The sequence below is a fragment of the Xenopus laevis genome, chromosome 2L (genome assembly GCF_017654675.1).
Source record: "Xenopus laevis strain J_2021 chromosome 2L, Xenopus_laevis_v10.1, whole genome shotgun sequence".
Lineage (NCBI taxonomy): Eukaryota > Metazoa > Chordata > Amphibia > Anura > Pipidae > Xenopus > Xenopus laevis.
Window position 1 is genome coordinate 26,215,894 of NC_054373.1, and position 576,716 is coordinate 26,792,609.

General features: G+C 38.3%; 1 protein-coding gene and 1 long non-coding RNA gene across 4 annotated transcripts; both read left to right on the forward strand.

Annotated features, from left to right (window-relative positions):
• The first annotated feature begins 2,314 nt into the window (after nucleotides 1-2,314).
• On the forward strand, nucleotides 2,315-89,272 carry usp25.L (ubiquitin specific peptidase 25 L homeolog). Of its 3 annotated transcripts, XM_018245124.2 has the most exons (26): nucleotides 2,315-2,635; nucleotides 21,344-21,421; nucleotides 28,020-28,164; nucleotides 30,072-30,195; nucleotides 30,581-30,743; nucleotides 36,969-37,055; nucleotides 40,885-41,022; nucleotides 42,947-43,023; nucleotides 50,104-50,177; nucleotides 55,068-55,216; nucleotides 56,015-56,142; nucleotides 57,747-57,842; nucleotides 60,253-60,414; nucleotides 60,539-60,744; nucleotides 61,083-61,153; nucleotides 62,250-62,478; nucleotides 63,061-63,261; nucleotides 63,804-63,943; nucleotides 70,232-70,345; nucleotides 77,830-77,925; nucleotides 79,933-80,111; nucleotides 81,676-81,754; nucleotides 83,241-83,320; nucleotides 86,008-86,131; nucleotides 87,904-88,099; nucleotides 88,578-89,167. In XM_018245124.2, exons 1-26 carry the CDS (start codon nucleotides 2,594-2,596, stop codon nucleotides 88,748-88,750), a joined length of 3,351 nt encoding a protein of 1,116 aa, XP_018100613.1. In that variant the 5' UTR covers nucleotides 2,315-2,593; the 3' UTR covers nucleotides 88,751-89,167.
• Nucleotides 89,273-162,456: 73,184 nt separating this feature from the next.
• On the forward strand, nucleotides 162,457-393,717 carry LOC108707907. The gene is made up of 7 exons (XR_001934348.2): nucleotides 162,457-162,914; nucleotides 200,108-200,149; nucleotides 267,942-267,972; nucleotides 300,929-300,986; nucleotides 345,208-345,276; nucleotides 379,195-379,313; nucleotides 391,494-393,717. It is a non-coding gene; the product is annotated as an uncharacterized LOC108707907 (long non-coding RNA).
• The last annotated feature ends 182,999 nt before the right edge of the window (nucleotides 393,718-576,716 follow it).

Genomic DNA, 576,716 nt, shown 5'->3' on the forward strand with positions numbered 1-576,716 from the left:
TTGCTTAGCAGAATGTTGTATTGGAAAGGCCTTATGCTAAGTACAGGTGCAATGTACATCGCACCTAATGTATATGCATACTGAAGAATAAGCAATATGTTGGTTTACATGTGCATCTGCAAGTTAGTGTCGTAGCTATATAATGCAGTAGAACCCCCATTTTACATTTTTTTCCAGGGGACCAGCAAAAATGGTAAATCGGGGAAATGTATTATGCATACTATATAGGTGGGACCACAAAGCAACAATGTAAAATGAGGGGAAACTTAAAATCAGGGGATGTAAAATTGAGGTTTCACTGTATAGTGAATAAAGTACCCCTCTTGTAAAATATAAGGATATCATAAGTTACACAGGAGTTCCATGACCATATAAAAACATGAGGCTGAAGGTCATGGAACTTCTCTGTAACTCATAATATCAGGTCATGGAACTCAGAGGTGACTTCTAATATACTGTACTTTTGAATATGAATATATATATATATATAATATATCAATTTTCCTGGGTGCAGACGCATGCGCAGTTGAATGAAATAGCCGACTTTGGTTATATCTTGCATAGGCTACAAGATCTCACAGATATTAACTGATGGCTGTCTGTCCATTTGTTTACTTTCGCAAAAGATATGCGCAGTGAACGATTGTTTAAGAATGATTATCCGACTGTACCATCCACTGACCGATTTAGTTTCATGACTAAAATGTTTAAACCTGCCTGACTAAACGTTGGATGATTTTTTTGGAACGACACAATCGTTTGCACCACATCAGTCTAATGATAAGTCGGCTGTTTAGTGCTAAAATTGGCTGTTTCACATGAGGAAATCTTCCTGTATATGGCCAGCTTAGGCCACAAGCACATGCAAAGATCTTGGGAGATTTACCTGGTGACTAATCACCTCTTCTTCAGGCAACTTATCTCCCTCAAAAGCCTTCCCGCTGGCTAGAATCGAAATCGCCGGCGGGATGGCACTGAGAGCGATTTGTTTTCCAAAGTCGTCCAAAGTTGCCTCACTAGCAGCGGGCGATCTCTGCATTAGAAGAGCCGAATTTCCAGGTTGAAAAACGGAAATTCGGCTCTTAAAATTACCAGGAGCAGCAATTTCGCCGCCCCTGGAAATCAGGGGAGGCGCTGCCGCCTGAGGCGAGTTTCTCAACTCTCCTCATTGGCGGAGCGCCCCTGCTCACGAGGAAACTTCAGACGACTTCGTAAAGCTGAAGTGATCCGAGTGCCATCCAGCTGGTGGGAAGTCATTTAAGGGAGATTAGTCGCCCGAAGAAGAGGCGATATGTTGCTGGATAAATAATCTCCCCCAGTAGCAGCGTGTGCCACTGCCCTTAGAGTCAGGATTCAGTGCAGCCAAATGGATTCATAAACCTGCCAAGAATGAGATAATATATTTTATATTCATGTTTTACTCTTTTAATGGCATGAGTTGAGGCAGTTGAATATGAAACTGGCGTATTGATCTCAATGATAAAAACTCTGCTGTGTATTAAAATACTCTCTTGTTTTGTAGGATGACGGATGAGTACAATTTTTCCTCAGAAAATATGAAAAATGATTTTCGATCTGCTGTGACTAGGTGCCCACAATTACGGTCGGAATTCTATGAGGGGAAAACCACTGCGATGTGAGTGATTTGCCTGTGTTTAGTGATTTTTTGATGAGCCCTTGTGAGTAATAATGAAAACTTTATAGCTTGTCACATTCCAAGTTCGTGTCCAGGTTCACGTGTCGTTGTGGCTTTAGTAAGTGTTTTATGGCTGTTTAGTCAGGGTTTCAGATGAGGACTATTAAGAAAACAAATGGCTCTTCAGGAATTTTCCATGAGAGAACTTGCACTAGCAGCATCTTTGCTGTTACCACAAGGCATTTTCCTGCAAAAGTAGGAAAAAGCAGCTGCATACTGCAGAAATCTCCTTAGGATTTGGTTGACATGACTATTTTAAACTCAATTTTCCAATAACTGACAAGCAGGGGGAACACAGAAATGCTAAATAGTCCATAGTGTTCAGTTTTCAGCACAGTAACTCAGACACAAGACCACATCCCAGCAGACATGAGCCCTATGTGTATATGAGGTGGACGGAGCTAAGGCGGGGCTACCAGTGACTGTGTTTCTACATGTGAGGGCGGGGCCGTGCTGGGCGGGGCTACCAGTGACTGTGAATGTGCATGTGAGGGCGGGGCCGTGCGGGGCGGGGCTACCAGTGACTGTGAATGTGCATGTGAGGGGCGGGGCCGTGCTGGGCTACCAGTGACTGTGTATGTGCATGTGAGGGGCGGGACGATGCTGGGCGGGGCTACCAGTGACTGTGTATGTGCATGTGAGGGTCGTGAGCGGGGAAGTGCAAAAGGCTGGTAGGGGGAGAGACGGGCGGTGGCGGCCGTAGGAACAGCAGTCGCACTGGAAACCAGGCATAGTCGGCCTGTGGATATATCGTAAGGCTTGGTACCAACCCCCCACAGGCTGCTGGCTCATGATCCCGCCGGGCTGGCTTGATTCGCGGTCACTCGGCAGTCTCCGTCCCGTGCTCGGGATCCTAACAACAGTGGCTGAAGAAGGGGGAGGAGGATTATCTGGGCCATGACCGTGGAGCAAAATGTCCTGCAGCAGAACTCGCAGAAGGTAACGAGCCGCGCCGGCTGCCTGCGCCTCTGTGTGCCCCCAGGGTTGCGCGCTTGGCATGTACCACTGAGTATGGGCACGCTGAGCCTGGAATGTACCACTGAGTATGGGCACGCTGAGCCTGGAACGTACCACTGAGTATGGGCACACTGAGCCTGGTATGTACCGCTGAGCCTGGCATGTACCACTGAGTATGGACACGCTGAGCCTGGCATGGGATTGTTAGTGGCATCCTCTTCGTGCACGTTCATGTGCATCTGTGCCCTGCACTCCTAGCTCTGCACCAAGGCTCGCATTTCCAGCTTCCCTGCATACACCAATAGCACAGCCAGCCTGGGGAATTCTGGGAGTTGTAGTTCTCTCCTGTGCCAGGGGGACACAACATCTCAGTGCATGTACAAGGGCACCTTTCCTTCCCCCTGCCACTCTTTATTGTTACACAGCAGCTTCCAGGAAGAAGGGGTGATGGAATGTGTTGCCTATTGGACATCCTGCTTATCTTCCACTGAGGAAGAGGCTGTATTTATTGAATCCCAAAATCATAGGGTGCCCCCCCAACTCCCTTTCATATATATTTTTTTTCTGCAAACTACAACTCCCACCATTCCTCAGCAGTGATCTCTGTGGTCTGCTGGGAGTTGCTCTGTAGCAACAAGTTTTGTGTAGCCCCTCTGCTTCTTGTCATGTAATACATCAGGCCCATGTGATTATTAGTAAGTGCAGGATTTCGGCTGGTGTCGAATACCCCATTCGGCCCAGCAGCAACTGCCAGGCCTTGGCCAACGTGTGTGCATTCCATGAGTGTCCTCCGTGCAGTTGGCTTTCTGCATATTAATAAGGATTGACCTTAATGTATTTGGGAGAATGCAGCCCATTCCTGTCCTTATCCTGAATAGAGAGACAAGCCTGACCCCTGCCTCTCTGCTGGGCTGCCCGTAGTACTCCAGCTCCCTGTGTGGAAGCCTAATCCTGGAGTGGAGGGGGTGGGGCGCCCCTGTCATTCCCAGTCTGCGGTGGTCTCAGATCTGTGTTACCAGCATCCGCTTAAAATGCAAGCGTGCAGTTAATGGGGGGGGGGGAGTTGTACAATACATTCAGCTTTGAGTCGCTTTCTTTGAAAAGCCAAAAGTGGAACATTGTTAGAATGCATTACTGGGTGCTGAGTCTGCGCTCTTTACCCAAGCTTTAGGCGTTCTGTCAGTTCATAAATATTTACACCCTTTTTTTGTACACTGTTCATCTTGCATACATCAGAATAATTCTTGATGCACACTGTACTGTTGCCTCGTGAGAAGGAAAGGCAAAATGCCGGTACATTTCATACCAGTCACAATGTCTGATTTGTATGTAAATTCTGCACATACAGATGATTATAATAGTGTTCAAGGACCAGTGATACCAAAGACCAAAAGAATCCATTTGACCTGACAGGTATGGAATCTATTATCCGGAATTCTTTTATCCAGAAAGCTCAGAATTACGAGAAGGCTGTCTCCCATTGTCTCTTTTTTTCTCTGTAATAATAAAACATTAGCTTGTACTTGATCCCAATTAAGATATAATTAATCCTTATTGGAAGCAAAACCTGCCTGTTGGGTTTAACGTTTAAATTATTTTCTAGTAGACTTAAGGTGTGAAAATGCAAATTACAGAAAGATACGTTATCTGAAAATCTCAAGTCCCGAGCATTCTGGATAACAGGTCCCATACTTGGACTATTGTTTCTATCTATCCTGTGTTTGAAGCAGAAATCCAGTTTTTTTTTTTGTTTATCTTTTTGTTTTCCAGCATTTTTTCTGTGTTGTATAAATTTAATTGTGAAATTCCCTCCATTAGAGAGGCGTATTTTTTTTACCAGAATGATTTTTTTAAAGGGCAAGTGCAGAAAACTTAAAGTTTGTTGATACCTTTTATTGGCTACCTGAATAAGTTACAATTGCAAGCTTTTGGAGCACACAGGCCCCTTCGTCAGGCGAAATACAAATGAAAGGCTGGAAAGGCACATTATATATACTGTTAGATCATTGAAAAGGGGGTTATGGGCAATAAATTAGAAAGTTACAGATGGACAGAGATAACTTGTAGAGATAATAAAAGTAATTAGGGTCAGTTGTAAATAGTCCAGAGGTCTGGATTCAGTCAGGTCACATAGTTTGAACTAGACCAAGACTGAATAGGGTAAGGTTAACACAACAGTGCAAATTAGGAATTGGACAAGAAAAAAGTAAAGATACAGGTAAGGGTTCCACTGAGTGGGTAACATATGGAACTTATCCACTTCACACATCCATACAAGATTGTAACAAATAAACTACAAATAGGAATTGTGACCTGTAAAGATATAGTGAAGTAGTGAAGTAAAGTACCCTCTCTTGTAAAATATAAGGATATTATAAGTTACCGAGGAGTTTCATGACCATATAAAAACACGAGGCCGAAGGAACTCCATATTTTACAACTGGGGTACTTTATTAATTATAATACACAAATTTTAGTGAGTCATGTGACAGAAATTACATCACTACTCACCGTTTATAACTGATGACATCACTACTCACCGTTTATAAGGATATAACTGTGACGCTGTGATCCTCTCTGCAGAGGTTGAATCCACACGACAAAAATTGTTACAGCAGCACTCCGAACCTTGATTCAAACTTTTATTTGTGCAAAAAATATGGCTTTTTTGCACAAATAAAAGTTTGAATCAAGGTTCGGAGTGCTGCTGTAACAATTATTGTCGTGGAAATGTCGCATAGTGTCACAACGTAGATCCGACGCGACAGGACTGTTGGATGCAGATGCTGCACGCTGCATCCAACAGTCGTGTAGCGTCGGATCAACGCTGCGATACCATGCGACAATGCATTCACCTTATTTCCATCACATGCGATCTGATACAGGCATTTCGTTGCAGCGTGTCCGATAGTGCCGTAAACGTCCATGTAGTCCTACCCTATAGAACGTGGGGTTGCCTGATAAGATAGTAGCAGCACAACCTCAGGGCCAGGGCACTTTTGAATGAGAGAAGCACCGGCCCAGTTTAAATGGTTGGTTCATTTTTAAACGGGTTTTTCACCTTCCAACAATTTTTTCAGTTGGTTTCGGATTCAGTTCACCAGAAATATACTTTTCAAATAACTTTTATAAATTTATATTTATATGTGTGACTGTTTTTCTAATATTGAAGTGTAAAGTTTTATTTTTCACCTTCTAAAGCAGTTCTCGGAGGGTGGGTCGCCGACCCTGTAAACTGTTCTAAATTGATACATTTAGTCAATACATTTCTTAAGTTTATCCCTGTTGAGCAGCATCCCTGAATTTCATCAAAGGCAGCTGTTAGAATTGATACAATAGTTGCTAATATTCCAGAGATGCTGCTTAGAAATGTATCAATGAAATGTTGCAAAATTGTAACAGCGTAGAATCTGCACCTGAATTACTGAGCTGCCAGACTCAAACACCAGACCAGAGACAGTGACATTAAGCTTTAAACTTAGATTTTGGAAAAACTGTTAAAAATAACAAAGTAATTGAAAAAAGGTTTTATTTCTGGTGAACAATCTGAAAACAATTGAACTGAAAAAAAAGTGTTTGGAAGGTGAACAACCCCTTTAAGTTAACTTTTAGAATGTTATAGAATGGCTAATGCTAGTCAACTTTTCAATTGGCCTTAATTTTTTTCTTTTTTTTCATAGTTTTTCAATTATGTGCCACTCTTTGGGACTCTTCCAAACAAATGCTCTATAAGGCTACACTTTGGGAGGCACATTTATTAAAGGCTGAATTTTCGAATTCATGTGAGTTTTTTTTTTTTAAGCTCTATTAAATTCAAATATACTCGAAATTCAATTGGGGTTATTTGATAGAAAAATCGAATATCTAAAACTCGCACGATTTTTACAGACTCAAACTCGAATCAAACAGATTTTTCTGAGAAATAACTTGAATGTCAGGAAGGCTATTGACGTGTCTAGATTGATGCCTAGACCTCTCCCCTTACTTATAGTCGAATTTGAGTTTTTAAAGGGCCAGACTATGACAAATCTCGAAATTTGAATTTGTGTGACATTAATCTTCCTTTCCCATTCAGTTTTAAAGTTCCTTTTTAGAATTAAGACCTTTTAATGCATTTCCCCTGGAATATCTTACTTAGTCATCCTGTCTCTGTCTCATATTCCAGAAAACATAGTTTGAAGGGCTAGCCGTCTAGACTCTAGATTGCTAGCCCTTCAAACTATGTTTTCTGGAATAGGTTTTCTTTTATTTGTTATGCTCTAGACTCTAGAGCATAACAAATAAAAGCACAATATTACATATAAAATTGGATCGTGCTGACTTAGCTGAGGATTTGGTCAAGCCCAAATAATAACACTGAGATGTGATGCACTTTCCATCAGTGCCCATTTACTTACAAGGAGTTGCTTTACTATTTCTCCTGTAGAGACATTTGCTACTGAAATCAGTATCTGTTTATATTCTTTGTACCTACTCCTACTAGATTAACAGACCTAGAAAAGCACTGACTTCTGCTACATTATCAGAATGACAGAAAGGCACATACTACTACTGCTTTCCATTGAAAATATATTTATAAACAACTTTAAAACCATTTCTAAATGAGCGTATCTTTTAACTTTTAGTATATTTTCGATTGGCCTATTCCTAGCAACCTTGCAATTGGTTGTCATTATTTTCCCTCCTGGGTTTCAGCTTTCAAATGGGGGTCGCTGACCCCCCTACCGCAGCATAAAAAAAAAACTGAAGAAGCCATTCGGATGAGTGAAATGTTTTCAAGAAAAATTCTAAATGTCCAGTTGCCTTTGACTTAATTCTACCAGATACTGTACTTATCTTTCTGTTCAGGCCCAGTTATCTATATTCCAGTATCTCGTTTAGAGCAGTGTCTTGTTGCTAAGGTAAGCAAGACCCTAGCAGCCTGAACAAAAAGCTAAATAAGAGCAGCTGAACAAAAAGCTAAATAACTGAAAAAGCATACAAAAAGAAAAACGCTGGCAAATTGACTGAGTATTAATGTCTATGTCATACTAAAAGGTAATTTAAAGGTGAACAACCCCTTTAAAACTACATAATATTTTGACACCAATGTTTTTTTTTTTGTGGGCAAACTTGAAGCCGAGATATTGGTTAATAAAATGTATTTATTTTCCCAATTCCTAACTCTTCTTCATTATGTCCAACATAGCATTAATGACCACTTGATTTCCAAAGAACCACGGAATTAAAATGGCATCAGAATTGCTCTACGGAATGCCTCTCTGATGCCCTCTCTGACTAGTGATGTGCAGGTCAAGAAAAACTCGACCTGCACCTGACTCAACCTACCTGCACCTCTCTATATATAGTCCCGTGCCGATGATATCACAAAAGGGTCAGGGTGGGCACTCCTATAAAAACTGAAGCCGGCAGTGTAAGGCCAGCGACCAGCAAATGGTTTGCCGAGGTTGGCCTGAACCGCGGGTATCTGGCCGGCTCACACCTCACTATCTCCGACCATGTAAAGGTTGTGCATTAAATTCACAAGGCGGTTGCTTTCTGCAGAAATAGAACCTTGGAAGTGCATGGTTCACTTAGTGACTTTATCATCAATGCTTTGTAGTAAGTATTTCAGTAAACATCTAAAATTGATTGGGGTAAAATTTTCTTTAGTCCTACAACAATTCTTGTCGCAACCTGTACTCTGAATTGTTTTCCTGTATAATGAATCTACGCATTTCGCACATAGAGCTGTAAGTAGAATCTTAGGCACAGGGACTCTTTCTTGGCTACACTTTTGCTGAAACATAGACTATCGTGATATACCCAATGGCACAGGTCATCTCCCATGGACTTCGCAGGCGCCATCTTCTCCAGTAGGAGCATTTGCCGGTTCAGCTCTATTGCGCACGCGCCGAAAGTCACAAAGTTTTCCTATTTCTTTTTTTCGGCAACCTCGTGACTTTTTCGGCGCATGCGCAGTAGATTTTCTTAGTATTTTTCAAAGTAAAACTTCCTTGAAAAATTCTTTTCGTTTGATCAGAGGAGAGGAGGTCTCTGGAGACTGGCATTTTTACAACATAAAATAACAGTGATGGAACTACAGATAATTATTACCATACACCCCTGGCTATTTTAAAGCAAATACCACTTTTCTGATTTTATTAGAGCCCTTTACTTGGTACTCATTAGGCACAGGTGCAGTCTTTTTTTCCTGTGTTTACCATGTGCCTGACCATATAATAGTCCACCCTCCTAGCTTCTAGTTCAAGATGTGCTCAAAGTCCACCTTGAAAGCCATGTTAAAAACTGTACTTTAAAGGGGACCTGTAACTTATTCCAGTTTTTTTTCCGATCATGTTAGTTGAGCAAAATAAACTTTACTTATAAACTTTACTTTACACTATATTTATAACATTATTATAATGCAATTTGTTATTAAGAAAATTTTTGTATCATCCCAAAATCATGTGTATGCACCAGAATGGGGGACGTAATGCACACGCACAATGTCCTTTAGACCGATTCGGCAGCTTATCTGCCCATGTGTGGGGCTCCCGATGGGTCCTTCCGATCGATATCAGGCCAAAAATCTGCCAGATATCGATCGGGCAAGTTCGATTTTCTCTTCGATCCAGGACTGCATCGGCTAGTTTATGCGGTCCTGCGACCAGTCAGCGCCCATTCGCAGCATTGTAGTCCGGCCCCAGGGCTGAACGCTCGGATTCACCAGGCGCTAGTGGGCATATCTGAAAACAACTGAACTGAAAACATGAGTTTGGAAGGTCAACAATCCCTTTAAGTTCCCTCTAGTGATGTGCAGGCCGGCCCCAAACCCACAACGGCTGGCTATCGCAAAAAATCTTCGGGTTGATTGCTCCCTTCCATTCTTCCTGCCCGCGACCTCACGCTGACGACTTCGGGCCTGTCAATTTACTCCTGTCCCACCTTTCTGATGTCACTGTGGGGCGGGTCTATAAATAGAGTTCCCTCACAACAATGATGAAATTCTTGAAGTATCTCTCACAGCTCCTACAGCAAATTCCACTGAAGTGTTGGTAGACTGACTCGCTAATGCTGACGTCGGCAGCCCCTACCACCATCACTACTAATATATCCTAAGGGGCCCATTTACTAACAATTCAATTTAAAAAATTTTCCATGAATCTGTAAAAATGTGTGGTTTTACCATTTTCTTTTAAAAGAAGCTCTAAAACTTTTAGATTTATTGTATAAAAACCACTGATACAAAGCTTCACCAGATAAAAGTTTTTGAGGTCCAATAGAAGTCAATGGGAGTTGCGCTGATCCTATTGGACCGCTTTAAAACAATTTGGTCTTTTAGCGTTTTTTTGGATCTTGTTTTCCTCAACAAATAGTCAGAAAAACTAGAATTTTAAGAGGTTTTCAAGATATTCATATTTTATTTTGCATTGTTCAGCGCAATTTTCCATTTGTACTTTTTTAATTCAGATTTTTAAATCAATGTCGAGACATTTGAAGTTTTAGAGTTTAGTCGTGGTTATCTAAAACCACTAAAAAGGTTAGATTGTTTGTGGAAAACCATTTTTTGTGGGCTTCTATGGCAAAACATGAATACATTTAAATTTGGATGCCTGGCAGGGGACCTGACTGTCTTCTAGCTCAGCTGCACCCAAGATCTCGAGTTGGTTTCCTGATCTCCAATATCTATGATTGGAGGGTTACATATCACGAATACCTGGGGTAGGGCTGAAATATAAAAAGAGGAAACAACATAGAAGATGAGGTGAATATGTTTCCATGAATGTGAACTGTTAAAATGAAAACGTATATACTGGTATATTTAATATTATCTCTTGATACAGGCGTTGAAATTAAGAGTTTGTTTTTTCAGCAGCGCTGCTGTTTTAGCCGTCTTTTGAAACTATATGGAACTCGCGTTCTGGAGAAATAATTTGCAAGAAAAGTAGGAACCTCGCTGATTAATTATTGGACTGCCCAGTATCACTTCTGCTTCTGTTAAGGGAACAGTACACACCCCCCTTTTGTGTTGCTTTGAATAGGGCTTGTGCTGAACATAGTTTTTGCCTACTGTTTTAATATGGAATGATCTATGTTTTTTTATTTCTTGCTCTAAACAGGGCAGAATTTGACATGAAACCATCACTTCCTGATCCAAAAGAGTGATGTGAAGCAAAGCAGCACAGAGGAATGCTGTTTGGGATCATGAAGTAGAATGTGGCTTTAGATTCATTTTCAAATTTTTCCCTGTTCAGGCAAAAAAAAACCCAGGAAATACCAAAACATAGTTGTCTTCTGATTTAAAGACTAGGCAAAAAGTATGGCACAAGCCCCAGTAACGTAACTAGAGGGTGGACGGGCCCTGGCGCGGGATGCCCCCCTCCGTATGCTATTTTCGGCTGGAATCCAGTGGCGAGTGAGCTGCTGGGGGGCCCTGAGGGGGTGCGGGCCCTGGCCCAATTGCACCCCCTGCTCCCCCGGTAGTTACGCCACTGACAAGCCCTATTCATCGAATCAATATTGAAAAGTGGGGTGTAAGGTCATGTTAAAGGATAACTAAAGCTTAACTGAAGAAGTAGGGTAGAAATTTATGTTTTGGGGTTCTGTATCAGCCCAAGGCAATCACAGCCCTATAGCAGGGAAGATCTATGAATCTAGAGATGCCCCCGATAGCTCCCCATCTTATTTTCTGCTGATGCACATGCTCTGTGCTGCTGTCACTTACGGAGCTTAGGGGCCAACACACAATATACTGAATATATATAACATAAATGTATATAAGGCTGAGGTTGCTCACATGGCAGCTCAAAAACCAGCACAAATACCATCAGAATTGAATAATCTTCCCTGTAGTTTCCACTACTATTATTGGAAAACCTCATTTTCTTCTTGATGTTTTGCTAACGTTAGCTTTTCAATAGCTGTATATTTATCAAAGAGTAAAGTTACCCCTCTAGGGTGAAATTCCGCCACTTTCTATTAATTTTTATGGGATTTTGAAAGGCATATTTATCAAAGGATGAACTTTCACTTTCATCCATTGATAAATACTTTTTTTTTTTTTTTTTTTAAATTCCATAGAAATGAATGGAGAGTGGCAGAATTTCACTCTAGAGCACTGTGGCATTTCCCCCTTAATATGTTGCAGAGATGACTTTGATGCGGTTGGCCAGCTTACATATATTGCAATAAATGAACAATCAATCCCGGTTTTATTTAAAGGGGAGATAATTTTTGTTAGCTCAAAGCACAATATATTTCAAAGTCTTAAATATACTGATAATGGGTGGAGTGCAGAGGAACTCTTGTATTTGTGGTCACAGCCTCATTTCACTCTTCCTTAATGGTTTAAACATTATTGGTGAGCACAACTTTCCCATGTTTGTTACATGTGCATGTCACCAACACTTCTAACAATATCCAAGATGGCAAACTCCTGTGACAAAAGGCCTGGATCATTACTACTTATAGAGATGCTGAACCTTTAGCCTGGTTCGTTGACTTCAGTATATAAAATATGGCATTTCTAGCCATATTCATTTTTAGTGTTTAGTTCTCCTTTAAGAGCTGTGCCATGCGTAGGGAAAGAATGAGTTTCCAGAGGAAGAAGTGGGTAGAATGTAAATAGTCGTTACACCCATTGCTATTTAAGTCTTTTGTGCCTCATTTAGAAGAAAACATATTAATCAGAGATATTAGAGTTGGCTGAAGACTACAGAAATCATATCACAGTAGATACTGAATGGGAGACAAAACCAAGAAAATCACAATGCCTTGAGAGGGATAGATATAGCATCATCTTGATGGCAAGATGGCAATAACATATTGAGGTTACTACTTTCCTGATATTTTGTCAGGGTCGGCACCCTAAATTCAGAACCAATGCTAAGCACCCTGTTCTCTGCTCAAGCAAAGGAGCACGACGGTAAAGCAGAAGTCCTTTGGGCAGAAGGTCGCAGTACAAGGCGTAGACAGAAAGCGGAGCCGGGTCGGGGCAGGCAGAATACGAGCGGAGTCAGGCAGGCAATGGTCGAACCAGGAGATCAATCAGAAGGGTTACGGATACAGGAGAGTCGATTACCAGGCAGGGTCAGGATTCCAGAAGTCAGGATAGTCAGAACAGGCAAGGGTCACAACAGGTATTCAGATAATACAGTTAACTGAAGGCAATCTTCTACCAGTCAATGAATATAAGATAAATGTTTTATCATGTCACATATAAAGCCTAACGTGTGCCTGATCTACAAATTACTGGTTTGATCCCCTACCCCTGCTGAAGGCTCAGGGCAGTGCACCTGATCCTCTTCCATTACCTGGGGAGTTACTAATTGATGTTGGACTACTATACTTTGTATATTTCAGTAATTAATTGGTTTCAATTCCAGGGTGGTGAGCAAGTTCATAGGATTGTTCTGTATGGGACAAGTAAATGCCCCTGAAAATATTGTGCCGATAGTAAAGTCTGTGCCTTTAAAATCCCCGGAGGTCCACAAATGAGTTGCGCTTAAAGGAACAGTTCAGTGTGAAAATAAAAACTGTATAAATAGATAGGCTGTGCAAAATAAAAAAATGTTTCTAATATAGTTAGTTAGGCAAAAATGTAATGTATAAAAGGCTGGAGTGACAGGATGTCTAACATAATAGCCAGAACACTACTTCCTGCTTTTCAGCTCTCTAACTCTTAGTTAGTCAGCCACATGGTACATATCTGTTCAGTGAGTTTGCAATTGATCCTCAGCATTCTGCTCAGATTCAAAATAGGGATGCACCGGATCCAGGATTCGTTCGGGATTTGGCCTATTTCAGCAGGATTCGGCCAAATCCTTTTTCCTGGCCAAACAGAATCTGAATCCTAATTTGCATATGCAAATTGTGGGCAGGGTGGGATTTCATGTGACTTTTTCATCACAAAACAAGGAAGTTAACCAATTTTTCCACTTTTTCCTTACCCTCCCCTAATTTGCATATGCGAATTTGAATTAGGTTTGGTATTCGGCCGAATCTTCCACGAAGGATTCGGGGATTTGGCCGATTTGGTGCATCCCTAATTCAAAAGCAACAGATATGACTCATGTGGCCCCCCCTTAAGTCTCTGATTGGTTACTGCCTAGTAACCAGGGTAAACAGTCGGTGTAAACCAAGAGAGCTGAAAAGCAGGAAGTAGTGTTCTGGCTGTTATGTTACACACCCAGTCACTCCAGCCTTTATACATTACATTTTTGCCTAACTAACTATATCAGAAACATTTTTTATTTTGCACAGCCTATCTATTTACCCAGTTTTTATTTTTACACTGAACAATTCCTTTAATGTTTGTTAGCAGCACTTCGGAAAAATCTTGTTTACCAAAAAAATAAAAACAAAAAAAAGTGTTATTGGGTTCTGATGGTGGCATAGGGGTGTTTTTAAAGGGCAAGGCAACCCCCCAAATTAAAATCTGCTTAATAAAAGAAAGCATAATTCCAAGCAACTTTCTAATATACAGTTATTACAAATTCTCAGTGGTTTTAAAGTTATTTGTAAAACCAATTGCTATTGAAAGCAACATTTAATATGTCTGGATTTAATATGTGTTGGATTGTCTTACATTGTTTCAAAAGTCAGCCATCAGGGCAGAGAATATATATTGCAAAGCTGTTTAGAATTATGTTTTTTTCTTATTGGACAAAACATTTTTTTTCAGTTGACATTCCCTTTATGGTGGTAGTACCACTTAAAATACTATTAATAGATTCCTGTGAATAGGAGAAGCGTTGGTTCACTGTTTTTTATGTTATTATCCATTTTGCGGCGGCCGCCGCCACTATATATATATATATATATATATATATATATATATATATATATATATATATATATATATATATATATATATATATATATATATATATATTATAGGTATGGGGTTCTCATTTGGAGGGGTTGAACTTGATGCCTGTCTTTGTTTAAACCCGATTTAACTATGATTTAATAGAGTTTGCCCGTTCTATCGAGGGGCTGGTGAGAGAAGAAAGGTGTTGTTGATACATTCATGTAAGGGCCTTCAGTGCTGGAACGGTTAACTAAATTATCATGTGCTTGGCACCGAGGAGGGAATAAATGAATATGAAATCTTGTAATGCATAGTATAGAAGAACAGGTGGGCTGTTACTGGATCAGTCCATGCCCATGAGAGCTGGCAAGGCAAAGCATATTTTAGATGCAAAATGAGATCTAACATGACCAATAAAAAATATTTGAGGAGCCACGTGTAACTTTGGTGACATAGGCGTCCTCCTTTTGGCAGCTTAAAGGATGAACTGATCCTTATGCTTCATACACAACTTGATGCAGCGTAGCTGCTAGTGAATGGACATTGGCAGATAAAGAATTGAAGAAGAGCCAAATCTCCTCTCTGCTTTTTTGTTTTTCTAGTCATTTTCGTTGTTCGCTTGAATCATAAGGTGGCGTGCATGACCACTCATACAATATGGGGCAGATTTATCAAGGGTCGAATTGAAAAATCTAATTCGAAATTCAAATTCAAAACTGTCAAATTTGACTAGGGAGTTATTCAAATTCAATTTGAGTTTTTTTTTTTTTAAAAAAATTGAATTTGATTTTTGAGATTTATCATACTCTGGCCCTTTAAAACCTTGTATTAGACTATTCGCCACCTAAAACCTGCTGAATTGCTGTTATTAAGTCGATTCGAGTTTTTGGGTCTTTCGGGATTTAATTCACCCAAGTTTGAAAAATTATATTTTTTAATTACATTTTGAGAATTTCTAATTTATGGGCGTTTAGGGGAGTTTTTAAAAACTTGCATGAATTCAACCACGGCAACAGCCAGTTTCCTTTTATGTAAATGAGAGGCGGCACAGAAAGGCATTAGGGATTTCTTGGCCAGCTGAATTAGGTCAGCCAGGTAATGCTCTGCCTGAACTTCTCCTAAGAGCGACAGTTAGTCGGTATTGTGAATGCACAGCAACTGTCATAATAAATATCTCTTAGAGAAAAGGACTGATCAGATTTATCTGTATTCTTCTTTATGATGCAATTTAATTCATCCTAGTTCTAAGCTGTAGCTTCTGGTTGTTGCACAGCTTTTGGAATAGCTCTCTGTGCTGGGAGCGCTCTGTAGGATGTTTTCCTAGGTGTGTTATTCTGGAAACAGAAGTTGGCAAGGGGCAGAGGTGCCAAGTCCCTGCCTTGTTTGTCTGGAAACGAAATATCAAATCTGAGAAAGATTGAGAGGCTACTGATGATGAATCATTATTAAACAAGAAAAACAAACTGGAAGGCACATGCACAAAGCTATTTACAACTTCTCATTTAATGTAGGAAAAACACAAAAGACAGTCACAGGTATGTTCAGCTTTTGCTGGCTGATCAATTTCTTAAAGGGGTCGTTCACCTTTAAAGGAAAACTAAAGCCTGACTAAAGAAGTAGTTAGAATTGTTGTACATTATGTTTGGGGCTTCTGTACCAGCCCACGGCAACCACAGTCCTTTAGCAGTAAAGATCTGTGTCTCCAAAGATGCCCCAGTAGCTCCCCATCTTCTTTTCTGTTGATTCACTGCACATGCTCTGTGCTGCTGTCACTTACTGAGCTTAGGGACCCACTCACAATATACAGTACACATAGAATAGAAATGTCACAATATAAGACTGATTAGTAATTAATACAGATAATTACTACATGGCAGCACAGAAACCAGTGCAACTAGCATCAGAATTTAAAAATCATCCGTGTAGCATCAGCTTATATTAAAAGACAACCGTTTCTGCTTGATAATTTGCAACAACCCCTAAACTTAGCTTCTCAACAGCTGCTCAGAGCCCACTGAGAATGTGAGTGTCACAGACACTTTCCAAGATGGTGACCCCCTGTGATAAGTTTGAAGTCCTGGATTATTGCTGCTATTGAGAAGCTGAGACTTTAGACTGGTGCAATAAGTTCAGTACAAAATATGGAATTTTTAACCATATTAATTTTAATGGTTTCGTTCTCCTTCAAATTAACTTTTAGTATGTTCCAGAATGGCTAATTCTAAGCAACTTTTCAGTTGGTCATCATTATATTTTTTTTGTATTAGTTTTTTAATTATTTGCTGCCTTCTGACTCTTTTTAGCTTTCAAATAGGGGTCACTGGCCCCAACTGCAAATAAGACTATAAATGTGTAGTATACTTTTTATTACTCATCTTTCTGTTCATACCCTCTTCCTGTTCATATTCCAGCTTCTTGTTCAAATCAATTCATGGCTGCTGGATTAGTTTGCAACCCTAGCAACCAGATTGCTGAAACGGCAAACCAGAGAGCTGCTGAACAAAACGATAAATAACTCAATCGTAAAAAATGAAAGCAAATTGTCTCAGGCTGTCAATCTCTACATCCTATTCAAAGTTAACCCAAAGGTGAACCAGGCAAACACAAGTTGGGTGCCCTGCAGAACAAATAGTTTCATTAGTGTCTGGCCACACGGGCAGATTCGGGGAGATTAGTCGCCAGACAACAAATCTTGTCTTCTTCGCGGCGACTAATCTCGCGGCCCATCTATATGGACCTCCCAGGAACTTGATGTAGGTACCTTTAAAAAGATGGCTGCATTCTTAGCAGATGAGACAAACCAAGGTTATGGAGATAAATACAGTGGAGATCCAGGCACTGGTACCAGCCAAGAGAAGCAGATATGGGGAAATTAGTCGCCAGGCGACAAATCTCCTCTTTGTTTTCCGAAGTCACCCATAATTGCCTCACGAACTTCGGGTGACTTTGGAAAACGAAGAGCTCCCTGTGCCTGCCCCCAGGCGATTTACATTTTAGCGAGCGGAAGGCAGTTCGGGAGATTAGTCGCCGCAAAGAAGAGGAGATTTGTAGCCTTGCGACTAATCTGCCCGTGTGGCCAGACCCTTCTAGGTGAGTGAGTTTCTCTTGGCTGGTACCAGTGCCTAGATCTCCACTGTATTTATCTCCATAACCTTGGTTTGTCTCATCTGCTAAGAATGCAACCATCTTTTTAAAGGTGTCCACATCAAGTTTCAGGGAGCTCCTTATAGATGGGCTGGCCAAAACACTGCTGACTTTAGTATAACGGGGCTTCTATACCTCGATACATAAAATGGAGGAACTGTATTTTTCACTTCTCAAAATAGTTGCAATTGTATTTGTTTTTCCTTGTTTGAATGAACAATATTTGAATAATAATTCCCTTACACTTGGGTAAGCTCTTGGCTTGTTAAGAAAATGTTAAAAGGAGTCCATCAGAGCAGATATGGAAACTCTGCAGCTTGTTTCCCAGTCAGTGGCTCTTTGAGCATAATTTCACGGGACATATGCTTTGCATGATGTGCTGACTCTGCTTTTCTCCACTAGCAAGCTAGCGCTCGGACTTATTAGCATCCCTGGCATGATTCTGTTAATGGCACTCTATATAGGGCACAGTAACTTGCAGATCTTGCTCCTTTGGAATGTTCAATTACCTTTGTCTTTATGGGCTTGGTCAGTTATTGGCTTAGAATTTTGATTCATTTATGCTATCATATATCTTCCGATGGATTTGGTTTTTGTGTGGCAGTATGTAACCGGGTGTGGTTAAGTGGAGTACAATCACTACTTAAACTGAGATCCAGTTGGACATGTTTGGTGGGGAGTGTGTTACCCAGTAGCTTAAAATCAATCAGGCAATTTACTAAGATTCTCAGATATCAATCACAATTGCCAGCTTCCACAAGGTGTACACATGGTACATTTCTGACCGTTGCCTGACCAGTCCAAGCAACTGATATTTAATTGAATGAAAAGTGATTCCAAGCATTTGTCACCTATTAAATGCTCAGATGGCAAACCACTCAGATCCACTGTATTCAATTACCCTTTATCACCTTCAGGTTAATTCATTTCTAAGCTCTCTACAGAATATGGCTCATTAAGACCTCTATCAAGAGGTTTTTGGGCAAATGAAGTCCAAGTCTGGAATGGAACATGACAACTAGAAGAGACATTCTCGTATCATGGGATAATGGTTGTTTTCTTGATCCGGCAGGTTTCAAGACTTTATTTAGTTTGGCTTAAACATACGGTTATATTTATAAACTATAATATCTATTCATGTGTGGTCAATCTGACTATTGAGAAACAAGTAGTACGAAATGTTAAATGGTCCTGACCATTTCCCAACTGCTATCTTTAAAGGGGTTGTTCACCTTTGAGTAAACTTTATGTATGAAGTAGAGAATGATATTCTGAGACAATTTGCAATGGACTTTCGTTTTTTATTATTTGTTTTTTTTTTATTTATTCAGCAGCTCTCCAGTTTGCATTTTCAGCAATCTGGTGCAAATTACCCTAGGCTTACCCGCGGGACAGGCGGGTTTGGGTCGACCTCTCACTGCTCCTTGCGGGTGGCAGCCGGCTTCCGACTTCCGGGTTCCTGTTTTATAGTCTCGTGTCTGCTCGCCCCGCCCCTTTTGTGACGTCATCGGCGGCGTGGGTCTATGAAAGGACCCCGGAAGCGCGGGTTGGAGTAGGGCGGGTTAGGGTCAGGTGCGGGTCAGGAAAACCCTGACCCGCACGTCATTAATTTGTAGCCTTACAAAGGATTTGATTTTAGATGGGGTCAGTGACCCCCATTTGAAAGCTGGAAAGAGTCAGAAGAAGAAGGCAAATACATTCAAAAACTATGTAAAATATATAACGAAGCTCAATTGAAATGTTGCTCAGAATTGGCCATTCTATAACAAACTAAAAGTTAACTTAAAGGTGAACCACCCCTTAAACAGGCAAATTGCTTTAGTACCACTTGACTTTATATTGAATAAGAAAATGTCCCTTTATATGTCGAAACAATTTGTATCCATATACATAGTGTTTTTTCGGTAAAACAAGAGCATAGTATAATGAATGGGCAAAATTGGTTTAGGCAAGTGCAGCACAGGGCTGATTCGTGGCTTATGTATAAACGCTCCTGTGTTTGCACCGAGAGGCACTGGGTCAGCCTGGGTGCAGACACATTCAACAGATTTTGGTGTGAAAATTTAGTGCATTGGGGCTTTTCACAGGGGATCATTAAGTCTGATGAAGAATGCTCCCTCAGACCAAGCCGTGCCCCATACACTATTAAATCAAATTTATGTTCTTCTCTTCTGGCTCTGTTCTAGTGTGAAAATGCCATGTTTCCTTTGGCTACCCTGCTAACAGAGAATACTTGTGGGATGTTGTTTCCAAGTTACACAAAGTGTGTGTGCAGGAAATCCTGCCATGTAACTACAATTTCTGCATATTCATGAATCTCTCTTGGTCAGCCGTGTGACCTGGCACAGGCAAATCTGACTTCCTGCATGTTGCTAAGCAACCATGACTGTACCACTGCAACTAATACACAGGGGGGGGGTTAAAAGGCAAAATCAGAACAAAGCTTACAGGGGTGCCTTTACTTATTTTTATTGTATTTATATATTTTTTTATATTGTTTGCCGAACGTATCCTCATGCTTTGGAGCATTATCGACATAGGTATAGATTGTTCAAAATGTAAACATTAATAATAAGAAAATGCCATACAAATAGGTCAGCAAGCGGTTGTGCAGGCGGAAAGACTCTTATTTGTGGACCACGTCTGGTTTTCTGGATGTAGACTAAATGATGAACACACACAAGAGGGTATAGAGGGTTGAGTCCAGGGAAGGCCTATTTAGTTCTCTTGGAAAACAGCAAAAAATTCATCAGACACAAAGGACATTTTTTTCTCATGTTCTTCAACCTGCGCAACATTTTTAAACTATACATTAGTCTATGGGGCAAATTTACTAACCTCCGAAAATTCGACAGTGACGGCTTTGCTCACAGCGCAACACTTCGTCAGGTGTAGATTCGCCAGGACAACGCTAATTCACTAAAATCCGAAGTTGCATCCAGGGCGGCGAACGCTGGCGAAGTTGCGCTAGCGTTGCCTAATTTGCATACGGTGGGAAGTTAAAGTTCAGCAAATACATTGCATTACACCCGGGAAACCTTAAATAGAGTTGTTATATTGCCCTAAACATGAGCCCAGTGTATAGTTTATGTGCCAAATGTTAGGAAATGTAGGGGGGAAGGCGGGTACCACAAAAAAAAAAATCGACGATCTTTTGTAGCCTATCACCCTGAAAAAAGGAAAAGACGCCAGCGTTTTTTGGGACTTAGAAAATTTTTCAGCTAATTTTTGAGGAACTCCTATCTACTCTATTGCACTTCGCCTGGTCTGAGGTGATGAAGGCAAGTCTGGCGCAAGAGGGTAACGTTCAATAAAATCCGCATCTTAGAGAATTTGCGCAGTTACGTCCATTCGCCAGAGCGCAAATTTGTACCGAAATTACATCACGCTGGCGAATTTTCGCCTGCGTTAGTCACTTCTGCCCCTATGAGTGTTTTTTTTCCACAGGGAATCACAACAAAATATTTCTCTCGTCCCTAGTGTTTACCTGATGCCTGCCGATCTTGCACCAATACCCTAAGTGTGGTGGTTGAACCTCTCAGGGGGAAACATCACTGAGGTTGTGGACATTTATAAATGGGCCTATGTAATAACTGCATATAGTAGCCAATATATTCTATTTTTAGAAGAAATTGCCATGCCTTTTGCTGCTGCCTGTATGTCACGGAGACTGTTTCATTCACTGAATAGTATTGCTGCGGTATGTCTTAATTTTCTTTGTAATTTAACCCTTTCTTATAATTTTGTTTTAGCACCAGCAGACCTTTTTGAATCAGCTGAGGGAGATCACGGGCATCAATGACCTTCAAGTACTCCAACAAGCTCTTAAGGTATGTTGCACTGCTTACCCATGCCATTTCATTAAAGGAACTGCATAGCGTAGAGAAGGATATGAAGTAACATTGCACTGCTTACTGGATTCAGTGTATCCGCTTTTAAAAAAACATAAGCTTTTTCACACACTGAGACACATCCAATATAGTGAAAAGACAGGAATTGTAAATCTCACATTTAATGAAAGTTAAAGGTTCCAAAAAGGTTTTTGAACAGAGCACTGGATCCCAAACTATGCAGCGGTTTCCTGTAAAGGCTCCCAAAGCCACCCAAGGGGAGACCCAGTCTATAGATAACGTTGAGGATGAATACTTGTTTACAGTTTGGGATGTTGCTGTAACTATAGATGGACTACTATTTTCATGTCTCTGTAACCTTTTGAGCCCAGTGGGAATGCTGACAAAATAATGGAACTGACTTAAAGAGTATGAAGAGCCCTGCCTACATTTCTACTGTAGGCCCAAGGACCTCCATTTGCACCTCCTATCTGTTTGCTCAGTCTGTGTTACCGGAATCCAGCTAGTCTTGGTGACTCATAGAAGTCAGCAGTGTGCAGGAGCCCTTAAAAATAAAATTACAGCTTTCTGGAGAGTTAAGGCAGAATGCCAATACCCAACACAGATACCTGAATTTCTAGCAACCTTCAGCATTTATGTCTTTAAATCATTGCCTTACAAAACCGCTGGCCTCTCTTCTCATGTGGTTTTTGCTCAGATAATAGTACAGAGCAGCAGCGACATTGCTGACGCCAACAGAATTTGATATTGGTGTTTAGTGTAAAACACTGAAATCTGGGTTTAGTTTCAGTGTCAGCCAACTGATTCATGTTTCTGCAGTGTAGATGTGAGCAGTTGGAGAATCCAAATGAATAGAAATATAGAAGGATGGCAGTGATGCATGCATTCAGCTGTATTTGCTTAGCCGCCATGTCATAATCAAGGACAACGGATGTTAGAATAGCCAGGGCCCTTGTAGTTTCCCTTGTGTACCATAAATTAAGTTTGTATGTGCAAATTAAGGGGGAAAAAAAACGTCACCAAGACACTTCTGGAAAAAATCTGAATATTTTCAAAATATCCATAGTACAGGTATGTGACCTGTTATACAGAATGCTTGGGACCTGGAGTTTTCCAGATGCCTTAAAGGGATACTGTCATGGGGAAAAAAAATGTTTTCAAAACGCATCAGTTAATAGTGCTGCTCCAGCAGAATTCTGCACTGAAATCCATTTCTCAAAAGAGCAAACAGATTTTTTTATATTCAATTTTGAAATCTGACATGGGGCTAGACATGTTGTCCATTTCCCAGCTGCCCCTGGTCATGTGACTTGTGCCTTCACTTTAGGAGAGAAATGCTTTCTGGCAGGCTGCTGTTTTTCCTTCTCAATGTAACTGAATGTGTCTCAGTGGGACATGGGTTTTTGCTGTTGAGTGTTGTTCTTCGATCTACCAGGCAGCTGTTATCTTGTGTTAGGGAGCTGTTATCTGGTTACCTTCCCATTGTTCTTTTGTTTGGCTGCTGGGGGGGAATAGGGAGGGGGGTGATATCACTCCAACTTGTAGTACAGCAGTAAAGAGTGATTGAAGTTTATCAGAGCACAAGTCACATGACTTGGGGCAGCTGGGAAATTGACAAAATGTCTAGCCCCATGTCAGATTTCAAAATTGAATATTAAAAAATCGGTTTGCTCTTTTGAGAAATGGATTTCAGTGCAGAATTCTGCTGGAGCAGCACTATTAACTGATTCATTTTGAAAAAATTTTTTTTCCCATGACAGTGTATCCCTTTAAGTCTACTAGAAAATCATGTAAATATTAAATAAAGCCAATAGGCTGGGTTTGCTTACAATAATGGTTAATTATATTCTAGTTTGACTTAACTACAAGGTACAAGCTTCTATCTAATTGCATATTTATATAAGCATTGGCCACTTGCTTCTGTGGCAGTATGTACAGGTATTGGATCCAGAATGCTTGGGACCTAGGGTTTTCCGGTTTTCCACAGTTTGGGTCTTCATGCCCTAAAGCTACTAAAAAAAAAATATTCAAACATAAATTAAACACAATAGGTTGGTTTTGTCTCCAATAAGCCTTGAAGAGCATTTGTTTTTATATGTAGTCATTGACTACCTTTCCATAAATTTGCTTTATGGATAACGGGTTTCCGGATAATGAGTCCCATTGATGTAATTAAAGATGAGTTGAAGGTTAATTTTGAAAACCGAATGTAATGTGTGGCTTTTTAGGAATTTACAGTATGTTTCAATAAGCTGCCTCTATCTTAGTCATTTGTTGATTACATGGGGAACAATATGTTAAATACCATGCGTAGGTGCTTTGTCAATCATCACGGTCTCCTCCTTGTACAATGTTCCAGACTGGTACCTTTCCAGAAAACAGCAACATCCAAAATTAAATGTTTTTGAATTAACTGTTACGCATATTTCCAAATGCCTGATCTTCAGGCAGCCTCCAACTGGCGAGTAGCTCTGCTGCTATTTATAGTATGCCATGTGTTGAGCAGTAATGGAGTCTTTACATGCTCTAAAGAATGGGAAGAAAAATGCAGAGTTTATTTAGAATTCGGGTGGTAAATCTAGATGAATCATTGGAGCCTGACAGAGGTTCTTTTTTTACATTCATACTCCGTGTTAAGCTTTTGCTTTTTTCTGGTTAAATCCCTCTATGATGTGTTTCCTTGCCTCTGCTATGAAGTGGGCCAATGTGTTGGAAAGATAGGAATCAAAGTTTTAATTGCAAACATAAAACCTCAAACAGTGACATAAAAAAATCTTCTTGGGCCTTTTACCTGATGCATTTTTTTTTCAAGCTTAAAACCAGGGCATCAAAATGGCGATTTCCATCCACGTTGTGTGAGAAAAACTCACAAGTGTATTTGAGGTGCACACTGCTAAAGGCTAATGACGCGGTCTCGCACAATGTCATTCTATAACCCTTTTTAAAAAGGCATGGTCACCTTTAAATTGACTTTTAGTATGATGTAGAGAGTGATATTCCGAGACAATTTGCAATTGGTTTTAATTTTTTATTATTTGGGGGTTTTGAGTTATTTATCTCTTTATTTAGCATCTCTCCAGTTTGTAATTTCAGCAATCTGTTTGCTAGTGTCCAAATTACCCTAGCCACCATGCATTGATTTGAATGAAAGGCTAAAAAATAGGAGAGGGCCTAAGTAGAAAGATAATTCATACGAAGTATCGATAACAATAAATTTGTAGCCTTACAGAGCATTTGTCTTTTAGATTGGGTCCCCCTTGTGAAAGCTGGAAAGGGACAGAATAAGAAGACAAGTAATTCAAAAACTATAAAAAAAAAAATAATAAAAAAAATTGCCAATTGAAAAGTTGCTTAGAATGACCCATTCTATAACATACTAAAAGTTAACTTAAAGGTGAACCACCACTTTAACTCTGGGAAAAACATGACTGGAAAATGAATGAGTAGCACCCCGTGTCATTACTATTACAGGTATCTGTCATAGCTGAAGACAGAGATCGTTGATATATGTACATTTTATAATACGCAGTGCTTCCATCAAACAAATTTAAGGGGTAAATTAAAAATCACAATATATTTGCCCTATTGTTCCATCACAAAAGTTACAGTGCATGTTTCAAGCAGTGCTGTCAAATGCATTCTAGAGTTCTACCAGCCATCTTGTGTTTGAGCTACAGAGCATGACATATATTATGAGTAAAAACAAGTATTTATCAGCTGACTGATTTATCAACATTTTTTTTTACTATACAGTAGAGTCTATGGGCGTCCCAGTTACTATTCATGGCAAGACAATCTCCAGAAAACCATAAATTTACTTTGTTGTTGGTCTATAGTGAGCAGGTCCATCTCTTTTATTATACAAAAAGAAGTGCACAGGATTTCAGGGTCTCCCAGTTTCTCACTACACAACCTACGAAGAAAAATTCCTGAAAACCATGAGTAGATTTCTTGTGGTCATAAGGCCACCAGGTTGGTTTAAGAATGGCTAGACATCTTATACATGTTTTTTTTGGAGTTCAGCTGCCTCTCCAAGCAAAGTAAAAAACAACCTTTGCTTCATTGAACTTTTTGCTTGAATGACCATTTCAACTTAAAAAGGTGGTTCACTTTTAAAATAAGTAATAGAAGTAATAGAATGGAAAATTATAAGAAACGTTTCAATTGGCTTTCATTTTTTCTTTTTATAGTTTTTGAAGTATTTGCCTTATTCTTCTTTCCAGCTTTCAAATGGAGGTCATTGACCCCATCTAAAAAAACAAATGTTCTATAAGGTAGAGAGTCCTGCAGCGGGTCGGGTACCCGTGGTTTACCCGCAAAAACCTGCGGTACCCTGCGAGTTGTGGGTAGAAGTTCCGGGTGCGGGTATAGACGCTGGTTGGCGCTTCTGCAGGTGACGGGTTTGACAGCGGGTCTTCTCAATACCGATTTTTACTCCTTTTTCTGATCACGTCTACTTCCAATGATGTCAGTTTCGGTTTACTATAACAGCACTTCCTGTTTTACTCCTTTTTTCTGCTCACACCTACTTCCGATGATGTCACTTTCAGTTTACAATGACAGCACTTCCTGATTCTTGATGTTCCGCGAGTCCGGGTTGCGGATAAGGTACTTGCGGGTCCAAGTAGGTGAGAATGCTGGTTGCAAAAAATGGGTTGTGGATTGCAGGTTGCGGGTATGGATCGGATACGGGTTCCAAAAAATGGATCCGCGCTGGACTCTACTATAAGGCTACAAATGTATTGTTGTTGCTACTTTATATTACATATCTTTTTATTCAGGTCCTCTTCTGTTCATATTTCATTCAAATCTGTACATGATTAGTAAGGTAATTTGGACCCTTGCAACCAGATTGCTGAAACTGCAAATCGGAGAGCTGCTGAATCAAAAGCGAAATAACTCAAGAACCACATACAGTGAAACCTTGATTTTTAAGTACCCCGATTTTAAGTTTCCCCACATTTTATATTTTTTATTTGTGGTCCCACCAATTTATAATGCATTTCAATGGGTGCATTTCTCTGATTTTAAGTAATGTTTTCCAGGATTTTACATCATAAGTTTGTCCTGATGTTCCCAAAAACCTGGATTTTCCTGGATTTAAATAATTTTTTCCTGGTCCCCTGAAAAACATAAAATGGGGGTTCAAAAATGAAAACTAATTGCAAATTGTCTCAGAATGTCACTTTCTACATCATACTACAAGTTCATTTCAACATTACGGGGCAGATTTACTAAGGGTCGAATATCGAGGGTTAATTAACCCTCGATATTCGACTAGGAACTAAAATCGTTCGACTTCGAATATCGAAGTCGAACGATTTAGCGCTAATCCTACGATCGAACGATCGAAGGATTATTCGTTCGATCGAACGATTAAATCCTTCGAATCGAACGATTCGAAGGATTTTAATACAACGATCGAAGGAATATCCTTCGATCAAAAAAACACAGGCAAGCCTATGGGGACCTTCCCCATAGGCTAACATTGAGTTTGGTAGCTTTTAGCTGCCGAACTAGGGGGTCGAAGTTTTTCTTAAAGAGACAGTACTTCGATTATCGAATGGTCGAATAGTCGAACGATTTTTAGTTCGAATCGTTCGATTCGTAGTCGAAGGTCGAACTAGCCCATTCGATGGTCGAAGTAGCCCAAAAAACACTTCGAAATTCGAAGTTTTTTTAATTCGAATCCTTCACTCGAGCTTTGTAAATGTGCCCCTAGAAGTCAAAAAATGTATTTTAAAAAGGGTTTAGGTTAAAGGGGACCTGTCACTAAGAAATAATTCCAAATTCTTTTCTATCATGTTAGTTGAGCAAAATAAATTTAACTTGCACTAAATTTATTATTTTTATTTTGTTTACTTCAATCTTAGAATTACACAATCACAGTAAGCAGGCAGGAGTCATTTTGTGACAATTTGTTATTAAAATAAATTGTTTATGACCCCAAAAACGTGTGTATGCATCAGAATGGGGGACCTAATGCCCATGCGCATTGCCCTACACAATTATAAAGTGTGAGGATGAAGGGGGAATGTGAGGAGTGCAGGGACATCTAGGAATTGCTAAATGGAAAGTGAAAGGAATTGTCTGACCCACCTCAATGCCTCAGGCATAGAAGCGGGGCAGGTAATATTTGATTGACAACTCAGCTGTTTAAACACCTTTATAATAAAAATATGGAACTGTTGGATGGACAATGCACAAACTGGTATGGCAAACCAAGAATAGAGTTAATCTTTTACTACAAAGGATGTTTAGTATATATGAAAAAGCACTGGAAATACCGATCTTCTACTTTTCTTCTTCTTCTCTTTACTTCTTTCTTTAATCTCAATCTGTAATAGATGAAAAAAGGTTAATAAAGAAAATCTTACAAAAAAACACCTTTATAACAGGTACAGATGTTTTAATAAAAAAAAAAAAAGCATTTGGGTTCCATGTTTAATCAGCAAAGGACTTTCATTATACAGTTTTTTATGAATCAGTGACAGGTCCATTTTAATGCATATTTAAGTGTGAACTGGTTGATTAATTAGCCCAAAATAATAATAGAGCATATGTTTCCATTTTACAGGATAGCAATGGGAATCTGGAGCTAGCTGTTGCCTTTCTGACTGCAAAGAATGCCAAGCTTCCCCAGCCAGAAGAGGCGACGTATTATCAGACTGCACTGCCTAACAATGACCGATACATCAGTGTGGGCAGCCAAGCAGACACAAGTAGGTGCTTCCAGTTGCACGGTTGCCTATCCACGGCTTCTTGCTACTTAATTAACAATAACAAATGGGCATGTTGTTTGTAATCTGATCTATTTTTCTCCGCCTATTAAAGAGACACTACCTAAATATACTTGTAAAATTATTAGTAGAAGGCTCTAATGAGTGCTGGAGAGTTTCACAATTACTGCACCGCCGGATATAAATATACCCCGCAAATTATAACACTTCAATAGCTAGCACCATGCATGCATTTCAGAGGAAATCAATCCCACAGATCACCAGATATACTTATTATGTAAGGCCACATCTGAAAACCACCTGGCAGTTTGGGTGCCTTGCATTGTATGTATTCCCAATGAAAGACAGAACTGTACAATAAAGACTGCATATGTATAGTTGAGTAAGACTTTATTACATATTTTTGATTGAGTAAGACTTTAGTACATATTTTGTGTTAAACACATGGATGAATGAATGCAGCTACAGAAATGAATGACACTTTGTCCTGTTGAGTGGAAACAAGCACCGGCAGCTGCTGAAACCGAGAAAAAAAAATGAATGTGTGACGTTTCTCCATAGATTCTATCCAAAACGTTTACTTTGAGCATAAGTGCTTTTAAACCAGAAAGTTTTGTACCATTTAATTATGTAGACTGACACCTGCATATTTAGATTAATCTATTGTGGGGGTGCTTCAGTGGGAAATGCAATGACTGCCCTTAGTGAGTGATTATCTTCCAAGAAATGGGCACTGATTCATTTTCCAATGATAAAGTGTGGTTCTTGAGAAACTCTCCACCTTTCCAGTTGATATTTGTAATATTGCTCATATTGGGATACTGTTGCGGGTAAACATCTGTTTAAATGTTTTATTCTTCACCCCCAATTCCACCATACGGAATGTTTGAGCTGGGCAAATAATTATTTCGCTTTACAGTTTTCCATGACAAAGGGGATTATGTCTATTTATAAACGAGATCTTGCAGTTTCAGCCTTGCATTACACTCCATTTTTCCTTATTAGCACCCACCGCATCCCTCTGCAGAATCAACCTCTCTACAAAAAATGGAGCATGTGCAGACGGATAACACAAAACTTTGATCATATGTTTTCCCCTACAGTAAGCAATCCAGCAGGAAAATATGACTTTTCCTACCAGTCCGTCTGAATTAGTGATTCCATCTGTGCTGCTAGCCAAAAAGCTGGCTAGTGTTATATTAGAAACCAAAATATGTACAGCACATACATAAAAGGGTGTGAAACCCATACAAGAAAATTTTATGAATAAAATGGTTATTTCCATATAATCTTTCATAAATCCAGTTCTTTAACAGCAGTTAAGTCCGTTCTCATACTCTCTTTGCCTAGAAGTTTCGTTGCATATTCATTGATGGCCCCATAAATGACTGCCTTGTGCCTCAATAGACTAAATATACAGCTGGCAGCTGAACCTTATATATTCCTAAACTCATATTTTAAAGGTATTGGATGAGATCATTTTTACCTGTTATACTTTTTTTTTTATTTTTATACTCGCTTTACTCAATATCATTCTCCACCCTACGAGAACCATTTGAATGTATATAGCATGTTCAGGGTGGCATTGCATATGCAGGTATGGGACCTGGGGGTTTCCAGAAAACAGATCATTCCATAATTTTACTAGAAAATCATTTACACATTGAATAGATTCAATTGGCTAGTTTTACTTTCAATAAGAATTCATTATATATTAGTTTGAATAAAGTGCAAGGTACTGTTTTATCATTATTATTATTATTATTATTATTATTATTATTATTATTATTATTATTATTATTATTATAGAGAAAAAGGAAATTCAAATACAAATTTTGGGCAGGTAGCATCTGGGCATGTTTGCATGACATGTATCTTCTGTATTCTAGATGTCATTGATCTGACAGTAGATGATAAAGATGACCTTCAGAGGGCCATTGCTCTAAGCTTGGAGGAGTCCAACAGGACATTCAGGGAGACCGGAATCACTGATGAGGAGCAAGCCATTAGCAGGTAACTTCTATTATGTATTCATTCATGTCACAAGGATAGGGCAGGTGTCACGGAGGCCATCTTTTGAGGTGTTTGGAATTGTCGTCAGATGAAAGCTGCTGAGATCTGTTGCAAGGGCAGTGGCTGGGTGATGCAGCTCCAGAAATATAAATTTTTCAGCCACTGCAGAATGGATATTTGGTTATTTCTCCCTTGTTATGCATAGGCTGGTCAGTAATGAGAGGGAGACTTGACACAATTCCTGGTATTTCCTGTGCTTTCTCTCTAAAGGGAAAACATAAATATCTCTGTTTATGCCACTGGTTTTTAAATAGACGTTTATTCTACATTATAAGATATATAAACAGTCTTTTGTTAACTTTGTCTTATCTTGTTGTGGCCCAAGGGTGTTAGAAGCCAGCATTGCAGAGAACAAAGCATGTCTTAAACGGACACACACCGAGGTCTGGAGTGACTCTCCCAATCCTTATGATCGCAAACGCCAAGAAAACTGCCCTGTCGGATTAAAGAATGTAGGCAATACGTGCTGGTTCAGTGCTGTCATTCAGGTATGACTATAAAGGGGCCAATCCCTCCAGAATATTTGTTTTATAGGGACACATGGTGCATAGGTGTTCATAGATGTTAGGCTCCCCCAGTGACTGTTATTGCTTACCTTAGCCGGTTCAATGAAAAGTGCACCAGTCCAAAGTAGTTTTCTGCAGGATGGACTTCCATCATGTTTCCTCAGCTTCATGCTTATCCTCTGTGCTGCAAAGTGTGCTGTGCATGTGACAAGTCTGAAAGACGACTAAAGCACAGGGGATATCTGGCAGGCTGGGAAAATATGGCCGCCACCCTCTTGGCACAGAACTACCCACAAGTGCCTTTTTAAAAAAAGAAAAAATCCAGCCCAGCATAAGATGTAAGAGATTGAAGTCACTGGGGGCAGTCTTCAATGACCAAGGCTTTTCTTATGCTTTAAAACAGGGGTCCCCTGTTACATGCAAATGCAAACAAAGTTGAGGCGCAACACAAGCATGAAACATGTTACGGGGACTGACAAATATATGACTATTGGTTATCCCCTATCTGGACTGACAGACTACAGGAGGCTTTTTGGCAATACAGCTGTTTTTTTGCAACCTTTAAGGCAGAAACTCAAAAATAAGCACCTGTTTTGATGCCACTGGGAGCAATATCCAAGGGGCAGGTGAACAACATGTTACTCCTGAGCCACTGGTTGGGAAACACTGATTTAAAATGGTTCCTCTGTCTCTATATCTAAAGATAAAGCCCTCCAAGGTACCCATCTATTCTTAGCAACGTTACCTGTTAACATAATAGGGTATCCTCAGATTTTTCGTAAGTTATAGAGATAACAGGCTGCTTTCTCTCACTTTTAAACCATGTTTATAAGTGTTTCAAAGGTCAACAAGATGTGTCAGTGGATGTTAATTAAGGAACAAAAAAAAAAAGTAAGTGTAGTAATTTAATAGTCCGATGATCTCAAGCTGACTGAGCTGTGAGTGAAACCCAATACTGTGACACATGTAGGACGGCAAGCCAGCACATTTCTTGTTTACTAAACGTATTGTGTGTGCCCTTTTGAAACAGTCAAACACAACCTGCTCCTGTTTCACATCTTTGACTCTAACTACATGCTAAAGTGTTCCATTTAACTATCTCTATTATGATCCTTCTTGACAGTACTTTTCAGCCAGGGAAGGGCTTTGGCTTTCAGGGATGTCATCGTTGGGGCTGGCTGTTTGGGGATACTGAAGCTGTAGCTGATCTAGAGAATATAAAACTTGTTTAAAAGGATATATTTAACAAACCAATGTGTGCGCTAACTTCATTTTGGAGTCTCTTAAAAACAGATACTGTGGTAATCCTATGTACAATGGGCATCAAACTGTTCAGTGGACCCCTGGCATTCATATTTAAGATGTTTTTTCTTGGTACCTGATGCTTTGTGGGAGATGCGAACTTGCAAATTGAAAGTTTCAAGGTGATTTTGAGTCTGAAAGTCATAAATTGCCATTAAACTATAAATATCTGGCATTGGCACGTTTTAGAGACGTGAGGTTTTCCAAATCAGTAAAATTTTGGTGCATAAAATAAAATATTCTTCTGGTTTAAATCCCTATATCATAAAAACCAGTTAATGGTTTAAATGAGAGACTGGAGTATGAAAAGGATACTGCTTAAAGGGGAAGGAAACCTAGTTGGTGCAAAAACTCTCCCCCCCTCCCGTGTGTTGCCCACCCTCCCTCCTCCCCCCTGGCCTACCCGTCCCGCTAGGCAAATGCCCCTAACTTGTTACTTACCCTTCTGCGCAGGTCCAGTCCAGGGAGTTCACAGACGACATCTTCTTCCACACGATCTTCTTCCTGCTTTGAACGGCGTTTTGGCGCATGCACAGTAGGAGCATTTCGCCGGTACGGATCTACTGTGCATGTGCCAAAAGTCATGATGTACTTTTGGCGCATGCGCAGTAGATCGTACCGGCAAAATGCTCCTACTGCGCATGCGCGTTCAAAGCAGGAAGAAGATTGCGTGGAAGAAGATGTCGTCTGTGAACTCCCTGGACTGGACCTGCGTAGAAGGGAAGTAACAAGTTAGGGGCATTTGCCCAGCGGGACGGGTAGGCCAGGGGGGAGGAGGGAGGGTGGGCAACACACGGGAGGGGGGGGGGAAGGGTTTTTGCGCCAACTAGGTTTCCTTCCCCTTTAAATAAACAGTCGGTGACCCTGAAAGCTGGAAAGAGACAGAAGAGGAAAAAAAAGCTATATAGGAAAAAAAAGGCAGACCAAAATCAAAGAATGATAACGTAAAGGTGATTTGCGCCTTTAATGTACTACAGGCATGGGACCTGTTATCCAGCATGCTTGGGACCTGGGGTTTTCCGGATAAGGGATCTTTCTGTAATGTGGAACTCCATATCTCATGTTTACTAAAAAAATATTTAAACATTAATGGGGTTATTTATCAAAGGTCCAGTTTTAGAGGTTTTTTTTTTTTAATACCTCGAATGAACTGAAATGTTTTCTAATTTGTGAAAAAAACTTGGATGCAAAAAAATGGAATCAGTGAATTCGGGAGACGTAACCAAAATAAACTCAAGTTTTCCGCAAAAAAATACCTGAAACTGAACGCGTTTTCGAGTGAAACCCACTGAAAAAAACCCGAACATCATGATGGCTACAAACATCTTCAATGGTTCAAGGGACCTCTGCCTTTGACTTCTACATGACTGCAACAAGTTTTAGCTGGTGTATTTTCAGAGTCAAGCAATTTCCAGGTTTGGGGTAAAATAAGTCGTGAAAAATTAGAGTTTTTTTTTTTAACAGGGAATTTTGAAAAATGCCCTCAAACTGGAATTTTTGGGGTAAAAATCAACTTGACCATTGATAAATAACCGCCTAAGTAAACCCAATAGGATTGTCTTGCCTCCACTAAGGATTAATTATATCTCACTTGGGGATCAAGTGCAAGACTCTTTTATTATTACAGAGAAAAAGTAAATCATTTTTAAAAATGTTAATTATTTGATTAAAATGAAGTCTATGGGAGATAGCCTTCTCCTAATTTGGAGCTTTATTACCGCTTGTGTCTGGCTCTTCTACCTATTCGTAAAAATAAAAAAATTTAAAAAATGCTGTCACAGCTAACGTAGCATGGAGCATTGTGGAGCTTTTGCTGTGTATCAGATTGTTTATTTTAAATGTGATTTTAATTTGTTTATATTTAACTTTCTTACTCCTGTGAAATCAAACTCATCCCAAGTCCTTAACAGATTGTAACAGATGGGAGACGGGTGACACTGCTGTCAGCTGTAAAGAGGAGCTTGTTTACTTACAGTGGTTAATTTATATGCATGTTTTGTTTAGTCTGGAACGATACTATTACTTTATATCACAAACATGACAGCTTTCGACAGTTGCCGGATTCCTGAAAGCAACTGAGCTGCGCACATCATGAAGTCATGAGTCCAAAAGTCAATTCGTCCCATGTATCAATTCCCAGACCCCGCTTATTACGACAGGTACAAGATCTGCTATATGGAATGTTTGGAACTTTTGGTTATCCAGGAATCTTTTGTTTGCAAAGAAAAACCCAATTGGATTATTGTGGTGTTGCATCTAGGTTACTGTATTCTGTTGTATTTGGCAGCTATTGGCATGGTTTCTGATGATCAAATAATTATTTATAGACTTAAGGTGTGGTGGTCTAAGTTACAGAAAAATCTCATATCTGGGAAACCATGGGTTCCTAGAATTCCGTATAGTAGGTCCTGTACCTGTACTAGTAACCCCCCCATCTAAAAACTGGAAAGAGTCTGAAGATGGAAAATAATTCAAAAACGATAAAAAAGAAAAGATGAAGATCAATTGAAAAGTTTCTTAGAATTGGCCATTCTATAGTATACTAAAAGGTAACTGAAAGGTGAACCACCACTTTCTGCTGATATGGCCTCTCCAGACCAGGTGCACAGCTTACCTACCACCGGGAGGGGGCCCACCAACAGGAATGTCCAAGGGGCCCACCAACAGGAATGTCCAACTGATATCTAGCCAAAACGATGCAGTCCTTGTCAGATGGGTCTCTGAAGCCCTAGCCTGGAATGTGATTTGCCCAATTGGTCACTAAAAGAGTAAATGTGGCCAAGGGTAGACGTTTTTAACATTTTCATTGCAGTTTTTCTGTTAAAGGAAAACTTTACCCCCAAAATGAATACTTGAGCAATTAAGTGGCATATTAAAGAATCTTACCAAACTGGAATATATATTTAAATATTGCGCTTTTAAATATCTTGCCTTAACCACCATTTCTGTGCTGCCACAGAGATCAACTGACCAGAAATACTACAACTCTAACTGTAATAGGAAGCAAAAGACAAAATTCTGTCTGTTTTGTTAATTGTCTCATGTGACCTAACAAGTATAGTTTGTTCGGTATGTTTGTGTGCACCGTAAATCATACAATCTCAGGGGGGCTGCCCTTATTTTTTTAAAATGGCAGTTTTCTATTTATGATTACCCAATGGCACATATTACTAAAAAAGTATATTATTTACATGAAGCAGGGTTTTACATATGAGCTGTTATGCAATATCTTTTTATAAAAACCTACATTGTTTCATGGTTATAGTTTTCCTTTAAAGCAGTTTGTGTATACATGCAGTTCTCTGAATGGGCAATATGCCCCAAGTTCTACATGTATCAAGTGTATAAAATTCAAATGTTTTCTGCAATGGATTTATTTGTTTGACTAAACCATACAGAACAAGGCATACAGAAAGAGCGTGTCATTTAAAGCATCTTCTCTTCTTGCTGGAAGGCATTGCTTAAAAAGCATCTCTTAGAGCACCTAAAATTGTTCCACATTCCTTGTCCTCTAAAGCTGGCCATACACTGGCTGATAAAAGCTCCCGACAGACCTAGTTCGGCAGCTTATTGTCCCATGTGTGGGGCCCTCCGACGGGCTTTCCCGATCGATATCTGGCCGAAAGTCGGGCAGATGTCGATCAGGCAGGGTTAAAAATCCCGCTGAATTGTGTCCGGTTCTGTTCGTTGATGAGGTCCCGTGATCCGACCTCCCCTATTGGCTGCATTATGATTGGATCATTGGGCCGATTGGATCGGCCTGATATCACTCACCTTAATGTGGGCATATCGGGAAGAGATCCACTCGTTTGGCGAAGTCGCCAAACATGCGTATTTTTCTACCTTAAGTATGGCCTCCACCCCTCCTTTGGTTGTTTAGGCTAATACGATTGCTAATACCTGTCCAGAGTCTGTTTTGCATAAATGTGTCCTTTTGGCTGGCCAAGAGAGTGATAAGAGGGGTTAAAAACTCAAATGAGTTTAACATACAGGGACTGATGAGAATAGTTTTCTGTAAGTGCAGTATATCAATAAAGCAACAAAAGCCACAGCACCCAGATTTCACGAGGCCTATCAATACATTCCCGCATTGTTATCTACATAGGGGTCAGACTTCTGTATAGCTGGCTGCACCATCAGTAGGGAGAAAGGTAAGACTTTGTGTGCCGCTGCTACACTGAAACTTTACTTGGCACTGTTATTTTTTTTTCTCTGCCCATTTACTGTGTAGTTACATTTACAGTCCTTGCTGGGTCCAGTTGGGCATTCCTTTGCCCAACACTCCAATCTGAGATTGCCCTGGGTACCCATGCAGGGTTCCCACAAACTGCCCACAAGGTCAGGAAACTGGAGTATATTTTCCCAATACCCGACCACTTTGCGGGTATTCTATGGGTACCTGACCTGACGCAAGACTCTGGTTCCATACACATGAATGAAAACAAGCGTATAAACATGGTACAGGTACACATTGCCACTGAGAAACATGCTGTAATCAATATCTCTGCTGGATCAGTGTCCAGGAACTTTTGCTTTCTCTGAAGGAATTTGGCCAGTAGATCTCATGAGTTTTATGTGGACTAAAAGAGGATGATCTAAGGCCAAACAGTCTGCTTGAAGTCATAAGACTGCCACGATGTTATAAACTACACCCCACACACTGTGAGGCTCATTGTGAGTGCAAATGGGCACCAGTGATGTAACCCATATCAACCAATCAAATTTTAACTCTTCTTCTTCCAGTCGCTGGCACAAAGCTAACGACTGATTGATAACTGTGGGTTATTGGTCAAGTTCACATTGTCCCATTGTTAGTAACTGATCTTGTCTGTCCTTTTATTACTTTTCTGTCCTGTGCTTTGTCTCATATTTATTATTATTTTTATTTTTTTTAACTATTTTTAGTCGTTATTTAACCTGCTGGAATTCCGCAGACTGGTTCTGAACTACAACCCCCCTTCAAGTGCTCAGGATGTCCCACGAAACCAAAAGGTAATTAGCAATTTTTATAAATATTCTGCTGTTCCTAGATCACCATTTATATGTTGCACTGAAGGAGAGTTGCAATATTCATATCTCTATATAATGAGAAGCGTTTTTTGTTCTTAAAGTTTATGTAATGAGAATATTTTCTATTTTTACAGTGGATACTTTACATGAGTAAAACATATTCACCTATTAATTCTTGGTCTTACTATCTGGCCAAGTGCACCAATACTTGTGTATACATTGGCAGATACAAGATGTACCTTGCCTTGGCTACTGAAGCCTTCATAAATTTCAGCCCTTGTGTAAAGAACCTGTTACATACACATTAGTACACTTTACATTGTATGTTATACAAAGGAAATGTGTGTCCTCCAAAAGGTGAACACCCTACACACAGGTCATAAAGAAAAATAGAGAGAAGAATGGGATCCTTTATCTGGAAACCAGTTATCCAGAAAGCTCCAAATTATGGGAAGGCCGTCTCCCATAGAGTCAATTGTAATTAAATAATTCTTAAAAATTATTTCCTTTTTCTCTGTAATAATAAAACAGTACCTTGTACTTCATCCCAGCTAAGATATAATTAATCCATTTTGGGGGCAAAACAATCCTGTTGGGTTTAATTTACGATGAATTTTTATAGCAGACATAAGTTATGGAAATCCAAGTTATAGAAAGATTCTTTATCAAGAAAACCCCAGGCCCAGAGCATTCTGGATAATAGGTCCCATACAAGTACAATGTGGAGATTCATGATACCACATGGAGGATGACAAGAATAGATTGTGAGAGCAGAGCTAAAGGAACGGTAACACCAAACAAATTAAAGTATTTAAAATAATGAAAATAGAATGTAGTGTTGCGCTGCACTGGTAAAACTGGTGTGTATGATTCAGAAACTCTATTATAGTTTATATAACTAGCCATGGGGGCAACCATTGAAGCTGGAAAAAGGAGAAAATACACAGGATACTCAGCATATACTGTAACAGATAAGCTCTGTTGTATACAATGGGAGTCTTCATTCATTTAAAACACTTCCATTTTTTGATGTTACTGTTCCTCTAAGAAACTAAAGGGGGTGTTTGTGAATAAAGAAAGGGTGCCTAATTTTGCACTGGGGCCCATATGCTTGTTGTTATGCCTCTTGTTCTCAGCATCTGATTCTTGCTCTTTCCTGGCTTCCGGTGTGTAGTTCTGTTCTACCGCCTGGGTTGGTCTTAAAGGAACCGTAACACCAAAAAAATGAAAGTGTTTTAAAGTAATTAACACATAACATGTTATAGCATGTTAGCATGCACCGGTGTGTTTGCTTCAAAAAGACTACTATAGTTTATGTAAATAAGCTGCTGTGTGGCCATGGGGACAATCCGTGCAAAAGAAATGGAAGGTTTAGGGCACACTGGAAACCACATGCAGATCAGACCAAAAATGATTTGTTAATAAAAATAGAAAAATCTTTATTAAACAGTCATCTCAAGCCTTGAGATGAGATGACGTTTCGTGTCTGTCTGACACTTAGTCGTAGTCCATAGCCATTGGGGCAGCTATTCAAATTGGAAAAAAAGGAGAAAAGGCACAGGTTACATAGCACATAATAGTTAAGCCCTATCCTATACAATGGCTTCTTATCTGTTATCTGCTCTTATGTGCCTTTTCCAGGGCCGGAACTAGGGGTAGGCAGAGTAGGCACGTGCCTAGGGTGCAAAGCTGGGGGGGACGCCAGGCACGTACCTGCTCTGTTGCCTACCCCATTGTCCGGTCCTGTCTCTCCCTGACTGCGGTGGATATTTTCTCATAATTGCGCTTCTGCGCATGCGCGCGCATAGTTTTGCGCATGCGCACCATGGTGCAGTTTTGCACATGCGCACCAGAGCAAGCATTTAGCCGGTGCCGTGGCCGGCCAGGTTGCCTAGGGCGCCTGGCTGGGTTGGCCCGGCTCTGGCCTTTTCTCTTTTGTTCCAGCTTGAATTGCTGCCCCCATGGCTACACATCAGCTTGTTTATATAAACTATAGTAGTGTTTCTGAAGCAAATACACCAGTTTTACCAGTGCAGAATAAGAGTACATTATATTTTCATTACTACTCTGTTTAGGAAATAATGTAATGGCCTTGGGCAATCCTTACCTTTCCCAGGTTTCCCTAGCACAGGCTTAGACAATGTAAACTATTTCTCTACTGCATATTCACAAGTCTAACTCTGAAGACGGACGTCTGGGAAAGTTTAGTTGTATGATGGCGATGTGTTTGTTCTTTCTCTGGTCCGACACATTTATTTTTCCTTCAAAGAAAGCACCAGCCCAGTGAAAAACAATGTTCTTTAATTGATTTTGATTGCCTTGATTTTAGATTTTCTTGGGGAAATTTTCGTTTACAGTTTCCCTTGGCTGATGGGGCATATTTCAGAGGACCCAAAAGTACCTTGGGTTTTCCGGATAACAGACTTTTTTGTAATTTGGATCTTCATACCTTAAGTCTACTAGAACATCATGTAAACATGAAATAAATCCAATAGGTTGGTTTTGCCTCCAATAAGGATTACTTATATCATAGTTTGGATCAAGTACAAGGTACTGTTTTATTATTACAAAGACAAAGTCGATAAAATGGAGTCTATGAGAGACAGCCTTTCCATATTTTGGAACTTTTCTGGATAACCGATTTCCAGATAACGGATCCCATACCTGTACAAGGAAAAGTTGGGTTTAGCTTGTCTGTATTTCCCCTTCATCTCTAGAATGACATTGCTATCAGGCTTTTGTTGCTCTGGATTCTCTTTCAGTTTTACTCCCTCTTCAGGAGATACAATAGCAGAGAAATGCTAAGAATTTTTTGCTCGGTCCATTCTTGCAGATAAACCTCAGCATCATATTCCATGCTACGAAACCTTATCCTTGTCACAGTGTGTCCCTTGTAATGTAATGAAGCTCTCACATATTTTACATTTCCGTATGTAACATTGTATCTGTATATATGCAATGTTCCTTTGAAGTCAAAAGCTTCAATTTTCTTTAATGAATGTGATGCCACTTTTTTTTTATCTAATATTAGCCCCGTACAGATTCTAAACATATATTCTATGACCCTTTAAAGCAACGAATTCTGTATTTAGCTGCAGTAACTGACAGTTAAAAGTGAAAGATTTTGATTTGACCATTGAACCTTAAAGGGATACTGTCATGGGAATTTTTTTTGCAAAACGCATCCGTTAATAGTGCTGCTCTAGCAGAATTCTGAATTGAAATCCATTTCTCAAAAGAGCAAACAGATTTTTTTATATTTGAAATCTGACAAGGGGCTAGACACATTGTCAGTTTCCCAGCTGCCCTAATTCATGTGACTGGTGCTCTGATAAACTGCAGTCACTCTTTACTGCTGTACTGCAAGTTGAAGTGATATCACCCCCCCCCCCAGCAGCCCATTAGCAGAACAATGGGAAGGTAACAAGATAGCAGCTCCCTAACACAAGATAGCAGCTCCTTTGTATATCTAAGAACAGCACTCAATAGTAAAAATCCAGGTCCCATTTTCAGTTACGTTGGGTAGGAGAAACAACAGCCTGCCAGAAAGCAGTTCCATCCTAAAGTGCTGGCTCTTTCTGAAAGCACATGACCAGGCAAAATTAACTGAGATACACCTACACACCAATATTACAAAATTATAAAAAATACACTTGCTGGTTCAGGAATTCAATTTTATATTGTAGAGTGAATTATTTGCAGTGTAAACTGTGTAATTTAGAAATAAAAATATATAATAAAAATCATGACAGAATCCCTTTAATATATGTCTGCAAACTGTGATAATTTCCCCTCTTGTCCCCTTCTCTAGGAACATAGGAATTTGCCTTTCATGCGTGAGCTGAGATACCTGTTTTCACTCATGGTCAGCTCCAAAAGAAAGTATGTCGATCCATCCAGAGCTGTTGAAATTCTTAAGGATGCTTTCAAATCCAATGACTCTCAGCAGGTAAGTCCGCCAGGTGGACATTTATTGGTCCAGGGACAATGCAATCTGGGAAAATATTTTTTTTTCTTTTTGAACCTTTTTTTTTTTCCTTGTTCTACCTCTCCTGCAGAAAATGTGCCATTTATTTGGTTTTCATGGTGATTTATTCCAGAACACACATTACAATGAAAGTCAATTTTTTTTTTATTTCTTTTACCAAAAAGAGTAATTTTTGACCAAATAATCACTTGTGTGCTTCAATTAATGTGTTTTATGTGTTTCCAGTTTGCAATTTCAGCAGTCTGGTTGCTAGGGTCCAGATTATCCTATCAATCATGCATTGATTTGAATAAAAGACTGACATATGAATAGGAGTGACCTGAATAGAAAAAGTAATCAAAAAGTAGAAATAACAATACATTTGTATCTTTATGGAACATTTGTTTTTAGATGGGGTCAGTGACCCCCATTTGAAAGATTGAAAGAGTCAGAAGAAGGCAAATAATTCAAAAACTATAAAAAAGAAAAAAACAATTAAGGTCATTTAAAGAGTTGCTTGGAATTATCCAAGATACTAAAAGTTAATTCAAAGGTTACTACCCTTCAATGATCAGTAGCAGTAAGAAAAATAATTCTTAAGCCCTTGGTCATCCAGCTTGAGCAAGTGGCTACACAAGAGCAGGGATATTTGCCCAAACCCGTCGCCTTATTTTGAAGACATTACATGCAAGTGGCTGTCATCGTCTATATCTGGCATCTCTTACCAGGAACCAACCACTGAAAATGAGTGAAACCAAGTATTTGCTAAAGATTCCCATATACAGTCAAACTTCAAATTTATATCCCCTTTCTAACATTTGACACAGTTTTCTTTGTGGTAGCACCAATTTACAATGCATTTTAATTCATATTTTACACTAAAATGTTATCATGATTATCCCAAAAAGTAATGTTTGTCTTTGTGTATGTTATTTTTTATAATTTTATAAAGTATTAGAGGCTTGAAATACCTAGATGCATATTTCGCCCTGATTCTGTCTGTAAATATGACATTCCAATCCATCTGCACCTAATACAGTCCTGTACCAATCACTTATTGCTTTAAGTTGTGTATGTGACTGTCTGAGGCGTTGCACATGCCCCCCACCCATAGTGTAACATCAACACTGCATTGACCATTATTATTAAAAAAAGAAAATATTGTATTTCAAAGCAAAACGGACTCCTGTGTCTGTACTTCAGGCTACCCTGAATTTTTTTTATTATTTTTTTAAATGGGGGGGTTCCTACTGCTAATTTTTGATTCTTTTCCCAAATAAACAGCCCTCCTTAATTGCTTATTTCATACAAGTATGGGACCGGTTATCCAGAATGCTTGAGACTTGTGGTTTTCTGGATAACAGATCTTTCCGTAATTTGGATCTTCATACCTTAAGTCTACTAGAAAATCATGTAAACATTAAATAAACCCAATTTGTTGGTTCTGCTTCTAATAAGGATTAATTATATCTTAGTTGCAATCAAGTACAAGGTCCTGTTTTATTATAACCGAGATAAAGGAAAACAGTTTTTCGATGGGACACAACCATTCCATAATTCGGAGCTTTCTGGATAACGGGTTTCCGGATAATGGATCCCATACCTTTTTTAATATTTGAGTCCTAGTTCAAATTGTGACAGCATTTTGTGCATGACTTTAAATTGAAAACATAGGGAAACCTCCTCAAAAACTGCTGAATCCCCACCCAATTCTAAGATGCTGCAAATATCCACATAGTTGTCTCCTCAAGCTCGGCCCCTGATTTCTGGAGAGCCAGATGCTTTAATTTGGACAATGCCAAGTAGTTTTGATACTGGATATAGAACCAGACACATTCAAAGTCTACTTGCTCTGCTATTTATTATGCTTAATTAAATGGTTGTGTTCTTTTGTTCTTTCCAATAGCAAGATGTCAGTGAATTCACTCACAAACTCTTGGACTGGTTGGAAGATGCTTTCCAGATAAAAGCAGAAGAGGAAAGGTAAGCGACTATAGGCATGGGGAATAAAGGTAGCATTGCCTGGTGCAGTGCAAATTCATCTCTGACAGCCCCTTCTCATTCATAGTGAGACTTCATTGTTCCCTTAAAGGGGTTGTACACTAGTGATGTGCGGGTCGACCCGATACCCGCGGGTTTGGGTCAACCTCGCAGTGCTCCTCGCGGGTGGTGGGCTCCTGCTTTCTCCGGACGCCACCTTCAAATGCCGGCATCCGACTTCCGGGCTCCGGTTTTATAGTCTCGCGTCTGCTTGCCCCGCCCTTTTGTGACATCATTGTGACATCATCGGCGGGGCGGGTCTATAAAGGGACCCCTGAAGGCGGGCAGGTTGTAGCAGGGCGGGTTAGAGAAACAAAGACTTTTCTCAGTCGCTTTCCATTTTTTATTGTTTACAGTTTTTCCAAAATCTAAGTTTGAGGTTCGTGTCTCTGATGTTTGATTGTGGCTGCTCAGTAATTCAGGTTCAGACTCTAAACTATTACAATTTTGCAACATTTAGTTGATACATTTCTCAGCAATATCTCTGAAGTATTAGCAACTGTTGTATCAATTCTAACAGCTGCCTTTAAAGGGGAACTCCGGCTTCCAAACCAAAATTTGATAAAGAGGCCCACATAACACAGAAAACCCTAATAAATCCATCACTGATACCTGTTTCTTCAAAAAGTATGAATAAATGCTATTTTCTATTCTGCAATCCAGTTGTTAAACCGCTCTTCTCTTTCTGCATCATTTGAAATCCTGGCAGGGAACGACAGACTAAACACTGATGTTACAAACTGTAACCACGTCTCCACAGCTTACAGACAGCATGCAGGAACTACATAACCCACAATGCATTGCACTGCGATGTTCCTTTCCTTATTGAAATCACACGTGTGCAGAGAATTGTGGGGTTTGGAGGATGCAGGCTGAGGACAGCTGGCTTTTGATACAAAGTAACAGTAGTCAGCCAGCTCAGCAAAGTAGTCAGACAGATCAGCAGGAGAGCAGGGGGCTAGGCTTAGGGAACTGTCAGAAACCATTAAAAATCATGAAAAGTCTGCATATTTTTTAATTGATGTATATTGCAAAGTTGCTTGAAATTATGTTAAATTTTCAAAAAGCTTAAGTTATGTTTTTGTGGAGTTCCCTTTTAATGAAACTCAGGGATTCAGCTCAGCAGGGATAAGATAAGAAATGTATCGACTAAATGTATCCATTTAGAACAGTTTACAGGTTCGGTGACCCCCTCCTCCCAGAGCTGCTTTTGAACGGTGAAAAATTAGATTTACGAGTCAATATTAGAATAATTGTCATACATAGAAAATAGAAAGTAATTAGAAAAAGTCCTTATTTCTAGTGAACCAACTGAACTGAAAAAAGTGTTGGAAGGTGAACAACCCCTTTAATCGTGCAGGTGCCTACTACAGTAAAAGGGATGCAAAATATTTACAGAGCGGCATAAAGTGCTGGAAGGAAGGGATTAAAAGGCATGGGTTTTTTTTGTTGTAGCCCAGGGGAAAACATTTCCTGGTGCTCATCTGACTGTTTCTATTTCCTTTCTGGCAGAAGCTCATCGTGCTTTATGGCAGGGATTTTGTTGTACTCTTCTGTTTATCTGAACCCAAGCAGTGAGCTGGCTGACTGGAGGGTGTTGTACATTCTGTTCTCTCTGCATGTCAGGGTTGCTTGTGTGAACTCAAGAACTGTCATTCAAGACATGAGACTGATAGGCAGGAGGCCATTCAGAGCAATGTTCCTCTATCTAAGTACAGGCATTCGAGGCACAGAACTTGTCCAAGTCACCTAAGGGCTGTCACAGAGATTCTAAGATTAAAACACATGGCTAGCTAATGCATTTTTTACTCAATGCAGACCACAGCTTCAGAGGGTACAAGGCAGCTGGGAAATGACACTCAAGTTGGGCAGTGGGATGGGGGACAACTATGTGCATTCTTGCATCTAGTTCATTGTTGGCAAACCAGAATTGCAGAGAACACTCCCTTTGTTTGATAACAGCAAACTGCCTGACATAGTACTCAGTCTTGATGTAGAGCAACTACTTTAAAGAGATGAGGAACTCTGAAACCTGGACAAAAGTCTGCACTGGGACCCCTATCCCTATCCCCAGTCTGCCAGATCTCTGCCCACATTGAAATTGATGTCATTTGGAATACGTTTAACATTCTTTCAATCAGATAAAAATCTAACAGAAGTTACATAACCTGTTCCATTTTATGTATGTATTTATTTAACAACAGTTTAAATACATTTATTCCTATTTATTTGTAGACTGTATTCTAGTAATGATGCGATAGGAAGTGGTATTGTTGGACATGCCGGGGTCTTTAAAGGGATGCTGTCATCGGAAAAATGCGTCAGTTAATAGTGCTGGTCCAGCAGAATTCTGCACTGAAATCTGTTTCTCAAAAGAACAAAGATTTTTATATATTTAATTTTGAAATCTGACATGGGGCTAGAAATATTGTCAGTTTCCCAGCTGCCCCTAGTCATGTGACTTGTGCTCTGAAAACTTCAGTCACTCTTTACTGCTGTACTGCAAGTTGGAGTGATATCACCCCCTCCCTTCCCCCCAGCAGCCTAATAACAGAACAATGGGAAGGTAACCAGATAGCAGCTCCCTAACACAAGATAACAGCTGCCTGGTAGATCTAAGAACAGCACTCAATAGTAAAATCCTGGTCCCACTGTGACACATTCAGTAACATTGAGTATGAGAAACAGCAGTCTGCCAGAAAGCAGTTCCATCTTAAAGTGCTGGCTCTTTCTAAAAGCACATGACCAGGCAAAATGACCTGAGATGACTGCCTACACACCAATATTACAACTAAAAAAATACACTTGCTGGTTCAGGAATTACATTTTATATTGTTGAGTAAATTATTTGCAGTGTAATTTAGAAATAATAACTACACCATAAAAATCATGACAGAATCCCTTTAAACTTTTGTGAGTAAAACATTAGAAATGGTAAAGGTAAAAGTCATGATATTCCTCCACCCACTTCTTACCAGGAAACAGGAAGAATAGTGCTGCACATGGTAAATCATCCCACCGAAAAATGGCTAAAAGGTCTACATTTCGCTCACAGTATGCAAATGACTGCTGTTTTTGTAAGGTTTAGTGAAAGAGCCATAATATAAGAACTACAGCTAATATAGGGTTGCAGTCACTGAACCATTGTTCCCTGGACACATAGTTGTGCTGGCTTCAGCCCTGGCAAACCTCTTGCACTAGATCGTCCAGCACCGAGAACATATTGGATTACTTGCGTTCAGCTCTCAATAGAAATCTTTGGTTTATTACAGTACAAATGTCATACAGACATCTGCAAAGGATATTGCGTCTGTGTCCAGCTGTAATATCTTGTATTAGGGTAGAGTTACGCTTATGACTTTCATAGGTGCTGCCAAGTTTGGGTGATCTTATCATTCGGCTCTTGGGGGAACCACATGTAGAGCGTTAAGGCAAATCATTGCAGATTGGGGAGGAGGAGCATTTTCTTAAGAGTCCATATACAGTCCATTGTGGCTGCTATGGAGACCTAGCCGGTGGCCAGCATTTGCCCATGTGTGATCCCCTTTATGTTGAGCAGGATCGAGAAGTCACAATAGGTGGGGTTACTGATGTAATTATATATCATTAGTATAGCTTTTGGGCTCTACCAATGTTAAAGAATCTGATAGAGTCAAGTCAAGAGTGAGTTTATTGTCATTTCATCCATATACGTTTGTATAGTACACAGTGAAACAAAACGTTCCTCTAGGACCATGGTGCTAAACACAACATAGATTTATCGGACAACAGCCAAAAAGTGCAAGTGCAAAAATATGCAACTCCAAAAATGTGCAACTCCTGCAAGACAGGACAGCATAGTGCAGGGACAGGACAAGACAGATGTAATATGTTAAGTAAATAATACTAAACGTCAGACATGATGGGTGTATCATTGTGATATGATAGTAGCAAGAACATGATAAAGAACATGATGAAGTGCAGATGTGCTCATAGAGAACAATTGTATCCAATGGCTATTTATTTATACAATGGCGTACAGTGGTTGTGTACCGTTGTGTATATAGTAAGGTCAAATGGAGTGTGAGTGTGGGAGATCTGTTCGGTCCCTGAGGATTCTGGAGCCTTAGGGCTTGGGGAAGAAACTGTTAGGGTAAGGGCACACTGGGTGATTCGGGGAGATTTAGTCGCCTGGCGACTAATCACCGCGACTTTGCCGCGACCAATCTCCCCGAACGCCTTCTCACTCTGCGCCTGGCTAAAATGAAAAATCGCCGGCGCTGATCACACTCGGCGATTCGTTTTCCGAAGTCACCCGAAGTTGCCTCTCGAGAAAACTTCGGAAAACGAATCCCTTTTTTATTTGTTTCTTTCTTTGTTTTTAAAGGGTTTTTTTTTTTGTGGAACATTCACAAATATTTATTGGAAGGACTTCAGGCCTCATGTAGTTTTCTGTTAAATGTGGCCAGTCTTAATTTGCTTTAATAACAAAGGCCCCTTGCAGGCTTTTTTTTTGGGGGGGGGGAACATTACTCCTTAAAAATGACAAATGTATTTTTAAAAATGTTCTGATCTTGTTTTTTTTATGTGGTGTTGTTATGCTCAGCAATAACACGTTTTCTCGCTTGTTTGCATGCTGTGAAAACTCTTTCAAGAGCCGTTGTGGTTTTAATTATTTCTCCAAATCACCCCAAGGGGAAATCAGCATTCCTTTTCTTTTTTGTTTTTTTAAACTGTATTTTTATTTTTATGTACATAACAAGGTAAGTGGTACATTTCCATTTCAACACAGTTCAGATTGCTTTACATGGGTTGTGAGATATACAAATCCGCATTCCTTTTCTATTACCATCAATATTCAGTGAAATAATGCTGTGAAGAGCCCAATCGAAAGAATATTTTGACCTGGTTCATCAGTGTTAGTTCTAGACCTTAGATCATGGGTCCCCTGCCTTTTTTTTTTTTTTTTTTTTAACCCTGAGCCACATTCAAATTTTAAAAAAAATTTGGGGATCAACACAAGCATGGCCTGGTTTTTACACCCCTAAAACTTGCCTCCAAGCCAGTAATTCAAAAATAAGCAGCTGCACTGAGGCCACTGGGAGCAACATCCAAGTGGTTGGTGAGCAACATGCTACTTGTGAGCCACTGGTTGGGGATCACTGCCTTAAATGCTTATAGTCCTTCTCTTTGCTTTTTTGCTTTTGTTTAATTTGTTTTCCGGTAGCTTTAACACATGGCTTTATATGATGGTCTTGACATCAATAGCTGTTCCATGGACATAAAAGTAGGACATGTTTTAGTGTTTCCATTCATACCATAACTTCGGTTCCCCATTTTCTGTAAGTGGTACCTCGTGCACTGAAAGTGTGATCCTGATCCTTGTACTTGAAAAATATGTTGTGCTTTTCCATTATGTAGATTTCTGTTGTAATGCCCTGGGATTTATTAAATGCTAATCACTACATCTGGAGCACTTATCTCCAAAGGCAGAATTTACCATGAAATAAGTGGGGTGTAAGCAACAATAGGAATAAGTGGCAATCTCTCCACTCAGGAGCCGACCACAGTAAAGCAGATGTTATTTCATGCAAGGCTTATGGCTTAGTACAGGGCAGCATGTTTGTAAGTTGACTTTAGGTATCCCAACCCAGAACTAACGCCAAAGTTCCGGTCTAAGCCCACACTTCTGCCTGTAGCAGCCAACTTTGGCTTCGGGTGGAGCCCTCCGCTAATTAGATGCCGCCAGGTCTTAATATGGGAGAACAAAGGAGAGAGTTCTGAGTGAGCAATGGAACCGTACATACCACTGGAACGGAGAATAGAAGCGTAGTCAAGGGCAGGCCGGGTCAATTCCAAACGGGAAGTGCAGTAAAATATCGGAAGGCAGGAGCGTAGTCAAGGTCACAGGCTTGGTCGGTACACCGTAAAAAAGCAGTAGACAGAATCCGAAAGAATAGGGTCAGGATGAGCAGCAGACAAGGCTTGGTCAGGGTCAGGCAGGGACAAGGGACAATAACTGGACAGAAATATTAATAAGCACACCCAGGAACTATATCAATAGACCTACATTGGGCAATGACAAAAAGTACACCGAAACTTTAAATGTTAGAATTTTCACGCCATGCACGATGACGTCAGATGCACACCGCATCAAAACAAGTGGCGGACGTGCTTAGAGAGTACGCGACGGGCGCCCCAGACACTCCCCACTAGATCACCAGGGGTGAGTTTACTCACACGAGAATTGACTCAAAAATTTTAGACCTTTAAAGGGATTCTGTAAATTTTTTTGATGTAGTTTTTTTTTCTAAATTACACTGTTTACACTGCAAATAAGCAAGTATATATATTTTTTTTAGTTTTAATATTGGTGTGTAGGCAGCCATCTCAGGTCATTTTGCCTGGTCATGTGCTTTCAGAAAGAGCCAGCGCTTTAGGATGGAACTGCTTTCTGGCAGGCTGTTGTTTTTCCTGCTCAATGTAACTGAATGTGTCGCAGTGGGACCTGGATTTTACTATTGAGTGCTGTTCTATCAGGGAGCTGTTATCTTGTGCTATCTGGTTACCTTCCCATTGGTCTGCTGATGGGCTTCTGTGGGGGGGGAAGATATCAATCCAACTTGCAGTACAGCAGTAAAAAGTGACTGAAGCTTATCAGAGCACAAGTCACATGACTGTGGGCAGCTGGGAAACTGACAATATGTCTAGCCCCATGTCAGATTTCCAAACTAAGCATAAAAAAATCTGTTTGCTCTTTTGAGAAACAGATTTCAGTGCAGAATTCTGCTGGAGCAGCACTATTAACTGATACTTTTTGAAAAACACATTTCTTCCCATTACAGTATCCCTTTAAAGAAGAAAAAATCCCAATAGAACAGTTTTTTTTTAAAGATCTCTTATCCAGAAAACCCCAGGTCCCAAGCTTTCTGGAAAATAAATTGTATACCTGTATAACTAATATGAAACAGATTAGCACCTCCTCTAGTGCAGCGCTGTGCAGCTGGAATCATCATGATTAAGTTTTTTCTTTTCTTTTTACAGAGATGGAGAAAAGCCAAAGAACCCGATGGTGGAATTATTTTACGGAAGGTTCCTGGCAGTGGGTGTACATGAAGGTTGGTCTAAATGGGTTTATTTTTGTCATGGGGTTTTTGTGTGTCAGTGTCCTTATGTGTGATGATGCATAAATGAGTAGCAACTAAAAGGTGTTGATCATGGGGCTGTAATTAAAATAGAAATATTTCCAGATGGCCCTCGCTACTGAGAGCCTCTTGTGGCCCCTTTGTGTAATTCCCAAAGCTTTCCTTGCTCTGTAGCCACAAAATGAAACAAAATGGCTTATTATTCTGTTTATACTTTTCTTTTTTGTGTGTGTTATATGGAAATACCATCCACCTCCATATTTTTTAAGGAATAGATTTTCTGATGAAGCCTTACTTTGAAGTTTGATATCTAGTATAGGTCAATCTAAAAACAACTGGACTTGCTGAGTAATCAATGAAGACGTTTCACTACTCATCAGAGCAGCTTCTTCAGTTCAACTGACTGGTGTGGGAAGTTCTCGGCATATAAACTCTTCCACTAATCCATTTACAATGGCACATTGTAACTCTTCAAAGAGGTGACATCTGAAGAAATTCACAGAGGTGTTGATTCTGTGTAGTTGTGATAGGATTATCCAATGTGTCATGCAACTCCTAGATACAGGTGTTAGTTGTGAGAGTTGCATGAATGGATATGTGAAGTGTTCTGAATCCGCCGGGGTACAGATGTTAGAACAGCATTGTATGTAGCAGACAGGTGGTGTCGAAGGCCCCCACCTCTGTTCAGAGATGGTCTCTCCACCTTGACATGAATCGCCTCTTTCAAGCCTCGTTCAAACCAGCGGTCTTCTTTATCCAAGATTTGGACCTTGCTGTCTTCAAAGGAGTGTCCCTTGTCTTTTAAGTGTAGAAAGACAGCTGAGTTTTGCCCTGTAGAGTTCTCCCTCCTGTGCTGAGCCATTCGCTTGGAGAGCAGTTGTTTTGTCTCCCCAATGTATAGATCTGTGCATTCCTCGCTACACTGGACTCCGTATACCACATTGCTTTGTTTTTCTTTTGGTGTTGGATCCTTTGGGTGTACCAGTTTTTGTCTCAGTGTGTTGCTAGGTTTGAAAAACACAGGGACATGGTGTTTGTTGAAAATCCTCCTGAGTTTCTCTGACACTCCAGCTACATATGGGATGACTATGTTTCGCCTACTATGTGTCTCCAGGCGGTTATTTCTATTGGTGTTCCTGATTCAGAAAACTTCACACATCCATTCATGCAACTCTCACAAGTAACACCTGTATCTAGGAGTTGCATGACACATTGGATAATCCTATCACAACTACACAGAATCAACACCTCTGTGAATTTCTTCAGATGTCACCTCTTTGAAGAGTTACAATGTCCCATTGTACCGTATATACTCGTGTATAAGCCGAGGTACCTAATTTACCTAAGAAAACTGGAAAAATGTATTGACTCGTGTATAAGCCTAGGGGCCCCATGTCAGATTTCAAGATGTGAATGTGCCAATGAGGTGCTGCACCTAGGAAAGCAGAAAAAAGGTACCGCGGCCCCAACACACCTCCCTCTCCCATAGCGCAGGACTGTCTGTGTGATCCCATAGCGCAGGACTGTCTGGACCTGAGAGCCTTGCAGCTCTGATAAAACATTTGTCAAATCTGGCGACATTGCACCTGTGTCAGGCTCATTTAGGTTATATTTTTGTTGGACCACTTTGCACTTACTTAATATTGAGCATGTTCCTGGCACTGGGTCTCTTTCATCCAAAAGATAACTGTAGCTTTTTAGATTTAAAGTTTAATAACATTAGCATAAAGTAATATTGTTTTTTGGAAGGGGCTGGGGTTTTAACCCATAACATTTATCACTATGATTTGGTACATTTGCAACATACCTCCCTCTCCCATAGCGCAGTACTGGTCTGTATGATCGCCGCCCGGAGCAGGTCCAGGAGCTCCGGGCGGCGCGTCCTTCCCTGCCGGCGTTCGCTCCCAAAATGGCGGTGCCCATGGCCGCCACGTGGGTAGCGGCCGGCGCCGCTACCCACGTGGCGGCCATGGGCGCCGCCATTTTGGGAGCGAACGCCGGCAGGGAAGGACGCGCCGCCCGGAGCTCCTGGACCTGCTCCGGGCGGCGACACAGTCAGTCACAGACAGTCCTGCTGGGGCCGCGGAAGGAGCGTATCTACGTATGACCCGCGTATAAGCCGAGGTTGAGTTTTTCAGCACATTTTGGGTGCTGAAAAACTCGGCTTATACGCGAGTATATACGGTAAATGGATTAGTGGAAGAGTTTATATGCCGAGAACTTCCCACACCAGTCAGTTGAATTGAAGAAGCTGCTCGGATGAGTAGTGAAACGTCTTCATTGATTACTCAGCAAGTCCAGTTGTTTTTAGATTGACCTATACTAGATATACTATGACCTGGATGAATGAAAATCTTCATAGTCATTTTGAAGTTTGATATTTTATCAGGCTCCCTTTGCTCGTGATAAGGTTGCAGCGCAATACACATTTAATCAGACTCCCTTTGCTCATGATAAGGTTGTAGAGCAAGAAACACAAATTCTATTCAAAGTTTTTCCCCAAATTTGAAATTCAAAATCCTTGAAATTCAAAATTTTCAATTTGAAAATTCACCTCGACCTTTGATAAATCTGCCCCTTAGTGTAGAGACACACTCAGATTCCGGAAGATTTAGTCGCCCGGCAATAAATCGCCTCCTCTTTGGGGCGACTAATCTACCCGATTTGCCTCCCGCCGGCTAGAATCTAAATTGGGAATCTAAGAATCTAAGTTTCCTCGTGAGTCATCTTCGGCGACTTCGGAAAACAAAGATCAGCGATTGCCATCCCACAGGAGATTTACATTCTAGCCCGCGGGAGGCAGTTTGGGGAGATTAGTGGCCCCGAAGAAGAGGAGATTTGTCGCCGGGCGACTAATCTCCCCGAATCTGAGCATGTGTCTCTGCCCTTAATCAGACTCCCTTTGCTCATGATAAGGTTGCAGAGCTAAAGAAACTAAAGCCAGTTGCCTAAATCTCCCTGAATCTGCACGTCTGCCCCAACCATTAATCAGGCTCCCTTAACTCATGATAAGGTTGCAGGGATAAAGAAACATTTAATCAGGCTCCCTTTGCTCATGATAAGGTTGCAGAGATAAAGAAACATTTAATCAGGCTTCCTTTGCTCATGATAAGGTTGCAGAGCAAGAAACCTATTTAATCAGGCTCCCTTTGCCTATGATAAGGTTGCAGAAACATAGTAGGTAGTTGCAACAGTCACAGTAAGTAGGGCACCACGTAGCCAGGCACAGGTCCGGACTGAGAATTAAAATAGGCCCCGGCATTTCTGGTACACAGAGGCCCAAACAGCCCCCACCAGCCCACTAAATACTGACTTTCTATGGGACCTTATAGCAGCCCCTCAGATTGCCAGTCCGGGCCTGGCCAGGCAGTATGGATAAAGATAGGTTCACAAGATATTGGTCAAATAGTCTAATATTTTTACAGTTTGGCCATACAAGTTATTGACATTCCAATGATTCTTTCATTGCCCTAGTAGCCAGAATAAGTGGGAAGGATGCCCTTCTGTCTCATTTCAGGGAGAGTGGATGCTCTATAGAAATGCTGCAGAAAGGGACTATCTTATTTTTTTTTTTTTTTTTTTGGACTAATGCACAGATTCACTGGGATCACTGGATAATCTGCCTCTCAAGGAGCAATTATAGTGATGGCCAAATATCAGTTCAATCGTCTGATCATAAGAACCAATGCTTGGGCTCCTTTAGTGTTGCACTATGCTTGTGTACTACTACTACTACTACTACCTTTGTGAAACTTCCTCCTGGCCCACGTGTTCATCTCTTATAACATAATAGCTGCCTGGCTTTAAATATCAGTGTGCTCTTATACTGTAAGCATGCCAAAACTATTTAAAAATTGTAAGGTATGAAGCTCAAAGTACCTTGTATGTAATGGCTGCTCAAAAGGCATTGTTCTGGGCGCATTCTTGTTATCTGGTAAAAACTCGGCTCCACTTATCAGTGTTGGCAATAGAATAAGGAACAAGTATGTTGCATTTTGTAACCTCAAATAGCCACTTACCTCTTGCCAGCAGCTTTTATCACCATCATGCTGCAGGGGCTGGTGCAGTATTTGCAGTAAAATACGGAGCCCTGTGCACTCAACAATAAAATTTAGATTTTATAAATGGTCATTAAGATTTTTCCCACGGTATTTATGGGGTAAATAATACAAGGTGCAAATTTCCATACACGTCTGGTATCCAGAGCAGGAATTTGGCAGGTAGCATTTACAAGTCATCTGATTGATGGCAAACATACCATTGGTTGTTATGGGTTACTAGACCTGAGCGAACATTTCATTATATTACCCAACAATAATATAAACTTGTCTCGCTCTTCCCTTATTATCTGAACAGATCACAAGAGCTGTTAACTCCCCATACAATATACTAATCAGAACATAGCCTGTTAAGTGGAGTCTACCTACACGGGGAGGCCCATCAAAGTATGAGTTTCTCATTATTTTCTGAAAACGACTCCAACCAAATCCGCGCAAGTTTTTTTTCCCCTTTTTTATGAACACATTTTCTCAAGTTTCCTGTGTGGGGTAAAAACCCATAAAAATTTGGATCGTACAAATTTTTCAGATTTTTCGCACAAAAACCCAGACTTTTTTGGATTTTTGCGAGAAAACCACAAAGTCTTAGGATTATTGCACGAAAGCCAGTGCAGATCAAGATTTCTTCAGGATTTCTCCCATTGACTTATATGCAACCTCTGCAGTTCTGAGATGCATTTGAGTTTGATAAATAACCCAATTATGTCCTTAATTAAGTAAGTAATAAAGCAAAATAATCACAGTATAAGGCCAAATTGTGCAAGTTTATTTCCAGCCTCTCATCTTTTAACATGTTTATTCCAAGGTAAGAAATTTGAGAACACGGAAATGTTCGGCCAGTACCCACTGCAGGTGAATGGCTTCAAGGACCTGCACGAGTGCCTAGAGGCTGCCATGATTGAAGGGGAGATAGAATCGTTGCACTCAGAAAACTCGGGCAAGTCAGGCCAAGAGGTGAGATACTCTGAAATAAGGATGTACATTGTGATAGCTAATGGCATTAAAGGGGCTGTTCACCTTTAAATAAACTTTTCGTAGTATTCTGAGAAAATTTGCAGTTGGCTTTCATTTTTTATTATTTGTGACTTTTTTGAGTTTAATTTTTTATTCAGCAGCTCTTCAGTTTGCAATTTCAGCTATTTGGTTCCTAGGGCTCAAATAATGCTAGCAACCATGCATTGATTTAAATGGGAGACTGGAATATGAATAGGAGAGGAATACAAAGTAGCAGTAACAATATATTTGTAGCCTTTCAGAGCATTTGTTGTTTAACTGGGGTCAGTGACCCCCATTTGAAAGCTGGAGAGAGTCAGAAGAAGGCATTTCAAAAGGTAAAAATAAATATTATTTACAAAATAAATAAATAATGAAGACCAATTCAAAAGTTGCTTAGAATTGGCCATTCTAAACATACTAAAATGTAACTTAAAGGTGAGCCACCTCTTTAAGTTAAGTCTGTGCAGAGGAGAGGTAAGGGCATGGGAAGGCTTCAAGCTTGCTAACATAGACAGTAGGGTGGAATAGAATAGAATAACTCTGCATACGTGCAAAATTGCAGCTATTGGAGTAAACTAAGCAGTGGTATGAGTGCCCCCTAGTGGCACTTCTGCTTATATAAATATGCTTTTCAGAACCAGAGACAAATACAAGAGAATCATTTGTAATTATTCATTAGAAATACATTTGTGTGCTTGTCTCTGTTTCACTTACAAGACCGATTTGCTCAGCTTCTTTCTATTCATTTCACTGCAGCATTGGTTCACAGAGCTCCCACCTGTGTTAACCTTCGAACTTTCAAGATTTGAATTCAACCAAGCACTGGGAAGGCCGGAGAAAATACACAACAAACTAGAATTCCCACCATGTTTGTATATGGACAGGTAAGGCATAAGCAGTATGCACAGTTCTGTCTTTGAACATAGATTATATGATGGACCATGAGGAAGTGCAAAACTGCACAATTCTAATCTGCTGAACCGGCACTCTACCATAATTTGCAATCTTAATTATTTGCTACACCCCTAGGACCCCCTAGATATAATCAGCTTTGCACATGGGAAGCTCATCAATTTGAGGATAGTGCCCCCTAAACTGTCACAATTTCCTCAAGGCCCATGAGGGTGAGGATTGGTAGAAGTCTGTAGTCTCAGTGGGCTTGCATTGACAGCATTTTCAACTTTTTTGTTTTTTTAAAGAAGAAAGAAAGCTACTGAGGCAGATTATTGGCAATATATTAGCCACAATAGTGCAAGCTATAACACTATATTTATTCTGCGGAATGCTTTACCATACCTGAGTAAACAGCTCTAGAATCTCTCTCTGTTTGTTTAGGATAGCAGCTCCCATGTTAGCTTAGTGTGACATCACATCCTGCCTGAGTCTCTTCCTGCTCACTCATAGCTTTGTGCTCAGATTACAGCAGCGAGGGGAGGAGGGAGGGGGAGAGAAGCAAACTGAGCATGCTTAAGCCCTAGCCCTGGAGGTTTATTCTTAAAACAGGAAGCCTGATACAGAAGCCCATGTGTACACAATAGAAGGAAAGAAATTGTGTTTCTTTTGAGGAGCAACATTTAACTTTCCTTCTCATTTAAGATGAACCCTAATTGCAATGGCTACCTGTGTGTCAAGTTTGGTGCCTGGGCCCATGTGGGCTAGGAGCTAAAGGGCCAGGATCCCTTTGTACCTTTAAAGGAACAGTAACATCAAAAAATGAAAGTGTTTCAAAGTAATAAAAATATAATGTAGTGTTGCCCTGCACTTGTAAAACTGCTGTTTGCTTCAGAAACTCTACTATTGTTTATATAAACAAACTGCTGTGTAGCAATGGGGGCAGCCATTCAAAGGAGAAAAGGCTCAGGTTACACAGCATATAGCAGATGTTATATGCTGCTCTATTGAACATAATGGTGTTATCCGTTATCCACTATTTAACCTGTGCCATATAGCCTTTTTTCAATTTCCGCCATTGCGACACAGCAGCTTGTTTATATGAACTATAGTAGTGTTTCTGAAGCAAACAGATCAGCTTTACCAGTGCTGGGCAAATGTTCATTATATTGTCATTACCTTAAAACACTTTAATTTTTACTGTTCCTTTAAGCAAGCTAAAAAATGGCATACCCTTGCTAGCTTTGTGTTCCTGTATCTGTGTGACCACAAATCTGACTATGTATGTGTCAAAAGCTTTTTATAGTCCTATTAGTAAGTTGTTGGCAACCACTGATACTTTATATTGGCTTCGTGTGTTGCAGGGGGGTTGATGGGCATTACAATCAGTGGCCGTTATAATACCCACTGTGATCTTACCCTAAAGATTTGGTTTAAAGATTTGATTTTTAACACTGATATATTGAAGCTGCCCCAGGCGCTGATAAACCACCTGCCGTGTTTCTATTAGAATGCTTGGCATAGCTCGAAGCAGCAGCTTATGGTAATCCTGTGTCAAACACTGACATTAATTAATATTTCATTTTTATGTTAATAGGTACATGCACAAGAACAGGGAAATCACAAGGCTCAAACGAGATGAAATCAAAAGACTGAAAGATCACCTCACAGTGTTACAGCAAAGGCTAGAACGGTACAGTGCAATGTTATCTGTGCTACTTCCGGACCCTGTTCTGTCCGTTATATGTGTGTAAATGGGGACGTGTAAAATCATGTAAAGCAAGGACATATACTCTGAACTGATAGAGCCTTGTGATTGGTTCATAGTTTCCTAGTCCCGCTCTCAAAAAAGGGATTTCCCCATCGTCCTGAAAAGGTTCTTCAGTTGAGAGTGCTCCAATTCTTTCTCCTTGTAAATGGCACAGAAGATTCTCTCAGATCCATCTACCTGTCCCTCAAAGGATCCTAGAGTAGCAAAATAGAAAACCGAACCTGGTTAGTGTGAGATTGGCTATAAGGAGCCAAAAGCCCTTCACAAGCAGTTACATACAAAGTGAAGCCTTCTGAAATCAGAAGGTATTTACTTGTCTCATGCCTTACTCACAGCACTGCCTAGATATCAAAAATGAGAGTTTTATTTCTCCCATAAGGCATCATGGGTGGAGACATGCAAATCACTCCTTTATGTCCCTTTGGCCAACTATACATCCAGAACCACTGGTTTTATAGCACAGATACAGCCTAAGGGCAGAGACAAACGCTCAGATTCGGGTAGATTTAGTCGCCCGATGATAAATCACCTCTTCTTCGGGACGACTTATCTCCCCAAGCTGCCTCCCTCCGGCTAGAATGTAAATCACCGGCGGGATGGCACTCTGATCGTTTTGTTTTCTGAAGTTGCCCGAAGTTTCTTTGTAAACTTCGGAAAACGAAGCGCACCAATTGCCTTCCCGCCGGCGATTTACATTCTAGCTGGCGGGAGGCAGTTTGGGGAGGTTAGTTGCCCTAAAGAATAGGAGATTTGTCACTGGGCGACTAATCTCCCCAAATCTGAGCGTGTGTCTCTGCCCTAATGGTTCAGAGCCTCATATCCAAGTTTGCAGACAGCTTGTTTCCATCTTGTTATATCTTGTCAGTGCGAGATATTGGGACTTGGCTTCTGAGTGGGTAGGACTTGGAGAGTAGCGAAATAGAAAACCGAACCTGGTTAGGGTGAGATGGGCTGAAAGGAGCCAAAATGCCCAGGACCGGATTTACATAGTGGGTGCCCCTAGGCCCACTGTCGTTCGTCACCTCTGTCCCCTCCCCTTTATTCATGCAAATTTTCACTATCTGGACTGGAGCAATGGGGATTGGTGCACAGGAAATTTAAAAAATGATTGCATCTCCAGAGCATCCCCAGTGTTTTTGTACCAATGTGGGTGTGGTTGGGCAGCATGCCACCCCTCTAAAATTCTGCCTCCCTAGGCCCAGGCCTAGGTGGCCTTTCCACAAATCCGGGCCTCAAAATGCCCTTCACAAGCAATTACAAGCAAAGTGAATCACAATCACAACGATTCTTGGCTCTGTACCTGTCTCTCCATGGATCATAGAGCTAATTAGGAGAGACCTGAGATCCCTGGGTCTTCAAGCTTCAAGTCTTCAATGGATTCTGGAGAGACCCGTGATCCCCTTCCCACTAACTGTACACTGACATAACTTCCAGCAGATCTCTTCTGTAGGGGGTACCTCTGTTATTTTTATGATAGTACCATTAAAGGGGAACTATCGCGAAAATGAAAATGTGATAGAAGAGTCATCAAACTGAAATAAGAAACTTTCTAAATACAACCAATTAAAAATTCTGCATAGTTTCTGAAATAATCAAGTTCATCTTCACTCTCCCTCTCTCAGCATCTGTTTCTCTTCATTCTCTCTCTTCATTGCCGCAGTTGGTTGTCATATTCATTAACAGATCCTATATATCTTATAGGAGGACTTTCTTTCCTAGCAGATGTATTAGAGCTCATTTAAATAACGTATTCCAGTACAAACAAAATCGAACAAAATAACTGCCTTTTGCACTAATTCTGCATGTAGAGAGACATGATGTGAGGTAATTTTAATAGAGTGATCTCTAATAGATCTTCTAGGCAAAAGTAGCCCCCTATAAGATATATTGGATAATTCATCTGACACCCAACTCCTGCATGAAGACAGAATGGGAATAGTGAACATAAACTTGAATATTTCAGAAACGGTACAGAATTTTTAATTAGTTGTATTTAGAAAGTTTCTTATTTCAGTATGATGAAGCTTAAATTACATTTTCATGATAATTCCCTTTTAAGCTTTTCCTACGGCCTCCCTTTTCTACCGCCATATAGAAGGACGCATAAAAGAGGGGGGCAATCTGACATAAAGAGACTTGTGCTAACAAGCACAGATTTTGCTTTTATTACATTGCATAGGTTGAGGTTTCCTTTAATATATCGCTATATTTAAAGGGAATTATTCCCTGGGAGCTAATCATTGCCGAAGGCTTTTTACGCTACTATTTGAACAATTTATTTTCCTGCTCTTTGGTAATGACACATGCTATAAACGCATGGTTTGACCTCTAGGTATTTGAGTTACGGTTCTGGCCCCAAACGGTTCCCTCTGGCAGATGTCTTACAGTATGCCCTGGAATTTGCATCAAGCAAGCCTGTTTGCACTTCCCCAGTTGAAGATATTGATGTGAGTGCGCCACCTAGTGGCTGTGTGGCAACGCAAACCATGCAAAGGTGAGTTTTATTAGCTGCAAAAGCAAACTAAAAAGTGCAACTATTACAACTTTTGCTCCCATATTGAATTGAAATAGCTTGGGGTTGTTTTATAATTCCTAACCTGCGCCTTTTACCCTTCTAGCACAACAGAGCATCAGGGGTCTTCCTCAGCCTCTGAAACACAGCTTCCCACCCAACGATCTGTAATCCACAAACCTTTCACACAGTCCCGAATACCTCCAGATCTACCTATGCACCCCGCACCCCGCAACATTACAGATGAGGAACTCTCCGTATTAGAGGGCTGTTTGCATCGCTGGAGAACTGAAGTGGAAACCGATACAAGAGGTATTTTATGAACCCTAACTTTATTTCGACACCTCCCAGTATGCTGCACATGGGTTTAGGTTTGCACCCCCAAGAGTAATAGCAGGTTCCATTAAAGTTGCATTATTTTCAACAATAGATCGTGCATCAGAATTTAATTTCACAGCTCTTTAGTCATATTATGTGGAGTAACATTAGGAAGGTGCAAGGGTCTAGATCAGGGATGGACATTTAAGAAGCTCGGACTCCCCTCACTTGGGCTCCTCATTTCATAGCATCTGACTGTGCTGCTTTTGTGTATTAAGGATGCCTTTTTGTGGTTTTAATGCATACATCTTATTTAACACTCTCTCATGTAGATCTGCAGGACAGCATAGGAAGAATACACCGGACAATAGAGCTCATGTACTCTGATAAGCAGATGAACCAGGTGGGTAAATATATATATATATATATATACACTTTACAATACAAACTTTTGACTTGTTTCACCAAAACTCCAGTGTTGCTGGTCTTTTTGAATGATTATATATATATATAGATATATATATATATATATATAGATATATATATATGTATGTGAGCTTGAGCTCCTATTTACTACTATAAAGAACTTCATAACTTCATAACCGAGCGAGAGCCTCCATTCATCATAAAATGATGGTTCACCTTTAAGTTAACTTGTAGTCTGTTATAGAATAACCCATTCTAAGCAACTTTTGAATTGGTCTTCACTATTTTTTTTTATATATATTCTTTTTATTATTAGCCACCTTCTTTTGACTATTTCCAGCTTTCAAACAGGGGTCACTGACCCCATCTAAAAAAACAAATGCTCTGTAATGCTACAAATTTTTTGTTTTTGCTACTTGTTAATACAGAATACTTTCTATTCAGGTCCTCTCCCATTCTTTTAATCAAATCCATGCATGGTTGCTAAGGTAATTTGGACTCCAGCAACCATATTGCTGAAATTGGAAACTGGGGAGCTGCTGAATAAAAAGCTAAATAACTCAAACCACAAATAATTAAAAATAATATATAATAATATCACTCTCTACAGTCTACATCATACTTAAAGTTAATTTAAAGGTGAACAATCCTTTTAAAGGGCCACTAATCATGGTTCTTTCAGAATTGTGCACACATATGTTTGCCACCTTTGTTCAGGCTGTGATCAAAATGAACTTTCATGATTATATTTAACCAATAGAACTGTTTGGCTATTTTTCGACTGTCCAATGATTTCTATTTATGTCGAACCAAACTTCCTTATCTACTAGGCCCTGCCACTGAGTTTGTGTAGCCTGGTCATTGTCAAATGGTTTGAAATAACCATACTATACATTTCTAGCATTATATTGTATACACTTCATTTAGTCATAATGCTGGCTTCTCCAGGGCTGCTAAAAAAAATGTAGTATTCCATAATTTTTTTATATTTTAAAAATATCTCCCTAATAGCCTCCCTGTTATTCTGTGATCATTATTGTTTGCTCATTCCCTTTTCATTCCATCGCTTCCAGGTTCCATACAAGCTGCACGCCGTACTTGTCCACGAAGGCCAAGCTAACGCAGGTCACTACTGGGCTTACATATTTGACCACCATGAGCAACGATGGATGAAATACAACGACATTTCTGTCACCAAGTCTTCGTGGGAAGAGCTCGAGCGAGATTCTTTTGGCGGGTACAGGAACGCAAGTGCCTACTGTCTGATGTATATCAATGACGAGGAAAAGTGTTTAATGCAAGGTAATGGTCATTGTCATCAACGCTGATTTTATTCTTTTTTTTTTTAATCCCTCCATGTCTTGGTTAACAACAAAAGGTAATTTAATTAAAGTCACAAAGTAACTGATTGATAGGTTTGTTGGAGACTTTGTGGCTATATCATATTTGGCATATATATACATATACTGTATATATATCCTTCAATGTGGACCAGCACTCCAAAATTATGTGAATCAAACGATTTTATTTAGACATCACTCGTCTATCCAACGTTTCGGACCTCATTGGGGCCTTTATCAAGGATAAAGTGCAAGTGAAAAAACATATAAATAGACATATATATATAGTTAATCATTATAAAATAAATATTTATATTGTTTGTAATGTATTGCTTGACCGTGAAAATACGAGCAATCTGTTAAATGCAAACACAACCCTAAATCCTACCTGCAACAATACTGTCCATGCATCAGCCATGGCCGCAATTAATTATATGGCTCTGATGGATATGAAAAAGAAATAGTATGACAAAATAGTATTTTAATAGTCTGAATTGCTACCAGTGTTTGTACTGAATGATCTGTACCGATGGTGTTTTTACAGAGGAGTACGACAAGGAGACGGGGCAGGTTCTTAAAGGTATGGACATCCTGCCATTAGATTTAAGGGAATACATCAAGGAAGACAACCGGCGGTTTGAGAAGGAACTTGAAGCGTGGGACAAGGAGCAGCTCCGGAAAGCTGAACAGGAGAAGATGATTTTAGCCCAAAAGGCCTTGAAACAGGCTCCATTGGTTGTAGCAGGTGAGGTTACTCTGTGCTGCACTTTAAAGGGGTTGTTCAACTTAATATTAATTTAGTATGATGTAGACCGTTTTATTCTGAATACAATTTGCAATTGGTTTTTATTTTTTATTATTTGTGGTTTTTGAGTTATTTAGCTTTTTATTCAGCAGCTTTCCAGTTTGTCATTTCAGAAATCTGGTTGAATATCAATAGGAGTGGCCTGAATAGAAAGGTCTGTAATAAAAAGTAGCAATGACAATTAATGAGCAGAATTGCAGAGCATTTTTTTTTATATGGGGCCAGTGACCCCCCGCTTGAAAGCTGGAAAGAGTCAGAAGAATAAGGCAAATAATTAAAAAATTATAAAAAAGACAAAATGAAGGCCAATTGAAAAGTTGCTTAGAATTAGCCATTCTGAAACACACTAAATTTAAACTTAAAAGTGAACCACTCCTTTAAGTCATATAAACGACCCTTCCAAATGTACTGTTGTTTGGAGTAGTACTGGGATTGTTCTCAAAGGCCCTACAACATAAATATTGTGTATTGTGTACTCACAGCTCCACCAAACGAGCCGGAATATATGGAACAACCAGCAAGAGCAGACGCCCCTAATGAGACGAGCGAAGAAACCACTAATGTCATCACTCAAGCAGCTACAGAATCAGAAGATAAAGGGCCTGAGGCTGTGTTGCAAATGGTTAGCTTGATTTTTATTCTCTTTAAAATTGCCTTAGATGTTCATATACAGAACCTCTATTTGTATCCTCTTGTTCATGATCATAGCGTTGATAGTTGAGCTTGGAACGCATGGGCTATTGGTCTCCATTATCTGTGTGAGGTGGACGGGCATGTCTCTATTTTGGGAATTAGAATGTAGAGCTGTATGTCGCTAACTTTCATATTTAGGAGGCAAGGTCTCTGCATGTGCAAATAGTTATTTGGATGTACAGAAACAGAACTTTAAGGAACAGTTCAGTGTAAAAATAAAAACTGGATAAACCGATAGGCTGTGCAAAATAAAAAAATGTTTCTAATATAGTTATTTAGCCAAAAATATAATGTATAAAGGCTGGAGTGACTGGATGTCTAACACAATAGCCAGAACACTACTTCCTGCTTTTAAGCTCTCTAACTCTGAGTTAGTCAGCGACTTGAACGTGGGCCACATGGGACATAACTGTTCATTGAGTTTGCAATTGAAAAGGAGTGTTTTCTGTACTCTTTAACATCAGTTTTTTTTTTTTTTGCTCTCGTTTCTATACGTTCCTCATTTGTTTCTATCTGGTATTGTCTATTGTTATTCATCTTAAATGAGAGTGAGTTTGTTTCTCACTTTAAAGTAATTGTCTATAAAGGGTGTCTATACAGTGGTCATTTCCATTCAGTATGCCGATCGATCATCTTGTGGGCCGGGCACATACTTGGCCTGTACATGTGTGTGGCCGGATTCCTAGGCTGTGTGTACCCTTGACTGCAAGAAAGTTCCACAACACAGGACTTGAATCAAAAATCAAAGCTTAAAGGAAAACTATACCCTCAAACAATGTAGGTCTCTATAAAAGATATTGCATAAAACAGCTCATATGTAAAACCCTGCTTCATGCAAATAAACCATTTTCATAATAATATACTTATTTAGTAGTATGTACCATTGGGTAATCATAAATAGAAAACTGCCATTTTAAAAAATATAATCCGCCCCTGGGATCGTATGATGCACGGTGCACACAAACAAACCATACATATTAGGTCACATGAGCCAATTAAAAGAGTTTTGTCTTTTGCTTCCACACTTCTTCCTGTTACAGTTAGAGTTGTAGTATTTCTGGTCAGAGACCATCACGAAATGGTGCTTCAAGGCAAGAGATGTAAAAAGGGCAATATTTACTTAAATATATATACCAGTTTGATAAGATTCTTTAATATGACACTTAATTGATATAAACTGTTCAAAATATTCATTTTGGTGGTATTGTTTTCTTTTAATTCATTCTAAGTCCCAGTAAGCAGATATAAACCCAACAGAAGCAGCAGTAGACTAGCACATGCAGAGACATAGCACCTCTGTCTAAAATATCAGTGCATGCATAAATAGTTGGGTGATGCAGCAATAAAACACATCATTTGTCTATTCTATCTCGTTTTGAATGGCAAGCTTTAGCTACAAACATATTGGGGCTCATTTTCTAATGGAAATGTGTCCATGTACAGTAGGGATGCACCAAATCCACTATTTTGGATATCGGCCGAACCCCGGAATCCTTTTTGAAACATTCGGATGAATACCGAACCAAATCCGAAAACCTAATTTGCATATGCAAGCAGCTTGTGGCTAAAGTCACATGATCTTAAAGGGGAACTATCATGAAAATGAAATACTTTAATACTGGCTTCAGCATACTGAAATAAGAAACTTTCTGAATACAATCAATTAAAAATTCTGTACCGTTTCTGAAATAATCAAGTTTATCTTCACTATCCCTCTCTCAGCATCTGTTTCTTTTCATTCAAGATTTGGGTGTCAGATGAATAATCCATAGGGGGGCTCCTTTTGCCTAGAAGATGTATTAGAGTTCACTCTATAAAAATCACCAGACATCATGTCTCTCTACATGCAGAATTTGTGCAAAAGGTAGTTATTTTTTTTAGATTTTGTTTGTACTGGAATCAGTTATACGAGTGAGCTCTAATTCATCTGCTAAGAAAGGAAGCCCCCCTATAAGATATATTGGGTCATTAATCTGACACAACACAGCCCTCCCCTCGCCAACCCTCTCAGGACGCTTCCTCGCTCCTTCCCCTTGCGTCCTGGATAGCAGCCAGGTAGTGGGGGTTTCTCTTGAGCTATAGAGGAAATAGACCCTGTGGCCAGGACCCCCACCAAACGCAGGGTTTGCTTCCTCTATTGTTACGTCAATGGGTATTGACACGCTGTATGAGCCCACTGTGCATACAAAGTGATACATCACATACATTTGACATCATCCAGCTTGCATTTTCTGCCTCCTCCCCCCTGTCATGAAAGCGGTGCTTTGACTCCATATTAAAGGAACAGTTCAGTGTAAATAAAAAATGTTTCTAATATAGTTAGTTAGGCAAAAATGTAATGTATAAAGGCTGGAGTGACTGGATGTCTAACATAATAGCCAGAACATTACTTCCTGCTTTTCAGCTCTCTAACTCTGAGTTAGTCAGTGACTGCCTGGTAACCAATCAGTGAAAACCAAGGCAGCTGCAAATCTAGAAAGCTGGCTATTATGTTAGACATGCAGTCACTACAGTCTTTATACATTGCATTTTTGGCTAACTAACAATTCGTTTAAAATCTATACACTATTGGTTGGGCCTTTCTACACCTTTCTTGAAATGTTTCTTAATTAAAAGTGTTGGTGAGCTGATCTTTAATAATGAGGATTTGTGGGTAATGTCGTTTGCATGGAGCAGTTAGTTATGTAGAGACATCCAGTGGAGTTTGTTTGATTTGAGCAGTAAGAGTTCAGTGATAGTATGCATACAGTAAGACTCAGCCACTAGAAACCAGATACATGTAAAAGCCACGTGCTGCATGGCAAATTAGCAATTGCGTTGTCTGCATGCTACAGAACGCCCCCGTATTTATTTCTGCCATTATGCTTATTCGTTTTGCAGCACGCTGATAGGTTTGCATCACATAACTTCATACTGGCCACAAATGAGCTGTTCTTGTCTAACCATAGCAATTTCAGTCCAAGTGAAATACTTACAGTTGCACCGCAAACATCCACAAAACAAGGGTATCTTTCAGGGGTTTGATGGCACTTATGGGGCTACAGTAATACAAGGGCACCATCACAATAGTGTTCCTTGGCAAATGCTTTGCATTAGTTATTTCTTAGGTTCCACTAACATTACGAAATGGTCTCTCCGAAGGTGCACAATAACTCTAAATTTTTTAAAGACTGTATTTTAGTGGTCCTACATAAATGGATTGGCCAGTAGCCATGCCAACCTTCACTCCATGGTTGCTATATATATTTTTTTTAATTCCAAGATTAATGGATAGATGTACTGTCAATATGAATTTTGTTACAACAGCGCCACCTACTGGTCATTTTCTGACCATTCTTTCCACCAAGTAGTCAAGGAAGTTGTCAGGAGAAAGAAAGAGGACTGCTCTAATTTTTTTCTTAACCGAGCAGCCTTGTTTCTTTCTCCTGACAACTTTTTTGACTACTTGGTGGTCAGAAAATTACCAGCAGGTGGCGCTATTGTAACAAAATTCAATCAAATTAACATGTATCCCTTCATATCTTGGAATTAAAAAAAAAAAATTGTACATTTTAAAAGTGCTTAGAATAATACCCTCATCAATTTTACATTCACTTATATTAAAGATTTACTTATCCTTTAAGTCATTCCTTTCAAAATCAGCAGTCCCACTTGACTCATCAGAGTCTAGGTTTCTTTTAGTAACTGTTTCACCTGTCTGATAACAAGAAAATAAATCTGTGTGTAAAAGATATAGTTATGTTTGCTGAGGCAGGCAAAATCAATATACTTCCCCCCCTCCCTAAGCAAGGGACATGCTAATGAATCTAAGAAACAATACAGAAAGGGCAAGAGTATCCAGTGAATCATTGTGTGGGAGCAAAGATAAGTTGACCCTGGCAACAAAGTGTGATTAATTGTTAACCACGATTTTTATTTTCATTTGAAATTTCTCTCCCTATATCTTCCAGCCTATTGTTGAAGCCATAGCCTGGATACGAGAGTCAGGGGACCCTAGCAACAATCTCAATCAGTTTCGATTTAAAATGGAAAAGCTGTACAGAGAGGAAAATTAGGAATGGCGAGAAATAGAAATGAAACACTAATTGCAAATTGTCATAGAATTTCTCCGTCGACACCATACAGCCATTTAATTTGAGGTCATTGTATGATGTAGTGGCTGTATAGAAAGGGAGTTGAGCTTTAATATAAGTGCCTTCTCTTAATTGCTGCCCTTAAAGGAGAACTAACCCCTAAAAATTAATGGCTAAAAATGCCATATTTTATATACTAAATTTATTGCACCAGTCTAAAGTTTTAGCTTCTCAGTAGCAGCAATGATCCAGGACTTCAAACTTGTCACAGGGGGTCACCATCTTGGAAAATGTTTGTGACACTCACATGCTCAGTGGGCTCTGAGCAGCTGTTGAGAAGCTAAGCTTAGGGGTCGTAGCAAATTATCAAGTAGAAAATGAGGTTTGTCTGTAATATAAGCTGATGCTACAAGGGTGGTTATTACATCCTGATGCTAATTGCACTGGTTTCTGTGCTGCCATGTAGTAATTATCTGTATTAATTACTAATCCGCCTTATATTGTGACATTTCTATTCTATGTTTACTGTATATTGTGAGTGGGTCCCTAAGCTCAGTAAGTGACAGCAGCACAGAGCATGTGCAGTGAATCAGCAGAAAAGAAGATAGAGAGCTACTGGGGCATCTTGCTCAAAACATAATGTAGAACATTTCTAGCCTACCTCTTTAATTAGACTTTAGTTTTCCTTTAAGTTTGGTAACGGGCTTCAGTGACCTCCATTCAGCAATTTGATGACTAGGAAACCCAGGAAACTGGAAACATCTAGTTTTAGTGGGATTAGAGAGAGCCCCTATATTTTTAAAACCAAAACCCATAAATTGTTGATGCAAGTTTGATTAGAAATTCCTTCAGTCGGAATCCATGAGTTCATAGGTATTCACTTCTAAACAGATGAGCCTCACAGACCTTCTAAATTACGTTCATGAGTATTAATGGATCAAGGAGCAACCTTCAAACTATTGGGTTGAAAAGCTATATTAACTGAACAAATGTGACCTTGTTTTGTCTTGTGTCAACCGTGCTATGTCATACACTGTGCATAAGGTGCATCATCACCAGTCGTATCCAGGCTTTCTGTGTCCTTAAATGGATACTGACATTGGAAAACATATTTTTTTCAAAACGTATCAGTTAATAGTGCTGCTCCAGCAGAATTCTGCACTGAAATCCATTTCTCAAAAGAGCAAACAGATTTTTTATATTCAATTTTGAAATCTCACGTTGGGCTAGACATGTTGTCAGTTCCCAACTACCCCCAGTCATGTGATTTGTGCTCTGATAAACTTCAGTCACTCTTTACTGCTGTACTGCAAGTTGAAGTGATATCACCCCTCCCCCCCCAGCAGCCTAACAACAGAACAATGGGAAGGTAACCAGATAGCAGCTCCCTAACATAGTGGCGTAACTACCGGGGGAGCAGGGGGTGCGATTGGGCCAGGGCCCACACCCCCTCAGGGCCCCCTCTGGCAGCTCACGCGCCACGGTTTCCGGGTGTATGGAGGGGGGCGGCGCGTCCCGCGCCAGGGCCCGCCCCCCTCTAGTTACGTCACTGCCCTAACACAAGATAACAGCTGCCTGGTAGATCTAAGAACAGCACTCAATAGTAAAAGCCAAGTCCCACTGAGATTGATTCAGTTACATTAAGTAGGAGAAATAGCCTGCCAGAAAGTAGTTCCATCCTAAAGTGCAGGCACAAGTCACATGACTGGGGCAGCTGGGAAACTGACAATATCTCTAGCCCCATGTCAGATTTAAAAATTGAATATAAAAAAAAATCTGTTTGCTCTTTTGAGAAATGGATTTCAGTGCTGGAGCAGCTCTATTAACTGATGTGTTTTGGAAAAAACATGTTTTCCCATGATAGTATCCCTTTAAAGATAACACAAGAACATTGTGTGTTCACAGTATGTGTTAAGAGGACTGTCGTTCCTAGTGTGAGTAGAATACAACTGGCTCAGTGATTTCTGCTAATAATATAATATTATACAGGTGGTACAGTTAATATTCCACCAGGTTACTGTGCCTACATGTTGACTTTATCATTCTCCAGTAACGAGTATGGATCTCTTAGACTGGAAAAGGAACTGATGTCTAACAATTTTTCTTCAGCTAACTGTGTATCATGGTGATCTTTTTCTCTGCAGCCCACTGATAACACCCCAGCTCCACCAGCTCCTAACCAACGAGTTGTAGAGGTGGCGATCCCTCACGTAGGGACTTTTGTTATTGAGTCAGAGGAGGGGGGTTATGACGATGAGGTACCGTGTTTTTGTTTTTTAGTTTTCTTTTTTTTTTTTGGCTGCTGAGCCCTCTGCAAGCTCTTACCCTAGTGTTTTGTTTTGCTGCCTGGCACACTCTGTTCCACTTTTGGCATGTGAATCAAACTTCACTAATGAAGCACTTCTGTATGCATATCCCTACATCAATCATTCCGGTGCTAGAGATAACTTTATGTGCATGCTTCATGGCGGGTAAAAGCGGCCGATTCTGCTTGGGATGATTGGCAACGGTCATTTTTGTTTTTTGGTACAGGTACGGGATCCATTATCTGGAAAACCATTATCCAGAAAGCTCCAAATTACAGAAAGCCCATCTCCCTTAGACACTAGTTAAATAATTGAAATATTTTTTTTAAAAAAAAAATCATTTTTCTCTGTAATAATAAAACAGTAGCTTGTACTTGATCCCAACTAAGATATAATTCATCCTTATTGGAAGCAAAACCAGCCTATTGGGTTTATTTCATGTTTACATGATTTTCTAGTAGACTTAAGGTATGGAGATCTAAATGACAGAAAGACCCCTTATCCGGAAAACCCCAGGTCTCAAGCATTCGGGATGATAGCATCCTATACCTGTACTAACAATTTAGTAATTTGTTGCATTAGCCTGGTGTTTGTTTCCTCTTGTGTAGTGTCTCTATGAACAGTTATATACATTTAACTAAGATAACTAATTATAACTAAGAGAGAATTAATCCATTTTGGTGGCAAAACAATCCTTTTGGGTTTAATTTATGATGATTTTTTTTGGCAGACTTAAGGTATGAAGATCCAAATTACATAAAGATCCATTATCCGGGAAGCCCCAGGTCCTGAGCATTCTAGATAACAGGTCCCATACCTGTATATGCACTGTTGCACTGTTTCACATTGACTCCTATTGATATGGTCATAGACACCTGATAGACAAAATGAAACATATCAGACATCTGAAGTCTATATATATATATATAATTTCCACTGACAAAAGGTGCACACCAGGATTTTTCAGTTTTAAAACTCCATATTTATTAAATAGATTTAAAACAGGAACCGGTCTTTATCAAGACGGTCTTAGAAAAAGACCGAAACGTTGGCCGGTTCCTGTTTTAAATCTATTTAATAAATATGGAGTTTTAAAACTGAAAAATCCTGGTGTGCACCTTTTGTCAGTGGAAATTGGATAATGCAGCTATTTTCAGCTATTTTCAGCGTAGCACCCAGGTCTCTCATGGATGGTGTGCGTTAGGACTTTGAAAGTGTATATATATATATATATATATATATATATATATATATATATATATATATATATATATATATATATATATATATATATATATATATATATACAGTGGCGTGAAAAACTATTTGCCCCTTCCTGATTTCTTATTCTTTTGCATGTTTGTCACACAAAATGTTTCTGATCTTCAAACACATTTAACTATTAGTCAAAGATAACACAAGTAAACACAAGTAAACACAAAATGCAGTTTTTAAATGAGGGTTTTTATTATTTAGGGAGAAAAGAAATCCAAACCTGTGTGAAAAAGTAATTGCCCCCTGAACCTAATAACTGGTTGGGCCACCCTTAGCAGCAATAACTGCAATCAAGCGTTTGCGATAACTTGCAACAAGTCTTTTACAGCGCTCTGGAGGAATTTTGGCCCACTCATCTTTGCAGAATTGTTGTAATTCAGCTTTATTTGAGGGTTTTCTAGCATGAACCGCCTTTTTAAGGTCATGCCACAACATCTCAATAGGATTCAGGTCAGGACTTTGACTAGGTCACTCCAAAGTCTTCATTTTGTTTTTCATCAGCCATTCAGAGGTGGATTTGCTGGTGTGTTTTGGGTCATTGTCCTGCTGCAGCACCCAAGATCGCTTCAGCTTGAGTTGACGAACAGATGGCCGGACATTCTCCTTCAGGATTTTTTGGTAGACAGTAGAATTCATGGTTCCATCTATCACAGCAAGTCTTCCAGGTCCTGAAGCAGCAAAACAACCCCAGACCATCACACTACCACCACCATATTTTACTGTTGGTATGATGTTCTTTTTCTGAAATGCTGTGTTACTTTTACGCCAGATGTAACGGGACGCGCATCTTCCAAAAAGTTCAACTTTTGTCTCGTCGGTCCACAAGGTATTTTCCCAAAAGTCTTGGCAATCATTGAGATGTTTTTTAGCAAAATTGAGACGAGCCTTAATGTTCTTTTTGCTTAAAAGTGGTTTGCGCCTTGGAAATGTGCCATGCAGGCCGTTTTTGCCCAGTCTCTTTCTTATGGTGGAGTCGTGAACACTGACCTTAATTGAGGCAAGTGAGGCCTGCAGTTCTTTAGATGTTGTCCTGGGGTCTTTTGTGGCCTCTCGGATGAGTTGTCTCTGCGCTCTTGGGGTAATTTTGGTCGGCCGGCCACTCCTGGGAAGGTTCACCACTGTTCCATGTTTTTGCCATTTGTGGATAATGGCTCTCACTGTGCTTCGCTGGAGTCCCAAAGCTTTAGAAATGGCTTTATAACCTTTACCAGACTGATAGATCTCAATTACTTTTACTAGTTTATTTTTTAACAAGGGGGGCAATCACTTTTTCACACAGGCCCATGTAGATTTGGAGTTTTTTTTCTCCCTTAATAACGTAAACCTTCATTTAAAAACTGCATTTTGTGTTCAATTATGTTATCTTTGACTCATAGTTAAATGTGTTTGATGATCAGAAACATTTAAGTGTGACAAACATGCAAAAGAACAAGAAATCAGGAAGGGGGCAAATAGTTTTTCACACCACTGTATATATATATATTGGATAGTGTACCCCCTACTTATAAAGATATTATATAAAAGCAAGAGGCTAAGTGCTTTTATACAGGTCACATAACTCCGAGGTGACTTCTAATATCTTTATAAATTTCAGTAGGGGGTACATTATGCATTATAATCTACATTTTGTGTGAATTGTCGGGAGGGGGGTCCGCTTCCAATTCTGGTCGCCGACGTCCAAATCGGGCGCGCCAGTGTTCAATTTGAACGCGGCGGTATCAATTTCGGACACACCTCCCGACAAATTTGGCTGCCGGGGACCCCTCTTATAAACGGCGCCTTTTGACGTCAGAACGCGCCGCTTTGTAAAATATAAGGATATTACAAGTTACCGAGGAGTTTCATGACCATATAAAAACACGAGGCCAAAGGCCGAGTGTTTTTATACAGGTCATGGAACTCTGTCCAAAACCATACTTTGTATTAAAATCTCTTCCACAATTTCTGACCTCTTTAGAGTGGAATACTGTCTATCTCTGAAGTAGGGAAGCATCCAATCCATAATTAAATACCAATTCCTCCACAAAAGAGTCAGATGGAATATATAAAATATATATCTAAACCGTGATTTGGATGTTCTGATTTGAGGACGGCCAACCAAAACTGCATCGTCCATGAGCAAAAATTTGCTACTTTTCAACTGTGCAGCACTTTAAGGGCAGAGACACACAGGAAGATTTGAGGAGATTTAGTCGCCCGGTGACTAATCGCCTCTTCTTCGGGTGACTAATCTCCCTTAAAAGCCTTCCCGCCGGCTAGAATTTAAATTGCTGGCGGGATGGCACTTGGAGCACTTCATTTTCCGAAGTCGCCCGAACTTCTCTGACAAGTGCTATCCCGCTGGTGATTTCGATTCTAACTGGCAGGAAGGCTTTTCCAGAAGATTAGTCGCCCGAAGAAGAGACGATTAGTCGCCGGGTGACTAAATCTCCCTGAATCTTCCCGTGTGTCTCTGCCCTAAAGTCACAAATTGCTCTGGTTCTGCAAAAATTAAGAAAAAAAATTAAAGCCAAATCCAAATTCTTTCACAATGTATGGGAATTGGTCATAGCTCAAACCAAATTCTGGATTTGGTGCACCTAGTTTGAACTAATATTGTTTTTTAGTTGTATGATTGGCAAAGAGCTGCATAATTACAGAGACCTAGTGAAAGTTTCTCTTAGATCCAGAACCTGTAGAATAATCAAGAAGTTAACTTATAGATGGAACAGTGGCGCTCGTAAGGTACCTTCCTAAACTGCCTTAAAAAAACCAAGGTTCTTTAATTTATCACACACATATGTTTAATAGCGTAATTAATCAGTGACTGGCTGTAATAAATATGTGCATACATACAGTAAATAGATAGAAACAATAGGGTAACCCTATTTATTGTTTCTAATTGTCTATGAACTAGTAGACTGGCCAGTCACTGATTAATTACACTATTAAACATGTGTGTGTGTGATAAATTAAAGGAGATTCATTTTAATTCCATCTTGTGCTTTTTTTGAGGAGTTTTGATTTGATTATTGGAATTTTTTTGTTGGTTTGAGCCATCAAAACGTGGAATTGAAATTTTAAGTTTATAAGACTGAGAAGTGATACGATTGATATAACCTACTTAAACTGCAGCAGTTTTTGGAGGTCTATCTGATATTATCTCTTTGTTCCCTTGGATTTGAAATTCTAAATCGTAATGGGAACCTACTGCTTCTCCTCTCCTGTTAAACAGTAGCGCCTTTTGTTGCTGTGCTGCTCCTTTTCAGAGGAAGAAGGGTTATGGTGGCTAGACCCAAGTGGGAATTTGAGAAAGATGGACAGAATGAAACAGAAATTTGAGGATAATGGCTATTTTAATTCTTCTGTTCCACATGTTGCTGTACGACACAGCATGGCATTGGTCAAACGATCCCACATAAACTCCCAAGCAGATCATGTTCTGAACATTAAACTCAAGACTTTAATGCTGTAGGGCAGTTGATTTCAAGCGTCCGTCTGGGCTTAGAAACAGGTCCTGCTCAATCAACCATGATTTTGCCTGTTACATGGTATAGCTAAATTAATGAAGACAAACCCCTCAATCATAGCAGCATAGATATCTATATCTCATAAAGAACTTTATATACGGCTTGTAGTAGAGTGGACTCTCTATTTGTGAGTTTTATCCAAGGGTAAACCCTAGTGAAGCATGTGTATTGTTTTATTTGGTGCTACGTTTGGGCAGATTTTCTTGAGTTCTGCTGTATATGTTGAGCTTCTCAATCTGCCTGCTTTGAACTGATGTTATTAAAAACAATTATTGAACTGTAGAAGTTCCAAATATAAATTATTATTGGCAGGACCTGGTGCTTCCCTATGTTTTCTGTTTTTTACTGTATCCTTCTTGAATCAAGCTTGGAGAGGATTTTGAGGGCGCTGAAAACAGTGGTTCGGTTTCCATGGAGCATATTCATGAAATCTGCATGGTGCATGAACATGGAGCCCAGACCTAGGAGCAATAAGCAAAGAAACATGATAAATAACCAATGTAGACATCCATGCACCTTATTAACATCAGCATATCAGTAGAGACAAAGGGGATTCAAGTTGAAGTAACTAAGCAGGTGAAAATAAAAAGTTGGATGGCTAAATTATTTGTGCCCCATTATTTGTCTACCAGACATCCATAACTCTACCCTCTGCAGTTACATTGAAGACACTTGAACGTGATAGACATGATGTTACTTTTGTAGGATGAACTCTAGACTTCATTAGCATCTGTTGCTGGTCTCTTCAATAAATCTAAAGGTCAGCAGGCCAACAACTGTCATGGACCCTAGTGCCACATTTGCTACCTAATCTGTTCCATGTTTGAGCCCTTCTCCTTGCATTAAGCTGAAAGTAAGGGTGTTGGCGAGATCTTATTGACATGCCAGGGGTTTTGGACTATTCCAAAGGGAAACATTTGTTTCCTGATTTTAAAAGTCTATTATTTCTCTGTAGTGATAAAACAGTAGCTTGTACTACTAGACCATAACTAAAATTGGTGACAAAACACTACTATTGGGTTTATATAATGTTTAAATGAGGATACAGGTATGGAATATGTTATACAGAAACCTGTTAACCAGAAAGCTCTGAATTAGGGAAAGGTCATCTCCCATAGACTCCATTTTATCCAAATAATCCAAATTTTTAAAAATTATTTACTTTTTCTCTGTAATAATAAAACCGTACTTGTACTTGATCCCAACTAAGATATAATTAATCCTTATTGGAAGCAAAACCAGCCTATTTGGGTTTATTGAATATTTAATTTATTTTCTAGTAGACCTAAGGTATGATGATCCAAATTATGGAAGGATCCATTATCTGGAAAACCCCAAGCCCCAACAGGTACCATACCTGCACTTAGACATAAGTTATGGAGATCCAAATGACAGAAAGACCCCTTATCCGGAAAACCCCAGGTCCCAAGCATTTGGGATGATAGAATCCTATACCTTGATAGAATCCTATACCTGTACTAATAATTTAATGATTTGTTGCATTAGCCTGGTGTATGGCTCCTCTTGTGTAGTACCCAATGAACAGTTATATGCCACCTCCAACAGTACAATGACTTGTTCTGAACCCCTCTTTTTTCATCTTAAAATAACAAGAATCCCAGAGACCCCACTAGAAAAAAAATCCTCTTGCCCAACAGATTTTAGTTAGGTGACCATTGGAGCTTTCCTAAAAAAGGATATATACATGGGAAATCTTGTGCACCCACACATTTCTGCTGATAGGAATACTGTACCTCACCTCAGTACCAGGTTGCCTGTTAGTAAATGTCTGTGAATTCAGCATGGGCACGTCAGTGGTGCAATGGGTCCGTCTACCCGAGGCAGTCCCTCATTGTCCAACTACGTTTGAGGTCATTGCTAGCCTCATTAGCCCACTAATCAAAACCTCATACTCCTCTTTAGAGACAATCTTTTTATAATATCTATATTTTCCCTAGAACTGCTGTGCTGTTTCCCACTGCTTGCAGCCCTATCCTATTTAAACAGTAAATTGTAAGGGTATCATTTTTGGGCACAGAACTCACTGCCCATTTGCATTTATAAACGAGCGTGAGCTTCTATACATATTATACTATTGATAGAAGCTCTGTTTCTGCACATCATGCAGACTTCAGTTCCTTGTGGCAGCTCATGATGACCCCAAACAGGCAAAGAAAGTACATGGTCATATGGAGAAGTATCATTGTAGACCTACATGGTCATATGGAGAAGTATCATTGTAGACCTTTTTATGGCCGGTTATTGTTGGGTGAAGGAGGAAGCGTCGTTTGGAAGCTCCGCATTTCTATGCAGTCGGTTATCCTTTGCCCTGCATCTTTGCCATGCGGTGGGTTGTACGGACACTGTCTCGTTCCTACTTGTTACCCTTCTGGTGCCTGAGGGTTTTATGTTTCACTTCCTCTCCGAAATGTCCTCACCTGCTTTAGTCAGTCTGTTGCCAAGGCATTAAGTCCCTCTTGTATTCTCATTAACACCTCTTAACACGCCAGTTATTCCGCAATTCTGCCGTCTGCGCATGTGGCCGCTTGCTTTCATCCTTTTATTTTTTTTTCTTCACCACGCATGCTTCGAATGCCTTGTTACGCAAATGAGGACAATGATAATCATGCAAACTTCACTTCCTTGTGGCAGGTCATGATGACCCCGAACATGCAAGGTATAATCATGGCCATAGGTAAATCCCGGAATGTATATGACAAGTGTGGGCCTGAAGCAGGGTTCTTTAAGGTACAATATATATGTATGTGTCTATTATTTGCTGTTGCCTTGTGGTTTTTCTTTGTCCCTATAGAGTTTGACATGTTTCCTAAACTTAAATACCAAATTTATATGTGTGTTGTTTTTTTTAACGTTCTTGCTTCTACATTTTTTATTCTGAATCGCAGGAAAGGACCTGTAATGATAAATTATTAATCTTAGTACAACTTTTCCTCTAAACCAGTGGTTCACAAACTAGACTTTCCCTAGGGGGGCCTGACTAAACTCAATTTAGGAGAGAATTGGGAAATGCTTATTTCATGTCTTAGATGCTCCACCAATTTACAGTCTATTTTTGGAATTATGGGTTCTACAGTGATGCTGACCTATGCCTGTAACCTTGCGAAGAGCAGGGCTCCCCAACGGTTTTACCTGTGAGACACATTCAAATGTAAAAAGAGTTGGGTAGGTTGGTATAATGCTTGGCAGTAACAAATTTTCTCGCTTGTTTGCATGCTGTGAAAACTCTTTGAAGAGCCGTTGTGGTTTTAATTATTTCTCCAAATGAACCCAAGGGGAAATCAGCATTCTTTTTCTATTACCATCAACATTCAGTGAAATAATGGCATGGAGAGCACAGTTGAAAGAATGTTTTGACCTCCCAGTTTCTTAGGCAAGTGCTCCATTAGCTGACCTTAGCTCACAGTTCCCCAGTCTGTGTACATTTAAATGTAAAAAAAAAGTTGGGGAGAAACACAAACATGAAAAAAATTCTTGGGGGTGCCAAATAAAGGCTGTTTGGCTATTTGGTAGCCCCACATAGTTCACCTGGTTTTATAAAACCAAAACTTGCCTCCAAGCCTGGAATTCAAAAATAAGCACCTGCTTTGAGGCCACTGAGAGCAACATCCAAGGGGTTGGTGAGAAACATGTTGCTCAGGGACCACTGGTTGGGGAACACTGCCATAAACCATGAATAAACATTTGCTGTACTTACATGGAGTGAGCCTACGTTTAGGGCTCGGCTGCAGTTAACCTGCGGCGCAGAGGAAGAAAGTAACATACAGTGGGAGTGCCCCTGTAGGAATCCAGTGTTGGAATCTGCGGAATCCTGGGAGGAGCATCACTTTCACCTCTATCCCTTGGACAGTGAAAAACAATGTGCCAGGTTTATTGTGCTGTTATTAAGGCAATTGGCAGACCCTGTTCTTCATTGGCACAGACGGGCATTGGGAATGTATCTCATGCAGATGTACCTGTCTGAAAGCCTGGAAAATTATCTCCACAAAAGAACATCTCGCTTTCAAAATAAACTCCTTTTCATCTGTAACCAACACTGCACAGGGCCCTATATCACTTGCACTCAGGCGTGTGCTAGACTTATTATATTAGAACTGTTCTCTCGCCACCTAGTTTGGCTTCATAAGGGTCCTGCACAGAGTTCTGGTTCTGGATGCCTGGCAGAGATCAGGACTCTGTTTAAGGACACTGTAATAAATGAGACTTTTATTATATTCCTTTTTAATATGTTTGTGAACTTTTAGCAAGCCTTAGGATAGGACTACATGGACGTTTTCGACGCAATGCAATAAACGCCGGTGACAAATTGCATGCAACGGAAATAAGGTAAGAGATAGAAATGTTGAGGTTGCATCGTTGAGCCGACGCGACTGTCAGATCCAGACGCTGCACGTTGCATTTGCATCTGACAGTCGTGTCACGTCGGATCAATGCTGTGACACCATGCGACAATGCATCCACTTACCTTATTTCCATTGCATGCGATTTGTCGCAGGCATTTTGTTGCAGATTGTGCCGAAAACGTCAGTGTAGTCCTACCCTTACGGCCCGTAGCAAGGGTTATAATCAGTTAGGCAGGTTTCACTTGGACAGGTGTTTGAATTTTATGAACGTGTGTTTTGTTTGTATTTTTTATTCAACTTCAACTACTGTGTATCTAACACTGTAGACTAACCTGTGTTTTGCTCTAAAGCGGACTTTGCTCTCATTGGCATTCTTGTTGCTTCTGTTGCTCAGGCCATCAAAACAGAATACGCACGACTAGTGAAACTAGCGCAAGAAGATCCCCTGCCCGAGATAGATTACCGCTTGCAGCACGCCATCATCTACTTCATCCAAAGCCAAGCACCAAAGAAAATCATAGAGAGGACGTTGCTGGAGCAGTTTGCCGACCGTAATTTGAGTTTTGATGAACGGTAAGGCTCTGTGGGTATAGGTGGTACGATTTAGGGAAACAAGTTGTTGCTGCAGAAGGCACAGGATTATTAGTAGGGTAATGAACATCAGTTCTACACTTATATAGAGCATCTACAAAAGAGCCTGGCAAATAATTAGGCAAGTAACCTTGTATCTTATGCATGGAATGGAATGTACCAGCCCAGGGGGTGCAAGAAACCTGTGACACGTGCACGTTATGCCACCAGTGGGGCAATGCATTATTTGAATCTTTGAGGATTGTCTTCACAGACACGGATCTGCAGTGTCAGTGGGTTTCTGTACCTCTCGATTTTCTCAGCACCTCTCTCTTTCTCTCTCTGCATAGGATGTATCATTTCTATGTTAAAGGAGAAGGAAAGCTACCAAGGCAGTTTATTGCCAATAGATTAGCCATAATAATGCAAGCAATAACATTATATTTATTCTGTAGAATGTTTTACCATACCTGAGTAAACAGCTCGAGAAACTCTGTTTGTTTAGGATAGCAGCTGCCATATAAGCTTGGTGTGACATAAATTCCTGTCGGAGTCTCTCCCTGCTCACTTATAGCTCTGGGCTCAGATTACAGCAGGGAGGAGAGAGGGAGAGAGGAGCAAACTGAGCATGCCCAAGCCCAAGCCCTGGAGGTTTAAGCTGAAAACAGGAAGTCTGATACAGAAGCCCATGAGTACACAATAGAAGGAAAGAAATACTGTGTTCTTTTGACAGAGGACTCAGAGCAGCATTACTTTGAGGGTTTACTTGTGTATTTATATATTTATATAGACCTTTCTGATAAAGCTTACTTAGTTTTAGCCTTTCCTTCTCCTTTAAAGCATTGTACTGTATGCTTTTTAATGTTTATTGTTAACAAAGTCTCAGAAGTGAAAAACAAGTTATACAACAAATTTTTCCTATGAACCCTTAAACCAATCTGGGTCCAGTGAAGCTAAAAGCATTGGCACCTATTTGTGAGAATGTGCCGTAGTACTACATGCTGTCACTGCCCTAACCCTGGTACATGTGTGATGGTGTTCTAAGTAATGTATCGCTTAGTTTTGGGCTGATGTACCATGGTCTTGTGATTAAAGGTCCCCATACATGGATAGATCCGCTCGTTTGGCGATGTCGCCAAACGAGCGGATCTCCCTCCGATATGCCCACCTTGAGGTGGGCAATATCGGGCAGATCCGATCGTGGGCCCTAGGGCCCAACGATCGGATCCTAGTATTCTCAAACGGGCGGTCAGATCGCGGGACCGCATCAACGAACAGATGCGGCCGCGATCCGACGGGATTTTTAAACCCATCCGACCGAGATCTGGCCGACTTTCGGCCAGATCTCGATCGGGGAAGCCCGTCGGGGGCCCCCATACACGGCCAATAAGCTGCCGACACAGTCTGTCGGCAGCTTTTATCGGCCCGTGTATGGCCACCTTAACACACGTTGTCCTGATAAAATCATGGAGGGATGCCAGGTAAATCCATTTGTAATCTGTTAATATTACTCTTCACACAATGGTTTAATTTTTTTGTGTCCTCTCTCCCCCCCCCCCCCCCTCAGATGCCGCAATATTATGAAAGTTGCTCAGGCTAAACTTGAAATGATAAAACCAGATGAGGTCAACATGGAGGAATACAGGGTTTGTATAGTTGCTTTTGTCATCTGGATAAAGTGTGCCACTGTTAATGAAATAGTATAAAGCATTACTAATATACATTACTCATTAGAGCAATGGCACATGGGAAGATTTGTTGGCCACAGTTAGGGAAGAGACACACGCTCAGATTCGGGGACATTAGTTGTGGAGATTCTTCTGGGACGACTAGAATGTAAGTCGCCAATGGGATGGCAATCGGTGTGCTTCGTTTTCCGAAGTCACCGAAATTGCCTCATGAGGAAACTTCGGCCAACTTTGGAAAACGAAACGCTCCGAGTGCCATCCCGCTAGCGATTTAGTTTCTAGCCGGCGGGAGGCAAGATGAGACGATTTATCACCGGGTGACTGAATGTGAGCATGTGTCTCTGCCCTAAAAATGCCCTTCCACTGACAATCGTGTAAATTACCAGTGGGAAAACATACGTGATGCTTTTTTTTCTGAAGTCTTCTCAAGACAAGCTCCAGCAATATCAGATAGCTAAAGCTTTACATTATTGCAGGTGGGAAAGCATTTTTCAGGAGATGAGTTGCCTGCGAAAGCACAGGTTTAACCCCGGGCAACAAATCTCCCTGTGTGCCATTGCCTTCAGATGGAAGTTTAACCCTATTAGTGCCATTGTGGAAACATGGATTCTACAGGTCCAGTGTCTCTTTGGAATTGAAATTTAAAAGAAGTGACACTAAAAGGATTAATCAAGGAATCTCCTGTTAGTAGCAGTTGTCTGATTTTGAGTTTAAGCTTCTTAAAAATCCCTATTTTCCCCACACGCCTTGCTGTCATGTGACTGTACAGAGTCCTAGATTTAAAGTATAGTAGTGGAAACAAGGGGCCTTATTGAACTATTCAAAAACCAAATAAGGACGGCACTCCGGTAAAGGGCAGGTTTATTGCAGTGTCCTGCAGATATCAATAGCCTTGCGCATTTCGGGAATATCATTGGCATGACCTTATTAAACTATACTGTAGGAAATACAGAACAAATTCTGGGGAAGGGGATAAGGTCATGAAAGGGAAGCATGCATGTTGAACTGAATCTTTCTGCAGAGTGCAGATAGTCCCCAGCCCCATGCTTTAAGTTGGAAGCCTGTCAGTGCAGAGAAGGACTGTTCTGTCAAGAGAATTCTGATTGGAATTTCCATATATTCAGTTGTTTAAAGGAGAAGGAATGTCCTAACTTTTGTGGGTGCCAAAAGTTAGGCACCCCAAGTGATCACATTTACTTACCGGACACCTCGGGCCGGTGCTCTTATCAGGAGAAAACTGCACCGGCCCGGGGTTCTTTCAGCGAGCACCATGGGGTGACCGTCTTCTGGCTTGGGCACCCCCAAGAATAAAATGACTTTCCTTCTCTTTTAAGGAAAACCGATTCTGAGCCTGTCGGATACTGGAATGCGCATGCTCTTGCAAATGTGACTTCTTACCTCCGACTGACCAGACTGTTAATGTTAATGTTGTCTTTCTGTTTAGAAGTGGCACAAGGACTATAGAATGTTCAGAGAGACAACAATGTACATCTTGATTGGCCTTGAGCTGTTTCAGAACAAGAGGTAAGCGCATTTATTTATATGGAATTTCTGATCTGTAATACACACTGATTAACTCAATTCATCTGTTTTCTTGTTTAAAGCTTAATAAAACTTGCTAATTTTTTTCCAGGTGTAGTTGCTATAGGTTTCTGCTCCTGGGCAAACTTAGTGAGTTTTATTAAAGGGGTAGTTCACCCTTAAAGAGATACTGACACCATAAAATAACCCCTTTTTGAATGTTATTTATAATTTTGCCATAAAAGTATTTGCCTGATGCTTTTACGCTACCTTTTTCACCCCCATGTTCCTCTATGAGGGGTCTGCCATGTTTGTGCAGCAGGAGTCCGTTAGCATTAGAAACAATAACTGACAGGTTAAGAAGGGACAGTCAGGTTTGCACGACAATCAGGTTTAGGAAATAATTACCTACAAAAGCAGAACTATTAGCAAAAAACGACCAATGTGACCTATAGGTAACTTTTAATGTAGATTAATATTTAGTGTCAGTATTACTTTAAGTTAACTTATAGTATGTTATAGAATGGCTAATTCTAAGCAACATTTCAATTGGTATTATTTATAGTTTTTTTTAATTATTTGCCTTTTTCTGCTAACTCTTCTCAGCTTTCAAGTGGGGGGGGGGTCACTGACCCCTTCAAAAAACAAAAACAAAACAAATGCTCTATAAGGCTACAAACTTATTGTTATTGCTACTTTTTATTACTCATCTTTCTATTCAGACATCTCCTATTAACATTCCAGTCTCTTATTCAAATCAATGCATGGTTGCTAGGGGAATTTGGACCATAGCAACCAGATTACTGAACTTTCAAACTGAAGAGCTGCCGAATTAAAAGCTCTCAAAAACCACAAATAATAATAAAACGAAAACCAATTGCAAATAACTTTAAGACCAAATAAACTATCTTATTTATTTGTTATCTCAAAGGTGAACAACCTCATTATGCTTTAAACAAGAAAACACATGCATTTAGTTAATCAGTGTATATTATAGATCAGAAATAAATGTGCCTTTTAATACAGTACATAACCCCCTTAGTCTGTTGCATTGTGTGACAACTTGACTGTTATAAGCCTTAGGGGTTTGTTCTATTGCCCATAACAATGTGTTGTATAAAACAAGGCGATATGCAGCTAGTGCAAATACTGTATGGTATAAACTCAGGGGTGCCAATACCTTATCGTAAAAGCATGTAAAGGCAAAACAATAAAATCCCATTTTTACTTTCTTTAATGAAAAATAAACCTATCTCCAATATACTTTAATTAAAAAATGTGTACTGTATTTATAAGAAACCTGACTGTATGCAGTGAAATTCTCCCTTCATTTACTGCTGTGGATAGGAACTGTCAGACGGCCCCTAACTGCTGAGCAGGGAAACAATCATACTTATGTACAGCAGGGGGAGCCCCCGCCTTACTTCCCAGCCATGCAGAACTCAAGCAGCTTTGTTTATGACGATCCCTAAGCAGCCCAGACCCCACTGAGCATGTGCACAGTCTTAGTCTTGCAAAGATGTTCAACAAAGTTACAAGATGGTGACCCCCTGTAGCCAACTTTGAAAGCATAAATTAATTGTTTGATTAGGCTTGTGGTGCAGTAAGTTCATGTTTAAATTTAGTATACAAAATTTATAGCCTTATTCTATTTTAGACGTTACACGTGCAGTGCACTTTAGTGGCCCTGGTTCTAAATGGCATTGGAGACGGCTGAGAGAAGGGCCGCCAACATCTCTTTTTGCTTCTAGTATGTCAAAGGCATTTGAGGGGATATAAGCAAACTATGTTTGAACTATTTTAGTTTTTAAAGTGGCAGTACACCTTTAAGTTTTTAACTTTTAGTATGTTATAGAATGGCCAGTTCTAAGCAACTTTTCCTTTGGTCTTCATTATTTATTTTTTCTAGTTTTTGCCAATTTCTTTCCAGATTTCAAGTAGGGGGTCTCTGAACCCATCTAAAAACAAATGATCTATATGGCTACACATTTATTGTTATTGCTACTTACTCATCTTTCTATTCAGGTCCTCTCCCATTCCCTTAATCAAATCCATGAGTGGTTGCTAAGCTAATTTGGATCCTAGCAACCAGACTGCTAAAAATTGTAAACGGGAGAGTTATCGAGTAAAAAGGCGAAATAACTCAAAAACCACAAATAATAAAAAATGAAAACCAACTGCAAATGGTCTCAGAATATCTCGCTCTACATCATACTAAACATTAACTTAAAGGTTAACAACCCCTTTAATAAGGGTTTTTATTTTTGGTGCTTCCCTTTTTAGGGTGGTGGCATACACTGCTACTTGGGGAGATTAGTCACCCAGCGACAAATCACCTCTTCTTCGGGGTGACTAATCTCCCTAAAATGCCTTCCTGCAAGCTAGTCAGGATGGCACTCGGATCGATTTGGTTTTCCCAAGTCGCCCGAAGTTTCCTGGTGAGGCAACTTTGGAAAAACGAAGCAATCCGAGTGCCATCCTGATTTACATTTTAGCCGGGGGGGGGGAAGGATTTCTGGGAGATTAGTCGCTCAAAGAAGAGGCAATTTGCCACCACGCTTAGTTTTGCAGTAAATAATAAGAACAACAAATGAATATAGTTATGATTTGATCTTACAGAAATGGCATTGGCCAAATTTTAACCATCCGGAAAATAAAGCTTCTCCACTTTTTTTTCCTATCAATTTTAGCTATGTTGAAGCACTGCTGTACCTAATTTACGGCTACCAGTACAATAAAGAGCTGCTCTCCAAAGGCCTCTACAGAGGACACGATGAACAACTGATATCCCATTACAGAAGGGAGTGCTTTCTGGTAAGTAAATGTGTGTACAGACATGAACTGAAATCACTTTGGAGCTGAAGGTTTCAGGTACAAGTTGTGCAGGGGGATAATTAACTGGCATTGTTTTATGCTATTTTTTTTTTTTTTTTAAAAAAAGTAAGGTAGAAGTACAGTGTCCAATAAATGACATTTATATCCAGGAAGCCTCAGACTGGAACAAGATTAAAACAACTAGGTAAAAAAACAGCTTTGGAGCTTTGGGATGGGGGGGGAGAATATTTATTGCAAGGGATAATCCACCCCCTGATTCTTAAAAATAAGGATTTTAGTATAATTATTATAATAATGGTCACCTTCATGATGTTCTTGTTCAATACGGGCTACACCATCTTCCTGTGTTACTGTATGATTTATAGAACATAACACTTAAAGGGGTTGTTTACTTTTGGGTTAACTGTTGGTATGATGTAGCGAGTGATATTCTGATATAAATTACAGTTGGTTTTCATTTTTTATTATTTGTGGTTTTTAAGTTATTTCGCTTTTTATTCAGCAGCTCTCCAGTTTGCAGCGTCAGCCATCTGGTTGCTAGGGTCCACTAGCAACCACTGATTTCAATAAGAGACTGAAATATAAATAGGAGAGGCCTGAATAGAAAGATGAGTTATAAAAAGTAGCAATAACAAAACATTTGTAGCCTTACAGATCTTTTGTTTTATATGGGGTCAGTGACCCCAATTTGAAAGCTGGAAAGAGTCAGAAGAAGAAGGTTAATAATTTAAAAACTATAAAAAATAAATAATGTAGACATCTGAAAATTTGCTTAGAATTAGCCATTCTATAACAGAATATGTACCATTTATAAAAACTGTTCCATAAATAAAAATATTTTTTTAAAAAAAAAATAAGGATATTAAAACTCATGGATGAAGAAGAATTTGGGTCCTATAGTGTCACTCTAGTGTCACTGAGCAACAGGACATGCATTCTCCTTTATATATCGGTCACTTTCTGAAGTCAGGGAATCAGAAATATAAGGATTTCTTTCACTGCCATGGATAGACAGTCCTTTAGCAAATACCCAGTTGACGGCCATAATTGTTTTTCTGTACAAAGCCCCTGCTATGGGCCTGCCTTTCTATAAAACTATACATCTTGTTAAAGGAATAGTTCAGTGTTAAAATAAAAACTGGGTAAATAGATAGGCTGTGCAAAATAAAAAATGTTTCTAATATAGTTAGTTAGCCAAAAATGTAATGTATAAAGGCTGAAGTGATTTAATATATAACTTGTCAGTCAGATCACTACTTCTTGCTTTTCAGCTCTCTTGGTTTACACTAACTGGTTACCCTGGTTACCAGGCAGTAACCAATCAGAGACTTGAGGGGGGGGGCCACATGGGTCATATCTGTTGCTTTTGAATCTGAGCTGAATTCTGAGGGTCAATTGCAAACTCATTGAACAGAAATGTACCATGTGGCCCCCCTTCAAGTCACTGACTAACTCAGAGTTATAGAGCTGAAAAGCAGGAAGTTGGATTCTGGCTGTTTTATTAGACAACTGTTCACTCCAGCCTTTATACATTACATTTTTGGCTAACTAACTATATTAGAAACATTTTTTATTTTGCACAGACTATCTATTTACACAGTTTTTATTTTTACACTGAACTATTCCTTTAATATTTATCAGTTCTATGTTCTAACTATACCCCACTGCTCTTTTACAAAAAAAAAAAAAAAAGAGTCAAATACACTAGAGAGTTTCCCTGCTTCTTATGTATATTTTCCTCTCTTCTAAAGAAACTGAACGAGCAGGCAGCAGCCATGTTTGAGTCTGGAGACATGGATGAAGTGAACAATGGCCTGGCATCCATGAATGAGCTCATCGTCCCGTGTCTGCCCTTGCTGCTAGTTGATGACATGGAAGAGAAGGACATTGTAGCCGTGGAAGACATGAGAAACCGTTGGTGTTCCTACCTGGGCCAAGAAATGGAGCGTATGTATCTAGTGCATTCTACCAATGAGCTCCAGAGATGGATAAAGACGGCTTCATTTGTACTAAATCTATCTATATCATATATTACTGTTAAAAGACTGCTAAAGCCACAGCTGAACATTGCCTCATAGTATAGGGACACTGGGGGTCACTTATAAACACTGAGCAAATTAGCACCAGGACAGAAACCCATGCTAACCAATCCGATATTTGATTTCATTGTTCAACCTGCAGCTGTCTGAAAAAAGAGCTAATCACCAATTGGTTGCTGTGGATTACTGCCCAGGTTTAAATCTGAGACAAACAAGGCACTAAGTTTGCCCAGGTGCAGTAACCCATAACAACCAATGAGATGTTTGCTTTAAAACTGGTGACCAGTTAATGCTTCCTGCTGATTGGTTGAGCACCTACATATGGAGGTATGTCCGTAAATCTATAAAAAGTCATAATCATGTTATTTTTCGTGTTCATTTTTCAGCAAATCTGCAAGAAAAGCTGACCGACTTCCTGCCAAAACTGCTTGATTGTTCGACAGAAATCAAAGGTCTAAACGACCCGCCAAAGCTTCCCAATTTCTCCACACACGAACTGTGCGAGCGCTTTGCCCGAATCATGTTGTCACTTAGCCGAATGCCTGCGGACGGGAGATAAACTACGCCCCTCCCCCCTCCCGTTGTATAGAAGTTTATTTCCCCCCTAGTTTTTAATTCATGCCTTCCTGTCACAAAGGTTTGCTTCGTTGCTGCTACCGTTTTTTGGTTTTTTAAAACTTTTTTATGTTATGAGATGCTTAAAGACACACACACGACCGTATCCACTTTTAGCCAGACTGCAGACAAACCCCAGATACGCATGGCAACCGCGATGTGTTTTAAGCGAATCCGCCGCAACCAAAAGATTGAAGGCGAAAATGCTTTGCCACGTTTCTGTGACAGTATTACTTTGCTTTTATCTACAGAGCCTAATTTTATTAACCACCATGTTTTTTTTTTAATGTCTGGACCTTTCTGTGACAGCTGCCATTTTAATTATCCGGTGCCATGTTTTTTTGTTTTGTTTTTTTTTTTTTTTTTAAAAAAGAAAAAAACACAGGAAAAAACATGGTGCCTGGTAGCTTGTAAATGAAATTGAAGAATAAAGTTTTATTTATGGCTACTACTGTTCGCAAAAAAACAAAAAAAAACAAAAGCAAAAAAAAAAAAACCCACCCTGATGTTGTACATTTGTGTATGAATAGATCAATATTTTTGATGAATAGAGAAATAGCACCTATGGGATGAGTTTATAAAGAAGAGCTCAATTTCTCGGTTCTTAACTCAAATTATGCTGAAGGATAAATTGTTTGGTTTCCAAGGAATTTTTTTTTTTTGTTTTGTTTTGATTTTTTTTTTTTTTACATTAGAAATTAGCACATTATTTCTGAAATAAATTTTGCTCTTTTAAGCTGTTTTCTAGACTTATTTTAATATGACTTTTTTTTTGTATCTGTCCATGTTGTGTTGATTAAATTCGTTTTATTGGTGTACAGGTATGGGATCGCTTATCCGGAAACCCTTCATACAGAAAGCTCCAAATTACGAGATCTCCCATAGACTCCGATTTAAAGGGCTTGTTCTCCTTTAAGTTAACTTTTAGCATGTTCTAGAATATCCTATTCTGAGCAACTTTTGAAATGGTCTTCATTATTTTGTATTGTTTTTGAATTGTCCTCTTCTTCAACCTCTTTCCAGCTGTTAGATGGGGGTCAGTGACTCTGGCAGCCAACCCAGTAGTATGTAGCCTGATTATTTTGATCTGGTCACATGAGTGTAGGGGGAATATGACCACTTATGAATGTTTCTTGGGGTAACATCTTCCCAAAACACACTTATAGACAGAATTTGCCTTTAACTTCTCTGTTGCAGCTTTAAATCCTCAGTAAAATTCAAAAATATTGTGTAAGTGACATGAAACGCAGAAGGCACAGCTTTGCTACACATAATATGAACGTCTGTTAAGATGAAATATATAATATGTACACTAATCAGGACCATATCTGGCCTAGAAATGCCTAGAAAAAAATTAATTAAACCCAATAGAATTTTACCCAATAGGATTAAACCCAATAGGCTGGTTTTGCTTCCAATAAGGATGAATTATATCTTAGTTGGGATCAAGTACAAGTTACTGTTTTATTATTACAGAGAAAAAGGAAAGTAAAAAAAAATTGAATTCATTGATTAGAATGCAGTCTATAGGAGACAGCCTTCCTGTAATTGTGAGCTTTCTGGATAATGGATTTCCAGGTAACAGATTCCATACCAGTACTTGACCTTTCAACTGAATATTGAAAAAAGCCCCACTTTTTCCTAAACATGCCTAAAATCTGCACTATTTTGTGAGAATCCCTTTTGGCTGGGTTTGCTACCCTGCTTCTTGCTACAATATACTATAACAAATTAGTAAGTAGCAAAAGAGAGCCCAGATCTTATTAATGGGTCCCTTTCACCGGCTGCTTTCTGTGTAGCAAGGAGACCATTTTTATGGGCATGGTTATATCGAGAAGGCTTTTTTTAAAGGAGCTGAGATCATGGGGTTGGGTGCTACTACTGGGTGCTCCTACTACTTTTATACAGAACATGACTCTAAGGGAGCTAGCACACGGGCAGATTCGGTGAGATTTAATCACCTGGCGACTAATCGCCTCTTGTGCGGGGCGACAATCTCCCCGAACTGCCTTCCGCCTGCTATAATGTGAAAACACCAGCGCCAATGCACTCGTGGCGCTTAGATTTCTGAAGTTGCCCGAAGTTTCTTCATGTGGCAACTTCGGGCGACTTTGGAAATCGAAGCATCGCGAGTGCATTGGCGCTGGCGTTTTTGCATTATAGCAGGGGGAAGGCAGTTCGGGGAGATTGTCGCCCCGCAGAAGAGGCGATTACTCGCCAGGTGATTGAATCTCACCGAATCTGCCAAGTGTTCTTGATCCCTAAATAATACAAAAATAGAAACATTTGGAGATGTTCAGCTTATTCATTAATACAAGTCACACATTGTAGTTTTGGTACAACCCTTCGCAAAATTTTCTTCCAATGAGATCTAGTACTGCGTGTTCCCACACCATTCATGGCTATTCAATACACACCCCATAAATGGGAAGCCCCTCATTTTATTCTGCAGTGAGTATAAAAAAAGGAAAGTCCCCAGCTTATAGTGGAGATTCATCCAACATGTCCAAGTTCCATTGGACAATACAGAAACACATAGAAAATATTTACTTTCACTAATTAAGAGCTGAAGTGCAATTGGTAGAAACAACCAAACTTTCATTTTCTAACTTTTAAAATTGATTTTGGCAACACAAATCAGCCGGCTTGTGGTTTTATGTACAGGAGTGGGAACTGCCCTATTGCTTGCCCTGTCACACAAAGCCTTAATAGTCAGCACCCAGCAATATGCCACTTCTATCCTTAACAGGCTGTGCAAATCTGCACAAAAAGAATGTTTTAACACAATGCAGTAGGGAAGGGAACAGAAAAGCTAGTGACTGTGTACACTGGAAGATTGCATGTCTTCTTAACTCTGGAATTTTATATGACAATGTGTATGAAATCAGGTAAGACACACCAGACTCTCTCTCTCCCTCTCTCCCCCTCTCTCTCTCTCCCTCTCTCTCCCTCCCTCTCTCTCCCTCTCTCCCTCTCTCCCTCTCTCCCTCTCTCCCTCTCTCTCTCTCTCTCTCTCTCTCTCGTGTGTATGAGATCCACTATCTGGAAACCCATTAAACAGAAAGCTCCAAATTACAGAAAGGCCGTCTCCCATAGACTCCATTTTATCCAAGTAATCCAAACTTTTAAAAATGAGTTCTTTTTTCTCTGCAATAATAAAACAGTACCTTGTACTTGATCCAAGTTAACACATAGTTCAGGGGATACTGTCATGGGAAATTTTTTTTTATCAAAACGAATCAGTTAATAGTGCTGCTCCAGCAGAATTCTTTACTGAAATCCATTTCTCGAAAGAGCAAACATTGTCAATTTCCCAGCTGCCCTTGGTCATGTGACTTGTGCCTGCACTTTAGGAGAGAAATGCTTTCTGGCAGGCTGCTGTTTTTCCTTCTCAATGTAACTGAATGTGTCTCAGTGGGACATGGGTTTTTACTATTGAGTGTTGTTCTTAGATCTACCAGGCAGCTCTTATCTTGTGTTAGGGAGCTGTTATCTGGTTACCTTCCTATTGTTCTTTTGTTTGGCTGCTGGGGGGGGTGATATCACTCCAACTTGCAGTACAGCAGTAAAGAGTGATTGAAGTTTATCAGAGCACAAGTCACATGACTTGGGGCAGCTGGGAAATTGACAATATGTCTAGCCCCATGTCAGATTTCAAAATTGAATATAAAAAGATCTGTTTGCTCTTTTGAGAAATGGATTTCAGTGCAGAATTCTGCTGGAGCAGCACTATTAACTGATTCATTTTGAAAAAAATAATTTTTCCCATGACAGTATCCCTTTCAGCTTTACTGGAAGTGAAACCAGACTATTGGGTTTATTTAATATTTGCATGATTTTCTAGTAAACTTAAGGTATGAAGATCCAAATTATAGAAAGATCTGTTATCCGAAAAACCCCAGGTCCCGAGCTTTCTGGATAACCGGTCCCATAGGTGTACATGATGCATTATTTTTCCATTTCATTGCACTGCCAAACAAACACCAGCAGGGGGCAGTAGGACACTGTTTTTCTTTTTTCTCTAGTTCCTTTCTGACAGTATAAAAGAATTAAACCCTTTATCTTCCACCTCACATTAAAACTACATCAGTTATAAAGATTCCGTTATTGTGATGAAAGGCCCAGAGGAGCATCTGAAACTCCAGCCTTTAGTTCTCTCTAGATGTCCCAGTTGTCTCGTGTTGGGCCGCTGACTCCTGAGAATGAATTTCACCCTTGGGACTGACTTTCAGGCTGCACATTAATGGCTGCTGTTTAGCGGTGCAACTCAGGATAGCAGAAATGGGACGTTTATTTGGATCAGTCCATTGCCAATTACATCATTAAATTAGGGGGGTGAGGGGGACTGCAGGTCAGGAATGTAGAGGAGAATTTGGACAAAACCCAAGGCTAAAAATAAAATAAGGATTTATTTCTCTTAAAGAGGGATAACTAACCCCAGATCTAAGTGCAGGGATATTTGCAAATGCTCGGGTTTTCATAGATGCTATTACACACTTTTCCTTCAGTGTATTGCACTCATGATATAATATCAAATATATAGGGGACATGTGCTTGTTGATCCCTGTAGTAACCTGCGTTATATATATCAATACGTTTTATGGAGCTTTATGTATGTGTGTACAGTATGGCAAGTGTAAGAGGCCCATTCACTAAGTTCGAGTGAAGGAATAGAGGAAAAAAACTTCGAATTTCGAAGTGTTTTTTTGGCTACTTCGACTTCGAATTGAACGATTCAAACTAAAAATCGTCGAAGTACTGTCTCTTTGAGAAAAAACTTCGACCCCCTAGTTCGCCACCTAAAAGCTACCGAAGTCAATGTTAGCCTATGGGGAAGGTCCCCATAGGCTTTCCAAGTTTTTTCTGATCGAAGGATAATCCTTCGATCGATGGATTAAAATCCTTCGAATCGTCCGATTCAAAGGATTTAATCGTTCGATCGAACAAATTGCGCAAAATCCTTCGACTTCGATATTCGAAGTCGAAGGATTTTAATTCGCCAGTCGAATATCGAGGGTTAATTAACCCTCGATATTCGACCCTTAATACATCTGCCCCCTAAGTGTAGCGCACTGATCCTGCATAGTTACATACTTATATACTTATATAGTTACATAATAGTTGCATAGATATATAGTTACTTAGTTATATAGTTAGTGTCACGGTCGGCACCCTACACCAGAACAGATGCCAAGCACCCTGGTCTCGGCTCGACTTCACCAGTTAAGTGACCGCCTTTGGCCTCGGGAGGAGCCCTCAGCTTACTCAGATGCCACCTGGACTTAACGAGAGGTGCAAGGCATAAGTTCTGGCAGGCAATGGGGCACGACTGTTTACTAGGATGCTGGAAGATAGGAAGCCACCAGGAACAGGCGGGCCGGGCCAGCTCAAGCAGTAGAATAGTCAGGCCATTATCAGGATTAGAGATAGTAGAATAGTCGGAGAACAGGCAAGGTTTCAGGATTGGAGAGAACAATGTAGTTTCAGGCAGGCAAGGTCAGGATTGGATAGGTCAGAGTAGTAAGCAGGCAAGGGTCAAACACAGTAGATCCAGACAGGAATCACAATAAACACCCAGGAACAAGCTAATTGAACCTAACAACGGGCAAGATCCTGTAATCTGAATGGGCTTTGTAATACCTTTGAATTTCGCGCCAATTGCGCGCTGGCGTCATGACGCCAGCGCGACTGCACCTTTAAATAACGAACGTGCGCGCGCCCTAGAGGAAGCCGGCACAGGAGAAGGAAGCAGCGCGACGGGCATCCGCGCCGAGGACGCAGCGTGGACCCTGCTGCCGCTAGACCACCAGGGTAAGTTCCTTACAGTTATATAGTTACATAGTTAATTACATAGTTACATAGTTAGTTAAATAGTTATATAGTTCCATAGTTGTATAGTTACATAGTTACATAGTTGTATAGTTACATAGTTGTATAATTGCAGCAGCACTCCGATGTTTGATCAAAAAAAAAATTTTCGTGCAACAACGGCAACGTCATTGTACATGGTGTGGGGGCACTTTATATGCAGAAATACAGTCTATACAAAGTGTAAAGTAAAGTGCCACACTAACACAACTCACTGTTTGAAGCCTCGGGTGCACGCTGTACTCCTCTCTACACAGGTTCTCTACACATGGGTTAAACAATTGCAGAACACGGTTCTCAAACCAGAACCACACAGGAACAGTTCAGTATAAAAATAAAAACTGGGTAAATAGATAGGCTGTGCAAAATAAAAAATGTTTCCAATATAGTTAGTTAGGCAAAAATGTAATGTATAAAGGCTGGAGTGACTGGATGTGTAACATAATAGCCAGAACACTACTTCAGCTCTCTAACTCTGAGTAAAGCTTGGCCATACACGGGCCGATAAAAGCTGCAGACAGACCGAGTCAGCAACTTATCAGCCCATGTGTGGGACCCTCAGATGGGCTTTTCTGAACAATATCTGGCCGATTGTCGATCAGGCAGGGTTTAAAATCCTGTCGGATCGCGGCCGCATCTACTCGTATATGCGGTCCAGAGATCCGCCCGCCTGTAATAGCTACATTATGATCCGGTCGTTGTGCCCTAGGGCCCACGATCGGAACAGCCCGATATCTAGGGTTGATGGTTGCCACCTGTCCAGTTTTGACCCAGACAGCCAGATAATTTGAAGGGCTGCCCGGGCCAAAACTTCCTGCCCGGTTTTCCAAATCAGGAAAACCGGGTAGGATTCCCCATGATTGATCACCCCCCGCCTCGAAGTTGCCTCACAAGGTAACTTTTGGCGTCTTCAGAAAACGAAGTGATCCGCTGGCAATTTAGATTCTAGCCGGCGGGAAAGCTTTTTGCGGAGATTAGTAGCCAGGAGACTAAATCTCCCCGAATCTTAGCGTGTGCCCTTACCCTAAAGCACACCTTTTGTACATATGGGAACATGTAGATCTGCCATATTTGACATAAAGATATAATAAAAAAAATAAAAAAATTATCATAGTCTGACATTTTCACGTGTGCAGAATCCGACATGAACTCACCAGGTCTCTCATTTTGTTCCATTGTCTAAACTGATTCCAGTTTATTGAAGACATATATAAAATTGTTCCAGGGTTTCCCTTTTATCTTAGACATTTTAAAAATGTGTGTTTAATGGCCAAAGTATTATATGGTGATTAGATGTGGGGTAGTTTGGGTTTAAAATCATTTTATCTACGTATAAGACAGGATCCATGTGCCAGCTGGGAAATATCTGTCTGTTACTGTATATGCCGTACAATGGAAAGCTTTTTACATTGAAGCATGTGGGTATCAAACAGAAACACAGTTGCTATTAATCACGGGATAAAAATTACCTACAGGATTTTGGATCTGCTATGGGTACCAGGTTAGCTCCCTGTTTCTTAAAACGTCATGATGTTTCAGGCATAATATTCCATTAGTAAAGAGTTTGTTTTCTTTTTATCAACATAAACACATTTCAGAGGAGGACTTCCTGCTGCAAGAATGCATATACGGGTATTGGATCCGTTATCCGCAAACCCATTATCCAGAAAGCTCTGAATTATAGAAAGGCTGTCTCCCATAGACTCCCTTATAATCAGATAATTCAAATTTTTAAAAATGATTTCCCTTTTCTCTGTAATAATAAAACAGTAGCTTGTACTTGATCCCAACTAAGATATAATTAATCCTTATTGGAAGCAAAACCAGCCTATTGGGTTTATTTCATGTTTACATGATTTTCTAATAGACTTAAGGTATGAAGAGCTAAATTGCAGAACGATCCATTATCCGGAAAACCCCAAGTCCCAAGTATTCTGGATAACAGGTCCCACACCTGTATTCATAAAAGCTGTCAACAGCTCTTATTTATTCATATAGTTTCAGCTTATTTTGCAGCACAGAGATTATACATCAATTAAATTCTGCCCCAGTGGAGCTTACAATCTAAGGTCCCTATAACATTCAATCCTAAAACGGCTTCATACTCTCCAGACAAATAAACGGATGAAAATGAAAACTCGATTTTGTTCTTCCGTGAAAATCAAAGGCCAGACACGTTTCATGCTCATAGCTATGATTAAGTGCGCCTGCGCCCCTGGGGTGTGTGAAGCCGTCTCAAGATTGAAGTAATTTGCTCCCATAAACTAAGGGGTTGGGGCTTTGCGCACCGGGACCTTAGGACTCTTCGGCAATGGTGAGCTATGTTGATTGAGCAAATATAATACCTTGTCTCCATGTGCTTCCCAAACGACTGGCCCCGGTTTGTGCACCGAAGTTAATTTCAGTATCCAGGTAGGAATTGAGACTCTGATGCTTTTAGTTGGTGGACATATCGTCTTTATGATGAGGATTATTTTTGAACCTTGCTAATAAGCTTTCAATTACATATGTTTGTAGATTAATTGTTCCGTTCCCTATTACATTCAGGCTAATTCCATCAGTGGCATTTTCGCCTACTTTCTTACCTTTGAATTCACAGGGCGAAAAGTAATATTTTGGCACACAGTTTAAGCAGAGGCTAACCTGCCTGTAGATTTGTGTTTGGGAGGAATCCATAGTAGCTGGAGGAAAGCACATACAAACTCCTTGCAGGTAGTGCCCTACTGGTATCAAATCTAGGACCCTAGTGCTGCATGGGTAGCCAGTATGAACTATGCCTAAAACTGCATTATGCTGGGCCATTGTTCCCCTGGGCGGGTTCAGACTTGAAACACCCACGTTTCCTAGATCAAAAGTCTGAAAACCACTAACATAAAGTGGTCACTGAAGTATATCAAGATATGAAAGCACAGCTGCACTGGAGGGAGCCAATCAATGAATGAAATCCTAGCATGAAAATAATGGGGATACATATTGGATTATGGCCTGGAATTCTTCATGCATTGCTGTTGAACTGCTTTGTATTCCACTGAACTATTCTTACCTTTTCATGGCCTTAACTGTTAAGACCTTGCTGTTCTTCTTCGACTTGGTTCTTATTTTAAATGCATTCTCTGTGCTCTCGAGCCACTCAGTTGGTTTACGTTAATGATTCTGAAATGTTCCGCTTTGCTATTTATCTTGAGAAGCACTTTAGCGCTCTTACAGCATGTCACTGCTAAAGCAGCTATGGGAGGCTTCATCACGCAAGTGATGTTCTTGTATCCAGTAACTGGTTCTGAGGGTACCATGACTCATTATTTATGCCTCTTTAGGGCCGTTTAATTATATTATTTTTCAGGAAGTTCTAGGAACTAAGGGAACCCATTGTTTTCTTAATTAAATGAAAACTGTGGATTTGGTACACCTGAAAGTAGAGTCCTGCAGCGGGTAGGGTACCTGCAAAAACCTGCAGTACCCTGCAGGTTGCAGGTAGAAGTTTCAGGAGCGGGTATAGACGCGGGTCGGAGGTTCTCCGGGTTTAAGGGTCAGGTCGTGAGTCTTCTCAATAGCAAGTTTTACTCCTTTTTTTCTGATCACGCCTACTTCTAACGATTTCACTTCTGGTTTACAATGACAGCGGGTCGCTGATCGGGTAGATGATAATGTACTTTCGGGTCCAAACGGGTAAGTATGTGGGTTGCGGTTCGGGTTTAACAAATTGGTTCCGCACAGAACTTTACCTCAAAGGTCTAAAATTGATTTCCTGGAAGAAGAGATCGAAAGTGGGAAATGGAATGATTAGTACTGGTAATTATTACAATGTGACAGTACTTGTAACCACCTGCAATAGTAAGAAATATGCAGGGTGGGCAGTTTGTGAGCATAGGACACTAGAAAACAAATGTTTAAGGATAAAGTTTGAATAGGCTGTGGCAGAAATGTCTAATAGGACTGGAAGAAGAAGCCAGCTGAGTTTGTTAAAGGAAATTAAGGAGGGGTCCAAAGGGAGGAATGACTAGAGCTGACAGACAGAACAGACTGGGCATTCAGAGTTTGTAATGCCTGGGGGTGGCACTAAAAGCAGCCTCAGAAAATTCCATCCACTCTCCAGTTCCTAAATGGAGCCTATATTGTTAGGTGCTTCTATGATTTGCTTGCACTGCCATTTTGTTTGCGAACCAAGCAAAGAAATAACATGGTGTGCAAAAATGTCAAAAAAGGCTATAGTAACTGTAGCAATGAAAGTATTAAAGGGGATATCAACCAGAAAATATAATGTTGCCTAATGAAAGAAAATGTAGGGTTGGTGTGAACCAATCCCACCCAAGGCTTATACCAACTGGTGTATTCCTGGTATGATTGATTGACCATTTCAGATGCAGCATGATCAGATATACTGATGGATCTACATCTAAAATACGACACAGTGTGGTAAAATCCTATCCCGTGTTGCCCTTATTTTTGTCTTCAAATGTAGCCGCCGTAACTGCTCTACCGTAAACCCATATATATCCCCAGTGTTATCAAAAATAGAGGTGCTGCTTGTAGGAACCCACTAAGGAACATCCCATAAGAATCATCATAATTCCAATGTAATCAGTGCAAGATGTACTAGCTGAAATCCTACCTGTTAAACAGGGCTCTGTAACTACTGCCTCTCATTACAGGGTTCCTTGTGTAGGCAGTGAGTAATGCCGTCCATCTTTTCCATCACATTAGGTGCATAATGTGATCTGGTAAGGAAACACCTTTAGCAAAGCAACCATCTTTGGAGTCTTTTCCTGGTGAAGGTGGGTGATGCAACTGTAGAGAAGAATGACTTGAGTACTTGACCCCGTACTTCAGTAAAACATAGTAAGCTTCAATATTCAATCTTCTCAATGATGAATACAAAAATTGCACAATCTTTCTTCTGCCAAAGGATAAGAGATTAACTTGTGGTTGCTCTCTCTTCTTCACTCTTTCCCATCCAATGATTGAGACACCATCAAAAGCAACATTTAGATCTGTCCACTAAATAAAGAGGGCTGACCTATTGGCTTGTACAGGGCCTTGCAGTGGTTGAGAAGGAAAACCTTAATGGTGGCAAGGAAATTAGGTAAACTACATGGCTCACCAAAGCTTGGACCAGTCTACAACAATAGTGTAGACAACTTTATAAGTAGAAAGCCAGTTAACCACTTTACCATGAGTTTGGGACCTGATTATCATGGAAATCATACTAAAACACTTTAAGTCAATGGTGCCCTGAGGCGGACATGGGCCCATAAAAATCTCTTTGAGGGACACAGATGGTTGATGGGCCTTCAGCTGGAAAGCCATTTTCTATGCTATAAATAATACACAGATGTGTTCCAAAATGGAAACAATGACCATAAAATACTGATTAAAATTCTCAATTCAAACCAACCCATTTCATTTTATTCAGAGCTATTTATGATAACGTGTATTTAATCCTGTTGGATCACATGCTACAGGCTTCAAAGTCCAATATAAATAAGAACAAATTGAATCAATCATTGCAAAAACAACACAAGTTCCAATTTGATTGCCAAGCTGAGTGCTATTTAGTCATTTCACAAATGATCTAAAAACACTGGAAAATGAAGTTTAAAAGAAAAAGGGCCTTAACTAATTGTGTCCAGCAAACCGTATCCAGTTGGCCATGAGTTTACATTCCAGAGTGTTGCAAGAGGAACAGTTGTAAACATACATACCATACGTGTGACACGCAAAAGCTTTTTATTGTGGTCAGGGGGGTATTGGCGCCTAGAACAATTATGGCGCAACATCACTCATGGGGGTGCAGAATATACAGATTTTGGTACACTGAAATACATTTTGTACCAGTTTTATTACATAGGTTTATTTTGCTATTCTAAGCACTTTTGCAATGTACATTAATTTTTTTTTGTTTTTAATTCCAAGATATTTAGGGATACATGTACTGTTAACATGAATGAATTGTGTTACCACAGTGTCACCTGGACAATTCTGACCACCAAATAGTCAAGGACGTTGTCAGGAGAAAGAAAGAGGGCTGATGATCTTCTGGTTATGAAAAAAGAAATAGAAACCATTCTTAAATCTTTCCTAACCGGAAGAACATAAAAGCAGCCTCTTTCTCCTGACAACTTCCTTGACTACTTGGTGGTCAGAATGGTCTGAAAATGACCAGTAGGTGGTGCTGTTTTAACACAATTTATTAATTTTAACAGTACATGTATCCCTTAATATATCTTGGAATTAAAAAAAAAAAAAAAAAAATAATGAATGTGCATTGCAAAAGTTCTTAGAATAGCACTCTCATCAATTTTACATTCACTTATTTTAAAGGTTTTCTTATCCTTTAAGTATTGGCACCTTTGCAAAATTCTTACAAATGTACTGTAAAATAAGATGACAAATCTATAGTTCCCAGTTTCACTGTTAAGATTACAGAATTTTTGTTATTCCGTTAAAAAAAAAAAAATTCTATATATATATATATATATATATATATATATATATATATATATATATATATATATATATATATATATATATATATATATATATATATATATATATATATATATATATGTTTGTGTGTTTAAGATGTGCATTGCTGAGCTGTTTAACTTTGCACACCCTAAAAGAGCTGCTGGCAATATAAAATGCCTATATTCTCAATGAATAGATCTTTCAATCTTCTGCATTGCTGAACTGAACTACCCTATTCAAATCAGCTATTGGCATATTGAACTGTTTTGTTATCTACCAGAATTTACAGCTAAACCTCAATTTTACATCATTTCATACAGTTTTTGTTGTGGTCCAACCAATATATAATGCATAATGCATTTCCCTGATTTTTCATTTTCAGGGATTTAACACCAATTTTTTTGGTCCCTCTAAAAACATAAAATTGGGGTTCTATTCTAGTTTGAAAAGTTCAACCAGTGCATCAGTTCTATAAAGTCAGGACCACTCCAAACTCACCCCACGTGTGTGTTCCTCAATAAAGCTCCATTTGGTATCCCGGGTGCTCTGCCACCAGCGGTCCCACTGTAAATCACTATGCTTGAAAAAATAAAGATAGGGGGCACTCCAGATAAAAAAGGTGGTTTATTGCAACAGGTCACAAACCAACATCACCTAACGCGTTTCAGGAATAAACTTAAACATATGATTAAGGGAGTTTGTTCAAGCATCAGTTCTATAGACAAGCACATTTTTGCATTAATAAACTTAAACAAGTTTTCTACAATATTGAACTGTTCGTCCTCCTTTTGGAAAATAATGTTGTCACTCCTGGAAACTTTGTTGTTCTACTCAACTTCCGGCAGCTGCAATTTAAAATGCCTGTATTTTGAATCCTTTAAATGGATATGTCAGTCGTCTGCACTGCTGAACTGAACTACTTTATTCAAATCAGCTACTGGCATGTTGAACTGTTTAGTTCTCCACCAGAAGTTGCAGAGAAAACCTAATTTTTTTTTTAATTTAAGTTTTCCCTCATTTTATACCATTTTTTTAGTGGTCCCGCCAATTTATAATGCATAATACATTTCCCTGATTTTACACCATTTTTTCTGGTCCCCTTAAAATGTAAAATGGGGGGTTTGTTCTGGTTTGCAATGTTCAACCAATGCATCCATTCTAAAGGCAGGCAAATCGTTTGCTTTAATATACTGCTTTATTCATCCCTTAATCAAGTCATCGTCAATGTTGAACTGTTCGCCCTCCTCTTGGAAACGAATGTTATCAGTCCTGGAAACTGTGTTGTTCCACTCAACACTCTGTTAATCTGAGTGGCATTTCATCTACTAGATGTGAAATTTTAAAGTCACGAAGATCATCTAAGTATATGCTCATTGTTCTGTTAAATGAAGTAGCTATTTGCCAGGTCAAATCTACAATTGAAGTATAGAGTTCAGGTAATTATCATCCGCAAGGATACAGTAAGTACAAGCCTATTAGAGGATACCTGACAGTACAGTGTTTCTGTTTAACTCCGCTATGTGTCATCATATCTAATAGTTTTGCTGGTCAGTCTGGTAGTCATGCAATGAATCATTCCTGTGACATACTTTGAATCATTTTGAGGGCCCGGAATCTGATTTCAAGGGTTTTGGTCAGGGAAGATGAATAATGTATTACCAGCACCAGCCCATATATCTGTTCTGCTGACCAGAATGCAAGTGTCCCCCTAGATCTTTTCTTTGGTGAACTGCTGGCTGCGTAGTATTGTATTTGGACTTCTTCTGTTCATTTTATTTTTCATTTTTCAGGTCAATCCAGAAAGATTCCCGGCGGTTTGATATTTTTTCCCATTTATCAAAACTTTCCTATCGGAAAAACGTTTTTGAGAACTGGGAACATTTTTACCTAATGGACACATTTAGGAGATGATTGAGTCAGTTCATCTGAATGTGTTTGAGCAGTTATTTTCTATGGGGTTTTAGTGCACGGAGCAGCTGATCACTAATACCCATCCGAATCATAAACTCCTGATGAAAATCACATGTGGGGATTAACACATCAGACAATTATTGTCCCCAAGGAAACGACTTCCTTCAGCTCGGAAAATAAATAGTTAAATTATTAAATAGTCTTTCAAATATGTTCTGTATCTCGGTGCTTGGTTCCCACCCTCATACAGTTCATCTATTTGCTGCAACCAGTTTGTCCAAAGATGCACCTTCCCATATATGTTGCACTTTAGGGCTCATTTATGAATGCAGTGGATAAGTGCAAATTTTGGGTGCACATCGGTATGTTTTTATGTGCAATGTAAAGCACATAAAAACATGATTATGATACGGTCAAGTTGTAACAGAGAATTTGATTTTGTACTTATTTTCTGCGTCCATTCTAGCCCTTCACATGTGTTCTAATATTTGTAAATAGACCTTCATGTTTTTAATCACTCTCTCTCTTCATAATGTTCTTGAGATGTTTAGCATGAGGCATGGAAGCTTTATCAGCCACATATTGGTAAAGATGAACTACTGAACCTCCCAAAATGTCCAGCTTTCTGAACTGGGTCTGTCATTGCTACTTATCTGATATTGTAAAAGCCGTGACCTCGTCCAGAGAAGGAATCCCCTCCTATATCCACAGAGACCACTAAATAGGTTCACAAACCCCATTGTTCTTGGGGATATTGTAGGGGAATCTAGTTGGAAGGAACGCATCTGCTACACCAAGTTCTGTGCCATAATGACCCATGACCTGTTGTTCCTGACTTGTGGTACACATGGAGTAAGGCTAGTGATATCATCTATGATATTCACATTTTGTCATGTTAAATGTGTCCCAACCCAACCTGCATGGAAGTCTACACCTCAACACTTATTCAATTCCTCAATATGGAGTACGGATTCGCTCAGTTGTTCTTTTTCCTTCCTTGCCAAACGTTGAGGTTAATCCCAGTAGCTTCTCCGTGAAACCATTATCCCCTCTGATTCATGTGTTCTACTTGGATCTTCTCAGCTGACATTCATCCCGTCCTTCACTTAAGTTACTGAAGCTCGCTGATGGTTTTCCAAAAAATTAGAACGCAGCAAAATCAAGAGGCGACTTTCTCTCGCAGTGTTCCATTTGTATTATTAAGAGAGAGGGCCCTTCTGTAAGCGAAAAATCAATGAGGCTACATCTGGTGAACGTCAAAAAGCTCTAAAAGTCAATTGATTTTGAACATTAGCACATGGTCAATGTTGGTATCAGTGCAATTGCATGCTAAGCCTTCCTTGCAGTTCCTTCTGGACACTAAATACATTACTCAGGCATCGCCTTCCAGAACAAATGGATCTCGGCTGGAATTTCCTCCTGGATAGGGATGGGTGAATTTGACCCGTTTCGTTTTGGCAAAAATTCAAAAATGTCGCAGACGCCAATTAAAGTCTATGGGCGTCAAAATTTTGTCGTGCGGCGAAATTTTTTTGACACGCGGCTTTTTTTTTGACGCACAACGCCATCATTTTTGCGGCGAAACAAAGTGAAAAAATTCACCCATCCCTACTCCTGGATTCAAAAAGCAATGCAATCTTCACCAAGGCAGGTTGGTCTCGGCATTCTTAGATTTCAAAAATATACATTAAACTTTCATTAAATTAATCACATTTGGGGAATACACAGAACACAGATGTGATGTTAATGAGCTGATTGGTTAGGCAGAAGTAAAAAAATGAAACCAAAGTAATTAAAGAAGCCTTCAGATAAACATAGACCATTCTGAGAATAATTAGGAGCAGCCAATGAGTGTCTGCTTTATTAGAGAGATATTTGGGGGCTGGCTTGGGTTATTCACCTTAATAATTTCCATTTTTTTTACCATTTCAGTGACAATGAGTCCAGCGAGATGTATTGCCAATTTTTGCAGAACAGAAATATCAAATCTGTTAACTGACATGAACCACATCGAGTTCTTAACAAGGTGGAAATGTAATTTAATCAGCTCTGGATATTTAAATCACTAAATTTGCTTCTGTATCGAGTAATTGTCACGTCTCTGACAATGGCTCCTTAGGGACCTTATAAAGGAATCTGTCATAATTTGATAAATGTGATCTTGCCAATGTAGGATGAGTGATATCTTCTGTGCAGCAGTTCTGTGTAGATTGAGACGTCTCGCAATGAGATATCCAGTTCCTATGCCAGGTGTTTGGTTGTCTGTTAATAATTATCCAGAATGCTGAGGACCTGGAGTTAGTCCTACCCTTAGTCTACTGGAAAAACTTGTAAACATTAATAAAGCCAATAGGCTGGTTTTGCTTTCAATAAGGGTTAATTATATCTTAGTTGGGATCAAGTACAAGCTACTGTTTTATTATTACAGAGAAAAAGAAAATGATTTTTAAAAATTTCAATTATTTGGATAAAATGGGGTCTATGGGAGACGGTTTTTCTGTAATGCTGAGCTTTCTGGATAACGGGTTTCTGGATAACTGGTCCCATACCTGTACAGTCCTTCTGGAGTCCTGGATATTGCATGGGGCAATTATAGAGCAATCCTGCAAGATTTAAGATTTAAATCTTCAGTTCTGCCAATCCCCTACGTTTTCTTTGAGAGCTCTGGATAATAATAATAATAGGCTTAGGAGGGGTGTAAAGATACAGGTATAGGATTTGTTATCTAGAATGGTCGGGACCTGGGGTTTTGGGGATAAGGGGTCTTTCTGTAATTTGGATCTCCAAAATTACCAAAAAAAATCATATAAACATTAAATAAACCCAATAGGATTGTGTTGGCCCCAATAAGGATTGATTATATCTTTGTTGGGAAGTACAAGCTACTGTTTTATTATTACAGAGAAAAAGGAAATCAGAACTTTCTGGATAATGGATTTCCGGATAACGAATCCCATACCGGAAATTACAGAGCAAGTCAAAGGCATGTTCAGGAGTATATGCGAATTTAGAATTAGCTTGGAGAGTCACCTGATCAGAAACCAAAAGGCTTTGTTTTGTGGACAACCCACTAAATTGTGGTTATAATTCTGTGCAAATTTCATGGTCCAATGCCCAGTCCCATTGATTATAATATGACTCTAAAGTATTGCAGCTGAAGCTTTCATGTGTTCATTCTCATGTAGTGAGGATCACTAAACATTTTATTATACCCAAGAGTGAGGAAATATGCTGATAATAGGGGTGGTTCACCTTTAAGTTAACTTTTAAATTGTTATAGAATGACTGATACTAAGCCACTTTTCAATTGGCCTTCATTTTTTCTTTATAGTTTTTGAATGATTTGCTTTCTTCTTCTGACTCTTGCCAGTATTCAAATGGGAGTCAAATGCTCTGTGAGGCTACAACTTTATTGTTATTGTTACTTTTTATTACTCCTCTATCCAGGCCTCTCTTATTCATATTCCAGTCTCTTTTTCAAATCAATGCATGGTTGCTGGGTAATTTGGACCCTAGCAACCATATTGCTGGAATTTCAAACTGGAGAGCTGCTGAATAAGGTCAGAGACACACAAGCAGATTCGGGGAGATTTGTGTTTTCTGAAGTTGCCCAAAGTTGCCTGACAAGGAAACTTTGGGCGACTTCAGAAAACAAAGCAATCCGATTGCCATCCTGCTGGCGATTTAGATTCTAGCCGGCGGGAAGGCAGTTCGGGGAGATTAGTCGCCTGAAGAAGAGATGATTTGTCAACAGGTGACTAACCCCCTCCAAATCTCCTTGTGTGTCTCTGCCCTAAAAAGCTAAATAACTCAAAAACCACAAATAATAAAAAATAAAAAACAATTGCAAATTGTCTCAGAATATCATTCTCTAAATCATACTTAAAGGGCACCAATCATGACCAAAATCATTTACTAAGTAAATACACTATGTGAAAGTTCAAGAAATCCGATTTTTAAAACAGTTAGAATTGTTTGTATAATGTAAATGATCAGCTCACTATACCTTCTGCAAGATCTCCCCTATCTCCCCTGCAGTTCTAGCTGAGGCAGGCATCTTGGATTTCACTGGCTCCTCCTACCTATATCTTCCAGCCAACTGCAGCTCTGAAATCTCGCACATGCTCAGTTCAAATTCCTTGTTTGCTTATCAACCCTTCTAAGCTATTTTCAAATCAGCCAAACCTGTGTGTTAGCTGCTGTACAGTAGTGCTGCCACCTGCTGGAAGTTAGCAGGTGGCAGCACTTCTAGTGGATACTTCTAGTGGAGGAGTTTACTAAAACAAGGCATTCTGGGTAGAATACTCAAAGCAGTGTTACAATCTGAGCATGCTCCTGAAATTTGCATATTAGAGTCTCTGTTAGAGTCTCAATATGGCCTCCCTCAGTGAAAGAACCCATTTGACAAAGTAAGGGATTTTTTTAAAACCTGCAGTTTTTTCAAAAAACTATATATGTAGTTTGATTAAACGTGTTTAGCTTGTACTGGTCAGATTGTTAATATGTGTTTGATTTTGGCTGTGATAGGTGCCCTTTAAAGTTAATTTAAAGGTAAACCACCCCTTTTATAAGGGTATTTACTCACTCCTGGGTTAAAGAAAATGTTTAGTGATCTCTGAGGAGTAAGGGGGCCATACACAGGCAGATTAAAGCTTGTTCCATTAGACCGATTCGGCAGCTTATCTGTCCGTGTAGAGGGGCGTTCCGATGGGTCTCACTGATCGATATCAGTCCAAATATCAGCCACAAATCGATTGGGCAGGTTTGATTTGTCTTGGCGATCGTGGACCTCATTGAGTAGTTGATACAGTCCTCGTCCCCTTGCCACCCATTTCCTTAGATGCAATCTGATTGTTTAGCCCTAGGGATCAGATTAATCTTATATTGTCCTGCCTTTGTTGGGCATATCAGGGTTAAGATCCTCTTGTTTGGCAACCTCACCAAACGAGTGGATCTTATCGTTTTTGGCCACCTTAAGGCATTACGACATGAGAATGAACACGTGAATGCTTCAGCTGCAATACTTTAAAAGCACATTATAATCAATGGGATTGGGCATTGGACTGTGAAATTTGCACAGAATTTAAAGCAAAGAAGCAAAGACATTTTATTAGCAGTTTATTTGAACCTGAGCCTTTTGTCCTAAGCATTATTCTGTGCCATTTCACAAAGGCTTTGTCATCATCATCGTCATCATCATCAAAGGTTGACCTTGATGCCAGTCTCCATCAAGAAGTTTCAAGAAATAATTAATCTCTAGAATCACATATTTCAGGTACAAGAGAATTTTGGGTGAAGCGTTGAGGCAATGAATTATGGGTAAGGGCAGATGAGAAGTAAAATCGCTCATCGTTATATACTGTCTTGATGAATTGTCCATGTGTGACATTAATACACATTAACAAGCAATTAATGACGGATCTTATATACCATATGAGAAATAATTTTATTTATCTCTTTCATGATTAGCGCTTTCAGATTTCTCATAATGCAGCTTTTTTTGTCACAGTGGAGTTAATATGGCGAATGTGAGAGGGGACAGGATCAACTTGCCTTTATTACTGTAGGCGTTATATTTCTCTATAATCCACTTTTGTTTTAGTTATTCATTAAACTCAGGTATAATGGCACTTGCTTATACACTGCTGCCTGAAAAGACATAATAATTAACCCCGGTAAGAAAAATGCTTATTGTTCTAGTTACCTTTGAAGGGAGGCAATGATGACCACAAAGCATAGGATTAAGAAAATGAGTGTATTGCTATCTAAATAGCACCTTTATATGCGGAGCCTCCTCCCAAAAATGTTGCAATGCAATATCAATTCTGGACAGTATCTACCCAGCTGCTGGTTCCCAATGGTGATGACCTGAGGCAATATCTCCCTGTTATTAAACCACCTGTTGTCTATATGGGACAAGGCAAATAAAAGGCTAAGCTGATGGCTTCCCATCACCAGTGACTCCCATATACAACATTATGATTTCTCCCTATCTCATAAATCATTTCAACAATATGATATATATTCAATATTTCTATGGGCTATCGGGTAATTTAAAATGGGATCCGCTTTAAAAAAAGGTAGTCTATTCCATATGACAACATCTATAATGCGCTGTAAATACCATCCTGTTTCTTTACGGAAACTACAGTATGAACCCATACTCTCGAGCAGTGATCCCTAACCACTGGCTTGTGAACAACATGTTGCTCACCAATCCATTGGATGTTGCTCCGATGGCCTCAGAGCAGGTACTAATTTTGGAAATCCTGGCTTGGAAGCAGAGCCTGGCCAAGCTGGCAAAGTGCCCAAGGCAACCCGGCCAGCCACCTCACCCCATAGAGCTCGCGAGGCCTCCAAGCAACTTGGTTGCATATATACCAAAATGTACTGCCAAACAGAGTCTCCTGTAGGCTGTCAGGTCACATAGGGGCTACCAATTAGCCAATCACAACTCTTATTTGGCATCCTAAGGGAGTTTTTAATGCTTGTGCTGCTCCCCAAGTCTTTTTTCATTGGAATGTGGCACAAAGGTAAAAAACCTGCCCTAGAGGCATGGTTAAACTACTACTAGTCTAAGCAGTTACCCACCACATTATTATATAAATATAGGCCTGGGAGAAAGATTTAAAACACTTAGTGGCTCATTCCTCAATAAACATGCTACACTATGTACTCTGTACGTGGTACAAGGCCCCAGCCCTTGTTTTAGAGGTTGAGAGGTGGAGGAGGTCCAACATATATGGTGGCAATCTCTTTCTGCTCTGATCCAGACAGTAGCTACAGTGAACTTGAAGAGAAGCATGGCAAATATACCATTATATTTGGGTCTACCAAAATTAAGGTTGTCCCTTCTCATCTAAACTGAACTGGATATCAGTAAATACAAATTACCAAGTATACTTGATAAACTAATAAAATTTCAATGAACTTAGGAACCATTGATCCCATATGTTGCTCCTTAGGGTTGAGACCAGGATGGTCCTTGTCTCTTCTTTATTTCTTTAGCAACTCTAGCTTGTTCTCTAGTTTGTTCTCACAATGGAGACTGTCGTCCCCTGTGGCTACAAATGGAAGGAATAAGACATTTAACTGTGGGAAACACATAACTTTGAGTGGTGTTTTAGATAATAAAGGGCAATTTACTACAACAAAGCACACTGCCTTTCTTGAATGTAGAGTTTTCGCTGGCCTCCTACACCCCTTAGCGCTGTTTCATTTCTTCCCCAGTTGTAGTAATTTACCCCTTACATATTTATGCCTTCAATCTAAAAGCCCTACAAACTGAAATCAAATGTATTCTAGTAATGATCGTTAAAATATCTGTTTCAAAATACAGAGTAAACTATGTCATGCCTGTTGTACATTGAAAAAGACAGTCCTATAGCGTGATTTAAATGCCTTGAAATAGAATTCACAGGTTTATTTTTTTGGTCTCGATTTATTTTTGTTCACTTTTCTTATTTTCAGGTCTTCTCATAAAACCCATACAAGCTTAATGTTTCTACACTGATATACTCAGAACTTGACATCAGTGTTGGACTGACAGTGCCAAGGACTTGGCCAGACTGTTCCTTGTTATCAGGAGGAAACAGGCGCAGGCTCCGTGATTACCCAGAGTGGAAAGAGCAAGATTATTTTTTCTAAATAATAAAAAAAATTACTGCTTTACTTAAAGATACATTTAATGGGTAAACGTTACTGGCCTGGTCAATAAAAATGAAGCTTTATGCCATGCATTGTGCCTCATATCCCTTCTCCTTTTAGATTGTGAGTTATTTTGGCCAGGGCTTTTCCTAGCTCTTGTATCAGTTATTGGTTGTTGCAGAATATGTTGGCCCTTTATAAATACCTGTTAATAATTATGATAATAATTAAAATAGGGAGATTCAAATATGTTGTTTACCGGCAGGTTGGTATGTGACTACTTCATTGGCTGTAGCTCCATTCACTTCCCATTGGTAATAATCTTTAAGCCACATTTGTTTTAGAGTCACAAAATTATAAATATCTGATTCTCCCAGGCTTTTCATATGCAAAACTTCTAACTAGTCCACAATTAGATGAAAATGAAAGTGCGTAGCTATTTGTACTATGTGTAACCTACGCTTTACAAAACAGGTGTTTAAAGTCATTGTGATCACTGTACATAAAAATATAGGGAACACTGTGGAAAAGGGCTCACCAAAAGATCTCAAAGGAACCCCTTGAAATCAGAAGAAAAGAGGCTTAATTTTAAGGAGTTTATAGAGCAAGAACAATGTAATAATGACATTTACTGCCTAAGGGGTTTCTACCGGCACATACAATTTACTGTATAATATGTAGAAAGGTTTGTATGACTTTTTAGCAAGTCCTGATTGTGGCGTAAGAAATGTTTTTTTCTTTTCGTTACTAGAGACCGGGTAGACTGAAAACTATTTACTGATGTTCTAGGGCATTCAGGAGAAATCCCCCCCATCATATAATAATGTATGACCCTGGGGGGGGATAATAGATTTGCTGCACAGCTAATAAGGATCACTAACTGAAACATAATCACTGTCTCAGACAACACAAACTTCTTTTACATAACAATGTTATGTCCATGTATTGTGAGTAACACAAACACTGGCACACAAACACCCCCACTTACCATATACTTATGTGCCACCTTAAGGTAATAAAGTGTGTAGGGATCCATAGGGTCAAGTTCCCCTATGGTCTGTGTTGGACCTTAATTGGTCAAGGGAGGGAGAGTGAGTCCTTTGTCCCTGTGCAGTGTACCGTGGCAGATTACAGATTTGGCCAGAAGGTGTCACTGTTGCATCAGTGTCATTTCTTTATAAAGCTGAGCTGCCATGTGCTCTGGACTCGGTTATTCCCTATTAACTTCAGGATGGAGTGACTTATTCTGCCTGGAACTCTTGCAGCCAGAAGCCCTAGGAAAATGGAGAGAAGCCCCATGGGTGGTAAGGCCAGTGGGCTCAGGGATACCGGGACCAAGATAATTGTTTGGCGCTCCAAGACAGCAGAGAAAGTAAAGGAGCTGACTGGTGAGGAATTCCTGTGAAAGAGGCTTGGGAGTGCTCACACTCATGATGAGTGCTAGGGGACAGGCCTGAAGATTGCATACTTCTGTGAGGTGCTGTGGATGCCTGTACCAGCTCTGTGTGAGCCCCTTGATAAGTGTTCTGCCTAAGGAAAGGGTATTGGAATGGCCCCAGCATGTGTCCCCTATGTGAGGACAGGTTTTGCTTGATAGTTTGCCATGTGGGAGCTACTGCCTCTTTCCTAAGGAGAGGTATTTAGGGCAAGTAGCAATACCTGGTGTAAAGCTCTCATGTGACTGGAACTGTGTTTGTCCAGCAGGAGTGGAGTATGGGACTGTGTCCTGGGTAGAGACTGTGCCAGGAGTTGGAAAACCACATGGATACCCCAGGGCAGGTTTGATATAAAATGTATATATATATATATATATATATATATATATATATATATATATATATATATATATATATATTCGGCACTGGCAACAAAGAACCTTGAACCAGGGCCTTGCGCTTTTTATACAGTAGCTACTGGCACTATTAGATGGAACTCAATGCATGCTTACAGGAGTTTGCTAGCTAATTCGATGTATATGCGGGTGGCTCACAGGTGTCCTTTCTGCTACGTTGTTTCAAGAGTAAGAACCACCAGTGCAGAGAGTAGTAAAGGAAAGGCAAATGCTGCTTTCACAAATCTAAAACATTTACATTTTTAATAAATGTATATTCACTTAGAATTACATTTTCTTGTGCAAAAACAGTTTTTGGGTGGAGCTCCCCATAAAGAATAACAGTAGTTTTTCTATGCGTCTGTTTTAAACCTGAGCATTTTGCCTCAGGTAACTCCTTGTTAAAACAATTCACTTGGGGGAATTATCAGTTTCACTTCCACTGATTATGGCAGAATAACATGTTGACATTTCTAACCAGTGAGCAGCTCTTTCGCCTTGAGCACTGACGAACTGCAAGTAAGGAGACAGGTTGGGAAGAGGCGAATGTGCTGACAAAGTTCTGTCACTTTTTCCCCTTTAATAACTTGGCTTGTTCTAAGGGTATTTTATTATTGTAAGCAATTCTTGACAGTCTTGTGCGCATTCAGCTCTTCTGGCTAATTGATGTTAGGACACTTCACTTCGTATAACAGATAATCTAAATATAAAATAATATCTTCTGTATGGGTAACAGTGTTTGCTGCCATCATTGAGGAAAGGTATTTAACTGGGAATTGTTTTATGGAGTATTTGTACACTCTTAAATGAATGTGCTATTTAATTAGGAATAAATATGTAGCCATATTCTCCTACTGCAGGAAATCTAGCCCTGATCTTCTTCCTTGTGGAGCTGCAGGATTTCTGTGTCTCTGCTACAGGGGAGAGCAGATACACTATGGGGCAAATTTATCAAAGGTCGAAGTGAAAAATCGAATTGGAAAAATTTGAATTTCGAGCTAATTTTTTTGTACCTCAACTAGGGAAAAGTCCAAATTCAATTTGAATTTTGAAATTTTTCATGTACTGTCACTTTGAAAATTCGACTTCGACCATTCGTTATCTAAAACCTGCCAAATTGCTGTTTTAGCCTATGGGGGGCCTCCAAGAACCTATTTGGAGTCAATTGGTGGACTTTGAAAAATCAAAGTTTTATTGGGGAGGGAAACTTAGTATGATTCGAATGCGCTATTACTTCTATTCAATCGAATTTGATTGAAAACAGACCTATTCGATTGAAAACAGACCTATTCGGCCACCTATTTATGTCTGAGCTGCTGGGGGTAATCCTCACTTGTGTGGCAGTTTTTTCAGAGTTCTCCCTTTGGCTTTCCGTGCCCTGAGAAGAGAACACTTGGCTCTTCAGAGCCCTGACAAAGACCCCCTTTCCTTCCGCACCCTAAATAGAGTGTGCTTTTCTTCCACTTGGCTTCCCTACTAACTTTACATAAACAGTCTTCTCTGGGATCTTGCAGCACCTTTCTCTCACTCTGCTGCTTCTCTTCCCCAGCACTTCCTGTGCAGCACTTCCTTCCTTCCAGCTTCTCTTCCAGAACTTCCTGTGCAGCACTTCCTTCCTGTCAGCTCCAATCCAAGCACTTCCTGTTCAGCATGTCCTATCTGTCAGCTCACAGGGCTGGGAACTCCTCCCCCTCCTTGCACAGAACGACACAGAAGAAAAACAAATATACCTTCCATAAAAATTTTTATAATCATATTAAAAGTACAGTTTGGGTCCTGAAAAGTAAACATCTTGTCTGCTTGCTGTGATAGCTGCCATGTCCCTTAATCATTTTTATCATTACTGCCATGAATACAGGGAGCTGCAAATAATTATACTAAAGGCATATGGATATATACTACAACTTCATGAATGTGTACATCCATTTAATATACAGTAGTATGTATTGTTTTATGTATGTATTTGAGAAACCATATGTAAAAATAACATATTTCCATGAGTCTTTCTACCAATATGTGAGTGTTTGGGTTGAGACACCATCATGGATGGGGTCTATGTTTTCAGGGCAGCTCAGGGTAGATTCAGTTTGGGTACCCCAGGTGATCAATCCAATGGTAACATATGAAAACCCTAATGTAAAAATCGATTGTCATAGCGTCACTTCCAGTTGATGCAACATCACTTCCAGTTGAGGCAGCGATCACTGCGGTGAGCATAGGGATGAGCAAAAACTTTTGCCTGATACAGTTTTGCATCAGAACAAGTCATAATAGAAGCCCTGTCCATTATCAGAAATCATAGGGCCCTACACTACTTAGTTGAGCCCCCCAGTAGTCAGGTAGGCTCAGTAAACTACTGTAGGTAGAATGGGGTCCCAGTTTTGAAGAAAATACAAGTCACACATTTGTTTTACCCAAACTCTGACCACTGCTTATGAGCTCTTTAGGGTTCATTGAATTTTAGGTCCTGCCTTTCTCTTCCCCCTATGCTGTAGTGATGTGCGGTTTGAGAAAAACTCGACTGGTACCTGAACCTAACCTGACCCCCAAGAACCTGCACAAAACCCTAACCAGCCAATCAGTTGTTTAAGTCATTTAAAGAAGTCTTGATAGAGGCTACATAAAGATTTAATTGGAAATTAAAGTAATTATCAGAAATTATTTAAAAAGACATGAAAACGCAGTTATGTGTGCTCTTCTTTGTCTTATACAGGTATGGGATCTGTTATCCAGAAACCCGTTATCCAGAAAGCTCCGAATTACAGAAAGCCTGTCCATTTTATCTGAATTATCAACATTTTTTTAAATGATTTCCTTTTTCTCTGTAGTAATAAAACTTGATCCCAACTAAGATATAATTAAACCTCATTGGAAGCAAACCTAGCCTATTGGGTTTATTTCATGTTTAAATGATTTAAAGTAGACTTAAGGTATGAAGATCCAAATTACAGAAAGATCCTTTATCTGGAAAACCCCAGGTCCTGAGTATTCTGGATAACAAGTCCCATACCTGTATTTATATATATATATATATATATATATATATATATATATATATATATATATATTTATGTTTTGTCATGTGACTACATGCTGCAATCATCTTGTTCAGTGTTGATGAACTCATGCTCTATAAGACATCTCCCAAAATACACAGAACACAAAATCTTAGCACATGTCAAAGGTACTTCCAACTGCTCCATCATTTAACATCTGGTAAGAGAGGTGTTATGGACTGATGATATGGGCTAGTAGCTCTTATATTAATGCTGCCTTTTAGGAAATGCATGTACATCTAAGAAAAAACTTTCTATAAAGAGAAATAATACTTATCCATTCCTATTGACCGTACACACCATGGCTGTACAAAGAGATTATTGGCAGCCTGAGTGCATTTATTCATGACAGACACTTGTCAGTACAGATCTCTTCTCCTCTGGGCAGGTTGTTCAACTACTGGAGATTTGTCCAAACGATAGGCCATTTATAGTTGATCATCCTCAGGCCAATGTTTGAATTAGTTGGTGGCCTGTGAGCTGTAGACTTTGGCATACATGTATATCATATTGGACTAGTGGAAAAGCACCCCATCATTCTTTGTCTCAGTACTAGTACAAGGTCTTACAAAGGTATGGGATCTATTATCCAGAAGCCTGCTATTCAACACGGAAAACCAGCAATGCCACTTTCCCACATCTCATTTCTTTGTTTTTTTTATGATTCTCATTTCCTCTATAACAATAGGATGGAAACTTAAAATTCATTGTAAGTTATCCAGTTGTATAAACCTCCTATTATATATGCATTTTTTTAGACGTGTTGTTGCTTTTCCACCCACATGTAAAGGAATCAAATTAAAAATATTTAATTGGTATTTTTAGATCCAATATAATTTTAGAACACTGTCTGTTGTGGTCATTCTGCATTGTAAAGTAGGGAATGGAAAATATATATATAATTAGGTTTTCCTTTTCCCATTATATTTATATTCTGAGTTTCTGTACCCATTATGCTCTTGCTATATACATATATGATTTTTTTTATATTCACTAACCTTTTTTTAATAATTTGTGAATGGTCCTGCCAAGCTTTAATATCTGGGAAGCCAAACGATTTGTATATTTTTTAAGCGGCGAAAGAAGGTTTACTGTAATTTATTTTGTATTTTGAACCTTCCTTTAAACCTTGAGACTGTACTTAATATGATAGTAAAGCTAATAAAATTAAAACTGTATTTAAAAATGCATCACTGTAATGGAACTATTACTTCCTGAAGACGGCTCGAGTGGAGGAGCCGAAACGTTGAAATAAAGTATTTTTTTTCTTTTTTCATATATGAAGTCCTTTGAGTGCGGTTTGTACCAAATTTTATATATATATATATATAAATATATATATATGAATCCCAATCCGGTGCACTCTCAACCGAATGGCATCAGCCTGGGTGCTGGTCAAAAAAGCATGTAATAGATACAAAAAAAACGCACTCCTAGGGCTTATTTAGTGAAAAAAATCAAACAAAGTTTTATTTAACGTTTCGGCAACAACACTCGTGCCATCTTCAGGAAGGTGATATATAATCTGTAGCAAGCGACCGCACTCTGGAGACTGAACTTTTCCCAATCTTTGTGGGTGCAGGGTCAAAATGTTCATATATAGATTTGTTGCAAAGACCCGCACACCAATGTTCATTTCATCAAAACAGTGATTTTATTCAGTACATGAATCCAACGTTTCGGCCCACATTTGGGCCTTAAAACTGTAGTGAAAGAACTTGCGCAATCTAATACACAATGTACTCCTGCATTGGGGACACATGGGACCTACCCAACTCACTATAGGTATCACTCTGACTGTCTTTCCAATACAGTCCTTTTTATTAACACAGTTCTAATCACTCTGGAAGGGGTTAATAACTACACAATTCAGTTCAAATAGAATGTCTCTTCCCAAGAGCACTTATACCCCAGGTAACGCTAACTTTCCCAAAAGTACTTTGGAACTTAGCAGCCGCTACCATGTAGCAGGCAAATGCACAGGACCTGTCTTCAAACCGGGGCCCCACGCTTGTATCCTTGCCAGTATCCTCCCTTGGGTGGCTCACTCACCGGGGTGCTCTCAGTGGCAGTCACACTGGAGATTACAGGCAGCTCTGCAGCAAGATCAATCTCATCAGTGGCACCTTTCAATTCCTGAGTCTCTAGCAGCTTGGCAGGGAACAGGATGGGCTCTCTCTGTACATCAAGAGATGCAGAACTCTCAGTTAAAAGTGCACAGCATGAAACAGCAGCTTGTCTGCACTCCTGGACAGTCTCACATACACTGGTTCTGGCTGGATGCTGCAGCAGGGGCACTTTTATAACCTCTCTCTGGCAAACCCTCGCAATTGGCTCCAACCCCAGGCTCTTCCTGGATCCTCCTCTTTTTCCCAGACAGCCTCTGGGGCTTCCAGCCACTCAGTTACTCCCCTGGATGTAACCGGGCTCAGTGATGTCACAGGCAGAACAGGGGGAAGACTTGTTTTAAAAAAATGTTGTTGCACACAGGGAATTTTAAATGTAGAAAAACTTCTTTTGTTGCATGATCAACATTTCGGCCCTTACTGGGGCTTTTATCAATATATATATATATATATATATATATATATATATATATATATATATAGTCCGTTCGTGGAGCGCACACCATAAGGTAAATAACAACCTGGGTGCCAGCCTAAGTATAAGCGATAAAATCCATCCAAAAGTGACGGCACTCACAGGAAAAGAAATTACAATAGTTCAATAATTTTGGTTTCACTTTATTGAACTATTGTAATTTATTTTCCTGTGAGTGCCGTCACTTTTGGATGGATTATATATATATATAAATTTAAAACCTGTAATCCCAATAGGATTATAATTACTTCAATAAGGATTAATTATATCTTAGTTGGGACTGTTTCATTATTACAGCAAAAAAAAAAAAATGTTTTCAAATTTTAATTAAAATCGAATCTATGGGAAAGGCCATCTCCAGATCCTGTACTATATATATTTATATATATATACATATATAACAAACAAGGGAAAGTTGTGCTCACCACTATTTTTTAAACCATTAGGCAGGGGGTGCAATGAGGGTGTGACCACAAAATACATATAGTCAACTACAAGATTCCTCTGCACTCAACCCATTATCAATATATTTAAGACAGCGACATTTTGTGCATACTGCTACTGAAAAATGCCTTACCCTTTAAACAACACAGGGATTGTTTGTCCATATATTGCAATATATTTAAGCTGACCAACTACGTCAAAGTCATCCCATATCTGGCCAGTCCTACGCTTAATTTTCATCTGATTCATTAAGAATTCAATTGCAATATATGGACAAACAATCCCTGTGTTGTTTAAAGGGTAAGGCACTTTTCAGTAGCAGTATGCACAAAATGTCTCTGTCTTAAATATATTGATAATGGGTTGAGTGCAGAGGACCTCTTGTAGTTGACTATATGTATTTTGTGGTCACAGCCTCATTGCACCCCCGCCTAATGGTTTTAAAAAATAGTGGTGAGCACAACTTTCCCTTGTTTGTTATAGTTCTACAAGAGCAGTGACCAGCTCCATGTTGTAGCTCCCACCCTTCCCAGCTATAGTCAGGTGATCCCACTGGTGTCTAATAAAAGGGCAGCCAAGTTTGGGAGTTTTACTTTGAAAGCAGCTAGTAAGTTGCAGGTAAAACTTAGTCCCTTTGTAAAATGTATAATGAAGCCATTGAATTCTTAATGAATCAGATGAAAATTAAGCATAGGACTGGCCAGATATGGGATGACTTTGACGTAGTTGGCCAGCTTAAATATATTGTAATATATGGACAAACAATCCCTGTGTTGTTTAAAGGGTAAGGCATTTTTTAGTAGCAGTATGCACAAAATGTCGCTGTCTTAAATATATTGATAATGGGTTGAGTGCAGAGGACTCTTGTAGTTGACTATATATATATATATATATATATATATATATATATATATATATATATATATATATATATATATATATATATATATATATATATATATTTAACTGAAGACATACCTTCCAAAATTTCTCTCTTTATTCCAGTATTGAAAAATATATTACATTAATGTTCCAGTTTTGGTCTAAAACCTTTGTCAAAATGTTCAAATTTTTCAAGATGTGAACATTTTGACAAAGTTTTAAGATCTAAAATGAAATCTTAATGTCATGTATTTTTCAATACTGGGATAAAGCAAGAGATTTTTGAAGGTGTGCGCAAATTCTTTGTTTGTGGCCTGTGGAGGTACACACATATATTAACTTTTAACTTACTGTAGTATTGTTGTTTATAAGTGATTCACCCTCTATCTGTTCCCCAACCTTGTCTCCTTGTACTGTAGTATCAAAGTAAAATCAGTATAGGGTTAATGGCAGGAAGTTGTATCATATATATGTATATGTATATATAACGTTTTTGGTTCTGAAATAGGATGGGAGCTGAAAGATTGTTCTTCGCTGTTCTTCTCTTTTCTCTTCTAGGCACCTATCAGACTTCAGGAGGTTGATGACCCCCAACTCTCAAAACCCCTAAATGCTTTGAGAGTTCAGAAACAAGTGAAGAATCTTTTGGATCTGCTCACAATTTAGCCTGTGTTAACTTTTAAATAAGTAAAGCCTAGTTCCTTTGTCCTGTATTCCTTGATGGATACAGTTTAAATTGGAAGCTTTTCTAGCCTGGGAGACTTTACAGTGTCAATGTAGCCAACGTTGCATTCAAGGAAACATCAATTCATGGACAACGGTGAGTGGTGCTTCAATAAAACCTTCTTTATCCAGTGACAAAAATGGAGCAGAGGTTTATCAAACACAACAAAGTAACATTTTAATGCACATATGAATAACCTAAACGTCAAACAATGAAATTAATCCACCCACTTATGAACAATACATGATGGTGTGAACAGACTAGAATTTGTACCGTAATTGTCTTTTGAAGAAATCTTTATGGACCAAGTTAAATTTTAAAGAATGAAGGACCAGTTGATTATAATGGAAAAAATGAAGGATAAGCTATGTTCTGTTTTACAGGTATGGGACCTGTTATCCAAAATGCTCGGGACCTAGGGTTTTTCTGATCTTTCTGTAATTTGGATCTTCATACCTTAAGACTGCTAGAAAATCATGTAAACATTAAATAAACTCAATAGGCTGGTTTTGCTGCCAATAAGGATCAATTATATCTTAGTTTAGATCAATTACAAGGTATTATTTTATTATACAGAGAAAAAGGAATTACATTTAAAATATTTTTTATATTTGGATTAAATGGAGTCTATGGGAGATGGCCTTCTTGTAATTCAGAGATTTATGGATAACAGGGTTTCCAGATAATCTGTTTATAATTATGTAAAGAAATACCAAACAATGACCACTTATCAGGACAGTCAATGAAATGGTGACCGCTCAAGACTATGATCAAGGGAAGGCTTTCCCGAAACGCGTAGGCGATATTGTTACCCATGATACAATAAACCTCTTTATATTTATCCGGAGTGCCGTCTGAACTACTTCTTTGGATCAATGACCACTTATGGCAAGAATGTTTATGTGCAATGTGATGGTGGGGGTACAGTATCAGAATAGATAAGTGTTCCCAAAACCAAATCGAATTCCCATTGGAAATGAAAGAGTTAAGAGGAGGTCAGACATGCATTGAGAACACTTGCCTCATATTTAGTTGCAAAGAAAGCTCTCAAATGTGCCATTCTAACAAGCCTTTCGTGCAGCTTCTCTGTACTTTGCACAGTACTTATTTGTTATCACAGTGGAAATCATTTGATCGTACATCTCTCCCGAGGAGAAGGACTCATTAATGGTACAAAGGTGGAGATTATCCTTTGTCTAGAACTTTCTCATTTGTCTCTTCCACTTTAACAGGTGTGTGTTTAGTAATGAAAGAGATCCAACTCCTACTGATGATACTGAACACTCGTAAAACAGGTGATTTCACATCACGACAGCAATGGTTATGTGCCAAATGATATATTTGTGTTTCTCGCTGCTTAAAAGGTCAACGTACTTACAGCTTTCGGATATCCTTCCAATAACAAAAATACATACACCATAACAAAGAAAACTCCTTCTTCCAGGCTGTTTCTTTCTTGCCTCCCCTTTAGGTTATATGCAGTCTGCCAGTTTAAAGGCTGTTCATTGCTCTCCAGTCTGCAGTCATAACAGCCATTGCGTTCATGAATATGTTAATCTGCCTTGTATGTATTTCTAAAAAAAAAGGGATTACACAAATTAACGTGGAAATTCCCATGATGCTGTGCAATTGGCTGAGGTTAACTAATTCATGGAAACAGGGTGTCTTCTCTCTCTTTATTTCACGCTTCAGAGCCTTTGTTGGAATCCAAGGTTCCAATTATGAGAAAGGTTGAGCCGTGCCACCTAGCTCGTGGGCATCCGTCTAGAAATAAGGCACGGACGACTCATAATGTGTTCTCAGCGCTAATTTTTATTTCTAAAGGAACTTTCGCCCGTGCCAACTCTTTTGTGCGACGCCAAGCTCTGCAACGTTTATTACCTGGAATATTGCAGCCGTTCATCACAGCCGAGGTTAACGTTATCTTTTGTTAGGCAGACCTGTATATATATTTTTTTTTTTGGAGTTGGGAGAGATGAGAGCTACTGATCCGATGAGGAAAAGTACGAAATGGCTAATGAGATTAAATCAGGGAAGAAAAACTCTATTATTAAAATACAGGCGGTGAGCGGCGGGGGAAATTTCCCTATATGAACGGTGCCTTTATGCATATTTATATGACGTACCGGCTTATGCGCCACCCACAGCCATTCTGCGGCACGTATCCAGTAATTAGGCTTACCTGATTAGGATGAAAGAACGGAGATGGTGACGACTGAGTTTCTAGTGAATTGATGTTAAAGACATTAAATATGCTTCAAATTTTTAAGGTGTTCACTCTAGGAACCTGAACTTCCTTTCTACAACCGTGGCCAGTTCACCTATTGTGTCACTGCTGCAGAAAGCAGCTTACCGATTGGCCGCTGTCTGCAGCACATATTACTGACTGGTTATAAAGGACTTGTCTAAGGGGAAGCGTGTAGGTGCTCCATTGTCTGCTTAAGTTGATATCACTGCATTCATTTCCCCCCCCTTCCAGAGGGTCAGGCAGCTGAACTGTAAAAGCCGCAGAGATTTTTCTTGCTCTCATTTTTTTTCCCCTAATATAATACCGCATCTCTCTTTCTTTTTAAATGTTATTTTTTTGCATATTTATAACCAAAGCTCATTAAGTCGCAAATAATGGCAACGCATATAATTAGTTTGGGCTGGATGTTTCGCAGATAAATTCGTAACGTGTTTTTGTTTCCCCTTGAGGAGGATGAATTTGTTAACAAGGTAACGACAAGGAAAGTTCGACGGGGTTTATTCATCTCATTTTTTATTAACGCAAATGCGGCGACGTTGGCCGTTCTTATATGGTAACTAATGTAAAAAAAAAAAATGTATATACAGTGGATTCATTGCGCTCACGTGTTTGCATGAATTTCCGTAAATAAATGACTTACATTTCTTTTAATTTTTTGTTTTGTTTTGTAGACAAATGTCAGATCGCAGTCTGGGCTCACTGCCAAGCACTGGTTTTTCACAGCAGCGACCGCCTTTACAGACAAGAGCTGTGGGAAACAGGAGGGGAGACTATCTCTTAGGGTGCCACTACTATGGAGACACAGCTGGGCTGAACAAGATTTTGCTTTGAAACAACAAGGCTGAGCGTGTGTCTGATGGGAGTGCTGTCTGAGCAGGCAGTAACCAGAAGAGCTCACAGCCAATCTGGACATGCTGCACTGTACGAACTCAGCTCCACAACTCAGCCAATCAGTGACATCATTGGTGAGAACCTCATTTACATCATACAGTAATGAACCTTGTTTAACATATTTTTTTTCCCCTGAGATTTGGTCCCCCCATTAATTATTCTGCCAACATAATTTGAATCGTTATGCAAACGAGATGGCTCCATTCCAATGATTATGTGAGCAGGTTCCTCCCCACCCTATTTTTCTTTTTAATTTTTTTTAACCCAGCACTTGAGATTTAAGCACTTCGGTGCTGCAATGTACAGACCGTTAATAACAATGTACTGGCAACCTGGAGCACTTCAGGGAGTTCTGGGAAATGTAGTTAAAACACCTGGGGAGCTGCAGGTTGTCTAAGTCTTTAGTACGTGGTTAATAAAATAAAAAATATATATTTTTAAAATATATAAAATATTATATACTTTAAAAAAAAATTTGAAAATGAATTTTTATCTGAATACATTTCAGAGTCAACAGATCTCCATTTGAAATTATTCTCAAATTTTAATTTTATTCATATTATTTATAGCCTCGAGGTGTCAGCATAAGTGCATTTCATTCTTGACCTCATGTGGGAGACTAAACATTTTATTATCAAACCCAACTGAGGTCATTTCTAAGTAAATCCCCATCCCTCCCAGCAGTCAGCACCTGATTTGAATCGTTTCCAAGTGATAACGTAATGCAAAAGCTGCTGTGCAAGGAACACAGTGTGCTGCTACAACCCACCTACATTTCTGAAATGGTAAACAGAAAACTCAAAGGGGTTAAACTTGAAAACATCATGCTTTTCCCTTTTTTTACCCCTTCAAAACCATTGACTGCAATGCCATTAATTTTTTTTTGCAGCAGAAAAAAATAAATTCAGTTGTAATGATTATTTATGCATCTGTAGTAGATTAGGCAAACATTTGGAAAAATTAAAATGTGAAAAATGAAACAGTTGAATTTTAATACATTTTTACACATCTATAGTAGATTATGCAACATTTTGAGAAAAAATTGAAATACAAAAATAATAATAATAAAAATATTCCGTAATCCGGAAACCCGTTATCCAGAAAGTTCAAAATTATGAAAAAGCCGTCTCCCATAGACTCCATTTTATTCAAATAATCCAATTTTTTTTTTAATGATTTCCTTTTTTTCTATAATAATTAGGGATGCACTGAATCCAGGATTCGGTTCAGGATTCGGGCAGGATTCGGCCTTTTTCAGCAGGATCTGTATCTGCCGAATCGTTGTGAATGGCTAAACGGAATCCTAATTTGCATATGTAAATTAGGCGTGGGTAGGGAAATCACTTGACTTTTGTCAAAAAACAAGGAAGTAAAAAACATTTGTCCCACCTTTTCCGCCCCTAATTTGAATATGCAAATTAGGATTCGGTTCGGTATTTGGCCGAATCTTTTATGAAGGATTCGTGGATTCGTCTGAATCCCAAAAAGTGAATTCGGTGCATCCCTAGTAATAATAAAACAGTACCATGTAAATGATCCAAACTAAAGTATAATTAATACTTATTGGAAGCAAAACCAGCCTATTGGGTTTATTTTATGTTTACATGATTTTCTAAAAGACTTAAGGTATGAAGATCCAAATGATAGAAAAATCCGTTATCCGCAAAACCCCAGGTCCTGAGATTTCTGGATAACAGGTCCCATACCTGTATTTGAAAAAATATATAATTGAATTGTAATGAGTACTTATACACCTATAGTACTTTATCCAAAAATGTGGGGGGGAAAAATCAAATATATGAAAAAATAAATTGTTGAATTGTGATGATTACTTATGCACTGATAGTCAACTATTCAAAATCCTTGATAAAATTATAAAGTTTTCCATAATGATCATTCATGTACTTATAATAGATTATCCAAAAAATATATATTATCAAAATTAAATAGTTGAATTGTAAAGATTAGGCGCATCAATAATGGTGTCAATGCAAATGTTTTTTAATTTTGTAACTCACTGATTAATGTTCCAAAATTGATAATGAAATTCTGTTTAAATACATATATTTGGGGAATTCCGATTGCTGTATATTACAGACCTGCTGTAGGTCCAAAAAATAATAGTTTTTAACTGATTCTATTTGCAAAGAATTCGTTTTTTTTTTCCGCTCAATAATAAGCATTCCAAAATTGCCAGTAAACCCAGTAAATGTAATTGCTGTGTGCTTAAGGCCTTGTGGAACCTTGCAATCCATTCCCAACAATGGCGAAACTGAACACATGGACAAAGAAACTCCATTACACCGCAGATAAAAAAAAAAAATGTAACTACGTTTAAAAAAAGGGGATAAAAAATAGTAAAAAAAAAAAAAAAAAGATGAATTCAATAGAGCCTTGAAAAACATCTCTATCAGCCAGCGGAATAAAAGGTGATTTTATGGAACGCCAGTAAAATCAGGTGAAAAGAATACAGAGGAGGAGAAGGCTAAACTGTGGCTCTTTCAATGCAAGACGCATTCCATCATCCCATCATCAGTATTCTGTGTAGTGTGCCTTACTCGACTCAGCCACTAGCTCCCTTGCTGCAGATCCTGTAATTTGAATCATGCGTAATAATATATTATCCTTCTGGGGGCCTCTTTCTGTAGAAGAGTGGTTTTATACATTCTGCTGTAAGAGGACTCCTGGCTTGGAGCCAGGGCCTGACCATTATTCACCCAAGCAATCAAGATAGTCTTCCTTAAGGAATAACATCTGCACTGGGGCATGTGCCAAAAAATCCTCCCCTGTGTTATAAATTAGCATTTCTTGGAACTGTGGACATTTAAAAATACAGTGTCGGATTTAAAGGAGGGGGGGGGGTTGGAAGAGAAAAGGTGGGGGTGCGTTTTCTGATTTCTCCTCCACATGTTTCAGTGCTGTGTGTGTGCCATGTGTTTCACTCTTTAAATTGTGGGAGCAAAAGTCCTGCCTTTCTCAATGTCTTTCTAGGACCCGCCGCATTACTAATAATCCCCCAATCTGAAAATATTTCTCTTTAATTTATTGACTTTTACATACAAAAATTCCTATCACGTTCCTGGGGATCTAAGAACCCCGCCATCATTGTTTTATCTACGTGGAACACCTTACGCCCATTTTCTACGGCTGGGTCGCTATTGTTATGAAGAAAACCATTTTATTCTGCTCGATTCTGTCACTCTCTGTTGCTTTTTTTTTTGGGGGGGGGGAGATGTAGGACTGTGTTTGTGACAGTAATTCTTTATTCATTCTGTCTCCTCTCGGTGCCCATCTATTGTTATTTGCAGAACCTTAAAAAATGGCAGCTGAACAGTGTTTGCATTAAAATAAAATATAATATATAATGTCCTATAGCTGCTGATAGGGCTGCATATTAATAATAATAAAAAATAAATCGACATTTTTATTTTAGTTCTGACTAAAATGGCTGTAAAATTGAAGCCACGTGATCCGACAGACATTTTTTTTATTTTGTTTGCCTGGTAAATTACAATAAAGCCAAGAGCGAAGCCTTTTTAAACAGGGGAGCTAAAAAAAATATTGATTCTGTGAGTCTCTGCCGAAATGTATGAGTGTGTCTACTGCAAATAGTTCTGCTCTATATCCATTTTCTGCTTTCGTTACGTGCATTGGAGCAAATGGATTTTTATGTGTATTTAGGAGATTTACAGAGAGGCATCCCGCAGTTTTCTGATTGATTTCGCTCATAAAAGCTTGCAACTCAAAGGGAATTATCTAGGATTTTTATTTCCTAGAAAAGAAAAATCCATCTGATTTACTACGGCTGCTGTCGGAAAGTTTAGTTCTTGTCAAAGATGTTTCAAAAAGGTTTTAGTAGCCCTATTAGCACCAGTTGCCTGTCTGGCACATACAACTGGCGAATTAGCTATTTCCAACCACGTCAGGCTGAGTCTGGAGTCTCTATTTGGAAAAATTAGGGTTGCCAGGGTAACAGCATTCATACCAATTGCTTTTGAGGACTGACCTTGTTTTTTATAAGTAAGAATATTGTTCAGCCTTAAAAGTGTTCATCATCAGCACATAATACACCTCTGTTCAATACCACCTCCCCCATTTATTAAAGTTCGAATTGTAAAATTCCAACTCGAATTTGAATTCGAATGCAAGATTTATCACACCTCGACTATGGAAACAGTTCTATTTCGATTCACCAGCTAAAACCTGCTGAGTTCATTTACAAGTCAATGGCAGAGTTCTGTTGAATCATTTGAATATGTTAATAGACTTCCTGGCATTCAAAAGTTTTTTTTTTGGAGGGAAAACTCGATTAGAATTTGATTAAAATGAAATTGGTATTTGATCGCATATTAGGGGGCCCATTTACTTAGTTCGAGTGAAAGAATAGAATAAAAAAAAACTTCGAATTTCAAATGTTTTTTTTGGCTACTTCGACCATTGAATTGGCTACTTCGATCTTCGACTACGACTTTGACTTCGAATCGAACGATTCAAACTAAAAATTGTTCGAATGTTCGATCATGCGATAGTCGAAGTACTGTCTCTTTAAAAAAAATTTCGACCCCCTACTTCGCCACCTAAAACCTACTGAGGTGCAATGTTAGGAAGGTCCCCATAGGCATTGTAACAATTTTTTGGTCAAAGAAAAATCGTTCGATAGATGGATTAAAATCCTTCGAATCGAACGATTCAAAGGATTTAATCGATCGAACGATTTTTTGTTCGATCAAACTATTTGCGGTAAATCCTTCGACTTCGATATTCGAAGTCGAAGGATTTACATTCGGCAGTCGAATATTGAGGGTTAATTAACCCTTGATATTCGTCCATATGTAAATCTGCCCCTAGATGTTAAAGTTTTTTCCATAAATAACCTTACATTTGATTTGTGAGTGCATTCGAATTTATTACAGTTTAAAAAAAAATTACATAACTTCGAAATTCGACCTTTTATAAATCTGCCCCTTATTGTCATGTATTTTGGTACCATGAGGTTCTAATGATCTTTTGAATATTGTCGGTACACATATTGGGAACTGATTATATTCAGGTCATAGACAAATAAAATACTGGCAAAGATGCATCATATAAGTTGATTTGGATTGTATGTATAATGTAGGGGTCACCCAGAACCAGGCCGCGGACTTGAACTGGGCCGACGAGCCTAGCGACCAATTAATTTGACACGACCCCTTCGGTTGAGGACCGCTGTATAATGTACTCCTTATTGTAAAATATAAGTATTTTATAAGTATCCATAGCTATGTAAAGGTACATTGACACATGCATTGGAGTCAATTGGCTTTTTTTTTCTGTGTTTTTTTTAGCTCCAAACTCATTGGAGTGATTGGGTAGTTTTTCTTGTGCTGAATGCTTGGAGTCATTGGGCGTTTTTTGGTGCACCAAATAAATGGACTGTTTTTTTTAACCAAATGCAGTGGGGGACAATGGGCAGTTTGTCTTGTGCCCAATGCATTTCTCATGTTCTTTTATCCAGCACCAAAAAAACCCACAATTTTTCATGCTTTTTTTTGGAGATTCAAGAAGATGTTGGCCAATCCCGAAAAAGCAAATCTGTATCGGGAGAAAAAAATGTATGTATAATATAGAGGGAGTAATTTATAAGATACTGTATTTAAGGTTCTCATGCACGCTATATGGAAATATATGGAATATTTTATATAATCTTTGCATTGGTGACTTGGAAGTTGTTCTTGAATCAATTTCTGCAGACAACAGATTATTAAGTAGCACAATAGATTCATTTATGGATGTGTAATCACTGGAGGGAGATTTGGACAAAATAGTGAACAGATGACAGTGTAATAATATAAGTAGTTTTGGGTGTAATATACTTGGTGCTTATATCCTTTGTTTGTCTTTGTTATGTACCTTCCCTTTGAAAAACTCTAGTGCCTTAAATATAGGCATGGGAACAGTTATCCAGAATTAACAGGACCTGGGGTCAGTCATTTGCATTATCTTGTTTGTACAGTAACAGTTTCAAGGCATAAATGAGCATGTCACATAATTAGTAATTATCATCGTATATTTCAGATCAAACCTACAGTTCAATCTTCTGGCAGGGTTTCATGAAGGTTGGCATCCAACCAGGGTTCCCATATTTTCTCAAATTGCCCAGGTGTTCCCCTAGCATTGTACATCAGCTTAATTAGGGGCAATGTACCATTTATTAATTCGATCCATTGCTGTAGTGTAGGAGGAATGGGGCTCATCCATTTCATTATTACTAAATTTTTGGCGTAATATAAAATGAGAAGTAATCTGGATTTTTGTAAGGGCACCATCTCATCTATGATACCCAATAAATAAGTCTCAGGGGAATTGATTCCCGGAAAGGATAGGAACACATTGGTGTAGCCGTAGCTGATGACTTCTGTCCAGAATGCTGCTACTCTAGGGCAGTCCCATATCAGATGGAGGAAACCAGCTTCTCCCCTACCGCATTTTACACAGTTGGCTCCGTCTAATCTACCCATAGCTTTGAGCCTCAGGGGGGGTAATATAGATTTGATGAATCATTTTAAATTGAATCATCGTGTCTCTGAGTGATATTAGGCAGGGGTTTAGGTTGTCAGTGGCCTCCTCCCATTGGTCCTCCTCTAGAGAGGGGATGAGTGACTGCCATTTTTGCTTGGCTTTATTAAAAGGGGAGGGTTGAGAAGATTGAATTGTATTATACAACGGAGATACACTGTAGCAGTTTGGTGGGATCTGGAGTCAAAAGGGGTTTCTTTAATGTTTATATGATTTTCAGCAAACTTATGGTATGCTGATGTAACTTTTGGAATAATCCCTTATCCAGAAAATCCCAGGTCACAAGTTGTCTATAAAATAGATCCTATAGCTGTATTATTATCCTGTTCTGCCATTTAGGATGTTATTCTTGTCTATAAATGTTTACCATATTTGTATTATAAATATTAATTGCTATCAGAAATGCTGGTAGTCTAAAGAGGATCTAAACCGCAAAAAAAAATAAAAAATGTGTAATCTTACTGAGAGTGATCCAATTCGTTCATTTTCATTTCATTCATTGCTTTAGTCTTACTGCTAAATAGGCTTCATCTTTAGAGCTTTTTGAAAGGCCAGAGTATCAGCGACCCAAACTGTATATGCACTTTCTAGGCACTTCTTATATTCATTTAACCTTTGGGTTGGTCATTTGAGCCAAAAGTCTGTTATTAGCAATCTAAAAATGAAAATATGTTATAAGAAAATATGTTTGTACACGTTAATGCACATTTTACATTTACATTTTATTTTACCAACTTTACAACATAGGAACAAAGAAAATAGTAATTCTGGCATGTGCAAAACTATTTTGCATTCATAAACACTAGTGTACACCATTAGGCCTTTATAGCAATTAGGAGTTTTCGCTCATGAACAACTTTAGGGCTTAATAAAATCTCTGAAACCCCAAACTTTGTATTCTCACTCACAGTGGGGATCTGAAAATGAAGCCAATGGATGCCTACAAAACAGGTGGAGGCTATTAAAAATTATTTTTCATCTTGAAATTTCAACTGTCCATGTGTCATCAAGAAATGGCAGTTAATGGGAAGTTTGGAAGTCAAGACAAGATCTGGAAGACCAAGAAAACTTTCAGAGAGTTGATGCTTGTATGCTGGCCAAAAAGGCAAACCTATATATGACTGCGAGGGACCACCTGCTGGAAGGTTTGGCTGACACAGGATAGGAGGAGCGGCACAGGTATAAAAAGAAAGTCTTACCTGGGACCTTAACATAAACATCAGAGGTGCCAGTTGCACAGGAAACATTGTATGTGCAGAGGTAAGGATGGAATCCAACCAAGAAGCTGAAGATGAAAAGGGGATCTGGCTCCTACAACAACACATTGATCCTAAACGTAGCTCAAAGACCACCATGAGACATTTGAACATTGATCCTAAACGTACCTCAAAGACCACCTATGAGACACTTGAACAAGCTGAAGATTTTGGAATGGCCTGACTTTGACATCACTGAAAATCTGTGGGTGGGTGGATCTTAAACATTCAAGGTGACCCAAAAAGAAAGTTGGTGAAATAAAACGTAACTATGCACTAACACAGCCAAATATATTATTTTTCCCATTGATTCCTGATGTAGTTGTTTCCTTTTTTCACTTACAATTCTAGTTAAATATGTAATTTGGCAAGGGGTGCACAAACTATTTTCTTAAATGAATAGCACTGAAATGCAATGTTTTAACTGTTCCAGAGTTCCATACTCAAATAGTTGATCCTTCTCTCCTTTTAAGACCCTTATTGCAAACGCCAAATACAGAGCATCTTTTAATATGTAAACAGTTCATCTATGATATAGTATTTTTGCAACTTTCTCTAGTGTTTGCTAATTGGAATATTGCAAAGCCACAATGTTTCCAAACAGGGAATTCACACATCGCAGTAGTGTGTCATCTGGTCTACAGGAATAAGGCAATTACCTTACCAATTACCATCCATTTACTCTTCTGCTAAATGCATCATAATGGGCGAATTTTTTCTGACTAATTAGAAACTATAAACCTTTTCCTGCTGATAGTAATAATGAATAATGAAAACAATCTAGGCAGACATCCATGCAGATGCTAACTTATCTGAAGAGCTGAAGATGTACACACACAACAGGTACAAACCTCATAATCTGTGTAATTGACTAACTAATAATATATTAGAATTTAAACAGATTCATAAAGAATTTGATGTCATGTACCAACCAACTCATGGTTCCACCATTCATGGATAAATAAACATACCACTGAAATGTCACCTCCATAGAGAAGACCCTATGGTTATTTAGCAAAAAAGCAATAACCTATACCAGGGGTTCTCAATATTTTTTTTTTACCCATCCAATGGACTGGTGAGAAACATGTTGCTCGTGAACCACTGGTTGGGGATCACTGGACTATACAGAAGAATATTTAAATATTTAAAGCCAAAACTCTATACCTGTTTGAGGGATGCACCAAATCCAGGATTCAGTTTGGAATCTGCCAGGATTCTGCCTTTTTTAGCAGGATTGAGCTGAATCCGAGTGTCCCCAATCTTTTTTCTGTTTGGCAGGACACCTGGTATTTAACCAGAACTTGCCTGGAATTCAAAAATAAGCACCTGCTTTAAGGCAACTAGGAGCACCATCAATGGATGGGTGAGCAACATGTTGCTCATGAACCACTGGTTGGGGATCACTGGATTATACAATAAAATATTTAAATATTTGAAGCCAAAACTCTATACCTGTTTGAGGGATGAACCAAATCCAGAATTCGGTTCAGAATCGGCCAGGATTCTGCCTTTTTCAGTAGGATTTGGTTAAATCCAAGTGCCTGGTGGAACTGAATCCAAATCATGTGACATTTCATCAAACAAACCTGGAAGCATAAGAATTTTCTGCACATGCAGTTCTCTTTCACCCTTCCTAGCTGTAATTTGATTGTGTAAATTTGGTTTTACATAAGTTTGATTTCGTTTTGGTATTCATTATAATGTTTAGACCTTGGTCATTGACAGTAGGATCCAAATGACAAAGCATATGTAACAATGTGAAGCAACATGTTACGTTACAAGTCTGTAACTTAGAGGACCAATATTTGTAAAAGGGAGACCCATATTGTTGCTTTATTAGGGGCAGATTTATCAAGGGTCGAAGTGAATTCGAGGGAATTTTCAAAGTAAAAAAATTCGAAATTCAAAGTAATTTTTTGGATACTTCGACCATCGAATAGGATACTACGACTTCCAATTTCCTTTGACTTTGATTCAAAGTAAAAATCGTTCGAATAGTCGACCATTAGATAATCGAAGTACTGTCTCTTTAAAAAAACTTCGACTTCAATACTTCGCCAAATTAAACCTGCCGAAGTGCTATGTTAGCCTATGGGGACCTTCTACAACCATTTTCTAAGTCTTTACACATCGAAGTAAAATCGTTCGAACGTACTCTAAAATCGGTCTAATGGTTCAATTCAAACGATTTTACTTCGATCGCAGGATGGCCAATTTTGTTGAAAAATACTTCGACTTCGATATTCAAAGTATTTCAATTCAATGGTCGAATTTCAAAGTATTTTCTACTTCGAAATTCGACCCTTGATAAATCTGCCCCTAATTGTGGTTCCAAAAACCTCAAAAACCACTGAAATTCGTCCTTTGATAAATGAGCCTCCACAAGCAGGTTAGTTGCAATTCTAAAATGAATGCACAATTTGATTAATTCTTCTGGCTTTTTAACTCACACTCCGTTATGAATTTAAAAGACAGAAAATATAAGGAAATGAGGGGTAAAATATTTGTAAAGGACTGTAGAAAGGGAGGTCCAAAATCAGATCATAAAATATTTGGAATAATCTAATCTGTATTAGACTATCAGTCTTATTTACTATATAATTCAATAACTAACAGTAACTAATTATCAAATCATGTATACTTATTCTATCTTCAAATCTTCTTAGAGAGAGAATATACAACTTTATGTAAATTCAGGCAAAGCAATGGTTTAGTTTGAACAAATACAGTAGATTTTTGGTAATAAAGAAATCTTAATCCAGGAAAATTCTCCCAGGTGATAACAGAATTGTTTCTCATCTTCAGCTTGAGATGTTCAAATAAATGAATACAAATGAATGCAAATAGAACTCATCCTATGCCAAAATCACTTGGTTGAAAAATTAAATAAATGGAAAATATAAGCACTGGGAATCACTGGAATTGCTTTGAAGAGGGAAAGGCTTAAGGGACAACCTAACTGGTTATAGGCTTATGAGATAGAAATTAGGGGAATACCTGGTACAGTTTTCTAGGTTATCTATAGGTCAGAATTGTTTACTATTACCACAGTTGATAAACAGTAATAAATGTGCAGTTTTATTTACTTTTCGGTAACATATTAGAAATGTTTTGTCCTAAAATGCAAAAGTTGAACCAGCAGTAAATACATATTCCTATCAAGAGCAGTCTGTGATAATGTGACATCACATATTTATTTATGGCAAGAGTCAGTCGGTTATCTTGTTGCTCAAGGCAATAGTAGATTTCATTAGGTATGGGACCTGTTATCCATAATGCTCAGGACCTGGTGTTTTCTGGATAATGGATCTTTCTGTAATTTGGATCTTCATACCTTAAGGGGCAGATTTATCAAGAGTCGAATTTTGAAGTAGAAAAAACGTAGAAATTTGACCATCGAATAGAATCCTCCGACATTCGAATTCAAAGTCTGAGGATTTTATACATTGTACGATCGTATTCCGATCGTAGTATGATTGTACGACCGTACTTCAAATCTAATTATTCGAACAATTTTATTGTACGATCGTACGATTTTCCCAAAAAATCCTTTGACTTAAAAAAACTTAGCAAAACACACAGGAGTTCCCCATAGGCTAAACAGCAATTCAGCAGGTTTAAATTGGCGAAGGATTGAAGTTGAAGTTTTTTTAAAGAGACAGTACTTCGATTATTGAATGGTCGAATAGTCAAATGATTTTTACTTCGAATCAAAGTAAATTCCAAGTCGTACTATCCTATTCGATGGTCGAAGTATCCAAAAAATTACTTTGAATTTCGAATTTTTTTACTTCGAAAATTCCCTCGAATTCACTTCGACCCTTGATAAATCTACTATAGTCTACTATAAAAACATGTAAAGATTAAATAACCCCAATAGACTGGTTTTACTTCCAATAAGGATTAATTATATCTTCGTTGGGATCAAGTACAAGTTACTGTTTTATTATTACAGAGAATGTTTTCAAATGGAGGGCACTCTAATATAAGATATATATAGTATAGTTAGCATATGGGTGCAAACAAAAGCCCTTACAAGGCCCCCATACAAGGCCAAATATAGAACAATGTTAACCAAAAAAGGGCCTGCACACCAAATAAACAGCAAGACCACGTGGTATTTGAATAGTCATATATTTTTATATATAAAAAAGAGAATATACATACATATAACAGGGCAAAAATATGTCCAAAAGATATCACAAGAAGTCAATTATACATACCACGTAAATATGGTCAAACAGCAATAAGGAACAAAGAGAAAAGCGGATACACCTGCCCTGAGAAGAGAATCACCCCGACGTTTCGGCTTTTAGCCTTTCTCAAGGGGAATTCTGACCTTTGTGCACAGCGAGCGGCTATAAATACCTTATTTGCTTTACTGTCATCATTATGCGTTTTCGCGCGCTGCAGTTCTGCGCGTCGCACTCGAAGCATACGGCCGTGACGTCACTTCCGCATATGTCATATCCGTGGACGCTATGTCCAAGTCAATGATGCGGTTTGGAACGCAAGCAACTAACCTCAGCAGCCATTCAATGGCATCGTGTCTCCTAGCAACCACAATATTAGCGTTTCAACCTTATAACATATTAAATTTGACATGCTTCTATTTCTATCTATAACCACTATGCATATACAAAGTTTTACATAGAGACTTAATACTTTTATACATTCTTGTGATAGTGCATTCAGATCCACTAATATCATGCTACCACAACAAACTCCAAATAGGTTCAATGTCCTCTAAAAGAACACTTATAATATCAATTTTAACCATTTTCACCTGTTGTGCAATTGTTTATAACAAATTGTAAAATGTATGAACCTTCATTATCAAGAAAACAGATATGGTTAAATATTTAAAGTGACAGTGCGTGATTCCAGAAATTCATAAATATTAATTAATAATAATTCTATCCCGTGCAATAGTAAATGACATCATGTCTCTCTCATCCTTTTTCATGGATTAAATGTGTCTCATCAATGCAACATCACAGTCTGTGAAATACTCTGTAAAGATAAATAAAATAACTTAAAAATCAGAATAATACATGATTATCCTCACATATAACATACATCAGGCTGAGGCAACAACATATCTCCAGATATAGTAAGACCTGAGGTTTCAGAGAAATAGTGAAAACTCTCTATCTTCATTCAACCCATTGGGTGTGAGTGTATTTAATCTATATATCCATTTCAACTCTCTTTGTTTAAGAAGGAGTTGTCTGTCTCCACCACAATTATGCACTATAATTAATATTTATGAATTATTAACTAATATTTATGAATTTCTGGAATCACGCACTGTCACTTTAAATATTTAACCATATCTGTTTTCTTGATAATGAAGGTTCATACATTTTACAATTTGTTATAAACAATTGCACAACAGGTGAAAATGGTTAAAATTGATATTATAAGTGTTCTTTTAGAGGACATTGAACCTATTTGGAGTTTGTTGTGGTAGCATGATATTAGTGGATCTGAATGCACTATCACAAGAATGTATAAAAGTATTAAGTCTCTATGTAAAACTCTGTATATGCATAGTGGTTATAGATAGAAATAGAAGCATGTCAAATTTAATATGTTATAAGGTTGAAACGCTAATATTGTGGTTGCTAGGAGACACGATGCCATTGAATGGCTGCTGAGGTTAGTTGCTTGCGTTCCAAACCGCATCATTGACTTGGACATAGCGTCCACGGATATGACATATGCGGAAGTGACGTCACGGCCGTATGCTTCGAGTGCGACGCGCAGAACTGCAGCGCGCGAAAACGCATAATGATGACAGTAAAGCAAATAAGGTATTTATAGCCGCTCGCTGTGCACAAAGGTCAGAATTCCCCTTGAGAAAGGCTAAAAGCCGAAACGTCGGGGTGATTCTCTTCTCAGGGCAGGTGTATCCGCTTTTCTCTTTGTTCCTTATTGCTGTTTGACCATATTTACGTGGTATGTATAATTGACTTCTTGTGATATCTTTTGGACATATTTTTGCCCTGTTATATGTATGTATATTCTCTTTTTTATATATAAAAATATATGACTATTCAAATACCACGTGGTCTTGCTGTTTATTTGGTGTGCAGGCCCCTTTTTTGGTTAACATTATTATTACAGAGAAAAAGGAAAATCATTTACAAAAATTTTTGTAAATTGGAATTGTTTGCTTAAAATTCCCAAGCCTTCTGCATAATGAGTTTCCAGATAACAGACCCATCCATTTGACTACAGTCGTGCTTTTATTGCACGTGAGCAAATTTGCACCCAAAGAACCGAATCAGTAATTAGATTGTATTGGTCTAGTAATGCTACAATAATTTAGCGACTGTGGATTATAGTGCTAGATACAATTTGTACTTATAGTAAACGAGAACCAGTTTGTTTGAGTGTCTTAATACATTTCCATCCATTCACCAAAATGGCTGCCTTATCCATTTCTTTATACCGTATATACTCGAGTATAAGCCGACCTGAGTATAAGGCGAGGTACCTAATTTTACCTAGGAAAACTAGGAACCTGTATTGACAATTTTTTCACAAAAAAAAAATCGGATTTTATAGTAAAAAAACTTTTCACGTTTTTGGCATTCGGACTTTAATAAATAAGTCCCTTATTGTTATTGTTACTTTTTAGTACTCCTTGCTAGGGTCATTTGGACCAGACTGCTGAAATTGCAAAGTGGAGAACTGCTGAATAAAAAGCTAAATAACTCAACAACCCCAAATAATAAACAATGAAACCCAATTGCAAATTGTCTCAGAATATTACTCTCTACATGATACTTAAAGTTAACGTAAAGGTGAACTATGAGCCAAGACTCTAACCTTCTGCCTAGTGCTACTGGCTGTGGTGTGCTCTGTAGTCTTTTTTTTTTTTTTTTAAATCTGCCATGTAGTCCTTGCCTGCAGGTTTTCTGGCTTAATAAACAAATACATCTCCATTTTTGTGCCGCTATTTTTAAAATATTTACATTTTTGTTCTGCAACTCTCAGGCTAAGAATTTCAACCCAGATCTGGTTGCTAGAGCTTAATTTCTCTTGCAACCATTCAGCAGTTCTGAATGGAGAAGCAAAATGAGAAGCAAACCCAGAAGTTAAAAAACCCCTACCCTCTACCCTACCTAAGCCCCCCTCCCTCCTCCCCCAGCCTAAGGGGCACATTTACTAAGGGTCGAATATCGAGGGTTAATTAACCCTCGATATTCGACCAGGAACTAAAATCGTTCGACTTCGAATATCGAAGTTGAACCATTTAGCGCTAATACATCGATCGAACGATTATTCGTTCGATCGAACGATTAAATCCTTCGAATCGAACGATTCGAAGGATTTTAATCGTTCGATCGAACGAATATCCTTCGATCCAAAAAACATAGGCAAGCCTATGGGGACCTTCCCCATAGGCTAACATTGAGTTCGGTAGCTTTTAGCTACCGAACTAGGGGGTCGAAGTTTTTCTTAAAGAGACAGTACTTCGATTATTGAACGATCGAATAGTCGAACGATTTTTAGTTCGAATCGTTCGTTTCGAAGTCGAAGTTGTAGTCGAAGGTCGAACTAGCCCATTCGATGGTCGAAGTAGCCAAAAAAACACTTCGAAATTCGAAGTTTTTTTTATTCGAATCCTTCACTCGAGCTTTGTAAATGTGCCCCTAAGTGTTACCCTGGGCAAATGCCCCTAACTTTTTACTTTCCCCTCGGTGCAGAATCAGGCATTGGAGTTCATGGGCGCCATCTTCAGCCGATTCGGTAATCTTTGGAAGGAGACCAGCGATTCGGCAATTTTCGTGAGTTGCTCCAACTGCACAGTGCCATAAAGCCAGTCTCATTCCGAAATTTACAGAAGAGAAGAAGATGGCGCCCGTGAACTCCAATGCCTGATTCTGCACCGAGGGGAAAGTAAAAAGTTAGGGGCATTTGCCCAGGGTAACACTTAGGCTGGGGGAGGAGAGAGGGGGGCTTAGGTAGGGTAGGGGGTAGGGTTTTTTTAACTTCTGGGTTTGCTTCTCCATTCAGAACTTCTGAGTGGTTGCAAGAGACTCTGCACGGAGGAGTAAGTAAAGACTTAGGGGCATTTGCCCGGGGTAGCAGCTAGGCTGGGGGAGGAGGGAGGGGGATCTATATAGGGTAGGGTGGTAGGGTTTTTTCAACTTTATGATTTGCTTCTCTTTTAAGTCAGAATAGAAGATGAATGATGGGCAGAACGAGAAGTAGGCCCATGGCTTGGGCACAGTGGCAGGAGGGTGCAGTTGGTAGGGGAGTGGAACAGAGGAGCTGACAGACAAAATAACAAAAAATGTGCTTTGCCAGCTGTTAGTAAGTGATGCCTAGAATGATGCTCAATGAGCTGCCCAATGTCCAGAACAGTGTATCAAATGCATAACCAAGTTATTCTATGTACTGTAAATATTATTTGGGAGATTCTGTTTTTATTTTCTCACAATTGCAATCGGTAGGGTTTCCTAGAAATCAGTACATTTCTACTTGCCATGTCTGAAATATTATTCAGCATTTTAAAGCAGTTTTGGGACTAGTAATGGGGTTAATGAGGATGTAATGGCTTATGTAACTTCATGAACACAGTTGGAAAGTGAAATTGCTGCATGTTGTAACATGTACAGGCGTAGAGTTAATATAGTCCCTCGCCAGATGTGCCGGCTCTGTGGAATGCACAATGCAACCTCAGCTCTATTATACATTCCACTGCGACAGCCAACGGAGTTTTTGTTTAAAGGCAAAGTGCATACTAAAGATAAAGTAGCAGATAAAGGACTAGCCAACCCATACACATTTCATTATCGACCACAAACCAGTTGGAAAAACATAACCCTTAAAGGTCGAGTTTTTTAGACCTCGAATGAACTTGAATAAACTCACAACTCGAATGGTGTATAGTTTAAGATAATACTTGAATGTTTTCTAATTTAAGAAATACTCAAATGGGAAAAATTCTAATCAGCAAGTTTGGGGTTAACAACCCGAAAACTCGAATTGATCGAGTTTTCTGCAAAAAAAACTCGAACGCCTCGAATTGATCGAGTTTTCGAGCAAAACCCACAGAAAAAACTCAGATGGTTCAAGGGACCTCTGCCATTGACTTCTACATGACCTAGACAGGTTTTAGATGGTGTATTTTGGATTCAAGCTATTTTCTAGGTTGTATATAGAATAAATCTCCAAAAAAAATATATTTTAACCCAAAAAATTGATTTTTGACTCAAAAATACCCTTGAAAACAAAGTTTTTTTGTGGAAAAAATAACTCAACCTTTGATAAATCTACCCCTTAATGTAATATGTGCCTCCTAATTTTATGGGAGATTGAAATTCTTCCTTCTTCCAATCAACAGACAATATGTAGAATTTTAAAAATAATTGTTTAGCCTCATTCTATGGAATGACCACCTTCTAACTGACATTAAATAGTACCTGGCATTGCTTATGCACAATTATATATATTGTTATTTTTATGTTTGGAGCTATGGATACATTCAGGTGGCATTTATTGCATAGAGACCCACCCCAAATAAAGTAGGGTGCAATTCAAGAAGAGATTGGGCTTGTAAACGTAGGGGCTTATAGATAGATATGAGTTCATTATCCCATTTTGATGCGGCAAAGAATATATGGCTTCACCTGTAGGTGTAGTACTTAGTGTTTCTATGACTATTGTTACTATATTCATCTCAGGTTGGGGGGGGAAACAGATGGTTAAGAGTATAGTTAAAATTCAGCAACACTTTTATAGCTGCTGCCCCAGTGGAGCTTACGAATTAAGGTGCCTATCACATAAACAATGGGCAGTTTTATTATGAACCTATTTACCTTCCTGTGTGTTTTGATATGTAGGAGGAAATTCCTTGCAGATAGCTGGAATAGAACCTAAGACACCAGTGCTGCCTTATGATTTTGAGGCTTGTTGTATTTCCAAATGGAGGATCGGATATAATAACTGAAAACTGTTGTCTCTTTAGACCTTTTTCTACCCCAAACATATGTCTAGCTGTGGATCAGGGTAATAGTAGTTCTAAAATATTTGGGAAAGTGATTGAATCAGCTGAAACAGGGGGTAAGTTCCTCCTGGATGAAGCACAAAATACCAGTATTATGTTAGCTCATCTTCTTTTACCTATTAGTCATATCCAAGGTTTGGGGAGCAACACTGAGCATGAAAAAAGTTCCAGCGGGGGTAAGAAAAATAAATGAGCTATTTGGCATCCCATATGTGGACTGGCAGGCTACACCTACACCAAGGAGTAAACCTGGTTTTTATACAACTGATACTTGCCTCCAAGCCTGGAATTCAAAAATAAGAACCTGCTTTGAGGCCACTGGGAGCAACATCCAAGGAGTTGGTGAGCAACATTTTGCTCAAAAGCCACTGGTTGGGGATCACTGGGCTAGCGTGTCCTATTAATACTTATTCGTGCTACATATTAAACTGCTGCTCCTCTGTGCATTTTAAACTTCTCTATATGGTATTTAATTGTTTAAACTGCTGAAGCTTTGGTATCACTGTGTCTGTTCTTTATTATTGTGACCCAAGCAATGAAATCTCCTGATTCTTCCCTGCCATAATAAACAGTTGTATGAAGGCGCTAGAATAAGGAGGCGAAATTGTTCTGTCTGACAGCCCACAATATCCTGAGAACTGCAGAACCATCATAAACACATTATTTATTCAAGACCTGCAAAGTATTGGGTAACCTATTACCTGACAGAGTGGTGCAGAGCTTTAACAAATTCTTCCCTAGCAGAGACCACAAGAACAGAGATTTTTAGCTCCAGTATGATAGAATTATAACACATTCTAAAAGGTTCTGTTGTGTTGAAGTTGTGTTTTTGGATTCATACCTCAACCATTTAAAACCAATGCTTAATCAAATCTCAGTTGCATTGTATAACGGATCTCCGTTTCTCAGATGTAACAATCCCTTCACATTATTTCCGTTGTTACTTCCCTTGATGGTTTTAGGCACAGGTATTAGGCACAGGTATTAGGCACAGGCAGAACATTAGTAACAGCCAGTGGTAGTACTCTTTAGCAAGTGTCCAATCTGCACAGTACATGCCCTCATCGTAGTGCTCCTCTCAGAATCTTTCTATTTCTGAGGCTGACTGCTTGAGACCCTACACCGATGGGGTTACACCCAAGGTACTGACCCTTCTTGTCTTCTTGATAGAGCCTCTGGCTGCTCTGCTAACTATTCTAAGCCTGACTCCTACTCTTAGATTGAACATTTTACAGAATCTATTAAACACAAACTACTCCTACTCAGGCTCTTCAGCATTGATCAGAGGGAACCAAAGAGACGGAACCATATGGTGAATCACCGTTTAAAACCTAAGGAAACCTGGCACCCGTGGCCAATAAGGGACTATCAGGGAAACTGGAAAGGGAAATGGCTCCCTCTCCTAACTCTGAACAAACCTAGAAATATGATGGCTTAACCCTTTATGGTAACTACTTTAAGTAAAGGTGTACGCAACTGTTTTTTTATTTTATTTTAAATCTTTATTTTTATTTTATACTTGCATATATAACAATAAATTGAGTAAAGTTTCTTATACATACATCTTTCCAAGAATATTACGCTTGCATATGTTTGTATATATTTATCCAATATATAATGTAAGTATATATACATAGAATCAATAGCAGTTTAATATTAACCAATAAACTAAACAGTTCACAAAATATGTATTCAGGGCTATGACATATTATGCTTAATTCCATCTTTAATTCACTCTTTTCCTGAGCTTGAACATAAATCATAACAAATATCTCTAATTCAGTGAGATTCTACCAATGGGTACTTATTTATCCACCTTTAAATATTTGAACCCCCGTGACCATATTTCGACATACTGTGCATATTTATTGTTGACTAATGCAGTAAGTTGCTCCATCTGACTTATCTCTGTAACTACAGATATCCACTTTTCTACGTAGGTGGATTTTTGGGAGTATTGGGGTATTAGAGATTTAGCCACCAGAAATAATTTAACAGAATATCTCTTTTAGTTCCTTCAATTCTTTCTAAACCATGAAACCGTAGGACACTTGCTGGATTTAATGGTAGGAGTGAAACTCCTATAAATTCCTCCCAAATAGTGAGAACAGAATTCCAGAAATGTGTTAACACTGGACAAGTATACCAAAGATGTAATAATGTACCTTGGGCCTTCTCACACCTCCAGCAACGACCATTCACAATTAGACCCATTCGTTTCAATACCAGCGGTGTCTGATACCACCTAGATATTAACTTATAGGAATATTCCCGATATTTGTTACTTACTGTGCAGCTAATACTAGCTTTAAATATTCTCCCCCACTCTTTATCCGATATTACAAGATCAAGATCCTGTTCCCACTACTTTGTAAAATTATGGAGCTCACTATGTTTTCCCCTTTGAAGTAATTTATATGGATTAGTAATTAGGTGTAGTGTATAATTACAAAAACCACATATTTTCTCCAATTCAGTAAGGTCTCTCATCACGTTGACTTCTTTTTGTAAAACTTTTACGAAATCCTGTATCTGAAGGGCCCGACAACAATCTCTTCTATCCCAGAGCTCCCTATTTTTAAGGAACTGAGGGATAGGATCACCAATTGTTGGTAAAACATGATGATGCTTCAAATTTGGAAATGTCTGGTTAAAGCCTGCATCTAATAGACCAGGGGGAAATCTACATTTTGTCCTATTGGCATCCTTGTGGAAGGATAAGGTGTGCACAACTGTTACCCTCCTACATGTATAAACCTATGCAGCCCTGTATTAGGTACTGTATGTTTCATAATCATTTGTAGAATCAAAAAGCTTCATTATGTTTCTATTGACCTTTATAGACATCAGGGTCACATCAGTAGCCAATGTATCTACTGCTAAATTGGGTTCCTGTTAGGGATGCACCGAATCCAGGATTCGGTTCGGGATTCGCCGGGGATTCTGCCTTTTTCAGCAGGATTCGGATTCGGCCGAATCCTTCTGCCCGGCCGAACTGAATCCGAATCCTAATTTGCATATGCAAATTAGGGTCGGGGATGGAAATCGCGGGACTTTTTGTCACAAAACTAGGAAGTAAAAAAATGTTCCCTTTCCAACCCTTAATTTGCATATGCAAATTAGGATTCGGATTCGGTTCGGTATTCGGCCGAAACTTTAGCGAAGGATTCGGGGGTTCGGCCGAATCTAAAATAGTGGATTCGGTGCACCCCTAATTCCTGTAGCTGCTGTTAGTAGAACACCACAGGTAACTAAAGTGGATGAACATAACTAACTAATATCAGTTTAACATTGCATTTAGTTTCCTTATGGAATAGATTGGAATGCGCAACAATTTATACAGTATATATTAAAACTGCATATTAAAATGTTACCCCTGGCTATATTTCCCTTGAAGCTTTATGGCTTCTGTAACTGCTGATTATCATCATAATTTTCTAACAGTGAATTTGTTAATTACTGCTCTGTGGGTCTCTTGCAAGGAAGGGATTAATACCTGTAGTACAAGTCATAGGCACTGCAATGTACTAATTAATGTTTGTCTGTACTGGAACTGCGGGGTGGCTAATTCCTGCTTCCTGATTTTAAGCAGGGTGGGATGTAAAGGAGAACTAGAGATAAAGCTCATGTTCCTCCTTTGTGAAAAATGAAAATTCCTCTAAAACTACCCCTACCCTTCAGAACCGCCATATAATGGTTCTTTGGCTACCAGACCTCCGTGCAGTCTTATGGAATTGTCTACTTGCCTTTGGGAAGGGCAGACTGAATATTTACCCACTGAAAATATTATGATATCCTGTAATGGGATCTGTTATCTGGAAACCTGTTATCCAGAAAGCTCTACATTACGGGAATAGACTCCATTGTTATCAAATAATTAGGGATGCAACAAATCCAGGATTCGGCTCTTTTCAGCAAGATTTGGCCTGGCCGAACTGAATCCTAAGGACAGAGACAAACGTGAAGATTTGGGGAGATTTAGTCGCCCAGCGACAAATCCCTTCTTCTTCGGGCAACTAATCTCCCTGAACTGCATTCCCGCCGGCTAGAATCGAAAATTGCCGCCTGGATGGCACTCAGATCGCCTCTTTTTCCAAAGTTGCCTCACAAGGAAGGCTTTTCGGGGAGAGTAGTTGCCTGAAGAAGAGGCTATTTGTTGCCGGATGACTAAATCTCCCCGAATCTTCACTTGTGGCTCTGCCCTTAAAATCACAGGACTTTTCCGCATACAGGGTTCTATTTCACCCTTCCTGGCCATAATTTGCATATGTAAATTAGAGTTCTGGTTTGGTTCAGTATTCGGCCACATTTTTCATGAAGGATTTGGCTAATCCCAAAATAGTGAAGTTGGTGCATCCCTACAAATAATTCAGCTTTTTAATGATTTCTTTTTTCTCTGTAATGATAAAACGGTTCCTTGTACTTTATCCCAACTAAGATACAATTAACCTTTATTGGAGGCAAAACAAATCTATTGGGTTTATTTTATATTTAAATGAATTTTAGATTTGGTGATTCAAATTAAGGAAATATCCCTTACCTGGAAAACCCCAGGTCCCAAGTATTCTTGATAACAGGTCCCACACCTGTAATACTGTAGCATCTTTATCAATAATTTCTTTTTTCCCTTTGCATGGGGTCGTGCAGGAATACCAACCCAAAGAACTTGCCTATTTTCCTGTATACTAGGCATTAGTAAGATGTCCAGTTATTTTCATACCTCGATACTTCAGTAGTGGCTTGAATCAAAGATCCAGTGGTGTCAAACATCTGTAAACATTATAAACATTAAACATATAAACAGTGTCTCAATTAAACTTTGCAATCATTATATACATTTTGTGTTTGCACAAAGGTCAGTTTATAGTCACAGTCCTACTAGGTTTGGCTAGTCATCAGCCCAGAATTCCATTATGGTTAGCTCTTTGAGTAATCCTTTCATTAAAGTATAATTACCACTTTAAACGACCAGAAACACACTGACATACTGTACATTTTCTTGGATCCCAAAAATGGAATGTCATCAAATTATTTTCATGTTATCTTTCCTACAGATCCGCCTAACCTAGCAGTGAATGGTTGGCTCTGTTCTCTCTGGAGAGCATATAAGGACTCCTTATAACCCTTGGACTTCTCTTATAATCAGCTATTGTTCTGGCACCTCAGAATGCCACGATAAAGTCGCATTATATGCTCTCAATACTTAGGGGGTTATTTATCAATGTCCGGATTTATCTCAATATTTTCTGAAAAAACTCTGACCAAATTCACACAGGTTTTTTGGGCTTATTTATTAATACGCTTTCCCCAAAATTTTGTTTGCGGGAAAAAATTGTGAAAAATCTGATTTTCATGATTTTTTCGGATCCTCATCTGATTTTCACGATTTTTTTGGATGTTTCACCCGAAAACTCAGATTTTTGCTCGAAAACTTCTGAGTATTGCCAAAAACCCAGCGCAAATCAAAAAACCATTGGGACTTCTCCCATTGACTTATATGCAACCTCGACAGGTCTGAGATGCCAAATTTTCAGATTCTGACTTTTCCCATATTCGGGGTTTAATAAATTCCGAAAAATTCGGATTCAGATTTTATTTTAAAAAAATCACGAAGTTTATTTTAGTAAATAACCCCCTTGCTGTCCTTGGTTATATTATTCCATGCTCTTAATGCATGTATACCAACTAGATATTATGAAGATCAGTAGCAAGCATGCCAATTGGTGCACACAATTTACAATATTAAGAGGATGCCTGACATACTTTGTACACATTTAAAGAGCATAATTCTAGTTGAGGTGACTTACAACACCTGGAGGTTGCTGTTGCTTTTTCTCCATGATTGAACCCAAAACATAAATGGGCTAAAACTGTCCTTATTCCTTAACAATATATATAACACTGTTTATGTAACTATAGAGGAAGCACACCCTGTGGCTGCCAGTAGAGAGATAATGTAATTTACAAAATATAATATGTTTATGAAAAATGTCTCATTCTCTAAATGATTTTGCAGTGGGGCACAATAACACATCTGCACTCCTCCTCGTCATTGACAAGTGGAAATGCGTAGGTTATCCAAAGCTTTACATTAATTCAATCAATCATTCTGTGCTGAATGCTGATGTGAAAGTCTTCTAAAAAAAATTCCAGATACCAACTCCACACCAAATAAATATATCATTGTTTTTTTTTGTTTGACTCAGAAAGTGGGCTTCTGGTTCTCCTAGACATTTTAAAGGTGAGATTGTCTGTTTGGAATGAGCTGCAGAAAGTAACAAATGGAGGTGGAACTGAGAAACAGGGTAGAGGAGAACATGAATTAATAACCTCCAGTTATGCTGTAGTTGGCTTAGGACTGATTTTCATGAAGTTTTTCTTTTTTTTGGGGGGGGCACCTGTTGAATATTAAGCAGGGCCTCTCTATGGGGCAAATTCCCTAAGCTGCGAAAATTCACTTATCCAGGCGTAAATTCGCCAGGACAACCCTAATTCCCTAAAATGCGAAGTTGCGTCCAGGGCGCCGAACGCTGGCTTGCGCTAGTATTACTTCACCAAGCAAAGACAAGTTGTGTTAGCGTGGTCTAATTTGCATATGGCAGAAAGTTAAAGTTGAATGGACGTATATGTAGCAGCAAATACATTACACTACACAAGCCCAGGAAACCTTAATAAAATAAATTAGAGTTGTTATATTGCCCTACACATGAGCCCAGTGTATAGTTTATATGTAGTGATTGGCAAATTTGCTCCGTTTTGCTTTGCCGAAAAATTTGTGGGAAATTCACGAAACAGCGAAAAGTTTTCAAAACGGCGCCGGTGTCTCGTTTTTTATGCCGGCATCCGTTTTTGACACACTCGTCCGCTTTTTGGACGCCGACGTCCATTTTTTGGACGCCGGCGCACATTTGCCCAAGGAAAATGCGAATTCGTGCCTGCCAAATAAATTCGCTCATCACTTTTTATGTGCCATATGTTAGGAAATGTAGGGGGGAACCCAAAAAAATTACAGTCTTTTGCAGGCTATCACTCAGAAAAAAGGAAAAGACGCCAGCGTTTTTTATGGGAAATGAGAAAGTTCTATGCGCTCCATTGCACTTCGCCTCGTCTGAGGTGTTGAAAGAAAGTCTTGCGCAAGCGGTAACACTCAGTAAAATCCGCATGATAGTGAATTTGCTTAGTTGCGTCTGTTCGCCAGAGTAAAAATTCGCCTGGCGTTACAGTACGAAGCACCGCTTGCGTCTTATCTCCTTCGCTAGCGAAGTGACGCTTGCGCCCGTTAGGGAATCGGTGTAGTACGAAATGACATCACGCTGTAGAATTTTCGCTAGCGTTAGTCACTTCACCCTTTAAGGAATCTGCCCCTCTGTGTTGTTGGTAGATTAATACCAGGGACCAATGTTCCCTTGAAGTTTTGACTGGATAAGCAATCTTTGCAAGTTTCCTTTCAGACCACTCTAGGGTTTTGGGCCAAACATGTGGATCTAACATCTGGAGATAAAAAATTAAACCCCATATGATTTGCAATTTGCACTAGTATTGCCATGTATGTCAAGCACCTAGCCCTCTTATATGAGGGTTGATTGACTTCTCTAATGTGATTATTAGTGAGGCAAAAAAGATGGAAGAATTTAGGGATTATTTTGCAGCATTATATACTGTACATCTAAATGTAATCCCCAGAGGAACACATTGGAAATGAAGTTGTAATTAGACAGGATAAGGCTTCCAAAGCTAAGGCAGGAGCAATTATTGTATCTTTAAACTCTGGTTGCCTTGAACTGTTGCATTAGTAACAGTAATAGAACCAGTGGCTGAGATGATAAGAATGAGTCCCCCTATAAAAGGCTTATGGAATGAGAATTTGGAAGAGTGAAATACTGATCTGTTTTTAATTGGGGATCCAAGTTCCTCATTTCAGGGGCAATGGGAATTGTGAAGAAGAGTGGTCATAACTGCTACAGATCAACTAACTGAGTTCAATACCAATTCCAATAGAATGTTATAGAACCTTAACCCACCCATTAAAATTGAAAGATGGCTTTAAATGTGTATGTATTAGTTTAACACAAAATCTGGATTCTGATTGAATTTATCCATTAGTGTCTGGGAGAAAGATAAGCATATGTCTATATATGGGTAAATTTTTCTTTTTAGCCATGGTAATTAAACAAGATCTTTTCTATGTGCAGATAAACAGCAACAGCCTAGACAGTTATTATTTATTATTATTAACATGTATTTATATAGCGCCAACATATTGCGTAGCACTGTAAAGTAAATGTGATTATACAACTAAATCACATGAATTCTATACATAGAATATATGGAGTAACAAACATCACAATCAATACAGGTACAAAAAGGTGAGGAAGGCCTTATGCATAGGCATACAGTCTAAAGGGAAGGGAGTAATACACAAGGTGTGGGAGTGGGCAAGATCGAATTAAGTGAGTGGGTGAGAAATGTGGTACTGTATGTGGTGTTGCGTTTGGTAGTTAAGCAGAGTGAAGGTAGGCTTCTCGAAAGAAGTGCGTTTTAAGAGATTTCTTGAAAGCAGAAAGGTTAGGAGAAAGTCGGACAGACCGTGGGAGAGAGTTCCAGAGGAGGGGTGCAGCCCTTGCAAAGTCTTGAATGCGAGCAGGTGAGGAGGTAATGAGAGAAGAGTTGAGTAGCAGGTCAGTAGAGGAGCGAAGTAAGCGATTGGGTGAGTATATAGAGATGAGTTCAGAGATGTAGGGTGGGGCAGAGTTATGAAGTGCTTTGAAAGTCAGTGTCATTAATTTGAATTTGATTCTGAAAGGTAACAGAAGCCAGTGCAGGGATTGACAGAATGGCGAGGCAGGAGCGGTTGCTGAGGTGTATGAGCCTCGCAGCAGTGTTCATTATGGACTGGAGAGGTGACAGTCTCTGGAGGGGAAGGCCAATTAAAAGAGAGTTACAGTAGTCTAGACGTGATATGATGAGAGAGTGAATAAGAATTTTGGCAGCATCTTGGGTGATAAATGATCGTATTTTGGATATGTTCCTTAGGTGGAAGTGACATGATTTAATAAGTGACTGGATATGAGGAGTGAATGACAGGGCAGAATCTAGGATAACCCCAAGGCACCGGGCCTGGGGAGAGGGGGTGATAGTGGAATTGTTAACTATGATGGATACTTCCGGGATGTTACTGGTGTTAGTTGAAGGAAAGAGAACCATTTCAGTTTTAGAGAGGTTCAATTTAAGGTAGCTTTGTGACATCCAGGTAGAGCTAGAGGACGCGAGTTAGGAGTTCTGGGTTGAGATCAGGAGATGAGAGATAGATCGGAGTATCGTCAGCATAGAGGTGGTAGTGGAAACCATATGAGTTGATTAATTTGCCGAGGGAGGAAGTGTAGAGGGAGAATAGTAATGGTCTCAGGACAGAGCCTTGAGGAACTCCAACAGAAAGAGGTAGGGGAGAAGATGATACTCCATTGTAGGAGACACTGAAGGAACGATTGGTGATGTAAAAAGAGAACCAGGACAGGGCTGTGTCACGAAGGCCAAGCGAATGGAGGGACTGGAGGAGGAGAGGGTGATCTACAGTGTCAAATGCGGCTGAGAGGTCAAGCAGTATTAGTAGTGAGAAATGATTGTTGGCTTTAGCCGTTAAAAGGTCATTAGTTAGTCGGGTCAGGGCAGTTTCCGTGGAGTGTTGTGGCTTAAAACCAGATTGTAGGGGGTCCAGCAGGTTATTGTCAGAGAGGAATGAGGTTAGTCGGTTGTAGACTAGGCGCTCAAGTAGTTTAGAGATGAAAGGTAGCAGAGAGATAGGTCGGAGGTTGTCAAGATTGGAGGGTTCAAGAAAGGGTTTTTTCAGAATGGGGGTGACAAGAGCATGTTTTAGTTGAGAAGGAAACAGTCCAGTTGAGAGGGAAAGATTAAATAGGTGAATTAAGGCTTTGATTAGACAAGGATTGGTATTGCGGAGAAGTTTTGAGGGAATTGGATCAAGCGGGCAGGTGGTAAGGTGAGAAGAGGCCAGAAGCTTTGAGACTTCCTCATCAGTGACAGGGGTGAAGGAGCACAGGAGAGACTGGGGAGTGTGGAGGGAGGGTGGTGGAAGTCTAGGGGGGTTGAATAGTGTAATGTCCCTTCTGATAGTGTCAATTTTGTATTTGAAGTGCTCAGCAATATCTTGAGCACAGACAGATGTGCATGGAGGGGGTGGAGAAGGGGAAAAGAGAGTGTTAAAGGTGGAGAAAAGTTGTGCTGGTTTTTTAGAAAGGGAGTTAATAAGTGAAGTAAAGTATGTTTGTTTGGCTTGGAAGAGGCTGGTGTTATAGTCAGGCAAAACCTTGGTGACATTGGTGGAACATGTAGTAATGGGCCTTCTCGACATTATATTGTGTGCACATTGTATGCACATTAAGGGGCAGATTTATCAAGGGTCGAATTGAATTCGAGGGAATTTTCGAAGTAAAAAAATTCATAATTCGAAGTAATTTTTTTGGATACTTCGACCATCGAATAGGATACTACGACTTCGAATTGGATTCTAAGTAAAATAGTTCAAATATTCGACCATTCGATAATCAAAGTACTGTCTCTTTAAAAAACGTCGATTTCAATACTTCGCCAAATAAAACCTGCCGAAGTGCTATGCTAGCCTATGGGGACCTTCTAGAGCATTTTTCTAAGTTGAAGAAAAATCATTTGATCGATGGATGTAATCCTTCGAATCTGTGGAACGATTTTATTTCGACCGCAAATAGCCAAATTAGATGTATAAAACTTCGACTTAGATATTCGAAGTCGAAGTATTCCAATTTGATGGTCAAATTTCGAAGCTTTTTCTACTTCGAAATTCGACCCTTGATAAATCTGCCCCCAAATGTTTTTTTTTTTTCTGTGTATTACATCTATGCTGATTTGGTCCTCACTGATGTGGAAATGTCAATGGCACTATTATTATTACTGTATATTAGTAGTTAATATTCTCTTAAAATGAAAACATTGCTAATGTTTTTCTACCCCTTGAGAACATGAAAATCTTCATGTTATTACTTTTTTTATGGCTGTGATGGATTCTTTTTGGATGCCATTTGTTACTATTTATCACATGTTACTATTTTCAGAGTAAATAACCGCTGTGCTTTCAAATAGCCGCTATTATATAATCTGTTCCCTGAAGAGATGAGTAGGGAAAGATGAGTACAACAAGGGTTTACTTGCTCAGGAACATTGCTTTCTCAAAAGATATATATATATATATATAATTCGAAATTCTCATAGCTACATGTATATACATGGATAAAGTGAAAGTGGAAGGCATATTCGGCATGGTGACAGAAATAGCTATAAATGATGGAGTGGGTGTGTTGGGACAAATGTCAGCAAGAATTGGACACATTTAATGTATTATACCTAATTTTTTAGGTTCTTTTTTTTTTCCTATATGTGCAGAACTGTATGTAAATACCTAAACCTGGAAAATAAATGAACACTTACATGTGTATAAACTTGAGCACCAGAATATGTAGCAAAGGATTTGGCTTATTTTCTAACCAAATCTGAACCCTCATTAGCATTTTCACTTTTAAACAAAATTATTTAGAAATTTGTATCATCTAAAAAAAAACTTGTTCCCTTTCAATTATCCAGTGTTTCCTACATTAAAAGTGGTGGTTCACCTTTAAGTTGACTTCTAGCATGTTATAAAATGGCTAATTCTAAGCAACTTTTTAATTGGTCTTCGTCTTTTCTTTTTTTATATAGTTTTTAAATTATTTGCCTTCTTCTGACCCAATCTAAAAACAAATGCTCTGTAAGGATACAAATATATTGTCATTGTTTCTTTTTATTACTCATCTTTCTATTCATGCCCTCTCCTATTCATATTACTGTCTCTTATTCAATTTGGGCCTTAGCAACCAGACTGCTGAAATTGCTATCATACTAAAAGTAAGGTTTAAAACACCTTTAAGTTTATGCTTTGGTTAGGTAGCACTTAGCATGTAGATATGTTTGAATTCTGGAGAAAGTCTTTGTAAGTGGGTGGAGAGTACAGAAAGGCCTCTTTGGCCAGGTAAGAGTACAGGCCCCAAAGAGGAGGTAGTAGGGGTAGTGACCTCATGAATAGTAGATAGCACTCTGGAGAACCAGTTTCCGTAGTTAAAAGTTACTTTATTTAGAAAATGCACAACATGTTTCCGATCTGGATGATCCTTCCTCAGGTGCTCATATACACAGTGTACATAACCCAAGGCAAGTGGGCAGAGCAGGTGGGGCAAGTGCTGGAGTGGGTGGGGCAAGCAGGCCAGAGGTCAGAAGTGGAGGGGGTCTGGGCTGGTGGGCCCCACAAGCCCAGTCCGACGATGTATTCAAATAATCCAAATTATAAAAAATGATTTCCTTTTTCCCGGTAATAATAAAAAAAGTACCTTGTACTTGATCCAAACCAAGGTATATGTAATCCTTACTGGAAGCAGAACCAACCTGTTTGTTTAAGGTTAATGTGATTTCCTAGTAGCCTTAAGGTTTGAAGATCTAAATTACGAAAAGATCCGTTATCTGGAAAACCGAGCATTCTGAATAACAGGTCCCACACCTGTGGAGCTTACAATCTAAAGTCCATATTGCATGCACACACACTAAAGTCATTTTAATCAATAGCCAGTTATCTTGCCTATATAAGGGTGCAAGGGGCTGCTGGCAGGGTGCAGGGCCAAGTAGTCTTGCCTTGGGTGGCAATACAGGTATAGGATCTATTATCAGGAAACCTGTTATCCAGAAAGCTCAGAAATACGGCAGGATTCTCCCATAGACCCCATATTGATCAAATCATTACATTTTTTACAATGATTTCCTTCTTTTTCTTCTCCATTCTCTATAATAATAAAACAGTACCTTGTACTTGATCCCGACTAAGATATGATTAATCTTTATTGGTGTAAGAACAATCCTATAGGATTCGTTTTATATTTAAATTATTTTTTAGTAGACTTTAAATTATCGGGATGCAAGGGGGACCCTTTAGCAATGCATAACACACACACAAGGTTAGAGAGAAGTTTCCTAAAGATCACTATGACCTCACTGACTCACCTTACAAGAGCAGAATTACAGCAACCATTGTCATCATAAATAAAATATAAAATATGCATTTTTCTCAGTCCATTGGGAATTTCCGGCCATGCTCAATAAAATTGCTTGTCTGCCTTGAAACATGTGTGTGAGTGCAAAATTACCTTTTTTTTCAAACAAATATCATTCACTAGGCACTTTAATAGTTAATGTTCAGATTAGAGTTTAGAAGCCACATCTGTGGATTAACATTGGAAAGTTTTATGGATATAAAGGGAATAAAAAATTCTTATTTGTACCCTGCAGCCTGTGAAAATGCCTTAGATAGAACTGCTGCCCACAATTTCATTACTGAATCTTAATTTTGGCTTTCTTTACTTTGGAGCAGAATCTACACATGATTAAGGCTACAAAGTCACTTTCCCAAACGTTAGCTCAGAATGGAAAATAAGAATAACTTTGGGATTATTTATTAAATTTTTTTTATAGTTTAGTGAAGTTCAATTGCTCTGTAATGATCTTGAGGCTAATCATCAAATAAAGAATGAGATTTGTTATTAATCAATCTAAAATCTCGAATTTTTGAATTTTAAAAAATATTGAATTTGGTCCATGCCTCAATATTGATAATATATTAAATCAAACCTCCTGGCTCCAATGTAAATATAAGTAAAGCGGTGTATTCAGAATTTGTTGGAAAAAAAAAAATGTTCTACTTTAGTATGAATGTCACAAACACGTGTGAAATTCTGGATGCTAGTCTATGGGGGTTATTTACTAAACTCCGAATGCAAAAACTCCGAAAAATGTGTGATTGCCCAGGTCCAAGCACTGAATGAAAACCCTATTCTCAGATCAAATTCTCCAACCCAAAGAATGGCTTGGTGCTTCTCTATATTAGGAATATTAATATAACGAGATGTCAAGGGGTGAAATGTCTACACATAGATGCTATTTATCAAACAATGGTACAACAATAAAGAAATGGAGGGCCTCAGGATGCTGCTTGTACACCAAGAAATGTTAGCACAAATAACAATAAGAAACATAAATGGATTTACAACATACAGTATACACACACACACAGATATGGTAGCTTTGCTCTAGGGGTGAGCTAAATGGTTCGGCAAGTTTAAAATCAGTTTGCATTGCTCATCACAGCTGAAACAGTTCAAGTTAGCGTCTGAAAGTAATTATTCCAGTTTCTGTAACGTGCTCCCTGAAAAACCCTTAGAGGAGGTGCATGGGATCCATCAAATATTCACAACTTGTGGTCTCAGGTGCTATTTGAATGCCTGGGCAAAGCACTGTCTGGGGCAAAATTGTTTATATGATATGATGATAAAGCCCTAACCCTAACCTTAAAGCACAGGGACAATGAAGTTTGGGAAAAAGAGGAAAATAAATGATTGGATGGGTACCCTATCTGCACTGCTAAAGATTAATAGCACAGCCTGGCATAACTGAGTCTATGGGAGAATCCAAATGCTGACTGCTCACATATCTGCATAATATAATGAAGGCCTACTTTGGGCTAAGAATAAGCGGCCCTACAAACATACAAATGCAACCAATAAAAGGCACATTATGTAAGAAAGAGAAAATTGGATATGTATAATAAAATAATAAAATAATAATAAGTATAATAACAGGCAACCAGACATCAAGCTAATTGTTTACTATCACCAGAAAACATCCCTTTGTGACCAGGTTCTGCGCATGCACTTGTCCTTGGCAAATAAGAGCAATCCATAACTGTGAGTATGTTACATGCTGTCTTTATTAATAGCTTTGCTTAAACCATGGAAGATGAATAGGTTCCGGGTATCATTATATCCAATGCAAACATCTTTGCATTCAAACAATTTTACTTTTAAAGGGTCAGTAGATGAATCTGAGCTAAATGCAACATCTGTGTCATTTTTCCAAAAATAGAAAATATTGTACTGAATACTTTAAAGTATGCATCTGCCATTCCTTCCTTAAAAGCAATCAAAAAGCTATTTATATCTGCAGCCTTGGAGCTATCCAATATAAAATTCCATGGTTGCCAAATATTTAAAGGCGTGGGAACAGAGAGCACTTTATCTTATGCTCTTCTAACATAACCATTAATGTTCATTTCATATTTTGGGTGCTAATAGCCATTTCTTGCAATTTTTCATCATAGAGTATTGGAAAACTGCTAAAAAGAATGTATTTCATTCAGCTTGTGGGCTGTGATAGGGAGCGACAAGCAATAATTGACCAATTAAAACACAAGTCATGGTTCAGATGTTTTTTGGGGGGTTTTTTTGTTGGGAGGAGGTCACCGTTTTACTGAAAACTACTGAAATGAAAAAGGATTTTCAACATGTAATGGGCAACAACCAAGGTTACATCTAATCATCTGTAGCTTTAGGCAAGACCTTGGAATTTCTTATCCCACTCCATGATTGCTTAAGTCCTACAGGATAAGTTGTCTAGCTGGAACGCAGTGGTCTACTCTGTCTGCTGTCTTGATAAAGAACATCTCCAACATGAAAAGGAGAATGGGAAAAACACATATACCGTATTGGCACAAAAGAAACAAAAATGTTTAAAAACATATGGATGTCTTCGATGTTGTGAAATTGTATTTGAAAGGAAAAGGAATCATCACTGAGGGGTGCCAAATGTTAAGCAGATCTCAGTGACTATAATCTCTTACCTAAAACACTGAAACCTGCACCTTCTGTAGGAGAACCATACAGCCATCTTCTTCTACTTGTTGCGCATGTGTGGTTGAGTAAAAAGCTAGCTTTATACTTCTAAATTCAACTTTTCAAAGATGTAGAAAGAATAAGAAGATGATGATGGCCTGGCGCTTCTACAGCAGTACCCTGGGCTGGTGCAGTTTTCAGGATCACTGGTCCCAGGTCTTAGATAAGTCACTGAGGAGCGAATAACATTTCCCTTTCCTTTAATGAATTTGCCCCTCCCCACTGGGGAAACCTGCCAAACTTTCAATCATCATGAGCAATAAACTTGACGACAAATATTATATATAAATATATACACTTGCCCTAAAAGCTAGCTGATGCACAGCTTTGATAAGGTCTTTGAAAAAAACAATAAAGGCTCACAAATCATATAAATAGCCCAACAGTTTCATGCAGTAAGAGCGCTGTGAGAGGTAATAGTCTGGTTAGCAATGAAAGAAAATAAACAAGGTTCTTCACAAGGAAGAGTTCCGAGACTGTTCAGTGAAATCCTCTCCACGGAAGTGAAAATCAACAGAATAATTACAGCACAAAGCTTGCATTCTACCAGGGAAATTGGTATGCATGCTTAGCAACAAGAGAAACTGTCTCACGCTACTTGAGAAGATAATGGGTGCGAATCAATTCTTGGGGGAATGGCCATGTATTGAAAAGATACATGTAATACCACAGCCATACAATTGAAGCACCAAATTCATTTCCTAGCAGGTTGGATTTTAAGACAGTCCCAGCCCAACCCCCACTGCATGCGGTGTGGGATAAATATTACCTATTTATCCCAATGGATGATTTTTGTTTTTTTTGTTCTCTACCACAATGAATAATATAGAGGGATCCATGGAGTCCCCTGGATGTTTATGTTTATTATAGTATTCATCCAATGTATTCGGGCATGGGCAGTAGTCAGGGTGGTGTAGTCCATCTCAACAAATAAGATTGGTGGCTTCTACTCATCATAATCTGAATTGATCACATTTTTTCTAGTTCAGTCTAATACAGCCGCACGAACCAACTCCACTCTTCGGTGAGGGAAAGAGGAAGCTTGAGGTCTTTGTAGAAGATTGTTCTCTTGCATATATGTGTATTAAGCTCAATTTCTTGAAACTAATTATAATGGGTACCTTGGACTGTCATAGCTACTATTCTTAGGGTAGTCTTAGGTAAAAATCTACTGTACCATACTTGTATACCAGATAAAGCACTGACTCAAGACAGGAATACCCTATAATAGCTGTCCCAGAAAAGGCCAAGCTATTCTACTAAAGCACCTACATATGAAGAAAATATCAGTACAGTAGTTTAAGAGACCAGGATGAGTTGACTTTCATATACACACCAGTAGAACATAAATGAAGAAACTTTATTATGTTGTGATATTTGACCCCCCCATCCCAGTAGATATAAATATATATAAACAATGCATATAAGCCAATATCAACTTTAGTGGAGTACCTTCAGCCTCTTTATTTCAGAGAGGCAAGGGGATTAACAGTTTTGTTGTTGGCAGCGAGGATAGGATCATTAATGGCATGGGATAATTACAGCGTGCAATATCTCTAAAGCATTATGTTTTATTATTATTATTAATTTGGCCTAATCACTAACACTCAAGAGCAGGTGTACAATTTAAATACAGTTCTAGATTTGCATTCTTCTCCTGGGGGGGACAATATCTGTCCCTCCTTACTAGTGGAGAAGTATTAACTCCAAGTATGAACACTAGAGGGCTCCAATGTACATCAGCCTCAAACTGTCCAATCCAGTGGGCAATGATCAACTGCACTGGGTACATAGCAAGGACAATTGTATGGTGGGGAGTAGATATCATGTACTATGATGAAGCATTCTGGAGGTGTGCACTTTGATTTAACTACCTATTCATCTTTAAAAACCTTCACCTGTCCATAGTTTAAAAAACACCTCACGTATTTTTGACCCCATCATATTGTGGTTTATATGTTTAAATTATGTTAATAATTGATTGAAATGATTTAACTTATATTTATATGTATTTTTTTCATCTATCTATCTATCTATCTATCATCTATTTATCTATCTATCTACCTTTCTATCTATCTATCTATCTATCTATCTATCTATCTATCTATCTATCTATCTATCATCTATTTATCTATCTATCTACCTTTCTATCTGTCTGTCTGTCTGTCTGTCTGTCTGTCTGTCTGTCTATCTATCATCTATTTATCTATCTATCTACCTTTCTATCTATCTATCTATTATCTATCTATCTATCTATCTATCTATCTATTATCTATCTATCTATCTATCTATCATCTATCTATCTATCTATCTATCTATCTATCATCTATTTATCTATCTATCTATATATCTATCATCTATTTATCTATCTATCTACCTTTCTATCTGTCTGTCTGTCTGTCTATCTATCTATCTATCTATCTATCTATCTATCTATCTATCTATTATCTATCTATCTATCTATCTATCTATCTATCTATCTATCTATCTATCTATTATCTATCTATCTATGTATCTATGTATCTATGTATCTATCTATCTATCTATCTATCTATCTATCTATCTATCTATCTATCTATCTATCTATCTATCTATCTATCTATCTATCTATCTATCTATCGATCTATCACGTATATGCTATTTGCAATTATAACATGCAATTATAATATGAAATTGATTAGTCCATGTCTTGTTACTTGTTGTAAGGTATATATATATATGTACTCCAATGTAATGGCTGAAAAGAGTTTTTTTTAGCACAAGTTCATATGATCCATGCTGTTGTATATAAGATGTATTTCTAGTTATGATTATTAAATAGCAAGTGGTTGAGGGAGTTTAGGAAAAAAGTTCTCTCCTGGTTCCCTGTGCGGCTGTGGGATTATTTGCCTTTCTCTTGATCCATACAGTAGGAGCTTGATACAAGTTCAGTTCAATTACATTCCAATACCATACTATATTAATAAGTACCTGAATGGCCTGGGGACAATATATGAGCACCTTTGACCTTGAGCAAGTTTTAGCTTGCTATTGTTGCTAAGACATGTTATTTATTCTTCACCATGTAACCAGTGTTAGCCAGCATTTACAAATAGACAGATAAATAGTAGAGAGATACAGCAAAAGCAGGCAAATTATCTATGAGATTAAGACAAAAAAGATTTTCTTGCAAGACCTGGCAACCAATCAGCTGGTAGCATATAACGGCAAACATCTCATTTGTTGCTATGGGTTACTAGACTCAGGAAACATTTGCCAATTTGAAAGTTTAGGTATGGGCATATGCTGCAGATGATCTGCTTTTCTCAGTCTTTGTTTTGTCCCATATGCAGCTTTGTGTAGCTCTTCAGACAGACATTGGGTCGGCCCATGCGCAGATACACGGAGCGGAATTTGGGGCTGAAAAATGAGAAAGCATCTTCTCATACTGCTTACTTTTCTTAAGCAGGAGAATGAGCTTTAAAAATGGCTAATATTTTAAGCAGATTCTGTGACTGCAGCATGTTGCCTAATTCCTGTGATGAGCACATGTAGGGACTTATTTATCCTGCTGTGTAAGGCCATTAACAGTATTAAGTTATCAAGGTGTGTGTTTTATTATACAAATAAATACTGGATGTGATGCTGTTATTTTTCACCACTTCAGACCTCATGTAATCCATTAAAGTCAAGTTCTGGCGGAAGTCGCTCTAGAAATAACTGTGTAAAAAATCATGATCGATGAACACTGTAAAGGGGTCCTGTCTGATTGCTTGTGGTCATGCAAATTTCACTGCAGTTACTTGGCAAAAAATCGCATTCATTAAAGGTACTTAAATCAAAGGTCGTAGCTCCAGGGTTTGCGTAGTGCCCTTCATCAACTGACACAGCACCGTTGCACTGAAAGAAGGACGACCACTTATCTCGCAAACCGAATGCCGAAAATAATACCAACTGGAACTATAAGCATCAAAGTTGCATGCACTAATCTTAATGCATCAGCTGCAACTGTGCCAGATGCAGCTTCTCTTGGTGACCTCAAAAAACACTGCATTGTGGGGGGAAAAACCATGCCGATTGTGTGGGTTTTAATAATGAAAATTGATCCTAGTTTGTGAAGGCATATGTTGTCAGGAGAATAGATTGCAATCTCCACTGGTTCAAGCATTCTCAGTAATGTGGAATATGATACTTTGGATAAAGTGTAATAGAAAACGTTCAGTGGTTTGCTTTGCAGTGCTTGTGTTTTGGGTTCAATTCCAGGAAGGACAAGGAAAGAGTTTACATGGTCTCCCCATGCTTCGTGCCACGCTCAAGTAAAACAATGTAGGTTAAAGGAACAGTAACACCAAAAAATGAAAACATTTAAAAGTAATGAAAATATCATGTAGTGTTGCCCTGCACTGGTAAAACTGATCAGTTTGCTTTAGAAACACTACTATAGTTCATATAAACAAGCTGCTGTGTAGCAATGGTGGAAAATGAAAAAAGTCTATATGGCACAGGTTAAATAGTGGATAACAGATAACACCATTATGTTCTACAGAGCTTATCTGCTATAACTTGAGCCTTTTCTCCTTTGAATGGCTGCCCTCATTGCTACACAGCAGCTTATTTATATAAACAATAGTAGTGTTTCTGAAGAAAACACACCAGTTTTACCAGTGCAGGTCAACACTGCATTATATTTTTATTACTTTAAAACACTTTTATTTTTTGATGTTACTTTAATTGGCTCCTGATAAAACAGGCTATAGTGTGTTATATTGGATCTTGGATTGTAAAATACATTGGGGCAGAGAATGATGGATAATCTCTGTACTGGGCTTCCTAATATGTTGGTACTAAATAAATAATGAGATAATAATATTAGCAAAATTCAGTTTCACTGCTAAATTTAGATGCATTATTACTGCCATTTAGATAAGATGCTGCAAGAAATCAGTGGTGCATGCCAAAACCTGAAAAAAAACCTATGGGGGTGGAATTAGTTGGTGCTGGGGGCTCTGTCTTCATTCAATGTATGCCTCTGCTGGTAGGCAAGGAGATGTTCATGAGAAAGGCTCATTCTAAGCAGGCGATATTATCTGTAATTCAGACTGCAGAATGGATCTGTGAAAGATTTCATTCGTTTAGATGGCAAGCTCTTGTGAACAGAGCCCTCCGATCCAATTTTTATCTTGTAACCCTTGCTTGTTAAGACCCCTCTTTGCTATAAATGTTTCATAACTTGCTGGCGCTATATAAATACACAATGATGATGATGATGTTTTTCAGCTGTGCTATTTAAAGGGGGGTTGCCTCAATCAAATACAGTAAAAAAAAAAGTGCAAAAAAAAAAAAAGCAGGTTTTGATTGTTTTAAGGGAACTCTCTCCACACACTTCTGCTGTCACAAGTGGGGTCACAAGTCACAAGTAATGCCTGCAAGCTAATTGATTAAGAAAGGCTTGTCTGACTGGGGCCCCTTTCTGAGTCCTCCCTTTTTTACATTCCAAAGTTTTGTGAAGGAGGTGAGCTGAGCTGAGCCAGGCAAGAAAAAAGAAGTTTCTGAGACTTGAGAATATGCGCAGTTTCTTCTTCTCTCCTTCTCTATGTCTCTCCTGGAGCTGCCGGCAGCTTTCTCTGCTTTCTGTCTCAGTCCTCAACCCACAAGAGAAGCCTAACCAGTAACAAGGAATACAGAGTTTTTCTCATCCCCCCTATGGAACAGTGATCACCGAGCAGGGTGACAACTGTCTGAGCAACTGCTGCAAAAGTGTCTGTACGTCTACACAGACACACACACACACAGAGACTAAAATTGAATGAGCCAGATCTCTTGGAGCAGTGCGCCCCTCTGAGCTGCACTGTGGAAAGCGACTGCTGAAAAAATCTGGAATGGAGCAGCACTCTCTGACAATCCCCTATACTTCAGTGATCACATGGTAAGTTCAGAATTTTTTTTTTCTTAAGAAAGATAAATATTTTAATTCAGGGGTGGGCAACCGTTGGACCTTCTGATGTTGCACAACTGCAGCTCCCTTCAGTTGCGGATAAACATCAACTGTTGGTGGGACATGAAAGTTATAGTTCAGCCTCATCTCACAGCTGGGAAGTTATTAATCCATAGAGAACTACACTAAAGAGACTTCACTTCACCCATGATACCGGTGAAATTCACTGAACATTCATAAATGGGGATGGTACTGGATTGTCCCCTTTCAGCGTCTCTAGGTGAATAAAATGCAGACTGCCTTTATTATGAAAAAGATCTTTGTGTGGGAATTCTCTGCAGTCCGAGGGGTCAGGGCCTTTGTGATTCATCTGCTACCACTAAGAATCAGGAATCCCTGTCCCTGTTTGAAATGAAAATATCTAGGAAAATCATTTAAGCGCTGAAACATTTAATAGAAATAGTGTCTTACTCTAGAAAGGGCAAGCACACTTTATTATTGAACCAAGAATAATTATTGGGTCTTGAAGTGTCCTGTATCTGTTTCCCTCTGTTCTATCTTTGGAGGAGATAAATGTTTAATAGATGTCTTTCTTCAGCCTTATCGGCCAGGCTCAATCTTAAGGAAACATGCTGCTCATTTGTGCCTCTGTCATATAGGGAAAAATACTCTCTTGATTTAGTTTAGATCTTAATAAAGCAGTAGTGCCGTTTTCCATTCTCATTAATCCAGAACAAAAAGGAAATCTGGGATTCAACACACATTATCCAGCGTATTTGATAAAATCGAAATAGAAAATCAATTTTCTTGTAAATGGAAATTACAAAAATGGTTTAAAAGTATCAAAGTTAACTTTCTATATACATATATAAGTTAAACAGCTGCCAGCGAGTTATAGAACAAAATCCATGAATTTTTGCACTTGTTCCCAATGATCACAGCTGACAAAGGTGTTACAATAATGTCTAAAATGAATTCCAAAGCACGTTGGTCGTTATTGTTTATGTAATTAGCCTCGCTAGATTTGCAGTCAACCAATAAATTTAGCTGCGAATGTTTATGGGGTATATTTATCAAAAAATGAAGTTGGAGATGCTCCAGAGTGAAATAACGCTCTCTCTATTCATTTCTAAGGGGTTTTTAAAAGAATATTTATCAAAGGGTGAAAGTAAAAGTTCACCCTTTGATAAATATGCCTTTAAAAATCCCATAGACATGAATGGAGAGAGGCGGTATTTCACTTTAGCAGACTGTGGGGATCTCTAACTTCTGTTTTTGATAGATATACCCTATGAGTCAAATATCCGCATGTCTGTGCCAACTCAATATCAATATAAAATATAAAAGCAACCTGAAAAAATCAACCTAGAATTCTCTGTGAAATGAATACCATTTTATTCAGAGAGGCCAAAGTTTAAAAAAGACATAATACAGTATATAAAATGTTAAATTCTGTACTTACATTTATACAGGGTGAATGTTTGGGGGAAAAGGCTGAAATTTCAAATAGAACTGCAGGAAATGTAAATTATCCCAGTCCAAATGAACTGAAACCCAGGCATGTAAAGGCATGTAGAGCTTGCATTTTTATTCTATATAGAAGCTAGTGCTGAGTGTGGCACAATGGACTTTTGGATTGTTTCTCTGTTTTATTAGTTGATACAAGAATGGAACCCAATCAATGGAATCCCAGTATCTGGGCACTCATTTGGGACTCTGGGAAGTCATCAACCCACTCTTTCATCTGTCAAAATCCAATGCGGGGTTGTGCTTTTGTCGGATTTGGAAGCAGGTTTTGGGTTTCCTCCCCATCTCCTTTCTCCTTGCTGACCCGGAACTGAAGGGAGGAGGAAGCAGAGGAGATGGGGGGGGGTTAACTCTAGAACTCCTGCTCAATCAGTCAGGGATATTTTATATCAGTTTATTGCTTGACCTTGGTTCCAAGAACTCCGGATAAAGAATCCTTTATCAATAACTTCTAATGCATATGATGGGTGGAACCCTCAGATTTAGCGAGAGCTCTATAAGCACCAGGCAATACACCTTAGCACTTATAGGTTATTATTCTTTTCCTATTGCACTTACAGTATAAGGTCCCTATCAGATATACATATTGTGGTAACGTTTCTAAGGAGCCAATTAACCTTCTTTTATGGTTTTGGCATATGGGAGGAAATCTCAGGAGTAGCCAGCAGAAGCCCACCCAGAAACATAGAGAACATACAGACTCCTGGTAGATAATGCCTGGCTGGAATCAAACTAAGGAACCCAGTCAGTGGCGTAATCAACATACAGAAGTTGCCATGACCCCAATGAACATGTGCAGAGGAGGAGCTGTTACGGGTGCAAGCCACTACTGTCTCCATGTGGTGGGGGCCTGAATAATTTATTTTGCTGGGGGACCTTGCTCCCTAATTTCATGGCACTGACCCCAGTGGTACAAGGCAGTAGTATTTACCATTGTGGTCACTCATCCACCTTTAGCCATTGAAACGTTGTTGTGCTGCATTCAGCATCATACCAACTGTCAAATACTGCCAGGAAGGGATGAGCAAATTTTTTCACTGTGTTTTTCCATGGAAATGACACCCATAGTCTTCTATGCGAGAAAAAAATGTGGCGTGTCAAAAAGAATGACGCGCGTCAAAAAAAATTCACCGCACATCAGAAAAAAATTGTCGTCCATAGACTTTACTGCATTACAGCGAATTTTTGCCGATTTTTGGCAAAGCAAAACGGGTTAAATTCGCCCATCCCTACTGGCAGGATTTGGATTTCAACTTTAGGCACAGAGCCTTGAATATTATTCTGATACATTCCTACACTGAAACTGGAGAGCGCCACCACCACTTTAATTTTAATTTAATGCCCCCTTTAGACCCAGTCAATTTTTCCTCTATAAACATTATGCTTTGTTGAAGTTCGTATTTACTAGGTTCAACTAATTCCCGGATAAGAAGCATTTCTATTGTAGTTTTATAACTCAGAATAAAGAGTATTATACGTTTAACACCTCTGCACTGCACATGTTTTTTTGTATTACATTTTTTTTGCTGTAAAATACAGGTAATAAAAGATAAAAAAAATGATTGCATCTGAAAAGTTTAGAACCATATGTGCAGAAAATAACTTTCTATATGCGGCAGATGGTTCCTGTCACTGTTGCCCTTACTAAATGCTTTGTACAAGTTTCCAAAGCCGGTGAAAAGATTCAGGACATTCATCCACATAATCAGTTTCAAATGTATACATTCTTTGTAAGCCGCTACATTGCTCTACAGCTAAACACGTATTTGTGGGCTTGTCTCATATCTCTCTGCTTTCTAGGAAGTCACAATGGTTACAGCCCCGGCTCATTCACTTAATCTGTCTGTACTGGGAAAGTCTGGCAATGGGACAATTTGGAATGCATGAAGTTGCAACACAAATCAGGGGAAAAAATTAAGTAACGGACCTGTCATTGGTTAGAGCAACCGTTTGTCTTGCTGAAACTCACATGGGTGTGTTGTAATATGGTTACAGGAATCTCTTTATAGACCTTGCTGTACATGTACTGATTTTTTGAGATATCCTTGTAAACCCTTAAAGGGCATGTAAAGTCTAAAATAGAATAAGGCTAGAAATGCTGTATTTTGTATATTAAATATAAACATGAACTTACTGCCCCACACGCCTAATCAAACAAATAAGTTATGCTTTCAAAGTTGGCTACAGGGGGTCATCATCTTGTAACTTTGTTAAACATCTTTGCAAGACTAAGACTGTGCACATGCTCAGTGTGGTCTGGGCTGCTTAGGGATCATCATAAACAAAGCTGCTTTTCTGCATGGCTGGGAAGTAAGGCGGGGGCTCCCCCTGCTGTACATAAGTATTATTGTTTTCCTGCTCAGCAGTTAGGGACCATCTGACAATTCCTATCCACAGCAGTAAATGAAGGGAGAATTTCACTGCATACAGTCAGGTTTCTTATTAAAATGGTACACATTTTTTAATTAAAGTATATCTGAGATAGTGTTCTTTTTCATTAAAGTAAAAATGGGATTTTATTTTTTTGTTTTTACATGCCCTTTAAAGTAAGATGGTGCAATAATTTTTTTCTTTGGATTGATCCAGCCACATATCACTTTCTGTGCTTCTCCCTCAGCCTAAGCAACCCAATTATAGTCAGTTTGCTAACACAGGAGGTTTTATCAGCCACTGTGATCTGTATGTGGTCAACTTTGCTTTCTGTTTATACTAGTGTGCAAGTAGAACCACCATATTGGTCTCTGTTTGCAAATGTGAATGTGGGAGATTTTAAACTGACCAGGGCGAGAACTAGGGGTAGGCAGAGTAGGCATGTGCCTAGGGCACAAAGCTGGGAGGGGGCACCAGACACGTACCTTCTCTGCCTCTCCATTAGAAAGTAAAGTTCCATTCACTTTTAACTAGTATGACTAAGTTGTTGTTTGAGAGAGAGTTACTTCCAGCTATCAATCCTTTGGTGAAGCACAAGGCTGCTATGTATTTCTCTATTTCTATCTACAGTATGTCTCACTATATTAAGTTCCTAGAATGTACCAGCCATTTAACTGATAAAGGGTCTCTTGTTCTCTACTTCTCTAGATAAATTGTTCCTCTAGGACAGGACTCAGTCATTACTGGGCCTTGTTGATATCTGTTTCCCCAACACAAATACACCTTGGTCAAAGGATGGAGGCCAAAGAAGAAGAAGAACCCCAGTTGCTATATCAAAGCTAACAGATAGTCGCCACTAACTCTATGGGTAACTTAAACACATGTACCAAGACTTAGGTGCTTTCCAGTCATAGGGACTGTAAAATAATAAAAAGTGCCTCTTACTCCAATCATGTGTTAAAAATCAAAGACTTTACATTCCTGGCAGGGCCAAATTTCATGAAGCGACACCCGAGGCTGCATGGTCTCTGCGGTGGGAGCTTTGTGCGTGCTTGCCCTCCCGAGGCCACATGATCTTAGCGTTGCCCTCTTAGCGCATGCACTCTCCTTGAGCTTTGAGTCCCCAGTGCTCCTTAGGATGTCGTTGGGTGGCATGCCGCCCCTAAAATGTTGCTGCCCTAGGCCCAGGCCTTTGTGGGGGGGGGAAGGTTGGTTTAGGAGGCATACCAGTACATGCACATTGTGATTCTAACTCCAGAGCACACAAATGGAATATGGGGTTGTAGTTGTAAACTGGGACACTGCAGTCAGGGGGAAAATACTGCATATAGAAATAAAGTGACAAAACATGTGCAACTTTTTTTACACCACCATTTTTTCTTTCTTTGGGCGCTATCTTAAGAATGGAACTCGAGTAGTTGTGCTGGATAAAAGTTACAAGTCTGAAAATCTAATTGCTCCCTTCGTTTTCATTCAGGGGACTGAAAATCTTAAATGTTTTAATAAACTGGGAAAATGAATGAATAAAAAAAATTAATGAGATAACTCTCATTCATTTTATACAAACTTGCCAGTTGTTTTATTATTTTTCTTGGCCCCCCCGATGTCACCCGGCCTGCACCCTGCCTGTTTTTCCTATACAAAATAGGTGGCTCCCCTAGACATAACTGTACGGCTTCTTTAGAGGGGCGGAGGGAATAGTATACAACAGACCAGAAGCAATCTGGTAAGGGAACCCTGGAATTATAGTATATGGTCTCAATTTCTAGGGTCCCCTTGGGTTCATGCACATACAGTACTTGCTTTAGAGTAGGCTGAGTGGACCCACTTGCACACTTATAGGTCAGGGGCGACCCTTCCCAATTTCCGCCCGAGGCGGCCTTTGTTTTTTCGGCCCCCGCCTCCCCCACGGCACTCACCTTCAGCGCCGGATGGGGGGTCCATGTCGCTTGTGCAGAGGGCGCAATTGCGCTCTCTGCACTAGAAGAGCCGAATTTCCGGGTTCAAAACCTGAAATTCGTCTGTTAGTTACCAGGAGCGGCAACCAGGGGGCGCTGCCGCCTGAGGTGAATGCCTCAACTTGCCTCATTGGCAGAGCGCCCCTGGTATAGGTGTAAGTAAAATGCACTCAATTTTGAATCCATGTTATCTCTTTGCATTTGCACATGAGTACTTGAGCCCCATAATGCTGCTTTCCATCTGAATTACATTTACAGATACAGGTATGGGACCTGTTATCCAGAATGCTCGGGACCTGGGGTTTTCCGGATAACGGATCTTTCCGTAATTTGGGTCTTCATGCCTTATGTCTACTAGAAATTCATTTAAACATTAAATAAACCCAATAGGCTGGTTTTGCTTCCAATAAGGATTAATTATATCTTAGTTGGGATCAAGTACAAGGTACTGTTTTATTATTACAGAGAAAAAGGAAATCATTTTTAAAAATTTGGATTATTTGGATAAAATGGAGTCTGTGGGAGACAGCTATTCCGTAATTCGGAGCTTTCTGGATATCGGATTTCCGGATAAGGGATCCTATACCTGTACCTTTAAAACTATTAACATCAACCTGAATCACCATACCAATAAATACATGTAGATGTCCATATATGTGTCCAATATTTCATTTTTGCAGGCATATTGTCTTCTGTGTGTGTGTTGCTCTGGAAGATGAGCAAACTTAACTTACTTGGTTCAATTAAACAAATATTTCTTTCTCAGTGAAACGCCAAAACAAACATCACTTGTATTCGCTTTGTTGTCACAGCTGTTCTGCGGATAAAATAGCAATTTCTCTCTTTTCTTTTTTTATGTGAATAGGTTCATTCATTAAGGCAGAACCAGACATATGATATCATTAACTGGGCAAGTGGTAGAACTAGATAGAATCCCTAAAGTAACTACGTTTAGTAACCTGTGACTGGTGCAGCAGAATAATCTTAAAGCTGGAAAGTGCAGAAATTCTGTGAATTCATTTGCTGGTCTCTTGTTGCCAGCTCTGGAATTTTTACCATGAAGGTCAAAACTGGGCAGACCAAGGACAGCATTCTTAGGGGGCCATAAGAGAACATAGAGGGTATTATTTTTTACCCTGCAAGCTGTGTGATGCAGAATAGTGCAAGAATATTTGGATTCTTCCATAAATTGTCTAGGGCAGCACCATCTATAAATACACCTACGCCAACCCAACTACTGCAGAACACAAATTTTAAGGGACAGTTATTTCTTCAAAAAGAATAATAAAACTGTCTTTTATTGCATGATAACCTAAAACCAGGATCTGAGTGTTTTTTTCTTACTTAATAAAATTTCCAAATTAAAATATGTTCATGGAAGGAAACATTTTTGAGAGGGTTAGTTGTCAAGTGAGGAAGGGCTACACCATATCATAGATCGAATATCCTTCGATCAAAAAAAGTTAGCCAAGCCTATGGGGACCTTCCCCATAGGCTAACATTGAGTTTGGTAGCTTTTAGATGGCGAACTAGGGGGGGTCAAAGTTTTTTCTTAAAGAGACAGTACTTCGACTATCGAATGGTCGAATGGTCGAACGATTTTTAGTTCGAATAGTTCGATTTGAAGTCGTAGTTGAAGGTCGTAGTAGCCCATTCGATGGTCGAAGTAGCCCAAAAAACACTTCGAAATTCAAAGTTTTTTTACTTCGAATCCTTCACTCGAAGTTAGTGAATCGGCCCCTTACTAAAGTGTAAATTTTCTCATCGCCTAACATCTCCACAGTTCGCCTCACGTTGCCAGGTGTATTTTCACAACACATCTCCATATTTACTAAGAATGGCAAGTTCACTTTTTCAAGAGAATTGAGAATTATACTGGCAAAAAATTGACAGTTTTTTCCCCCATACAATTGCAGTATGGAAAACTCTTTAGAGAATTTTCTGTGACGAATTTTCGCTAGAGAATTTTCGCTATGGAGCAAAGTAGCATGGAAAGGGCAATGTTGATTGTGATTTAAAAGTGGCTGCTCTATCTTTATAATGGCAGCCTGAACCTGGAGGAATACACTTTTGCAAAAAGGGTAGCATTCCCACATTGATAGATTACTGGATTTTTGTGGAAATTCACTGGCAGAATGGTGTGAAAGTTCTCTAGGGCGGAGCTTTTTCTCTTGTGAATTGTCCTCTTTGCCATTTAGTAAATAGATGATGTTGTGGCCAATTGTTTTTTTGGAGAATTTTCTCTAAACATCCACAATTCTTCCTTTAGTAAATGTGCCCCTCATGTCTCCAACATGAGATTGAAAGCACACCAAAGGGTATTATGGCCTTTTTTTGCACTTTGCACACTGTGTGGGGCATTATAAATTACCCCTATTTACATATGTATTCCTAACTTATAACACTTTTAGGGGGTTATTTACCTAATTTACTAAATTTACTAGATTTCATTTTTTTATTAAATCAAAGTCGACCAAACGCCCATCCACAAATTGAACTCATTTATCAATAATTCTTCTCAACTAATCGAGCATCAATTTGAATTGTACTATTGATGTTCAAAAACTGGACTTTATCGAATTGTCACTTCAAAAACTCAATTTTATCAGATTATCGGATGAAAACACAGACTTTATCGGATTATCCAGCGCAGCTCACAATGTCAAAAAACAACTTCAGGGACAGCTGCCTTTGGCTTCTACATGACCTCGATCTTGTTTCAGATGGAGTATTTTCAGATTCGGATTTTTAGCAGCTTTGGGGTATAATAAATCTCTAAAAATGTGATTATTTTTCCATGAAAAAAATTTAATTTTCCCCTTAAAAACCTGGACCTGATAAATTTGAGGTTTAATAAATGGGCCCCTGAGATGTACAGTATGTAAAAACATTTTATTATAAAACCTATTTACATTAACTTCTTTTCACAGAAAATTGCCAAGTAAGCATTTTCCCTAAATAGAAGCTGTAGGTACAGTAATAAAATGCAGTGCTCAGCATGTCCTCTTAGGAATAAGAAAACTGTGTCAGATGCAGTCATAGAAGTCACCAGGCATGAAGGTGTGTCAGATATTTATCATTCTACATTTCTTAATGGCAGTTATATGTTTATTTATAAAGAGTGCATTTGTCTTGTCGCAGGCTCACTTCCCTGCCAGAGCTTTCCTATAGGTCATTTAGTTGGACATGTATGTAAAATAATAACACCACAATGGACACATAAATCAGTGTTAGTTTATACAGGTATAATGTCTGTTATCTGGAATACTTTGGTCCTAGGGTTTTCTGGATAAGTGATCTCCATAATTTGGATCTTTATACCTTAAAACTAATTTAAACATTAAATAGACCAATAGGAATGTTTTGCAACCAGTTTGGATTCATATAACAACATCAAGTACAAGGTACTGTTTTATATTACAGAATAAATTAAAAAAATGCAGACCCCGTATACAGATCCCAAACACAGGACATGGTATTTTGCTAAGTTCAATAGTTACATTTAGGGGCAGATTTATTAAGGGTATTCAAATTTTCAAATTGTATTTTTTGGCCAAAACTCACATTCGAATTGGGAATAGTCCAAACTCGATTCAAATTCGACCTTTTTCACTGTAATAATAAAACAGTAACTTGTTGACTTGATCCAAACTAAGACATAATTAATCCTTATTGGAAGCAAAACCAGCCTATTGGGGTTATTTAATGTTGACATGATTTTCGAGTAGACTTAAGGTGTAAAGATCCAAACTACAGAAAGATCTGTTATTTGGAAAACCCCAGGTCTTGAGCATTCTGGATAACAAGTCCCATACCTGTACTGCAAACCCTAACTTAAAGGACCAGTAACATCAAAAAAAGTTTTAAAAAATTTGTTAGTATACATGGAAAAAAAACTCCAAGACAAATTAAAGGTTAAAGTCGCACAGCCTTTATTAAGAAATAACTTACCGAAACACTGCTTCCAATCCTCTTCAGAAAAGGCGACACAGTGACGATTCCAATGATGCGGCACTCGATTTCTCCTCCATGGCTATCTCCTATAAGGAAGGCAGGGAGGAGAAATCGAATGGCGTACGATTGATCGCCCGATAACTTTCTGAAAAGGAGTGCAAGACTGCGATTTTAAAGTTTGAAGTTTAATTTGTCTTGATGGTTTTTTTCGATGTATACTAACGAATTTCAATTTTTTTTGATGTTACTGGTCCTTTAACTGATTATTAAAGCCACCAGTGGGCCTCCCATCTCTAAAACTCATTACTATCACTCCTCAGTTTCCTCAGTGAACCTGAACTTTAAATACTTCTTTACTAAAATTGTTTCTTAGAAATTATCTAATTAAAGTGTTTACATTAGAGTTGAAAATAATTTCAGACATTAGAGACAAAACACATTATAGTTAATGGCATATGTTATGGCTAGATGAATATCAAATGTGTCTTTTTATGAGTTTATTTTGCATTTGCCAAGGATATTAAATTATTATGTTATATAGACAACCTTGCAGAATTAAACAGGTATGATAGTTACATATTTTCAGTGATTTTTGTCAAGAATTACAATATTTGTTAATAAAGGAGATTGAAAGTTCCAATACAAGGGGAGTGCCAAATGTTAGGGCACTCCTCCCAAGGACTGTAATGACTTACCTGGTACCCCTGGGCCAGTGTAAGTCATTATATTTCTTGGGGAGGGGGTTGCCCTAACATTTGGCTCCACCCATGCACTGGACATTTCCTTCTCCTTTAAAGGACTTTTTCACCTAAATTAACTTTTAGTATGATCTATAGATTGATATTCTGAGACAAATTGTGTTTTCTTTTACTATTTTAATATTTTTGCCAGTTTGGGATTTCATCAGTTATCTAGTTACTTGAGTCCATATTACCCTAGCAGCCAGGCAGTGGCTTGAATGCGAGACTGGAATATGAAAATGAGAAGTCCTGAGTAGACGGATAAGTAAGAAAAAGTAACAATAACCATGTAGCCTCACAAAGCAATAGTTTGTTGGCTAAGGTCAATGATACCCTCTTTGGCCCCTGTTAGTCCTTATCACCTTAACTTTGTTTGCTCAATAAACACTTTCCTTGGTTTAAATCAATGTGTGCACCATCCTGAATATACTATAACTGATGAAGTGCTAGAGTGGGTTGCAGAGGTACATAACTATGAAACACAATTTACACATGCTGTGTAATCTCCCTACATGCCTGGTGTAGCATCAATTACAAACAACTTGTTAAAAAAAACAAGTCACACACACTAGATGATGCAATTTGGCCCTATACCGTTTTCAGTAGAACCCCCATTTTATGTTTTACGGGGGGACAGAAAAAATGGTGTAAAACCGGGAAAATGTAAAATCCGGGAAATGCATTATATATTCTATTTTGGTGGAGCCAAAAAATAACAGAGTGAAATGAAGGAAAACGTAAAATTAGAACATGGAAAATTTGGTTTTACTAGCCACATAAAAAGACTAAGTAACATTTTGGGGGACAATCTTCCCTTCATTAGATATGTGTTGCCATGTATGGAAAGACCCAAGTTGCTTCTCCCACATCCCCAAAACAGTTGTCCATTTAGTCCATTTTAAGAGGTCCATGATAAATTAAGGTTTCAATAATAGTGCATTTTGGATCAAAGCTTCACTACAGTGTAACTATACAGTGACTATGTATAAATATGATCAGTTGGCAAGTTTTACCTTTAGATGTATTTTCTGTCTTACCAAATCATATCAGTATCGGAAAAAAATACAGGCATTATAATAAGTTCCATATTTCATCCATACAGTTAGGTTGCACTGTAACGAATACAGGTATGGGATCTGTTATCCAGAATGCTCAGGACCTATGGTTTTCTGGCTAAAATATATTTTTGTAATGTAGATCTTCGTACTTTGTCTATTAAAAAATATTTTAAACAATGAATAAACCCAATAGGCTGGTTTTGCTTCCAATACGGATTAATTATATCTTAGTTGGGATCAAGTACAAGGTACTGTTTTATTATTACAGAGAATAAGGAAATCGTTTTTAAAAAATTGGATTATCTGGATTAAATGTAGTCTATGAGAGATGGCCATTCTGTAATTTGAAGCTTTCTGGATAATGGGATTCATTAAAGAGGTGCACCATAAGTCCAGATATAGGAACATTGCTCTGTGGAGTGCATTTCACAAGAAATCGTTTATCAATATAATAATATCCTTTATTTATACAGCACCAAGACAATGTAGAATGCTTTACCAAGATTGTCAATCATTGATTTTGGTCCCTGAACTAGGACGATACAATATTTTTACAGAATAATCTAGTATTCAAAATATCTTGGTTAAATAATAGATAGTGTTTGTCTACTTTGTATCAGGTAACACTTAGCCTTAGGGTACATGGAACCTGTTTCTGTATTTTATTACATGGAGGTTTCTCATGTGCCTGTTTTCCGAGGCATTATTATATACCAATATGTCAGTCAATTGACAGGCTGACAGAAGAAATGGAGATTGTTCAATTCCCAACATTTTGACAAGAATGTCTAAACAGTACTATTTTATAGAACATTTTCCTTGGATTCAAGATATATAGTAGATTGTGTTATATATATATTGATGGGAATAAGAATGTGGATAGAGGATGCATTTAAATATTTTGTCCATTCGAGCAGAATGTTTATGCAATGAATTCTATAGATTTTACAAGAAGACTTTATTGTGAAATTTAAAGGAATCCTCTGAGTTCTGAGCAAATCTGTCTTGTATCGTTCCACCTTGTATGGAGGATCAGGCTTACTTAATTGCTGAAACTACTATAGATAGGGCAGCTCAATTGACAGAGCAACCCTTGCTCCACAACAATAATATGCCACCACTATGGATGGACTTTTTATACCTCCCCTTCTTCATATCAGTGGATTCCAAAGGTGATGAGAAACTTGAACAGTAGTGATTGTTTCCTCTAATTTAATGAGTATTTGGAATTTGGTGACATTTAAATTCCATTTAGCTTCTGTCTAAACCCCAGCTACTCCTATACCGAGGAACCCTAAATTCCCTCTGGGTATCTCTCAATCTCAATTTGCATGGCGAAAACTGAAAGGATTTACTTAAGTACAAATATTACTGACCTCCAAAGGTGCATACTGGAGGCTTTAATAGAGACTTTATCTCCCCCTCTAAATAAAAGGTTCAGGGCCCATCAAATCTTACACTTTATTTCTGCTTGATGTTCTTCCTCTGACGCTCATGACATATTATCAACCTTTTACTAGAGCCATTGTAAGGTTGGTACAGTGCCATTAGGTGCAATCTTGATGTTATACAAATACTTCAGCACACCTGAACGTATAACAGAGTTAAAATATATTAAATCCCAGGAATTAGATGTTGGTAAAAAAATTGAAAGAAAAAAAATGATCTCAAAAATGGGATAACCTTAAAAGTAGCTCTTTAAATACAATTTTGCTGGTAGCAAGATATAAGGTTCTATTTTTCTTGTACCCCTCTTGAATAGCTAAGATCTACCCGGGTGCAAACTCTTTCAGGGATTGTACTTCCCTAGGGACGATGGTCCACATATGGTGGACCTGTCCCCAAGGTGTTTGCTTTTGGGATAAGACTGCACAACTTAATATTCTTTATCCTACATATTAAGCTAAGACAAGATCTCTGTGTGGCCCTTCTAGGGGCTGTCCCTGAGGGAGTATCCATAAAACAAGAATGGTTGCTTAAGAATTTATTTCTAGCAGCCCTACAAGTGATTTCTTAGTCTTAGAACTCATCCTCTAGTGAAAGCTAAAACAGATTGGATTTTCTACAATGAAAAGTTGAACAATATTTAACAAGATAAACATCACACATTTTGTCAAATTTGGCAACCATGGATTGAATACACATTTCAGGGCACACTTTCTAATCACTTGCTTACTTTCTAACGAAGGTCTCGAGGCAATATTAAACATAATACCTATAGGGGCTTTTGGTTTACTAGAACAGGTAGAGCAATGTAACATCACTGTATCCTACAAAGGTAATTAATTAATTTGGCTTGTTTTTTCCTTTTCTTCACTTTGTTTTCTCTTTTTTTATGTTTTTATATCTTAAATGCTATTTTGTAAATTACATATGACACGGTACATCACAGCTGAAAGTTTGTCATAAACTTATGGTTGTTCATGATTATCTTTAAGGCCTAATACACATAACTAGTCTGTTTACCAGTTTGCATGTAATTCTGACCAGTGTGACAAGAATATATAGATACATATGAAAATTTACAGGAATAGTTCAGTGTAAAAATAAAAACTTTGTAAATAGGTAGGCCAAAATAAATGTTTCTAATATAGTTAGTTATCCAAAAATTTAATGTGTAAAGGCTGGAGTGACTGGATGTGTAACATAATAGCCAGAACACAACTTCCTGCTTTTTAGCTCTCTAACTCTGAGTTAATCATCGACTTGAAGGGGGGCCACATGGGACATAACTGTTCAGTGAGTTTGCAATTGATCCTTAGCATTCAGCTCAGATTCAAGAGCAAATGGATATGACCCATGTGCCCCCCCTCAAGTCACTGTTTGTTTACTGCCTGGTAACAATCAGTCGAAACCAAGAGAACGGCAAAGCAGGAAGTAGTGTTCTGGCTATTATGTTATACATCTGCTCACTCCAGCCTTTATACATTACATTGCATCTTTCCTTATAAGCTCTATAATGAAAGAAGGATAATTTATCTTAGGAGGTCTTAGGCAGAGCAAGGAAACCTTGTTAATAAGAGCTTGTTAGGGGTAATAAGAGTTAGGTCTGAACTCAATCGGTGTCTTTAATCAGACCGTGTCAGAATGACATAACAGATGTAGTCGGGTGTAGTCACAGTCGTCCAAATATAATGAAGTGAAGGAAAAGTCACAGGTAAAAACTATGTTCCATCCAACACGACACGGATGTGAATGCAGAAAGTTGCGTTTCTATCCGACAGTGTTATCATGAGTAGTTTTTACCTGCAACTTTTCATTTAATCCCATTATATTTGGACGACTGCAACTAAATCCGACTTGTCTCCTGTGTTATGTCATTCCAACATGATCCTACAAATAGGATAGACCCAACGTTCAGCCCTTTGGGTCTATCTGTACATGATGTAGTAGCTTGAGTAGAATTTTCGATGTTTTTCATGAATTTTCGGTGAAGTGAAACAGGTCAGATTTGCCCATCACTAGCCCCTCAGGTGACCTGTGCAGCTGTTGTTTGAAAATAGTTTTAAATACTGTAACCAAAAATCTTAACAGCAAAGAACCAAACTCAAATTTACTTGCAAGGAACTCTAGCTTGCAAGGACACCTGGAAGTAGTCAGTCCCTAATTGTACATTTAGCCTTTTTATGGAACCTGGAAAATCAGATGGTCAAAATATAATATTTAAAATAAGGACCCTAGAACAAACTATAGTGACTACAGAAAATTAGAATTTATGAAAATTGTTTGATTTTTTGGATTGTGGCAGTTGCTGTGATTGGAAGAGGGTCCTGGCTGGTACTGCCAATTATAAAACAAGTGGGGGGTTACATGTGGTCATTCTGTAATATGTCGGGAACACCGGATAAAAGGAAGGGACCGCTGGTTACTGGGTAGGTTTTTTTATTCAGATACTCATTTTTACATTGTAACATTCCTTCAAATCATCATCATTTATTGATACAGGTCCACCACACTCTTTAATGATATCAAACAAGGGTCTTACAATAATTTATCAAACAAGCATTACAGAATAAAAATGGGATCATAGGTTAAAAATTGCAATATATATTTGTCTGCCACAAGCAGTGCAGACATTTTTCAACAGATACTTAAGGTGCAACACTTAAGTGCTACTAAAACCACAAATACAATACTTCACCAGGTAAAAGTTGTCAAGGTCCTATGGAAGTCAATGGGAGCTGCACTCATCCTACTGGACCGTTTTAAATCAGTTCAGACATTTAGGGGGTTATTTACTAAACTTTAGTTTATTTTTATAAAATCAGACTTTTAAAAAGTCACACATTTTTCAGAATTTATTAAACCCTGAGGATGGAAAAGTCAGCATCTGAAAATCCGGCATCTCAGACCTGTCGAGGTTGCATACTGTATGTCAATGGAAGACATCCCAATGATTTTCTGATGTGCGCTGGGTTTCGTGCAATACCCCGAAGTTTTTGGAGTTTTCGGGTGAAAATTCCAAAATAATCATGAAATTGGTGAAAATCGGATGAAAAAAATCAGAAAAAATTGTGAAATTCTGATTTTTTAAAAGAATGAAAATAATAAATAAGCGTAAAAATCCAGAGCGGCTTTGATCGGAGTTTGTAGCAGAAAATATTGAGATAAATTCGGACTTTGATAAATTACCTCTAAAAGTTTGTGAGTTTAGTCGTAATTTCAAAAACCTCTAAAACCACTAAAATCCGACCTTTGATAAATAGGCCTCCACAATGCTATTAGAGCAACATTCAAAAGGGGCCCTGTTTATATTTAACATCTCTTATCAACTTTCCTGCTGCATTTTTAAATCGAGGTGCATGTATTGGACATATAACGGGAACCATATACTGCATGTGGCAATTTGTTTTATATTTGTTCTCATTTGTTATTAGTTATGCAATCTAATCTTAGCTACAATTATCCCAAGGAGCAAATAATACTCCACTGAAGTTTTGTTTTAACCTAAAGCAGCTTTACTTCTATGTATTCTGCCTGAAAAAAAAGACATTCAGTTGCATATTTAGTTTTACTCAGATTGATGTGCCCAGATCTGCACACAACTAAAGCATCGTTGTATCATGTACACACAGTGGGTCTCTAAGGGAACACTGCAGATTTTTGTTTGCTGAGTGATCCATGTGTAAAATCATTGTTATTGAATTTCCCTGTGAGAAATAATCATGGCTCACTCTAGTTTTAATTATACAGTAGAAAAAAATTCTCTTCTTAAACCAGTCAATGATTTTTATAGCTGGGACAATTACAAAGTCACACAGTTAAGAGAAGGGCTCACAATTTCTTCTCAATTTCGGAAGTTACTAAAATGTTCAATGTTCAAAAGCCCCAATAATTATATCTCACAATGTAATATTGTGGCCAGATCTTTGCACCCTATTCCAAGACAAAAATAAATGGGGTACTGGAGGAGGCAAATTGTATTTGTCTTGTAAGAAGCAGCACAAGTTAAATAGATCCCCTGCTATGTATCTATAAGGTCCCGTATCATGTCCCCTTGTAAGAGCCTTTTTTTTCATGAGAAAACAATCCCAAAGTTTAAATTTTCCATCTAGTGATGAGCAATTTATTTGCACCCATGGATTCGCTGTGAAATTCCAAATTTCGCCATGTGCGAACGCTTTCACGAAACTGCACCGAAAATTTGCTGCTGAAAATTAGCCGCGATAAAACACCCATAAGAAAAAACACCCATTGACTACTGCATTTGGAGAAAAAGTTGCCATAAGAAAAAATGCTCATTGACTTTAATGCATTTGGCGAAAAAAAGTCACCATAACAAAAAACGTCTATTGACTTTAATGCATTTGAAGAAAAAAAAGTCGCCATAAGAAAAAACACCCATTGACTTTAATACATTAGGACAAAAAAGTTGCCATAAGAAAAACCACCATTGTCTTGAATGCATTTGGAGAAAAAAGTCGCCATAAGAAAAAACACCCATTGACTTTAATGCATTAGGACAAAAAAGTCGCCATAAGAAAAACCACCATTGTCTTTAATGCATTTGGGGAAAAAAAGTCGCCATAAGAAAAAAACGCCCATTGACTTTAATGCATTTGGAGAAAAAAAGTCGCCATAAGAAAAAACGCCCATTGACTTAAATGCATTAGGAGCGAGAAAAATTGCTGCACACATAAAAAATTTGTCACACGAAAAAATGGCCATTGGCTTCAATGCGTTTCGCAAAATTTTGCGGTTTCCATAATTTTTCCGTAGTTTTGCAATTTTTATGGTGAAGCGAAACGGGACAGATTTGCTCCTCGCTACTTGCATCCCTTTAATCAGTTTAGTTGCACATCTCTGCACTCTCTCCAGCTCATGAATATTTTTCTAAAGTCACCCACAACTGCACTGCATACTCAAGGTAAGGCCTTACCAGGGACATCTAAAGACAAAATTAAGGAGTTCTCCCTCAAATTAATGCCCTTTTTATGCAAGAAAGTACTTTATTTTGATTTGGTTGTCCATGTGAATGTCTTTAACTTGTACATCATTCAATATTTACCATTGCAATTAAGAAAAGAATCATGTAACAACCTTGAGCAATCATATGTTACATACTATTAAACTAGCAATGAGAACCAATTTGTATATTTTAAAAAGAAGGGTAATCTATGAGCTGTTAGGGCAAAGATAAAACATATTATACCGCCTATAGATTCTGGAAAATTATGAAGGAATGTACAGGTATGGGACTGTTATCCAGAATGCTCGGGACCTGGGGTTTTCCGGATAATGGATCTTTCCGTAATCTGGGTCTTCATGCCTTAAATCTACTAGAAATTAATTTAAACATTAAATAAACCCAATAGGCTGGTTTTGCTTCCAATAAGGATTAATTATATCTTAGTTTGGATCAAGTACAAGGTACTGTTTTATTATTACAGAGAAAAAGGAAATTGTTTTGAAAATTTGGATTATTTGGATAAAATGGAGTCTATGGGAGACAGCCATTCCTTAATTCGGAGCTTTCTGGATATCGGGTTTCCGGATAAGGGATCCTATACCTGTATTTGAAACCCATCCTATAGAGTCAGCATCTTTGTACATGGAGAGAAGGGAACAATAAAGAACCAGTTTAGCAATCAGTTGTTAAATATTTCCTTTACACAGTCTTTTTTTTTTATACTATGTACAGTACTTCATAACGTCACCAATGTTAGTGCACAATTGACCTTGTAGTGCTGTTCTCCTTATACATTGTACATCCACGTAGTTCTTTTGGTTTCATGGGCATCTCAATAAGGAGACAAGTTAGAGTTGCACCAATAAAAGAATAAGAGAATATTCTGAGCAGGGAGAAGACAGCAGTTGTGGCACTTTCATTTTTTATCTAGTTCCACCTTAACAAATTGGGCTTCTCGTGAATCTTTGCTTTAAAAATGTTTAGCTTACATTTTTTTAATAACAAATAATTCCATGAAATATCTCTTTACTGATCCACCTTTACTGAAATTCGACCCCATGGCACCCGATTTGATAAAATTTGCTCCCAAGGGACATCTTTTAAGGAATAAGTGCGCACAACGAATGAATTACTTTTCATTCTCCCCAGCATGAACCTTTTAGGTCAGAGTTGAACTAAAGGGCACTGAGGTTTAATGGGATTCACTTTTTTTGCCACATTTCCACCAATGTGTTCTCTGTTAGGAACCTGCAGTGCTCACAGACGTCCAGTTATACCGTGCAGGTGGTACGCTTGAAGGCAGTTTAGGCACTCGATATGTTTAAAATACTCAATGAAGGTCACAGAAAGGGTCAGTGAAAATGTATTTCTTTCATAAAAAAAACAGTAACTCCGGCAAATGAAAATACCCTAGAGACTTTTTACATACAAGAATGGTGTAGACTGCTAAGAAAGCAACCCTGTCAGTGCTTAACACCTGCCATCAGCAGTCTTTAAGTGCAGGGCTCACTAATACTGAACAATACATTTTAGGGGTATTCCAGGGGATGCCCATGTGCCACCCTCCTGACATCTCTTCTCTGTTGTTTGGAACTCAGGTAGTGCCGCATACAAATAAAGGCATGCGCTCTTTGTACTCAGTCATCTTAATGAGGAGAGACCTAATCAACAACTTTTAAATTAATTCTCTCTTTCTTCCTGTCACTCCCTCCTTGTATTATTGAACATTAAAGGAAAACTATACCCCCAAAATGAATACTTAATCAACAGATAGTTTATATCATATTAAGTAGCATATTAAAGAATCTTACCAAACTGGAATATATATTTAAGTAAATCTTGCCCTTTTACGTCTCTTGCCTTGAACCCCCATTTCGTGATGGTCTGTGTGCTGCCTCAGAGATCACCTGACCAGAAATACTACAACTCTAAGGGGCAGATTTATCAAGGGTCGAAGTGAATTCGAGGGAATTTTCGAAATAAAATAATTCAAAATTCGAAGTAATTTTTTTGGATACTTCGACCATCGAATAGGATACTACGACTTTGAATTTACTTCGACTTCGATTCGAAGTTAAAATCGTTCGAATATTCGACCATTCGATAATCGAAGTACTGTCTCTTTAAAAAAACTTTGACTTCAATACTTCGCCAAATTAAACCTGCCGAAGTGCTATGTCAGCCTATGGGGACCTTCTAGAGCAGTTTTCTAAGTCTTTAGAGGTCGAAGGAATTTAATCGTACGAACGAACGATTTTACTTCGACCTGCAGAATACCCAAATTCGATGAAAAAAGTTTGAATTCGATATTCGAATTCAAAGTATTTAAATTCGATGGTCGAATTTCAAAGTATTTTTTACTTCGAAATTCGACCCTTGATAAGTCTGCCCTTTACTGTAACAGGAAGAAGTCTGGAAGCAAAAGACAGAACTCTGTCTGTTAATTGGCTCATGTGACCTAAGAAATATAGTTTGTTTGGTATGTTTGTGTGCACAGTGAATCGTACGATTCCAGGGGGCGGCCCTTATTTTTTAAAATCGCAATTTTCTATTTATGATTACCCAATGGCACATTCTACTAAAAAAAGTATATTATTATGAAAATGGTTTATTTACATGAAGCAGGGTTTTACATATGAGCTGTTTTATGAAATATCTTTTTTATAGAGACCTTCATTGTTTGGGGGGTATAGTTTTCCTTTAATAACAATATAATAGAAAAGCCCCTAATTAGGTGTTGTCCACTTAATTATGTTTTTTTTATTCTTTTGAGTTTAGCTGTTATTTTGAAACAACGTTGGTTTCGTAGGGTTCAACCACAACGAAATCTCAGTAAAATACAAACCCACCCATTGCTGAAACGAATGATTGGGAAATAAGTGCAAGCTTTTGTCTCTATGCCAATTTCCATATTTTATTAAAATGAATTATGGGATGGGTTGGTTCCAAAATACTATGATCGACATACATTATCCACTGAATCAGTGATTTTTGGACTTTTGTGGTTCAGATTGAGTGTCACCTTAACTGATTTAAATAGGATGAATATACAGGTATGGGACCTGTTATCCAAAATGCTCAGGACCTGGAGTTTTCTGGACAAGGGGATCGACATACTTTTTAATTCTACCTAAAATTAATTTAAACATGCAATGAACCCAAAAGGCTGGTTTTGCTTCCAATAAGGATTAATTACATCTTAGTTAGAATCAAGTACAAGGTACTATTTTATTATTACAGAGAAAAAGGAAAGCATTTTTAAAAATTTGAATTATTTGATATAATGAGATGAGAGATGGCCTTCCCGTAATTCTGTGCTTTCTGGATAACAGATCCTACTCCTGTGTAAACATTTCTGTTATTGTTTTAAAAATATATAGACTTTAGAGCTGTGTTTCAGGACTTTCTAGGAGAGTAAATTGGCATTCTTCCCAAACCTTACTCTAGATGGCCTTCATGCTGGCTTGGTTACCACTGTTTTGGGCACCTTCTAGAGGACCCCTCCCCACAGTTCAGCAACCACTGTCCTATATCGTTGTCACCTTAACTGATTTAGATAGGATGAATATACAAGTATGGGACCTGTTATCCAAAATGCTCAGGACCTGGAGTTTTCTGGATAAACGGGTCGTCATACTTTAATTCTACCTAAAATTAATTTAAACATGAAATAAACCCAATAGGCTGGTTTTGCTTCCAATAAGGATTCATTATATCTTAGTTGGACTCAAGTACAAGCTACTGTTTTATTATTTCAGAGAAAAGGGAAAGCATTTTAAAAAATTTGAATTGAGTATAATGAAATCTATAAGAGATGGCCTTCCTGTAATTCTGCAATTTTTGAATAACAGATCCCACTCCTGTATAAACATTTCTGTTATTGTTTTAAAAATGTATAAACTTTAGAGCTGTGTTTCAGGAGTATCTAGGAGAGTAAATTGCCATTCTTCCCAAACCTTACTCGAGATGGTCTTCATGCTGGCTTTCTTTCCACTGTTTTGGGCACCTTCTAGAGGACCCTTCCCCACAGTTCAGAAGCCACTGTCCTATATATTTGAAGTGCTTTGGAAAATATGCATATTGTTTTAATTATGCTTCCATGAATTTTTGGGTTCAGTTTACAAAATAAAGGTGAAGTGGTTATTTTGTAAAGATGTTTTTTTTTTAACATTTCAGAACCTTAGATTCTCTCACAAAGTAAAGCTAACAATAACAGAAGAGACATACATATACAGGTATAATGATTTTTTTTCTGCCAACTCACCAATTGATTTTCAGAACTTTCATTTCAGGCTCTGACTGCTTTTAGCAGCAATAAAACGTGACTTTATTATATTAACCAATTCACCACCCCTTTTGTTTCCGCCAATGTGATTCCACAGCCCATTTCATGTTTTTTTTTCTTTCCTTGTAGCCCGTTTCAGTTGATAGAAGATGACTTCCTCCCCACTACCAAACAGCAGGGGGGCTATACTTTCTTGTTTCCAATCTGTAGGACATTTGTTCTTCCCTGTTTACTGCCAGCAGGTGTCTTATTCTCTATCTTATTGCTTTCTTTTTAATCAGCTCATGAGGGGCTTAGAAATCAGAAATTATCTTAATTAAATGCCTACTATATTGAAAGAAGTAGATTCACTTTCTGACTACAAGCAGAAGACCTTATAATTAAAGGCAAATATTTATCAAAGAACAAAAGATGTCCAAATTTACGTGATTATTCTTGTCCCCCTGCTGGAGACATTTAACAGTATTAGATAATTACTAAGGTTCCATTGAGGAAACAATTTCCATTTTTTTTCGCAGTTGAACAATATGCCATAGTCCCAAATTTTTTAGTGGCATTTTTATTTAATGACAAAGAAAAGGCTAGCCATTTTACCTTGTTGGCCTCACTAAGGAAATCCATTTACCACTTTTTGTAGCCAAATTATTTGCAGATTTTCGAGGCACCTAGAGGTTTTTCTTTGTTACTAATTATAATTATAGCTGCAACTGAATATTCATATGTTTAGTATTTATTGATCGACGTTGAGTACTGATTATTTACAAAAAACAATATTAATAAAATGCTCTACAGGCAATTGTTTTACAGAGATTTCTATTTTTTGCTGTGGGGTAGGAGGAAAATATCTTCTTTTGTTTTCTTTTGTAATTTTGACTAATTCACCTTCAGATCTTAGATTGGGTGTCCCCAGCCTTTTTATTTACCTGTGAAAAACATTCAGATGTAAAAAGAGTTGGGGAATAACACAAGCATGAAAAATGTTCCTGGGTGTTGTAAAATAAGGGCTGTGATTGGCTATTTGTTAGCCCCTATGTGGACTGGCAGCCTACATGAGGCTCTGTTTGGCAGTACATCTGATTTTTATGCAACCAAAGGTTATCTGCAAGTCTGGAATTGAAAAATAAGCACCATCTTTAAGGCCACTGAGAGCAACATCCAAGGGGTTGGTGAGCAACATGTTGCTCATGAGCCACGGATTGGGGGTCACTGGTCTTAGATCTTTATGAGTAGTTAATTTTACCAATGTATGTATTTATAAAATGCAAACAGTGGCTTAGTCTGCAGTACTTTGAGAATGCCAATGAGATATTACTACTATTAATGCTATGCATTCTCACACATCTTCGAGCTTATTCGTTACCACTCAATTTTATTGGGCCTCGTTTACTCAAGTCAACAAATCTAAATACTTCTTCCACTGTCAAGGTAAGTATTTAAAGAGAACAACCCATATATTTCTTATAGATCAGAATATTAATCTCAAAAATGGGATACCCTATGTAGTATTTGATTATAAGCTTGAAAATAAGATGAGTTTTACTGAATGTTTCAAGGCCTGGAGGTTCTGGGAGTGTCGAATGGAATGAGGGAAGGAATTTCAGCAGGTGGGTGTAGAATGTGAAAAGCCTGAATGTGGGAGTGTGAAGAAATAGTGAGGAGGAGAGAATGAGGTCATGTGAAGGCAAACTTTTGGGTGTATTTGGTAATTAGTAATAGAGGGAATATATATAGGTGCTACATTGTTTAGTGCTTTGCAAATGAATACAAGAATGTTGATGTGTATGACAGGTAGCCAGTACAGGGACTTTCAGAGAGGGGCAGCATGGTGTATGAATCTGACAGCAGTGTTTATCATGCATTGGTCCGAGGCCTGTTTAGACAGGTGGAGTCAAAATAGCAGTGTGTTACAGTAGTCTAAATGGGATAAGATGAGAGCACGGATGAGTATTTTGGTTGCCTCTTATATGATGAACCATTGAATATGGGAAATGCTCCTGGGAAAACAGCAGAAGGATTTGAGCACATGGATGCAGGTGTGGGTGCAGCGGCAAAGCTGGCTTCTAAGGAGCTGGAGATATGTGGTTGTTTTCAACACTGCTGGTTCATTCAGGCAGCAGAACATACATGGTAGGTGGAAAGATCTATTGCCCAAAACAGGCCCACCGTATAGTAACCATATTCACATATACAGTATGCTGCAAATTCAGTCATAAAATCTCTTCAGGAACTAACGTTAACAAACAATTGTTTCAGCATGAAATGTCCGCTAAATTAAAACATGCATTAGTCATTTTGCTGACAAATTTCAGCCATCTGCACTTACTTTAATTATGTATAACATTCCAATGTAATCCAGATTTTTATGTTTTCCTTTGTGTGTGACCAAAAGTCTTAATTGTTCCCATGAGCTGAAATTTTGAGCACAGTTCGTGACTATATTGGTAAGGATTCTTACACAATAGCGTAAGTGCAGTACAGTTTGGGAGGTCTGATTTCCACTGTCACCGGACAGATCACAGAGTATGCAGCAACTTTGGCTCACTGATATCAGTGTGATCTAATATCAGACATCCGAAACCAGATCACACTCATACTAGACACGATTATGTGAAGAGAGTATAGAGTTGGTTAGGTCAGCCTGTAATACAGGGTCATTTTGGATTCTTTGAGCCCTGAATTTTTAAGAAGACCAAAATTGCTTGTGCTTGATATCACTCATCATTGACACTGTAATGTTTGTAATGTAACTGCACCATGTTTCAAGGGCCCAAAGTGCCTGGTGTGCTCTTACCTTTAGGGGGTAATCATCAAAGTCCGAATTTATCTCAATATTTTCGGGAAAAAAACTCTGACCAAATCCGCACTTTTTTTAGGCTTAATTATTTATACACTTTCCCGAAAATTTTGTTTGCGGGAAAAAATCGGAGAAAATAGTGAAAAATACAATTTTTATGATTTTTTCGGATTTTTCATCCGATTTTCACCCGAAAACTCGAGCCGAGCCGAGCACACATCAAAAAATCATTGGGACTTCTCCCATTGACTTATATGCAACCTCGACAGGTCTGAGATGCCGGATTTTCAGATTCAGACTTTTCCATCCTCAGTGTTTAATAAATTCCAAAAAATTTAAGATTTTTTTAAAAGTCAGATTCTATAAAAAAAAATCATGAATTTTTCATGATTTTTGTATTCAGAGTTTAGTAAATAACCCCCTTAGTGTGGTTGTTGTAGTGAAGGAAAACATTTGGCCAATAACAAAACTTTGCCAATAGCAAAATATTTAGCTCTTCCTACTGTGTATTAGCCCTGTATGTCACTTCCAGCACCCCTTGCACGCATATAGACCATGGAATTTTCCAAGCCAGTGTAAGAACCCTGGTGGTCTAGCAGGCGGCGGGGACACTCGCCGCATGCTGTTTTGTTCCTCCTGTGCCGGCATCCCTATGGCGTTCGCGGCGCGCACTCCCGGGTTTTATGTGCCAGCGCGATTACGTCATCGTGCAAGGTTGCGAGATTCAAACTATTTAAAGGGATATCTGTATTTGTAACATTGCCCATTGTTAGGTTCAATTAGCTTGTTCCTGGGTGTGTTATTCTTCGTGAATTCTATTGATCTTCTGTGTTTTGACCCTTGCCTGCCTGTGACTACTCTGATCTCTCCTATCTTGACCATTTGCCTGTCCACTGACTATTCTACGCTCTCCAATCCTGATTTCGGCCTGTGTGACTACTCTCTGCTTGTGCTGGCCCGGCCTGCCTGTTTCCAAGTGGCGTTCTTCCTTCCAGTATCTTGGTGAGACGATCGTGCTCCTTTTGCTCGTCCAGAACTGTTAGCTTTGCTCCTCTCTCAAATAAGACCTGGCAGCATCCAGTTAGCCAAGGGCTCCTCCCAAGGTGAAAGTCAGTGTTATAGGCAGAAGTGTGAGCCGAGACCAGGGAGCTTAGCTTGGGTTCTGGATTTAGGGTGTCATTCGTGACAGACTATTTGAAACAGTAATTATACAATTTCCACTTCCCAGACAAACCACGAACATTTGATTTGATGATTTAAGCGTTCAGTTCATAAGGTAAATCATTAAAAGGCCCCTGCAAAGCCAAAGAATGTCTGACAGGCTTGTATTTTAACAGGTCTAGGGGCTGGACATCTATGATCGGTGTTGGACTGGCAAACCTGGATACCAGGAAAATCTGAAGTACCGACATACAGTGGACAATTTTGCTCTCAATCATTTTGCTCTATTTCATGGTTAGTCTCTATTTTCTGTGAGAAAGGTTACATATAAGTCAGTGGGAGAAGTCCCAATGATTTCTTGATGTGCCCTGGGATTCGTGCAATATCCCGAAGTTTTCGGGCAAAAAAGCATAAGAAATCTGGTTTTCGGGTGAAAAATCCAAAAAAAACTGTGAAAATCTGATTTTTTCCCGCATTTTTTCGTGAAAATGTAACAATAAATAAGCATAAAAAACCCGAGCAGATTTGATTGGAGTTTGTAGCAGAAAATGTTGACATAAAATCAGACTTTAATAAATAACCCCCTTATAGTCAAAAAGAATGTTTGGAATGTGCTGAGCCTAAAGCTGTTAGCTGGTTCATATAACAGAAAGGATATGAGATTCATTTTATGGAAATACATTTACAAAGAAAAACTTGGCGCTAGGAATACATGAAAAATGAAGGGTTGTTTAGTCAGATGGTTATAATCATATGGAGAGGTAATTTAAGAAATGGAATAATGAAACAATGTTTGTGAGTGCCTCTTTTGAATTCTCCATTTAACTGATATCATCGATCTAAGCACAAGTTAATAATATGAAATCTGATGGAGAAGAAATAGAATTTCTTTTTTTCCATGAGCCCAGGAGGAGGACCTGCAGAAGGATAAATAATAAATGTGTTTAGAGACAGATGTCTTTGTGGGTGTGTTGGATACTCAAATGATTGCAAAGGGATGTATATTTAGCATCACTGTATTTTTTGTGACTTTCATTTTATTTTTAGATTATAAGACATGGGTGTTAATGCCTTTGTAGGCCAAGATTCCCTGATAGCAATGGGAAACATTGTTAATTTCCCATGGCTGTGGTTGACATCTTCCTGTAGGATTCTTTGTTTTACCCAGTCACACCCCGACACATAACATAGCACAGAGACCTACAGAAGTGAAATAAGTGGAAAAAACTGTTAGGATACTGCATTCTTTATTCATTCTGGAATTTTTATCTTCGTAAAGAAACTTGGTCTAAATGGTATGTCTTACCAAACAAGAGATAAAGACCTCCAAAGCTACAGTTTAAATGAAAGTAAGAAGAAACTAATAGAGCATAATGGGTCAGATTCAATTCAGTGAGAAAAAGGTTTATCATGTGAAAAACTCATGGACAAGATTCAATTTGAGATATAATTCCATACAGAGAAAGTTATCTCATGATTTATCGCATGAAAACTCTGTTGAAGTCTATGGGGAAAACTGGAACTGAATTAGGAGAAATGTTTTTTGTCCTCTAGGGAAAGTGATAGTAAATTCCACTGGGGGTTTGAATGATGTATAATATAATTAAAATGGCTGCAGAATATGTTGACATTAGGGGGCCCATTTACTTAGCTCGAGTGAAGGAATAGGAAAAATAGTTCGAATTTCGAATGTTTTTTTTGCCTACTTCGACCATCGAATGGGCTACTTCGACCTTCGACTTCGAATCGAACGGTTCGAACTAAAAATCGTTCGGCTATTCGACTATTCGATAGTCAAAGTACTGTCTCTTTAAGAAATTCTTCGACCCCCTAGTTCGCCACCTAAAACCTACCGAGGCCAATGTTAGCCTATGGAGAAGGTCCCCATAGGCTTCCTAACAATTTTCTGATCGAAGGAATATCCTTCGATTGATGGATTAAAATCCTTCGATTATTCCTTAGATCGTTCAATCGTAGGAATATCGGTAAATCCTTCGAATTCAATATTCGAAGGATTTTACTTCGACGGTTGAATATCAAGGGTTAATTAACCCTCGATATTCGACCCTAGGTAAATGTGCCCCTAAATAAATGTTACCAACAAATATTATTTAGCAGAGAAGATTCTTTATTAGTCATTGGAAAATGGAACTCTTATTATCCTATCATCAAAACACGTGGTCACAACATTTTGATTCATTTTTCAAAAATACTTAAATATAAATTTGAAAATAAACCTTAATCTCTTTTCCCATTTTGCATCTAAATCAGAGACATAAAATAAGGATATTTAGTGTTTCCAGGCTGATCTTTTATTATATGTTATCTATGAGCTACATGTCAAAAATTGAGAAAAGGTTGAGAAAAAAATGACTGTTTTCAGAAAGGTCTTAATATATGTTATTTATGTCTGTAAGACATTAACTTGCCCGCAGAGAACTCATCTTGAGGGTAATTGGGTCCCAGAGCAGTATAGTTTAAAAGAAAGCCACCTCCATTTGTTTTAAGGCTCCAGAAAACTCAAGTTATTGAATTTCATGGGGGAGCCATAACTGAGAGAAACTGAGATATTAATCGCAATGGATATATTTCACCAGGAAGACGCAAGTTTCCCCCACCGCTATGTCTTCATGCATATTACATACCCTTTCTGGTGTGTTGGTGTGTTGCTTTGATAATTCACTCCTAATTGAAACCCCTGAGAAAAAGCTTAGGCTCAGAACAATACAGCGGGACTGCATTATTTGTGTCCTAGTGCAACATTTGTATATAGGCTTCAATGCAGTCCAAAAGATATTTCAGAGGAGCATAAAGAGTTGCTCTTTTTAGACTTTATGAACCATACAGTGGGTGAAGGTTCAATGCAGTTTAACCCCATCTATAATATCTCACAGACTTTCAAAAATAGATTAACCACCAGCCTCATAAACCCTGCTGTGATTTTAAAAAATACCCAACAAAAATCAATCCTTATTTGGTAACTGATGACATAGATTCTATATGAATAGCAGAGAAAGGCTTTTATTATAACTGTGGCTAATGTGATGTTTCCATGGATGCTTGAGACAATGACATCTTCAAGCTCCATGGAATAAAGAGCATTTTAATTTACTGGGCTGCCCATGCTTTGATTTGACACACACAGCAAAGCAAATGTCCAGTAGTAAATGTCAGTCTTCAAGGCGGCCATGTCTAGTACAGTCCATGGAGAACTTACTAAAGAATGACACTATGATCAGGTTGCAGGACATTATACTTGAACTTCAATGATGCCATAACCATATTAAAGCTCCTCCATCTGGGGCTCATTTTCACATCTATTGTGCTGTGATCTTAATTATATTTACAACATTAATGGAACTTGTTTCAAGCCCTAGGACATTCTCTCTATTCCTGTTCATGTAATTGAGAAGACAGCATTAAAATGTTTTTTCCATTGCCTACATCTAGTAGTTTGTTAATGTGACAACTCTTTAACTACTATTTTTACTCTAATTTGATGAAAATAAATCTCCTTTACTTGGTTTTACTTTGGTTTGATGGGATTCTTTTGTTTCAGCTTTTCTCCTTTTGTCATTATGGCTAATAAATGTTCCATTCCAACAGAACGCGATCATGATTTTTTTCATGCATAACATAAAGAGTAGAAGAAAAAGAAACAAAAGAAACAAAATTAGGCCTAGATATGCCCTGAGAAAATGAGGCACACTTGGCAGATATCATCTCTTGTCCCTGCTCTTTCATGTGAAGGCAAAGTTAATTGGCATATGGTTGTTCTCCTTTCACCATGTATGACCTCTAATTGTCTAGTCTGCTCTCTGGTTGTGCCAGTATCAGGAAGCTGTGGGAAAAGTCTGCCATGCACATGTATCAGCTGTTAGATGTTCTTTTCATTATCTCCCCTGAATCATTGTCTCTGGTGGTAGGTGTCTGTGGTGACCCAACTGCCAACCAGGTGAGGTTTTTATAGATTGATTTTTGCACCGGGTGCTTCTTTTGTTTGCCAAGTGATTGCAATATGTTCCCTTGTGATCAAATGTTGGGTGGGAGTAGAGAGGGTTTGCTTGGGAGGGGTAACCAGGCTTAATTCCCATGAATGCTGCAAAAAGAATGAGAGAAGATAAAGCATTTTTTTCTTAGCTGGGGGATTCTCTGCATGACTTCCCCACTGATGGGATCATGTGCTTTCAGGCTGTGATTTTATTAACAATTCATATGGAAATTGAGGGCACCGAAGGAGCAGATTCTCACATAAACTTGATCTATTCATGAATACTGTTCTCTGTTTGGCCTGACCCGGCATGGCTTAAGATACAGCTTGTGAAGCCAGTACCCTAGAAACAAAGGGTCGTAAAAAAAAAAAAAGAAAAAGAAAAGCTAGCACATTCCGGCAGTGCGCACAAAGGCAATAGGGCAAATATCCCAACAATAATGGGCTTATTATCTTGCACTACCAGCACCTCATACAAACTTTAATCCAGGTATATTTAATTTGACACTGCCGTAAGCATGTCCTGCAGTAATTTGTCATAATAAACATTATTACTGTAATGTTCTACAGTTTCTCCTGGAAGGACTGTAGCATCCAGTTAAAGTTAATCTTGCAAGAATGTGCTGTGCTCTACCCAAGCTTGGCATCTCCACCGGTGCTGGTCAGAGGAGAAGAGACAATGGAAAACATAACTCTCAAGGCAAGATGGAGAGTTTGAGATGTTTATGAGGATTTTCATAGTACCGGAAAATGAAAGTACAAACATTGGATGGGGGCATTAGGGTTAATAGGGTTAATGGACACCTGGGTGCAATGAACCATAACGGTGTCATACTTTACAGCAGGGATCCCCAACCTTTTTTTACCCATGAGACACATTCAAATGTGAAAAGAGTTGGGGAGCAACACAAGCATTAATAAAGTCCTTTGGGTGCAAATACATGCTGTGTTTGGCTATTTTGTAGCCCCTGTATGGACTAGCAGCCTATAGGAGGTTCTATTTGTCAGTACACTAGTTTTTATGCAATTAAATCTTGCCTTCAAGCCAGGAATTCAAATATAAACACCTGTTTTAAGGCAACTGAGAGCAACATCCAAGGGGTGGGTGAGCAACATGTTGCTTGTGAGCCAGTGGTTGTGAGCCAGCCGAGGGTAAAAAAACTAACAAATTGGCACCCTAGTGTTTTTCTTCCTTTTTCTTTTTTTTTCCTTTAACATTTTACCTTATTTTGCTAGTTTGTCAATTTTCAGGGGGGATACAATATATATTAGGCTATTATTTTCTCTGCATTACATTATTGTAAAATGGACCTAATAATTTAGATTTTCCAAAGAATTTTTTTAAACTTGTGCTTTCATGACTGCTGATTTTCTTAAAGCCTTTAAAAGCTCCAACCATGTTCATTCTTACTGATGCAATGGTAGACTTTCTCGCTGAAGTTATCATCATTGTAAAAATATATTAAAAAAAAAAAGATTGAACCATTGGGCAAGACACTTAATCATGAAAATATTCCAGGTCATACTATGAAGCCACTAAGAAGATTCAGCCACAAGGAAAAATATCTCACAGTGCAATTATCTGCATACTTGTGATCCAGCTATCAAGTATTCGGTACAGTCATCTTAAAGGAATAGTTCAGTGTGAAAATAAAAACTGGGTAAATAGGCTGTGCAAAATAAAAAATGTTTCTAATATAGTTAGTTAGCCAAAAATGTAATGTATAAAGGCTGGAGTGAACAGATGTCTAATAAAACAGCCAGAATCCAACTTCCTGCTTTTCAGCTCTATAACTCTGAGCTAGTCAGCGACTTGAAGGGGGGCCACATGGTACATTTCTGTTCAATGAGTTTGTAATTGATCCTCAGCATTCAGCTCAGATTCAAAAGCAACAGATATGACCCATGTGGCCCCCCCTCAAGTCTCTGATTGGTTACTGTCTGGTCACCAGGGTAACCAGTCAGTGTAAACCAAGAGAGCTGAAAAGCAGGAAGTTGGGTTCTGACTGATAAGTTATACATCAAATCACTCCAGCCTTTATACATTACATTTTTGGCTAATTAACTATATTATAATTTTTTTTATTTTGCACAGCCTATCTATTTACCCAGTTTTTATTTTTACACTGAACAATTCCTTTAAGCTCGGCTTCTCATTGCGATCCTTCTGGCATTTACTTTAATGGCTTCCAATGGAACTGTGTGTCAAAACTGCCTCTCGTAATATACTGCCTCTCTCAAGTGTCAATATATGAATTGATAGTTGAGCATCAATGCAGAAAATGGTACAGATGAAAATGCATGTCGCCATGCCATGGATAGCCCTTTCTACCTCAGGCTGAGCTTCCCCAGAAGGGTCCATAACCCGTTTATACTGTCAGGGACTTGCGGCTCTGGGTTGGAGTGACCAAGGAGGAAGCAACAGGCAGAGTTCCAAGTACACGGTATCCAAGGGGTTAAGCAAACACGTCAGGTTCAGATAAAAGGTCGGTACAGGCAGCAAAGGTTCTAGTCATTTCAGCATCTGAGATCAGAATCCAAAAAATTTAGTATCAAATAGTATAGCACCCAGGAACATCCAAGAGAACATATAAACGAGCACTGATTGAAGGCTCTGGCGTCTTTTTTAAAGAGAGAATTTGGCGCCAATGGATGCACTGACGTTGCATGTTCAATGCGCTGATGTCGCCACGCCGCTGGGCACGCCTCACAAAAACATGCATATTTTTAAGGGCTAATCACAGACCTTTGCTTATTTGTATCTATTCCCAGTCTGGTCACTGGGGTGAGACCCGCTGGGAGTCCAGCTTTTTGATCAACACAGCTTACTAGCCTTAGGAATTATTTTGCTGCTGACTGTGACTAAATCGGACCAACAAAGCAATGCTCAGCGGGATGTTGTCCTCTGTTTAATGGTTTTGTAAACAGAAGCTGAGTGTTTAATACATTATTTGTTGTGGGTCACAAAAGACTAGTCTGCATAGTTAATCTGTGGTTAACACTTGTAACTATAGTGCTACACATTGAGATATGCCCCTTTAGGTCACAATAGATCAAAGTTAATGCAGATTGAGCTTTCATAATGACATTGCTATGCATTCAGATAATTATCTATCAGTGCATCAATATTAATTGTGCCCAATACAGATTTTTACCTCTACACACTACATAAATACCCACTTATACGTTGACAAATACTCCAATTATTTATGTTCACTTAGTAATTGTATTTGCCATAATCAATTCTTCATAAAATATCCTCCAAAACTTGAGAGACATGACCTCAACACCAGGCCTGATCCCCAACACCAGTGGCCTTTGTACAAATGGAAACAAATCTAACCAACAATGTTCCAACATCTAAAGCCTTCCTAGAAAAGTAGAAGGTAAAGGCTTGTTTAGCAGCAAAGGGAGAACCATCTTCATATTAATACCCTGGGTTTGGGAGTTAGATGAGCCAGGTGTTCAAATACTTTTGGCCATATCATTAGGGATGAGTTAAATATTTTGCGGCATTTCACTGAGAAAAAACACCCATAGGAGCAAATTCAGTAACCTCTGAAAATTCGCCAGCGATGGCTTTGTTCACAGCGCAACACTTCGCCAGGCGTATATTCGTCAGGACAACACTAATTCACTAAAATCCATGGCACCGCGTGCTGGCGAAGTTGCGCTAGCATTGGCTTATTTGCATACAGCGGGAAGTTAAAGTTGAATGTTGCAGCAAATCCATTACACTACACAGGCCTGGGAAACCATAATAAAAGAAAATAAAGTTGTTATATTGCCCTACACATGAGCCCAGTGTATAGTTTCTGTGCCATATGTTAGGAAATGTAGGAGGGAAGCCGGTTACCCCAAAAAAAATTTACGCTATTTTTTAGCCTATCACCCTGAAAAAGGAAAAGACACTAGCGTTTTTTGGGACTTAGAAAATGTTTTAAATATTTTTTGAGGAACTCCTATCTACTCTATTGCAATTCGCCTGGTCTGAGGTGGCAAAGGCAAGTCTGGCTCAAGAGGTAACGTTCAAGAAAATCTGCATTTTAGTGAATTTGCGGAGTTACGTCCATTCACCAGAGAGCAAATTCGCCAGGCGTTAAGGAGCGAAGTACCAATACAGTCTATCTCTTTATCTCCATTCACCAGGGATACTATCTCCTTCGCAAGCAAAGTTACGCCGGCGACCATTAGTAAATCAACGAAGCACCGAAATGACGTCACACTGTAGATTTTTCGCCCGCGTTAGTCACTTCGCCCTTTAGTAAATTTGCCCCATAGACTCTAATGTGTAGTTTTAAAAAAAAAAAAATTGCCCATTACTATGTATCATGCATTTTATAAAAACTGCACATTTTTAATACAAACTGCTTGAATGCATTATCCCTTTGAATGGAAAAGTTATTTAAAGCATTAATGGGAAAAAAGCTAGATAATACCTAGAGGCTACAGGATCAAGGAAACCGCACATAGTGAACCAAATCGTGATAACACCACAAGATTCAAGAATTCAGCCGTTTCCTTGCAACTTATATAAATATATTTGAATAGCCCAACCTGCCAAATGCTGACTTTGCATCTAACATTACTAAGGAGCCTTGTTTGTCTGAAGTAGAGTATGTAGATAGGAGACTAGGATTGTTAGTTTAACATTCCGTATGTGATTATGTTGAATAAAGATAAAGTGCTTCCAATTCAAGCTGTTTCCTTTTCTGCAATATTGAGACTGATTAAAGCCTGACACCGCTTTAAAGGCAAATTGGATTCTCAGCAAAGCTCAAGTAGTATATGTCTGCATATTTGCGGTGGAACTGCACACATTTGCCTTTTTCCTTTGCTTCTTTATAATACATTTATATTAATATTCATATTGGCTCAATAATTTGCCAACAACATGTCAATTGCTGGATGATTTTTATGGTTTAGTTTTTATTTCTAAATTACACTGATTATACTGCAAATAATTCACTCTACCATGTAAATTTTCATTCCTGGACCAACAAGTGTTTTTTTTTAATTGTAATATTCATGTTTAGGCAGCCATCTCAGATAATTTTGCCTGATCCTGTGCTTTCAGAAAGAGCCAGCACTTTATGATTGAACTATTTTCACTTAGGCTATTGTTTCTCCTACTCAGTGTAACTGAAGGCATCACAGTGGGACATAGATTTTTACTATTGAGCGCTTTTCTTATATATACCAGGGAGCTGTTATCTGGTTACCTCCCCATTGTTCTGTTGTTAAACTGCTGGGGGGGCAGAAAAGGGGATGACATCACTCCAACTTGCATTACTGCAGTAAAGAGTGGCTGAAGTTAATCAGAGCACATCACATGACTAAGGGCACTTTGGAAACTGACAACATGTCTAGCCCAATGTCAGATTTCAAAACTACATATAAAAACTTCTGTTTGCTCTTTTAAAAAATGGATTTCAATGAAGAATTTTGCTGGAGCAGAACTTTTAATGGATGTGTTTCCCATGACAGCATCCCTTTAAGTAATAGTCAAGATGGCCTATAGGCCAGTCCATGACCCTCAAAGCTTACTGTGCATCTACTTCAAACAAGGAAACTTAAAAACTTGGGGGAATGGCATATACTGACAGCTGGGGGAGTTGACAGCTAAGTATAACAGTAATTATCAAAGCTGTCCACAGGAACTCTCCATCTTGAATCGTCAGTGAGTTAATTACTAATTAGCCTTTTATTGTTATTTTTTTTATATGCACATATACTGTATTGACCTATGGTCTTTAAAAAGAAAATGGAAAGCTACTGAGGTGCCAGAGCTCAAAATACAAGATGTGCCTATCAGTCTGTTTGGATGAATCACATGCAGGGCAGGCAGGTAGCTCTAGAGATCCCAAAGTAGCCTGTGTCAATAGATACAATGCACTCGCACCTCAAGAATCCCATGCAGCTGTCATCATGACGCATAGTGCTGAAAATGGCCACTTCCCGACATCAAATATTTTCAGCACAATTGCATCCGTTTCCTGACAAAATCCAAATGCGATAGCAAATGTGCATGTTTTAACGCATCTGTTGTAACACACCCACTTGCGCACTTCCGACAAAAGAACCTTTGATGAACAGAGATTATTTTAAAGAAAATAATGAATAACAAATGACAGTTATTCGTGGACACATTTAGCCCATTTGCCCTGTCCCTCAGTTCCAGTGGAATGCATTTGGGCTGAAAAATTCCAAGACGTTACATTTTAAGTATGGACATCAATTTGTGACCCTCCAGCTGTTCGACTCCCAGCATCCCACTAATAGTTGAACGGTTAAATGCCGGTTATCCCTGACAAACATTTGTTATTTTTGCATATAGGGCACTTAACTTTCCTACACTAGCAAAGCCCCCTTCGTCTTTAGCTCCAGTTCTGCATTCATAAAAAAATATGAGGTTTAATACCACTGCCAGCTCATAGCTTGCTCTCTCTCTTCAGTGAAATATATGCACTGAAATAAAAGAAAGTTAGTTAAAGCTCCCTCTTTCACTCTCTCTCTCTCTCTCTCTCTCTCTCTCTCTCTCTCTCTCTCTCTCTCTCTCTCTCTCTCTCTCTCTCTCTCTCTCTACAGAGATTTAATTAAAATGTGTGGTTTGCATTTTGCCCTGATCGATTTGCAGATAGTGCTGGAACCTTTCAGGGAGACTCTGGTAATGTAACAGTGGCAGGCATTCCTAAAGCACAGAGATGGGATTATAAATTATGCATTACCAGTCTCAAGGACTGTGCAGAAAAGGGAAATCTCTGCTGCAAGATTATTTGAAGGACCTGTGCATTTAAAGTAGTAATCCATCTAAATATCTGGATAATTGAGTTTGCATTTGGAACAAGCTTGCAAACTCAGGTTTCAGCATTGTTATTGGCAATATTGCTGTGGCCAAAGATTAATCTACAGTATATATTTCTTTTCTTTCTTACAGAAGACCCCTCTAAACTGTATGTTCATCTTGAGAAGACATGAGGTAAGGAACTGGTGCTTTGAGCGATACATTGATTTTATTCTAATTTTGAGCATGTGTGTCCCCTGATCTGAAGAGGAAAGAAAGCTTCTTTATGAGCATATTCACTGACAAGCCATTCAGCAACAGAAACATAACCCTTTCCCAGAATGCCTTGTGTCCGCAGGCTTCTGTAACAGGCTGTGCGAGGCATATGAATGAGCTTGGTAGGGCTTCCTCTGAATTGCATTTCTTGTAAGTTGATTCTTAAGGCTGTTTGCTCTGCAAACTCTTCCATAGTTCTGCTTTCTAGTCACGTTGGTGGCACCACATAATAGAGAAGGAGAATAAGTGAGTGTGGAAATGCAACGCTGTCTCTTGTTACAATTTATCGATTCTTTTTTGTTGTCATTCAATTAAGACAGAAATGTGATGGATAGTCTCTGCACAGATCACCCTGCTTGGCTCACCGGCCACTGGAGATAAAGCTTTTGTTTTGTTTGATTTGAAGAGCAAACTAGAGATAGAAAAGAATGATTTAGTATATTTCTGGTATCCAAATATCTAATGCCTATTCTTTTTGCAGTAGTGTTTACTAAATACGCACAACATATTTGATGGAATGTAGTTAATATTTTTGTTACATATTGAACACATTTGTTATATTGTCATACAACATGTATTTTATTGTTAGTGATCTTCTCATTTCTCTTCCAGTTGAATAATACAAATCTACTTTTCCTTTCTGGGCTGCTTTTTCTCCCTCTTTCCCTTGTAAGCTTGAGGGATCGACAACGACTTTCTTTCAACTTAAAGGAGAAGGAAAGGTTAAAACTAAGTAAGCCTCATCAGAAAGGTCCACCTAAATATACCAGTAAACACTAAAATCAATGCTGCTCTGAGTCATCTGTCAAAAGAAACACCACATTTCTTTCCTTCTATTGTTTACACATGGGTTTCTGTATCAGACTTTCTGCCTTCAGCTATAACCTCCAGGGCTAGGGCTTGAGCATGCTCAGTTTGCTCCTCCCCCCCATCCACTCCCTGCTGTAATCTGAGCCCACAGCTATAAGTGAGCAGGGAGAGACTCAGGTAGGAATTGATGTCTCACCAAGCTAATACTGCAGCTGCTATCCTAAACAAACTTCTATAGCTTTTTACCCAGGTATGGTAAAACATTCTACAGAATAAATATAGTGTTCTATCTTGCACTATTGCAACACCTGTTGCCTCTTTACCATTTTCTGTTATTGAATGTGTCAGGGTTAGATTTGATTTTTTTCTCTGTTGAGTGGTCAAATAAACTCTGTTTGTGATGTTTATACCCATATTATTTGGTTCAGAAATAGAGATAAAGGCACTGATTCTTCGTTCAGATATAAGGGGATAAAGAATTTTCTCCATCTGTGTGTTTGCAGTGCTGGTGGTCCTGTGAAAAAAAAAAAAGAATAGCATATTTGTCTCCTGGCACAGTCCTTCATTGGAAATCCAAAGTATAAGGAACAACAGGGGAGAAAAGCTATTCCAGAGACCTACTTAGTAAGAAAAAACAAAAATGCTGGTATGATGGCCTTGAACGCACTGTAACCCATACCTAATAGTAGTAGAGTGCTTTTCTAGTCTAGATTTGGGGTCCCCAACCTTTTTTTTTACCTGTGAGCAAATGTAAAAAGAGTTGGGGAGCAACACAAGCATGAAAAATGTTCCTGGGGGTGCAAATAAGGGCTGTGATTGGTTATTTTGTAGTCGCTATGTAGACTGGCAGCCTACAAGAGGCTCTGTTAGTCAGTACAATTGTTTTTTATGCAACTAAAACTTGCCTCCAAGTATTAAAAAATAAGCACCTGCTCTGAGGCCACTGGGAGCAACATCCAATGGTGGGTTAACAACATGTCACTGGTTGTGGACGTTTGGTCTAGATGTATCTCTCCATTAAAAACCTTTTTTCTATATCTCATGTACTAAAGCATTCATTCATTTAAGCTTATATCTCAGTCAATTGGATTGGAGCTTGGTTTTGATTGGCTTTTGGTCAGAGTGTCCTTTGCAGACAAAAAGTCACCTGCGCAAATATTCTTCATGCAGGTACTGAGGTTCCTAAACTTCAGGTATTCTTTTCAAAATTAAAGTTGTATAAATAAGAACACACATTTGCATGTAACGATTTGATATTCTTCATTGTACAGTTATTACACCGCAAATTTTAATTGCCTATAGGACATTTTTTAAGACCTGCTTAAAGGCAATGTATTTTTTCACTGAAAAATAACGTGTGTTTTTTTTAACAAAGGCTTGCAAAAGATATAATAAATAACAACAGACACTTTTATGTTTTTGTGATGGATCACACTTCTTCTTACTTTAATTGCACTTCATTTTTACTTGCCATTTTTGAAAATTGACAGCTACTTCTAAATAACCAGTTTTTTTGGCCGTTTTCCTAAATATTTACCTGAACTGACCCTTTCAATCTATGATTTGCTACTTTTCTCAGTATATATTTTTTATATTCGAGTTAAACATCTTGGCTAAGAACATAAAAGGTTTAAATACAGGCTGCATTATTTTGTTGTTGTAAAAAGCAGCACCCCCCCAAAAAAAATATATAAAAAACAAACAAAAGACAATTGTTCAGTAAACCACAATGTGCATTTTATTCTCTATGAGAGGTTTACATTTTCCAAATATTTTTCCAAATTTCTTAACGATCATGAAAACGGCCAAGTCGACTGACTCAATAAGCCAGTTCAAATAATTCAAACACAATCAATGTTTGGCACTGTCCGAAACTTCGTGAGTTTTGTTTTTGCAGAACGATTGGTCGAATCCTTTTGAAATAAACCTGTCTCCTAGTTTTTAAAAAAAATTGAGACTGTGAAGTTATATATTTAAGTATTGCTATAGAATGACAATTCTGATTCAGAATTGATCTAATGCTGATCTTTTATCATCAATATGGATAGTGATCAAATGAATTGGAAAAAAAAACTTTTTAAAAGTATCCATGGCCTTCAAAAATGTTTAACATCTCAGACTTTTCCTTCTTATTCTTGAATCGACAAATTCCTGAAGATTTGGACAATAGAAAAGTAATGATTTTGTTTGAATTGATTGTTTCAAAAGGCATGTTTCCCCAATCTTTAAAAACAAAAACATTGAACTCCGGAAAATGAATTCTGTAATGAAACCATGGAACCCAGCACTGCAAACCAACAACGCTGTCCTATAGCACATACATTTTTTGACTTGACTGTATATTTCCATTTACACTGTTAATAACATGCTTACCTAGCCTGAGACATTCACCAGAACCTTGAGTAGAAGGCCACTACCTATTTTGACCACTAGATGGGTGATGCTGGGTTCTGCTGAATTTTATGAAGCATGCCTCAGCCAAATCAATAACACAGCAGCTTTGACACATTCCTCATTCTCCTCCAACCAAACGCCATTGAGAACTCATTCCTAGAATAGGTACCTAGTGCATTCAAGTAGACATTGATCCCCAGACTTAGAGGGAAACCACTAGGTGGGACAAAAATATCAATATCTTTTATAATTTATTTAAATATATTGTATTATCACTATGCACTGGTAATACTGTGGGTTTGCTTCACAAGCTCTTACATAGTTCATATAAATAAGCTACTGTGTATCCACTCAAGCTTTAGGGGAGATGTAGGGTGTATATTTGAATATATTTGCATAGCAAACAGCAACCACTCCCTATTTAAATCTGTTTGATTTGGGGCCACACCCCTGTTCCACTCAAACCACATCTTGTTCTGCCCAGACCTCTTCCACCACTACTAGGGGTTATGAATATGGTGAAATATGTAGGAGTCAGTATGCTTTTTTTAATACAATGTTTTTGGTAATTAGGTGAACTAAAGTTTAACAAAAAAGTAGGCTAGAAATTCTGCACATTATGTTTTTATATTCTGTACCAGCCCAAGGCAACCACAACCTTTTAGTGTTGAAGATCTGTGAAGCCAGAGATTCCCCAGTAGCTCCAGTAGTTCCATACTGCTGTCACTTACTGAGCTTTGGGACCCACTTACAATATACAGTACACATAGAATATACTGTAAATATCACAATATAAGACTGGTTGGTAATCAATTTTAATTCTCTTTATATGACAGCCTAGAAAACAGTGCAATTTGCATCACAATTTAATAATGAACCCTGTAGCAATAACTTCTATGATATGAGAACCTTATTTTCTGCTTGACGATTTGCGATGACCCCTAAGCTTAACTTCTCAACAGCTGCTCAGAGCCCACTGAGCATGTGAGTGTCACGGACACTCCTAACAAAATCCAAGATGGTGAGCTCCAGTGAAGGCCTGAATCATTACTATTATAGAGACTGTGAAACTTTAGGTTGGTTCAGTAAGTTCAGTATATAAAATATGGTATTTCTACACATATTTGTTTTTAGGGTTCAGTTCTCTTTTAAATAGAAGTAAACAGGGATCAAATGTCATTCATGAATCTCCCCATACCTGGGGAAAATATGTTTTGCATATGAAATTAGGGTAGCTGCAGGATAATGTAATAAATGGGGCAATGTTTCTCATGGATAACTCATAGCACCAATCAAATATTAGCTATCAAACAGCTGACCAGTAAAACAGTAGAAAACATCACATATTTTATAACATTATCCCCATTGCTGTCAAAAATATTTTGTTAGCAGTGCTAGACAGATATAACCTTTAATGCACAAACGGTATTTTTACTATATGATATATATTATGGTATCACATTAGGATTGTGTATTCCATAACTAAGAAGAAGAAATATATGCAACTAGGTAATGACAATAAAGTTACAACTTTCCACTTAACAGCAGCAGGTTCATGAATGCCCTTTGATGTGAAATGCAACATTTTGGGGTCAAGCCCCTTTGTCAAGCATAGGGAACAATAGTGCAGGAAAGAATTTAAAGGGCAAGATGGTCATGTCTTGCCCTTTAAATGCTTTCCTGCACTTTCCTTCCCGTGTACTTGACAAAGGGGGTTCCCCGAAATGTTGCATTTCACATTAAACATACAAGGTTTATCCCCGCTTGATACAGCTCTATGTGCCCGTAAATTCTGATGATAATATGAGCCAGAAAGATAAGCAGCAAAGTAACAGCAAATATGGCAAAGCTCAAAAGGAGTTTCTTTTGGTAAGATCAGCAGCATGTTTGTAGCCCCAATAAGTTATCCATCCAAGGGAAAAAACTGCTTCAGTCTCTCCCCCATTCAAAGGGAGTTGGACATTCTGTAATTGCGCCACTCCATTACTCCTGGCCTTGCATTTTCTGCATCAATAGGGTGTCAGTCATTAGATTGGATAAGGTATAATAATAGTGATTCCAATTTGTTTTAATAGGGGGTGGATTTGTAGTTCTGAGGGCTCAAACCCCTACAAATCTCTGTGCCATTACCCAGGGGTGTAACTACAGAGGAAGCTGACCCAGCAGTTGCAGGGCCCCATAAGGCCCTAATTCATATACAATTTCAATACATATTGGTCAATACAGGTCCACCTCTAGACATTTTGGGGGCCTGAAAAATAATTTGCTGTGGGGCCCAGTAATATCTAGTTAAGCTCCTGCCATTACCCTTAGGATTTCTATAAAGATTATCTTTCTACCAGAATGCCATGCTTACGATACTTTGTCTTTTTAACCATGAACATCCTTTTTTTGGATATATCATATCACACAATGACATAAAGGCAGTAGTTCACTGACTTTTACCAGTAGGAAGTCCAACAACTTGAGAAAGCCATTGGGATACAGATCTGACATCCAGGCTCGAAAGTTTACTCTTCAGGTTACGCAGCTTTGTTTTTTGTCTTTGGACTTCACTATTGTATCATGCCTTAAACTGAATTGATTGTGTGGTTTCAACAAATTGATTTTTTATCCAGAGTTACAAAGAGTGAATAGAAGAAATGTTCCCATTTTGACCTTCTGGGGAAGCTTCTGGGATTTAGGGATTTAGTGGAGCAAACCCAATATCTATTCTATGGCAGAATGCAAATAACTTCAGCACAATTCCAAAATGAAGCCACAAGGAAATATAAAGAAAGATTGTTTTAACAATCTTTTAACACATTCAACAATATGTTCATACATACATACCTATATGTATATAAAATCTATTGTTCAGAATTCCATTACCAGCAAGCTGCTTAATTGGACAATGTAACTTCCCGTACAGCCCTACGTTTATTTCTTTGTTCACTAGGTTGCTTTTTTTTTTTTCTGCATATAAATATTGATATCATTATCTGCCATAATTTATCTTTGAAATATCCCAAGTATTATCTCTTTCATCAGAGGCTTGAAATAATATTTTCTTAGCTAAAATTGGGTTCATGGCTCCAGAATATAATGTCCAGTAGCAGCAATGTGATCTTATTTTACAGAAATGACAGTATTTTGCTCATGTCTGCATTGTATTAAATAATGACTTAGTCTTTTTATTTTAACAGAATTGTGGAAAGTCATTTATGTGAGGCTTTAAAAACCCCCGGTCTAAAGCATGTGGATATATTGCTGTGGAAAAGTAGCGAGTTGTTTAAAGGAACGGGAACACTAAAACATGATAGCGCTTTAAAGTAATTAACATATAATATACTGTTACATGCAGTGGTAAAAGCTGTGTGTTTGCTTCAGATACACTATTATAGTTAATATAAACAAGCTGCTGTGTAGCCATGTGAGTAAAATGTAAGTGTTGCACTGCACTCCCGGAATTTACTCACTCTGCAGTACTGGTGCTGGTTCTCCGTTGACCCGGCACGGTCCTTTAGCAACAGCAGCTTTTTGTTCACGGATCGGCACACACACACAAATTCCTGCAGTGGGGAAAGTGCCCCTTTTTTTAAATTAATTTATATCACCAACATCAATGTTTCGGGGGTACAACCTCCCTTCATCATGGGATTATGTTGGTGATATAAATTTATTTTAAAAAAAAAAGGGGTACTTTCCCCATTGCAGAAATGTGTGTGTGTGTGCAGAGCTGCTGTAGCCATGGAAGTAGCCATTCAAGCTGGGAAAAAGGTGAAAAGGCACAGGTTACATAGCACATAATAGATTAGCCCTGTCCAATACAATGGTGTTTTATCTGTTATCTGCTATGTAGCCTGTGCCTTTTCTCCTTTTTCTCCTTTGAATGGCTGCCCCATGGCTATACAGCAGCTTATTTATATAAACCATAGTAGTGTTTCTGAAGCAAAAACACCAGTTTTGCCAGTGTGGAGCAACCGTACATTATATTGTAATGACTTCAATATAAATACACTCTATAAATACACTTTCATGTTTTTGTGTTACTGTTCCTTTAAAATAAATATGCAATTTATTTCTATTTTAGCATCTGCTTCCTTAGTCCTCAGATTGTGTTCAACAGCTTCGGGGGTCTTTTACGTATGAGATATACATTAGTTTATTGAATAATTATGCATTTCTGTATCCAAACTTTATGTTATTAATCTTTTAAAGAACCCCTACAAATTTTACTGTCAATGATAATCCCCAAGAGTCCTCTTTTCTTCTAAGCCCACTCGATGTCCTGCAGGTTGTGGCTGAACAATTCACAGGAAAGGCTTAGACATTAAGCTTGCATGCTTTTTGACTCCATTTGAAACCCTTTGTTCACACTAGGGTGGCATTTTTTCACCCAGCATGTTGCATCTTTGACTCTGATCCAGTCTGTCTTATGAAATCTTAGTCTGCAGCTTATTTTTTTTTTTTCAAACTATTTCCAAAATGGTATTTATGAACATTCGCCTTCTTAACCAGTTAGTAATGCTTGGCTATGAATATGGAAAGCAGAAAGAATATATTGACTTTGTACAGTTCAATAGAAGACATACTTAACATACTTAAATAAGCTGGATTTGGAGCAGGGGCGGAAAAAAACAGGGCAGCCGATCCTGTAACTGCTGAATTTTGAGGGCCCGAAAATTAGTTTACAGTGGGGTCAAGTTTTAGTTATGTATCTGATTCTGAGTAAAATTCATAAAAAAATATTATGTTAAAAAGATGAAGCCGTATAACACCTTGAAAAACAGAATGCAATGAAAACAAAGCAGATTGTTTAGTTCTCCATGGTCAGAGTTAAATCTGTTAAAGTAATGTCTGTGTGTCTGTCTGTCTGTGTTCCAGGTTGCGTTTTTGAGTGTGTGTATACATTATACTGTATATAAGTTATGTCAGATGTCGTGTCTGTGTATGGTGTATATATGGTAAAATATGTGTAGGTCTAAAACCAAAGTAATCCTGGTGGTTTGCTTTGTGGCATTTAAAATGAACTATGCACCTTATTTTAAGTACAATTCCTTATTGTTGCAGGACACAACATTTTATTAAGAGGGAGGTCCACCCTAAACAGCCTGGGGGCCTAATCTTGGGTCCCGAACCATAGTTTAAGTCACTGGTCGAAAAATGCACCCATTAATTATTAAAAATCATGTTTCTTCACCGGTTTACTCATTTAAACAAACATTTTATTTACATGTATACATGCTGTGTAAAGCACATTTTGACTTCCGAATAAGATCAGTCTGCGGGGTAGAAAATATATAAAATATATCCAATAATGAGGTTGGCAGTAATCCAAAATATTTGCCTTTTTTTAAAATAGATATATTTAGAATTAAAATTGAACACTCTTCCCTCTCTTCTCTATTTCCTATGATTTGTTATTTTTTTAGTAACCTTCATATAATGGATACTATTTTCCGTGATATATCTCCATTTTATAACACGGTATTCTCTAGTCGCATTTTAAAGCCAAAACTTACAGCTTTTGTCAGGAAGATCCTTGTTATTACTGTTTCCCTCCTAGGATACACTGTCGTTGTTAGCAACATTTCTTTGCCAGATGAAATTTTTGTCACGTTTTGTACATAGTGACATAAGAAACCGGAGAAACTTGAAGACAAAGCGTATTCATTTGTCAGCAATCCTGACAGTCTAACAAGGAAAGGTGCACTTAAGTACGCCAATGATACTCGTGAGAAAGGCTACAATATTGCTGATTGTGCATTCTTTATTGTTTATTCTCTTAATAAGGCATTTTTTTGTACAGCTGAAAACTGAAAATTTGAAAAAATGGAAGTTAAAGTAAGATTTCAGTACTTTTTAAGCTTTTACAAGAATAATTAAACTATATTTCCCTTTAAAACAATATTATATCTTGTATAATAAAATGTGTATTGTCTCCAGTGGGGAATATGTTCTCCAGAATGATTGGGACCTGTGGTTTTCTCTATTAGGGGTCTTTCAATAATATGGAACCCCATTTCTTAAACAAAAAGCATGTGAAGATCAAGTACAAAGCATTGTCTTATTCTTACAGAGCAAACCGGTGATAAAGTAGATAGTATCTTATATCAGATAGATCCGATAGTAGATTCCATACCTACAGTATATTGTAATTTTGCTTTATTTTAACACATTTACATGTGTCTATGAAGGTTTGCATGCATCTTGGTCATGATATATGGTATCTAGTAGACATAAGTCTAAAGCAACTGAACTTTCTCAAGAATACCCTCGAAAATCCAGTTGATTTAGATTTATATTTAAAAGCATATTAAAAAAAATATTTATCAGAATTACAAAAAATATTAAACAAAATAGGGAATTAAAAAAATGTTTCAACATTGAGAAAAATCTAAATAAATATAAATGAGGTCAAAAAGGAGCAACGTCTACCTTTATGGACTAGGATGTGCTGCAGAAACAATAAATAGGCATTTCCTTGCCAAGCACATACTCGTATAAAAATATATTGATGTTTAATATTGTTTAACTGACATAATTAGATTTTGGAATAACTACCAGTTTTACAAATCATCTAAATGGTATATATGGCATGGTGTGCTTAGTTTCTCTAGTTACTGGTCATCCCCATCATGTTATTACTATCCAACTGCCCTCAAACTTAGAAGCCATCCATTTAAACCTTGGATGAAAAGAGCACTCATTGTGAGCAACGTTTCATCTGCAACAATAACCCTTATTCTTCAGTGCACCTCCCCTTACCCTGTAGCAATTAAGGAAAAATAGGTATGCAATAATGCCCTGTCAAAAGCTAACAATTTGCTATCACATATAGAAAGAAGCAGCCTAAAGAGTACAAGAAAAAAGCTATTTCTGCTCTCAAGGTCTAGCATTTGATAGCACAGTGTGGGCTGTATAATATCAGGCAAAAAACAGAGTCAAACGATGTAAACAGAATCATTTTCCCTTCAGGTCTGGACTGTGGTTGATATAAAGAATTTAAAATATAAATGCGTAGGCTTTAAAAAAAAGGAACCCGCACACATACATAGAGGGCTGGTTATCCTATTTTAGGATATAATCATTATTTTCTTTTTAATGTGTGCCAATGCCCAAATGTTAAAAATAATAAGAATGAGTAGACTCAATGAATATTGATGGTTAGGAATACATATATACTAAATAATATATAAATATATATATATATATATATATATATATATATATATATATAGGTCTGTGCTGCTAACTAGCAATGTCTCCTCTGCCATCCTTATCCCATTCATCTCCCCAGTTAGAAAATACAATAAAACCAACGACTTCTATTTTTAAGTTCTGTAGTAGTAAACAGTTTGCAAACCCATATCCGTGCCAAGAGACAGTGCTAAATGTATACACGTAATGCGGGCAATCAAGATGACGCTGCTTTCCATAACTCATTAAAGAAATCAGGCAATGAATGCATTAAAAAGGAAGAGGAAAAAAAAAAGGATTACTTCAGTGTAGAGTCAAAAAAAAAAAAAAAGAAACGCTTGGCCCGTCGCTCAGGTTTGGGTAGAAAAGTGCTTGCTAAGCTATCTATTTCACACATGGAACGACAGAAGGTTCGATATTCATTCGATCGATCAGTGAAAAGGCACAATGGCAAAATCGGACGCACTCCTTTTTCAAATACAGATCTCAAATGTCCCCCTACAGTCTGCAGTCGCACGGCTGGTGATGTGGTACAGACAGAGCAAGGGGTTACATCGAGGCTGTTCCCTGGACTGTTCAAACAGTCTAGACCAATGACCTGCAGCATCCTGCCCTTTGAAGAAGATGCAAGTTCGTTGCACGATAAAGGAAAAAATTGAGGCGTACCCCTTTTCACAAAAGGGAGCAGCTCGTGGCTGCAAAGAGGTAAGCCAGGGTAAGCAAAAAAAAAAAAAAGGCATCTGCTTCCATGGTTACAAGCCAACTATGAAAACCTTTGCCTTTCAACCAAATCCGTTCTCATGCTCTCTCTCACAGACTATGTCATGCATTCTAAGCAAAGGCAGGTTGAGCTGAAATCTGCACGGTTATTTCACAGTGAAATGCGAACACATGGCTGAAAGCAAGGGGAAAAAAAGTCACATGACAGTTGCAACTTGTGCATGCCGAGAAAAAAGTGTTTTGGGGAATCAGGCTTTTCTGCAAGCTAGACGTGCGCTTCTCATTTTCATGAATGATAAAAGGATAAAGCTTTGGGGTCAAGGTTTTTTGTGGCCAGGCCAGAAACCACCATTGTCACCAGGACTTCTTACTTGAATAGCATTTAAGATAAGATTTTTTTTTTTTTTTTTAGCATCTGTTTAAACTGAACAATTCTTGCCGGTTTGACAGAGCATGAAAAGTCATGAATTTCTATCTTATTGACCTTCCTCACGTTCACATTGCCTTTCTGACTTTGCAGTTTTTTTTTTTCTTCCATGGGAGTTGGAGTCAGATTCATTCTCACTGGAGGGATAGTTAATCTGGCAGTTTTGTGCAGGGCTGTTTCCCACTGACTTATTAGCACATTTTTAAAAAATCTGATTATACCGTTAGTGCTGATTTCCTCCTAAAATTCCACCTAAAATCTAAAGAGGAAATGATTGTTAACGAATGAAGCGTTCACAGTTCATAAAATTCATTGTTAAAAGTATTTGTGAGATGGTATATGTTTTACTGAATATGACAAAACAATGGGAACTTTTTGGATCTTTTATTAAAACATACTGTATATAATGGTATGAGACCTGTTATCCGGAAACCAGTTATCCAGAAAGCTCCGATTACAGAAAGGCCGTCTCCAATAATGAAATAATTCACATTTTTAAAAATGATTTCCTTTTTCTCTGTAATAATAAAACAGTACCTTGTACTTGATCCCAACTAAGATATAATTAATCCTTGTTGGAGGCAACCCTATTGGGTTTAAATTTAAGAGAGAGAGACAGAGAGAAACATTTTAAATTTTGTATTAATTTTATATTTCATTCTTTACAATGCATTTTCTAATACTTTGTTATAGTTTTAGCACCTATTATGTCATTTAATTTCAATTTAAAAAAAACAAGCATTTTTTTAAGGTCAATATTTAAGGAGTTATTTATTAAAGGTTGAGTTTTTCAAGGGTATTTTTCAGACTGTTTTTCAGACTTTTGGGTTTGAAAAAAAATGTGAATTTTTCATGTTTTTTTTAAACTCAAAATTTTTCGAGATCTTTTATACCCTGAAGCACGAAATAGCTCAAATCCGGAAATACTCCAGATAAAATCTGTTGAGGTCATGTAGAAGTTAAAGCTAGTGGTCACTTGAACCATTTGAAGATGTGTGTGGCCTTCGTGATGCTTGGGTTTTTTTCGGTGGGTTTCACTAGAAAACGCGATTAATTCAAGTGATTCGAGTTTTTTCGGGGAAAACTCGATAAATTTGAGTATTCAGGTTTTTCACCCCAAAGTCACTGATTCAAGTTTTTTCCATTCAAGTTTTTTTTCATAAATAAGTTCATTCGAGGTATAAAAAAAATCTCACAAAGCTTGACCTTTGATAAATAATCCCCATAATGTGTTTTAAAAATTTCTCTGATGAATATTAAATAGAGAAACAATTAGAGTTTTATACTATCTATAAAAATGATAAATATTGTAGGGTGATAATATTCTTTTATATTTTAGTTGCTTGTAGGCTCTGCTGATAAAACAGTTAAGGTGGTAATTAACGTTTGTTCTTATGAAACGTAGAAGGGAGGAAAGAATAAAAGAAATGTTGGTTAGTATAGTTTTCAAAGCAGAAGGGTGTTCATTCAGAGATAACAGACAAGGAAGCCATTTGTATTCAGATTACCAGAACATTAAGATGGCTATTAATGACTCCATAAACCTGTAAATGATATTTCAAGCAAGAGAAGGGTTGCAGTGCCCTCTTGTGCTGTTCTTATTTAATCTGGCCCAGGTACTCAATTCTCTTTGGATAGCTTTGCAGCAAAACAGATAGAATAGATAGGTTACCCTTCCCCCTGGCAAAGTTAACATTGGACAAGCTGAGTTTTAGTGATGTGGTTTAGGATATATGAAGATATCACTCAAGGTTAATCGCATTATTACCTCTTCTAATTTATTACTTGCCTATAAAATATTATTTCTGCGCCATGCTTTCCTCAAGCTACAAATCTCATTCTCATAGTGCTGTTATTTTTCACCGAGCTCTATATAATGTTGTCTAGATAAGTCTAAAGAACAGTTAGAACAATGCCTTTCATTTTTTTCATATTCTATTAATATATTATAACACGGAAAGATATGGGAGCCATCTACAACATAAATATACCTGCTGGCCATTGAGTTTGTATTTTGTGACAGTTTTTATGGACATTTATTAAACAGTTGTAGTCTTTTTAGGTAGAGAAATGTAAAGATCTCATTGTTAGTTAGAATTTTCTTTAAAATTATGTTATTGTCCTCTCATTTAAAAATATTTCTTTATTTTCTAATGATTCTATTACTAAATGTGTTACATTTTTAAATAGTGCCAACACATTCATAATCAACTATAATCTAAGGTCTGTACCACATTCACAAACATTAAGGTCAGTTTATCAGAAGCCAATTAATTTGCCTGTGAATATTTGGAGGCCCATTTTTTAAAAGGTGAATTTTAGTGGTACAGGTATGGGATACATTATCTGGAAACCCGTTATCCATAAAGATCTGAATTACGGAAGGACCGTCTCCAATAGACTGCATTTTGTCCAAATAATCCAAATTTCTAAAAATTATTTCCTTTTTCTCTGTAATAATAAAACAGTACCTTGTACTTGATCCAAACTAAGATATAATTAATCCTTATTGGAAGCAAAACCAGCCTATTGGGTTTATTTAATGTTCACAAGATATTCTAGTAGATGTAAGGTATGAAGAGCCACATTATGGAAAGATCCATTATCCGGAAAGCCTCAGGTCCCAAGCATTCTGGATTACCGGTCCCATACCTGTTACCTATATTAGTGCTTTTTGACACCACGATTAAACTTTAAAACTGCGAATTCCATGATAGTTATTAAAAGAAATTAATATAAAAAGTATGAACGGAAAAAAGTGCAGAAAAAAATACGAATATCTCTAAAACCTGTAAATATTGAACTTTTTCAGATAATTACTAGTGAAAAAAAGTCTAAATGGCAAAAAAAAATAATTTTATCACTGTATTCATCTATATTGTACAAATAAAAGCTTGTTTTTACAATGAATATCTTTTTATAGATCCAAATAATGTATTGCCCAAGATGACCTTCTTCCACAGCTTAGAATCTTCAAACTCCACAAGCCATATTAAGGGGCAGATGTATCAAGGGTCGAATATCGAAGGTTAATTAACCCTCGATATTCGACTGCCGAATTAAAATCCTTCGACTTCGAATATCGAAGTCGAAGGATTTCGCGCAATTCATTCGATCGAACGATCGAAGGAATCAAACGATTCGAAGGATTTTAATCCATCGATCGAAGGATTATCCTTCGATCAGAAAATTGTTAGGAAGCCTATGGGGACCTTCCCCATAGGCTAACATTGGCCTCGGTAGGTTTTAGGTGGTGAACTAGGGGGTGAAGAAATTTTTAAAGAGACAGTACTTCTATTATCGAATGGTCGAATATTCGAACGATTTTTAGTTTGAATCGTTGATTCGAAGTCGAAGGTCGAAGTAGCCAATTCGATAGTCGAAGTGCCAAAAAAAACATTCGAAATTCAAACTATTTTTCCCCTATTCCTTCACTCGAACTTAATGAATGGGCCCCTAAATGTATCGGCAGCCTCTATTGACTACATATTGGCATATACATTTACAAGCTATAGCCGCATTTTGTATTTTTTCAGCATGGGAAATTGGTGTTTTTAATAAAAGTTTTTATCACTTTGGGGAAATACTTCCAGTAGAGATGTCGCGAACTGTTCGCCGGCGAACTTGTTCGCGCGAACATCGGGTGTTCGCGCTCGCCGGAAGTTCGCGAACGTCGCGCGACGTTCGCCATTTTGGGTTCGCCATTGTTGGCGCTTTTTTTTGCCCTCTCACCCCAGACCAGCAGGTACATGGCAGCCAATCAGGAAGCTCTCCCCTGGACCACTCCCCTTCCCTATAAAAACCGAAGCCCTGCAGCGTTTTTTCACTCTGCCTGTGTGTGCTGAAGAGATAGTGTAGGGAGAGAGCTGCTGCCTGTTAGTGATTTCAGGGACAGTTGAAAGTTTGCTGGCTAGTAATCGTTTTGATACTGCTCTGTTATTGGAGGGACAGAAGTCTGCAGGGGTTTGAGGGACATTTAAGCTTAGGTAGCTTTGCTGGCTAGTAATCTACCTTCTACTGCAGTGCTCTGTATGTAGCTGCAGTGGGCAGCTGTCCTGCTTCTGATCTCATCTGCTGACTGCTGCAATAACAGTAGTCCTTGTAAGGACTGCTTTTATTTATTTTTTTGTTGTTTTACTACTACTACTACTACTACTACTATAAGAGCCCAGTGCTATTAGTCTAGCAGTGTTGGGGAGTGGGACTGGTGTGCTAATCTGCTGCTCCTAGTAGTTCAGCAGCACCAACTTTAATTTTTTTTTTTAATATTCATTTTTTTTTATTTTACTTTTTTTTATTTTACTACCGCTGTAGTAGTGTATAAGTTGACCTTTTAGGCATTATTTGCCCTGTAGGCATTATTTGCACACTGTTTTCTTCAACCCGCCATCGAGCTGTGTGACCTTGTTCACATTCTGTCTAAATATCCATAATATTACCGTCTCCAGAAAAAACACCGGAGTCACTTTTTTCAAGCAGCCATAATATATTTTACGTAATCCGTATCCACCGCTGTAGTAGTGTATACGTTGGCCTTGTAGGCATTATTTGCACACTGTTTTCTTCAACCCGCCATCGAGCTGTGTGACCTTGTTCCCATTCTGTCTAAATATCCATAATATTACCGTCTCCAGAAAAAACACCGGAGTCACTTTTTTCAAGCAGCATTCATATATTTTACGTAATCCGTATCCACCGCTGTAGTAGTGTATACGTTGGCCTTGTAGGCATTATTTGCACACTGTTTTCTTCAACCCGCCATCGAGCTGTGTGACCTTGTTCCCATTCTGTCTAAATATCCATAATATTACCGTCTCCAGAAAAAACACCGGAGTCACTTTTTTCAAGCAGCATTCATATATTTTACGTAATCCGTATCCACCGCTGTAGTAGTGTATACGTTGGCCTTGTAGGCATTATTTGCACACTGTTTTCTTCAACCCGCCATCGAGCTGTGTGACCTTGTTCCCATTCTGTCTAAATATCCATAATATTACCGTCTCCAGAAAAAACACCGGAGTCACTTTTTTCAAGCAGCATTCATATATTTTACGTAATCCGTATCCACCGCTGTAGTAGTGTATACGTTGGCCTTGTAGGCATTATTTGCACAGTGTTTTCTTCAACCCGCCATCGAGCTGTGTGAGCTTGTTCACATTTTGTCTAAATATTGATAATATTATCGTCTCTAGAAAAACCACTTGAGTTACTTTTTTTCAAGCAGCATTCATATATTTTACGTAATCCGTATCCACCGCTGTAGTAGTGTATACGTTGACCTTGTAGGCATTATTTGCACACTGTTTTCTTCAACCCGCCATCGAGCTGTGTGAGCTTGTTCACATTTTGTCTAAATATTGATAATATTATCGTCTCTAGAAAAACCACTTGAGTTACTTTTTTTCAAGCAGCATTCATATATTTTACGTAATCCGTATCCACCGCTGTAGTAGTGTATACGTTGACCTTGTAGGCATTATTTGCACACTGTTTTCTTCAACCCGCCATCGAGCTGTGTGAGCTTGTTCACATTTTGTCTAAATATTGATAATATTATCGTCTCTAGAAAAACCACTTGAGTTACTTTTTTTCAAGCAGCATTCATATATTTTACGTAATCCGTATCCACCGCTGTAGTAGTGTATACGTTGACCTTGTAGGCATTATTTGCACACTGTTTTCTTCAACCCGCCATCGAGCTGTGTGAGCTTGTTCACATTTTGTCTAAATATTGATAATATTATCGTCTCTAGAAAAACCACTTGAGTTACTTTTTTACAAGCAGCATTCATATATTTTACGTAATCCGTATCCACCGCTGTAGTAGTGTATACGTTGACCTTGTAGGCATTATTTGCACAGTGTTTTCTTCAACCCGCCATCGAGCTGTGTGAGCTTGTTCACATTTTGTCTAAATATTGATAATATTATCGTCTCTAGAAAAACCACTTGAGTTACTTTTTTTCAAGCAGCATTCATATATTTTACGTAATCCGTATCCACCGCTGTAGTAGTGTATACGTTGACCTTGTAGGCATTATTTACACACTGTTTTCTTCAACCCGCCATCGAGCTGTGTGAGCTTGTTCACATTTTGTCTAAATATTGATAATATTATCGTCTCTAGAAAAACCACTTGAGTTACTTTTTTTCAAGCAGCATTCATATATTTTACGTAATCCGTATCCACCGCTGTAGTAGTGTATACGTTGACCTTGTAGGCATTATTTACACACTGTTTTCTTCAACCCGCCATCGAGCTGTGTGAGCTTGTTCACATTTTGTCTAAATATTGATAATATTATCGTCTCTAGAAAAACCACTTGAGTTACTTTTTTTCAAGCAGCATTCATATATTTTACGTAATCCGTATCCACCGCTGTAGTAGTGTATACGTTGACCTTGTAGGCATTATTTGCACACTGTTTTCTTCAACCCGCCATCGAGCTGTGTGACCTTGTTCACATTTTGTCTAAATATTGATAATATTATCGTCTCTAGAAAAACCACTTGAGTTACTTTTTTTCAAGCAGCATTCATATATTTTACGTAATCCGTATCCACCGCTGTAGTAGTGTATACGTTGACTTTGTAGGCATTATTTGCACAGTGTTTTCTTCAACCCGCCATCTAGCTGTGTGTATTATCGTTTCCAGAAAAACCAACTGAGTTTTTGTTGTTGTTGTTGTTTTTTTAAAAATAATGCCAGGCAAAGGCAGGCCGCCACGCAGAGGCCGTGCTAGGGGCCGTGCTGCTATGCAATCCTGTGGCCCTAGCAAATTTCCCAGTTTTAAAAAGCCAATGACCCTGAACTCCCAAAATGCTGAAGAGGTAGTTGACTGGCTTACACAGCACACCCCATCCTCTACCGTTTCTAACTTTACCACAACATCCTCCTCATCCTCCACTGCTATGGCCACCCCACGTAACACTTCCTCCACCACCGGTGCCCCTTCTTCACTGGGGTCAGAGGAGTTATTTTACAATGAGTTTCTTGAACTGAGTAATGCGCAACCATTATTGCCAGAAGAAGATGAAGGAGATGAGGACCTTACACCAGATTTAATTCTGGCAGAGAACACGATAGAGATGGACATAATGAGTGATGAGGAGGAGGTCCCCGCTGCTGCTTCCTTCTGTGATGTGTCAGAAGAAATTGATGCATCTGAGGAGAATGATGATGAGGAGATTGATGTTTTGTGGGTGCCTAGTAGAAGAGAGCAAGAGGAGGGTAGTTCAGATGGAGAGACGGAGAGTCAGAGAGGCAGTAGGAGAATAAGACTTAGAAGAAGCAGGGAGGACAGCCCGCAGGGATCAGCAGGGCAACAACATGTATCGGCACCTGTGTTCAGCCGGCCAACGCACCCGCCATTGCCGCCAATACCGCCAACTCCGCCAACTTCTACTGTTACCGCCAGATCGCACACTTCCAAAAAGTCAGCAGTGTGGGATTTTTTTAATGTGTGTGCCTCTGACAAAAGCATTGTAATTTGCAATGAGTGCAGTCAGAAACTGAGCCTTGGTAAGCCCAACAGCCACATAGGTACAACTTCTATGCGAAGGCACATGAGCGGCAAGCACAAAGCACTTTGGGAGCAACACCTCAAAGGCAACAGGCAAACTAAAAGCCACACTCCTTCTGGTCCAGCATCTTACTGCTCTACCTCTGCTCTCCTTGACCCGTCTGAACCACCCTCCACTCCGCCTTCCACCTTGACCACCTGTTCCCATTCCCAGTCATCTGCCACCAGCCAAGTTTCTGTGAAGGCCATGTTTGAGCGTAAGAAGCCAATGTCTGACTGTCACCCCCTTGCCCGGCGTCTGACAGCTGGCTTGTCTGCACTCTTAGCCCGCCAGCTTTTACCATACCAGCTGGTGGACTCTGAGGCCTTCCGCAAATTTGTAGCAATTGGGACACCGCAGTGGAAGGTACCCAGCCGCAATTTTTTTTCTAAAAAGGGAATACCACACCTGTACCAACATGTGCAGAGCCAAGTTACCGCATCTCTGTCACTTAGTGTTGGGCCAAAGGTCCATATGACTACTGACGCATGGTCCTCCAAGCATGGTCAGGGCAGGTATGTCACCTACACTGCCCACTGGGTGAACTTGGTAATGGCTGGGAAGCAGGGAATGGGTAGCTCAACAACAACAGTGGAGTTGGTGTCACCGCCACGGATTGCACGCGGTTCTGCCACCACCTCTACTCCTCCATCGCTCTCTACCTCGTCTTCTTCTTCTTCTTACTCTGCTGCTGGGTCCTCCTTCTCCTCCTCCACACCTGTGCACCCCCAGCTCCCCCTAGGCTATTCGACGTGCCAGGTACGCCGTTGTCACGCTGTCTTGGGGATGACGTGCCTGGAAAGCAAAAACCATACCGGATCTGTACTCCTGTCATCTCTGCAGTCACAGGCCGATCGGTGGCTGACCCCACACCAACTGCAGATCGGAAAAGTGGTGTGTGACAATGGAAGCAATCTGTTGGCAGCGTTGAGACTAGGCAATTTAACACATGTGCCCTGCATGGCACATGTGTTAAATTTAATAGTCCAACGTTTTGTCTCCAAGTACCCAGGATTCCAGGACGTTCTCACCCAGTCCAGAAAGGTGTCGGCCCATTTCAGACGTTCCTACACAGCCATGGCACGCCTTGCTGACATTCAGCAGCGCTACAACATGCCAGTCAGGCGTTTGATTTCTGACAGCCAGACTCGCTGGAATTCAACGCTCCTTATGTTGGAACGTCTGCTGCAACAACAAAGGGCCGTCAACGAGTACCTTTTTGAACTGGGTGGTAGGACTGGATCTGCACAGCTGGGGATTTTTTTCCCCCGTTACTGGGTGCTTATGCGCGATGCCTGCAGGCTCATGCGACCTTTTGAAGAGGTGACAAATATGGTCAGTCGCACCGAAGGCACCATCAGCGACCTAATACCCTTCGCTTTCTTCCTGGAGCGTGCCGTGCGACGAGTGACAGATGAGGCTGTAGACCAGCGTGACGAGGAGCTGGAAGCGCACGATTTCTGGTCGGAATCACCAGAACGAACCCAGGCACCTGCTGCAACGCAGGGAGAGGTGCCAGAAGTGGAGTCAGAGGAGGAAGGTGGCTTTGTGGAGGAGGAGGAGGAGGACCAACAGGAGCAGGCTTCCCAGGGGGCTAGTGGTGACCTTTTGGGGACCCCTGGTCTTGTACGTGGCTGGGGGGAGGAGACCGTGGATGATGCAGTCCTTGATAATGAGGAAGCGGAGATGGATAGCTCTGCATCCAACCTTGTGAGAATGGGGTCTTTCATGCTGTCATGCCTGTTGAAGGACCTCCGTATCAAGAGGCTTAAGGAGAAGGACCTGTACTGGGTCGCAACGCTACTAGACCCTCGGTACAAGCATAAAGTGTCAGAAATGTTACCAACATACCACAAGTCCGAAAAGATGCGGCATTTACAAACCAGCCTGCAAAACATGTTGTACAATGCTTTTAAGGGTGATGTCACTTCAGGAACTCATCAACATTCCAGGGGCAGAGGTGCCAGTAATCCTGCCACGAGCACACCTGCAAGGACAAAGCCCTTTGGCCAGTCTGTAACGTCAGACATGCAAATGTTTTTCTGTCCAAGGCAGCGCCACAACCCTTCTGGATCCACCCTCAAAGAACGCCTCGACCGGCAGGTAGCGGACTACCTGGCATTAACTGCAGATATCGACACTCTGAGGAGCGATGAACCCCTGGACTACTGGGTGCGCAGGCTTGATCTGTGGCCAGAGCTGTCACAATTTGCCATGAACCTCTTGTCTTGCCCAGCCTCAAGTGTGCTCTCAGAAAGGACCTTCAGTGCAGCAGGAGGGATTGTAACTGAGAAGAGAACTCGCCTAGGTCACAAAAGTGTCGATTACCTGACCTTTATTAAAATGAATGAGGGGTGGATCTCGGAGGGTTACTGCACGCCGGAAGACTTGTTCTGACTTCTATGCAGCTGTCCTTCTCTTCAAGCCTCATGACTCCACACACAGCTGTCCTTTAGCGTCCTCCTCCTCCCTCCGCCACCGTTACAAACTAGGGTGCAAACCCTACTGGTTTAATTTTTTCTGGCCTCTGTGCTTCAGTGGCTGCAACCAAAAAAACTGGGCAAACAATGTCTACAAGGTCAACGTATGGCAAAAAATGACTATTTTCAGCATTTATATGGCATATTTTTTCTGGCAACTGTGCTTCAGTGGCTGCGTCCAAAAAAATGCATATTTTCTGCATTTATATGGCATAATTTTTCTGGCAACTGTGCTTCAGTGGCTGCGACCAAAAAAATGCATATTTTCTGCATTTATATGGCATAATTTTTCTGGCCTCTGTGCTTCAGTGGCTGCAACCAAAAAAATTTATATTTTCAGCATTTATATGGCATAATTTTTCTGGCCTCTGTGCTTCAGTGGCTGCAACCAAAAAAATTTATATTTTCAGCATTTATATGGCATAATTTTTCTGGCAACTGTGCTTCAGTGGCTGCGACCAAAAAAATTACTATTTTCAGCATTTATATGGCATATTTTTTCTGGCCTCTGTGCTTCAGTGGCTGCGGCCAAAAAAACTGGGCAAACAATGCCTACAAGGTCAACGACGTTGACCTTGTAGGCATTGTTTGCCCAGTTTTTTTGGCCGCAGCCACTGAAGCACAGAGGCCAGAAAAAATATGCCATATAAATGCTGAAAATAGTAATTTTTTGCCATACGTTGACTCAACGTATATGGCAAAAAATGACTATTTTCAGCATTTATATGGCATATTTTTTCTGGCAACTGTGCTTCAGTGGCTGCGACCAAAAAAATGCATATTTTCTGCATTTATATGGCATAATTTTTCTGGCCTCTGTGCTTCAGTGGCTGCAACCAAAAAAATTTATATTTTCAGCATTTATATGGCATAATTATTCTGGCAACTGTGCTTCAGTGGCTGCGACCAAAAAAATGCATATTTTCTGCATTTATATGGCATAATTTTTCTGGCCTCTGTGCTTCAGTGGCTGCAACCAAAAAAATTTATATTTTCAGCATTTATATGGCATAATTTTTCTGGCAACTGTGCTTCAGTGGCTGCGTCCAAAAAAACTGGGCAACAATGTCTACAAGGTCAACGTATGGCGAAAAATTACTATTTTCAGCATTTATATGGCATATTTTTTCTGGCAACTGTGCTTCAGTGGCTGCGTCCAAAAAAACTGGGCAAACAATGCCTACAAGGTCAACGTATGGCAGTTGTTTAAAGAGAACAGTAGATTACTAGCCAGCAAAGCTACCTAAGCTAAAATGTCCCTCAAATCCCTGCAGACTTCTGTCCCTCCAATACAGAGCAGTATCAAGCAGATTACTAGCCAGCAAGCTTACTATCATCTGTCCCTGAAATCACTAACAGCTCTCCCCCTACACTATCTCTTCCAAGCACACACAGGCAGATTTTTCAGATACATTTTTGCCCTTGATCCCCCTCTGGCATGCCACTGTCCAGGTCGTTGCACCCTTTAAACAACTTTAAAATCATTTTTCTGGCCAGAAATGTCTTTTCTAGATGTTAAAGTTCGCCTTCCCATTGAAGTCTATGGGGTTCGCGAACCGTTCGCGAACCGCTCGCATTTTTGCGCAAGTTCGCGAATATGTTCGCGAACTTTTTTTCCGACGTTCGCTACATCCCTAACTTCCAGTTGTTTCCCTGGCTATGGGTTTAAATTCGACAAATGAAAGTGACATTGCTGTAAAGCTAAAATCTGCATTCGTAGGTTCTTCTACACAAGATTATCTCATGCCAAACATCAACATATTTCAGAGGCTTACAAGAGCCAAGATATATACAACCACATATGCTGTTTTATGGCACTATTAACCAAGGAAACTATGTATTTTTGTGTTATTTGCTTTTCCTTACATCCTGCTGGGTATCACACAGTAAATTACAGACTTGTGAAAAGCAAGGGGAAGTATAAAATAATACTTTTATATGCCTGTTTTATTAATTAGATCATTTTCCATAAAGTCCCTGCAAGTAATATACAGGTCTAATGTAGCATAGCCCTGCCACCAGATGGGGGTGGGTGGATCCTAATCCCTGTAAGTTTAGCTTTCTAGGGCAAAGTTGGCACTAACCCCAGAAATTAAATAAGTCATAAAAGCTTTCAGTTATAGGAGCTTGTATACAAAGTAGTGTCAAAGTAGCACCGAAATATTCTCTCCTGCCCTTCGTTTTACCCAAGACATCAACATGCTTAAGCCACTGTATTTAAAAAGCTGAGAAGAGGCTTCATGGTGGAGAGTAGATTGTGTAGAAACCTGTACACAGATTTTATACAAGTTTACCAACTATGCCAGTCTCTATGGAATAACTCCAGTCTCTTTCCAAGCACTTCCATTAAAGTTTATATTTTTGGCATATTCACTTTACACTATACACATAGGACTCTCCCAATATAAACCTTTATTAGCGAATTTATGCCAAAAAGGGGATTTTAGCATAAACAATCCTCAGCTTTATAGATACTCCCATAGTGTTTACACATTTATACAAAAAATGTTTTTTACAATGACACTTAAACACTATGGGGCACATTTACTATGGGTCGAATATCGAGGGTTAATTAACCCTCAATATTCGACCATCTAAGTTAAATCCTTCAACTTCGAATATCGAAGTCGAAGGATTTACCACTATTCGTTCGATTGAACGATCTAAGGAAAAATCGTTCGATTAAATCCTTCTAATCGAACGATTCGGAGGATTTTAATCCATCGATCGAACCATTTTCCTTCGATCACAAATTGCCTAGAAAGCCTATAGGGACCTTCCCCATAGGCTAACATTGGTGCTCAGTAGGTTTTAGGTGGCGAAGTAGGTGGTCGAAGTTTTTTTTAAAGAGACAGTACTTCAACTATCGAATGGTCGAATAGTCGAACGATTTTTACTTCGAATCGAAGTCGAAGGTCAAAGTAGCCAATTCGATGGTCGAAGTAGCCAAAAAAATACTTGGAATTTGAAGTATTTTTCCTTCTAATCCTTCACTCGAGCTAAGTAAATGTGTCCCTAAATGTAGGCTGGCCCATGGTAGACTGGTCCATTGACTTTAATGGGTTAAACTGGGTCTAGAGTGGGGTTAATGGAGTAATTTTAGTTACAGAAAAAGATGTTAGGGGTAATTTACTAATTCCCAAGACTGAAGGGCAAACCACACTCATTATTGGTAGGGGCATAGATGTGTTCTGCACCTTGCATCTCAATAAAAAACTGCCTTGAGGTTTTGAGTGCAGCACTGGAGTCGGGAATGACATGATCCTTCCATAGGCAAATTAAAGTGCAAATTAAATCAGTCCACTAAAGGATCGCCCTGCCTCCAGCCCACAAGTCTGCCCATTGATTCAAGGAGGAGCTGGATTGTTGGTCATATTTTATGCTTAAAGGAGAAGGAAAGCTCCAAGACAGTTTATTGGCAACAGATCAGCCACAATAGTGCAAGCTAGAACGCTATATTTATTCTGCAGAATGCTTTACCATACCTGAGTAGTGATGGGCGAATTTGCGACGTTTCGCTTCGCCGAAAAAATTCGCGAAATTCTCGTTTTTGATGCCGGCGCCCGTTTTTGACGCCGGTGCCCGTTTTTTCGACGCCGGCGCCCGTTTTTGACCGGGAATTTTCACGGGCGTTTCGCGAATTTATTCGCTGGTGGCGAATCGCGCAAATTCGCCGCAAATTCGTGCCTGGCGAATAAATTCGCCCATCACTATACCTGAGTAAAACATCTCTAGACATTGTCTCTGTTTGTTTAGGATAGAAGCTGCCATATAAGCTTGGTGTGACATCACTTTCAGCCTGAGTCTCCCCCTGCTCACTTACAGCTCTGAGCTCAGGTTACAGCAGGGGTGGGAGGAGGGAGGGGGAGAGCAGCAAACTGAGCATGCTCAAGCCCTGTCCTGGAGGTTTATGCTGAAAACAGGAAGTCTGATACAGAAGCCCATGTGTACACAAAACAAGGAAAAAAATGCTGTGTTTCTTTTGACAGAGGACTCAAAGCACCATTACTTTGAGGGTTTACTGGTGTATTTATATAGACCTTTCTGATAAAGCTTACTTAATTTTAGCCTTTCCTTCTCCTTTAAACTGTTTATTTGGGGCTTCTATATTTGGTAATGTAATAAAAGGTGTAAAGCTTGCTAGAGGTCTAACAATCCATCTTAACCAATCAACAGGGAACATTTACTGGTCTGCAGTTTAAAACAAAAATCTATGCAGTTATTATGCATATTACCTTTTTATTACATTGTACCATTACATTTCATCTACAGATGATATAAATTGATATTTGGTGTCCTGGTTGACTTAACCAATTTGGGGGTGGATGAATACATCTTAGTAGAAGTGGTCTAGAGTTTCAATAAATATAAAATGTCTCTGTGATGAAGTAAACAATCAATTTTAAAGGTGAGCATTCTTCTTGTCCCTATAATTCTTGTCCCTGTAATTCTCCTGTCTACAGAAGCACACACAAGCAACCCTACTAAAGCCCTACTAAAGCCAGCCCAGTGTTTCTTTTACAGGTATTGTATAAATATGACATGGAATGCTTGGCCATTCTGGTTCCTTCTTGATGGAGAACAAGATTTTACAAATAAAAAGGTTTCTACAATAAAAAGCAATAAATGTGTTACATCTGAGACTAAACATGGCACTTTATTTTCCATGTTCCTCCTGCAAAGAAAAATCAATTTCATATTCCAAAGGTTAAGACAAAAATGCTTGTAACAGCCTAGCCATAAATTCCATTGTTCAGCCCTACAGAGCAGCCTCACAGCACACAGTTGCACTATTGTCGTGATTGTTGTAGCTCTTTAAACGCTCCAACAGTTTTGTTATATAGTCCTGCAGAGTTGTGGATTTTAACACAATATTGTATTTTCTGATTTCTGTTCTATTTCGGTTACCTCACCTGTTAGGTTAATATGCCTTTACAGGTTTTTTGGTAGGTCGGTGGAGTAGGAACCTGCAGGAGGCATCATGGAAACTTTCTAGTACAGATAATACTAAAGCCAAGCAGGATGCAGAAGTGGAGGGTGATTTAAGGTCTCTAATCCCAGAGTGTAATCAGATTTTCTTAATAATCAAGTTTTGTAGTAGTACCTCTACTTTAGCGGCATACTTTACACTATTTAAGGTCTCGTATTGGATTTTGTTACTTTTATATTATTTATGCAAACAACACATCTATCTCATTTCTTAGGGTCAACAGGTTACATTAGTTATGACTTTCTGTTGGACTGGAATGTCTGTATTCAATAAAAAAAATGGTGACTGCTTGTGTATGGCTAAGGATAAGGGTAAACTATAGGTCTTAGCTATACTTCTTTGGAAAATTACAGATTTGTTTTCAGTTATGCAATAATGTTTAATGAGTTTAATATACTCATAAAAGGGCATGTAAAGGCAAAAAAATAAAATCCCATTTTTACTTTCTTTAATGAAAAAGAAACCTATCTCCAATATACTTTAATTAAAAAATGTGTACTGTTTTTATAAGAAACCTGACTGTGTGCAGTGAAATTCTCCCTTCATTTACTGCTGTGGATAGGAATTGTCAGATGGTCCCTAAACGTGGCCATAGACACAAAGATCCTATCGTACGAATCGAGGATTCGTACGATTTTCGGATCGTGTGTGGCGTGTGCCGACGGAGATCGACGGAGATCGTCCGGCGGAGTTCGGTCGTTTGGTCGATCGGTCAGGTTTGATTTTGACCCGACCGATCCCGCCGGAGCCCATGGCACATCGTAATTGGATCGTTCGGCCATATGACCGAACAATCAGTTTACCCCCAATATAGCCATGCTCATTAATGGCATATCGGGTAAAGATCCGCTCGTTTGGCGATTTTGTTTCTATGGAAACAATCATACTTATGAACAGCAGGGGGAGCCCCCGTCTTACTTCCCAGCCATGCAGAACTCAAGCAGCTTTGTTTATGATGATCCCTAAGCAGCCCAGACCACACTGAGCATGTGCACAGTCTTAGTCTTGCAAAGATGTTTAACAAAGTTACAAGATGGTGACCCCCTGTAGCCAACTTTGAAAGCATAAATTATTTGGTGCAGTAAGTTCATGTTTATATTTAGTATACAAAATACAGCATTTCTAGCCTTATTCTGTTTTAGACTTTACATGCCCTTTAATTATGATTACTGATATATTCATTCATTATGGTTATGATTACTTCTTTGAGGAAATATGTGCTTGCAGGTGATATTTTTTGCCATGCCCCTTGAATTTCCCTTAATTTTCCCTTGATTTTTCCTTGATTTTCCCTTGATTTATAAATGTTTTGCAGACTACTGGGTTTGTTTTTGAGGCACAATACAATTACTGGCCAATATTTGCTTTACTGAAGTGTGAGACAGTATTGCCTATTTCTTGTAAAAAGGAACAGAAGTTAAGAAGGTGGCACCAGGGAGTGTTCCTTGGGTGTATTGCCCTCCCTTTGCTCTTATATTTAAGCCAACGCCTTGAGGACTATAGAAACAAATGTAGACCTGTAGTTATTTTTTGATCCAGGGGAAGTGATTGTTACATGGGGAACAGTAGTCTTCTGTGCATGTTGAAATATATAATATATAAGTTTTGAGCATTAAACGTAAGTTGTAAATTGTTTTTTACCCACAATGCAGCACTTTCTCAGAACTCCAGTGTAATTGTGGATGCATGCTAAGATGCACCAATATGGACCCAATTTAGCATCTAGTACAGTAAACTGAATGACATCACTTCCTTCGCCCAACTTCTAAAAAAACAGCATTATTGCCTCATTCTTAAGTCATGACTATAGATGCCATCCATCAGGTACAGGGGTGTGTCTGTACTTATGCATAATTCAGCAGAGCAGGCTGAACAGGTGCATTAGTGATATTCAAAGTAGCATCTATGGACGCAAGAATCCTTCTGAATAGTGTAAATTTGTGCTCCATTGTGTCCGTTTTAGCTCCTTTCACTGGCACTCATAGATAAGCCTTTATTGCCTTTGCTGGGATGTGCAGAACTCAGTGCTAGTTGTGTTGCAATGGTCTAGTCTTGCCAATGACATACTCAATAAGAAAGGATTTATTTTCTTATTGATGGTAAAGTCTGGAACCAGCCAGGGTTGGACTGGGCTGGCAAGACACTGGGAGAGAACCCGGTGGGCCCCAATTCTTGTGGGCCCCACAGCCGAGACCTGCTCCCTACCTAAATCCATTGTCTCTGCCCCTGACCTCCATCTATAGCTCCGGCTCACGGCTAGAAAATGGTACACGAGGGAGGCTGTAGTTGGGTTGCATTTGGGGCACGCGAGCCCAGAGGTGGCTTTACAGCAGGGGTGGGGGCCCAGAGGGGGGTCCGACCAAGGAACCAGCCATTTTAGTGATATCATACTAACATTTTCCTGCAAAGTGTTTAAGGGTGGTGGAGTTCTGTAACTGTAACTTTTATAAAGGCTAAAGATTCATATGAAACTTTCGGGTTGAACATTCTTAACAACATTTATTGCAAGATTAATATAATAAACAAATTACTGGTCTGTTATTTAAACAAGCAAAACAATTTTACAGGGACTGCATTGTATCTTTGAGTTTCCCAAATGTAGTCACATTAAAGGTCAGAAAGTGGTCCCAGGGGTGACAGTGCATGCCCATTCTCTCACTTCACTGACTAGTTTGAGCATAATGATTTCACTGAACTCAGTCTGAGGCACACGCACCATTGCCCCTTAATGAAGAACCCTGTAGGTCTAAGCAGAGTCAAGTGACTGCCCAAGAGCGTGTTAATAAAAGGGGTCACTTTTCTGACCTTTAAAGAAGCCTTATGGGGCCACCAAGGACACTTGAATATTGCAAGGTTTTCCTCTATGGATAGGGACCTGTGATTTGTTTATGCTGTCAAAATTATTTTCTAGATCCAACCAACAGAGTGGTGGGGGGGGGGGAATATTGCACACATTTAAAAAAAAAGCTAAAAAGCAGCAAATACATTTATGTTAACTTAGATGAGCTTTTAAACTGAGTATTGAAAAGCTGTCAGCACTGAGTGTTGAGAGGAACATCTGGGTTGGAGCAAATGAGAGTTTAAAGATGGAATGCAAAGGGCATGCCTAATTAGTGGTTCTGAGAAGCTTCTTTAGGGAATCAAATACTAGCGTCAGACGTGACTAATGTACAAATGCCACACTCCCTGGCTCAAGGATCCTTTATCAGTTTTATTTGTAACCACAGCTAATGATATTATTGATTGGAACCTGTGCATCGTCTTCTGACATTATCAGAGCTTTAGGCATTATTGGTATTAGAAGAGTTAAGAAACTGGCATGTGTATTGTAATGTAAAAAAAAAAGATTTTTTCTGTGGTTTTAAATTTCTAGAACACAGACGAGTATTGTTCTCTGAGTGCCGGCACATGAAGATGTAAGTAATGCCATCTGGTGGCATTGTGAATAAACTGCCTTTATAAAGGAAGTCAGGGGAGTAATGCCGAACAAATAAGGATGGCTGTTCAGGATGGCACACATTTGCTTTGAGAGGCGGCATGGTGGTCAGTGATTTCTGCAGTTTCATGTGAAATGAAAGAAAGAAAATGATAAGAAATGATATAACAATATATTTCTTTTTACTAGTAACTGGTTATTTAAAGTGATACTGTAATGGGAAACATGTTTTTTTTTGCACTGAAATCCATTTTTATAATGGGAAAACAATTTTGAAATCTGACATGGGGCTAGACATATTGACAGTTTCCCAGCACACCCCCGTCATGTGACTTGTGCTCTGATAAACTTCAGTCACTCTTTACTGCTGTACTGCAAGTTGGAGTGATATCACCCCCCCCTCCAGCAGCCAAACAAAAGAACAATGGGAAGGTAACCAGATAACAGCTCCCTAACACAAGATAACAGCTGCCTGGTAGATCTAAGAACAACACTCAATAGTAAAAGCTAAGTCCCACTGGCTTTTACCACAGCATTCCTTCTCCAGAAGCTGCTTTTTGACACCACAATTAAACTTTAAAACTGCGAATGCCATGATAGTTATTAACAGAAATGAATATAAAAAGTATATGAACGGAAAAAAGTGCAGAAAAAAATATGAATATCTCTAAAACCTCTAAATATTAAAGTTTTTCAGATAATTACTAGTTAATTACTTTTTTAAGCACTATTGCCTGCAAAAGTCCTAACTATTGAACTTTTTTGGGTTAACATTTTTCCCCAAACATTTGAGGGACATGGAACATTCATTTTAGGGTGGGCTCATGTATAGGCCATTAGAGGATCTATTTTGACTTTATTCAAGTTCCTTGGACATTCGTAATAAAAAGTGGCCACTTCAAGCATTTGCACCAACATCTTTAATAAAGACATCCATATGATGTTAATGTACCCTCCATATTCAAACTGACCTAAGCGTAAGAGGACTAATGAAGCAATCGCTAGCGTAATTTGGCTTTAAAACTCTCACACTTGCAAAGTAACACTAGTGTTTACCAGCATTCAGCATCCAGGATGCAACTTTGCATTTTAGTGAATTAGCGTAGTGGTAACGAATTTACGCCTGGTGAAGTGGCATGAAGGGTGGCAAAGCGCTCACTGGCAACAATTCGCCCTTTAGTGAATCTGCCCCATTGTGTCTCTAGAAAGAAAGAAAGAAAGAAAGAAAGAAAGAAAGAAAGAAAGAAAGAAAGAAAGAAAGAAAGAAAGAAAGAAAGAAAGAGAAAGAAAGAGAAAAAGCACTGTATTTATTGAATTTTTGTTTGTTCATTACTGTTATAGACTATAACGTAGGATATGGGCTATGCCTGGACTTTCTAATCAACTTAGAGAAACATCCAATACCGAGATGCCTCCTTCCCTTTCAACCCAACTCATACTATACTAAAGCCATGATCTACTATATAGGGTTAGTTCTACAACATGTTAAACCTATTCATCTGTATTCTACTCCACAGGGTTTTTTTTATTCATTGTATTGTGAAAATCCATCTTTTTCTTACAAAAAAAACCCCCTCAAAGATCATCTGCACATTAATCCAAGTTAAGTGCAGCTGCCAGACTCATTAACCTTAATAATCACTCTTCTTCTGCATCTTGACTTTGCAGATTTCCCCTTTTGGCTCCCATTACCCTCAAGAGTCAGATTCAAAATTCTGCCACTCATCTACAAAATGTCTTTACGAATATGCTCCTCCCAACATTTCTATTCTGTTTTCAAAATACTTTCCAACTTGACCTTTTAACCATTTAACAAAGAACCCATGTTGCCCTCCTCCATTCTAACGTCTTCTCATTTATATCTACAAGACATCTTCAAGTCACTCTCTAAAAAACAAAAAATCTTTTTACAACGGTGGTGTACTCTTTTTCCTACAATCCGCCCATACATTAATCTCTTGTATTGCACCTGCTCTTTCATCTCTCTAGATTGTAAGAAGTAGGGCCATGTCTTCCAATTATACAAGTTTTTATGTATTTTTGTCTTGGATGCACAGATGTTTGAAAATACAATGTATTTGGAATGTTATGAATTTGAAAAGTAAGTAGTTTACCCATTGTTCCACAGTTTTCCTGTTTTTTTAACTTTGAACTTACTCAGTTTGAAACTTGTGGGTCATGGAAGTATATTTGTCCCTATATTTTATATGATGGACACCTGTACAACTGCTTTGCCTGTTTTAATAGAATGAATATTGCAACTACATTGTAGATTTTCAGAACAGAACTGTGGTAATTTTGTAATTTTGTCCCCACTCATAAATAACTGAATGAGATTTTCCCATTGGGGCCATTGAGCTGACATTCAGATCAGAGGTCTCCATTAATAATTAAGCATACGCAGGTTTTTTGAGTTGCATTAAACTTTGATACATTTGACTTATTAAAATACACACTAATAACAATCTTGACTGCTGTCATTTAAAGTAGGAAACAGTTCAATTTGCAATTTTTTATCATACGGAACAATATTCGTACAGCACCAATTAACTAATGAAATTAAGACTGCTGTAACTTATGTCATGAGGACCTCTTGTGGTAGCAGCTTTAAAAATCGGAAAGCAGTTATTATTGATTAATTATTTTACTTTTAAGATTCTCTGGTCTCATCAGATTCAAATGATATAAAGCAGATAACTATGAATGAGTTATCTTGTCAACTTACTGATGTTTCTCATCATAAGAGCTGAGGGTTTCGTTTGTCCTCTGCTAATCAGATCTGAGAAAAACATAAATGGCAAGTATATTTCAATGTATAATTCTTTTGTATGGGGCAGTACAGTGATTTAGAGCACCGTGCTCTTGGAAGTCTTTGGTTTAAGCATTAATTAAAGTGTTTGAGAAAATATGACAAGCCATTTGAAGTCATTTTAAGGTCATTTTTAGTAACAAGAATCCTTAAGGAACTTGGGGGCACCACCTATCTTACACAATTTTAGTTTTGGGGTAATTAAATCTGCAAGGTGTCATGACAGAATAGAAGACCAACAAAATTATAACTAACATAACCTAGACGTTAGGTAGAATTAACTTTGGCTATAGGTTGAATGGATGAAATTCAACTTGTTATCTAACTTTACATTCAATCCATTCTCTGGCTCTAGCAATTGTAAAAAATCATTTCAAATTGGAGAGCAATCACACAGAACTACAAAAAAAGCATTTTGGTTGGGGAGAGAGATCCTCATTCATATGTAAAAAAGAAGGTATTCTGGGAAGAAAGCCCAGGATTGCTCCACAAAGAATACCCTAAAGACTGAGCCTCACCAACTGGGTAGCATGTTGATTGGATTCCCAAATGTAGATCCATCTCCACCTCTCTGGTTCTACATATGGTGACTGGAAAACCCTGCTTTAAAACCCAGTCAGTGAGGTTTAGTCTCAAGGGTAAATAGGCAATACAAAATTCAGCCGATCCAGCTCACGATTTGTATCTGAGGATCAAAAACCTAACACGTTATGTGCTTTCATGCCCTAAATCAGGGATCCCCAACCTTTTGAACCCTTGAGCAACATTCAGAAGTAAAAGGAGTTGGGGAGCAACACTAGCATAAAAACTGTTCTTGAGGTGCCAAATAAGTACTGTGATTGACCATTTGGTAGCCCCTATGTGGATTGTCAACCTACATTGAGGCTCTGTTTGGTAGTGCACCTGGTTTTTATGCAAACAAAACTTGCTTCCAAGCCTGGAATTCAAAAATAAGCTTCTGCTTTGAGGCCACAGGGAACAACATCGAAGGGGTTTGAGAGCAACATGTTGCTTACGATCTACTGGTTGGGGATCACTGCCCTAAATCATGAGCATTATCTCAAGGGTATTCTATGTAGGAGCAATCCTGGACTTCCTTCCCAGAATAACTTCTGCTCTACAGATAAAATAAACTAATAAACTATTATCTAAGACTAGTCATGCCTACTACAGGTTACTTTAAGGTGTATGTGATTCAGTCTTTTCTCCGTATACGTCAAAATTCTGAAATTGTCCCAAACAAAATAATTTCTACTGTGAAATCAGCAGAAGCATTAACATTTTGTGTGAACTAGATCTGTGATACTAGAAGACAATTCTAGACTTGCCGCGACTCAGCTTTGAGTAACTTACTGTATAAAGAGCTGGAAACAAAAAAAGGCACTTCATATGCATATAAATTTAATATACGCTACACTTGTGCATTGGGTTTACATTATGCTTGTGCATTTTACTCTTGTTTTAAGGATCTCTTCTGTGATACAGCTGGCTGTGTTTTCATATGTTCAAATCCAGCCTGATCCATAGGACATTGGAAACAATTATGGCTAAATTAATGTAAACAAAAAGGAGTAATGAAAAGCTACAAGTGCCACTTATTGGAGGCTTTGTTGCAGAAATGTAACTTCAGCCAGAATCACTTGACCCTCCACACTCAATAATATAAACAGCAACATCTCATAATTAGAGAGAGCAGTATGTGAAAATCACATTAATCACGCTCTATAAGAAGATTATAAACCCCATTCATGTATAGCCCTGCCTTTTATGTTTGGTCACAATTAGCAAACTAAATCTGTACTCAGGCAAAAGGATACTATTCACTTGTGAAACAGTCAAATCATTCTGTTTCTTTTCATTTCTTTATGCACACACACTCACGCACAAACGAATACAAACACACACATCAGCTTCTCTGGAATGTGCTGACTTAGAAATCATGGTGCAAGCCACATTTAGATCTTTAAATAATCAGCTCACACTAATGGCCAGGGTTAGGATGAGGTGGGCCCTAGTAGTGCAGAAATCTGGGGCCCCGTCTGTGGGGTGCATTGATCTTAATTAGGAACACTCCAGTTGCATATATCTGTTGTATTCTGTATTTGACTGGTAGGTATCTTGCCCCAAGGTTCTCAACTTGTCTAAGGGCAAAAGTGGCCATTATAATATGACAATATAAACTGTGTTCAAATGTATCCAATGGGGAAATATGCTTAAAGGGCACCAATCATGACCAAAATCATTTACTAAGTAAATACACTATGTGAAAGTTCAAGAAATCCGATTTTTAAAACAGTTAGAATTGTTTGTATAATGTAAATGATCAGCTCACTATACCTTCTGCAAGATCTCCCCTATCTCCCCTGCAGTTCTAGCTGAGGCAGGCATCTTGGATTTCACTGGCTCCTCCTACCTATATCTTCCAGCCAACTGCAGCTCTGAAATCTCGCACATGCTCAGTTCAAATTCCTTGTTTGCTTATCAACCCTTCTAAGCTATTTTCAAATCAGCCAAACCTGTGTGTTAGCTGCTGTACAGTAGTGCTGCCACCTGCTGGAAGTTAGCAGGTGGCAGCACTTCTAGTGGATACTTCTAGTGGAGGAGTTTACTAAAACAAGGCATTCTGGGTAGAATACTCAAAGCAGTGTTACAATCTGAGCATGCTCCTGAAATTTGCATATTAGAGTCTCTGTTAGAGTCTCAATATGGCCTCCCTCAGTGAAAGAACCCATTTGACAAAGTAAGGGATTTTTTTAAAACCTGCAGTTTTTTCAAAAAACTATATATGTAGTTTGATTAAACGTGTTTAGCTTGTACTGGTCAGATTGTTAATATGTGTTTGATTTTGGCTGTGATAGGTGCCCTTTAAGAATGTTTGCCCTGTTCTTGTCATACTTATATAATGATGATGAATTGTATATGTTGTGACTTCGATTGTAAGCTCTTTAATATTAAAGTATAGATTTTGATGATGTCATTTAAAGGACCTGTGAAGCTCTTAGGAAAGTTGGAGGCCATTAAAAGTGATTGGAGGACACATCCTACTCAAAGACCCCCCCCCCAATCTTATCCTCTCAAACATGGTAATTTTACAGGGACAAGGCCACTCTGTTCATTGTATTGTTCACCAACAGTGACCAATTGACCACTGTGCTAGAATTAGATTATTCTAAGGAGGATATTGTGGTATCAGATGTAATTTTTATTTTTCTCTGAAAATTATTGAAGAAAAAATATACAGAAAATAGGAAAACTTCAGTTGCACACATCTGTTGTATCCCGTGTTTGATTGGTAGGCATTTTGACCCAAGGTTCACACCTTGTCTCGGGGCAGTAGTGGCCATTATAGTATAAGACAATATAGACTGTAAGGAAATGTATCCACTGGGTAAATATGGTGCAAGTTTAAGAATGCTTGCCTTGTTCCTGTGATACTTATATAATGAAGAATTGCATATGTAAGTTACTTAATATATATGGCTTTTGATTGTTGGTGATGTCATATAAGGAAACTTTGAAGCTCTTGGGAAAGTTGAAGGCCATAAAAAGCTTTTGGAGGACACATCCTACTCAGAGACCCCCCCCCCCCTATATCTTACAAGATCCTCTTGAATGTGCCCTGGTAATCATCACAAGGACAGGGCTATTCTGTACTATGCGTTGTTCACCAACAATGGCCAATGGACCACTGTGCTAGAATTAGATTATTATGAGGAGCATATTGGGGTATCAGATGTCATTTTTGTTTTTGTCCCTGAAAATTATTGAAAGCGAAATATTCAGATTTTTTTTGCCTCCTCAATTTAACTCCAGATGCATCTGCTGTTCTTGTACCTGCCTAATCATGTACAGCCTGCCAGAATTGTGGTAACAAATCAGTGCTATCTAAATAAATTGAAAACATTGAAAAAAATTAAAAAGTATTTTAATGATAATCATATGTTTGTAAGAACAAAGTCTGTCGTTGAAGACCTCTTGATTTATTACAGTAATTAATGGGTTAGTGGTTTGGGTAAAAACAAATTGTGCTTCTGCTTTTAGTAATCTCTAAGGGGGTTATTTTTATTATTGAACATACATTTGATATAGACTTTAAAAAACTCAATAGGCTGGTTTTGCTTCCAATAATTATTAGCACTGAAGTAGGATCCAGGATTCGGTTCGGGATTTGGCCAGGATTCGGCCTTTTTCAGCAGGATTTGGATTCGGCCGAATACTTCTGCCAGGCCGAACCAAATCCAAATCCTAATTTGCATATGCAAATTAGGGGCAGGGAGGGAAATCGTGTGACCTTTTGTCACAAAAGAAGGAAGTAAAAAAAATGTCCCCTTCCCCCCTAATTTGCATATGGATTCAGCCAAATCCAAAATAGTGGATTCGGTGCATCCCTACACTGAAGTATTGAGAATGGTTACAGCATTATAAAAAAAAAACATTGTTACAGAGGTAATATACAAATAACAAATACCCAATGGCCTTAACCTTTTACTTGGATAATCCCTATATAGATTCTAGCAGAGACAAAAATAAGAAGCCCTTAATTCCTTCAAAGGGGAAAAAAACATTCTCTTTCCTCAGACACTAGACCTATAAACTGTAATACAGGTATGGGATTTGTTATCTGGAAAACCGTTATCCAGAAAGCTCCGAAATTATTGGATGGTCGTCTCCCATATACTCCACTTCATCCAAATTATTTTGATCCTCTATAATAATAAAATAGTACCTTGTTACTTCATCCCAAGTAACAATTATGGAAAGGCCGTCTCCCATAGGCTCCATTATAATCAAATAATCCAAATTTTTAAAAATGGTTTTCTTTTTTCTCTGTAATAATAAAACAGAACCTTGTACATGATCCAAACTAAGACACCATTGATCCTTATTGGAAGCAAAACCAGCCTATTGGGTTTATTTAATGTTTAAATGATTTTGTAGTAGCCTTTAGGTAGGAAGATCCAAAATTATGGAAAGATATGTTATCCAGAAAACCCCAGGTCTGAGAACTCTGAATAATAGGTCCCATTCCTGTACTTTAACCCAAGTAGCCATGCATTTATAGCCTATACCCTTTCCTCAAGTCCTTCAATATTCTCAAATTTTGACAAGCTGTGAAGAATGTTTCTTGGCCCAGGGAAGTGAGAGTGGAACAGGCTGGAATGAAATGCAAGTGAGACTATAATAAAATTATGGAGGGTTGTTTCTAGGAATGGATCTTGTGGAAGAGTAAAATTGAGATGTTCACATAGCTATAGTGGCCTTTATCACTTATGAGTACAGTCAAGACGTTTCAACACAATCAAGTCACAAATTGGCACCAACAGGCTACATAACTTCCATTATGCTACTGACTTAATCTCTGTTAACTAAGACATTTTCATAGGGATTTAAGAAATGATTCTGCCACAAAGAGAATGGCATGTCTAATCCATTCCATGACTATAATTTACTGTAAAAAGCACCGTCATGTTCAGTTCCAGCCTAGAGCAGAGAAATGTTGGGATCAGTCTGAAACTTTGAAGAGAGAAAACAAGTCAGACAGGTACAGACCTAATGGTGAAAAATCTTGTAAACATGGGAAGGATGAAAGGATTTTTTTGAGAAAGGGAGTTAATGTTTCTTTTGTTGAACAAATAGAAAATAACAGAGAAAGGAAGAGATTAACCATTTACTTAAGGCATGGTCCCAGAAACGAGGAAGAGTTCAAATGAGGAAAAGTGTGTCTTGCAAGCACAATAGAAACTTGCAGAAGCATATAGTGACCAAAATACATAAATAACTCTGGAGGCTTCTCTAGCACCATCTTTGTCCATGTATTTCTAGTTGAAGCTATTATTTTAAAGGGTACCTTTAACATCATGTTTTTATTTTCCCTGGAAATATTACAAACTCAATATATACTATTCCTTTTTGTTTTGTATCTAAAGATAGAGAAATGCTGTGATCAGTCTGATACTTAGAAGAGAGAAAACAAGTCAGACAGGTACAGACCAAATGGTGAAGAATCTTGTAAACATTTAAGTAGCCATTGCCCTTTTAACAGGCTGTCCAAAGTTCCTTACATCTTACCGATTGTGATATAAACCCCATGACAAGAACTCATAATGGAGTCATGGCTCAGAAGTAAGAGACTGGGATAGGAAAGGGTGTCCAGTCATACATGGCTCTCTCTATAGCAGGGAAGTTTTCTTATAACCTTAAACATAAGTTTATGGCAGCATAATGTAGTCTTGTATAGTAAGCACAATTCTGCAGGAAAACATGACAATTTAGGATAGAAAAAATGGATAGATTGATTGCGTTTTGTGGTCCAATAATAATAATTAAACTTGAAAACCTTGGTACTTTCAGATTATGAACATGTTCTATTGGCTCGGCGGGCCCTGTGAGAGAGACAATCCAACAAAGGTGCGGTGGAACTATATTGCTCTCTCCAAGCCATAATTCACATTTCCAGTTTGCTGTGGGAAAAGACCTCATAGAGCTCCAACATAAGAAAATTGTGTTTGTCTACTTTTTGAAATATTCTCAAGAATAGACCAACCCTCCACAAGTCAAAGTGGATTTCCTTTTATCAACTCTCAACTACAGAATTAGGTCATAAATTTCTCTAAAGCATGTTCTAGCCTATAGTACCCAACTAGAAAATAACAACCATGCTCTCAAAAACACTAGGTGATGGGGCAACTACAAGTTATACTTTTATTATTAACGTATTGCCTAGTCTATTCCAAAACCAGACATTTCTTCACAGTACATATATACAGTCCTATGTATACAAGTAGCCTCATATAAAAAAAAATATACAGGTATGGAACCATTTATCAAGAATGCCTGTATCCTGGGGTTTTCTGCATAAGGGATCTTTCCATAACCTGGATCTACATATTATACGTCTACTAAACAATAATTTAAACATTAAATAACCCAATAATATTGTTTTGCATCTAATAAGGGTTCATTAAATCACAATTAGGATCAAGTACAGATATGGGACCTGTTATTCAGAATGCTTGGGACCTGGGGTTTTCTTGATAACGGATCTTTCCGTAATTTGGATCTTCATACCTTAAGTCTACTAAAAAATCATGCAAACATCAATAGGCTGGTTTTGCCTCCACTAAGGATTAATTATATCTTAGTTGGGATCAAGTGCAAGGTCCTGTTTTATTCTTAAAGATAAAAAGGTTTTTTTTTTTTTTTAAAAATGTATTTGGATAAAATGTAGTCTATGGGAGAAAGCCTTTCCGCAATTCAGAGCCTTCTGGGGTATGGGTTTCTGGATAAAGAATCCCATACCTGTACAAGGTACTATTTTATTATTAAAGGGAAAAAGAAAACAATTTTTAAAACATTTAATTATTTCATTACATTACAGCTTTCTGGATAATGGGTTTTCTAGATTAGAGATCCTATACCTGTACATACATATATACCATAAGAAACAACTGGAAATTACATATATAAAGACAATTACATTTATAGTATAATTATATTATATAAGGATCTGTCGTTTTTGTCCAACCCACTGTAAAGTCATGTTTTCAATGCATTTTTCTGAGGTCTCTTTCCATAAACATGGAGTATATCAAACAATATTTCTGCTTTTTCTCAAACTCATCTTCAAGGACACGTCATCTGGTGTTTATTGTTAGGCACGATACATGGGATTGGATTCTGTATCCCAATAGAGTTCCTCATCACTTTGGGCTTTGTAATCCAGATTTGGAATTTGAATGATATGAACTATTGAATTGTTATTTTTTTTTTGTCTTTCGATTTGGAGTAGTTAAAATATTAAGAGTTGATGAGTGAAGGAAAATATGCAAGTTATTTATTAGCAAATAATATCAGGCTAGCTTTGCCAACAATTGGCCAGATATAAATGCATTATTTAATGAATGGCGTTGGAACTGAAGATTTTTAGCATCTCAGTCATTTCAGTCAACCTCCCATCGACTTCAGTCAAGGATAGAAGTGTTTTTGTTAACTTCCATGTAGATTAAAAAAGAGACCCAGCAGTATACGGAATGCCCTGTTTATTTGTCCAACGTACTCTGGAGTTTAATTGTTGTGAGGGTAATGAAACAGAAACAAATCAACAGTAACAAATGTAACCTCACCAGATGATGCAGCTTCTAGAACAAATTGCTCTCAAATGTACTTGTATTGTACAGGTAAAGCATAGACACAAAAAAGTGAATTTACTAATGCAGATGTAGTCACGCTAAAACGGACAGTCTTGTTCCATGTATTGATGCTGTTCTTATAAAAAAAACTTGAGGAAGCAGACCCTGTGGTTGCAGGGGCAGGAGGTATAGGGTCCCCATGAGGCCCTAATTCATGTACAATTTTAATAAATTGTATATGAAATATTTGGGGGTCTGAAAAATAGATTGCTGTGGTGCCAGTAACATCTTGTTATACCACTGAACACACTCATTGTACTTCCATATAGTGGTACCAACCACCATTCATCCATCCTGCCTCTTTTGCTTCCCTGGAGCTCCCACCGCCCTCAACATGGAGATAATATTCCAGGGTTATCTCAGGGGGGGGGGGCGTATCAATATGTACTACAGGTTTGGGCCCAAAGGATCACATAGAAATGTCATTTTAACACAATCGGCAGAAGTGACGCTTTTCCAACCAGTCCAACTTGCATCCGATTTGCTACCTTGCCCACGAGCAATTACATTCATTTACACCAAACTGCTGCAGTTGTAATGAGCTCAACTCCCTGTGCGGCCACGAGTAAGCTGAAAATATGTGGGTAGAAAACATGTAAATGTTTTTCCAAATTTGCAATTTGTACACAGCAATATTATTAAGTAGGGATGTAGCGAACTGCCGATTTGGTGTTCGCGAACGCCGTTCGCGAACACCGGCAAAAAATGCGAACGTTCGCGAACAGTTCGCGAACTTCGAACACCCGCTAAAATCGTTCGATTCGAACGATCGAAGGATTTTAATCGTTCGATCGAAGGATTTTCATTCGAATCGAACGATCGAAGCCATTCGATCGAATGCTTTTCATTCGATCGAATGCTTACAATCGTTCGAACGAATGGAAATCGTTCGATTTTTAGCGGTCGAAGGAATTCGAATGGTCGAATGGTCGAACGATCGAACGCGAACTCAAAATGCGAACGTCGCGCGACGTTCGCGAACATTCAGCGGACGCGAACGGTCGAAGTTCGCACGAACAAGTTCGCCGTCGAACAGTTCGCTACATCCCTATTATTAAGCTCACTAGACATATATATTTATCAAAGAGTGAAGTTAGAGATCGCCACAGTCCTCTAAAATTGAAAGTGAAATTCCACCACTCTCTTCATTTCTATGGGATTTTGAAAGGTGTATTTATCAAAGGATGAACTTTCACATTCACCCATTGATAAATACTATTTTAAAAATCCCATAGAAATGAATGGAGATTGGCAGAATTTCACTCTAGAGGACTGTGGCGATCTCTAACTTCACTCTTTGATATATGTACCCCATAGACCTTCATTTTATTATCATAAATTAAAATTCCAAATTTGTGCAGGTGTGTCATCTATTATATAGTGGATAATGTACCCCCTACTGTAATTTATAAAGATAATGTCTTTATAAATTTCAGTAGGGGGTACATTATGGGGGTCGGTGTTCAATTCTGGTCGCCGGCGTCCAAATTGGGTGCTCCGGCATCCAATTCGGTCGCGCCGGAGTTCAATTTGAACACGGCGGTGTCAAATTCGAAAGTGCTCGTCAAATTCGGCAGCTAGGGACCCGTGTTATATTCAATGCGTTCTGACGTAAGAACGCGCCGTTTATAAGGATTTAATTTACAGTCTGGTCCCATAGGGAAATGACCAGACTGTAGATTATAAGGAAATAAGTTATCCAGAATGCTCTCAAATACAGAAATGTCGTTGGCCGTTTCTATACAGTCCTATTAAAGCAACAAATCCTTATGTTTTTAACAATTTCCTTTTTTTTGTAATAATAAAACAGTACCTTGTGCATGATTGTTACTAATGTGCATAAATCCATTTTGGTGGCAAATTAATCCTGGTGGGTTTGTTTAACATTTAGATTTTTTTTTTTTTAAAAAAGTTCCTTTGGATAATGTTGGCTCTCCAAGGTATGGAGCCTCTCATCTGGAAACCCCAGGTTCCAAGACCATAATTGCAAAGTAAAGTCTGACAACTGCTCTTAGTTATTGCATAGGGCAGCTGTACAAGTTATTGCATAGGGCAGCTGTACATGTTATTGCATAGGGCAGCTGTACAAATTTCCACATTTTACAACCCCATGAAAGTATCTTGCAGTTTGCTTTTTGGGTGCTCTTTTCTTTGCCCATTTGCTGGGTGTATGCGGACTTCAGCAATGGCGCATGTGCAACACGCAAGCCTTGTGTATTACATATAGTATTACCAACTAGGAAGAGGGCCAGTTTGATAAATATAGTCAGAGGGATGAACACACAGAGCTAGAATTTACCTTGTACAATGTAGAGAACACATCAGCAGCCCTATACAAAGAGTATAAGTTGTTACCTTGCTTTAATATCTGAACAATAATTTAATCAAAATAAAAGCAAAGAATTGTCTGTTCCATAGTACATAACCCTCACTTATATTGATAGCTGTTCTGCCTTTTATCAATAGAAAACGAATCATAACTGTGGCCCAGCTCTGGCATTTTTAGTGGCCATAATTACAATATTCCCATTAACTATGGTAAACGGAGTAATGAGGAGTCACTTCTTTTTATTATGAACTAGGCAACATGTACTCATGGCCATCCTTATTCATTTATTTACTACGAATGCATTCAAATGAAAGGGGAAATCCAAACTGTATTTTGCATATTGCATTATGAAAAGAATGTAATTCTAATATGTACAGGTACGAATAACTTAAAGCACATTCGAAATGTTTAAAGGGATCCTGTCATCGGAAAACATGTTTTTTTTTCAAAACACATCAGTTAATAGTGCTGCTCCAGCAGAATTCTGCACTGAAATCCATTTCTCAAAAGAATATTCAATTTTGAAATCTGGTATGGGACATTTTGTCAATTTCCCAGCTGCCCCTGGTCATGTGACTTGTGCCTGCACTTTAGGAGAGAAATGCTTTCTGGCAGGCTGCTGTTTTTCCTTCTCAATGTAACTGAATGTGACATGGGTTTTTACTATTGAGTGTTGTTCTTAGATCTACCAGGCAGCTGTTATCTTGTGTTAGGGAGCTGTTATCTGGTTACCTTCCCATTGTTCTTTTGTTTGGCTGCTGGGGGGGAAAAGGGAGGAGGTGATATCACTCCAACTTGCAGTACAGCAGTAAAGAGTGATTGAAGTTTATCAGAGCACAAGTCACATGACTTGGGGCAGCTGGGAAATTGACAATATGTCTAGCCCCATGTCAGATTTCAAAATTGAATTTAAAAAAATCTGTTTGCTCTTTTGAGAAATGGATTTCAGTGTAGAATTCTGCTGGAGCAGCACTATTAACTGATTCATTTTGAAAAAATTTTTTTTTCCTGGAATAGCTCCCTACACCTGGTTTGGTACTTACAAAAAAATGCATTTTGCAAATTGCGGGAAGGATAGTGAAGGGTAGTGAATGTTCAGGTATCATGTTTTAATATAATGAGGTTTTTTTCTTTTTTCCCCCACTTACTCTTCATCTGGTGATGTAATGTTATTTGACATCACTTCCTGTTTCATGGTCACAAGTGGGTGGCAGGTGGGGTTGTAGATAAGGCAGTTACAGATCAGATTGAGTAGCAGGTCCTGGAAAAAATGTTGGTTGTGAATCCTGGTCAGTCCATATTTCAGACATTGGATCACTGCAGGACTAGATATACTGTATAGTGGACCCAGGGCCAGTCCTGCACTGAGAATAGAGCTGGGCGAATTTATTCACCAGGCGCGAATTCGCAGCAAATTCCCGCGATTCACAGCCAGCGAATAAATTCGCGAAATCGACATGAAAATTCGCCATCAAAAATTTGCCGCCGTCAAAAGCGAGATGCTGGCGCAGTTTCACAAATTTTTCGCTGTTTCACGAATTTCGCGGGAAATTCGCATATTTTTCGGCAAAGCGAAACGCCCCATATTCACCCATCACTATAGAGCTCCAGCAACACAGAAATACTGGGCAGAGTCATAAAAAGCTATGTAATAAGTGGTGGCTTTCATCTCCATTTAATGTGTATTTTTAAACCACTAGGCCATACATATATATATATATATATATATATATATATATATATATATATATATATATATATGAGATGGCAGACCTATGTAGCTTAAAGGTGACAATATATTAAAACTTCACCTTTATAAATATGCTCTTAAATGTCTGTATTTTTAGCAATCCCTATAAAGTTTGCTGTGATGACCAATTAATGTTTATATTTTTATTTCCAAGACTCTCTATTTATATTTTGAGCTGGTTGGAGAGCTTTAACGAGTTGCTCACAATATCCTTGGCCTGGAGCTATATAACAGGCTTAAGTGCATCGGCTTTAAATAGAATGCCCCTCCATTCATGAAGCCATTACCGCAAGAGTCCATTAAAACCATACAGATTCAATGAATAAGACTTGTAAACTATAAATGACTCAGTTTGTGGAATTTCTGTTGCCAGTATATTCCAAGGCTACAAGAGCAGTGGCAAGTCAATTATAAGATGGCATTTGTAGGACTAAAAAGGCCAGCTGAACTTATATTCATCCTTAACCCTCACATTATAAGTTATCTGGGTGATCTCGCATTACTGCAAATAATGGAACGAGATCTTAAAAGACCTGCATGGACTGCACCCCCAAACTGAATATTTTAAAGAGCCTTGTTTTCTAATGAAAGGGAGGGTGAACATCAACATCACTAGATTAAGCATTCAGATACTGTCAAAACCAGGGGTCATTGGACTTTTTCAATTGCTCAGCTGATAACATGATAGCAGATTTAGGAAAATATTGGTGTATCAGTCATTCAGCCATAGTTCAGAGAATATCGGATAAGGTTTTAGCCCCAACCTCACCCAATTTAACAGATTGGGCCTAGGACTGATCTACTAAGGATCTAATTTAATAAATATAATTTTTTAATATGTAGAGGACTGGTAAAATAGCTTTTCCTTTGATAACCCCCTTAAATTTGGCCAGCTAAATTTAAGGGAAGTAAGCTTCTTTTCCAGGGTCAAAGGATCACCATTATACAGTAGTTTGTTTGTGTGGCCACTAGGTGGCAATATATTAAAGAATATAAGCTGAGCACACATCTGCTCAGGGTACTTATATCAGCAGACAGGAAGGGTCTTGTGGAACCCAGGTAGGTCAGAACTAGTGAGTGGTAGGATATACTCTTTAGTAGGTTGCTCAAGAAGTTACAGAAAAAGGTTATTTAACCAGCAGTCTGAAGCTCCACCGAGAAGTGATAGTGGGAATAGAGTCCCAGGTGCACTAGTGCCCAAAAGTATCTCTGGGTTCCACTTAGGCTAGGACCTCTCTGTAAGCTGCTCTATTCCCATTGATTACCCTGTGGAGATGTATACTGACCAGCTGTCTGCTGTGAGTATATCTTAACTATCACCCTGTTCAATAATCTAGCAAAGTTTTCTATCATATCTCATTTCACTCCTTTGTGGATCTTGTTCAATAAATCTGTTCATGCTTAAGTTATAAGATCCACTGGCATCTATTTAGTGTGTACTACCCAATAACTGTAGTTCAACATCACCCCGCCACCAGCACAAGCAAGGGCTCACATCTGGGAAAAGAGAGTCTCATTTGGGCAGTTATCAGTAAACTTGATCCAATTTTTGTTATATTTTTTAAGTGTAATGTCTGGACTTTTTTGCTTAAATTTGGTTCTGAATTAAAATTTCACTCATATGCAAATCATGATATTAAATGGAGGTAGGTTTAATTAACCGACTAGATTTGCTGCATCACATTATTCCAATCGGTATCTGAGAAAAGGGAGTGGCAGTTCTTCAGCAGCAGAAGGGTTAAACTTGCCAGGGTAGAGAAGACCCTTTGAGTTCCTAAGGCTTCTCTTAGTGTGCAGTGAGATTTGTACTTGCAGCTGTCCCACAAGTGAAGTGAAAAGGCAACTCCACAGGCATCTCCAACGCTTCAATGGGCTTCCCAAGTAGCTGTGCAGCTGAACGTTCGCCATGGGCAAGCACACACAAAGGGGACTTTACAATACAGGGACCTGTGTATCTACATTGTAACTTGATGTATATGTTCAGGTTGCAGCCCAGTGTAGGGAATATTCTCTCAATACTTCTTTCATACTTTCCAGCACTGTGAGCATTAACAAATGAGTTTCTTTCTTTCTTTCCTTCTATTATCTATCTATCTATCTATCTATCTATCTATCTATCTATCTATCTATCTATCTATCTATCTATCTATCTATCTATCTATCATCTATCTATCATCTATCTATCTATTTATCTTCTACCCAGAGCTGGGCCAAGTTGGCCAGGTGCCCTAGGCAACCTGGCCAGCCGCTGCGTCGGCTTGGTGCGCCCATGCGCTCTCATGTGAATAGATGCTTCAGCGCATGTGTGAATACATGCTGTACAATTAAGCGACCAGTCCAGAGAGGGGATCGGACATGGGGTAGGAGCCAGAGAAGGTACGTGTCTTGCGCTCCCCCCCCCAGCTTTATCCTTCTATCATCTATCTATCTATCTATCTATCATCTATCTATTATCTATCTATCTATCTATCTATCTATCTATCTATCTATCTATCTATCTATCATCTATCTATCATCTATCTATCTATCTATCTATCTATCATCTATCTATCTATCTATCTATCTATCTATCTATCTATCTATCTATCTATCTATCTATCTAACATCTATCATGATATATCTATCATATGTCTGTCTATCTATTTACTGTACCTTTCTATGTATCTGCTAATGACAACTATGTAAAATATATACTTCAGCACAGTGTTTACTGACGTAATCAGTTGAAATTGGTAAATGATGTCACTAGTTAAAATGTGTTCAATGTAACACATAAAGGTTAATTTATGAATGCAATGCAAAGTGAAATGTTCTGACATAAATCACTATTTCCCCCTATTTCCCCCCAGACACACCAACACACACGCACACATAATGGAGTGGGGGTTTTTCCCTTGTGGCTAAGCCCCGAGTTGCATCCATTGCAATTGTGCCCATTCCATCAAACTGAATGCAATTGCGTGAATTGTGTCTTTGCACATCAGGTGCAGGTTGCATTTGTCATTTTCAGAGTGAGACCTCCCGCCTGTGGTGTAAAATGGCATAAATGTGGGATTCTTTGGGTGTATGTCTGTTGTGGCTATTGATGTGCCTGCTCTTGGAAGCCTGGCACTACAGTCACATTAAGAGTGTTGGTGGCTAAAGGGATTGCCAGCGTCAGCAGGTGCACACGCTTAGCACACCAGCTCATTCCTAATGTTTCTGTATATTATAATAAATTAGCTTATCATTACATACAATCTTAATTTTTTTTAATCTTTTGTAACTCTGAACATGTATTTTATGCAATGCATTGGTAGCAATCAATGTATAATGATGTGTGCCGCTCCCTGGGTATGGTCCATAGAAAAATAGATTGCTGCTAGGCACATTGAAACATTCCCTTTAAAACCTCAAACATACCCATTCCCTTTCATACTGGAGTAACATTATTCTGAGACTATCGCAGCTAATTCCAGGTCATACAGAGATCCTGTGCCAGGTTGCTTTTTTCCCACCTTGGAATGAAACGAAATCAGATTAAAATTCAATATTACAATTACAGTAGATACAATTAACTGTTTCATATCCATACTGAAAAGCAACAGAATAAAAACATTATGTTAAATAGGAATACATTTTAATGCAATTATTCTCTTAATACTGATCTGCTGATGGTTTTTTAAATAAAAAAATTAACTATTTTGAAGCTTTTTCCTCTGCATCCTCCAGTCTGGCATTCTACTGATTCCCTTTAGTTACTAGGGGCAGTAGGAACACTAACAATTAACTGTTTCATAGCCATACTGAAAAGCATCCGAATAAAAACATTACGTGAAATAGGAATACATTTTAGTGCAATTATTCTTTTAATAATGATCTGCTCATGGGTTGTTTTTTTTAAAAAAAAAAAATTACCTGTTTTGAAGCTTTTTCCTCTTCATCTTTCAGTCTGGCATTCTACCGATTCCCCTCAGTTAATAGGAGCAGTAGGAACACTAACAATTAACTGTTTTATATCCATACTGAAAAGCAACAGAATAAAAACATTACTTAAATAGGAATACATTTTGATGCAATTATTCTTTTAATAATGATCTGCTGATGGTTTATTTTTATTAAAAGATTACCTGTTTTGAAGTTTTTTCCTCTTTATCTTCCAGTCTGCCATTCTACTGATTCCCTTTAGTTACTAGGGGCCATAGGAACACTAACAATTTACTTTCATATCCATACTGAAAAGCATCAGAATAAAAACATTACTTAAGTAGGAATACATTTTAATGCAATTATTCTCTTAATAATGATTGGCTGTTTTTTTTTTTTATTAATAAATTACCTGTTTTGAAGCTTTTTAATCTTCATTCTCCAGTCTGGCATTTTACTGATTCCCCTTAGTTACTAGGGGCAGTAGGAACACTAACAATTTCATATCCATACTGAAAAGCAACTGTTTCATATCCATACTGAAAAGCAACAGCATAAAAACAATACGTTAAATAGGAATACATTTTTATGCAATTACTCTCTTAATAATGATTGGCTGATGTTTTTTTTTATTAAAAAATTACCTGTTTTGTAGCTTTTTCCTCTTCATCCTCCAGTCTGGCATTTTACTGATTCCCCTAAGTTACTAGGGGCAGTAAGAACACTAACAATTAACTGTTTCATATCCATACTGAAAAGCATCAGAATAAAAACCATTACGTTAAATAGGAATACATTTTAATGCAATTACTCTCTTAATAATGATTGGCTGATGGTTTTTTTTTATTAAAAAATTACCTGTTTTGTAGCTTTTTCCTCTTCATCCTCCAGTCTGGCATTTTACTGATTCCCCTAAGTTACTAGGGGCAGTAAGAACACTAACAATTAACTGTTTCATATCCATACTGAAAAGCATCAGAATAAAAACCATTATGTTAAATAGGAATACATTTTAATGCAATTATTCTCTTAAAAATTATCGGCTGATGGTGTTTTTTTATTAAAACATTACCTGTTTTGTAGTTTTTTCCTCTTCATCCTCCAGTCTGGCATTCTACTGATTGCCCATAGTTACTAAGAGCAGTAGGAACACTAACAATTAACTGTTTCATATCCATACTGAAAAGCATCAGAAAAAAAACGTTATGTTCAATAGGAATACATTAAGTATTTTTTAATATAATGATCTGCTGATGTTTTGTTTTTTTTTAACTCCAGTCTGCCCATGCTGGTACCAACACGGGTTAATCGGAGACGTAGACACCGATGTGTTGACACTCCCTCCCTGTGTTTACACACACACATTCTAATAACTGCTGTCTCGCCGACTTTCCTCCATTTGCTCGACCCCCCTCCACAGAACCCCCGCAACTCTCTAAGAAAAAAACGTGATTTTTGAATCTTAAAAAACGCGGCAGCTATGGCTCGCAGCCCTTAATCATCGATATGCGCAGCGCAGGGTGAGTGGGGCTGCTGTGCATGGCTCTGAGCCGGAAAGCAAACAGCTGCCGAAGCCTGATTTCAGTTAAAATAGTGTCAGTGTTTAGTCTGGCTCACTGCTTTGGGAAAGATTGGCAGCTGGGTCAAACAAAGTCATTTCATTGGCTGCTTTCCCAGTAAAGCCTCTGCTAACATTTAGGTACTAGTGCAGGGTAGGCCCCTTCACTCCGGGATAGCCTACCATCTGACCACACCCTCTTTGCTTTCCTAAAAAAAATTCCTTTCCTTCTTAAAGATAAAATCCGTATTATTCTCCCTCAGCCCCTGAATGAGTATTAGGAATGTGAGTGCATGTGTGTGTGTGTGCATATTCCTTTCTTTTTTTGGGAATGCACTAAGTTGCTCTCATTTCGGAAAGTGCAGAAAAGAGTTTGTTCTAGCGCAGGATTAATAAAGAGAGCCTGTACGATGGCTGAAAGAATATCTGCTCTGCCCAGACAGGAAACTTTTGATCTGCACAACAGCCGGGCGACGTGTCGGTAAGGCTATTTATCCCCTTTACTCCTTCTTTGCGTTCTGAATTAACCCTTTCCCCATGCGCGGCAGGGTTCTGCATCAAGTGCGTCTCATCTTACTGTAACACGTTTTTTGGGGTTGTTTTAATAGATTTTTTAGAAATCCTGTTCAGATGCCGCAGGGACAACTGCGATAGGTTAACAGAAAACAGACTGACTCTGCACAAGAAAGGAATTTGTAGTGGGTGCCTCTCTATTTATTTTTTATTTCTATTTTTAAATGCAGCCGTTTTTTTTCCTGTTGTAGCTAACAGTGTAGAGGTCCATGAATTTGCAATGAGGGCCCCTCTGCACATGAGACTGGCAGGGAGCCAAAGTCAACTTCCCAGTGGCATGTTTTGCCTTAAAAGAAGTCAGAGCAGTTTCTCCCCCTGATTAAAACTAGTGACAGAAAACTGCCACTAACCGCGAGGGGGACTGTGCCAGTGGCCGGATTCTACGCCCTCAAACTGGCATCTTATTCTGGAAATGCTATCACTGAGACAGCGAGACAAATACAAGACACCTCTGCTTACCCACAGGCTGCACTCTTCTGTAGGACTGTACTCCCTGTTTCTGTATTCTGCCCTTCTTTCTGTACTTCTGTCCGACCAAACTCCAAGAGAATCTGTTTATATTCACATGTTTTAGTGTTTCTGCAGTGATTTCAGTCCAACCTGAATATTGTGCAGCCAAAGTGAAATCTGGAGCAAGTGCTGCAATTAACCCCTTCTTGATGTGCTTGTGGTTTTAACATTTCCTGTATTTTAAATAATATTCATTTTAAGTAATACAAACATCTATCTATCTATCTATCTATCTATCTATCTATCTATCTATCTGTCTCTCTGTATCAATGTTGTCTTTCCTTCTATCTCTGTCTCTCGCTCTATATCTTTCCATTCTTTCTTTCTTTCTTTTCTTTCTTTCTTTCTTTCTTTCTTTCTTTCTTTCTTTCTTTCTTTCTTTCTTTCTTTCTTTTTTTCTCTACCGATCTCTATCAATCTATCTATCTGTATCTCTCTCTATGAATGTTATCTTTATTTCTATCTATCTATCTATCTATCTATCTATCTATCTATCTATCTATCTATCATCTATTTTCTTTCTTTCTTTCTTTCTTTCTTTCTTTCTTTCTTTCTTTCTTTCTTTCTTTCTTTCTTTCTTTCTTTCTTTCTTTCTTTCTTTCTTTCTTTCTTTCTTTCTTTCTTTCTTTCTTTCTTTATCTACCTATCTCTATCTATCTATCTATCTATCTATCTATCTATCTATCTATCTATCTATCTATTATCTATCTATCTATCTATCTATCTATCTATCTATCTGTCTCTCTCTGTATCAATGTTGTCTTTCCTTCTTTTAATATATGAAATATATGCACTGAAATAAAAGAAAGTTAGTTAAAGCTCCCTCTTTCACTCTCTCTCTCTCTCTCTCTCTCTCTCTCTCTCTCTCTCTATATATATTTTTTTTTTCAACAATTCAATTAATTGCAATCAATCATTTTTTTCTTAATTATTGTTAAAAGCGACTCTTGTTTTGTATTATACACAAAAGAATACTTCACCTTAGATCATTTTTACTGTTAAAGGAAACTCAAAAGTACAGTCAGACGGATTTGAATTTCCTATGGCCATAAAATGTCTCTTTGTCTCTCATTCTCTGTCTCTCTTTATGCTTCTCTTAAAAACTCACACACTCAAAATATTTCTCATTTTCAGTAGCTGGGGATGCGATAAGCCATTGTTTATTTGGATTCTCTTTATTGGAATGTGTATACAATCATTTGTTTGTATTACATGAAACTAATACAGCAAAACCCAGTATTTTACAAAGTATAAATATAATTCTCCATTGATTTCAGTGTATCTTTTATTTAGTGTTTGGAAATGTGTTTGGAAATGTGTTTTCAGAGCCCTTTGGCATGGAAGGGAGATCAGATTTGATTGCAGGTACTTGGACATCTTAACTGTATAGTCTTTGTTCTGCAGGTTCTCTTCGTTTTCATCAAAAGCAGTTATGAATGTGAATTGCACGGCCTTCTTGCAGCAAGGAGTTATATGGTTATAGTTGTTGGCCCCATGGCCGTGCCCAGACTAAAGTATCTGTTAAAAAAAATTACTAAAATATTATGTGTTGGGGTATGAGCCGGTTAACACTGTTACAAAAGCTTAATGTTAATCTGTTGCTTAGAGGCTTTCATACAGCTAAACATCTCATTGGCATAACAATGAGTAGAAGAAGTTCAGCTAAGGATAGGCCAGATTTAGATCTTGAAAAGAAAGAGATTTAAATAGCCTCTCGCACAGATCATTGTCATTAAAATGTATTGGTAGGGTACATAAATATATATTTTCTTATTACATTAAACATCTTTCTTAAAAATAATTAAACATAGGCAAAGTCTCTCCCATGGAAAATATATGTTTCTTATTAGAAGGTAGTGAAGGGTATACAGTCTCTTTTACTGGGCTAAGAATATCCATGCGTCATAAAGCTGAGAAAAGCAGTCACCCCTTTATGTGTCAATTTTCCGTTATAGATGAATAAAGAAGAATACAGTGTTTGTGTTGGGTACAGAATATTATTTTGCTGTGCCACTAAAATCCATTTCTTTTCTGCAGTTTTTTAAAACCACGAACAAACTGCAGAAAGATGTAGCAACTAAGATACAGAACTTTAGAAATGTAGAAATTAAGCTAAGGGCAGCTTATGATAAAAACATTGATTTTAAGAATGTTTTTAAATACTTTAAAATGTAAAATGCCCTTTGGTTAAGCTTTTTTTTGGGATGAAAGTGTTGCTTGGTTGCAATCAAACAGCAAGATGCATGACCTTAACTCAATCTTAATTTTAGAACAATGACTTGGCCAGCGATAGACAAACAAAGAAAAAAGGGTAGACAGACATTTTGTAACTGGTGCACACCTGCCTCTCGATCCGAAATCCTTTTGACCTAGGTCCGGAGTGGAATTACCAAAAAATCCAGGGGGGAGTTTTTTAAAATTGGTAGTGGAGAATTCTAAATCAGTTTAAATTTGATCACAGTTTTACAAATGCTTAACAAATTGCCGAATTGTTAGTTTTTCAGAATGTGTTAAGACTGCTCTGCCCTGCTGCTTCGTTCTGTTAGGTGTTAAAGCTCAGCTCTAAAATTCCACCGAATACTTAAGCCCCAAAATTTAAGGAACCTTGAAATGAATGCAAAGTAAAAGTTTGGAAATGTTATATGCTGTGTTAAAACAAAACGGCAGACAAATTCTTAACATGAACATAAAATGCGCAATAACTTGACGAATGATGACAAATCCCAAAAAAAGCTATTTATTTTCATGAACATGAAAAGTGCTTTCAAAGACCTTTATATTAACTTTTAGTATGATGTAGAGAGTGATATTCTGAGACTTTTTGTAGTAGTTTTTTTCTTTTTACTTTTTTTTTTTTATTTGTGGTTTATGAGATATTTAGCTTTGTATTCAGCTACTCTCCTTGCTAGGGTTTAAATTAGCCTAGCAACCATGCATTGATTTGTTAAAGGGACTGGAATATGAATAGGAGAAGTCCTGAATAGAAATAGAAATAATCAAAAGTAGGGGAAAAAAAAACAATAAATGTGTAGTCTTACAGAAAATTTGTTTTTAGATGGGATCAGTGACCCGTGTTTTGTTGGAAAGAGTCAGAAGAAGAAGACAATTAAAAAACTATATAAAAAAAAATAATGACGACCAATTGAAAATGTGCTTAGAACGGGCCATTCTATAGCATGCTCAAAGTTAACTTAAAGGTGAAACACCCCTTTATATGAAATACAATATCAAATATTTTATCTGCACCAATTTACATAAATATGTCAGACACGTTGTCTCTGGTCACAAACTATTAAACCTGACCCGGAGCAGTTCTTTTTTAAGCAGGTATAATATTTTGTGTTGTAAAGTGTCTGTTTTTTCTCAGGCTTAGATATGTTTATGCATTTACTAGTCCAATCGATGCTGCAGTACCTGTAGCTGCAGGAATTATGTGGCAGATCACTATACACCAATATATTTTTCATGCAAACAGTTTGTGTAACTTCAAGGGGAATTTTCATTACAAAATTAAAAGCCACTTTTAGTGAAAAATGATTTCACCGATATTCGTTTTAAACTGTTTTTTTATAGCTTGCTAATGTTTTGTGCAAATCTTACATTGCTTTGTCAAAAATCTAAAGCCTGACTATGTTTGTATAATGTTATTAGCACAGTGGTAGATAGATGTGCGGCGCTTAAAGGGCAACTAAGGTCGTAGAGAATGAATGGTCATCAATTGTCCTTAAAGGGAAACTATACACCCCTCTTTTTCAACATGAGCTGAATGAATAGGGTTTGTGCTGAACATAATTTTTGCCTATTGTTTTAATTAATATATATATATCTATATATATATCTATCTATATATATATATATATATATATATATATATATATATATATAAAAGACAGCAACAAATAGCAGCACTCCAAGGAATTTTATAGCCAGACGAGATTGGTCAAAGCAAGCAGGTTTATTATTCCAACGTTTCAGTTCCTCATGGAACTTTTCTTCCCTGATGAAAGTTCCATGAGGAACTGAAACGTTGGAATAATAAACCTGCTTGCTTTGACCAATCTCGTCTGGCTATAAAATTCCTTGGAGTGCTGCTATTTGTTGCTGTCTTTTATATTTCTATTTGGACTAGCACCCAGGTTATAAACATTGGCTTAAGGTGTGCGCTCCTATCTGCTGCACTATATATATATATATATATATATATATATATATATATATATATATATATATATATATATATATATATATATATATATATATATATATATATATATATATGATTTTTGCTATTTCTGGCACTAGAGAAGAATATGAAACCAGTTCACTTTAGCACTTTCTGTCCCACTGAACTTCAGAAGAGCTGATAAAATGAATTACCAATCCACCAAGAAGCCCTTGATAATGAGCTGCTTAAAGCCGGCTGCTTAGATAAAGGAGAGGTTTGTTTTTGCAAAGGTAGAGAGGCAGTTCTGAACAAATTGCCCTGTTTATACAGGAAGGGTGAAGCTCATTGAAAATAGTCCAATGCTTTAGAATGGCTAAAAATAGGAAAATATGGATTTTTACTATTTTAAATCGGCGGACATTTATTTATTGTACTCATTTTCTACCATTAATAGGCTTATTTATCAAAGGTCGAGTTTGTGAGCTTAGTGAGGTTATTTATATCTCGAATTAACCCACAACGCGAATGTTTGCTTATTTCTGAATAGGTATGAATGTAAAAAGCTCGAATCAGTGCAATCGGGGAGAAAAACTTGAATACTCAATTGATCAAGTTTTCAACCAAAAAAAAAAAACACGAGCACCATGAAGGCTATTAACATTTCACATTTCAACAATTTCCATGCCATTTACTTCTACATGACCAGGTTTTAGCTGGAGTATTTTCAGATTTGAGCATTATACATCTCGAAAAATTGTAACTTTTTTATCCTGAAAATGTTTTACTGAAACTATCCTCAAAAACGTGATATTTTTTTTTATAAATAACTTCTGTATAGTGATGGGCGAATTTATTCGCTAGGCGCGAATTTGCACGATTTGCTGTCAAAAAAACAATGGATTCGCCAGTTAATGTGCGCCGGCGTAAAAAACGGACACCGGCATCAAAAACTAGACTCCGGCGCCATTTCGCAAATTCTTCGCCGTTTCGCAAATTAGCCCATCACTACTTCGGGATATCAGTATAACTTGAACAGCCCAATGACACTGAATTCATACAGCCCCAAATACACAATTCTGTGGTGGCAGGGGCATTTTATCTTCCTAAAAGTCCAGCCCCAGGGTTGTAATTATAGAAGCTGACCCTGCAGTTGCTGGGGGGATCAGGGCACTGATAATGTTGTAAACTAATTAGTCGGTTTTTCAAATGTATTAGTTGTTCGTAATGCATTTTTGAGTGCATTTCAGGCTATTTTTTTTGTGGTAAGACCTTCAAATTCCTGATATGGAATAATAAACCATTACATCCAATTGCAAGCTGTTGATTTCTCCCCATGATTGTCCAAGAGGCAGAGTTTTGTTCCCCTTAGCTCCCCCGCACTTGCGGCAAGGGCAGCAGTAAATGACCCCTTTCATGTCTTTTAGAAAGGGAAAGACATTTGAAGCTAAATTTAAGTGACTTGAGTTACATGCAATTGCAGAAATCATATGGGAGCCTAAAAGTTTGCCAGAAAGACAGATTATCTCTTTGTGGTTCCTTGGACAAATAAAGGCGAAGTCATTATATGGAAAATACCGACAGTGAAACTTCAGATAAATATTTTGGGTTACAATCATAGAAAATGATCGGTTTGTCTGAAAAGAACATTAAGGATTGCATTTACTAACCCCTTTGCTGATGCTGAAGCTAAATAACATGGACACCTGTTTTTCAAAAAAAGTCAAATTTAAATTGATCATGAAATCTACAAAACTCAGTCCAACCCGACCATTACCTGAACTTCCAGCAGAGAAGAATAGTATCAGGGGTGCAAAGGTGTATAGCCTGGACCACACACACCCAGGGGCTTCCCCCACCCACATGTGCAGTCCTTGAACCCCCCCCCCCCACTTTCAGCAGTGTCAATGTGTAAATGCAGGGGGGGGTAGGAATACTGAATTGGTGCACTGGGTGAAGCTGAGGTTGGAATGGTTGTAGAATTCAGAATGGAACAGCACCACATGTCTAATAGAATATAAATGCCTTTATTACAAAACTTTTGGGGAATTGCAGCAACGTTTCAGGCCACGTTTGGCTCTTTATCTTGATAAAGGGCCAAACTTGGTCTGAAACATATATTGTCTTATTCTATTAAAGACAAGTAGTGCTGTTCCATTCTGAATTCTATGTATCTGCTAGTGGAAAGTGCCCATTGGGGAACCTGCACTACATTGAGAACTGAAGTGTTGTCCTGAATACCTTCTGTTTGTTGGAATGATTGTACAAAAATGGAAGATGGAAGGTAAATGAAGCAATCAGAGGAATAGAAGGCAGACAGTAAAGGGAAGGAGTCATTCACTGTATGGACAATGACAGACACGTTTACACCTCTACTGGAGGGGGGAGCTAGAACCCTGGTTTAATACAAAATGTGGTCTGGGAGGGAGGGGCATGGCCATGTTGAAATGGGTTGATATCTCAGGAGGGTTTGTATAAGATCAGGACCTACTGTGTCAACCTTTTAGCTACAGAAGTTGTTTATGAAGCAGATTGTAAATGATAGGTCTACTGTTTATTTCCTGGTACTCATATGACTTTATATAATTGTTGTCTCACTTTATGGTAGGTATCCTAGATCTACTCTCATGATCAGTGTCACTGTGCTACAACAGAAAAAGGATCAATATACAGTACTTTCATCTGAAAGGCTCACTCACATTTACTGCACGGCTGCTTGTAGATTTGAAGTTCTATAAAACGACATAAAAGAAATTGCTAATATTAAAAAACAGATGTGCACTGTGTCAGGATGTAGATGTTGTCTAGGGTATCAGATATTACCTTACAGATATTCAGCTGTAGTGAACTACAACTCCCATCACTATGCAGGCCCTGAAAGTTGATTTAGAATGCCGGGAACTATAGTTATCAGAAGCCGGTGCCCTTGTTTGACATCTCTGCCTAAGGCCATTGAGGTGACAAATGCTCCATTTACAAAGCTTGCATAGGTTTTTGTTGACTGTTTAAGAACTGTAAACGATTAATGTGTGAAAAACATGTTTAATATGACATTGTGTATCCTTTTGTAAACTGTTTTTGCAATAATTTTTAAGGGGAAAATGGTAGGTTTGGGTAAAACTGAAGTGTTCCAGTTATAGAACTGGGGGAGGAGAAAACTATTTATAATTCTTGTGTGAACAAAGGTTTGGTTTGGACAAAATATGATAATATATTTATTCAGGGATTATGTTGGGAAATGTGTACTCCTGTGTTATTTATGCTTAAATATCACTTACATGCATTCATCTACATCAGTGGTTGTTGGACTTTATTGGTTCAAGGCCATTTGAAGTGCGGCCAACCTTTGTTCAGGGTCCCCTTATCTCATTACAGTTCCAATAATATCTACAACAGGAAATACATGTTCAACCCCAAATTCACCCTAACTAGGGTTGCCACCTTCATAAAATAAATAAATAAAACTAGCCAATATGCACCGAGGGCAGGGATGAGGAGGAAAATAGGGAAAAAAACGCTAGGGAGCTTTTATTTATTGTTATACGGTATGGGAACTGTTATCCAGAATGCTTGGGACCTGGGGTTTTCCACATAAGGGATCTTTCCTTAATTATACTTTTATACTAGAAAATTATTTAAACATTACATAAACCAACAGGATTGTTTTGCTCACAGTAAGAAATAATTTGGGTCAAGTACAAGGTACTGTTTCATTATTACAGAGAAAAAGGAAATCATTTTTAAAAATTTGAATAATTTGAATAAAAATGGATTGACAGCCTTCCCGTGATTTGGAGCATTCTGGATAATAATAATAATACCTTTACTGTATATGCTTTGCTTAATTTTACCATTTAAAGGAACAGTTCCGTATAAAAATAAAAATGGGGTAAAAAGATAGACTGTACAAAAATAAAAAATGTTTCTAATATAGTTAGTTAGCCAAAAATGTAATATATAAAGGCTGGAGTGGGGGATGTCTAAGAACACAACAGAACTTTGCTTTGCAGCTCTCTAACTCTGAGTTAGTCAGCAACTTGAAGGCGGGGCCACATGGGACATAACTGCCTGTAACCAATCAGTGGAAACCAAGGGAGCAACAAAGCAGGAAGTAGTGTTCTGGCTATTATATTAGATATCCATCCCTCCAGTCTTTATACATTATATTTTTGGCTAACTAACTATATTGAAAACATTTTATATTTAGCACAGCCTAACTATTTACCCAGTTTTTATTTTATGCTGAACAAATCCTTTAAAAAAATAATTTGTTTTCCAGACAATATTTTTTTGCCGAACTGTACAAGGGAAACTTGTGGTGTTAAATTACATCAAATAATCATGCATTTTTTATAATCTCATATAAATATATGCTTTAAATGTTTAATTTGCTTTTTAGGTACATATCAGTATATGTCAGTAATTGTATAATATAATATAAGTCAGAATGGCTATAATTAAAGATACAATGTTTTTTTTATCACAAGCAAGTATTATTAACATCATTGTATATATATCTAGCTTTTCATTATATTTTTACAGAGGGATATTTATTATTGTACCATGTATTGTAAAATAAGAATTTGTAATTGTAAAACCAGTGCCTCTTAAGACGTTTGATTTAAGCTGAACTTCTCTTGAATAATACAAATTAGAATTATGTCTCATGTTCTGAACATTTTTTTTGCATTTTTTTGGATTAAAGTTTTATAGCGTAATCAGTTATTTCTTATTAGATGTAGTTAGAAAAAATATTCCTCTATAGATGTATAATATGCGCTCTTATTTTAAAATGAAAGGAACTTCGTTCTATTTATTATCTGATGTTCTATTCCCTTCTTATATCTATTTGTGTATATGTTTTAAATGAATATTCAAACTTTAATGTATTATGCCCATTTGAAAATTGTCATAGCTTTAAATGGACCATTTTTCTTAACAAAAACATCAATTGTTTGCTGTGTTTTTCTTGAAAAGCTACCTTTTATATAGAAAACTTTTTTTTATTATCTTAAACGTTTTACTTTTATTGTTTACAACAGAATTTATAAGCCTTTTTGTAGATCTTGGGAATGAAGAATAAATTGTTAAATCAATATGGAAAATGAATACATGCTGCACATTTAAAAGTTGTCATAGTTGTAAATCAACATTTTTACTCTTTTTTTACCTTAGCAAAAACCGCCCAACTTTTGTCACAGTTTCCTACAGTTTACCTTTACATTTTTCTCCTGTATTTATTCATTTACATATTTTATAAAGAAAACTTTTAAAGTAACTTAGAGGCAACGGTTTACTTTTGGCCATGTTTCCAACAACATTTCTATGGCTTATAGTAGATCTTGGAATTGAAAAATCAGAGCAAACTTTTAACTGTGGATCATATGTATGTGGTGGGTGGTGTTGGTTGTTAATCGGGTCACCCCGATTTACAAGTGTTTAGACGTTGGAAATGTTACTTCATTGATCGTAAAATTAATAATCTATGGGGCAAATTTACTAAAGAGCGAAGTCACTAATACTACAAATCACATCCACAGGGACATTGCCAATTCATAGTTAAGTTACATAGTTACATAGTTAAATTGGGTTGAAAAAAGACAAAGTCCATCAAGTTCAACCCCTCCAAATGAAAACCCAGCATCCATACACACACCCCTCCCTACTTTTAATTAAAATTCTATATACCCATACCTATATTAACTATAGAGTTTAGTATCACAATAGCCTTTAATATTATGTCTGTCCAAAAAATCATCCAAGCCATTCTTAAAGGCATTAACTGAATCAGCCATCACAACATCACCCGGCAGTGCATTCCACAACCTCACTGTCCTGACTGTGAAGAACCCTCTACGTTGCTTCAAATGAAAGTTCTTTTCTTCTAGTCTAAAGGGGTGGCCTCTGGTACGGTGATCCACTTTATGGGTAAAAAGGTCCCCTGCCATTTGTCTATAATGTCCTCTAATGTACTTGTAAAGTGTAATCATGTCCCCTCGCAAGCGCCTTTTTTCCAGAGAAAACAACCCCAACCTTGACAGTCTACCCTCATAATTTAAGTCTTCCGTCCCTCTAACCAATTTAGTTGCATGTCTCTGCACTCTCTCCAGCTCATTTATATCCCTCTTAAGGACTGGAGTCCAAAACTGAACTGCATACTCCAGATGAGGCCTTACCAGGGACCTATAAAGAGGCATAATTATGTTTTCATCCCTTGAGTTAATGCCCTTTTTATGCAAGACAGAACTTTATTTGCTTTAGTAGCCACAGAATGACACTGCCCAGAATTAGACAACGTGTTATCTACAAAGACCCCTAGATCCTTTTCATTTAAGGAAACTCCCAACACATTGCCATTTAGTGTATAACTTGCATTTATATTATTTTTGCCAAAGTGCATAACCTTGCATTTATCAACATTGAACCTCATTTTCCAGTTTGCTGCCCAGTTTTCCAGTTTAGACAGATCACTTTGCAAAGTGGCAGCATCCTGCATGGAACCTATAGTTCTGCACAATTTAGTATCATCTGCAAAAATAGAAACAGTACTTTCAATGCCCACCTCCAGGTCATTAATAAACAAGTTGAAAAGCAAGGGACCTAGTACAGAGCCCTGCGGTACTCCACTAACAACACTGGTCCAATTAGAAAATGTTCCATTTACCACCACTCTTTGTAGTCTATCTTTTAGCCAGTTCGCTATCCAGGTACAAATACTATGTTCCAGGCCAACATTCCTTAATTTAACCAGTAACCTTTTGTGTGGCACTGTATCAAATGCTTTAGCAAAGTCTAAGTAAATCACATCCACTGCCATCCCAGAATCGAGGTCTCTACTTACATTCTCGTAAAAAGAAATTAAGTTAGTCTGGCAAGATCTATTACGCATAAAACCATGCTGGCACAAACTCATAGTATTATGATTTGCTATGAAGTCCAGTATCTTATCCTTTATTAACCCTTCGAAAAGCTTTCCTAATACTGACGTCAGGACTAACTGGCCTATAGTTTTGAGGCTGAGAACGGGATCCTTTTTTGAATAGAGGCACCACATTAGCAATTCGCCAGTCTCTTGGCACAATACCAGATCTCAATGAATCCTGAAAAATTAAGTAAAGAGGTTTGGCAATCACAGAGCTAAGCTCGCTAATTACCCTGGGATGAATACCATCTGGCCCTGGACCTTTGTTAATCTTAACCTGTTCAAGTCTCTTTTGAATTTCTTCTTGTGTGAACCATGCATCATTAGTTGTATTACTAGAATTGGGAGTGTTAAGAAGGAAACCTTCACTTACTGGTTCTTCATTTGTGTAAACAGATGAAAAATACGAGTTCAGAATCTGCGCTTTTATTTTGTTTTCATCAACCAGCTGATCCCCCTCTGATAGTAAGGGTCCCACCCCTTCCTGCTTCATTTTTTTACTATTGACATATTTAAAAAATAATTTGGGATTTTTTTTACTGCTTGCTGCAATATCCTTTTCTATAGCAATTTTAGCTTGCCTTATAGCTTCTTTGCATGATTTATTGGCCTCCTTGTACCTTATAAATGTTTCGGCTGTACCAGCTAACTTGAAAGCCTTAAAAGCACGTCTTTTCTTACCCACCTCAACACCAACGCTTCTATTGAACCAAAAAGGTTTTGCTTTGCAACGACGTTCCTTGCTTACAAGTGGAATATACTGACAAGTATATTTATTAAGCAGCATTTTAAAGACTTCCCATTTTTGTTCTGTGTTTAACCCTGTGAAAAGCATTTCCCACTTAATATGTTGCAGAGATGCCCTTATACTGTCAAAGTTTGCACGTCTGAAATTTAGTGTTTTAGTTACTCCCTTATAGAATTGCTTCTGCAACAGAATCTCAAAGGAGACCATGTTATGATCACTATTCCCTAAATGCTCACCCACACAAATGTTAGAGATGAGTTCAGTATTGTTAGTTATTACAAGGTCCAAAAGAGAGTTATTCCTAGTAGGTTCTTGAACGAGCTGGAATAAAAAGTTGTCATTCAGCATATTTACAAACCTATTAGCTTTTTCTGTCTTAGCAACCCCATTACCCCAGTCAATGTCTGGATAATTGAAGTCACCCATAGCAACAACTTGACCCAGCTGTGAAGCCGCTTGTATCTGCAAGAGTAGCTGGGCTTCATACTCGACACTTATACGAGGTGGTTTATAGCATACACCAATGATAATTCTTTTTGATACCTTTTGCCCAGTCGAAATCTCTACCCAGAGTGATTCTACACCCTCACCAGTGCCAGCTATTTTTATTTCTTTAGCGCATGGCTTTAATTCAGGCTTTACATACAAACCCACTCCTCCACCCTTTTTAATCCCTCTGTCCCTCCTAAAAAGGGTGTAACCATTTAAATTCACAATCCAGTCACATGTTTCATCCCACCAGGTCTCAGTGATACCAATTATATCATAATTTTTAGAGCATGCAATTAATTCTAGGTCTCCCATTTTACCTGACAAACTCCGTGCATTTGCCAGCAAACAGCGGAGGTTACTACTTTTACTTTTGAAATGTGCATTACTTAGTGAAGAATTATACGTTAAGTTAGTATTATTCTGTTTTCCTTGTAACAGAGGGACCTCCTTAGCTGGTAAACTGTATGCCCCCCTCACTCCTCCCCCATGACCCCTTACTAACCCCACTACCCCGTCTACACTAGCTTCCCCATAATCCTTTTATCTCACCCACCCCCCTCTTGCCTAGTTTAAACACTCCTCCAACCTCTTAGCCATTCTTTCCCCTAGCACCGCGGACCCCCTTCCATTGAGGTGCAAACCGTCACGGCTATATAGGTTGTACCCCAACGAAAAGTCAGCCCAGTGCTCTAGGAACCCAAACCCTTCCTTCCTGCACCAAGACTTGAGCCACGCATTAAGCTCCCTAATCTCCCGCTGTTTTCCTAAACTTGCACGTGGCACAGGCAAAATTTCAGAAAAGATTACATTGGAAGACCTTTCCTTGATCTTAGAGCCTAGATCCCTGAAATCATTCTTTAAGGTCTTCCATCTACCATTTATTTTGTCATTAGTACCGATATGCACTAAGACAGCTGGGTCGTGCCCAGCCCCACCCAATAATTTGTCTATCCGATCAACCACATGCCGAACCCTGGCACCAGGTAGACAGCAAACTGTTCGGTTGTAGCGATCCGGACGACAAATTACCCTATCCACTTTCCTAATAATTGAGTCCCCTACAACCACAATCTGCTTAGGCCTGACTCTACTCTCCCCCCCACCACTACTAGAGAAACTGGTCTCCCGGCTGTTAGAGAGATCAGCCCCATCTAGAATTGCCAATCCAGAGTTCATACTCCCATCATCTTCACACAATCTGGCAAATTTGTTGCGATGTATAATCTCCGGATCAGCCTCCATTTTCCTTTTGCCCACCTTAGATTTTCTAACTGTCACCCAGCTAGCTGCCTCAACATCCTGCTGCTGTTCTGTTCCCCCCAAACTATCTGACCCCGCTAGGTCCTGCTCAGTGAGCAAAAGACTCCTTTCAAGATTGTCAATCGACCGCAGTGTTGCAATTTGTTGCTCTAGTGCTCTAACTTGAGCCTCCAAAGTGGCAATTTGCTCACATCCACCACAGAGGTAAGCATTTTGGATCTCTTGTTCCAAATCTGCATACATATGACAGACTGTGCACTGAGTCAGACCTTCAATCTTGCTAGCACTCATTATCCCAGTTACAGATCAAAACAGGAAAAAATATAAATAAATATATAGAAAAAAATGAGGGTTTAGAACAAACTTTTGACCTACAGTAGTTTGAACCTCCTTTAGTTTTCAACTCCGGTGTTTGTAACTCCACTTACAGATCCCCCACTTAACGAGCAAACACTTAAGAGAAGCTAACACTAGAGCAAGCTCCACTGGAGTCCCAGGGGTTCTATTTATACAGTCTGTTCAGGTGCAACTAATCAAACCCCACCCCCTCAAACGGAGGGAAAACTGCAAAGTAAAGCAGGTTGTGACAAACTTGCTGTAAGCACACTAGCACACCAAACTTTGCTGTTTAGCACCCAAGACAGAAAAAAAAAAAAAAAAAAAAACCTTTTAAAAAAAAATTAAACCACAGTAGTTAAATATAAACCTTAATATAAAAAAGCAGTTAAGAAATACTTATCCTTTTCAGATGATTTGTTTGCTTTAAGTTGCTTTAAACCTGTCAGCAGCCTGATTCAAACAGACTCACTGGAGTCCCAGGGGTTCTATTTATACAGTCTGTTCAGGTGCAACTAATCAAACCCCACCCCCTCAAACGGAGGGAAAACTGCAAAGTAAAGCAGGTTGTGACAAACTTGCTGTAAGCACACTAGCACACCAAACTTTGCTGTTTAGCACCCAAGACAGAAAAAAAAAAAAAAAAAAACCTTTTAAAAAAAATTAAACCACAGTAGTTAAATATAAACCTTAATATAAAAAAGCAGTTAAGAAATACTTATCCTTTTCAGATGATTTGTTTGCTTTAAGTTGCTTTAAACCTGTCAGCAGCCTGATTCAAACAGACTCACTGGAGTCCCAGGGGTTCTATTTATACAGTCTGTTCAGGTGCAACTAATCAAACCCCACCCCCTCAAACGGAGGGAAAACTGCAAAGTAAAGCAGGTTGTGACAAACTTGCTGTAAGCACACTAGCACACCAAACTTTGCTGTTTAGCACCCAAGACAGAAAAAAAAAAAAAAAAAACCTTTTAAAAAAAATTAAACCACAGTAGTTAAATATAAACCTTAATATAAAAAAGCAGTTAAGAAATACTTATCCTTTTCAGATGATTTGTTTGCTTTAAGTTGCTTTAAACCTGTCAGCAGCCTGATTCAAACAGACTCACTGGAGTCCCAGGGGTTCTATTTATACAGTCTGTTCAGGTGCAACTAATCAAACCCCACCCCCTCAAACGGAGGGAAAACTGCAAAGTAAAGCAGGTTGTGACAAACTTGCTGTAAGCACACTAGCACACCAAACTTTGCTTCAACAGATGACAATTCGCTAGCGAAAGAGACTGCTGCTAGCGTTCGTTTGTACTCTATCGTCAGCCGACTTTTCGCTCAGGTGAATGGTTGTTGCTCCACAAATTCAGTAAAGTGCGGATTTTACTGAACGTTACCTATTTCGCCAGAGTTGACTTGAAAATGAAGCTAGATCTTTCTCAATCTTCTGTCACTTAGATCATACCCCGTCTGCCAAAAATGCATTAAAGTTGAAAAAACGCTGGTGACTTCCTTTTTTTAAGCGGGATTACCTGCAAAAGTCCTAACTTAAGCTCTTTTGGTTAACATTTTTCCCCAGACATTTGAGGGCCATGGAACATTTATTTTACAGTGGGCTCATGTGTAGGGCATTATATGATCTCTTTTGTCTTTATTAAGGTTCATTGGACATTTGTAATAAAAAGTGCCCACTTCAAGCATTTGCACCATCGCTAATAAAGACGTCCGTACAACTTTAATGTACCCACCCTATTCAAATTGACCTAAGCGTAAGATCACTTTTCACTAGACTTAAATGAAGGGTAGCGAATCCTTGCTATGAAAAGTATCGCTAGCGAAAAGTCTCCAGTGTTTGGTGACCAGGACACAAGCATTTTAGTGAATTAGAGTAGTGGTAACAAATTTGTGCCTGGCAAAGTGGTGTGAAGTGTGCTAAGTGGTCGCTGTCTACAATTCGCCCTTTAGTAAATCTGCCCCTAAATATTTGTTCTGTGAGTTCAGGTATCATCATCGTTCATGTATACCATAGGTAATTACTGGACACTCTAGCACATTTTAGGAAAGCATTAATTAATTATGCCTTGAAATATTACAGAAAGGTAAAATAAAAGAGACAATTGTGAAACTGAACCTGTTATTATAGTGTAATATTTAAAGTGCTCTTTCTTCTTTTCCAGAGTGCAACCAAGGAAGCCGTATCTGCTTATGGTAAGTGAAAGATGCATATGGAACAGAATCATTTTTTTCTTGTTGTTGATATCGTGCCAATGTTCTCAAGCCATTCAAGGTTTAATATTGTTATGTTTTGGGTAGCAGAGGATGAGGAGACTATCACAGTGCTTTATTAGCAGAGTCATGCAGGCATTTCACAACAGTAAGCTTTCACTTTCACTTTTAAGCTACCAGGAAGTATGCACAGTATAAGTATGAGCACAGTCACATCTACAGGCCATTTGCATGAACACCACATATTCCCCCTATAGTAGGAAAGCATTTGGACAACTATAATAACCAGCAACAATTAAACAGTATGCATTTTAAAACAATATTATGCATTATTCACATCACATAGTCCTGGGTCCATGCAGGTAGTTTTCTGATTCTCTCAGTACGCCTTATACTTTTACTTTCTTCAGGCCCATTGCAGTTGGAATCAGGAGTAGGAAAATGTCCTTCATCAAATGGAGCTTCTCCAAAGTCATTCCTAACATGAGCAAGATGACTTGCATTCCATTTGCGACCATCGGACAGTTCATATGTGTATGGACCTCGCTTGCCTCTCACTTCAAGTGGTGTAGTAAATTTAGATTGTCCTTGTTTCAGTATTCCTGGTTTCTTAATTCTGACTAAAGATCCAGGCTGAAAGTGCACTTCTCTTGCACCACGTTTTCTGTCAGTATAAGCCTTACATTTGGCTTGTTGACGTTTCACAATGTCAGCAGTAGATGATTTTGTAGGCACAGTATTTGATGTCTGCAACATGTAACTTAATGCGCATCTGTGTGCCATGTATTAATTCAGCAGGAGATGATTGAGTTGCTGCCTGGTACGTTGCTCTGTAGTTATGTAGGAACTCTTTTGTAAATACTTTCCAAGATTTCCAAGTAAGATTTGCTGTCTGTAGTGCTTCTTTCAGACTTCTTTTGAATTGCTCGATTTCTCCATTTGCTTGTGGGTAATACACTGAAGATTTCCTATGCACAATATTCCTCTCTCTCAGAAAGGATTCAAACTCATATGAGACAAACTGTGGTCCGTTGTCTGATATTAACCCCTTTCGATTACTTTCTCTGCTGAAGACTGTAGACAGAAATGTTATTACTGTTGCTGATGTTATATGAGAAACAAATGCAATTTCAGGCCATTTACTGTAATAGTCCATCAAGGTTATAGCAAATCTGCCGTCCATAGGAGCATTTGTAAAAGGACCAACAATATCAATAGCAAGTTTTTCCCATGCTGAATCAGGAAATGGTATTGGTTTTACATCTGGTCTCAACTTAACTTTGTGTACAAAGTTCTTTGCACAACCCAGTGAAGTGTTGCTTTGTGGTGAAATTTTAGACACTGGCTGTGTGGCAGGCACTGGTGCTGTAGTAATGAGACCAACAACTAATTGTAGGTTTAATGCAGCAAAGAGATCCCTTCCAAGTATAGCAGTACCCTTATTCACAATGTAAAAGTCAGATTTTGCAGTATTTGATTCAAATTGTACAGTCACTGGCAAGCAACCAAGCACAGGGATTGGATCCTTTAAGTAACTGACCAGTTTCAGGGCAGGTACAACAAGCAGATCTTTTGCAAAGTATTTCAAGAAAATATCCTTTGGTAGTATAGAAACAGCTGAACCTGTATCAAGCATCAGGTTACTGGAGTGTCCCTTGTCAGCAGAAGCAGTACTGACACTGACAGTGCATATAAACTTGTCTGGAATAAATGTACCAGCTTTATCCACACTTAATACTGTGACATTTGTAGTAGTGACTTAATGAACATCTTTAGCAGAACTACGGCAGATCTTAGCAAAATGTCCTACTTTTGTGCATTTGTTGCACCGTATAGCTTTTGCAGGACATGTAACATGATTTGCAGTGTGTTGAACCACAACGAAAGCAGTATTTTCTATTTGTATTTCCAGTGTAGGTGAATCCCTTTCCTTAGCACTGTATTTTGCCTGTGACTGTGCATTATTAGGCCACAGTGCTGAATTCACAGTCTGTACATTCCCAGCAGTTCCCTGACTGAGAGTTTTAGCCTCTGCCACTGCTGTTTCAATTTGGCTAGCAACTGTAATAGCCTTTGCAAGGGTTAAATACTGCTCTAGGAGCAGTCTCTCTCTAATGAGAGGTGAGTTTGTTTTTTCTACTATTTGGTCTCTTAGCATTTCATCTGTTAGCGTCCCAAACTCACAGGTAACAACCAGCTCTCTCAAAGCTGGTTTCGCCATTAAGCTGTCCACGTTGGCGGAATTAATATCTTTCAGCAAACACATTTACTCTTGGCACAAAAAAGTTCTTTATAGCAGTAAGAGCAGTTTCATAAGTATCATCAGGTAATGGTAATGTATAGAATATGCACTGTCCCTCTGCTCCCAGGCAGTGAATAAGTAAAGCACGCTTTCTAGCAGCAGAAATCTCCCCTTGGTCAGCAGCAATAATGTAATTTTCAAACATACACATCCAAGCAGTAAACGGTATGGTAGGCTCACCAGAGTTTGGAAGAAACGGTGCAAACTGCTGCAGAGGTAGAAGAAACATCCTGGTCGCCATTTGTTATGTTTTGGGTAGCCGGTGATGAGGAGAGTATCACAGTGCTTTATTAGCAGAATCATGCAGGCATTATACAACAGTAACTCTCACTTTTAAGCTACCAGGAAGTATGCACAGTATAAGTATGAGCACAGTGACATCTACAGGCCATTTGCATGAACACCACAAATATGACAAGCCAAACTTTTTATATCCTTAAAAAAATGATTGTTTATAACCATGTAATTAAATCAGAATGTTTTGATAACCGGTATGGCATATTTCAACAAAATGTAATATAAACAGTATTTAGCCAGCAATCCTTCACAAAAGATATTGCTATCTGGTACAAAAAACCCTGCTGATTTTAACAATAAAAGAAAATTCCACTTGTAAAAATAAATATCCAGCATTCAAAAGTGTGTGATTAAGAATGAAAGAAATGATAATTAAAGTTACTATTCTTATTACAATATGTACTTTAAAGAATGTAAGGAACTTCTGCAAAGTCTCTTCTTGACATGTTGACTGATTGAAAGACCAGCTTTCCATTGGCATTAGTTCTGATAATTGCATTCATTAACATGATAATTAACACTAATGGCAGCAATTAGTCAATACACTTGGGCTGATGTTTCCAAATTTTGGCTCTAGCCCTCTGAGGAAGTTATGTTGTAGAAAATGTGAGGACCCTGCCTGAACACAAGCTTGGCTATCATTTTGGGTAAATACGTATTTGCTAGCCTGAATAATTATAGAGCTAAAGGAGACATTTTTATATACTGTATACATGCACCATTATTATTAGCTAAGGGGACTTTATCATATGTTGCTCTGCAAAGAGAGCTTGATCCTAAACAGTATGAAATGCTTTGATCATGGGAAAGACAGATACCCTGCATCATAGTACTAGTTTTAAGTGTTGGGCGAATTTATTCGCCAGGCGCGAATTCCTGTGATTCGTTGGCCGGCAGATAAATTAATGAAACCGCTGCAAAAATTTGCCAGCAAAAATTTGCCAGCGTCAAAAACGAATGCTGGTGTCAAAAATGAGACGCCGACGCCATTTCGCAAATTTCGTGGGAAATTTGTGATTTTTACAGTGAAGCAAAACGCCCTAAATTCGCCCATCTCTACTAGTTTTGCTTTATGCTTTGTTATCAAATTCAATGTGCTGTATTTATTATAACAAATCACTGAATTGTAACATTGAGTAGTTTTAGACAATAAGACTAATGAAGGCACAGGATTGTAGGCTGCTGTGGTTTCTTGATGAGTACAAATATTCTCTGTGTTTCTGCATAAACTCCAGTTCAAGGGGAAAATGTATCTAACGTTGGAAAAAATATTTTTTTTTCACATTCTATAAAAAAATGCTGCTATTTTTATTCCTCCCTACATGTTAAAAGATGAAAAAAAAAATGTTGAGAAAATGACTTCGTTATTTATTAGGACAGTTGTCCCCAAACTGGAGAGCTATCAAAAAAGAACCTATTCACTCTTTTTGGTACAACTAAAAGCTGAACTTGAAGGTCAGTTAGGGTGAGATTTGGGGTGACTATTTTTACTCTCATAGACATTTTGTTATTTGGCTTCATTGCATCTAGATCTTTGTTTGAAGGTAAGTGCAGTACACACAACTTATTAAATGTTATAACAATGATATTGGATAGAATTGGCTTTTATTTCTTTTTCTATTCTTTTCTTACTTTTATGAATGTCCGAACTAACAGATTCCAATCCAGTTATTTTTAGTGACATTTATATGTAGTGGTATTTGCTTATGATTAGACGGAAATACGATATTGGCAAATCTTTTATCAACAATATATAGTTACACTATTGATAAATAATATCATGTTTATTCAGCTTGAATTATGCTCTATTGCCCCCAGATCATTATGGGGTTATTTATTAAGCTCTGAATACCTGAAATCCGAAAGATTTGGATTTTTCGGACCTTAAAAAAAATCCGAATTTTTCAGGATTTATTAAAGTCCGATGGTATGAAAACTCCAAATCCAAAAACCCAGCAACTCAAAGCTCTCGGGGTCCTGTATTAGTCAATGGGGAAGGTCCCAGTGTCTGTGCTGCTCTCAGTACCTATAGCTGATGATTTCGGGGATTTTGGGCCAAAAAGTCCGAAAAATTTGTGGTTTTTGCCGAAGTTTGCCTGAACCTATTTTTTTGAATGATAAATAAGGTCCATTCGGGAATTCGGAGTTGCTCTGATTTTTATCTTAGAAATATTGAGATAAATTCAGAGCTTGATAAATAACCCCTTAACTCTAGCATGTTGTTTTAGTATATAATGAGGAGTAATAAATGGCACCTGCTTTCAATTTTGGGTAAAAAAGAATCATTATGAAGCTCCCCATAGAACCTATTGGTTTTTGTCTGTTACACGTGAGATGTGTGTGTAGTAACAGTGCAGTGTTTGTACATGTTATATGATGCAGTGCTACGCAATATGTTGGCGATATATAAATACATGTTAATAATAATAATGCCGTCTCCTGTGGCTGTAAGATTAGAGAACAGCTACAGGCCCCATTGTTCTATTAGTCTACTCAGTCTTTAACACTGAGCCTGCTTCTCTCTCGCTGGAGTAAGCTGTAGTCCAACTGGATTCCTCCAATAGGAGCACACAATTCCTGTGGACCACTGTGTTTTTTTAAAACTGGGGTCTGGTGTTCCTTTTGATGCTGGGAATCAGTGCCACTAAAAAGCAGGGGTTACTGTGCTTGTTAATGCTGAGAATCATTTGATATTGTGGGTCACTGTGCATTTTAAAGGAATAGTTCAGTGTGAAAATAAAAACTGTGTAAATATATAGGCTGTGCAAAATAAAACATGTTTCTAATATAGTTAGACCCTCAGCATTCAGCTCAGATTCAAAAGCAACAGTTATGACCCATGTGCCCCCCCCCCTCAAGTTTTTGATTGGTTACTGCCTGGTAACCAGGGTAACCAGTCAGTGTAAACCAAGAGAGCTGAAAAGCAGGAAGTAGTGTTATGACTGACATGTTATACATCAAATCACTCCAGTCCTTATACATTACATTTTTGCCTAACTAACTATATTAGAAACATTTTTTTATTTTGCACAGCCTATTTACCTAGTTTTTATTTTCACACTGAACAATTCTTTTAAAGTAGTGGGATACTGTGTCTGGGCAACTGTTCTTTTTAATGCTGTGGGTCACAAAGCCATGTAATGCTGTGGGTCATTTTAATATTTAATACTGTTGATTCACTGTGCCATTTAATGTTTGGAGTCACTATTCCATTTATTGCTGGGTGTCACTGTAAAATCTTATGCTAGAGGCCATTGAGTATTGTAAGGCTGACGGTGGTGCCGTAGGTCACTGATACTTTTAATGGGAAAAATTCATGGCCTAGCAATGCATCTGACCCCTACAGGCAGGTCATACATTGTTCAAAAAAACCCCTATCTTTAGCAGTAGTTATATATGGCTTTATGAATTATAGTCTATCAATATTTAGAAAAACAGTGATATTTAACAATGATAAGAAACCTTAACAATAGTATTAAAATATGCCATTTTATGAAAATATGCCTATTTAGTAACAGCAGCAAATGCCCAGCACTAAACACATTGCATAACCATAAAGCAGAGAAAGATTTTGGGACATTTCCTTAAAAAAATAATGTATTTTGAGAAACAAGATTTAGCCTAAAAGTGATTCTATGAAAAAGTGAAGTAAAACTGGGTTTCCTTCCCTGGATTCCTTAAAATATTTAGGATTTGTACATTTTTAAGCCACGCACAGAATAAAAATCTGTATCTAAGTGCTAGTCAGAGTAATGTGTGTGGGTTGGTTGTAATAAGTCTTTTCTCCAAGAGGAACATCACATTTTATAGTCCATTATTTATATTCAGCATACGCAGCATCAAAGTACTTTTCTAGACAGGTAAGACTAGATGCAAAAATGAAAATGATTTTCCATTTGTCGGTATCCCAGTGGAGGCTTCTGAGCATTAGCTCCTCATTATATTCAGTGCAGCCCCATGTGAATTCATTTGTATTTTATACTCTTCAATCCCTCACCATAAGAGTTAGAAATGAGCGGGCAGGGAGCCTCACAAGAAGGTCTTCTGAGGAAAATAAGCATTTAAGGAGGAATGTCTGCAGCCTTTGTAATTTTGTTTAATAAAAATTCACAACATGCCCAGTATTGGTGGCTCTGTGAGGTGTAACATGCTGTATAGGACGGCCAGTCACTAAAACGGCAAATCGGCATGCTCCACTGTGTTAATCAATAGTGCATAGGCAAAAGTGCAACAGATTATTTATATTTAATTTTAAAATCTTACATGGGACTAGACATGTCTTTAATTTCCCAGGTGCCCCTAGTCATGTGACTTTTGTTCTGATACATTTCAGTCACTCTTTGCTGCTGCAATGCAAGTTGGAGTCAAATGGTAGAACCAATGGGAAAGTAACCAGATAACAGCTCCCTGACACGAAAAACAAAATCTCATCCAATCATCCCAAAAAGTAATATTTTGTTGCTTGTATATATACAAAGTCATTTAAGGGTCAACCCCCTTTCTGCTGTGCTCAAAAACTGTACCTAGGAAAAGGTAAATATTCTTGTAAAAGGCAATATAGTTGTTCTAATGTTGATGTTTCACCAACCTGACCCTTACTGAACTTTTAAGGGTTTGAAACAATTATGGAACACCGGATTCTAAAATGTAAATTACCATTATAGCCTCAAACATTTTCAAAGGAACTGTGCTTAGTACAGGGGGATACCTATCTTGAAATAGATTTCTGTATTTCTGTATATTCAGATTGTTTTTAATACAGTGAATAAAGTACCCCCTATTGTAAAATATAAGGGTATTAAAAGTCACAAAGGGGTACTTTATTTATAATAATACACAAGTTTTAGGAGTCATGTGACAAAAATTACATCACTACTCACCGTTTATATCTAATGATATCACTACTCACCGTTTATAAGGATATAATTTACAGGATATTCAAGGCTCTTGTGTATTATATTGTGTATTATATATAAAGTGCCCCCTCTTGTAAAATATAAGGATATAATAAGTTACTGAGGAGTTTCATGACCATATAAAAACAATTTGCGCTCTTGTGGAAAATTTAAAGTTGATGTATATATTGCAGCAAATACATTACATTACACAAGTCCAGGGAACCTTAAAGGGATCCTGTCATCAGAAAACATGTTTTTTTCAAAAAGCATCAGTTAATAGTGCTACTCCAGCACAAGTCTGCACTGAAATCCATTTCTCAAAAGAGCAAACAGATTTGTTTATATTCAATTTTGAAATCTGACATGGGGCTAGACATTTTGTCAATTTCCCAGCTGCCCCTGGTCATGTGACTTGTGTCTGCACTTTAGGAGAGAAATGCTTTCTGGCAGGCTGCTGTTTTTCCTTCTCAATGTAACCGAATGTGTCTCAGTGGGACATGGGTTTTTACTATTGAGTGTTGTTCTTAGATCTACCAGGCAGCTGTTATCTTGTGTTAGGGAGCTGCTATCTGGTTACCTTCCCATTGTTCTTTTGTTTGGCTGCTGGGGAGAAAAAGGGAGGGAGGTGATATCACTCTAACTTGCAGTACAGCCGTAAAGAGTGATTGAAGTTTATCAGAGCACAAGTCACATGACTTGGGGTAGCTGGGAAATTGACAATATGTCTAGCCCCATGTCAGATTTCAAAATTGAATATAAAAACTGTTTGCTCTTTTGAAAAATGGATTTCAGTGCAGAATTCTGCTGGAACAGCACTATTAACTGATTCATTTTGAAAAAAATGTTTTTTCCCATGACAATATCCCTTTAATAAAGACAATAGAGTTGTTATAATGCCCTACACGTGAGCCCACTGTATAGTTTATGTTCCATATATTAGAAAATTTATGGGGGAACCCGGTTACCCAAAAATATTTTTAAGGACTTTTGCAGGCTATCACTCTGAAAAAAGGAAAATACGCTTTTTCCACTAAAAAATATGATGTAATTGACAGAAGATTGAGGAAGTCCTATGCACTCCATTGCACTTCTCCTGGTCTCAGCTGGCGAAGGCAAGTCTGGTGAAAGAGGTAAAGTTCAGTAAAATCTGCATTTCATTTGCGGAGTAATGCCCATTCGCCAGAGCGAATTGTCGCCTGGCGATAGAGCGCGAATGACCGCTAGCGTCTATCTCTTTCGCTAGTGAAGTGACGCCTGTGCCCCTTAGTAAAATGTCCCTGCGGGCGGTAACACTAGCGAATTAACGCTAGCATTAGCCACTTCGCCCTCTAGTAAATCTGCCCCTTAGTATCAATCCTCCCCTATAAATTGCCTCAGTAGATTAATGTTACCAACTTCCTAGAATTCTTCCCAATCCTTCTTTGAATGGGACAAATGAGCTGAAGCTGAGCATTGTGTGCACTAGAATACACAAATCCCAGGGTCTTTAGCTTGTGAGCGAAGCTATAAAACTCTCTCTGTATTGTTAAGTTAACATTTTTGTGCTTACGAGGAAATCAGCAAAACTAAACATTTTTGCTGGTCTGGAAATGTGTCCAATTTTAAATTAAAAGTGCTGCATGTGTATCTCTGTGTCTCACTGTATTTATAGTGATTAATAGGTTGATTTTGTACCAAGAACAGCAGGATTTAGAAAAAGTTTAGTTTTTCTAGAAATGCCCACATTCAAATGAGCATTTCTAGGTTTAGAACTAAACTTTTTCTAAATCCTGCTGTTCTTGGTACAAAACCAACTATTAATCACTATAAATACAGTGAGACACAGAGATACACACGCAGCATTTTTAATTTAAAATTGGACACATTTCCAGACCGTGATACCACTATTTCCCCCCCAAAAAGACCTTTTAATTACCTGAGCAGATAGCAGTTGAAAGAAGCCGCTACATTGGTTAAAATGGACAACACAACAATATCTCATTATTGCAGTACAAAATAGCTCTATTAGGGTTTGTTTTGAATAAAGGAAGCCCCCTGCAGGGAGAGGCCTATTCTATAGAATTCACGTGCACCATCTCAAGTGCGTTTGCAAAATTTTAATCAGCCCTTCAGAAATAATGAAAGCTAAGCCATCCTTTCACTCTCAAACATGTTACTTTTTTTTTTTTTTTCATTTGCTATACTGAACAGCATCAGCTTAACAAGCAGCTATGGGTTTGTAACTCAATATTCCAATTACAGGAAGTTTAATGGTATTGAAGGGTAACAGAGAAGAAATCTTAAAACGAAGAATTAAGAGATTACTCGTTCTCATTCCCTACGAAGGACTGGGAACAGTTATAGGGTGGGGTAAAGGAATTCTTACTTAATGCTTTTTTAATTTTTTTTTTTTTTTTAAACAGAGGTTGTAAAATGGCAAATTAATTTTAACAAGCTACATTTTCCTTCCCAAAGTGACCATGATGATATTATAGAGGTTCTGTGAGTTGGTAAATAGTTAATGGGCTATATTTATTGCTGTTCACTTTATAAGGGTAACAGAGGTGAAGGAATGCTATAAATAATGCTATGAATTTTATAGCAAAATGTCTAACTTACTGCTTTTTTAAAAAAAAAGTACATTTAAGTCCCTTGTGTAGTTATAAGCACCTCGCATTTATAAAACAATCTGGGTTTATTTACTTTTATGACATATGTATGCATGGGTGTGAAAAATTATTTTGGGGAACCACCATAAATTTCTGGAACTGAGAGAATACTGGGGGCCCATGGCCCTCTTGGCCCCCCAGTTCTGACATTCATGAGTCACAGCAATATTAAAATTTACAATCCCACTAAGGGTCTGTGCACATGCTAAGATTCGGGGAGATTTAGTCGTCCAGCGACACATCGCCCTTTCTTCTGCCAACTTTGGAAAACAAAGCGATCCGAGTGCCATCCCACCAGCGATTTAGATTCTAGCCGTCGGGAAGGCTTTTTGGGGAGGTTAGTCGCCCGAAGAAGAGATGATTTGTTGCCGGGTGACTAAATCTCCCCGAATCTTAGCATGTGTCCTTACAGGGCAGGATCCCCAGTTGGAATTTTAATATAATTCCCCCCCCATAGTAAAAAGAGAAAAGGAGTGGGTGGGAGATTTATGAAATTGTTGTTCCAGGTGCAAGAATGTCTTCAGGAATAAGACAAACGCCAGTTAGCAATGTTAGTTTTGAATTACTGTATGTTGTCCCCTTTCTCTGATGGGTTTATTAATTCAGAATGGACACTAGTCGTAACAAAAAGAAGAAGACTAGAATGTAAGTCCAATATCACCAAAGCTGCCTACACTAGTGATGTACAGGTTGCAAAATGTCAACCTGCACCAAACCCTAACCCTTACTCAGCACCCACACCCGACCCTAATGCATTGTGTTTCCCTTTTTATAGATCAGCCCTGTTCTAGCATCATGGAAGGGGTGGGACACACAGGCATGAGTCTAAAAAAAGCAGAAACTGAAGGGAGAAGCGGGGCACTGTAAGGTCATGGGGAGGGTGGGCGCAGGTTAAAGTTCAGACTCAACTATCCCGCAAACATAGTGTGGAAGTCGGCCTGAACCTGTCTGAACCCGTGTGTAAACCTAAGGGTCCAGCAGGTTTTGGGCAGACCTGCACATCACTAGCCTTCACATCCTACTTTCATTCTTTGCTTTTATGAATGAATCCAAACAAAGGTTCCACTCGCGCACCCTGGCCTACAACTCTATGCCTGGTGCTCGGTGATGGAGGAGTCGGCACCCTCCGAAATGTCCCTGCTTGCACCTACCTTCGAGTGCCAGTGATTCCTGTTCTTTTATGTATGAAACCATCCACCAAGCATTTAAACTGACCAAGAATTAATCCTGGTGGATCAGTTCAGTGGTGTTGTGTGGTGATCATTGGTCAACATCACAGGCTGCACCATTGATATTCTTATCATGCAATATAGTCTTTCTGGCAGAATAGTCAGATTATTGTGCTGGAATTGCTAGTTACACTTGGCAGTTCTGGTTATTCCACCTGGACTTACAGATTTGTGGCTAATTTGTCACCCAACCAAATAATCAGATTGCCCAATAACAGTGCAATTTAGTCTTTTAACAGTTGGTTAATAACTAGATACCAGGGGACCCTAGAAGCCTGTTTGGATGTAGACCACATACATGGGTTGATGCCATCATTAGCTGAGCAGATTTTCCAACACATCTGCTCAGTTTCTAAACAGACCTGATAAGACAAGTTGGCTTGGACTTGCATGCAGATTTTTGGCCTGTTGGGTTATAATCAAAATATTGGCCCAGCTTATGATTTTATTCTGTGCAATGTTTTTTTAATTATGCTGCTCCTATTGTGGATTTCAGCTTTATTTTCAGGTTCAATACAGATATAGAAATTTCCTTAGACGTAAGTCAATAATTTTCGAAGTCTTTTTTGGATCAGGAAATGTTTCAGATATCTGTATGAAAGATTATTCAACAAATATTGAGTCATAGTATCACATCCTCTTAAACTTGATAACCTGCTCGATCCAGTTGGGAAATGAACATTCTATTGTTGAAGACAATTAGCAGCATTTGGGTGTACTCTTTCTTTAGTTCCATACAAGTTGTTGGTATTTGTTAAAGTATAATGGGCATGAATTACAACATGTGCACTTTCTCTTCTCTAGAGCCATTTGTATACTCTTACTTTTATTTTTCCTTTTGTGACCTTGCAGCAGTAATGAAAAGATCAATATCCTTAAAGGAAACTATATGTGCAAAATGAATAATTAACAACAGATTTATTTATATCGCAATAAGTGACCTATCAAAGAATCTTACCAAATCGGCACTCACATACCAGTAAATATTGTCCTTCTGCATATTTTAACTTGAGCCACTATTTTGGAATGTTCTATAGATGACTCACTGATCAGCTGACAGGAAATATTGCAGGTTCAAAGTGTAACAGGAAATAGTGTGGGAGTAAAAGACACAACTCTGTCCTTTTATTGGCTGATGTAATCTCGCATGTATGTGTGTCATCATACAAGCCGGAGGGTGGACTTTAGTACTTTAAATGGTAGGTTTTTATATAGATTATGGATATGGTGCATACTACTAGAAAAGTATATTTTTTGTGAAAAAGACTTTAGTAATATCAATCATTTATTACACAATGCTAATGCTATGTCTATTGCATCTAAGAGATGCCTCTTTAAAAAGTTACTGTCGTAAAAAAGAAAATGTTGGCCAAGCTTTTTATTACAGAATGGTGATCCAAATGATATAAAAAGCCCTGGTCCCAAGCATTCCAAAAAATAGAGCCCATATCTGTATTCTTTATTATTATTATTATTATTAAGAAGAAGAAGAAAATTTGAATAGTTTGCTAGTTAAAAAATCTCAGTAAGAAACAATTAAACTATAAAAAAAAAACAATTCTGAGAAAAAATGCTTACTTTTTCAATATGTATATATCCTTGTTTTAATCCTGTGAAGTAGTAACATTTATTGAATTTCACAAAATCCTCAGAATTTTCCTACTTTTAAAAATAAAATTCAATTAAGTGATATTTCATAGAAATTAAAATAAATTTTTATTTATCGGCCAATAGCTTTGTTGAAGTTGAAATTCTGTTGAAATACTGGCATTTCATTAAATGTTTAGAAATAACTCAACTGATATCTATTTGGCTTTTCTTCTAAAGTTGACAGACTCTCTTTTTTTGAGGCTTTAAAAAGTGGCAATTGCTACTGGAACAAAAATCTACTTTTTCAGCGCCCTTAAAGTGCACCAGGTAGTGTTGCACATTACCCAGGGTTCATTGGGGGAAACAAGACCGCCAGTCAATATCTGGAATGTAAATATTGGAATTTTGGGCCCAGGGACACTTCTGACAAGGTAAGAATCTTGCCTTAGGTGGCATCTAACCAATGAGCAGTAAAAAACAGCCACTGCCAACTTTAAGATTGGAATTTCCAGATTTTAAACCAGGAACAATACTAATTTTGTTTAGGAGAGATTATTGCAGTAGGTTGGGTCTGGCCCCTCGATGGGCCAAAAGATAAGAAGGAACTCACTGGGGCTCAATTAGAAACACTGTTTTTTTAGCATGGGCTACTGTCCAAAAACAGAACAGCATCCCTGTGCTAAGAGCAAAACACAATTCCATGGCTTTAGTGATTTGTGTTTGATTCATGTAATGAAAATCTCATTTGTATTATATTTATAAGCACCTCTTACCACCATGTATTATTTACTCTCATTCATTTTAGGTTCTGAGGCCAGAAATTCTGAATTGACTCTGTGGACTTCTTCATAGAGCTAATATCAAGCTCTTCTCACTAAGAAGATTTCACAATGCATTTTATTTTTAGATGGTAAATGTGGTGTGCTATTTTGGATCTCTGACATAATATATACAGTATAAATTTAACTTTTGAGATAGTTATTAACAGCACATCATGCTTTGTCATATATAAAATAAGAGGTAGACTGGTTCAAGGCTCCATTTAGGCCTTAGTGAAGGGACAGATTGTTGATATAACTTATAACTTGGAACTTGGGCAACACTACAATGTGAAATGTGTCACAGGTCAAATAGGTAGTTGGCATGGATGCTTGAGGAAAAGGATAAACTGTGATCTAAAGGAAGTACCATGATGCCAATACAGGTATGGGATCCATTATTTGGAAATCCGTTATCCAGAAAGTTATGAATAAAGGAAAGGCCATCTCCCATAGACTCCATTTTATCCAAATAATCCATTCTTTTAAAAAAAATGATTTCCTTTCTCTCTGTAATAATAAAACAGTAACTTACTTGATCCCAACAATTATTAATGTATAAAATTAAAAGCTTATGTGGATGCAAAACAATTCTCTTGCATTATTTAATGTTTACATGAATTTCTAGTAGATCTAATGCATGAAGATTCAAATTATGGAAAGATCTGTTATCTGGAAAACCCCAGGTTCCTAGCATTCTGGACAACAGGTCCCATACCTGTATTACTTTTTAGCACCTATGTAGGTGTTTTCCTTTGTTTTGACTTTACCTGTAGGATCTTAGCTGCTGTTTTATTTTTTAAGAATTTTTGATTTTAAAATATGTGTACCTTTTGTGTAGACAATCTCCGCGCTACAGATTTTTTTAATCTTATATTTACTTGGTTGATAAAGACAAAAAAAAAGCTTTAAAGAGGTTTACGGAAGTGAATTCGAGTAAATCACCAGGACCAGATGGTATACACCCACAGTTATTCAGAGCTCTTAATGTGTTAGCACTCAGCCCACTATTTTCCACCATAGTAAGGACTCTATGCTGTCTGGCATGAAACCGATAAAAACAATTTGCAGATTAATTACCATTAATATCTAGTTGGGTTTATAAACTGTGTATATGATATAAGCACTTCCATACTGTCTGCGTGATCTGTTGTTTTTGATACATACTTGACCCGTAAGCTACTCCCCATTTTTCCAGATACGCTTGCAAGCCTTCTACTCTTTCCTAAGCTAGGGGATAATTGTAGTCAACCTTGTAATCCTGCAGTGAATGTTTAAGTATAACCTGACTAGGACCAGCATTAGGGTTCAAAGGTTCCCAGGCATGCATTAGGCTGGGGTCCCAGGCAAAAAATGTAAAAGAGTTCATGAATGTCCAACCTGTTACCCTCTCAGACCCTCTCAGCCAGGAGTTTGACAACAGTTCAGTGCTGCAGGTTGACGTGTATAATAAAAAATATCCAGCAAGTTAAACAGGACGGACCCTCCCTCCCCCCCCTTCACTCACGTTTCCAGCGCAGAAAAGGAGGGGGTCTAGGAGGTCCCACATCATTAAGACAGAGAGAGCACAATTGCTCTCGGTTCAGATTCTCAACTCATCTCATTGGCACAGCATCCCTGTGTATGTTCCATTGAGTAAAGATATACATATGTGATGACCAATTGAAAAGTTGCCATTCTATAACATACTAAAAGTTAACTTAAAGTTGGATTGCCCCTTTAAATACAAGGTACAGTTTTATTATTATAGAGAAAAAGGAAATATGTTTTACAATTTTGAATTATTTGATTAAAATGGATTCTATGGGAGATGGCCTTCCTGTATTTCCTAGCTTTCTGGATAACAGGTTTCCGGACAATGGATCCCATACCTGTATTATTAAACCACAAGCAAAGAAAAGCCTATATATTAACCCATAGCAACAAATCACAAGTAGTGATGGGTGAATTTATTCAGCAGGTACGAATTTGCGTTAAATTGCCATGTTTAGTCACCGGCGAATACATTTTCTAATTCGCCCGTGTCAACGTTTTTTTGGCACCGGCAACAATTCAGACGCCAGCAACAATTAAATGCACGCCATCGACTTTATTGTGCTTCAAATTGTGGCCATCGTCGGAATTTTCGTCAGCATCAAAATTTGTGTTTTGCAAATTTTTCGCCATTTCGTGGGAAATGCGTGAATTTTTCAGCAAAGCGAAACGGGACAAATTCACCCATCACTTATCCCAAGCCACCAGTCTGACAGCACATATCTGACTAATGGAGACATTGCAGCTTTTATAAACATTATGCCTGTTGTGTTTTAAATAACGTATCTGCTATACTCTATGCAAAATGGGGGTTTTATATACAGTACAATATATTAGATTTTCTGAAATGAACGCACATTTTTATTTTATATTTTACCAGTGCAGGGTTACAGTATTTATATGTAAAGAAAGCCCTTGTATTTTTAGTGGTACTGACCAGGCCAGTATTAAGGTCCGGTGCTGCCCAGACCTGTTTATATCTAGAAGTACACTGTAAAAACAAAAAGGTATGATTAATACATTAAACAACAAACTCCTACTAGTGAAGAAGAATTTAATTTTAGTCAATAAAACACACACTTACACTTCTCCTTGTACCTATTTGGAGGACAGACATTTCCAAACGGCCACATTTAAAAGGAATAAAAATAAACACACGGTTGAAAAAGAAACCACATCACCTTATCTGACCTTCTCTAAACATAGCTCCTTTAATGGCTTTTATGCATTGTGCTGGTTCAGGAGTAAGACATTTAAAGAGACTGCACAATAAAATGCAACAAAGAAAACATGAAAATGAACTTCAAATAAAGCGGAGGGTTTTCTTTTCCAGTCTTAAAAGGTCTGCTAAGGTCATTGCTTGCTTGGACTTTAGAAAAAGATAATAGAAAAGGCTTCCTCAATGGATTATAATAAACAATTCTTTTAGAAAACTGTGGTCAAAGCAAGTACAGATATGAGACCTGTTATCCAGAATGCTTGGGACCTGGGGGTTTTCTATATAAGGGATCTTTCCATAATTTGGATCGCCATACCTTAAGTCAACTACAATATCATTATTTACAACCAACAGGATTGTTTTGCCTCCAGTAAGGATAATTATATCTTAGTTTGGACCAAGTACACGTTTTTAAAATCGTTTTTAAAAATCAGAATTAAAGTAGAGTCTGTGGGAGATGACCTTTAGGGATGTAGCGAACAGTTCGCCTGCGAAGTTGTTCGCGCGAACTTCGACCGTTCGCGTCCGCCTAATGTTCGCGAACGTTTGGGAACGTTCGCAATTTGAGTTCGCGACCATTCGACCGCTAAAATCGAACGATTTCCATTCGTTCGAACGATTTCCATTCGTTCGAACGATTAAAATCCCTCGACCGTTTGATTCGAATGAAAATCCTTCGATCGAACGATGGAAATCCTTCAAACGTTCGAATCGAACGAAAAATCCTTCGAACGTTCGAATCGAACGATTTTGCGGGTGTTCGAAGCTCGCGAACGGTTCGCGAACCGTTCGCATTTTTTGCCGGTGTTCGCGAACGGCGTTCGCGAACACCAAAACGGCGGTTCGCTACATCCCTAATGACCTTCCTGTAATTCTGACCTTTCTGGAAAACGGGTTTCCAGATATCGGATCCTACACCTGTATTTTGTTTTACATTAATGGACTCAACTCAATACAATACGCTTTACATTCATTTTATACACAGGTCTGGGGTGTTACAATACTGGTTCTAGTTTTTCTATTAATTTAGACATACAGGTGTCATCAGTTTCACCGAGCACTTCATTTCACAGGCTACTCCAGTTTGTTGGCTTTTTATGTTAGTTAGATGTTAGACTTCAATAGAGTTTTCACATGATAAACCTTGAGATAACTTTTTCTGAATTGAATTGCATCTCAAATTAAACCAGGTTCATGCCTTTTCATGTGATAAACCCTTTTCTCACTGAATTGAATTTGGCCCATTATCGCTATTTGTCAACAGTCTTAGCGATTAATTCATCAGACAATGAGCCAGATTCAGTTTAGTGAGAAAACATTTATCAAGTGAAAATTCATGGACAAGATTCAAATTCAGAAAAACTTATCTCATGGGTTATCAAGTGAAAACTCCATTGATGTCTATGGGTAAATAGTATGAACTGAATTACCTTTACCTAAGAGTCTCACCTCCACAGCTAAAATGTATCATGAATGACCATAAAGCAAATAATAAATTACAAAATAATTCTCTCGCTCTCTCCAATGGCACTACAGCCCAGTTTGGGCCCGGCCTCCTTCAGTTTACTGCCTCATCCATCCCTTTCCATCACGGCCTGTTTCCAGTTGCATATCAGTTCTCTGTCATCTTTACTGACTTTGTCAGTTCATCTCTTTCTACAGTAGGTTTTCCACTGGTCTTCCACCATCCATATTCCTTTTAAGTATTCTTTTTGGGATCCTTTACTCATCTATCCTAACCACATGTCCTGCCCTCCGCAGCTGTTGGACCCTAAACTAATCTGTTAGTGGAAGGTCTTTATATACAGTATCTGATACAACTTGTCGTTGTGTTTGGCTCTCCATTAACCATTCTCATTGGTAGGACCATAAATTTTGCATAATATTTTCCTTTCAAAATCCTTCTCTTAACAATCAAAATGCCTCTTTTATTCTGTCTCCATATGTTCCTCATCTTTTCCTCCATCCCTCTCCTAGTCACCAACCTCTCATATGATCCACATCTTTTTCCATAAACCTTTTTCTCTTTCTGCTCCATACCTCTAGGGTTCCAGTCCTGTATTTCTCCATAATGAACTCACCATCAGCCTCAAACTAAACTCAAATCTTCCCCGTTGAGGAACTGACACAGCAGCTTATTTCATTCTTAGCGCTTTGTGATTAATAGTGATGGGGAAATATATTCGACAGGCGCGAACTTGCGCGATTCGCCGCCAGCGAATAAATTCGCGAAACGCCCGTGAAAATTCGCCCGAAAAGATTCGCTGGCGTCAAAAAAAAATTCGCCGGTGTCGAAAAAAATGGACGCCAGCATCAAAAACGGGCGCCAGCATCAAAAAAACGGGCGCCAGCGTCAAAAACGAGACGAGAGCCGTTTCGCAAATTTTTCGGCGTTTCGCGAATTTTGCGAATTTTCCGGCAAAGCGGCCCAAATTCACCCATCACTAGTGATTAAGTGAGATATATGTCAATCATAAAATGGGTTTAACTCCCGCACAGTGTAAACACTTTAATAAACACATAGGCACACATATAACAAACAGCTTTCTTACCTTAGTTCAAGTTCTCTAAATATCTGTTATTGTATAGCTGACCTTCAGCTGTTTGCTCACAAATCCTAAGTATTTCCTCCCTGATCTGAACTTCATCTTGTCATTTCACGGGTCTAACCCAAAGAATATTCTGTTTGCTGTCACAAGCTCGGTGCAACAACTGAATTTTTGAATGCATATCTTCAACATTTGTAAATATTAGGACAATGGTGCAGTATACTTTTGAGAGAACAGTCCAGCAGTTTCTGAATTAAATGTGCTCTGTCATCATACATTTTCTCACTGCTCTTGCTAAACAGAAAAAGTTTAGTTCTCACTGGCTTCCATATGGTGCACCATAAGATCCAGACATCCTGTAGCCACAAGACTTTTTCATTTAAGCTAAGAAATAAATCTGTGCTCTAAGCAAATATTATATCCAGAAACCTGCCCCACATCACGTGCTCCACGACTTTGTGTCCTTTCTTATAGACACTCATATGCAATGTAATTATTTTATTTTCGTTTCCCACTTTTATTCAAGTAGATGTTTTGCCTTTGCTCTCTTTATTTGACAGTGTTCCTTGTCTTATTCTTTTTTTTTCCAGACATTTTCAGGATAAGAGAGGTCATTCTTCATGAGCATATATTAGTTTTTTTGTTGAAATGAGTACTGATTTGATCAGTTTGACGCTTTTGCATATTAAAGATATTCCCTTTTATTAAAGTACCTTTGCCCAGAGCCACCTCTAAGATATTTGCTTTAATTGCGTTTCATTGAGTGCAGTTGAGCAATTTAGCACCTGTGTTAATAAATGAGCAGCTTATGTTACCCTTTTTAGAAATACCACCATTTGTTCCCATGAAGGTGAGTTGGTCACCACTGTCCAAGCTCAGTTGGTATAAGAGGCCAAATCTGCATTAGATCAGTTACCCATATTAGCCAATCAATGATTAGCTTTGACCAGTCTACTCCAGGCAGAAAAAAATTCTATGGCATTGTCCAATATCCATACTCATGGTAGATATGCTGCTACCTTAGACAGACAAAAAATAAAAGCGTGCTACGGTGATACTAAGTAGTGATGGGCGAATTTGGGGCGTTTTGCCTCCCTGAAAAATTAGCAAATTTCCCACGAAATTCACGAAACAGCGAAAAATTTGCGAAATGGTGCCGGCATCTCATTTTTGCTGCTGTCGTCCGTTTTTTTGGCGCCTTCATCCGTTTTTTACAAAATTGCGCCTGCGTCCAAAAAAATGGACATGGTGTCCTTTTTTTTTTTTTCGTGGGAATTCGCCTTGAATTCGCGCCTGGCGAATAAATTCACCCATCACTAATGCTTAGCCATATCATCCATCTGTAATGCAAACATTTGAATTGTGAAGTATTATGTGTGCTTTACATGCTCCATAACAAATTTCCAAAGCATGGACTATGCTTACAACTTGAAAGATTACATACTGCGTTTAATAAAAATAAAGAAAACATCAACATATAAAGGAAATGGTTTAAATGGTAATACAAGTTAGCATGCCTTTTTTTAATCTAAATTTATAGCTTCAGTAACATCAATGAGTAATAAAAGGTGGAACTGTCTCTTTAAGTAGGGAAGGGGGATGCAAAATATTAGCAGGCTGGTTCATGCCTGATTGGAAGCTGGCATAGAATATTATCCGCCTTGCAGTCAGAAACACAGGGTTACTTGTGTTTTGAATACAAAATATAGTCATGCGCCAGGCAGCAAATTCAAATGTTCTGTCAAAGCAGAAGGCCCACACCTCTCCATTAATGGCTGTTGCACAGCTAGCCCACAAAAACATAACTGACAAGTCCTGTCTCATAGCTCTGTGGGTGGGCTCTACTCCGAACAAGCTTGTTTCTTTTTTATAACAACATACTGCCACAAGTTTAGAGAACATCTTCCACTTGTGTTTCTTTTCAAAGCCTTTGCTATAATTCAAAACATAAGGGCAAAGTGCTAATAAAAGAAAGAGGGCTTAAACTGTCATTGGGAAGTTGCCCCCACCCTCCTTACCAAGCACTCATATCGGAGCTGAATTTTATGGCAGAGTTTCATATGACTCCCTAACAGTGTCCTTTCAGAACTGTATGCATGGAGGCATTGTCTTCTGGGAAGAAAGAAGGTCTAAATTCAGCCATGGGAGAAAATATGATAAAGAGCTTAGCAAGAGCCAAAAAGCTGATCATGGAGGAATTTCCAATATATTTAGTATCACATTCATTCGTTTTTATGTCAGAATAAGCATATTTTGTTATGCAATACATTTCTTAACTAATGGAAGATGACAAAGCAGCTTCAGAACCATAGCAGTCTCCATGTGTTGCAGTTTGATGGCACTAGACTGCGTATCAGACTAACAAGAGGCATTTTAGGAATAGTTAAGGTAAATAATATGAAAATTATTGAAAATGGCTGAATCAGTAAGGCATTTGTATTGCTTAGGGAAGTCCGTAGGCTTATTTACGGTCTTCGACAATCCTGAAACAACTGTAGATTGACAGCATTTTCATACAGCATCTTTTTTACCATTAAATTAAGAGAACTAACTAAATTTTGGATCACAAAGAGAAGCTCGAACGTAAGAAATCTGAAAATTCCTATGTTGATGTTTTAGTAAGTAATTTACGATATTAAAAATATACGTTTAAAACCTTTTTTAGATCCATAAAGAGACGAATGGTTCAACCAAGAAGCTCCATTTATTTTGCCCTATCAGAGGTCACTCAAACCAATAGTTAACATTTTAAGGGAAACTTTAATTTCCCTAAATAATGATAGACGAAGGCTAAAACATGAAATATTGTTTTGCATGAGGGCTCATTTACAAATTGTATACAAGTTGCCATGATTTTTTTTAACCACAATGCAGTATTTTACTCAAATTCAAGTGTAGTAGTGGGTGCCCAGCAGGTATCAACTCTACAGCCATCACCCTGACAATACAGGTATGGGATCTGTTATCCAGAATGCTTGGGACCTTGGGTTTTCTGAATAAGGAGTCTAATTCCCTTCTATGAATTGAACTCATTTATCAATATTTTTTTTAAAAAAATCGGAGCATCAAAACGTCAACAAAACAGAATGACGATTCGTATTGTATGACTGACTCTCTGAAAACTCGATTTTATCAAATTTTCGCTGTGAAAACTCAACTTTTTCGGATCATCATATAAAAACCCTGACCTTCTGATTATCGAGTACATGTGACAATGGCAAAGGACAACTTCAGGGACATCTGCCATTGACTTTTACATGACCTCGACAGGTTTGAGCTGGCGTATTTTCAGATTCGGGTTTTTAGCAGCTTGGGGTATGATAAATCTCCCACGAAAATTTAAGTTTTCCCCCTAAAAACCTCGACCAGCAAAAATCCAGGTTTAATAAATGGGCCCTTTAATCTACTAAAAAAACATTTTAACTTCAATAGGATTTTTTTTCCTCCAATAAAGAATAATAAGAATTTAGTTGGGATCCATAACAAGCTACTGTTTTATTATTGCAGAGTAAATGTTTTTATCATTTGATTAAAAGGGAGTTCATGGGAGATACAGTAGCTTTCCTGTAATTCAGAGCTTTCTGGATAATGGCTCCCATATCTACTGTATAATATAATATTGTTTGTTTACATTTAGCATGTTTATGTATTTTTTATGCTTTTATTTCATTTTCACTCCAAAATGTTCACTCTTTCTTTAAAGGGGCAGTGTAACCCCTTTTATGGTATAGTATCTCTCTATATAGGCTATGGAAACATTCCTTTAAAGGCCTGTTATCTGGTCCTACGCTCCAGATCACCATCTTTTGGGCTGCAAGACCTCAACCCTTCTGCTTTCTTCTTATTGTGTTGATAATGTATATAGAGGAAGCTGAGCCAGTAACATCTATATAGAAGCTCTGGGTGGGGTGACTAATGAAATCCAAATGTGTAGGCCCTACTGTATGTAAATTCATCTATGTACTGGACACTAGGAATTAAGGTGGGTTTTTGTATGTGTGTTGTGGAACTCAGCTGCTTTTGCAACCACACCAAGAATGGTTATTACCCTCCCTTTCCTCAATTCCACGAATCTTGCACTTGAACACCAGCCCTGAGCACAATCTACAGATGTCAATTTTGTGTTCCAAAAAAAGCTCACGGCCATATCCGATCCCAACATCCCATCCCATTAGCAATCAAGTTGCATCTTGTATTTTGCGGTTTAACCAGGCTTTACCAGAAATGTCATCTGTTTTCCAAAGATTTATTTCATTAAACAAAAGCCCAAACCCCAAGAAATGTATATATGTTAAAAAAAAAAAGTAATGTGTTACAGATATAAAGAAGTGTTAATACAATTAGCAGCCACAAAAAGGAAACAGATGAAAAAACAATCAATGGTTAAAAAAAATAGAAATCCTCAAGTTCCGTAACTTTCCAGCAAGAATAATTCATTTAAGAAGTTAAAAAAGAGCAGGATATTCCCTGCCAGCTGTCTGTCTAATATGGTAACTAAAATCTATTATTCAGTTCAGGTTTTTGGCTAATTTATTTGAGTTTTAAAGCCAATGTTGAAGTTTAGCCCCACTAAACACAGATATTTCACCTAGTGTCCTGAATTAACCCAGAGCGCTAACACCATGCAGGACTCCAGGAAAATTCTAGGGAGAGGCAACAACACGTTAATTCCGTTTTACTGGGATAAATCCACCATCAGTGCTCCAACTGCAACTGAGGTGCAGCTCCCACCATCTGGTGGCCCCACCAGCGGGAGGATATTTGAGAGTTATACTTTCCAAAAAATCTTGTGTTTCACATAATAAAATCATTTTTTATTCTTTCTTAAACTGAAGAAAATGCTCATGTAATACAGGTATGGGATCTGTTTTCTGGAAACTGGTTATGCATAAAGCTCCGAGTTACAGGAAGGTCATCTCCCTTAGACCAGTTTTAATCAAATACAGGTACTCTTATTCAGAATGCTCGAGACCCGGGGTTTTCTGGATAATGGATCTTTCCATAATTTGGATCTAAAACCTGCCAAATTGCTGTTTTAGCCTATGGGGGACCTCCTAGAACCTACTTGGAGTAAATTGGTGGACTTTGAAAAATCTAAGTTTTTTTGGGTAAAACTTCGAATCGAATTCGATCGAATATCTAGTATAGGTCAATCTAAAAAAAAATTCGATCGAATGCAATATTGCTTTTATTCGTACAATTTGAATTTGGCCGTATACAGACCTATTTGTTCAAAAACAGACCTATTCGTCAAAAAAACTTAATTTCGGTGAATTCGAATTTCAACGTTTTTTCAATACGGAATTCGACTCTTGATAAATATGCCCCTAAATCTTGGAAACATTTAGGGGCACATTTACTTAGCTCGAGTGAAGGAATGGAATAAAAAATATTCAAAGTATTTTTTTGTCTACTTCGACCATCGAATTGGCTACATCGACCTTCGACTACGACTTCGAATCGAACGATTCGAAGTAAAAATAGTTCAACTATTCGACCATTCGATAGTCGAAGTACTGTCTCTTTAAAAAAACTTTGACCACCTACTTCGCCACCTACTGAGCATCAATGTTAGCCTATGGGGATGGTCCCCATAGGCTTTCTAGCCAATTTCTGATCGAAGGAAAATCGTTCGATCGATGGATTAAAATCCTTTGATCGAACGAATAGCGCTAAATCCTTCGACTTCGATATTCGAAGTCGACGGATTTAACTTTGAGGGTCGAATATCGAGGGTTAATTAACCCTTGATATTCGACCATTAGTAAATGTGCCCCTTAATAAACCGAATAATCTGGTTTCAATAAGGATTAATTATATCTTATTTTGTAGCAAGTACAAGGTACTGTTTTATTATTACAGAGGGAAAAAATGGATCATTTGAATAAAATGGAATATATGGGAGATAGCCTTCCCGTAATTCAGAGCTTTCAGGATAACAGGTTTCCGAATAATGGATCAAATACCTGTACCTGTACCAGCACTGTTCCTTACGGTTATAGGAGCATGTCAGTATCGCTTTAACAATAATTCTCCCGTAACCTCCTTTTGTGATCCCTAAAGAAATCCGCTGGCCAATGAAGACATATGAAAACAATACGTACCTCACATTGCATATCTTGCATAAAAAATAATTATTCTTAAATGTTATTTTGCTTCCCAAACTATATTGATTAGGAAAGTGAAGAAAGAATTTTCATCTAGCTCATGGTATTTTGCCCACTGGAATCAATTTTCCATTTGGGGTTTATGGAAAATCCTGCATTCTACCCTGGCAGAGAAAAGAATATGGCAGCTACTTCTCACAGCAATAAAACACATCTGTATAACAGGATCTTCAGACTTATAGAATTGTTTAGTTACAGTAAAAGCATTAGATTATTATTTAGACAGGATTCCGAATTAGCCTTTTCTTTTAATGTGCCACGTTCAGTTTCCCTTATTATTCGTGTCGAGAATTTTCTGAAATGAAATACAAATATTTGCACTTCAGAATGTTCATTTTGTCTTCGCACGGTCATTAAACTGATGGGAAGTCCTAGTAAAATTGTTTCTGGATTAGCTTTTATTGCAAAAAGAAGATTTTAGCCTTAGAATAGAGAAGCTAGAATAGAGAAGCATATATTACTTCTGTGCTTAAAAAAAATCGTGTATGGATATAGATATATATATATATATATATATACACTCCAAATCTGAGGAGCATGTACAGCTTATACAGAATAAATAGATTCCACCGGCACACAGGTCTTAGTTGCAAGCATGTTTTATTTGCGTGATGCAACGTTTCGGGGTGATCCCCTTTGTCAAGCATGCAATAAGCATCCTTATTTGAGGTCTATCTCAATATCTCCATAAGTGCAGTGGGAACGGACTGGGAGTAGATCAGTTGGTGAAGTGCCTCCACTCCAGGGAGATACCAAATGCATAGTAGCACACCTCCTGAGCAAATTTACTGGAAATCTAGTGAACCTTTTCATGGCTGTTCTGGGAACAGTGTAAATGGAATAGAATATGGAAATGTAGCTTCCACACTGCCATATTTGTCTCTAATTATCAAAACCATAGAGTGTACCCAAAAATTTAGTATTTTTTCTATATGACTGTCTTTCTGTCCCAGTTGACCAATGGCTTCAATTTACTTATTCTTGGCCACTATGCCAGTACATTCTTGGTCCTTTGTGGGGGGGGGGTTAAGGTAGGGAACCTTATGTGAAGCAGAAGATGAACTATCTTGAGGGGTTCCTTTATGAAAGTGTATATGTATATTGATGATCCATTGTTATGCTAGTCTTTTGGTCCTTTCAAAATCTATGATCACTTTCACCTTCAGGCCTCAGTGGGAGTATGTACTCCCACTTACTATGTTCTTTACCTAAGTCCTCTCTATAGGTGATTTTGTCACCAATTCTGGTCAACATAAACGGCTTTCAAGAGCTAGCCTATCCATTAAATCCATCACACCACCACTGAGAACAAGCAGTGGACTCTCTAACTACTGGGGATTTGACTTTGAAATTAGACCAGAAGCATACTATGCTCAGCTCAGAATGGCCAAAATTTTATATATGTATATATATATATATAAATGTGTATAGGATCCCTTATCTGGAAAGTTCAGAATTACAGAATGTCTGTCTCCTATAGACTCCATTTAATCCAAATAATCAATTTTTTAAAAAAAAAAGATTTTCTTTTTCTCTGTAATAATAAAACAGTTCCTTGTTACAAACTAATATATAATTATTATTTCTTGGAAGCAAAAATTACAAAAAAGTGACAGCCTTTCTGTAATTTGGAGACTTCTGGATAACAGGTTTCCAGATAACTGATCCCATACCTGTGATAAAAACACACAACTCAGTATAATTCTAAATAATCTCAGCCCAATTTTTATAACAATTATTTTGAAACTTTAGATCTCTCTCTAAATTCTATAGGTATACTTCTTCCTTAAAATATAACTATTCTACCTTAAGAGCAATTGATAATAAATACTGGCTGGCTAGATCAAATAAATTTAAAAAAATTGATACAGACTAAAAGATACTCATATATAGTAAAATGTACCTATAAATCCATGAGATCTGTAGAGGAACTGCAGGCCTGTTAAATTTGAAAGGGCAAGTATTCCTAAACACTAAATTTCAATACATTATATTGCTTGGGTCCTAAGAACATCTTCTAACTCTGCTTAACGAAAATATTTTTAAATAATATTCATTTTTTTCATGCAATTCCGATGACTACACAGGAGAGTTGTTTACTACTGCAGAAGACCTTCTTCTTCTTTTAAGCGCATGTGTATTATTAACTATGAATGTGGAGTTTTCTTACTCACTGTCCTTTACAGTGAAATCCTTTTCTCACAAGCATATAGTCAATTTCTTCACAGCTGTATGCAAAATGTTTTCACAGCATCAACCAATATGATAGCTTCCAACTTAATGGGAAAGTGCAAATATACAGATACAGTTGACAGAACAAGCTATATCCTCATACTATACTTATAGGTAGAATAGGAGTGATGATTTACCTTTAGGGGTTTCCAATTTATTTCTATATTTGTAAGATTGTGGTCAAACAGACACTAAAGTTGGCCATAGATGTAGAGATCAGCTCGTTTGGCGATGTCACCAAACGAGTGGATCTCTCTCCCGATATGCCCACATTAAAATCTGTGATATCGGGTTGATCTGATCGTGGGCCCTAGGGCCCAAAGATCGGGTCATAATGCATCCGAAACGGGCAGATGGATCGCGGGACCACATAAACCCACAGATCCGACTGGATTTTTTAACCTGCACAATCTGCCCGACTTTTGGCCAGATATCGATCGGGGAGGCCCGTCGGATGGCCGCACACACGGGCCAATAAGCTGCCAACTTCGTCTGTCTTCGACTTTTATCGGCCCATGTATGGGGGCCTTAATACACTTTAAAGGTTATGTATAATGTTGGAGACTCAAGGGCTACATAAGGGAAACTGTAGACCTGAGTTTGCTAAAGGTTCTTCTGTTCTCTGCATAGTCTACAAAAAATGTTGTACGCATCAATATCTTATGCATCTTATTCAGGGAATGGACTGGTATGAAAATTTGTTGATGTATCACGTCGGCCAGTGAACTATATTAACAATAGAAACTCAGTCATACCATACATTGCTCCATTTGGCCCATCTATAGTCACCTTTACTTTTACTACATTCATTACCAAAACTATAATTCTAAGTAATACATATAAGTAATACATAGGAATTCTTTGTGTACATCAGTATTTTTTTCATGGTAGAGGATGTTAGCATGTGATATCCAAAGGAAAACACCCAAGATAAGTTCAGGTCTATCTTATCTGCTTCACCAAATATGTCCTACTTTAGCATCACAAACTTTACCATAATTAGCATAATTGCCCTCACGTTATATTATGCTTAGCAGGTTTTCTGCAATCCAGTACAGATTTCCATGTTCTCAGTCCAGAGGGTTAATGCAGCTTTAGTGTCTTTCACTCAAGAGCATTATCATCTGGACATCCATGGTCACACGTGTCTGTTACCCTAGAAACCATTGGAGCTAAAGCATATGAATTATTGTAGGTAAACTGCTTATAACGAATATTTACTGTACTTTTCACTGTATTCTCTAGGCTAAGCTACACTGACTATAATTACTTTGGTATAGTTTGCCTCTTAGGAGATATTAAAAATTAAAAAAAAATTAGTTAATCCACAATTTTACCCCCACCCTTGCCAACTCTACTCCACAGCTAATCATCCACTACACAACAGAAACATAAATAAAACAGCATGGGGGCATTTGGAAATCTCTAGGTTTCTTTTACCTGTTTATTTTATGGAGCCGGTAACAAACCCACATTACTGTTTAGCATCAATAAAGTCATTTCTGGTAATATGTTTTTGATATACAAACCTCAATTAAACAAGAGCGGCAGCATATATAAACTGCCAGAATTATCCCCTGCCTATTTAAAGTTTACTTCCATTTTTATTTCAACATTAATTTATTTGATATAACATGATGCACCTATTACAATTGTCAGGAATATATATATATTTATATATATATACATAGTGTGAATTTCAATCCGCATGCACTCACCCTCTTACATCCACGGGTCCTATTCCACCAGTGCTACAACATATAAAGCGTCCCCGGATCCAGACGTATTGTACATAACTTCAGCGATTAGGAATATGGAGCACACAGGTGGTTTGGAAAAATCACGCCTTCTTTATTGAAAAAGTAATGGTAAAATCATCCGTGCAGTACATATGTGGACATGACCTCCCCCACACTTTACGCGTTTCGTGGCATCTCGCCACTTCCTCAGAAGCATATATATATACATAGTTGTCCAATAGAGGAGCACACCAGCGATAAGAGGCAAACCCTGAGCGCCAGTCTGGGGTAGATTAGCAAATATGCACGCTAAGGGTTTATTAAAAGCAAAAATAAATGTGCAAGGTTTATTACTCAATGTTTCTGTTTCCCCACTGGAACCCTCATCAGGATAGAAAAGGAAAACATTCTATCAAAAAAGAGCCCCTAGTCCTTTAACTGATCTAATTGATCTTCTGCTTAATTTTTTCACTTTGAAAATCTGCAAAAAGTTTATTCCAATATAGTTGGGCTCTTACAGATCCTAGAAAGAACATCTTGGTATGAATCATTCTCCTGAAGTCAAAGTTTTGTACTTATTTCTTTCTTTCAAGGAACGAGTACTTTAAAACTTACAGTAGAGACGGGGAGGGGCCTTACAACGAGCCCATCGCAGTGTTGGAAGCTTTTCAGATTTCTCCTTTTTTCACTTACTTGGAGAAGCTTACGGCACTCTCTGTGCACTTTTTTCTTTTTGCCTTTGGTTATTGCCGTGCACCTACTATCAGGAATTTGAATTCCGACGACACCAAACGAGATTTGAAAAGGGATCTGTTATACAATACCCAAGCAACTCTGAAAAGAATAACTATTGGCAGCTTCTGCAATTCACTCCTTCTATGTGAGAGAGAGAGAGAGAGAGAGAGACAGAGAGGAAATCATTGTCTTGTTTAACTCTTTCAGGGACAAGAAGGCCGGTGATGGGTTCATTGGCTTTTTGCATCGTCTTTGCCACCGGACAAGGTAACTTGGCATCTGCATATGGAGCAAAGAAGGGAAGGAAGTTTGAGGAAACCCTAGTAGCCGAGAGGTTAATACTTTGCAAAGTCCTGTAAGATATTTATTTTACTGTTTCTTTTATTGGGGGGGGGGACTTTCCAAAGACGGATTTTATTAACCCCGGCTGGCCGTGTTCAGTTAGAAAGGGGTTTCTCCCTCTTTCTTTCTCTCTTTTTTTTTCTTCCCATAAGTTGCTGTGCGAATGAATCAGATTTACTCAGGACAACATTCCTTGTCATCGTTCTGTTAAGCAGCCACGATTCCATCCCTGGCTGATGGGCAGAGAAAGTGGGCAGTTTGCCAGGTAGACGTTTCCATGACTCCCAACCCCCATAGGTGATGCTTTTTTTTTTTTTTTTAGTTCCCAGCTAATTTAATGAAGAGTGGGCTGAGCTGAGAGTATACAATAAAGCTAGACAATAGCAGCCTTCGTAATATCAGCAGAATGGTTTATGGGAATGCACTCCCCACTTGGCAGAGGATCATGTGACCTTACGGCTGTGATTTTGTGTTGGTGCCAAGGGGACATGGAAAGCAGCACCCGTGCTGACTTTTTTTTTTTCTTTTTTTCTTTCATGGCTCAGAAAATGGCGGATCTTAATACTTGACTTTAGCCAGACTCAGCAAGCGATTCAGCTTTAAAGCACAACTTTGCTTTTTATTCTGGCTTTTTTGGCAGGCCACCAGGAGGCTGTCTCTTTCACGCCTGATAAATTTTTGCTGCTTATCTTCATATGAGAAAAGGACAATATAAGCAATATTAGCTACTAATAACCAATTTTTTGTGTTGAAGTAAAACCGGACGTTCAGTGCATGGCTCATCTCGTTGAATCCTTACGCCGTTTCAGTAGCAGAAACTTTTCTTCTAGTCTTGTAAAGAGCCGGCTGATAAAGCGGGCAAATGGGGTGAGAGCATTAAACATGAGCTCATTTCTCCTCAGTGCAGCACACTGGCACCCTGCCTCTTTGACCCCTTTGCTCCCGCAGATCTGTGAATTCTCTTTTGCTAAAAATCAGTGCCGGCTACAAAGTAATTTCTGGATTTCTTCCCACCTACGTCGCCGCTCAGGCTCTTGCGGCAAGGATTGGTGCAGATTTTGCGCAGTGCTTTGTGCCTGGAATTCTGAGAAGAACCGAGGTGGGGGAAAAAAGCTTCATGTGCCATGTTCTTTTTTTTTTAAGAAGGAGGTTGAAAATGTCACCAAAAAAGTGAGGTTTTTATATCAAGATGCAGAAGTGTCAAGATTTTTGTGGGGGACATTCTAAATTTTCCGCCCCCCCACCGCGTTCAATTTTTTTTTTTAATGGTTCATTTGTACCTATGTGACTTTACCCTTTACTATTGGATAAACGGCAGGTATAATATTTAATTTGTATATTTTAGCTGTTCTTTTTTTATCGCGATTGGGTATTTGTTTGTACAAATTCTCTTCACACCTGAAGGGCTTTTAGACTTGCTAAAACTTTATACTGTTATCCCACGTACGTTGTATATTCACTGTCATTTCCTAACGTTAATAATGTCATTCTTTATTCAAATGTAAACTGCTGTTTTATATTTCCTTTTAATGCCACCAAATAGTACGAATGATGTTAATATTTTCAGCAATTCCTTTATTTCCTTTTTAGTTTAACGTAAAAACATTTCGGATCTGTTCAGGGCGTCTGTTTAACAACCTAATCCGATCTGTTTTATGTGACATGTTTATGAAAGCCATAAAAATATGTTTTTGTGCCTTAAGTGGAACACTGGGCACGCAAAATGATGTCATTGCTGTTGTGTTGAGTTTTTATCTCGCTTTTTTTTTTTCACTTGTCATTTTAGAAAAATTAAATAATTGTGTTCTTTGAGACGGGGGAAAAAAAATAACACAGAATAAATAAAGTTCCCGAAAGTGTGCGCAGCTGTGCCTCCAACTTATGTATGCATTCATAATGTCATAAAACATTTTAATAATGGTTCATTGTGTTGTGAAACTTTAAAGCAGCTCGTGCAGATTTTGAGCAACAATAATAATAAATAGGCCAGGTAAAATCCTGTGTAGGAAGTCACTTTTGTTCAATTGCTTTCTTTTCGAAATGAAGGTATAGGGTCCTAAGCAACCTAAAATTATTAGAATATCATCAAAATGTTAAAAAAACAAACAATTTCCATAAATTCATGAAGCATCTTCTCGTTTGGCAAATACGTCATTTCCTTCTATATTTTGCATGTTTCGTCACAGTTGATTTTGACAAATATTTCTGCAAATTATCTTTAACAGAGAATCTTCAGTTCTAACATGAAGTTTTCTTTGTATGGTTGTTAAAAAGGTGTGTGTGTGTGTGGGGGGGGGGGTTGCTGGTGGTAGAAAAGTAGCTGTAAATGATACCCTATATACATTTCACACAACTGTATTTTCCATAAATTAACTGTGAATGATTAAACCATGTCGTACAGCTGATTTTTAACTTGTGCAATGCAATTTTTGATGCATTTTTACCCTTTTAAAATAGCAACAAAATCATCTAGGAATAAAGTCAACAACAAAGTATGCCATAAAGTCAACAATAAAGTTGCCATAAAACATAAACGCTGCAAAAAAAAAAAAAAGAAATGTTTTCAGTTTGGTGTTTTTTATTATTATACTGCGGTGTTTATTTCTATGCAGTATTAACAGAATTTTCTCCTGATTTCAGTGCATAAACAAAGAAAAAAGAAAAAGACAGATGCCCTCCATTCTGGACGCAAAGCAAGGTAATGAAATAAACATATGTTTATCAATGGCCTAATAGACATATCAAGCAGTTATTTTAAGATGCAAATATCGAAAAAATTGCCTTCTGTTTGCTGACAAAATTATTCATCTCTAAAGGTTTTTGCATAAAATAATCAGTGAAGAACTCTTGTATTGCCAGTATGTTTTGTGGTTGTTATACTTTGTTAGATATATATATATATAGAGATATATATATATATATATATATATATATATATATATATATATATATATATATATATATATATATATATATATATATATATATATATATATATATACCAAAATCAGAAATCAGATTCCACAATTCATAATGAATTTGGAATTTTTTTTTTTTTTTTTTTGCAAATTTTGATTAACTAATTCACCTTCATCGCTCACCGGCTAAATTACCTAAGTTTGAGCTTGCATGGGGTTTTCTGCTTAAAAGTTCCTACATCCTCTGTTTAGAAAAAAAATGGGAGATACGGAAATATTTATTTGATATGGTCTCATGAAAAATGAGTGGCTAGAAAAAAGGGAGAGACTGAAATATTTATTTTGATGTGGTCTCATTAAAAATAAGTGGCGCTTTTTTTAGAGCTGATGGGGGGGGGCGGGAAAATAACTTTTCAAAACTGCTGATCATTATTGAGTTTTCCAAAGCTGTTTCCCATCATACCTTGTACAACATAATGGGAGAAAGGGCGGTGACAGTGAGTTCCGTTTTGAGAGAGGTTTTGCATCAGTTGCAGTCTTTCGGTGCCTGCTTGCTTGGCAGTTCTAAACTGTTTTTGCAGTCGTATAGAAACTAAGGTTTAGAGTTTTTACTGCCTAGTTTTTCTATAGCTGGGCAATTATTCAATAGGAGCAACATTGATAACTAATATATATAATGCACTTTATCTCCAGATTATCAAGGTGTAAAAGTCTGTATACAATAAGTTTGGAAATATTTTTGGCTAAATGACAGAATTCAAAACCTTTGTACCTTATTCATTTATCTTTATTATCCATAATGTTAAAATGAACCAAATATTTGTAATCATCTTCTGTTTTTTGTTTTAAACCAGTGCTTTTCACACATACCCAAATTGTGTGTTCTGCATAAATATAACAATATAAAATTAATGTTTTATAATAAAATAACTAAATTTTTTATGCCTGCCTGTAGATTGAAAATCTCTCTATATAATTAAGTTTTGATTAAAAATATTTTTTTTTCTTGCAGCCTCAGTTTTCACTATATAACACATATAAAATATATATAATGTCTCTATGATATTGTTGGATTGATTTTTTTTCCCAAACAAAAACAGATCGAATCAAAGAAGATACATGTGCTGTTTTGTCTACGGCAGAAATGGTTTAAAATGCTTATTTTACCTTCTAACATAAACCCGTAGATCCGATCTTGTGGTGAATTCCTTTGCTCAAGCTCGTTTCTATGGGTCTGTGTCATTATGGATCTGGAACTACATTTTATGATGCCTAAATGTAATCATTGGGTTTGAGAACTGTTGCATTTTAAATGACGCACACTTGGAGATATTGTAAACTTATACGGGCAAGAACTATTTTCTTATGTACATGTTTATTTTTTAGCATATTTAGAAAGCTAAAGGGGTATATATATATATATATATATATATATATATATATATATATATATATATATATATATATATATATATATATATATATATATATAAAACTGCTACATTGCATTTGCCATTTGGTATGTTCAAATTAAAGGATGGTTAAAGGGGTATTTTTTCAGTTTATAAAGTTTTTTTGGTTATTGATAAAATGGCAAAAAATGTATTAAGCTGCATTATTAGGGGAAATTTTTTGCACCTATTTGTTGACCACATAATACAGTTTATTAAAGAAATAGAAAAATGAAATAGAAAATCAGACATTTTAGACTATTTTTTCTGAGTGTCTAGGGAAGAAATGAAGATGTGGACTCCATTGGAAATGTGTGCATCCAGGTTGAGGTAGTAGGTTGTATGGTTTAGAATGACACCCTGGGAGTTAACTGTACAACCTTCTAGCTTTCCTTGGAGCTCACTTGAACCATCGAAGAATCATCAACCTCTGGACGAAAGAGCTGTCCAAATTTGTGTTTTGGGCTTTTGTATAGAAAAACTGTATTTTTTTTTAAATGTGTTTTTTTTAAGTTTTGACATAAGCTGACAAATTCAAATACAAATGAATGAACTACACTGAGTTTTTGTGTGGCAAAACATTGTTCCTTAAGAAGCACCTGGTAGCCATTTAAAAAATGTAGGAATAATAATAATAAAAAAATATATATATATATAGATATATATATATCTATATATATATATACATAAACATATATATATATATATATATATATATATATATATATATATATATATATACACACAGTATATAGTGAACTATTTCAGCATTTTAAACTGTTCAGTTTAGATATGGATATGTTCATTGTCTATAATATATAATATCTAAAAACTTTAATACATTCAGCTGTGGGGATAAAGCACCTCTTATGAGAACTTAAAACTGTTGGAAAGGTTAGTTGAGTGCAGGACATTGGCAACACAATAAATCTATTCAGATCATAGGGGGCAGGAGAAATGCCTCCAACTACCAAGGAGTTTAAGGGTAGCTAAAGAAATTATTTTAGTACAATACAGAGGCACATTGATTATTTGGTGGGTCAAAAAAGATTTTTACACAATCATTAGGATTTATCAGGTGAATGAGAGAGGATTGTTGTGATCATCAGCACGTGTGATCAGTGTGCATATGAAAGTATAATATTGCATAAGAAACAATTTTCCATATTTTCTGTCTTTGTTTCATGCACAGTTGCCCAGTTAGAGACCAGGCTCCCTATTTTTAGATAGTGGTATGGGGAAATGACAAACTAGTCATGGTCATGATGTTAAAGACAACACCAAATATTTTCAAGTGAGGTTGGTTGTGCAATGGGGCCGGGACCACACAGAGACACAGATGGCTCATTTATCAACACTGGGCAAATTTGCCCATGGGCAGTTACCTATAGCAAACAATCAGTGATTAGCTTTTTGAAGCCAGCTGCAAGTAGAACAATGAATGCAGCAATTTGATTGGTTGCCATGGGTTAATGCCCATGGGCAAATTTGCCCAGTGTTGATAAATGACCCCCAGTCTGCCTTAAAGTTCTCTTATATATTGGTAAGCACAAGTGCAGAGGATTATATGTTTGTAGGTATTGTCATGATGTTACAATGGAGAGGAACGTCCACCAGAAGGAGAATTTGGAATATGAGTAGAAGAAGATCAAAGGCTGCTATACATGGGGACTCATGGATAGATGTATGCATAGAGAAAGGATCGAAACTATCCTTTTAAATCTTCAGTTAATCTTAATCAAATGCAGGTTTTAGTTGCTTGGCTTGTGGACAGTGTACAACATGACAGACCTGAGAAAATATAAACAGTAGCTATAAATAAGAGTTATACAAGAAACTCAGGCTTGTTTAAAACTTGAGCATCTTTAAGGCAGAGATATGGTGGCTTTATGTTCTTATTGCTGGATTTAAAGAAGATGGGGGTCTGGGTATTACAGAAAGTCAAGGACCACAAACTGAGATGAAGGCATGTCTGACCTACAGCTCTCCATCTCTTTCTGAATTACAGCTATTTTTCTACCACAAGCCTATAGTTGAGTGCTGGAATTGTAGTCAACATACAGAGAGGATGGATAACAGACATTCAAAAACATTATAACCATTTTAATATGTTTAACAAGCATTCTTGAAAAACGGTAATATCTATTGCAAAATACACGGCACATTGACTAAAGGAGTGGAACTTGCAAAAACAAAAAAAAACTAAGCAATTTACTGTTTTACCCATATTGCAACGTTCTTTTCCAGAAAATCAGAAAGAAAAAAATTTCAGCTACATGGGATTCAGTTGGTGGTGCATGGATGATGGATCCATGTATTTATAACCTGTTCAAAGCAAGTGTTAGGTACTGGGTTGACCACAATGCTTCTTACTGTACCTTATGCACCAAAGTAGTATATATTAGTATATATTAGTATATATTAGTGCATGTGCAAGCCCTTATGCCTTTTGTGCTTTTCACAGATTTGTTCTTCCTTTTGGTCTCCTTGATGCTGAGCTCCCAGTGAAAATGCCATCTCTGCTCTAACTTCTAAGTGACAAAAATATGAAGTTTATTATTATAATTACCCTTGAGTTGATTGCATTTAGTTACTACTATGGTCAAAATTTTGCAAAAAGTAACTGCAAGAGGAGGGGACGTTTGGCCGAATTTCAGGTTATGGGCGAGGTTCCTCTCTTTTGCTATGATCTTCACACTGAGGATTCTCTTTGTCCAGCTCCAAGTACCGTTAAAGCAAATTTCCGGCTAAAATGACAGATGTTAACTAACTGAATATTATGTGCTGCTATACACAATATTTTTTGGTGCAGTGCAAAGGTTTATAGGCATAAACGCAAGCAAGATGAATAAACACACTATCAGTACATGCCAACATAGACCTTTTATATACGGAGGCAATGTACCACTGCAACCCAATATTAGAAGTATTTTTAATACTATATATAAATATATATATAGGCAACCCTGAACCTAAAAGATTTTTTCTATTTTTTATGTGTTTGGTTACTGAAGTTTTTTTAGTCCAAAGATGAAAAATGCATTTTTCTACCATAGAGAGAAAATAAATGACATGATGATATTGAAATGATGAAATGATATTTCACAAACTTTATGCATATTTACATATGTATGCAATTGGTGGACTTTTTACAGATTAGCAAACTTCGCACCTATTATTACTTTACCCTTGAAGATCTACTTTTATTATTGAACTTTTCATTTTATACATATTTATGCATAGTAAAGAAATACAGGTACATAGATGACTAAAGCAGGAGAACAAAAACAACAGTATCCTCAAAATTCTCTTATACAGTTCTTTTATAAATACTCCACACTTCTGGAGACATTTGCATTGCACTAAAATTATAAAACCAAATCCTGGGACTTTTTCTTAGGACACAACCCATATTTATCCACGCTCTGCCCAAATCTTGACTATTTAGGCCAAATGCCAGCCTCTTCGGCTAGTTGGCAAGTATTATTTTGTGCAGAATTCCCACTTCACCCTTTCATAAATTGAAATACATTTTCATAAACATTTCCATAAATGTGCATTGTAGGTTAATGTATATGGACCCTTTCAAACAATTTGTTTTTTTAATTAATTTAAAATTTACCATTACCATTGATGGAATTCTCTATGAAAGTCTACCAAATATATTTGAAAAATGTAATATTTACTGTTACTATGACAAGTGTTCCTTTAATTACAACAGCATTAATGCCCAGTGTCAGATTTATTACAATTCAAACTGGATAATCCTGATGGATTCACAGCAGTTTGAAATTTATAACAGTTAGGAAAGTATTTGAAGAAATTGGCACATTCATCAAAGCTTTTTTTTTTTTATCCATTTATATCCATCCAGTATCCATTTATAAAAATGAATTTAGTCCTCTCCAATGGGTTGTGTGGGAGAGTTAACCCTTCTGATGCAATAGAAAAAAAAAGAGAACATTGATAACTTCATGCTTATCTTTAGGTAAGGTGTTTATGTGGAAATGATTAGAAAATCATCAGGTTTAGTTGTTCTTACACTTGCGTGTAATAATAATCCTAAATAACCCTAAATGAATTAACCAACAGGCCATGCTTTATACCAGGAAAACAGCTGTGGCAGACTTTAAATATAGAGCACAGTCTCTTTGCTTCATTAGTTCATGTTGGATGAAGATAAAGCCAAAATACTACTTTCGGGGGAATGTAATAAAAATCGCTAACGGAAATACTATTCGCAATGCGAAAAGTTATGCCTTTGCGCGAACAAATTTTGCTTTGTGCGAATTTAATATAGCTTTTGCGAGCCCGGAAACTGTTTAGCGACCACTTCCGCTGGTGAAAGACCGTTTGCGAATTTTATAGTTTGCGCCAATGCGCAGTAAATGTAATAAAACTTCTTACTGAAAAAGTCGTTATGTTTGCTCCAAAAGATTACGACACCTTCAAGCACTTCTTATGAGTGCGCAATTAAAATTCGCAATGCGCAATTAAAATTCGCAATGCGCAATTAAAATTCGCAATGCGCAATTAAAATTCGCAATGCGCAATTAAAATTCGCAATGCAATAACAGTTTAAGGAACAATATTACATTGCGAGATGTGGATTTTTAGTCTTATTGGTGTGAATTGTTTTGCTCTTTGCGACTTTTATTACATTCCCCTGTTTATACCTAAAAGTTTGCACATCTCAAACTGACTAACACTATTCTGCATAATCAAAATGTATGGGAAAGGTGGTAATAATAACGCTTTGTGCCAAATGAAATACTAAATAGTTAAGCCAAAGAGACCCTGATCATTTTAAAAAGTACAGAGTTCTTGGCATGAAGCAGAAAGTACAGTAAATCCATATTTGGATCAGATGCAAGACCCTGCATACTGGGATCACTCATGCATTTGCTCAACACTCAGAATATCCTCACTGATTCTTATATTGAAGCCCAGCAGCACAAATATGGGGGGGCTGCTTCCCTTTCTTGCAGTAAAACTCTAAGAAAATATATTCTTACTGTTTCCAAATATCAAATCATTAATATGATTAATATAAGTAAATATATTTTAGCAACACTTATCATCCAACTGTACTTTCTGTTACATAGCCTGTCCATACCTCCCAACATTTTGGAAGTAAAAAGAGGGACAAAAAATTTTTTCCCGCACGTAGCGCAGCAATTTTTTGACCATACCCCTTTTTGTGGCCACACCCCCTAATTTCCATGTTTGTTTTAAAAAATTTGCCAGGTTATGAAAGTTTGAAAATATTTCTCCTTATCTAAACTGTGTTTTTGTTTCTCAAAATTGTTACAAAGTATCTTATTTGCACCTGTTAGCTGTTCTGGGCTCTCTGCTAAAAGCCAATTAAGTGAGAAACTTTGTTTCTTTTTCTGGCTGTTCAGTGCAGAGAAAAGAGGGACTTTCCAGTACAAATGAGGGACAGCGGGTTGAGCTGTCAAAAGAGGGACTGTCCCTCCGAAAAAGGGACAGTTGGGAGGTATGGCCTGTCTGTACTATCCATTCCGTAACCCATATATTTAAGCTGCAGTGTAACAAACATAGGCTTGCTTCTTTGGAACCTACTCACTTGTTATGCATACTAAGGCCCATTTGCTAAACGGGTGTACTTTTTGGGTGCAAGCCCCTCAAAGTTGCATTTTTCCCAAACATTGTAGCAGGCAACGCCACTATAGTGTGCACAGCAGCTTATGTGATTGATTTAAGTCAATTTTAGTGGCAGATTTATCAGGATTTTTTATAAATAGATAACTAAAGTTCAAAGGAACAGGAACATTTTTTAAAAAAATATAAAATAATATATTGCTTATAATCTACTATGGGATTTAACAGTAAGGGCAATGATACCTGTGATGTTTTTTCGTCCGACTGCCTAACACAGAAACTTTGGCTATTGTGTGACGTGTATGTTTTCCCACTGGTGATTCACAATAGTGTCTGTGGGAAGAACACTAGGGACATTTTGTCACCTGCAGTAGCACAGATTTACCACCGCAGATAAAATCTTCCATGTGACTTTGCCCCCAATGAAAATTGGAAAGAAGGACTTTATCAGTCTTATCAGCGGTCCCCAACCTTTTTTGCCAGGGACCGATGTAAAGCCCTAATTTTTTTAAAGGACCGGGGGGCGTCAACTACACGCGGCGCATCAATTGCTGGTGGCGCTTAAACTTTGCGTGTGCCGTGTCAAATTCGGACATGCGGCCCAGTTCAAGTATTTCCGCAGCCCGGTAGTGGGCCGCAGCCCAACGGTTGGGGACCCCTTTTGTAGGTTATTGTATTGAAAGGCACATACACTGCTTGAACCAGGTCTAAGTAAGCCATAGCAAACAATCATATGTTTGAAAGAGATAGTTAATGCTCCTTGGAGTACTATGGGTTACTATGGGTTAGCAAACGTTACACCTTTTATTGCATTTTTATCTCTGAGTTGTATCCACACATTTTCAAATGGTTTTAAAAAAAATTAAATATTTTTCATTTGTACCTTGAAAATCTAATTTTGGAGACATGAAAGAATCCTCTTTTCTTATTCCTGGTACTTGTTTTACGATGTAGATTTATGAATGATACTTTAAAGGAGAACTAAAGCTTAACTAAAGAAGTAGCTGGAAATATAGTACATTATGTTTTGGGCGTCTGTATCAGCCCAAGATAACCACATCCCTTTAGCAGTAAAGATCTGTGTCTCCAAAGATGCCCCAGTAGCTCCCCATCTTCTTTTCTGCTGATTCACTGCACATGCTCTGTGCTGCTGTCACTTACTGAGCTTAGGGACCCACTCACAATATACAGTACACATAGAATAGAAATGTCACAATATAAGGCTGATTAGTAATTAATACAGATAATTACTACATGGCAGCTCATAAACCAGCGCAATTAGCATCAGAATTTAATAATCAGCCCTGTAGCATCATCTTATATTACAGACAAACCTCATTTTCTGTTGATAATTTAACCCCTAAGATTAGCTTCTCAACAGCTGCTCAGAGACACTTGGTGGACCAAGATGGTGACCCCCTGTGACAAGTTTGAAGTCCTGGATCATTGCTGGTGCAATATGGCATATTTAGCCACATTCATTCTCAGAGTTTAGTTCTCCTTTAAAGGAGAAGGAAACTTGAATCACCAAATGTTAGCCCCACCCCAAGTAAAGGCAAACACTTACCTGATTCCTAGGCTGGTGCTGCTGTTCCTGTTTCTTCACGGGGTGGATAGTAGAGAGAAAAGCCAGACATTAACAAAAAAGTTGCCTTTTTTACTCATTGCGGAGGCATTAAAGAAAGAAGAAGCTGAAGCAGATGATCAGTGCACCGTCCCAGGGTATCAGTAATGTGATAACAATCAATAGGAGGATGCCTAAAAATGTGTACACTTACTTACATTTTCCTTCTCCTTTAAATATCATTCTTTTTTTAATACTGTATGTAAATAGTAATACATATACAGCCTTTAAATTTAGTTAAAGAATCTTTTGGCAACTATCTTGCTCGCAATTATCTCTTTTCCTGCCTTTTCTACAGCTTCTAAAATAGTTTTTATAAAGATTCTTTGTTACAATTATACTGTCTAGATGAATATTGACATTTATATTGCTTCAATGTATTATTTGGAAGTTTTTATATTCTGTAATGGGTAAACAACCCTTGTTAACCATTAGTACCAGAAGCTGCCTTTTTATTTGAATATTTAAAGGGGTTGTTCACCTTAAACGGATTCTGTAATGATTTTTATAGTGTTGTTTTTATTTCTAAATTACACTGTTCACACTGCAAATAATTCACTCTAATATGTCAAATTGAATTCCTGAACCAACACATGTATTTATTTTTATTTGTAATATTGGCGTGTAGGCGCCATATCAGGTCATTTTGCCTGGTCATGTGCTTTCAGAAAGAGCCAGCACTTTAGGATGGAACTGCTTTCTGGCAGGCTGCTGTTTTCGTTCTCAATGTAACTGAATGTGTCGCAGTGGGACATGTACCCTGTATTTTTACTATTGAGTGTTGTTCTTAGATCTGCCAGGCAGCTGTTATCTGGTTAACATCCCATTGTTCTGCTGATGGGCTGTAACCCCAAAAATCTAGCGATTTGGGAGTAAAACACTCATACGGTTAAATTTTTCCCCAACCCAACTTTTTCAAGTTATTTTACTGATAAATAAGATAAAATTGTGGAGGGGAGTTTGGACAAGCTTGGTCTTCATTATTTTTATTTTTTTTTATAGTTTTTATATTTGCCTTCTTCTTCTGACTCTTTCCAGATTTCAAATGGAGGTCACTGACCCCATCTACAAAACAAATACTCTGTAAGGCTTCAAATGTATTATTATTGCTACTTTTTATTACTCATCTTTCTATTCAGGCCTCTCCTATTCATATTCCAGTCTCTTATTCAAATCAGTACATGGCTATTATGATAATTTGGACTCTAGTAAACCAGACTCCTGAAATTGCAAACAGGAGAATAAATATACTTTTGAATATAAAGCTAGAAAAACCCAAAACCACAAATAATAAAAAATGAAAACCAATTATAAATTGTCTCAGAATATCACTCTGTACATCATATGAAAAGTTAATTCAAAGATGAACAACTCCTTTAATATTATGAAGAATATTGTTTTTAGTGTCAGTATCACTAAGGGGGTTATTTACGAAACTCCAAATGCAAAAAAAATCATGATTTTTTTTTATAAAATCGGACTTTTAAAAAAAACGGAATTTATTAAACCCTGAGGATGGGAAAAGTCAGAATATGAAAATCTGTCATCTCAGACCTGTCGAGGTTGCATATAAGTCAATGGGAGAAGTCCCAATGATTTCTGATGTGCGCTGGGTTTTTGGCAATACCCTGAAGTTTTCGGCAAAATTCTGAGTTTTCGGGTGAAAAATCTGAAAAAATCGGATGAAAGATCTGAAAAAAATCAAAATTTTCGGGAAAGTGTATTAATAAATAATCGCAAAAAACCCGTGCAGATTTTGTCAGAGTTTTTTTCAGAAAATATTGAGATAAATTCGTACTTTGATAAATAACCCCCTATAAGTAAGGTGTTATCATAAGACAATGCCTTATATTTACAATCTTGATTATGTTATATTCTAACCCTCAAAAATCCATTATTTTGCCACTTCTCACTAAGCATTTACTTTTCCTTCTACTTCCAATATAATCACATCAAAGTAATAGTTAGAAATTGCAATTTGGTAGAAGCAGTTCCTTTGAAGTGCCAGTGTCCCATACTATATAGACTTTGAAGCTTATATTAAATATTCATTTTCATGATAGTTCCCCTTTGAGCATGTTTCTCATACATTATGTCCCATAATGACATACAGTCACACAGAAATGTCCCATTTAATGACAGAGAATGTACAAATATACAACTGATTATATAAGGTTTGATATCGCTGAATATTTGTACCTTTTCGAGTCTCCGTGAATCTCTGGTTGCAGCTCCTTTGTATACAGGTATGGGACCTGTTATCCAGAATGCTCGGGATCTAGGGTTTTCCATATAAGGGGTCTTTCTGTAATTTGCATAACTGAAAGCTACTAAATAAAATGTAATCATTATATAAATCCAATGGTATTGTTTTGCCTCCAATAAGGATTAATTAAATCTTAGTTATGATCAAGTACAAGTTACTGTACAGAGAAAAAGGAAATGATTTATAAAAACTGTAACTATTCATTTAAAGGAGAAGGAAAGGTTAAAACTAAGTAAGCTTTATCAGAAAGGTCTATATAAATACACTAGTAAACCTTCAAAGTAATGCTGCTCTGAGTCCTCTGTCAAAAGAAACACCACATTTCTTTCCTTCTATTGTGTACACATGGGCTTCTGTATCAGACTTCCTGTTTTCAGCTAAAACCTCCTTGCCCCAGGTGTGAGCATGCTCAGTTTGCTCCTCTCCCCCCCCCCTCTGAGCCCAGAGCTAAATTCCAAAAAATGTGTGATTTTTTTAAAAGTCAGATTTTATTAAAAAAATCACGAATTTTTCGAATTTCGGGGAATTTTGGGTATTCTGAGCTTAGTAAATAACCCCCCTAGAGTTGTAGGGTGTTATTTATCAAGGTCCGAATTTATCTCAATATCGGCTGCTACAAAGTCCGATCTAACCTGCTCGGGTTTTTAACGCTTATTTATTATTACATTTTCCAGAAAACTTGCTTTACTGGAAAAGCTCAGATTTTCACGATTTTTCCGTGAATTTTCCCCGAAATCTCAGAATTTGTTGGAGTTTTCACCTGAAAGCTCCGAAAACCTTGTAAAATTGCCTGAAACCCCCAACACAACCAAAAATCAATGGGACTGTTCCCATTGACTTTTATGCAACCTCGAAAGGTTTGAGATGCCGTGTTTTTATATTATGGCTTTTTAGCCCTCGGGTTTAATAAATTCCGAAAAAATGTGGAATTTTTTTAAAAGTCAGTTTTTATTAAAAAATCACAAATTTTTCAGATTTCTGGGAATTTTGGGTATTTGGAGCTTAGTAAATAACCCCCTTAGAGTTGTAGGGTGTTATTTATCAAGGTCCAAATTTATCTCAATATCAGCTTCTACAAACTCCAATCTAACCTGCTCAGGTTTATAACGCTTATTTATTATTACATTTTCCAGAAAACTTGCTTTGCGGGAAAAGCTCTGATTTTCACAATTTTTCTGTGAATTTTCCCTGAAATCTCCGAATTTTTTGGAGTTTTCATCCGAAAGCTCTGAAAACATAGTAAAATTGCCCGAAACCGCCGACACAACCAAAAATCAATGGGACTGTTCCCATATACTTTTATGCAACCTCGACAGGTTTGAGATCCCGTGTTTTTATATTCGGGCTTATTAGCCCTCCAGGTTTAATAAATTCCAAAAAATGTGTGATTTTTTTTAAAAGTCCGATTTTATAAAAAAAAATCACACATTTTTTGGATTTCGGGGAATTTCGGGTATTAAATAACCCCCGTAGTATTTGGTGGTGGTTCAAGGCAAGAGATGTAAAAGGGCAAGATTTACTTAAATATATAGACCAGTTTGGTAAAATTCTTTAATATGCCATTAAATTCTTAATATGATGTAAACTATCTGTTGCTTAAGTGTTCATTTTGAGAGTATAGATTTCCTTTAATGGCTTTGGAAGTTACTATAATTCTTTTTCCCCACAGTCTGAAGAGATTCAGCTGGACTGTTTGTGCCTCATATATGTAGTTTGCAAACATAGCAGAACAAGTCTTTCTCATTAGAATGCCTGTTGTTTTTTGGAGTTCTAATAACATAGTGCAGAAGTGAGTTGTCTGCTGGTTAAGTTACTACTTGGATAAATCAAGCTGAATTTCTATCATTAAAACAGTCTTCAGAAATGATTGCTGAATAAATATCAGTGTGGGGAACCGAGAGCCATGTTGATTGTTGTATTTGATGTTAGCCTGGGCCTTTGTGATTTGATGTGATTATATGGTATAGAAACTGAAATAACAGAGAATACTTGTTACTCACTATAGCAAATGTTTGTCACCCAAGTCTCAAGGCCATAATAACTAATGATTTATGGAAAGGAGTAGGTTTACTTTATATAGGCTTCAATATGTTCAAAACGGTGCAAATTTGAAGATAACTTTTGAATCAAAATAAAAGTTTTATGCATGCCTAAAAATAAATAGACGTCGAGTCAAATAAAAAACTAATTCAGAAAATATTATTTACTTTAAATGGATTGTTCACCTTTGAGTTTACTTTTAGGGGGTTATTTATCAAAGGTTGAGTTGATTGTTACCAGAAAAATTCAAGTTTTCACGGGGTATTTTTCAATTAAAACTTGAATTTTCTGGTTAAAAAAAATACTTTTTTTTTTAAAAAAACTTGAATTTCAGAGATTTATTATACCCCAAAGCTGGAAATAGCTAGAATCCAAAAATACACCAGCTAAAGCCTGTTGAGGTCTTGTAGAAGTCAATGGTTTCTGCCGTAACCTCGATAAATTCAGGTATTCCAGTTTTTCACCCGGATTACACTGATTCGAGGTTTTTACATTCAAGTTTTTTCATAAATCAGAAACCATTTGAGTTGTGAATTTATTAGAGGTATAAAAGACATTAATAAGTAACCCCCTTATTATGATGTAGAGAGTGATATGCTGATATGCAATTTGCAATTGGTTTTCATTTGTTATTATTGGTGTTTTTTTTCAGTTATTTAGCTTTTTATTCAGCAGCTCTCCGGCTTTCCATTTCAGCAAACTGGTTTCTAGGGTCCAAATCCCCCTAGCAACCATGCATTGATTTGCATAAGAGACTGGAATATGAATAGGAGAGGCCTGAATAGAAAGATGAGTAATAAAAAGTAGCACTAATAATAAATGTGTAGCCTTACAGGGCATTTATTTTTAGATGGGGGTCAGTGACTCCCTTTTGAAAGCTAGAAAGAATCAAAAGAAGAAGGCACATATTTAAAAAACTATAAAAAAAAAGAATAAATGAGGGCCAATATAAAAGTTGCTTAGAATTAGCAATTCGATTGCATACTAGAAGTTGAATTAAAGGTGAAAAACCCCCTTTAAAGTGCCTCTAAACAAATGTCACTGAAATATCTTTGTTGTGCATATAGTAATTAATTTCTCGTACATCATGATGGAGGTAATACCTTTTGCAGAACAACTGTCTGTCACTACTCGTAGCAAAATATCCATGGTCCTTGATATCTGATAGACTGAGCATTTCTATTGTAATTATTTACATATCTTACAACAGAGAGAGGATATGAAAAGGCAGACTAAACCTCTCTTTAACAAGCCCAAAAGGTAATCTCATTAGCTAACTCTGAATAACCAGGAAGCTGGAAAACAAAATACATTTTTTCTCATTTATAACAAGATTTTTCTGAAAACTGTGTGATTAGCACAAGTCCTAATATTGAACAATTATTGTTATTATTATTGTTATTATTATTGAACTCCTTTAATTGAGGTAGAATATGTGAGGGACAAGAAAAAAGAAGATGAATTAAAAACTTGTATTAAAATTTAAAGTGACACTAAGGGGCCTATTTATTAAACCTGAAGATTTTCTTGTTGAGTTTTTACATGGGAAAACTCACATTTTTAGATGGGAAAAAAAGAACTTGAATTTTTAGAGATTTATTATACAGGTATGGGACCTGTTATCTAGAATGCTAAGGACCTGGCGTTTTCCAGGTAACGGATCTTTCCGTAATTTGGGTCTTCATGCCTTAAGTCTACTAGAAATGCATTTAAACATTAAATAAACCCAATAGGCTGTTTTTATAACAATTAATTATATCTTAGTTGGGATCAAGTACAAGCTACTGTTTTATTACTACAGAGAAAAAGGAAATAATTTTTAAAATTTTTTATTATTTGGATAAAATGGAGTATATTTTCAGAGCATCCATTAGAAAAAGCCGTATGATTCGAATTGACGCACAATTTAGTCGAGAGGTTTTTTCGCACCGACTTTTTCAAGAGCAATTTAGTTGATAGGAGTTAGTTTGAATTTGAATAATTATTTGTTTTTTTAGTAAATACCCCACCCCAACATTTTAGGAAATGTTGATTTGCAATTTTTCTTTAAAATATATGCAATATTGAATAACAAATTACGAATGGCGGCAAAAGTTATATTAGTTATATATTAGTTATATTTGTACTAAAAGAAATTAGTTGTACATTTTTTTCCATGGTCGTGTGCATGTTGCACACTTCTTAAGAAATGTGCCCCTCAAATCCAAACAAATCCTGGGTTTCTTGCAGCCTTAAAGGAGAAGTAAACCCTTGCAACTAAAATCCCCTACCCTACATTGACCCAGGGTGGTACCTTTGCTAAATGCCCCTAACTCTTTACTTACCCCTCGTGCAGATTCAGGGCATCTGAGTTCACGGTAGCCATCTTCCTCTCTTCAATAATCTTCGGGAAGTAAGTGCCGTATTGGCGCATGCACATTTGGAGCAATTTTCTGTTTTGCGACATCTGAGCATGCGCCAAAAGTCACGGAAATTGCCGAAGCACTGGAAGAAGACCCGAAGATTACCGAATCGGCTGAAGATGGCGCCTGTGAACTCCTCTGGACAGAATCTGCACCGAGGGGTAAGTAAAGAGTTGGGGACATTTAGCAAAGGTACCACCTAGACTGGGAGGGGGAGCAGGGAGGGGAGTTTATGAAGGGTAGGGGATTTTAGTAGCAAGGGTTTGTTTTACCTTTAATACTGAGCTGAAACCGTCCTAAACGGTATATTTAGCATAAAATAATGTCAGTCGTCAATGAAGTTTTTCTTTCCAAATGAAATTTCTTTTAGATGCAATGTTTTTCTGGTGTCTGGTGTAAATTCATTTTGTCTCTCCTCGGAGACCCCTCATTTCAGCATACCAGTCAAAGTCCTCGCCACCCTTTTCCAAGCCTACAATTAAATGCTTCATAGGCTATTGTGCTCCACTATTTGCTCTTGTGCAAAAGATACGAGTGCTGTGAACGACTGACCGAGAATTCAGAAACCACAACCATGCTAACCATGCCCTAATTGTTAGAGAGATCGCTTCCAAGTTCGTAATGACCTCAGCTTGGGTTACAACTTTGTGGCTAACCCAGAGGAAATAAAAATAACACAAAAAAAAAAAAACCCATTCAGTCACTTCAGAGACATTTTTACACAATAATAAACAATTCTTTCCTGACCTCAAGAAATGTTTAGATTAAATCACGGTTTCAGCACATAGCAATTACATTTCAGTTCATTTCACACAAAGTTTCCTTCCTGAGATCATGTGTTCATTCGAATTCATTGTTTATCTTGCAAAATGTTTTTCACTGACCACTTTGACTTGCTTTTCACCAACCTAATATATTGCTCTCCAGCTCTATATAAAAAGTGTAAGTGAGCAGTAAATGGGAACACTAATTGCTTATATATTAAGCTGTAGAGAGCGTGGTTTTCAGGACCTTTGTGGAAAATGTGGAATATCATACGTGTTGCCCCATAATATGAAAATGCTGGGAATTATAAAGGGGTCAATTACTTACAGCACCGCAGTTGCAGTTTCGAAAAAGGTACTTGATACAATGGGCTCTCCTTACGCTTCCTTATAGTCACGGTGGCTGCTGCTAAGTCTTTCAGCCTTCTGTTACGCCCTTTTGATGCAAAAGAAACCTTGAGCTAACAACAAACTAGGCAATAGCTCCAGGCCGAGATTTGTGGGCAGGCCACAAAGGCATGGGCCTTGAGTGGGAAAAATTTGGGGGTGGCATGCTACCTGCTGGCCTCATTGCCACTGGGGACTGGGCGGCAGATTTTGAAAGCCATTTGAATCTCCCACCCGCCATTTCCCAGTGGAAATAAATAATCACACTGGAGCAGAGGGATCTACGGTGCTGGTCAAGAAGGGTTGTGAGTGAAGGGGAGAGGGTGCAAGGGGTGGTGTGTATGAAATCAAACTATGCTAACTGTCCTTGCAACTGTAAATGAGCCCTATAGTGTAGAAAATCTAGAGGATCGGGGGTTACTCATCTTGCAATAATAGTATTTACGGAGACCACTGAAATGTATTTAGATGTATACTTTTTAGTATACAGGTATGATATTTGGACCTGGGTTATTTCAGATCAGGGGTCAAACCATAAGTTGACACACCATACTTGAAATCTACTTAGAAAAAGCGTATCGTCACCACCATTAATTATGATTAATACTTTTATAATAAATAAGAGCCATGAATATCCTGTAAAGTATATCCTTATAAACAGCTCTTACTGATGTCATCAGCTATAATCTGTGTTAATGATGTCATTACTGAAACGTGTGTATTATAATAAGAAGGGGCCGATTCACTAACTTCGAGTGAAGGATTCGAAGGTAAAAAACTTTTTTTGGGCTACTTCGACCATCGAATGGGCTACTTCGACCTTCGACTACGACTACGACTTCGAATTGAACTATTCGAAGTAAAAATCGTTCGACTATTCGACCATTCGATAGTCGAAGTACTGTCTCTTTAAAAAAAACTTCGACCCCCTAGTTCACCATCTAAAAGCTACCGAAGTCAATGTTAGCCTATGGGGAAGGTCCCCATAGGCTTGGCTAACTTTTTTTGATCTAAGGATATTCCTTCGATCGTTGGATTAAAATCCTTCGAATCATTCGATTCGAAGGATTTTATCGTTCGATCGAAGAAATTATCCTTCGATCGTTCGATCGAACTATCTGCGCTAAATCCTTCGACTTCGATATTCGAAGTCGAAGGATTTAATTCCTAGTCGAATATCGAGGGTTAATTAACCCTCGATATTCGACCCATAGTGAATCGGCCCCATAATGTACCCCCTGTTGTTAAATATGAGAGTATTAGAAGCCACACATCAGTTCCATGACCTGTATAAAAGCACTTGACCTTCAGAGGTAAATGAGCCCTTTAGACTTTATACATATATTGGCACATGTGGCAAGAGCTTTATTTTTTTTTACCTTCTTAAAAAATACGTGATACAATTAAACACGATTGTGGCATCAAAGGTGATCAAGAAAAAAGAGACTGCAGTCTCAGTCTTAAAAGTTAATAAATCAGCCACAATATGTTTTAAAAGTTCAGGGGCTTCTGTTTATTCTCCCTGAGTTAATGTTTCTTATTGCTCCAACTCTCATTAAATCAGCCATATTATCTTACCTTCTGGTATCTATCCCAAGATGGGTCGAGGTTTAGACTGACAATCCTATTATCTGAGAGGATGACCTTCTTCACCACCAGCAGTTCTGAGTGTTTGGGTTGCTGGCCCAAATGAACTGACCAATGGAAGGTGGCTATGCATGTGTTTGGCTACTTGTATGATAACTTGTCAGTTCAACTCAAGGGCCAATTAATTGGATACCAAAGAGGATATACCAGCCTTATGGCAGTGGCTCTGGTTCTAACTGTATATCTAGATTCCCGGACATATAACAAGAGAAGATTTGTGTTGCTGGCCAGAAATAAATTAGAAATAGTCACATGGTTACTAGGAAATTGATATTTCTATGCAAGCATAAAAAGTTGCAATATTGGACATAAAGCGAAATGTTTTTGCCAGGACTAAATGTAATTGACACAAAATGGATTTTCAGGCGAGCGCGTATACTTTTGATTTTGACAGCTGTATCACTATAATGGCAAGTACAGAGCTTTGTTCTTATTACAAAGGAAAGGGATGCTGTCAAAAATGAAGAATTGTTTAGTTTAAACAATAAACTCTGTCTAATTGAAGCAGAGTCTTTCCACAAAATACACAATGGTAATTTTTAAGTCCTGATACTTCCCATATCTTGGTGGTGGAAATCCAAGAATAGTCCATATATCTTACTTTGTACATTATTTTGCTTTTCACACTCCGTGGCTCACAGTGCATGGGTTACACACTTTACAGTTAGTTGTGTGTGCAGCTCCTCTTTGTATATTCTGTGTGTGGTTCTATATGCCTATATATTCTATATGGCTGATGTCAGGGAGACATCCAGGTAGTCCCTTAAGGGCTGGGACACACTGGGCGATTTGGGGAGATTTAGTCGCCTGGCGACTAATCGCCGCGACTTTCCACGACCAATCTTCCCTGAATGCCTCCCCTTGCTCTGCGCCTGGCTAAAATGAAAAATCGCCTGCGCTAATCACACGCAGCGATTCGTTTTCTCAAGTCGCCCGAAGTTGCCTCACGAGGAAACTTCAGGCGACTTGAGAAAACGAATCGCCGCATGTGATTAGCGCAGGCGATTTTTCATTTTAGCCAGGCGCAGAGCGAGGGGAGGCATTCGGGGAAGATTGGTCGTGGAAAGTCGCGGCGATTAGTCGCCAGGCGACTAAATCTCCCAAAATCGCCCAGTGTGTCCCAGCCCTAAAGCAAAAAAAAAAAAATACAAAGGACTAGAGGGCAATTAGACATTCCTGGTTTATGTAATTATTTCCTCCATAGATGTGTGCCCAGTCTGCCTGCATTGTTAGTTGACAACGCATAGATATATATTTGCAGTTTATATCAGAAATGCCATATACATCCAGCACACACTGAATGTATCACAGTGGCAAACCCTAAAAAAAGGAGCTGGTGACTTTTGTGCTCGAGTGAATGCAATCTGAAATTATTTAAAAATATGCAGCAGCAAATAAATGTTACCATTTTCCCTAACATCTAAGAAGCCCATATTTTAATAGTGATTTTCATGCCACTCCTGATTGCTTTATACTGTATCTGTGAAGGGCAAATCAAAGGCAAATCTATTACAGAGTGAATTAATGAGGGATCCTGGGAAGCTTGGCATCTAGACACATGGCAGCTTAGTTAATGGCAACTGTAGAAGAAAACAGATTTTTAGTCATTTGCAAGTCTGAATGCGTGAGCTCTTTCTAATTTCCATACCATCCCAGATTAGGAGATTTATATTGTATTTATTTTTTATTGGACATCATTGCAGTTGCCTGTGAGTAGCTTTGTTATTGCTAGGAAGAGCAGTCATCATAGTATTCAAGTAATGCTTCTTAGCTTATTGTGCGATCAGTCTATCTATCTATCTATCTATCATCTATCTATCATCTATCTATCTATCTATCTATCTATCATCTATCTATCATCTATCTATCATCTATCTATCTATTTACCTTTCTATCTATCTATCTATCTATCTATCTATCTATCTATCTATCATCTATCTATCATCTATCTATCTATCATCTATCTATCTATTTACCTTTCTATCTATCTATCTATCTATCTATCTATCTATCTATCTATCTATCTATCTATCATCTATCTATCATCTATCGATTGATCTATCTATCTATCATCTGTCCATTTGTTTGTCTGTTTTTTTCTCTATATCCCTCTAATTGGAAGTATAGCACTCTTCAAGTGGCTGCCTTGGTGAACAGAAATATATTAGTATAACTATCCATACCAGAACCAAAATAAAGCTCCGTGACACATTATGGAAAAGGATGGCTGGTGCTAAAGTTTAATATGAAAACAAAACAAAAACCTGAAGGGGAGGATAATCAGATGTCGGGGGGGGGGAGGCAATACAATCTGTGAGGAATCAGAAGTATAGGCTAGGAGATAGAAATTGAGCAGGACAGTGAAGGTGCTAGGGGTTGTTGATGGTAGTGAAGGAGCTGGAGGAGAAGCTGGTCAGATATCCAAGTGAATGGTGAAACTTGAGGTGAGGCAAGTATGGGATTTGCTGGAAGTTGTACTGCAGGAATGTACTGGAAGTTGTACTGTGTAGGAATGTGAGCACAACAATAAAGTGCCTAAAGAGAGAAACCTGTTTGGATATCTGAGGCAACAGCATGGCCAATGAGCAGGAGAAGCTGTGAATGGTGCTAGGACTTGTGCATGACAATTATGGGGTAATATAATAGAAAATCTAAAGTTTGCAAACATTTATTAACCCTTGTCAACCAATCAGATGTGTGGTTTTTAAACAGCTGTCTAGTAAATGCTGCCTGCTGATTGGTTGCTATAGATTACTAGACAAGTAGCAAACAAAAACATGTATTGCGTTATTCCCATAAGTGGCTGGCATGGAGCACCTGAAGAGGGAGGATTTAATTAACATCGGTCAGATTTATGTAATTATAAATGGGACAAGTGCTTTGATACTCATACGTATAGTTTTGCTGCCAGAGTTTGTAGCCAAAGTGGACAATTATTTTGCTAGTTCCATTTGACCTGTATGTACCCAGCACAAGCTACGACAAATAATCTAATAACCAAGGCACTGGCCGTTTCTTTAGGTTTGATTATGACAATTGTATTCCAAATATAATGAGATGATTGAGGAACTCTCCTCTGATTTCATCTGAATGAATATATCATAGGTCATATATACTGATATTGATGTTTATGTGGAATTCTTACTAGGACAAGCTGTATGGCACCTCTTAAATTCAATACGAGATAAACCGACTTAGGGGCAAATTCACTAAGATTCGTAGTTGCGCCAGGCGTAACTTCGCCGCACTTCGCCGCAGCGCTCCGCAAGTTGCGCTCAGGGGTAGCGTAAGGTTGCGAAGTTGCACTAGTGTTGATTTGCTAAGCGAAGTTACGCTAGCGATGGTTAATTTGCATACGGCGCCAAATTCAAATTTCAATGGAGGAATACGTACAATCACTACAAATGCCTGGGAAACCTTCAAAACATCAAATAAAATTGTTATTTTGCCCTACACATGTGCCCACTGTATAGTTAAGTTGCCATGAGTTAGGAAATGTAGGGGGGAAGGAGGGGAGCCCCAAAAAATTTTTCGATCTTTTTCAGCCTATCACCCATAATATAGAAAAAACGCCAGCGTTTTTTGGGAGTTAGAAAAATTTTTAACTTTTTTTGAAGAAATCCCTATCTACTCTATTGTGCTTCGCATTGTCTGAGGTGGCGAAGGAAGTCTATTGTAAAAGGTAGCGTTCAGAACAATGCGTGCGTTAGTGAATTTGCGTAGTTACGTCCATTGCGCAAATTCGCCAGGCGTAAGGGTGCGAAGTAACACTAGAGAAGTTACGCCAGCGTCCGTTAGTGAATTTGTGAAGTAACGAAAATGCCCAACGCTAGCGAATTGACACTAGTGTTAGGCGCTTCGGCGCATAGTGAATTTGCCCCTTAGTATTATGTATATTTCCTGCTTTAAATCACTTTGCAGATTGATCTACAATGGTCGCCATATGAATTTCATCTGCATTACAGCAAAACATTAGAACCTTTCTGGGACTTTAATAATTCTGCAAATTATCCAAGTGCACAGGAACATTTGAAGTCCCTCCAAAGCAATTTATATTCATTGATGAGTCGCCCTGAAACTGATATTTTAATGAATGCGCAGAAAACAACAGCAAAGTCATTGTTAGCCTCACTACACTCTCAAAAATACTTTGCAAATGTGAGCTAAATTATAATGGGGTGAGTGTACTTCAAAGGAGTATGATAATAAATGACGATAAAGGAAATTGTAAATTACTAAAGAATTAGGCCCTTACTCTAAATTTCCGACCACTGTGTAAGCGCTCAGCAATGATATTAGCATTTATTACTTTCCATCTCACAAATGTCCTCTTTAGTCATATCAAATTTAAAAATCCACAATGTTAAATAGGAATAGATCATTATAATATAATAGGTTAACAGAAATATTAGAAGCTGAATACATAGTTATTTTCTCTTTGCTTTATTCCGTGAAGATATGACTAGGGTTACTAAAACAGCCATTGTCTCCCTGCAGTCTTAAGCTGGCCATAGATGTTGAGATTTTTAAAAGATCCGATCCTCATCGTGAGACCATGATTTTCTTGGAACGATCGTACGAACTGACCATCAACTAAAAAGACCAATTTGCCAGGAAAACAAAGGGGAGCTGCCGTTTGGCCCTGCAAACATAGATAGATTGCACTGGGACCGACAAAGATTGACAGACAGATCTCGGCTGAAAAATTGCAAGATGTACGATCGTTCGAATCCCACTAACCGCATGATTATTTCGAAGGATTGGTTGGACTTCGCTAAAATCGGTCGTTCTGCAAGAAGAATCGTCGCGTCTATGGGGAGCTTTAGCACCTCCCACCGGCTTTCTATTATGTATATAAACCCATTGCAAGAAGCTAGGAGGGGTGTGGTCTAAGACAAACACAGTAGGGCCCATTAACAAAGAGCTTCAGAGTGAAATGCTGTCAGGCTGCAAGACATTAAGTACAGGGTACCCTGTAGTTAATATTAAAGAGGATTTTGAATTTCTCTAAAAAGAAATAGTGGCAAAAAAAGCCTCCATCAATCACAATCTATGTCGAAGGTGAAGTTTGATTTACAGTATAAGGAAGGCTAGAAAACCTCCATTTTACAAATAAGATTTGTAGCAATCATTGTGGTATACCCTGATGGAAGAATGTCATAAATTAATAAATGCTTGGTTGGGAATTTGTGCTCATATTCTGCCCCATAACAGAGAATTTGCTGATGTTTTCGATTCTGAGGCCAGTTACAATAACTGGCACCCAGTGACATTGTAGCAGATCAAGAAAGTGTATGTAATACTGCCAACCCATACTTGTATTTTTATTAAAACGTGTTTTTTGGATCACCTAGTATCAAATTATTGGAAAAATGGAAAGAGGGAGATATCGAACCATTGCAAAAATAAAAATACAATGGCAATGCCACCTTTTTTTTACATATACATGGTCATTCTTTTTTAAATATTATTTTTAAAAACCAAAGAAAACGGTGCCACAAACAACCAATGTGGATGAATTCACCAAGTAGAAATAGTGGTCCACGTGCACAAGTCCCAGACCTTCAGCTCAGGGAGCGGGAAAACATTAGCTATGCAAGCAAAAGTGGGCCTCCAAACACTCTAGGAAACCACAGGGCCACAAATATAAAAGTAAAAAATGTATTGAAACACAATTAAAATATAAGCAATGGCCGCATGCGTTTCGTGCGCCATAGGCACGTTATCATTCTTACACATGGATGTTCTTTTCATTAAGTGGTAGCACCTAGCAGGCAAAGTTAATCACTGAAGCTTAATGAGTTTTTGGGGTTGCCAGACTGGAAGTATTATCATCTGGACTTATTTTTATGTAAACTGGATGTAAGTCATTATTATAGCAATACAAAAATCGTAAAACATTTTAAGCTGTGCGTTAATATGAAAAAAAAAATAGCGCCAGCCCAGAGTAATCCAATGTTTGGGTTTATTATTCCAGCTGTAATAAACCAGTAAATCTGCTGATATGATGGGACCCCAATTGTAATACTCATATGGGGGTTGACTTGTATAAATTGATTCACCAGACCCAACTTTGCATGTTATTGCATAACGCCACAGGAGACTTGCATCTAGCATAATAAATTTATTTTGCATTCCTAAGGATGCCGTCGATTAGCAGACGAGTTTCTACTAGTAAATTAATTTTCCCTGTATTTTACTAGTGTTTAGGGGATTCCCTTTTTCTGGCTCTTAATATTATAATCTATATTAATAAAAAAGATAACGGGTGGAGCTAGTTAACACAAGTATAATTAACACAATGCTTACAAGACAAGATCAGCCCTACAATAATTAATAATTTAGAAAGATCTACTGATGCCCAGGGAAGAATTTCACTGTTGTCAATCTCTTAGTTGAGGCGCTTCTGTTTATAAAAGCATACATTTGAGTGTGAGCTTTCTACAGTCCTTAGTTTCAATCAGCCTGTTGACCTGGACGTGCTGTTCAGGTCTTGTCAGTCTAACATTTTGACAAACCGATCATAAATGTATCCAGAATTCAAAAAAATCAACCATACCAAAAGGACAGAGGTGCCTCAGTGCTCCATGGTCCCTGAGTTCCTCCCTTCTAATGTGCTTCGTGTTATTAGATGCTTCAATGTGGACGAATCATCTCATGATGCGAAACGCGTCAGGAGGGAGAAGTTCAGGGACCATGGAGCACTGAGGGTACCTCTGTCCTTTTAGTATGGTTGATTTTTTTTTAAACAATTTGAATAAATGTATGCTTGTTTTGTGCACCAAATACATTTTTCATGCTACTACTGCCTACCGTTTGCATTACACCGAAAGGTTGACAAGTAACTGAATGACCAGTGCTCTTCTAGGGATCATAGATCATATTGAAACAAATACCAGAGTATAATACAGTTAGATTTTCAGAATCATCTAAAGCACTTAAAGGAGAATGAAAGCTCCAAGACAGTTTATTGGCAACAGATCAGCCACAATAGTGCAAGCTAGAACGCTATATTTATTCTGCAGAATGCTTTACCATACCTGAGTAAACAGCTCTAGACACTGCCTCTGTTTGTTTAGGATAGACGCTGCTATATAAGCTTGGTGTGACATCACTTCCTGCCTGAGTCTCTTCCTGCTCACTTACAGCTCTGAGCTCAGATTACAGCAGGGAGGGGATAAGGGAGGGGGGAGGAGCAAACTGAGCATTCTCAAGCCCTAGCCCTGGAGGTTTAAACTGAAAACAGAAGCCCATGTGTACACAATAAAAGGAAAGAAATGCTGTGTTTCTTTTGACAGAGGACAGAGCAGCATTACTTTGATGGTTTACTGGTGTATTTATATAGACCTTTTTGATAAAGCTTACTTCATTTTAGCCTTTCCTTCTCCTATAAGGAATATGTTACTTTTAGAACCAATACTGACTTCAAATCATGTCCCACCTAAAGAACAGGTTCCAAAACAAGTTGCCCACCAGCGTCAAATCCAAAGCAGTGTATGGAGGTTCAAACTAAAGTCAGATGTGTTATTATTTGCTGCTCATAGTGCTCCTGGTACAGGATCTGAAATCCAGAATGCTTGGGACCCTAGGTTTTCTGGATAATGAATTTTTCCATAATTTCGATCTATATAAGCATTAAATAAAACCAATTGTTTGTATTTGTCACTAACATGGATTCATGCAGCTTAAATATGTTTTAAATTTGTAAGATGTAGTCTGTGGAAGATAGATGACCTTTCCATAATTCAGAGTTTTTTGGATAACAGATGCGATACCTGTATAACAAATTGACAGCTAAAACAGGGTTTAGCAAGCTTTATGAGCAAAGGAGACATTGGCTTAATGTTGGACACCAAATGAGACCTTCATTCTCCTGTATCTCTGCAACAGGACAGAAGTTTAGCCACACCTCTTATTTGCATCTTTGCAAAACTAATTTTACTTCATTGGGCTGCCCTAACGGACTTTACTTTTGTGATTCTGGAACTTAAACTGATCTGTTTTAATACATGTTAATTTTCAAATGTGATTTTTATATTTCATATTATTGATAATGACAGAGTAATGAATAGCTCTCATTTGCAACTGCTTGTGCTGCATAAATCATATCAAATTTGTGTTCAGTGCTTTGCTGAGCACCCAAGATCCATTAAAGTCAGGTTGCACAATTCAGTTCACGTTCATGATTTTGCAGTGACATCTACTGGATCTGAAACCCAGCAAAATTACAAACATACAAAATCATTTCTTTTACTATGACTTTGTGTGCAAACTAGTCATTGCCTTCAAACGCTTTTACTTATTTTTTACGTTTTTAATCTTTAAATATACGGTATTCTCCAAATCAGTAAATATGTTTATGCTGCATGCACTTTATGTTCATGGACAATTAAAGAATACTATAATCTTAAATAGACTTTAAAATTAGTTCTTAAATATATAATTCTTTAATATAATTGCAATTCTTATAAATTTGGTTTATATTACTTGGCTATGGTTTCTTATCTCAATTCAACAATCATGGGATCTAAAGCAGATTTCCCCATTTCTACACAGTAGTACGAACCCAGGCCTCATCTCATTTGATATTACTAAAAAAACATTATTATGGTCAACACTGTTTTCAGGGGGATTCAAGCAGGGTCAATGACATGGGGAAGTGGAGTCTCCATAGAGCAGCAATTGTAAGTAGGACTATGGGACAACACAGATGCTCACTGGGCAGCACTTCTACTTTGCAGTGCTGGGGTCCTGAGTGTGATTCCAACTTGGGCACCATCTACAATAAACATGTATGCTCTCCCCATGTTGGATGTTGACCAGATTCAGATTGGCTCCTAATAAAATTAACCATAATGTGTGTGCATGTGACAGGTATCTTAGGTTGCAAGCTCCACTGGGATAGGAAATGATGTATGAACTCAGTAAAGCACTGTGTAAACCTATATAGAAAATAGTTTCAGGGGAACTTGTACTTCTTGACTGTGAGGGCAGCATAGCTAGCAGTTAGCATAATGGCTTTTGGGAAGGGACTGTGTCTATTCAGTAAAAGTTATAGTAGGGTAGTTCTAATGAGCATAATTGCCTCTGGAAAGGGACTGTGGCTCTGGGATAACAGTTATAGTAGGGAGAGATGGTGCCTATAGTAACAGTGGATAATAGTCTCTGGGAAGGAAGTGTGATTGTGGGATAGCAGGTATAGTAGAGAGATGGTGCCTATAGTAACAGTGGGATAATAGTCTCTGGGAAGGGACTTGACTGTGGGATAGCAGGTATAGTAGGGAGAGATGGTGCCTATAGTAACAGTTGGATAATAGTCTCTGGGAAGGTAGTGTGACTGTGGGATAGCAGGTATAGTAGGGAGAGATGGTGCCTATAGTAACAGTGGATAATAGTCTCTGGGAAGGGAGTGTGACTGTGGGATAGCAGGTATAGTAGGGAGAGATGGTGCCTATAGTAACAGTGGGATAATAGTCTCTGGGAAGGGAGTGTGACTGTGGGATAGCAGGTATAATAAGGAGAGATAGTGCCTATAGTAACAGTGGGATAATAGTCTCTGGGAAGGGAGTGTGACTGTGGGATAGCAGGTATAGTAGGGAGAGATGGTGTCTATAGTAACAGTGGGACAATAGTCTCTGGGAAGGGAGTGTGACTGTGGGATAGCAGGTATAGTAGGGAGAGATGGTGTCTATAGTAACAGTGGGATAATAGTCTCTGGGAAGGGACTGTGACTGTGGGATAGCAGATATAGTTGAGTTAGATGGTGTCTATAGTATCAATATAAAAAGGCCTCTGAGAAGGCCTTTATTCTAAATTTTAGTATGCTAAGGATGGACTGATTCTAAAAAATGTAATGTCTATGTCTTTTGTATTGATTTTGTATCTTTTTTTGCCATTCCAATTATGCCTATTTTAAGTCTGCAGTGAAAAATGCTGTCTGGTTATTGGAATTCGATGCTGTCTGGATGAGCAACAAAAATTTAAATATTTTATTTAAAAATAATCAAGAATTGGAATGCCAAACATCAATAAATATTATATAGCTAATATTTTAAACCAAGCAACAGATTTATTATCTTCACAATCAGACAAGGAAGTCAGAAATAGAGATGACCCTCCTGAAATCATCCACCTTGAGTACTCTACTGTGGTCGACTGAACAGATTAACCCACCAACTAATCACCTTACCTATACCTATCAGCAATAAATACCTGAAGGGATAATAGAAAAAGCACTGCACTGGCAACTTTTTCAGTTTTGGAATCTCTATATTAAATATCAACCTCTCAACATGGATTAGGAAAGCCCTACTAAGGTAAATGGACTTATACTACACAGACCAACTTAAATCTTTCATGTGTCTAAAGAAAGAATTAAACCTGGAAAAAATGACTTTCATAAATATCTACAAATACAGAATTACGTATTCATCATCACTTCCTCATTTCGAAAATCAGACAGCTATTGGAGTTTGAAAACTGTTTCCAACACGAATTTGGTATAAAAAAAAAAAGTATTGCAAAGATATACAGCCTGTTATGGAAACCAAGAGATCAGTGGTGTAACTAGATATTACTGGGTCCCACAGTAAATTATTTTTTCAGACCCCCAAAATGTCTAGAGGTTGACTTGTTTTACCAATATTTATTGAAATCGTATATGAATTAGGGCCTTATGGGCCCCTATACCTCCCGGGCCCCCCCCCAGCCGCAGGGTCTGCTTCCTCTGTAGTTACACCCCTGCAAGAGATACATTTAGGGGCAGAGTTATCAAAGGTCGAATTTCGAGTTCATAGAGTTTGTAAAAACTCTCATAAACTCCCATGAACTCAAAATTCAGGGAAAAAACCTACCAATCTGAATTTTTTTTAAAAAAATGAATTTTTCAAATCCGGCTAAATGGGATCGACCTGCAAACTCGAATCAAATTTGAATCGAATTGGATTCGAGTTTTTTCAGCCCAAAAAACTAGATTTTCAAAATGTCTCCAAACAACTCCAAATTGAATCCAGGACATCCCCCATAGGCAATTTAGCAGGTTCAAGGTGAATGGGATCGACCCGCAAACTGAAATCAAATTCGAATCATGTTTTTTCACCCAAAAAAAATAGATTTTCAGGATCTCTCCAAACAACTCCAAACTGATTCCAGGACGTCCCCCATAAGCTAAAGCAGCAATTCGGCAGGTGGCGAATTTGAATTCCTAAAGGGTCAGTACATGATAAATTTTGAAAATCAAATTTGAATTTTTAAAAAAAACACGAATCTTAAATATTCTCTAGTCGAATGACACTAAAATAAACTCGGAAATTCTCATTTTTAAATTAGAAATTCAAATTCAAAATTTGAATTTTCACTTCGACCCTTAATAAATCTGCCCCTTAAAATACCACCCATGATCAAATGGGAACAAAGATTCAAGAAAAATTATACTATACAGCAATGGCAAAAGGCTATTTCTAAATCTCAATAAGTGTATTACGCATCAACAGAACTACTACAAAATCTTATATAATTGGTATCTAACCCCCTCAAGAATGTCAAAAGTGTACCCTGCATTTCCAAATCTCTGCTGGAGATGCAACAAAGACATACGAAATATGATCCATGTATGGTGGTCCTGTGAGAACATACAAAGATTTTGGCATTCTGCTGGATCTTTGATTACAAAGGTTACAAAACAAAACTTTTCCACAGACTCCTCAAGCAATGTTATCAAATTTATACAAGAAACTTCCAAAAAAGAGTCAAGAAATTCTAACTTTTCAAATTGTAAATGATTGCAGACTTTTGACTGCAAGAAATTAGAAAAAAAACAAGATGCTCCAAGTATTACACAAGTTATAAGAGAAGAAACTAATAATCTAGAATATGAAAAGGCAGTTCTGAGTGGTTTGGTTGGAAAAAGAACAGTACTGAAAGCTTATCAGCTCTGGAAGACTAATATTAAAATCTAGTGTATATACTATTTGTGTGTTAATCCTTTTAAATGAGAACTAAATTCTAAAAATGAATATAGCTAAAAATGCCATATTTTCTATACTGAACTTATTGCACCAGCCTAAAGTTTCAGCTTGTCAATAGCAGCAATGATCCAGGACTTCAAACTTGTCACACGGGGTCACCATCTTGGAAAGTGTCTGTGACACTCACATGCTCAGTGGGCTCTGAGCAGCTGTTGAGAAGCTAAGCTTAGGGCTCGTCACTAATCATTAAGCAGAAAATGAGGTTGGTCTGTAATATAAGCTGATGCTATAGGGCTGATAATTAAATCCTGACGCTAATTGCACTGGCTTCTGTGCTGTCATGTAGTAATTATCTGTATTAATAACCAATCACCCTTATATTGTGACATTTCTATTCTATGTGTACTGTATATTGTGAGTGGGTCCCTAAGCTCAGTAAGTGACAGCAGCACAGAGCATGTGCAGTAAATCAGCAGAAAAGAAGATGGGGAGCTACTGGGGCATCTTTGGAGACACAAATCTTTACTGCTAAAGGGCTGTGGTTGCCTTGGGCTGGTACAGAATCACAAACCATAATGTACAACATTCCTAGCTACTTCTTTAGTTAAGTTTTAGTTCTCCTTTAAAGGGATTTTGTCATGCTTTTTATGGTGCAGTTTTTATTTCTAAATTACACTGTTTACACTGCAAATAAATCACTGAACCATATAAAATGTCATTCTTAAACCAATAAGTGTATTTTTTTAGTTGTAATATTGGTGTGTAGGTGCCATCTCAGGTCATTTTGCGTGGTCATGTGCTTTCAGAAAGAGCAAGCACTTTAGGGTGGAACTGCTTTCTGGCAGGCTGTTGTTTCTCCTACTCAATGTAACTGAATGTGTTGCAGTGGGACCTGGATTTTACTATGTTGCTGTTTTACCAGATCTACCAGGCAGCTGTTATCTTGTTTTATTGGGCTGCTATCTAGTTACCTTCCCATTGGTTTGTTATTAGGCTGCTGGGGGGAAGGTGATATCACTTAAATTTGCAGTAAAGCAAATTTAAGTTTATCAGAGCACAAGTCACATGACTGGGGGCTCTTGGGAAGCTGGCAATTTGTCTAGTCCCATGTCAGATTTCAAAATTAAATATAAAAAAAAATCAATTTGCTCTTTTGAAAAATGGATTCCAGTGCATAATTCCGCTGGAGCAGCACTATTAACTGATGTGTCTTGAAAAAAACATGTTTTTCAATGACAGTATCCCTTTAAATGTGAACAACTCCTTTAATTACAATCTATTGTATTTCACCTGATCAGAAAAGCCTTCCTATCATTATGTGCTCTCATAATAAAATGACTATACTTATTTAGAGAGTGCTTTGATGCTGTTGGGGGGCATATAACTGTCTTAATCCCCCATATAATGGTATAGCGGTACAAGAAAGGCATAACTCAGTTTTACTTACAGCTTGCACAGAGACAGGAATTGTTCTGTACTGGGTATAATTAAACAAACAATATTACAGAGGTTGCCTTTAAATCAATTTGCACATCAATTTAGTGCATCTAAATTAGCCGAAAAATCTCTTTTAACCACAATCTGCTCTAAATCCAAAATAAAACATAAAGTTTATGGATTACAAAAATCAATTTAAATTTATCTCGCTCTTTCAGATCATTCAGCCCTGGCTTTTATACTCCAATGTCTGGCAGGCCACAGCTTCATTATAACATATCAGCTGCAATATATCAAATGTTGGAAGCAGGGATGAAACTTTAGAACTATGTGAGCCTGAAAGTACAAAATACTGGAAAGGTGAAAGAAGGGAGAGATCTATTTATTGCCATGGAAATATATCCCACAATATTGTTGAATGCTGTTCAGGAAAGATGTGCCATGAGCCAAGTATAGTTTTAGTGGGAGTGCAGCACATTACTTCTTGTTGAGGAAAGAGTAAAAAATAACAGTGCCAGATATAGAAACCCTGGTCACTCCCAGAACCAAATACATCTAGCCACTAAATCAAATATTATATGATGTGCTACATCAGTCACTAATTCAAATTATAAAGCTTTACTTAATATTTATACATACTGTACCTCCCAACATTTGAAAATCAGAAAGAGGGATAAAAAGTTCTACCTCGCTGCAATTTTTTTTTACCACACTCGTGACCACCCCCCTAAATACTATGGGGTAAATGTACTAAGCTGTGAAAATTCGCCAGCCATCGCCAGACGAAAATTTGCTCAGACAATGCTAATTTGCTAAAATGCGAAGTTGCATCCAGAGCGCCGAACGCTGGCCAATTTTCGCTAGCGTTACTTCGCCAATCAAAGAGATGCGCCAGCGTTCATTTCTGCCTAGCGCAACTTCGTTAGAGGTCTTCACTCAGGCTACAGCGGGAAATTATAAAGTTGAATGGACGTACAGTATATGTTGCAGCAAATACATTACTTTACACAAGTCCAGGGAACCTTAATAAAGAAAATAGAGTTGTTATAATGCCCTACACATGAGCCCAGTGTATAGTTTATGTGCCATATGTTAGCGAATATATGGGGGAACCTGGTTATCAAAAAAAAATTTAATGACTTTTGCAGGCTATCACTCTGAAAAAAGGAAAAGACACCAGCATTTTTTTGGAACTTTTTCCACTAAAAATATGATGGAAGTAACAGAAGAATGAGGAAGATCTGTGTACTCCAGTGCACTTTGCCGGTCTGAGCTGGCGAAGACTAGTCTGGCGAAAGTTTTGTAAGATCCACATCTTAGTGAATCGGCGGAGTAACGTCCATTCGCCAGAGCGAAAATTCGCCTGACGAATAAGTGCGTATGACCGCTAGAGTCTGTCTGTTTCGCTAGCGAAGTTACGCCTGTGCCTGTTAGTAAATCGGCAAAGTGCCTAAAAGGTTACTGCTACTTTTTATTATTCATCATTCTATTCAGGCCTCTCCTATACATATCATCATCATTTATTTATATAGCGCTGTCAAGATACGCAGTGCTTTACATATTCCAGTCTCTTATTAAAATTTATAGATGGTTGCTAGGAACCAGATCGCTGAGATTGAAAACTGGAGGTAATAAAAACCAAAAATAATAAAAAAAAAATGAAAACCAATCAGTTGGAAGTTTGTGACTATCACTTAATATTATTCTCTACATCATACTAAAAGTTAATTTACAGGTGAACAACCCTTTTATAGCAAACCACTCCTTTAACACCACTCAGTGTCCATAAATGGACAGACAATTTTTCCGTTTTCCCCAAGTCTCACCGGAAAGCGAATGCCCCAGGTTGGTTGGAGGGGTCGGCACCTCTCCCAAATTACTATAGCCAGAAAAGTACCAAACAGTGAAGGCAGGTGTAGGAGGATCTCCCCGCTACACCTGCCTTCAGGGTTTGGTACTTTTCTGGCTACATAAATGGATAGACTCATAGGGACAAATTCACTAAAGGGTGAATTTTCGCCAGCAAACGCTCCGCCACACTTCACGCCACTTGGCCAGGTGTGAATTCATAACCACTACGCCAATTCGCTAAAATGCACAGTTGCGTCTCAGCAGCCTAACAAAGTTTTGCTAGCTTTAATTCGTCAGCACAAGCATTTCTAAGCAATCTTTCACTAGCGTTCAATTCTGCCTAGTGAAACTTCATTAGTGCTCTTACACTTAGGTCAGTATGAATAGGGTGGCTACATATAGGTCGTATATATGTCTAGAGATGTTGGTGCAAAATGCTTGAAGTGTCCACTTATTATTCACACTTGTCCAAGCAAGCAAAATAAGGACAAAAAGAGATCATCTAATGCCCTAGACACAAGCCCACCCTAAAACAAATGTGTCTTGCCCCTTAAATGGTTGGAAGAAAACACAAAACAAAAAACACAAAAATCTATAATAGTTAGGACTTTTGAAGGCAATCCTGCTTTAAAAAATTAAAAATTGCCAGTGTTTTTGACAACTTTTATGACTTTCCCACATACAGGATATGATGTCACTGACATAAGATTGAGGAGGATTTAGCTTCATCGTATCAGTTCACCAGATCTAAGGTGGTGAAGCAAACTCTGGTGAAAGAGGTAATTCGCACTTTAGTGAATTTGAGGAGTAACGACTGTTTGCCTGAGGGAAAATTCGTCTGGCGATAGGGCGCCAGAAACTGCGCTATCAATGGTCTCTTTCACTAGCAAATTGTCGTCTACGCCTGTTAGTAAATTGCCGATGTCCATACGGATGATATTTCTGGCAAATTTTCACGGCGGCCACTTTGCCCTTTAGTAAATCTGCCCCATAGACATAAAACAGTTAACTCCTGCCTTGCTGTGTGATTCAATGTAAAAAAAAACACACTGAACCTCAAATATGTTAAAAAATGTGTGTGTTTAAGAGCCCTAGGCGATGGCTGCTGCTTCAGCTATAATCAAGATGCAATCACATACAGGGCTGCTTTCTGCGATTTCCTTGTGGAAATAAAATTAACACATTCGTTCAAGAGTTCCTTGTTAAACAGCACAACATTGAGAACCCTTGGCTGAAACTGTGCACTTGAAAGTAATGAGCGCCTGCAGGAATTGGGCTATTTCTTCAGTACACAGATTAGATTTAAAGTACAATAGGAACATGGCAATTTAGTGTTTGTGTTTAGACTTATGAGGAGTACAGAAAATGGCTTTATATGCACAAAACACTAGTAGATTTTCCTGCTTTGTATTCAAGTGTTTTATAACACACCGGCACTCTGTAAAGTATATTATTAATATATTAAGGCTCATATAAATATTTCTTTAAGTGTCCCTGTACCATCATCTAGAGAGATTGGAAAATGTGCGATGCTTCTCTTAGGTAAGTGCCTTGTAGTCTACTGCTGGTTCGCCATTTCATCCCTTTAAAATTAAACCTTTGATAAATGCCACACACTCCATAGCTGATGAATGACTTTAGATACATGCGACTGATTGCATAGGCAGTTATGCATCATGAGTTGGAAATGATTTTAGCTCAGAATCATATTATGCACCTACCGTATAAGTCAATCAAATAAACATTTTGTATTTGCCAAGTGTAGCAGGTAGATAGTAGTGATGGGCGAATTTGGGGCATTGCGCTTTGCCGAAAAATTTGTGAATTTCCCAAGTTTGCAAAACGGCGAAAAATTCGCGAAACAGATTCTGGCGTCCATTTTTTGCAGGCGAATCTTCACGGCGGTTTTTGTGAATTTATTCGCTGGTGGTGAATCGCGGGAATTCGCCGCGAACTTGCGCCTGGCGAATAAATCCGCCTATCACTAGTAGGTAGGAAACACTGCTAAAAGGCTCTATCATCTAAAATTGTGCTCATATGCAGAGAGTGATTTTTTTGGGGGTGGGGCGACTAAAGTTGACCATACACAGGCTAACTTAAAGAGGTCAGATTTGGCGAATACTGGGCTTGTGTAAAAATACACCCATTACCCTCCCAGCTCCCCCTGACTTCAATGGGAACCATGCAAAGAGATGGTAGGATTGTTTTTCCCCTGTAAAATGCTCTGAATGGAACTTCTGATTCCCTATTTAGTTTCATTATAGGGGTTCTCCCTCCAGTAGTATCTTTTTAGGGGTCCCACCTCCACAACACCCCTGATTAAACCCCCCCACCCATGGCAGCCCTACTTCTGCCTATGTTGCAAATTTACTAAAGGGCGAAGTGATCATCGCTAGCGAAAATTTCCAAAAAGACAATTTGCAGGGACATCGCCAAGACAATTCGCTAGCGAAAGAGCTCAGCACTAATGACGTTTTAGGCCCTTTCGCCAGGTGAATTTTCTCTTGGGTGAACGATCGTTACTCTGCAAAGTCATTCAAGTGCAAACTTTACAATATGTTACCCTTTTTGCCAGATTCTGTTGATGATTACTGCAACATTGTTCATCCGTCGAGACGTAACTTTGCATTTTGATGAATAAGCTGCAAATTAATGTCTGACAAAGCTGCGCAAAGTGTGGGAGAGCCTTATGAGGCAGAAATTTGCCCTTTAGTAAATTCCCACTATGTATGAAGCACCATGTACTTTATCTCCCTTCCCATATCTCCCAATCACTTCTGTTCTTTTCTCTAATGTGTGGTCCTCATCTCTGGTGGAAGCATCTTAAAGTTCAATTCCTGGTTCAGCCATGCAGGTATTGGCTAGAGCAGCACTACCCATACTTTACTAATGTGAGGTTTACTTTTAGGGATGTAGTTGCATTATGATCTACAGCCATAAAAAAATTGTTAGCATTTTGTTCCAGTGAAACCATTAGTTAAATATTGTATTGATTTATGAGCAAATGTATATTGCTAGGTTTAACTAACAGCTATTTATTATGTAACATTAATAAATAAACTGTAATAAATATTTTAATGAAAATAATTAAACAGGAGGGAAATTAAGTCAAGCTGTTTGTTGACAGTGTCTTGAGATTTACTGATCACCAGCTAAAGGTCTATTGGTAGATCCCGATCTACCTTTTGGGCACCCCTGGGCTAGAGGGAGTTCAGAGTTCACCTTGCAACCAATCGGATTGCTGCACAGCTGCACTAAAACTTAATTATTGAGGGGGAAACCCAGCAGCACGGATTCTAGCAGGCACATAGTATATGCAATTTGATCGATGCAAGGGGAAGGAAACAGAAAATGTGAGATAAGTGCACCCTTTCCCCAAACAGGAACCAGCAAAGTAAGGTTGCTGAATGTTTTGTGTGTGAGGGTTTTTCTCTATTTTTTTTTCTCCCAGGAACATTTTCCATGCTTGTGTTGCTCCCCAACTCTTTTTACATCTGAATGTTGCTCACAGGTGAAAAAGGTTGGGGACCCCTGAGTTAAGGTATCAGAGTTGTTTGGGGAGCCTTAGCCTCCCCAAGCATTAGCCTCCCCAAACCTTAGCCTTCCCAAGCCTTAATGAAAATCCACCCATTTTTATGGTCTTAAAAAAAGTCCCACACAAAAGATTGATTTATGTTTCTAGTTGTCCTTGAAAGAGCCAGTGTGCTGCCCCACAGGGTACATATTATTCTTTATAATTTGAATCATTTGTATTAGGGATGCATCTAATCCACTATTTTAGGATTTGAATGACTCAATCCAAACCCTAATTTGCATATGAAAATTGGTGGGAAGTGAACCACGTGCGCAGCTTGCAATTAAAGAAATTTTTGAGGCAATAAATTCATACTTCCGAGAGTATTCTTACTGAGTGGGTCTTAACTGACCCCTTATATATCAAAGACAAAAAATATTCGTCTGGAGGTACTGTATACATTTTTATGCGTAATGGGAAGTATATAAAATTTGCCAACAGCTAATGAGTCATTTGGGTAATTTAGTCAACACTGTGCTAAACTGAAGGATTATACAGACATGGCTGACATCCGCAAGAAGCAAATATTGCACCAAATCATACCCAAAGCCTACATTAAGAACAGGTTCACTCCACCCTCTTTACTTAGTGATTCATTCATTCTCTCACCCATAATCAACCTCATCATGAGATTCTTTGCTATTTTTCAAGTCTCATCATCATCATCATCATCATTTAGCCAAATATATTCAGTGGAATGCAGTTTTTGTGATGGATGTTTTGCATACCTTGTTTGATTACATGTTTTATAATGTATTAAAGGTGGCAAATCATTAAAATATGTATAATGTGCTGACAAATTGGCGAACATAATTAAGCCTGAGGTTCATCTTTAAAGACAGTGGAATGCTACACCAACTGAAACAGTAGCTCAGTTTTATAGAATCAGTAAAAAAAAAACTGTAAAGGAGTGGTTCACAGTGAAATTCTGGGATAGTTTGCAATTGGCCTTTTTTGGACATCTGATCAAATTGGTATTGTTAGAGTTAGGGCAAAAAGGAGACATGGTGCTAAATTGCCTTTCAAACAACAGTTTACAGAGATACTGACACCAGAAATTAAACCTTCTTTTTTACATCTACCATAAAATTGACTTTGCATGCTACTTACAATTTTCCCATAAAGTATTTGCCCAATGCTTATTCATTACCTATCTGACTCCCTGTGTTCATCTATGAGGGGGCTGCCATATTTGTGCAGCAGGATTCCGTTAACTTTAACTGACAGGCTAAGATGGTCAGGTTGGTAAAGCAGTCAGGTTTAGAAACTTCAACGAAAAATAACTTAAAAAAAACAAACCTATCAGAAAAAAACAATCTAAGTTGGAAAACTGGGCAGCAAACTGGAAAATGAGGTTCAATGTTGATAAATGCAGGTTATGCACTTTGGCAAAAATATTATAAATACAAGTTATACACTAAATGGCAGTGTGTTGGGAGTTTCCTTAAATGAGAAGGATCTAGGGGTTTTTGTAGATAACAAGTTGTCTAATTATGGGCAGTGTCATTCTGTGGCTACTAAAGCAAATAAAGTTCTGTCTTGCATAAAAAAGGGCATTAACTCAAGGGATGAAAACATAATTATGCCTCTTTATAGGTCCCTGGTAAGGCCTCATCTGGAGTATGCAGTGCAGTTTTGGACTCCAGTCCTTAAGAGAAATATAAATGAGCTGGAGAGAGTGCAGAGACTAAGTGCAACTAAACTGGTTAGAGGGACGGAAGACTTAAATTATGAGGGTCTGACTGTCAAGGTTGGGGTTGTTTTCTCTGGAAAAAAGGCACTTGTGAGGGGACATGATTACACTTTACAAGTACATTAGAGGACATTATAGACAATAGCAGGGGACCTTTTTACCCATAAAGTGGATCACTGTACCAGAGGCCTCCCCTTTAGACTAGAAGAAAAGAACTTTCATTTGAAGCAACGTAGGTGGTTCTTCACAGTCAGGACAGTGAGGTTGTGGAATGCACTGCCGGGTGATGTTGTGATGCTGATTCAGTTAATGCCTTTAAGAATGGCTTGGATGATTTTTTGGACAGACATAATATCAAAGGCTATTGTGATACTAAGCTCTATAGTTAGTATAGGTATGGGTATATAGAATTTATGTGAACGTATGGAGGTGTGTGTGTATGGATGCTGGGTTTTCATTTGGAGGGGTTGAACTTGATGGACTTTGTCTTTTTTCAACCAAATTTAACTATGTAAATATGATCCATCGGTAACTTTAGGTACATTCATATTTTAAAAAGTAGTTTTTTCGTGTCAGTATCACTTTAACAAGCAAACGTCCATTCTGAAGATTCATCAATTTAACATAGAAAAGGCCTTCACTCATATGGGGTCTAAATATGGGTTTCTTTAGAGTACGGGCACACTCTAAAATTCGGGGAGATTTAGTCTCCCTGGGACTAATCTCCCCTAAGTGCCTGCCCGCTGGCTACAATCTAAATCGCTGGTGGGATGGCACTCAGAGCGCTCCATTTTCTGAAGTCGCCTGAAGTTGCCTCACGAGGAAACTTCGGGCGACTTGGGAAAACGAAGTGCTCCGAGTGCCATCCCGCTGGTGATTTAGATTCTAGCTGGCGGGAAGGCTTTTCAGGGAGATTAGTCGCCTGAAGAAGAGGCGATTAGTAGTCGGGAGACTAAATCTCCCTGAATCTTCCCGTGTGTCTCTACCCTTAGAGCCTTCAGAGAAACATTTTGTCCCTATCCAGTCTATAAACAGACTAAGAAACCAGACTTCCCCCCAGCATGAGCCAGTTGAGGCTAATGATACTTTACCTGGAGCCCCTCACCATGTATAAGCAAGAAACCTAGATGCAATGTATTCCCCACTTTTCCAGCCAGTGTCTTACAGCATCAAATAAAACTAATGACATCACTAAGCACCTTTTATGTAATTTTCTTCTACTGTAAAATATGTTAGGTGTTTTATGACCATATAACAGCACAGGGGCTTAGGCTAATGCAACTTTTTATATTTTTCCTAGAGATACATTATTTGTGATAATAATGACATCATAATATGATTATTATAAGGAAAATGAATACATTATTTATGGCTGCTATGCTTTATATAATAATACAAGTCTGTATTTTTTTTCCTTTCTGTTTTGACCTCTGGTGTTTAAAGCTTTTGCAGCGAAACTGCCATAGTGGGAATTGTTATATCATTAGTTTCAAAAACTGCAGACTACATTCTCACTTTGACATTTGTCAAGTGAAAGGCCAAATTGCAAAAATAAATAACATTTTATTATCTCAAAGATTGTCAGCCGAGGCTTGTATTGTGCTGATGTTGTGCGCAACGCTGTCCTGTTTTTCAGAACATAGAAATAACAATTACTTGTAAAAACAAGCAGAAACAAACAATTGCCTTTAAATGGGAATTAAATGTGCATTTTAATTTCCTGCAAAAATATATTGACAAAACTTAAATTTTAGCTACATTTTTACTACCAAAATAAAGGTCTAAATGTTTTTTTTTTATATTACATGTAAAAATGTTTCGGCTTTCCCTAGGATTGCCTACTGGCTAGTATTTTACAGGAATGGCCTGTAAAAATGTTGCTCGATGCCAAATGTTATTAATAGGGTAAAACATAAAAATCTAAGAAGGCTGGCAGGACCTGCGATTTCAGCATAAGTGGTCTTTCCCTAATTTTGATCTCCAAACATGAAATAGACCTATTAGAATTGTTGTGCTGTGTTATTGTTACAGTGAAAAACATAATATGTTTTAACATGTTTAATTATTTCATTAAAATGAAATCTATAGGAGATTACTCTCCTGTAATTTATTCCCTCCTGGATTACAGATTTCCGGATAATGGATCCCATACCAACATAATTGTTTTGTCATCAATAAGAATTCATACGGGGGAATGTAATAAAAGTCGGTAACGGAAAAACTATTCGCAATGCAAAAAGTTATGCCTTTGCACAAACAAATTTTGCTTTGCGCGAATTTAATACAGGTATGGGACCTGTTATCCAGAATGCTCGGGACCTGGGGTTTTCCGGATAATGGATCTTTCCGTAATTTGGGTCTTCATGTGTTAAGTCTACTAGAAATTCATTTAAACATTGAGGGGCCGATTCACTAATGGTCGAATATCGAGGGTTAATTAACCCTGGATATTCGTCTAGGAATTAAAATCCTTCGACTTCGAATATCGAAGTTGAAGGATTTAGCGCAAATACTGCGATCGTACGATCGAAGGATTATTCCTTCGATCGAACGATTAAATCCTTCGAATCAAACGATTCGAAGGATTTTAATCCAACGATCGATGGAATATCCTTCGATCAAAAAAACTTAGGAAAGCCTATGGGGACCTTCCCCATAGGCTAACATTGACTTCGGTAGCTTTTAGGTGGCGAACTAGGGGGTCGAAGTTTTTTTTAAAGAGACAGTACTTCGACTATCGAATGGTCGAATAGTCGAATGATTTTTACTTCGAATCCTTCGATTCGAAGTCGTAGTCGAAGGTCGAAGTAGCCCATTCGATGGTCGAAGTAGCCCAAAAAAAACTTCGAAATTCGTAGTTTTTTACCTTCGAATCCTTCACTCGAAGTTAGTGAATCGGCCCCTAAATAAACCCAATAGGATGGTTTTGCTTCCAATAAGGATTAATTATATCTTAGTTGGGATCAAGTACAAGCTACTGTTTTATTATTACACAGAAAAGGAAATAATTTTTCAAAATGTGGATTATTTGGATAAAATGGAGTCTATGGGAGACGACCATTCCATAATTCAGAGCTTTCTGGATATCGGTTTTCCTATACCTGTATAGCTTTTGCGAACCCAGAAACTGTTTAGCGACCACCTCCGACAGCGGAAGACCGTGTGCGAATTTTATAGTTTGCGCCAATGCGCAGTAATGTAATGAAACTTCTAAAAAAGTCGTTATGTTTGAAGGATTACGACACCTTCAAGAACTTCTTAAGAGTGCGCAATTAAAATTTGCAATGCAGTAAAAGTTCAATTAACAATTTTACATTGCGAGATGTGGATTTTTATTCTTATTGGTGCGGATTGTTTTACTCTTTGCGACATTAATTACATTGCCCCCAAAATATCTTTGTTGGGAACAAGTACAAGGTACTGTTTTATTAAAAATAAAATTGTTTTTAAAAAATTAGATTATTTGATTAAAATGGAGTTTCTGGGAGACGGCCTCTTTGCTTTGACTGTCAAAGAAAGGTGTAACAGTTCAGCAGACCCATACAGCAAGTAGGACTGCAAGTGTCTGCATCCATAGGAAAGACTGTGGTCAGAACAACTGTTATGCAATTTTGTCATAGAAGTACAAAACAAATTCTTTTAGACGGTTTATTTCACTGCAGAAGTAGAAGAGATGATTGGCATTGTGAATAGGTGTCATGAACCAGTAGCTGCAACTGTCACTCAAGGGAGCGAGGAGTCCAAAGAGGGTTATGTGGAAAGGCTAAAATGTGCTCATTTATGACAAGCTAATGTATTTTCCAAAAATAAATGTTTTGTCTTTGTTTTTACTATAACTAAGCTTTCATTGTCAAGGAGAGTTTCTTCGGAGTTGATCTAATATTGTTACAATAACCTTAACTCATTTGCATGCAGGAGTTGAATCGGGACAAATTAAGGCTCATGTAACACAAATAGAAAACAAAATACTACATATACTTAAAGGGGTGGTTTACCTTTAACTTTCAGTATATTATAGAATGGGCAATTTTTCAACTGGTCTCCATTACTTATTTTTCATAGGTTTTTAATTATTTGCCTTCTTCTTCCAACTCTTTCAAGCTTTCAAATAGGGGTCACTGATCCCATCTAAAAACAAATGCTCTGTAAGGCTACACGTTTATTGTTATTGTTATTGCTACTTTTTTTTACTACTCATCTTTCTATTCAGGCCTCTCCTGTTCATATTCCAGCCTCTTATTCAAATCAATGTATGGTTACTAGGGGAATTTGGACCCTAGCTACCAGATTGCTGAAATTGCAAACTGGAGAGCTGCTGAATTAAAAGTATAATAATAGCTCAAAAACCAAAATTAATAAAAAATGAAAGCCAATAGCACCCTGTCTCAGAGTATTACTTTCTACATCATACTAGAAGTCGACTTAAAGGTACACAACCCCTTTAACAGCACAACACTTCTGGTCTAAATGAAATGTGTTGTTTTGTGAAAAAACAAAAGAAAAATCCCTTTAAGCAAATATTAGGTTGGAATTCACATTTGTTATGTAATACCTGCCTAATGAATACTTATATTGTGGATTCTTATGTATATTTTTTATTCTATGACTTTTATTACATTCCCACATTTGAGTCTTATATGTCATTATGCCAACAGCCATGGGGTAAATTCACGAATGGGCAAATTTTTGACAACATCAGCTTCGCACGGCTCGCACCAGTTCGCCAGACGCAAATGCACTACCGCTGCGCCAATTCACTAATATGCAGAGTTTATTATATGGATATGATGTAAGTGACAAAAGATTGAGGAAGATCTGCTTCTTTTTAGCACTTCGTCTGGTCTGAGGTGGCAAAGTCAACTCTGGCGAAAGAGGTAACGTTCATTAAAATCCGCACTTTACTGAATTAACAGAGTAACGACTTTTTCGCCAGAGCCTGGCGATAGAGTGCGAACGAACGCTAGCAACGGTCTCTCTCGCTAGCGAATTGGTGCCTGTTTGTGAATTGCCGATGTCCCTGTGGGTGGCAACTCTGGCGAATTGACAGTAGCGTTAGCCACTTCGTCTTTTAGTGAATCTACCCCCATGTCTCCTGGTGTTTGGTTGGGCCCTAATTAATTCTGAACACATTTTGGCATCTGCACACTAATAAACTTTATGCTCAAATGCAATTTTATTCATCAATAATAAAGACTAGAAAGATGCCGGAAGATGCCATCGAATGTTTACTCTTTGTAAAATGAGTTTCTGATCTGTATGTCTTTTTTGCATTCGTAGCAAATCCTCGATTCTGCATTCGTATAATGAACTGGAGGCGGGAGAGCACCTGCTGCAAGATTAATTGAGGTCAGTGTAATTCATTGATGACTTTAGGTGGGCACAGAATTCACAGTTAATTCATACTGTACATTTATTTACACAGTCCATTTGTAGATAAGTGAGGGCAAATGCAGTTAAGTCGAAAAGGATAAATAATCATTATAAGGTAGTTTAATGTATCACGGGGAAGATAAGTTTATTTAATAAACATTTCAATAAATAGTTATTAAATAAAGAGTTTGTACGAAGTACATAAGCTTCAGTCATTTTTATGTGATAATTTGTCATTTCCACAGTGAAATAGCAATTTTCACATAGCCCCTGGGAAACGATCATCACATCCTTTATGTTTTCTTTTTTTTTTTTTTTACACATTTTCTGTTTTAATGGAAACAATAATAGATCATGCTAATTCAGTTTAATGTATGAAAATAATCCTGTGTATTCTCAGAAGTATGATGATAGTTTTAAAAAGTATATTAAAAGGATACAGAGACGTGCGTCAGAGAAGACATTTGTACATTTATTTACCTGTCTGCTCTTAACCCTTCTCCTGATTCCTACAGTATGGTGTGACCAAAACCACATAGTGGGGTATGAGCTGAGTGGGGTGTGAACAGATTTTGGGTTTAACCAGACTGACCAGTTTATTGATCAACTAGTTGTTGGTTAAAGGGGTGGTTCACCTTTACGTTAACTTTTAGCATGTTATAGAATGGCTAAGTCTAAGCAACATTTAATTGGTCTTCATCATTTATTTTTTTTATAGTTTTTGAATTATTGTCTTTTTTTCTGACTCTTTCCAACTTTCAAATAAGGGTCAATTCTAAAAAACAAATGGTCTCTAAGGATACACATTTATTTTTACTGCTACTTTTTCTTACTCACCTTGTTATTCAGGCCTTCTTCTATTCATATTCCAGTATCTAATTCAACTCAATGTAAGGTTGCTAGGTTAATTTGGACCCTAGCAACCAGATTTCTGAAATTACAAAACTCAAAGCTGCTGAAAAAAACAACAGAAAAAGAGAAATAATTGCACATTGTCTCAGAATATCACTCTGCATGATACTAAGGGGGTTATTTATCAAATAAATTGTATCTTACTTGAGAAAAAACTCGAATTGCGAGTTCCGAAAACTCAAATTGATTGAGTTTTCTGCAAAAAAAATACTCAACTCGCTCGAATCATTCAAGTTTTCAGGCAAAACCCTCTGAAAAAAACTGGAACATCATGAAGGCTATTAACATCTTCAAATGGTTCCAGTGACCTCTGCCATTGACTTCTACATGACCTCAACAGGTTTTGGGATGTGTATTTTCAGATTCTAGCTATTTCCAGGATCAAGGTATAATAAACCTCGATCAATTCATGTTTTTTTTAACCCGAAAATGTGCGTTTGACCAAAAAAACTCAAATACGCGAATTATTGTAGAAAAAAACAACTCGAACCTTAATAAATCTGGACCTAAAAGTTGTTTTTTAAGCCGATAAAAAACCCACTCACAAATGAATATTAATACACGTGTTTATATTTATAGTCATGCAGAAGTTAGCTAGTACAAATACCTTTACCAGTCTGGTAAAGGTATTTGTACTAATTTAATCGTTATTATTCATAAATTCTGTATATATTATTCATAAATTGGTAAAGGTCCAGCAATAAAATCAGAGCTTCACTCTTTGCTAGTGACCCCACCAATGCTGGCTTGTGCTTTTGTAAACATGTTTGAGACACTTACATTGGAATACAATGAATCCAAAATGTCATCTGTTAGCCATTCAAAGAATCTAAAGAATGCCATAGACAAGCACATTTCCACATATAACAATTCTTTTTTTTACAATGGCTTTTCTTTGTGAAAGGACATTACTCTTGACAGCAAGATTTTCATTTGGTATCATTAATAACAGTTTAGGAGTCTTTATTTTGTATCTTCATAAAATATGTGTGCCTCAATTACCCCTTCCAAACTCAGTTACAGGATCATTAGGACAGGAACATCAGATATCTTGGAAAGGCAGATGGGTCGATGATACAGCAACATGTTGTAGAAGGAGGCAGTATTAAATCACGAGTGTGTATAGGTGGAGCAGTGACCAGTATATAGCAGGTCCCAGGTTCAAAACTAGGAAGTTTCTGACAAAGACTTATATATACCTCAAAGGCAATTGCATGAACAAGGGCCCAGTCAAAAGAGCTCACAACCTAAAAGGAGAACAGGTATGGGACACAAGATGTGGGGATAGGCAACATCAGGAATCAACAAGGTGAGATCACTGACCATTAAAGGGAATGTGGTAGAACTTTGCAGAAGAAACACATACATTTATTTAGCAGAAATCAATCCTTTTGCAAAGAAGAAAATTACCTTGAAGCACTATATATTGTACACTAAAGCTATGTTAGGCTAGATAAGGGTACGCTTCTCTGAAGAAATGTGGTTTTAGAGATCAATGAAAGGGAGTGATTGGGAGAAAGTTTGATGGAACGTGGGAAGGAATACCAGAGAAGGGGGTGCAGCCATAATAAAGGCTTGAATGGGAGTATCTAAAGATGTGATGAGTAAGGTGTTGAGAAGTAGGTCAGTAGAAGAGCGTAACTAGTAATTTGGTGACTACCTGGAGATAACTTCAAAAGTTCAAAGTTAGCAGAAGCCAGTGTAGATATGTATCTATTCAGTGTATTTAATGCAGTACCATTAATATCATTTTCATTAACTTGCTCTTTTACCTACTACATTTTTTTACCTAAAGCAAAACAACTAAATGGTTTTAATATCGGAATTGCCATCTCTGCAGTTAGAGCAGGCAGAACTAGCTTGTGGCTCTCTTGCATATGTTTTTCTCGGTATGGGGATCGTTTTTAGTTGGAGGGGACTACTAGGAGCTGCATTTCTGCTAGTAAAATGTAAGGTCACCTAAACATTTTGTAGGACTTGATACCACTGTTCCTTAAGGGATTTCTTTCATTTCTTCATCAGCTATACAAATCTCTATGGAGGCTTTCATAATAGAAGTGAAAACCTCATAAAATTAGCTTGGTGGCAACATTTTCTTGGAAGATTAAAGCTTTTCAGTTTTGCTGAACCAAAACAATGGACTTCATTGGTGCTGCAAGTATTAGATCATACATGCTAGGAATTACATTTTATTTAGAAAGGACTCCATAATCTGCAATGTCTCCAGACCAGATTATACATATCCAATTATCCAGCGGTTTGGAGAAACAACTGTATTACTGGGTCCTCCACCCATTTTGTTTGATTGATGACATAATCACTGGCTTACTCCATGTTCCAGCAAACCTGATCAAATTCTAATTACCCTCAATGAGATTTTTATTAGGTAAAATTACTATAGTGGGTTCACTCACATAACAAGGCTGAGCAAGGGTTTTGCTAAGACAAGTTGCTAACCCTCTGTCTGTGGCCTTTACAGAACATTTAAAGAGACTCTTGTATGACTCCTTACCATCACAACCAGTTGTTCTGTGCTGAAAATCCAGTTGATTCATGTCTCTCTTGTGGGAGAGGTCATTAAGAACAGAAAGAGACAAGGACTGCACCTCCCAACCACTTTACCATTAGATTTATTACCCTTCTGCAGTTTGGTTTTCACTACATGTGTGGCTAAATCACACTCAGCATTTAGACAAATAGGGCCATGTGTACTCATTATACCAAGTTGTGCCTATAAGCAAACTGAAATTCTATATGAAAGTTATAAAATTATATCTGTCATCAAAATGTAAAAAGAAAGTTGATTTCCCATTGGCAAATCTGTGGACTTTCTAGATAACAGGCTCATTTTAGTCAGTTTGAAGACAGACCTCTGTGCTGTGCTTAGCCCATGTGCTATATGGAGTTCTTTCCACCATATGTAATAAAGACACAAAGGGGGTTATGTAATAAAATGCACATAGTTTTTCTATGAGCAGTGACCAATAGCAGCCAATCAGCAGACAGAATTTACTGGTCACCTGTTTAAAAGTAAATATCTTATTGGTTGCTATGGGTTAATGCTACTGGGCAAACTTATTTGTTAATGGTGTTATTTATCAAGGTCCGAATTGATATTTCTATTTTAGAAATCCGAGCAACTCCGATTGCCCAAATGGACTTTATTTATGAAGAAAAAAGCCCGAAAAAATAGGGTCGGGCAAACTTCTGAGCTTTCCCAGAAAACTCAGAATTGTTTGTGGTTTCTGCGCAAAAAAACTCTGAAGTCTATGAAAAAAACGTTGTTTTTGGAGTTTTTTCCTCAGAAACCACATACTCATTGGATATCGGTACGGACATCAGCGCAGACACTGGGACCTTTCCCATTGACTTATACAGGACCTCGAGCGCTTTTAGATGCCAGAGCTTCGGATTCAGCGCTTTTAGACCATCAGACTTATAATAAATCATGAAAAATCCAAAAACCACGAATTATTCAAGGTTCGGATATTCAGACCTTGATAAATAACCTCCTTAGTGTCTTTTATTACCTATGGGGGATAGTTTGCCCAGGTGTAGTAGCAACCAATAAGATGTTTGCTTTTTAACAGGTGACCGGTAAATGCTACCTACTACTTTACATGAACAGACATGAGGAAAACTTTGCACATTTTATTATATTGCGCATTGTTTTTTTTATCCTATAACCTACAGGTATGTTCTCCCTTATATGGAAACCTGTTATCCAGAAAGCTCCAAATTACAGGAAGGCCATCTCCCATAGACTCCATTTTAAGCAAATAATTCACATTTTTAAAAATGATTTCCTTTTTCTCTGTAATAATAAAACAGTACCTTGAACTTGATCCCAACTAAGATATAATTAATCCTAATTGGAAGCAAACCCGCCTAATGGGTTTATTTAATGTTTACATGATTTTCTAGTAGTCTTAAATAGGGATGTCGCGGACTGTTCGCCCGCGAACTAGTTCGCGCGAACATCGACTGTTCGCGTCCGCCGAATGTTCGCGAACGTCGCGCGACGTTCGCCAATTTGGGTTCGCCTTAGCTGGCGCTTATTTTTGCCATTTCTCCCCCAGACCAGCAGATACATGGCAGCCAATCAGGAAGCTCTCCCTCCTGGACCACCCCCACACCCCCTGGACCACTCCCCTTCCATATAAAAAACTGAAGCCCTGCAGCGTTTTTTCATTCTGCCTGTGTGTGCTTGGAAGAGCTAGTGTAGGGAGAGAGCTGTTTAGTGATTTGAGGGACAGTTGATAGTAACTTTGCTGGCTAGTAATCTACTTGATACTGCTCTGTATTGTAGGGACAGAACTCTGCAGGGATTTGAGGGACAGTGAGTTTAGGTTAGGTAGCTTTGCTGGCTAGTAATCTACCTTCTACTGCAGTGCTCTGTATGTAGCTGCTGTGGGCACTGATCTCTTCTGATCTCATCTGCTGACTGCTGTAATAACCCAATAGTCCTTGTAAGGACTGCTTTTATTTTCTTTTTTGTTTTTTTTACTTTGCTACTGTAAGAGCCCAGTGCTATTAGTCTAGCTGTGTTGGGGAGTGGGACTGGTGTGCTGCTCCTCCTAGTAGTTCACCACCACCAGCACCAACCAGAGTCAAAATTGTTACAAAGTATCTTATTTGCACCTGTTAGTTGTTCTGAGCTCTCTGCCAAAAGCTAATTAAGTTAGAAACTGTTTTTTTCTGGCTGTTCAGTTCAGAGAAAAGAGGGACTGGTGTGCTGCTCCTCCTAGTAGTTCACCACTACCAGCACCAACCAGAGTCAAAATTGTTACAAAGTATCTTATTTGCACCTGTTAGCTGTTCTGAGCTCTCTGCCAAAAGCTAATTAAGTTAGAAACTGGGTTTTTTCTGGCTGTTCAGTGCAGAGAAAAGAGGGACTTTCCAGTACAAAAGAGGGACAGGGGGTTGAGTGGTCAAAAGAGGGACAGTTGGGAGGTGTGCAAGTGCCACCTAGCTGTGTGAGCTTTTTCACATTCTGTAAATAATAACAATAATAATTCCGTGTCCGTAAACATCACCTGAGTGATGTTTTTACAGCAGCAATAATATATTCCGTATCCACTACTGTATACGTTGCCCTTGCAGGCATTGTTTGCCCAGTCTTTAACCAAGTGCCACCTAGCTGTGTGAGCTTTTTCACATTCCGTGTCCAGAAACATCACCTGAGTGACGTAGTGTGATTTCTGCCCTTTACAGCACAAAACGCAGCGCTGTGTCAACAATGTATTTTTCAGAAACATTTTTGCCCTTGATCCCCCTCTGGCATGCCACTGTCCAGGTCGTTGCACCCTTTAAACAACTTTAAAATCATTTTTCTGGCCAGAAATGTCTTTTCTAGCTTTTAAAATTCGCCTTCCCATTGAAGTCTATGGGGTTCGCGACGTTCGCGAACCGTTCGCATTTTTGCCCGGAAGTTTGCGAACATGTTCGCGAACATTTTTTCCGACGTTCGCTACATCCCTAGTCTTAAAATATAAAGATCCAAATTATGGAAAGATCCATTATCCAGAAAAACCACAGGTCCCTAACATACTGTATAACAGGTCCCATACCTGTAGTTCAGATTTTTTTTTCCAAATAAATGATTTACCATGCAAATGTATGTTCAGAAGAATATGTTTTGGCTCTGAGGAAACTGGCAAGATGCAGTTCTTGGGAATATGTTTAATCTGCTTCACTTCTAAAAGCAGCTATAGAGTTAAGATGCTTAATGTGGCATTTGTTTTCTTAAATTGCGTTTGACCTTGGATAAATAATTTTATCTTCCCATGAATCAAGTCTCCACGATTGCAGCTGATTAATAATAAAGACAACATTGTTCTCTTCAGTCCTTGTGAGCTGTCTTGTAGGCGCACATCAGAAACATATTAATAAAATGTACCCCACAGATGGATTTGCAAGGGCTTCTCAATTATAATGTCAATGTGTTTTTTTTTTGCCTATTTTTATAACCCTTACAAGCCCCCCTATTGTTCTGGATTTCTTGGGTTTGGCAATTTTCATGTTTTAAGTCAGTCTCAAGAATTGCCAATTCTACAAACAATGAAGAGCCTTGTAATTATCCTTCAATTTAAACTGAAGCCACCAGCAAATTATCATGGATTGGCTTGCAGGCAGAAAAGGGGTTAAGCGAGCTGAGAATAATAATATCTTAATTCCTGTCTCAGGTCTGAAGTGAAGTAACTGTAAAGTTTCGCCCATTGTTCTTATTAAGCTCCTCACTGCTGGAAGGGTTGGTTACGCGCTTTTCATTGAGCTTCTTTAAAGTCTGCACACGTCGCCTGCTCGTTCCATCGGAGACTTTAGATGAGCAAGAATCCTACTGATTTCTGGTTTTAACCGATTTTTAGCTGTAAAATATATTGTCGTTTGTAAATATTCTGTATGCCCGCGGAGTCATACTGATTTATAGAACCAAGAGTTCAGACGTTAATGCTAATTTGAAATCTTGCTGAGCTGGCAAAATAGAGTTTCTTTATCTTAGACATATAGATTTAAGATTAGAGCTGTCAAAACCCCTCTATAATAAAAGACTCCTCTTTGGAATATTTTCCTGTAAGATATTCATTCTTCGTGTTGAACCCCTCGCATTTTCAGTTGCCAGTCCCCTGTTTAATATTTCAATCTCGTTCTGTTTGCCACTGTCTTCCACTTCTTGCTTCCCAAACTTTCTGTGCAAATTTCCCAGTATTATTTGACCCCTCTGCTGAAAGCATATCGCTCTTTTTAGCGGCTTTTAGTTTTGCATAAATATATGCAGCAGTTGTCCTTCTGAATCTTAATTCTGTTTTATCTAAATTTATAGACTCATGATTTTTGCCTTTCTTGGGCAAGTATATTGTAGAAATGTCAAATATGCTGTATGAGTTTCCCCTTTAGCTTTACATAATGTATTTTGCTGGAATATATTTTCCAGCCACTTCCCCAATGGACTAAATGTAAGAGTTTGGTATTTTTCTTTTTGTTTATCTAACGCAGTAAGCTGGAAAGTCCACCCTTGCGGAGTAATATTATTTTCCCCAAATAAATGGCATTTATTTAAATGTTATTAAATAAAATTGTCAAATACCATAGTAGAAGCAGTGTCCCCTGGTTTAAAAGTGACACTGTGCTCATTATTTGACTATAAGTCAGAGATGAAAAGAACATGGTGTGATGCTTGTTAAAATAAAGTATAAATAAATATCAGTATATAAAAATCATAACCATCTTTAGCCATAGAAATATGTAGTGCCAATAGAGAGGTTACAAAGCATTACAGGTATGGAATCCGTTATCTGGAAACCCGTTATCCAGAAAACTTAGAATTGTGGAAAGGCCTTCTCCCATAGACTCCATTTTATTCAAATTATACAGATTTTTTTAAATGATTTCCTTTTTCCCTGTAATAATACAACAGTGCCTTGTATTTGATCCAAACTAAGATATAATTAATTCTTATTGGAAGCAAAACTGGCCTATTGGGTTTATTTGGTGTTTACATGATTTAAGGTATGAAGATCCAAGTTAAGGAAAGATCCGTTATCCAGAAAACCCCATTCTGGATAACACTTCCCATACTGTACCTGTAGAGGGAAATAGTCAGATAAGTGGGAAGAGTTATAATGATAAATCCAATATGAGATTAGATGAGTGAAATCATACAGCAAGTTTGAAAATGTAAGTTGCCACCAAACTATAAATGAATATATGAAAACACTTTGTTAAAGGTTTTGAAAACCTTCAATATCCTCTTCAATTTCATTACACAGTCACAGATTGCAAGAAATACTCCTTCCCTTTCTCACCAATTGCACTATAAAGTATGATACACGGAGGGTTCCCCTTGGCTAAAATGCAAGCTAAAATGAAGGAAGGTAGCAATACAGTAGAACCCCCATATTATGTTTTTAAGGGGATCAGAAAAAAAGGTTCTAAAATCTGTAGATGTAAAATTGTAGATGTAAAACTAAGGTTCAGAAACTAGGAGAAAGTGTTGGGAAATTTGCATTGCTTCCTCTGCATTTATTTTCTATACAGACGCAGGTTGCAGTAATCAGTTGGATAATAAATAATTATATACACCTTTAAAGTGCCTTTTAAATAGAAACCATTGTACTAATAATAATATCAAAGGGCTAAAGCTGGCCACATACTATAAAATCCACTCGTTTGGCGACCTAAGGTGGGCAATATCAGGCTTAATTCAATTAGTAGCCCTTCTTAAGCAGAAGAGTGTCAATAAAAATTACTTCCTTTTTCTCTGTAATAATAAAATATTATATGATTCTTATATGCAACAATCCTGTTTGGTTTATTAAATGTTTACATTTTTTCAGTAGACAAAGTGTGGTGATTCAAATTGGAAAGACCCCCTTATCCAGAAAACCCAAGGTCTCGAGCATTCTGGGTAACAGGACCCATACCTGTAGTTAATACTCTAAAAAAGCAAAATTAAAAAAATCAAATTCTACTTCAAACTTTAGTGAAAGTATACATCAAGCTCATTTTTATTTAGTCACATTGGCATGGTTTAGTATTGCTGAATGGTAGCAGTAACAAAAAGGTGTTAGTTGAGATGTTGCCTGAAAGTAAGGCATTGCTGGGATAAAACATAGGAACTTTTGAGCATAGCCTTATCTCCGATGGAGGTTTGAGCTCCCCAGCTACTAATTAGTGATGAAAAATAAGGTTTTGGGATATGCCATCACTAAGAATGCTTCAGGCAATCAAAGAGTTTAAGGCAGTGTTGGTTGATAAAGGATAGAAAGCAAACTAGAAGAGGGCCATCAATATGGCAGGCAAAAACCATCAACACAAAAGCATTGTGTCAAAATACATTAGCCATTAATCAATGTCAGGGAAGAGAGACACAGAGTCAACAGATATTTTATAGTTGGCACGAGACAGGAATACAGCTGAATAGATATCAATTGATGGAAGAATAAAGCATCTCTTTATCTAAGAAAATACTTGATGCTTTATGTTTATAAGATATAAAGAAACTAAATCAGCATAAATTGAATGCACCGCTGTAAAGTGATGGTTTAAAAAAAAGCAGATACGGTTATTAACGGTGATTCTAGCCAAAGGCTACCAATGTGTGTAGCGTGGGACAAACCAGCCACATGCTATAGTAGTTTGGGGGGGAGACTGGGTGACCGGTACAATCTAAGATGACCCAAGATTACTCCAGTTGTTGGTGCTGTTAGAAATAACTACTAAGCAATTAAACGCCAGCTCACAGTGTAGCTGTAAAGAAAGGCTGTAGCTTATAAAATTCAAGAGGCAAAGGAGAAGATGGGATGGAAGACCAACCACTTGCCTGATGTTTCAGCTTTAACATATCTTTATTCCTTGAGTTAATGCCCTTTTTATGCAAGACAGCACTTTATTTGCTTTAGTAGCCACAGAATTCCACTACCTGGACTTAGACAATGTGTTATCTACAAAAACCCCTAGACCCTTCTCAATTAAGGAAACCCACTACACACGCCATTTAGTGTAGAACTTGCATTTATATTATTTCCACCAAAGTGCATAACCTTGCATTTATCAACATTGAACTTCATTTTCCAGTTTGCTGCCCAGTTTTCTAATCAAATCACTCTGAAAAGTGGCAACATCCTGCATGAAACTTATAGTTCTGCACAATTTAGTATCATCAGCAACAATAGAAATGGTACTTTCAATACTTTCAATGCCCTCTCCAGGTCATTAATAAACAAGTTGAAAAGCAAAGGACCAAGTACAGACCCTTGCAGTACTCCTTCTGACAACACTGTTCCAATCAGAAAATGTTAGATTTACCACCACTATTTGTAATCTATCCTTCAGCCAGTTCTCTATCCAATTACAAATACTATGTTCTAGGCCGCTATTCCTTAATTTAACCATTAACATTCTGTGTGGTACTGCATGTAATGCTTTAGCAAAGTCCAAGTAGATTACATTCACTGCCATTGTGGAGTTAAGGTTCCTGATCACCGTCTCATAAAAGGCAATTAAATTTGTTTGTCAAGATTGGTTATGAATAAAACCATGCTGACACAAACTCACAGTATTATGATTTGCAATGAAGTCAAGTATCTTATCCCTTAATACCCCTTCGAAAAGCTTTCCTACCACTGACGTTAGACTAACCGGCCTATAGTTTTGAGGCTGAGATGGGGATCCCTTTTTGAATAGCGACACCCCATTAGCAATTTGCCAGTCTCTCTTCACCATGCTAGACCTCAATGAATGCCGAAAACTTAAGTAAAGAGGTTTGGCAATCACAGAGCTAAGCTTGTTTAGTTCCCTGGAATGAATAGCATCTGGTCCTGGACCTTTATTTATTTTTACATGTTCTAGTGTCTGTTTAATTGCCCCTTGCATGAACCATGCATCAATTGCTTAATTAATTTCAACAAATTGGGACCATTTAGAAGGAAACCTTTATTACTTGGTTGCTCATTTGCCTAGACGGATGAAAAATAACAGTTCAGAATCTCTGCTTTATCTCTGTTCTCATGAATCAACTGACCCCCCTCTAACAACAATGGTCCCACCCCATCCTGCTTAATTTTTTTACTATTTACATATTTAAAAAATAATTTTGGATTTATTCTTCCTTTTACTCCTTGCTGCACTGCTCTTTTCCATATCAATTTTAGCTTGTCTGATACCTTTTTTGAATGATTTATTGGCCTCCTTATATCTGACAAAAGTTTCAGCTGTCCTGGCTAACTCGAAAGCCTTAAAAGCGCTTACATATTTTCTTATCATACTCAACACCAACATTTTTGTCAAACCACAAAGGTTTTGCTTTGCTGTGATGTTCCTTGATTAAAAGGGGAATATTCTGACATGAATATTTATTAACAACAATTGTGTGCTTGAGTCAGCTAAAATCCCCCAACACAAAAGTGATAATAGGTGCACGTACCATCAGTGGTCCACCCTCCACCATAGATCCAGAGGAAAGTTTGTTCGTACAGCACCAATAGTTTAAAATGCCTCAATTAGTAATTCACATGGCAAACAGGCTGTTTGCCATGTGAATTACTAATAAAGGCATTTTAAACTATTGGTGCTGTACGAACAAACTTTCATATGAATATTTATTAAGCAGCATTTTAAAGACATCCCATTTTTCTTCTGTGAAAAGCCTTTCCCAGTTAATATGCTGCAGAGACACCCTTATATTGGCAAAGTTTGCACATCTAAAGTTTAGTGTTTTAGTTTCTCCCTTATAGAGTTGTTTCTGCAACATAATCTCAAGGGAGACCATGTTATGATAACTATTCATTAAATGCTCTCCCACGCAAATGCTAGAGATGAGTTCAGTATTATTAATTATCACCAGGTTCATTCCTAGTTGGTTCTTGAACTAGCTGAAATAAAAAGTTTGCATTCAGCATATGAACAAACCCATTAGCTTTTTCCATCTTGGCAACCCCATTACCCTAGTCAATATTTGGATAAATGAAGTCTCCCATAATAATAACTTGACCTAGTTGTGAAGCCGCCTCCATTTGTAATTGGGCCTCAATCTTGTCACTTATTCGAGGTGGCTTGTAGCATACGCCAATGTTAATTTTCTTTGTAGCTTTTTGCCCAGTCAAAATCTCAATCCAAAGGGATTCCACGCCCTCCCCAGTGCCATCCTTGGTTATTTCTTTAGAGCACAGCTTTAATTCAGGTTTTACATAAACACAAACTCCTCCACCCTTTTTAATACCTCTGTCCCTCCTCAAAAGTGTTTAGCCATTTAAATTTAGTATGTTAGACAACTTCTAGGCAACTTATCAATTGGCCTTCAATTATTCTTAGTTATAGTTTTTAAATTATAAGCCTTCTACTTCTAACTGTTTACATCTTTCAAATGGGGGGGTTACTGACCCCATTTTAAAAAAGCAAATGCTCTGTGAAACTGGATATTTCTTTTTATTGTTTATTGTTATTGCTATTTTATATTACTCATCTTTCTATTCAGGCCCTCTCCTATTCATATTCCAGTCTCTTATTCAAATCTATGCATGGTTGCTAGGGCAATATGTACCCTAGCAACTGAATTGCTGAAATTGCAAACTGAAGAACTGCTGAAGAATAGCTAAATAACTCAAAAACCACAAATAATAAAAAATGAAAACCAATTGCAAATTGTCTCAGAATATCACTCTCTACATCATGTAACTTAAAGGTGAACAATCCCTATAATCAACGGAGCACATGGATGGAGTATATATTTAGAAAGAGTAAACATCATTAAAGTGAGATACAAATAAAACAGGTTCAACATAACAAAACATTACCATATGAGAGGTTCTTTCCATGGTTTTAAGCGGGTTTGAAGAGCAGAGCAATGTCATATATATGGTTGCAATTCAAAAACACATAGACTTTGCTCTAGAATTAAAATTTGATACAATTACAATCACTGAAATCAATGCAAATAAGCACTTAATGTAAAGCCATTTAAAGGAGAAGGAAAGACAGCCCTATGGATCATCACCCAAATGTTAGTTTATGTTCTCCCAAATGAACCTTATTTTTTTTTAAATATTCACTAGCTCACTGGATATATAACCAGTTGAAGCTCCTCTGCTTCTGCGTAGATGGCAGTCGCCATCTTTAGGCCACACATTGTCACTTCCTCCCAGGCGCAGATTGATAATGCTCATGTGCATGCTCAGGATCTTATAGCAGAAGACACAATAGAAAAAAGTTTTAAAGACAGTTTTGGAGAGCAATGCATGTGAAGGCCACAGGGCAGTTCTTCCAAGAAAAGGAAGCAGAATGATTAATATTCAGATAGTCCATGTTTTTAGCTGACAAATTGCAGCAATTCTACTGAGAACAGATCCGAGCTGTAGGAGTATGTTCCTATACATAATGCACCTAATATATATAGATATCAGTGTTGTCAGACTTTCCTTCTCCTTTAAAAAAAAAAAGAGACAGACTGTTATTCAAGTTTGTATTCCAATTTAAACTTTACTGAAATAATAGTAAAGACTGTCTGGAATAAATCTGTATGTACAAACTGTCAGTTACACGGAAGAAAACAACATTGGGTTCCTGCTACGAATGAATTACTAGTATAATGTAAAACTGCAGAATCTTCAATAAAAAATGTTGTTTCAAAAAATGGATTTCAGCACAGGTTGTTGGATGAGCAGTAGCACTATTAACTGACAGATTTACAAAATGGCAAGCGTGCCTATAACAGTATCCATTTAAGTTATACAAGGCATCTAGATAGAGCTCACAGTTATCTCTGATGGCAAAACAAAATAGTTTTGTCCTAAATATTTCTACTCTCTACTGCATTTCGAGTTCCTGCAATACTTGTCACTCCTACAGTCATCGATGCTCTGTTCAACATAGTTCATTCCAGGCACCTGAGGTCCCTCTGTGTCTCCTGCTCTGCAAGAAACTGTTTAAATTTTAATTATTAACTAATCTGCTACAATGTCAGGGCATCCGGCCACAACCTTCCTTAGTCCTTGTAAACTCTAACAATGGATGTCCCAGTGGGCATTGTCCGATATCACCCAGGGCATAACCAGCTGAACAATCTTGATATAGCCTATATCTCAAAGAGGTGGTTCACCTTCAGGTTAATGTTTTATATGTTATACAATGGTATAAATGGTGAATTCTAAGCAACTTTTCAATTGGCCTTCATTTTTTCTTTTTTGTAGTTTTCAATGTATTTGCCATCTTCTTCTCACTCAACCCCATCTAAAAACAAATGCTCTGTAAGGCTACACATTTAGGGGCAGATTTATCAAAGGTCGAATTTCGAAGTGAAATATACTTTGAAATTCGACCATCAAATGGCTATACTTCGACTTCAAATATCGAAGTCAACGTTTTTTTTACCGAATTAGACCATTTTGCGGTCGAAGTAAAATCATTCGATTGAACGATTTGAACGATTTCAGCGATCGATCGATTTGACTACAAAAAACATAGAAAACATAGAAAAATGCATTAGAAGGTCCCCATAGGCTAACATAGCACTTCGGCAGGTTTAATTTGGTGAACTATTGAAGTCAAAGTTTTTTTTAAAGAGACAGTACTTCGATTATCGAATATTCAAATATTCAAACTATTTTACTTCGAATCGAATTCAATGTAAATTCGAAGTCGTAGTATCCTATTGAAGGGTTGAAGTATCCAAAAAATGACTTCAAATTTTTTTACTTCGAAAATTCCCTCTAATTCAGTTCGACCCTTGATAAATCTGCCCCTTATTGTTATTGGTACTTTTTATTACTCATCTTTCTATTCAGGCCTGTCCTGTTCATATCCCAGCCTCTTATTCAAATCAATGCATGGTTACTAGGTTAGGTTTGGACCCTAGCAACCAGATTGCTGAAATTGCAAACTGGAGAGTTGCTTAATAAAAAGTGAAATAACTCAAAAACTACAAATGATAAAAAATATTTAACTAATTGCAGATTGTCTCAGAATATAATTTTCTACATAATACACAAATTTTATTGAAAGGTGAACAACACTCTAATTCATCTCACTTTAAGATCTCTAATTACTCTCTTTACCTGTCTTATTACATTTAACTTTACTTTTCTCATTAAACTTTTTTTAACCTGTCTGATTGCCCTCAGAGCTCTCTTTTCTAACTCAATGCATACACTCACCTTTACATCTCTAATTACCCTCTCTTTAGGCTCTGTCTTTACACTCACCTTAAAGGAACAGTAACACCAAAAACTCAAAGTGTTTTAAAGTAATGAAAATATCAAGTAGTGTTGCCCTGCACTGGTAAAACTGCTGTGTTTGCTTCAGAAACACTACTATAGTTCACATAAACAAGCTGCTGAGTAGCCATGGCGGATAAATAATGAATAACAGATAACATTATGTTCTACAGAGCTTATCTGCTGTGTAACCTGAGCCTTTTCTCCTTTGAATGGCTGTCCCCATTGCTACACTGCAGATTATTTATATAAACAATAGTAGTGTTTCTGAATAGTGATGGGCGAATTTATTCGCCAGGCGCGAATTTGCGGCGAATTTGCACGGTTCGTCGGCAGCGAATAAATTCGCGAAACGCCCGCGAAAATTCGCGGCAAAAATGCATCAAAAACGAAATTCACAAATTTTTCGGCGAAGCGAAATGGCGCAAATTCGCCCATCACTATTTCTGAAGCAAACGCATCAGTTTTACTAGTGCAGGGCAACACTGCATTATATTTTCATTACTTTAAACAATTTCATTTTTGATGTTACTGGTCCTTTAACTGCTATCACTAGACTTTCCTTCATTTTTTTAAGGCATATGCATTGCCCCTAACAGCTTCCTATGAGGTCATGGATTGTAATAAACACCATTAAACTCCATGCTATTAAAAGTAATAAATATATTTGAGCCACTTTTGTTGTTCCGCTAGAAAAGCATTTTTGGCTGAGGAAATACATTCCTTCTGGGAAGGAATACCAGGACTGTGCCTAAAATTACCATTTACATGGAATACCCTAGAGACTGAACCTCACCTACTGGATTTTAAAGCACAACCAGGTCAGTGTGCTGATCAGATTCCAAATTTTACTTTTAATTGAAAAATATTTTTTTCGTGTAAAATATATAAAAAAACAACACTTTACATATATCTTTGTGACGCAGCACATTTTCACTGTACAACATTAGACGTAGGCATAGGCGAAGCTTTTATGGAAGTAGATGGAGGAGATGAAATATGGATAAGGGTAGGCGAGTTCACTTGTCCAAAGCTTTATTTAGAAAGAAACAATTTGAGTATGGTAGGGAAAGTAGAAGAGCTGTCTTTGATGTTTTAGTCCATAGGAATGTTGGTTTTGTCCATATTGAGGCTCATCCGTGCAGGGGTTTTCTAATGAGCATACAGTATGTAGAGCCAGGGAAGTGGATCTACTAGAAAAGCATTTTGGTTGAGGAGATAGACTCCTCATATGCAAAGCAGAAGGAATTCTTTATCTGTTGGGATCTTTTGCTCTATCCTCTTCTAACCTATGTGAGACCCTTCTATGGCTGGTAAGGAACAAGTCTCAATTTCCCACAAAACCCCATAATTCACCTCTGCTTTATGCAGTGGGATCTCCATCTGTAACCTGGTGGACCCTGCCTCAAGGTTTCAAGAAAAAGGATCTCAGATCAATGCATAAAGCATGGGGCATCGAAAGAACCAACTAAAAGATGCATACTATATAGAATACAATAAATACATTAAATAAGAGGAAGATACAAATAATGAGTGTAGCCACTTTATATACAGTATATACTGTATGTATGTTAATCCATTTAAAATACTACACCCTAAAGGGCACTCCATTGAGTCATATATTAATAAGCACCCTAATGTGGCATCTTCGGGTTTATTTAAAGAGCTTTTCTGGTCACCTTTGAACTTTACCAATTCCTCCAGATGTACACAATTGAACAATGCAAAAAATCTTGCTGTTTCAGCAGAACAGGATCCAACTGGCAGGGAAATGGATCTGCAAGTCATTGGTTACAGCTGTGTTTCAATTTATGTGTTACCTGAAAAAATAAATTAGCAGATTAAATGAAATGGCCAGAAAGGGGATTCTTTGTTTAGCCATGGTATGTGGAGTTCTGTCTCATTTTTCTCCCCTGTCCTTTGCAACATAAGCTGGGTAATCAGATATCTTTATTGCCTGCACAGTGTGACACAGCTTTTCTTTTTTAGCAACTGTAAAATTAAACTGGAGGGTGCCTATATTATGAAAGGAGCAGGAGCCACTGTGATGCAGGAAACTGGAGAATTACAAGCTGGGCTTTAGCGTATGATGGATGGTTTACTACAAGTACAAATAAAGGGGGTACTGAAACTTGTATATCAGTGTGCAAATCTGTTTAATACACCAGGGAGGTCCTTTATTGTGTCCTTCAGATTCTGTTGTAGTGTTGCTACCTGCAGTGATAGACAGTCATCTCTGGAAAAAAAATCTATGTTCTTGCATAATGGATGCCCAAAACATGCCATTCCAGCTGTTGCACATCAATCATGAGCATTCCCATAATAAATCAGGGGCCCCAAAGCAGCTGCTGATGAGAGCATGGGATCCTTTATCCGGAAACTTGTTATCTAGAAATTATGGGAAGGCCATATTGGCAGACTTATTAGTTAACTTACAGAATGGCTAATTCTAAGCAACTTTTCAATTGGCCTTCATTTTTTCTTTTTTATAGTTCTTGAATTGTGTGGCATCTTCTCTTGACTCTTTCCAGCCTTTCCTCGAAAACAAATGCGGAATATCACCCCCTACATCATCCTAAAACTTAAGTTCCCAAACATTCTGGATTATATATGTTTTAGCTGTACTTATCAACTGCTGTGGATACTCTTGTAAGGCCAGGTATAATGGTGAACACTAGTTCTACATATGTATCTGGTACAACATGTTGTTATATCTGGAACCTTGTTGAGTAATGAGTAAACCAAAAAAAAGCCTTAAAACAGCTGGCCTGCTAAAAGGTGAAGACCTTATGAAAGTTCTGTACATACATACAGCCTGTTTGACACGTTTGTTAACATTTCCAGCATCCTCACTGTACTTCTTTGGACTTCTCATTCTTGTTGTCTTCTTATCCATCTAGGGATAATTTCCCAGAGTATTACTCATTTTTATTTTGTTGCATTATAACTTGCACTTTATGTAAACTTGCAAGGTAATTTATAATGGCAGACCTGCACTGAAGGTGCTAAATCTATTGTTTTCCTTATTGTAGAGCATGGACCTCCTTTTTTATAAGAGAGTAAAACATGCATATATGGTTCAACTCTAATTATCCATTGCACCAATTTCTGTTCATGTAAATGAATGCCTTTAATAGGAGCTTGGATGACAAGAGTAATATCCAGGGTTACAGTAATCTCAAGGTTTACAATTAGGTTTGTATACTGTATGTATGTATGCATATAACCAAATGAAGCAGGGCACACAGCAAGACTAAAGACACTGCAAGAAATAAATATTTATTACATCAAAATGGACCATTGTGCAAAATGCACTGAAAATTTGAATTTTTAGCTCTTTGCTGTTATAATAAATGAATGCTATAGGGGTGATTTATGAAGACTGGAGCACTCGCACACCCTTACCCTCCCTTTGAATAGTGTCCTTAATAATAGAGAGATCTGCACCCTCAAAAAACAGAATTTTCCCTGGCAATTGCAGCAGGATAAATCCTCACACAAATGTATTTGCAGAAAACAAATACATTTCTGCAAGGGTTTAGCCTGTTGCCATTGCCTTGTGTGCCAGGGTAACTTCTATGTGTCGTTTATAAAGACCCTGGGCAGAAGTGCAAGAGTACACTCCTTCACCGAGCACTAACACCAGGAGTCTGGCTGTTCTCTGCACCTCACACAAAAATCCAGCACAGCGAACCACATAGTTTGGTGCAGGCCAATCCTGTCCTTACCACCTGCCCCATTGTGACCTGCATCTCCCTATAATGATCTCCCATTCATAAAAAGAGAGTTTTGTGCTTAAGGACATGAACAGACTTCAAATGGGGCATATTAGCAATTAAATGAAAACAGATATATGTTCAAATCAGAGGCATTAAAAGGTCAGTGTGAGAAAGAAAGAGGGAAGTTGTGGTTAGTCGCATGTAACACAGCAAGTCAACTCCATTTCCTGGGATGGTTGCCACCTAGCAACATCTGGCTGGAGCAATAATCCACATATGGTCATGCGAATGACCCCATAAGGGTGTGAGGCCTTTTATCATTTCTGAATTTTTTAACAAGAACAGTAAATTGTTAAAAAGTAAAATAAAATATAATATACTGCAGAGATAGTCAGCCTTTGGTTTCCATGTTGAGGATTGTAGTTCCACAAAAGCGGCGTCGCTATCGTTTGCTGTAGCTAGAGTGTATATTTGCAATGGGTTTGTCTTATTAGCAAATAAATGAACCTGTCCATTCGAAACATAAGTAGTTACATGGGCAAATATGACCCAGTGCAGAAAATAGGAGCCACTAATCAGACATGTATGTTTATTCTCTGTGCAGTCAACTGTACAGAGCTAATTAGTGCTTGTTAACAATAGGTTACAGAAATGAAGGCAAATTAGCACTGTTTTACTACATACGCCTGTTTTCTGTTTACAGCTGACTATGAGCAATTCCGAACTGAAGTATTTATTTAAATTCAAACATATTGACCAGGATTATAATAAAAGGAGCAGTTGTCTGGGAGTATAATAGTCTTTTATAGCAATAAAGGCCTTTTAAGATAATATTCCCGTGTGGTGCTGTCTGCTTGCTGGTTGTCTACAGAACAGGTGGAAATGGCCACCAAAGACTTGCACACCGTCTATTATACCCTATGGGTGAATGCTGACTTCTAATCCTTTCTGGGAGTATAATAGTAGCAGCAGTCGCTAGGGGAGCAATGAGTATAAAGGGCCCTGTAGGGTCCTGATAGATGTGTAGTTTTAGTACATCTTTCAGAACTAGTTTTATTTAGGTGCCAATTTGCTGTGGGGCCCAAGAATTTTCCGCACCGGTATTTGCTCTTCAATTCTTAATGTTAAAACCGTGTAATCACACCGTAATACAACAAACCAAAGCTTTCATAGCCAAGTGCATTATTATAAAGGGCCATTTTGACTCTTTGGGAAAATTATATTAGCTGATGTTACTCAAAGTGTGAGAAATAAATAAATAGCATTCCTTAATTATTGTGCTGTAATTGACATAAATATGTATTTAATGTTTAATAAACCATTGCTGTCAGTTCAAGGCTCAAGAGCTACTAACTTCTTACTTCCTCCTGCTCAGCTATCTGACCTACGCCTATCTCTCACTCTCACTACCCTAACACTAGCTGGCCTACTCCTATCTCTCACTCTCACTACCCTAACACTAGCTGGCCTATCTAAACAGTGCTGAATATAAAGACCCTCACCTTAGGCATGTCTTTGCGGTAATGGTCCTCAGGCCCTTGGCTGAATTGATCCTTTGCTTATATAGACTTTGAATTCAATGTCCTCTTACTTCTAAAACCTTCCACAAATGGGATTCCCCAGCAGGGGGCATGTGGGAGCTCTATCAGGGGTCCAGCCCCAGCGAGGGATTTGGAGAACCATGGATGTCCCAAAAAGGGTCAAGAATATTTGTTTGAGTGAAGAAGTGTCTGGACATTAAATGGCTGACACAGACTGGGATGTGGTCTACTTAGCATAATCATTTTAATTAGAACTCTGTTCTACTTTGTTTGCAGGGTCTATCTTCATAAGGACCAGGCTAGCAGGATCTGCCTACTAAGTAGCATTGACATCTGTTTTCTTTCTCTTACTTGTGCCTACTGTTTGTATCTTTATTTTGGCAGCCATTAGACCACATACTTTTCATTTTTTCTTTTCAGAAAAAAAAACGTCTTAATACATTTCCGATTACTTTTTGACTCCAAGCTTTTGGTATAAGAGAATAACCATGAATTCCATTTGCAGACCACAATGCTCTTATAACTCTTAACCTTTGGTTTTGTCCCCAACAAAATATTCATTCAGGTAAAAATAAAATGTAAAAAAATATTCCGGTTCCGGTTGCACGTAAGAAGCATGAGCTGTAAGAATATAATTTTAATTCTTTATGTTATTTCACTTGCCATGGCTGGTTTATAGGCACAAATGTTAAATTATGATTTGTATGCATCGTTGCTTGCATTTCATTTTGCTGTATATTAAATTATTGGGGATAGATAACAAAACAAGTCTGTGCCATTGCATCAAATAAAATAGACCAGAATTGCTTTAAAGATATATATTTACCATATGTACTACTTCTTCATAAGTTTCAAAAATCATTGCAGGCTGCCATTGAGCTTCTTATTCTGTTGCCTGCTTCCCTTGGTGGCTCGGGGTGCCAGTGGCACTCAGGTTTTTCCATCACAAGAGTTGCTGCCAATTATTATCTAGTGGGCTGGATACCAGCTACCTATTTTTTTCAGCTCAGCTTATAATATAATATAATGCATAGGGTTAACACTCCCCTATGGCTTTAAATGCCTACACTTCCTTGTTCTCTAGTTGCTGGGCAAAAGTCTATGCATCTACATTTGCTTATTAGCATAATGTGCAATATGTATCATTGGCCCAGAGGCTGATGAGTTTTTCCTGTCACACTTTACTATCGTAGGCAGAAAGTGAGTCTTCCTCTTTTGCCTTCCACTTCAGAAGGGAGTGGATATTACTGGGAGCCTGGGACTTAAAGGAGAATTCAATCCTAATGTTAAAAAAACCCCACTTCAGAAGGTAGTGGATATTACTGGGAGCCTGGGACTTAAAGGAGAATTCAATCCTAATGTTAAAAAACCCCTACATAGACGCCCCTCCCCTACATAGATACCCCTCCCTCCTCCCCTCAGCCCAATTGTTACCCCGGGCAAATGTCCCTAACGTTTTACTTACCCCTTGGTTCAGATTCAGATTCTAAATCTTCGGAATGAGACCTGCGTGGCGGCGCATGCGCAGTTGGAGCAATTTTCTGTTTCACAACAACTGCGCATGCGCAGAAACCCACGCAAATTGCTGCAGCACCGGGCTCATTCAGAAGATGACCGAAGCAGCTGGAGATGGCACCCATGAACTCCAATGCCTGAATCTGCACCGAGGGGTAAGTAAAATATATGGGGCATTTGCCCGAGGTAACACTTAGGCTGGGAGAGGAGGGATGGGGGTCTATCTAGGGTAGGGTTTTTTAATGTTAAGGTTTAGTTCTCCTTTAATCCCCAGTAATGGAAAGGCCCCAAGAGCAGTGATGTCCTTGGTGAAGTTGGAGTTACAGGGACCTCGTGAATGAGGTGTAGTCAGAGTAGTTCTCTGTAACAGCACTTTCTAGGAAAGTAAGGCAAATAGAACTAATTAGCAAGAGCAGCCTGTACTCCGACTAGGCAAGACTGGCGTGTAGTGTAGGGATCACAACCTGAGTATCCAACCCTGATTTGCACTTTAAGAGAATGAAGCCTGTTGCTATTTGTTTTGTTCAAGAACAAGAACCTTATGGCATCCAATTCTTTTATGTAGTCACACAGCCCAAATGATGTATAGTCACAAAAGAACATATCTTCACCCTTTCATTTAGCAAAGGCCCATCCTGTGGAGAGAGGGTCAAATGTAACCAGTGCTCTGCCTGTTGCCTAGACGGGGTTAAACAGTCATGCGCAGGGTGTGGGAAGAGGGTTGTGCACAGGTTGAGAGAAGGTAGCAGGGATGAAACCCCTTCTGAAATAGGTTATTGCAGGGTGCTAAGGGGAATCATAGGACATGGTGAGGGGGACTGGCTGCAGGGTTTGCCTGAATCTGCACCCGCTGTTTAACAATTCTTCTCTTTCTGCATCATTTGAAATCCTGGCAGGGAAGGAGGGACTAAATTAAACACTGATGTTACAAATTGTAACAACTTCTCCACAGCTTACAGACAGCATGCAGGAACTACATAACCCACAATGCATTGCACTGTCATGTTCCTTTCCTTATTGAAATCACGTGTGCAGGGAATTGTGGGGTTTGGAGGATGCAGACTGTGGACAGATGGCTGTTGATACAAAGTAACAGTAGTCAGCCAGCTCAGCAAAGTAGTCAGACAGATCAGCAGGAGAGCAGGGGGCTAGGCTTAGGGAACTGTCAAAAACCGAAAAGTCTGCATATTTTTAAATGATGTATATTGCAAAGTTGCTTGAAATTATGTTTACTTTTCAAAAAGTTATGTTTTGGTGGAGTTCCCCTTTAAGTTTAGAGTTGAATTTTCCTTTAATAGAAGTATGTTAAAGACAAGTTCAGTGCTGATGAGAAAGGAACTCAACTATGTGACATTCCAAATAAAGATATTTACTATTTTGAATCAGGAGTAATGCTGAATTAGCAAGGAATCATCTAATTAAGCAAATTTCAAACTATTCTATCTGTCTGCTTTAAAATGCAGGATGTTTCCATGCTGTTAGCCCTAACAATCAGCATTGTAATACTGGTGGATATATGATGGTTGGAGAAAGCCCAGGTTTTTAATCCGGAAACTGCTCAAATATGCCTCTTAAGTTTAAAACATCCCTATAACCTCTCCAGTACATGTATGGGATCCATTATCCCGAAACCCATTATCCAGAAAGCTCCGAATTACGTCTCATTTCTAAAAATTTGGATGACATCAATAAAATGCAGTCATGTTATCCAAATTTTTAAAAATGATTTCCTTTTTCTCTGTAGTAATAAAATAGTACCTTGTATTTGATCCAAACTAAAATATAATTAATATGAATATGAAAATCAGAATTATGGAATGATCTGTTATCCAAAAACCCAAGATCCTAAGCATTCTGGATAACAGGTCCCATACCTGTAACTATTCTCTATAAGCACTTTCTTGAGAACTATTTTAATAATCAATCCCATGGTGCCTACATTTCAGGCCAGCATGAGTTTATGAGTGCCTATGAGTGGTAAAAGAGTGGTGAATGGAGGAAGGGCAAATGTATAAACAGACAATGCAATGCAGTGTCTTATGACTGCTGTACCCTCTACTAATCTACATCAACTGTAAAAGAAGGTTTAAAGCTTTGGCCTGATTTTATACATAATTTTTATGTGCTATTTAAGTTATAACTACTCGCCATTCTAGAAAGAAACTTCAGATTTTCTAATAGCTGAAAACAGATGACGGAATCGATGGGTCCCTACCTGACCCAAGAACCTGGCCTAACTCAATGACATCAGACATTTATTAGTAGCTTTTCTAGGTTTGACATAACCACCTATTTTATAAGCCGGTTAGTCATATTGAAGCACTCAACACTACCTTGGTTTTGTTGGATCGTTACCCTTTTTTTATGTTTTATACCAGTCACTGTTCATTATTAAATATGCATGGAAACAGCCTGTTAAAACATGTACTGTAGTTTGCACATTATTGATTTAATATATTAACCACAAACGTAATTCTCCTTTAAAGGAAGTTCACAACTAAAAGTTCAGACTGCTTCTATTGAAACAAATGCTGGAAGGAGAAGCAGTTCAAGTGCAATGATTCTAATGTCAGTGCAGTCCTATGGATTGCATTTGTCTGTTAAACTCCAGTGAAAGGGCCCATGGCATTTCTAAATCAATGTGCTGACTTTGCAGGCAATGATGTAGGAGGGATAATATGCATGAACTATGCAGCTATTGTGCCAAGTAACTAAACAGAACACTTTTGCTACCTCTCTCTCTCTCTCTCTCTCTCTCTCTCTCTCTCTCTGCATGATGTAATAGTTGCATGTTTCTGATTTATTCCTCCTTTTGTTCATACACAAGGGCTTGAGGGAAGCAGTTAAGCAACACAAGGAGAATATACTGACTGCTAAAAAAAGTTTTGGTTAAACGTACAAAAACAGAATTAAAAAGCCTAGCTTACCTATAGTAATAGAAGATGCATATAAATCAATTTACTAAAGCAGAGTAATGTGCAAAGTAAAAATCTGGATTTTATATACCCTCCATGGAGTGTTTACCAGAACTGTCACTAACTCTTTCTCACCAACATGTCATCTGGTGCATGTGTTGGAAGCCACTTCTAGGATTTCTCTGGTTCCGAGACCCTACAGATCACTAGTCCTAACAATAAAATAGGGAAAAAAGAAAGGTTAGTTTGTCCTTTAGGTTTATCTCCTCCTGATGATCCTTCCACAGTCTCCTCACTGTATATAGAAAATCTCAATCACAAACGTGGACCAGCGCCTAGGGCAACAGAGAGATCAGAAACACAATCTAGGGGTATTACATATATTATTTCCCCGGTAAGGATCCTCCTCACAGTGTACCTTTGGCTCCAGAAAGGGAACATAAAAATTCTATAGTATAATTCTGTTTATTAAAAAAAAAATTCTTTAAAATAATTTTTTTGCACTCAGATTTGCAATGAAGTTTCAGTCACGTGTAGTCACAAGTCCTTATGCAGGTTTAGCGTTCGGAGTGTAGAGAATGGTGATTTCGCCGGCAAGTTAGATTATCCTCTTTTCTCCTCTTGGCTTTCCCCGCAGCTTGTGATGACGTCACTTCCACCTGACACGTTTCGCCGATCCAATCGGCTTCCTCAGAGGCATCTAGAGATCACTAGTCCTAAGCATGTTTGATACTAAAACCAGAGACGGTATTCAAATGTAGGGCCTTCCCATTGTTTACTGGAGCTTTGATAAAAAAAAATGTTTCACCCAATCTTTGTGAGCTGCTTTATAGAAACATTTCTATTAAAGTGAACCTTGTGTTACCTCGGTACCAAGCCACATGTAATCAGTAGTTAATTAAATGTCTTCTTACAATACATGCCCCAGAGCATAACCCTGCACCTGTATATATAACCTTTACCTGCACGCTGGCAAGATAGAATTAAAAATACTATAAAACAAAAATGTAGAATCTAAATCTGTAACTGTACTGTAAGCAACATAGAATTTATGTTGGCGGCAGACACGGGGTTAAATTAACTCACCTTTGGCAGGAATAATTTAAGACGCTTTCACCTGATTATAATTTGTTTATTTCTATCTATGCGTCTAACTAGAGGCCTTTCTTTTTGCCTCTCTTAAAAGGCATTCAGGTTGCTAGGGTCAGCGACCTCATTTATTATTCATTTTGCTTATCTGTTGAGGGCTCTTTACATTCAGCCAGCATTTGATTTTAATTTATAGGGTCAGTGTGGTCAAATCAAACATGTAGATCCCTACACTTCAATCTGGAGAGCAACAAAAAGCAATCATTAAATAAAAAGTCTTTGATGTTGGTGTCTTTATAACATTTAGGGGCCGATTCATCAAGGGTCGAATATCGAGGGTTAATTAACCCTCGATATTCGACTAGGAACTAAAATCCTTCGACTTCGAATATCGAAGTCGAAGGATTTAGCGCAGATAGTTCGATCGTACGATCAAAGGATTATTCCTTCGATCGAACGATTAAATCCTTCTAATCGAACGATTCGAAGGATTTAAATCCAACGATCGAAGGAATATCCTTCGATCAAAAAAACTTAGGAAAGCCTATGGGGACCTTCCCCATAGGCTAACATTGACTTCGGTAGATTTTAGCTGCCGAACTAGGGGGTCGAATTTTTTTTTAAAGAGACAGTACTTCGACTATCGAATGGTCGAATAGTCGACCGATTTTTACTTCGAATCCTTCGATAGTCGTAGTCGAAGGTCGAAGTAGCCCATTCGATGGTCGAAGTAGCCCAAAAAAACTTCGAAATTCGAAGCTTTTTACCTTCGAATCCTTCACTCGAAGTTAATGAATCGGCCCCTGTAAGTTTATTGGAAGTTGAATATTCCCTTTATTTATTGTTTTTCTTTTTTTTGTTTAATTCATCCATGCTATTGGACTTATTTAATCTATTTCAAGCAGGAACATCTCCTATAACATATTTCCTTGGTTTTCATATATAGTAAGTACAGATTGATTATTAAAGAGGTGGTTCACCTTTAATTTAAGTTTTAGAATGTTACAGAATGGCCCATTTTTAGTAATCTTGCAATTAGTGGTAATTTTTATAGATTTTGAATACTTTTTATACCTCTTTCCAGTCTTCAAATAGGGGGTCACTGACCCCAGCAGACAAAAACTACAGGTATGGGATCCGTTATTCCAAAGCCTGTTATCTAGAAAGCTCCAAATTACGGAATGGCTCCCATAGACTCAATTTTATCCAAATAATCCAAATTTTTAAAAAATGATTTCCTCTGTTATAATAAAACAGTATCTTGTACTTTATCCAAACTAAGATATAATTAATCCTTATTGGAAGCAAAAACAGTTTATAAGGTTTATTGGGTTTATTTAATGTTTAAATGATTTTCTAGTAGTATTTATGTGACGATCCAAATTACTGAAAGATCCATTATCTGGAAACCCTCAGGTCCTGAGCATTCTGGATAGTGATGGGCGAATTTATTCGCCAGGCGTGAATTAGTGGCGAAATTCGCGAAACAGCCGCAAAAATTCGCTGGCGAAAATTCGCCGGCGTCAAAAACATTTTTTGGACGCCGACGCATTTTCGACAAAAAAACGCCGGCCTCAAAAAAACAGTTTTGTGAATTTCTATTCAGTCCCTCTACAAAACATATTCCAGTCTCTTATTCAAACCACTGGAAAATAAGATCCTGACAACCAGTTAGTTGCTGAAATACCAGTTACTGACCAAAAAGCGAAGTAACTGAAAAACCATAACAAATAATAACGATTGCACACTGTCCATGTCATACTAAAAGTCAATTTAAAGGTGAGCAACTTCTTTAATAAAGAATTCCAATGTTTCCATGAAAATGTTGGATCCGAATGTCTAAACTGCAGCTGAAATCCGATAACATGATGATTTTGATAAAATCATAAACAGGTGGGGAAATTTTAATGGATTCTGATGAGCCTTGAATATGATATAATGCAATTTGCCAGGTGTCGTCGATAAAAAGATGTTAAAAATTCAAGAGAATTTTGAAATCCTCTAAAAAGAGGAGGGAGGAAATTAGAAAAAATGGTTGAAATAAATATTTTTGCTTAAACAAAGTCCTACAAATCAGAGAAGTTGAAAAAAATCTAAGAAATGTTACATTTTACTTTCCAAGGGTTATCAGTGGTTTTTTAAAATCGTTTTGACCATCCCAGGAAAACCTGGGGATCTTTATGTGTTTCCAGACCTTGAGTACAATTGCTCAGATTTTTATGAAACGGGAAAAGTCTGTGGGAAGATAATGTACTTATTGTATATGTAGTTATGGAATCTTGGCAACCTTAAAGGTCACTTGCATTTACAACCTCAGGCTGAAGCACACAGGAGTTTCCTGTAGGTGGGAACATCAAGAAAGTTTTTACTACGTTACAAATGTCAGAATGTGACAAATTTGGAATATCCCACCAATTGTTAGAGCTCATAGGAACATTATAGTTTAGCTGCTTATGAATGAGAGGAAGTGATACAATGTAGACTTTTTTCTATTGACGGTTGAAGCAAGGTTTATTTGTTATGTAGATGGGCAATACAGTCACATAGTTTTCACCATTAGACATTAGTACATTTAATGGGTCCATTTATCAACATTCTTGTTTTAGAGGTTTGTGAAACCATGAATAAACTTACTTTCTGTAACACATAAATTCCTTTTGATATATTAAACAATCCGATGAATGAAAAAAAAAATGCTGAACAATGCACTAAAAAAAAATCAGAAAATTCAAGTTTTCAGACAATTACTAGCGAATAAAATTGGAAAACCTCTAAAAGTTTGAATGGCTAAAAAAAGGTATATGGGACCTTGACTGCTTTCACTTGGCAAAGTTTTGTGGTGTTTACACTTAATAAATGACAAATTTTAGAGTAATTTAAAAAACTACACATTTTTAAGAAAAATACAATACAAAAAAATCTGAATGGTAATAAATCGACCTGCTATTTGAAAGAAAACAGGGAAACTATGGGAAACAGGAGCAGGTGCAAACTTTTAACTTTTATACACCCCTAGGGTGATGCCATCTATGAGGGGCATTAGCTTGTATTAAAAAGAGGAGTTGAATAAGATAGAATTTCAGTAATCCAGAGATTTAAGTAGATCTGTTTTGGATAAAAAGTTGTGTCAAGGAGCCTATCTCCAGTATGAAAAGTTCAATAATCAAACATTAGCCAATAAGATAAGGGACTGAGAGAGAGAGTTCTAGTTTGAATAACGTCTAAAAGATGAATAGGAGAAGGCCTTCACAGAAAGTTAAGCAACAAAATATATTAATAAAAATAAAAATCCATCCTCAGGAATAATAATAATAATCTCCAGTTGCTAGGGTCAGTGACCCCATCAGCCAGGCTACATTTAAAATTTCAGGCTTGAGAGACAGGCAAAATAAAAAGGTAAATGATTGATACTTAACTTTATTTATACTGTACTTTAAAGAACTTCCCTTTTAAAATTTAAGTGTAATGTCTCCATCACTTCTTTCCCGTGGCATTATCCTTGTGGCTATGAAATATTGGATATACCCTGATTCATTGTGTAAAGAATTACGGATGTAAACCAAAGAATTTGAAGCTCCACTGGTTTCCAATAACTATTACTAATGCTTCAAAACTGGACAGGGGTCCAACTAATCTGTCTGAGCTGTTTCAAACTGTTCCTTTGATCAATGAAGTAATGGCCCTTGACCTCTAAAAGTATCAGTGCCATGGACTGTTCAAGCGCAGAGAAACTGTGGGGGGAAAACAGCGAGCAAACTATGCACATCTCACCACTAGACAACCACAAAATGGCACGGGGGGTTGTCAGTTTTTTACATTTTCCAGAGAGTTTGCTTTCAGTCTATTTTTGAATATTTGCGAAACATATTTCCAAAAATAGTTCCAAAAGGGAATGTTTGCCGTGGCCATCCAGACTGTGAGCAATCTCTGCATCACCCCCAAACATAGATTATTCAGCGGAAGCCAAAGTAACCATACAAAGTACACAACAGAGCAAGAGCTAATTGAAATTCTAGCTCAGGAAGCTGAACGTTAGCCAATGACCAGCCAATTTGCTTTGAATAAACTTCTCCAGCCTGAATGAGGCTACACATTCTCTTAAGCTGAGTGGTATGCAGCGGAATTCTCTAGGCGGCTGGTAAGCTGAGATGCGATATCCCAATGTAATATTTATGTAGAAGCTGAATTTCTTATTAGATGGTTATTAAAAGTCGGATGGAAGAATTAAAACTCTGAACTTTTGGTTCAACAGAGATTTAATTATTAAGCTCCCATATTTATTAAACTTGGGATAACAAAGCTCTAGGAAATGATACCTTCAGCCTAAATGGGTCAGGGTAAGACATTAACATTCAGTTGCAAAGCACAGAGAAGGCCAAGATTGTTTCAACTTCTCATCTGGAATTTTTAATTAGCTAAATAGTAGAAAATTCATGGACATTTCCAGCATTTTGAAATTCCAAGGGAAAGGTATGTTCCTGGAAAAAGATCACAGCGCAGTTGTTTGATGTTCTGTCCCTCGGAATAGGGCATTCCCGTAAGTCTTCCCAATGGCTTCTCTCATAACTCTAGCTGCCTGCCGGGAATGCTAACTGGCTGCCAGCTAAGCAAATGGCTGGCAAACATGGGTGGATTTGTGGATATGATTTAATCAATACTTACTGTAAAGGGATACTGTCATGGGAAAAACATTTTTTTTCAAAACGCATCAGTTAATAGTGCTACTCCAGCAGAATTCTGCACTGAAATCCATTTCTCAAAAGAGCAAACAGATTTTTTTATATTCAATTTTGAATTCTGACGTGGTGCTAGATATTTTGTCAATTTCCCAGTTGCCCCATGTCATGTGACTTGTGCCTGCACTTTAGGAGAGAAATGCTTTCTGGCAGGCTGCTGTTTTTCCTTCTCAATGTAACTGAATGTGTCTCAGTGGGACATGGGTTTTTACTATTGAGTGTTGTTCTTGGATCTACCAGGCAGCTGTTATCTTGTGTTAGGGAGCTGCTATCTCGTTACCTTCCCACTGTTCTTTTGTTTGGCTGCTGGGGGGGAAAGGGAGGGGTGATATCACTCCAACTTGCAGTACAACAGTAAAGAGTGATTGAAGTTTATCAGAGCACAAGTCACATGACTTGGGGCAGCTGGGAAATTGACAAAATGTCTAGCCCCATGTCAGATTTCAAAATTGAATATAAAAAAATCTGTTTGCTCTTTTGAGAAATGGATTTCAGTGCAGAATTCTGCTAGAGTAGCACTATTAACTGATTCATTTTGAAAAAAAAAATTTTTCCCATGACAGTATCCCTTTAAAGCTACATAATGATACTGTATTTAAAAACATGGAATGATGAGCATGTGCAGATGTAGCCATTGTTTGGAATTACCTCCACACCTTTTAATTGGTGTGCTTTATTATATACTGAATTTGAAAATCTGAAATGCTTTCTGCTTCTTTATGACAGTAGAATAATGTCATTTTAATTTTTGATATATTTTAATTAATTCTGTCAATACTATGAGACAGTGCTGAAGAGGTAGAAATGAAGAGTACAGATAAGTGATTATAACAGATGCTCTACATTCCTATTGCTAAATGACACAGAATGGTAGAATCTCTTGGGGAGGGGTCAATTTATTGTGCACCCTTGGTGATCCTATTGGTTCTTTTCTTGTCAGCACTGGACCGCCATACTCTTCAATTGCTTTGGTATCCTCTATGCCACCCTGTGAGTCCATGTGCGGTACAGAACTTATTTGCCGATTTCTGTACTGCCCATACTCAACAAAGAGGATCTGGGGCCCAAGAAAAGTATGACGGAGGGGTGCTCTTGAGAAAAGTAGCCTGGGCCAATGCATTATTTGGAAGAAGAGAAGAGGCTCTGAAGCAAGCATACCGAATCACTGAGGCGAGGGCACATAGCACCCGCCAGCGATTCATCATCTTTTCCTTTAAAGGGTTTTTCAACCCAAAAATAAAATGTTACCTTATGAAAACAATAGTATTCCAAGCAATGTTTCAGTGTTCATTGTAATGTAAGTACAGTCATATTCAGACATGTCCACAGTTGAAGAATTCAAATAATATAGCAAGTAGCCAACCTTGCACTGGGCAGGCTCTTCAGCTAGTATTCCTCTACAAAACTGCAACTCAATATGTTTTGTTCACTGCATATTTTGAGTTGATGTAAATGTTCAGATGATTGTGTCTATGGGCCATGTACACAAATTATTATATTGTTCCCTGAAGGCAAATGAATTTGAGTTTGTTGATTTGATGTGTCTTTATGATGCAAAGATCTGCCTTGCACAAACCTTGCAACCTCCAGTCTTGCAGCACGTTGCTCTTACCTATTATGAGTCCTACAGGATGTATGTGGAATGGTCCATTTGTTAAGGGGAGCTATATTTGTTAATAAGAAAAGCCCCTACCTACTACCCTAGATAGTCCCCCTCCCTGCTACCCCCTTGCATAGTTGATTACCCCTGAAAGCGCCCCTAACATAGTACTCATGTATCGGTGCAGAGTAAGCGCAGCTGAGCTCATGGGCACCATCTTCTGGATCTTCAATATTCTTCCTTAAAAGGCATGTAAAGTCTAAAATAGAATAAGGCTAGAAATGCTGTATTTTGTATACTAAATATAAACATGAACTTACTGCACCACAAGCCTAATCAAACAAATACTTTATGCTTTCAAACTTGGCTACAGGGGGTCACCATCTTGTAACTTTGTTAAACATCTTTGCAAGACTAAGACTGTGCACATGCTCAGTGTGGTCTGGGCTGCTTAGGGATCATCATAGACAAAGCTGCTTGAGTTCTGCATGGCTGGGAAGTAAGGCGGGGGCTCCCCCTGCTGTACATAAGTATGATTGTTTCCCTGCTCAGCAGTTAGGGACAATCTGACAATTCCTATCCACAGCAGTAAATGAAGGGCGAATTTCACTGCATACAGTCAGGTTTCTTATAAAAACGGTACACATAAATTAAAGTATATTGGAGATAGGTTTCTTTTTCATTAAAGAAAGTAAAAATGGGATTTTATTTTTTACCTTTACATGCCCTTTAAGTGAACGCCGTATTGGTGCATGCGTAGTTGCAGCAGTCTTACGGTCTGTAGCAACTGCGCATGTGCCAGAAATTGCCGAATCAAAGGAAAGAGGACCAAAAGAGCCGGAAGATGGTGCCCATGAACTCCGTCACGCTCTCTCTGCACTGATACATGAGTACTGTGTTAGGGGCACTTTTAGGGGTAATCAACTATGCAGGGGAAGCAGGTAGGGGGGACTATCTAGGGTAGTAGGTAGAGGCTTTTCTTATTGGGGGTTTAGTTCTCCTTTAATTGCATGCAGTAGACACAGAAAATGCTTCTGCAGTGTTAGAAATGGTCGTACATTAGCTTCATACTTTTAAATGGTCAATACCATAGTTACTGTTTACAGTATATGGGGTTTTTTTCTGAATGTCAGTTAATATGTTGTTTTATGTTTTCTAGATTCCCGGCTTTTGCTTCATGTTGCCGTAGATACAACCAGTGTAAGAAAGTTTCAAGATGGCATCAAGTTAGCAAGTGTAACCCCCAATGAGGAGTACTCAGGCATTTATGCTTTTGAGGTAAGACGCTTAATTGTTAAGATTAAATAATAATGGGTAGTAGTGTAGCTTGTTGAATGCAATGTAACACATAGATAATGCCTTTGTGTGCTTGTTTGTACTACCATTGTGACATTGGAACTGGGAAGTTTGTACTTTATTTAAAATGAAAGCATGGGCCTTCATCACATTTATCAAAACCAACCTCAAGTGTCAAAACCAACCTCTGAGCATCCTTGCTCCATAATCTCTAGGGCTTGCAATTGTGTTACAGTGGATTTTGGTTTCTTGATGGCAAAATACTTCCGCATTATGTGATTGTGTCTGTGGATGAAGTCAACACACTATATTTATTGATTCATGTAATGGATCTGGTCTGTCTATGATGTTTGGAGATACGCTGACTCATTTACCAACACTGGGCAAATTTGCAACTGGGCAGTAACCCATGACAACTAATAACATTTTTGCTTTTATTGTTCCAATTGAAGCCGGCTGAACAAAGCTAATCACTGATTGGTTGTTATTGGTTAATGCCTAGGTGCAATAAATAAATGAGCAGGACAGTGTTAGCAGCTGCACACTGCTAATGCTACTTTTTCAAGTACAATGGATTAATAATATTGTTAATAGTGATGTTTATGAGCTGAGTAAGCATATGTTGCAGCATATGGGGACCCTTTACTCAAATATAAGGAAATCTCCAATTAATTATGTGAACATAAACCACAAGGCTGTGTGCTTTAATGCTGGTCAGAGGTCTATGCTATGAAGTATTTCATACCTTACTTATATTTCATACTATGGGGTTCAAATGTGATTCTGAGGGAAACTTCAGCTTTTGCACACATGGAATGTTGTAGGAGTTCTGCTGCTACGTGAACACATTGGTTGTTTTTGCACCTTTTATGGCCAGCTTAGCCAGTTGATAGCGACTAAGCAAGAATGGGCAGGTTATATTATATTTACAGCTTTCTGCAACCAGAGAAAATGTCAAATATAATATACTAATATACCCAACACATATATGTTGAGGTACAGTTGTGTGCACATAAAAGCTACTGTACATGAAGGGTACATGTCAAATGCCTTTTAAGTGAACCTTATAGTTACAAACCAGGTTTTGGTGATAGACCTTAACATGTGCAGTGTTTGCTGCCTAATATATTAATATTTTTTTCTCTCAGCTGCTGGGAACGAGGGATACTTCATTTTGGGTGTTCTCTTGTTTTCTGTTGATTCTAACAAACAAAAACAATTACAGGCGCTACATAGTTTTCCGAGGTTTTCTTGTGAATCCATGGCAAAGAGGTGCTAATTAATTCAATTTAATGACATAAATCAACAAAACAAACAATTATTAAAAATGAGTGATTCACCAATATCTGTTTGCATTTGCCGTTGTTGTATGCTGTATTAGTAACAAAATAAAAGAAAATGAGTAATGAAATGAGTAATGGTGAGTCATGTTGACAGTTTTAATCCTCAATATATTTGCATTTGGGTTTTCTTTCCACTTCATGGTTGTATATCATAACGTAGACTATAATGGTGTTGATTTTGAGAAAACATTTATGTTATAATGTGAAGGCCTTTGCTAACATGGACTAGAACACATCTAGCCCTCGCACACCCTTGCCTCTTTCCCCTTTGCTAACATAGGACATAAATGACAGAAGTGCACTCACCCGTTGCAACCATTTGGGTCTTTGCTTTCATTTTCTAACTTATTAGACACTGCTCAAAACTGGTTGTTGATTGGTTGCTATTGGTAACTGCACTTGTGTAGTTTAGCACCTGTGTTTGTAAATCAGCCCAGAGGTCTCGGTTTCTCCATTTTGACAAGATGGTTCTGCTTGGAACAAAGTTTTTTAGCATGAAAAAACCTTCTGGATGCTACAATCCCTTTCTCCTCCCACAGAACACAGTGAACTCTCACACGTCTAACTCTACTCATCTGCAAGACCCACTAGAATCTTTTTTCTATAACAATAACCCTACAGAAACCACCATTACAAAAGCAGTCTGCTTGCTGCTAAATCCAAAGGCCACTATTCCCTCTTATTGCTGCACAACCTTTCTGCAGTCTTTGACACTGCTGATCATTTGTTACTTACTATTGTGTCTTCATTGAGGTTCAAGAAATGTCTTGGATCCCGGCCTATCTCTCTCTTTCATTTGTGTCTTCTATTCTGCTCTACTGTCTCACCTGAAGTACCTCGAGGATCCCTCCTTTTCTCAGTCTACACTACAGACTTATACATCTGTCATCAACCTATTTGGGTTTAAGTATCTGTTATATGCAGAATATACTCAATGTACCTCTCCTATTCATGTCCTTTCATTGTCTAAAAATGAATTATGGACAAAACTGTTATCTTCCCATACCCCACTATTCTTCTGCCCTCTTATTCATTCCCCACATCTAAATTCTAACAAAATCCTTCCATTTTCACCTAAGCAATATTCTCTACCAGTCCCTGCCATACACAGAATTTGTACTCAACAATGTCAAACCACCATACTTTGTTTCTCTAATTACCAATGAAACCCCAGATGTAACCTTCAGTATGAATATGACTTCCTTCTCTTCTACTATCACTCATTACTTCTTCATACTTCTCTATCCATACATTTCTTCCAAGTCTTCAAACATTAACATAAGACCCACCTTTTAATTTAAGCCTACAAGTTTAGCCCTCAGCTATTTAACCACCTTCCTGACCCTCTTAATATTTGCTCACACACAAAACACTGGTTTTCTATTTTTCTCTTTGTACTCACCACTAATTTCTTGACCAACAGGACCTTAATTACCATCCCGGTCATCCTCACCATATGTTTCACTGATTCGCCCTTTTGGATTGTGTGCATTCATGAGCAGGGCTCTTCTCCTACTCTCTCATAACAATACCAGTTGTAACCATTCAAGTGAAATGTGCACTTCTTTATGCGCAAACTATTATGGTTTGTATATGTTTCCCTTTACTCTTTAAAGCACTGCAGGGGAAGATATAAATTATAAATAATAATAATTGACAAGGCACAGAGCCAAAGGCAAAGCTTTAGATGGGTTTCCTTGTTCTGTTCTTCTTCTACTTGGCTAGCCTTTAATCATTTAGATCAACAAGTTATACAACAAGAACATTTGCTATACTTTTGAAAAGAACGATCAGTATAATGTCAGGGGGTTGCATTAACACCCTCTTCAAGGACTCTGCTTTGAAACTTTCACAGTGAGAAATACACACTTTAAAATTAGCATCAGTAGAAATGTTTTGGTTGCTGTGATTATTGCGGTTCACTAATCTGTAAAAATAATAGATGAGCGGCTTCACTATAGAACAGGGAAATAGATAGTTGTCTTGACTATTATGTGCACTGTTGCACCATAGGTATTTATTTGCCTGGTCCCAGCAGGCCATTCTGTCTCTTTCATTCTAGCACCATGTTGATTTCTACATGTTTGTATCTAGAACGGTGTCAGTGCCATCCATTTTTGATTAATTTGCTATTTCCCTTGTGCTTGATTGTAACTAAAATGGCAGAAGCCCATGCTGATGGTAAAATAATCCAATTGGATCTTGTTAGTGTTTAAATGTTGTTTAGTGCTCCAAATTACAGAAAGCTCCCCTATCCAGTAAATCCAAAACACTGTACCAAGCATTCCTGATTACAGATTCCATGCCCTGCATTCTTCTTCTTGGCTCTTTCCATCTTTCAAATGGGGGGTGACTGACCACATCTAAAAACAAATGCTCTGTAAGGCTACAAATGTATTGTTATTGCTACTTTTTATTACTCGTCTTTCTATTCAGGCCTCTCCTATTCATATTCCAGTCACTTATTCAAATCGGTGCATGGTTCTAGTAATTTTGATCCTAGCAACCAAATTGCTGAAATTGCAAACTGGAGAGCTGCCAATCAAAAAGCAAAATAACTCAAAAACCCCAAATAATAACATCATAATGCATCATAATAAAGGTGTTAAACCTCTTTAACAATATTTTTCTGTGTCACATACAGTAGCTTGAACATCATTTCCCAGCTCCAAGTTCTCAGTCACTCTAGTAGCTGATATTTTGTACACTTTTTGTCATATGACGCTTTAGAGCTAGTATCTACCATCCATCTATCCATTAGCTTCTTTCATCACCCTTCAGCCTTATTCGTCTTGGTGAGTGCTGATCATTGTGCAGGTAATCTTAAAAGTAAGCCTGGGCACATACTACAGATGGCTTTTCTTAGAATTGTGTGTTTATTATATATAGTGTTACACAAAACCATGATGAAGTACTGTATGTTGACTAGTCATGTCAACTTTGTTTTTGACAGTTTTTTTAACTTTTCAACATTTTTTGTTTGCATTTAACCATTCATGTCCCATTTGATTTGTTGTATGCATATGTCCCTGACAATATACTAATATAATATATGCCTTATGCTGTATACAAAGCATGGCTTCAACAATTAGGGTTGTTTATTAAGGTTCGAGATGTGTTTTCCATGAAAATTCAAGTTTTCAAGGTTATTTTTTTGTCAAAATTCACATTTTGTTTTCGTTTTTTTTTTTGTTTTTTTAAAAACTAGAATTTTTCTAAATTTATTATACCCTGAACCTGGAAATAACTTGAATTTGAAAATACACCATCTAAAACCTGTCGAGGTCATGTAGAAGTCAATGGCAGAGGTCCCTTGAACTATTTGAAGATGTTAATAGCCTTCACGATGTTCAAATTTTTTCTAGAGGGTTTTCCCGAAAACTAAATTTTGTTGATTCAAGGTTTTTTTCACAACTCGAACTTGCTGAATCGGCTTTTTTCCTTTCGTGTGTTATTTAAATAAGAAACCATTCGAGTTGTGAATTCATTCGGTTCATTCAATGTTGAAAAAACTCTTAACATCCAACCTTTGATAAACAACCCCTTTAAAGGCCTATTTAATAAATCTCACATTTTTCTGGTCCAGTTTTAAAGGGGAAAGTCTCATTTTTAGATATGTAAAAAACATTTACAGCATAGTTCTTTAGAGTTGCAAGCAAATATTTGGTCCCCCACACCCCTTATCCCAATTTTGGGATATCAAGACCCCTTTTCACTCTATTGGCCCGGCTGCTTCTATGTTTACGATCCATTGCTATAGAGTTATGTAGGGAAGATCCAGGATTCGGCCGAACCCTTCTGCCAGGCTGAACGAACCCTAATTTGCATATACAAATGGAATCTCATGACTTTTTGTCACTAAACAAGGAAGTTAAAAATGTTTTCCCCTTCCCACCCCTAATTTGCATATGCAAATCCAGATATGGTTCGGTATTCAGTCAAATCTTTTGCGATGGATTTGGGGGTTTTGGCGAATCCAAAACAGTGGATTTGGTGCATCCCTAGTTTTCAGTCTCCTTTGCTTTTTTAGCAAACAAAGCCTGATGGATGTACAGGGATCAAGAGTCCCACAAATACATGAATAAAAAAGATACCACATTTCCCTAATCAATTCTGGATCTTGATGGGAGCAAATCGACAATATTTCATGGAATTTCTCAGGATGTGAAAGATAGCTTAGAAAACCATCACATCATCTGTATTTGTCAATCTCCAGGCCTTCTAATTATATGGAGGGGATTGTAGTCTGTATGCTTGGCAAAATAACTAACATTCCCATAAGTCAGCTGTATAAAAGGCCTGCTGAATTTGCATGTCCCTACAAAGAACACTTTGTGCTGCTAGAATGATGTTTCGAGACTTCTGGAACAATCTCTCAAGTCTGTTTATTGCCTGTGGGTGACTTTCAGAATGACATTTTGCAATGTTTATAAACATATGAAGAAATTTCGTTAAGCTATGAAACTTTTTTTTCTGCATTTGCATATTTTTTTGTTATATAGGGACACAAGGACAATGTACAGCTTGGCACAAACAAGCCATGAAACTTAGTCATGAGGGGTTTTGTGAAGTTTGAGCTTTATGAAAGTGTTTATAGCTCCTAAGTATAGAATGAAGAAGGGAACATTGGGGGCACATCCTTTTCCATTCAGAGTTGGCAATGAGAGGCAGAAATATAAAGGCTGGGAATTGAAATACATAATTGTGTTTCTCACATTGAAAGACCATCCTGGCTTTTTAAAATGAGCTTGCAAGTCTGGTGGGTAGCAGTAACATAAAGATGAACTAAATAAGCCTGGTTCTTTTAACCAGCCCCCACCTGTTCCCCATTAACCCAAATGATAAGGAGTAAAGGGTATCCCTGTACCTGCTGTGCAGAAGGGTTGGCAGCCACATTGTTTGACCAGGTCTTATCCAATCCCACCCTCAACAGTGCTGATTGGAAGCCATACACAGTGAGTGCGTTTTATATATAGATATATATATATATATATATATATATATATATATATATATATATATATTTATGCACACTTTCATAATGCTTAGGTGCTTACCTTTTAGGATAGTACTAAAAGTACTATTTACCATTTATAAAGTGGGCAAATTTGCACCTGGGTAGTAACCCACAACAACCAATCAGATAATTGCTTTCAGCAAAGCAGCTCCCAACAATGAGTAAATCAACATAAATGCATATAAATATAAATTAGTATAATATAAAGAGAGTGACCTTCTGACAAAGCAAAAAAGGGGGGTTGTGGAAGCACTCCAAGTAAAACATATATAAATACAATGGAAGTGCAACTAGTTTGCCCATATTAGATACAAGCATACAAAAAAAGAGTGGATTGATCAGTGCACTATGGTATCTATACAATTGCATGTATGTTAAAAAAAAACAGGGTTTTTTGTTACAAAGTTATGATCATAAAATTGGTAAGCCACCATACCACGTCAAGGAAAGCCCATATGGTTGTCCCTAACTATTTACCTTCAGGTCATAGAATTCAGCTATCTGGCACCTCAGCATTTCTGGGCGTTTGCCTTGATGTGGTATTGTGGCTTACCAATTTTATTAACTTTTTAACTAAAAACCCCTGGTTTTGTAAATATATGCACTTATAAATACTAGATAACTTATGAAACAGGGGACCAGGAAATGTGATCTCTCTTTTTATCCCTCTCTTTTTCGATCTACTGAGAACAATTGCAATTATTTTTGAACTTGTATTATTTGTGGTCTTTTAATTATTTATTGAGCTGCAACCTCCTACTAACTAGTCACCCAGACTTCCAACTCTCTCCCCTACAATTAGTTTTAAATGATGCTAGAATCATCCCGCACCTGTTTAAAATCATGGCTGCTGGTTCTCGATAGATTTTCTTTCCATCAATATTCCTGGTTGTCTCTTGCTTCTTTTACAGCCACAGTCTTTTCAAAGCATCCACACCCACTGACCTCTTATCAGAAACAATTATCTTGCTGCTCCTTCACTCTGGAATCCCAATCCCTGAATTCCTTCATAACAAACACTCCCAAACTCACATCCTACCTACCTTGTGAGTCTAGTGTTGGCACCAGTGTCTCAAACTTTTGCTCTCCTATTTGTGCCAGTATATTTTCCACCCACTTAGATTGAAAGAGCTAAGCTTCACAAACAACTGTCCTTATACTGGCTCATTATCTTGAACCCTAAATCAACTCCTTCTCTATACGAAAAAAAATCAATAATGACTTAATATAATGAAAGATTTGCCAAACCCTTTAATCACAGGAATGCACCTTGGCACAGCGCAGGGAACAAATATACCACACTTATTTATTATATTTATCACAATTGCAACTTTAAAGTAATATATAAGTTTTTGTCATGGGGGTAGAGTGTCTTCCAACTTTATATTGTCTGACATTATAACAGAGTCTTTAACCATAAGATATTGTTCTTATGGCAGTAATGTGTTTCCTACAATTTCTAAAAAGGTCTTATTGCAAAAAAAATGGGTATGTTTAAATTACACATTCCTCTTGCTCAGCCTAAAAAGAAAACATTTGAAGAGACACGCCATTTATTGATCTTCCTGTGCTACTTTTTTTTTTTAAGTCTCTGGTGTGTTTCTTGGCTTTATTTGCATATACAAAAAGCTCGCTCTTCAATCCAAGGGATTGGGCATTTTCAATTTCTGTCATCAGCTGGGATCTCCATGGTGGATATAATGGGAGTAATATGGAGCTGTGCCTCTGACTATGCTTTCAAATATTTAAAAATCCAATGCCTAGATCTAGCTACTGTATTCTGCCTGTAGTTTTATTCTGACTTCAGTATGACCAGTAATCAGATGGATTATCTGCTATAGGTGTATAGTGCTTTGATGCCCAAAATTGCAGGTACTAGAAAATAGATATCACCGGAGTCATGTAACCTGGAATGTGACCTCATTCCCTTTTTATAGTCTCATTTAGGGCCGGAACTAGGGGTAGGCAGAAGAGGCATGTGCCTAGGGTGCAATGAAAGTGGGGGCACCAAGCCTCTTATTTCGACCCCTGTGCGAGCTCCGCCCTGTGTCTACATCAATACATTGGGTATGCGTGTGTATGCACCGGGGTGGAGGCTAAGTGTCCGGGCAGGTTGCATTGCATGCCCGGACTGATTGGCCCGAGCCTGGTCTCACTATATATTGTGTATATATATATCTGGGGTTTTTTCTTTCCTAGATTTGTATCTTCATACCTGTAAAGGTCCCCATAGACGCAAAGATTTTTCTTTAATGACCGATTTTAGCGCCATCCAACCAATCTGTCAAATTATTGTGAGGTTCGTGGGTAATGATTTTTCATCCGACATCGGTCAGAAAATTGATCAGCCAGGTTAGAAAATTTTCACAGTGAAATGTATCCATTGTCCAATTGTTTGCAGGGCCAAGCAGGCAGCTCCCCTCGGTTTTCCTGGCCTCAACGAGACAACAGTGCTTGAAATGGTCTTTTTAGTTGAAGGACAAATCGTACATTTAAACAATCGTTTCAAGATATCCTTGGTCTACTGATAATGAAAAGAGCTTTTAAAAATCTTTACATCTATGGCCAGCTTAAGTCTACAAAAAATCATTTAAACACAAATAAACCCAACAGGCTGCTTTTGCCTCCAATAAGTATTAATTATATATAAATGTATTTTATTATTACAGAGAAAAAGCTAATTATTTTTAACAGTTTCAATTATTTGGATAAAATGAAGTTTATCGGAGCTTTCTGGATAAGGTCTTTCCAACGGATCCCATACCTGTATATGTAAATGTAAATGTTCTCTATTGAATAGAGCTCTCATAAATGAAGTTAAGTGATATTATACGCAAGGGTTAATGACTGTACAAGACTTGTGCAAGACTCATGTTAGACCTTCAGATCAAATGCATGCTAGAAAAGGTAATTTAGTTGATTGATTACAACATCTCTTTGCAGACGAATATTGATATAATGCAGTTGACCATCTCTCCCGGGTCCCCAAGTCCCCATCAAGCAAAACCACAAATGTCTTACAAAAAACAAGATTTTCCAGAATTTTTTCTTTCCAATTCATCTTTTTTTTAGCAAGTTTTTAGATGAATATATTAATATGTTCTAAATGAGAACATTAAGGCTATACCTAAAATCCATAGCTCTTTTTTTGCCATTAAAAGGTCAGGATCACTCTGTAACCGTTTTCTTCTACAAGACAGTCTTTAACCATTGGTGTGAAGGCTGGAGAGGGTGAGACTGAAGACTTGGGATGAATAGAGACGAGGTTAATATTTGCATTGGCTGCTTCTGATTCGCAGAGCAGATTAAAGCTCTTCTCAGAGGCAGAGCAACCTAACTATACTGGTAGGCAGTTCTTACTCTCTTCTCTCTCTCTTCTTTCCTCTCCTTTCTCTCTCTCTCTCTATCCTTTTGTGTCTTATCTGATAACTATAGTAGAACGTGTCCATGGTATTTATTTAACCTGAGCCTTGTGGATAAGATTATAGGGGGGTGGTGGCAGGCACACTGGAGCAGCAAAATGAGTCTGAGCAAAGGAGATGACATTCTGTAATGTACTTTTTGTCCAATCTGCCATCGGTTTCATTATATTAATGGCAATAAGCATTGAATGTTTCATTATGCATGTGATCATCTTTCATCGTTGGACAATTAAGGCTGTTGTGATTGTCGTCCTTCCTCCCCTTCATTTAAGATTTCTCTCTTTTTTTTCTTCCTCTGTTGACATGAATATACTCACTGCGCCATTCTTATTTTGTTCTTCTATCTTCCATGGCTTTGTGTGTTGGTGTGTTGGGTTGAGGGAACTTGCAGATATCTGTGAGAATACAAAGATGTTCCAAGTCATTTGTGAGATGCTTTACTTACTTTCCAGACACATTTAGGTATGTAGTCTGCTCCTTATGGAAGGGCTGCGTTGGTGCAGTGCATTCTGGGACACTTCTATAAAAAGTAAGCCTGGCATGTGCACACTACGGCAACGATTTAGATTTCCTAATGTGATTTCATATGCCCTTTCTCCTTTAATTCCCCCAATACCAATATTAATGCGCTGGAATGAAAGGCATTGTCTGTTTGAGTACAGCAGCTCAGAAATACGTCTCCAATTGGCTACGGTGTGTCACATAACAAAGGATCAAGACCGGTGGCTGTGCTTTACATTGTTTTATTAAAGAAAATGTGGACACATGCTGAAAGATTCCATCCAAATATTTGCATTCCTATGTTTTATTTATGTGTCTTATGCTAAAAAGAAATGCATGCATTTCAAGGAAGAACTGTCACAGGGACTTGATTAACCTCTCGGAATCAAGGTTTTGAAATCGTATTAGGCACCCGTGCAGTTAAACTGATGAAAAACATTGGTCTTCCTGGATACTAATATTGTCTTTTGAGTTCAGCCACAAAAAAAAGTATAAATAAAATAAACATAAATATATTAGGATTTTTTTACTTTGCCCAACAGAGAACTTTTATTTACGAAAACAATGGGCTTATCAGGACTGCGCAGGAGCTTTACTCTAGGAAAGCATTGTTTCCATAGGCATTTGCTCAGTGAGGAGGAAGAGAAGAAAAGAAGGCGTAGAATAAACTCTAGGACTGTAAAAGAATTGTTGGCATTATTTTCCCTGGCGTCACGTGTGTACTTGGATGGTTTGCTATTCTTCAGACAGAGAAACAAGGATGAAAGTCTGTATGTCAGAGCTTGGGCTTTTTAACCACCGCATTTAAAGATCTTTCCTATTGATTTGGGGGGAAAGGGTGGGGAAGAAGCCGACTTCAGGGTGAAAGAAAGACCGGCTTAATGAAAGGTATTTTTATTTTGTTTTTTTTGTGTGTGTGTGCTAAAAAGATGTGCAATAAAGAGAAGATAGAATTAGCAGAAGTAAGGGAGGTAAAGGCATAAGAAGATAATGCTGGATGATAAGAAGGCAGTTAGTATGAGCTCTCAGGTCTTTTGTGTTTTCTTCTTTTTTTTTTTTCATTTTCCCCACCCCGACGTCTGACCTGCAAGGACTGGGATGTCAGCATCATGCAAATGCTGCAGTCTTGCAGGTCCAAAAGAGGGTGGATACTAGAGAGTGTGTTAATGTTAATGATGAGTGCAGAGAAAATACCAGCCGATTGCACCCCCTCCACACACTACTGTTCTGAGTCAGCATCCGTTGCCTTTCCCCTGAATTTGTATGTGTGTGTGTGTGTGTGTGCGTCTGTGCGTGTCTGAGAGTGTGTGTCTGTCTGTGTGTGTGTGCGTGTCTGAGTGTTTGCAATGGAAGGGAGAACCCAGTCAGTCAGAGGGAAGCAAAGGTACGTCTGAGAACGACAAAAAAAATCTGACTGATTTCAATCTTTGGAGCATCTGATGTATTCTCTGAGGAGGACGGGTTCTCTGTAATGGGGGAATGCAATTAAGTTAATGCCATATTTGTGCTGGGGACAGATTTTTCATTCTAATTGTTCATCTGTGGACTGTGTTCAAACATTGCCTCTAACATCATTTTAAGATATAAAAGGGGAATAGCAGGAGAACTTGGGGAAAAGGGGGCTGATATTTTTAGTTAGTCCTTCTGCGAAGTCTTTCATATTAATCAGGTGTTAATACACTGCTACTCCGAAATATTGGCTTTCTACTGTAACGACGCTGAATGTATCTGTATTCGAATTATTTCTGTTTGTAACCTTTTGTTTGTGACTGTAATAATAATAGTACTTTTGTACAGTATTTGTTAGTAGCTTTTAGGTCTGTTTACAAACCCACTAACTGTCTCTTTCTTTTCTTTTCCGTCTTTTTCTTAAAAGTAGAAGATCTCCGCAACAACACCTACTTTGTAGACCAGATTCCTTCAATTGATGGAGCAAACCGGGCCGTGAGGACTTTTGATATATCTGTACTTCCAGAAGAAGGGGATTCTCCTGTTTTTATTGGGAATGATAAGCCCGACATAGAAATTGAAAGGGTTTTGAATATGCCGGATCGTGATAGACCTTCTAAAACGCAAGGCAGTCAAAGCCCCCTGGTGATAGGAAAATTGTTTTGAATTTGGTCTGTTGTTTCTTGTATCAACAGTGTCTAAAAGTTGTGTATGTGCCCTGGATCCGTGCTGCATCTGCCTGTAACGTGAAGAGGGTTTTATCATGTCCACTTGTAGATTAAAATAGGAAACCCAAGATGAAAATTGCATTATCTTTCCTCTGGAGTAATAATGCTTACAGCACTGGGCCCACGTTAGCTGCAGGGTACAAATTTACATCTCAATCCCTGGCACTAAGATGCAATAGGATGGAAGGATATTATTTCCAAATAATGTCTGAGCTCTCTGTGTAATGCTGATCTCTAGCCATGATATTAATGTCAATATTTTGAATGCCAATTGTCTCAAAAGCAGAGTGTTTGCAGTGTCCACTATGGAGGAAGAAACCCACAGACTGAAGTTGGACTTTTCCTAGTCCCTGAGACCCTAACTTGTGAGGATTTTTGAGAAACAATCACAAGTTAGGCTCTTGGGACCTAGGCGGAGGGGAAACAGCAGCTTTGGACTGTATTTGTGATCTGCACCGGATAAAACCCTGCAACCGTTTCTGAGATCTTGTTCTAAAAGGTCTGTGATTATTTTAAAACAAGGTGTTCTCATTGCGCAATGATAATAATAATACCTTGGTATATATATCTCTCTGTATAAAGCTGTATTATCTGTGCTTCCAAAACCTAATGCAGATATTCTAAAGGTAAAATGCAAAACAATGGCAGATAGAATTCTTGGTCTGGCTATTGTCTGGGAGAGCTGTCAGCAGGTGAATAATACAGCTGCTTAGCCTTTTCTTTTGCAGTTTTCGTAATAAGCAATTAAAGTTATCGAAACATCCTTAAACGGTTTATTTATACAGATTACAATGCAAGACTAACATAATGAATGTCAATGAAGAATGCACTTTATTTTATTATATTATTCTTGCTGGCCTGAATAATGCCAATAAAAATGTTCATTCCATATTCTATCTATTCTATTCTAAATTATTGTAGAGCCAAATCGACTTGGGTAAAGCTTAAAGCACTTGGAAATGAAACCTATATTTGCAGCCAACGCCCTTGAATAAATGGCCATCGTTTTTAATAATCCCCACATAGGTTTTGTCTGTCGTTATATATATAATAAACTATATCAGGATGCAGAGAAATGTGTAAGTTAATATGTTTTAGTTTTTAAAATGTGGTTGGGCTGTATGGCAGCATACCTGCTTCATATTATGTTATATATTTATCTGTATTTATAAATAAAACACTCAAGGAGCTGAGGAATTCTGGAAAAGTTATTTCTAAATAAATCAAACCTTTAATGTGTACATTGAGCACAGTAAGGACGTATATTGCGCTCATTGCCTTTGTTGCCAGAATCCGTGTCCGAATCTTCACCTCTGTCTATAAATGTATTATTATTGGGATCTAAAGAAAGAGACCTGTTATAATGTAATGTCCAATATTTTTGTTTTTCTCCCCAATATGTGATTCTAGATAATCAGATCATGCTATAGCTTAAAAAAAAAAATCCTATCGCTACAGAATGTCAGGGAAGGAGGGGGGGGAGCAATGGAAGGGGAATCATGTGCCGTGCATACAAAAAAGGAGGGATGTTAACAATTCGATAAATTCCTGGCTGGTAGACCAGACTGAGCCAGACGCATACATTAACTGCTGTCTGCTGCTGATGTGAGTCTGCTCAATGCGCTGGAAATGAAGGCTCACCTAAGCCCTGACACTGGCTGATTTGTATATTTTCAAAAAGACCAAGAATCTTTTTAAGGTGAAGATTCTGGTAATGTTTTTGGTTTGCCAGAATTCTAATAGCTATTTATTATTCAATCAACCGTTCCAAGCCTATTAGGGATCCGACTAGTATCCGAAAATTACAACTGTGTGTGTGTGTGTCCTTCCTTTCTTCCACGTCTAAAGGATTTCTTTTACAGGGAATGGCTTGTCTTCAAATAACAAAGGATAATTTAATCCCTTAATAAACTCAATTAGGAATTATTATTTTATCCATTGTCGTTATTTCATTTTTAATTAAAGAAAACCTACATCTTTCCACCGAGTGTATATACACAGGCGCCTACAGAGAACCTGAATAAAACATATTAAAAAAACAAAAGGATGTAATATTCATTTTCATTGTATAATTGTCGCACAAAGGGTTACTTTTTTTTTTTATATTTTATCATGTGGCGCAGAAAAAAAATTCTGTGGGCTGTAAATGCAGCTGTTTGATTTGCTTGTACAATCCTTTTGTTCTCTCACCGGGTGTTACAAGGTCTTACAATATTTCAGTGTTGCCTCATGTCAGATGTTCAGAAAATGCATCCACTGAATATTAAAAATATCTCCCAACGACGGCCACACCAAATACCTATTATTGTTTTTTTTTATTTTTAAAAGCAAATGCATTGAAATACAGAGGGATGCAGTGTATTTAGTAAGACAGTATGAGAAGAAACTGTGACAGGCAGAGGCATTGAGAGGTGCATTAATGGGAAGTTAGTACCTGTTATCCTGAATGCTCGGGACCTAGGTTTTCCAGAAAGGGGATCTTTTCCGTAATTTGGATTTTCATACCTTGAAAATCATGTAAACATTAAATAAACCCAATAGGCTGGTTTTGCTTCCAATAAGAAGTAATTATATCTTAGATTGGATCAAGTACAAGCTACTGTTTTATTATTTCGGAAAAAAATAATTTGGATTATTTTTATATAAAAGAATTAAAATGGGAGACAGCCTTTTTGTAATTCAGAGCTTTCTGGAAAAAGGGTTTCCTGATAACGAATCCCATACCTATAGTAAGACCAAGTCCATCAAAACAAAACATCTAGTTGGCACATAAAAGGAGACCACTCTATTTGCTCCTGAATAGCTTCAAAAACAAAGTTCAGCTATTTCTTCCACAACATTTTACATATAGCCCTCAAATTGGCTGAGACACTGAAAGTAATTTAAGGAAAGTTACAAAGTTTGCACAATGTCTAGTAACCCACAGCAACCAGTCAGCAGGTAGTATGTGGCAAGCATCTGATTGGTTGCTAGAAGTTGCTACAGGTTCAAATGGTACAAATTTTATTACATTACCCCTATGCTTAACCCATCAGCCTTGGGAATGTATATAATATAGGTGCAAAATTAGACAGGGTTTTGGGTTTCTACCATGAGGGCATATGGGAGGTTCCTAGTACAGGCAGAACTAACTAGAACTAGAACTAACTAGAACTTGTGAGTGAACTTTTCAAGGTATTCTTCCAATAGCCTTATACGGTATAGGATCCATTATCCAGAAACCTGTTATCCAGAAAGTTCCAAATTACGGGAAGAAAAAATCACGAATTTTTCAGAATTTATGAATCCCCGAAGACGGAAAAGTCCGAATTAAAAAATCCGGCATCTCAAACCTGTCGAGGTTGCATATAAGTCAATGGGAGAAGTCTCAATGATTTTTTGATGCGCGCTGGGCTTTGAACAATACCCCGAAGTTTTCAGAGTTTTTCTGGCAAAAAGCATAAGAAATTGGGTGAAAATTTTTGGGTGAAAAATTCCAAAAAATCTTGAAAATCGGATTTTTTTTTCCCGCAAAGCAAATTTTCAGGAAAATGTAATAATAAATAAGCGTAAACATTTGCTTTTAGGGTTTGTATTATTTCACTGCCTGGAGGGACCTACCTAAAATGGACACCTACATATAAAACGAGGAATTTCACACAATGCTGAAGTTCTTCTACATGAACTGGAGCCGATTGGTTTGTTTGGAGCTGGAGTGCAGCAGCATGAAAAGGTTTCAAGGGATTCTGCCGCGTTCATCAATGCACTGCTCTACCTAAAATAAAGGTCTTCAAAATCCCAGCATCTTCCGAAATCAGTGGCCTCAGAATTGATTAGTTGTTGTTTACCTGAAAATTGAAAAGCATTATTTTAACACAGCCTTGATGCATTTTACCCACCTTTTAACTATGTGGCTGGGTGAGCACTGCAACACTTTTTCCATAAAAGCGGTTACACAGCCAATTCAAAGAAGTAAAATCCTTCTGATACCTTCACTAACTGGATCATTTTGCAAACTGTCAAAGCAATTATAACTTTTTCCATGTCACACACCATCCGAATGCCTGATACTCTCCACGGGTCACTGATATCAATAGGAAAGCTGCAGCAGTAATGATTGCCTGGAAAAGCGGATGCCATTTTTAAGTTGATGATCTCCAGTGCAGAACTTTCCGCTGATGTAAACGCAAAGCCAATCGCCATTTCCCTGGAAATTTTTTGTTGTTGTTTGTTTTAAGTTCCTCATGTGTCTTTGATTTAGCAAAGAGCCATGAACTGTAGTTCTGTTATGTAACTGCTCTACTTTTTGTCAAATCCAGTTCTCGTTCTTTCAACTTTTCTTGACTCTCTTCACACTGCTGAAACACTGAGCTTTGTTTCTAAAGGCAATGATTGCACAGTTGTGTTTTCCCTACAGATACAGACCTGGAAACTTTAGATTTAGATATCATTAAAAGCTAAACTGCTCTAGCTTCTTGTTCTTTGCTTGGACAAACTATTTTCATATTCATCCTAGGACATACAGTATGTATACACCAATGTATTCTTATTCTTTCCAGGAATCAAGTCCCCTTGTATTATAGATGAAGTAGTCCCCTTACAAAATTCCAGATCACTTCTAAGGTCTATTTAATTTTACGCAAAAAAGGTAGTAATACTAAAATGGATGAGCCCCAGCCCTCCTACACTTCGGCAATGGATCGAATTAATAAATGGTATGGTGTCCCTAATTAAACTGACGGATAATGCCAGGGGAACACCTGGGAAATTGAAAAAAATATGGGAACCCTGGTTGGATGCCAAACCACATACATCCCTTCCAGATGACTGAATTATAGGTCTGCTCTAACATATAAGATGATATCCACTAATTATGATACATGCTCCTCTATACGTTGAATGTGTAATGGAACATATGGGATGCTTGTAAACTAGGGATGCCAGGAATCAGAATCATAATTTGCATATTAATTTGCATATGCAAATTAGTGGGGTGGAGGGAAATGGCAGACTTTTTGTCACAAAACAAGGAAGTAAAAATAGTTTTCCCCCCTTCCCACCCCTAATTTACATATGCAAATTAGGTTTTGGTTCTGTAATGGTGCATTCCTATTGTAAACAGTAGTCAAGTAAGTTTCAAGACTGTTAGTTTTGTTTAATCTGTTTATTTTGTTTTGTTTATGTTTAAAATGCAAAATAAAAACCTTTAAGAAAAAGAAAAAATCCGAAAAATTTGTGATTTTTTTATTTATAAAATCCAACTTTTAAAAAATGTATTAAACCCTGAGTGTGAAAAAGTCTGAATAAGAAATCTCAGCTCTGTCGAGGTTGCATACAACTCAATGGGAGAAGTCCCAATGATTTTTTGATGTGTGCTGGGTCTTGTGAAAAATCATGAAAATCAGATTTTTTTTCCCCGCAAAGCAAATTTTTGGGAAAATGTAATAATATATTAGCGTAAAAAAACCCAAGCAGATTTGATCGGAGTTTGTAGCAGGAAATCTTGAGATAAAATCGGGCTTTGCTAAACAACCCCCATAGATAAATGATGGTAGCATTTTACTGGAGATACAGGTATGGGACCTGTTATCCAGAATGCTCAATAATAACTAACTGTACAAAAAGAATTACCCCATGGGGTATAGGATTTTTTTGCTTTGGGCATTAAGGGTAAGAGTAGACTCCTCTAATGCATAATAATAATATCAGATATCATATTGATATGCATTAAAGAAAAATATTGTGGGTTGTGATTGTTCATTTAGATAGAGGCAATCTGCTGATGTAGATAAAATGTAGTACAGGTATGGGACCTGTTATCCAGAATGCTCTGGACCTGGGGTTTTGCTGATAATGGATCTTTTTGTAATTTGGATCTTCATACCTTAAGTCTACTAGAAAATCATGTAAACATTAAGGAGGTTATTTAATAAAACGCAAATGGATCTAATATTTTTATTAAACCAAGCTCGACAAAACTCCTATCCTATCTATCGGAAAACGACTTGATAAAATGAAGCAAAAGATGAATTGTACAAATATTTTGGATTTAAGACCCGAAACACCCCACATTTTTCGTATCATTGGGTGAAACGCTGTGCAGATGACATCTACAAACTGTAAAACATCTGCCATTGACTTCTAGGTTTGCGATGGTGGATTTTCAGTTCCAGACTTTTAGCAGCTTCAGGGTATAATAAATCTCACATTTTTCTTAAATTACCTAAACCAGAAAAAACTGAGGTTTCATAAATAACCCCCCCTAAATAAACCCAATAGGCTGGTTTTGCCTCTAATAAGGATTAATTATATCTTAGTTCGGATCAAGTACAAACTACTGTTTTATTATTACAGAGAAAAAGAAAATCATTTTTAAAAATTTGAATTATTTGGATAAAATGGAGTCTGTGGGAGACAGCCTTTCCATAATTCAGAGCTTTCTAGATAATGGGTTTTGGAATAATGGATTCCATACCGGTACTTGAAAAATTGGGTATTTGCTATGTACATATTAAAGTCAATGCACCCTAGTAAGTCTGTATCGTTCTTACCAGAGTAACAAAGAGTGAAACAATAGCAAATCAGTCACAAGAAAGATGGCAGGAGCCGGGAGAAGCTTTCCATTACCACTTACAAATGCTGACTCTGACTTCTTTCAGGCTGGCACCAATCCCCAGCTCTGCTCATTATGTTGGTATGACATATTAGTTATACTAAAAGCTATGGACTACACAGGATACTTAAGGTTTAGAGTGATTAAATTATTCTGCAATGCATTCAGCGAGCATTTCAATAAGTCATAGTAACATTTCAAGAGAGGAGGAAAAAGGCTCTATGCTCTGAAAGTGTAATTCTCAAAGCAAAGAAACATCAATGGCGCATTGTTCCTAAATTGCAGCGTTACAGTAACGGTGATTACCTTCATTCTTTCCCCTATGCATTAAGACAAAGTAAAATCTTGTTGTAAATCTAAAGATCAATCATTATAGCTGAAAGCATTGCTAATATTATTTTGATTAAGACGCTTTTATTTCTTTTTCTTAGGTTTTCTTGCGGCAAGTCATGATGCCTTACAAACAAGGATGTAGCCATGTGCAGTTCTAGAAGGCAAGAACTTGTTTTGTTAAGAAATCTGTTATAATTAGGGATGTAGCGATTTGGTGTTCGCGAACGCCGTTCGCGAACACCGGCAAAAAATGCGAACAGTTCGCAAACTTCGAACACCCGCTAAAATCGTTCGATTCGAACGATCGAAGGATTTTAATCGTTCGATCGAACGATTTTCATTCGAATCGAACGATCGAAGCATTCGATCGAATGCTTTTCATTCGATCGAATGCTTTTCATTCGATCGAATGCTTTTCATTCGATCGAATGCTTTTCATTCGATCGAATGCTTTTCATTCGATCGAATGCTTTTCATTCGATCGAATGCTTACAATCGTTCGAGCGAATGGAAATCGTTCGATTTTTAGCGGTCGAAGGAATTCGAATGGTCGAATGGTCGAACGATTTGTATTCGAATCGAACGCGAACTCAAAATGCGAACGTCGTGCAACGTTCGCGAACATTCGGCGGACGCGAACGGTCGAATTTCGCGCGAACAAGTTCGCCGGCGAACAGTTCGCTACATCCCTAGTTATAATTCTTACAAATATGATTAGCCCATAAATAGCTCCATTGATGTTCCTCTGGTTGTAGGCAAACAGGATTGGACACTGGTAAAAAACTTGATGGGTCCCAGTAGCCCAAGCCTGCTCCCCTTCTCTGAAACTATGGGGCAAATTCACTAAGATTCGTAAAGATTCACTAAAATCCGAAGTTGCGCTCAGGGGAAGCATAAGGTTACGAACATGCACTAGCGTTAATTCGCCAACCAAAGCGAAGTTACGCTAGCGATGCTTAATTTGCATACGGCTCCAAATTGAAGTTACAATGGGGGTATATGTAGCAGCATTACACAAGCCTGGGAAACCTTCAAAACAGCAAATAACATATTTATTTTGCCCTACACATGTGCCCACTGTATAGTTAAGGTGCCATGAGTTAGGAAATGTAGGGGGAAGGAGGGTAGCCCCAAAAAATATTCAATCTTTTTCAGCCTATCGCCCATAAAAAAAAGAAAAAACTGAAGCGTTTTTTGGGACTTGGAAAAATGTTTAACTTTTTTTGAAGCAATCCCTATCTACTCTATTGCACTTCGCCTGGTCTGAGGTGGCGAAGGAAGTCTGACATAAAAGGTAGCGTTCTGAAAAATTTGCCGTCGGTGAATTTGTGTAGTTACGTCCGTTGCGCAAATTTGCCAGGCGTAAGGGTGCGAAGTAACACTAGAGAATTTACGCCAGCGTCCGTTAGTGAATCGGCGAATTAACGGAAATGCGCTACGCTATCGAATTAACGCTAGCGTTAAGTGCTTCGTCCTTTAGTGAATTTGCCCCCATGTGTACCCTAAGCACTATGTGTTCCTTGTACCATCATTAGAAGAATAGCAGGTATGCACTTCGCGGTTGGTTGCGTCTGGCACGGGGAGCCCATTAGTCAGCAGAGGGGGTGGTTGGGGGATCAGGGGCAGGTTTACTAACCAGTGAAAAGTTGCCAGCGTCCACTTCGCACCAAGCACAACACTTCGCCTAGGCGAAAATTCGCTCAGACAATGGCAATTCACCAATATGCAGAGTTTTGTCCTGGGCACCGAACGCTGGCGACTTTTCGCTAGCGGTACTTCGGTAATGCAAGCATTTCAAAGCGAAGAAGAGATCTTGCGCTCAGGTTAATTTGCATTTGGCTGGCAATTTAAAGTTGCATGGACTTCTTTGTTATCTTTGTTATATGTTGCAGCAAATACATTACATTTCCACTGTTAATTACAGTGGAATAATAAAGTTGTTATAATGCCCTACCCATGAGCCCACTGTAAAGTTAATGTTAATGTTCCATATGTGAGAAAATCTATGGAGAAACCCGGTTACATAAAAAAAAAAAATTTAAGGACTTTTGAAGCCTATCACTCTGAAAAAAGGAAAAGTCGCATTTTCCACTCACAGGATATGATGTAAGTGACAGATCTATGTACTATGTATCTATGTACTCCAATGCACTTCGTCTGGTCTGAGCTGACAAAGGTAAGTCTTGCGAAAGGTAACGTTCAGTAAAATCCGCATTTTAGTGAATTTGCGGAGTAATGTCCATTTGCCAGAGCGAAAAGTCACCTGTTGATAGATCGACGGTCCCGTTCCCTAGCGAATTGGCGCCTGTGCCTGTTAGTAAATTGCTGATGTCCCTGTGGGTGGCAATGCTGTTGATAAGTCGCTAGCGTTAGCCACTTTTTCCTTGATGTGGCAGTCACAGTAGGCCTGGACCCTCCCAGTCCAACACCTTTGGCTTTTGAGGATGGGGATAAATTATGGCTTCTTACAGCACACAGATTATCAGTGCATTTCTTGGAACTGTTCTTCTCATTTCTGAAGCTCACAAGATCTGCACATACAGCCATTGGAATTTGCAATGGAACGGGACATCACTTATCAAGCCAAGATGGGCTTTTGTAAAACTAACAACTGAAAATGAGTCCAGAATAGCTGGATGTGATGTTACTGGAGGTGCTGCAAGAGGCCACCAGTAATGATGGGCGAATTTATTCGCCAGGCGCGAATTCGCGGCGAATTTGCACAAATGGCGCCAGCGAATAAATTCGTGAAACGCCCGCGAAAATTCGCGAAAAAAAAAAACGGGCGCCGGCGTTGAAAAAACGGCCGTTTCGCGCATTTTTCGCTGTTTCACGAAATTCGCGAATTTTTCGGCGAAGCGAAACGGCGCAAATTCGCCCATCACTAGCCACCAGCACAGAACCTCTTTTAACTTGCCACTATGGAAGATAATTAGGGGGGAATTCACAAAAGTGGACATGGATTTATTGGATTTCTTGCCATATTCATAAACCTCTATCTCTACTTCTGTGAGTTTGTGTAAGGAAATTACCTATGCGGCGGGGACGCCCACCGCATGGTCCTCGAGCCGGCGCCATCTTGGAAACTAGGGCGCGCGCGCTCGTGCGGCGGCCTGCGCGCCTCTTAAAGGCGCAGGCACGCCGGCGCATTAGCGCCAGCATGTTTTTTTACGCCCGTTTGGCACGAAATTTGAATATTTAAGGCCCATTCTGTTTCCCAGCCGGTGCCCGTGATAGGATTTGTTTCCTGGTGCTTCTGAGCCTTAGTGCATCTGTGCCTGTATTCTATATCTTGATTTTCCGTGTTTGACCCTGCCTGTATCCTGACTACTCTGAACTCTGTATCCTGACCCTCGCCTGCCTACGACAACTCTTCCTGCTTATTCCCCTGATTGACAACGCGGTTTTGACCCTTGCCTGCCTGACGATTCTGATATCCGCCTGCCTCGACCCAGCCTGTCTGACCATCCTTCTGCCTAATCCTTTTGTACCGTGACCTTCGCCTAAAGACTCTGCTAAACAGCCGTGCCCCTTTGCCAGCCAGAACATCTCGCCTTGCACACCTCGTTAAGTCCAGGTGGCACCCAAGTAAGCTGAGGGCTCCTCCCGAAGCCCAACGGTGGTCACACTACTGGTGAAGCCGAGCCGAGACCAGGGTGCTTGGCATTTGTTCTGGTATCGGGTGCCGGTCGTGACAGTTTGTCTTTCAAACAGACAGTTGCCAGATTTTGTTTTTCATTCTACATTTTAAACAATATTTTACCAACAATTTTCTGAATTTGTCTTTAGCGCCAAACCCTTCAGTTTGTCATGAGGTGATTCTCAGCTATACCTGTGCCTTTTACCAATGATTGTGTGTTTCAAGGAGAAATTCACTGCCTTTTTTAAAGGCCCATATAGAAGGACAGGTTTTATATAAAGATGTATATGATATATTCCCTCCAAATGGTAATATTGCCTCAATCTTTAAGAAAAACTAGCAAAAATGTTTGCCCTGTTCTTTTGTCAATGTTTTTTTTATGTTGGAAATAAATTATTTTAATATAATATGGCATAGAATACACTTTTAGGGGCAGATTTTTTAAATTCTATTTTCCATCAATTTTTTAGTGTATTTTGACTAGGGAATAGTCAAAAAAAATCGAAAATTCGAATATCAAAATGTTTTGTCTCTTTAAAAATTCGACTTTGACTATTTGCCATCTAAAACCTGCCGAATTGCTGTTTTAGCCTATGGGGGACCTATTTAGAGTCATTTGGTGGACTTTGAAAATGTTTTTTTTGGAAAATACTTTGATTCGAAATTGATCGAATTAGTTCCGAATTCGAATGGAATGATCAAATATAGCCTATTCAACCGTAGTTAAAAAATTCGATTTATTTTTTTTTTTTAAAGAAATTTTTTTATTTGAATTTGATGTGATGGGAGTTAAAAAAAAATTCCCATCACCTCAAAATTCGACCCTTGATAAATCTGCCCCTTATTGTTTACACCTATTGCTATTCTAGGGTTAGGCAGAAAACAGAGTTTTTAGCCCAACAATAGTCTGCTAATCCCCATGAATATGTAAATGAGTCCCTGATACAGCTACAGAAATAGGGGTGAAATGGAGATTGGGTGACACAATGCAGAATTGAGAACAGGTAGAAGAGTTTCACTGAGCTTTACTCCATGTTTGGAGAAATTGTTGTTCAAAATGTAATTTTTTTGTCTTCGTATTTGTTGTTTTTACAAAATATTTACAAATATGTCCAAAAAAATGAAAATTGGTGGTTGAGCGGGTATTTTGGCAGATTTCTGTTTGTGAATATGAGTATTTACACCACTTTTACACCAAACAAATGCTTCCTCCACGTTTGTGAATACCCCTTAATGTTATACAACTGTGCAGTAGGAATGGGGAAAATGTAAGATTATTGAAAACACTGACAACTGCTGTCTCTCACCTTCCATTGTACACTCTTTTGTTGAGGGATGACGGATATTATTGACAAATTGACATTCCTTGATATTCCTTGACCAGTGCCGGAACTAGGGGTAGGCAGAAGAGGCAAGTGCTTAGGGCACAATTCTTAGGGGCGCTAGGCTTGTACCTCTTCTAACCTTAGTTCAGGGTCCTGGAGGCTCAATTTTCTGACAAGCAGTGGTCTCGGCTACTAATTCCTCTGATGATCACATCCAATGCCCCCACTCCTCACTCTTGTGTATGTGTGTGTGTGTTCTCGTGGGGTGTTGAGATGGGCAACTTGCCTTGGACCTCTTGGCCCAACACTGGTCTATATAAATTTCATACTGAGGGAGGCAGAGACAATTTCAATGTCATACTAGGTACTATTAGTAATAGGTCTTTTACTGGTCTTTCCCAAAGGAAAAACATTTGACCATTAGAATATCCCTTCAGTGACCTTTCTTCAGTGATTTCACTCCATGTTCTACCTGGAAACAGTTTATTCACTTTAAAAACGTATGGGGTGAATTAAATACATATATATACAATTATATATATATATATATATATATATATATATATATATATATATATATATAGTGATGGGCGAATTTGCGCCGAAAAATTAGCGAATTTCGCGTGAAATTCGCGAAACGGCGAAAAATTCGTTTTTTGACGCCGGCGCCCGTTTTTTCGACGCCGGCGCCCGTTTTTTAGACGCCGGCGCCTGTTTTTGGCACCGGCGCCCGTTTTTGCCGTGAATTTTCGCGGGCGTTTCGCGAATTTATACGCTGGCGGTGAATCGCGCAAATTCGCGCCTGGCGAATAAATTCGCCCATCACTATATATATATATATATATATATATATATATATATATATATAACAAAATCGTAGATGATACCCGCACTCCTTCACATGTAGTTTTTGCCGGGTGCTTGGTCAAGTTTAGGTATATAAAATTGTAGAAAGGACCAGCACTCCGTTTTCCAAAAAAATTCAATGGTTTATTCAAAACTCACAGTGTCTCCAACGTTTCGACCCTCTTTGGGGCCTTTGTCAAGGATTTCTTGACAAAGGCCCCAAAGAGGGTCGAAACGTTGGAGACACTGTGAGTTTTGAATAAACCATTGAATTTTTTTGGAAAACGGAGTGCTGGTCCTTTCTACAATTTTATATATATATATATATATATATATATATATATATATATATATATATATATATATATATATATATATTTAAAAAACAGTCCAGATCTAGTTTCTATATACTGTACACTATTTACTTTTTAATAAGTTTGGGTCTTAGATGTTTACAAACTTGACCAAAATACATATTGTATATATACTGTACATATTGCTCTTCAGATGCCGACCACAGCAATATAAATACAGTATCCCTGGGTAACGGGCACATTTGTCTGAATTCAAAATGGACCTTCTTTTTCTCCAGAGAGACAAAAATATCTAAAAATATCCGCTGAACGAAAGTTTCAGAAAAGTATTAAAACCTCTATGTAAAGTCTACAGAGCTTACCAATAGCACGTCCTCTATTTCACACCCAAAACGTTTGCTTTTGTGTGCCAAGAAGCAAAACTCAAAAACTTTGAGTGTTCACCTTAAAATTACCTTTTCGTACAGCAGAATTCTTTAGTTGTTTAAATTTTTTTGTTTTGCATCCCTCGAGGTTTGGAATTGAAGCTGTTATTGGAGTTTCTATGGTACTGCTCATGTTTTGAAATCAAATTTGGAACTGAAAAGAAAAATAAGCAACATAAAAAAGTTTAATAATGGAACATTTTGAGCTACCTGCTAAAAAAGAGCAAGAAGCAGAAGAATTATGATTTTAAAAGCATGCAACATACAAGTAAATAGCTGCTTAGAATAGGTCTGTAAAGGAACCCAATGCTTCATTCGCCTATTACTAGGGAAGTCTTAGACCTGTTATGCCCTGTGAGAGGGAGGTTCCCCCAATGGCCCAGGGGGTTTGTAACTAATGACTGTTTCTAGTTTATACAGTATAAGGAGATGGAGCTCACACCTCATAGTTAGTGATGGGCGAATTTCTCCCGTTTCGCTTTGCACAAAAATTATCGAATTTTCCGTCAAAATTCGCAAAAAGGCGAAAAATTTGCGGAAAATCGTGAAAGCAGAAGGTTCACGGAAAAATCATGAAATTCGCACGTTTTTACTAAAAAAATCGAGAAATGCGAACAGTTTCATGGAAAAATCGAGCAATTCGAACGTTTTCACGAAAAAAAATTGAGCAATTCGAAAAAAAAAAAGCGGAGATTCGCAAATGTATTCACTGGCAGCAAAACGCAGGAATTCCCCGCAAAAAAAAAAATGTATTCGCCCATCACTACTCATAGTCTTTGGTTTCCTCCTAGTACCAGGTTAAATGTGCTGGGAGACTGGATCGTACTTCCCCAGTATCAAGCTTTGATCATTAAGGTGACCAACACCCTAGAAAAGTTGGGGAGCAGGTGACCAGTCATTTTTTCACTGGTGATATAATTCCTTCACTTCCTAGCTAGATTCTATTACAGGTATGGGGCCTGTTATCCAGAATGCTCGGGACCTGGGGTTCTGCGGATAAAGGATCTTTCCGTAAATTGGATCTTCATACCTTAAGTCTACTAGAAAATCATGTAAACATTAAATAAACCCAATAGGCTGGTTTTGCTTCCAATAAGGATTCATTATATCTTAGTTGGGATCAATACAAGATACTGTTTTATTATTACAGAGAAAAGGAAAATAATTTTTAAAAATTTGGATTATTTGGAGAAAATAGAATCTATGGGTACTATACCTGTACTAATGAGAAACCTCTGCTAATTCCTTGATATACCATTACACTTTCATCTTTGCCTCACAGCTGTTGTTCTCTGGAAATAACTAGTCTAAGTTACTGTCTGGAAATAAACTTTGTCATTAAGAACCACTGGCACCAAATTCTTTTCAGAAGTTGTCGTAAAAGAAGGAAGACCATTCAATCACCATTCTTACCAGTACCGGCCCATCTAAATGCCACATATATGAGTGTTTATACCCCAATAGAAATAGAATGCAGGGAGAAGGGATCTGAATAATTATATCCTTTGCTTGTGCCAATCTTTCTCCCATGCAAAAAACATTTTTTTCAAGCTTTTTACTGCTTTGAACTGCAGTTATATGGAGAAATAACTTTACAATGTTTAATAAATTTATATGGGAAAATTGTTTAAAATCTAAAAACGTTTTTGGGTGAAGAAATCCAAAATGTTAGCTTTTGGATAGGCCCCCTCCTGAGGCTTTAAGTATGCATTTGAGACTCCATCTACAAATTGTTATTCTGAGGAGGAGAGAAACAATATATTCTGAACAACATATTTATTATTATAATCCACAGGGATGGGGTTCTCCAGAGCCCCATTGTTGCCCTATATAGAACAGCCATGTTCTGCAGTGCTTCACAGAGGTCAGAGGTTGTTCAGTACAGGTATGGCATCCTTTATTTGGAAACCCGTTATCCAAAAAGCTCCAAATCATGGGAAGAACATCACCCATAGGTTCTATTTTAAGCAAACAATTCTAATTTTTAAAAATCATTTCCTTTTTCTCTGTCCTAATAAAACAGTACCTTGTACTTAATTCTAACTAAGCTGTGTGAATCCATATTGGTGGCAAAACAATCCTATTGGTTTCTTTTAATTTTTAATTATGTTTAATAGACTCAAGGTATAGAAATACAAATTACAGAAAGACCCCTTATCCAGAAAACCCCAGGTCCTGAGGATTCTGGATAATAGAGCCAATACATATACTAGCATTCCCAATTGGGGGTTGCATGCTAAGGTCGCTAACATTCAAACACATATTTTTGTCAAATTTATCAGGAGCCAGTTAATCTGCCTGTTTGTTTTTGGAATAGGGGAGGTTAAAGGAGCACTTGGAGGAAACCCACAGAAGCACATGGAGAGCATACAAACTCCATGAGATAGTCTCCTGGTTGGAATCAAACCTTGCACTAGCCACTCACACGTTGTAGGTAATGGGTGATAGCAAAAGCATGACATGAATAGTGATGGGCGAATTTATTCGCCAGGCATGAATTCTCGATAAATTTGCGTGTTTCGCTGCCAGCGAATGAATTTGAGAATTTGTCATGGAAATTCACCAGCAAAAATTTGCCAGTGTCAGATTCCCCCTCCGGCGACAATTTCACAATTTTTTTTTCCCCGCAAATTTGTCACCCGTTTCACAAATTTTGCGGGAAATTTGCGAATTTCGTGGTGAAACAGGACACATTTGCCCATCACTAGTCAGAAATGTTCTTAGTTCTTGTATTGTAGAGAATGAAAGTGACTTCAACAGGACCCCACTACTACAACTTTAAGTTACAGGAGATCATAAAAGCCTCATCTAAGAATTTTCTTCTTAGAATTCAACTCTTGAATTAATACTTGCAATGTTAGGCAGGTGAGGGTCAGGAACATAAAGGAGGTGATTTGTCAAACATTAAGCTTGTTCTTCAAATAAATTATTCTATTTCTATTTAAATTAATAATGAGCTAGAAGAAACTTTAAGCCTATTTGTTAGCACAGTAATGTGCTCATTGTCGTTACCTATCTTCCAACATCCATGTTTTTATAACGTTTGTTGTGCGAACTACAGAGAAATGAGTTGTCTGACTTGCTTTTGTCTCCGCCGTGACAGAAGTGAGGCAAACACATTCATTAGCATAATACAGTAATGTTTTATTTACTCAGCTTTGTCATTTACCAATTAGTGTAGCGCTGAATTACCCATGACGGGAGGAATCATATTTTGCCATATGACACGTGAAACATTTAGGACACAAAAAGAATATAAATGAGTCACTGGTAATTGTATAAATACATTTTTACTTTTTAAATAATCAATATTACTTTAAACCATATATAAAACATAATAAAAATGGTATACTTCTTGGACAGGGATATTGGAGAGGGATATTAGGAGTAAAAAGGCAGATGGAAAGAAATTAATATTCTAAGTAAATTAGTGGCAAAACTGATGTGAAATATCAGTCTTCTGGGGTGTCATTAGTCTTGTGGGGTTGTTTCTACATATCTGTGAATGTGTGTATGTAAAAGTGGCCATACACGTAGAGAGCTCTCCCCAAAATGCCCACATTGAGGTGGGATTTTTAACCCTGTCCGATCGACATCTGCCCGACTTTCAGGCAGATATCGATCAGGGAAGCACGTCGGAGGGCCCCACACATAGGCCGATAAGATGCCGACTTGGCCACCTTAACATAATATAGTGACACAGGTTGAAAAATAGACTTGTCCTTTTATGTTTACATGAGCCCCCCTAACTGCTAGTTGATCCAGAAGAGGGCAAAAAAAAACCCCAACTGAAGGCAGTTTGGTAAAAAAAAAATCCTTTCTGACTCCAAGATGCAAATCCATCCAGTCCCTGGATCAGCATTGCACCAAGAGCTAATTTCAGTAACCCAGAAATGCAAGGAAAAGAGTGGGTGATCCACAGCAATGATCAAACATAAATCAACTAGACCCTCTTTGCAGTCATGCCCTCGACCCCCCAGAATCCCATCATGTATAAAGAGTATATGTGCAGTGAAAATGCATTGGTTTATAAATGCCAACCACAATTTTTTAGGATAGTTACATAGTTACATAGTTAAATTGGTTTGAAAAAAAGACAAAGTCCATCAAGTTCAACCCCTCCAAATGAAAACCCAGCATCCATACACACACCCCTCCCTACTTTCACATAAATTCTATATACCCATACCTATACTAACTATAGAGTTTAGTATAACAATAGCCTTTCATATTATGTCCAAGAAATCATCCAAGCCATTCTTAAAGGCATCAACTGAATCAGCATCACAACATCACCCGGCAGTGCATTCCACAACCTCACTGTCCTGACTGTGAAGAACCACCTACGTTGCTTCAAATGAAAGTTCTTTTCTTCTAGTCTGAAGGGAATGGCCTCTGGTCCTATGGTCCATTTTATAGAGAAATAGATCTCCCGCTAGCTGTCTATAATGTCCTCTAATATATAGAGCAGGGGTGTCCAACCACATGCGGCCCGGGATGGCGATCGAGGCAGCCCAGCTTGAAACGCACGGTTGCAGAGTTTGTACTTCCGAGAATCAAAGAAAACATCACGCACAATGTCACATAGAGATCCCGGACCTCCCTCTTACTTGCTCGTATCCAGAGTTTCTCAACGCGAGGTGGTGCATACGCTGAAGGAATCGCTGCATCCAGACGTCGGGGTCACCACCGTCATGTCAAGTTCTGCATTGAGCAGCAGAGAGGAGGAGAGCTGGGCTGGCGCGTTAGTGTGGCTTGCAATGAAGAGAACTGGTGCTGCAGAAAACTGGAGGACTACTGGCCTTAGTCTGATGATTCCTGGTTCCTGCTGGCATAGGTACAGATCTGGGGCAATTTTTATGGCTGGCTACTGGCACAGATTTGGGGGCAATTTTTTATGGCTGCACAGGTACAGATTTGGGTGCAATTTTTATGGCTACACAGTTACAGATTTGGGGGCAATTTGTATTGCTGGGACAGGTACATATTTGGGGGCAATATTTATGGCTGGCTGCTGCCACAGTTACAGATTTGGGGCAATTTTATCGCTGGCACAGGTACATATTTTGGGGCAGAATTTATGACTGGCTGCTGTCATTGTGTTTTTTGTCCATTAACCACCTCAGTCTGTCGTGTTTTTAGGTATAGGCTTACTATGCCAAGTTGTAACAATGTGGTTACCTAGGGAGGAGGGGGACTGCCCAAAGCCCAATTAGTAATCAATCCGAAAAAGGTTGCTCTATAGTTGTCCCATATTCAAGTGCATAGCTCAATCTGGTTATCCAGCTGGTATTGTAGTTCATTTGAGTATATTTCCTTTATTTTTAGAAAACAAAAGTGCTATGTGTTTCATGTGTGGCCCCAGAAAAATTTTCTTTTTCGAATGTGGCGTAGGGAAGGCAAAAAGCTTGCACCCTGATATAGAGTAATCGTATAGCCCAAGTGTCTTTTCTCCAGAGAAAACAACCCCAACCTTGACAGTCTACCCTCATAATTTAAGTCTTCCGTCCCTCTAACCAGTTTAGTTGCACTTAGTCTCTCCAGCTCATTTATATCCCTCTTAAGGACTGGAGTCCAAAACTGCACTGCATACTCCAGATGAGGCCTCACCAGGGACCTATAAAGAGGCATAATTATGTTTTCATCCCTTGAGTTAATGCCTTTTTTTATGCAAGACAGAACTTTATTTGCTTTAGTAGCCACAGAATGACACTGCCCAGAATTAGACAACTTGTTATCTACAAAGACCCCTAGATCCTTCTCAGTTAAGGAAATTCCCAACACATTGCCATCTAGTGTATAATTTGCATTTATGTTATTTTTGCCAAAGTGCATAACCTGCATTTATTAACATTTAACCTCATTTTCTGCCCAGTTTCCCAACTTAGACAAATCCCTCTGCAAAGTGGCAGCATCCTGCATGGAACCTATAGTTCTGCACAATTTAGTATCATCTGCAAACATAGAAACAGTACTTTCAATACCCGGTTTCTATTTTTGGATGTGGAGCAAATTTTCAGAAATCCAGAAACAGGCGCCGAAATAGAGATTTGCTGTTTAGTAAACACATAGGGGCTGGTTTATTCTGGATCGAACTGGGGAAGGATTCCTGGCATTTCAATCAGTCACTCCCCGCAGAGACACCAGTTCAAATCTGAACTCAGTACCCCGATACTATGCACTCACATCACAAAAGCAAATAGCTATACAATTCTTGTACACCTTACTTTTGTTGATTTGCATTTTTGGATCTCTTTTTACAATACATTTGTCCTTGCTTTACCTCATCTATTTTTTATTCATTTAAACTTTTAACTATTAAGAGTTTGGCATTTTGCTGCTTTGAAATAAAATGAATATAAATGGTGCAGATGTATTAACTTTATTCATAAAAAAAAGTTAATAATGGTTTTACATTTAAAGGGAAAATATACCCTCCTCTTTCATGTGCACCTATTCATTTGGGATATTTAGAAAAGGTGCATAAACACTAAACTTCCAGGTATAAATATGAATTTTTTTTTTTTTTTGCACAAACATAACTTGATTCCACAGATTGGAAGGAAACCATGATACTCTGACGAACTGTTTCCCAACAACTGTTAGGCTCACAGTGTATTCCAACCCCTCCCTCACCTTGTTCCATTGTGAAGTGATGAATTCTGGGACTTGAAGTCTCTCTGCACTCCATAGTCATGCACAAATTCTCTGGAAAGTAAAGGGACTTCAAGTCCCAGAATCCCTCACTTCCCAATAATTTTTGCTACAGCTCCTGTTCAGTTCCTCATCTGCTGATTCTTCATAAACAGGCCAGCAAGGTGCAATGGCAGATAAAAATGTTCCAATCTGCCCAATTTCTCAACTGATCTAAATCTATAGTTCATTGGTATTTGGCAGAGTCTGAGTTGCACCATACACGCACCAATAATTGTATCAAATCTGTGGTATGTGTATGGACAGCTTTAGTCAGGTTTTTTCTAGTTTAGCCACACTAAGGGGGTTATTTACTAGCAACTGTTTTTTTCCACAAATCTCTAAAAATGTGTGGTTTTCAAATTATTTTTAAAAGCTCTAAAAGTTTTAGATTTATGAAGTGTAGAAACTACAAAAACCACTAATACAAAACTTTGCCAGGTAAAAGTTGTCGAGGTTCTATAGGAAACAGCGCTTCGCAAGGAAGCTCAGGGAAAGACAAAGGGGCAAATTCACTAAGATTCGTAGTTGCGCCAGGCGTAACTTCGCCGCACTTCACCGCACTTCGCCACACTTCACCAGGCGTAGTTTCGCCAGCACTCCACAAATTCACTAAAATCCGAAGTTGCGCACAGGGGTAGCGTAAGGTTGCGAAGTTGCGCTAGCGTTGATTCGCTAAGTGAGGTGAAGTTACGCTAGCGATGGTTAATTTGCATACGGCGCCAAATTCAAATTTCAATGGAGGAATACGTAGAATCACTACAAATGCCTGGGAAACCTTCAAAACATCAAATAAATTTTTTTTTTTGCCCTACACATGTGCCCACTGTATAGTTAAGTTGCCATGAGTTAGGAAATGTAGGGGGGAAGGAGGGGAGCCCCAAAAAATGTTTCGATCTTTTTTAGCCTATCACCCATAATATAGAAAAAACGCCAGCGTTTTTTGGGACTTAGAAAAAATTTGAACTTTTTTTGAAGCAATCCCTATCTACTCTATTGCGCTTCGCCTGGTCTGAGGTGGTGAAGGAAGTCTAGCGTAAAAGGTAGCGTTCAGTACACTGCGTGAGTTAGTGAATTTGCGTAGTTCCGTCCGTAGCGAAAATTCACCAGGCGTAAGGGTGCGAAGTAACACTAGCGAATTTACGCCAGCGTTCGTTAGTGAATTTGCGAAGTAACGAAAATGCCCAACGCTAGCTAATTAATGCTAGCGTTAGGCGCTTCGGCGCTTAGTGAATTTGCCCCAAAGGAAGACTGCCCTGTAAGTCACCGACCCCAGCATCTGCCTAGAACTCTCCTGCTTTTTCCCTACTCAGCTTCTTACTTGGCTCCTCTGATCCCCTGGAAAAAGTGGAGGGACCTGTGACTTTTGCTTTAACCCCTCTCCAACCCAGGGAATTAGGAACATGAGGATTTCACTGGTAAATAGTGGGAATTGGTGCAGAGACAGATCTGCTGGATCCTGCAGTGGAAGGCATATCCGGATTGGATCTCGCATAGCAAGGATAACAGAATTCCTAGAAAGGCGTAAAATAACCTAAACGTTTGTGAGTACCCACCTTGCCCTGATGGTGACCCCCTAGAAACTATGGTGAATACTGGAGTGGGTCTCACAAAAAATTAATTACCCACACAAAGAGGTGGTCAAATTTGTTATAATCTACAACACTATATTCCTATCATTGTCTTCCTTTGTATTTCCCTGAGCTTCCTTGTGAAGCGCTGTTTCTCAGATTTTTAAAGGGATCCTGTCATCGGAAAACATGTTTTTTTCAAAATGCACCAGTTAATAGTGCTACTCCAGCAGAATTCTGCACTGAAATCCATTTCTCAAAAGAGCAAACAGATTTTTTTATATTTGATTTTGAAATCTGACATGGGGCTAGACATTTTGTCAATTTCCCAGCTGTCCCTGGTCATGTGACTTGTGCCTGCACTTTAGGAGAGAAATGCTTTCTGGCAGGCTGCTGTTTTTCCTTCTCAATGTAACTGAATGTGTCTCAGTGGGACATGGGTTTTTACTATTGAGTGTTGTTCTTAGAACTACCAGGCAGCTGTTATCTTGTGTTAGGGAGCTGTTATCTGGTTACCTTCCCATTGTTCTTTTGTTTGGCTGCTGGGAAGGGAAAGGGAGGGGGTGATATCACTCCAACTTACAGTACAGCAGTAAAGAGTGATTGAAGTTTATCAGAGCACAAATCACATGACTTGGGGCAGCTGGGAAATTGACAAAATGTCTTGCCCCATGTCAGATTTCAAAATTGAATATAAAGAAAATCTGTTTGCTCTTTTGAGAAATGGATTTCAGTGTAGAGTTCTGCTGGAGCAGCACTATTAACTGATTCATTTTGAAAGTATCCCTTTAAAGTATTTGAATTTTTCACCGTTTGGAGAGCAGGATAGAAACAGCTACAGGGACGAACCTCTGGAAACCTTAAACTTTTTCTTTCTTCATAAGAGGTTCTATTGGAGTCAACGGGAGCTGCGCTGAGTCTTCAGGCCGCTCTAATTCAGTTCGGGTTTTTGTATTTTTTTTTCGGTAGGAATTGCCTGAAAAACTAAAATTTTCTGAGGTTTTCTTATTTTTTAGCACAGAGTTCAGCATATTTTTCTGTTTGTACTTTTTTATTCTGATTTTATAATAAAATTTGTAGTTTTAGAGTTTGTGAGTTTAGTCTTGGTTTGAAAAACAACTAAAACCATGAAAATTAGTCTGTTGTTAAATAGACCCCCACGAATGTCTGTTCCCCTGCCAGTGGCCCCCTATACTTCCTGGGCCCCCCTGCAGCCACAAAGTCTTCTACCTCTGTAGTTTTGCCCCTGTCCCCTGCAAGGAAGGATGGCACTACACTTGCACATTCATGGAAGCATAAGGATATCAGCTTTTATTGCCTTTATCATATTGCTGAAATAGTAGCTGGACAATAGACAGCTGTCATACTGTAGTAGTGATGGGGCACAATACTGCAGCTCTTGTGGCATGAACAATCCAGACAGTCACCTGAGTATTATCTCTCTGTCTTCAGCTATAAATCATGATCTGCTAATGGCCTGGCCTGACATGCCACATTTTCAAGAAGAGTTAGGTACCTGATTTGAATGGGAATCAATTTCATTTTTAAGTCCTGCACTACTTTTTCAATTTCTACCCATTTAATGGTTTTGTAACGTGTGAATTCATCCTGTAGTGTCTGCAAAGGAATGGTTTAACCTGATTATAAAGCCTGTTGCTTGGTGTATAGTAACAAAAGCAATAAGAATATTCTGCTACTACTGGAAACCCTTTATCCAGAAAGCTCCGAATTACGGGAAGGCCATCTCTCTTAGGGGCAGATTCACTAACGAGCGAAATTACTATAAATGTTGGTGCAAAAGCTTGAAGTTACCACTTTTTATTACCCATTACAGGGATACTGTAATGGGAAAAAAAAAATCTCAAAATGAATCAGTTAATAGTGCTGCTCCAGCAGAATTATGCACTGAAATCCATTTCTCAAAATAGAGAACCGATTTTTTTATATTCAATTTTGAAATCTGACATGGGGCTAGACATTTTGTCAATTTCCCAGCTGCCCCAAGTGCTGTACTGCAAGTTGGAGTGATATCAACCCCTCCATTTTCCCCCCAGCAGCCAAACAAAAGAACAATGGGAAGGTAACCAGATAGCAGCTCCTTAACACAAGATAACAGCTGCCTGGTAGATCTAAGAACAACACTCAATAGTAAAAACCCATGTCTCACTGAGACACATTCAGTTACATTGAGAAGGAAAAACAGCAGCCTGCCAGAAAGCATTTCTCTCCTAAAGTGCAGGCACAAGTCACATGACCAGGGGCAGCTGGGAAATTGACAAAATGTCTAGCCCCATGTCAGATTTCAAAATTGAATATAAAAAAAATCTGTTTGCTCTTTTCAGAAATGGATTTCAGTGCAGAATTCTGCTGGAGTAGCACTATAAACTGATGTGTTTTGGAAAAAAACATGTTTTCTGATGACAGGATCCCTTTAATAAAGACAAGATAATTAATATAATGCCCTACACATGAGCAAAATTAATGTTCCATATGTTATAAAATGCGTGGAGAAAACTGGTTCCCCAAAAAAAGTCCAAGTTAGGACTTTTGCAGCCAATCCCACTTAAAAACTGGAAAAGTCGCCATGGTTTTTTGAACAGGATCTGATGTAGGTGACATATGATTGAGGAAGATTTAGCTTCTTTTTAGCACTTCGTCTGGTCTGAGGTGGTGAAGTCAACTCTGACGAAAGAGGTAACGTTCAGTAAAATCTGCACTTCACTAAATTTGTGGACTAACGATCGTTCGCCAGAGTGAAAAGTCGCCTGGCGATAGATTGCGAAAGAACGCTAGCGAGGGTCCCGTTCTATAGCGAATTGGCACCTGTTAGTGAATTGGCAATGTCCCTGCAGGTGGTAACGCTAGTGAATTATCGCTAGTGCTAGCCACTTCGCTCTATAGTAAATCTGCCCCATAAACTCAATTTTATCCAAATAATTCAAATTTTTAAAAATTATTTCTACAGTATGTAATAATAATACAGTACCTTGTCCTTGATACAAACTAAGCTGTAATTAATACTTATTGGTGGCAAAACAATCCTATTGGGTTTAATTAATGTTTAAATGATTTTTTAGTAGACTTGAGGTATGAAGATCCAGATTACTGAACAATCTGTTATTTGGAAAACCTCACGTCCTGAGCATAACAAGTCCCATCCCTGCACTACAAGGTTAACCGATCGTATGAACCATTCAAGGAAATGCTACAAAATCCAGTTCTAATTATTATTTTTAATGTTTTCAATTTAATTTGGTATTTTTAGATTCTAGAAATTAAACTAAAGGCACACCGTTATGCTTTTAATTCGGTGCCTTTATCAGAGATTGTTAGCAAGCCAGCCATTTTTTATTTGATGATATATTAGGGGCTGGTCTATTTGTTCACAATGCCAATCTCACGTGGGATTGCAACGATGGAACCTTGATGCACTGCCTGTATTTCAGCTCAGCAGACAAGAATATTCTTTGTGTGATACCATCATCTACAAAGAGGTCCTGGATCGATGACGATCAATCAATGAATCCTGGCAGCAGGGAGAGATTTTCCTTTGTACTTTCTGTTATCTCAATGACACAGGGACTGTATATTTGTATAAAAATATCAGTGTAATGTAGTTGCTGTGTATAGCCCAGGAATATACAGTAAGTAACAAATAATAAAACAATTCACAGTAATTAATGTATAAAATGTTTGGGAGAGGCTTATTGTGCCTTTTTGTAAGATTAAAATCATGGGTGTTGTAAGCTCATAATATGTTATTTTATCCCCATGAATTATCATCAAAATGGATGCTCTATTAATAATATGTAGGGAAATATGGAGTCACACACAGGTGGAGTGTTAGGGGCAGATTTATCAAGGGTCAAATTTGTGGAAAATACTTCGAAATTCGAGCATCGAATAGAATTCTCTGACATTCGAATTTGAAGTCAGAGGATTTTATTCATCGTTCGATCGTATTATGATCATAGTATGATCGTACTTCGAATCGTACGATTCGTACGATTTTCCTTCGAAACCCAAAAACTTAGAAATATGCTCTGGCAGGTCCCCATAGGCTAACATAGCACTTCGGCAGGTTTAAGTTGGTGAAGTATTGAAGTCATCATTCTTTTAAAGAGACAGTACATCGATTATCGAATGGTCGAGTAGTCGAACGATTTTTACTTCGAATCGAAGTCGAAGTAAATTTCGAAGTCGTAGTATCCTATTCAATGGGTATCCAAACAATTACTTCGAATTTCGAATTTATTTACTTTGGAAATTCCCTCGAATTCACTTCGACCCTTGATAAATCTGCCCCTTAATGTTTCTTTACAGCTCATCTTCCAGCACCTCTGGACCTCGACTTTGAGATTAGTCAATAATTTTGCTCTGTGCACTATTTGGGTGGTAGACATTAGGAGCATTAAACCCCTTGTGCTCCTTGTTAGGGCCCTTAGCTGTTCATTTCTCTAGCTCCCTCTATCTTGAGCTGCTATATAACCTTCAACAGAACTTTAGCCCATGCTCTAGTAAGTACCTCATTAACAGAGATGCCAACCATGCCATCACATCGTATGGATCCTACACACATCCACTGGATTTGAGAATTGGGACGTAAATAGTACTTGGAATTAACTGACTGTATTAGTACTGCAATGCACTCCAAATCCCCTATGCAGTAGGTCCTTTCTGATGATGTTTTTATGAGCCCTTCTTGAAGCAAAACCTTACCAGTACACTAACTGTATCCTTGGGTCCTATCTCAGTACTCATTAAGGCCACTTACTACTAGGGACAATTTTTCAGTAGAAAATCAGGTATACCGTTCCTTTTAGAAGCACCATTCTTCTAATTGCCCTACCTGTGCAGTGTAGTTTTGAGCTTGTTTTGGCCAGAAAATGTTCACCATGTTCCAAGGTCCTCACCATGGTTCCTGTTTCTTTGTGATGTGCTTCTCCTTGCATCCCCTCTGCATTCCTTCTGCAACACCCTCTCTGTGCAACAGTGCCTTAGGCAGGACCATGATGTAGATAGCTGCTCCAGTTCCTTGATGGTGGGGCACAACTTAATGATTGCTCTTGGGAATACACTCTTGTAAAACCACAACACTGAGACAAGTTGGTCAAGCTTGCAGCTTTCCAGCTCTTGCCACCTACAAATTCAAGATGTGTCTTAATGTTGAAATAAATATAGATTTAGCAATAAACAGATGTCCTCAACATTGGGATCTCTCATGGCTATATAGTATGATGAAAACATTTATAAATTTAACCCAGGTAATTTGATAGCAAGGTATGTCTATTTGAGTTACTGTTTAGATTAATGTCGCCCCATTTCCCACAGGCCAGATGAATACAAATTTATACCTAAAAGCAAGACTTGTTTAGGTGCAACATCAAGTGACAGAGGACATTTGTCACTGCTATTGTGACAAAGGAGTAGAACGTTTTATTGATATTTTCACAATGTATGTGCCATTAAAGACAATGATAAGTCAATGCTTTGCGGAGTGGATACTAAGGCGACATAACTGTGGCTGGTTACATCCTGTAGGTACTTTTTCCAGGCTGCTAAACACAGTTGTGGTCTACCAGATGTCTTCCAGACATATGAGCCTACTTTTATCCTGCAGTGCTTTGCTTGCCAAAAGCCTCCTGACTAATGAACTCAGTTTTGCTTCCCATACACTCAGCTGTTCCTGCTCCTTTATGTGCTACACTACTCCAGTGACCCCCCTGGTGGTGTCTTCGGCTCCAAGTGATGGCCAGTGTTTTAAGACACTGTTTTAAGTGTTTTAAGGGTTACTAGTCCCTGAACAAATCACTGCTTTAACACAAACTGTTCACAAGTAGCGTTCACCAAGAGTGGGCTTCAGACTCATCTTATTAACAGACAAAGATTACTTCTTTTTAGCAGGGAACAATATAAAAATATAGTTTTTTATTGTTTCATGTCCATCACAAGATGCTTCAGTTAGGAATTACTTGAGTTTTAGCCACTGGCAAAGGTCAATATCTGGATCACGGATATCGGGAGGGTGCTCCAACTCTATGATCAACAATGGATCCTGAAAAATTTAAAAAGAAATTATAAATAGTTACTCCTAAATCCAACAAATAATGATGAGATTGGATATCATAAATAATCATGAGTTTATTTCTATGGCACTCTCCACCAACTTTTTTTGTACACAAAGTGCATTCTACATACGGTAATATTAAAAGGGGCATCCCCCTTACACTACCATTAAAATAAACATGGAGTACTGAAAAGGATATCTACCTCTTAGGAGATTTCTTAGGTCCGGGGTCCTTCTTGTGTGTTATGGGATCAAACTGAGTATATTAAGGAGGCTGAAAGGCAACTTGATTGGAACCAATACCGTAAACTTCACTTTAACCCAATGTGTCCCATTCAGGATAAGATTAAATTATTCTTGGAATGCAGAATTGGGGGATGGATCTTAATAGTGATCAGAAGAGATCTTATTTGTATGTTCCCCATCCAATAGTGCCACTATTTTATATTATTCATATCGCCATGGCTTGTTGTATGGTTGCTGGCTGGGACTCATGAATAATAGTACCACACTACCTGGGAACTTATAGTCCACTTTGTTAAAGTAGAAATAAAGCTTAACTAAAGAAGTAAGTGGAAATGTTGTACATTATGTTTTGGACTTTTGTACCAGCCCAAGGCAACCACAGCCCTTTAATAGTAAAGATCTGGGTCTCCAAAGATGCCCCAGTAGCTCCCAATCTTGTTTTCTGCTGATTCACTGCACATGCTCTGTGTTGCTGTCACTTACTGAGCTTAGGGACCCACTCACAATATACAGTATACATATAATAGAAATGTCCCAATATAAGGCTGATTAGTAATTAATACAGATAATTACTACATGACAGCACAGAAACCAGTGCAATTAGCATCAGAATTTAATAATCAGCCCTGTAGCATCAGTTTATATTACAGACAACCTCATTTTCTGCTGGATAATTAGTGACGACCCCTAAGCTTAGCTTCTCAACAGCTGCTCAGAGCCCACTGAGCATGTGAGTGTCACAGACACTTTCCACGATGGTGACCCCCGTCACAAGTTTGAAGTCCTGGATCATTGTTGCTACTGAGAAGCTGAAAGTTTAGGCTGGTATGTAAAATATGACATTTTTAGCCATATTCATTTTTATGGTTTAGTTCCCCTTTAAAACTGAGCTCCCTTTATGTGATCCCTTCAGTAATCCATGTTTATTTTAATAGTAGCGTGAGGGGGATGTCCCTTTTAATATTATTCAAAGACTCACTTTGTGGTTATTGTGTTCAATAAAAGTTGGTGGAGAGTGCCATAGCAATAAACCCATGATTATTTATAATATCCCGTTTAAATATTTGTTGGATTTAGGAGTGCCTGTTTATACCCTCTTTTCTACCTATTTAGGATCGACAGTTTAGAGTTACTGTAGTTTCAGACTATTCATTTTATTAACTAGCAATATTTAGACATATAGAGTATAGAAGCTAGAAATTACAATGTATCTTTAAGGAGAAGAAAGAATGCAATAAGATAACATATAGCTCACCGATGGTACAGCAAGGGTCAATATTTCTGAAGTGCTTTTAATCCATTAGTTATGTATAAGAGCTTCCTGAGTACAGTGGCATTAAGAGCAGAGTACTTCAGCCATAGTCGTGGGCACTTCATGGCATGCACCATAGTTAAAGACTAAACATTAGAATGCCTTTTCAATTTAAAATAAAAAATACAAAGGTCATAGAGACCAAAGAAATCAGAAGCCATCTTATGTATTAAATTGGTAAGTTACCTAACATCAGTGCATATGTAGATCCATCAGGAGTGGACCAATAAGGGATTTTTAAACCTACCCAGACTAGATGATATCTGACCATGTATTGGTCATTCAGGCTGTCATTTTAAGTTTGTATGCTGCTGACTCTGGGGTGGACCATTGCTGCTGGTGCATGTATGGGTCTTGTAAAACACCTTCTCTTCCTATTACCAATGATGGCATGACCATTAACCCGGTTAACTCAGCACGCTGCTTGGGGGTCGTCGTGGACCAGTCCCTCTCATTCTCTAATCATTTTAGTAATACTGCCAAAACCTGTTCTTTCTTCCTCCACAATATAGCCAATATATGCCCCTTTCTTTCACAAACAACAGCCTTATCCTGTTTAGACTATTGCAATCTCCTCCTCCCCGGTCTTCCTGACTCCCATCTCTCTCCCCTCCAATCAATCTTAAACTCTGCTACCGGGATCCTTCTATTCTCTCCTAAAAGGGAACCTGCTCAACCCCAACTAAAATCTTTATAATGGCTGCCTGTTAATCAAAGGATAACATATAAAACCCTTCTACTAACATTCAAAGCCCTTCACTCCTCTGCTCCTCCTCAGTACATTTCTTCTCTAATCTCGCTATACATTCCTGGTCGTCTTCTTCACTCCTCTCAGAGCCACCTTCTCTTCACACCATCCGAATCCACTGCCACCTCTCGTCTCAAACCCTTCTATCTTGCTGCTCCTTACCTCTGGAATTCCATACCTAAATTTCTTCATAAGGAACCCTCTCTCAATCTCTTCAAGAAAAAACTAAGTACTAGAACATTAGCCTAGTATTGGGCCTACTAACTATGCCTTACCTTGTGCACTTTTTCAACTCCAATGTATGCCTGTATGTTAGCCTCCCATCCATTTAGACTGTAAGCTCTACCGGGAAGGTACCTCCTTCCTACTATGTCTCTAACCACATAGCACTTAAGCTCTTTGTCTTGATATAATTTCTGTGTATATTTATTATGTGTCTTCCCTATGTATATTTTTATATATTGTACTTTTATGTACATTGCTGCAGCTCCTTAACAGCGCTTTACAAATAAAGTTATACATACCTCTTTTCCACTGTAAATGTGTTTGGTATTACTGTAATACTTCTAAAATCTTACTATGGGGCAAATTTACTAAGGAGCGAAAACATTTTTTGCTCAATTTTTCATTCCCCCACAGGGATCTTCGTCAGGAGTCAAACAGAGCAACTGTTGCATTCCTGACGAAGGTCCATGTGGGGGACCGAAATGTTGAGCAAAATAAACCTTTGGAAGTTTGATTCAGCAAGTCCTGTGAGTGCCGTTCTGCACTGCAATTGTATATATACATATATAGTATATACATATATAGTGTGTATATATATATATATATATATATATATATATATATATATATATATATATATATATATATATATATATATATTAAAGTCATTAATATGCCTGGGTTCAGAGTCATCAAGTAATTTCCATCCCTTTAGAACTTAAAATTAAACAACTTACTTTATTGTAAAACAAAAAACATTTTGGCCCAAACCCAGGCCTTTCTCAAGAAGTTACTATGCACTAGAACACTGTAAACGAAAAACACATGTGAATATAAATGTTTGGAACAAGGTGCAAAGGGGGTTGACACAAAAGTTTAATCAATTTCTATAAATCCATATCTTCCAATCAGCAGGCAGCGTATACTGAATGCCTCATTGAAAGGAAATTTCTGATTGGCTGCTATGGATTACTTGACCAACCTACATAATGTTCCCCCCAGAGTGTTCTGTTAAGACATTGCACTGGAGTATTCTTATGCACAGGGTATAAAAACAGAATTATCTCAATGGATGCCATCAAAAAAGCTCCTCCATCTCTATCTCCATTATTCCACATAACCATAACTGGACACTGGACAAATTTGACACAGTGCAGTAACCAATAGCAACCAATCAAAGGTCTGCTTACATTATTCTGTATGCAGTAGACTAGTCAAGAATAATGGAGGAGTGAATGCTGTAGGAGAGCCTGAGGTCTCAGTAGAGGCCTGAGATAGGAGGTCTAAATAAAGAAGAAGACTGAAATAGACCTTGTATTGAGCAATAGGATAGCAACTGACATAGCATGCTCTAGGAGTGTGACACAGACAGAGCAATGAGTAACAGCTATTTTCGTCAAGGAGGGACAGTTTAATTTCAGTTTTATAAATCACCTTAGAATGTAGTTATTCAGTTTCTTTTGGGTGTGGGAAAAATGCATTTGTGGCTTTAGTGTTACCAGTTATCATAGTTAAATATATCCTGTATTTACTTTTTCTGAACCTTCATTAGTGGTTTCAGCTTATATTCATATTCACAGTTGTGGAGCGAAGCTGAGAGGAGAAGAGTGTGATTTTTTTAGACATTGCTAATGTAAAAATAATACATCCTATAAAATTCACATTTGCCCTTACATTGGAAAAATAGAAATGTGCTGCCTTTTTTCAAAAATGAAATACAGTAGGAAACCAAAGTTTGTTATAGTCTCAACCTTTATTAGAAAACATTGGAGGGGGTCTATATTGGAGCATTTACAGTGGTGGATTCAAAGGTGTACAGTGACCTTCAGAGTAATCACCTTGGGCAAATGCAAGTCTTCTCCAACCCACAACAATAATAAGAGGTGATATTTTAGTAGAGTGCCTTGGCGTTTCTGATACAGGTATGGGATCCGTTATCTGGAAACCTTTTATTCAGAAAGCTCTAAATTACAAGTAGGCAGTCTTCCCTAGACTCCATTTTATCCAAATAATTTTTCTCTTTAATAATAAAACAGTACCTTGTACTTGATCCAAATTAAGATATAAGTAAACCTTATTGGAAGCAATCCCTGGATAACAGGTCCCATACATGTACCTTTCGATGCACTAGCATCAAGATATTCCATTACTTCCATTACATGTTAAAAGTAACTAATTATAGAGCAGCTTAATACATTAAATGTGATGGAACTCAGGAGGATTGTCCGGCAGTTGTATAGTTGCTATAAGTATAATTTAATTAACAACTCCTAGTAGGGCCTTGTAGCAAGGTGAGAAGGTTAGAACTTAGGAGGCTTTATCCTGCAGTGAGTGAGAGTGGCAGGCAAGGCAGGTGAAAAATGAGGTGTATGTTCTTTTTACTCCCTACGAATGGAATTTCTAGATAATTCCCATATTGTGCAGAAAAGGTAATAATCTGCAATAACTTGGTATATTCTACCACTCAGGCACGCTCCTCTTCGTGCCAAAGAAACCAAGATGGCAATGCACATCACTCCACCACGTCAGCATGTCAAGCAGTGGCGTAACTAGATGTTACTGGGCCCCACAGCAAATTCTTTTTCAGGCTCCCAAAATGTATAGGGGTTGACCTGTTTTACCAATATTTATTAGAATTATATATAAATTAGGGCCTCATGGGGCCCCTATACCTCCTGGGCCCTCCTGCAGCCGCAGGGTGTGCTTCCTCTGTAGTTACACCCCTGATGTCAAGGTTTAGCTCCAATATTTGGAAATAAAAAGATGCCAGAGACCTGGGTTCAGTGCCAGAATATAGGTCTCTTCTGTGAATTCCTGGGTGCTCTATATTTTGTTATTTAACTGATTCCTGGTTCCTGACCCTTCCTGATTCCCTTTTCCTGACTAAGCTGATGGTTGCCTGCCTCTCAGCACACATTTTGACGTGCTGGCGTCCTTACGTTGCACCCTTTTCGACGCATTGAACAAGCCACATGGGAGGACTGGGCGCCACCATCTTGTCCATGGCGTTGGTTGGACAGTATTCCTTACACTCACAGAAGAGAGGCCTATTTCTCTTGTGTCTTAATATTTAAAATTTTTGCATCATAAGTTGGCAAGTTTATGTCAAGAGCATACACACCACCACCTTGGATTCTTCAGTGCGAAGAGGAGCTTGTCGGAGGGCTCCTGACAGATATACCATGTTTTTTGCAATTAATGCCTTGCTTTGCACATAGGAAAATCACTGCAGGTCTCTGTGCTCCAAAACAGAATGTAAAGACCTGTGTTTGCACCATGAATCAACTTCATTAGGTAGAGCTGTATTCACAAGGGGCATGTGAGTATAGGAATATAGTCGTGCCTCTCATGCCCTCTAACCGTAAGCTATCTTGTATGCCATTTATTCAGGGACTCTCAGTTCACTATACATTTTTGGTGAATTTCAGAGCCCATTGAAAATCCTTGCAAAATTTTATTTCACACACATCTCATAAAATTCCAACGTTTGTATGACATGTGTGTGAAATAAAATTACACAAAGGGTCATGCTGGTCCCGGAATTTCTTTCTGAATAGACTGTATGAATTAAGATTGACCGTGCAGAGTGCAGGTATTCTATGAAATATATATATTATAAATAAAGAGTGCAAAGATGCTGTTATTTAGCAACCAAGAAGAAGACTCTGAGAACACAAAGCTGAAGAATATCCATTTTTCTATCCATCCCTTTCCTTGAAATAATTTGGTCTCTGGCGGCAAAACCTTGTCTACCAAAGAAAGTGGCACCTCTGTGCCCCGATAAACAGATGTTATCTCTTTTTCTGCACTGAGAGACTAGTAAATCACTGAAAGGTTCCGGTGACGTGAGAGAGTAAACTCTACTTCTGAGAGGCAACAGCATGCTCACATTGTATGTGATATATATTTCGTAGGAAGGATAGAATATACAGGAGCCTACAAAGCAGTCGAGAATCTGCACAAAGGAATTTGTTTTTTTGGCTCAGAATCCAGTAAATATATATTTTTATAATAATAGCAAAGTCGCAGAGCTACTACCACACTTGGCTGCAATCGTGATTTTCTGAATGTGGATTACTAAATTATTTTCTGGTAATTATATGTAATAATACATTTTTTTTAAAACCCTAAGTTTATTTTAATAAGATCTCTTTAAGGCATTTTACTGTTCTATGAATGGTTTTGTAAAAGGCCAATAATAATTTATTGCAAATCTGCTCACTTCCAATAACTTCTTTTTTATAGAAATGTTACCGCTTTTTTTTTTTTTAATTATTAAAGGCTGAAGTACATTGTGTTGAATGTAATTCCCTTCTGGTGAGTCTCTGACAGCCAGCTCCTTTTTCTTCCTTCCAGTGCATAGAGACAAAGGCAAGTGAATCAATATCTCTCGCATGGAAGTTAAAGCTGCACAAAGATGGTGTATTCTCCCTCATTAACCTTTTCTCTGGATGCAGTGTGAATGATAAAGAGCCCTTAATAGGAATACTCGACCCCGATACCCTCTAGGTCATGTTGCAACCCCCACTTCAGGACTGTCCATATTGGACATCCTTGGGCAGTCTAAAAATGCTACAACATTATAACTAGTGGGGTTTTTTTCAATAATTTGCCTTGAAAAACCTTCAAGAGGTAATTTAGATTAAATCTTCACCATGTTAAAGAGAGCTACAGCTTAACTAAAGAAGTAGGCTAGAAATTTTGTACATGATGTTTTGTGCTTCTGTATTAGCCCAAGGCAACCACAGCCCTTTAGCAGTAAACATCTGTGTCTCCAAAGATGCCCCAGTAGCTCCCCATCTTCTTTTCTGCTGATTCACTGCACATGCTCTGTGCTGCTGTCACTTACTGAGCTTAGGGACCCACTCACAATATACAGTACACATAGAATATAAATGTCACAATGTAAGTCTGATTAGTAATTAATGCAGATAATTATTAAATGGCAGCACAGAAACCTATGCAATTAACATCAGAATTTAAGAAGTCATGTGACTTGTGCTCTGATAAACTTCAATCACTCTTTACTGCTGTACTGCAAGTTGGAGTGATATCACCCCCTCCCTTTCACCCCCCCAGCAGCCAAACAAAAGAACAATGGGAAGGTAACCAGATAGCAGCTCCCTAACACAAGATAACAGCTGCCTGGTAGATCTAAGAACAACACTCAATAGTAAAAACCCATGTACCACTGAGACACATTCAGTTACATTGAGAAGGAAAAACAGCAGCCTGCCAGAAAGCATTTCTCTCCTAAAGTGCAGGCACAAGTCGCATGACCAGGGGCAGCTGGGAAATTGACAAAATTTCCAGCCCCATGTCAGATTTCAAAATTGAATATAAAAAAATCTATTTGCTCTTTTGAGAAATGGATTTCAGTGCAGAATTCTGCTGGAGCAGCACTATTAACAGATTAATTTTGAAAAAAAAAATTTCCCATGACAGTATCCCTTTAACAAAAAAGTCAGGTAAAAATGCTGCATATTATTTTTTGGTGTTCTGCACCAGCCCGAGGCAACCACAGCTGGGGAGGCCTATTTACTTAAGGTTGAATTTTAGTGGCATGAGAAATTGAACTCTACATGGGGTAATGTAATTAAAGCTTAGTTTAGCATTAACACCTGCTCTGGAGTGTCTATCAATATTTCGTCACAAAATATGCTTTGTGATTGCGAAATTATACTACATACACTGTGAATTTTCGCAAACACCATTTGGTCTCAAACTTTGCGAGGAAGTGGTTGAGGTCTGCAATCGGCCATGTAGGACGCAAACACTCCCAATGGTCTTTACAAACGTTTTTTGTGCTAATGAAACACATTACATTCCCCCCTAGTTCTCTAAAATCACAAATGCCATGAAAGTTATTAAAAGATCTGAATTTTAAAAAGTACGAACGAAAATAGCTGCTGAAAAAAATCGAAAACCCTGAATTTTCCGTGAATGAATGAAAAATGAATGTTTTGATCTCATAAAACTTCTAAAACCACAAACAAAAGGCTGATCTTTGCAAAAAAAGAAAGGGAACTTCCATTGAATTCAACATGACCTCAACAGCTTTTACTTGCTTAGATTTTATGGTTTTTATTTTTGATAAATTATGGAACAATCATGGATTTAGTAACTATGCAAAAAATGTATTTGTTTATGCTAAAAAGTAAGATTTGGAGAAACTAACATTCTACGAGCTTTCATAAAACACTCCCCTAGTGACTGACTCATAATTTACAGTGTATATAGAATATAAGTTACTATTCAAGACTGGTTAGTAATTGATTCAGATTCTCATTACATACCAACTCAGAAACCAGTGCAATTTGCATCAGAATTCAATAAGCAGTCCAATAGCATCAGCTTCTATGACAGATGATGAACCTCAATTTCTGCTTGATCATTTTCGACATCTGCTTGATTGTTATAGATATGCTAAACATTTAAGCTAGTGCAGAAATACAGTATGTCTGCCTATATTGGGTTTTAAGGTTGATTAAGAATACTCTGGCCTCAGGACTCTGGACATACCTAGAACTTTAGGCTTACCCCTTTACTATCAACTTTGGCATCAAGAATATGCTGGTTCCTTAATAATTTAATCATTAATCACAAGATTTCCTTGTTTGACTCCTGTTTTCCTACTCACTGTTTTCCTACTGTTTTCTCTTATTGTTCTGAATGTGAATTGAATTAAACGGTATAAATAACTTTTCTGTATCATTTATAACATGGTACCTACAATAAACAGACTTTAATCTCCAATATACTTTAATAAAAAAATGTGTACCGTTTTTATAAGAAACCTGACTGTATGCAGTGAAATTCTCCCTTCATTTACTGCTGTGGATAGGAATTGTCAGACGGTCCCTAACTGCTGAGCAGGGAAACAATCATACTTATGAACAGCAGGGGCAGTCCCCACCTTACTCTCCAGCCATGCAGAACTCAAGCAGCTTTATTTATGACGAACCCTAAGCAGCAAAGACCACACTGAGCATGTGCACAGTCTTAGTCTTGCAAAGATGTTTAACAAAGTTACAAGATGGTGAACCCCTGTAGCCAACTTTGAAAGTATAAATCATTTGTTTGATTAGGTTTGTGGTACAGTAAGTTCATGTTTATATTTAGTATACAAAATACAGCATTTCTAGCCTTATTCTATTTTAGACTTTACATGCCCTTTAAGCATAGAAGCGAGGCAGACCATTACTTTCACTTTGCATTCAGCACTTACTAGATGTCACTGCTCTCCCCACATTTCCCCTCTCACTTTACCATATAATTGTGTAACCAGGGCATGAGGATGGACATCAGATCCCCCATTCTGGTGCACAAACAAGATTCTGAGATGATGCAAGGCTTATCTTAATAACAGTGTCCACAAAATGGCTCCTGCCTGCTTGTTATAATTATGAATTCCCAGACATAGGGGCAGATTTACTAAGCTCGAGTGAATTTTCGAAGTTAAAAAAGTTCTAATTTCAAAGTAATTTTTTGGGTACTTCGACCATTGAATAGGCTACTACGACCTTCGACTTCAAATTTGATTAGAAGTAAAAATCATTGGACTATTCGACCATTCGATAATCGAAGTACTATCTCTTTAAAAAAAACTTTGATCAAGAGATTGGGAACTCTAACACCAGGAGGTTTAAATAAGGAATATGAGTTAAATTCCCTATTATAATGATGTGGCATCAGTCTAAGTAAGGTATTGGTTTTAATTGATTTTAATTTTTGCCTTTGTCTATTTGTTTTAATCTCTAGTGGAGATCAAGGACCAACAAGTGGAGTTTATAGGCTACAAAGCTAAGTGTGCTCCAGTGTTATATATTTATACATATCTGAAAAAGTTTAATATAACTCTGATGTAACCCTGATACATGTATTTCAAATGATATGTTATGACCACTAGAGGGCACTATCCTTGTTGGTATATAAGGAAGCTGTGGAAATAGTCATTTTTATTCTTGTCAGCTTGAAAAAGGACCATTGCAGGTCCGAAACGTTGCTGTTGTTGCCATGTATGAAAAAGAATAAAGGCGGTTTTATATCACGACTGGGAGTGCTGCCAATTTCGTTTTATGATGCAAGGCTTATCTTAATAACAGTGTCCACAAAATGGCTCCTGCCTGCTTGTTATAATTATGAATTCCCAGACATAGGGGCAGATTTACTAAGCTCGAGTGAATTTTCGAAGTTAAAAAAGTTCTAATTTCAAAGTAATTTTTTGGGTACTTCGACCATTGAATAGGCTACTACGACCTTCGACTTCAAATTTGATTAGAAGTAAAAATCATTGGACTATTCGACCATTCGATAATCGAAGTACTATCTCTTTAAAAAAAACTTTGAATTCAATACTTCGCCAACTTAAACCTGCCGAAGTGCTATGTTAGCCTATGGGGACCTTCCAGAGGAATTTTCTAAGTTTTTTGGTTTCAAAGGAAAATAGCACAATCGTACGTTAAAATCGTTTGAATCGTTATGATTTGGAGTACGATCAAACCATGATTGGAATGCGATCGTACGATGAATAAAATTCTTCGAATTCGAATGTCGGAGGATTCTATTTGATGGTCGAATTTCGAAGTATATTCCACTTCGAAATTCGACCCTTGATAAATCTGCCCCTAAGGGAAACAAGATTCAAAAAAATTATATAGTGTAATTAAAGTTCATTTTGCTTGACTAACGTGATAAAATAGAATTTGAAATATTTTTTTCCGGTGACGGGTCCCCTTTAAAAAATGAAACAAGCATAAGAGGGTCCTGCTGGTAAGGGCTTCCATTCTAAAGGGTTGCGGAACAACTGATGCAATGTTGATGAAAATAACTGGTGAAAAGACTTTTGACTGTTGTCTGATAATCCAAGGATGCTTTAAATTGTCAGCTCTTTAGGGATAATTGGAAGGAAAGAGGTCGGTTTGGGAAATTGCAAGGAAATCCAGAGACAGATAGACCTCAAGAGAAATCTCGCTAGTGGGAATGGTATTTTTTTTAAAGAAGAGAAGAGAAGTGAAAGTCAGAAGTAGAGACAAAAAAGCATGAAAGATTTAAAAATAGTTGCAAAAATGTCTGGTCTTGTCAGTTTGAGGTTGTTTGCATACTTACCTTTCTTTGTTGAAAAATCTTTCCATATATACATATTTTGGTATAGAAAATACTCTATATAGCCAGAGTGAACTCCTTTTAAATGTGCAGAATACAATCTTAGATATAACCTGAAAAATGCTAGACTATATAGGACAATACATATCAGGTAGCCCCATGCTGAAAAAGCTGCATGTACAGTATTTGTTTTGGATTAGCCAGACTAGACTACAATATTATTTAGCCATGGGTCATCCTATTGGTATAGTTGAGTGAAACCCACCCATCAGGGTTATTGTAAGGGTCTCTTCAGGCACAAAGCTTTACTCTATATGGGCTCCATATGCCGGAAAAATCTTTGCAATTGCAAATGACCTGTAAGAATTAAGATCATAATAATTAGAAAGAAGCCAGTCCGCTGCAACACATGAGTGAGCTTTGAAGCTTCCTAGGATAAACAGTTCACTTTGTTTTTTAATGATCTCAAATGTTTCTAAATAAAATGTTTCAATGAAGAGATAAAAAGTACGAAATCGGACAGGCAGGGCTTCTTGTTTTATCCCATTCCCACCTTCTGTGCCTTTAAAGCCATAGCACTGTGTCTCGATGTGAGTTCCTTTGGAACATCAGGACTGCTGCATTGTTGAACTCCTTGAACCAAACAAATGATATGACATAAAAAAGAGAGCTCTGCGTTGTGTGTGATTGTTCAGCAATGCATTAGGATTAGAGAGAAAGTTGAAAGTAATTCCAGATTCAAGAGAACAATTTTATCTGAGATTAAAATGCTTCTTCTGGCAAAGTTATTATAGCCAATAGTATCAGACTGGAACACACTGGATAGAACTAGTAAAGCAGCATTAGGATAAAATATGCATGCTTTACATTTTGCATTTTGCTTTGATGCTGTAATGACTTTGCCAGACATGAGGATTGGGTTGGGAAAATGTCTATCATTACTGAAAGGGTACTTGATAGGAACTGGAGCTCATATTAAATTGGGGCTGAAAGGAATTGTCCTCATTATCTGCTAATACTTAAAGCTATTGAAAATGTACATTTCGAAAGCCCCAGTAGAGTTTTAATGGGAAAGATTTCCAGTGAGTCCAGTTTAATGACCAAGATTTCCAGTAAGTCTACGGAAAGTGAAGGCAATGTTCATGTAAACCCCTATTAGCACCTCAGCTGTTGGCCTGAAGGTCAGGTCAGCAATTATTCTACTACAACATACAGCAGGGCATACTGGTTTAGGCATATATTTTAAGAGAATCTCAGAGTGGAAGGATAACTCCATAGATGTAAAATATGTAGACTCACAAGTAAAAAGGTTGGGTTTGGGTGCCAAGCTCCAAACCCAGGGTTGGACTGAGACAGCAGGTAAAAACCTGGTGGACCCCAGCCCAAATCTGCCGACATTCTGCACTGCCCTCTGATCACATCCGCCCCAGCCTCCATGGCAGCTGCAACTACTGCACAGGTAAGAACCTGTCAACATTGGAATCATTGGAATCTTTGCTGCAGGAGCAAAATAAAAGAATTCCCAAAAGCAAAATCGCCACAAGGCCTTTTTCTCTTTCATTTTTCGAATCTTCCATTTAGATGTGCTCTACCTAATAACATGAGATTGAAATTAGTGGATTAAATGTAGCACTTAATAGTGATCAAAGATCACTTATGCGTGTCATGTAACTCCTGACTACTCAGCATCTGACATACAATAAGCAAATTAATCTATATGTATATATGGCAGAAATGTAAGTGACCTGTGAATTAACCTTATCCACACTGCTCCCAGAGCTCACTAAAATGCCCAAAGTATTATACATGCGAATTTATAATTGTAACATAAAGAAGATCTTTTATGTCCTGGGTATCATTTTTTTTCAACCATATCAGTGATTACTGTATATTTAATTAAATGTAATTCAATATAAATAAAGGCAAAACTATTCGTGATGGGCAAATTTGTTCGCCAGGCAGGAATTGCGGTAAATTTCCGAGTTTTGTCACCAGCAAATAAATTCCCGAAATTGCCTCCGTCAAAGTTTTGTAACGCCAGCTACAATTCCAACGATGGTGACAATTTAGACGCCGGAAACAATTCAACAGATGCCCATTAACTTTAATGCACGTCAAATGTCGCCGGCGTTGGACACGAATTAACACTGGCTTCAAAATTCGCGTTTTGCACATTTTTTGCCTGTTTTGCTTCGCTGCGAAATTAACGAAACGGGCAAAAAATTTGCATCCAACGCCGGCGACATTTGACAAATTCACGTGTTGCAAAATATGTACAGTTCCGATGCCGAATATGGTGTCACAAAAGCTTGAAACAAAGACCCTCTGCATCCACCTGTATTAATATACTAAAGCCCATGAAGGGGCAAATTAATTAAAATTCAAGTTTGAGAAAATTCTACTTTTTGCCAAATTTTTAAAGCTCATTTCTGACTGGTTCATGGGTTTAATTTGTCTACAGTATAAACAAGCCTTTCTGTGGTTAAAGCCTGCATTAAGTTTTCATTTATGGCTCATTCTCCATCTGAAAGACAACCTCTAACTTCTCTAACTTGTTAGACTGCTATCTTCTTAAATACAGATTCAGCAGAAGATCTGCCCATTGAATTGACCTTTTGTCTTCACTGAAAGCGATGGCGTGCCACGAAGACCAGGCGAGTTCTGTTTGCAGCCTTCACGTTGATGCATGACAGCCAGGTTAGTGTTAGTACCTATTGGTCAGCTTTTGGCTCTGTTGGTATAGGTGTTTCTTATCAATACATGTAGCCTGAATCCAGAATACATTTTAATGCAGTGCTAATGATATAGGTTGTGCCATCATATTATCCTTTTAGATCAGAAAGGCATTCCAGTGATGTAGGTACCATAGTGAATTTTTAAGGTGGTCATACAACATCCATAATTGTGATCAGCCCTGTCACTAATACCCAATGACTGCAAGAGAAGAACGGCCACCTGACAATGGGATTCCAATGTTTGTCCCTCTATATGTCTTATGAACTATAGTTCCGCACACCTTACATACCCTCAATTTCTTCTCTTGGTGCTCAGTGATAGAGGAATCGACCACCTCACATGCAGAATATGAATGTGCAACGTTTCTAAGGACACTCCCATTTGTTGATGCTTGACAAAGAGGAGTGTCGCTGAAACATTGCACGTTGCATTTAAAAAACTGCAAGGGCTTGCCCTGCTAAAGCACGTCTTGTGTGCCGGTAAATTCCTTCATATTATGTTCAACAGCATATCTTTGATATATACAGTGCACAATGAGCCTATATTCCTCCCCTATTAGGACCTCCCTTACCTAGCCTCAAATTGGGCCTGGAATTGGACCACATATACCTACTCATAAATGGATTGTGGTATATGCTAAGCAGAGATTGATGCTGTTGTGTGGTGGTGGTGGTGAAGGTATATCCAGATTTATACCAACTATAACTCCAACCATAACTCCCAGTGTTCCTGACAGCTCAGCAACTGATCAAGACGGAAGAAGTTTTAGATTTTTCCTGTCCCCAACTGGCAGCAGGCTTCTCATTCACATGGATTTCTTTAAGGTTTTAGGAATCATCTGCACAATATACAAAGTTACAAAGTTACCTTGTTACATAGTTACATAGTTAAATTGGGTTCCAAAACGACAAAGTCCATCAAGTTCAACCCCTCCAAATGAAAACCCAGCATCCATACACACACCCCTCCCTACTTTCACATAAATTCTATATACCCATACCTATACTAACTATAGAGATTAGTATCACAATAGCCTTTGATATTATGTCTGTCCAAGAAATCATCCAAGTCATTCTTATAGTCATTAACTGAATCAGCATCACAACATCACCCGGCAGTGCATTCCACAACCTCACTGTCCTGACTGTGAAGAACCACCTACGTTGCTTCAAATGAAAGTTCTTTTCTTCTAGTCTAAAGGGGAGGCCTCTGGTACGGTGATCCACTTTATGGGTAAAAAGGTCCCCTGCTATTTGTCTATAATGTCCTCTAATGTACTTGTAAAGTGTAATCATGTCCCCTCGCAAGCGCCATTTTTCCAGAGAAAACAACCCCAACCTTGACAGTCTACCCTCATAATTTAAGTCTTCCCTCCCTCTAACCAGTTTAGTTGCACTTAGTCTCTGCACTCTCTCCAGCTCATTTATATCCCTCTTAAGGACTGGAGTCCAAAACTGCACTGCATACTCCAGATGAGGCCTTACCAGGGACCTATAAAGAGGCAGAATTATGTTTTCATCCCTTGAGTTAATGCCCTTTTTTATGCAAGACAGAACTTTATTTGCTTTAGTAGTCACAGAATGACACTGCCCAGAATTAGACAACTTGTTATCTACAAAAACCCCTAGAGCCTTCTCATTGAATGAAACTCCCAACACACTGCCATTTAGTGTATAACTTGCATTTATATTATTTTTGCCAAAGTACATAATGGAAACATGATATTAGTGCTTAGAAACAAACCCTTATAAACTCAGGCAGGAGAAGATATACTTTGCATTTTCCACTGGGTTAAGAAGCAAAACACTCCCTTTTTTTCTCTGTTCAATGAAGGTTTTTTAAAAATTACAGTTCAGCTGCTTTTCGGCACAAAGGGAACCAAATCATCGAGATCCAAAAATGTAAATTGATTGAAATATCAGATGCTTGTATGAATATTAAATGGGCTTTGTTCATCGTTTATACAGCCACATGCAGTGCTTAACGCCATTTTGTCTACAAAGCAAAGTGCAGGTATGCGTTTTCTATTCCGAACCTAATTGTGCTGGGTTTTTATAATCTTAATCCCCAATCAAAAAGTTAGGAACCGCTGTACTCTGGAATGTTTGTTCTCAACGTTAATGTGGAAATATTTGTTTTCTTCCTTAAAAACCCCCGTAACAGGGGGAGTGAGCGGAATTCTGCCGACGAATGAAGGGTTAAAGTCTCCTTTTGCTGTTTGTTCTTGTCTGCAGCGGAGGGATTTTTTCGTAGGTTTCCATGGCAACACTATATCTGGCTGCCAGCTCTGTCGTAAGTTATTGAACTGAGACTGGCTTTTGGTTTAGCAGATAATTAGGTTCTGTCTCACAGGTTCATTTTCCTGTGACTGGGACGTGAATATGACCTACAGCTGGCCTCAATTTCACTGTCACAGACAGAAATGTTAACCCCAGCCGTCCCCTCTGCAAAATAAAAATAAGGAACTTGCCCACTTTCCACTTTTCCCACCCATTATCTGCTTAAATTGCATCAAATATACCAAAAATACTTGGGTATTGTGCACTGAATTGGTGACAGCATTTCATTTGGGATATTCAGGTAACTATCATTATTTATTGTGGGGGAAAAAAGACTGTATTAAGAAAAGCCTGGGAAAAGTTTATCTAATGCCCTGGAGTTCCAACAAGGGAATAGGGTCACTGAACAAAAGGAATCCACCTAATTCTGCCACGGCTGACTCTTGATATAAATTTATTGTAAGATTCATTCATTCATGGGGGAATATCTGTCAGTTTATGGATCAACGTGGCCCTCTAAAAGAAAACCATGGGGATTAAAACATCCCTTACTCTCATGCTCAAAGCCAACATAGTAGTATTTCCTAAGCCAGACAGGGATCTAACATATGTAGAAAATTACTGACCGAAATCGCTGATAAACACGGATGTTAAGCTGATGGGCAAGATTTTGGCAACTAGGCTCAATACAGTTATAAACCGGTTAATACATCCAGACCAAACTGGTTTCATCCCGGGTAGGCAGACTACAGATAATGTTAGGAGAAAATGAAACACAATGGCTTTAACTAAAACAAGGAAGGTGTCATCGGTCACTGTGTCACTAGATGCTGAAAAAGCGTTTGACAGAGTTGACTGGCGGTACCTTCAATGTGTGCTCACAAAATTTGCCTAAGGTATGTAATTTAGGTATTTCCTCAGAAGACTTTCCCATACTCAACGGTACCCTCCAAGGATGCCCACTTTCGCCACTACTCTTCAGCCTCTGTATAGAACCCCTAGCTATAATGGTCAGATAAGACCCCTCAATATATGGGATGGAAATAGGACAAAAAAATTACAGTTGCTCTATTTGCTTATGATACAATTTTTACCTTAAAGGGGACCCGTCACCCAAAAAAATTATTTAAAATCCGATTTTATCACATTAGTCAAGGAAAATGAACTTTAATTACACTGTTTAAATGATTTGAATCTTGTTTCCTTCAGTCTGGGAATTCAAAATGATAGCAAGCAGGCAGCAGCCATTTTGTGGACACTGTTTTTAAGGAAAGCCTTGTATCATCTCAGAATCTTGTTTGTGCACCAAAATGGGGGACCCGATGTCCATTCCCCATGTCCTGGCTACACAATTAAATGGTGAAGAGAACTGGGGAATGTGGGGAGAGCAGTGATATGTAGGAAGTGCTGAATGGAAAGTGAAACTAATTGTCTGCCCCGCCTCTATGCCCATGGCATAGAGGAGGGGCAGACAATATTTGATTGACATCTGAGATTTTTAAATGAGCTTACAAAAGCTATGAATGCTTTAATAAAAAATAGAAATTGGATTTCATGTTTAATTTGAAAAGGACTTTTATTATACAGATTTTTGTGTCTGGGTGACAGGTCCACTTTAACACGCCCTTTCACAACACTCACGAATTTATTTCAGTGTATAGCGAAATTTTGCACTTCGCCAGCTCAGACCAGGCGAAGTGCAATAGAGTAGATAGGAGTTTCTTCAAAAATAGTTGAAAAAGTCCCAAAAAATGCTGGCGTTTTACTTTTTACTGAGTGATAGGCTGAAAAAGATCGAAAATTTTTTGGCACCTAAACTATACAGTGGGCACATGTATAGGGCAATATAAGATCACTATTAAATTTTATTAAGTTTTCCTTGCCTTGTGTAGTGTAAAGTAGCGTCCATTGTACTTTAACTGCACGCCGTATGCCAATTAGGCATCGCTAGCGTAACTTCAAACTGCTTATAGTATTATCGCTAGCGCAATTTCGCAACCGTTCGGTAACCTGTGCGCAACTTCGGATCTTCGTGAATTTACACAGCCCTGACGAAACTACGCCCGGCGAAGTGTGGTGAAGTACGGCGAAGCCGTCGCTATCGCATTTTCGGCACATAGTGAATTTGCCCCTTAGGCTTTTGCATCCCTGAAAGGGCTTGGGCCATCCTAAATTTATTGAGGACTATAATGGGCCTATTTATTCAACCTTGGGTTTTTTTTATGGTCGAGTTTTCGAGGGGAAATTTTTTTTTTGAGATTTATTATAACCCAAAGCTGCTAAAAATAAGAATACAAAAATACTCTAAAACCTGCCGTGGTCAAGTAGAAGTCAATGGCAGATGTTCCTTTTACAGTTTGAAGATGTCATGATCTGTGCAGAGTTTCATATGATAATGCGAACAATTCAGGTTTTTGGGCAACAACTTGAAAAAAATCTAGTGATTCGGGCGTCAAATCCAAAAAAGTCATACGATTTGTATTTTCTTTTGATTTTGTCGAGACTTTTCCCTCACTGACTTTTTAGGGCTGATTTTTTGATAAATGAGTTAAATTTGTGGATAGGAGGTAGGTCTACTTTGTTTTAATTAAAAAAAATGAGATAAATTTGAGTTTTAGTAAAGACCATCCTAAGGCACATGCCCCTTAATCACAAGCATTTGCTCCCACTGCCCTATGGCACTTGGACTTTTGCACCCATGAAAGGAGTGTGGTCATCAAAACAACATTATGCTCAAGGGTCCACCAACATAAGTAGTTCTACAGTGGCGCTTTCATTATATGAGATGTTGTTTTTGTTATATGTATTACTTTTCTGTTTATGGTCTTTCTTCTCTGTCCTACTGGGAAGAAAAGGAAATTCTTGAATAGATGCTTAATTTATTTTATCCAAAACCTGGTTGACCTCGTCTCATCAATTCCACCATTGCAGCTTCCTAAACCAAGCCCAGCAGTGGGGTCAAATAACTGTTTATAGTTATACAAAGCGTTGAATAAGGGAATATAGGCAGCCCATTGCTACAAAATAAATCAATTTTGTTAGGTTTCACCTGGTTTAATTCTCCTTTGTTCTCTAGGAAAACATTCATTTGCATCATGCCACTAATTTAAAACATCATGCTGAGCTATTGAAATTCTTACCATGAAAATGAGGAGTCTCTGAAAGCTGTTAAATACCTTAAACCTTGAATATCCCCCAGTAGGGACTGAAGATATTCTCACACCAAAACAGGCAGTATGTTACCAACACAGGTGCAATTGTTACAATGTATATGCCATTGATTTTTGTGTTGAAGGCTAAGGGATTTTCATACTGGTGCTTTTGTATGTGTATATTTGTTGATCATTTAAGACACAGGTTTGGCCAAACCTAAGGACATAGCTAACTCTTTCAATTTTATTCTGCCTGGTTGGACCCCAGACATCTGCATCCATTTTATTGAGCTGCTGATTTTGTATACATAGGGCACATAATATATTAATATATGTATTTTCATACTGCAGAGTGCATTTTAAGATCACACATTCAAACATCTATGTGTAAGATTCATTACGTTAGGTGTAAGGTCCATAAAGTTACCCAGGAGACTATGGAGAACTTTGCCAACTTCATATTTCCCTGGAATGAAAATCATTGTTGTTCACTTCTAATAAATCACAAAGGGAATCCCCACAAGTGACCACCCAAGATATTCATTGGTAAAAAGCATCCTTCCGTATTCTCCTGCCATAATTGTGGTATGATACCACTTGTGCCAATACTCATTGCAAAGAATGGGAAGAAACCAGCAATTTCAGTCGTTGAAAAAGTCATGGTATTCACAACTCTTCTGCCACAGGGCCCCCCGCCCCACTTCCAGGATCCCCTACCTCTGTCACCACCCTCCTAGAGGCCACCTCCCCAGCCACAACCCCCCTCCGGGCCCCTGCTCTTACCTGTAGTTGGGGCCACCATCGAGGCTGGGGGGGACACAGTCAGGGGAGGAAAGGTGGGTTAAAGGCGGGTCTGAGCCGACAAGTTTTTACTCGGTGTCCAATCTGACCCTGGTTATACATTTATTGCAGATATTTGAATAAGTAGCCAGATGTATACTAAAAAACAAGTTTCTTTCAGCTGGAAAACAGATTTGTAGACGATATGCTAAACTTACTGTTGGTCAATAGATCTATAATTTCCCTGGCGGTGGGTGGAAAACCATGAAATAGGAAGAATAGGCTGAATGGGAGCATTTGATTGCCATAGTAAGCACACAGAACATTTCCTTTTATCTCGCTGGTGAAATGTGGCCTGAGAATGGAACACTGGGGTCTGAGTAATAAAGGAAATGTAACTGATGGCATAATGCCGACAGCAGGTAAAATGCTAAATGTCAGTTAAACGTAAACACAATTAAAGTGTAATTTCAGGCCAGTGTCCGTAATGCTTCCAAGCAAAATAGGGTGCTGTGTTCCATGCATATAATTACATGCCGCCATATAAAGAGGTCAATGTCCTACTGAACCGTAATACATCCAGCTTTTGCTTTTGTTTCTCGCCTCATAAGGTGCTCTATCAAAATCTATACTGCATGTTATGACAATTTAATTTCAGCAGAATCGCCTCACCGGAGTGTTAACAAACTGTGCCCACATTACTAACAAGGGAGGACTAGAGGTATAGAATACAGGTATGGGATCCATTAACAGGAAGAACATTTCCCTATAGACTCCCATTTTAATCAAATAATTCGGAATTTTAAAAGATGATTTCCTTTTTCTCTGAAATAATACTTGATCCCAACTAAAATATAATTAATCCTTATTGGAGGAAAAAACAGCCTATTGGGTTTAATTAATGTTTTACTTATTTTTTAGCAAACTTAACAGGTACAGAGATCCAAATTACAGAAAGACCCCAGGTCCCAAGAAATCTGGATAATAGTTCCCATACCTGAATATTCACATACATAGATATGTTTCAATTCACAGCAAAAGTTTGTAAAGTTTGTTTAATTAAAATTATATCTAAATGTTGACAGTTAATTACTGGAGCGGACTGACTAAAAGCAGAAACATTTTCACTGGTAAATACAATACAAGTACATTTGTTGTACTGTATGTTGATTAGCGCCATAGTCAGCAATCAGGTATTGAAAGAGCAGTCACAACTAGTGATGGCCGAATTTGCGGCGAATTTGCGCGATTCGTCGCCAGCGAATAAATTTGCGGAACGCCTGCAAAAATTCGCCCGAAAAAATTGCCGGCGTCAAGAAAAATTTTCACCGGGGTTGAGAAAAAATGGACGCCAGCGTCAAAAACGGGCATCGTTTCACGAATTTTACGCTGTTTCGCGAAATTCCCAAATTTTCCGGCGAAGTGAAACGGCGCAAATTCGCCCATCACTAGTCACAACAATGAATTGAAAGACCCAAGTAGTTGATATTGGTTTCCAAAAGGGATGCACCAAATCCAGGGATTCGGCCAAGATTCAGCATTTTTCAGCAAGGTTTAGATTCAGCTGAACCCAAGCGTTTGTCCGAACCGATCAGAATCCTTGATAACATTTGACTTTTCGTCACACAAACAAGGAAGTATAAAAAATTATAACCTCTCTTTGGCCTTTCCTTGGATTCGGTTCAGTATTCAGACGAATCTTTCACACAGGATTCTGGAAAAAAATCCAAAATATTGGATTTGTTGCATCCCTAGTTTCCAGACTGTAATATATATGTGCCAAGTTTCTAGATAATGCAGAAGAAGAGATTTCATAACAAATGGATGGTTTACTTTTTGGAATTGCCACTCAAAGCTGCTGATATTTTTGTAAATAATAAACCAAAGAACTCTGGGCACATGTTGCACCAAGTTTACAAGTGCGTAATATTGCCCAACATAATTACCTGGTTTGCTACCTATTTAGGCAAACCCTGTTGTCCTTATCCTCTTGTGACAGTTTGAGGCAATTTTAGCCAAAATTACTTTTTTGTGTTTTATTTTAGAATAAGAAAAGCCTTGAAAATTTAGAAATCTCGAATATGAGGCTATTTAAGAAAAAGAGTATTTATTAAACCTCATTTTTTTCCCGTCGATTTTTTAAAGGGGAAAACTCAAGGTTTTCTTTTAGAGATTTATTATACTTTTTATTAGCTAAAACCTGTCAATATCATTTAGAAATCAATAGCAGATGTCCCTGAATATGTTTCTTGACGTCGTGATCTGCTCTGATTTTCATACAATAATCCGAAAAAGTCAGGGTTTTCAGGAGACAAATCAAGGGATTCTGGTGTCAAACTTTGTATGATTCGAATTGTTGCACGATTTTGTTGAGACTTTTCCAGCATTGACGTTTTTAAGATGATTTCTTGATAAATTAGTTACATTTTGTGGATGAGAGTTAGGTGGACTTTGTTGAAATTAAAAAATGAGATCAATTGGAGTTTTAGTAAATACCCCCCAAAAACTTGATTTCATAAAAACATGAACAAAGAGCAATTGGAACTCACATTGAAATCACATTCTTCCCATGTTTGCAAATTTTTTAATTATTGTAGAAAACTCGAATAGCTTGAAATTTGGAAGTAAAACCGCCATTTGGTTCTACATGAAGTCACTAGCTTTTAAAAGGCAAATTTTTATATTCAAGGGTTTTTTGAATAATAAATCTGTTTTTGTTTTGGAGGGTCAAAAAATGAATTTGAGATTTTTGCCACAAAACTCTTGAATTGCAGTATAAATGTTGATATGTCTGCATCTTAAAGGGTGGCTCATCTTTAAGTTAATTTTTAGCATGTTATAGAATGGCCAATTCTAAGCAACGTCTCAGTTGGTCTTCCTTATTTATTTTTTCTCTTTTCACTTTCCAGCTTTCAAATGGGGGATCCCTGACTCTATCTAAATTGTTATTGTTACTTTTTATTACTCCTACTAATACTCAGGCCTCTCCTATTCGTATTGCAGTCTCTTAAGGTGCCCATACACTGAGAGATCCGCTCGTTTGGCAATGTCGCCAAACGAGCGGATCTCACTCCGATATGCCCACCTTGAGGTGGGCAATATCGGGCTGATCCGATCGTGGGCCCTAGGGCCCGACGATCAGATCCTAACGATGCCTTAACGGGCGGTCGGATCGCGGGACCGCATCAACGAATAGATGCGGCCACGATCCGACGGGATTTTCTGTCCCATCCGATCGAGATCTGGCCGACTTTCGGCCAGATCTCGATCGGTGAAGCCCGTCGAGGGGCCCCATACATGGGCCAATAAGCTGCCGACACGGTCTGTCGGCAGCTTTTATCGGCCCGTGTATGGCCACCTTTATTCAGATCAATGCATGGTTGCTAAGGTAATTTGGACCCTAGCAAAAAAGATTTCTGAATTTGCAAACTGGAGAGCTGCTGAATAAAAAGCTAAATAACTCAAGAACCGCAAATAATAAAAAATGAAAAATAATTGCAAAGTGTCTCAGAATATCACTCTCTACATCATACTAAAAGTTAACTCAAAGGTGAACAACCACTTTAATATATATAATAATGTCAGCAGATAATTTCTGGTGACTTTTGCTTAAGAAGCTGTTAGGTCCATAGTTTACTTGTGTGTAAAGTCTTGGCACAATATGTTAAAATATAAAAACGATGTTTATTATAAAAGGTTACCTTGAGTGCAGTAATGTATGCCATAACACTGTACAGTTATTGATGGTTTGTCATTTTTATATGCCTTATACCAGTGGTCCCCAACCTGTAGCTCGCGAGCAACATGTTGCTCTCCAACCCCTTAGATGTTGCTCCCAGTGGCCTCAAAGCAGGAGCTTATTTTTGAATTCCAGGCTTGGAGGCAAGTTTTGGTTGTATAAAAACCAGGTGTACAGCCAAACAGAGCCTCCTGTAGGCTACCAGTTCACATAGGGGGTACCAAACAGCCAATCACAGCCATTATTTGACATCCCCATGGACTTTCTCATGCTTGAGTTGCTCTCCAACTCTTTTTACATTTAAATGTGGCTCACGAGTAAAAAAGGTTGGGGACCCCTGCCTTATACAAATAAATTCTGATGATGTTTTAGTACAAACTTTGGGGAGAATCAGGCTGATATTCCCACAACTGCATTAAACTGATTTTTAGATGTCTATGTAGTATGTAATAAATGCTGAACAAGAATAAGAACAGAACTCTAGGGAACTGAAAGGCAGATAGCAGTCAGGCTTGTTGGGCAAGTGGAACAGACATCTGTTTTATGTCCAGTGTTTTTATTGCTTTATTTTAGAATGCTTTTTGGGCTGCTTACAAAAAGTCCAGGGCTTTCTTCGGTCATTTGCTAATGACATTGTCTCTTTACTTTCCATGAGCTCACATGCTAATTTTATGTATAATTGTTTCCATTTACCCATATCTAGGGATGGGCGAATTTGACCCGTTTCGTTTTGCCAAAAATTAGCTGCCGGCGAAATTTTTTTGACGTGTGTCTTTTTTTTTTTTACGCACGATGCCATACATGGGAGTCATTTTTGCCGCGAAACAAGGCAAAAAAATTCATCCCTACCCATATCGGATCATTTACACTAACTTAACAAGGCATTGTGCAAATCTTAACAAACACATACTACTGTCTATACATTTGCCTCTTTTCTCATAATCATCATCAAACATAGCACTCAAAGATGACACTTGGGGGGTTATTTACTAAACTACGAATGCAAAAATCACAAAAAAAAATCGTGATTTTTTTTTTAATAAAATCGTACTTTTAAAAAATCATGAATTTTTTGGAATTTATTAAACCTCGAGGATGGAAAAGTCTGAATCAGAAAATGCGGCATCTCAGACCTGTTGAGGTTGCATATAAGTCAATGGGAGAAGTCCCAATGATTTTTTTTTTTTTGAAGGCGGGGAAAACTCAAATTTATTACACCCCAAAGCTGCTAAAAATCCAAAATCCGGAAATACTCCATCTCAAAACTGTCGAGGTTGTGTAGAAGTCAATGGCAGATGTCCCTAAAGTTGGGGAAAAAAGGGACAGATTGAATTCAGTAAGAAAAAGTTATCTCATATGATAACTTATGGGCAAGATTCAATTCAAGGAGAAAAAACTTCTCTTCAAATTCACTCCCAGTTTTTTCCCATCGACTTCAATAGAGTTTTCCCGTGATAAACCGTGAGATAAGTTTTTCTGTATTGAATTGCATCTCAAATTGAATCTCATCCATAAGTTTTCGTATGGTAAACCTTTTTCTCACTAAACTGAATCTGCTCCAAAGTTGGGGTTTTTGTCCGATAATCCAAAAAGTTGAGTTTCGCAGTGAAAACTCGGTAAAGTCTAGTTTTTGGAGTGTCAATCGTACGATATGAATTGACGCTAGATTTTGTCTAGCTGTTTTGTCGCTCTGACTTATTCGAGAAACATTATTTATAAATGAGTTCAATTTGTGGAATTTGTTTTCATGAAAATCTGAGATTAATTTGAGTTTTAGTAATTAAGCTCCTTTGACACTCGGACGTATTTATTAACACTGGAGACAAACATCACCAATGATGTTATCCTTAGCAACCAACCAGATCTTTGCTTTTGTTTTCTAACTTGTAGGTGACTGTTAAAATCTAATTGCTGGTTGGTTCCTATGGGGAACATCAACGATGATGTTTGTCTCCAATGTTAATAAATACGCCTCTAATGTAATGGATCTATCTTGGGTCCCGACAGTGCATAACACTGCAGGGATTCAATGGTCATTATACACATAAAAAAGTCATTTTTAACTCCTGATTGTTTTGGTTGGGTGGCAGAGATACTGTAAATTATATGTACCAAAGGGCTAATTTCGAATTTCAAATGTTTTTTTTGGCTACTTCGACCATCGAATTGGCTACTTCAACCTTCGACTACGACTTCGAATCGAACGATTCGAACTAAAAATCGTTCCAATATTCAACCATTCGATAGTCGAAGTACTGTCTGTTTAAGAAAAACTTCGACCCCCTACTTCGATAAAATCGTCCGAATCATACGATTCGTCCGAATCATACGATTCGGAGTACGATGAATAAAATCCTCCGACTTCAAATTCGATTGTCGGAGGATTCTATTCGATGGTTGAAATTCGAAGTATTTTCCACTTTGAAATTCGACCCTTGATAAATCTGCCTTTAGATGTAATTTATATTATTGATTTAAATTATTGATTTAAATTTAAAGGGCACCAATCATGACCAAAATCATTTACTAAGTAAATACACTATGTGAAAGTTCAAGAAATCCGATTTTTAAAACTGTTAGAATTGTTTGTATAATGTAAATGATCAGCTCACTATACCTTCTGCAAGATCTCCCCTATCTCCCCTGCAGTTCTAGCTGAGGCAGGCATCTTGGATTTCACTGGCTCCTCCTACCTATATCTTCCAGCCAACTGCAGCTCTGAAATCTCGCACATGCTCAGTTCAAATTCCTTGTTTGCTTATCAACCCTTCTAAGCTATTTTCAAATCAGCCAAACCTGTGTGTTAGCTGCTGTACAGTAGTGTTGCCACCTGCTGGAAGTTAGCAGGTGGCAGTACTTCTAGTGGATACTTCTAGTGGAGGAGTTTTCTAAAACAAGGCATTCTGGGTAGAATACTCAAAGCAGTGTTACAATCTGAGCATGCTCCTGAAATTTGCATATTAGAGTCTCTGTTAGAGTCTCAATATGGCCTCCCTCAGTGAAAGAACCCATTTGACAAAGTAAGGGATTTTTTTAAAACCTGCAGTTTTTTCAAAAAACTATATATGTAGTTTGATTAAACGTGTTTAGCTTGTACTGGTCAGATTGTTAATATGTGTTTGATTTTGGCTGTGATAGGTGCCCTTTAAGATACTGCTAAAAAAAAGAATCTCCATCTTTAAATTCTTCATTCTTTATGCTGTGCTGCCTGTCCTCCATACTTCTCAAGCCTAAAAAACTGCATTGATCTCTTTATATTGTCATATTTCTTTTCATTCACAATTACATTTTCTTTTCAAGAGTCATCGTTCCTAAGCCTTGAAAAAGCCCTTAGTCCATTATGTTCCAACCTTCACAGAACACCTTTTACACTGTTGATTCCTAAGAACACACAGGTGCTTCCCCTTGTGACCAAACAAACAATGTTTGCATCTTGATAACAATTCTGTTCATTCCTTGCATTTATTTTGTCATACTTAGAGCATATTTCTATAAGTTTTTTAATATCATTTCTTTTAGCAATTTTTGACAACATGATAAATATTGAGTTGCAACTCAAGGTTATTAGGGTTGAATATCCATGTGCCAAAACTGTCTATTTTTCTATCATTAAATATAGATATGGGATCAGTTATCTGGATGGAAACCCATTATCCAAAAACCTGAGGATTATGGAAAAACTTGATCCCAACTAAGATATAATTGATCCATATTGGTGGCAAAATAATCCTATTGTTTTTATTATTAGGGGCTGATTCACTAAATTCGAGTGAAGGATTCGAAGTAAAAAAACTTAGAATTTCGAAGGTTTTTTTGGGCTACTTCGACCATCGAATGGGCTACTTCGACCTTCGACTACGACTACGACTTAGAATCGAAGGATTCGAACTAAAAATCGTTCGACTATTCGACCATTCGATAGTCGAAGTACTGTCTCTTTAAAAAAAACTTCGACCCCCTAGTTCGGCAGATAAAAGCTACCGAAGTCAATGTTTATACTATGGGGAAGGTCCCCATAGGCTTGCCTAAGTTTTTTTGATCGAAGGATATTCCTTCGATCGTTGGATTAAAATCCTTCTAATCGTTCGATTCGAAGGATTTAATTGTTCGATCGAAGGAATAATCCTTCGATCGTACGATTGAATTTTCTGCGCTAAATCCTTCGACTTCGATATTCGAAGTCGAAGGATTTCAATTCCTAGTCGAATATCGAGGGTTAATTAACCCTCGATATTCGACCCATAGTGAATCAGCCCCTTAATGTTTAAATGTTTTTAAAGGCTTAGTTATCCAAATTACAGAAATATCCCTTATCCAGAAAACACCAGATCCCAAGCATTATGGATAATAGATCCTAAACCTGTTTGTCCTTCAGTCTGTTATGCCCAAATGAATTACGCACTGCTGGGTTAGTTCAGTTGATGACATTTTTCTAGATCTTTCCAAACTATTTATTGTGAAATGCAACCAAAGTTTAGATAACATTTTTTCTCAACCGTGTTTAAAAAGTGCCTTTGGTAAAAAAAATAACAAAGAACTCTACAGCGAAATTTCCAAAATTTGAAAATATTATGGAATTTTACTAACATTATACTAGAAAAGCATTCTCTAAATACTGTAACTATTTCTGATATCTACAGGAACTTTATAAAGGAGCAATTCTATTTCCTCTAAAATACTTAAAATAAAGCGCTGCACAATATGTTGGTGCTCTATAAATACATGTTAATAATAATAATAATAATAATAAAATCCATTAGAATCATCATGTTTATAGATCACTTTTACAATCCAGATTAGAAGTGTTAATAAGGGTACATACAAAAAACTGCTTGCAATTAGTTTAACTGCTGATACAAAAGTGCTTGATTGGTGTAACTGCCAATATGTAAAATATGCATTACATTTGATGCGAGAAGATTTTATGTCTCAAATTATAGAAACTTCAACTAGAGAAGTTTATATTTTATTTCACCATCACAAACAACGCACATGCTATCATAGATGCTCAAAAAGAGCACATGGGATATAGGGACTATAACGTAGCGTTAGTTGGTGAGAGTTTATAAAGAAATGTAGATATATCAACAACAAAGACGACATTTCAGAAAGGCTCATTTCATTACATTAATGACATTGTTAAGAGTGGGTGTGATTTTTCTCAGATAAAATTAAACTAATTGAATTCTATAACATTTTTATTGAGCTGTTGCTGTTCTTAATTAATGACTTCGGGAAGCAAATGCAAAGAATAATACCAACATCTGTGTGGATTAAGTAGAGGGTAAAAACGGGAAGAGAAAAGGTGAAACATGTATTTAGGTTTTATGAATCAGACAGGACTAAAAAATCAAGTAAGAAGAAACAAAAATGTCAGTAGACCCTGTAAAATTGGAATTTGTTTCTCTAAAATAAAAAATATGTTGATTTAAAAACAGGTAAAATGAAAAACAACTTACAATGTTCTTCCATGAATAAAATTCAAAAGTATAATAAATCATTTATATATGCATTGATGGGCGAATCTGTGGCGTTTCTCTTCGCCGAAAATTTACCGCAAAAATTCATGAAACTGCGAAAAATTCTCTAAATGCATTGAAGTCAATGGGGGTCAAAATAATTCTGACACGTGAAAATTTTGACCAACTGCATTAAAGTCAATAATTTTGAAATGCAACAATATTATGCGCACTATAATTCTGATGCGTGACCATTTTTTTTTGTTGCAGCATATTTTTTGTCGGAGAATTTTCACCACAGTTTAGCCAATTTATTCGCGGGCACCGAAACGTGGAAATTTGCCACAAATCCATGCCTGGTGAATTTGGTGAAAAAATCTTGAATTTACCGCAAAATTCGTGAAACGGAAAAAAATTTAAGTCAATGGGCATCAAAATAATTTTGATTAGCGACAATTTTGACACGAGTGACAATTTTTAGACGCGTGACTATTTTTTCCAAATGCATTAAAGTTAATGGGCGTCTGAATAATTTTGACACACGACAATTTTATGCGCGCGACAATTCTGACGCGTGACAATTTTTTATTGTTGCAGTGGATTTTTCGCCGGTGAACTTTCGCCGCAGTTTCGCAGATTTAATCCATGCCTGGTGAATTGATTCACCCATCACTAGTCATATGAAGAAATATCAATTTGTTTAGAATTCTTTAAAGGGATACTGTCATGGGAAAAAAAAATTTTTTCAAAATGAATCAGTTAATAGTGCTGCTCCAGCAGAATTCTGCACTGAAATCCATTTCTCAAAAATGCAAACAGATTTTTTTATATTCAATTTTGAAATCTGACATCGGGCTAGACATTTTGTCAATTTCCCAGCTGCCCCAAGTCATGGGACCAACACATCTTGCCAGAATTAATATTATAACAAGGTACTTCTGTAACATTTTACAATATCTGACGGAATTTTTGATATCAACAGCCGTATTACTTTCCATCAATTCCAACAAAAAAGATTTCTAGTGCTTTATAAATAGGTACCTTTGTTTTGTCAAGAAAAGTCAATCTTTATCAAAGCAATAATGCTTTGAGAGTTCACAATCGATCTTTATTACATACAAAAGATAAATGATTGTCTGTGTATCTGCATAGTATTTATGCACAGAGCTGACCGCATACAAAGTTCGCTTGACTGGCACTTGACAATATAACAAAAAATAAATCAAAAACACCAACATAAGATGGCATACATCCAGATATCCATTAGACAGTATACATCAGTTTCATCCAGGAGAGTACGTTTTATTCCTCCATGATTTTCATGTCTACTTATTTCATGAGAGCAGAATGTAATTCAAATATTAATTATTAAATGAAATTAAATTAATAAAGGAATGGAATTTGATAGGCCTGTGTGCATTGGCATACTTATTGGTTAGTACTGGGCACAATAAGAGCCCAGTAGATACCATCTATAGTTTCTTAGCTATGATAGGTAGGGATGTAGCGAACGTCGGAAAAAAAGTTCGCGAACATATTCGCGAACTTGCGCAAAAATGCGAGCGGTTCGCGAACGGTTCGCGAACCCCATAGACTTCAATGGGAAGGCGAACTTTAACATCTAGAAAAGACATTTCTGGCCAGAAAAATGATTTTAAAGTTGTTTAAAGGGTGCAACGACCTGGACAGTGGCATGCCAGAGGGGGATCAAGGGCAAAAATGTATCTGAAAAATCTGCCTGTGTGTGCTTGGAAGAGATAGTGTAGGGGGAGAGCTGTTAGTGATTTCAGGGACAGATGATAGTAAGTTTGCTGGCTAGTAATCTGCTTGATACTGCTCTGTATTGGAGGGACAGAAGTCTGCAGGGATTTGAGGGACATTTTATCTTAGGTAGCTTTGCTGGCTAGTAATCTACTGTTCTCTTTAAACAACTGCCATACGTTGACCTTGTAGGCATTGTTTGCCCAGTTTTTTTGGTCGCAGCCACTGAAGCACAGTTGCCAGAAAAAATATGCCATATAAATGCTGAAAATAGTCATTTTTTGCCATATACGTTGAGTCAACGTATGGCAAAAAATGACTATTTTCAGCATTTATATGGCATATTTTTTCTGGCCTCTGTGCTTCAGTGGCTGCGGCCAAAAAAACTGGGCAAATAATGCCTACAAGGTCAACGTATACACTACTACAGCGGTGGATACGGATTACGTAAAATATATTATGGCTGCTTGAAAAAAGTCACTCCGGTGTTTTTTCTGGAGACGGTAATATTATGGATATTTAGACAGAATGTGAACAAGGTCACACAGCTAGATGGCGGGTTGAAGAAAACAGTGTGCAAATAATGCCTACAGGGCAAATAATGCCTAAAAGGTCAACTTATACACTACTACAGCGGTAGTAAAATAAAAAAAAGTAAAATAAAAAAAAATGAATATTAAAAAAAAAAATTAAAGTTGGTGCTGCTGAACTACTAGGAGCAGCAGATTAGCACACCAGTCCCACTCCCCAACACTGCTAGACTAATAGCACTGGGCTCTTATAGTAGTAGTAGTAGTAGTAGTAAAACAACAAAAAAATAAATAAAAGCAGTCCTTACAAGGACTACTGTTATTGCAGCAGTCAGCAGATGAGATCAGAAGCAGGACAGCTGCCCACTGCAGCTACATACAGAGCACTGCAGTAGAAGGTAGATTACTAGCCAGCAAAGCTACCTAAGCTTAAATGTCCCTCAAACCCCTGCAGACTTCTGTCCCTCCAATAACAGAGCAGTATCAAAACGATTACTAGCCAGCAAACTTTCAACTGTCCCTGAAATCACTAACAGGCAGCAGCTCTCTCCCTACACTATCTCTTCAGCACACACAGGCAGAGTGAAAAAACGCTGCAGGGCTTCGGTTTTTATAGGGAAGGGGAGTGGTCCAGGGGAGAGCTTCCTGATTGGCTGCCATGTACCTGCTGGTCTGGGGTGAGAGGGCAAAAAAAAGCGCCAACAATGGCGAACCCAAAATGGCGAACGTCGCGCGATGTTCGCGAACTTCCGGCGAGCGCGAACACCCGATGTTCGCGCGAACAAGTTCGCCGGCGAACAGTTCGCGACATCTCTAATGATAGGCTGATAAAAAGAGCTGGATGCGTCAGATAAGACAAAGGATAGCCTAGAGCAAGAATGGTGACCACTGGAAGATGGTATCATGAAGTTTAAGGGGCAGACTTATCAAGGGTTGAATTGAGGTAATTTTAGTGTACTTCAACTAGGCAATAGTGCAAATTCGAATCGAATTTGAAAAAAAATTGAAAATTAGAATATCCAAAATTCGACTTCGACTATTCACCATCTAAAACCTGACGAATTGCTGTTTTAGCCTAAGGGTTGACCTGCTAGAACCAATTTGGAGTCATTCGGTGTACTTTGAAAAATCTAAGGTTTTTTTTGGGAAAAACTTCGAATCGAATTTGATCGAATACGATCCGAATTCGATTCGAACGATCCAATACAGCCTATTCAACCAAAGTTAAAAAATTCGGGTTCAGGCAAAATTACCTGAGATGGCTGCCTACACACCAATATTATGAATTAAAAACAAAATATATAAATATTATAGATTAAAAAATATATACTTGCTGGTTCAGGAATGAAATTTTACATGGTGTGTAAAAGTGTATTATTTGCAGTCTAAACAATGTAATTTAGAAATAAAAACTACACCATAAAAATCATGACAGAATCCCTTTAAACATGAATAGGATTGTTTTGCTTCCAATAAGGATTAATTATATCTTAGTTCGGATCAAGTTCAAGGTACTGTTTTATTATTACAGACAAAAGGGATAATTTTTAGTCATCTGATTGGAGAGTATCCGAAATTCTGGGTAATGTGTTTCCAGATAACGAATCCTATACAATGTCTAAACTATTCCGTTCATTTAACCAATTTACACTTTTCTAACACAAATTCAGCAGATAACCTTACCAAAGAATATATATATATATATATATATATTAATAATATATCATATTAATATAAGAGTATATTGTGCGTCTCCAGCATATATAACACCTGTCCTTATGATAATAACTGCCCTGGGTAATTGGCAGTGATGATGCTGTTGGTACTGATCATACTGAAGAAAGTAATGTGATAATTAGATGGAGTTAGGAAAGAAAAGAAACCTTTTTATGTTTATCATAAACATTAGCCTGGGGCGACCTGAATTCATCCTACAAAAAAAAAGTGTTGAAATGTATGCTAAGATAATCACGCCCCTAATGATTTAACTAAATAAATACTTTATCTTTCTAAAAAATCAATACGAATGTACCGGCTCTAAGTCATGTCTATGTTTTATACACTGGGATTGGAGCCAGAGATTGCATTTGTGCATTCCCTGAGTACTAAAATTTCACCTTGTGTCTTGGAAGTTAAAAGTACATTAGAGCAGCCAATCATGAGTGGAGAAAACCAGTGGCGGAACTACCGGGGGAGCAGGGGGTGCAATTGGGCCAGGGCCCGCACCCCCTCAGGGCCCCCCAGGCAGCTCGCGCGCCAACGATTTCCGGGTGCGCACCGCCGATCCAGGTGTGCACCGCCGCATTTCCGGGCGGAAACTCACGTACGGAGGGGGGTGGGGGGCTGCACTTCACGCACCAGGGCCCGCCCCCCTCTAGTTACGTTACTGGAGAAAACAATACTTGACCAGCGAAACACAGCCACTCCCTCCTCACCATGTCGGAAGGTTGGTTCATTAGTTATTTCTCAGTAAGACCACACAAGCTTTCTATCAATGTTCATGAAAATGTGACCATCATCATTTTCTTCTTTTTTTTTTTTTCAAGTGTTTGGAAGAGGGAATCGTTGTCAGGAGAAAAATGGCCGCTTCAGTCCCCAGAAGAAAAGTGTAACTATGCAGATGGATGAAATTACCTGTGCGGTATAACATATGCCAATATGTTTTGCTGAACATTTACACAAAATGAACCTATTTATAGCTAGGACATATTTTCCCTTTAAAAATTGGAATTAAAAAAAGCTATTCCAATACACTAAAGAGCCGAGAAGCTTGTTACAGTGTGTGTATGTGTGACAGTAAGGGGGTTATTTACTAAACGGCGAATGCAAAAATCATGAAAAATTCGTGATTTATTTTTTTTCTAAAATCAGACTTTTAAAAAATCAACAATTTTTTTACATTTATTAAACCCTGAGGATGGAAAAGTCAGAATCTGAAAATCCGGCATCTCAGACCTGTCGAGGTTGCATATAAATCGATGGGAGAAATCCCAATGATTTTTTGAAGTGCGTTGGGTTTTGTGCAATACCCCAAAGTTTTTTGAGTTTTCGTGGTATAAAATAAAATATTGAGATAAATTCGGACTTTGATAAATAACACCCTTAGGGGCAAATTTACTTATGGTCGAATATCGAGGGTTAATTAACCCTCGATATTCGACTGCCGAATGGAAATCCTTTGACTTTGAATATCGAAGTCGAAGGATTTACCGCAATTCGTTCGATCAAACGATTAAATCCTTCGAATCGTTCGATTCGAAGGATTTTAATCCATCCATCGAACAATTTTTCTTTGTCCCAAAAAAGCTTAGAAAGCCTATGGGGACCTTCCCCATAGGCTAACATTGACTTCGGTAGGCTTTAGGTAGTGAACTAGGGAGTTGAAGTTTTTTTTTAAAGAGACAGTACTTCGACTATCGAATGGTCGAATAGTCGAACGATTTTTAGTTCGATTCGAAGTTGTAGTCCAAGGTCGAAGTAGCCCATTCGATGGTCGAAGTAGCCAAAAAAAAACATTCAAAGTTTTTTTCTTCTATTCCTTCACTCGAGCTAAGTAAATGGGCCCCTTAGTGATGGGTGAATTAGTCCCATTTTGCTTCGCCAGAAAATTCACGAATCTACCACAAAATTTGCGAGAACAGCGAAAAATTCGCAAAATGCATTGAAGTCAGCAAAATACAAAATAATTTTGACGCGTGTACATTTTGACGCACGGGTCAATTTTTATATGCACTCCTATTTTGTCCAAATGCATTAAAGTCAATGGGCTTCCGAATAATAGAGAAATTTTTCTGCGCACAACTATTCTGACGCACACCAACATTTTTTAGAGCAGTGGATTTTTCGCTGCAGTTTCGCAAAATGTATTCGCTGGCGGCAAAGCGCAGAAATACGCCGCAAAATCACTAGTGACAGTGTTGTCTACGCATGATATATGTGTCTCTAGTGTCCTGTAACTTGTGGTTATTGCAGTGATGTATTAATAATGCTTTCATGAGTAGTGATGGGTGAATCTGATCCATTTAGCTTCACCCAAAACGTATTAAGTTTTCTAAATGCATTACAAACAATAGGCGTTTTTTTTTTTTCGGGCAACGTTTTTCGAACAGTGCAACCATTTTTTTTTCTATACACCAGAGTCTATGGGCATTTTTTTGGGAAAATATTTTGCTCATCCCTGTGTATGAGCAATTTGTGTCATAGAGTCTTCTTACTAAAATCAAAAGTGCAGCTGTAAATCATTCTCATTCCATACTACATTGGCGTCATTCACATAGTGCTACATAAAGGCCGTGTCACTCTAGCAGTTGCCTTGTGTAACTAAAGAAGCTGGACATACGCATAAAGATCTGCTTGCGTGGTGAGGCCACCAAATCTGGCCGATCCAACTGTATGGCCTCTGGGCTAACAATTGTATAATAACTTGGGATTAGTGATGGGCGAATCTGTCCCATTTTGCTTCAATGAAACATTTGCGAAAAGGCAAAAAATTAGCGAAACCCATTGAAGTCAATGGGCGTCAATATTATTTTGACGCGTGTCAATTTTGACGCAAGCGTAAATTTTTATGTGCGCGACTATTTTGTCCAAATGCATTAAAAATGGGTGTCTGAATAATTTTGACGCGTAACAATTTCATACACGCAACAATTTTGCCGCATGCCAAATTTTCTTGTCGCTGGTGAATTTTTGCCACAGTTTCACGAATTTATTCACAGACAGCGAAACGTGGAAAATCACCACGAATCCATACCTGGCAAATTTATTCTCTCATCACTACTCGGGATCCATGCAGGTTGATGCAGTCCTCACCCACCAGACTTTTAACCTGCCTGATACATATATATATATATATATATATATATATATATATATATATATATATATATATATATATATATATTTAAAGGGAAAAAATTACCAGAAACTTCGATATATCTTGTGAAACACTCAAAGGTGTATTTAAAAATTACATGAAAAGCCGATGTGATGTTTTAGTCCAGACAGGGACCTTTCTCTGTGTGGACCAAAATTAACATCTTAAATCTGTCTGTAAATGGCCAACTTAAGTTAAGGAGGTTACCAAATAAAGAGTCTTGAAGCGATACTGACACTAAAAAACTACTTTTTAAAATATGAATGTACATTAAAAGTTACCTATAGGTCATGCTGAGAGGTTTGTTTTTGTTATTAGTTGAAGTTCCTAAACCTGACTGATTTGCCAACCTAACTGTCCCTTCTCAGCCTGTCAGTTAAAGTTTCTAATGCTAACGGACTCCTCCTGCACAAATATGGCAGCCCCCTTATAGACGAACACAGGGAGTCAGACAGGTAATGTAAAAGCATTGGGCAAATACTTTATGGCAAAATTACAAGAAGCATGCAAAACCAATATTATGATAGATGTAAAAAAAAAGCATAATTCTGGTGTCAGTATCTCTTTAAGGTGGATGTGCATGGCAGTTAGACAATTCTTCAGCATTACTGCCTGAGTATATGGAACCCAGAGACTGTATTGACAAACCTACTGAATTGCATTGGGTCAGTCCAAGCTAGGGTTTCCACCTTCTAAAAAAAATCTTCACCGGCAGGTGGAGGGGGCAGGGGTTAAAAGGGCGGGTTGTGATGCTAAAGGGGGCGGTGCCGTGATGCGCTATTGGCTAAGGGGGTGGAGCCAATGCCCTCGTTTGGCAAGAAGCCCAGGAAAAAAGGTTAGTTTTGAGCAGGCTGGGGGCAGGCCACAGGCTTTTTTTAGGTGTATCACAAATTTACCAGCAGCTACATTGCCAGTAAATTTGAAATTTACTGTTTTACGGCTAGGCCGGTAAAATACCGGCCGGGTGGCAACACTAGTCCAAGCTGAAAATCACATCTTCCATTGCCTCTTCTTGGTACAAGGACAGTGCATTTGTAGAAAAGCAAACAAAAGAAGCCACAGAAGTCACAGCTCCTTCTTGATTCTACTCATATATTCTTGCTCAGCATGTGTATGTCCAGTCTGAGCTTTATTATAGCCATTGTGGAATAAGCAATCCCATGCTCCACCAAGAAGTAAGTGAGATAGCCCTTAGTGAATGTGCAAGGTAAGAGTTAGTAATATAAACAAGGAGGGTTCCTCTTCTACCATTTAGCTTTGATTACAAGAATTAATGTCTTTCTTCTGGTGAAGGCTTAGAGTCCCCTGAGCCCAGACTGTGTGAGCATATCTGTTTGGCACTATATGGCATAGGCCCTGTTGCATGTTGCATCCAATAAAATAGCAAAATGTTTTGCATAGTGGGAATAAACGACATTGCATTCTGGGAAAAACTGGAGAACCCAGAGAGACACTCCTGCTTAGCACTAGGTAGATTCCTGTATTATAGGACTTTTCCAATGTAACTGAGGCCCATAACCCAGGATATTTAAGTTACTCTCAGCAAAAATGTCAGTTCCATTTTGCCAGAATTGAAAATGTGCTAGAATTCTTGTAACTGGCTCCATGAGCTTGCTCAGATTTTATAACAGCTAGAGGCCTAAAATATCAGTATTCCTGTTATAAACCATATTGGCCAAATACGTCTACATAAACAACATTAAAATAACATAGCACTGTGTTGCTGAAATCACCATTGCTTTGGATGAATTTGATGCTAGTTAATGAGAATAACATATCAGAACTACTTCTGTGCAGTGAAATAGATGTGAATAAAGTCAGGCTTGGTAGAGCCATCTTGTGGGGAAATGCTATAATGCAAACAACTGGGGGAAGCAAAAAAACAAAAATGGAAAATTAAAATAGAAAACATAATGTAACAAAACTAAGCAGAGCAGGTATGGGATCTCGTATATCAAATGCTTGGGACACAGGTTTTCCAGATAAGGGATCTTTCTGTAATTTGGATCTTCATACCTTAAGTCTACTAAGAATCATTTAAACATTAAATTAACCCAATAGGATTGTTTTGCCAGCACAATGGATTCATGTAGCCTCAGTAAAAGTAAAATACAAGTTATTGTTTTATTGTTACAGAGAAAAAAAAGGAAATTGTTTTTTAAAAATTAGAATTATTTGCTTAAATTCGTCTCTTTGGGAGTTCCTGTAATGAGGAGCACTCTGGATATCAGTTTTCTGGATAAGAGATCCCTTACTCTTAATTACTTTAGTAATTCTATTTATTGAGCCTTCATATATACAGGTGTGGGACCTGTTATCCAGAATGTGGTTTTCTGGATAACGGATCTTTCCGTAATTTGGATCTTCATACCTTAAGTCTACTAGATAAGCATGTGAACGTTTAATAAGCCCAATAGGCTGGTTTTGCTTCCAATAAGGATTAATTATATCTTAGTTGGGATCAAGTACAAGATACTGTTTTATTATTACAGAGAAAAGGAAATCATCTTTAAAAATTTGGATTATTTAATCATAATGGAGTCTATAGGAGACAGCCTTTCCGTAATTTGGAGCTTTCTGGATCATGGGTTTCCGGAAAGCAGATCCCATACCTGTACTAATCATTAGTGTTGTCTTTCCCAATAGTTACATTTTAGTAAAAACAATATATAGCTTACAAAATGCAGCCCAATAAAAAATGTCAGTCTCTTAGAATATTTCTTGCCGACCCCTCCACTTAACATCCAGTGCACGCAGGGGGTGATATTCCACATTTGTGAACATATTGCGCTATGTCTGTTTTTTATTTCTGTTGCCACAGGCGCTGATCACTTCTCATACATATCCCCAGGGGCGATTCTGGCTATAATGCCGCCTGAGGCGGCCTTCTTTCGCCGCCCCCACCCCTCCCCACGGCACTAACCTTTATAGCGCCGGAGAGGGCAGGGGCGGTCCGCGACGCTTAGTGCAGAGAGCGCAATAGCGCTCTCTGCACTAGAAGAGCCGAATTTCCGGTTTGAAAACCGGAAATTCGGCTCTTAGTTACCAGGAGCGGCATTTTTGCCGCCCCTGGCAACCAGGGGGGCGCTGCCGCCTGAGGCAAGTGTCTCAACTCGCCTCATTGGTGGAGCGCCCCTGCATATCCCTTCTGGGGGTATATATATGCTCGATTTTAGTTACATTTTAGTGCCACAAGGATTTTGGTGCCAAGAAAATCACAACTTACCCAATTTAACGGTTGCTTTTACCTTTGCCCAGCTAACAACAGCTATCGCAAGGCATATTAGGGATAAGACACTATAGTAAATATTGGTGCTGTATTAAAGGGGTTGTTAACCTTTGAGTTAACTTTTAGTATGATGTAGAGATGGGTATTCTGAGACAATTTGCAATTGGTTTTAATGTTTTATTATTTGTGTTTTTTGAGTTTTTTAGCTTTTTATTCAGCAGTTCTCCAGTTTGCAATTTCAGCAATCTGGTTGCTAGGATCCAAATTACCCTAGCAACCATGCATTGATTTTAATAAGAGACTGGAATATGAACAGCAGAGTCCCTGAATAGAAAGATAAGTAATAAGCAGTAACAATAACAATAAATGTGTAGCCTTGCAGAACATTTTTATCAATATGGGGTCAGTGACCCCCATTTCAAAGCTGGAAAGGGTCAGAAGAAAAAGGCAAATAATTCAAAAACTATTAGAAATAAATAATGAAAACCAAATGAAAAGTTGTTATAGAACTGGCCATTCTATAACATACTAAAAGTTAAATTACAGGTGAACCACCCTTTTCACTTTTAATCTTAAAAGTATGTAATAATAATAAGTGCTAAAAAATATTCCATACTTCTTCCAGACAGATATCAACTGAGAAGTATAAGGAAAGAGGAGCTGCACTACCCACATAAATGTAAAATCAATGCTGTTACTGGTGGATATAGACTGGTCCAATGGGCAGGGTGTCACCAATGTACAAGCTTCCAAGAGACCGACAAATTACTCCGACTTTAACCTCTGGAACAGCTGCAGCTCTCGGAAGAATTCTATATTATTGTCAGTTAGCAATTATTTTCAGTTTGAGTGAATAATGAAATTAGACCTGTCCTATATGAAATTATGAATAATGGTTGTGCAGTAGCGCTGGGAACGTTTTCTTAAGGAAACAAAAAATTACTGTCAGGCTTGTCATTGCTAGCAGCACTAGTGGGTAAATTAACTTGAAAATGTGAAATAATTTTTAGTGAACGTGGCCCCAGAAAACTGAACATGCAATGTAATGGAAACTTTTTAATATCTTTAAAGGAAAACTAAAGCGTAACTAAAGAAGTAGCTGAAAATGTTGTATATTGTGTTTTGGGCTTCTGTACCAGCCCAAGGCAACCACAGCCCTTTAGCAGTAAAGATCTGTGTCTCCAAAGATGCCCCAGTAGCTTCCCATCTTCTTTTCTGCTGATTCACTGCACATGCTGTTTGCTGCTGTCACTTACTGAGCTTAGGGAACAACTCACAATATACTGAATATATAGAATATAAATGTATCCCTACAAGGCATATTAGTGAATACTTCAGATTCTCATTACATGGCAAGGCATCATGCATGATAATTTGCGACAACCCCTAAGCTTAGCTTCTCAATATCCACACAGAGCAATTGAGCATGTGCAATGTCACTGACACTCCTAGCAAAATCCAAAATAGAGGAGCTCTGGTGCACAATGTTAAAGGCCTGGATCATTGCTATCATAAATATGCAGAACCTCTAGGCTGGTTCAGTATGTTCAGTATATGAAACATGACATTTCTAGCTACATTAATAAGTCCATTAGAACCCTTGGCTGTAACCTCAAACTGCTCCATCGCTCTTGCATCATACATTTTGGAAAAAAAATTGCCGCAATGCGCAAGGCAATTTATTTACCACACCCATTTGTGTGACCACGCCCCCTGATTACCATGTTTATTTGACAGGTTTTGAAAGTTTGAACATATTTCTGTGTTTTTTTTCAATTATTACAGTTTTGCTAATGAAGGTGAATTATCCTTTAAGCTGTGAGTCTAAAGGTGGCCATAGACATAGAGATCTGCTCGTTTGGCGATGTCGCCAAATGAGCGGATCTCACCCCGATATGCCCACATTGAAGTGGACGATATTGGGCTGATCCGAACGAGGTCGGATCGCGTGACCTCATAGACACATAGATGCGGCGCGATCCAATGGGATTTTTTAACCTGCCCGGTCGAGATCTGTCTGACTTTCGACTGTCTGACTATCGGCAGCTTTTGTGGCCCGTGTATGGGGGCCTTAACTTGTTAACTTATATTGTTACAATAACTTATTTGCTTATCTCAAAATTGTTACAAAAGTATCTTGTCTGCAGCTGTGGCTGTTCTGGGCTTCTCTGCCAAATGCCAATTAAGTTAGAAACAATTTCTCTTTTTTTGCCTGTTCAGTGCAGAAAAAATCAGGACTTTCCAGTACAAACAAGGGGCTGCTGGTTGAGCTGTCAAAAGAGGGAATGTCCCTCTAAAAACGGGATAGTTGGGAGGTATGTTGCATTAGTGTAGAGAATTAGTGCAAAACCCTTGCTCTTATCCCTATAAGGGCACAGGCATAAATCCTGTGTCTGTGTGCTGTAAGCTGTAACCTAGCAACCAGCTGGTCAGTGATCTCAGTGCAGCAGGAAGTGAAACAGCTAGTGGCAGGAAGAGGAAGTCACAGATTCTGGCAGAGGAGAAAAAGCCACATGGTGGACAGAGAGAGAGACCTGAGAGCTGCTGGTGGGCCCAGAGAGCCGAGAGGTTTCAACAAAAAGCATTCATTTGGATCAGGCTGGCACAGGGAAGCCAGATACTGTGCCTGGAGAGACAGAGAGTGTGAAAGGAAATCAGACTGGAGGAACAACCAGCAGGAGATTCCTATCTGAGCATCCAAAGGGGCTTGTAGTCGCACTTAGGGTTGCCACCTTCACTGTAAGGCACAAAAAGGGGCGGGCCTTGATGCAAAAGTGGGCGGGGCTACTCAGCGTGCCGCGAAAAGGGGCAGAGCAACATAGACCCGATGTCAAGAACACTGCAAAAAAAGGTAAGTTCTGCACGAATTGGGGGCAGGCCGAGGGCTTTTTTTAAAGGGTATTACAAATTACCGGCAACTGCATTGCCGGTAAATTTGTAATACCGGCCCCGGCCTTGGCAGGTGTTTTACCGGCTAGGGTGGTAAAATACCGGCCGGGTGGCAACCCTAGTCGCACTGTATGTCTGAATGTGCTGGACTCGCCTGAAGAGAACTCTGTAAAGCATCCGAAGAGGATTTGGAGTGATTATCCTGTTTAAAGGGACAGTACCCTAAAGAAGCGCTTGAAGATACAGAGACTGTTTTGTGGAAGGACATTAAAGGACTTTGCCTTCTGTAGTTAGCTAGATCGTTAGCACAAGCAAGTTAGTTAGTGAGGCCCTACTGCCACCTGGTTAGGAGTGATATTTGTACTAGTTAGCCATTTAATTTTAACATAATAATAATAATTTTAAAATAAATAGTTATTCAGTTTAACAAATACTGTGTGTCTTTTATTACTGTATTCCTAGTGGGGCCACCCATAGGTGCATTTCCGGATCCCACTAGGTGGAGGCACTGCGCTAGTAAGTACCAGGTACCCAGTCTTTTCCAATACCACTGCAGAGTGCCTCAGGTTTGTCACATGCCATCAGGTAATCGCCACACGTGGGGTGTAACACCGACAAAGGGGTGTCGAAAGGGTTACAATAGCATGTGGTATATACCCTTCAATTGTATCCCTGTGCACATGTGGTGGCCAAGGGTATTCTGAGGATTCCTAGAGATCCTTGCACTGTTCTCTGCTATGTGTAAAAATGGGCATATCTGAACAAAAAGAAAAGCTGCAACAAGTAATAATATTTATACAGCACTGATTTAAGAATATTACTGATCCTCTGTATTCCCTTGTGTGTCAGAAACAGAACAGATTGAAGATCCTGGGACAGTTTGGTACTTCAAATCTGAAGTGTTTAAAAACTCTCTTCTGTTTACTTCGTGCCTTCTGAACTCTTAACGTAACAGCCAATTATGATGTAAAATATTTACAGTATCTAATGATAATTAATGGCTACACTCTTTCTTTGTTGCTGGCAATAAATATACTCAGCCAGAATGGCCTATTGTACAATGGTAATATTTTATCTAGGGGGCTAAAGAAAATATAGAGATAAATAAAGATATCTATATATATAAAGATATAAGCATGCTTCTTTTTTTTCTTAAAGAGGCAGCAGCCAGCCTATAAAAAAAAAGTTACATTTTGAAACGGCTTATATTTTTTTGCTTGCCGGACCTTTTTTTTGTCTGCCTGTTCTGGATGTGATTTATTACTGCGCTCAAATAATGTTTTGTTTGCATTTAACAATATGACCTTTGATTACTTCTAAAAATCCAATATGCTTTGTTAATGTTATTTGGGTGTCAGCAGTAATTGTAATCTATACATGTTGCCTGCTTTGCAATCGCACCACAAAAGGCCACTAAGCAGGTTTCTTTAATACAAAACTGTTACTGTTTTGCCTCTTTCCCAAAATGCTGTGATAATGAATGTGTTTGCAAATGACCTTAATATATCATTATTAATAATAAGTACAATCATGTTATTTATGCTGATTTTCATTGTTGGCAGCACAGGTAGCCAGGGAACGTATTTACAGTTCATATTATGATGCAGAAGCAGAACCAGGCACATTAAATGGGTAATTCACCGTAAAATTTACTTTTAATATGATGTAGCCTTTAGCAGAATTCTTAGATAACGTGCAAGATGAGTCTTTTCCTTTCCAAAATGTTTTGGTCTTTACATCTCTGGCTTGGAAATCCACCATTAGTTTCAAGGGCTTAATTATTCTCGATCAGTAGAATTTTGGAAGTCAGAATGGAAGAAAAGTAAGACAGGCTCTGAAAATAAATAATATAGTTAAAAATAAGAATTATGATAAAGCTGAACGCTGAATCAGTTATTTGTTTGCCAGGGCCATTGACCCCCAACAATTAGATATCACTTTCAGTTGCAACATGGGTAAGATCTAGATTAGAATCAATACAAAAACATAAAATATAAATAATGAATACTTGCTGAAGGTTTCATCCATAACACATTAAAAGTGTGTAGAAAGATAAAACAAGTACGGGACCTGGGGTATTCCAGACAAGGGATCTCCATACAATGTCTACTTAAAAATAATTGAAATATTAAAAAACCCTAATAGGCTGGTTTTGGCTCGAATAAGGATTCATTTTATCTTAGTTGGGCTCAAGTATAAGGTTCTGTTTTATAATTACAGAAAAAAAGGAAATCATTTTAAAATATTTCACTGCAGTCTATGGGAGATGGCCTTCCTGTAATTCAGAGCTTTCTGCACAACCCTGAAAACCAGCAATGAGTCTTTTTATATACGAATGGTACCCCACACATTACAAATCATGGTAAGTTCATAAATTAAGTAAGACTTAGACTGAGCCATTGTCAATGTTCATCCGTTTTTGAGGCTCTCAAGGGTTACTTTTGCCTTGTGCTTTGAATCATCGTCATCCATGATTCAGTTTTTAAAAGACTAAAATAAATTCTTCCTAATAATAAAACAGCTCCATGAAATGATTGTAAGTCCACCTAACTTCATGAAAGTATGAGTCACCAGCATCAAGATCTATGCATAATACAGAATAATTATGGGAAAGTGGCACATCTTTAAAAGGACTATGTCGTTTTCCAAAAGGCTTGAGCACGACTAAGTAATTGTAGCCCAATGAAACCAGGATAGAATGTTTTGCACAAGTTTAAAGCATTTAATTTGAAAACAATAAAAACATTTTAAATACAAGTTTAAAGCATTATGTGTAGCACATACCTACAATGAAGTATGGCCCTGTAGTGTGGTGCTGTGGAGCTTCTTTCACCAGAGTTTGGGTATTTTGATAAAATAGAAGGAAGAATGGATAATTCATTTTTATTAGAACAAGAGAATGGACCAAGGTTTGGCATACTGTATGTGAAAACAATTCAACCTATCATTCAGGTTTCTGTAAGTATTTTATGTTCTAGGAACATTTTATACAACTGGTTTAATGAATGCGTTAAGTTAAAATGATGGTGCAGTCTCTTGCTTTTCATAGTAGGAAACTAAATCTTGTTCTTGAGAATTTGGTACTGTGCACCTTAGACAAGTATTTAATCATTGTGTATTCATCTCTGGTTTAGTTCATGGGACCCGCAGATTTAGGCAATTGTCTTGTGGTTCTTTGATAGAGTGAGCCGGTGGGAATAATTTGCCCAAGAGAAGCAGTCTGAGCTGTAAGAACGTTGTCTCATTTTACTACATTACAAATTAATAATATTAATACATTTTCAAATATAAGCTTATCATATTTGTCAGACATCCCAAGACCTTTCCTTATCCTCATTGAAACTTGGCACTTTTCAGTGCTCCGTGGCCTGACTGCAAAGCCATAAAATATGGACCTCAAGGGCCTTATAATGTGAACACGTCCACCTCGTGACGGCAGCACAGAACAGGGCCGGCCAGATCATCTTTTTGGAAACACTGCATTGCAGCCTTTCCAAATGTGATCTCATACATATCCATAAAAACAGGCAGACAAGTGAAATGTACGCTCAATGTCACAAAGTATATCTCAGAAAGACAAACGCAGAATAGATAGACAAAAAAACATAGACAATATAAAGTACCCTTTTCTGTCTCTTTAGCACTTTTAAACCCCATCCCAATGAATTATAAAGTGCCTGAGTAATAGATGGCGCCTATACTTTTACACAATAGAATATTATCAACAGCATATTAACAACTGCTCTCTCTATATATATATATATAATAAAATCAGAGCACTCATGGTACTTATAAATAAGTGAATTTCTTTATTGGTGGTTATCAATGTTTTGGTTCCAACAAGAGGACCTTTCTCAAGACATCTCCTATGAGAAAATTCCTCTTGCTGGGACTGATGTCCTAAATGTGTTGGTCATGGAATCTTGCCAAATGGATTTACCTCTAAGACCAAAATAAACCTAACTCCATGTCATTGTAGCATGCACAAATCGCCTTAATTGTGGGTCTTGCACATTTAAGCATGTTGTGCATGTTGTGCACATAGTCTTTAATTCAACCATTTCCTATGTAAATAGGGCCTAACTGATAAGCCAAATGCCACTTAAATAACCTTCCAGACCAGTGCTTACAAAGTAATTTGGGACCTAAAGGTGCTAACATTGCCCTAACATTTGCCTGGGTGTATTTTCTTCTGTAGATGTGCCTGTATGATGTCATTGCCAACTACTTTTGGTTTGCCAATATATAAAGCCACACTCCATGATAACGTCCATGACAAAGAATATAACACTGCAGAAGAGATCTCTTAAAAAGTGTAAAGCTTGTTTTGTGCACTCTGGGACAGTGTCAGCTTAGGCAAGAAATGAAGGTTGATTTAGTGACATCTTCATGGGCGCAATGAGAAACAAAGCCAACATTGAAAAAATAATATGAAAAAGAGCATAATTAGAGCACAGTGGTACAAAACGCATTGGCTTACTTTTTACCCATAAACAGACTGGAATTATCTTCAGGGAAATGTTGCTTTCATGATAAAACCAAGAACTAAGATTGAGCAGTCGAACTCTACCTACATTACCTGTGTGCTAATAAACAGGCATATGTTGAGGAATATGTTGGAAGTTCTTGGGAAGAGTACAGTGTTTCTGTACAAGAAATGTACTCCATAATTGTCTGCCATAATTGTAGGCAACCAGGTGCAAAGAACAATATTCTGTTCAAGGTGTAGAAAAGTATTTTTTGGTCTGGGATACCCGGGGTTCATTAGGTACCCAGCTCAAGGGCCCACCACACAGATACTATGTCCAATGCACGATCCTATGCTCCCGCACCACCACTTACTTACTTACTTTGCTCCATCTCCAGAGGAAAAAAATAAAGGCTGTGTGTTCCACAGTGAAACACAACCATCTTTAATGTCATTTGGATCATTCCAAAATTGTGTGCTAGTGACTGGCTTGGACAGGGCCCAAAACAATCGAGCTCACCAGGGACTTTCCCAGTATCCTGGTGAGCCAGTCCAACCCTGACCTGAGACATATCCTTACACCCTTACCCTCTAGAAATGCTATAAATATTTGGTGGCTTTACTTATCACTTCTGGTCCTTTTGGAATTACCAGCCATACAGCAACAACAATAGAAGATACTATGCCACATACTATATATAAATTAATATATGTGTGTATTCCCTTGTGCCAAACCATTGTCCTCTCTTTTCTACCATTACCAGTTGGCATATGGCAGCAGAATCTAAAATTAGGATATTTTTGGTCACTCTCCAGATCCCTCCCTGGCCATATAAAGTACAAGCACAATCCAATATCATGTATAACACAGTTTTCAGTATCAGAAAATAACGACATCTGTCAAAGCTTTCTGTGCGGTAGAGTACAACATAGTGATCTATGAGCTGTCAGCTTTAACAACTTAGTTTGGCGCTGCATTTAGTATGCTGACAATTGTGTTTTGCATTTTCATTGTTTATCATAATTGGACTTGAGCAGGCATTTTCTCGGAGGTTATAATCTGTTGTAACATCTGTAGTGAAGGTCAGCTAAGGTGTCTGAGTATTTTCGTCCCATCTGTGAAGCTGTTATAATAAAATATCTGTTTTGAATTAGTTTTTTACAATGGTACTAACACACACAAGCAATAGCACAGATCATTTAGAATACAAATATATATTCACAATTTCATTATAAACGTTTCAAGCTTTTTACAGTTGTTTGCTGACTGCATTTCAGTCCAATCTATAGGATAGGCATATTTTGCTTTGATAAGCGAGTCTTAAATATTTTAGCCTTTCCAAACATTCCAGCAGGATGGTGTCTGATGAATTTGGTAAGATAGGGCATACAGATTTGAACTGTTTGAGCTAAATAGCAATGCAATTTAGAGATTTAAAGTGTGAATCATGTTGCTTGGTAATTTCCTGATGAAAGGCAGTAGGGTGGCTTTAGAAAGAGGGCTAGTCTGTGTAAGTATGGATAGGAAGGTGTTGTGTCCCTTTAATGTGTAGGGATGGCCTGTGTGTGGTTGGAAGGTTCTTACAAATGCTTCTACATTATGGTATATAAGTTAGGGGGTAGCCATGTTAGATATTGTGGGTTTCCTCTCATTGATGCAGGTTGTTGGCACCCTAAAGCTGAGGTAGGGAGGGCTTAAAAGAAAAGAAATTAGACGTCACTTGAAGGTTTGACAGGAGGGAGGCAAATTAATGAGGACTAGATACAAAGAGTAGCCTAGACGGGACTATCTAGTACAGCAGCCTGAATCAGCAGCAGCCTATGTTTACAGAGGGTGGTGGTGAATCCCTTGAAGATCTGCTTGGATGGCCTTGTATGCAGAGTACTAGATCAGTCTGTAACTGCTAGTTCTGTAGAACATTATAACTTCAAGGAAATATAACTACTCCTGATCTGGTCGATACATTTTTATAAGAGTATTAGCAGAACCACTGGTGCAAAGTTTTTTGCATGATAGAAGCAATGTGATGCCTCTTCCAATTAACAGCAAAGGCAATTTTCTGTATGTGTATCCAGTATAACCCACGCTCTAATGGGGTTTGCAAGAGTGCAAAAAGGTGCTAAATGCTCTCCTGATTTTTTGGCACCCTCTTTAGTCAGTATGCAATGTACAGCCACTGAGAATGTGAAAGGCTGACTCAGCGAGAGAAGGATTGGATCTCCAAGTGCAAATCTGGAGGTATAGCTCTTTACTATTGTAGGGTTGCTATACCTTTATCTTATTAGGGTATGGGTAAGCTACAACATTTCTAGCCTAATGCTTTGTTTGTCTATAATTCTCATTATTGAATGCTTCATGACGTTAAATTAGAAATTTTTTAAGGAGCAGGTTTGTCTCCATCGTTTTGGATCAACATAGCAAATGTTTACTAAAAGTTAGTTATCTTTGTTTGTGTAGAAATTGGGCGAAATACTCATTATGCAGTGCCCTTATTTACTGATCACAGTTTTTGGAGAAAGTCACAAATTTCGTATTCAGTGCTTTGTTTATTTGCTGAAGAAGTTTTTTTTTTTTTTTGTTTCTAAAGATTTCTAAATCCTGAAATGGGATATGGTGAAAATACGGCCAGTTAATATGGTTTATTTTGAATTGAATTAATCATAAATATTTGTAACAGACGACTTTAAACATTTGAGACATATTATAAGTAAATATTTTTCAAATTTTGGTTTTTCATTTCATTAATGTATACAGAGTCTGACAAAAGCTGAGACGGAACAATAAGGGCAATCTGCCACTGTGCTCCCTGCTGCTTTTATTTCCATGATATATTCTGTCCAATGGCAATGGCTCAAGCTCAATCAACATTCTGAGTAATGCCTTGTATGCAAAACACACAAGACTCATATTTACTGGAACCAGTATTGTGTAAACTTGGGCTCATTTTAGAATGCTGGCCTTGTAAGTGAGAAATTCAACCAATATCTCTATACAAAAACTTACCATAAGCCAACTTGACTTAAACAAGTATCAATCCTAAAACTGTTTTCATAAATTGTGGTTTGTTTCCACCCAAAACCTGTGCCATTTTCCAACCATGAAAGTGTGAAAGGGATTGTCCACCTTTTAACTTTTAAGATGATGTAGAAAGTGATATTCTGAGACAATTTGCAATTGGTTTCCGTTTTTTATCATTTGTGTTTTTTGAGTTATGTGGCTTTTTATTCAGCAGCTCTCCAGTTTGCAATTTCAGTTATTTGCTTGCTAGGGTCCGAATTCCCCTAGCAACCATGCACTGATTGGAATTAGTGACTGGAATATGAATAGGAGAGGGTGTGAATAGAAAGACGAGTAATAAAAAGTAGCAATAACAATACATTTGAAGCCTTACAGAGCATTTGTTTTTTAGATGGGGTCAGTGACCCCTATTTGAAAGCTGGAAAGAGTCAGGTAAATAATTCAAAAACTATAAAAATAAAATAAAAAATAAAAAATAATGAAGACCAATTGAAAAGTTGCTTAGAATTCACCATTCTAAAACATACTAAAAGTTAACTTAAAGGTGAACTACCAGTAGTGTCACTAGAGGGGAGCGGGCCCTGGTGCGTGACGCACCCCCTGCTCCCCCGGTAGTTCCACCACTGTGAACTACCCTTTTAAGTGTGTGCATTCTTGTGCCCAACGATTCATGTGTTTCAAAAATCAGGGGAAATGCTGGGGAGCCATGGAGTTACCCCACCCGCAAAGAACAAACTGGATCAATTGACATAGTGAGTGTGGACCTAAATTAATGAGAAACAGGCATTATTTTAATGTTAACTGCTGAAATTGACAATATCCTGATAACAAAAGTCCTTTTGCAACCACACAATTGTGCATATTTTTAATGCATTTGCCACAAATGCATCTGGCAAATCGCCACGTTGCCCCCCCCCCAATTCAGGGGTGCAAATGCTGCATTGTGGGTTCTTCACTGCTTCACTTATAATCATTTTCATAGATAGTCAGAGTGGTATAACTATAGAGGAAGAAAACCTTGCAGCTTCTGTTTATAATATGGATAGCGACGGTCGAATTTGGGGTGTTTCGATTTGGCCAAAAAAATTGGTGAATTTTCCACAAAACTGAAGACGGCGCCCGTATTTTTGGACGCCGGTTTCCGTTTTTTACGGAATTGCGCCTGTGTCCGAAAAACGGACACCGCCATTCCATTTTTTTTGACACAGGTGAATTTTCACGGCGGTTTCACAAATTTATTCACCGGCCGCGAATTCTCGCCTCATCACTAAATATGGAGGCAAATAAGTGCCCTACTCTGCAGGGGTACAGCCCTTTCCAAAGAGAACTGACCAAATAGGGGGCTTCTCATCCCCCAGTTGCCCATAGGCATTAATGGGGGAATATAATAAACAGTAGGTCACTAATGGAAAAATTGTTTACAATGAGAATAAATGTTTACATTGCAAAAATTTTGCCTGTGCAAACATTTTGCGTACCCTTTGCCCCTCAGGCGACAGTAACATAGTGAATTTTATAATCTGCAATAGTTCATGTAATAAAGCTTTTAACTGAAAAAGTTAAGTTTGTTCCAAAAGTTTACTTCAAATAGGTCTTAAAAGTGCACAGTGTGAAATTAAAATGCAATAAAGGCTTAATAAAGAAAATTACATTGCAACATGCAAATTTGTATTCTTATTTGTGCTTATTTGTTCTCTTTGTGAATTTTATTAAATTTCCCCCACAATGTCTCACGGCCCTTAATATATTGATAATGCGTTGAGTGCGGAGGACCTTTTGTCTTTGTCTGTATGAATTCAGTCATAACATTGTTCTCTGGGCTGGTGGTTTTTTCGGAAAGAAACTGCATTAGCTCAGGAAAGTTTCTATCGCAGGGCTGCCATCTTACCTTGTTCATTAGTTACACTTTAAGATTTGCACAGACACAACTGTAACATTTTTCGGACTTGCTGCACAAGTCTAATTCTCAACTAACCACAACTCAGAAAGTAAGGTGAGACCAGCATTGGACTGGAGAGTCTGAGGCCCCAGCGGGAACCCAACCTCCAAGCCCCCTGCCCGAGTCGCAACTTAACAGCCCCACCCCCGCTCATACTGTACCTGTTACCTTTAGTTGTTGTGGCTGTGATCAGGGCTGGAGGGAAGATCGGGGGGCAACGCGGGGTCTCAGAAGGGTGTCAGTCTGCAGGGCCCACCGGCTTTTACCTGGTGTCCTGCCGGTCCAGGCTGAGGCTTGGTGAGACCCGGAAAAGAAATTATATTTATGTTGAAATTAATATTCACAAAAAAAAAAGAAAATCCATTTAACAATTTGCACAATACATTCCATCAGCAAAAAGAAAATATAAAGGAGAATTCTCCTTGAAAAAGGCTTATTGCCAAAACATCGGAGTAATTTTCATTCAGTGGCCGATGTATCCGCTTCCTTTTTGCAAATCTGTACTATATTGTGGTGGTATGTGATTGTGGTGGTATGTATTTATATTTTCTTTTTGCTGATGTAATGGCTATGTATTGTGCAAATTGTTAAATGGATTTCTTTTTTGGTTATTATTCATTTTTTTCATAAAAATAATTTTTTGGCAATACAGGTATGGGACCTGTTATCCAGAATGCTCAGAACCTGGGGTATTCTGGATAATGGATCTTTCTATATATCTGGTATAGGTTATTCTAAAACAACTGGACTTGCTGAGTAATCATTGAAGACATTTCACTACTCATCAGAGCAGCGTCTTCAGTTCAACTGACTGGTGTGGGAAGTTTTAGATATACCATGATACTAGATATACCATGACCCGGATGAATGAAAATCTTCATAGTCGGATCTTTCTGTAATATGGATCTTCATACCTTAAGTCTACTAGAAAATAATGTAAACATTAAATCAACCAAATAGGCTGTTTTTGCTTCCAATAAGGATTAATTATATCTTAGTTGGGATCAAGTACAAGCTACTGTTTTATTATTACAGAGAAAAAAGAAATGGGAGTATATGGGAGACGGCCATTCCATTATTTGGAGCTTTCTGGATAGCGGGTTTCTGGATATTGCATCCCATACCTGTGCCATCTCTCCATGTTTTCTGTGTGAAAACCCACTATAGGAAAAATTGTGTGCATTAAGCTGCTTTGTTTTGGGTGTTTTTGGGCTCTTTGCACCTCTAGAGTGCCCTCCATTGATCTATATCTTTGAGATGATGGCTTTCCCAATCATCCTTTGCATTTTTCACAGCTAAATCTCCTCCAAATGATCACTTCACTGCTATTTCTCAACCACAGAATCTGGAGTAATAAAGCATCAGAAGGCAACAGGAACACAATTTTAACTTAAAAGGCATGTAAAGGCAAAAAAATTTAAATCCCATTTTTACTTTATTTAATGAAAAATAAATCTATCTCCAATATCCTTTAATTAAAAAATCAGCTTTGTTTGTTTCCCTGTTTTGATAATTTATGACGATCCATAAGCAGCCCACACCAGACTGAGCATGTGCACAGTCTTGGTCTTGCAAAGATGTTTAACAAAGTTACAAGATGGTGACCCCCTGTAGCCAACTTTGAAAGCATAAATTATTTGTTTGATTAGGCTTGTGGTGCAGTAAGGTCATGTTTATGTTTAGTATACAAAATACAGCATATCTAGCCTTATTCTATTTTAGACTTTACTTTCCCTTTAAGTTTAACAATGCCCAGCCTCACAAGGTACAATGAAAGGTTAAAGAATGACTTGGGCACCTAGTGCTACCAATCACTGCTCCAATATCAAAACATGACGGCAGAGAGACCATTCCTATACTTTCCTCTTGTATCTCTCTCATTCTTTAACCACAATTGTCCCAAGGTTCACCTTTTCACCGCACTCACGTATAACCCCACGGAGGGGAAGAAATTCCGTAATGAAACCCAACTCCAGGCAGCCGAGTCCCCTAACTCTAAACTATTTCACTGAATGGATTGCAAAACTCCTAGACACTTTCTTTTTTAGCCACAAACTGTTTTGCCAGCAGTGAGCTATTAATATTGGTAAGATTTCAGAAATTTCAGAATGGCTTCACACGTCTCAAATCAGGGCTGCTGTCAGTTCCTAGAAACAAGCAATATATGGGTAAAATTGCTGTATATTCCATAGTGTAGATTGTATTACCAGCATGGAGGGAGTCTTACTCATGTTTCATGACTTTCTTACCCCCCATAGGGCAACCATGCCTGTTATCCTGGCTCCTTATACATGGAGATAATGTACTTTCCCAATATGAAAATAAATACATGAGACTTATCCTACTGTTTCTGAGACTCGCTGAAACATTGCTATTTTTTACGCATGAGAGCATCCTTTGGTGTAATTCTATAATTAAGAGAAATGACAGAATAAAAAGACTGATTATAGCTTAGCTCAACCATTGTGTAGACCCCATGCATGACAAAATAACAAATGCTTTCATTTCATCCTCACTTTAAACGCTGACATTTGTCCCTTAACATGACTATCTGCATATGATTCTGCTTTTGTTCTGAAAACCTTAATTATTATTTTATGTTTGAACGTAATAGTGGGAAGAGCTTTCATTACTGTGAAAGATAAACACAATAGCTTAGGATTCAGTCCCTTTGGGGATTTCTGCTCAGACAAATGAGTAGAATTGAAGGTACCCTGATTGTTGCAAAAGAAAATTAATTTGAAGGATCAATTAAAGGAGAAGGAAAGGTTAAAACTAAGTAAGCCTTATCAGAAAGGTCCATCTAAATATACCAGTAAACCCCCCAAAGTAATGTTGCTCTAAGTCCCCTGTCAAAAGAAACACTGCATTTCTTTCCTTCTATTGTGTACACATGGGCTTCTGTATCAGACTTACTGCCTTCAGCTTAAACCTCATTGCCCTGGGCAAGAGCATGCTCAGTTTGCTCCTCTCCCCCGCCCCTCCCTTCTCTACTGTAATCTGAGCCCAGAGCAGGGAGAGACTCAGGCAGGAAGTGATGTCACACCACATTAATACTGTAGCTCCTATTCTAAACAAACAGAGCGTTTCTAGAGCTTTTTATTCAGGTATGGTAAAACATTCTACAGAATAAATATAGCATTCTAGCTTGCACTATTGCAGCTAATCTATTGGCAATAAAATGCCTCCGAAGCTTTCCTTCTCCTTTAAAGTGTTTTCATCTAACCAAACCCTACAGGTAACTCATTTTAGAAGAGCCAGGCATATGGGGACACAAAGTACAAAATAATGTGCAAATTGTGATTGCTGTAGGGTTGCCCCTGGTTTCTGTATCCTTTCCATGATGGCTAGCTCACACGGCTGTGTCACATGGAATATATCAGTTCACAGACTCTACCCTTTAGGCTCAACATCACCTTTAGGAGGGTGTCCAAGTTAAGCATCCTTCATCACCCCTACTCTGCAAATCTCTCTCCCCCAACCATTCCTACCCCCAGCTGTTGCTGCTCTCTGCTCCCCAGTTTACGACTCCTGTCTCACTTTCCACCCATCCCAATCATCACTACAGTTCCTGCTCAGCAATCCTGATGCCCAAAGTCAGAGTTAGAAGAGGCGGCAGAGGTATTTGCATAAGAACCTACCGCCTCTTGTTATGCACCTAGATAATGCCTCTTTTTGCCTACCCCTAGCCCAACTCTGGCATCAGAGTCACTTGGAATTATGCCCAGATTACCTTTATGCAAATATGCAAATCCGGGGCTCACCTTCCAGCACTTGCAGTTGGTTAATGACTGGTGCCTTTATATATTGAACACACACTCTAGCAGAGGTTAATCTCTACTCAAAAAAATAAGTGATAAAATGTCATTTAGAGTGGTCTTCTAAGCACGTTTTCAGGTTTCTAAGATATTAGGTGATTCTGCCAAACGTAGACTGCTAATTCTGGGCTTTCAGATCAACAGATCTGTTTGAAGTTCAGAGTGTTAGTGACCCTAATGTTCTCTGCATCTCCTATATTCCCCTAGGGTTGCTAAGTCTCAGTTGAGCCACAGCCTGGTATAAGCAGTCTAAAAAATGCAAATATCTCTTTAAAAATTGAAAATGATAGTATGTCAGTTTTTTGGGGGGTTTAGATCCCTATTAAAATGGACCTGTCATTTTCAAATTAAACATGAAATCCAATTTCTATTTTTTATTAAAGCATTCATAGCTGTTGTAAGCTCATTTAAAAATCTCAGCGGGGCAGACAATTACTTTCACTTTTCCATTCAAGCACCTAGATGTCACTGCTCTCCACACATTCCCTCATTCTCTTTACCATTTAATTGTGTAGCCAGGGCATTGGGATGGACATCAGGTCCCCCATTCTTGTGCACAAACAAGATTCTGAGATGATGCAAGGCTTGTCTTAGTAACAGTGTCCACAAAATGGCTGCTGCCTGCTTGCTATAATTTAATTTTTTTTTTTGGGTGACTGGTCCCATTTAAGTGCCTCATGCAAATATGTGCATACCTATATAATATACCCTCCCCATGATACCATAATGTATTTATTTTTCTTAGGTTTGATATCCATAACAAATAAATTATTCTCTTGAGTTCTCCCTTGTTACTCTCTATTGCTGTATTTCCAAGTATCCTAATTAGCAGTCTATCAGGGCTGGGTCTTTTCTCAACCAATCATCTACTTTGAATGAATCTTTGAAGATGATGGCAGCAAATTGCAATTCAGTGCAGTGAAAGCCTAGTTTGTACAGTTGGGGAAAGAAAAATGTATTAATTCTTGATTCAGGTTTTTAATTTGGGATCTGCCCATTGTTATGTTATTATTGTAAACCACGGTTATATTTGCTACAAAATAGAGACAGGGCAGACTCCCAAAGAGGCAGCAATTCTAGCACTTCTAGTAATACAAAATATTATATTGTTTTTAGTAACACTTTATATCTTGCAGGGATCAAGATTCAAGGTACAGATGGAGCCAGAATAGATTGTACGTTTGACGCGCTGTAACGGATCAAGATAAATGCGCTGTTCGCACTAAGCGCAGGGAAACGCACAGTCCCAGCGTATAGAAAGGATTGCTCTTAAATTTTAAATAGGTGCAGTTCAAGCAATGGACACCAGGTGGCGCCTGAGCTATTAGAAGCCCCATAAGCAGCACCTATAGTGTAGTGGTTAAGGTGTAGGTCTAGGAAATAGAGGGAAATAGAGGGTTATTAGTTTGAATCTGCCCACCATTATTTTTTTTTTTTTAATAAGCGTTATATTATTTGTTTTTGCTACAAAAAGGCAGAGATCATTTCAGAAAGGATCTCTTGAGGGGAAGAAACAGGGCTTCTGCGGGGAAAGTACCTTTACTCTCCTCTTCCTGAGCTGAAATATTTGACTGTAGACAGCAGAGTGATTTGCAATCACCCTTTTTAGTGATTGAAGTTTTAGGCTTAAGCTTGACATTCTTAGCTAAATGGGTAGCAGTTTCTTATAAGGTAGAAGAGCTAAATTAAGTAGTGACCACAGTCCCCCTTTCCCTTGTGTGCATTTGTTTTTTGTTTTTTTTTTGGGTTCTGTAGCAGCCTGACCAGTGTCTTATATAAAGTGATTCAGCTTTACTCTTGTTCTAAGAAATGGCTCAGTTGGCTAATGCTCTGTTTTATGATACAAAAGGTTGGTGGATCGATTCCCATTTTAGCAGTTTTATAGTCATTAGATTTTTTTTTTTTTTTCAATTGTAGTGGCAGTTTTGAGTCTTTTAAGGGCTCTTACTCACGAGCGTTTCTTCATGCGCTCCCCTGCGCTCCGTTTGGCTGCGTTCAGCCGCAGGGGAGCGCAGGTCTAGACGCTGTTAATATTTTTCTATGTGCCTGTACTCACACAGGCGCATGTAAGCGCTGAACCATTGAAAAACGCAGAAAAATGCAGCATGCTGCATTTTTCCTGCGTTCAGCGCTTACATGCGCCTGTGTCAGTACAGGCACATAGAAAGACATTAGCAGCGTCTAGACCTGCGCTCCCCTGCGGCTGAACGCAGCCAAACGGAGCGCAGGGGAGCGCATGAAGAAACGCTCGTCTGTAAGAGCCCTAACTGTGATATGGAGTGGGTAAAAACGGTCAGCAACTTCTATTAATAATATTTTACTACATTGATGTATTCAGTTTTTGGGGGGACACAGCCAAATAAATGGAAACAAAAATCAATGGGCTTTTGTGCCAATAATTCTAGGCATTAGTAATTTGCATAGTACTGTATTAATACTTGTTTGAGTACTTTACCCCCCTATAAAAACAAATAATAATTATAAAAACAAATACATACATCAATGTTTTATAGCAATATTTATTTATTTATTTATTTATTTATTTATTTATTTTATTTATTTTACTTTTTAATAGCTGTGTGTATTAGCCTAAAAGAAATGTTTTCAGCACATGCAATAGATCAGAGGCTTCATAGCCCTGTGGTTAAGTGACTGGACTTTGAAGATGAAGGTCATGGGTTCAATTCCTCTATTTTCTTTTCCCCCTTCACAATCATGATTTTTTTTTTTTTTTGGTGTGTGGGACACTGCTAAATGAATGGAAATAAATGAATGGGAGTTGTGATAATAATTATCTTATAAAATGATAAGCCTAAATATGACAATGATTTTTTTTTATGTTATTTTACTATTAGCCTTGAAAAAATGTTTTCAGCCATAACAGCCAAAAGGCTTCATAGCATTGGGGTTAGCTCACTGAGCTTTGACACACAAGGTCATAGGTTCTAGTCTTGCATTTTTTAAAAAAAAAATTTGTACTGTTAAATGTTCCACAGACAGCTGCAGCAACCTGCGCTACTAAAGACACAAGAGACTCAGAGAGGGGCCCCGGTCATAACTAACTAGGATTGCAGACACCTGTAGCGCAAAGTAATTAGGGACCCGGCTTACCGGGAACTAGTGTTGCCACCTGCCCGGTATTTTACTGGCCTGGCCGGTACATTTCATGGCTGATCCCAATGTTATTAATAGGGAAAAAATTAAATATATAAGGGGGAGGCGGCCGACATTGATCCTCTGCTCCCCCCACCACCTTCACTACCAGGGCTTCCTCCAGAAATCACTGACAAGGGAGAGAGATTTCAAATCAGCGGCCTCGTTCTTCACAGACTCGCAAGACTCTTCTTCACGGACTTAGACCCACTAGAACGATCTCCGGAGTCGCTGGAGTCACATTTCCACTGTGCCAGTGCTACGTGCTTCTTACCAAGGACCACAGCTCCTTCACACACTGTCACGATATATGGGATAGAGCCAGGGAGGAGAAATCCAGCGCCAAACGATTGATCGTCGCCATTTCTGAAGAGGACAGGAAGTGGAGTTTCAAGTTATTTATTAATAAAGGATTTGCGATTTTAAACTTTAATTTGTGTTTGTGGGTTTTTTTGCCGTATACTAACAAATTTTTTTTAAAAAATTTTGATGTTACTTGTCCTTTAACACAGGGGTCCCTGAACTTTTTTGGACCGGGGCCGGATGCAAAATTTTTTTTCGAGGACCAGGGGGTGGGGTGGGATTGGGGTCAGCGGGGTCAGGTTGTGGGGGTCAGCAACATAGTTGGATGCGCTGGCGTCCAATTCGGGGCGCGTCGGCATCCAATTCGACGCACTGGGTTCAGTGTCCACAGGCTGCTTCTGGGCTGCAGCCCGACAATTGGGGAACCCTGCTTTAACAGACCTTCCCCCCAACAAAAGTCCTACATATGTGAACACTGTAATATAAACAAACCCTGGTGCTTTTTAAATGCAAATGAGATGAGGGCATGTAATTAGTACAAAGCTCCTAGACTCAGTAACTGGAAAGCACAATTAAACAATGAGGCAGGAGTGGGGGTTGGGTGTGCTGTACTATACCATGTGCTAAGTAGGGAATTGTCAGACCATTCAAATTAATTTACAATGCCTTCAATTCTTTGAGCAGAGATTCACCTGAGATCACTAAGGGCTCATACAGAGAAGCAGGTTTAAGCTGTATAACAGAGCATTCTGTCCCAGTGGCTGCACAGATCCTATCTGATCCCCATTGTAAGCAGCAGTCCTGTCCTGCTTTATGGCAGCTGAGATTCTATCAATCTGTATAACAGAGCATTCTGTTCCAGTGGGGTGGGGGGCATTACTATGCACATATGCTCATGTTATTGGTGGGGGATGGGGTGCCTATATATTATTTACCTACCAGCTGACATATTTGCAGGCCCCCACGAGACTGAAAAAAGCAGGCTAATGAGGGATGTCACCGAGTAGGCCGGGACTGGCAATCTGTAGGTTCTGACAAATGCCAGAGTCCTGACCAGATACTACAAAAAAGCAAAGCATTGCGTCTGCATGCGACAGTCGCGTCGCGTCGGAACAACGCTGCGACACGATGCGATGTGACAATTCTATCTATAACCTTATTTTTGACGCATGCATCAAATTGCATGCGTTTTGACGCAGCGCGTATTATTGATGTTACAATGGAGTTCAAAAAGTAAACCCTCATCTATATTTAAGGTTTGATTTTTTGTAGTATCTGGTCAGGACTGGGAGTCAAAATAGGCCCAAACATTACCCAACCAGCCCACTAAAGAGTGACTTTCTATAGCTTGTTAGAGAAGCCCCTCCTCTGGCATTTGTCAGAACCTACAGATTGCCAGTCCCGGCCTACTCGGTGACATCCCTCATTAGCCTGCTTTTTTCAGTCTAGTGGGGGCCTGCAAATATGTCAGCTGGTAGGTAAATAATATATAGGCACCCCATCCCCCACCAATAACATGATCATATGTGCATAGTAATGCCCCCCACCCCACTGGAACAGAATGCTCTGTTATACAGATTGATAGAATCTCAGCTGCCATAAAACAGGACAGGACTGCTGCTTACAATGGGGATCAGATAGGATCTGTGCAGCCACTGGGACAGAATGCTCTGTTATACAGCTTAAACCTGCTTCTCTGTATGAGCCCTTAGTGATCTCAGGTGAATCTCTGCTCAAAGAATTGAAGGCATTGTAAATTAATTTGAATGGTCTGACAATTCCCTACTTAGCACATGGTATAGTACAGCACACCCAACCCCCACTCCTGCCTCATTGTTTAATTGTGCATTCCAGTTACTGAGTCTAGGAGCTTTGTACTAATTACATGCCCTCATCTCATTTGCATTTAAAAAGCACCAGGGTTTGTTTATATTACAGTGTTCACATATGTAGGACTTTTGTTGGGGGGAAGGTCTGTTAAAGCAGGGTTCCCCAATTGTCGGGCTGCAGCCCAGAAGCAGCCTGTGGACACTGAACCCAGTGCGTCGAATTGGATGCCGACGCGCCCCGAATTGGACGCCAGCGCATCCAACTATGTTGCTGACCCCCACAACCTGACCCCGCTGACCCCAATCCCACCCCACCCCCTGGTCCTCGAAAAAAAATTTTGCATCCGGCCCCGGTCCAAAAAAGTTCAGGGACCCCTGTGTTAAAGGACAAGTAACATCAAAATTTTTTAAAAAAAATTTGTTAGTATACGGCAAAAAAACCCACAAACACAAATTAAAGTTTAAAATCGCAAATCCTTTATTAATAAATAACTTGAAACTCCACTTTCTGTCCTCTTCAGAAAGGGCGACGATCAATCGTTTGGCGCTGGATTTCTCCTCCCTGGCTCTATCCCATATATCGTGACAGTGTGTGAAGGAGCTGTGGTCCTTGGTAAGAAGCACGTAGCACTGGCACAGTGGAAATGTGACTCCAGCGACTCCGGAGATCGTTCTAGTGGGTCTAAGTCCGTGAAGAAGAGTCTTGCGAGTCTGTGAAGAACGAGGCCGCTGATTTGAAATCTCTCTCCCTTGTCAGTGATTTCTGGAGGAAGCCCTGGTAGTGAAGGTGGTGGGGGGAGCAGAGGATCAATGTCGGCCGCCTCCCCCTTATATATTTAATTTTTTTCCCTATTAATAACATTGGGATCAGCCATGAAATGTACCGGCCAGGCCAGTAAAATACCGGGCAGGTGGCAACACTAGTTCCCGGTAAGCCGGGTCCCTAATTACTTTGCGCTACAGGTGTCTGCAATCCTAGTTAGTTATGACCGGGGCCCCTCTCTTGCAGGCCCGGACTGGCAATCTGTGGGTTCTGGCAAATTCCAGAGGGGCTGCTATAAGGTCCCATAGAAAGTCAGTATTTAGTGGCTGGTGGGGTCTGTTTGGGCCTCTGTGTAGGCTGGTTGGGCCTGTTTTACCTGAAATGCCAGGGCCTATTTGGACTCTCAGTCCAGCCCTGCTCTCTTGTGTCTTTAGTAGCGCAGGTTGCTGCAGCTGTCTGTGGAACATTTAACAGTACAAATTTTTTTTTAAAAAAATGCAAGACTAGAACCTATGACCTTGTGTGTCAAAGCTCAGTGAGCTAACCCCAATGCTATGAAGCCTTTTGGCTGTTATGGCTGAAAACATTTTTTCAAGGCTAATAGTAAAATAACATAAAAAAAAAAATCATTGTCATATTTAGGCTTATCATTTTATAAGATAATTATTATCACAACTCCCATTCATTTATTTCCATTCATTTAGCAGTGTCCCACACACCAAAAAAAAAAAAAAAATCATGATTGTGAAGGGGGAAAAGAAAATAAAGGAATTGAACCCATGACTTTCAGCTTCAAAGTCCAGTCACTTAACCACAAGGCTATGAAGCCTCTGATCTATTATGTATGCTGAAAACGTTTCTTTTAGGCTAATACACACAGCTATTAAAAAGTAAAAAAGTAAAATAAAATAAATATTGCTGTATTTAAGGTTCTATAAAACATTGATGTATGTATTTGTTTTTATAATTATTATTTGTTTTTATGGGGGGGGTAAAGTACTCAACCAAGTATTAATACAGTACCATGCAAATTACTAATGCCTAGAATTATGGTCACAAAAGCCCATTGATTTTTTTTCCATTTATGCTTTTTCCACACCTGTACCGCAGCAACAGCGAGAGGAGATCGGCCAGGCAACAACTGACAGAGGGGTCGGAGCACAAGAGCATGGTGTCCCCCAAGCACCAGCTTACCTGCAGTACTGCAGGTGGAAAGAGCTCTCGGCCCCCCATTCTTCTTGGAATCCGATCTGGGGGGTTGCGGGGGGCTCTTGCTGTTATTGTTACCCATGTTGAAGTACTTATTCAGCCATTTAGCCATGATCGGCCGCTCTGGGTCCTGTAGGCAGGGCCGCCATTAGAAATCACGGGGCCCCGTACAACAAAATTTTTGGGGCCCCCTGGGCCCCGCCCACACTGACGACCAAGCTCCGCCCCATATCCCGCCCACATCGCAGTTAAAAGACCACACAGACATCAGCGCTAAAAAAGTAACCCCCCCCCCACACAAGTTGTAAAAAGCTATTGATGGTCAGGGCCCCCTTATAAAAATTAAAATTTTTTTTTTTTTAAAAACATTGGTGGCAGGGGCCCCCTGTTAAAAAAAACTTGGGGCCCCAACAAAAAAAAATGTAAAAAAACCTAAAAAATAAACAAACATTGGTGGCAGGGGCCCCCTTCTAAGTTAAAAACAAATTGGGGCCCCAAAAAAAAATTTGAAAAAAAATTAATTTTTTTTTGAAAAAAAAAAAAACATTGGCGGCAGGGGCCCCCTTATAAGTTAAAAACAAATTGGGGCCCCAAAAAAAAATTTGAAAAAAAATTAATTTTTTTTTGAAAAAAAAAAAAAACATTGGCGGCAGGGGCCCCCTTATAAGTTAAAAACAAATTGGGGCCCCAAAAAAAAAATTTGGAGAAAAAAAAATTTTTTTGAAAAAAAAAAAATGGTGGAAGGGGCCCCCTTACAAGTTAAAAACAAATTGGGGCCCCAAAAAAAATTTAAAAAAAAAATAATTTTTTTTGGAAAAAAAAAAAAAACTGGTGGCAGGGGCCCCCTTACAAGTTAAAAAAATTTGGGGCCACCAAAAAGAAAATTAATTTTTTTTTTAAAAAAAAACCCCAAAAAAAAACAATGGTGGCAAGGGGCCCCTTACGAGTTAAAAAAAAAATTGGGGCCCCAAAAACAAAAGTTTTAAAAAAAAGATTGGTGGCAGGGGCCTATAGAATATTAAAATAATACATTGGTGGCCAGGGGATTAAAAAAAAAAAAACACAAACTGGTGTTCAGTAGAATTGAACTCATGGCTTCAGTACTTCAACTTCGCCTCCTTTCGTGAGTTCAGGTCTTTTCACCGCTTCAGGACTTCGGCTTCGGCTGTTTTCGTGACTTCGGGTCTTTGCGCTGCTTCAGGACTTCGGCTTCGGCTGTTTTCGTGACTTCGGGTCTTTTCGGCGCTTTGTGACTTCGGGACTTCGGCTTTTTCCGTGACTTCGGGTCTTTTCGTCGCATCGGCTTCGGCTTTTCGGCACTTCCGCATTCGGCACTGAAGAGGCAAGACGTACGGCTCGGGCGCTCGTAAGGGGGGCCCGGATCTTCAAAAAAATGCAGCGCTGCCGGGCCCCCCTTCATGCCCGGGCCCGGTACGCTTGTCCCCCCTGTCCCCCCCTGATGGCGGCCCTGCCTGTAGGTGTGCAGCTGGGCAGCTACTGGCATTGTAGCGTGACTTCCTTCCTATAGGCTGTGTGATGTGACGGGAACAGCCAGGGGAGCTGCGGGAAGGCTGTCCAGCCGAGTTTAATGAATGAAGCCGATAATGGTGATTGGCAAAGGCAGTGAAAATATCAAAAACATAAACCAGCAGTCAGGGGCTCATGTGGAGCTGCAGAGAACCCCCCCAACACATACCCAGATGTCAGGATATTTATCGTCCAGGGTGTACTGGGTCCAACAACAGGTGGCCCCAGCAGCTTTGGTCAGAGTGCTTTCAGCACACCTCCCAACATTTTATAAGTAAAAAGAGGGACAAAATTTTTTTCGCATGTAGCATGGCAAATTTTTTTTGACCACACCCATTTTGTGGCCACACCCCCTAATTACCATGTTCATTTTACAAAATTTGGCCTTATCTAAACTGTTACAATTACTTATTTTCTTAATTCAAAATTGTTACAAAGTATCTTAGTTGCACCTGTTAGCTGTACTGGCCTCTCTGCCAAAAGCCAATTAAGTTGGAAATGTTGTCTCTCTCTCTCTCTGGCAGGACATGGGGTGCATTTTATAAAGCAATGTTTATTCTGTTGCTGTGTATATCACAAATCCAATCTATAACAGGAGAATATTTTTTTTGTGCTGTCAGAAATATAAATATTATTTTTAACATGAATAAATCAACTGGTAGAATCTCTAATACATATACTGTGGAACATTTAACAGTACAAATTAAAAAAGAAAAGCAAGACTAGAACCTATGACCTTGTGTGTCAAAGCTCAGTGAGCTAACCCCAATGCTATGAAGCCTTTTGGTGGTTAGGGCTGACGAAAACATTTTTTCAAGGCTAATAGCATAATAAAATTAAAAAAAAATCATTGTCATATTTAGGCTTATTATTTTATAAGATAATTATTATCACAACTCCCATTCATTTATTTCAATTGATTTAGCAGTGTCCCACACACCAAAAAAAAAAAATCATGATTGTGAAGGGGGAAAAGAAAATCTAGGATTTGAACCCATGACCTTCAGTTTCAAAGTTCAGTCACTTAACCACAAGGCTATGAAGCCTCTGATCTGGTGCATGTGCTGAAAACGTTTCTTTTAGGCTAATACATACAGCTATTAAAAAGTTAAAAAAAAATAATAATAAATATTGCTGTATTTAAGGTTCTATAAAACATTGATGTATGTATTTGTTTTTATAATTATTATTTGTTTTTATAGAGGGGTAAAGTACTCAACCAAGTATTAATACAGTACTATGCAAATTACTAATGCCTAGAATTATGGTCACAAAAGCCCATTGATTATTTTTCCATTTATTTGTCTCCCACCCCCCACCAAAAAAATATTTTTTTTTAATGTTGGGACATGGTTCATTGCACTGAAAGTGACAACAGAATTTAACTTGGTTTGACTTTGGGGATTGAACACTAAACACACTGGTCAAAGGCAGGGACTTTACCCACTAAGCCACCATATGTAATGTGGCTTGTTATAACTAGCATTTGGTGACATCTAGTGGCCACAACTCTGTATTACATGCAGGTAAACGCGACGCATGAGATGAGACAACGTAGGATTTCGCATTAGCTGCGCTTATCTACCGTTACAGCGCGACAAATGTATAATCCATTCTGGCTCCATAGGAGGGGAATGAGATACATATGTGGCACCTGAATGACTGGATAAGGATTGGAATGACATACCTTCCTACAGCTGGGGGTGCAATATTCTGTAATGGCCTAGGGCAGCAACAGCTATAATTGAAAGCAATTCTGCTTTTGCATGTAGTTGTCTTAAATCATGCTCTCATCTATAATATTTCCATAAATGAATATACAGCCCTATCAGTCTAAAACAATGTTAATGTGCAGGTTCACCATTTTGGACCTTAGGCCAGATGGTTGGAAGACAAATAAACACAAAGAAAAAAGAGACACTTCTTTGCATGACATCCAGATTATTTATTTTGTTCTGTGTGTTGTTGGGAGGATCTGGCTGGGAGCCTAGACCCCTTTAATATTTGTTATTTGAAAGAACACCCCATGGTGCTGCCTTTTAATGTTTTTATTGAAATCTCTCTTTTGTTTTTCTTTACTTTTTTTGTGCTGACTTTACAAACAGAGCTTGTTGTTTTTGGATACAGTCTCCCACAAGTCAGCATTTTTAATTAGTGCAAAGTGAAGCCTTATCTATGTTATATCACCGGGACATCTATGGGGACAAGGTCGTCAATCTCATAAATATATGCAGAAAATAAGGGGCCCACTGCTGTTAAGTTACCATATATCATAAATTGCATATGCTCACAGTGCCGCTACTCTATACGACTATGAAGACCCATGGATAAAAGCTACAAATATTGTTCCTTGTAACAAAAATAATAGAGTAAAAGGTAGCTAAAGCCAACAGTGCCTTGATATTAAAGTGCTGATTTCTGCTTGTGATTGTATATGGCCTTATTTCAAAATAAATTCAGTAAACTTGTCCTTTCCTTCCAAGGGGTTACAAATGGTGCAGAACAATAAGGTTTATGGGACTGTTGTATCTTAGAAACCAGACTGACTTGTTAGAAAAGCTTGTAAATCTGGTGAAGTTCTTGGTGACTCCTTACTCCGCAATAGCTGTTGCTACTTTTACTTCTGAAGTCATTCTGAGTTTTGGGCTTTTTCAGTTATAAATTTTATGACATTCGTAGTTTTGCAGTGAGATTAGTCGTGGTCTTCAAGAACCTTTAATGAATAGGCCTCTATGGTAAGTTTTCATTTTTGGGTAAGCTTGCTGTATACATGCAAGTACAGAAATGTACACATATTTGGCACAAAATGAGTGTCACGAAGTGTAGCAGAAAGCTCAGAGATTCATACTGTTGTCTCCATGGGAATTTGAACAGTACATCAATGACCTTACACTTATTTTGTGCCAAAAAGTGCTTCCAAGTTTTAGTTGACCTTTAAACCCTTGGACTGAAAGATTATTCTTGAACTCGTTTGCTTGAAGTCCTGAACTCAGAGCATAAAATATGACACAGTTATTACATATGATTATCAGCATGTCTCTTCTCACAGGCCGTAACTCCACTTTCCACTCGTTTTAGTCACTATAATAACCATTTTTTATAGGCTTGGTTCCATCACGTTAAGGCCTGCCTCTTCTCATTTGTTGGTTCATAGAGTAAACAATGATTTATTTCAAAGTATTTTTTGCCACAAAGAAATTATTGTTCATAAGCTTCTAGGAGTTTTCAATTATTTACAAAGACCACTCACTATTATGTGGAATTCTAGGGAGCAGGGGCTTTCCCAATAAGGGATCTTTTAGCAAATCCATGCTTTAATAATTCTAAAAACATTTAAACAGCACATTTAAAAGCACAAAAATGTTATGGCGTTTTTAATTATGCCTTTTTTATTTTATTGTCCCACTTGTTTGGGCAGAGAAGAGGGTTGTGAGATTTGGTTAAATACAGGTAAAAAAAAGGAAGTTAATGGACGGCAAACAGGGGTCATATTTTTCTTTATTTGTATTGTGGTAAACACTTCCAGTAGGCAAAGCTGGAGCTATTGTTTTTAATAAGAGGTATTTGGGCTGCAATTATTGCCCTATCAAATTCACACACACACACCTTTTGGCAGGAGACAAGGTACCCTCTTCCATAAACTGGGAGAGCATACAAAGCCCTTGCAGTTAGTGCTCAAGCTGGAACGCAACATTGCTGCATGGCAGAAGTGCCAACCACTAAGCCGGATTTAGCTCCCAAAATGAAGACCCTGGTTTACAGCTTACATTACACCCAATCCCTGGTTTACAGCTTACATTACACCCAAACCCACTGGGTAGAACAAACAAAGACCAAAGAAGGTTGTTAAAAGAGCAACCAGCATATGACCAAATATTACAGATTAGAAAATTAAAAATATGGCCAATGTTGGGCTGTCACACAAAATGATGAGATATTTGGAGCAGTGGTGGTCAAATGTAGCTTTAAGGCTTTTACCCAGTGGACCATATTGATGAGTTGGATTTATTACCTATAAAATAACAAACTGTCATTCTATTACAGAGTTAGAGAGTTATAGTAGTTATCATTGCTGCCTTGCAGAACTGGATTTCTGAGTTTGATTCCAACGTGGTTTCTACCTGCAAGAGGTTTGCAATATCTCCTTATGCTTGTGTAGGCTTCATTACATATTCCAAAAGGCTACAGGCAGGTTACCTGGCTCCTGCTGAAACTGATTCTAGCATGTGATAGAGATCTTAGACCGCAAGTTTCACTGGGCAGGGACTGATGTGAAAATGTAACCTCTGCTTCATACATATGTCAACACTATATAAATAAAGGATACAACAGAATCATTTTTCTTTTCGATAACACCTTGAACCAATTTTTATTTGAAAGCAAATAACACTTAAAATGATCGAATAGAAACAGTTGTCCAATTACTTTCACTACATTAGAATTCTGACGTTCTGGAACATGTTTGTCTTTTAAAAAGCTTCTAAACCTCTTATTATTAAGGTGAGGCTGTGCTGGTGCTGGGATAAGCAGACACTGCAGATGTAATCCATCTCTTTGACACATGCAGTGCCTCTTTGTGACTTCCAGACATTACTGTCTGCTGGGCTGCGAATGTCACCGCATACAAATATAAAAGGGGAATCATCAAGACTCGGATTTTCTGCAGAAAATCAAGGTGAAAATGATCTTAAACCAGTCCAATGCCACATAGGTTTGCTGCATAGAAGTTAAAGGCTTATACTAAATGAGAAGGAAAGCTCAGAATAAATACAAGTCTATATAAATGGGATAAAGCGAGTTGGAATCATTCAGACATAGTAAAAATTAGGAACTGCTGCAGATATTTAAAGAAACATAATCATCAAAACATACTTATTGTTATTTATGTGGCTGGGGCTCCTTACTGTCTCCCCAAAAGCAGCAATTCTGTCATACTGTATATCCAAAGCCTTTGGAATTTAGGGCAATGGTTTCCGGAAAAAAAAATAATCAAATATGACTCACAGAGAACTGAATTTGTAGCATCCAATACATTTTATCCATTCAATAAGATGAATGTTATCTCCTAATTTAGATCCAGATATCCCCATAGACTTCAGCAGAGTTTTCACATGATGGGCCAGGGTTAATTAAAGGAAAACTATACCCCCAAACAATGTAGGTCTCTATTAAAAGATACTGAGTAAAACAGCTCATGTGTAAAACCCTGCTTCATGTAAATGAACCATTATCATAATAATATACTTTTTTAGTAGTATGTGCCATTGGGTAATCATAAATAGAAAATTGCCATTTTAAAAAATAAGGGCCTCCCCCTGAGATCGTAAGATTCAATGTGTACACATACAAACCACATGTAAGGTCACATGAGCCAATTAACAGACAGAGTTCTGCCTTTTGCTTCCTCACTTCTTCCTGTTACAGTTAGTGTTGTAGTATTTCTGGTCAGGTGATCTCTGAGGCAGCACAGATACAGTCATGAAATGGTGGTTCAAGGCAAGAGATGTAAAAGGGCAATATTTATGTAAATATATATACCAGTTTGGTAAGATTCTTTAATATGTCATTCAATTTGATATAAACTATCTGTTGCTTAAGTATTCATTTTGGGGTATAGTTTTCCTTTAAGTGAGAAAAAGTTATCTCATGGTGTTTCACGTGAAAACTCATGGACGAGATTCAATTTAATTTAGTTCTCCTAATTCAGTTCCAGTTTTTTCCCATTCACTTCAAATCTGAATTGAATTGCATCTCAAATTGAATCTTGTCCATGATTCAATTCATGGTTATCTCATGGTTTATCACGTGAAAAGTCATGGATGCGATTCAATTTGAGGAGAAGATACTTTTCTCCCAATTCAGTTCCACTTTTTTCCCATAGACTTCAATAGAGTCTTCACGTGATAAACCTTGAGATAGGTTTTTCTGAATTGATTTGCATTACTAATTGAATGTCATTTCAAGTGATAAAACTTTTTCTCACTGAATTGAATCTGGCACTAAATTGCATCTGGCTCTATGGGAAGATCTGTAATTGAATTAGGAGGTAAGCTTTTCTCATTAAATTGAATGTGGCCCATTGGGGTTTTCTATGGGTCTATGAAGAAATTTGGAATTGAATCAGGAGATAAGTCTTCACCTCAAATTGAATTTGGCCCATATCAAGGGTGATCAAGTGAAAACTCCATTGAAGTCTAAGGTAAAATCTGGAATAGAATTACAAGGTAAGGTTTTCTCATCAGATTGAAACTTGCCCGATCAGCTAAATTCAAGTCGAGGAGAAAAACATGCTCCTTATTCAGTTCCAAATTTCTCCATATATTTTTCAAGTGATAAACCAGGACATAGGTTTTTCTCCTCGTATTGAATTTGGCTCAATGAACTGTCATTTTTTGCATTGAACTGAACATGGTCCTAAATGCCAGAAGTAATTTGATAAACTTCTCCAATCCAGTTCCAAATTCCCCCCACCAGTTTTCATGTGATAAATCATAAGATAAGTTTTTCTCAAAAACTGAATCTGGCCCTAAATGTGATTAAACCACATCCACTGGGTGTGTTAATAATTAGATATTTGAATGGTTTATAGATGAAATGTTGTTTTCTTTTAGATTTATTTGCACTATTATTACTGTTACATTTATGTCAAGTGAGTCAAGCAGCAGTTTGACTACAGGTATTAAGATCACCAACAATTAACATTTCTTTCATGGCCAATCTTTGCCCTTATGTTGCCCTTGCCATCACTTATTAATACTTGCTTCTCTGAAAAACATCTTGCTGTCTGTCAGCCAAACTTGGTACCCTTACATCCAGCATTGCACTAGCCCAGTGTTTTCATTTTGCAGCTTTGCGTGATGTTTGTAGATGATAATTTGTTTATGTGATATTCTGTGAGTGCTATGTAATATAAATGTGTTTATCGAATCTTGGGTTACTTACGAAAACTCAAATTTATCTAATTTCTTTATTAAAACAAAGTGGACCTGACTCCCTTCCCAATTGAACTCATTTATAAAAAAATTTTTAAAAAAGTCAAAGCAAAAAAATGTCGCCGCAAATTGGTCAATTCGAATCATAGGATTGACGCTGTGAAACCTCAACTTAATCGGATTATCCAGACTTTTACCTGACCGTGAAAGGTTTGAGATGTAGTATTTTCAGATTTGGATTTTTAGCATAAAAAACTCAACCAGAAAAGTTCAAGGTTTAATAAATGGGCACCTAAGTTTCACGGAAAAGGGTTTATAGTGTGTATATTTCTAAGATAGTCATCAGTTCTTCATAAATATATTCCCATTGCTTACTGCCTTCACACATCCTTGACTAGGTTATGATAAATTCCTGCCGACTTGGAAAGTGACATCCTGTATGTTCATGATTTATTTCTTAATTGCTTTGCAATTAATAAGGAAATTAGCCATGCAGAATGCTATATTGCAAGCAATTAAGGTGGGAATGAGGTTGGGCATGGAAAGTTTAGGTGTGTTTGTTGATTGGCATATTTAAGTAGATATTATGCAAGCCAATTAATCCAGCCTGTGTCTTAACTGTCCAGCAACTGAAAAGAACAAACCAATTTCAAGTAAAATACAAGTATTTTTATAGATTTATATTTAAGGAAACAATGGGCCAGATTATATTCAGTGAGAAAACAGTATATTATGTGAAAACTCATAGGAGAGATTTAATTTGAGATGCAATTCGATTCAGAAAAACCTATCTCACTGTCTATCACAGGAGTCCCCAACCTTTTTAACTTGTGAGCCACATTTAAATGTAAAAAAGAGTTGGAGAGCAACACAAGCATGAAAAGGTCCATGAGGATGTTAAATAAGGAATGTGATTGGCTTTTGGTAGCCCCTAAATGGACTGGTAGCCTACAGGAGGATCTGTTTAGCAGTACACCTGTTTATTTAAGCAACAAAACTTGCTTCCAAACCAGGAATTCAAAAATAAGCTCCTGCTTGGATACTGCTGGAAGCAACATCCAAGGGGTTGGTGAGCAACATGTTGCTCGCGAGCTACTGGTTGGGGACTACTGGTCTATCACTGAAGACTCTATTGAAATCTATGGGAAAAAAACTAAAACTGAATTTGGAGAAAAGTTTTTCCTCCTTGAATTGAATCTTGTCCAGGAGTTTTTCATGTGATGAACCATGAGATAACTTTTTCTCACTTAATTGAATTTGGTCCATTATCATGTGAAAACGGTATTGAAGTCTATGGGAAAAAATTGGAACTGTATTGAATAGAGTTTTCCCATGAGTTTTCACATGAATTGAATCAGGCCCAGTGACTGCTAAGGTGCCAATAAATGAAGTGACCAGGTACCATCTGTGCAAGGATTGTAACGAAAGGTTTTCCTGGTGGTCTAGTGGTCTCCGGCAGAACGCCTGCCGTATGTGTCCTGCTTCCTCCTGTGCTGGTTTTCCTATGGCGCGTGCGGCCGATTTTGGGTTTACGCACCGGTGTGATGGTGTGATCACGTTTGGAGCGAAATTCAAACAGTATTTAAAGGGAAAGTGAAAGACAGAGCTCTGTCCATTCATTGGCTGATGTAATCTTGCATGTCTGTATAACCCTAATTTGGTTACTGTCTCTTTAAATAGCAATTTACCTTTGGCAATCCAGGGTCCTGAGTACCTTTTGCATATGAAAAGTACTGGGAACTAGGATTTACAGTGCAGTGCCTCTACCTAGGGAACACTGAGGAGCACAGCTCGGGGGATTTCCACTAGGAAAATAAAACACACCGTTTGCAGTAAAATGAATTTAAACTTGATGTAAAACTGTATGCAATAACTGTAAATGTAAATCACACAATATCACTTTACTCTGGGGAACCTGTGTGCACTATTAACCCCTGGCACAATCTCTCAATGCCACAATCTCACAATCTCCATTTCTGGTAGAATAAATCCTGTCAGATCAATGTCCCTTCCCCAAGAGTTCTTATGTCCCCAGGTAGCGCTACTTGCCCCAAGGTACCTTTCCCTTTGAAAGTAGTAGCCGCTCCCACGTGACAGGTACACAAGAAAGACCTGTCCTCACCCTGGGGAAACACAAAGTGGCCAAATTATCCACAGGTGGGAGATAGAAACTTGCTCTCCCTGATGCTCGAATACTGTCTCAAAGCAGAGCTAAACACAGCCTTTTGTTTCCTTCTGAAAATCCTTTCAAGTAGTACTGTCACACTCCACAGATCTGGATCTCTTTGGCTGCTGCAGCAAGGATCCCTTTATAAACTCTGTCAGAAACCCTATACATTTGGCTTCAAAGTCAGTCCCCCCCCCCTCTCCCAAGGATGCACTAGGGCGCCCAGCCAATCGGATGGCTCTCCAGCCTGTAACTGGGCTGCATGATGTCACAGACAGAAAAACAGGGGAAGGATTTGTCTGATCCCCTACATTTTGTTTTATAAATTCAGGACAACCTGAGGTGCAATTTCATCCAGTTATTATTTAGTATTTTACCACCCTTAGGGTAATGGCACATGGGACATTTGACAACAAAATGTCCATTGTTTCTCTACCACAGGCTAAAATTAAATAAATGGTGGGGAAACACAGCCAGTGCTTTGTGAAGTGTTGCATGGAAACTTTGCACCATGTATGTTTCTTCACCTGTGATTTCAGTTTAGCTAGTGGGAGGTAAACAATGGACACGTAACAACATGTCTTGTGTGCCATTAACCTTAAACAGTTGGACTGTAATTGTAATATCTGATTTGTAGCAATGGTCTTTTGCACCAGTCCATAGTCACACCTGTTTACAATTGCACAACTGCTTAATTATCTTTCCTCTAAACCAGTGGTCCTCAACCAGTAGCTTGGGATCAACATGTTTCTCACCGATGTTTCTCTCAGTGGCCTCAAAGCAGGTGCTTATTTTTGAATTCCAGGCATGGAGGAAAGATATTGTTGCATAAAAACCAGGTGTACTGCAAAACAGAGTCTCCTGTAGGTTGTTAGTCCACATAGGGGCTACCAAATAGCTTTAATTGGCATCCCCAGGGACTTTTTTCATGCTTTTGTTGCTTTTTTCATGCATTTGGCTTCAAAGTCAGTCCCCCCCCCCTCTCCCAAGGATGCACTAGGGCGCCCAGCCAATCGGATGGCTCTCCAGCCTGTAACTGGGCTGCATGATGTCACAGACAGAAAAACAGGGGAAGGATTTGTCTGATCCCCTACATTTTGTTTTATAAATTCAGGACAACCTGAGGTGCAATTTCATCCAGTTATTATTTAGTATTTTACCACCCTTAGGGTAATGGCACATGGGACATTTGACAACAAAATGTCCATTGTTTCTCTACCACAGGCTAAAATTAAATAAATGGTGGGGAAACACAGCCAGTGCTTTGTGAAGTGTTGCATGGAAACTTTGCACCATGTATGTTTCTTCACCTGTGATTTCAGTTTAGCTAGTGGGAGGTAAACAATGGACACGTAACAACATGTCTTGTGTGCCATTAACCTTAAACAGTTGGACTGTAATTGTAATATCTGATTTGTAGCAATGGTCTTTTGCACCAGTCCATAGTCACACCTGTTTACAATTGCACAACTGCTTAATTATCTTTCCTCTAAACCAGTGGTCCTCAACCAGTAGCTTGGGATCAACATGTTTCTCACCGATGTTTCTCTCAGTGGCCTCAAAGCAGGTGCTTATTTTTGAATTCCAGGCATGGAGGAAAGATATTGTTGCATAAAAACCAGGTGTACTGCAAAACAGAGTCTCCTGTAGGTTGTTAGTCCACATAGGGGCTACCAAATAGCTTTAATTGGCATCCCCAGGGACTTTTTTCATGCTTTTGTTGCTCCCCATCTCTGTTTAATTTTAAATGTAAAATGGTCCATGAGGGGATCCCTGCTCTAAAAACATGAATACATGGGACGTTCTAGTACGTTCTTTAACCAGTCAGACCACAGGCCGAATGGATAGTGTACAAGTGGTCACACAGTATGACCGCCTTTCTATTGTTCTTATAATTCATGTAAAGAACATGAACGATGGGAACAGTAGGTAGTGAAGATGACCCATTTTTTAAACCTGTTTAAACCAACTGAAATTCATAGGGGTGTATATATACTAAAGAGTGAAAGTGAAAATTTGTAGTAGTTTCACCAAAAATTAAGATTCCCCTCAACGTATCCAATTTAATAAAAGGAGAATACACCAAGTTTTGAAGAATTGACTTTGCAGTGGTAACAATTCTCTTTGCATTGGTGTAAATTCACCTCTCTTCTCCAAGTGAACTTTCTCCAGTGAAAATTCTCCAATTCACAAGAGTGTATTTTCGTCAAGAGAAATTTCAAGGTTCAGACTGCCGAAATGCCATTTGTAAAGATAAAACAGCCACTTTTAAATCTCATTATCAACATTGTCCTTTCCATGCTAATTTTCTCCATGGCGAAAATTCTCTAGAGAAAAACTTATATTGCTATTGTATGGGAAAATGTACTGGTGGATTTTCACAGAGAATTTACACCAGGAGAAAATTCACCATGTTTCTCTAGAGAAACGATTTTTAGTAAATATGAGATGTGTTGTGAAAAAACAAGGGCGAAGTTAGGGGAACTTTGGTGAAGTTAGATGAAGAGAAAATTCACACTATAGTAAATGTGCCCCATAGGACATGAATATTTTATATTTTTGTGAATTGTATTCTAATAATGCACTTATTGTTTCTTTTTATTCCAATGACCCCTTGTTTGTTACTACTAATTTATTGTTTTGTTGTAGTGTACAGTGCTTTGCCCTCAAGGAGCGCTTTACAAATAAAAATATATATACATACATACATACATACATATTGGTCAGGATCGGCAAACTTTGATTTCTAGTTTGGTTAGCTGTAGGTTGTACATATTGGGGCAGATCTACTAAAGAGCGAAGTGGCTAAAGCTAGCGGCTTTTCACCAGCGTTGCCAATTTACTAACAATTCGATTCGATTGCCTGCAAAAGTCCTAACAAACTTTTTTTGGGGAACCGTTTTTTTCCAGACATTTCCTAACATATGGAACATTAATTTTACAGTGGGCTCATGTGTAGAGCATTATATTAACTCTCTTGTCTTTATTAAGGTTCCCTGGACATTTGTAATATAAACTGGTAACAAACCATTTGCAGCAACATTTATAATAAAGACGTCCATACAACTTTAAATTTTCCCCTCCTATGCAAATTGACCTAAGCGCAAGATCACTAGCGAATTTTCGCTAGACACAAACGAACGCTAGTGCATCTTCGCTATGAAATGCTCTCACTGCCGAAGTAACGATAGAGAAAAATGGCCAGCGTTGGACACGGGGACGAAACTTCACACTTTAGTGAATTAGCGTATTCGTAGCATATTTCGCCTGGTGAAGTGGTTCGATGGGTGCGAAGCTGTCGCTGTTAATGAATCTGCCCCCATGTTTTTATTAACTTGTTTTCTGGGAAAAGGGTCACTAAACAAATAGCAAAATGGTTCTTACCTAGGAATCTCCCTCATGCCTATTATGTGCACAGACAGGAACATGAAATAGTCTTTCTTTTTTTCTACTGGTTCTTTTGTTATTATTTAATTTTGTCTCTGATGACGGGGCAGAGGTGTTCAGAAGGTTTCCAAGAAAAGACAAGGACATGGTCAAATTGCCATCAAATATACTTTGGATACATTGGATACTAAGGGCTATAGTTTACAGTAAAATATCTGGAAAATCAAATACTTTTATAACAGTTTACAGTATTCTGTTCCAGAAATAATTACATACATACCGTAGTTTGCTTTAATGAACCCCCATCACTCACATTTTTGCCATTATTTTATACAGCACATCTGTATAACTTGGTGTTTTTATAACCACACGCTGACTTACAATCTGTACATGTCTGCATTGTGTTGGAGCTGACAACGTAATACTTTCGAACTGTAAAGAAAACTTTAGAGATCATTGAAACAAGAGCATTTACTGAAACCTCTTTTTCCGTTTCATTGCGTGAACTGAGCTGATACGGTTCTATACGAGCTGCAAGCACTTGTCATTTTAAAACATTAACCTAATGGACCAATTCATTTTAGAATAAAATACATTACGTAGTTAAATGTCTTGTTTAGACAATATATGGCACCTGAATGGTTCTCTGAGGACTGAATTGAAAGCTTTGTGAAGTTCTAATTATGTAAATGGCAAAACGGTTATAGAGCTGTTTATGTTTTTTATCTCTTTTCCTGACTGATCCGAGGTATGAAAGTGCTATGACATGTGGAATTGTGACGGCCTGTAAAGGTCCATAAACAAACCAAAACTATTGTTATGTGTTGAATAAGGAAGAAAAGACAGAGTATATATCTTGCCCAAGAATTCTGCCATTGACTGAAAAGGTAAGCAAAGCACTGCAGGCTAACCAGCACTAGCAATCGGGCTCGAGAAGGAGGGCTTGAAAGTTTTCAAGGGATAATTGCAGGCTCTGGTTGACTTCCCATTCAAATCAATTGAAGGTGATTATGGGGAGGGGGACTGTTACTAGAGGCTCCAACTGTCTCAGCACACATTATTTAGTCATCCACCTTGAAGGCCAAATCACATAAAATCCAGCTGTGTAGCAGATATATATGTGGCCACATCAAGGCTTTTGTCATTCAGGGAGATTAGTAGCTCCTTTCTGTAGCTGGAGAGAAGTAGGACTTGTTTTTTACAGAAACTTGCCCCACAGAAAACAAGAAAACTTTTTTAAAGTCGCCTACAAGTAATACCTGCTAAATACTCTACCTAACACAAGCTCACTCACTTCTATAAAGAATAACATCACATTCCATCTAAACTTCCTAGTATGTTGTACCTTTAATCAACAACTCCCGGGCCAGTTTAAAAACCAAAATTGCATTACAGCTAATTTAAAAAATTGTGTCAATGCAAGATCACCTGGGGTTCACCAGAGAACCTGACTTGAAGGGCTCACCACTCTGGCCTCGACAACCCCACCAGGTCCAGGACCCCTTGGGATTTCTCCTGTTATTGCTGTGGGTCAGTCCAACCTTGCCATGGGGGTTTATATACTAGAGGTGCACAAGCAGACAGCTCAGATAGACGTGAGGTGTCCTGAAAAGGTCTATAGACCTAAGGTGCCCCAAGGAGTTTATAGAGCCAAGGTGCCCTTGAGGGGTAATATAGGCCTGAGTTTTCCCTGAAGAGGTACAGTATATAGACCTGAGCTGGCCCTGGTTGGATATATAGACCAGAACTACCTACTTAAAGGAGAAGGAAAGGTCGTCTAACTTGGGGTTGCAAAAGGCAAAGGCACCCCCAAGTGATCACATGTACTTACTGGCTGCACAAGTCCGGGATTGTCACAGTGAGCACCATCGGCTTCTGGTTTCTTCTTTTTTCTTGCAGCTGCGCATGCACAGTATCATGAAAAGCCATACTTTAAGAAAAAGTCAGCTATTTCATTATACTGCCCCGGGAAATTCGAAGATAGAAGAAGCTGGAAGACGTTTGCTCCGTGGTGCTCACCAGACTGTTGCAGTTCTCTTCTGATAGAAGACCTTTCCTTCTCCATTAAGGGGCAGGTTTGTAGAATGACAGATTGTAATTCCCACCTCACAGTATCTAATGTAGATTAGAATTTAATCTAATGCAACTGGACTTTCTGAAGAAGCCGCTCAGATGAGTGGAGAAACATTTTCAAGAAACTCAGAAAGTCCAGTTGCTTTAGACTGAACTCAGTAATGTGCCACTGCTACCACAATCCCCAGGCCACCAGGGTCCATCAGTATTTTCCTAGTACCCCTGTGGGTCAGCCTGACCTTGATTAGGTGTCAAAGGTTTGCTGGTTTGCTCATTCCTTGTGTCATAGCAATCAAGCAATTTGCTTTTATTAGTCTGATGCCCATAGATTGTTTAACGTTAGTTGTATCATGGAAATTATTGTTTAGTTCCTTAAATAAATGACAAACCTGATACAAATAGTTGGTTCCACCAAATCTACCTGTCAAGGGCCCCGGACAAGTGGGTACCTCCATTGCTCAGCGATGTAGATCCCAGCAGCCGGACTGGCACTCGTTTTATACATTATTGAAAATGAATCCTTTATATCTTACAGCTTTTCATAAGAAAACGCAAGCGACTAAAATAATTTGAAAGTTAATTCTCTTTTAAGGAGCAAAGCTTTGTTTCCTTTATTCAATAATATGACTTCAGGGAAGCACAATGATTATTTCATGAGAAGGCCGTCGGGAAGCATTTAATCAATAGCAGACTGAAATACTTAATCCACATTACTTGTAATTCAGTCTTTTTTGACCTCAAATAAAATGTGTTCTGTTATTAGCAAAGTTTTTGATATAACATACTGTAGTTTTAAAAGCAGTAATAGTTTTTAATTCTGTATTATGTATATTTGTTCCTGGCTCTGTTTCCCCCTTGCTCCTCTGGATCACTTATATAGAACACGTACTTGCGCAATTTGGAATCCTTGTAGTTGAACAAATAAATGCAACTAATTTATAAACTGCCCACAGTGGGTTACTGCATTGGGGTAAAGCGCACCTGTGTTTATTAATCTAACAATTCAGTCTAGCTGATTGTTAGAATGGGACAGATTATATAGTGAGAAAGTAACTCCAGCACATGTAACTGCGCAAGGGATTAACCCGTGTTTAATGTGAAGCCAAACAGATACAACTTTTTCGGGAGCGTTCCTTGAAATCATTAAAACTGAGTTTTCGGAGCGTCAATCAAATGGTATGAATTGATGTTTAATTTTGTCATGAAGTTTTGTTGCTCGGATTTTTTTAATAAAAGTTATTGATAAATGAATTAAAATCATGGAGGGGAATTAGGTTTTAGTAAATCAGCCCCTAAATCTCTAAAAATTTGAGGGGTTTTTCCCTTTAAAAATTCGAGTTTTCCCCTTTTAAAAATGTAACCAGTTTGAGGTTTAATAAATGGGCCCCTTTGAGTTTTTGAGTTTAGTAGTGGCTTCAAACCCCTCAAAATTGAGACTGTTGATAAATAGGCCATTAAAGTCTGATTCCAATAGAATCAACGCAGCTCCTTCTTCAGGGACATCTGCCATTGACCTCTACATGAGTATTTTGGGATTTTTAGCAGCTTTGGGGTATAATAAATCTCTAAAAATGTGTTCCCCTTTAAAAACTCTACTAGAAAAATAGTATAAAAGGTTTAATAAATAGGCCACTTGGAGATTTAGAGAATTTTTTTTAAAAAAAAAAACTTGAATTTTTAGAAAAAAACATGAAAAAATCGAAATACAAATTTGAGTAAATTGGCCCCTTAGTAGAAACCAAAGTTTATACTGTAATTAAGTTTGTATTTGTGACTGGAGGCAAGTGGACTATTTCCTACATTCAATTAGTTCAGCCATGCTTTATGGCTGTGATTCTAGCTTTCATCTTTATAACAAAGTGTTCAGAATAAAGTGATCTGAGTTCTAACCTGAAAACCCTTTTTTGTATGACAGTAGGACTGGCAGGAAACAGGTACCGGAATAGAGCTGAAACTGAGGATATTGGTGTTTCCTGCAATTCTCAATAGCAACGGCACCTAGGATAGGAACAAACGTGCACCATCTGGGGAGTGGCATTCCAGTCTTCAGTTCAGTTCCAACCACTATCTGCTTGGAGTTGTATGTTCTCCAATTGTTCCTGTGGATGTCTCCTTGTTTTTCAGCAGTTTAGTTACTTGTCGGGTTGTTTAGTAGGCTCCTCCTGATTAAACTGGCTCTTGTATGTGAATGTGATAGGGATCTTAGAGCATGGAGCAGGCACTCAAATGAAGGCAATCTTCCACCAGATAGTTGAAGCAGAGTAAAGAGAATGTATTGTGTCCACAGCATTATGCGTTTCGTGTTACAAACACTTAGGGGTTATTTACTAAACCCTGAATGCAAAAATTCTGAAAAATGTGTGATTTTTTTTAATAAAATTTGACTTTTAAGAAATCACAAATTTTTCGGAATTTATTAAACCCTGAGGATGGAAAAGTCTGGCATCTCAGACCTGTCAAAGGTTGCTTATAAGTCAACAGGAGAAGTCCCAATGATTTTTCGATGTGTGCTGGGTTTCGTGCAATACCCCAAAGTTTTCGGGCAAAAAAGCATAAGAAAAAAAAATCCGGAGAAAAAACTTGGAATTCTGATTTTTCCAACAAATTTTTTGGGAAATTGTAATAATAAATAAGGCTAAAAAACACGATCGGATCTGATCGGAATTTGTAGCAGAAAATGTTGAAATAAGATCAGACTTTAATAAATAACCCCCGTAGTCATAGGCTAAATATACAGAGCTTGACACAAGTATTTAAACAGTGCCATATAATGTGTCAGTGCTAAATAAATTAATAATAGCAATTACAATATAAAAGCACATCTTTAAAGTTATCATGTTTACTAAAATGTTTGCCTATTGTATCATTCAAATACATAAGAAGAAGAAGTAAAAAGGATATAAAGGACAAGGATAAAACACAGGCTTTCAGCATCTATAATCTGTGTGAAGCATTATATGTGAGGATAGCACAAGTACACTTGTATTTGCAATATGCTCTATGGCACTGATGTACAGAGCAAAGATAAAACCAAACAGTTCTATTGTCCATGTAACAAAGACAGCAAAAATGGTAGATGAAATGATTTGTTGCTTAAAGGCCACAATATGTATGTACCTTACCCAAGATGCCCTTGGCTTTTGTAATTGCTATATGTGTGAGCATGAAATTGCCAGATGTATGCGGAATATGTTCTACTCACTCAATAAATGTAGAAGGAATGTCAATGCCAGGACAGAGAAATATTGTATTTTTCTCATACGGGTCCAGCTTATCATATCACGAAAGAATGCCTTCCATTTCTATATCTTCTTCACAGAACCTGGATTACTGGACGGTGATATAGAAAATGGAAATTGCTGTTATTTCTGTTTGAGCTATGAGCACAGCAGAGAAATGGAATATCAATTTCCCACAGACACACATTCTCGGCGGTTTCTGGAAATCGTTTTTTTTCTTTTATTTCTTTTATTTTCAAGCTGTTGGACTGGGTTTTAGGACCTGTTCCTTTGGTAAAATTCAAATTCTATACAATAAAATAAAAATAACTAACTCGTTACTCATTATTAACTAATAATCAAATGTCTATTTTTTTTACAAATCAATTTTTTTCTTTAAAAATGTGTGCATTTTTTATCTCTCTAAAACTTGGGCTGAAAAAGGGGCTGATTTACTAAAACTTGAAATAATCAAATTTTTTTATGAAAACAAACTGCCTTGGAAGATTTAAACTCATTTATCAGTAAAAAAATTAGAGCGACAAAACATCTTGACAGTATCACGCGTCAATTCGTATTCATATTTTAATTGTCAACGGAATCGGACGATCTTTCCGCATTGCCGCCAGAAACCCGACAGCTTCAATTCAGTGAGAAAAAGTTATCTCATGGTTTATCACGCGAAAATTCATGGATGAGATTCAATTTTAAGGAGAAAAAAACTTTTCTCCTATTTAGTTGCCGTTTTTTCCCATAGACTTCAATTGCGTTTTCATGTGATTAACTGTGAGATAAGGTTTTCTGAATTGAATTGCATCCATGACTTTTCACGTGATAAACCATTTTCTCACTGAATTGAATCTGGCCCTTTATCGAATTATCCAGCAAGGATCAATAAACAACTTCAGGGACATCTGCAATTAAAATCTACGTGACCTTGACAGGTTTGAGATGGCGTATTTTCAGATTTGGATGTTTAGCAGCTGTGAGGTATGATAAATCTCTAAGGGTGGTGACAAACGCTAAGATTCCGGGGAGATTACTCACCCAGCGACAAATCTCCTTTTCTTCGGGCGACTAATCTCCCCGAAAAGCCTTCCCGTTGGCTAGAATGTAAATTGCCGGAGGAATGGCACTTGGAGTCGCCCAAAGTTGCCTCACGAGGAAACAGGGTCGGACTGGGGGGCCCGGGCCCCCCCGGGACTCCGGTCCAGGGCCCCCCTCCAGACCTTCTACTGCGACGCCGCACATGCACAAAAGGAGCTCCAGGAGATCGGGAGAGGGAGTCTGGCCCGGCAGGGGTCCATGAGGGCCAGGGCCCACCGGGTATTTTCCCGGTGTCCTGCCAGGTCAGTCTGGCCCTGAGAGGAAACATTTACGTTGTAGCCTCCTGGAAGGCTTTTTGATTCGATCCAACAAAAGCATTACTTACCTTATTTCCGTTTTTACGCATTGTGTCGGATAAGGCCGGAATCGTCCGTGGAGTCCTGCCCTAAGGGGATGGGTTCTGATGTGGTACACTCCCTCTCAGGTGGGGTCAAATAGCTTGTACAATGTATCACCAGACAGACTTGAAAAAAAGGGCGAGAGTGAGCCCAAAACGTTGCCTGGTTGGTTGTCTATACATCTATCGCTGGACTACAACTGGGAGTTTGTCCAACAGGTGACTCATTAAGGGGCTGATTCACTAAGGGTCGAATATCGAGGGTTAACCCTCGATATTCGATTGGGAATTGAAATCCTTCGACTTCGAATATCGAAGTCGAAGGATTTAGCACAGATAGTACGATCGTACGATCGAAGGATTATTCCTTTGATCGAACGATAAAATCCTTCGATCCAACGATCGAAGGAATATCCTTTGATTAAAAAAAGTTAGCCAAGCCTATGGGGACCTTCCCCATAGGCTAACATTGACTTCGGTAGCTTTTAGATGGCAAACTAGGGGGTCGAAGTTTTTTTTAAAGAGACAGTACTTCGACTATCGAATGGTCGAATAGTCGAACGATTTTTAGTTCAAATCCTTCGATTCGAAGTCGTAGTCGAAGGTCGAAGTAGCCCATTCGATGGTCGAAGTAGCCCAAAAAAAACTTCGAAATTCGAAGTTTTTTTTACTTCGAATCCTTCAATCGAAGTTAGTGAATTGGCCTTTTAACTGTTAAACTGCAACATCCAGAACTACAAGCACAATGAGTTCCAGCTCCGTAGAGTTAATAAACTAAAGGGGCCATTTTATCAAATGCCAGTAAGTTCAGTTGCTAAGGAGCCATTGCAGTGGCTGAATTGTTTCTCTCTGCATGTGATTTGCATCAGGGGCAAGGATTCAAATTGATGCTAACTAATAAATGCAGCAATTCCTCAGAAACTCTCATGACTTTTGTGAAAGTTTAAAAAAATTGCAAAATAGATAGAATTGCTCGGAATCCTTCTGCAATGCTCAGTTTCATCTAGATAGAATAAATATGCCTCTCTGCTTGCTTATAGAGGAAGATTAAGGGGCCCATTTATTAAACCTCGATTTTTCCTGGTCAAGGTTTTTAGGAGCAAAACTTGCATTTTTCGTGGAATTTTTTTTTTAGAGATTTATTAGAGATTTATTATACCCCAAAGCTGACCGAAAATACTCCATTGAAACCTGTTGAAGTCATGTAGAAGTCAATGGCAGATGTCCCTGAAAATGTTTCTTGACATTGTGATCTGCACTGAAACGGTCAGGGTTTTTGTCCGATTATCCGAAAACGTTTTTGCAGCAAAATTGCTCTAAAATCAAGTTTTTGGAGTGCCAAAAAAAAAATACGATTTCATTTTGTCGCAACGTTTAGTCACTCAGATTTTTTCAGGAAAGATTATTGATAAATGAGTTCAATTCATGGAAGGGAGTTTAGTCAACTTTGTTTTCATAGAAAACTGAGATTAATTTGAGTTTTAGTAAATCAGCCCTTAAATGTTTTGCCTATGTCTACAAGTGCAGATTCAAACTTAAAGGGGAACTATCACAGAAGGGCAAATGTCATATAAGTTGCAACGTGTTGAAATAAGAAATGTTCTAAATACAATTAATTAAGAATTCTGTACCATTTCTTAAATAATCAAGTTTCTCTTCATGCGCCTCCTTTTCAGCATCTGTCTCTCTTCATTCTCTCTTCATGCAGGAGTGGAGTCTGATTTTGAATTTATAGATCTTTTTCTTGTTCCTTTAGGATGGAACATAATGTCCCTAAAGTTGACCTCAAATGACGTGACCAGACCTTCCTTTTTTAAATTTACTTCTCTTAAGCTCCTAATGTAAAACTTGGTTGCCATGACCCCAATCAACACTTGCCTGGGGCTTCTGGCCAACCTGCAGTTTGAACTGTGTGATATACCAATAGAAATGACAAACTGGCTATATGCATTTGGCCAATTTATAAATTGATCCAATTTGTCAGCCATGTGTCCGACTAAAAGGGATTTGTCATGGCTTAAAAATTGCAGGGCCCGTGACCTTTTTATGTCACATTCCATGCTTATCCCACAGTTTGCAATCATTGTTTCTGTCCATCATACTGTTTGTATGATTCCATTTATACTGCTGCTGAAATATGAGCTGTATTTGGAGGGTTCCTGGACACCAGAAGTTTTTGAACCTATAACAAAAGTTTAATAAACAAATAAAATTTAGTACTCACATAATACCACTGATTAAGTTGAGACAAAGCGGTCACAGCAATCTGGACTCGCAGAGCATATTATACACCTACATTTCCCTATGAGAACGTACTTGGCAGGACCACACTTCACCTCTGTGACACCAGTCAGTAGTGATGGGCGAATTTGCGCCGTTTTGTTTCGCCGGAAAATTCGCAAATTTCGCGAAATGGCCAAAAATTTGCGAAATTTGACGCCGGCGCCCGTTTTTGACACTGGCGCCCAATTTTTTGACGCCGGCGGCCGTTTTTTTTTAAATTTATTCGCTGGCGGTGAATCGAGCAAATTCGCCGCAAATTCGCCCATCACTACCCGTCAGTGGACCTGGATCACCTGAAGTGGAACCTCCAGGGAAACCTCTAACCTGATCCCTATGCACAACAATCTGTTATGTTTTGGGTAGCCGAGGTTGAGTAGAGTAGAGTACAGTCCTTTATTAGCAGAGTCATGCAGGCATTACACAACAGTAAGCTTTCACTTTCGCTTTTAAGCTACCAGGAAGTATGCACAGTATAAGTCTGAGCACAGTCACATCTACAGGCCATTTGTATAAACACCACACAATCTGTACAGTAACAGGCAGTAGTAAGGCAAGACAGAGAGGTGGAAGAAGAGGGGTTCTTAAGAAATCATCCAATGGTTGACCATTAATATTATCTCATACAGACCTGGGGTCTTCCGGATAACAGATCTTTCTATAATTTGGATCTTCATACCTTAAGTCTACTAGAAAATCATGTAAACATTAAATAAACCCGATAGGCTGGTTAAATAAGGATCAATTATATCTTAGTTGGGATCAAGTACAAGCTACTGTTTTATTATTACAGAGAAAAAGGAAATCCGTTTTTAATATTTGGATTCTTTGGATAAAATGGAGTCTATAGGAGTCTATAGGAGATGGCCATTCTGTAATTCGGAGCTTTCTGGATAACGGGTTTCCGGATAACGGATCCCAACAAATGTCTAGCCAGGTCTAGCCAGGTAGACAGAAACTAAAATCGAAAAAAAGTTTGGTACCTGAATTGTACCTGAATTTTCAAATACAGATATTATTATTAGTTATTGAGATATTTCTGTTCAGCCCCATTTCTATCCATCCATACCGATTTCCAAACTGCTGCCCATTTGCTGGGGTGATGAACCACTAGCAACCAGTTAAAATTCCAAGCATGACAGCTGCACAGCCGGAAATGTAAATAATTCACAAGCCACCAAAATTAAAGAATGAAGGACTATGTCCCATTGACTTCATCATACTAAAAGTAAATATTAAGGTGAACAACCCCTTTAAACAAAATTGAATGCAAAACTGCCGGATTCAAATAAAAACGAGGACATAAAATGATGTTTATAGCAGATTAAGAAATACAATAAAACGTTCCTGTCTTATATTTATTTAATGTTACATGTTTCAGGATTATTAGGGAGTTTGTAGAAGCACATCTGGAACATAAAAACTTACCAATGATAAGAAAAGCATATATGTGAGCTTAAAATGGCATTTGCAAGGCTTCGAACAAATGTAAGGGTATAGTCCATGCTTAATATCTACAGTAAAGGCACGGTACATCTCACAAGCAAAATAAATAGCTGTTTTATTACACATTTGTGTTTCCCTGGCAACTGGCTGTAATGAAACAGACACAATGATTTTCTTTGATAATGAAAAACAGAAACATCGCAGAAGGTCTTGTCCCAATTTTTGGTTGCCATTTACTCATTTATATTTTTATAACAAACTAAAAATAATAAAAAAAAACGGCTTTAAATATTTTATTGTACGATCGCAGCCATAAAGGGACATGATGTTGCATGCTGAATTTTACTACAAATATTGTTCTGCATATGTGACATTTTATTGATATATGAATATAAATAAAGCCCAGTGGTAGATTAGGGAGTGGAATATTAATATCCTTGCTAAGGGAAAGTGAAGGCAGGAGCAAAGGGTCAGATATAAGGAGTGAGAGGGAAAAAAAAGATACAAAACAAAGAAAGGAGAAAGAACGGTGGAGAAATAAAATTATTAGAAATAAAGAGAGATTCAAGAAGGGTAGAAAGAAGGAGTGATGAGAAATAAATATAACTATGGCCAGATTTATCAACATTTGGGGGCACATTTACTATGGGTCGAATATCGAGGGTTAATTAACCCTCGATATTCGACCATCGAAGTTAAATCCTTCGACTTCGAATATCGAAGTCGAAGGATTTACCACGATTCGTTTGATCGAACGATTCAAAGGATTTTAATCCATCCATCTAACGAATTTCCTTCAATCAGAAATTGCTAGAAAAGCCTACGGGGACCTTCCCCATAGGCTAACATTGGTGCTCGGTAGGTTTTAGGTGGCGAAGAAGGTGGTCGAAGTTTTTTTTAACGAGACAGTATGGCGACTATTAAATGGTCGAATAGTCGAATGGTTTTTAGTTCGAATAGTTCGATTCAAAGTCGTAGTCGAAGGTCGAAGTAGCCAATTCGATGGTCGAAGTAGCCAAAAAAATACTTCGAAATTCGAAATATTTTTTATTCTAATCCTTCACTCGAGCTTAGTAAATGTGCCCCTTGAATTTGATTTTTTTTACTGAAGTTTTTTTGCAGCAAAAATCACAAATTGGAATGTAAGCTTCCAAAACTCCAATTTTTCAAGATCTTTTAAGCACGTGAAATAAAACGTGAATAAAAATGTTTCCCGGTTTTAAAGGAGAACTAAACTCTAAAAATGAATAGACCTAAAAATGCCATATTTTATATACTGAACTTATTGCACCAGCCTAAAGTTTCAGCTTGTCAATAGCAGCAATGATCCAGGACTTCAAACTTGTCACAGGGGGTCACCATCTTGGAAAGTGTCTGTGACACGCACATGCTCAGTGGGCTCTGAGCAGCTGTTGAGAAGCTAAGCTTAGGGGTCGTCACTAATTATCAAGCAGAAAATGAGGTTTGTTTGTAATATAAGCTGATGCTACAGGGCTGATAATTAAATTCTGGTGCTAATTGCACTGGTTTCTAGTCTATGTGTACTGTATATTGTGAGTGGGTCCCTAAGCTCAGTAAGTGACAGCAGCACAGAGCATGTGCAGTGAATCAGCAGAAAAGAAGATGGGGAGCTACTGGGGCATCTTTGGAGACACAGATCTTTACTGCTAAAGGACTGTGGTTGCCTTGGGCTGGTACAGAAGCACAAAACATAATGTACAACATTTCTAGCTACTTCTTTAATTAAGCTTTATTTCTCCTTTTAAGCTGGTGACTTCATGTAGAAGTCAATGGGAGGTGTATTTTAGAACTTTTCCAAGATACATCCAAAATTTTATAAACTCAAGTTAACACTATAGAGCAAAGTATGTACATAGCAACACATTCATCATAGTTTGATCTGAGAATCCTTAACATTGATAGAATCCATCCAACTGGTTTATTAACTTAAAAAATTAGAGTTACTTTTATTTTTTATCAATATCGATAGCTATAATTTTTCAAGCCTTTGGGATTCATTGTTCCGGGCCAACCAAAACAATGAATTTGGAGTGTTTAATCCCATCGTTGGCTATGGCAATGTAGTTTACTTATTTATTTTTGACTTATTACTGTGGATCACATGGGAGATCAGCAAACTCCGATATAGGGGACATTCAGCGTTCCGTTATTACATCATTTTGTTATATTATTGTAGAGATTTGTATGCCTTCCCCTCCTGTAAACACCAAGAATTTGATTGGAAATATGTGGTATTTTTACATTCGCTAGATGTGTATTTCCAAATCTTTGGCAAAGGAACTATTTTTCCATTGGTCCAGAGAAATAAAAAAGCTGATGATAGGTTCTTTCTTTCCTTCCCTGGGCTTAGGTGGAAGATTGTCCTGAAGCCAATAATGAACTGTAATATTCCATGTTGTGGGTTTGTACAAATCTTACAACTGGCACCATTTACAACACTGTTTCATATTTGGCACATTCCGACATTCATTTTTATGCACTGTCATAAGATTTATTGCACATTTGAGGTTTTATTTGAGTACAAATGTATTTTTCCTATATATTTTAAATGCTGGCCCAAGGTACCACTTGCCCTCCCTAACTAAATGGATATTTGAGCAGGGTACAGATTGTACAGGCGCTCGGAATGTTAAGGAAGGTGCGTGCAAGATCACGAGACACTCAGAGCACAGAGAAGCATTTATTTGGTTGTTGAATGTATTTTATTTTTAATGGTGTTGCACAGAAGGAAGCTGCTGGAATAGGATTTTCCCAGAAACAGTTCAATCTGTGTGCCTTAAATTCATACATGGGGTCCCATAGGTGCCCCTTTACCTTATATGTGGTTTTTGGGTGATTAATTCACGGTGTAGGATGGTGACCAAAGATATGGAAAATAATAATTGTTCACCTTGTTTTAAGACCCTGAATTTACAGAAAAGTATATCCCTACAGGCCATGCTGAAGACATTTTTAGTAAATATATTTATAAAAGAAAATAGGGGGTCATTGATGGAACACAATGTGCAAAAAAAATCTACATTGAGCGATTGTTTTGTACACTGCTTTCTTTCTTTCCTGTCTGCCACTGGAGCTGCAGCTTCCCCACTGAATACAGTGGTGAGGAGTGGGAGGTGGGATGCGCGTAGGTGCAGTCCCTACCTTAGCACAATCAGGGTTGGACTGGCGGGACTTCTGTGCTCCCCACTAGTGATGTGCAGGCCAATCCGATACCCGCGGGACCTGCGGATCGGGCAGGTTCGGGTCAACCTTGCACTCTCCTCGCGGGTGGTGAGCAGGTTGAGCTCTTCTCCTGCTCTCCCTGCCCGTCACCTTCAAATGCCGACATCCGACTTCCGGTTTTATAGTCTTGCGTCTGCTCGCCCCACCCCTTTTGTGATGTCATCAGCGAGACTGGGCGTGGATCTATAAAAGGACCCCGGAAGCACGGGCACGGGCGGCAGCAGGGCGGGTTAGGTTCGGGTGCGGGTCAGGAAAACCCTGACCCGCACATCACTACTCCCCACTCCAAATCAGAGTTGGCAGGACCCTTGTACTCCCCCGCCTTACACTTTGGGCACTCCACCTACACCCAATCACCCCAGTGGGCCCCGGACACCCCAGTTGACCCTGAGTGCAATAAAATATGATAAATACAGTCTCATACGTTAGGCACAATAAAAGAAATACAAAAGTTGAGGAAAAAGCACCTTTATATAGGTTGCTGTATGAGAGAAATGCCCTGTTACTATTATAGGTCACATCATTTCAATTCACAGTGAGGATGGAGTTGTTTATTCTTGTAATAAACCTGGTGAGACGATAGGAGGCATCCTCCCAACATATCCAACAAGTGTCTTTATCAAACAAATGCTGGTTGTCACTTAGGGAGCTTGTAAATGATACTGCAGGCAGATAAATGAGGGTTATAAAATAAAGGTTATTATTCATAGAATTACATATATAAGGCATATATAAGGCATGTAATTTGATTTCGATTATAGGGCATTAGAGTGATCGGTATGCCACTGTATATTATTTTACAGAACGATGCAAGGAATCACAGAGTAAGAAAGGAGACAAACTATTTCTTGAGATGATATTTACAGTTAGAATCCCTTGAGTTTAATGTTAAGATGGATTGTTCGGGGATCAGCTACTTACACAGTCCCATACTTCATATTAACAGGATTGAAGCTGTAAAATCACAACTGAAGCTTGGTGCTACTAGATTATATGGCATTTCAGAATTCAGGCATATATATATTTTTCTACACCTTTAAGTAAATCCGGATTAGCATTGTTGGTGGGTGAATAGAAATAGAACATATTCTCAGTTTGTGAAGGCAAAGGTACAACACATGAAACTGTTAGAAGGAAAAGTATTTCAAGTAAGTACAAATACATAACCAGATTATTTATATCCTAAAAAGTGACCAGTCAAAGAGTCTTATAAAATTAGCATATACACATCAGAAAATATTTCCCATTTAAAGCGGTTGTTTACCTTTGAGATAACTTTTAGTATGATGTAGAGAGTGATATTCTGAGATAATTTGCAACTTGTTTTCATTTTTTATTATTGAAGGTTTTGAGTTATTTAGCTTTTTATTCAGCAGCTCTTCAATTTGCATCTTACGCATATGGTAACTGGGTCCAAATTACCCTAGCAACCATGCACTGAATAAGAGTCTGCAATATGAATAGGAGAGGCATGAATAGAAGGATCAGTAATAAAAAGTAACAATAACAATACATGTGTAGCCTTACAGAGCATTTGTTTTTTAGAAGGGAGTCAGCGACGGCTATTTGAAAGCTGCAAAGAATCAGAATAAAAAAGGTAAATAACTATAAAACTATAATAAATAAATAATGAAAACCAATTAAAAAGTTAGAATTGGATGTTCTATAACATAATAAAAGTTACTTTAATGTGAAACACCCCTTTAAATGTCTCCCTTGAGCCACCATTTTGTGATGTTCTGTCACTTGACACACTCTGTGATCACCTGACAGGAAATAATGCAGCTTCTAAATGTAATAGGAAGGAGTGCAGAGTGAAAGACAGAGCTCTGTCCATTCATTGGCTGATGTAATCTTGCATGTCTGTATAACCCTAATTTGGTTACTGTCTCTTTAAATAGCAATTAACCCTTGGCAATTCAGGGGCCCTGAGTCTCTTTTGCGTATGAAAAGTACTGGGAACTGGGATTTACAGCGCAGTGCCTCCACCTAGGGAACACTGAGGAGCACACCTCAGGGGATTTCCAATAGGAAAAATAAAACACATACAAACACAATACACAAATATAAACTTTATATAAACTGTATTTAGTAACTGTAAATGCAAATCGCACAACATAGCTTTTACACTGGGGAACCTTTGTGGACTATTAACCCCTGGCACAGTCTCTCAATGCCACAGTCCCACACTGGATGGATAAATGCAAAATCACTCCGGTCAGTTCAATGTCCCTTCCCCAAGAGCTCTTATGTCCCCAGGTAGCATTACCTGCCCCAAGGTACCTTTCACTTTGAAAGTAGTAGCTGCTCCCCCATGGCAGGTACACGAGCAAGACCTGTCCTCACCCTGGGGAAACACAAAGTGGCCAAAGTATCCACAGGCAGGAGATAGAAATTGATCCTCCCTGATGCTCAAATACTTTCTCCATCAGAGCAAAACACAGCCTTTTCTTCTCCTTCTTCCTGGACCTCCTTTTAAGCAGTCGTGTCACTCTCCACATATCTGATTCCCTCTGGCTGCTGCAGCAGGGATTTTCCTTTCCAAGCTCTATGGGAAACCCTGTACATTTGGCTCCAAAGTCAGGCACTCCCACTCTCCCAAGGATGCACTGGGTGCCCAGCCAATCGGATGACTCTCCAGCCTGTAACTGTGCTGGATGATGACACAGACAGAAAAACAGGGGAAGCATTTGTCTGATCCCCTACATATGCATGCTCTTTTTTTGTGTGTGTGAGCACAGTGCCTCATACACTGCTGACTCTGCTACAATAAGGGGCAGATTTATCAAGGGTCGAATTTCGAGTTCAAGGGAGTTTCTAAAAACTCTCATCAATTCCCATAAACTCGAAATTTGAAGAAAAAAAAGACCAATCGAAATTTATTAAAAATATCCAAATTTGAATAGAATTTACCAAAAAAAATTTTTTTTTAAATAAAACCAAATTACTCCAAATTGATTGAAGGTGTTCCCCCATAGGCTAAAACGCCAATTCGTCAGGTTTAGATGGCGAATAGTTGAATTCGAATTCTTAAAGGGACCGTACATGATAAATTTCAAAATTCGAATTTGAACTATTCACTAGTCGAATTACACTAAAATAAACTCGAATTTTCAATTTCACCCTTGATAAATCTGCCCCTAATGCGTATGTTTTATTGGTAAAACTCAATAAAAACATTTGAACACAAGAGATGGACTTTACTACTAAAAAAAATGGCAGCAATCAATATGGGATTATCAAACGGCACATAATATTTGAAAATTATATTTTTGTGAAAAAAAATGTATTTATATTCTAAGACGTTTTGTATATAGTCTGGTTTATGTGATGTTCATGGATTTAGTTTCCCTTTAACTCTGTTGTAATCACTAGCAGAAGAAGGATTTGTGACAACACTATAAATAAAACCTTTAGACAGAAATTACCTCCTTTCTTCAAAAGGTCGACCTCCATCTGTGTTTCAGGAGCTACAGAAAAGTCAATTTAACGTAAGAAGAGAATCATCTTCTCCTCTGCTGATGACTTGTAGGGGATTGCAGCTGACAAGATGATCGGAAAAATGCACAGAAAAGGGATTTCAGCAGTGAATCTGATACATGTGTACATAGCCGTATGAATTACAGCCGAGAGAGACCCCATAAAAGCAAAAGCAGATCACAGGAAATAAAAATAAAAGAATTCAGGTTGTGTTTACATTCAACAGATACTTCAGTAGAAACTATTGTTGTTTTATTTCTTATTTTTTTAATTTCAAAAGAAAGATGGCTAGTATGTGTTATTCTGTGAATCACCACTTTTTTCAAATGAATACATTTAGGGGCAGATTTACTAATGGTTGTGTATTTTTCCTGGCGTGAATTTTAGTGTTTTTCTTGATGTCTGAATCTTTCTCCAGTTTAATAAAAGAATAAAATTCAATGCAGATTTTCTTTTAATTTTTTCCAAAAAAGCTATTTTTTCACATAATATAGGTATGGCACCTGTTATCCAGAATGCTTCGGAGCTGGAGGGTTTCCAGATAAGGGATCTTTCCATAACTTGGATCTCCATACCTTATGTCTATTAACAAGAACAAAAAATTAAACCGAATAGGTTTATTTGGACTTGGAAAAATGATATCTTATACTAGATAATCATGTAAATGTAACCCAATAGGCTGGATTTGCTTCCAATCAGGATTAATTATATTTTAGTTTGGATAAAGTACAAGGTACTGTTGTATCAGCACAGAGAAAAGGGTAATCGTTTTTTAAAAATTTTGATTATTTGGCTAAAATTGAGTCTATGGAAGAGTCTATTCGGAGCCTCCTGGATAGCAGGTTTCCAGATAATGAATTCCAAGAAATGTCTAGCATGGTACACAGAAATTAAGATGGAAAAAAGTTTGGTGCCTGAATTGTGCCTGAATTTTCAAATAGAGATATTATTATACGTTAAGGAAATATTTCGGTTCAGCCCCATTTCTACCGATTTTTAAACTGCTGCCCGTTTGGGGCTATGGGAGATAGCCTTCCCGTAATTCGGAGCTTTCTGGATAACAGCTTTCCGGATAATGGATCCCATACCTGTACAAGGAAACTGTGTCAGAGAAAATATATATATATATATATACATAAACATCTGGAGAACATGAAAGCACATTCAACACACCGTGTTCATCAGTGAGAGAAATGTGTCACTATATGTTCTGGATGAAATAGTCCTTCCCCAGGTGGAACACTTGATACTTTCATAAGAAGATTAATTTCTTTCATTTTTACGTTACACTGCTGACTGGTCTTCACACAAGGGGGCAGATTTACTAAAGGGCGAAGTGGCTAACGATAGCGACTTTTAGTCAGAAATCACATCCGCAGGGACATCGGCAGTTCACTAACAGGCACTGGCGACAATTCACTAGCGAGAGAGACCCTCGCTTGCGTTCTTTTGGACTCTATCGGCAGGCGACTTTTCGCTCAGGCAAATGGTTCTTGCTCCGCAAATTCACTAAAGTCCGGATTTTACTGAACGCTACCGCTTTCTCCAGAGTTGACTTTGCCACCTCAGACCAGACGAAGTGCTAAAAATGAAGCTAGATCTGCCTCAATCTTCTGTCACTTACATCATATCCTGCTGCCGAAAATGCATTAAAGTTCCAAAGACGCTGGCGACTTTTCCTTTTTTTATGCAGGATTGGCTGCAAAAGTCCTATGTTGAACTTTTTTGTGTTAACATTTTTCCCCAGACATTTGAGGGCCATGGAACATTCATTTTACAGTGGTCTCATGTGTAGGGCATTATATGATCTCTTTTGTCTTTATTAAGGTTCCCTGGACATTTGTAATAAAAAGTGGTAACTTCAAGCACTTGCAACAACAACTCTAATTAAGATGTTGATACAACTTTTATGTACCCGCCCTATTCAAACTGACCTTAGTGAAAGATCACTAGCGACTATTCGCGAGGCATAAACGAAACCTAGAGAATCTTCGCTATGAAATGCTCACACTGAAGAAGTATCTCTAGCGAAAAGTCGCCAGCGTTCAGCACCTAGGCTGCAACTTCGCATTTTAGTGAATTAGCGTAGTGGTAACTAATTTGTGCCTGGTAAAGTGGTGCGAAGTGTGCGAATCGGTCGCAGGGGAACAATTCGCCGTTAAGTAAATCTGCCCCAAGGTTTGGCATGGCATTCAGTACTTTAGTATTCAAGTGAATTGATGAGAAACTAGTGTGAAATCCTCTACCCAAGAATCAATAGTGGGCCCATTACATCAAAATTCCATTATTTCTAAACTCTGCTCACATTATCAGTGTTCCTCTACACAGTTATCCAGGCTGCATACATTGAAGGTACCAATTCCTTGAAATATGATGGATGGGTGATAAAAAATGAAAGTGCTTCCCATTCCACATACAGGTATGGGATTAGTTACCTGGAAACCCCTTATCCAGAAAGCTCAGAATTATAGAAAGGCCATCAACCATAGACTCTATCTTATCAAAATAATCCAAAGTTTAAAAAATGATTTCCTATTTGTCTGTAATAAATAATAAAACAGTAGCTTGTACTTGATCCAAACTGATATATAATTAATCCTTATTGGAAGCAAAACCAGCCTATTGGGTTTATTTTATGTTTACATGATTTTCTGGTAGACTTAAGGTAAGAAGATCCAAATTACAGAAAGATCCGTTATTTGGAAAACCCCAGATCCTGAACATTCTGGATAATAGTTCCCATGCCTGTATCAGTCATTTTCCCTTCCCTGTATTTTCCATGAGCAGCTATGGAATCTAGGAAAACTCAGCAGCAAATTCATAATTTCTTAGAAAACAAAGGATTCTTCATAATTGTTTTTGCTTTTATACTCCATACAATCATATCCCAGCATGCGGTCCGAATGTTAGCTTGCTAAAAGCTTGTTGAAACATCACCTTCGCTGGTTCCAAATGTGAGACTTTTTTTTTTGGTTGAGGAAAGTATTAGCAAGGTGCTTTACCCAAATGAAATATTTCAGATAATCCCATTGAAACAGAGGGGCTTTAGCAGCAGATAACAGAATTTCAGGAACATTTACATGAAAGCGTTCTATGAGGCTTAATTTACATCAGAAGGAGAGGAATTAAGCATTGTGTGAAGCTGGAGCATATCCAATTTACAGCTGTATAAATAAACGCAGCAAGAATACAGATTGCAAGAGATTTCCAATTTCTCAACCAATTAGAAGATTATTTATTTGTACCAGCAGTAGATACCCACATGAATCAAGCACTAATGCGACTATCCAATCCCCATCAGAAAATAAACACCGCATACTCATATTGAGTTTATTTAAACACAGGGACTTGAACAGTATCTCGTGTATCATTTTTCAGGTTAGATTATAGAGGAATAGCTAATGCCTGTGGCGTGCGATATCTGTACAAGCAAGGCTAGAAATGGGGCTCCTGACACACGTCTCTGCATTTCGGGTGCTTGAGCATTATCTTGCACCATATAATTGCTTCTGCCATTCAGCAGTGTGATGGACTATGGACTGTGTGTCAGACGAGCCCTTTTCAGCAGTCCTTCTATTCACGCCGGCTATAAGTTAGATTTGTTCAGTGGGTGAGAGCGGAATTGCTGACAAGATATCTAACAGCTGATTGCCAGGGATAGGAGGATCAGTTCAGCTCAGAATTTTGTTCCCTCGGGGGTAAATTCAAATGAAAATGACAACTACAGACAGAATCCAGCTTTTAGTAATGAGGCTTAAAGCTAATAATACGACTATATCTAAAACCTAGATAATTACTAGCGGAAAAAATTTTGAAAACCTCTAAGGTGCCCATTTATTAAGCCGCAACTTTTTTGGGTCTGGCTTTTTGATGCCAAATCATGGGGAAAAAAGCACAACTTCTTCAGGATTCATTATGCAACAAAACTGCAACAAATACAAAAATACTCGAGCTAAAACCTGTAGAAATCATGTAAAAATGAATCAGTTTTGAAAGAAAAAAAAATTCCCATGACAGTATCCCTTTAAGAAATCTCAAATTTTAGAGAAATTTTTTCAATTTTTTTAATTTCTAAAGAAAAATACGATAAGTAAGAAAAAGAAATCTGACTTGTCGCGCATTAACTACGAATTTTTCATATTGTCGCACAAAAACCAGCATCGAAAAACACCTGACAACCAATAAAACCCCAAATCAAAGCAAGATTAGATCTTCCAGTTGAAAAAGGAACATCTGCTATTGATTTCTACATGATTTCAACAGGTTTTAGCAGGGCTGGAACTAGGGGTAGGCAGAGTAGGCACGTGCCTAGGGCGCAAAGCTGGGAGGGCGCCAGGCACGTACCTCCTCTGTCGCCTACCCCAAGTCCGGTTCCCTTCTCTGGCCGACTCTACGTACTGTTTGCGCTTTATGCTCTTCTGCGCATGCGCACACACTAAATAGGCGCTGCGACTGCCGGGCCTGCCTAGGGCGCCTGCCCAGCATGGCCCGGCTCTGGGTTTTAGCTGGTGTATTTTTCAGATTTGAAATTTTTGTTGCATAATAAATGCCAGAAACATTTCACAACATTTCCGTCTTTTGGGGTTAAAAAAAACCAGACCAGAAAAAGTTGTGGTTTAATAAAGTAGCCTCTACGTGTTGGTAAAAGTTTTAAGTGCAGAAAAGCATCACAATGCACCTTGTTTTTTTACCCATTTTGGGTCCACTGCTAGACCCAAGTAAAGCACATGCCTCTGAAATCATGCATAGCTTACAAAGATCATGGAGAACGTCAAACACAAAGCAGTTGTGCCCAGCATCAATACTCTGGCTGTGCCAGTTAAGGTGAATAAATCTCTAGATACATCGAGGCAGATTCACTAAAGGGCGAAGTGACTAACGCTAGCAAAGATTCGCCAGTGTAATTTCATTACTTCGCCGATTTACTAACGGATGCAGGAGTAACTTCGCTAGCGAAGGAGAGACTCTAGCGTTAATTCACTCCCTTACACCTGGCAAATTCACAAAAATTTGGATTTTACTGAACGTTACCAGACTTGCCTTCACCAGCTCAGACCAGGCGAAGTGCAATAGAGTAGATAGGAGTTCCTCAAAAAATAGTTGAACAATTTTCTAAGTCCCAAAAAACCCGGAAACTTCATTTTTCAGGGTGATAGGCTGCAAAAGATCGTAAATTTTTTTCTGGGGCACCCGGCTTCCTCCCTACATTTCCTAACATATGGCACATAAACTATACACTGGGCTCATGTGTAGGGCAATATAACAACTTTATTTTATTTTATTAAGGTTACCTCGGCTTGTGTATTTGCTGCAACATATATGTCCATTCAACTTTAACTTCCCGCCGTATGCAAATTAGGCAACACTAGCACAACTTCGCTTCGCTTGCCACAGTAACGATAGCGCAACTTCGCCAGCATTCGGCGCCCTGGACGCAACTTCGGATTTTAGTGAATTATCTTTGTTGCGATGTGAGCGAAGTGGACATTAGTGCAAATTCGGCGCTTAGTGAATCTGTGAATCATAGGGTACAACTGAGCTTTACACATTGTGCAACAGTATTCTAAAGTTTTGCACCCACAAACTACTGACAACTGATACATTTCACTCTTGCACGCTGTAGCTCCCTATGATCAATTTATGTTGTAGTTTGATCTGGTGAAGAGAAAACTGCAACCCCACCAATAGATCCCTGTCAATTTCATCATATTAGGTTGCAGAAGAATACAAAAAGTGCCATTTATCACTTCACCTGGCCTAGAGGCCACAAGGGAGATTGTCGGCTCAGCATTTACCCAGTGACAAAAAGGTGTTGCTGGAAAAACATTTAGTAGATTGTTCTCCAGTTAGTGTCTCAGCTGACACTTGTTTTTATGGCTGCAGGAATAGGAGATAATCCAATAAACTTTCTTGCCTGTTGGCTCTGGCCTGAATTCTGTTAATATATCTCAGAAAATACTTCAAGATCAAATATACCAATTGTTGTGCATCTGACTTTGTCATTTGATTGAAACAAATATAATGGGGCAAATTCAATAAAGCTCAAAGTGGCCATTTCTAGCGAAGATTTGCCATAAATCCCATCCCCAGGGACTTTGCCAATTCACTAACAGGCATAGACAATTCGCTAGCGAACAAAACCATTACTAGCATTAGTTTGCACCATATCGCCAGGCAAATTTTTGCTCTGGCCAATGCTCGCAACTCCGCAAATTCACTAAGATGTGAATTTTACTGAACGTTACCTCTTTCGCCAGAGTTTACTTCACCACCTCAGACCAGGCAAACTGAGACAGTGACATCATATCCTGTCTGCCGGAAATGCATCAAAGTTGTAAAAAAAACACTGGTGACTTTTCTTTTTTTAAAGCTGAATTGCCTTCAAAAGTCCAAACTAAAGAAGTTTGTGTTTTTATCCCAGACATTTGAGGGGCATAGCATATTTGTTTTAGGGTGGGCTCATGTGTAGGACTTTAGAGGATCTCTTCCGTCTTTATTATTTTTATATTATTTGTAATAATAAGTGGCCACTTCAAGCATTTGCACCAACATCTCTAATAAAGACGTCCATACAACCTATTCAAATTAAGTGCTAGCGAAATTTCACTAGGCAAAAATGAACGCTAGTGAAAATTCGCTATGAAATGCTCGCAAAACCGAATTAGTGATAGCGAAAATTCGCCAGAGTTCGGCTGCTGAGACACAACATCGCATTTTAGTGTTTTAGTCAAGTGGTAATGAATTTGCATTTGGTGAAATCAAATGAAATGTGGCGAAACGGTCGCTGGCGAAAATTCGCCCTTTAGCGCTACATTTTCTTCAAACAATATCATTGGATGTTAGCAGCATCTCTTCTTTGCACGGGAGAGTTTAAAATATATAAATAATGATCCTATGAGCAGCAAAATCTCCAACTAATCTTTTTAGGAAGACTGGAACCCCTTGTCCAGTTGCCTTGACTTCTACTAGATACTGTAGATCATCACCTGAATAAATAAGAATCTTCATAGACACTGGAACCACTGTTAAACACAGTGGGAACATTTGATATCAAGGCAGGGTTCCAGGATGAATAGATCTATAGAAACTGTTTTTCTAGACTACTTAATAGATATAGAAACCAAATCTAGAAGAGAAAGTGGACAGAGATGCCTAGTCCTTTATGACCACCTGTCTAACCAATGACATATCCTCCCACAGTACCTCTGCAAACTGTTTATTTGTAAAATCCCTCAAAACCTATATTGTAGTGTATCATATTAGGGACACACACTTATTAGGATTTTCACTAAAACTTGTAAAAATTTGAGTTTTTCAGACAATTACTAGTGAAAAAAGTCTGGCTATAAAGGGTTCAACAGGATCAGCACAGCTCCCACTGACGTCTGAGGGACCTTGACTGCTTTATATATAAAGACAGAGTTTGTGCTGCTGCCACATTAAGGAAAATGTAAATAGTACCACTCAAAAAGTAATTAATAAATCAAAAATACAAAATTGTTATTAAATTAGTAACGGAGGATTCACTCACAGTTCACCTCAGTCCCAAGGTGCAAAGTCCAAAACTGTATCCAGAAAGAATGTGAGGACCTCTAATAATAAAGAAACAAATATATAAAAAGTAGAAAAAAGTAGAAAATTCAGCCTATGAGAAAGTGCCCCAATAGGCACGAAACGCGCTAGGTCTTATGTCCTAATACATTTTTCTACTTTTTATATATTTGTTTCTTTATTATTAGAGGTCCTCACATTCTTTCTGGATACAGTGTTTTGGACCTTGACTGCTTAACTTGGCGAAGTTTTGTATTAGAGTTTTTTACACTTAATAAAATCTTGAAAAAAAATCACACATTTTTAGAGGAAAAATACAATTCATGAAGGACATTGAAATCTGAATAGAAATTATATATTTCATTGAAAATACACTTGGTCTGAAATTTAACTAAAATATTTTGTGACCACTGATGATGATTAAAGAGACACTTTCATTGCATGGTTTTCTCTTATTATGGAGCTTCTGCCTTCTCTGGGGTGATTCTTCATTTAGATTCACTTTCCAGAAAGAGAGAGAGAGCTCTCCCAGTCTCACTCTTCATATGTTCCCTAGTATGGAGCTAATGAACTGTTGTGGAAATTCAATTACCTGAAATCACTTTAGGTAAAAAAAAAAATACGTTTATATGACACAAGCTCCATGGATTCTGAACTCAAAAAGAGTCAGAACCCCAAACAAAGGAATCACAGAGTTTTTTATAAACTTTGGAACGTATGACATAAGAACTTGCAGGCGTAAAAGGTAATTACCATTAAGAGAGCATAGAGATATCTCTTCGCAGCACAGAATAACAAAGAAATGCTCATGTAACCCATCAGATGGTTCTTCCTGAAGGTCAAGGTACTAATAACCAAAATTAGCTTGAGAACAGAATCCATCAAAGACAGGAGGGCTCCCAGGGGAATCTGCATACACCGAATGTTATTCTTTGTCAGAACTAATGAAAAAGTCATGTTTAAAAAGTTTACTCAGATGGGATTATGTAGAAAAGTTGCCTAAACTGCCAAAAATAGATATCAGTGTATTTTGTTTTCCCTTAGACATACCTCAATCCACAGATTCAAAGGATACATGATACTCGTATGAACCACTTTCCAGTACCACTCATTCCCACTTTGTTCCATTATAAAGTGATGGATTCATGAAGTCCCTTTGCTTTCCATAGCGAGTGGTATACAGAGTCTCTGGAAAGCAGAGGGACTTCAAATCCAAAAATCCATCACTTCAAATTCAAATAAGGTGAGGGACGGATTACATTACATTGTGAGCCTAATGGGTGCTGGGGAATGTTTTTTACAAGTATCAATCTATTGAATCAGGTTTGCCTGCGTAAAAAAAACGGTTATTTTTGGCAGTATTTATGCATATTTTCTTCATAACTCCAGCTGGATGAGCTTATCCAAGGGGCATATTTTCCCTTTAAACAGAGCTGCAATGTACAGTACAACAGGTATTGACTGTCATCGGCTCCTATCGAAGAAGTCCGGACCCAGGAGGAAGCTTTGGGATAAAGTCCAAGTTTGCGGTAACCAGAAAGGGTTCAGAAGTAGTCGTCATCAATTTCCAGGCAATAGTTCAAAGGCAGGCAGAATAGAAGCAAGTCACAGGTTCAGGCAATGCCAGTCCAAGAATACAGATAATACAAATTTAGGAACACACAGGAAAGCTTTAACAAATCCTATAATCGGGCATTGAACCCGTGACCTGGAAGTCCTTATATTGTCAATTTTTGCCCCGGGCACATGACGTCATGGTCGGCCCACGTGGGTCATGGAGGTGGCGCAGTCAGAGATGGGAACGCTATTGGGTGCTCCTGACATTGACAAGGGGCAAGATTGTCTTTTTATGAGTTCATTCGCTTATTCAGACTATAAAAAAGATATCAAGAATGAGCCAGGCAGCTGATGCACTCACTCTGGAATTTGAGCCCTGATGAAGATTCAGCCCAATGAAGGTGGGAATCCCTTGAAAAGAGGATATTATTTAATGTCAGTTTCCCTTTAATCATCAGTGGCCAAAAAAGCCAAATCATCAGTGGCCAAAAAAGCCAAATTTTGTACAAATACATAATAAGTAAAATGTTCAGATGGGCTGCCTCATGCAGTATTTACAAGGTGGTTTCAGTGAATGTGTTTCTGCCCATTCTAACCGACAATTAAGTGAATTGAGGCCATATGGTACTGATAGGGCTTGTTCCACTGCATGAATAGCCCAATTAGACATTCACATCACTCTATACTATGCTAAAAGTGCTGTCTATAAATCAAACCACATTTGCTCAATCCTCTTCTCAATGTCAACTATGGCATCACATGCAGTATATGGTGGGTTTTTTTCTTTTTATAACTGGAGGCAAATGTTTCTCTAAGCTGTTAAGGAGTAATGTATGTAACATGAGCAATATTATTCACTATGGCATTTAACCTCAACGTGTCTTACTATCCATATGGTATTTGCTATACTGGCAGAGCTCATAGTCTAATGATACGACACATTCAAAGTGCAGGATGGAAACACCACTTTGCTCATTAGATCCAGATGAAAGATGATGGGAATAGGTGTACGGAGGATTAACTAGCAGAAAAAAACAAGTATCCATGAAAAATAAGAGCATTAGTTCAGAAAAAAATATGTATTTTATATTCTATAGATGTATTTTCTGCTGCAGGAGAGGCAACAAATATGTATTTAACCCCAGGTGATGAGTGACAATTGCCTATTTTTTGTATATAGACAGGTTTCCCACTCGGCAATGGAATTTATAATGCACAGGAAAACTTTGCTGGTGTCATGGGGAGGCATGCAAGTGTTACCCATTCCACCCTTTACTCATCCCCTAACTTGTGCATCATTCACACAAGCAATGATAAGGGATACCTGGGAGGCTGTGGATAGTGGCAGCCTGCTCTGCTGAAGGCTACCTTGGACAGGTGCACTTATTAAAGAAGCACTGACTCAGGGAGGTGCTTAATCAGGGCCTGGCCAAGCCAACAGGCAGTGTAGGGTGGCGCCCGTCATCCACAATTGAGGGTGCGAGGTCGACCAGAACTTCACGTGGGTATCGGCCTGGACCACACATCACATATAATAGAAGAGAAGGGAGGGAGTGTAGAGCCCCTCCAACCCCAACCTTGACAGTCTCCCCTCATAATTTAGGTCTTCCATCCCTCTAACCAGTTTAGTTGCACTTAGTCTCTGCAGTCTCTCCAGCTCATTTATATCCCTCTTAAGGACTGGAGTCCAAAACTGCACTGCATACTCCAGATGAGGCCTTACCGGGGACCTATAAAGAGGCATAATTATGTTTTCATCCCTTGAGTTAATGCCCTTTTTTATGCAAGACAGAACTTTATTTGCTTTAGTAGCCACAGAATGACACTGCCCAGAATTAGACAACTTGTTATCTACAAAAACCCCAAGATCCTTCTCATTTAAGGAAACTCCCAACACACTGCCATTTAGTGTATAACTTGCATTTATATTATTTTTGCCAAAGTGCATATTTAACATTGAACCTCATTTTCCAGTTTGCTGCCCAGTTTCCCAACTTAGGCAAATCACTCTGCAAAGTGGCAGCATCCTGCATGGAACCTATAGTTCTGCACAATTTAGTATCATCTGCAAACATAGAAACAGTACTTTCAATGCCCACCTCCAGGTCATTAATAAACAAGTTGAAAAGCAAGGGACCTAGTACAGAGCCCTGCGGTACTCCACTAACAACACTGGTCCAATTAGAAAATGTTCCACTCTTTGTAGTTTATCTTTTAGCCAGTTCTCTATCCAGGTACAAATACTATGTTCCAGGCCAACATTCCTTAATTTAACCAGTAACCTTTTGTGTGGCACTGTATCAAATGCTTTAGTAAAGTCTAAGTAAATCACATCCACTGCCATCCCAGAATCAAGGTCCCTGCTCACCTTCTCATAAAAAGAAATTAAGCTAGTCTGGCAAGATCTATTAAAATTAAAATGATATCTTAGTTGAGATCAAGTACAAGGTCCTGAGAAAAAATAAATAATTTTTAAAAATTATAATAATTTGCTTTTAATGGAGTCTATGGGAGACGGCCTTCCTGTAATTTGTAACTTTCTGGATAACAGGTTTCCAGATAACAAATCCCATCCCTGTATATGGGCAACTTCAGGAACCAATAGGGAGTAATATGAGGAAGGCAGGAAGTGATGTCACACCAAGCTATTATGGCAGCTGCTATCCTAAACAAACAGAGAGAGCTTCTAGAGCTGTTTACTGGTATGGCAAAGCATTCTACAGAATATTATTATTATTAACATGTATTTATATAGCGCCAACATATTGCGTAGCACTGCACTGAATATATATAGTGTTCTAGTTTGCACTATTGTGGCTAATGTATCGCCAATAAACTGACTCAGTAGCGTTCCTCTTCCTTTAATAAATTTATAGTCACGTTTCTTGTTATTTTTTAAGCACTAACTTGTTTAGCAGAGAAAAGACACATCAGTGAGTGTCAGGGCCTCACACTCTCCTCTGCCAGTATATATATACACAAACTGTAAAATGTTCTCTTCCCTGAAAAACCAAGAATTTTAGTGAATTTGCGTGAATTGCGTGAATTTTCCATAAATAAGAGCTTGCGGATAAAGAAAGCTGAAATGCATATGCACCCAGCTGCAGTAGAATCCTGAAGTACGAACGAAGTAAACAAAGGTGATCTATCTCGACAGCTTATCGTAACTGCCTTATAAAGAAAGGCATGGACGCCAATTTCCAGCTCAGTTAAACCCACAACACTTCTGTTAAATAAAGCTGATGGCAATAATTGGATGGCCGGCTATCTCATTTAAGCTAAAATTAGGGGTTTAATTACTTTCAAGCATGAATTTTAGACTTTTTCATTAATTTGATATCAATGAATACCTTTCTGAGAGGAAGGACTGAAACATGGCACCGTCTCCAGTAATTATTTCTAAAAAACAAACTGCCCAGAGTGTTTATAACTAAATATTATATCCAGACTGTCAGGGAGAACGTTTTCAACAGTAGAAAAACAAAAAATGAAGTCCATTGAGTCAGTATAAATGTTCCTGTAATGTGAACTGGAACAGGATTGTACTCCAAAGTAATGCATTCTATTTATAGAATATCAGCAAATCGTATAATAAGGAAATATTAATAGCATTTACCCCAAAGGCACTACTAATATATATACACCATAAATTGCTCTAACTACCATTTATTTTCCATGGGACTACACATGCAAATTACATCCCCTTACCAGGCCTTGTCTGTCTGAAGCCATTTGCTCTGGTGACAGTAACATATTTTATTTATTCTAAGTAATAACCAATCAAGGGATTTCCCGGTGTTAATCAAATGTCTATTTATGGAGCTTGGAGAATGGAAAGCTTTTGTTTCCATATTTGTGTATACAGTATTGCTGATTTATCCACTCCACTCATACCAACTACATGTATAGGACCTGTTATCCAGAAAGCTCTGGACCTGAGGTTTTCCAGATAATGAATCTTTCCGTAATTTGGATCTTCATACGTTAAGTCTACTAGAAAATTATATAAATATTAAATAAACCCAATAGGTTGGTTCTGCTTCCAATCAGGATTAATAATACTTAGTTTGGATCAACTACAAGGTTCTGTTTTATTATTAAAGAGAAAATATGAATTATTTAACTGGAGTCTATGGGGCCGATTTGCAGAAGGGCGAAAAGTCGCCAGTGACCTCAGTGCGGAGTTTTGCTGTGGGCAAGAACACTGGCGACTTTTCACTATCGTTACTTCGGCAATGCTTGCAATTCAAAGCGAAGATGCCTTCATTTCTGCCTAGTGTAAACTCTCTAGAGGTCTTGTGCTCAGGTTAATTTGCATACGACTGGAAATTTAAAGTTGAATAGATGGCTTTATGTTATATGTTGCAGCAAATACATTACATTTCCACTGTTAAAGGACATGTAAAGGCAAAAAAATAAAATCCCATTTTTACTTTCTTTAATGAAAAAGAAACCTATCTCCAATATACTTTAAGGGGCACATTTACCTAGGGTCGAATATCGAGGGTTAATTAACCCTCGATATTCGACCGTCGAAGTAAAATCCTTCGACTTCGAATATCGAAGTCGAAAGATTTACCGCTATTCCTACGATCTAACGATCGAAGGAATAATCGTTCAATCAAACGATTAAATCCTTCGAATCTAACGATTCAAAGTATTTTAATCCATTGATCGAAGGATATTCCTTCAATCAGAAAATTGTTAGGAAGCATATGGGGACCTTCCCCATAGGCTAACATTGGCCTCGGTAGGTTTTAGGTGGCAAACTAGGGGGTCGAAGAATTTTTTAAAGAGACAGTACTTTGACTATCGAATGGTCGAATAGTCGAACGATTTTTAGTTCGAATCGTTCGATTCGAAGTCGAGGGTCGTAGTCTAAGGTCGAAGTAGCCCATTCGATGGTCGAAGTAGCCATATTCGACCATTCGAAATTCGAACTATTTTTCCTCTATTCTTTCACTCGAACTAAGTAAATGGGCCCCTAATTAAAAAATGTGTACTGTTTTTATAAGAAACCTGACTGTATGCAGTGAAATCTCCCTTCATTTACTGCTGTGGATAAGAATTGTCAGATGGTCCCTAACTGCTGAGCAGGGAAACAATCATACTTATGTACAGCAGGGGGAGTCCCCGCCTTACTTCCCAGCCATGCAGAACTCAAGCAGCTTTGATCACACTGAGCATGTGCACAGTCTTAGTCTTGCAAAGATGTTTAACAAAGTTACAAGATGGTGATCCCCTGTAGCCAACTTTGATTTATTTGATTAGGCTTGTGGTGCAGTAAGTTCATGTTTATATTTAGTATAAAAAATACAGCATTACTAGCCATATTCTATTTTATTTTTAATTACACATGTCCAGGGAACCTTTATAAAGACATTACAGTTGTTATAATTAATATATAATATATATAAAATTTTAAGGACTTTTGCAGGCTATCACTCTGAAAAAAGGGAAAGATGCCAGCGTTTTTTGAACTTTGATGCTTTTTAAAGAATATGATGTAAATAACAGAAGATTGAGAAAGATCTATGTACTCCAGTGCACTTCGCCTGGTCTGAGGTGTCGAACACAAGTCTGGCGAAAGAAGTAACATTCAGTAAAATCCACATTTTAGTATATTTGAGTAACGTCCATGCACCAGAGCGAATTGTCGCCTGGCGATAGAGTGCGAATTAGTAAACTGCCGATGTCCCTGCGGGTGCTAATGCTGCCGAATTGTTGCCAGTTTTTGCCACTTCGCCCTTTAGCAAATCTGCCTCTGGGCTTTCCATAATTAGGAGCTTTCTGGATATCCCATACCTGTATTCAGTTGGACATACACTCCAGACCAAGTCATTAGTTTAGTGGTCCATGTATAGGACCAAATCAGCTGTCTGTATCATTATCATCTGGCCAGGAACTGTTAGGTTTAAAAATCCACTAATTGTAATCGATAATTATTGGCTGGTGGGGATCTGGGGCATGTAACAATTTACGATTTTTAAGAGCTGAAGCATCAGATACACAGGTAGCAACAATAGAACCCTTCCTGTATGTCACGATTCAGCAGTAAGCCCTGGCAGATGTTCGGACGCCCAATCGAAATTTTCTGATTTGGCCGATCAACGACCGACAACCAATTCTTTTTCCAGTATTGGTTGATTAACTCTTTCACACGAACCGTATATCGTTTTGTAGAATAATATCTGTGCGTGCATGTAGTGATTGTGAGAGGCATATCAGTCTATATATCAATCACCTTAGTTAGCGCTTATGTTGTATGTTCTGCCTCTGTCAACTCTTCATCTGTTTAGTTTGCTAATGCAAATTTCGAGTTTTAGAAGTGAAAATCAAACTGCTTTTTCTTTATTTAAGTTAAACACGCAAAATCCATTAATATTCCTTGACACCATTCACTTTACTTGTTTGGGTACATTCTAATGTAATCACATAGCATCTGGTGCATTAAAAGCTCAATGATTTTGCATAAAACTAAGCGCGTAACCTTAAACTCATTTATTCCTGACCTTGAGTGGGTGCACACAGGCAGATACGGCACTTAGGGCCTCCATTTAAGACATCTTACTTTGAGACAGATCTATTGATGTAGCTATCTTGTTTTTATTTATAGCTTGTAACTATCATTATATGGTGTTTAGGGATTTGTTGTATGTAATGGATGTTCCCTTTTATCTTGTTTCTTTGTAATGCAGAAGCACAAATATCTTGCTATTTTAAATTACAGACAGTTGCTATTATTCTAGAGAAAATTACCCCATTGTCATCCTTTTAAACAGGTTTGTCTCCTTTAGTACATTCAGTGCTTGACCGGCACTTTTCCAGCACTTTTGTTTAAAGGACAATGTAGTTCAGTCTGGCATCCGAGTAAACCAAGAAATGACTGAGAAGGAATTTCTGAAACAACATGGCACTGAGAAGGACATTAACAATTTTAATCACAATGCTCCAAATTGACCAAAAATAAATATTCATGTTTCCTTGTACAATACAGTTGTAAGGCTACAGTAAATTGAGCAGCACCGTTACTCTAACTGCTAGCTTTACCCCTATGTTTGCTCCGGATGAGACCTATGATTGTCATGGGGGGAGCCCTCGCAACGGTTTGGAGGCAGGGTCCAGTACACTGGAAGCAGTAGAATTTCTAAAGAATGGGAGGCAGTGGCTCTTGGAACATTAACCAGAACTGATTTATTAGAACAAATCCACAAATGAGAATATAGTAACGATACAGGGCACAGTAATTGAATAGTCAGTACATACTTACAATTAAGACCATTAGCAGAGTGATCCATCCAATAGAGCTTTAGAGAGGGGTATCATACAGTCCACGCAGAGTTTTGATTTCTCAGGGACACCTCTTAAGTGGAACCTAGGCAGGATTATATCTAATCCTCATAACCTGCACATTGGTTCCATGACTAGAACACAATGCCAATGGGATCTAATCCCTTCTATTACTCTTTGGTGGAGCCAAGAACTGCTAATATAGGTAGTCCTATGCCTAACTGGCTCTCCTTGACAGACCTATTACAGGAGGCTAACTAGTTCTCACTTAAACCTTTACTTTCTTCCCTGGGGGAAGTCTCCGGCAAAAGGCTTCAAGGGCAGCATGGCTTACCCTTTTATATTTAAGCCCACTGTCACCTAGTGTCCAAACTTGGGAACGCTAGGGGGTCAGGCTTTGACACAGTTAGGGAAGAATTACAAAAGATAAGGGTCCCCTTAGTGGCCAAACCTAAGGAAAATGTATAACATTTATTTGTATATACTTATATGTTTACTATAGTACAAAGTAAGGCTGTCCTGCTAAAGAACCACCTGAATAGCTCCCATGGAAATATGCACTAGAGGTACCTTTAATTAAAATGCATGCAAAAAAAAATTACTAGAAACATGGGTCTAATTTACTAAGAATTGAAAAACGAGAGTTGGTTTCTTCATCTCTATTGCATTTAGAAACAGAGAACTCACTTGCATTTTTAAAATGCATAAACAGGGTTTGCAGACGACTTTCCTCAAAACACGTCTTGTATTTTCACTGGGTAAAGTCTATGGAAAAATATTTTTTGACAAATTTTCCCAGGCATTGCTTAAAAGAATTTTTATTGCTGATCTCACAAACCATAGCAGCCTCCTTCCTTAAAATCTCTATTTCCAGAGAATCTGTACACCCCAACCAAGAAAGGATGCAGAGAGACTTTGGGGCATATTTACTAAAGGATGAAAGTGAAAATTCTGAAGTGGTTTCACCAAAGTAGATTCCCCTCAACATCACCAATTGACTAAAAGGAGAATAAACCAAGTTTTGGAGACTTAACCTCACCGTGGTGAAAATTCTTTTTGCATTGAGGTGAAATTTCTCCAGTGAATGTTCTCCAATTTACTAAGTGCACAAGAAAAAGATTTCGCCAAGTTCAGGCTGGTGAACTACAATTGTAAAGATAGAGCAGCCACTTTTAAATCTAATTGTGAACATTTCCCCCTCCATGTTAATTTTCCATATATGGAACTTTTTTGAAAGTAAGGTGAAGAGACAATGCCCACTTTAGTAAATGTGCCCCTTCATGTCCTAGAACTAGGGATGCACCGAATCCAGGATTCGGTTCGGGATTCGGCCAGGATTCGGCCTTTTTCAGCAGGATTCGGATTTGGCCGAATCCTTCTACACAGCCGAAATTAATCCTAATTTGCATATGCAAATTATGAGTGGGGAGGGAAATCAGGCAACATTTTGTCACAAAACAAGGAAGTAAAAAATGTTTTCTCCTTCGGATTCGGTTCGGTATTCGGCTGAATCCTTCGTGAAGGATTCGGGGGTTCGGCCGAATCCAAAATAGTGGATTCGGTGCATCCCTACCTAGAACACATCTCTTCAAAGTGGAACAAGGTGAGGGAGGAGTTGCATTACACTGTAATATCCAAACCTCGAATAATTTGTAGTTTTCGGAGCAAAAAAAAAGTCCACAAATTTTTCTAGATTATTTAAAGTCCGGTGGTCTAAAAACTCCAAATCCAAAACCCCGGCATATAAAAGCTCTCGAGGTCCTGTATAAGTCAATGGAGAAGGTCCCAGTGTCTGTGCTGATGTCCGTACCCATATCCGATGATTTCGGGGTTTCATCGCAAAAAACTCTTCTACAACAATTTTGTGGAAAACTCAGAATAATTCGGAGTTTTCGCGGAAAGCTCCGAAGTTTTGCCCGCCCCAATTTTTTCATAAATAAGGTCCATTCGGGAATTTCTGAGTTGTTTGAAGTTTGATATTAGAAATACTGAGATAAATTCGGACCTTGATATATAACCCCCTTAATCTGTGAAATCAAGTATGTTGGTGTAAACAGAAATTATATTTATTTTGGATGTTCAGATTGTGTTTATGTACCATTTTTACCTAAGCCCAACTGAATGAAGTAATTTCATTATATTGGCATGGGACCCTTTATCCAGAATGTTCGGGATCTGGGGTTTTACGGATAACAGATCTTTCTGTAATTTGGATCTTCATACTTTAAAGGAACAGTAACATCAAAAAATGAAAGTGTTTTAAAATAATAAAAATATAATGCAGTGTTGCCCTGCACTGGTAAAACTGGTGTGTTTGCTTCAGAAACACTACTATTGTTTATATAAATAAGCTGCTGTGTAGCAATGGGGGCAGTTATACAAAGGAGAAAAGGCTCAGGTTACACAGCAGATAAGCTCTGGAGAACATAATGGTGTTATCTGTTATCCACTATTTAAAGGAACGGTCACATCAAAAAATTAAATTGTTTTAAAGTAATAAAAATATAATGCAGTGTTGCCCTGCACTGGTAAAACTGATGTGTTTGCTTCAGAAACACTACTATAGTTTATATAAATAAGCAGCTGTGTAGCCATTGGGGCAAGTTACACAGTAGATAAGCTCTGTAGAACATACTGTTATCTGTTATCCATTATCTATCCTGTGCCATATAGCCGTTTTTCAATTTCCCCCATTGTTATTCAGCAGCTTGTTTATATGAACTATAGTGTTTCAGAAGCAAACACACCAGTTTTACCAGTGCAGGGCAACACTACATGATATTTTCTTTACTTTAAAACCCTTTCATTTTTTGGTGTTACTGTTCCTTTAAGTCTACTAGAAAATCATGTAAACATTAAATAAACCCAATAGGCTGGTTCTGCTTCCAATAAGGATTAATTATATCTTAGTTGGGATCAAGTACAAGCTCCTGTTTTATTATTACAGAGAAAAAGGAAATCATCTTTAAAAATTTTAATTATTTGGATAAAATGGAGTCTATGGGAGACAGGCTTTCTGTAATTCTGAGCTTTCTGGATAATGGATCCCATACCTGTAAATTCAAAATGAACTATTTAATAGTGGTTCTTGTATTCCGAGCAACCATTGCAATCACTGGTGGATTCTCCATCTCACTTCCAATTCTAAAGGTCTTTTGGGCCCCAGCCTTAGCAACAATATCCAGGCTGTTGCTACTGCCCTTCAGTTTCAAGGTTCTCAGGGGAGAATCACATGAAAATCTCCATTTTTGTAACAGGATTCTTACTGCCAGCAGTTGGGGTGATTTCAGGTTATCTGACACCGTGTTTTAAACAGAAAAAAAAAACGTGCTTTCAATTCAACCTATATGATTTGATCCTCGACGGCAAAATTGAAAATGACAGCATTTCTAACTGGGAAAAAAGGCAATCTGTGCATAGCTATTTATCATGCATATTTTAAGAAGACAATTTTGGCAGATGTAATATTGAAGGGAAAATACCGGAAACTCCATCAGGACATTTGGCCTAGCAGAATGACTTTGGAAGAGAATGATATAATTGCCTTTCAGAACCCATTAATCACAATTTATACATCCAATTCCAAATGCGTTATTGTTACATGCTAGTTTATAAATTGCTCCTGGATAGGTAATTGCAGAGTTTCATATGGATCGGTGCCATAATTGCACTGATGAATGCCCTAAATTTACTCTCTACTGAATGTCTTCTGCTCTTCAGAAATGTTGTTTGTGCTGTTGTTGTGCATCGGCAGCAGGGAAAACCTTACAATTTATAGCACTGGAAAATCATACATGGATTTTTAGCAAGAAAAATCAATGTATTTTGTTGGAGGGAGGATGGTAAATATTTCTGTTCCACTCCAAGGTAATCATCCCCGCTTTGTTATTTTGTTTGTGAGTGTCGTTGAAAAAGGGGCAAAGAGAATCATCTCCACAAAAAATGATATAGTAAAAATATGTACTGATTACTTAAAGTTATAGTACGTGGATAGGTATATAGATCTCAGGTAGGGCAGAAAGGTCATTTGCATTAAGCCTCTAACAAGGGCTCTTTGGGGACTTGAATGAAGAAACCAATTAAAAAAAAATAACATTCAATTGTAATAGTTCAGACCCAATGTAAAGGAGGTTCTTGTCGAGTATAGATTGCAATCTAAGTGGGTGAGAAACTTTGAGAATCAAATGTAAGTTCTGTCATTCACAGAGCACATAGATACAGTGGGTTATTTACACAATCACAAGGTTTTCTGTATTTTACTCCCTGCCTTGCACAAAAAAAGATAGGGCAAAGACCTGCATTTTGTCCATGAATATAACACTGGCTGTGTCCAGCTGCACTGTATTCATAACTAGCCAGGGACATAGGGCATCAAGACATTGGACGCAAGTGACTTGTGAATTTGCACTAGGAGGTGTGTTTTTCTTCCCCTTTGTGCTCTTGCACTTGCATTTGGGGTGAAAGTGACTGGCCGCTGCCAGGGTCGGACTGGGCCAGCAGGACACCGGGAACAAACCCGGTGGGCCTCAGCCCTCATGAAGCCCCTGCCGACCCAGGTCCGCTTTTTCTCCTGGCTGGGAATTGCAAGCCCCAATCGCAATACTCCCCCCATTGTGTCACCAAGGAGAACAGAGGTACATGATGTATGAGGGGGGTGGCACTTACAGGGGGTTGGTGGCACTTGCAGGGGTGTTGTGGCACATGCAAGGGAGATTTGTGGCACTTGCAGGGGGGTTGGCAGCACTTGGTTGTGGTGGGGGACCACCAGGTGGCAGCCCCGGGGGCCCTGGTCATTCCAGTCCAACGCTGTCCCCTACTTGCTTATAAGTACCAAAACTGAATCTAATATTATGCTACTAATTTAAGAAGTAGGCAAAATAGCTGAGGGTTATTCAGAGATAGCATTCTAGAGGTTAGGGGAAGCAAATGAGAGCAGTTAAAATCAAAAAGTATAAATCTGTAAGAAATGGAGGAGAAATCTAGGAATATATAGAGACACACCTGAAGATGTAGTGAAGCACAGAGGACTGAAGACCTTTGAAAGTCAAGAGAAGGAATTCTTGTTTTTCTCAATGGGGAACTATAATAAAGATTTCAGCAGTGGAGGAATTGATTCTCTTTTGGTGAGAGGAGGAGGAGATGGGGGCAGTGTGGAAGCAGCGGCGATTCTGGGGCTGCTGCAGCCCCCTCCTCTCCCGCTCCGCGCTTAAAAATTAGCGTCGGAGCGGGATTAAGGGGGCAGTAACGCTAGTATATTAAGCGCAATATCGCTCTTTGCACTAACGGAGCAGAATTTCCAGGGAGCCGCCCCTTGTAACTGGCCGCTCGCTGCCGCCTGAGGAAAGGGTTTCACCTTGCCTTATGGCAGAAGCGGCCCTGTGTGGAGGGCAAGTTAATAAAAGTCTTGCAGTATTCTAGGAGGGATAAGATGAGGGCATGGGTGAGTGTTACCTGACGGAGAAAAAGACAATTCATCAAAATATCATGTAGGCCTTTTCTAGCCACATATTTGTACGGCTAGAAAAGGAAAGGAAAGAATGAGGTCCAGCTTGGGTGGAAAGATGGTTAGATGATATTTTGTGAGTTTCAATTTCAGATGTAATTAATTAATCCAAGAGGAGATAGCTAGGAGACATATACTGATTTGGGTCTAAGTTTCAGGAGTTAGCAAAGGGGTAGAGAAATACAGTATGTCTAGGTGTCATCCACATACAAATTATGGATACCGTGGGAATAAAGAATTTGCATAAAAAGGAATGGTTAACAGTACCAAATAAAGTAATAAATCCAAATGGACCAGACGCATAGAAAAGTGTACTTTTGCATGACCTCGAGTGGAGGATTGGCATCCGTTATCCAGAAACCCGTTATCCAAAAAGCTCCACTCTACAGGAAGGCTGCCTCCCATCAATTCAATTTTAATTGAATAATTCAAAATTTTTAAATTGAATAAAACTAAGACTAAGATATACAGTAATTAATCCTTATTGGAAACAAAATTTTCCTATTGGGTTTAATAAATGATTAAATGGTTTTTATAGTAGATTTAGATCCAAATTCAAAGATCTGGAAAACTCTCTCCCTGGATTCCCTGTTAGTGAAACGGTATTGCTGGTTGTACTTAGGGAGCTCACACAGCTATTACAAAACACTAAAACAAATATTTCAGTTTATCAAAGTTGTTTTCATATGAAACACAACAATTACAAGTACAGGTATTGGACCTGTTATCCAGAATGCTCGGATAAAGGATCTTTCCATAATTTGGATCTCCATGCCTTAAGTCTACTTAAAAATATTTTAAACATTAAATAAACCCAACAGGCTGGTTTTGCTTCCAATAAGGATTAATTATATCTTAGTTGGGATCAAGTACAAGCTACTGTTTTATTATTACAAAGTGAAAGGAAATCATTCTTAAAAATTATTTGATTAAAATGAAGCCTTTCCATAATTTGGAGCTTTCTAGATAACGGGTTTCCAGATACCAGATCCCGTACTTGATACCAAGAATAAATAGAGCTTCAATTCTGCACTGATAGAATTAAAGCTGCGACAATGAATATCCGTTACTTTTAATTTAATGTCAGATCAAACATTTGTAATTCCTGTATAACAAGTCATTTCATTTCTATTATTCGTGTTCTGCCTTGAGTTTTGCTGTTAGAAGGCACAGTGTAAATTCAGCAATTCTTTTGGCATTTGCTAATTAAACTATTACTGGATATATATTGTACATTAGTGTGTATGCCAAGAGCAGCAAATTTCTAGATCAAAAATCTGTCTAAATGTTTTCGTGCAGATGGTGCATACACTATTGTTACAGACACAATAAACATCTATATCCCTTTGTGACATATTCTGCTGCACATTTTGTATTAACTTGATAGAATTAATAATGTATATGCAGACACAGGATTCATTATCTGGAATGCTCAGTGTTTTCACAATCTTTTCATAATTTGGATCCCCACACCTTAAAGCTACTAAAAAATATTTCAACATAAAATACGTAAACTCAGTAGGATTGTTTTTCACTGATATAAATTAATTTAAAGTTGACGGTACAGTTTTATTATTACAGAGCAAAAAGGATTTTTTTTTTTTAAATTAGAATTATTTGTCAAAAATTGACTCTATGGGGCAAATTTACTTACCTCCGAAGTTGCGCCAGCGTTGACTTCGCCGCACTTCGCCAGGCGTAGATTCGCCAGGGCTGAGCAAATTCACAAAGATCCGAAGTTGCGCACAAGTTACCGATCGTTTGCGAAGTTGCGCCAGCGATGTTAAGATCAGCAGTTCGAAGTTACGCTACCGATGGCTAATTTGCATACGGCGTGCAGTTAAAGTAAAATGGACGTATATGCAGCAGCAAACACATTATACTACACAAGGCCAGGGAACCTTAATAAATGTTTTCTAATGCCCTACACATGTGCCCACAGTATAGTTTAGGTGCCATATGTTATCAAATGTAGGGGGGGGAAGGAGGGTACCCTAAAAAAAATTCGATCTTTTTCAGCCTATCACCCTATAAAAAGTAAAAGACTTTGAAGGGTTAACATGCCTACGTGCCGACCCTTGTAGGCCTCCATACTTGTTTTCCTGTACGACCCTGTACTGTCTCTTCTTAGACAACCTTGCATAAGTATCATCATGTACTAAAAACAATATTATCAGCTTGCCTCAGACAAAATATCTTAGCTAACGTGCATGCACATATTTGTCTCTCTTCTCCATCCTGAATGCTATACCTATTACAGACATATACTATGCTAATAACTATGCTGATACGTCACTATATTGGGACGTCTTTACTTATAACCTATATAAGCCTATGTTTGACCTTCAATAAAAGGAACTTGTTATTCTGATCCACTCGTTGGTGTTTCTTTGTGCAAGTTCCCCGGATCCGGAATACGAGGCATTGTTGGTCAGACGAAATCCAAAGGTTCCAGTAGCAGTCGGTTCGTTGTCCCCTTCAGTCGCCAGCATTATTTTGGGACTTAGAAAAAATTTAAACTTTTTTTGAACCATCTACGCCTGGTCTGAGGTGGCGAAGTAAAGTTTGGCGCAAGAGGTAACGTTCACAAAAATCCATAGTTACGTCCCTTCACATATCGCAACTTTGCCTGGCGTAAGGGTGCGAAATAGCGCTAGAGTAGGTCCACTTCGCTAGCGAATTTACACCAGCACCCGTTAGTAAATCGGCAAAGTGGCAAAATGACGTCACGCTCACGAATTTTCGCTAGAGTTAGCCACTTCGCCCTTTAGTAAATTTGCCCTTATGGGAGATTGATTTTCTATAATATATATATATATATATATATACATTTAAGACAGAGACATTGTGTCTGTCTTAAATATATTGATAATGGGTTGAGTGCAGAGGACTCTTGTATTTGTCTATATGTATTTTGTGGTCACAGCCTCATTGCACCCCCGCCTAATGATTTTAAAAAATAGTGGTGAGCACAACTTTCCCTTGTTTGTATTTAATGTTTACATGATTTTCTAGTAGATTTAAGGCATGAAGATCAAAATTACAGAAAGATCTGTTATTTAGAAAACTCTAGGTCCCAAGCATTCTCGATAAGAGTTCCCATACCTGTACCTGCATTCATTCTCCTCTATACTTGCACCAAAATAATTTGCTGAATAAGGCATAATCTGCATGATACAAGGACCACAAGGGATTCCTGGGATTAACATCTGAGGAAATGTTAGTTCCATGGCTTACTTTTTGAGTTGCACCTACACATGCAGCCTGCTTATACCTAATAAATAATATATTATAGGGATGCACTGAATCCAGAATTCGGTTCGGGATTCAGACAGGATTTGGCCGAGTCCTTCTGCCCGGCCGAACCTAATCCTAATTTGCATATTCAAATTAGGGGTGGGGAGGGAAATTGCATGACTTTTGTCACAAAACAAGGAGGTAAGAAATGTTTTCCCCTTCCCATCCCTAATTTACATATGCAAATTAGGATTCGGATTTGGTTCGGTATTTGGCCAAATCTTTTAAGAAGGATTCGGGGGTATGGCCGAATCCAAAAATAGTGGATTTGGTGCATCCCTAATATATAAGCTCTGTAGCATTTGGCAAGTTGTAGGTTGTATGCATTAATAATGGCAGTTAGTAATGGCCTGCTGGAAGTGATCTGCTAAATTGTTAATTCAGAGAACTATACAAGGTAATTACTGACTGTTTGGCACATTACACAAAATTTGTTGCAACATGACCTGTGGAATTCAGGGAAAGCCACTGCATTATGGGAAGAAAACATGCTGATTTGTGTCCCTAAAAAACACACTTAATGTCATTTATTGTATTTGTAAATCAGCCATCTTGACTCTTACTGTGAACATTCAGCTACCAGCCTAATAAAGATCCACAGAAGCGGGTTTGTTGTACAAGATGGTGACATGTGAGATCCAAAGCTTCTCATACAGGCAACTGAAAGATAATGTTTTAAGTGTGTTTGCACAAGCTGTCTTATTCTTTTTTTTTTTCCAAAAATATATATGTAATGCAGCTGATAGGAAAAGTGTTACTGTAAACGCAACTTGACAAAACAGCAATTTTATCAAGGCATAGGAAATACCACAATTAAGCGGTGGGTGATGTTCGACTCCAGCAACTGACAATCTAAATGTGACAGACATTAAATGGGAGTTTGAGTGAAAGGTAGTGAAGGTTCGTCGATTAGCATCCAGTTCCTATTACCAAAGCGTGACAGATCCGTGCATGTGCAATCATCTCAACAGCATGCCATTACTGCTCCAAACACAAGAGTTGTTACTGAGGGACGCTCTATTGATCGTTGACTGACGACTAGCACAGTTCTCTACTGTAACCAATACAGGCTGGTTTTCATTAGGAATAATAGCAATTCATTTCTGCCACATGTTTTGTGATCATTATAGGTCACACATTGAGTTTTTCGTTCCGGTTGGGTTCCATTTCTGAGAATATGTCCATTAAGATTATCCCCTCCCAATATTTTTGCATTACGATTCATTGAGTTCTGAGACAAAGGCAGAAAACACCCACCCATATCCCAGATAATTCATCAGCGTTGGACTGGGGGGTCCGGGCACCACTAGGGCTTCCACCTCAGGGTAGGGTTGTCACCTTTGCTGATGGCTAAACCCAAACACGGGAGCGGGGCAGATAACATTGGGGGTGGGGCAGTGATGTAGGAACAGGCATGATGACATCAGAAATGGGCACAATGATGTTGGTGGAGTCATGACACCAGGGCAAGTTTATTGTATCACTTAGATGCAACTGGCTGGATTTCTATCCAGCATTCTTAATGTTTTAAAGTGTTGATGCCCAGTTCAAAACCACACAGCTCTGCAATACAGCAATGCAAATTTAGAAAAAAAAATCTTATTTTTGGTTGATTTTCTTTTTTTTTTGTATCTGTAATAAGAAACGAACTGTACTTGATAGTAACTAAAGGTGGCCATAGACGCACAGATAATATCGTACGAAACAAATTTTCGTCCGATATTCGTTGCGTGTATGGTGGAAAAAGAGCCGACCGATATCGGCAGAAGACTTGGATATCGGTCGGCTCGTCGATCGGGCTGGACGGAAAATTTTGATCGGGTGCCTTGGAGGGGATCCCAAATATCGACCATTGTTAGTGCTGATACAGGTAGAATTCTATTGTTTCTTCCCATATATCTACCTGTATATCTGACAATTCAGCTCTACACGTGTGTATTGAAACGAACGATCTTTCTTGGAAAGATCTTTTCCATGAAAGATCGTAATTGTTACGTCTATGGCCACCTTAAGCCATGTTGAGATGAGTATCTAAGTAAAATGCTTTTCATGTATTGGCCAGATTATTGTTCCGGTTTCATAAGGCTGAAAATCAAACAGAAAGTTCAGACCCAAACAGGCCTTACAAAAACCGAACTGTTTGGGTCAAAACTGAACAGATGGCAACCCTACTTAGGGGCCCCCTGCCCAACAGTGACCCTCTCCTGGGCCCAGCCAAAACCCTCCTCTGCCTCCCCTACCCAGCATGTACTCTTCTTGCAGGCACGATTGGGCCGGAGGGGTGGTCAAGAGGGAGTCAGACAGAGAGTAGGCCTGGGTTGGCCTGGCCCACCCTGTAATTCATCACTTTAAAAAGATTTTGGCTTTGTAGTGAAGTGCCCGTTGATCATTATAGATGAGATACAGGCATTGATGAGCTGTATACATAAGTGGAATAGAAGATCTTGTAAAAAATGCAAACCAAAAAAGATTAATGTCAACAAAAAACAGAATGTCACTAGTTAGAAAGTCTAATAATTACATAAAAAAATGTTTGTTTTCCTTTCATTTATACGAGTAGCCCACTGCAGCTTCAGTTCAGGAAAGGTATAGGATCCATTGTCCAGAATGCTTGGGACCTGGGGTTTGTCAGATAAGGGATCTTTCCATAATTAGGTCTTAGGTCTTCTTAAAATCTTTAAACATTAAATAAACCCAACAGAATTGTTTTAATACCAATGCAGATTTATGCAGCTTAGCTACCATCAAGTACTAGTTACTGTTTTATTAATATAATGTAGAGGAAAAGGAAATCAATTTAAAAAAACAATTATTTGCTTAAAAATGGAGTTTATGGGAGATGGCTCTACAATAATTCAGAGCTCTCTGGATAATGGGTTTCCAGGTAAGGGATCAAGTGTATTGGTGCAGTTAATTTTTTTAAGGTCTCGATCTTCAGAAAAACCTAAAATTTGAAAGTTAATAAATCTGCCTTTTGAATGGTACAAACAAACATGACATAAAGCCAGGGCCGCCATTAGAAATCATGGCGCTCCATACAAAAAAGAACAGCACTAAAATGGTAACCCCCCCCCAGAAACAAGTTATAAAAAGCCAAAAACTGTGGCACCAGGGCCCCCCATAAACGTGTTTTTAAAAAAAATTGGTGGTCAGGGACTCCCTACAAGTTAAAAAAAAAATAATTGGTGACCAGGGCCCTCCTATAAGTTAAAAGAATTGGTGCCAGGGCCCCCCATAAAAGTTTTTTCTTAAAAAAAACATTGACACCAGGGCCCCTATAAAAGTTTTTTTTTTTTAAACATTGGCGCCAGGGCCCCCTTAAAAGTTTTTTTAAAAATCCTTGGTGGGAATGGCCCCACTTACAAGTTTAAAAAAAATTGGGGCCCCAGAGAATATTTTTAAAAAAGCATTGGTAGCAGGGGCCTATAGAGTATTAAATTAATACATTGGTGGTGTTTTCGTGATTTCAGGTCTTTTCACGGCTTTGGGAGTTCAAGTTCCTTTAGTGACTTTTCACGGCTTCGGAACTTTGGCAGTTTGGTGCCAGGGCCCCCCATAAAAGTTTTGTTTTTTTGTTTTTTTAAACATTGGCGCCAGGGCCCCCCATAAAAGTTTTTAAAAAATCCTTGGTGGGAAGGGCCCCACTTACAAGTTAAAAAAATAATTGGGGCCACATAGAATATTTAAAAAAAAAAAAAGAACATTGGTAGCAGGGGCCTATAGAGTATTAAAATAATACATTGGTGGCTAGGGGTTTAAAAAAAGACACACACATTGGTGTTCAGTCGAACTGAACATGTGGCTTCAGGACTTCAACTTCGGGTCTTTTCGTGACTTCGAGTCTTTTCACGGCTTTGGGACTTCATGTTCGGCTACTTTAGTGACTTTTCGCGGATTCTGAACTTCGGCAGTTTGGGTTTTCGACAGTTCCGGACTTCGGAAGAGGCTGCATGGCTTCAACTAGGGATGTAGCGAACCGCCGATAATGTGTTCGCGAACGCCGTTCGCGAACACCGGCAAAAATTGCGAACAGTTCGCGAACAGTTCGCGAACTTCGAACACCCGAAAATCGTTCGATTCGAACGATCGAAGGATTTTAATCGTTCGATCGAACGATTTTCGCTCGAATCGAACGAAAATCGTTTGATTTTAGCGATCGAATGGTCGAATGGTCGAACGATTTTGACGCGAACGCCTATTGGCGAACGTCGCGCGACGTTCGCGAACTTGCAGCGGACGCGAACAGCCGATGTTCGCGCGAACAAGTTCACCGGCGAACAGTCCGCGACATCCCTAGCTTCAACGTTGTCAATGGGGGCCCGCCCCCTCTAGTTACATTACTGGTTACTTGGATGTCTTTAGGCCCGGGCCCAGTACAAGAGTAACCCCTGTGCCCCCTGATGGTGGCCCTGCATAGAGTATAATTACACATCAGGCATTGTCCTTATATTACAGAATTTTAAGAGAATTTTAAGAGAAGGTGGGGGGTTTTAGGAAGTGATAAGTTAAGGTGAAGCCAGACAGTGTGAACACTACACATGTCTAATTGGGTTATGTAATAAAAGGCACTAAGTTTGCCTAGGAGCAGTAACCCATAGCAACCAATCAGCAAGAGGCATTTCCTGGTCACCTGTTTAAAAGCAAACATCGTATTAGTTGCTATAGGTTACTGCTCCTAGGCAAACTTAATGCCTTTTATTACATTTAGGGTTAAACGCCAAAAAGTTACAGTTTTATAGAAACAGGGGAAAAAATTATATGCTTACCTTTTAACATATCCATTAGATAAATACAAATGGAACGTTAAATCTGAAGGTTACCGGCAATTTCATTTTAATATTTGCCATTATTCTTCGAATCATCCTTATTTCAGATCGGTTCATAAAACAATTGTGCTTTAGAAATAATGAAAGAAGATGATATGCTATTAGCTAGGATTTTCATATAAGACTCACCTTGGAAATAATTCCCTTGCTCTGTCGGATCAGCCTTTCTTGTTGTAACAGAGATAAAGGATTTCATTTTCATCCGACAGATCAAAAGGTGCTCAATATGATTTGATGGCAAACTGAAAGGTTTTTTTTATATATATATGGGATGATAGCAGTCAATGCAGGAACTTTGCTTGATCTTGTGTCTATCCAAGTGAGATCAGGTTCTTCCATGACAGGTCAGGCATACTAAAGTTATAGTCAAGAGACTCGGCAGTTTGGCTGACTCTAATTTATTTTCCAATCTACCTCTGATGCAGATGTGGGAATAAAATTTGAATTAATAAACTCTGAATGCACGCACAATTTTAGCCCTATCAGATGTTCTGGTTCTCATGTCTCTGACAATTGTTACTTGTTCCATCACTGGAAGCTTCCCAATTGAAATGACGCTCTGATTTTTATCTGGAATACTTAATCCTCTTGGCTAAACATCCATGAAACTTTTAATTGCAAGATCAACTGATGCCATTTTTTTTTTTTTTTTCAATTTCTGCATCCTAAAATCTTTTGGTTTGGTTTATTTTGCTTGCTTTGTATAAACTTTTACTAGCTGCCACATTTTAGCTGCATTTTACATTTATTTAGGGGCACAGTTACTATTGGTCGAATATCGAGGGTTAATTAAGTAAAATCCTTCGACTTTGAATATCGAAGTCGAAGGATTTACCGCAATTCCTGCGATCGAACGATAGAAGGAAAAATCGGTTGATCGAACGATTAAATCCTTCAAATCAAACGATTCGAAGGATTATAATCAATCGATCGAACGATTTTCCTTCGATCCCAAATTGGTAGGAAAGCCTATGGGGACTTTCCCCATAGGCTAACATTGGTGCTCGGTAGGTTTTAGGTGGCGAAGTAGGTGGTCGAAGTTTTTCTTAAAGAGACAGTACTTCGACTATCGAATGGTCGAATAGTCGAACGTTTTTTAGTTCGAATCGTTCGATTCAAAGTTGTAGTCGAAGGTCGAAGTAGCCAAAAAAATACTTCGAAATTTGAAGTATTTTTTATTCTAATCCTTCACTCGAGCTAAGTAAATCTGCCCCTTAATGTACTGACTGGATCAGAACCTTTGTCTAGAATCAGGTTCGTTTTTAGGGCCCATTCCCAAAGCTTCTATGTTACTAAAATAGTTGGTTTGAAAACGTTTCCAACTTTTGCCTGTTGATAAAGCATTAACTTGCTCAAATAAAAAAAGCTAATGCAATATTGTGACCTCTCGCAATTACCACCCTGTCCCCCTACTACAATCCCTTCTAAGGGCAGAGACATACTTGCAGATTCGGGGAGATTAGTCGCCCGGCGACAAATCTCCTCTTCTTCGGGCGACTAACCTTCCCGAACTGCCTTCTGCGAGCTAGAATGAAAATCGCCGGCAGGAAGGCATTTTCTGAAGTAGCCCGAAGTTGCCTCGGTCTCTGCCCTAAAACTCTCACTATCACTTCCTATCTTTCCTTTTCCTCCCTATCAAACCTTACTCTCACCTTTATAGTTTTCCCCAGGGGTTAAAACTGTAAACTCTCCAGTGCATTGTGTATGTTATCATATATGCCATATTCAAGTAGAATTTTACTACTGTAATTTTGTGCTCGACATAAATAAATGTTTTTTTAAAAAAAACAAAACTTGATGCCAATAAAATTTCAGTGCACGTTTGACTTGTATTCAACCTACAATCTGCCCCTCAGATACCCATCTCATAAATGTTTCCTCCAAGGCTTTCTGGTTGCTTCATCTCTTTCATGTCCAATAAACCAAATTTTGTAAAAAAAACATTTTCATTTATACTCATTTTTTTTTATAATTTCAAAGAAAAGTGATCAGACCGTATTATTGCTTCCACTTGTAGTCACTATCCTTAATACTCTGGTTACTGTTGACCTTTGCATTCATTCAAATCCACAAGTATCATTTGGTCTTTCCATTCAAGTGCAACATTTTCCATTATTCATTCTGCCATATTAAGTCATACAAATTCCCTGACACTGGATTATGACTAATATTTGTATTAGTCTGTTTGAGTTAACGGCTCATTGACCTTATTGGGGTCATAAATCTTTGCAACAGTTGATAGTGCCAGATTTTCTTCCCCTTGCGCTGGGATTCAGTTGTTTACTTTAATTCTTTATTTTCCCAAATGCATGGCTAATTCACATATAATGGGTGTTCTATATTAAGTTTCCACATCTTTAGTCACTTATATTACCCCACTTGGCTAAAATGCTACTACTGACTCTTCAGCTTGCTTCACTTTAACAGCTCATTAACCCAATACATGGGTCAAATAAACTCTTCCTACATGTGGCTGCCTCTATGAACCATACACTGTAGGGTTCAAATCAGTTCCTACATCCATTTCTTAATCACTGAAAAACTGAAATGAGTAATCAGGCCATTTTCTTTTCTTCCAAGACCTAAGAATCTAAATATGAAAAACAGAAGCATGGAAGTTCTAAAAGGAGACAGCCCCAGATGAACTACTAGAGTTTTCATCAGAACACTGAGAAGGATTTTGTGTTAATGAGGAAGTCCTCCCATGTTCTGTTCTCAAATGCTGCATATGTGCAAATGTCCTTTATCTGCCAATACTGCTGCTGCACAAGCCCGAATTTATGTACAGGTTTAGGAACCATAAGCCAGAAACCTGTTATCCAAATAGCTCAAAATTAATTGTCCCACTGACACGAAACGCGTTGGGTGAGAGATGTTTGTATAAATAAAGGTTATCCATTTTTATCTACCAATTTTTGGTCTGATCTATATGTGGTCTACCAGAGTGCCTTGCACCAACACCTGCTTGTTTGTATACGGACTATCTGCTCCCCTGAGCTGAGGGCCTGGGGCAGGAGCACCTGGGCCACTGCTCTATTGTGGTGATTCATTCTACAAAGATTGGTCATGTTTTCTGCTTAAATGTTTTTGGTTCGGACTACCTAAATTACAGGAAGACCATTTCCCATATACTGCATTTTAACCAAATAATTTAAAACATTCTAAATTATTTTCTGTTTCCCTGTAATAAGAAAACAATATCTTGTACTTTATCACATCTAAGATATAATTAATTGTTACTGAAGACAAAACAATCCTATTGGGTTTAATTAATGTTTAAATGATTTTTTAGAAGACTTAGGGGCAGATTTACTAAGCTCGAGTGAAGAATTCGAATGAAAAAAAATTTGAATTTCGACGACTATCCGCACTCCAAAGTCAATCTTAATGGAAGGAGGGGTGCCCGGTAAATCGTGTATACATTGAAACGTTGGACATTGATACTATGCAACAATAAAAGACTACTATTTTCTCAAAAGGGAGTGCGGGTCTGGAAACTATTGGTGTGTATATATATATATATATATATATATATATGCACGATCAATATACTATCTCCATCCATCCACAGAAGATCAGCACTCTCAGGTCTTAATAATATGAAAAAGGTTTTATTGAAAATAACCCAGCATAAATCCTATGCTGTGTTATTTTCAATAAAACCTTATTCATATTATTAAGCCCTGAGAGTGCTGATCTTCTGTGGATGGATGGAGATAGTATATTGATTGTGCACCCAGGCAAACGAACACTTTATTCGAGAGTGCTGGATGGATATATATATATTTATAGATAGATAGATAGATAGATAGATAGATAGATATAGATATATAGATATATATAATATACCAAACCGGTGCACTCGAGACCACGCAGCATCTGCCTGGGTGCAGGTCAATATTATGCATAGTTGATTTAAAAAAACGCACTCCGAGGACTTTGTAAGTGAGAAAAATAAAGATATTTTATTTTCAATGTTTCGACACCTACACTCGTGCCGTCTTTAGGAAGACACTCCAGGAGTGTGGTTTTTTGAATCAAATATATATATATATATATATATATATATATATATATATATATATATATATATATATATACAGTCCAAACATATATATATATATATATATATATATATATATATATATATATATATATATATATATATATATATATATATATATATATACAGTATGAACAATGTTTATGATACCTGGGTCCTAGAGGGGCACATGATATATAGGCACTTAACCAACTACTAGTACTTCATAAACTACTGTAAATGGATTTGTAAATAATTCCGAACTTTCTAATGGCCAAACAGTGCGAGGCCTAATATTTAATATTCTATTGCACCTTCATCACCTAATTGTACTGATCCAACAGAATGTCTTACAGGAAGATCAGTGGGATCCCAACACCAAACTTCAGGTCCAAGCCATTTTTTCTGACCAATGATCAAGTGTTCAGACTTCGTCAGGTTATGAGTTGGTTCTAGTTTTTTTATAGCTGGAACTGTACATTTGAGTCTAAAACTGACTGACTTGGGCAATATTTCCACAAACGTGGCCAAAATAATTATTTAGAAAAGGCCTGTAAATAGCAGATAAAGAAATTCAAACTCATGCCTCTGAACGCAAATTAATGTAGCTATGATGGTTAACGGCCAGCTGATGAGTATCTATGACACTAAAGTAAGCACATATTCCCTATAAAGTGGAATGGAATATTGGGTTAATTTTGAAAAATAAGAACAAAAGACAGAGCTGTTATCAACATAAATAGAAAAAAGAGAATTAGAGGAGAGAAAGAAAAACATATTTTGAGTTTATGGGCAGAGACACTCAAAGGCTTTTCGCCGGCTAGAGTCTAAATCGCCGGCGGGATGGCACTCAGAGCACTTCATTTTCCGAATTCGTTCCTCGTTGCCTCACGAGGCAATTTCGGACAACTTCAGAAAGCGAAGCATTCCAAGTTCCAACCTGCAGGCGATTTCAATGTTAGCCAGTGGGAAGGCTTAGATTAGACCATACAGTATATAAACATTTTCGAATGAACTGGAGGAAAGATGGCCTAAAAGCAAATCATTTTTTTATCAATAAGTTTGGCGGAATCATTAAATTACTCTTCGCATGAATTTTTCCCTGTAAAAAAATGAGATATGGTCCCAGAATTGAAATTGACTTGAGTTGAATATCAAGAAATGAAGGTCAAATAGATAGTGAATTACATTCAGTACAAAAAATGCACATTTCAAATAGTCATTAAAGTGTATCAATAGGTTGAAGCATGTTGGTTTCCTCATTTTAAGGAATAAAATCATGCATCATAACATAAAGTTATGATCTATCATTTAAATGTGTATGCAAAATTTAACATTCAACTTTCTTTAAAGTATGTCAATAAACCAAATACTCATTTAGACCAAAGAAGTGCATGTCTATGTGTTGCATAGTAACATAGTTAAATTGGGTTGAAAAAAACCAAAGTCCATCAAGTTCAACCCCTCCAAATGAAACCCAGCATCCATACACTCACAAGCTATGTATATACCAATATCTATACTAATTTTAGATTTTATTATCACAATAGCCTTGGATATAATGCTTGTCCAAGAAATCACCCAAGCCATTCTTAAAGGCATTAACTGAATCAGCATCACAACATCACCCGGCAGTGCATTCCACAACCTCACTGTCCTGACTGTGAAGAATCCCCTACGTTGCTTCAAATGAAAGTTCTTTTCTTCTAGTCTAAAGGGGTGGCCTCTGGTACGGTGATCCACTTTATGAGTAAAAAGGTCCCCTGCTATTTGTCTATAATGTCCTCTAATATACTAGTAAAGTATAATAATGTCCTCGCAAGCGTTTTTCCAGAGAAAACAACCCCAACCTTGACAGCCTACACTCATAATTTAAGGAGCAGATTTATTAAAAAAAACTAGAATTTTTCATGTTTTAAAAACTTGAATTTATCAAGCTTTATTATAACCTGACCCTGGAAAAAGCTCAAATCAAATAACTGTCATGATGTTTGAGGTTTTTTTTTTTTTTAGAAAACTCTATCAATTTGAGTTTTTTCCTGAGTAAAACTCGATTATTTCAAGTTTTTGGTTGTTAACCTGAATTAGCTGATTTTAGTTTTTTTCCATTCAACTTTTTTCTTAAATTAGAAACTGTTCGAGTTGTGAGTTCATTCGAGTTCATTTGAGGTCTGAAAAAGCTCACATATCCCTAAAATTCAACCTTTGATAAAGTCTTCCAACCCTCTAACCTGTTTATTGCACGTCTCTACACTCTCTCCAGCTCATTTATATATACATTTATTTATTTATATACTGGAGTCCAAAACTGCACTGCATACTCCAGATGAGGCCTCACCAGGGACCTATAAAGAGGCAGAATTATGTTTTCATCCCTTGAGTTAATGCCCTTTTTTATGCAAGACAGAACTTTATTTGCTTTAGTAGCCACAGAATTTTGGAGTCACATGGGCATTTATGCTTCAACTTCAAGAATTAAAGGGGTAGTAAATTGACATTTTATTTGTCTCAGTATGTGTTACCAGTATATTACCCAGTATTCTGTACATTATTAACAGGTAATTCCTCTATTACCACCAGGAACAAAAAATAAGATGGAAAACCTATGCTAATATTATGCTAATATTGCTTCATCTACAAATATTTACATCTACGTTGCATGGGTTCTGACATTTTAGTGAGATAAAATTAAGTAGAAATCCTCTGAAATAAATAGAGAAATTGAACAATAAGCAGACAAGTGAAATGTTTTACTTATGATTATGAAGTAGATAAATTTAGTTAGGGATTTGAATGAAATGCTTTTTGCACACAGAATACTAAAAATGAAACACCGGCAAGAGAAGCCAATATGAGACTTTCTAATGTGTCAAATAATGAAAGCTTTTGCTTAAAGAGAAATGGTGCACTAAACATAAATAGGATTTACCTGAAATTTATTTTTCCCTAATTATCATTAAAAGACATGTTATCATGCACATGGAGCTTTATTTACAGTATATGCATGTCCACTGTATCCAAGCAGCTTTGGTCACTCCGATGAGTTGAAGCCATCCATAGAATGTTATGTAACAGTGCCTTTTAGTCACTAAATAAGGAAGAATAGTCACTGAAGGACATGGTGCCACTTAAAATGGCACTTACTTAAAGGGATACTGTCATCGGAAAAAAAAAAATTCTAAATGAATCAGTTAATAGTGCTGCTCCAGCAGAGTTCTGCACTGAAATCCATTTCTCAAAAGAGCAAATAGATTTTTCTATATTCAATTTTGAAATCTGACATGGGGCTAGACATTTTGTCAATTTCCCAGCTGCCCCGGTCATGTGACTTGTGCCTGCACTTTAGGAGAGAAATGCTTTCTGGCAGGCTGCTGTTTTTCCTTCTCAATGTAACTGAATGTGTCTCAGTAGGACATGGGTTTTTACTATTGAGTGTTGTTCTTAGATCTACCAGGCAGCTGTTATCTTGTGTTAGGGAGCTGTTATCTGGTTACCTTCCCATTGTTCTTTTGTTTGGCTGCTGGGGGGGGAAAAGGGAGGGGGGTGATATCACTCCAACTTGCAGTACAGCAGTAAAGAGTGATTGAAGTTTATCAGAGCACAAGTCACATGACTTGGGGCAGCTGGGAAATTGACAAAATGTCTAGCCCCGTGTCAGATTTCAAAATTGAATATAAAAAAATCTGTTTGCTCTTTTGAGAAATGGATTTCAGTGCAGAATTCTGCTGGAACAGCACTATTAACTGATTCATTTTGAAAAAAAAATTTTTTTCCCATGACAGTATCCCTTTAAGTATTTTCAAGCAAGTGGCAGTTTCAGTCTGTTACATGACTCCCGTTATTAGGGCTGGAACTAGGGGTAGGCAGAGTAGGCACGATTGAGGGCCGTCAGGCACGTACCTTTCACTGCTGCCTACACGCACTTATGCATGGGGGGGGTAATGCGCCTGGTCAGTGTGCATGCGCTCTCATGTAAAAGTGTGCATGCGCGCTGTGGACGTGGCGATGTGGCCGACTGGGTTGTCTGGGGCAATTGGCCGGCCTGACCCGGCCCTGTCCATCATATTCTCCCCAAGTTGAACCAGCAGAGAATTTGCCCTGAGCCATCTGCCTTACAAAACAGTTGTTTCTTTTTAATTATAACTGGCAGGTTGAACGTCATTTTACGGGGGTTATTTATCAAAGTTCAAATTTATCTCAATATTTTCTGAAAAAAACCTCTTGACCAAATCCGCACAGGTTTTTTCGCCTTATTTATTAACACACTTTCCTGAAAATGTTGATTGCAGAGAAAAAAATATAAAAATCGAGAAAAATACGAATAGTAAGAATTTCCACTCGAAAACTCAGATTTATGCCCGAAAACCACAACATCTTCGGATTATTGCACGGAACGCAGTGCAGATCAATAAATCTGTGGGACATTGACTTACAGTGTATGCAACCTCGGCAGGTCTAAGAAGCCGGATTTTCAGATTCAGACTTTTTCCATCCTCGGGGTATAATAAATTCCGAAAACTTTGTGGCTTTTTTTTTGTACAAATTCTGATTTTATACAAAAGAAACACAGTTTTTTTGGATTTTTGGCATTCAGAGTTTAGTAAATAACCCCCTAATGTTTGTAACTTTCTCATTAGCCGTTTATATACAGTTTTTTTGTGTCTGTGGAATGTAAGATTTTCTCTTAATATCCCTGCAAATCTGATTGTTTTGTTATTGTAAGTAATTCCATCTGCTATTTAGCAAAATATAAAGGCTCGCTTTCTTACCTTATTTGACTTTAATAATTGGCTAGGCCTGCTGGAAAGAAGCCCCGGCCCCACTTGTTTTCACTGTACAGAAACTGGCAAAGTTACAAGATAAAGGTTATTGTTTTCTGTGTTTTGTTTTCTAAGAAATATGCATTGAATTTCCAGAAACAAAGAGACAGGTACATTAACAGTGAATTATTTACTGTGAAGAATTGTTACATTTATTTTTTTAAAGTTTACAATATTTAAGTTAATAAAGTATAATATTTTTATCGGCAACGTTTAATGATTTTCGTGTAAACATAACATTTTTGTAGACAAAAGAAAGAAAATCTGTTCCTGTAGAAACATTTCTTGGAACGTAACCTTGTGCAGAGTTTATGCTAACACAGTGTTAGAACTAGAGCTTATTGGGCTTCACAGCAAAACTCTATTGACCCCTCCACACATAGGGAAGATGATTGGCTTTTCTTCATTTTGCTGCAACTTGCAATCATTGATGAACCTCAATGGGCACCCACCAGCCTTAATAAAGCAGGGATAGGAAACGTCCAGCTATTACAATACATCAACCAGCAGCCATGCAACACCAAAGTGCTCAAGTTCAACAGAATCAACTGCAGTTGTTTTTTGGAAAAGGAAAGCATGGTTTAGAAATAATCGTGAATGGGAAAACTACGACTGAATGTGCAGCTGGAACAATAAAGAATTATAGTCAACCTCACCAAAGGGTGTCAACTCAATCCCAAGAATACAGAAGGAGATACAGATATTTGTGTAACAAACCATGGAAATCCAGAGATAGTCTTTAGAGCAAGCTGCAGCCTCATTGCAGGCCTTGCTTAAGTAGACTTATATACTGTAAAGCCAACAATTAATATCCTTCCAGTCTAGATAATAATTGAGAACAAGGGGAACGGGACTGTAAATTAATTGGATATATGACACAATGGACCCATGTCTTTGTCATCTGCTCTGACACCAGTTTAGTCCAATTACCCTGAAATGGAGTAAGTAATTTTGGCAATATAGGATTTGATAAATTACAATTGTAGAGTGGTATTTGAAATGGTCAAAAAACAACATTATGATAGAAGACAGGTTATCCTAGTTTCCCCACCTAAATGGGTAGGCAGAAAGTGCAAGCGTGTCTGATTCAAGGGAACACACTGAGAACAACATAACTTCTGGTCATGGATGAGCAAAGTTCTTCCATGATGACTTCTCAAACACTGAAAAGTAAGTGTGTGTGTTTGTGCCTGGGGCAGGGACTCTTGAATGATGAACAATCTCTGTTAAGACATATTGGCACTAGGGAATAAGAATAATAAAATCCTATTATAACAAAAATTCAATCTCAAAAGCCAAAGATATAATATAATATGATCAAGCATTGCCATAGCTGTACTACTTGAGCCCAGAAGGTTTCTTGTTTTCCATTTTTATTGAGTTAAACATAAATGCAGTGCTTACATGAAAACTTAAGTGAAATTATTTTAACTTATTTATTCAGCAAAACCGAACACATGCAGAACTTTTCACTGCAGGCAAAACCATGCGTTTTGCGACAAAAAACATCCCTAGTACCCAAGAGCAATTTAAGCTTCATGTTGCTCTTGATCTTGCGGACTCATGTAAATATTAAATAAACCCAATAGGCTGGTTTTGCTTCCAATAAGGATTAATTAGGTACTGTTTTATTATTACAGAGAAAAAGGAACTTTATTTTCAAAAATTTGTATTATTTGGATAAAATGGATTCTATGGGAGATGGCCTTTCTGTAATTCGGAGCTTTCTGGATAATGGATTTCCGGATAACGGATCCCATAAGTCTACTAAAAAAATGTAAATGTTAATTAAACCCAATTGTTTGTTTTGCCTCCAATAAGGATTAATTATATCTTTGTTGGGATCAAGTACAAGGTGCTGTTTTATTATTACAAAGAAAAAAGGAAAACAATATTAAACATTTTAATTATTTTGATTAAAATGGATTCTATAGGAGATGGCCTTTCTGTCATTTCTGGATAATATATACAGGTATAGAATCCATTATCTGGAAATACGTTATCTAGAAAGTTCCAAATTACAGGAAGGCCATCTCCTTTAGACTCCATTTTAATCAAAATCTTCCTTTTTTCTCTGTAATAATTAAACAGTACCTTGGAAAATGAAATGATGTCTTGATCAGAATGCAGGCTGTGCTTGATGTATGCAAGGCTGTAATGCAAACAACACCTGTTTTATGACCTGTGACATTGGCTGTTATAGTCAAGTATCAGACATATAATATTATTGACTTTCAGGGATTTTATAGAAACATATTCTGCTAGGAATTGAATTATGCCATGCCGGACTCCCCTTAGTCTGCATTTATTGATTCATTTATTTTTGATGGATAGTTAGCGGAATGTAACGGAACTGGAAATTGCCCTATAGCATGCAATATATGTACATTTTATTCCTACCATTCTTCTGGATCAGCTGGTCCAATTTAGGCAGAATATGATTTCATGATTGTACATGGATTTAGCCAAGAGAGATATTGTGAATCCAAATATTTGGTCTATGGCAGTGATGTCTAACAAGACACATCAGAGGCAGAAAACTATTGATTTAGATTCTAGATATTACCATGAATCATTTGCTTTTTGTCATAACTCATATGTTGGGGCTGGAAAAGTCAAATTTAAAATCGAAATCAATGTGCATTGTTTCTAGTGTTTTTGTTGCACCCAATTCATTGGAGTCAATGGGCATTTTTTCCTGTCAAAACAAAACACAAAATTCCAAATGCCCTCAAATGCATTAAAGTCAGTGGGCAAAAAGTCTATGGGAAAAAAACTGGAACTGAATTCAAGTGATAAACCATGAGATAACTTTTCTCACTGAATTGAATCTGGCCCAAAATGCTTTGGAGTCAATGGTCCAGATTCAATTCAGTGAGAAAAAGTTATCTCATGGTTTATCACGTGAAAACTCATCATGGACAAGATTCAATTCGAAGAGAAAAAACTTTTCTCCAGTTCCTAGACTTCAATAGCGTTTTCACGTGATAAACCATGAGATAAGCTCAAATCTCAAATTGAATCTCGTCCATGACTTTTCACGTGATAAAGCTTTTTCTCACTGAATTGAATCTGGTCCAATGGGTATTTTTTTTCTTGTGGGTTTTCTAGCACGAATAAAGGCAACTTTTATCCCAGCCAAACAAACAAATGGCAATATTTTAGCACAGATTCGCGAAAAAATTTTGCACCTCGAAAATGTGAATTGTGCAACAAATCTGCATCAGGTAAAAAATTATTATCTCTATTATAGAAAGAATTTTAAACAAGTATACAATTTTTAGAGATAGGTATGACATATTAGCATCTAAAAGCTGGTGAAATCTAGGGATGCACCGAATCCACTTTTTGGGATTCGTCCGAATACCTGAATCCTCCGTGAAAGATTCTGCAGAATACCGAACCGAATCCCAATCCTAATTTGCATATGTAAATTAGGGGCAGGAGACGAAAAGATGGGAAAAATGTTATGTGACAAAAATTCACATAATTTCCCTTCCCACGCCTAATTTACATATGCAAATTAAGATTCGGATTTGGTTCAGCCATGCACAAGGATTTGGCAGAATCCAAATCTTGCTTAAAAAGGCAGAATCCTGGATTCGGTGCATCCCTAGTAAAATCACGCAGAAGTCAATGGTAGTTGTATTATAAAAATCACAACATTTTTAAACTTGGGTATTCAAGATTAATTTGACATTTAGCAGACTGGAAATTAAAGGTAGAATGTAAAGTCATTGCATTCAAGTTGCTCTTTTGTGTTTTAAAGCAGTCAAAATTTCGAGTTTTTTCATAAATAAGTGCACATTCAATAAACTTTGAAAAAAAACTTGAAAATTCTCAATTTGATAAATCTGCTCTATAGCATAATAATGGAAACAACAAACAAATATAAAATAGGTGACAATATATTTTGGTTGAAAGCTTTGTTATATTACTGCCGTACCTGTAAGGATGAATTGCTTTTTTAACATTATAATAAAGGATTAATAACAGGATTAATAGAGCACTTAATGATTGCTGATATACAAATATATTTAATTGATGTACATTGAGTAGATACAATTAATATTATATTATAGCAGTGTATGCTATCCTTTTTTGTAAATTATTGCATAGACATTGCCAGTATTTGACCAGACTGCCTTATAGAGTGTGTGTTTAGGTTGAAAAGATGTGATTTTGGCAAATCCTTTGCGCCAATTAGTGTACATGCTTGATTATCAGATCGAGACCTGCACTGGCCAAATCGCTTAGTCAAGTTAAGTGAATATAAAGTTAAAATATCTATTGTGTAGAAATGGGATTGTTTCAAGTGGCAAAGATTAACAATTTTATCCTTTAGGGCAGAGACAAACGCTCAGATTCGGGGAGATTAAGTCGCCCGGGGACAAATCTCTTCATTGGGGCAACTAATCTTCCCAAACTGACTCCAGCCGGCTAGAATGTAACTCGGAGCTCTTTGTTTTCCGAAGTCGCCAGAAGTTTCCTTGTGAGGCAACTTTGGGCAACTTCAGAAAACGAAGCGATCCGAGTGCCATCCCGCCGGTGATTTACATTCTAGCCAGCGGGAGGCAGTTCGGGGAGATTAGTCGCCCCCGAAGAAGAGGAGTTTTTTTGCTGGCGACTAAATCTCCCCGAATCTGAGCATGGTGAAGTAAATGTATTAGGGGAACCAAGGAAGACGTGAAGAGTACGTGTGCTTGATTGGTAATTCAGAACACTGATGTACTCCATCAAATTAGCCTGGACCTTAAAATGTGAAAAGGTAAACGTATCAGATATTTTTGTTTATTTATAAAGAAAATGTGCCAACAAATACTACTTCAAAAATATTAAAATGAACACAGGCTTTTACATTACTGGTTGCTATTGGATCCACTACAACGGAGGGAGAATTGTAAATGGCATTTTTATTACTAATGCGGAACATTTAAAAGTCAAGTCATTTAAGATCGGCTGATTCCATCACAAAATGTGGAAGCAATTATAATACACAGCATTTACTGTATACACAATTTATACATACAATAAAAGGTTAAATGGCCTGTAATGGGCAAATACTAGAAACTGTTTTAAAAATCAGCTAGTACAGGTATGGGATCCATTATCTAGAAAGATCTAAATTATCTTTCATACACTCCATTTTAATCAGATTTTTACAAAGGTTTTCCTTTTTGTCTGTAAAAATAAATCATTATTGGAGGCAAAAAAAGTTGTTTTCTGCAGGTGAATAGGCTGTATTTGATCGTTCGAATCGAAGTAAGATCGTATTTGATCGTATTCGATTCAATTTTAAAGAAAAAAAACCTTGATTTTTCAAACTCCACCAATTGACTCCAAGTAGGTTCTAGGAGGTCCCCCATAGGTTAAAACAGCAATTCGGCAGGTTTTTAGATGGCAAATGGTCGAAGTTGAAGTTTTAAAGAGACAGTACATGATACATTTCGATATTCTATTTTTTTTCAAATTCAAATCGAATTCGGTCTATTCCCTAGTCGAAGTACATAAAAATAGCTTGAAATTCTAATTTTTTTACTTTGACTTTTCAATTGAACCCTTAATAAATCTGCCTCTAAGTGTGACACAAGAAGGGCACCACAGGTGCCATATAGGGCTTTTGACATAGAGAGTAGCGATGAGCAAAATTTTTCACCAAGTTTCGCCGAAAAAATGGCGCCCATAGACGCTAACGGGTACAAAACATTTGACGTGGGTCAAAAAAATTATGTCGCCCATAGACCAATTGATTTCGTGAATTTTCTCTGTTTCGTGAATTTTTGGCGAAACGGGTCAGATTCTTCCTTCACTAATAGAGAGTAATGCTAAAATATGTGGAGTCAGACTTGGTAAGAATCAAGGTTGATAATACATTTTTCCATTTTTATTCACGCGCATCAGACTTCAAGGAGATAAATTGGGTGTATTCAGGTCTCAGTGTTGTCCTGCATGGACTACGTATCTCACTGGGTCTGAAATCCAATCCAACATCTAAATGTAAAATGGCAAGTTGAGTCATGTTCCCAAGGGAACGATGAAATGTCTCTAACACTTTCTGTTCAATAAGTAAAAATCGCTCTCATTGTAAACCTCTGTGACACAGACCTGACCAGTTCTACTGCTTCTTTGGTTTTTGTGCGAGACAATAGGGATGAACCAACATGTTTATGTATTCTTTCATCTAGAGAAGTAAGCATTTCAGTGGAAGCCGATGTTAGATGTTTGCAGAAATACATACTGGATAGAAAAAAACATTCTATGTTCTATTTTTTCCCTGATACTTCCCTACATAAACTTTTTCTGATCTTCACAAATTAAATTGATTCTGGTTGTCAGACTGCATAAACATTAGGGTTGCCACCTGTCTGGTTGTGACCCGAACAGTCTGTTTTCAGAAGGGCTGACTGGGTTAAAAACTGCCTCCTTGGTTTTCCAAATTAGGAAAACTGGGCAGAATTGTACTAGATTGACGCGGCAATCAGCCAATCACCGATCGATAGTCCTACCCCTCACGTCATCACCCCACCCCAATCAACATAATCACCCTGACTCCTTGACATCATTGTCCCGCCCTGTGACTTCACCTCCCATCCCCTGTGCAGCAAGGGGGATGGGCAAGATGCCAAACCTAAAAGGTGCCCAGATCATTCCCTTAATCATCATAGTTTGACTTAGTGTGATTAAAAATTTAAATCCTATATTAAAAAGTTGTCTTAGATTTGTACTGGCTTGAATAGATAATACTGTACCTTCATTTGTAAATATGTTTTTTAATTCCATCCTATAGTCATCAAATATTTAAGGAAGTACAACATTCATTAATTGTAGTTACTAGGTTCCTTAAAAACAGGAAAAGGTTATTATTAGACCTAGATATCTCCCATGGACTCATTGAGAAGCCACAAGAAATGTGACTAATAAGCAGGCCAGTAGACTCAAAGCTGAAAGTGCCTACTCAGTTTGGTGGGTGGGGTTGACAGCCAGATATGGATTGGGCAGGTTTGATTTTGCCATTGGATAGAGGATGAGGTTCAATTATGATCCAGTCATTGGCCAGAAGGATAAACAGTTAGATCAGCCCGATATTGTCCACCTCAAGGTGGGCATATCAGTGAAAATCTGATTGTTTGGCAACCTCATATGTATGGCCAGCTTAAAACTGTTTAGGCATTTTCAATGTACCTAATGACTTTTGATTTAAAGGTAAATATTCAGGCAGAAGATGCTATAGAGAGTGTGTTACAGCCTAGATGTGGCAGCACTCACATTGTTGTTGGTTTCCCATTCAAGTAAATGGGAGGAGGAATCGGTAGCTTGAGGTTCTCCTTTGGCAGCAGGAAAAAAGTCCAGCGTGAATTCAGTCTAATTGTGACTAAGAGGCTCATTTATCAATATTCTCATTTTAGTGGTTTTTGAGGTTTTTGAAACCACAAATTTACTCATTTTCTCTAAAACCACAAATACCATGTAATTTATTAAAATATTCGAATATAAAGAGCACAAATGAAAAAAAAAAAGCTAAACGCAAAAAATTTTTTCTGACAACTGCTAGAGAAATAAATCCAAAAACATCTAAAAGGCAAACGGATCAGCACAACCCCCTTTGCCTTCTATAGGACCCTGAATGCTTACTTGCCAAAGATTTGTGTTCGAGTTTTTTGTGTTTTTTTACATTTTATAAATCTAACATTTGCTTATGGTCGAATATCGAGGGTTAATTAACCCTCGATATTCGACTGCCGAATGGAAATCCTTCGACTTCGAATATCGAAGTCGAAGGATTTACCGCAATTCGTTCCATCGAACGATCGAACGAAAAATCATTCAATCGAATCATTTGATTCAAAGGATTTTAATCCATCGATCGAATGATTTTTCTTCGACCTAAAAAACATTGGAAAGCCTATGGGGACCTTCCCCATAGGCTAACATTGCACTTCGGTAGGTTTTAGGTGGCGAACTAGGGGGTCGTAGTTTTTTTTAAAGCGACAGTACTTTAACTATCGAATGGTCGAATAGTTGAACGATTTTTAGTTTGAATCGTTCAAATCGAAGTCGTAGTCGAAGGTCGAAGTAACCCATTCGATGGTCGGAGTAGCCAAAAACAACATTCGAAATTCGAAGTTTTTTTTATTCTATTCCTTCACTCGAGCTAAGCAAATGGGCCCCTAAGTGTTGCCTTAGGTAGATATAATGAGCGCATACAGTTCTGTTTTCTGGTGGATGTGTCTCACAAATGGAGCACCAAATTCATTACTATAGTTTCAGAATTCCTTCTAAATCTTTCCTACATAACTATTTCCACATTTCCATTCAGATACATATACGGCTGCTTCCAATTTGTATTTCAATAACTTCTATTTATTTTGAAAGCTTTGCGTCTGACAGTGTCTGTAAATGTTTTAAAGTGATTTCTATAATGGCATGCCTTACGTTTATGTTCATATGGCCCCAGTTCAGGTTGAGTTGCTCTCTCACATCATGGATTGAGCATGTTGGCCCTATCTCTATGTGGCTACATGTTGTATTCCCAGCTTTTACCTACATAGTTTAGTTCTTGCAGCCACGTATAAATTATTATTCCTGCTGCTTACAGTTCAGATTGCTATACAAAGCCTGAATATCCAGTGCTACAGATAATATGAATGTGTTGTTTTATCTGCTCTTTAAAAGAACATTTATCTGGTATATAAGTAGGGATGCACCAGGATTCGGTTTGGAATCCTTCTGCCCGGCCAAACCGAATTTGCATTTGCAAATTAGGGGCAGGGAGGAAAATCACCCAAAATGTTCCCCCCCCCAATTTGCATATACAAATTTGGTTTGGTATTCTCCAAATCTTTCGCGAAGGATTTGGAGGTTCGGCTGATTCCTAAATAGTGGATTCAGCGCATCCCTATATATAAGGTGACAAGTTAATGGCACTCTCAGCACACTTGCGAATTTGGGTAAGGGCATTAGTTTACATTTATGGGACCTGTTATCCAGAATGTTCAGGACCTGGGGTTTTCCAGATAATGGATCTTTCCATAATTTGGAGCTTCATACCTTAAGTCTACTAGAAAATCATGTAAACATTAAATAAACCCAATGGGATGGTTTTGCTTCCAATAAGGATTACATATATCTTAGTTGGGATCAAGTAAAAAAAATTTGGATTATTTTGATAAAATTGAGTCTATGGGAGACAGCCTTTTTGTAATTTCTGGGTTTAACCATTTACCGGATAATGGGTCCCATACCTGTATCTTAAACTTTCCGGAAACCGGTTATCCAGAAAGCTCCAAATTACGTAAAGGCCGTCTCCCATAGACTACATTTTATCCAAATAATCCAAATTTTAAAAACAATTTACTTTTTCGTCAAATGAGCATATCTCTCCCTTAAGCATGTGGGCGATATCGGGCTAATCCAATCGTGGGCCCAAGAGTCCTCAATCTGATGGGATTTTGAAACCTACCCAATCAACATCTGGTCAATTTTCGAAGTCTATGGGAATAACTGGAACTGAATTTGGAGAAAAGTTTTTTCTCCTCGAATTGAATCTCGTCCATGAGTTTTCATGTGATAAACCACGAGATAACCTTTTCTCACTGAATTGAATCTGGCCCTTTCATTGAGTTTTCATGTGATAAACCATGAAACAAGTTTTCCTGAATTGAATTGCACCTCGAACTGAATCTTGTCCATGACTTTTCATGCGATAAACCTTTTTCTCACTGGATTGAATCTGGCCTTATGACTGAATGGCTGGTACACTGATATTTTCCTATATGTGTAGTCATTTCATGTGCAAAGAGGATGGGCTTGACCAAAGGCTGAACCTTCAAGAAGTGCTTGAACTGAAAACGTTTGACAACCACTGCCTCCTATTGCCACTGTGACTGATGCACGAGCTTCTTCTGTTTCTTTACAGTTTCTCCTACAACTTTTTTATCCCCAGCGGAAAGGGAAACCCAAGAACGTGTAACACAAGTATTTGATTTTATTAACGCTGCTGTATAAATCTTACTTAAGCCATGTACATGACACCATAAAATGACAGTAGCGCAAAACCGCAATCACACATTAAATGCGGCCATCAGCTAAATACTAAATAAATATGTTCTGCTGATTACATCTGGGTCTTCCTAATGCCTGATAGATCTTCCGTCTCTAGCAGTTTGTTGCCTAATATTCAGTGTGATTGTCTGCTGTTCTCTCTGCACATCTGGAAGCACTTTGTTTCGGTGACAGGACTGCAGGCAGTGGATTCAATTATACCGAAAAAAAACAGTTTCAGCATCAAACCGGTGCAGCTAAATGGTGTTTTGGCCGGCTTAATGTATGGTGTCAGAGAGAGAGTGAGGTTTCCAGAGAAACAGATATCTTTCAATGACTGCTTATAAAGCAGAAGGCTTTCAGTGACTAATACAGCACATTTGTATTAAATACAATACAGAGAACATGACAAAGCAGCTTAATCTGTTCTAAAATCAGTATTAACGACAGAAATAGCGTTTAGGGAGATTATTCTACATGTCATTTTTTTATGCCCTTTTCTCAACAGTCGATGGCTTAAGCCAGACCGTTAAAATGCATTGGTAAGTTGTGAAGTCATTGTGAAATCGAGGTAATTTGCCTATCAAGCGAATCATTTGGCCCAATGTTTTTCCTTTGTGGGTTTTCAGTAATGTTCTTATGGGTTCTGTTGGAATGCAGGTTTCGGTTATTCCAAAAACGAATTTACTATACGGCATGTAAGCCAAATAAGGAGCAAAACTGAAGGAGTAAAATGATGCTGTCTAATAAGAGAACTAAAGCTTAAAAAATAAGTAGGGTAGAAATGCTGCACTTTATGTTTTTGGTTTCTGTATCAGCCCAAGGGAATCACGGCCCTTCAGGGCTGCTTTTAGCGACCTAAGCTTAGGGACTGATTCACAATATACTACAAGTATGGGACCTGTTAACCAGAATGCTCGGACCTGAGGTTTTATGAATAATGGGTCCTTCCTCAAAGGAGAAGGAAACCCAGTGGGCGCAAAAACCCTCCCCCCCCTCCCCTGTGTTGCTTCCCCTCCCTCCTCCCCCTGGCCTACCTGTCCCGCTGGGCAAATGCCCCTAACTTTTTACTTACCCTTCTGCGCAGGTCCAGTCTACGGAGTTCACAGACGCCTTCTTCTTCCAAGCCATCTTCTTCTCATGCACAGTAGGAGCATTTCGCCGGTACGGATCTACTGCGCATGCGCCAAAAGTCACGAAGTGAAATTGGAAAACTTTGTGACTTTTGGCGCATGCGCAGTAGATCCGTACCGGCGAAATGCTCCCCCTGTGCATGCGCCAAAAACGCCGGTCAAAGCAGGAAGAAGATCGCGTGGAAGAAGATGGCGTCTCTGAACTTCGTGGACTGGACCTGCGCAGAAGGGTAAGTAACAAGTTAGAGGCGTTTGCCCAGCGGGACAGGTAGGCCAGGGGGGAGGAGGGAGGGGAAGCAACACAGGGGAGGGGGGAGGGTTTTTGCGCCCACTGGGTTTCCTTCTCCTTTAATTTGGATCTTCACACCTTAAGGCTACTAGAAAATCATGTAAACATTAAATAAACCCAATAGGCTGGTTTTGCTTCCAATAAGGATTAATTATATCTTAGTTGGGATCAAGTACAAGCTACTGTTTTATTATTACAGAGAAAACGGAAATCATTTTAAAAAATTTGTATTTTTTGATTATAATGTAGTCTATGGGAAACAGCCTTTCCATAATTCGGAGCTTTCTGGATAAAGTTAAAATTAAAGTCCCAATATACAAGGCTGATTTGAAATCTAGATTCTCATTACATGGCAGCTCTTTGCATGAGAATGTAATAATCAGCCCTGTAGCATCAGCGTCTATGACAGATTAATGTACTGTCAAAATACACAGCGACATACAGTATATAGCAGGTCTCTATAAATACTGTAGCTATACACACTATAGCTACATAATAGATCCCATACCTGCATATCTCTTTGAATTTATTCAACCTGCAGGAGAAGCATTTCCTACTCAGGAAGTTGTTCCGTTATTTATACTTAGGCATATTCTTCCAATTAGGCATCATTATAGAAGCAAATCGAATACCGCGATGGTAATTGAAATACATTAACATCACAATGGTTTCCCCCAAGCTTTATGAGAACATGCGACTCTATGTGGTGTTCCAAGGAATGTTATTGCATTGTGTTTAAATAAATTCATATGCATGAAAGTTATTTCTTTTTTTAATTATGCCTGTTGCTTGATATACTGTATATGCAGACTGCTACACATCCACCACCACCCGCCCCCTGCTTTTTTCCATTCCCTACAATTCAGAATTTTTAATGATGTGGTATGACTATAATTTTTATGCATTATATTTTTGATAGAGACTATGGGGACATCACTGGTTTGTCCAGTGCAAATGCAGCATTCATGGTGGGTTCCTATTGGATAACCTATTGGATAACCGCATAACCATGATTTTATAATTCTTCGAAAATACAGTGTTGGACTTCTCAGTCGCTGGGTGGTCTTCTGCATCTTGGAACAGTTATGTATAGTGCTGGAGGACATACATGATCATTTACAAATAGCCATTAGAGAATAGTAAGCAAGCGTTGAAAAAACATCTAAAATAATGTAAAACACGTGCATCTATAGTTTATAATGAAGACAAGCATCTTTCTAAGTTGAAGATCCAACAAGAGTATGAGTTCAGCAAGGCACAAGCTGCCAAAGGAAACCTGCTGGCTTACGATTAGGGATACAAGTGGCCTTAAACTATTAAAAATAGATACCTTGGGATTGTGTATGGCCAACATTCTCCAAAGAGTTTAAGGGATTATAATGCCTGATATTATCCTGGGCATTCACTAATAATTATTTCAATAACAGTTATCTAAGCTGTTATGCCTTGGAAACGCAGCTGAAGTAGAAAGAACCAGAATAAGAATTCTGCTTTTGCAATGCTCAACCCTCTGGAGATCATATTGGAAAAGAGAGGCCGAGTTCTGCAACAGAGTTTAAGCATGAACACAGAAGAAAGATTCCCATTTGGAAGTGTTATTGGAGTTGCTGATGTGTTGTAACCAGGAAACAACGGAGGAACTTCGACTTTCTTGGGAATAATATCAAATGTTAAAGACTGCAATTCAGAATGTCCTGTTTGAATTTAAGAATGTCTATAAAAGTATAGGGATTTCCTGAGAGGGGGTGGGGAGGATAATTTGACCTCCTCCAATTTATTTATTTTTTAGTAGGGATGCACCGAATCCAGAATCCTTTGTGCAAGATTCACCCGAATACCAAAACAAATCCTAATTTGCATATTTAAATTAGGTACACGAGGAGTGGTGGTAAACTCACAAATTCAAGTTTTTTGAGCTTGTCAACTCACAAATTCAAGGTATTCAAGTTTTTTTCCACGATTGCATTCAATCGAGCTTTTTATATTTGGAATTTTTAATAACTGAGCAAACATTAGAGTGTTTTTAAATTGTTTATTTGAAAAAAGAAAAAAACCTCTGAAACCTTACAAATTAAATGTTTGTTAAATAATCATGGTCATGGATTACCCATGCCCTGATATGAAGAGGTAAATGTCATTTACACTGTAGTAACAGGGATGTGGACAATGATCTTAGGCAGAAATCACTGGCAAAGAAGGAAAAAACTTTGTTTCTGTCTGTAAGAAATAAAATCTAAATGAAAAATAGCAGCTAATATTAAAAAAAACAATAAAGGTACATTTTCCTATGGGTTCCTATCAGAATAAAAGCTGGTTATTGAGAATCTGTAATATTGTGCTGGGTAATGATTTCCTTCTTTCAATTCTAAATTCTGTTTCAATCAAGCTCAGGTCCCAGGTGCTGTTAAACAGTGAATGGAACAGCTGAGGAAGCCGCCAGATTGCACTAACAGTTCTGGTACCTCTCGTCTAGTGGGGGTTTTTTTTAATATCCCTTTCACACAAATTCAAAGAGAAGAGTTAAGATCTATAAGCACAGTTATTATTTTTACAGACAGCAATTAATTGTGATTGTTATCAGTTGATTATTTAATAAATGAGGTGCTAAAGCCGCTGTGAAATATATACATTTACTCTTGCTGCATAAGCTGTTGTACCTCTATACATTCACTCTCAAGGAATACTTAAGGGACTGCAAGAGATGTCGTTCAAGTCATTTAGTGCTTTCTCTTGAAAAGGTACCATTATATGACTGGTATTGTTTCGTGTCAGGAACAAGGTATGCTGGGAGATGATCAGAAACACAGAGGTCATTCGCTCTTCTCAACCCTAACAATTGCAAATTAAGTGTCAGAAACACCTTCTCTTTCTATCATATTTATCAGCTGTCTATCAATCAATCTATTGATCTATCTATTATATCTATCGAGTTATTGATTATCCATTGTATCTATTATCTATTGTATTGTATCTATTGTATCTATTATCTATCTATAAATTAGGAACAGGGAGACAAAGAACCCAAATTAGGTTAGGCGATATATGCAAAGCATAAGGTCAATATTGGGCTAACAATGGGTATCCAACCCACCTGCCAAACTTGGCATAAGTGTACTTATGAGTCTCAATTAATCAGCCACCCCTTCACCCTGGTTTACACCCTCCCAGTTTCCTGGTACGAAGAGACGGGTAAGTGGAGTGGCAATTACATAAATCAGTTGCACCCAACCTGCTAATCAGGTCATACATTAAGCTACACATTTGCAAACCAGACCCAATTGCTTCCCCTGGGCTGATATCAGTGCCCGACCATACCAAAGTGTTTGTGGTGGCATGGAATCAAATCCCACTGGAAAGTCTTCCTGAAGAAGTACAGGTATAGGAACTGTTATCCATAAACCAAAAAGCTCCAAATTACAGAATTACACAGACTCCATTTTATCCAAATAATCAAGATTTTTAAAAATGATTTCCTTTTTCTCTGTAATAATAAAACAGTAGCTTGTACTTGAGCCCAACTAAGATATAATTAATCCTTATTGGAGGCAAAACCAGACTATTGGGTTTATCTGATGTTTACATGATTTTCAGGTCCCTAGCATTTTGGATAACGATCCCATACCTTTATAGAGTGTTAAGCTGGCCATAGATGTTGAGATTTTTAAAAGATCAGATCCTGATCGTGAGACCACGATCTTCTCAGAACGATCGTACGAATTTACCATCAACTAAAAAGACCAATTTACCAGGAAAACAAAGGGGAGCCGCCTGCTTGGCCCTGCAAACATAGAGAGATTGCACTGGGACCGACAAAGATTTTTTGACCTGGCCGATCAATTTCCCGACAGATGTCGGCCGAAAAATCGTAAGATGTACGATCGTTCGAATACCACTAACCGCACGATAATTTCGAAGGATCGGTCGGGCTTCCCTAAAATCAGTCGTTCGGCAAGAAGAATCGTCGCGTCTATGGGGACCTTTAAAGCAGCAAAGAGAGGACCAATTTTAAACGAATACCCTTGGTTTTAAAATGAGACATTGGACCGACGGGCAGATGTCCAGATATTTCTAGCCACATCGTTTGTATAAAAATTTGTTTCTAAAACCTTTTTTTATATTATCATAGATAGCAAATGTGCTTTAGTAGCAGTAATCCTCTAAAAGGTTAAACCTTACTTACTATGTTACTATGTTATCTTCCCCCAATATCCCCCATTCAATGTTAGACATGACTTATGGTGTTTTCCCAATAAAGCAGCTGAAACATTGCTAAGAATATGCCATTCTATGAGGTACCAAAATTTTCCTTGTAGACACTGAGATACAAAAAGATATATATATATATATATATATATATATATATATATATATATATATATATATAGAAAATGGCAGAAAGGACCAGCACTCCGTGTTCCAAGAAAGTCAAAATGGTTTATTCAAAACTCACTGTGAGTTTTGAATAAACCATTTTGACTTTCTTGGAACACGGAGTGCTGGTCCTTTCTGCCATTTTCTATATAACCACATTTGACCATGCACCCGGCATAAAAACGCATGTGAAGGAGTGCGGGTATTTTTCTGTTATCCTGCTATATATATATATATATATATATATATATATATATATATATATATATATATATATATATAAATGGATAAGAAAGCAGAATAAGGACCGCACAAGCTCACCGTTTTCCCCCTCGGTTCAGGTGCACAGTCTCACAGTGTCCCCACTGTGGATACAGCAAAGATTCAAGGAAGCAGACAGCACTTCTGAAAACGGGGTTTATTGGAGTACCTGCTGGTAACACCTAACGCGTATGATTAAGGGATAACTCCCGAAATGCGTTAGGTGTTACCAGCAGGTACTCCAATAAACCCCGTTTTCAGAAGTGCCGTCTGCTTCCTTGAATCTTTGCTATATATATATATATATATATATATATATATATATATATATATATATATATATATATGTAGCGTAAACTGCCCTCACATAAAGAAGTTTACTATAGCGATAAATGTAGGGATGTGAAAATCTTAGACACCCTTACATATATATAGAGAGAGAGAGAGAGAGAGAGAGAGAGAGAGAGAGAGAGAGAGAGAGAGAGAGATGTGTGTGTATGGGATCTGTTATCCGGAAACCCGTTATCCAGAAAGCTCCGAGTTACGGAAAGGGCGTCTCCCATAGACTCCATTATAATCAAATAATCCAATTTTTTTTTAAATGTATTTCCTTTTTCTCTGTAATAATAAAACAGTAGCTTGTACTTGATCCCAACTAAGATATAATTATTCCTTATTGGAAGTAAAATCAGTGTACTGGGTTTATTTAATGTGTATATGATTTTGTACTGGACTTAAGTTATAAAGATCCAAATTACGGAAAGATCCGTTATCCAGAAAACACCAGATCCAGAGCATTCTTGATAACAGGTCCCATACCTGTATATATAATTTGCCACATTGCAGGGATACAGTGTTTTATTCAGCAGTATAAGGTTCTGACTGGGCTTTACAAATATTTTTTAACCGTTTGAATTTATTATTTAAGCTTCCTTGCAAAAATAAAAGATTTTATTGAAACTATGAGCTATATGTTTGCCCAGTGCATTTCTTCTTCATGTTCTACTTCTCTACTATTCATAGCTTAATGTGATGTCTGTCCTTGAGAAAATATTAAACAGAGTAGAAACAAAAATATATTTTACCTTTTCACGGTTGGTGCAGTTAAAATAACACTACCAATTGCTTAATTGTGTTATGTTAAAAAATAATAATCCTATTTTACAACAGAGCAGATTTACAGCAAAGTACAATTGAATTTGCAGTGCTTTCCTGCAGCAGATACAACTCTTTTCTTACAGTAACTGGAAAATGAAATATCTATCGCTGTGCATAAGGGAGTGATTTAAATACCTACATTTGTTTACAATCACACTCAATAAATGAAAGGGAATGGAAAGCAGCATAGGCAGTGTTTATGGACATACATAATGATCTGGCACACCCCAGTGGATATATTGCGAGCTGCATGCATTTCATTTTGATTAGAATTTCCTATGCTCTTGTTGCAGATTCTATTTAGTTTATAAATAATCCTATTAGGCGCGGAAGACATACAGTGATTGACCTTCAGCTGCTCTCCTGTAGTCTTACTATATACTCAATTGGTGAAGGAGATAACCAGCTAGTTCTTGCCTATGGAGAGTAAATTGAAGTGAAAGGGCAATTCTAACCTGTTTTCATTTTCTGTATGAATGCATCTAGCAGAGATATAAGGAACTGAATATTTACCTCTACATATTTTAAGTTATTTTTTGATTTGGTATGAATGTAAATAGTTCATTTTGCAGTTTTAGCCTTTCTTGTGTCCCTATTGTCTCACAGGCTGTCCTCAGGCTTCCTTATCACCTTCCATAGGCCTCTTAGGTCTCATTTATTAACACTGGGCAAATTTGCCCATGGGCAGTTACCTATAGCAACCAATCAGTGATTAGCTTTTTAAAGCCAGCTGCAAGTAGAACAATGAATGCAGCAATCTGATTGGTTGCCATGGGTTATTGCCCATGGGCAAATTTGCCCAGTGTTGATAAATGACCCCCAATTGTTCTAATGCCATTACACGAAGACAAAAAGAATCATATTCTATAACCATCCCAGGGACCCAGGATTGCCACATTTGCAGCAGCAAAAGCCAGACAAAGAGGGTGAGGACAAGGACATTGGGGGGGCATGATTGATTTTGGGGTGGAACCTTGAGGTCAGGGAATGGGCTGGTGCTGTTTGGGGAACAGGCAGTTGACATTGGAGGCATGGTTATGACTTGGATAAAATTTTGTCTGGTTTACATTACATTCCTAAAAAACATACAGACCCTTGATGCATTTAAAGAAGTAGTTTTCATCTTCCAGTCTCTTATTCAAACCACTGCCTAGTTGCATGGGTATATTGGACCCTAGCAACCAGGTCACGACTGAAATTCCAACCAGGAACAAAAAGCAAAATCATTTCAAAAACACAAAAAAATTAAAAAGAGCTGCAAGTATCACTTCCATTTCGCTCTCTGCGAATATAAATGATGTTTATCCTGCAACCAGTTTTAATTTCTTTGAGTGTTTTATTTGCTGAGAATATATTGCGGATTCAAAGTTGTTTTTGTCGGTAATGTGCCGACGGAGCATACAATTAGGCTGTACTGCAGAGCACTTGTTTGTTTCATGTGCACAAAAAAAGAGCTGAAAGTTCTTTGTTCTGCAGCAGATTTACCGAGATGGGGGCAAATGTATACGCTGTGTCTGCACAGCAAGCAAGAAATTTAGTTAAGGGGGAATGAAGAAATACTTTTCTATATGCAGGTATTGCATCTGTTATCCAGAAAGCTCTGAATTTTGGAAAGTCTGTCCCCCGTAGACTTCATTTTATCCAAGTAATCCAAATTTTCCAAAATGATTTCCTTTTTCTCTGTAATAATAAAACAGTACATTGTACTTGATCCAAACTAAGATATAACGAATCCTTATTGGAGGCAAAACCAGCCTATTGGGTTTATTTAATGTTTACATGATTTTCTTTTTTTTGTAACTTATAATTTTTAGAAAACACTGGAGAACTCAAGCTGGATGTATCCTGTGTTGTTAAATAGTGGCCTATATTATGCGCATATTTATATATATAGAATTATATATATAAATATGGACAAAGGGACTTCACCTCCAGTTTGAATAGCCCACCGATGTTACTTTACAAATTCACGACTTAGAATTAGTATAGTTTTCCTTTAAGGAATACATGGACGGCGTCCAAAAATAGTCTCCAGCGTCCAAGAATAGTCTCCAAGAATGGTCGCCGGCATCCAAAAACGAGACGCCGGCACCTCCAATGGGAGCAGAAAGCCTCAATTTTTTGATTGAAACTTACCAGAAGCTGCTGCATTTCTCACCCTAGGCTTATACTCGAGTCAATAAGCTTTCCCAATTTTTGGAGGTAAAATTAGGTACCTCGGCTTATACTCGGGACGGCTTATACTCGAGTTCATATGGTAATACGCTCATGATTTCATCAGAGAATTGCTGTATTTGGGGACAGGACCAAAATATATGGGGTAGATCTCCTCGGTGCCCGCATCCTCTCCAACAGGGGGGAGGGGTTGTTTACATGATTTTCTAGTAGACTTAAGGTATGAAGATCCAAATTACAGAAACATCTGTTATCTGGAAATCCACAGGTCCCGAGCATTCTGGATAACAGGTCCCATATCTTGTGTAGATGTTAACAAACCACAAATGCATATTCAGTTTCCTTTTTTTTAGTTTGTATTTACATTTTAGTTTAGTCTTTTAAAAATGAGCTTGGATTCATTCCACTGGATTCTACCTGGGGGTTTTAATGGGGAAGATTGTAGATGTGGATCAGATCAGAGCAAAATATCCACATTTGATGAGCACAAATTTCAATCTACCATTTATACAAGAGTAACAAGGGTAACGTTTCGAATCTGTTACATCTCGCAAACAAATAAACTGCAGACTATCAGGTAAAAATTACAGTCGACGGGTTCAGCCCCTTGTTCATTTCATTTCCCACATCTCTCGTTCTGCTAAAGAAGAATTGTTGTGAGCGACAAACAGCCTCGATAATGAGATTCATAAAAAAGAGAAACGGCCGGCGCTGACTCCATATGATTGGATCATTTTCGAGACTACACTTTTCCAATCCAATTTATCGGTGTCAGAAGGACAAGGTGAAATGTCTTTGCTTATTCCAAAGTCCGCCCAACGTGAAAAACAAATTCGCAAATCTGTTTGCTCTTATTCAGCTTTATAAATATAACCAGGCGCAGAGCAAATATGTTCACTGTGCGAACCAATCCGCCCTGCGCGAACTTTATAAATGACCCCCAGTGTGGCAGAAGCATTGCTGGCTCTCAGCATTTAATGGCACATTGTGGTGCCAGCTTTTCATGACAGACACCCTCTACCCCACCAATAACACTGCTCAGTAATTGCTCTCCTAATGACTCATTACATTATAATGTATAAAAAAAATTATAAATAACACAAATTCAGTTATTAAACTTCAAATATTGCTTATAAATATCAGATCCGTTTGATTTAACATAATTGGGGGAATGTAATAAAAGTCGCAAAGAGCAAAACAATTCGCACAAATAAGAATAAAAAGTCTCATTTCGCAATGTAATACTCTTCCTTAAACTGTTATTACATTGCGAATTTTAATTGCGCATTGCCCACTTTTAAGAAGTGCTTGAAGGTGTCGTTAATCTTTTGGAGCAAATAATTTTTTCATTAAGAAGTTTTATTACCTTCACTGCGCATTGCTAATATTTTTTCTGTTACTGACTTTTATTACATTCCCCCCAATGTGTTTAATGTAATGTCTCGTAAGAGTATTCCTCCAATCAGTTAATAATAACAGCATCATCTGCTTCACTGGCAGTTTCAGCTGCAGATTCCTTAGCCGGTTTAAGCTGGCCATAGATGCAAAGATCCCATCGTTCAAATCCTAGAACGATCGGACTTCCCCATCTCCCGACCTGCCACTAACCATTCCGATCAAATAAAGTAGTAAAAGAACAGATCAGCCGATTTTCTGCCCCTGACAGCAATCGTACGAAAGTTATGTCCGACAAACTGGTGACAGTCTCCCTCTGAAAATCGTACGCAGCCGACAGAAATCTTTTAACCTGGCAGATCGACCAAACGACCGATCTCCGTGGGACACATAGTTACATAGTTAAATTGGGTTGAAAAAAAGACAAAGTTATTTGCATATGCAAATTAGGGGTGGGGAGGGAAATGTGTGACTTTTTGTCATAAAACAAGGAAGTAAAAAATGTTTTCTCCTTCCCACCCCTAATTTGCACATGCAAATTAGGATTCGGTTTGGTATTTGGCCAAATCTTTCTTTAAGTGTAGCAGCAGCAGATGGTCCCTTGCTAGACCCAGCTGAAGGTTCCATAACAATAGCAGTGGATTGTTCACTACTGGAGTCAGCTGAAGGTTCACTTACAGCACCAGTGGATGTGTCCTTGCTGGATACAGTTGAAGTGTTCACATATAGGGGGAGTAAGTTCGCGTTAGGCGTTTCCTCTCCTGAAGCATTAGCATCATGACATCACGGTCATAGTCTCTTCTCGTGAGACTATGCTAACTTCCGGTAAGCGTAGTGTAAAAAAACGGATAACCGGCCGCAGTAAAGTGGGACATTAAGATGACACTCTGGGGCAGTGGGATGGGCTGTCGAAAGTCTGCCTGTCCCGAGAAAAGCAGGTGGTATGAAATAACACAGTCCACAAAGGAGTATATCAATATAAAGCAGGAACAAGGGACATTTGTATGGATAGACAAATACTCACAGCACCAATATTCAGTATAAATCCCTGCAGGGTAAGAGAAAGAGTACACAGAGTAGACAGAGGCACTCCCAGCTTTCAGCCTTTACCTTAAGTGGAGCTCTAGGATGTCTGCCTAAACCCTGGCTCTGACACTTAAGCTGGCCATAGTGCAGATTTTAGCCTCACATCCGAGGAACGATCGTATGTTGCAATCTTCCGATCTGAAACGAACCATTCAGATTAAATAAAGTAGTACAAGAATAAATCAGAAGAAGTTCTGGCCATGACAGCAATTGCACAATATGTCCGACAAATACTAGTCATCAGATAGGCAATACATGCAGAGATTGTTAGCTGACAGAAATACTCTAACCTGTCCGACCAAATGACTGATCGACATGGTACAAAAAATGTCAGGACAATCCACACGTAGTCCAAAATTTATTTTTGCCTCTATGGCCAGCTTTAGTCCCTAGTTCTGCGCAATTAGTGCCCACTCGACACTACTCAGTGGAGCCTGTGATGTTCGGATAAATAGCCCTAACTATCTATCACTCCTGCAGTGATCTGTTATGGTGAGTAGCTATCCTAAATAGACCTGACCTGCCCAGTTCCACTGCACCCTTCTGGACTGCTCAGGTAGGGGGACTGGTAAAATAGACCCTGAGCACATGTGTGCATGTTCAGTTTCTATACTATAGCATGCTGCCATCTAGTGGCCAAGTTATAGAATTCTAGGGGTCATGCTCTGACCCAGGAAGAAGAGCCTAGCTCCTGTATAAACTAAGGTTCCCTTCAGTGGGCACTAAGTGATTGCACTCTAAATGGGAAAACTATTTATCAGTTCCCTACAGTTTTTTATTTTGCTTCCAGCTGAAGTAATGTATTTGGTGTGGGTTAGCTCTAAGACTAAATTCTATGGATTTAAAGATGGAATTCTAGATTAACAGGGCATACATCACCTTTATAAGCTTGTGGTTAGTGGCACATTACAGTAAGAACAACCTGGGTGACTATTGTCTCCAGGGGACCCAACCCCATGGGGCTAGGGAGGTGGTGGGTCAATTCCCAGGGTCAAAGCTGAAGTAAGGCAAAAGCCCCTACTTGCGATCAGAAATATTTTTGGACACCTGACAGACATCGAAGGAAAAATTTATCAAAATTTAAGATGCAAATTTCATTTATTGTCAACCAAGAAAAAAAAAGAATGCTTTTATCCTGCAGATTGAATTCTTTTTCTCGTTAGCAATTTTACCCGGGTCTCCCAGCCAGTGATTCTTTAAATAAAAAATCTAGGGACTACCATACAGCTGACCCTGTAGCTTGAGTCCCCCAGATCCTGAATCTGCTGTATGGCATTTATATTACTGTTTCAATTGGGCTTAATCTCCCCATTTTCCAGTTTTCTTGCTTAAGAATTGTCCGTTTGCTTCACCATTAAAATCAATCTATTCCTAACCCTGGAATGAAAGAATCATTTCTAGGCAATTGCACATTCACAAGAAGCAAGGTTTTATTATTAGAGAGAAAAAGGAAATCCTTTTTAAAAAATTTGATTATTTGGATAAAATAGAGTCTATGGGAGATGGCCATTCTGTAATTTGGAGCTTTCTGGATAACGGGTTTCCAAATTCCATTCCTGT

Bases quoted from the DNA above. Each gene is read 5' to 3' on its own strand.
- usp25.L (XM_018245124.2), top strand. From the start codon at position 2,594: ATGACCGTGGAGCAAAATGTCCTGCAGCAGAACTCGCAGAAG. The intron at 62,479-63,060 runs GTAATGGTCATT...GTGTTTTTACAG, and splicing joins GGAAAAGTGTTTAATGCAAG to AGGAGTACGACAAGGAGACG. The intron at 70,346-77,829 runs GTACCGTGTTTT...TCCTTGTGGCAG, and splicing joins AGGGGGGTTATGACGATGAG to GTCATGATGACCCCGAACAT.